Source organism: Leptidea sinapis, chromosome 31 (assembly GCF_905404315.1).
Source record: "Leptidea sinapis chromosome 31, ilLepSina1.1, whole genome shotgun sequence".
Lineage (NCBI taxonomy): Eukaryota > Metazoa > Arthropoda > Insecta > Lepidoptera > Pieridae > Leptidea > Leptidea sinapis.
The window spans coordinates 8,208,672-8,765,410 of record NC_066295.1 but is presented as its reverse complement, the minus strand read 5'-3'; the positions used below and the strand labels follow the sequence as shown (position 1 = coordinate 8,765,410).

General features: G+C 34.7%; 11 protein-coding genes and 1 long non-coding RNA gene across 26 annotated transcripts; 6 read left to right on the top strand and 6 right to left on the bottom strand.

Annotated features, from left to right (window-relative positions):
• Positions 1-36,574: 36,574 nt before the first annotated feature.
• On the bottom strand, positions 36,575-40,531 carry LOC126974104 (telomerase Cajal body protein 1 homolog). 2 transcript variants are annotated; one of them, XM_050821519.1, is made up of 5 exons: positions 39,948-40,531; positions 39,577-39,765; positions 38,933-39,096; positions 38,278-38,561; positions 36,575-36,859 (listed from the first exon to the last, which is right to left on the bottom strand). In XM_050821519.1, exons 1-5 carry the CDS (start codon positions 40,424-40,426, stop codon positions 36,611-36,613), a joined length of 1,365 nt encoding a protein of 454 aa, XP_050677476.1. In that variant the 5' UTR covers positions 40,427-40,531; the 3' UTR covers positions 36,575-36,610. The 2 variants fall into 2 exon arrangements, with proteins under 2 accessions (XP_050677476.1, XP_050677477.1); XM_050821520.1 differs by having other exon boundaries at positions 39,920-40,090.
• Positions 40,532-45,781: 5,250 nt separating this feature from the next.
• On the top strand, positions 45,782-86,789 carry LOC126974071 (hormone-sensitive lipase). 3 transcript variants are annotated; one of them, XM_050821467.1, is made up of 16 exons: positions 45,782-45,875; positions 46,053-46,334; positions 52,743-52,900; positions 56,130-56,316; positions 66,029-66,242; positions 67,426-67,616; positions 68,579-68,825; positions 69,922-70,131; positions 71,036-71,155; positions 72,629-72,778; positions 76,367-76,493; positions 81,240-81,338; positions 81,909-82,010; positions 82,891-83,035; positions 83,759-83,884; positions 86,209-86,789. In XM_050821467.1, the coding sequence occupies exons 2-16, from the start codon at positions 46,053-46,055 to the stop codon at positions 86,311-86,313; spliced, it is 2,463 nt and encodes an 820-aa protein (XP_050677424.1). In that variant the 5' UTR covers positions 45,782-45,875; the 3' UTR covers positions 86,314-86,789. The 3 variants fall into 3 exon arrangements, with proteins under 3 accessions (XP_050677424.1, XP_050677425.1, XP_050677423.1); XM_050821468.1 differs by having other exon boundaries at positions 45,791-45,977; positions 76,367-76,397; XM_050821466.1 differs by having other exon boundaries at positions 45,791-45,977.
• Positions 86,790-97,398: 10,609 nt separating this feature from the next.
• Positions 97,399-99,288, bottom strand: LOC126974148 (probable N-acetyltransferase san). Its single transcript, XM_050821585.1, has 3 exons — positions 99,122-99,288; positions 98,678-99,001; positions 97,399-98,435 (listed from the first exon to the last, which is right to left on the bottom strand). The coding sequence occupies exons 1-3, from the start codon at positions 99,127-99,129 to the stop codon at positions 98,246-98,248; spliced, it is 522 nt and encodes a 173-aa protein (XP_050677542.1). The 5' UTR covers positions 99,130-99,288; the 3' UTR covers positions 97,399-98,245.
• A 5,542-nt stretch (positions 99,289-104,830) lies between these two features.
• LOC126974083 (cytochrome P450 CYP12A2-like) lies at positions 104,831-114,477 on the top strand. Its single transcript, XM_050821488.1, has 10 exons — positions 104,831-105,299; positions 106,008-106,245; positions 106,998-107,191; positions 107,474-107,672; positions 108,541-108,614; positions 108,693-108,796; positions 109,728-109,897; positions 110,551-110,616; positions 112,785-112,998; positions 114,314-114,477. The coding sequence occupies exons 1-10, from the start codon at positions 104,936-104,938 to the stop codon at positions 114,422-114,424; spliced, it is 1,734 nt and encodes a 577-aa protein (XP_050677445.1). The 5' UTR covers positions 104,831-104,935; the 3' UTR covers positions 114,425-114,477.
• Positions 106,519-109,382, bottom strand: LOC126974160 (uncharacterized). Its single transcript, XR_007731486.1, has 3 exons — positions 109,284-109,382; positions 108,913-109,062; positions 106,519-106,856 (listed from the first exon to the last, which is right to left on the bottom strand). It is a non-coding gene; the product is annotated as an uncharacterized LOC126974160 (long non-coding RNA).
• A 1,321-nt stretch (positions 114,478-115,798) lies between the features above and the next one.
• LOC126974153 (protein lin-52 homolog) lies at positions 115,799-119,994 on the bottom strand. The gene is made up of 4 exons (XM_050821592.1): positions 119,852-119,994; positions 119,583-119,684; positions 119,254-119,352; positions 115,799-116,943 (listed from the first exon to the last, which is right to left on the bottom strand). The coding sequence occupies exons 1-4, from the start codon at positions 119,883-119,885 to the stop codon at positions 116,801-116,803; spliced, it is 378 nt and encodes a 125-aa protein (XP_050677549.1). The 5' UTR covers positions 119,886-119,994; the 3' UTR covers positions 115,799-116,800.
• Positions 119,995-120,764: 770 nt separating this feature from the next.
• On the top strand, positions 120,765-122,575 carry LOC126974149 (40S ribosomal protein S19a). 2 transcript variants are annotated; one of them, XM_050821586.1, is made up of 4 exons: positions 120,765-120,857; positions 121,342-121,412; positions 121,681-121,890; positions 122,373-122,575. In XM_050821586.1, exons 2-4 carry the CDS (start codon positions 121,342-121,344, stop codon positions 122,551-122,553), a joined length of 462 nt encoding a protein of 153 aa, XP_050677543.1. In that variant the 5' UTR covers positions 120,765-120,857; the 3' UTR covers positions 122,554-122,575. The 2 variants fall into 2 exon arrangements, with proteins under 2 accessions (XP_050677543.1, XP_050677544.1); XM_050821587.1 differs by having other exon boundaries at positions 120,851-120,940.
• A 2,427-nt stretch (positions 122,576-125,002) lies between these two features.
• Positions 125,003-126,962, bottom strand: LOC126973987 (uncharacterized). The gene is made up of 3 exons (XM_050821334.1): positions 126,752-126,962; positions 125,891-125,913; positions 125,003-125,545 (listed from the first exon to the last, which is right to left on the bottom strand). The coding sequence occupies exons 1-3, from the start codon at positions 126,960-126,962 to the stop codon at positions 125,003-125,005; spliced, it is 777 nt and encodes a 258-aa protein (XP_050677291.1).
• Positions 126,963-127,432: 470 nt separating this feature from the next.
• Positions 127,433-209,517, top strand: LOC126974055 (sortilin-related receptor-like). 2 transcript variants are annotated; one of them, XM_050821437.1, is made up of 28 exons: positions 127,434-127,857; positions 128,302-128,556; positions 130,247-130,408; positions 137,864-138,112; positions 156,581-156,843; positions 158,700-158,887; positions 160,127-160,208; positions 163,181-163,213; positions 164,283-164,546; positions 165,638-167,159; positions 167,485-167,683; positions 168,125-168,249; positions 168,906-169,124; positions 170,863-171,187; positions 172,725-172,945; positions 174,264-174,428; positions 176,308-176,474; positions 177,786-177,901; positions 178,843-179,069; positions 180,070-180,307; positions 181,204-181,479; positions 183,243-183,378; positions 190,804-190,909; positions 191,348-191,473; positions 192,314-192,456; positions 193,681-193,892; positions 202,251-202,451; positions 207,518-209,517. In XM_050821437.1, exons 1-28 carry the CDS (start codon positions 127,621-127,623, stop codon positions 207,577-207,579), a joined length of 6,519 nt encoding a protein of 2,172 aa, XP_050677394.1. In that variant the 5' UTR covers positions 127,434-127,620; the 3' UTR covers positions 207,580-209,517. The 2 variants fall into 2 exon arrangements, with proteins under 2 accessions (XP_050677395.1, XP_050677394.1); XM_050821438.1 differs by lacking the exon at positions 163,181-163,213 and having other exon boundaries at positions 127,433-127,857.
• Positions 202,460-452,828, top strand: LOC126974115 (uncharacterized). 4 transcript variants are annotated; one of them, XM_050821535.1, is made up of 2 exons: positions 202,460-205,645; positions 452,779-452,828. In XM_050821535.1, exon 1 carries the CDS (start codon positions 203,072-203,074, stop codon positions 204,173-204,175), a length of 1,104 nt encoding a protein of 367 aa, XP_050677492.1. In that variant the 5' UTR covers positions 202,460-203,071; the 3' UTR covers positions 204,176-205,645; positions 452,779-452,828. The 4 variants fall into 4 exon arrangements, with proteins under 4 accessions (XP_050677492.1, XP_050677494.1, XP_050677493.1 ...); XM_050821537.1 differs by lacking the exon at positions 452,779-452,828 and adding an exon at positions 402,206-402,230; XM_050821536.1 differs by lacking the exon at positions 452,779-452,828 and adding an exon at positions 384,721-384,760.
• Positions 210,068-220,429, bottom strand: LOC126974078 (uncharacterized). Its single transcript, XM_050821481.1, has 8 exons — positions 219,454-220,429; positions 218,827-219,374; positions 218,429-218,758; positions 217,081-217,222; positions 215,367-215,508; positions 213,234-213,342; positions 212,173-212,306; positions 210,068-210,565 (listed from the first exon to the last, which is right to left on the bottom strand). The coding sequence occupies exons 1-8, from the start codon at positions 220,086-220,088 to the stop codon at positions 210,422-210,424; spliced, it is 2,184 nt and encodes a 727-aa protein (XP_050677438.1). The 5' UTR covers positions 220,089-220,429; the 3' UTR covers positions 210,068-210,421.
• LOC126974069 (fasciclin-2-like) lies at positions 346,979-518,301 on the top strand. 7 transcript variants are annotated; one of them, XM_050821459.1, is made up of 17 exons: positions 346,979-347,410; positions 504,645-504,807; positions 505,095-505,255; positions 505,805-505,929; positions 506,448-506,588; positions 506,822-506,956; positions 507,047-507,354; positions 507,615-507,736; positions 507,871-508,021; positions 508,095-508,287; positions 508,555-508,829; positions 508,979-509,126; positions 509,566-509,758; positions 512,693-512,888; positions 513,137-513,205; positions 514,136-514,156; positions 514,400-518,301. In XM_050821459.1, exons 1-17 carry the CDS (start codon positions 347,344-347,346, stop codon positions 514,527-514,529), a joined length of 2,598 nt encoding a protein of 865 aa, XP_050677416.1. In that variant the 5' UTR covers positions 346,979-347,343; the 3' UTR covers positions 514,530-518,301. The 7 variants fall into 7 exon arrangements, with proteins under 7 accessions (XP_050677416.1, XP_050677414.1, XP_050677419.1 ...); XM_050821457.1 differs by having other exon boundaries at positions 513,101-513,205; XM_050821462.1 differs by lacking the exon at positions 513,137-513,205.
• The last annotated feature ends 38,438 nt before the right edge of the window (positions 518,302-556,739 follow it).

Here is a 556,739-nt window from a genome sequence, read left to right as displayed (position 1 = left end):
CAGAAGAGTATCATGAAATCAATTATTGAAAGGCAGATCCTAGAAAATCTCTTTTTACTTTTTATAGCCAAATAATTGTATGACAATTGATTATATTTCACAAAAGACTCGGGCTATTTTTTTTTTAATATTTGTTATCTGATACTCTGCCGTAAATGAAGTTTCATCAGCAAACGGTACAATCTTATGGCTTTCGTCTGCCAATGATATAATTAAGAAACAAGAAAGGTCCTAGAAAAGAACCTTGCGGAACACCCATTCCCAGTTAACGTTGACCATTTGTGTCCTTCCATTTAAATACGATTGATACGAACTTTATGGCTGTATTTTTGACTACGTGAAGTTTAAATTTTATCAATAGAGTCCCATAGTGGACACTGTTACATACTTTTGACAATCGTAAGATTATTCTACGGAGTTATACAGATGTATTCTATGAGTCAAATGATATATTCTATGAGTCAAATGAAAAAAAATTTTGGTACTTGTTCAGTATTTCTCCCATCTGATCGTGGCCTAGATGGACCTTTAAAATTGTAATGTGTAGTCAATTCACTTTCATTTACATTTCAATATCGAGAACGCTGTTAAATGGAAGTCCTTTATTTCAGGCTATCCCATTGTAATATTTTCAAATTGGTAAGGCACTGTCAAGCTGCAAAATTCCCAATTAATACCTTGAAAACTTATTTAAATTTCGTTCAACACTGTTTTATACTACAACTGGTTGAATAACTCAGTAGTTTTCAATTCCCTTTTCAATTACGAGTTCTATTTTCACAAACGTTTGGGATTCGTAAAGTTTAGATACTCGAAAACAGAATTTCAAATGAGAATCACTGTGAATTACGTATATGACATTTACAAGTTTTGTTCATAGGCTTTGTAGACGACTTTAAAGTTAAAGGGCATGGATTTAATATAGACTTCAGCTATAGGCGTGGCTAACCCGCATGGTTGACCCCTTTCTATCTATTTATATAAGCTTTTAAAATTTTCATGACGTAACTAAAAAGATTTATATGTAATTACAAAGTCTCAGCTGCAAAGAAAAAATAATTATATACAGACCTTTATCTGTCCAAGAATCTATGGAGTCACACTATTTCCATAGGAAATTTAAATGAAGTAGTTAGCTCGCTTAAGTTTTCCTAACTTAAGCTCGATGTGGGCGTTCTTCTAAAACTGGCCATTATTTGTAGTCCGAGGGCTTTTTAAGGCCTTCGTACTTAAGTCCGTAATATTGAATACCAGACAAGCTTGGGTGCCTTGTCACTAGGTGCAGTGCTGCTTGACTTCTTTTAAAAGCGTTAAGCTAAAAGGTATCACAACACGTTCTAAAATAGTCTCTTGATCAACTCTGACTGACGTCTTTACTCGTTTTGCACATACATAATACTTCTTGATAAGATATAGCCCTAATGATTGTGAAACTGAAGTGGCGGTGGGCAGGGACATAGCTCGACGGCCAAATGGCCGGTGGGGCAGTAAAGTCCTCGAATTGTGACCATGTACCATAAGAAACAGTGTTGGTAGTTCCTCCACAGGATGGTCAACAACCGACAATCTGGTCAAAATCGCCGGAATACGTTAGATAGGGGCAGCGCAGGACCGATCGTTGTGGAGATCTTTGGAGGTCGCCTTTGTCCAGCAGTGGACGTCTTCCGGCTGATATCATGATGATAAGACACCCCCACCAAACCATGACTGACGCAGGATATATTCAATTCAGGTTGCACTTTCCAGGTTCTTTGGAGCTATGACTTATCATTACTTATCATTTTGCTTATTGTAGTCCTCTTCAACTGTAAATTTTTTTCTTTAGTTAAATGGATATTTTTGTACTTTTCACCTGCGTATTGAGTCTCTCTCGTTATCTATTGGGATAGATTTAAGGCAAGTCCTATAAATCGACAGATAAGCACCAATCTTGGTCTTATTTTATGATACGCGAAATGTTTCTAGTGGGCTTCTCCTATTTTGACGTTTTTTTTTATTTCTTTATAGATTATTTATTTAACTCATTAAATACTTGAGAAGTTGTATATATCTCATTACTTAAAGACATTACCCATTTCTTCGTTTGTAGGCCTGCATCAGTTCCCGGTTACGGAGTACTCGAGGCATTTAAAACTTTCTGAGTCTAGCTGATGCTTAGCCTTCTCCGGTAGCACCAAAACTTAAGTACTTCTAGAAACTTCTGTAGATTACAGACTTGGCTACTGTATAATTAATACCATAGGCCAGACGTAACAATGAATTATTTGTACTCTGAGTTTAAAAGGTCAGTTACGGATGCATGCGCCCTTACTCACTATTTCATTCTTCATTCACGCAAACACGAAGATATATGTAGATCCGCATCCACTCTGGATCCAGTCCTGTAACTTTTAGTCGGAGGCTTAAGTGATTCTTGGATATAAACATAAATTTAGCTTTGGATACATTCATATTTAGTCCCGCCCTCAAACTAGTATACTATATATAAAGAGCTGTTGGAGCACTTAGTGTTTTTTTTACCGCTGATGGTAATTGATAGACGCAGTGCCCCTCAGGATTAATAGTGTAGAACTATTAGTTTATTTAGTGTAGATGTTATACTTTTACTTACAAAATATTTTTTGTTAACTGTTTCACAGATTACAGTCAAATAAATAGTTTTAATCGGGGCTTGGTCCCTTCAGATTCTCAGACATCGTTTTACTCGGCTTAAGAGACATTAGGCATGTATATTACCATCACATTAGCATGTAGATCTGAATAGACGAGTTACATTGCCCAATCTTACACATTAGAACTTTTGACTCTTCGGTTTCATACAATTTTAATTTTTCCGCTTGACACTAAAACTTCTTGGGTGGTGTCCAGTTTCTGTATCGTAAAATTTTCTTAATTCACGATTATGAATATTCTAAAAATTACCGTATTTTTCTGGAGTTTGAACTGTTTTCAATATTTTTTTTAGTAACAGACCCAATTTTCGACGCTATTTTTTTTCTTTTGATAAGCAACGGCGCGCGAGGTAAGAAATAGAACAAATTACTTCAAAAAACGCCGAATTCTCGTTTGAATTCTCCATAAAATATTGCGGCATTAATATGTGAATGAATGATTGAATGAAAACTTTATTAATAACAAACACAAACCACACAGAAGACTACAAGTAAAAAAGACTTACAGAGGTAAAAAAACAATTAAGAACTAATAACATAAAAGAAATACAAATTGTAATAAAAACAAATATATGTCATAATATAATTATAATGACAAGGCAATTTACATTTTGCCAAAGGCATATTTCATAACAGCAAGTATTTATCAAAATCAGAATAACTAAAAAAAAAACAGAATAACTCTGAGCACGTGTCCTAAATACAAACCGACGACCTAGATATTTTTTCAAAAGGCACGTAATTCAGTGACATTATTAGATGAATTTTATCCAAGTATCACCCCATTATTTTATTCGCCACGCAAGTTGTGGCCGTAGTCCACATTTTTGACGTAATTACGCCATCACCTTTTTTAGCATAAAATATTACCGATACATGGGCTGCCTGAAGTGTGTGAATATTGACCGAATATTGCTAAGTTTTGAGTGTCAGCATTCAACAACAAGTGTAATTAATTATTTCCTAACAACGTAATTTAAAAATTATTCACCTAAATAAATCTATATTTACATAAAAATTAATGATGATTAATTAACGATGGATAACATCGTGTTAGAGTAGACTCGTATATGGTTGGTAGTTTAGGAATTAATAGCTCTAGTGCTATGCTGTAACATGGTTCATCATACTCACGAAAATAGTATTGCTTGAGGTGGCGTCCTTTGCCGGGGCTTCTTCTTCCCTCAAGCGAAAGGAAAGATGGGAAATTATTGTATTTCTTGGATGCAATTGCTAATCATGACAGTAATAAGAGTTGATTCAATAAAAAAATGAATTCAAGCTAATTTTAAAGGTCAATGCATCAATTATACGATAATTTATAAGAGTGGCCGTTGAGTTTCTTGTATGTTCTTCTCACGAGCTCTACTTTATCCGGAGATATGATAAATTCAGTCTATGATAAGAAATATTTAATGTGACGGTTCAAAAGCGCTTAGTTTAAGATTAGGGTAAGGTTGGTTTTAATTGCATTCACATGAAACTCTGCAAATATCATTGTAGAACACCAACTACTCTAAAAATCACACACAGAACAGGTATGTCTTATACCTGGTCTGTGCTAACAATCTATATTAGAAATTACTATTATGACTTATCTACGAAAGAAACACAGATTGTTGGTTAAATAACAAAAAAACAACCGACTTCAAAAACACTATTCCAAGACAATAAACAATATAATGTGCACTAAAAAGTATAACAATAATTGCGTATTATTATACATACAATGATTTAAGTTTTGTTTAGTGTTAATTCCGCCGTAAATCTGGCACGAGATGCCAGATTTTGGCGAGACAACGCGTCCTGAGGTTGCCTCGTGTAGAGGCAAACCACGTGTCGAATTGTTTTAAAAAACAAATATTGGCGGAATTAACACTAAAGAAAACTTAAATCATTGTATAAGTATGGATTTCCGCAAAGAAACGCCTAATTCAATAAATTTTATTTTTATACAATCTATTTAAATAATCTAATTCTAGATACGATTATTGTTATTTTTGGAATCGGTGTCCTTCCGCCGCGACCCGCTCTCGCCTGTCTCCTCCTCATGATTCAATCACATCTCACCTATAAGTATGTAACAATAGGTTTCTTAGATGACACCGACTCCAAAAATTACAATAATCGTATCTAGAATTAGATAATTTAATTATATTGTATAAAAATACGCAATTATTTTTATACCACACGGGAAGCACCAGCTTTCAAATAAAAAAAGGAATTATCAAAATCGGTTCACCCAGTCGAAAGTTTTGAGGTAATATACATAAAAAAAATACCGACGAATTGAGAACCTCCTCCTTTTTGTAGTCGGTTAAAAATTTAATATCCGCTACATGAAACTGTTGAATGTTTGCGTAGCATGGCAACATTTATATTTGTATTGTAATATTATCATTATTTGAAATAAACAACGAATAAAAAATACATCCATCATAAAGAAAATATAGGGAACATAAAAGTTCTCGCGACCCTTACAAGGGAATGAGTTTTATTTTTGTTTACTTGTTTCTGTTATTCCTCAATCATTTATTCCAAATCATTTCCATGACCTTAATAGGTACCGAAACCAGTACTTATCTAAATATTTAGTTTAATAATTAATTTGTTTATTATGTGATTGTGGTGCTATTTTTTATTAAGACGTCAGGGATCATGTCATGCTCCTGGTGAGAACGCAACTCCAGATAAATGCAATGGAAAATATCCAAAAAGGCGAGTAAAGTATACTTACTTTAATCGAGCCCTTCAAAGAATACTGGTTCTCCGACAATTTGAGCAGCTCATGTGTCTTACCGAAGTTCAAGCTGATATTGAGATGCACTGGACCTGAGGTGGAAGCAACACTCCATACGTAAACGGGCACGCACCTTAGAGATGTATTGATCATTCCCAGTTGCTTTGAATTGGCTTTGCCTTCTAGATAACCCTGGAATGAAGAATTGTTAATGGGCATGCAAAATAGCTTGAAACTTTGTCACAATAAAGTCTACTTGTATATAAATACCCTGGTCTCTCTTTCATTTCAAAATATCTATTATTCCCACAAATATTTTCGCGGGTGCGCAGCCGCTGTGTGACGTCACAGGTAACACTAACTCCTTTAGCCCGCTCGGTTCTGTACCCGGCCGTAGTCATTGTATTTTGTTTTGTTTCATCTGTGTACGACACTACTGTTACTTCCATACCTAGTGTAAATTCAATAATATGGATAAAGGATTTGCAAAAGGGTAATCAGAAAATCTACCTAAAATAGATAGCCTTATCGTTGCCGACTATTTTGGAAAAGCAATGATTTGATTGCCGCCGTTTATATCGGCTGTCTAAAAGCATGAGACTCTAAAGAAGAATAATAATAATATAGCCTTTATTCAGATAGTAGAACTTACATATATACTTACATACTATCGTTAACGTTTGCCTATTGACAAAGGCCTCTTCCAACTTCTTCCACTCTTTTCTATCTTTAGCTATCCTATACCAGTCTTGCCTGCTATCGTCCTAAGTTCGTCTGATCATCTCCTGTATTGCCCCCCCCCCCGTTTCCTTTTTAGGTTTCTAGGCGTATAAATTATCTACGTGAATAATTGCGTTTCAGTTTGGATTTAGGAAAACGATAAAAATGAGAAAGAAATTTTAAATTTAACCTGCAATGATTGTGCCGCCAGCAAAGATGGCTGGAAGCATACCGTAGTATTTTTAATGATGTTACATCGTCAAAGGAGCCTTCAACAACTTCTATAAAGGGTTACTGGAAAACTCAAAACTTTCAGGTTTCGGCACTACATTGAAAATTATTAAGGCTAAAGATTTTGGTATTATCCTACTAATATTATAAATGTGAATGTGTTTGCTTGTTACGCTTTCACGCCTAAACCACCATACCCATTTTAATCAAATTTGGTACAGAGTTAGACTAGAGCATGAAAAATGACAAAGACTACCTTTTATTGCAGAAAAATAAATGGTGGGTTTGAAATAGATGGCAGTTTGTATTTAAATTCGTCACTATCGAAGATAAAACTATGAAACTTGATAAGAAATAATTTATAAACATTTGTTCGAGCATTTTTGAAACTTTGACATATATGATAATGAAATAGGAGATTAAAGTTCACAGGGAACAACTATTAAAGAGACTGACAAGGGAAATGCGCCGTGTCATAGAAGAGCGATGCCAGCAGCTCTCTTGAGCAGTTTATATGTGTATAATTTGAAAAGTATCGTAAAAGATAATGAGAATTGCCCAAAGTAGTTATTCAACGCGGACGAAGTTGCGGGTAAAAGTTAGTATATCATAAAGTAGAGCAGAATAAAAATATTTTTTTTGACAAAGTAGTTGTTGGAACATGAACACATACCTTAGTATGGTGTGTAATATGTTAGATATATTTTAGATTACACCGAAACATCGATTATCAAAACCTAGTTGGCTTCAAATACGAATAAATGTAGTGGCGACAAAACTCGAAGTTTAGAAAGGAATACACTTAATGTTTCGAAAAACCTATATAACTACGGGTAGACTCAGCACTATAACTTGTACGTACACAGTATTCCGGGCGATTGATCGTTCGATTGTTTTCTTTATTTTCACGAGCGACGATGCGGTTACACACGCGGCCATTAAGAGAGTTTTTTTGACAGTTCGCCAGATGGCGCACATCACAGTTGTGCATAAGGAGGAGGGAAAGTTTGAAGGAATGTTTATGGTTTTCAGGACAAGTATCAGGGATTGTTCTGAAGCCGCAACAGAAGTACCAAAACATCGAGAGCTACATAAACAGCGCTCGCTCTCGCAAAATATATGTGAAAAAAGCCGTGGATTATGTCTCTTCATTAACTTATTAATAATTTATAAGAATAAATGTGGATTTTCATGTCCAGAGTTTATATAACCATTTTGTAATAACGAAATGACGAAACAAAAGATGGCTCTCAAGTTGCAAAAATATTTGATGCGGTAACATTTAAAGCGAAGGGTAGACAGAAAACACGCAATCAAGGTGTTTTTAGACAAGTTCTGTGGTGAAAATATAGCATTTGGAGCTATGCACACTACTTTATCCTGTTACACATACCCTTAACTCTTACTTGTAGGTTGCTAATGCTTGCTGTTGGTTAAAGTTAACACTCCAGAAATATTATGAACTACCAGTTTTCTTTGCAGTTAACCAAGTTTTTTCTCGGCATGATGCATTTGTTTAGAATACTACTCTCATAAAAGATGGTTTTATAGCTTTTAATTTTTTATGTAGGTACATTTATTCAGATTCGTAATCAATAATGATGATTGTAAGCAAATAAACTGTTTGCGCCTGTTAAAATGTTAAATTTTCGACGCAAGAATTTTCAAAATTTTGGCTTTGTTACATAGGAGCCGTGAACTCATATCGCACAAGGTCGCCGGCATTTAGTGTCACCTTAACTTAACAGACAGACAGACAGCAAGCTACGTTTTCGGATCATATTGACTGGATCTCGGCTGAAGCAAATCGATCTCTAGGCTTTATTTTAAGAAGTACAAAGGGCTTCAAAAACAGCTACGGTAATTAAATTATATAACTTTTACGTGAGTAGCAAGCTTGAGTATTGTAGTACAGCTTGGAACCCGACTTATAAGGTGCATATAGATAGACTGGAAAGGGTACAGAAAAAGTTAATTGGTAGTTTGACGTACCGATTCAAGACTCCGAATACAGTCAGGACATATGCTGACAAAATGGAGCACTTTCAATTACAGCAGGTATCCTCACGACGATCTCATCTAGACTTGTTATTTCGGCATAGGTTAATAAACGGCATCATTGATTGTGCGGCTCTCTTACTTAAAATTAAATTTCCTGCCCGAATGCCACGACATCTATGCGATTTGTTTGAGCCAAGTTTCTGTAAAACCAATCTAGGCCGTGATTCACCTGTGACTATACAAAGATAAGTCCAAATATTGACATTAATTATGATTGTCTTAACAACTTTATACTAAAGCTAAATAAAAACTAATTTAACACTCATAAAGTGTGACGTGTAAAGTGCGCTCGCGCGCAATGCGCCTATGTTTGCAATACTATATCTTGGAAACTTATTGAAGTATCGATACTTACATTAATACATATTTTTACATTATACATAATTTTTACGCATATTTTTTATTTTCTATAGAATAGGAAAAGCTAAAATTCAAAATAATTGATCATTCTTCATTGGCAATCGTGACGAATGTAAATCTTGAGTTGTCGAAAAATATTATAAGACAAATGAGGTTTTTGTGCGAAACTTGTGCCTTCTGAATCAATCAAAGCAAATGTCTCAATAGTAAGAATAATTTATTTCCTGCACTCAACATGGAGGCGTCAAAAATATCATTGATATGAACAAAGAATGTAGCTGTATTGTTTATTTATTTATTTATTTACAAGTAGGTACAATAACAGATAACAAGATAAAACTATCATCTAATAACAAGTACAGCATATTGTTCAGCAGCTTGGGGTTCGAGCAATAGCTGTGGAGAACTACGTATATGCTGCAATCTCGACGACGCCTCGTAGACCCATCGATTATTATTATTAGAAAGTATTTTATTTAATTGCCAACATTTTAATGTTTTTATATTATTTTGCTATTCGGAACGGAGACAAATCCAACTGATTAAAAATCATGAAAATCAGTACAGCCGTTGTCTAGATATAAGTGTTAGAAGAACTGTGTAATGTATGGAAATTGGAACTCCACGCCTCTTCCGTAGACGATACGCATCACGTCAGGCTAAGCAGCAAATACAGTTTCCACTTCAGGACTTCAAGAGCCAGTGGTACACCACTTGATCTATTTAACATGAAAATATAAAAAAATCATTAAAACTTATTTCATAAAATAAACCGTAAGCACTATGTAGTTTAACATCGTCTCATATTACTGAGAACCTTCCTAGAACCTGACCAAATGTCTCATCATGGATCTAGTAAATGTTTTATCCCATTTTATCTTCAATGACGAAGAAAGACCCTCGCTTTTTTTTTAGGTGTGACGTCACAATTGTCAACTTGCTGGTGATCACTAATGATTGGATCATCGAAAGAAAACTGCAAGAGTAAATATCAAATGATCATCTTCGCATATTCTACAGGCACAGTCGCTGGTGCCATTATAACAAAGACCCAGAACACCATATTATCGTCATCGTCATAGCTATTAATATAGTGTATTATGTATATAGTGTATATTAGAAGGAAATAGGATAGGATATTAGTAATTACATTTTGACTCCAGTGACAAGTTTCTACTTAATGCATGTTTAACGTATTTTTATCAATAATTTTTTATTCCATTCTATTCTGTATTATTACGTTATAACAACCAAACCGTTACACAAATAAATAAACGTTGTTTTACTTATTTACTCTCTTCTTGCTGTTATTATTTTGCAGAAATGTTTAATTTGCAGATTCGGAAATAGATACTTCTACAGTTTTATTTTGTGTGAAAAAAAAATTGTTTACGAGACAGCCCATCCACTATCTGCTAATAATTTAAAAATGTCAGTTACTACGAGTAAACAACCCTGATAAATATTTGATTAAAGAAAGCAACGAATCATTCCTAACGCAATTCATTACAAGAGATTCTCGACGGTGACAAAGTAAACCGATCTACGATAAGATTGGTGACACATTTGCCAAAGAACGGATATCCGTTTCACTATCTGTTCCGATTCGTAAACAGACCCTATATTTTTACGTTCTTGTTTATTTCTCTTTGTGTTTATTTGTTTTTCAAACGAATTGTCCTAGATAAAAACAATGTTAGAGTAACACTCTTCTTACATTTTATTGTATTAGTTTAATTTACACCATTTATGTGTGTGTTTTTCTAACAGCTCTTCTTTTGTGTATACCATAGAGAGCTTCCACTATTCGAATTAAACACTATTATGTAAATTAAAATTGTTTTATTATCAATGATTTTGCTTTATTCTGCTCAACTTTTTGACATCGGTTTCATTATGAGACTTAACCTCTTTCCAAATTTCTAAGATTTGTAGGAAGTAACAGTAGAATTTTCTGTATGTGCAGTGTTCAAACGAGACAGTACTGCCGTATCAGACGTATTTCTGCTGCAAGCAAGCATCAGAAGTATATGAGACATTCCATCATTTAGTGTCATGTTCGGAAAAATGATATGTTCAGGGTCGGACTATGATAAGCCACTCCTTAGGTGGTCGCCACTTTGATCATAATAAATACTCAAAACAAAATTTGTAACAAAAAAACAACTGACTTCAAAAACACTATTCCAAAAGAAAAGATATAATATGCAAAAGTATAAAAATAATTTCGTATTATATACACGGGAAACACCCGCTTTCAAATAAAAATAGAATTATCAAAATCGGTTCACCCAGTCGAAAGTTTTGAGGTAACAAACATAGAAAAATAGCGACGAATTGAGGACCTCCTCCTTTTTTGAATTCGGTCAAAAAAAAGTAAATGAAATGTTTTCAATTTATACAGTTTTTAAAATTAATTCATTTCAAGAAAATCTAAAACCGAAGAGATATAGTAGGAGAGCAAGAAAATATATTTATCCTTGCGCACAGGGTAAAACTGAAAAAACTGAAAACAAATTCAGTAACTTAAAAATAAGAAATACCTACGCCTAAAACACATCGAGAATGTAATATTTTCGGCAAAGTGAAAAGAAAAACTCCCAAGAGTAATCGGAATCGAAAAATTATACAGAAATTTGTGGATATCGTCTAGGGAGTTGGTTATTTTGACGAGAAGAATTTTTATACTTATTAATAATTTTAAGAGCCCTTATGTTACAATAAATAGATACATTTTTGTATTTTTTTATTGAGTAATTATTTAAATACAATCCTATAAGTATGCAGCTACTTTTTTCTTTAGCTGTAGGGCCAGATATACTTATTAGGGGTTAAAGTATGACATTGCCATTTTGTACTGAAAGATTCAATCATGTTTTGGTAATGTTAAAAATATTTATTAAATTGAGATATTATATCGCTGTTATCTATACATCATTGGCATCTCATTGGTAAGTGATTTGTGCTTTTTCGCTATACATAAAGATAAATCATGCCGTATTAAAACACAATCAAAATATGGAACATGCCACAAATTACAACATAATAAGTTTAACTGCCGTAAATATACAATGGCGCATTTACTCCAATTCTTTTAAATATTCTTGGTCAATAAGCAGCAATGTAAGCACACAGTTGACACACGACTAAGGAGACAAGTGTGATATTTCATCATATTTAAGCACATTTTACCGTTCCGTTATCAGATTGCGAATGTCTATCCCCCTTAATCGTAATGGTCCGCTAACTTTAAACAGCCGCTCAGGAGTGTCTTTTCTCATTTTGACTTAGGTAAATAGAAGAGAGTGAGAATTAGCAATGCTTTAAGTTAGCAGACTATTATGAATAAGGGAGTTAGTGTATAGAACCTTTGCAGTAGAACTCTGAGAGCCTGGACTCACCTTTCTGAAGGTATTTCGTATAGCTTGTTGTGAAGACTATTACCATGTAAAACTGTATCCAAATTGTGACAAGCATATTATTGGTCGGTTGAGGGATTTGTTCCAAGGAATGATGTCGGAGCAGGATTTCTCATTGTAGACTCTGTAGAGTTTCTCGAGCCATGTGATTGAGTCTTGCGTTATCATGAAACAATGATGTTGATGCTGCGAGTGTCGCCATCATTGCTCGAACTTTAGTCCAATAAACATCTGCTGTTATTGCTTCATCAGATTAGAGGCCACGAAGGGACCGCCAAACAGTTACCATCACATTTCTACGCATAAGCTTTTTTAGGACATTCTAGAAGCGTATGACCTAAATTTAACCCTAAATCATGGATATTATTTATTCATTAGTTCATTCTTCAAGTCGAAGTTTCCTATGCGGAATACCAGCACCAGTCCAGAGATGACATTTATTTTCATTTTTTTTTTTGACAGCCATATTTGATCGCCCGCATACGAATTTATTATACCTATTGTAAATTGATTATTAAAATTAAAAAATTGGTATTATAACTTCTCGAATAGCAAGAAATTTAAATCCAAAATAAAAACTCTGCTCCCAAAAGTTAAGCCAGAAGAAGAAGCCTATTTAGGGTAATAATTATATTACCCCGATCCGCGACGATAATAAAATTATAACGCCAAAAGTTTACCCATGAAATTGCCATACATAAAGTTTTAAGCAAACATACCAATATGACAAGGGTGTGGGTAAAAGGTTGCGGTCAATTCGGTTATAGACATTTTATAAATAATAAGGGTTCCAGTACAACATTGCCGTTTTAGCGTAGGTACTGGCTACTTTAGATTAAACCCTACTTGGTGCCAGTATGCAGAGTTAACCTTTTCACATAACAGCTAGAATATTAGAGATTTAAAACATTGAACAAAATTTCATTTGTTTCGCTTCCATTGCTATTTCAGTCGGCTCTAGAAGTTGTAAATTGTTGTTGGCATTGAAAATTCAAGTAATTTTTGAATACGAGTTCCGGCATAGAACCAAAACCTAACGCTTCAGATACAGCTATACGTGGGCTATTTTAAAAGTTTCTGGACTAGCCCTTTTAAAGAGAATTATTTGAAAAACAATTACCGTACTTGAAAATGGGACACTCGGAGAGTAGATAACATTTTAGTTTTTTTTTTTATTTACGGACGTTCAGCTGATGGTAATTGATACGCTCTGCTCATTTGCAGTGCCGCTCAGGATTCTTGAAATATCCAAAAATTGGTTAATAATTGTGTGGTGGCATAGCAATGACATTAACTCGAGAATATATGCGTCATTATTTTCTATGAATTAAGCTGTGGATTGAGCCAGATTTTTATTGCTAGAGACTTTAGTTAGCGTTTGGTGATGAAGCTCCATCTCTGGTTCAGTGAATTCAGACGAATTCTTAATCTTCTCTGTGACGATTTTCATAAAGATCGCCCGGCGACTACTGTTACCGAAACCAATACTTATACCACACGACCAAAGATTGAAACTGATAAAAAAATCTTCGTCTCGGCCGATACGCTCTCGGCCAAGCGTGGTTGTGAAGAAATTTTGACAGCGGTAAACGTAATTCGTCTCACAATTATTCGCCATCTCTCCTGTTGAGGTGATTAATTGTAATGTTAGAAGTCATTTCTCTAATAGACATTGATATTTGAAGGGAGAACGTTCTGTGCATTTTATGTATGTATGTATGTGTTCGATGATCATACGAATGTAAGGTATTTATTTTATTTATTTTTATTTATTTGTTCAATGAACAAAATTATCTTAATACTAGCTGACCCGGCAAACGTTGTTTTGCCATATAAAGTATAATTCACGCGATAGTTTTATAAGTAATAAAATATTGCCTATATTATAGCCTGTACATCATTTTGTTCTATTGTCAATAGTTTTTGCAGCGCACGCAAAAATAGGTTTTCGATTTTACACCTTGTGTTACAAAATAGCAATTTTATTACGGATCCCTAATTTTGAAAAAACAGCCTAGCCTATAGGCTAGGCTGTTTTTTCAAGGCTATAGCCTTCCTCGATAAATGGACTACCCAACACTGAAAGAATCATTCAAATCGGACCAGTAGTACCAGAGATTAGCGCGTTCAAACAAACAAACAAACACTGCAGCTTTATAATATTAGTATAGATATATAATAATAGAGACATACTCGCAAAACCTCTAAGGTTTATGTGCGAGTGGTAAGTTCGCATTACAATAATTGTTTTAATTACTTACGACTTAATATAACATATAGAAGTATTATTAAAAATATACATCATAGGTATTCCTGGTTATTAGCTTCTAGATAGTATTTTGCTTTCTTTCATATTTCTTAACATTACAATAAAAAAGGCATAAAAGCCATTTATTCTTCTCAAAATTGATTCCTGTAGAATTCTTTTTGATGTCGCTTCGGAAATTAATGGTACTTTGAGAGAGAAGAAGCGGCGCAAGAAACTCTCTCAGACTTTTTTTTTTGTGCTCTTTTCAATAAAAATATACAAATTGTCCAGTCATTTCTATCGCTATGAAACATCATAATCTAGTCCCAGGCTGTCAAATCACTTAGATATTCAGCTGTGGAGTAGTAGGATTAACGACAGAACCATTTTTTAATAAAACATATAAATTTATTTATAGATAATGCCTGAACAGTGGCTGGGACTTTATTATAAAAGTGTATACATTTACCCTTAAAGCTATTATGTATCTTATGAATTGTGTTTTGTTTCAAAAAACGTATTTATAGAAAGTGCTTTAAAATTATAATGCTCAAAAGCAAGCTTCGATTCCAAAAACTTTACCTATATCTTCTTTCACATTAAGAATGTAAAATTTATCCGCTTAAATTAAGAACCGCCTTTAAATAATTCTTGTAACTAATTCTAGTAGGCTTCATAAGGTACATAATAGCTTTAAGGGTAAATATTATACACTTTTATAATAAAGCCCATTATCTATAAATAAATTTAAATGTTTTATAAAAAAATGGCTCTGTCGTAAATCCTATTACTCCACTGCTGAATATCTAAATGATCGGACAGCCTGGGACTAGATTGTGATTATTTTATAACGATAGAAATGACTGTACAATATTGTATATTTTTATTGAAAAGAGCGCAAAAAAAGAATGCTGGGAGAGTTTCTTGCGCCGCTTCTTTTCTCTCAGAGCGCCATTTGTTTCCGAAGCGGTAGTAGTATCTAGTAGTTATTAGAAATGACATCAAAAAGAATTCTAAAGGAATCAATTTTGAGAAAATAAATGCCTTTTATGCATTTTAATGTTGCCAGACTAGCAGTGATGAAAAGATGCAAAAATTTCCAATTGTAAAATCAAACAGAATCCACGTCTAAATCTTAATGTAATATTTGAAATACACGTGGTCACGTACAGACTGTAAAGTTTTTGAAGTCGGTTTATTCCAAACAATAAGTTATTGTTAACGGTTAGCTCTAAAGCAAATATAAAACTTAAGTCAATCCTTCATTTACATATTGTTTTTATATATTATTTTATATAATACGTAATAATCTGGACTGATATAATGTAATATGTACATGAGAATCACAATTCTTGAAACTAATCTTTTATTTTATTTTAGAAGAACTTTACACAAATCACGTAAAATTTATTGTCCTGTACGACTGACCAACTTTTTCATCAACGCACAGCCTAATCCACAGGGGCAGTTCAGCAGTTAAAACGACACTAACTGCCAGCGACTTTGAACGATAGGAGTTGATTAACGGCTACCCGCCCGCCATCTATGTAACAAAGAAGTCTGTAGTTAATTTTCTTCACAGAGTAATGTACTAATCTGAATAAATGTACCAACACAAAAACGTACAATTCTTGTAAGAACAATTCTTCTGAGTTTCGTATAAAACAAATGCGTCATGCCGAGAAAAACTTGTTAAACTGTAAAGAAATAGTGTATTTCATTACGAGTGCGGAAAGCCTGTCATTGCAAAGAGTTCCGACAAATGTCTACCCGAGCCGAGGCGCAGCCGAAGGTGAGAGTTGACAGTCAGAACAAGTTGCAATGACGGTTCCGCACGTGTACTGAACAACTATTTTCAATACAGTTGCAAAAAAATGAAGCAATTTAATAGAATAATAAAAACACAATGCACTCAACTAACTAATAAAATATAGTCAAAATTACTCATTGTGTGCAACAAACAAAATATAAACTCGCAAAGGAATTTTTTGGAAAAGAGATTTTTTTGTTTTCTTCACCCATTCTGGGTAGCCAAAGGGAACACTATGCACATACAGCCAAGTCTTCAGTAGATTTTTTTATTGATATGAAACGAAAATGAAATTTATTAAGATGATTATGGGCACCTAACCAGCCGATAGCGATCTTAATGATATTTCCTATTTGTAATTAATTAATTTTATTAGATTATTTAAGTTTTATTTTATTATTGTTTATATAAATAGCGTTATTAATTATTAAGTCATATGTAAATAATTTGAAATTAAGATTAAACCTAACCTAACTCATTGAATCAAATCATTAAATCTGATTTTGAAACAAATTAGTAGCTTCTGTTTAGAAATATTTGCATGAATCATAAAAACTTCTATGATTTTTTTTCTTCTTACCTTTTACCTTCGTGGTTGGTTTTTTCTTTTTAATAGACATTATTTTGACAGTGAAGAAAGAGAACGCACGAGTTCGGAAAAGGTAAAGAAAAAGCTCGAGTATGTAATAGCCCACATCCCGAACGCTATAATACGTCCCTGCAATACGCCACTTTTTGAGTTACTGTATCAAAACATAGTAGTTCAAAATAGCTTCGGAGCAAGGGTTGGCGACCTACAAATAAGACTTAAGGATATGTGTAATAGGATAAAATGTGTTCATAGCTCCAAATGTAATATTTTCACCGTAAAACTTGTTTCGTGTTTTCTGCTTAGCCTTCGCCTTTAGCAGTTCATCAATTATGAGGGAGTAGCGCGGAGTCAGAAACAGGTTAGGAGGCACGATGTGATGTTCGCATAACGTTTTATAAATAAAATAGTGAATTGTACCAGTTTCCCTGCGAGATCGAATCAGGTTTCGAGTGTTGGTAGGCCACAAGATGATCTGGTCAAGATCGCCGGAATAGGTTGGATGAAGGCAGCGCAGGACCGATCGTGGCGATCGTGAAGATCTTTGTCCAGTAGTGGACGTCTTTTGGCTAATATGATGACGAGTGCAGATACTTACGGAAATTAGCCGATTGTTTGCTATTTCCGTGAAATGTGTTCAGAAATGGTATCTGATAGACCAGTTTTTTTTAGTGATTGCAAAATATCGATGTGTTGTTTAGTTCGACGGCTCATATTAGTCTTATTACAGGCAATTTATGGCAATTCAATCTTTCAGTCTCAGAAAGCGCAATCCAATGTGAGCGTGATACTGTTCAGATCATATAGGCAGATTATTATACCGCTTGACAACAGCTCGTTCCGTTACTCGCTATATATGTTGATCGCTTTAAGTAAACAATAGTATAACAATGGACGACCGAGCCTTACTCGGATTTTTAAGAATGTACAAAACTTGAAAAAAAAAACTAATAGGACATCTGGTTTCGAACCGGGGTCTTCTGCTTTCCGGATCACCCAATGTCCCACCTGAGCTATTAAAGTCTTGCATATAGTGGCGAAATTTACTTTTGTATTCTAATGTTCTTGTAGCTGTTTCTCATTAAAACACGAATAAAACTACATTTTCTAAAATTTAAACCTAGCTAGATCGATTTCCCGCCCCTGGAGCTGTTTCCGAGACTCAGATTAGATTTATACAAAAATTGTTCGTTTAAAGGTATAAGATATTAACATAATGTTTTTAATATTTTCGATAGTGATTCTATTCCTGAAAAATCCACCCAGAATATTAAAGTAGTAGTTACGTTAGCCTGTTTCGCAATGGCTAAAGCATCTCAACTGAGAGGCGCCCGATTGAGAAACTAGGATTTATTTCAGGATTTGCAAATATTCACAGTTTCACTTTTAACGTTTTTACAATAAAACATTCTAACATGAAAGACAGAATATATCTATGTTGCTTATGACAAATTACCTACTTCACATCCTGTCACCTAGAGAAATAGTTTAAAGATAAAGAAAACCTACAGCTTAATATTATTATGCGTATGGATATTTTCTCTATATAAATATAAGTAAAAATAAAAAGGATCAAGCCCAGAGGTCAGTTGGCAAATATTGAAGACAGCACGTACTCCATTGACGTTATTAGATTAATTTTATCTGCGTTCCAGTCCATTCTCTTATGATCCACAAAATTGATGAGCCCTCATCTACATTTCTTGACGTATGATGAACCATATTTGTGAATGAAATCGCGATTATTATTAGTTCATGTACTTGATTTTCGAATTAGGAATTTAAATAACATAAAAATTAATTGAATGGTATCGTATGTTGATATAAAAAAATATAATTACTTAACACAACCCAAACTATTACCTATTTCTGCCGTGAAGCAGTACTTTTACATAGACTGAGGAATGTGGTATTCCATGGTTCCAGACTAAGAGGTTTTTTTTAAGGGACGAGAGGATCAAAACGTTAAGCTGATGGTAATTGATACGCCCTGTTCATTACAATGCAATGCCGGTTAGTATTCTTCAAAAACCCCAAAAATTCTGAGCGGCACTACAACTGTGCTCGTCACCTTGAGACATAAGATGTTAAGTCTCATTTGCCCACTAGGTAGCTTCAGACCGAAACACAGTAATTTTTACACATTACTGCTTCACGGCAGAAATATGCGCCGTTGTGGTACCCATATGGCTCCTCCTCCCCCGCTACCCTACGATCCCACTGGTATGTTATTATTTATCATGGGACTGAAACTGAATATATTGCAATGGTTATACAAATAAAAATTGTAAACAAAATTTATGAACGAGGAATCTGAGCGCTCCTACCAACTAAACCTGTTCTGGTGACGCATGGTTCATAAATCTTGGTATGTCTTGTTCAACTCCAAGGTTATGGCTCCATTTTCTTTCTTTTTCTTTAATCCCAGAAGTGAGGGATATCACTTGAAAAATAACAAATTATTTGCAATAGTTATGCAATAAGATCCAATCTGGTCAAAACCCTGACGTCTAAATTATGCGGTTTGCGTTCAAATTAAAGTGAAAGTTTTCTTTAATTACCAAGCAGCAATGTGTTTCAATTAGGCATCAATTAATTTCCTCAGAGAGTTGTTCTGAGGAGTTGCCGAACTACGAAGTATACAAGACTAATTTGTTTACTCTGTGCAATAATGCAGTATTTGCAGTTAGTATAAAGAACTCTTGAGAACAAGTGTTGTAAACATGGTACATTATAAACACACGTTGGCACATGTTTAATACACTATAATCTTCACTTCACTGTTATATTTGATTTTTACAAAATAAGTTGAATTTTAATTAAGTGTATCTTATTATTCTAACAAAGCGGTTGTGGCTTGCAAATTCTAAACCAGAAACAAAATGTGGGCTTATTATTAGTTAACTGGCTGATATACACAATGAGAAATATTATTTTAAAACATAATCTTATATCTTTAAACGAGCAATTCTTGTATATATATATATATATATATATATATATATATATAATCTGAATCTCGGAAACGGCTCCAACGATTTACATAAAATTTAGTAAACAAAGGATTTCGGGGGCGATAAATCGATCTAGCTAGGTTTCCATTACAAAAAAAAATTAGTTTTATCCGTGTTTTAATGAGAAACAGCTACATTAACATTAGAATACAAAGGTAAATTACAAGTAACAAGACTATAATAGCTCAGATGGGAAATTGGGTGATCCGGAAAGCAGAAGAACCCGGTTCGAATCCAGATGTCTTATTAGATTTCTTTTTGGTTCAAGTTTTGTACATTCTTAAAAATCCGAGCAAGGCTCGGTCATCCGGATATTGATGTATTATTCGCAGTTTGATAGCGGAACGGCTGAAAGACAATGCAAGGACAATTAATATTTTAAATACATATACAATGAATAGATATACCAGTCAAAGCTTAATATGTTGTTATTTTGTGGCATGTTCATTATTTCGGCTTTGTTTTTATGCGATGTGATTTGTCTATCAGCCGTTTTCAATAATTTATCTATCCTTAGTTTAACTTACTAGAGGTAAGAAAAATCTATCCTTTTACGCTTAGTTACATTTCAATAACCTATCGTCATAAAGCAAGATAAGATCTTGTATCTTGATGATGTACCCTGCTCACAACTGTACAATACAGTGCTGCTATGGCACAGCGATTGCGCTCGTCGTAAACGTAAGTTGTTTTCTTGATGCCCAGTAATTTCATTAGCTATGACGGTAAAAATGCCACTGTGGTATCTACCCAGTGTCCTGTGCAAAGAAGTGTTAGATATATGTTTGCATTTAATGATCACCAACAACTACATTAATTAATGTATTCCATCTTTTATATTTAATCAGATGTTGTCCATATCGGTATCTTAATACATTATTATTCTAAAGAAAACTGCGGAGTACATGACATCCCACGTGATGGCGCTACAGTCGCGTATAAACAAAATGTCGAAGCTCTAATAATTAAGATGGCCGGCGCTTATAGCGGCAACCGACTGCCTCTTATCTTCATCTATATTTTGTTATCTTTACTACTTATTATTATCTTTATTTTTCTATATAATCCTCAATAATATTTCCCTTGTATCGAAGATATCCCTCGCACGCAGCCTCCTAATTTAGTACCGATATATTGTCTGATCCTAAATAAGTTTCACTTGATTAGTCCGACCATTTAACCACATATATATCTTTTTTATCATCTCGGAATCGGCTCTTATGACTTGTATTTACTTTACTACAGTGCGATTTTTGAAAAACCGTCCAATTCCTAGCTATTTGTTATGTGAGGGAAAACAAGATTTTCCTAGTTTTCACACTGAACGGTTGCCTCGGTCGTCCAATTCCTTTTTGTAATTCAAATTTAAATTCAAATATTTTTATTCAAAATAGGATTTATAATCACTTATTGAACGTCAAAATCTACCACCCATTCAAAAGAGAATGGCACGCCTTAACCAGAAAATGCTTGTCTTATATTGATATAAATACTTATAAGAATAGATTTTTGTATCACACTACGTCCGATCAGAATCCGTTCCGTATCCGTGAAAACACGGTCCGAAGTTGTGGTAGAACTATGTCTCCATAGATAAACTACCATTAGTTTACGCACTAGATCTGGCTTCCGTCATCTGATTTCTTTCCGTTAACCGTTAGAAATAGTTCTACGACTGCACCGGACCGTATTTTCACGGGTACGGATCGGACGTAGTGCGAAAGCTCTCTGACTGTCGAGTATCTTGTTCTTCAATAACTAATAAACCCTTAGAATATTGAAGAATAGACCTCCCTACTTATTAGAGTTTGATTTGACAAGTTAGACAGGTACGCTGTCAACCCAACTGGGTATTCATTCATAACATAAATCACTGAGGGGTAATCAAGAGGATGACGACCTCGCTGTAAAACTTCAAACTATTTACCGCATCAAGAAAGTTTTGTTGAAATTACTTGTGAGTTTCTTGGGCTCAAGATGGTCGTTGTATATAGGACAATGATTATTTAATACGTTCTTGTGTGGTATACAGATTGACACCATTACAATATTAGTTTAAAGAACTCACTTTAAGCCAGGTTTTAAAGCAGCAGGGATGATTAATGAATTGTTACTTACAGCCATTAACGGTCGATAAGAGGACTAGCCTCGTAATAAGTTAAGTTAAGATGAATCGTGATTAATACATTCACTCCCACTCAGCACCTTAGTGAGGAGAGGATGGCTGAAAAACAGCGCTGCATGGTAACATAAATCCATGAGTCCATGCTAGGTGAAGCTGAGCCTTTTCCTTTTGCCTATTGTTTCATCGCGCAGCCTAATGGTTCATTTTATTTTTGTAATGTATGGCAATAAAGAATTTATTTATTTATTACTAAAACAATACCTTGCAACGTTGATTGAGTTTCATTTCAAAAGATAGGGGGACACGTGCAGTTCTTGTAAATAGTGGTTTTCCAATAATTACTTGACATGTTAACATGAACAAACAAAAACTTACTACTACTAGCACTACTACACAGAATCAAGTCAATGGCAAACGGTTACTTAAACGTAAATGACTTGTAACGCACTTTAATTATTTTCAAACATTCCCGCTCGCTCAGCTACATTCCCGCACGCTCTTGTCAACGTGTGGGAAAGTAGTACTTTGCGAACGTAAATGCATGCGCAAAATGGAACTTTGCGCACGATAATAGGAATAGTATATTTCATTACGAGTGCGGAAAGCCTGTCATTGCAAAGAGTTCCGACAAATGTCTACAAGTTGCAATGACGGTTCCGCACGTGTACTGAACAACTATTTTAATACAATTGCGAAAAAATGAAGCAATTTAATAGAATAGTAAAAACACAATAAACTCAACTAAGTCATCATTTAGTCCTTATATAAGTTATAACCTAAAACCTAACCTAACTCATTGAATAAAATCATTAAATCTGATATTGAAACAAATTAGTAGCTTCTTTTTAGAAATATTTGCATGAATCATAAACCTTCCATGAATTTTGTTTTTGTTAAATACTTCGTGGTTGGTTTTTTCTTTTTAATAGACACTATATTGACAGTTGGGAAAGAGAACGCACGAGTTCGGAAAAGGTAAAGAAAAAGCTCGAGTATGTAATAGCCTACATACCCAACGCTATACGTCCCTGCAATACGCCACTATTTGAGCAACTGTATTAAAAAATAGTATATGATACAAGTGCGCAAAGTAGGTCGTACCCGCACGAGCGAAGCGAGTGCAGGATGACCTACGTGCGCACGTACTAATGTGCTATTCTATCCTTTAGAATGCAAAGGATACTTCACCTCGGGAATGGAGTGATCTGGAATGGAGTGGCTGTTTAATGAATAAATTATATTGTAAAGATTTTTAAAAAAAAAGCTGCCCAGCGAATTTTGCGCCCGTTTTTCTCAGGTGTGAAACATATCTTTTTAACTGGGCGATAGATTTTGACGTTCAATAAGTAATTTAGTTCATATGAATTTGAATATCAAAGAAAGTGAAGGTTCTCAGGTCAATTGTATTTATTACGTTTGTTTACTCCGTAGATGATTTATGATATGTCTAGATGGAGCTTCTTGCTTGTAGGCAACGCATGACAACAGGCTAGGTTGTTTACTTTAGTGCGCATGACAGCTACGTTCTACACCCGCGATACGACAGTCACTTTGTTTTAGTGTGCATGCATTGCTGGAAAAAAAGCTAGCGTTCGCCGCTCATACTCATAATTTCATCGTTTTTGGAACAGTTTCATTTTTGTACTTAAAAAGGTAAACTTACCAAATCAATTTTATACAGAAACTGTGATTTGGTCAAGTGGAACTAATGAAAAACTTACAAATGGCGACCATAACTTTTTTATTACGAGTATTATATTCTACTTATACTTGAAAATTTTATGTGTCGAATTACTATTAGACGGGTCATAGACGATATAAACAAGGTTTAAATCAAAAGGACACCATCGTACCGATGAACTAATAAATTCATGTATATATTAATGATACTGTCTCTAAGTGATCGGACAGCCTGGGACTAGATTATGTTTTGTTTTATAGAAATAGCAATGATCGTACAATATTATATATTTTATTAAAAAGAGCGCAAAAAGAAAGCTGGGAGAGTTTCTTTCGCCCCTTATTCTCTCTCAGAGCGCCATGTGTTTCCGAAGCGGTAGTAGTATCTATTATATAAGAAATTATATCAAAAAGAATTCCAAAGGAATCAATTTTGAGAAAATAGATGTATTTATGCCTTTTAACGAACTCTTTCTATAAAAGCCAAATATATTTTGTATAGAGTCAAATACCGAGTAATTACTTGTTTTAATCATTTATTTTAAAAATAATTGTACAATTTCAAATCCAAGTTCAAACTTGGCCAACCCTAACCAAACATTACAAATTCACCAATATTTACTCTTAACGAAATGACTAAACGAACTTCAATCTAGTTAAGTGTTTCGTAAGCCAACTGGGGTTATTCAGTCATTTCATTAAATGCTATTTAGCTTATTTAACGTACGCTAGCTTCAGCTAAAATATTGGCGTTAAATTTTTTGTGAAATGCTTTTATTGTAACATTATGATTCCTAAGAACAAAACAGCTCGGCTTAGGGGATATTTCACATTCTCTGCAACAAAAATATGGAATCCCTCCTGTAAAGAAACAAATGAGTTTCGGGTGCTTTAAACAAACTACCGATTAGCTCTACTGAACAAGCAAGTGCTGTGGGAGAATCTAACCACGCCCACTGGAAATTCCTTACACACACACACACTTACATTCACACATGCACTTGCACAGGTAATAACAAACAACACTTTTTTATATTACATTCTATAAAAATGTTAGCTTAAGTAGGAAATCGGAGAGCCATTGTACATCCACTACTACTCAACACCTTAGGGAGGAGGGGATGGATGAAAAACAGCACTGCATGGAAAGACGAATTCATGATTTCATATCAGGTGAAACTGAGGTTTCCTTTTTTGCCAATGTTTCATCGCGTAATGATTATGCGTTTTATTTTTGTAATTTTCTGTATGTCAATAAATATTTATTTAATACTATGCACTCATGATTCTTGATTATACCCAAAGTTCGGCGCGGTATTACAATTCCGATCGTCATGTTCACACACACACACACACGCTCACGCTCTTTCCCGTCGAGGTTGGCAGAGACAACAGTGACCCATTTGCTTCTATGCTTACAACCTAAAGTACTTCATCTACATTCATTACTCTTCTCATACATGCCTGCCGGTTCTAGCGCTTCGGACCTTTTCGTTTTTCAAAACGTCCTCAATTTGGTCGACAAATGTTCTACGAGGTCTCCCGCGACCGACTTACCCACACACACTTGTCTTATATATTCGATTTTTTCAGTTTCAGACGATGCTAAATCAGCTCTCTTCAAACCGAAACAAAATAATGCTTGCACGCTACTGCTTCACACCGGATAAAAACAGCGCTGTGGTATCCATGTCGGTCTGTGCAAAGATACCTCCCTCTGGTAAAGTGGAAAAAATTTAATAATCACCTTAAAACTAATTTCTTATAAGCATTAAAATACCACAAAAACCACGAATTAATTTTTAACTTTAATAAAATATTGTTGCTTTACATCTAATCTTCACAAACGTTTCAGTCGCATAAATAGTTTTAATCGGGGCTTGTTCTAAGTTTCTAAGCATCGTTTAAGTTGCCTTCAGAGTAATTAAGCCCGACATCTAGGGAAAAGCTAGATTCTAAAGCTACCCCAGGATAATATATGAGTACATCAAACTACATTATGTAAATAAACAAGTGAAATTCTTTAATTACACTCTTAGACAATAAAATGCTACTTTAAATCACTTTTACGTTTACATATTGCGTGCCTATACAACTGTTTGACATAAGTAAGTATTCGATATATTTTGTGCTATTTTACTTTTCAAACACAGCATTTAGATAGGTATGTCATGATGGTCAGAACCAGAAATATATTGTCCTTAGCACTGCACTCAAACAGATTAACTCTCCGTGTCCTAAATACAAAGTCGACGGCCTGGATAATTTTTCAGAAGGCACGTAATCCAGTGACGTTATTAGATGAATTTTATCCAAGTCTCACCCCATTATCTTATCGCAACCAAATGAATGGCTGTCATCTACAAATTTTGGGGTAAGATGGCCGCTTTATTTGGAATCAAATATTGTAACTTTACAGAATTTAACATAGGTAAATTCGAACGTATGTAAAATGTTAGTTTTGCAATTATTACATGTTTATTATAAATATTATGAGTTATCAAAATCAAACATATTTTTATTCAAAATAAGATTTAAAATCACTTATTTAACGCAAAAAACTATCACCCATTCGAAATACGATGCCTCAGACCTGAGAAGAACGGATGCAACAAACTCAGCGGGGTTTTTTTTCTTAATTTAGTTACAATCTATCATTATTATTATGTAGTGTGGAGCGATAGGCTCCATTCCCAGTCAATGGTATCATTAAGAAAATCATTTATGTTATAGTACCTAGCCTTTACCACATAAGCGTTTTTTAACAATATATCTTTATTGAGTTTATCTCAACGCTAAAATTTGTCTTTAAGACATTGATTTGTCAGTTCGACAAGCGTTTCGCCTGCTCAAGATACATAATACTTGTTTTATGTTTATGTTACACTTGTTGTTGGCGGTTCATCATCAGCCGGAAGACGTCCACTGCTGGAAGACGCAGTGTTGGTGGGAAGGAGAAGAAGGACACAAGAAGGACTGACGATCTGGTCAAGATCGCCGGAATACGTTGGATGAGGGCAGCGCAGGACAGATCTCCTTGGAAATTTTTGGGGGAGGCCTTTGACTAGCAGTGGACGTCTTCTGGCGTTCATAAATAAATATATAAAAATTTATAAAGAAATAAGAAAAGATTTTTGTTCACATGGACAGGATAAAATATTCGATGAGATTTAAGATACTTGATAGAAGAATCGCGTCGAGTATATAGACATATAGAACCACGAAGTTGAATGTTATATGCCGCGGTATAACATATGCATTTACCATTTACTACATGCATACATTGCATGAAGTAAAAGGTAAGATCGTATTTGCTTTTACAAATATGCAAGGCTTGAAGAAAGTTTGAAGGGGCTTAAGCATAGCAAGTTGAAACGTAGTTATGAGGATAAGCAACGTCAGAACAATTTAGTAAAAGATGCAGATAAATTTCTTGGCGATGAATTGCTAACTTTAATAATAACACCTGCTACAAGCCCTATGAAAAACACACTCAAGCATGATTTATCAAAATTTTTGGAAAGAAATGAGAAAGAAAAGCAATGATTATGTGAATACGAGTTCTTGTTGCTAGCTCGAAATACATTCACTTATATCATTCAAAGTGTTTATAACTAACTCTCCTACCCTCTAATAAAACGTACCTAATTGCTTTTATCACTTCTTGAAATAGAAAGAAGTTCACTGTACCAATAGGATCTACTCACGCTGGGTTTGTATGTTTTTTTTTATTGCAGCTTTGGCATAACAATAACTAAGAAAATGGTCCCAAAAATCTTGATGGTTTGTCTGTGGGATCAGCGCAATCCTAATAATTTAAAATTTAGTAACTTAATCTATATATATAAAAGAGAATATATGTTTGTATGTTCCCTAATAACTACTACGCCAATCTCAATGAAATCTTTTGTAATAGATTATTTGAAGCAGAAGGAAGGTTTACATATATAGTTTGTCGTGTCACGATCCCACCCACGCACTCACCCACGCATTTACCATATCTCTCGAACCGTTTATTGACAGAACAACGTCAGTCGGGTCAGCTAGTATGTAAATAGATGTAAAGTAATGGAGCGTTTTTATAAACGTGGACGTGAAAATTGTTACATAATACTGTTTAACATTACTAAGGCCTATTATTATTTAAATGTAAATATATAATTTGTCTAGATTGACATTTAGAAAGGATGTTTTGAAATTTAATTAAAAATTGATAATTTATGTTAAATGATTAATTGGTTTTATAAGACCCAACAACATTAAGGAAGGATACGTTGAAACATCTTCCAGACATTATTTACTTACAAATTTGAAACAAAGACGATCCGCAAATAACCATTATTTCGTACTCTGTTTTCGAGTGTCCTTAGGGTACGAATCCCAAACGTTAGCAAAGTTTTAATTGAAATGGGAATTGAAAACTACTGAGTTCTTCCATTGACATCAGTAGTAAACAATTTTCATCGAAATCTTCATATACATACATACATTATATATAATTTAACATGTTTTAATTTTGACAGAAGTGACTCGTCTGTGCCAAACCAGTTTGCGAATCAAGATTCTATATAATTCAAAGTACATTTGATATATTTTTTTGTAAAACTATAATAGAACATAGTATATAGGGTCGAGTAGATTTTGCCCTGTACTTTCCCCGGGGCGTAAAAACAATAGGGGAGTCCCAGGTCCATGGGTGTCGTAAGAGGCGACTAAGGGCATTTTACTGGGAGAGTCCCGCTGCCGCTTATGACATCAGCACAGTCGGGCCAGACTCATCCGGGTTAATTACCACACTCGCACAGAATACCGACATGAAGTAGCGGCCTAGTGCCGCTATGATTCGCATAGGTTAGTGTCGAGGAACGGAGGCCAGGCCTCCACCTGAATATACAGCGGTGCTTAAAGAGATTTTACCCCAGGAACCCTCCAGAGCTCCGCCAGAGCCGTTCTCCTGTGCGCTCTTTTTGCCTCCAACTCGACTCTTGACGACAACGAAAAATCACCACCGACCATCCCTCGATGTCAGAGCTCTATGCCTGAAGTACAGTTCAGACAGAAAACTGTTAGGCGAGCTATGTTTTCGTTGGACGTCAGGAAGTCGAGCAGGCCGGATGGCATTTCTCCAATCGTGCTTAGAACGTATGCCCCTGAGTTGACGTCGGTGCTAACGAGTTTATTCCGGTACTCAAATACAAAAGGCGTAGTTCCCGACTCATGGAAGTCAGCCCTTGTCCATCCGATCCGAAAAAAAGGAGACAGTTACCTCCCTGCTCTCCAAAATCAAAATCATGGAGAGCATAATTAACTGCCAGCTCTTGGTCCTAGAGGGTCACCAGTTGATCAACGACCGACAGTACGGCTTTCGCCATGGTCGCTCGGCAGGTGATCTTCTGGTACACCTAACACATCGATCGAAAGCGGCTATCGAAAGCAAGGAGGCACAAGGCGCTTCTCGCAAAACTTCCATCATTTGGGCTTCCCGAGAGCTTATGCAAGTGGACCTCCAGCTTCCTCGTGAACGCTGGAGTGCCCCAAGGCTGTGTGCTATCTCCCACGCTGTTTCTTCTGCATATCAGTGATATTATGTTGGAGGTGTCCAACATACATTCCTATGCAGACGACAGCACGGGCGATGCCGTATACACGGGCCATGCAGGTCTCTCTAGGGAAATCGTCGACAAGTGCCGGGAGAAACTTGTGTCTTCTATCGAGTCCTCTCTTGAGAAGGTCACGGAATGGCGTAAATTGAACCTTGTCCAATTTAACCCCCAGAAAACTCAAGTTTGCGCGTTTACCACTTAAAAAACCCCATTTGTCGTATCACTGCTCTTAGACAACAATTCCCTTACAGGCTCGCCTAGTATCGGAATTCTGGGTCTCGATATCTCGAGCGATTGCCAATTCCATATGGAGAGCAAAGCCAAATTGGCTTCGAAGAAACTGGGCGTCATAAATAGAGCACAGCAATACTTCAAGCCGGCCCACATTCTAGCGCTCTACAAAGCGCAGGTCCTGCCACATATGGAGTATTGCTGTCATCTCTGGTCTGGCGCACCCCAGAATCAGCTCTATCCATTTGACCGCGTGCAACGCTCAGCAGCTTGAATTGTCGCACGACACGCCACAAGTTAGGATATCATCCCCACCTTCTGGGTGTGTGGCGTCCTCCACAGTGCGGTTTTCAAGGAGCTTTCTTCCACGTTCTACAAAGCTGTGGAATGAACTTCCTTGTTTCCGGACGATGTGACATGGGTATCTTCAAAAAAACGCGTACACTTTCCTAGCTGGCCGGCAACGCTCATGTGATTCCTTTGGTGTTGCAAGAGCATGTGGACGGCGGTGATCACTTAACACCAGGTGACCCGTACGCTCGCTTGTCCTCCCTCTTCCATAAAAATAAATAAAAAAGATTTTTTTACTTTGTATACATTCATACTTTCCAAATATATATCTGTACATAAGTCTAGGAAAGTCTCATATTTTGTCTATTCTTGTATTGTACCAACTTTTAACCAACATTTTGTTTTGTGTCCCAAGATACGCTTCTATCAAATGCAAATTATTCACAATGAGACAATAATAATAAGCCTAACAAACTCTGCATACTGAACGATAATAAATATCCTTAAGCTGTCTTCCACTTGTATAAATAAACTACGTAATGTTACTATTCCTAATGAAATATTCTGTTTTAAGTTAGCAACTTACTAGCCATAATTTATTACTAAAATGGTTGGAGTGTCAGGTTTATGTTTCCAAATGTGTTTGTGTTTTTGTTCCGAATGTTTAAGATAAGAGTAGAGTTAATGACTAGTAATATATTATAAGTATTTTAAGTTAAGCAAAATTTAACACGTATTAAAGGGTCGCATAAGAACCTTGGACAAAATAAATATAATTAAACATGTCCTTCTATCAGACATCACGTTTTACGTAAGTAGACTGCGTAGATATATTTATTTAAAACTATTTTAATTTATAACCGACTTCAAAAAAGGAGGAGGTTCTAAATTCAACTTCATTTTTTTATGTTTGTTAACCCAGAACTTTCGACTCGATTAACCGATTTTCATGATGCTTTTTTATTTGAAAGCTGGTGCTTCCCATGTGGTCCCATTTCAGGATTTTATTAATGCCATTAGTCCAGTTCTGCCAATGGCATCCATGAGAAAACCATAACAGTCATAAATTTACATGTGCGCGACAAATGGACGAATAACTCAATATCACACCAACCGATTTCATTTTTTTTTATTGTAAAGGATATATACTTCAAGGACAGTTTGATGAGAGTTTGGTTAGGTTCTGTTATTGAATCCATGACAAAGTAACGGAAATCATCAATTCTTGAGAGAAAATTAATGATACTCGGCCGAATCTTTTATATACTTTCCAGATATCTGATTCACCTAACGTAACGTCGTTATGGGCAAGTTATTGTCGTAGTCGAATATGATGATCAATCGGCTTAAAGTAAGGGTACCATCTGTGGCAGAATTTCAACTTGTCAAAATACAACCTACTTCAAAAAAACTTTTCCAAAACAATTAAAAAATGCAGTAAAAAAATTGATACTAATCTACAACTCAATAATCACCCTTAGAGTTTTCCTAAGTAAAATGGTATGAAATATACTAGGACTGCCTACCTAAAAGTCAATCAAATTATTAAAACAATATTATAATGTAGTTACAATTATTGTTATTTTTGGAGTCAGTGTCAGCCAAGGTAGGTTTGTAACTACATACATAGTAAAAGGTGGGATGTGCTTGTGTCACACGCGCGATGTGACGAGGCGAGAGGCGAGAGCGGGCGCGGAGGGAGGACACCGATTCCACTCCTTTGATAGAAAATATTATCATAAAGACACTTAATGCTATGTATCCTATTCCATAGTTTAGAAAGAAAAAAAACATTGATAATGTGCTTGATACTGAATGACTTAAGAACGCATAGCTATTTTATTACTTCTTAATTACACGTTTATTAATTCTTAATTGAAATTGTACTATTACATATTCTTTGATTGAAGAGGGAATTTAACTGCTGAACTGAGCTATTCAATTAGCTGAACTAGTAAACAGTTTTGTACTAATTTCGTATATGTTATATGTATACATATTATGTAACTTACCTTGTTTTAATTGAAACGGGAGTGGCGCGCCAGTGCCTAGCCAATTTACAAATTAAGTTTCTATTCTCAGTCCCGCTATTGTTGTGTAAGCCAATTGGGAATGCAATAACTCTTGAATAGAGAAACTTTGGATGTACAGTTATAGGTACTAACTATCCTAGAAAAACTGCTTTTGGCTCTTGGAAATAAACTCTCTAGTTACGTAATCTTCAACTAAAATTATAATAGGTCTAAATAACTAAAATCTTAATACAAATTTTTAATATTTTCAATAAAGCTTATTTAAGATTGATCATTATGAGGTAAAAAAATATTAGGGCGCCTTTTCACAATCGGCGATTAAATGCGAATACACGCGAGCACGATAGTGTGGAGGGCTTATTATATTAGTAGTATCTAGTATATTTATTAGAAATGACATCAAAAATAATTCTAAAGGAATAAATTTTGAGAAAATAAATGCATTTTATTCGCTTCTAGTCGCCGATTATCGTCTACCGTCAAAGTGATCGCGGCGATCTACGCGGTTTTTCGGGCGCGCATCAAAGGGAATTCGCGTGTAATAATGTGCGCGTGTCCACACGATCGCCGGTCATTCATTCACTGGAGGACACTGCACAGCAAGCGAAGCTAGTAACCAGGAAAACTTAATTAGATGAATGGTAGCAGCAGCTATTAATTCAATAAATGATCATGGACGATCGTGTAGATGCTTACACGATTATCAACGATTAACATGACAATGGCAGACGATCATACAAGAAGCGTTCATCGCCGATAGTGGAGAGGAGGCTTTATAGATGAAAAGTATATAACGGTGGATCCCATAACGGAAAAATATAATAGGTGCCTAAATTATATTTTAATTTGTAAGCCAGGTCATATCTATTTAATGATAAACATTGAAAACTGCTGTCAATTACTGTAACTCGAACAATAAGTAAATCACCACATAAGATATTGAATAGGCCAATTTATGGCCTTTCTTGGTTATTTCATTTCAAGTTTTTCAATAAAATCTTTACAACAATAACCGTAATTTCTTAAACAAAACAACAAAACTTTGCTCTCGGATGAATTAGCTAACTGGGTCCGTAAATCATACTGAAAGTTTTCCCTTTTCTTTTGTTTAACTTGACAAACAACTTAATTGCATCTTTGTGGGCTACGTAAGTAAGTAAGTGCTATAATGGAACTATAATTTTACCTGTTTCCTTCACATTCGTCTGTGCATTTCACTCGTTTCTCAATCTTTTTCAGCATTCATGAGCAAATTTTATTCTAATATGCATTCTTATTTAATTTTAATAAGCAAAATATTCCGGCTATCTTGACAAGATCATCGGTCAATCTTGTGAGGGGCCTACCAACACTGTGTCTTCCGGAATACGATGGATGAGGGCAGCGCAGGACCGATCGTTGCGCGTTGTGGAGATCTGCGGTGGAGACCTTTGTCCAGCAGTGGACGTCTTCCGGGTGATGATGATAATGCAAAATATAGATACGTATCACAGAACTTTCTAGATTCTTCGAGTTTGACGCAAAAAATAATTAAATTTTTAGATAACAATTCCTTTATTAAATTCACAGATTAAACAAAATTTAATTTGTGTAAGATTAAGAACTATAATAGTCCAGTCAAGCTAATTATAAAACTTTCATCTCTGTTAATTAAAAATAATAAGTATACCTACCTAGATGTCCTTGCTAGAATTAAAATAATAATTGTAATAAAATATATCTGAAAATTCATCATTATCATCATTCATCTGAAATTTCAAATCAGGTAGTTCGAGTAGTCTAAGGTGCCAGATTTAAGCTGTGGTTCCCGAGAGGTTGCGTGGGTTCGAACCCCTCTTACGTAACGTTAGGTTTTTTTATTACATTATATTTTTAATTTATGAATTAGTTAAGCATAATATTATGTATTTTTATTTAAATATGTTTTTTTTTCTTTAGGTTATTATGCTGTGTTATATGTTATTTTGTGAAAAGAGTTTCACTTGTATCGTAGTTTCATAAAAACACAATTGCTTTTTTCTATACTGTACGAAAAGATGCTTTTAATATTTAAGAGCCAGTAGTTTCAATAGAAAATAACCTGTTTGTGTTTTAGAAACAATAAGTAGGTAGGTACCTAATTGTCCTACATCAAACTCGAAGACATCTAAACTCTCGGGACCAAGAAACTTAGTAATAAGGTATAACAAAACTTACTTATTGCGGTAAATTGTTACGTCGGAGCTCCTGCCTAAAAGGGAACAAACTTCTTAGCACTTCAAGTATGCAGTCATTTGACACTTCGACGTAACCTAAATCGAAATCAAATTAGTTATCTTTTTATGTTTTACTACCTTCAGCCCGCAACTCCGTCTGCATTTAATTTGTATCGCGCTAACTTTGGAACTCAGTTTCAGATTAAAATGTGGTTACCTTATATCCTTACCACTGACAATAGTCCAGTCATTATAGCAAGTTCACCTCGAAATTCGAGATACCCAGCTGTAATTCTGTAAATACTTGTTTATTGACACCCTAAAAGTTGTCTCAAAACCTACATATGGTAGGGTGTACGCAACTCTTAAATTTGAAGGTCAAAAGTCACAAAAAACGTTTTTTTGCGCTTTTTTTGTAATCTCATTACCTATGGGTTTTTTGCTATTTGTATTTATTATCAATATTGTAGAAGACAAAATTTTTGTGACCTTTGACCTTGAAATTTAATAGTTGCGTACACCCTACCATATGTAGGTTTCGAGAAAACTTTTATGGTGTCAATGTACAAGTATTTACAGACTTACAGCTGGGTATCTCGAATTCCGAGGTTCTTACATAATTTAAGGTTATATGACTGGACTACAACGTTTGTACTAAGTTTTATGTTTTCAATTCGGAAGTGCTGGTGAAATCTTTGGGTATTTTTGGTATTTGGTATATGATTTTTCTTTCTTACATTCTTGATGCCCCAGAGTAGGGATGGATACTTACGTATTTAGTGCACTCGTTCCAATTCTTCTAGTAAATTAAGATTTTGAATGGAAAAGAATTTACTTTCGATTCCAGAGGATCCCACGGAAGAACTGTTTTCTAGATTTTTTATTTCACTAGTTCCCAAAGCATCGAACTTAGTACTACAAGGCCACATTATTTCTGGACCTCGCTGGAACGTGAAGCCCCCTCCCGTACTCCTTTCAGCCCCTCGCGCTAGTCCTGTTGCGTCAGTACGGTTTGCAAGTAGTTTAGTTTAGGTACAAGTCATGATATTTTCGTGCTATCACTACCTTTTTTTTTGAAGTTTTAATTTTTACGTTCTGACTTTAATTAACTAATTGGATGGCTATCGTTCTGTAGTTCTGTGTCGCTATAATAGTTCTAACAAAAAAATAAAACCTTTTTTTACTTAGCCCAGATACTTTCATTATATTAATAATAATCAGTATCACAACACACCAACTTTACATCAATCTATAATGCTAACAAAATAATTCGTTGTTTGTTTATTAATAAAACGCATTTATTTTCTCAAAATAGATTTCTTTAGAATTCTTTTTGATGTCACTTCTAACACTACCACCGCTTTGGAAACAAATGGCGGTCTGAGAGAGAAGAAGAGGCGTAAGACATTTTCCCAGCATTCTTTTTTTGCGCTCTTTAATATAAAATATATAATATCGAACTGTCATTGTTATTGCATTAAAATAATCATAATCTAGCCCCAGGCTATCCGATCACTTAAATTTATTTATAGCTGATAATCCCTGAACAGTGACGGGGACTTTACAAGTGTAAACATTTACGCTAAAGCTAGTTATGTATCCTATGAAGACATTAGTATGTACATATCCATCCCTACTCTGTGGTTAAAAGCAATACCTTAATTCATTGTTATCCCTTATGTCTAATTGACATAATCAAATTTTGGTGTAACTGCGTCCAAAGAGAATTTAAACACTACGTTCACTGCGTCTGCGATCAACAACACACGAGTTTTATAGTCTTTGGGGAAGTAAATAAAAAGCATTTTTGTGTTAGGTATGTTTTTGTCAAAAGAATATTTCAACGTACTCTAGATGTGTTATTGATTATAGAGTATACCTTTTTTTTATGGAATAGGAGGACAAACGAGCGTACGGGTCACCTGGTGTTAAGTGATCACCGCCGCCCACATTCTCTTGCAACACCAGAGGAAACATACCTTTAAAAGAGTACAACAATACTTTATTTTGGAGTACGATTAGCAACCCTAGGAGGTACCGTAAAAGAATACAACTTTCTAGTAGATACTAATAGTTTTAGAGCAAACACAGAACGGTCGAACAATGTGATTCAAATTGGATGGCATTGTGCTCATCTCGTCACATTTCACCAGCGAGGCTCCATTGCACAGGATGCCGGGTATATTATGGGTAAAACAACGGCGCCTTTTTCTGCCGTGAAGCAGTAATGTGGAAACATTACTGTGTTGCGATCTGAAGGGGGCCATAGCTAGTAAAATTACTGGGCAAATCTCAAGGTGATGAGAGCAATAATTGTAGTGCCGCTCAGAATTTTTGGGATTTTCAAGAATGCTCAGCGGCAATGCGTTGTAGCGGGCAGGGCGTAACAATTACCATCAGCTGATCGTCGTGCTCATCTCGTGCCTTAAATATATATATTTATATCTAATAATAGCTTTGTGGCTATGAATTGACGACCCTAAGAAAAGGACATTAAGACCCTTTACAAGAAATTTAATCTATTTAGGAGAGGTCAAAAATAAAAGTATACATAAATTTTTAAAAATATAATTAGTCCTTTAACTTCATCACACAGCTCCATTAGCCACATCACCAATCCACCAAAACACCAAACTGTTTTCTGCATTACCCGAGTACTTCATATCACTAAACAACTGTTCATCACTTCCAAGATTATCACCACTAACCTCCATCTTAATTTCATCTTCTAGATTTGTAAGAGGATGATTGAAATGAAACTGTCCAGAGCCAGTTGCTAATATCGGTCGGCACGGATGTATTGATATACTATTGCAGCAGTCACCATGAAGAGGAAACTGTAATAAAAGCATTTTTGTATCAATTGATAGAGATCAGTAGACACATATTTCACATGGAAGCATTTCTGAAGCTTTAAAATAGTGCAACTAAATCTATCCCTTATTGGGCGGCAGTTTGGTTAGATGAGTGAGTATGATTGGATTGAATTTATAAAGTGATGCAGAAACCAATCAGATATTACCACTCCACCGAGACGAAAAATAGCTGATATTCTATTCTAAACAAAAATAGCACAATGTCACATTGACGCTCCCCATCTTCTCTCGAACATAAATTTAAATATTCCCAGAATCTCTGCAAGACATCCTAAATATTTACATATACCCCATTGTGTGTCAAATTACAAACAAAACTCATTCTTCTCAAGAGCATCTCATTACATAAATAATCTTAAGGGTTTCCTGATTTTAACCTGTTTAATTCATCCACAAATTCTATCAGATCAAAAATGACTAAAAACTGGTTTAATGTGTTTCCCTAACTGTTACTATAAACATAATTGAACGTAGTGTTTAAATTATCTTTGAACATAATAAATGTAATACCCATGTAATTATTAACATTTTTATATAAGACTTGTAAAAAAAAAAGCTGTACCTGTATTATGCTATGTGTTATTAGAAACAATATACGAAAACTATTAAATGGTGTAAAATGTTCACACTATTGTACAGTAATTAAGTCATTGTAACACTGTAAGTTTTCCAAATAAAATAAAATCATCATTCCAATGGTAGTGGAATCACTTTTTATGTCTAAGTACACTAATTACTTATAAATGTAATAAAACATATTTTATAAGAGGGATGGCATTATGCATACTGTGGTAGCATATTTTACTAACTTTTTATTATGCATCTTAAATATTTTATTAAGTTACAAACAGTACTAATTACCGTAGTACTATTAAATACTACCAGTGGGAGGCTCCTTTGCACAGGATGCCGGCTAGATTATGGGTACCACAACGGCGCCTATTTCTGCCGTGAAGCAGTAATGTGTAAGCATTACTGTGTTTCAGTCTGAAGGGCGCCGTAGCTGGTGGTGGTGAAATTACTGGGCAAATGAGACTTAACATCTTATGTCTCAAGGTGACGAGCGCAATTGAGTGTCGCTCAGAATTTTTGAGTTTTTCAAGAATCCTGAGCCGCACAGTATTGTAGTGGGCAGGGCGTATCAATTACCATCAGCTGTACGTCCTGCTCGTCTCGTCCCTTATTATCACAAAAAAAAAAGTCTAATTTTAGCAACTTCCATCTTTTTCTCATTCTTCTAGGCAACTAGTAAATATTGCAGATACCATGAGTCACTTTACATCAGATGAACCACATGCCTGTTTGCAATAATAAGAAAAAATAATAATTGCTGTGTTATTTAAATTAATTATTATTGTAATATTATAGTTCCATTTTACCTTCAAAGAAACATTATCTTCAATAGATGTGTCCATCTCTTCCTTCCAATTAACTTGATTCACGTCCCACACCCTTACAACTCCATCTGAACCTCCACTCACAAGGTAAGTACCACACGGAGATATGTCGAAATATATCCTTTGATTTGTGTCAACTGGTCTTGATAGAATATTGAGAGGTCGTCGATAATATCTAATATCCCATACTAGGAGACGGTGATCCTTGCGAGCTCCTGATACGAGTTTTAAACCATCAGGACTGAACTTCATGTGTGTAACCCCTCCTGTAATAAAGATTTTCTGTAACTTATACACATCCTCTTGAGGCCTTTACCACTAAAGAGTGGGGTGCCTCAAAACCGTCACACTCCAGATGGAGAACCTACCTAAAGTAAGGTATACCAATGAGGATTTTTGGACAATAAAAGGCTAAGTTTTTGAGGGAATTTTAACCCCTATAGTTTTCCTCAACTCTCACACCACCAAGAGTGTGGGAATTATTAGGGTGTGCACTTGCAGGGGGCACAATAGAACTACGCATTTAAGTGTTACACTAACCCAAACAAAATAATATTAAAGTATAATTCATGAATGTTGAAAATGATAATAGAAGAACTTAATAAGCATATAGTTTTCAATAAAGTTTTGTTCAAACCTGAATGCCCATGCATTTTGCCAATACTTTTATATGTGCCCATCTCGCTGACATTAAATAAAGTTATTGATGAATTCCATGAGCCTACAGACAGCAAGTTGTCTTTTGTTGCAAAACATGATGCTGGAGAGTTGATATTATGTTCATCATAGTCTCTCCCAGGTCTGAAAAGAATGATTGATTTAATTATTTATGAGGAACAGTATACTATTATGATGACTATTAGATAACATTATCTTTACACATTTAACAAATTTTTTAGATGGGACCAGAATAATCAGTGCACCATATTGGCTAGGCAAATAACTAGAGCAGTGTTTCCCATTTCCCAGACCATCAAAATAAAATACCAGGTTGCAAGTCCGGCTATTTAACCAACTTCGAAAAGGAGGAGGTTCTCAATTCAATTGGTATTATTTTGTAAGGTATAAATAGGTTAATAAAAAGCTTTATAGCCATAATTAGAAAATAAAATTTACAGACAATAATATAAGGACAAAGTGTGAAAAGTATGCAATTTTAAATTGATAACTTATATATATTTTGTATGTATCGCTGTCCATTAATAAAACTAAATCTAGATTAAAATAAGTAAACCATTAAGCCAAATTACATGATCAAAGATGGTTATCAATGTTAATTACCTCTCAACATCAAAGGTTCTCAGCACCTTCTTGTATCCAGCTATTATTCGCGTACCATCAACTGTAAATGTACAAGTGACAGCAGGTTCCATTTCATCAACAGCATTAAATCCTCTATAGGAACACCGCAATGAGCCATCAAATGCATCCCACATCTGTACTGGAGCATTTTGTCTTGTAGTTATCCAACTGTAATAAGTTAATAACAATAATTAAAGAATATGTATCTTTAAGCTGAATTAAAAATAGAAATATTTATTGCAGGAGAAAGACGCTGCTATAAAGAATTATGCAAGCCAAATTAAAATACTTTCATTATTAACCAGTTAGTCTCACTACTAACCTAATTATTCGTTGTAACATGAACTAACCAACAACTTTCAGGCACATTGCTATTCATGGATGGATACCAACAGAAATCATACACTAGCCCTGCTTCCTTTACATGGATTACTGGTTCCAAAATATCAATAGTTCTATTTCTATCGACACAGCCTTCATAGAGGTCGCGAGATAATTCCATAACATGTACACCATCATTGTTAACAACAGCCAAACAACATGTACCATCTGGAGACCATTTACAGCCACGAAGATAGGGCTGAACATTTGTACTAATTTTCGGAGACCGGGACCAAGACGAGCTACTTAATTCTATAAGAGTTCTACTAGTGAATAACACTGGATAACTAAACACATGTGAATTATTAGCGTCTATTCGTTCATAATCCACTTCCGATGCTTCTATTTCTGTTGTGGGGTTTTCTACCGTAGAATTTTTAGCGGAAATTCGTTCATAATCCTCTTCCTTTGCTTCTATTTCTGTTGTAGGGTTTTCTAATGTAGTCATTTTACAAGTTATTGGAATAATATAAAGTAAAACTAATAACAGAGTTTAAGCTTGGCCTTGGAAGTAAAGAGCATAACATTAAAAATCATACACAAAAGCTTGAAGTACAAGGTATGTGCACGATATCCAGGGGTGGGACAGACGCCTTAATTAAAGTGACGTTTTCAGAAAACTGTATTGCCATCTGTTAGTTGGCCCGAAAATGAAAGCTTTGTCAGCTGTCACTCGCTTTGAAACCTTTCAACTTTTCTTTGTTTGTGTCACTGCCCACTGGTCATAAAATTGCGGCTACTTGTAGCGTTTGTGCATGTATGTAGCTCTCGTGGTCCATTTTGCATATTAACACTACTCAATCTATCCTTTATGTTCTATGTTGTGACAAAATTAAATAACTAACTCTACTCGCAATTTCAACATGGTAAAAAATTCCAATACCTACATTAAAAAGTAGAGTTAGTTATTTAGTTGCGTCACAACATTAAAAATGAATTTTATAATTTCGAGCTTATATATAGTTATTTTCGGGGCCAATCTCCAGGTGGCGCTAAATTTCAAATAGACAGCTCATAATGCGTAGAGAGGGCTCTCTTTTCCCTATATATTATTATACTCTTTGGCTCATCAAACTTAGCCCCCCAAAAAAATTTTTTTTCTATTTTTGAATTTTCAATATCGCATATCGTAGTTTGTTCGCTATAAATAATTGTTTGTTCTTTTGTAGTTTATTTAAAAACAATTAATTAAAAATGGGGGGAAACGCCTACTATTTGGTTCTGGCACTCGCCGGCCGCTGCCGCGGCGCGCTACGCTCGGCTCATGCGTTGTTTTAACTGTTCTAACATAACCTAACCTAACCAATTTTAATGAATTGCAAATTTTAAAAAAAAAACGAGAACAAACAAATGTTTATAGAGAACAATTAAGAACAAATGGCGAACTAACGATGTAATAAAAAAAAATAAAAAATCTGGGGGGCTAACTTTCTTGAGCTTTCCCTTTGACGATATCCAATGATAACTTTTCTTAAAATAAAGGTCTACCTACTGTCGAAGAATATAGGTAAAGATCTTAGACCATGGATCCTACCTTTATACTCTATTTACGGTAGATTACAGTAGTATACAGTAGAACAAGACGTAGTACTGTAAACAATAAGATTATTATTTTATTTGCCCAGGGGTAGGCTTCTCTTGAACATGCCGCCTAGACTTTCGTACAAAAATATTTTTAATTAACAAATTACAATAGTCTTAACTCTGAATTAACTAATATTATGTTTAAGTAAGTACCTAATGACTAGTCTAATTGTAATGTTAACAATTAAAATAAATACTTAAGTTTTAAATCTATTATCTGTTCAATTTCAGAAGTAATATATTTTTATTTATTTATTCACAGCTTTGGACACAAGTACTTTAAGCCAACATGTATTCATAGTAGAGGATAATATTGTCAATTTGGCAAAGATAATTTAATAATTACAATATCCACAGAGCAAATGAAAATAGGGATAACAAGAGGATAACTTACAAACATTATCGTCATAATGAACAATAAGGACTTAACCGTGTACTACCAAAACGTACGCGGACTTAGGACGAAGTGCTTAGAACTGCGGCAAAGTATTTTATGTAACGATTTCGACATTATCATAGTTACAGAGACATGGCTGCATGACGGAATATTTGACGCCAAGATTTGCGACGACCGGTACGACGTGTTCCGAGCGGACCGCGACCTAGCTTCTACTGGCAAGAGCACTGGGGGCGGCGTCATGATATTAACGCGAAGAACTTTAGGTGTCACACTGTTGGAACTCGACTCGAGCGCGTCTATTAAGCCTATCGCTGTCGAGTTAATATGGGTTTCGTTGTCTATGCGTGCTTGCAGTTCTCATTCGGATTTAATTATTTGCGCTATGATGACCTGTGCCTGATTGATACACGCAAGAGTGAACCTGAATGGTAGCAGACTATTTGATACATTTGTAAGTTCTCCTTGTTGCAAGGCATATCATCGTCACTTTTTCATGAGGCAATATAGCTTTTCTCATTATTGTTTCATGATTTTCAACTAATGAAGGCACCGCTGATTATAGTTAGAGATAAGTCTTTTCACCCATTCATAGGTAGTTGCGGCAAATTTTGAAAGAAGCGCTAAATATAAAATAATACTAATCACTAGGTACTAATAACTACTTTATTAAACAATTATATATATTTTTTAACTCGGCATACTTCAATTCGTTTTGCAATTTCTACGTTCAGTATACCCTGTGCCTACACCAGCGCCAATGTGGAAGCTTTTTGAACTGTTATTTACAGCATAAGCTGGACACTTTTTCAACTTTTCTCCCATATTAAATGATTCTCCTTGCCTCTTAGATTAGCGTACCCTTTATTTGTTTTTTATTATTATTAACGGCTTTAGAGGTATTCTTTAAGATAACCTATAATGATATAGATATTATTATCTTAGACCCGCAAGCTCATTTCGTTATAGCTAGTCACTATACAAAATAACAATGCCGTCTAAGTTACAGTTTATAGCAGAGTTGAGAGGAGCTCCAAATTTTGATATTTCGGTAGATAGTATAGGTTTCTCATAATCAATAACACATTGATGCTGAGTGGCGACTGCGGATAAGGACAACTTTACATAATATTAAAATTCAAATATTTTTATTCAAAATAGGATGTGACATCAGTTATTGAAAGTATAAAAACTACCACCCATTGCGCATCAAATTCAGCGGCCTTTTTTTTTCATCAACCTACATGTTTACAAAGTAACATTGTACAATTAAACTTATTATTTAATAGCCTGAGGGCGGTCGCTTCATTCCCAATTTGTGGTATCATTAAGAAAGTCATTTATTTTATAGTAACCTTTACCACACAAACGTTTTATAACAATTCTTTTGAAGCACGTAATACTTTTGTCCTGAACATTTTCCGGGATCTTGTTGTAAAGGCATATACATCGCCCCACAAAAGACTTACTAATTAGACTTAGCTGAGTAGTAGGCATTATAAGCTTATGTCTGTTCCTGGTGTTAACATTATGGTTATGACAGTTTCTAGCAAATTCACTTGTGTTTCTATGAACATACATTACATTATCAAGAATATATTGAGAAGATACAGTCAAGATGTTAATTTCTTTGAATTTAGCTCTCAATGATTCTTTAGGACCCATGTTATAAATAGGGCAAATAGCCCTCTTCTGCAGCACAAATATTGTATTAATATCGGCAGCGCTGCCCCATAGCATTATACCATAGAAAATAATAGTTACTATGGAAATAACTAAGCATACTAGTCGCGCCGTATCTATGTCAGTTAATTGTCTAATCATTTTAACCGCGTATGCTGCAGAACTAAGTTTGTTTGCCAATCCTTCAATATGGGGGCCCCATTGTGATTTGGAATCCAGAGTAATGCCAAGAAATATAGCAGATTCCGTCGGTTTTATAACCTCTCCGTTCAACAAAACACTTGCATCAACATTTTTTACATTTGGTATGGTAAATTTTATAGATTTCATTTTCTTGCTATTTAACAATTATTATAGGTTATTAGCGCTAAACCAGTACACGAAGTCAGACAGAATATCGTTCGCTTCGTCATACATAGCTTGGTTTCATTTCACTTTGAAAATCAGTGAAGTGTCGTCCGCAAACAATACTACCTTATTATTTAAACAATATGACCTTATGTTTTTTCTCTATAAGATTAGGAAGATCATTTAATAGATAAGGAAGAGGAACGGTCCAAGAATAGACCCTTGTGGTTGGTGTGTACTGAGAAGAGTCCCAGGAGATCTCCTGCCATTCACGTCGACCTTCTGAATTCTATTGTTTAGATATGAAATCAGACGATCGAGTGCAGTTCCTTTTATGCCATAGTGACATAGTTTCCTGACCAGCGTTGAATGTTGAACACAATCAAAAGCCTTAGATAAATCACAGAAGATGCCAAGTGCATTCTGCGATTCCTCCCAGGCATCTAAAATATTCTTGATAAGCTCAATTCCTGCATTCGTTGCTGAACGTCCCATAGTAAAGCCAAATTGTTTCAAATGAAGTAACTTATCAGAGTTAAAGTAAGTAAGCATTTGGCTTAAAATAATTTTTCAATAATTTTACTAAGGGTCTGCAAAACCGACACAGGACGATAGTTATTCGGGTCAGAAGAGCATCCCGACTTAAATATTGGTGTAATTTTACTATGTTTCAGAAGGTGATTTCATGATTAATACAATTATTAAAGACTATTGCAAGATATAGTGCTATGACATCAATTATTGAACTTATTATTTTAACAGAAGTGCCCCATATATCAGCAGTTTTTTTCATGTCTAGAGATTTAAAGGTTTTAATTATTTCTCCAGGGCTAACAAAACTAAAATTGAAAGTTTGTTGACATTCACTAACATTTTCCAGAAGAGTGACTCAGCAACACTGGTAGAGGAGACAAGAGTATTTGTGATAGAAACTGGAATCTCAGATTTTTTTCTCAAAAGCAGTAGCAACTGCATCCTGCTGAGATTGAATTATCGTATTGTTTATTGATAGATTGTATTCAATGTTGCGGTCTTTCACTCTTCCAGCTTGTCATCTTTATTTTATTCCGTGCATTTTTAATTATTTGTCTGATATGCATAGACTTTGCAATATAACAAACACTTTTAAATAATTTAGAGCATTTTTTAACATACTCGAGAAAAGATGCATCATGATTATACAATGATCTGTCACTATATTGTTCATATAGCCTTTGTCTGCTCGTATGAATGCTGCCCAGCAGGAGACCACCTGATTTGACTGTCTTAGAAGTAAATATAGAAGCATAAAACGAGAACATATGATTAAAATGAGTATATAACAGCACGGTAGAAAAGTAGGTATTTTTAACAAAACTCTTTTATATTTTTCCGAAACGACTCTATTCTCTCTTTTTTCGTTATGTAGGTACAGTTTCGGTTTTCGTATGCTACCGAGTAGACATTGATAGATCAAGGAATATTTTTACATAATGAATTCTTACCACAACATCACCCGTTCTGTATTTTTTATGTTTGCCATCAAACGATTACTTTATTTAATTTTAAATTATTTATATATTATAACATATTCCACGCAGGCAATATTCGAGCAAATATTGTGACAATTTTGGCCGAAGGATTTGCATCCCGTGCCACTAAATAAAGAAAAAAAAATTAATTATTGTGACAATTATTTGTCATCTACGTGTATGTTGACAGCTCAATTTTGAAATGTCAGTGAACTTGCCAGTTGCCTTCATTTTAGAGTTTTGACAATTGACTTTTAATATTCTAACTTCAAAGTCAAAACTTGTGGTAAAAACTCAAAAGTATACAGTTGAAGATGAAACAAAATTATAATAATAATTATTCATACAATAATATTTAGCGAAATATCTCTTAGGTACAGAATTAAATTCATCACTAGTATGAAGATAACATTACTAGTCTCTGAACGTATTTCGTATGTGATTTAAAGTATGATAAAATATTCACGCTCAATCATGTAAATATAATTAAACAGTATTATGTGTTTACTTTAGGATTTATTTAATCTTTCTAAATGGAAACAAAATTACAGATGAGTCTTAGAATAGTGAATCGAGGCTTACAGCTTATAGTTCGTGGTTATAAAAATATGGCTTTTCCCGATTCGCCAGCTAAAGCGTCATTATGTTGCGAAGAGGTAGAAGGAACACCACCAACGCAGGCCATGTACGAAGCTTTGAAGGAGTCTTGCCAGAATAATGCTTCCTATTTTCATTCGGATGACAGTGAGAATGGTCAGCGACTTTACCAAGGATTTGTGACCCTCATAGATCATGTGAATACTGTTTGGCCTCTAGTGGACCATGTCAGAAAGGTAAATCATTTATTGCATAAAACGGCTACTCCTGGATTTTCATATAGCTTGTGAGACGGTCAGAGAGACTAGATTATCTAAAACATAAATTTACTTCTATTATGTACTTACATACATACTTCTTCATACACAAAAATATATTTTTTTAAATATTGTGAATTGCTTAAAATAAAAAAAATCAATTGGACATCCTATTACATGCAAATCTAGATTTAATTCCTGTTTATAAGGTTTCGGTCAAACAACTTTCATTATTTTTTTTTTGTTAGTCTTTAACAGTTTACTTTGGGGGTTACTTAATAGTATAACTTATTTATATTTTATTTATTTAGTAAGTATAACCACATTATGTATATTATCCATCATTTTGGCCAAAATACTTAAATAGATATGTAACTCCATGCATTATATTTTATTTATTTTATCTAGACTAATCTGTTGTCTGAAATGATACACCACAGTTAGTATAAACCCCCCATAATTAAAGTGAGTCAATATGATTCTCTTTGTAAGACATAAATAACCCTGAATATGTGAAAATTATCATGTACCATGAATGTGTTAAAGTAATCTTGTAATAAATTATTATTAATCAAATGAAGTGAGAAAATTGCATGAAATTGCATGTTTCAATTGATAATTTGCCTAAGTGTAGACTACTACAGACATTGTTCTTTACATAATAGATCTAATATATAAAATTCTCATGTCATGGTGTTAAACTTTGAACTACTCTGAAACGACTTGACCGGTTCTCATGAAATTTTGAGTGCATATTGGGTAGGTCTGAGAATCAGACAACATCTATTTTTCATCCCCCTAAATGTTAAGGGTGGTCCACAAGAAATTTTATTGACATTTTTTTTTAAATTTGTTTGATTATGAGTCAGCATTAAAAAATACATACAACTTCAAATTTTCACCCATCTACAATCAATAGTTACTTTTGTATTGTGATTTTAATATCAGCAATATAACATTTGCTGGGTCTGCTAGTAATACTATATATTTATATGAATTTCTCAATTTGTTCCCAGTTGTTTTAATGGAATTTTTTCACAGTAGAACTGTCAAACTGTGTGTCAATAAATTCTCTCATAGAAGTCATAGAAAATATGTCCATACAAAACAAATATTGTAATTAAAAATAAATATGGGTCCCATATCGAAATAAAAACTATCCTATCTCTCAAGTTGGACTAAAGTGCAATCAATGAAGTAATCCTCATTAAAATCTGTTCATTAGTTTAGGAGTTCACTGGAAACAAACATCAGGACACAGGATTTGTATAAAAATGTTTACAGGTCACTTTTGGACTGTTAAGTTAATAATACATGACCGGGTTTAATACTTAAAGAAGTATTTTATTGTTTAAATGATTTAACACACATTATATAACTAAGTATCATATAGTAAACAACCTGCCAGATGTTCGTACTCGTAACATTTATGATTAACTGAGTTACTCATGGGTCATGTGAGTTATCTACAGAAATGTGTAGTTAATTATGTTTCATGAGCTTTTTCGTATTAATAACTGTATCAACTAATTGCATTATAAAGTTTAATAACACATAAAATTTTACTTAGTTATTAATATCTTAAATTTATTGTATCATTGGTGTAAACTTTTAATGTATTAAAATACTTCCAATGCCTTCTTAATCCTTTCACATCAAGCTTTAACCTTGTTGTATTGCTATAATTATTCCTAAAACCTTGGTTTTAATACAAGTATAAAATATCAGCATGAACATTTGGACTTAATTACCTTGTGAGCCATGATTGGTGGTCAGCAGGGCAGCAGCATTCCATAACATGATAAATACTTGATTTCAATGTTTCAAACAAGCTTCCTTATGATGCACTACAGTATTGGCTGTGGTAGGGTGGGAATCAGAGAATGACCTGCATTAATGATTTTAAGTTACTCTTACACATAGCCCTAATGATTGTGAAGCTGAAGTAACAGTGGGCAGGGCACATAGTTTGACGGACAGTTGCCCGGTGGGGCAGAAAAGTCCTGGAATGACAACCACATATTGAAACACATTGTTGATAGGCCCCCCTTTGCCTAGGCCTTTGTCCGCTCTTGTGTGTCTCTTCTAGCTGATGATGATGAACTCTTTTTACACCTATGGGTGTGCTAGATATCCAGGGCCGGATTTAAACTTAATGCCGCCCCTGGGCAACGGAAAAAATCCGCCCCAATACTGGAATTTTACTTAAACTTATAGTTTATATATTTTATTTTTCAAAACTGAAATAATTATTGCAGAAACTTTTAATGTTTTTATAATATAATTATTAAATTTTACTAAACATGCCAAAATTATAATTTACAAATAATGGATAGATTGAATTTCTTGAATTATCAATTAAACTAAAAATTTCATCAATTAATTATTTAGCATTTTAGTAAATAGTATTTGAAGGACTTCCCTTTTAAGTTCGCAGAACCTGTGTTAGGGAAGACCGCTCTTTCCAACGGATAAGAATGCTTACACATTCAACAAAAACATAATATATAAATAAACCAATCTTAGGCATAAAATAAACAAACTAAAAATTGTTTCAATATTGAAGGTAGATTAATATTTGCGTGGCTCACACTAAACTTGTAAATAATATACCTACATAAAAACACTTGTCATAGTTTTTATATAGGTTTTGCTTATAATGTTTGAGGAGTTTACTTAATTCCTCATGGGAAAATTTCGATTGGATGGTTCTAATGCAGACAATATTAATACTATCTTTGTGCTGCAGAAGAGGGCTAATTGTCTTTTCTCGTCTTAGGCATAAATTTTCGAATTGGTGCTACCAGCCACGTTTCAATGTTCGATAAGTGATTTTAAATTCTATTTTCAATAAAAATATATAAAACTGAATTTTAATGAATCACAGTTACTTATATTATGTGGAAGAAAGATCTTCGTGAAGAGTGTTCTGTTTTTTTTTTTTAAATCATTTATTTCTGATACAACATTACAAAGCGATATATACATATTATTCTGCCAAACTGCGCAGCAGTTTGTCGGCAGTAATTCTCGTGTTTCGCAAATTATCAAATCAATATTATGTTTTTGTGTGTGACAATTTAATAGTCCCTACCAGTATTCCTTAAGTCTATTTATTATGGACATTGTGCTAAGTAGAACTTTCGCAATAAGTTTTTCACCTGATTTTTTGTTTTACAATTCGACAATTGTGACGCTATATGGGTAGTTAATTCATTTATTAATGTAGGTATTACCCATTGCATGCTACGCATACCGTAATAATTACATATTTTAGGTACCACTAGTTTGTTTTTGTTAGATAGCCGAGTTGAGTAGGTATGCACTCTCTGTACTACGAATTTATTTATATCTCGATATTGTTTGATTAACGTTAATAATTATTTTACCTTTTTATCAATTGGAATAATATTACATATTTTAAACAAGCGTTCATAGTTCCCGTTAAGTTTGTTTTTTATATTTCTGTCCACTAAGAGATTTAATGTTCTTATTTGCAATTTTTGATTTTATTTTTATTCGTTAAACCTACAATATGAAATCTTCATGATTCATAAGTAGCTCCAGTTAAAGTTCTTTGGCCATTGATTTTCTTGTATGTTTTTGTCACGAGATCAGGCTCGGGCAATTTAGTGAATAAATCTAACTGTTATGAAATTTTATTTAAAGGAAAGAGTTATTGCCGCTCTTCTTTTCAAGTTTGAAAAACATTTAACATGGTAATAGATTATCGTTTGTAGATTAAAATTCAAATATTTCTATTCAAAGTAAAAAAACTACCTACTTCCCATTCAAAATACTATATGCCTCGTCGCGATAACGATACGTTACTAGAACGATTGGCTCAGTTGGTTAGAACACCGGCACGGAAGGCCGGAGGTCGTGGGTTCGACTCCCGCATCGTTCATAAAATTTTATTTTTCAAATTTTATCTGTGTATTAGAGGTGAGGGTTATCACTTTAAAAACATAACATATTGTGCGGAGCTCTATTAAGTTCCGTTAAGGAGAATAATTTTTAAATATCCGTAGCTTTCATTATTTTATATAACGATATATATTTTCCACTGGCATATTTTAATAACAAAAACAAATTTTAAACTTTATATCGCTGTAGAATGTAGAATTCACTCGCCTTATGTTATTGTATTTATCAAGGTAATTCGGTTATTAAAGCGGTTTTTTTAAGACCTTTTGTATCTCAATGTTTACGAACTATAAACAAGTTGACTCCCAATCGAGCGGCGTTGTATGTACGTAAACATTTAACTTATACGGATAACATTAAAACATTCAATCAAATTAATAGATACCTTATTTCGCAGACAGAGTTTAGCTTCAGAATTATAAGTCTAATTGTTTATTGTACGTCAATGTATTTTAAAGAAGAATGAAAAGTAGCTATGGTTAAAATACTCAATTTCGTTAAACCCTAATATTTTTATATTACACTGGTGATGTGACCAATTTTGATTTGTCAATGTGTGTGTTTGCTAGTTTAATATACAAAATACTAAGGTGGTATTTCCAAGCATGGCTGCCGGCTTACAGATTAAGCTCTATCTCTTAGAAAGTCTATCACTTATATAGAATCTATACGACTTGACAGGTGAAGCTCTATCTCTTAGAATGTCTATCACTTATATAGACAGGTGAAGCTCTATCTCTTCGAATGTCTATCACTTATATAGACAGGTTAAGCTCTATCTCTTAGAATGTCTATCACTTATATAGACAGGTTAATCTCTATCTCTTAGAATGTCTATCACTTATATAGACAGGGGAAGCTCTATCTCTAAGAATGTCTATCACTTATATAGACAGGTTAAGCTCTATCTCTTCGAATGTCTATCACTTATATAGACAGGTTAAGCTCTATCTGTTAGAATGTCTATTACTTATATAGACAGGTTAAGCTCTATCTCTTAGAATGTCTATCACTTATATAGACAGGTTAAGCTCTATCTCTTAGAATGTCTATCACTTATATAGACAGGTTAAGCTCTATCTCTTAGAATGTCTATCACTTATATAGAAAGGTTAAGCTCTATCTCTAAGAAAGTCTATCACTTAGATATACAGGTTAAGCACTATCTCTAAGAAAGTCTATCACTTAGATATACAGGTTAAGCTCTATCTCCTAGAAATTCTATCACTTACATATACAGGTTAAGCTCTATCTCTAAGAAAGTCTATCACTTGGCATACAGGTTAAGCTCTATCTCTTCGAATGTCTATCACTTATATAGACAGGTTAAGCTCTATCTCTTAGAAAGTCTATCATTTATATAGAATCTATAAGACTTGACAGGTTAAGGTATATCTCTTCGAATGTCTATCACTTATATAGACAGGTTAAGCTCTATCTCTTAGAATGTCTATTATTTATATAGACAGGTTAAGCTATTTCTCTTAGAAAGTATATCATTTATATAGAATCTATACGACTTGACAGGTTAAGGTCTATCTCTTCGAATGTCTTATCACTTATGTAGACAGGTTAAGCTCTATCTCTTAGAAAGTCTATCACTTATATAGAAAGGTTAAGCTCTATCTCTTAGAAAGTCTGTCACTTAAATATGCAGGTTAAGCTCTATCTCTTAGAATGTCTATCACTTATATAGAAAGGTTAAGCTCTATCTTCTAGAAAGTCTATCACTTATATAGAAAGGATAAGCTCTATCTCTTAGAAAGTCTATCACTTAGATATACAGGTTAAGCGCTATCCTTAAAAGGTCTATATCTTAGAATGTCTATCACATAGATAGACAGGTTAAGCTCAATCTCTTAGTGTGTCTATCACTTAGATAGACAGGTTAAGCTCTCTTAATCTTTTTTTTTATGACAATAAGTGAGAAGACGGGCAGGGCGTTCAGCAGATGGTAATTGATTCGCCCTGCCCATTACAATGCAGTGTAGCTCAGGATTATTAAAAACAAAAAAATTCTGAGTGGCACTACAACTGCGCTCGTCACCCTGAGACATAAGTTGTCAAGTCTCATTTGTCCAGTAATTTCACTTGCTACGGCGCCCTTCAGACCGCAACACAGTAATGCTTACACATTATTGCTTCACGGCGGTAATTAGCGCCGTTGTGTTACCCAAAATCTAGCCGGCATCCGGTGCAAAGGAGGCTTAAATTGACAAGTTAAACTCTATCTCTTAGAAAGTCTATCACTTAGATAGACAGGTTAAGCTCTATCTCTAAGAATGTTCATCACTTAGATAGACTGGTTAAGCTCTATGTCTTAGAAAGTCTATCACTTAGATATACAGGTTTAGCTAATAACTAGGCTACGGTGATAATGAAATGCCTCTGAAAGGAGACAATGCTTAAATACTTACCTCTTCAAATATGTGTCGGTGTAATAAAGATTTTTTGTTATAGGTAGCACCATTCTATGATTTTGACGCTAAGTCGCCGGGTAATGGATATAGAAGCTTCGTGTCTGTCGTGGACTCCTGTGTACTGCATGGTCTGAAACTTAGTCGACAGATCTGCACAGGAAGGGATACATTGCTCTTTAGGAAAGGATATTTTGTAAAGTAAGTGTGTTTTAATGATGAATTACCAAGACATCATCCACAGTCCTAGTCTAGTGTTTTTGTGTTTGTTTTATGTGTGTTACATTAAAGAATTTTCTAGAAACTGTGACATTCATAATGTCAACACGTGGAACAAACATAAACTTGTTATGCCTACTACTCGGTTGGGTCGAGTGAGTAGGTCTTTTGTTGGGCGATGTATATGCTTCTACAATATGATCCCAGAAAATGTACAAAACAAATGTGTTATATAATTTAAAAGAATTGTTAAAAAACGTTTGTGTGGGAAATGTTACTATAGCTTAAACGATTTTCTTAATGACACCACGGACTGGGAATAAAGCGAGCACCCTCAGGCTCTTTAGTTATAAATGTTTATAGTACGATATCACATTGTAATCCATATTTTATAATAAAAAAAAACCCGCTGAGTTTCTTGCGCCTATTCTTCTCAGGTCTGAGGCAGTCTCTTTTGAATGGGTGGTAATTTTCGACGTTCAATAAGTGATTTTGAATAAAAATAATTGAATTTGAATTGAACGGGTGCGGGGTACCTCATTTATATTATGTCAAAACAACGTTTGCTAAGTCAGTACTTGTAGTTAATAAATCATTATAGTTCTTTGACACGATTACTAATTATGACGGTTATCACGACAATCACGTTCACGAAAGAAGCATTCTTACACAAACAGTTATTATTATTAGTTTTATGAATGATTTCATATAATAAAATGATGTAAAAAAAACCTCTGATTTAAAAGAGCATCCATTGAGTTTCTTGTATGTATATTCTCTTTCAGTAATTTCATATAATGACGATTCAAAAGCGCTTAGTTTAAGCTAGGGCTTGAAATCCCGCGAGATGCGGGATTACGGGCGCGGGATCCGCGGGAATTGCGGGACTGAAAAAAGCGTGCATGTGATGCAAATAGGATAATGTGCGTGATATATTATTCTTAATAACTCAAGTTATTAACTGTTTCGTATTTTTGTCAAGTTTATTGATACATGAATATTTCATTCACGTACAAACCCTTAAAAGGAATACCCACAAGTGTGGAATCAGAAAGGGCATTTTCTGCTGCAGGCTAAAATACGCAGTAGTTTGGCAGACGACGTTTAGACATGTTGTGTTTCCTTCGCAAATATTTTCAGTTAAGATTAGAAGCTGACAAACTTAATAATTAAGTAATAATTTAATTAAATAATAATTTAATTTAAAATGTGTTTTTTTTTTGTTTTTTTTTTATTTTGCTTTGTGTATTTTTTGACTACGATTTGTTTTGTTTTGATTTGATTTTTGTTATTGTGAGAAAAACTGTATAATTTGATTGATCTCATTTTAATAGTAATATGTACGTAAATAAATGTGGAGTTGATAAATTCATTGTTTAAAAATGTGCATAGTTTCAATATGCGGGATCCCGCAAATACCGAGATCCCGCGGGATTGAAAATTCGTAGTCCCGCAAATGCCGAGATTGAATACAGGCCGCGGGATTGGAAGCCCTAGTTTAAACATATTTGACTAAAGTTTGTTTGACCTTGACTTTTAAATTTTAAATTGGGCTCATACTAATTAATATACAAGACACTTTTTTATTGAAAAGATAATCATTATATAGTTCGATTTACAAGAGTGCTTTTAAAGGGAAATGTATGGATACATACATATTTATTTATTTATAATCGCTTATAAAATCAATTATCACAGAATACCTATATTTATTTATGGTGTATGTGGATCATGCAGCTACTGTACTCAATAACTTTTGTATTAATTTACATTTACTTTTTTGACTTATTCGTGTAAGACATTGACTATTTGACGTTTGAGTGTGTCTGTTGCATCATTTTACATATTATATTGTAATTTGAAATAATCTGTAAATCGATGTACTTAAATGTAAATCTTGATATAAAAGAGTGGCAATGAGTTTCTTGCTACTTCTTCACATTAGCTCAACCCTTTACGAAGTAGCGGTAGATTCAATAATGAAAAATATTTTATTTTTGACATTCATCAGTGTCATTTCCGTGACCTGCGTGAATAAACTGATTTTGATTTGATTTGATTTGATTTGTAGGGTTCACAACGGGATACTAATTTATATACGACCCGACAGCCAGTAAATGCGTGACCGATACTAAGGAGCTTGTGTGAGTGACACTGTGGAGCTAATGCCAAACGTGGCTGACTGTTTACGACTTATCAATCAAAATCGTATGCAGTAACTACAGATTCACTTTCCTTTTCCATCTTGTTACTGTTTTGACTTAGGTACTCGTGTAAGGCATTGACTATTTGACGTTTGAGTATGTTTGTTCCCTTCACTTTACATATTATATTGTAGTATTATATATGATTCGTAAAACGATGCAAATGTAAATCTTGATTTAAAAGAGTGGTAATGAGATTCTTGCTACTTCTTCTCATTACAACCTCAACCCTCTACGAAGTAGCGGTTGATTTTTTGACATTCATAAGTGTCTTTTCCGTGACCTACATGAATAAAGTGATTTTGATTTGTTATATCTCCGTAGATGTTGCTCTTTCTCGCATGCTTTGTTTGTTTTTACGTATTGTAAATCTTATAAAATGATGATTTCCACATAGCCGCCCTGTAAATAATATACAATACAAAATAAAGTGAATACGGAAAAAAATACTGGGAGAGTTTCTTGCGCCGCTTCTTCTCTCTCAGAGCGCCATTTGTTTCCGAAGCGGTGTTGTGTTTGAAGTGACATCTAAAGGAATTATAAAGGCATCAATTTTGAGAAAATAAATGTATTTTATGCGTTTTTAAGTATATAAAAAGTAAGCAGTTTTATATATTTTACGATGCAAAGGAATTCTTGATGTGCATGTCTGACACGCTTAAGTTTTCAACATTTTTTTTTATATTTACTGTATAAAAATAAGGGACTAGACGAGCAGGCCGTAAAGCTGAAGGTAATTGATACGCCCTACCCATTACAATGCAGTGCCGCTCAGGATTCTTGAAAAACCCAAAAATTCTGAGCGGCACTACAATTGCGCTCGTCACCTTGAGACATAAGATGTTAAGTCTCATTTGCCCAGTATTTTCACTAGCTACGGCGCCGTTGTGGTACTCATAATCTAGCCGGCATCCTGTGCAAAGGAGCCTCCTGGTGACACATCTCGGATGACTTCCACTTAAGGGCTCATCACGGTATCTCTGTTATGTTTTGCATAATGTTTACAGAGAAGTGGAGTCATGCGGTCAGCTCCTAGCCTCACTGGGGACGTGCATCACTCATCTTCACACATTGCTGTCGTGGGCCCCAACAGGAGAGTTATTCCCCACAGAAAATCATACTCCTGAAGAACTATTCTCCAAAGCGGACACTATAAATCAGTACTGCTTTTATGGGAGATGTCTTGGTTTTCAGGTTGGTAAATCTGATGTAATATGCGTAGATCATTTAAACGTCTAGAATCTAGATAGATTATGACAACTGTGAAAACGTCCAAAAAAATTTGAGTCTAGAATTAACCCCTATTTGGAACAATGCACGCACACTAACACAAAGTGTCATACAAATCGCGAGTGTGAGACGTTGCTTGTCACACACACTAAACTAATATTCCTGGCCTGTTTTTATCGGTTGTCTAACAGCAAGAGACTATCTAGACGTATAAATTATCTATATGCAATAAGTTAAGACTTGCTTATTTTTTGTGATGGCAATCCGCGATCCACGGCAGAAATAATGCGGTGTTGTGGTACCCATAATCCTTTGAAAAGAAGGCCTTCTTGAAAAGAAAACATTCCCACGGATCTGTTTACAATATTAAAATAGGAAATATAGGTAATAGAAAGATAAGATATTTAAAACGCTTTTAGACTTTGATCCATATATTAGATGCGGTACCTTACAAACTAATTTATTTTGTACCTATTGTAAAATACTCATCAATTTCAAAGGGTGGCCGTTGAGTTTTTTGTATGTTTTTCTCATGAGCTCTACTTTTTAAGAACATATTAGGTTCAGTAGGTAATTTAAAAGAAATATTTTTAGTCTAAGCCAATTTTAATTAAATTTCTTTGAGTTCGACTTTGGTACTTGACCAGAAAGCAATCTCTTTGTTCCGGCTACTGTTAATCTTAGAAACGACTGGTTCTATTTTGATGGAAGTTTCACTGACTCAGAATACTTTTATTGAAGAAAATGAGTTAAGGTTCCGCGTAAAGAATGTTTTGAACCCATGATAATGTATTCACGTATAAGTTTAAAACATTCGTTCCTATCATCATAATATAATTTAAGAAAAATTTAAATATAATTAAAATTTTAACAAGTACACAAGGGATAGTACTATACTACATATCTTTACAGCTGGTGTAAACAACATTTACGATGGTGCGAAAAGAATAACAAAGTTGAACAATTAAACATAATAAAATTAAAGAAATAAACAAAAATTATGATGAAAATTGACTTAATTACATTTCAATTATAAAAAAAGAGTATTAAAAGAGTAGGTAGAGTAGTACCTACTTACTACTTATTGGCGGTAGTAGTCTCTTGTATATTAGAAATGACATCAAAAATAATTCTAAAGGAATCAATTTTAAGAAAATTAATGCCTTTTATGCCTTTACTTAACTGTTGCTGTCTCTATCTCGGAAACGATCTCCAACGATTTCCATAAAAAATCGTTTCAAGGTAAGGTGTTTTAAATTATGTCTGAGTGAAAAAAGTTTTATTTAAATACATTTATAGTTACTTATTGAGAATGATCTTTTGAACCCTCACCTCCATAAATAGGCCAAGTACGTTATTATAAGTAAGAAAAAGATTGCGTAAAACTAAACATTGAGATAAGATTCTGTGACACGTGTCTCTAACGCGGATACTTAGAGTAGATAAACAATTGAACAAGCGTGCTAATCACCATAACTACTGATAGACTTTCGGCCGTTCCCAATATTCAGTCTATCTCTTACTTGAGTTAAAAATCGTAACTATCGTTGACTTTTCTGTGCCAATAAACTTATCGACGGTAATTCACCTTATCCGTACACAACAATAAAAAGAATAATATTGTATCTTGCACAAATTATTTGCCCCAAACTAGGCATAGCCTGTACTATGGGTACAAGACAACGGTATATTTAATACTATATACTTACTTAAACATACATATAAACATCCATGACTCGGAAACAAACATTCATATTTTTTTTATTTTATCATACGCCCTACCCATTACAATGCAGTGCCGCTCAGGATTCTGGAATAATCCAAAAATTCTGAGCGGCTTTACAATTGCGCTTGTCACCATGAGACATAAGATGCTAAGTCTCATTTGCCCAGTAATTAAACTAGCTACGGCGCCCTTCAGACCGAAACACAGTAATGCTTTCACATTACTGTTTCACGGCAGAAATAGGCACCGTCATATTCATCATATTCTAAATTATTGCACCTACCGGGATTCGAACCCGGGACCACTAGCTCCATAATCAGGGTCACTAAACACTTGGCTATTATAGGGGTCGTCAATAGATTCGCTTTCCTTTTCTTTCTATCTTGCTGTATCTCCGTTCAAGATCTTCTTCTCTCTTGCACGTTTTATTCATCTATACTTACATCTTGTATATTGTAAGCTACGCGACTGTTACATTCAATCTTCAATCTTATAAATCAACTAGCTGACCCAGCAAACGTTGTATTGCCGATATTAAAATACAAAAGTAACTGTTGATCGTAGATGGGTGAAAATTTGAAGTTGTATGTATTTTTAATGCTGACTCATAAACAAACAAATTAAAAAAAAATGTTAAAAAATTATAAAAAAATCGTGTGGACCACCCTTAACATTTAGGGGGATGAAAAATAGATGTTGTCCGATTCTCAGACCTACCCAATATGCACTCAAAATGTCATGAGAATGGGTCAAGCCGTTTCGGAGGAGTTCAAAGTTTAACACCATGACACGAGAATTTTATATACTAGATGTAATCGTGACTTATCTGAACAGAAGATTATTATCTTATCTTGTAAAACTATAGCGCATATTCTCACTTTAAAACATCCATATAGTAATCCTAAATACAAGATTCCTATTCGAAAAAAGCTACGATAAAAATGTCCGCTTCAACATAATGTTATATATATTAATGCTAATTATATTGACAAACTTAATTTGTATTTATGACGATGCGGGATTCGAATCCGCGACTATCAGGTTACTTTGAAGCGCTCTACCAACTGAACTAAACAGTTGTTTAGATTTGATAGAGCGACATCTCAAGTCAATTTCCTAATGTGCAAATATTGGGGTTGAGCAGGCCAATTGAAAGGTCAAGCGCGCGTTTCATTATACATTGTCGATTATTATTAAAAAAAAACGTTTTCAATATAAAGTATTCTAACTGATAACAGTATCCAAAACTTATTTGATTAATCGTTTTATTGTTTTATAAGAAACTAGCTGACCCGGCCGACTTCGTACTGCCTCAATCGATAAATAAAAGACCTTAACTTTTGTATAATATAAACTTAAAACAAACAAAAGGAATCATTTTTTTAAGTGTTACCCGTGTTTTAAGGAAGTTTATTTTTTACCTCCTCAGAAAGTAAGAAAGATATAAAAATTCTAATTAGTTATTCATTTTAAACTATTATTTTTATTTGGTTTCTGAACGTTGGGGGACACGTCGGAGAAAAATCAAAATTGTTGTTTTTATATAAAAACGGGGATTTTCATGTTTATTCAAACCTTTTAAACCTTCCCTGGACTTCCACAAATAATTCAAGACCAAAATTAGCCAAATCGGTCAAGCCGTTCTCGAGTTTAGTTTTTTAGTGAGACTAACCAACAGCAATTCATTTTTATATATATAGATAAGTGGAAATCGATGAATGATTTATGCGAAATGCGGACTTGTTAACTTATTTCGTATGAGAAACGGAACGCATTTTTAGATGCGTGGCAGCTACGGGTGACAGCGGCCAGTGTATTATACGTGAATTTTAAAACGTCAAACAACAGCAGTTGTGATGATGTACGCAAGGAATTGTTGAACTCCTTTTTCTTCTTTTTTTTATGAAAAAGGAGGACAAACGAGCGTACGGGTCACCTGGTGTTAAGTGATCACCGCCGCTCACAATCTCTTGCAACACCAGAGGAAGCAAGGAGCGTTGCTTAAGGAAGGTGTACGCACTTTTTTTTTATGGTACCCATGTCGTATCGTCCTGGAAACACCGCACAAGGAAGCTCATTCCACAGCTTTGTAGTACGTGGAAGAAAGCACCTTGAAAACCGCACTGTGGAGGACCGCCACACATCCAGATGGTGGGGATATTATCCTAACTTGTGGCATGTGGTGCGATGGTGGAATACGGCCGCAGGAATTGTGTTCGTATTATAGTATGGGTTTTTCCTAAGTCGTCGTTGTAGTGGACTTAAGTGTGATCTAAGCTTAAGTTTAGCGCACCCTCAAAGCGATGTTTATAAATACATCGACTTATTCGCTAGATAAGTGTGAATACGCTCTATAGAGCTCCTTAGTCGAGATAAAATATTAGGTATAGACTAGTATTAATGCTCACACTCACTTTAATAATTAAAACAAATATGTGAACATACGTGCTATTAATCATAACAGCTGTTTCTTAGAAATAAAGCCTTGTAATAAAGTCTGTCTCTATTAGCCGGTGACGCATTGTTAAAGAAATAATATCAAATTGGCATGTACTGTCAAGAGTGATGTGTATTTCAACGAAGATTGGCTCTTTATTGCTTTAATTAAATACTAGATTTTGCCCACGACTTCGTCTACTTCAACTGTTTATCGCGCCCCTCTTTAATTCTTATAAAAGGATGTGACCTTGTATGTGAAAGTCATCAAACATATCTAATATATAAAATTCTCGTGTCATTGTGTTAAACTTTGAACTCGTCCGAAACGGCTTGACCGAGTCTCATGAAATTTTGAGTGCATATTGGGTAGGTCTGAGAATCGGACAACATCTATTTTTCATCCCCCTAAATGTTAAGGGTCCACACGAATTTTTTTTTTAATTTTTTTACATTTTTTTTTTTAATTTCTTTGATTATGAGTCAGCATTAAAAAATACATACAACTTCAAATTTTCATCTACGATCAACAGTTACTTTTGTATCGCGATTTTAATATCGGCAGTACAACGTTTGTAGTACAGCTAGGTATACTATATTAATAAATGCGTAGTAAGGTTATTCCAAATTTAAATCTTTTTGTTTTAATCTTACCTTTGTCACTACAGAATTACATGACAGATGAATCGCTTAAATGGAGGCAATTGGGTCCTTTGGTAATAATCGCCATCTCGATACGAAAACGGTACGCACGCGTTTGTTGTTGACAGAATTGCTTACAATTTGATAAAGGTACAACATTAAAATGCCGTCTTGTGTTATGGGAAGATGTACTAATTACGGAAGTAAAAAAAAATCATAGAATTACATACCACAGTTAAGAAATAATGAATTATAACATTTTATTTCATTTCATTGTTTCTCTAACAAAATACATATGACGCCATGACATCGCGTGCCGAACGTAAGCCGAGCGCATCGAGTGGCAGTAGGCACATAGATTAACATACAGATATGACGAAATATTGATACTGTCTGTTGCGGAAGGATCGCGGTATTACATTTTAGGAAATAATGTAAAAAAGTTGTTCGTTGTTCCAGGGTATGTAATACGAAATGCAATAATTGTTAATAAACAAGTGGATAATTTTCTTCTTCTCCCATTACCTTAATGTTATAAACCCTCAACAAAAAGAAATATAATATTAATATAAGATACAAAAAAAAATTGTGAACTTTAAACTTTTTGGGATCCGTCGTTAGTAAAATTGTAAAAATTACCCCCTTATTGAACCCTTATTGTAAATACATTGCAGTTTTTTTTTATGAAAATAAAGTATGAGACGAGCAGGACGTTCAGCTGATGGTAAATGATACGCCCCGCCCATAATTTCAGACGAATTTCTTCATACACTATCGAACTTGTTTTTTTTTATGATAATAAGGGACGAGACGAGCAGGACGTTCAGCTGATGGTAATTGATACGCCCTGCCCATTTCAATGCAGTGCCGCTCAGGATTATTGAAAACCCCCAAAAATTCTGAGCGACACTACAATTGCACCCGTCACCTTGAGACAAGATGTTAAGTCTCATTAATTTCATTAAGTCCCACTAATTTCACTAGCTACGGCGCCCTTCACACCGAAACACAATAATGCTTACATATTACTACTTCACGGGAGAAATAGGCACCGTTGTGGTACCCATAATCTAGCTGGCATCCTGTGCAAAGGAGCCTCCCACTGTTTGTTATGTCTGTATGTTTTTTTATTATTTTATGTACAAATCATTGTCATCATCTTCAATGTGGCTATATATTATAATCAATATTAATTGTTTTTTTTTTCAAACATTTTATTTAGGTACCTAATTTCAATGCAGGTTTACTACTTTATAACTTTTACATTATTTTATATATAATTTTTTTAGACATAAATCACGGTGTACGGTAAAAAGTCATATCTGATGAATTATTCTGTATTGTTTCTATTCTAACGACGAAGCAATTATCAAGGTAGATTTATGGCTTATTCTCTTGCAATAATTGCATTTACTATCCTTCTTTGACGTGTAATCATAATGTAGTGTGCAATTATTGCAATGTCGAATTCATGTGTGCGTTAGTGTATCATTTACAAACACCGAATGTTGTCTAGGTAACCTATCTATACTTTTAAATATTATTGGAGACGGATAAGTAATTTTAAACATGGAGCATTTCATTGCGTTTATTAGCGTAAGATATATGAGTTATAAATTAAAAAAAAATACCTCATATTGGCGTCGAATTAGATGTACATTACATTACCAGGTGGTAGGTACTTAGTGCCTGGCCCACCGACCGACCGACGTTATAGATAAGGCGATACTAAATGCCAGCGACCTTGAGCGATATGAGTTCACGGCTGCGGGCCCGCCATCTAGTTTCAAAATTCTTGAGTGGAAAACAGTTTATATGCTTACAATCCTCGTTATTCACTACTAATCTGAATAAATAAACCTACACAAAAAAGTACAAGCTATTGGTATAACTTTTCTGAGAGAAGTACCAAAAAAATGCGTCACGCCATGCCAAAAAACTTGTTTAACTTCAAAGAAAAGTGTTAGTTCAAAAAGGCTCGGCAGTGTTAACTATAACCAACAGCAAGCATAAGCAACCTACAAATAAGACTAAAGGATATGTGTAACAGGATTAAGTAGTGTTGATAGCTCAAAATGCTATACTTTCACCACAAGACTTGTCTAAAACACCATGTTGGCGTGTTTTCTGCTTACTCTTCGCCTTAATAAATCATTGTATTTGTTGGATGCAATTACTAATTATGACAGTAATCACGACCATCATGTTCACGAAGCATACTTACACAAACACTGAATTCTAGCTCTAAAGGTCGATTCATCAAATATACGATAATTTATATTTATTCTTTAGGTAATAAAATAATTATATTATTACCTATTACTTGTATTATTACCCATTCTTTATTACTTTTTATGAAATATATTGATATTTGAAACGCTTATAACTTTGAATACGATTCATATATTATATTTATGTTACAGCCATTGTAAAATACTCTATTGATTGAAAAGAGTGGCCGTTGAGTTTCTTGTATGTTCTTCTCACAAGCTCTACTGTACCCGAATGTGATATGGTTAGATTCAATTATTTTATAAAAAAAAAAACTTATAATGACGATTCAAAAGCGCTTAGCTTTAGCCTAATTGAATAAAATTTGACTTTCACAATATGAGATTAAAAATTTTCGTTGCGCAAAATTGGCAATAAAATAATTTTAAATTCGATCTCAATTCTCAGCCATTCCAAGAACCTTGCAAATGTTATTGATACACTGTGGTAATGATAATTTTATGCGGCCGCCATCTCAGATTTAAAAAATATAATTCGTCCTTTACTACACCAATAACCTTGAAATAGTATCCATATTTTTATATCATAGTTTTGCTGCTATCTAGGATTTAAAAACCAAAAACACCCCAAATTCGTTTTACTGAATTTGTACCATAATTTATTTACGATGCGGGATTCGAACCCGCGCCTCTCGGGCTACCACCCAACGCTCTTCCAACGGTTGGCTTAGTTGTATATAATATTTTTTTTATGAAAATAAGGGACGAGATGAGCAGCACGTTCAGCTGATGGTAATTGATACGCCCTGCCCATTACAATGCAGTGCCGATCAGAATTCTTGAAAAATCCAATAATTCGGAGCTGCACTATAATGGCGCTCGTCACCTTGAGACGTGATGTTAAGTCTCATTTGCCCAGTAATTTCATTAGCTACGGCGTCCTTCAGACCGAAACACAATAATGTTTACATTACTGCTTCACGGCAGAAGTAGGCGCCGTTGTGGTACCCATAATCTCCTCATAGTTTATGAGGGATCTAACGACAACAAAGTTTCCGAACTTTCAATTCTTCGTGTAAAAATTTCTGAATTTGGCTCATACCAATCCCCAATAGTTCTCGAATTGTCTCATTGGTAATCCGCGGGTTTTCTTCAATTAACCGCATAACAGTAGCCAGATTATTTTGGTTGACGGCACTTGAAGGCCGCCCTTCACGAAATTGATCATGTAAAGAAACCCGACCTCTCTCAAATTCAGCAAACCATCGCCACACGGTGCTCAAGCAAGGTGCTTCTCTCCCAAAAGCATTTTGAAGACGAGCGGCACAGTCTCGCGGAGAGAGAACTTTTAAAATCATAAAAAATCATCGCTCCAAAATCTTTACGACTTAATTTTCGTTGCGTACGTAGAACTTTGATGTGCGATAAAAAACAATTGATGATTTCCCGCCATTTGTTTTTTTTATTAGTAAGAAGGTTGCAACTTTTCAAAAAATATAACATTCGAAATTCAAATAGTTCCATTTAGGTAGAAGTGCAAAACTTTTAGTATGCCCAATGTATATTACAACCAATGGAAAAGTGAAACTAAATATTTGGCAATTTTAAAAGTAGCTGCTAGTTTCTTGACACTTGGTGGGTCAATTTTGGAACTCTATGAATAAAATGATTTGATAACACTGCCGATAAGAGTGGAAAGTGAACGAACTCATTTAGCACATTATCAGCACTGTTAATTAACTGCACAGAATTCCTAATCAAATTATAGTCACCGTGATTCATCATTTGTAGTTGTTGAAGGCATTAATTTTCTCAAAGTTGATTCCTTTAGAATTCGCTTTGATGTCACTTCAAATACCACCGCCGCTTCAAACACTACCAGCGCCTATTGCGCTCTGAGAGAGAAGAAAGGAAGAAGGAAATTGGATTGAAGAAAAGAAAATAAAAGGAAATTGGTTATGGATATACTTTCAGATGCTTATTTACACGCCGTTGTCCCTAAAACATTAAGAACTGCCCTACCTTGTGTAGTGAATGCTGCTTGCGGAAATGGAAAACCCGACAGTCCGTCTGTCTGTGTTTGGACGGGCGGCAACCACAATTGTTGACAGCTGTAATGTGACATTAGTACTATTACTGCTATAAAAAGATCGCATACTTCAAAATTTCGCCATGCAGTGGGAGGCTCCTTTGCACCGGATACCGTCTAGATTGTGGGTACCACAACGGCGCCTATTTCTGCTGTGAAGCAGTGATGTGTAAGCATTACTGTATTTCGTTTTTTCTTTGAAGGGCGCCGGCCGTAGCTAGTGAAATGAGACTTGACATTTTATGTCTCAAGGTGACGAGCGCAGTTGCAGTGCCGCTCAGAATTTTTGGATTTTTCAATAATCTTGAGCGGCACTGCATTGTAATGGGCAGAGTGTATCAATTACCATCAGCTGAACGTCCTTCTCGTGTCATCCCTTATTTTCGTAAAACAAAAAATAAATATGCAAATTAAAATGCAAAAATGAATAGGAAATGGAGATATTTATACGATACGTTTCAAACGTTCATAAATTTATAACGAAATTTGACAATTTTGATACAGAATTTTATTTTGCTACTATTAAAATTATATCTTATCATGTTCTTTCAGTTTCAACCATCAATCCGCGGCATCTTAAAGGGCATATCGATATGCATGGCCGGTTTCTCCGAAGCGTACTACAGCCACGGCAACCTCATCAGCTCCATGTGGACCGGGGGCCAGTACCTGATCGACCCCGAGCTCAGAGCCAGACGGATCGTCAACATCTCGCAGTCAGCCAGCGTAGAGTTCTGCAAGGCATTTTGGTTTTTGACTGAGAGCGGTAATTATATTATCTACATTTTTACTTCGATCATTTATTTAAAGGATTGTTGAAGTAAGATAAAATGCACAGATTTATGGTGTTATTATTTATCCAAAATACGCGCGGCAAACCATCGACCAGTGGAAGGCTCCTTTGGCACAGGACGCCGGCTAGCCATAACGGCGCCTATTTCTGCCGTGAAGCAGTAATGTGTAAGCATTACGTGTTTCGGTCTGAAGGGTGCCGTAACTAGTGAAATTACGGGGCATATGATACTTGACATCTTATGACTCAAGGTGACGGGCGCAATTGTAGTGCCGCTCAGAATTATAGGGGTCTTTCAAGAATCCTAAGCGGCACTGCATTGTAATGGGCAGGGCGTATCAATTACTAATGAACGCCCTTCTCACCTCATCCCTTATTTTCATTAGAAAAAAATTCTAGCGTCACAAACTTTTCAAGAATCGCGTTCTACTAAAATTATATCGACATATTGGCTCGCGCGGTAAATGAAGGTTAACTGGGGCAGGACATTGGCTCACGCAACTGCCGCGCGTAATTTTTACGCACCCTTATAGAGTGAGTATGGATGGAAATGTTGAGAAGGTGGACTTGGCATATACTCATTCAGTTATCAGGGAGTTGGATCAGGGCAACGGAGGACCGATCGTCGTGGAGATCTTTGGTGTAGCCCTTTTTCCAGCAGTGAACGTCTTCTGACTGATTATCATGAAGATGATGTACGATTATTCGAAAATGTTATTAGGAGACTGTGCCACTTACCCGTTTTGCAGACACGCCTGCTGAAAATTTGCATAAAATTTGCAAGATTACGTGTGAACTGTGTCTGTCACTGTGCTCAAAAGGGTTTGAATTCGGGCGCTTTCACTCCAAATAGGCGCACAGTACATCTCGAGTTGCCCTGAGACCTCAAGAGAAAAAAACCTTGGAATAGTTATAACAATAAAATAAAATTAGAATAGTATTAGTCACTCGAACGGTTAGCTCAGTTGGAAGAGCACTCGCACGGAACGCGAGGGGTCGTGGGTTCGAGCCCCGCATCATTCATAAAATTTTGTTTTCAAATTTTATTTGTGTATTAATCCTAGAAGTGAGGGTTATCACTTTAAAAACTTATCCAGGGATTTCTACCGTAACTTTTACCGTTTTGAATTGTTATAGCATCACGTGCTTTTCACAGAAATAATGCGCCGAGTGCCGAGTTTGATGTCAGCAACAGTGGCGGTGAATAAATTGATGATACTGCAACCGGAGCCTGTAGTAGTGACGACGTTGGATGGTAGGGAGACGACGGTACTACCACCCACAGTACACATTGGCTTACACGATTTGGGAGCCAGACTCATAAGTGTGAATAAACGAAGCGGGATGGTAAGTGATAGTTTTTTAAGTTATCTAATTCATGATATTTTAAATGTAGAACAAGTTTGATTTTATTCAAAATATTTTTTTTGAATTGAAAGAAAATTGATTATTTTGAAAAGTATATCTTAATATACACAAAATATAAAAGACTTACCGCCTTATTTATAATAAAACGCATATCGAAGGTATAAACCTTTATTAGTGTTTTAAGTCTATGGAACGTTCGATATTTTTTTTTATTCCTAATCGAATTGATGAACCTCTGATAACCAATACGTCTCTACAGTACGCAATATTGCCATTTCGTACGAAAAAACACGATTTAAAGTGGAACTGTCTATGGAAACAGAAGTCTTGTCAATGGCTTGTCAGTTGTCAAATGTCGATGTCAAAATTAGTTCAAAGTTCAAATTTTAGTAGCAGGCCTAGTGTGCTGTAGGTGAACGTAGTGTTTAAATTCTCTTTCGCTGTAGGTTGGTAATGATAACTAATAACAGCTACCAACTGACTCACATCAAAAAACGAGACAGCTGGTCGATATGGGCCATGTTTTTTGCTATCGAGGGCTTAAAATAGGCCAAAAGAAGGGTCCTAGCTACTATAAGTCACATCAGATTTATCGAAGAGATAATGAGCGTATTAGCCCTAATATACGATTATGAATACCATTTTTTAAACAAGCGTCTATTAGCGATGATTGAACCCTCCGATAAGTCATTATGAATAAGACCATAAAAATAAACTTATGAAAGAGATTGTTTATCTGTATAAGCAAAACCTGTAACATTTATACTATACGTTACAAAATTGGGCCCAACTCATAATTTTCGATGGTTTGAAAACCTATTATTTTATTATATTTCTATGCTCTGTAATGCACCGAGAATTACATGTATTTTAATCCTTTAAAAAGTGTTTTATTTAAAACTGTGACTGAGTTTTGATTGAAAATAATGTCATATCGACAGGTGGGTGAGACATCGACACTGCCGCCTGCCGAGGGCGTCATATTCCATTGTCACGGCGGAGGGTTCGTGGCCCAGAGCTCCAAATCTCACGAGGGCTATCTGCGCGACTGGGCCACTAAGCTTAACATGCCGATATTGTCCATCGACTACAGCTTAGCCCCAAAAGCCCCCTTTCCCAGAGCCTTAGAGGAGATATTCTATGCCTATTGCTGGCTTTTGAATCATTTTAGTGAGGTTGGTACTACAGGTGGGTTTCTTTCGTTATTTTTACAAATTTACACATTCTACCCAAATATTGCAACTGTGAAATAATTTTACTATTATACATCCATAATTGTATGAATACTTTAATTAGCACGGAAGTAAAACTGTAATATCCTCCGGATGTCAGAATATACAGGCTTAGCCCAAGCCAATTCAATTTGATCTAGACTAAACTGATTTTCTACTTACATTCTTTCTCATTTCACTCACCCCTAAATATCCGTGTCTAGCCCACACATAGCCGATGTCTTTTATTTCAATATTATAAAAACAGAATTCATATAAAAAAAAAATTGTCTTCCATTGTCGATTGATCGCCATTCATAACGTGTCCAAGGTCGGTAAATACATTTATTCTCATAAGATTTAACACAAAATCACTAACAAAATTTCACATAAATCTATTATTAACTACTATCTATTATATAAAAATGAATTGCTGTTCGTTAGTCTCGCTAAAACTCGAGAACGGCTGGACCGATTTGGCTAATTTTGGTCTTGAATTATTTGTGGAAGTCCAGGGAAGGTTTAAAAGATGAATAAATGGTGAAAAATGCTGCTCAATCAAATAAAAACAACAAATTTGTTTTTCCTTTGATGTGTCCATACATAATTTCTATGAGAGAATTTATTGACGCACGGTTTGACAGTTCTGCTGTGAAACAATTTCATTACGATAGCAGGGTGCATATTTTACGAAGTAACTTTTGATGTTAAGATATATTATTGACAAATTCATAAAAAAACATTATTTTATTTATTATATACACAGAAAAACGTCTGTCGGGTCAGCTAGTATATAATATTAGTTTAAGTTACTATGACTAATCATGCAAAACAAACAAAGTGAACAATTACATAAAAGTGAAGGTACATCAAAATTGCTCAACAAAACAACATTAATAGATTTTATATTTATACGGAATAAGAAGGACTGGATGTGGCTAACGACTTCAATAGATAACAGATAAAGTAACCTAAAATAATACCTACGGTTTTTAATTATTTTAAAGTTTCCATTAAAGTTAGTTAAACCTATATAAATTAATGATTTTGATTTTAATGGTATACTTCTTCAGGTAAACGTATAGTGTTCGCGGGTGATTCGGCAGGTGCCAACTTATTAGCCAGCTGCATGCTTAAGATATTGAAAGCCAATATTCGAAGACCTGACGGAATATTCCTGGCATATGCTCCTCTACTCGTCAGCTTCATCCCGAGCCCTTCACGGCTTCTGTGCTTGATGGATCCTTTGCTGCCGTTCGGGTTTATGATGAGATGTCTTAAAGGTATGACATTTCTTATTTTATTTAATAAAAGTAGGTTTTATTTTAAGTAAAGCTAGTGATGATGCGTTTCAGACGGAATTATGAAAGATTATTTCATACTTCATGATTTTGTGACACTAGATTTTTTTTTTTATGAAAATAAGGGATGAGACGAGAAGAGCGTTCAGCTGATGGTAATTGATACGCCCTACCCATTACAATGCCCCTCAGGATTCTTGAAAAACCCCAAAAATTTTGAGTGGTACTACAACTGCGCTCGTCACCTCGTTGTTAAGTTATGTTAACTCTTTACCCAGTAATTTGACTAGCTACGGCGCCCTTAAGACTAAAACACAGTAATGCTTAAAAGTAACACAAAAAGGCATGAAAGACATATATGTTCTCAAAATTGATTCGTTAAGAATTCTCTTTGATGTCAGTTCAAACACTACCACCGCTTCGGAATCAAATAGTGCTCTGAGAGATAGAAACGGCGCAAAAAACTCTCCCACTCTACTTTTTTGCGCTCTTTTTAATAGCTGTACTAACCTAGCTTATATAATATAGCGTATTTGTCGCCAATTTAATACGCTTACTCAAAATAATCAGCAACTCAATTAATTTAATTCCATTTCAACCTACTTTCTTCGTAATTTGTAGAAATCACTATAATTTGTCACACTAATCAAATCTAAAGTTACTTACATTACATAATCTGTTGGTCTCTAAATCTCTTGTAAATGCCAGTTATTGTTATTTTTCCTTTATGCATGAATATTGTTGGTTTGTCAAATAAAGTTAAATAAAAATAAAAGAGAGAACAGTACAGCCAAAGAGATTGTTCACAAGTTTATACCTACTATATGCAAAAAGACTTTCGTATTACGTATATTAATATTTAGTGTGGTTAACCCATTAATTTCAGCGTACGCTTGTCAAGACAACAAAGGTAAAGAGGCCAAGAAACCAAATAAAGAGTTGACGACTTCAAATGTTACAACCCCAATGGATGGCAACGGATTTCTCAAGGTCAGCGCATCGCAGGGTTAGTATGAATAATAATTCGGTTTTATTGCACCATATTTTTATGCAACCTAATGCATCATCTAGGAACAACGAAACGTACCTCGTCACCTCATGATAAGTAACCACGGCGTTCCATAATCTCTTCTAATACCGGGGGCACCACAGAAGCGTTGCCGGCCTTTTAGATAGGTGCATGTTTGAACCAGGGGCGTGCATACCATATAGGCAATTAGGCAGTGCCTACCTCGCTAAGAACTTAAGTAAATATAGCACTAGTATACAAATGATTTGAGTTTTCTTTAGTGTTAATTCCACCAATATTTGTCTTTAAACAATTCGAGACGTGTTTCGCCTCTACACGAGGCATCCTCAGGACGTGGTGTCAGACTGATCAGTCTCGTGCCAGATTTTGGCGAGACAACACGTCCTGAGGATGCCTCGTGTAGAGGCGAAACACGTGTCGAATTGTTTAAAGACAAATATTGGCGGAATTAACACTAAAGAAAACTCAAATCGTTTGTATAATTATGGATTTCCGCAAAGTAACGCCTACTTCAATAAATTTTCTATAGCACTAGTGTTAAAGTTGTTCAAACTTTGTATGTGCCCGCGTCGTATCGTCCTGGGAACACCGCGCAAGGAAATTCCATATATTTCGTCATTTTCATACCACAATTCCAGAGCAATAGAGAAATTAATATATGCACTATTTCCGTGTATTGCCTACCGAATAAAATACTGATGGCTAATTTAAATTTTTAAAACTTTCGCGAAACATTAGTAAGTATATTTATTCTAAACAGCTTTACTCACATTTTTTGGACCATTCGGAGGTTCTTCATCAGGGTGATTGGAGTGGGGCCGCGATAAAGTCCCGTCTCATACTGCGGATTTGTGCTTATAGTCCGAAATTTGTCGATACCCACACCGATAAATCGTGCGTAAAGCGCTTATATATGAATAATAACTATTTTATTATGGTGTAATAGAATCGACCTTGCGCATTATCTAGTGGTAGGTGGTAAATGATCATCAGCGCAATACGGAGGCACGTTAAACATGGTCTTTTTTATGAAAATAAGGGACGAGACGAGCAGGACGTTCAGCTGATGGTAATTGATACGCCCTACCAACTACAATGCAGGGCCGCTCAGGATTCTTGAAAAACACAAAAATTCTGAGCGGCATAATAATTGCGCTCGTCACCTGGAGACATAAGATGTTAAGTCTCATTTGCCCAGTAATTTCAGTAGCTACAGCGCCCTTCAGACCGAAACAGTAATGTTTACACATTACTGTTTCACGGCAGAAATAGGCGCCGTTGTGGTACCCATAATCTAGACGGCTTCCTGTGCAAAAGAGCCTCCCACTGGTACCACTTGTTTAGTGGGTGGTGGTATAAGTCATATGTTAAATGTTTACACACTTGAGGTAGGTATTTTGTGGCTAACATTATATTGCAATGTAAATATAATCTGGCACCAACTTTCAGAGGGTATAAGCGAGGGTGTGTCCTCGTATGAGGAGGTCTCCCCGTCAGATATGACAGAACTTCAGGCGCACAAGTCCGGCAGCGAACGAAGAAAATCCTCTGACACGACCATTAGCGGGACCTCTTTACAAAGCGAACACACTCTAGCAGGTAAAATATCATTTTATATTCCACTAGGTTGAAATCAAGCACATAACGATACCTCAGTTCCAAAGTGTAACAAGTCTGAAATTCAGTACGTTATTTTTTATAAAAAAAATAAGTCACCAGACGTGCAGGACGTTGAGTTGATGGTTATTGATACGCCCTACCCATTACAATGTAGTGCCGCTATTATTAATGATATTTTTACGTATTGGGAGGTACATCGTTTCGACTTTTGCGGAAATAATCGGTTAATAATGGATATAAAATAATTCCCATAAAGTTTACAAACTGAACGAAATAATAGATAATAACGGAAAGACGTCCACTGTTGGACAGAGGGCTCCCCCAAAGATATCAATAACGATCGGTCCTGCGTTACCCTCATCCAACTTGACCAGATCGTCCGTCCATCTTGTGGGCGGTCTACGAACACTGTGTCTTCCGGTACGTGGTCGCCATTCGAAGACTTTACTGCCCCAACGACCATTTGTCCGTCGAACTATGTGCTCTGCCCACTGCCACTCCAGTTTCGCAATCATTTGGACTATGTCGGTTTTATTCTCCTACGGATCTCCTCATTTCTGATTCGATCTCGCAGAGAAAATCCGAGCTAATCGAAAATAACTGTTAAATTTTAAACCGATTCCAAGCCAAGGCTTGGAACTTTGTGACTCCAGGGTCACAAGGGCAACTCTCGATTAAAAGTAGAAATCTATACTACTAGTATCGCCAGAATCTATCTTGCGAATACGAAATGTAGTCCTAATCACGCGGTTCCGACACGGCGTTGCACAAAACGGAACGCAAAGTAAGATTTCCGATCTTACATCATAAACATGACCAAATAATTCTTGTACTTAAACCCGTAATTCAGCAAAACTGAACAGCGATATCAACTATTTGTCGTTACCTTTTTAACTACGCTTGTACTCTGGTTTTTTTTAATAACTAAGAAATAGGGACAATTCCCTTTGTGAATGTGGCCTGGATGAGGGAAATGTGGATCATAACAGCATGTATATTTGTTTCTGGTATAAAATGAGAAAATAAAAGTTGTTTCAATCTTTAGCACCGATCATTACCATCTAGAGTTGAGACGTACTAGGCAAAATGCAATACTAGGTATGACGGTGACTGTGACTCAAAAGTAACAGCGACAAATACCTGTTACAAAATACTAGCTGTTATTTTAATACTAGATACTGTAGTGAGTAGAGGTGGGCTACACTGTTATAATATTTCAATGAATTATACTGTTGTGTTATATTTTTCTAACTGTTGTTGTAAACTGTTATAATATATATTAGATGTTATAAATTTTAATCGAAATTATTTACGCTGATAGTTGTAGTTGTTGCGGTTTGAAGTTACTTAGTGTTATAATATAAGATATTTGAAGAGGAATAATTACTTTAACACAAAGTACTAGGTAGATGGAATTTTTTGTGTTGTGCTTTTAAGAAACCTTTATTTTACCTGTGTACATACACAGAACAATTAACTAAACGTATATTTACAATATTCACAAAACTTTTAATTTTACACTAACACTGTCTATTTACATAAAAAATAAAAATAACTCAAGACGTATTATATATTACACATATCCATTTAATTTACTATTCATACTAAAGTTTTTACAAACATTTTACTTCAAAATGATAATAATAATTTTCAAAACTCAACTAGCAGCCAATTTAAAAACTCGCAAATAATGATTCTCATTGGAAATTTAATGAATGAAAGTGTTGTTTTATCCAAAATGTTATTTATCTTCGTCTCATCGCAAGTAGAAATAGCTCTAATGTTTAAAGCAAAAGTGTTAACAATACTTTTCAATCTAAAACAACAGTGTTATAATTTTATATTTGTTCGTCGCAAGTAAAAATAGCTTTTATTGTTATATGTGAAGTGTTCACATTACTTTGAATACTAAGGACTTACTAAAGCGAATTAGAAAAAGGGCCATCTGTTAGAAAACATTAAATTTACAAAATTTTAATATTATAAAAGAAACGCGAACCTTTCCGCTCGTGTACATAGATGACGTTGTAATTAAATTTAAACGAATTTTAATAGTACGGAAATAATTATTATAATTATATTATAACAGTCTAGTGGCAAATTTTATAATGTGTTATACTGTTGTAAAAATATATTGTAATATATAATGTGTTGTGTGTTATAACGCCCACCTCTAGTAGTGAGGCGTATATTTTTCGTTGTTTGGTGTTACTTGTTAGCGCCATCTATACGTATTACATAGTACTTTCTCTTGTGGTAACTTCGAATTTCAAAAGTTCTGTTTAGGTAAAGCTGTACAGACCTATTCATTATTTTTATAGTTTTGATGTAATAAAAATAATCATTATAATTTCGTATTCATTATGTTTCAATACTACCTATGCTTAAACAGTGATCCTTACCTAGTACACAATAAAAATGTGCCCTTATCATACGAATAATTCAACAATAAAGTAGAAATAAACATCATAAAAATATATTATTCAGTAGGTACTATCAAATTACCAATATAGGTTTTTTCTTGCGAAGACGTGAGCCGTATTTTCCTGCTTGTAGGTACAATATAACTGTGAATAAATACGATTACGAAAAATGATATCAGAGACAGGGTCTTCCATTTGAAATTTACTTCAATATTTTAATTAGGTACCTACTTGCCTATCTAATCTTAACAATAGTATGTTAAATAAATGTATGAAAGTGATGTTTCTATTATTTACAAATGTGTCTAAAAGAAAAATATTCAGTAAACAATAAAAGTAGTAAACAGGGTTTTTCTTATCCCATATATTTTAGAAGAATAGTTGAACCATAACTATTTCATTACCTATTGAATTAAAAATAATATAAGAGACCTACAAATCACACAATTATAGCTGTATCAAAATACTGTTAAAAAAATACCTACTAAATACTCCTAATTATTTGTTCAATAACAGGTATTACTCAAATATCAGTTGCTACTAAAATACTTGTTCAGTAACAGTTGTTACTAAAATACTAGTTGTTATCAAATACTTGTTCAGTAACAGGTGTTACTCAAATAACAGCCGTTACTAAAATACTAGTTGTTACAAAATACTAGTTGTTAAAAAATACTCCTAATACTTGTCACTGTTATTTTTGATATCCTGTCACAGTGACAACCGGTGATATTTTAATACCTGTTACAAATACCTGTGACGATAAATACGTCTCACCCCTACTACCATCTAAGGTTTTCTTTTTAATGAAAATAAGGGACGAGAAGAGCGGGACGTTCAGCTGATGGTAATTGATGCGCCCTGCCCATTACAATGCAGTGCCGCTCAGGATTATTGAAAAAAACCCAAAAATTCTGAGCGGCATTACAATTGCGCTCGTCACCTAGAGACATAAGACGTTAATTCACATTTGCCCAGTAATTTCCCTAGCTCTTCAGACCGACACACAGTAATGCTTGCACATTACTGCTTCACGGCATAAATAGGCGCCGTTGCGGCGGCTCTAGCCGGCTTCCTGTGCAAAGGTGCCTCCCGCTGATAATAGAATAAAATACAGTATTCAATCAGATACATTTGTTGACAGGTGCGAGCCCAATGGAGGACAAGTCGCAACAGTACGTATCAGACTTTCTAGACCGCTACGTGTTCGACAGCGACACGGACTCCGAGGGTCGCCGGTTCCCCGTCGTCAAACCGAACCGCCCTCTGAGGTACTGCACGCTCGTGTGTGTGTGTGTCTCGCTCACTGACCTGTATAAATACCACTGGACAGGCTGTTCCATATGTTTGACAGAAAATTTTTTGTGCCTATTTGAAGCGCCACTCGCGAGCGTCCAGAGAACTAATTTTGACGTATAATAGAAATGGCTGCGAACATAGACCAAGTATATAACTAGACTAATTAATAGCTTCCGTCTCACTCACACGTGAAATAGAAAAATTTATGCGAGTCTTATGTATAGAAATGAGATAGATTGATTGGACTTTTTGTTTCGCCATGCGTGCCGGTTTTTTCAAGGTTGGCACACCCTGTGTGCTAAACAAACTTGACAGCGCTGCACAGATATTTTGTTTACTATTATTTGCGTTATATAAAAATAGCTATTATTGTGAAACGTGAAATATCCACTATTTATTCAACAGTAGTGACAATTTTAAGTAGAATCGATGTAAAAGTGATAGTCTCATGTTGGCCACGCCAAACCGATGTCTGAGTTGTGCATTTTATGCATTTTGAATTAATTTCGTTCGTTTTCCGTGTTATTTATACTTCAAGAATCAACGTAATAAAGTACACATTTTTTTTTGTAAATAGTTTCTCACCATATATCGATGTTTGCTGAGGTTGTCATCACTAGTTTTAGTACCACAGACTCTCGCTACATGGCCAACAGCGCCCAAATGGCGAAAATCAAACAGGCACAAAAGCACTTTGACTGCCGGCAGTCCAGTGGTCTATAGTAAAAGTCAGTGGTCTCGCTAGACGCTTGCCTCTGCGTGTGTGTCTTGCCACTGCAGTCGGACTAAACAGAATGGAGAATATCGCAAAGTCCTTCAAATCACTTAAAATTTTAATTTTATAATTTGCCTAAATGCCGATATGCGGTCATCAAAGTTTTGTTTGGCGCAAAATGCTCGTGTTCATGATAAAAAGACAGTCGTTGAAACAATGGATGAAAGATTTATAGTTGAATCATTGTGATAGCGAAGCCGAAACACCGCGAGTTCGAGGGATCGAGTTTCAGCCGTGAAATATTTTTAAAGCTTAATAATTTGATTTTTAAGCAAATTTTTATTAGCGAAGACTCTCCCTAACCGCCGTTCCCAATATACTATCTACAGATAGAGATAAATTACTACCTTCGACTGTCAGTAATTAGCAGTCAATAATCTGAAGCTGTCCCAATATACCCGATAAGTCATTCTTATCGCCTTATATTGGGACGCGTGAATTGAAATTTCCATACAAACTTCTATCGCTGGTAAGCTATACGTCGTCCCATTGACAGACAGCGTGTACGGATAAGGTGAGCTACCGTCAATAAGTTTATTGGGACAGAAAAGTCAACGATAGTTACGATTTTTATCTCAAGTAAGGGATAGACAGAATATTGGGAACGGCCGTAAGCCGATAGCTTGTATTTCTTTGTTCAAGTTTTCAATTCTGCCGGCCCTTCCCGAGTTCAACCCGTATTTTTTTCGTGTTTAACTCTATAAATATAAATATATTTCCGGGACGATACGACATGGGTACCTTCAAGAAAAGCGCGTACACCTTCCTTAAAGGCCGGCAACGCTCTTGTGATTCCTCTGGCGTTACAAGTGAGTGTGGGCGGCGGTGATCACTTGACACCAGGTGACCCGTACGCTCGTTTGTCCTCCTATTCCATAAAAAAAAACGATTTTAAATAAATTCAAAAATTGATGATATTCTTCATTAACATATTGCACGCGGCTTCTAAATCTTTGTTCACAATTTCGGTTCCATTTGTGGTTTGTCTTGGGTACTTATGAGTCAAATGTGTGTGCTGTGTCAAGGTAACTCTGTCAATTATTCATATTCGCTAAAGGAATTTTCATGACTTAATCAACATACAGGTAAGTTTAATTGTTTTTATTGAAAGTATATATAATACTACTAATGTTTTATCCTTAATTTATATTATAATTATTTTTGTGTGTATAAAACGGTTTATAATTAGTAAAGTTCATGTGATCAAGGAGAATATATATTAATATTTACAACCTATGTTAATGTGGCTTTTGTTAACAATAAAACTAATATATGTAATACTTTTCCACTTTAATAACATTTTGACTATTTTTTAAATAAATAGTTATAATAATTGTGAAATACATGCCAAATGATCTCGTGAATTGTTGCAAGACAAACATGATGATATACGTCAAGCAACTCAGAGAGTCGTGCTGTAGTCCAGAGTATTTACCAGTGGGAGGCTCCTTTGCACAGGATGCTGGCTAGATTATGGGTACCACAACGGCGCCTATTTCTGCCGTGAAGCAGTAATGTGTTAGCATTACTGTGTTTCGGTCTGAAGGGCGCCGTGCTAGTGAAATTACTGGGCAAATGAGACTTAACATCTTATGCATGCAGGCACTGCATTGTAGCTATTGTAATGGGCAGGGTGCATCAAATACCATCAGCTGAACGTCCTGCTCGTCTCGTCCCTTATTGTCATAAAAAAAAATCAGATATAAACTCATTTGCAGTAAAAACGGGTGGTTTTAATTATTTCCGTCCCTTTATATATCCCATACCAAAAGAGGTTTTAATCATTTGAGTAGGTATATTACTGGCACATTTATGAAGTGTTGTGGTGCATAAAAAAGTATAAACCAAATTAAAATTTAAAATATAGTCGGACTTTAACAAAAATTTGATAATTATTGTCGCATTGTCCTACTTGCTTGATATTTAATTTAAGTCTTGATACCATTATTATGCGGTCTCTAAAATGGTTGATAGAACGATAACAGAGACCAAAATTACAGCGCTACTTGAGGAAGGGTGTAGTCAATGTTATGTGTCCCAGAGGCTAAATGTGAGTCGTTCGACTGTCCAGAGGAGTTGGTAACGATCTCAAGAGATGGTTCCGTTAGTAAGGCTCTGTAAGAAAACCATGCACAGAAGCTTGAGATGACTCGACCTGGTGAACCAGGCATCTAGAAATCGCAAATATTCTTATGTCGACCTGAAAAATACTCTAGAGGAAGTGAGAGGTGTGCAAGCCTATATGGACTGTCAGGAGAAGGCTTCTCACTGCCAGTATATTAGCCGCAGTCAGTGGCCCTAAATTACTCCGCAACGACAGACTTGTTAGATTAGTTAGCCATGTATGTCACTATATGGTTATCAGGTTTTTTAGCTTTTTTCAAAAAAAAAAGTCAAAATTGCTTAAAAACTTCAAAAATTTATTCAAAAAAAAGATATCAATTAAAATCTGTTTCCAAGTAACTTTCTTCCACGTACTACAAACCTGTAGAATGAGCTTCCTTATGCGGTGTTTCCTGGACGATACGACATGGGTACCTTCAAAAAAAGCGTGTACACCTTCCTTATAGGCCGGCAACGCTCCTGTGATTCTTCTGATGTTGCAAGACATGCATACGCGCTGATGTATACACGCGCTGTTTGTCTAAGCCGGCTGCACATGCCTCGGGCATCCAATGCGTTACGTGAAAGAACAACAGCTTACATAGTACCTAGACTGATTAATAAACTGCCACGTGACTTGATCGACTCGTTGACTGAGACAAATTTAAAACAGAATTTAAAAAATACTTTTTAAGACTTGACTGACCATCGATCAACTTATCGTGCTTAATTATTAATTGTATCAAGTACTTTTAATTTTATTTGTAAAATTATAATCTATAGCTAAGTTTCTAACGATTGTGAACTATTTTTCTTTTATTAATTTAACTCTGTTGGTTAGACCTAATTTAGCAATTGTACAAACCTCAGTGGTTTTTATTTTTTTTTAACCGCAATGTAATTTTTTTTTTATAAATATATAAAAAAAAGAGTGTGGGCGGCGGTGATCACTTAACACCAAGTGACTCGTACACTAGTTTGTCCTCCTTTTCCATAAAAAAATAAATATTTAAAGCATATCCTCTACATTGTAACTCCTGTTAAACTCAACTCAGGCGGAGTAGTATTTGTAAATGTCTCATCTATAAGCTGTCTTTCAATTCACGAGAGGTATTTATTTATTTATTAAGGCTTAGCAACTAGATACATAATTTTACATATACGAATAAGATAAACATTAATAAGTGTTACTATTTACATATCTAATTTAAAGGTATGCACATCGTTACTAAACTAACTAACTAATGCTAAAAACAAATTAGAAAAATAACAATAATGAATTTACTACTAATACTAATTACATAGTTACTAATCTATATTTAAGCCTTTTAATGACAAGGACACCTGTTTTTTATAAAAGTTAATATTTGAAAATATATCGATGTTATGATCTAATTTAAATATTTTATTATAGCTTACACATATGAGTTGAATGGGAGAGTTTAATCCGTAGTTATTTCTATAAAATTTAATAAATATTGGAGAATAAGTACCTATTCGACAGTTAAATGACGGTACACAAATGCCAATATTTTGAAGAATATCTGGACAGTCTATTAGGTTGTTTATGAGTTTGTAAAGAAAAATCAACTGGGCCGCCTTTCAACGCATTTCCATGGAATCAATTTCAAGATTAATTAGCATTTTTTGGTAATCATGAAGTGGTATCAATGGTATTTGGTATCCATGAAGAGAAATGTTACTTGAAAGGAATGTATTGAGTTCTTACAATATATGGGTAACGGACCCAATATTATTGGGAGTAATGAAGTATTACTGTATAATACTTAATTTAATAATTGCAGTTCAATGATCCTTAAATATATTATTTATTTATCAGGGAAGGGGATTCGGATGTCGAGACGGTTAGCACGCTGGTCGCGGAACCGGCCTTGTCGACAGACTCTGACCCGAAGGACGCAAAGAAATTGGGATGGCGGTAAGATTTTACACCAGTGGCAGGCTCCTTTGCACAGGATGCCGGCTAGGTTATGGGTACCACAACGGCGCCTACTTCTGCCGAGAAGCAGTAATGTGTAAACATTACTGTGTTACGGTCTGAAGCCTGCGCCATAGCTAGTGAAATTAAAATTACTGAGCAAATGAGACAAGATCTTATGTTTCAAGGTGACGAGCGCAATTGCAGTGCCGCTCAGAATTTTTGGGTTTTTCAAGATTCCTGTGCGGCACTACATTGTAATGTCCAGGGCGTATCTATTACCATCAGCTGAGCGTCATGCTCGACTCGTCCCTTTTTTCATAAAAAGAAGATAAAAACGTCTTATAAATCAAAACCACCCCACAGAAAGGGAAGGCACACAGACTTGCTCCGTAACGCGTTACGTTACGAAGCGGTGTACCCTCCCATAAGAAGTTATCACTTCAAAAACCCACTTAGTTTTTCACTAATAGATGATGATTTGTGAATTTTTGATATACAATTTATTGTGGATTCTTTCTGTACTAATAGATATCAGTATCACCAATGATTTCTAGTTGTAATCGACAGGATAAGTGAAGCTGCTACGGGGATCATGGACGCTATGACTTCGCGTTTCGCATCTATCACAGATTCCAACTCCATCCCTGGAGTAGAACTCGCGCAGGATGCGTAAGTTTGATTACATTTGTTTTCTCAACAATTCTTGTCCAATAATTTATAGGAGATTTGAAGGTAAAAAGCTTGGTGTCAAGAATAATTTTCTCTTTAAACTCTTGTCGTGAATTCACGTTTTATAGTTATTTGGATTCCCAGTTGACAAATAATGTAAAGCGTCACTTTTAGGCAGCGTTTGACTCAAAATCGATTCTTAATGAGTAATCTCCAGGGAGCGTACATTTCATGCCCGTTTCGTCATAATGACGTGTTAATATAAACACACACGATGTTTCAAAAAACGTAGTAACAGATAGTCTAACATAATAGTTTCTAAAATATAAAAAATAAGTATTTAATGGGATTGAAACAAAATGCCTTATTGTGTGATATGATATTAAGTACTATCTCTCAGTTTCGCCTTCTCCGTAGTCAACAAGTTGGAAATATAAAACGCAATATCGGTGCAATTCAAAGCACACTATGCCATAAAATTTAAATTAAAGTAACACCATATCTTCACCATCCATTTTCCATTATTAGGTACGGATAAATAGACGTTCGTTATTCTGTTGCTCTTTTCAAACTTGTTACTACGGAGAAGACGAAACTGAGAGTGATATTACTTAATGTCATATTACACAATGAATCATTTTGTTTCCAACCCATTAAATACTTATTTTTTATATTTCAGAAACTACTACGTTAGTTATAAGTTATATCTAATTAATTTATCTCTAAATAACACGCATAATTAAATGAAGAGATAGTCATGAAAACCAATAATTCGTTTTTTTCCATCCTGTATATAGCTTTGCGTCATACGCCTGTCATCGGCATGACATGTACGTTCCCTGGTAATCTCTAAATGGCTATTAAATGGTTATTTTTTCAGGTTGGCAGTTGGATCGAACTTGGATGCCCTTATAGCCCGCAGCCCTTCAGACGACTTCATATTCTCGGTGCCTCGCGAGCCCTTGCTGTCGCCATACTGGGCCGATGACGAACTGCTGAAGAACTTCCCTCCAGTTAGGCTTTTGGTTAGTTAGGATTTGGTTAGTTACATCTGAAGAAAGTGGCAACACAACAGATACAATAATTGTGTGTTCCAACTTTAAAAATAACATGAAATGTCAAACAATAAATCAAGCTCAAAATTTGTTACTATACCGCAGAAATAAAAAAACTAAATGATAACTGCAGTTATAAGTTCATATTATAAATTAAAGTTCCACGTGGCGCTTAAATTAAATTACTGAACTGATTTAAATGCGGTTTTCACCTCAAGATGGAGTGATGCATGAGCATTGAGGTTTTTTTTATGAAAAAGGAGGACAAACGAGCGTACGGGTCATCTGGTGTTAAGTGATCACCGCCGCCCACATTCTCTTGCAACAACAGAAGAATCACAGGAGCTTTGTCGGCCTTTAAGGAAGGGTCCGGAAACACCGCACAAGGAAGCCCATTCCACAGCTTTGTAGTACGAGGAAGAAAGTTCCTTGAAAACAGCACTGTGGAGGACCGCCACACATCCAGATGGTGGGGATGATATCTTAATTTGTAGCGTGTCGTGCGAAGTTAGAATTCGGCGGCGGGAATCAGTTGTATAACAACATGTTGGGTGTTGTGTATTATGATTAAAATATAACAATGATTATTAAAGATGTCGCAAAAAACCAAACTGGCTGGAAGCTTTCATCGAAAAAGAAAGTGAATACAACGTTATTCATGTTGAACAATGTAGTATTTTTTTTTATTTGCAGTCTGTTCACTTGGACCCGTGTTTGGACGACTGTGTGATGTTCGCCAAGAAGCTGAGGAAACTCGGCAACGATGTGGACATCGATGTCCTGGAGGGATTGAATCATGGATTCCTCAACTTATCGCTGGTATGTTTGAATTATTATTGAAATTTATTTGTTTCATTCCCATCATCAGCTGGAAGACGTCCACTGCTGGACAAAGGCCTCCCCCAAACATCTCCACGATGATCGGTCCTGCGCTGCCCTCATCCGACGTATCCGGCGATCTTGACGGACGCGTCGGTCCATCTTGTGGGTAGCCTACCAACACGTCGTCTTCCGGTACGTGGTCGCCATTCGAGGACTTTACTGCCCAACGGCAATCTGTCCGTCGAACTATGTGCCCTGCCCACTGCCACTTCAGTTTCGTAATCACTTGGACTATGTCGGTAACTTTGGTTCTCCTACGGATCTCCTCATTTCTGATTCGATCTCGCAGGGAAACCCTCTCCATTGCCCTCTGAGCATAGCCCACTCCATTGCCTTCTGAGCATAGCCCTCTCTATTGCCTTCTGAGCATAGCCCACTCCATTGCCTTCTGAGCATAGTCCTCTCTATTGCCTTCTGAGCATAGCCCACTCCATTGCCTTCTGAGCATAGTCCTTTCCATTGCCCTCTGAGCATAGCCCAGTCCATTGCCTTCTGAGCATAGTCCTCTCCATTGCCTTCTGAGCATAGCCCACTCCATTGCCTTCAGAGCATAGTCCTTTCCATTGCCCTCTGAGCATAGCCCACTCCATTGCCTTCTGAGCATAGCCCTCTCCATTGCCTTCTGAGCATAGCCCACTCCATTGCCTTCTGAGCATAGCCCACTCCATTACCTTTCCATTGCCCTCTTAGCGACCATGAGCTTTCTCATGTTTCCTGCATTTGTTTCATTATTAAATGATAATATGGGGCCTCAATAATTTGCTTTGATAAAGTAATTAATATATGTAAAGTAGCATGCATCAATATTTGATTTTGAATAAAATTAGATAAGCGTTTCTAATACTACGCAATGTTATCTAGCTTATTATTATAAGTTATTAAGAACGATATTTCAAAAACAATAATTGTCGTACATGAGTCCCAACTCCCATGTTTATGTGGTGGTCCGGCTGAGTACCTACGGCTAACATAATGGTAATATAACCTGATCTACAGTGCGATGGCTCGAGTTGCCAGGCCGGCTAGGTAACTGGTTTTGTTTATAATCCAAGTCACTGGTGACAATAACTTCATTATTCTTTACTTTTTAATTTTGTTTTGTATAACTTGCAATGAGCGATTCTCTCCTAACACAGATTATCTAAATCTACCTGAAGAGTTTCATATGTGATTGGAAATGACTGTGTACAAATAAATCAATTTTGATTTGATTGATTTTGATTGAAACGATGTTAAGTCATATAAGTCCAGTAATTCCACGTCCCTCTTCAATCCGAAACACAAACTGGTGCTAACACACCACTGCATGGCGGGAGAAAAAGTGCCGCATTGATAATCGGCTAAGCCGGCATCCTGTGCAAAATAGGCTCCCACTGAAGTATTAGGAGTTCAAACTTTACACTAGCTGTTCGGGAACCTTAAAGGAATAACGCACAGCAAAGAGTAGCTCAGTTCAATACCCTCCCGAAATCGGCAGTGCCCCAGGGCACTTGTTTTTCTTAGATACACCAAAACCGAAAGTGCCGTATGGCACCCTACTACTCCCCCACCAAGTTCTGACTCTTATTTTGTTTATAACATGGTTTATTTTGCATGTTCTTATATATAACTTCTTTCAATAGCTTTCTGATAGATTCACTAAAATCATCCTAATTATAACCTATCTATTACTACACGTAAAATAATAAGCATTAACAGCCAGCGCCAATCGCCGATCTGAGGCATTCCACGCAATCAGAGTTTCCCGGGACGAAAAGGATACTACTTATTCCCTATAAAAATAAAATTATAGAAGTTTCGATGTGTGTACACGGAAAAGGTACCGATAGATTTCAATTCAGTCTTCCAAGTTTTATGCGTTAAACACTTGCCCCCTTAATTTATTGAAGTTGGCGTTATTTGGCGGAAATCCGTAATTATTTAAATGTTGTGAGCCTTCTTGAGAGTAACTTCGTCTTCAATCAATTCGACATGTGTTTCGCCTCTAAACGAGGAATCCTCAGGAGATATTGACTCGCCAAATTCTGGCACGAGACTGTAAGACGGTCTTGAATCTTAGCGGAATTTACACTCATGAAGGCTCACAACATTTGAATACTTGGCCCTTATCTAAAAAAATATTGCGATATCTTCATTTAATATTAAGTTTTAAAAAACAACGATTTTTACTTTAACTTACTTAGTCATGTGTTTACGCGAACGAAGTTACGGGTATCAGCTAGTTTAAATATATTGTAATGTACATTTTGATAATTCCACAGATGGCGAAGGAAGCTAACGACGCATCACAACAATGTATTTCAAGAATTAAACAACTACTAAACCTCGAAAATGAACAGAATAAAACACCACAAACTGATTTATGAACGATCGGCCCTAGTTCGTAATTTGTTGGCTGTATACAGTGTGCCTGTGCCGAATATTTCGGCTGTATGGAGCAAGTCCTTAGCCTTAGGTAATCGACTTAAAAAAATGTATTTAAAAAGAGACTATAGGAAGTACACATTAATATTTATAGTATCAATATAGTACCTACACAATAATGATAATAATAGGTGCAATATTTAGTTAATGATTGTTATTTGAAGATTACTAAATCTACTTATTAACTGTTATACCTACTTATTTTTTCGACGCAAGTATATTTTGGCTTTATGTCCATTTCCAGAGAATAAGTGTATTTAAATTATGGCGTTATTGTTGTTTATTTTATATCTCTGAAAAAAAATCTTAAAAGTGTCGGAGATTAATGGATATATGTATTTCAGTAAGATTTGAAATTGGTTCAAGTAAAATGTTTGTTTTTATAAAATATATTAAAATAATTTGAATGTACAAAATGCTTAGGTGTGTTTATCGTAGTACGTATACACACTGACCATGTTCAAATATGCGAGTAGCTACTGTGAAAATAATCACTGTTTTGAAAGAAAAAAATTAATATATACCTAGGTACATGTTTTTGCACACATTTACAATAACATCACATGTATAAAAGCAACTAACTAATCGTTCGTCATGAATGCCGCGTGTACTGTGACGTCACCCATATTTTTTTTTAAGTTGTTGGGAGGACTGTTGGATTATGGATTGAGTTTGTACATGTTGAGCACCCTTTTACCCTTCCCTGTCTGCTTGAGACTGTACTCGAGGATCTGGGTGAGGTTTTTGTATGGATTGTCAACCTTGACTCGGTCGACGAGATCTATGGTGAGTCCGTAATTCCCATATGTGAGTACGCACTTAGGGGGGGGGGGGGTATTTTGGGCTGAGGATTCCCCCTTTTGTCCGCAGGGGTAGTCTCGAATGAATTCCCAGGAATGGAGGTCCCGAGGATCCCGGTGACCCTCCGTCTCTCTGAACTGGCCTTTAGGAATGATAGGACCACCTGAGTTGTCCTCTCCCCTATCTCCCGGACATCATCTGTAAAGCCTGCTGGTGTGTTTTTGACACTGATCGCTAAGGCGCCAACTTGCTTGTGGTGTATATGTCCTCCAGGCTCGCCATGTCTCCCGTCTTCCTCGAGAAGAGTGTCTCTTCTTCGACATGTTCTGACGGGATGAACTCGTCTTCGTGGTCACTCTCAACAGAGTCGTTTGTCCAAGGGTCGTCCCTTGTCAGCATGATGTCCGGATTGTCACTTGCGTGTGCATTTGATGAGGCGGGACCTGTATTATCCTCAGCCATTAGTATTATTATGTCGTATGTAGGTAATCTATAGTCCTAGGACTCACGATGTGCAGTTTCCTTAGCCTTCTCAAGGTTTTGGGGCTCCATATCAGTCTTTTTCAGGAACTGTTGATGTTGATAATGAAGTGTCAAACATGGTGCTTACAAAATAAAGCAGTACACTACAAAACAACTACTACACATTATCTCTATGGAGTTTAGAGGCATGGAGTATCATCTCTTAAGGGAGAACAGTTGAAAAAGTATCCAGCTTTTATGTACTAAATAACAGTTCAAAAAGCTTCCACAATGGCGCTGGTGTACGCACAGGGTATGGTATGAAGTATGGTGAATTTAGCAATTGTAAACGAATTGAAGTATGCCGAGTTAAAAAATTTAATATTATTGTCGACTAAAGTAGTTAAATAGTGACGTACATACGTGTAACTAGTGTGTATAGTATTGTTTTAAATTTGGCACTTCTTTTAAGATTTACCATGATGCGACTATGGCGCCACCCTAATTTAATGCATTTTGACGGAGACTGTTTCTTATACTTAGATGATTCGCCTTGCCTCTACCCTCCATACTCTGGACCTAGTTCCCCTGTCACCCTCTCGCCCTCGTTCTGTTGCGTCAGTACGGTCTGCAGCTTCATTACCGTTAGGTATATTTCGTGTTTTTTTTGCCCTATCATTATAATAATAATAATCATTATCATAACAACACAACACCTTTACATCAATCAATAATACAGACAAGTAACAAATACTTTATTTATTAATAGTAATATTAGGATGTTATTTGGTGATGCTTGTTTTGCACACCGTAACAACGCGACGATGTGACGTCATCGACGTTAGGTCCAGAGATTAGGTAACCGGGTATAAGTTATTTTTTTTTACTAATAATTGCCGATTCCTTTAAAATTATGCAAAATCGTTGTTATTTAATAAAAGCAATACCTGTTTATGTATTTCATTACGAAAATATTAAAATCAAGGATTATTCTGTCTGAATAAGCGTAAAACTAGCCGTCTAACACGATGGAGAGGGCGAAACAACAAAAGTGGGGAACGTATTACAGTCACCGGCAAATTATATTGTGATTATACTCAAAGCTCAGTAGGATTTAGAAAGCGATGCATTTATTGTTGTTAAATTGTCAGTGTTTGAGAATTATTAATAAAAATAATTACTACTGAAAATTATCTCAAGTAACCACTAAATCCGTCCTGCTTCTTTCCATCTTTCTTCTGTTAGTACAATTTGCTGCGATAAATAACGACGTAAGAATCCACAAAAATTAACTTGAGGACTTTAGACCATTTACACGTCTAGAAAGACTGTGACAGCTGTCAAAACGTCAAAAGATAAATTGACGTTGACAACTAACCTCTATTGTAACACAAAGTGACATACAAATCCCGAGTGTAAGACTTGGCTTGTCACGCATACTAAAGTAATAAACCTGGCCTGTTTTCATTGGTTTTCTAGCAGCAAGAGGCTGTATCTAGACGTATAAATTATGTAAGCTCTTGATACTTTGCTCGTATGGCGAGAGTAATAAGCAGTGCGGGGGTCGAAAACGCATTCCGTGCAAGTTTCAAGTTAATGTGCGGGGCTTAAAGCCATTAAATTTTTAGGTGCACGTAACAAATAAAAATAAAGCATAATTATTCTATAAATATAGATATTATTGTTTAAATAAGGCCAAATTAAAACTTAATCACAATGTTTACATATATAATTTTTGGTCTTTGACTTTTTTAAACCTATTATTACTAACGTTTAATTAATTTTATTAGCAAAATATACCTATTATAAAATTATAATTGTCGTCGTAGCATCATTTAGGTACTAGATAGTGATATTATGGTGTTTAGTTTATAGTAGTGAACAAAAACTATTTTAATATTTTTTGTTTAAAAAATTATCCATCAACGCTGTTACATAATAATCTGTGATAGAAATAAAGCTTTTTGAAAGCGGTCAGTATTCTACATGTGTGTGTTTATTTTTTGTTTTAAGGTGCGTACAGACTGGTGAAACGTAACATGAAATATAACATTCTACCTTTCAAAGTCAGAGTCATACATATTTTATTGACATAAAATCAAAAAATTGCTCGACAATCACTTAAAATACAATTCAGATACATATTAATTAAACAAAAGTTTAAACATATAAATATTTTTGAAATGATGCAATCCAGTAAGTAAAACAATTCAAGGCTGACCCATAAACTCCATAAAATACAACTATAATACTATTCAATTCCATATTGTAATATCGCTTATCTACACCCGTGCTTTTAAATCCTCTATTAAAGATTCTGAAACAGAAAAGAAATAACCATTACATCATCCAAAAGAGTGTTGTAATGTTGTACTGAATTTCATAACAACACTCCTTTTTTTTTTATTCCCTTCATGCTCAAAGAGTTTTATCAGACAGCCACATTCTTATTGTTCGATGCGTGGCATCTGTATGAATTTCAAAAGAAGAAAATTTTCGTTTACGCGCGTTCCACACTACCGCGCGCAACGTCGCGCGCCGTAAAAAAATTAGGTTTTATTGAGCGATGTATTTTAAACGCTGCAAAAGAACATAATATTCAAGTGAATTTTAATTTTTGCTCTATGCAAAATGTAAATTACTACTAAAATAAATTATTCTTTCAATTATACTTAGTTTATTTTCATATAATCAGTAATGGATGATATTAGGTTACTACTAGGACTTGCTGTTTTAATGTTAGTAGTAAGCTTACAGTTTCTGAATCTTTTAGAGGATTCAAATTCTGGGTGTAGACAAAGTCTTGTATGCAACTGTTGATAATAACGTATTAAAACACTCATGTGATACTATTAAATACACATTCGTGTTTTAATACCAATTCAATACTGTAATTTTCATTGCATGTTCGCTGCAATCGTGAACGCAAAGCGCGTTCAAACTGTTAATTCACTACGAAGCCATTTAGCCTCGGACGCGTCCATTTGTGTTCGATCGAAAAACCGACAAATGATCGTTAGGCGCGCCAAGACAAGACGTCCAAACTATGAGAAATTGTTATAAATAATAAAAAGTTTATTTTCAGATAACTACGATCCATTGTTAGTAAACTTATAATCTAATTGTGTTAGTAATTATAACTTCGAAGGGATATACTTATTTTTATTATATGGCAAACATACGGATAGTCCCCGCTATCGGCTATCGCCTTCAGATAACTATTACTGCAGCCTCGTATTCGGCGGAGTAGAGAAGCCGCTTTTTTACTTAAGCTATCGACCTCTGCGTGTGCAAACAGCTGACGCGCTACAAAAACGTGTCAGCTCCAACAGTGCACTAAATTCGTTGTTATTCTGGACTCGCAGGGCGCTGTACGATTTACTAGTGTAGCACACAGGCTACTCGAGTATATTATTAGAGTAAGTTATTTTTGTGTGTTGCCTTTCATGATACATTGCAGCAATATGTACGGTGAATTCTTTCATTGCATAATACATTTCACCAATCTGTATGCACCATTAGGATAGCTGGAACTGCTTAAAAATATTCATAGTACCTAGGCACTATTTCCTTTCTAATGATTTCATGTTGTCGAGACCAACAAGACGTGTTTTGTTTAATTTTTTTTTGTATTTTGAATTACGCGAGTATCACACAGTTAAAAGATATAAGTCATAAAATATTTAAACACATGTTATTATTACTATAGTTTAACAATATTTCGGAATGTTCCATTATTTATTTATTTCGAAACCTCGCTAAGTTTGTAGTTAGCGTGGTCACGGTTTCTGAATCTCCATCTAAACCCATTCCTTTTTACATACTTATATTTGTTGAATTATTGTTATACGTTTGCCGAAAATGTCTAGTCTGACGTTTATATACCAAAATGCCTATTTATTTTACTGAATAAATTTTGACTGCGAAAAAATATTTTATTTTGAAGTTCTTTTAGTGCATATTGCATATTTTAACATACCTAGCTGAAGAACTGGGAATTGACGGCTAAACAGTAGAAATTTATTTACTCATTTGAAAAAAGCAAACAAAATCCTCGATATTTGGGTGCCACACAAGCTCACTGAAAGAAGCTTAAGAAACCAAAACCGAATCGTTTTTGAAGAGATTGATAACTTGTAGTGGATCACGTACAAGAACGTCCGAAAAAGGTTGCGGTCAGAACAATTTGTTTTTTTTTTTAAGTGATAACCCTCACTTATGGAATTAATACACAAATAAAATATGAAATAATTTTTTTATGAACGGGAGACAACTCAGTAGGAGCACTCGCACGGAACGCGAGAGCTCGTGGGTTCGAGTCTCGCATCGTTCATAAAATTATGTTTTCAAATTTTATGTGTTGTGGTCAAATGCAAAACCCGGGCTAACTCGCAATAAGGTAATGCTGTGTGTATGGTGGGATTAGAAGCGCATTTTTCTTTGTGAGCTTTTACCATCGGATCTTAAGAAGTTGAGAAATCGGCCGGAATTGATCAATAGAAAGGATGTGACACATACTTAGCCACGCAGCAAAACTGAAGAGAGTTTGGCTAGGAGGTGATACCATCCGCTATATAGCCCTGACCTTGAACCTTCAGATTTCCACTCGTTTCGGTCTCTTCAGAATTATTTTAGTGGTGACAGATTAACTTTTTTTTTATGGAATAGAAGGACCAACGAGCGTACGGGTCACCTGCTGTTAAGTGGTCACCGCCGCCTACACTCTCTTGCAACACCAGAGGAATCACAAGAGCGTTGCTGGCCTTTAAGGAAGGTGGGAACATCAAGAGGCATCTCAAAAGTAGTAGATAGTCGAATTTTTCTGATAAAAGTTACAAAATATCTACACTACCTACGAGATGACAACCGGGCGTGTGGGGCCGTAGTAAATATTTTATGCAGTGCTAAATCAGCGCCGCCATCTTGGACTCGGTGACGATGGACTAACAGCCTAACGTACATCCGAGTGAATAAATGCGCCTTTTAGGATTAGTTAAGTGTCCGTTTGTAAAAGACAAGGTAAATCTAATATCAGGTCATTATAACAAGTGAGGTATTGCCATTCCATAAAATTTATTAGTTTTATGTTTTTATGAATTAGTTGAATCGACCTGTATACCTATAGTTAATAAATCATTGTTGTTTTAGTAGTGTAGTTTGTTGGATGCGATAACTAATTATGACAGTAATCACGACCATCATGTTCACAAACACAAACATAAATTTAAGCTCTAAAGGATGTTGCATCCAATATATGAAAGTTTATATTTATACAATTTGTTTTTTATTACTTTTTATAAAATATTTGCTATTTAAAATGCTTAAAACTTTGAACACGATTCATATATTGGATGGAGGACCTTTCAAAGGACTTACCTTACTTTTGTATATTACAGCAATTGTAAAATACTCTACTGATTGAAAAGAGTGGCCGTTGAGTTTTCTGTAACTTCTTCTCACGAGCTCTACTTTTTTCGCACATATGGCTTTCAGTAATTTAAAAGAATTACCTCGGTTACACTGAAACTGTTTAGAAAATGAAAAACGGCTTAATGTAGAAAGTTGCCAATATTGTTTTTCGAAGTAATCTCCGTTCGTTTCTACACATCGTGGCATTCGATGGAACCACTGAGAAAATCAACAAACGAGCGTACGGGTCACCTGGTCTTAAGTGATCACCGCCGCCCACATTCTCGTCTTCCTTCATCTTGCAACACCAGAGGAATCATAAGAGCGTTGCCGGCCTTTAAGGAAGGTGTACGCGCTTTTTTTGAAGGTACCCATGTCGTATCGTCCCGGCAACACCTATGGCATTTTAGTACGCTTTCACCGCATCTTCAAGACTCGTAAAGCGAATACCTCGAATTTTATCATTAGTTCTTGGGAATAAAATATAAACGTCGCAGGGCGCTAGGTCAGGACTGTATGGCGGATGACTCATTATCTCGACACCTGCCATAGTCAAATATTCATCAGTCCGTTTTACGGAGTGCGCTGAAGCATTGTCGTGGTGAAGGAGGATCATGCTTCGAGTGCGCTGCTGTCGCATTTTTTCCAAGACAACAGGCGAACAGCGATTGACATACCAGTCTGCAGTAACAGTCCTTCCATCTTGATGACTGATCATGACGGTCGGACCTTTTCGACCAAAGAATGAGGCAATCATCTTTTTCCTTGACTTCTTAGCAATATATCCAGCTTTCATCACCTGTGACGATGTCAAATACAGCATTTGAGTCACCGCCGCTGAACTTATCCAATATTTGGCGACGCCAGTAAATGCGAAGGAGTTTCTGCTCGTCGATTAATCTATGGAGAATCCATCTGGTACAAAGGTTCCTGACGCTGTTCGTGTAAAATTTTTTAAACTTGACTCTTATCTTCCTCAATCATGCGTCGCACAGCACTGATGTTATCTTCAGTAGTCGCTGTTAAAGGACGTCCCTCACGCGGATCATCATTGAGATTGCTACGTCCACGCTTAAACTCGTTAAACCGATTGTAAATAGTGGCGCGAGATGGGGCTTCATTAAGAAATGCTAATCGCAGCCTATCATATCTTTGTTGTTGAGTAAGCCCACAACGAACGTCATAATAAATCATTGACGGAAAACTTTCTCGCGTTAGGTTCATTTTCACGTGTAACAAGAGTTTTAGATTTGCCACCAATTCAAAAATAAAGGACAAATTAATGCAATACACTAGGTTACCAAAGAGTTCTAAACTTGAAATTCAAAAAAAGTTTTCAGTAGCAAATTTTCTAACTGGCCAGTTCTAAACATTTTCAGTGTTAACCACGTATTTATAGTGACCAAGTTTATTTTTGAATTTGACTTTTCACTTACAAATATATTATAATATATTTCACTTTTGCAAGACGCTCCATCACGGCCTTTTTTAGAAGTTCCCTACAGCATTCTAACAGTTGAATGGAATTTTGTAACAAATTAAGTAATGATTTTTATTGCACGGAACCCTACTTCATGTTCATAAGTTATTTCTTATAATCGGTCCTGCCTGTGCTAAGATTCGTCTACAAACTACAGTTAACAAAAAAGACAGCTATTGTCGAATCGCGATAGAATTTCGCATATTATTCCAATTCACTTTTTTATTTGGAATGGAACAATAAATATTAGATACGTGGAGCTTGCCACAATGACATCAGATGATCGCATGCAAAATGTTAATATACGGCCGTTTTCAATAACGTATTTCTAGTTACGGATACATTCCTATCACCGTTTAATGACAGGATCTTATCTATCCATAGTAACGTCCAATATAGTTATACGGCCGTTTTCAATAACGTATCTCTACTTACGGATATATTGCTATCACCGACAAGTAACAAGATCTTATCTATAGATAGTTATAGTCCAATGCTATCTGTCGATAGGCTATTGAAATGTAAGCGTAAAAGGATAGATTAGTCTACCTCTAGTAAGTTACACTAAAGACAGATAGGTTAATGTAAACGGCCGTTAAAGTATAAACTAGGACGTAAAGACAACCGGCATAAATTGTTTTGCAAAAATATTTAATGCACAGACACAGCCAAACGTACAATTTTTCTTATGTGTTACTGGCAATTTGTAAGACCCGTTTTGTATGCTTGGTGTATACCAAGCTTTAGTAAAATTTTAACAGCCACTTTTGAGTGAGAGAAGGTTGTTAGATACAAAACAATGGATGATTTATGACGGGGCCAATGCAATACTGAACTGAGAGAATATACTAAGTAAACAAAAACTATATTGTTATGAAATATTATAGGTAGTTCAGGATAGAACTTAAAGTTTCATTAGTCGATAGTACGATCCCAATAATTGTACCTAAGCAGGTTAACTAAATCCTTAATAATATTATAAATATGAATGTAAGTTTGTTTGTTACGCTTTCACACCTGAACCATTGAACGGATTTTGATGACATTTAGTACAGTCCTAGACTAGAGCATGGAAAATGACATAGGCCTTTTATTGCGAAAAAATAAATGGAGCGATTGTAATAGGGTATGGAAGTTTGTGTGGAAGTTCGTCATTATCGAAGATGACACCATGATACTTTGTATTTAGACACTTAACAAGAAAAAAAAAATATAGTAGTCGAGCGTTTTTAAAATTTCGACTTGTGTAGGGATGAAAATTCGTATGGAGGTCCAAGCAACGTTACGCTTTCACGCCTAACTATCTAAGTCAGACATAAGCTACCATTTTCTGTCTAAACGTTCATGAACTGAAATAATGGATGAAAGTTTGCATGGGAATTCGTCATTTTCGGCCATAAAGACATGCAACTATGTATTTAGGCACTTGATAAGAAGTAATTTATAAACATTTGTTCAAGTATTTTTGAAACATGGGGATGAAATATTAGATTAGAGTTCGCAGGGACATGCTATAGAAAAAACTGTCCACAATGACAAGGGATATCCGATGTATCATAGAAGAGCGCCGCCAGCAGCGGAAAGACAAAACGTATGAAAGTGTATTATTTGAAAAGTATTCTAAAAAATAAAAAATGCTGCCCAAATTAACTATTCCATGCGGACGAAGTCGCGGGTGAAAGCTAGTAGTAAAATCAAAGTTACTTATTTTGTTATGAAAGTGAACTAGTGACATCTGGCGGGGTTAATAATAACACTCCTCAAAATAAAAATTGTAACACTGTATTGAAATGTAAATGCTAGTAATGCCTAGTTAATGCTGAATAATAATTATGATTCATTGAATTACTGATAAGAAATAATACTTGGATATTCACTTTTAGTTGTGGGCCGGATACTAAGTAGTTATAAACATACAATTTATTTTTATCAAGTGACTCGGCAGACTATGATTATAATTGACACTATAAATATATACAAATGATCTAAGATTTCTTTAGTGTTAATTCCGCCAATATTTGTCTTTAAAACAATTCGACGTGTGTTTCGCCTCTACACGAGGCATCCTCAGGACATATTGTCTCAACAAAATCTGGCACGAGACTCAAGAGGATGCCTTGTGTAGAGGCGATACATGTGTTGAATTGTTTTAAAGACAAATATTGGCGGAATTAACACTAAAGAAATCTTAAATCATTTGTATAGTTATGGATTTCCGAAAAGTAACGCCTAATTCAATAAATTTACTATAAATATAGTAGCAATTTGATCCAAATAATCAAATCTTTCAATGTTCTGACCTAATTATAGAAGTTAAAACCACTTCTCAACAACATGTAGTCTAGGGCTGTGGCAATTAGATCAAGTATCATTACAACAACACAAGGAGACATTGATATGAAACTCTAAGTAACAATGAGCAGTGATTCTGCAAGACAATTAATCTTCATTACCAAATCTTTTGACAAAACATGATTGGAAGTTACAATATAAATATTGTTCATCATTTAATTAAGTCTTGTTTTTATTAAAAACAGCCAGCTAGATTATAATAATCTGATACAGTTAATATTGCTCCTATTTCCCCAATTATATAAATCCACCCATAACTTTGATAATAAATCATCTCATATCCATTGTAGATGAAGTGAAGACTATATTATGTCATCACACTGCAACCCTCAACCTGAGACAATTCCAAGATGGTATTGACCAATCTTTGAACCGGAACATTTAACACAACTATTTAGAATCCAAATTGGTATTGTAGCACACCTAATCCAATGTAGTAGCACATAAACACTGCATATACAGTTACTTCTACTTATACTAAATAATTAAAGCCAATAACTACTGAATCAAGAATAAAACTCAAAATTGTTTATAAGTTTATTGTATGAACTATAACTAGAGGTTCTTGTTTATTGTATGACCTATATTAGTGGTTGTTGACACATGATATTCGCAAATGATTGTTCTGAATAAAACACATGGGACTTTTTGGGAAACAGCCTGACATGCTTATATTCAAAAATTTGTATATTTTAATAATTTCAAGACTTCTACACTAATCCCTTACGAAAAGTTATACATATGCCAGTTAAAAACAGTTGATGGTTAGTTTAAAAAGTAAACATTGAAAAACATTCCACTTAATTTTATACTACTATATTTTACAAAAACAGTAAAAAATCTGACATAAAACTGGTTTAGGTTTGCTAAACACATTCTAAAAGAAATGTATTTAGATATTATTTATAAGAGTAAATTTAATATAAAGGTTATTATTACAATACCATTTTAAAATTAGTATTTGGATCATGTAACATGAGTAATGCAAGACTATGTCCAAATAGTTATTAATCTATTATTAAATGTCACAATGTTATCAGCTCTTAAATAGTCAATAAACCAATATTGTGCAGCAAAAAATTCACATCAGATCACTCTAGTTGCATTAATAATATCAATGATATAATAACCTCACAAACCAATTCACATTTCAGTGTATACTAATAATTTAACAGAATATGATGTAATTTGGGGGTGGTATTTTCAAAAAAGATAGAAACATATTGTTATTTAGATGTCTTAACATCTTTAAAGGTTGAAAGTCCAGATCGCAATCCTCAAAATATCCACACTTCATTAATTTGTAAACTTTAAACTGATTATCCTTAAGTATCACTCGCGTTGTATTGGGATGCACAGTTTGAAACATTTCAATCGTGACCATTCATTTTAGCATGTGACACATTACCATTGACTAAGTTTGGTTGTCTGATTGTTTTCTGTAGGACGTGTGCATCTGCTGGTTCTATCCGTTTGTAATAATGCTCTTTTGTTTCAACAATCTCAAAAGCAAACTTTTGGTAAAACTCTATTGCACTTTCATTATTGACTTGAACATGTCTAAAAAGATAAAAGTAAGTATAATACAATGACTTATGGTGGACATTGAACAGTTTACTTATCAATTACATACCACTTAAAAAAAATTTAAAGATCATTTATATTATATTCGCTAGTGGCAATAAAAATAATCTCTATAAGAAAAGAATAGGATTACAAGTTACAAGGTTATAATTCAAAAAAATGTATTACTTTACATAATTTAAGCTAGCAGAGAGCTGTCAATTAAATGATATACTTACAAGAAAATACTGTCAAAATTTCCATCTTGTTCCACATATTTCAGCACATGTTCAACCATCATTGTGCCAATACCTAATCTTCTATATGGATATAAACAACCCAGGGTCATTATGTATAATCTCCTTGAGTTTTCCGATGTATCTATTCTACAACACACTGCTCCAACCACAATATCATTGTAATAAGCCAATTTTGCTAGCTCGCCAGCTTCTAGTACGTCTTTGTAAAATTTGTCATTGTATGAAACAGGAAACACTACTGTGTTTAGCTTCTTTAGTTGCTTTATATTATGTGGTGTTACATCGCCGAGTTCTATTTTAGCCCTGCAATAAAGTACAATGTTAAATTTCGTCAATGCTTTTCAATGGATGAACACTAGACGGCATGGTCAAATTTTGCTGAAAGGTACAAAAAACGTCACAATAAATAAAAATATAATGCACCTAGTCATTTTTTCCCTATTTTTTTTAATATTTTTACATTAAATTTAAAAACTAATCTACACCACGGATTTACACGAGTTCACTCCCGCCATCTACTTCACAATCATAAAATATTTTAAACTACATCCAATCTGAATTCTCAATTCTGAATTCTGAATCATCATCATGACAACTGTCAAGTGTCAAGTTGGCAACTAAATCATATCATACAGCTTTCATACCTTTTTCATACAGATGCCCTAGTAAAACCATAGACTGAATATAGTATATACTAACATATAGACGAACTGACAGCCCGATAATACTTGAACAAGTTACCAATGACGTTCTATACATATATGTATAGAATATACTATACATATCTATTCATATTTCATAGACAATTCACGTCAAACAAAAACAAAGCCGAAATATGGCACTTAACACAAATTACACCAGCTTACTGACTGACTGAATTGACTGCCATATCTATACATTTCTGCGTTTACTCCAGTTCTTTAAAATATTATAGGTCAATTGAATTTAGAATTGGACAGTGACATCAGTGGAATAGTAGTTAAGGATTTTTTTGACCCTGACGAAAAAGGAGGGTTGCTGTTTTACGTTTGTCAATCTGTCCCTATTTTCTGATCAAGATCTGTTTGTGAGAGGTTTTATTACGCTTTTAATCAAAAATCACACCCATACTATTAAGGCTAAAGTTTGTATGTTTATTATTGGTTTGCGTGTATATTTGTTACTACTTATCACTCTAAAATCTTAATGGATTCGGATCCACTTAGTTAAGGTACCTAATGAGAGAAACAAAAAGTCAAATATAATATTTTTATCTGCATAAAATAATTCGGTAAATTGGTTAATAAAATGTTACATTCCCTGAAATAGATTTAATTTGTTAAAAATTGTCATTTAGACTTGGACATCTTTTCCAGGGTATCGTTTTGGCATAGTATGTAGTGTACGTGTAACAAACCGTATGACTTATTGCTTAGCATGGTAAGCACTGAATTGTGCACTGAATACTCCGCCTTCTTTTCACGTGATTGACCTAAGAATACGTCATCAGTTGCGATGTCCTTGCTCAAACTATTTTCGAGTGGAACAACGCTATAGATGTGAGCGACATGACAATACCAGGCGGAGTATATTATTATACCATCATGCTATGGAAGTACGCAAAAGAGAAAAAATGAGCTGTATGCACATCAGTCAACAGCTGTCTGATCTTTTTAACGTTAAAAGCTGCAGAGCTTAATTTATATGTGGGCCCCACTGTAGTAGTTAGTATCTTTGGTAATGCCATGAAAAACAGTCTAATCTACTAATCCCATAGTTTTGGTTTCTAGTATTACGTAAAACTGTGTTTGTTTCACCTAGTTTGGTATTTGAAATCGAATACTATTTAACAATAGTATTACTATTTAACAGTAGTATTATCTAGCATTTCGCTATCCACTGTATTGTCTTTCCGTTTTATTTTGAATAAAAGTGACGTATCATCAGCGAATAAAACTGTATCTGCAAGTTTCTCTATCATAAATGGAAGATTCTTAATATACTTAAAAGGGAAACGGGCTAAGGATCGAACCCTGTAGCAGGCCTATCTCTACATTGGAGTATTATACTTCAAATATCTACATACATATAAGTAATTTTAAATTACAATACTAATACCTATCAAATCCTTAGGAATTTAGCATTATCATATTCTAAATGTATACAAATAAATTAAAAAATACACCTCCCATTACATTTTTTCACACCAGCTTACAATAATTTGTTCATTATTTACCCGATTATGCGTGAACAATTTTGATTAGTCAATGTATAGCTAGTGGTCTATATTTAAAAAAGTGTGTGCGTGTAATCTTTACGCGCGATTGAAGTAAAACTTAGTAGTAGTAACTTTAGGAATAATTAACAGATACATGTATACATTAATTAAAGCCGTGCTACCAACTAAGCACTCACGTATTGCTGAAGATCTTGGAGCTCTTTTATTCTTATTTATTGATGAAAGAGTTAAATCTTCCTAGGATTGCACCATTTCATTTAACTGATTATTATTTTTATTTTATTTAATATTCATTAATAGCACTTGCACGTTTTAAAATTTTCATTCATTAAATAAAATAATTGAAAATAAGAAATTGAAGGTTACATTATTAATTACCATTTATCAATATGACGTTGTTATTCAATATTAACGAATATGGCTGTATGGGCTTGAACCCTTTGCCTGTCCTAATAATGTACGAAGAAACCAAATACCGGATAGTTCACTTGCCGTAGCGGACTTCCGGTTCCGTTACACTGTCATCCAATTACCTCGTAGTCGCGCCTAAAGAACTTTTACATCAAAAAACAAATGACAAGCGTGGCTAACTATTTACGACTTGTTAAGCGAAATCGGTTACAGTAACAATGGATTCATTTTTCTTCTGTATCTTGCTACGTGTCCGTTAGAGATGTTCTTCTCTTTGTTCTTCTAAAACGTATTGTTGTGTCCTTAGATTTTCTTCTGTGTTGTATATCGGTTAGAAGTCCCGCCACCTCATGTTTTGCAATATCATTTTTCAAGGTTTTACCGTTACTAGAGTTCGACCAGAAACTAGCTTACTCGGCTCTACTTTATGTACGTCGCAGAGCAACTGTTATGGTTTTATTAGAATACCAAGGTTATTCTTAAAAAAAAACACCCACCTTAACTCTATTCTTGGCAATGTATCTCTGCAGATACATCAAAATTTATTTATTTATTTATTTATTTATTGACACACCAACAGCATTACATACAAAACATTAAAAATAATTATGGTCTTATAGGTTTATAATCTGGTATGAATGCCAGTTACTGGTGCATACACCACTCTCATTGCAAGACATTAATTAAAATACAAAATACAGTTCGATTTGAAAAATTCTCAGTCTATCATTTTTTCGCTAAAACAAAAAATATAAATGAAAATATTTAGATGGTTTTTATGCTTTTCGAACGTAACTTTTTTTTTTAAAGTAGGCAACACGAGTGAACTGTAAAACCACTTTAATTTTCAACGGACGTCATGCTCCCGCGCACACAGATAAGAAAAATTTAAAAAATAATGTATTTTATGGTTATTAAAAGCATGTTTTTGTGAATTTATAAAATATAATTGTTTTTCTAATAAATTAAATAATTTGCAGTATAAATAATCATCTGGTTGGTGGTTTTATTCACATTTTAAATGTGTGTATCTCGTCGTGCACATTACCAAGTGTCCTACAGTTTTGTGTTCATTTGGGATGTACCTCGTAGTACACACTGTCAAATCCAAAACCGATTCATTATGCTTACAAAAGTTAGCTTATTTTCTGTTTTCTTAGGTAAATAAGTTGTATGTGCTTTCAATGGGCAGAAAAATACTTGCTTTAGTCCCAGAACCCAATCAATCATCAAATGATGAGGAAAATTCGGAGTCTGACTGTGAATTTGGCAATATTAGTTTTCAAAAGCACTTCAGTAATGGATCTTCACCGAATCCTTCGCTTCAAAATCTTCACTTACTTTCTGACGGTGAATGTGACCTTAGAAAAGTGCAAACGATATTTGATTCCGGCCCTTCAGTACTAGCACAACCACTTATTGGAACTATTTCCCTTAACTCTTCAGCTCAAGATTCTCTTCTTGCATCCATTCCTCCGTCACCAAAAGACCTAGGGTTAACCGAATAGTACCGGTTACACCTGAGCCATCGCCACCTACAGTAGTAGCATCACCATCATCATCCAACATAAAGAATACGCGTTCAAAACAGCCAAGATTTACTGTTAAAGACAAGCGCCCATAAAAAGGAAGCATTTAAATTTCTATTGGATAAACAAGACACTTGAACAAGAGCTCAAAACGCCAGTTGGTCTGCTGTCATCTGTCCTAAAATTATCAGGCACTGCAACGCACACATGGGAGGTGTAGATCTTAAAAAATTAAATTCAAGTATTTTTAAAATTCTTACATATTGCCCCGTCTAGACATGTTCGTTGGATGACTGTAGGGGAGAGTATCTTAAAAAAAAGTATTTAAAAAATATATTTCCAAAAAAACATTCGATAAAAGGTTGTATAAAAAATATTAAATAACAGTCATCACGTACACTATACATTAAACACTGTATGGGCAGTTTAGCCTTCATACATAAGCTATACATAAAAATCTTACGCTTTGTTTAACGTTATGGACGTTTTTTGCCGGCCCCTCCCCTCCGAAACGCCCTATAAGAAAGTTCGTTCCAAAAATATATCTTTTTTTTTTATGGAATAGGAGGAAAAACGAGCGTACGTGTCACCTGGTGTTAAGTCATCACCGCCGCCCACATTATCTTGCAACACCAGAGGAATCACAAGAGCGTTGCCGGCCTTTAAGGAAGGTGTACGCGCTTTTTTTGAAGGTACCCATGACGTATCGTCCCGGAAACACCGCACAAGGAAGCTCATTCCACAGCTTTGAAGTACGTGGAAGAAAGCTCCTTGAAAACCTCACTGATGATATCCTAACTTGTGGCGTGTCGAGCGAAGGTGGAATTCGGCGGCAAGAATCAGGCTAAACAGCACTTCGGAACACTCCCCGTGATAAATGCGGTAGAAGACACACAATGAAGCGACGTCTGCCATCTTACAATAACAAATCGTCCTATTCCACTAGTATTGATTTGGGGAGTTTTGAATTTGACTGAATCGCAACACTGAAAAAATGGCTGGAAAGAATCGTCGTTAGATAACTGTTCCATCATATTTTAATCGATCCCTATAGTCTGGGGCACACTGTAATCGCGCATTTTGTAATTTACTTGGTCTACGAGTAAAACTAACTAACTATATACTAATTGTAGAAATGACATGTAAGAAGAAGAAAGAAAGAAAAAAATGTTTATTGACGTCATTACATACATTCTGATAATAGTTCTTAAAGTTATACTATTTTAATTATGATCTAATGACGCCAATGGGCCCCCAACTCAGCATAGTTGTGGTTTGGAAAGAATCCACAACGCTGGTCTTCCGTGGAAACCCAGAGAGCGCTAGTAACGCGCAGTCCTATCACACGAAGGTGTACAAACTATTAATTCTGTATGAGCACAGAGCACAAAAAATAGTGAAACTAGGATCTAAAATTAATACTAAGGAATTTTTTTTTTCGGAACAATACAATTAAACTTGAATTGAACTGCCCATTGCCACTCAAAACAAACTAAATTTTTTAAATATTTTAAATTGATTTTTGGACATTAATGAGGTATTTCTTGTATTTTAATTCAAATAACCCTAAGCTAACGCAATTCCGTATGGGAGGCGGGATATTATTCCAACACTTCGTGGAAGCATACCGAAAGCTGCAAGGAAATGCAGTTGTACGGTGTTTTGGGCAAACCAAACATATAGCCATACGCACCTGGCGTCGTGAGAACTCCAATTTGTGGAACAAATAAGGTGGTGTACGAGTACGCACATAGTTAACAATAATCAATATCATAGTTAATAATAATTGGTCTGAGATTTATTCACATTTCCATTGTAAGCTTATTGTAAACATAGACTTAGAATAATATACTGGCATTTGACAGCTTGTCAAAAGATGATTGAAAATGATATTTCTCACTGGCAGCTTAGGTTAACAGAGCGCGAAATTTAAAAGATAAGTATAATTCTTTTGTTTCTGTCAAACATTTTTGTTATTATGTGATTTTTGCTGTAGTATTAATAAATTTATGAAAAAAACACACTAGAACGGCTTAAGATACGGCTCCGTGTTAATTTAATACTACATATAATACAAAAATGTTAGTAAACAGAATAAGGTTACTCTACCCTTCGAAAGGTGTATATAATAAATATTGTGGAAGAATGTTAAAATCATCAGTGGTAAAACTTCAAACACCTAAAACCTTGGAAATTAATGTTTCTGAACAACCAAAAGATTCTAGTTTACCTAGCAGAGCTAAAAGCGTCGAGAAACCAGTTATTACTTTACCAACCCAAAGAGTAGTTCCAATGATTTTAAATAAGAAGGAGCCGATAGTTTTGCCATTTGACGACGTACCTGGTCCAAAATCATTAAAATATCTGTCCATAGCTAGATATTATCTATCACAGATTGGAACTCAAATTACTACAAGACTTATTACCTTTGGCCTCAACGTGGGTATGTCTTTAAGATATTTTTAATTTAACATATAATACCGATATAACTGATAATTGAAAACCAAAAAACGTAGGGGATAAAATTTCCAATATAATAATAATAAATTAAGATAAATGTTTCATTGCCTAGAGCTCGGGATATTTCTTCTTCTTTCTGCCACTTCTTTTGATTAAATTGTAAAATGCAAATGTTAAATATGGTGGGGGAGCGTGTACTGCAGTGAATGATGTTGTAGATTATTAGATATTTCCAAGTCAAGACAGTGCATAATCTTCAACTTTTTAATTATGTATTTTTTTTTTGTTATTAAATCTTTTTAAAGTACCTTTATTGGCATGAACTTGAGCCGAAAAATAGTGTTATTGTACCATTACTTACCATATTATATACAACCTACTTCTATTAGTGAAAGCTTGTGTTTGGCTGTCTGTTACTATTTAAGCATCTATAAAAATTGTATCAACTATTGATTTTCCTGAAATAAATTAAAGCTCAACTCTTTCGAAGTGGTGGAAAATGGTAATTCACAGGTGTATGTTTTTGATTTTTATATTATTTTTGAGTTAAAAATATAACTGGTTATGTAGAAGTAAGTTGTTCTTTTGAATCGTGAGTGTACTTTTTAATGTGCAAATATGAATCACTTATAAAATGTAAAATGTCCAATTACCAAAAAATCATTTTTTTTCTATCTACAATTTTTTTCAGGTACATATATGAGAAACAGAAAATCCACGGGTAACCTGTCAGTATTATTTGACGAGTACGGGCCAGTAGTCCGTTTCGTAAGCCCTGTGGGCAGGGATATTGTCCTTATTAATCACCCGGAGCACATTCAGAAAGTGTTTACATTGGAGGGGGATCATCCAATTCGGTCGACTATAGAATCATTGGAGAAATATCGGGTTGAGCACAGAAACCATGTCTACAGTGGTATTTTCACAGTGTATGTATACTTTAATTATGTGTACGTTCTAGAAATGAACACCCTGTGCTACCCCAAGAGAAGTCCGAGGCCCAAGGGTGTGGTAAGAAGCGACTAAAGGCAATTTTACCAGTAGGGAGGTTCTGCACAGGATGTCCGCTATAGATTATGGGTACCACAGCGCCTTTTTCTGCCGTGAAGCAGTAATGCGTAGGCACTATTGTGTTTCGGTCTGAAGGGCGCCGTAGCTAGTAAAATTACTGGGCAAATATGATAGATCTTTATATCGAATTTATTAATTAAAACAGTGTTATAAATGATAAAGCCACGATATTGTTCGGTTGTTGTCAAGGGCTGAGGTGACATCGCCGTCCAAGCCGCAGTTCAGAGCTCTATGTCGGAAGTACGATTCAGACAGAAAACTGTTCTTTGAGCTCTGTATTCCTAGGAAGTTCAGAAGTTGAGCAGGCCGATTGCAATTATACCATTGAGCTTGTTCCGCATTTGCACTAAGGATGAGATCAATAGAGCGTACTTAGACTTTGTTCAGACTTTACTTAGGCTGTCTATCCGATTTTCACAGTGACAGCTCGGATCCGGCAAACAACAGGCCTTCTGCTATTATCTCCTTCCTGCCCAGTACAAAAAATCTCTGAATATTTGCCATACTTAATTATTCAACATTGTCAGACTTTGTTTAGTAAATAAAAACACCTGAATAGTGAATATTATGTTGCAAAAATCTGATGATATCATAGCCATTATTTCCTTAGTCAGGGTCAAGAATGGTTTCATCAGCGATGTCTAGTTAAGGATCCACTGCAAACTGCAAGTGCTATTCATGCCCAGTCCATTTACGACCTATGTGACCGATTCACACAGAAGGTGTACAGCACGCGCAATTATCAAGACGAGGTTTCCAAGGATTTCTATAAACAAATACACAAATGGGCCTTTGATTGCATGGGTATGTATTTATTGTTTGTCTTCGATATTTTTATGGTACGTAAAGGCTTTTTTGTAGGTAGGAATCCAAAAACAAATATAATGTTCAACCGGAATTACTTTGCAAGAAAGTACAATCCCCAACACATACAAAAGTAGGTACCAATTCGGTACTATGGCCTAGCCATAGTCAAAGTTGATTCTTTTGAAATGTTCGAGTTGAAAGTATCGACTTTATCGACGACGATTATCACAACCCAAAATACATAGATACCTTATTATTATAATCATCTATTCCATCTAGGTCTCGTGATATTCTCGAAGAAATTCACAATGATAGACACTGAGCTTGTGAACAGCCAGTGTGATATGTCGTGGATGTATCACAATCTGGAGAAGGCAACTGAGGCAATTATTAAGTGTGAGTCTGGACTGAGGTGGTGGAAGATAACCCCAACTCCCGTTTGGCTCAAGCTAACCAAACATTGCGAGAATCTGGATAAGTATGTGGAAATAATTACTTAAAAAATAATTATCCACTAGCTCACTAGTGTAGAATAAAAGTTATTAGGTTAATGGTACCGTGAGAAACAACAGCACAGTTTTATATCTATGCAATTAATTTACTGTTATTCTAATTAGCCTAGCATATATGTTCGCAACGGTAGACGACTGAAAAACGTTAAATATATACAGCGACTTAAGGGAACACGTGCAAGACCCCGACTTATGGACGGTTCAGAATAAAGATAGGTTTGGAAGACAGTTCAGAATATATTTTTAGGAGTCATTGGAACAGTGGACTCTCTACAGTTACGTGATGGACTATGGATATACGCAAACGGTAGCCACAGACGAAAACGTTGATTGTTTTATGGGTTCTGACACTGGAAATCCATATATATATGTACCTCTTCGAGCTCGTTCATGGATGTTGGGGATTAAGAAATATGCTTTGTAGGTACTTAATGATGCGAATAAAATCCAAGATCTATCGGTTTAAGATTCAAATTATTGAAGTCTTACACGATTCCAACTTTGTATTGACAAAAGCTTACGCAAGGATTTCGTTTACTCGGATACTCAGCATATTCTTTAGTGACGAGGGCTCCCTTTCACATCGGAGGATATGTAAATAAGTAAAAATGTCTGTTATAGGGATGTCCGCGACACAATTGCAACAACAGCCTTTACGTTAATCTAAAATTAGTCTGGTGTGCATCTTCCATCACGAAGCCTTATTTCTTTCAAAATCATCGTGGCCAAGCTGTAACTATGAATTCTTTTATTATAATATATAACAGGGTCAGGGATCCTTAGAGATAGGTATCATTGTGCTTTTATTTTATTAACCTAAAACTTATTTTTTAGTTTGATCGGGAAATATGTCTTAGCTGCGAACAAAGAAATACAGAATAATATTCAAGATATTGACAAATCTGCAAGTAAGATTTAACATCATAATATTTTCCATTCAGTATATCTTATTGTTCACAAATAAGTAGAGTTTTACGTTGTTACAGATCCGACATGCCTAATCGATGCCATTTTGTTATGCGATAATAAGTTGACTGTTGAGGACATTTCTACTATTGTTATGGATATGCTCCTCATTGGAGTAAATACGGTTAGAAAATGTACTACCATCTTATAGTCACGGAATGCATTTGGAAAAAATAAACCAAACATAGTGATGTATAAAAAGTTTTTTTAAAAGACAATGACAACTAAAAATGTGGATACCTAAAACCTGAAACGTCATGCATTTTCTCCAATTTCTTTTGATGTTAGCATAAGGTTGAGATATCGGGTTCCAGTTCTTCTGAATCCCTTAATCTCTTGGCGTTGTGTAGCTTAGATGTCGTTTCAATTTGTGTCTTCTACCGCATTTATCTGAAACATTGTTTCAAAGCTGTTTAAATTGATTATTGCCACTGACTTCCACCAATTAAATTTTTCAAGGAACTTTCTGCCAGGTACAACCAAACGGTGAAATAAGCTTCTTTGCGCGGGGTTCTAGGACGATACGATATGGGTACTTTCATTAAACATACTTACGTCATTATTTTTAGTCATTTCACCCGAACGAAGTCAACTGCAGGATAAAAGCTTACCCCAAAGATGTCCACGACGATCGGTCTTACGCTGCTCTCATCAAACTTATTCCGGCGATCTTGAACAGATAATTGGTCCAAACCATTACTGACACAGGATGTGGTCTTTGCTGTAAGAAAGATAATTTAGTCTTATCCGTGTATCGGGTCAACTAGCGTTTTGACCCATCCACATCTATAGGTAATTTAAGGCACGTAGGTACATACTGTGTATTGACAATCACACCGAATCTTGGTTATCCATGTTTGTAAATTTAATATCATGATATCGCTATCTAGCCATAGTTACAGGCAATGCATTAATTTTAGGCTGAATTACTTTAGTAGAACCGCCTCAGTTATAATGGTTTCACGTAACCATGCCCAAATCCATGAGTATATGAAGTCGAATCAATACAATAGTGTACATTTTGCGAAGCCTTTTTTATAATTACAATATTTCAGATCGCATCAGCCACTTCTTATTTATTATACTTCGTTGCAAAGCACCAAAAAGCACAGAGGCAGCTTTATGAAGAAATAGAGCACATGTACGGAGACCTCAATGTAGACAATATACTGGCTATAAGAGAACATACACCTTACCTGCAGGCCTGCATTAGAGAGACATTGAGGTTAGTTTTTGTTTCATTTGACCAGATGCCTGCTGCAGAATTCCATCTTCGCAGGACACGCCACTAATCAGGATATTATCCCCACCACAGTCCAGTTTGCAATGAATTTTCTTTAACATACAACCAAGCTGTGTAATGAGCTTCCTAGTGCGGTGTTTCCTTGTGATTGTTCAGGTGAAATAAAAGAAGAAATACGTCATCATAGAATTTAATTCTGGTCATAGGCCAAGACCGTGGGTAATAGTGGCCCGTCAAATAACTCGCTTCCCAATCGACGATTCGACATGTCGACGGGTACCTTTAAAAAAAAGAGCGTAAACTTTTCTAAAAGGCCTTTGATTCCTCTGGTGTTGCAAGAGAATGTGGCAGGCTATGATCATAAAATCTTCCATAAAAAATGAGTTAACAACTTCAGTCCTACAGCATTGACTTATGCATTTTAAAATTGAATTTTCATAAAAGAAATGAAGAATAAATAAATTCAGAGGCGGGCACCAAGTATTCTTAAGTGTGTGAGGTGCAGATTGGACGGTTCCAGTTTGTGACCCAAACTCCTTGAATATTATGGTTACTCGATCGATGCCGAAAAATCATTGTGATGGCGAACGTTGTAAAGAAAAAATGAAGATATCATTCAGCTGTTATGTTTACAGACTCGTGCCACCCATACCACTACTCACCAGAGTTCTTCCTAAAAATATAACACTGGACAGATATAAGTAAGTTGCATTACAATTTTTTAATACAGCTAACTGAATACTGAAGAATCGTAGTTGGGCAATAGGTTGAACCGTTGACTCTCATCACGGAGCCCCCGGTGCGATCCTCGCCCGCCACGTATTTGTGTTTTCGGTTTTCGAATTCATATGTGCATTCGAGTTATAAAGGCATTTATTTTATCAATATGGATTCCTTTAGAATTATTTTTGATGTCATTTCCAATATACTAGATACTACTACCGCTTCGGAAACAAATGGCGCTCTCTCTCAGAGCGAAGAAGAAACTCTCCCAGCATTATTTTTAATAAAAATATACAATATTGTACTCTCATTCCTATTGCTATAAAATAATCATAATTTAGTTCCAGGCTGTCCGATCATTTAGATATTTCAGCTGTGGAGTAGTAGGATTTACGACAGTCATTTTTAATAAAACATTCAAATTGATTTTTATAGATAATGCCTGAACAGTGGCTGGGACTTTATTATAAAAATGTGTACATTTACCCTTAAAGCTATTATCTATCTTATGAAGCCTACTTAAATTAGTTACAAGCAATCCCTTTCATCTACTGTTAAAATAATGAAAATTAATATTAAGAGCAAAAAGGTGACGATTTTTATGAACGTATATTAAACTTTCATAAATGTACTAACAATGAACATACATAATACTTATTTCTTTAAATTTTTATTTGAGAGACTGTCTATAACCAAGCTGATATATAGCACGAACTTATAGGGAAACGAATTATAGGGTTCCTAACGCGTCGTTTGTTGATGACCGCTGATGTTACAAGAGTGAACTGCGGTGATCACATATTATCACATGACCCGTATGTTCCTTTGTCTCCTCCATAAATATACAGCTAACTTATTCTGGAAATATTTTGCTGGCGTATGTTCTTTTACTTAAGCCCTGTTCACATGCGTCTGGTCTCTCTGAAACCTGCCTCCATAGCCTCGAGAGCGATTCCAAGGGTCGGTTATTTGCTGGTTCTCGTTCTCCAAGATGCGTGCTGCATCTCATTATTTCAAAAGTACTGATTGAATTCCGTCCATGTTGCAGCACCGTCGAAGTTTCAGTAATCACAAAGGCAAAGTCTACAATCATAGCCTTCTGTAATTTCCACTCCCAACTGTATCGTGCTATATTACTGAGCATGAATAAACAATAGATCGCTTGTTATAGCTATCGACCTACAGCGACATGTTCACTTCGCTCAGTTATTTAACGAATCAATCAATACTTACAATACAATTTTACCAGCTCCTTAGCATCGGATGCCGACTAGATAATGGGTACCACAAAGGCACCTATTTCTGCCGTAAAGCATTAATGTGTAAGCATTACTGTGTTTCGGTCTGAAGGGCGCCGTAGCTAGTGCAATTACTGGGCAAATGAGGCTTGTGACACCAAGGTGACGATCTATTTGTAGTGCCGCTCAGAATTTTTGGGTTTTTCAATAATATTGAGGGGCACTGCATTGTATTGGGCAGGGCGTATCAATTACCATCAGTTGAACGTCCTGCTTGTCTCGTCCTTCATTTTCATAAAAAAAATTCGCCTCTTTCTATGCAAGTAAGGGTTGTTGTTACCCTTGCAGCTCAAACAAGAAATAATATGTTTTTTTAAGTGACTGTTTATAAAAACAGCGAAGTATATCCAGGTTTCTTTACGCCGGTGGGTACCAATCGAAGTCTGTGTAACTCTCGCGAGCTTTGACTTGTAATTGTAATAGAAATTGTACTAATAAATTATATATTCTTTGGTAATAGTTTAAAAATAGTACACAGTAATAATTATTATGAAATATTAAGTAGATGTTTTAGTACCTACATAATAATATAAGGTTTGATAATATTTTAAAATTGGGAGTACCGATATTTAAACTAATTTCAGCACATTTTTAGTGGCGCTTTTTTAATAGTCAAAGCAATGGTCAAGGGACAGACGCCAAGTGAATCATTTATCGATAAGGCGGTTGATTCTGAGAACAATTTTGCGATTATCGATAAATGACACAGCACATAGCCTAGTAGTGCATCGATAATATAGTATGTATGCATGCACCGCGGGCAGCGAATTTTTTAAAATAGTATTGTCACTTATTCTAGGTTTGATTTAGATCGATTTTGGGCAATGTTAAATTTAATCTTTTTCCAGTATTCCACAAGGAACCCTCATAATAATGTCAACACAAGACTCGTCAATAAAGGATGGCAACTACGACAACGCAAGTCATTTCTCGCCTGAGAGATGGCTGAACATCGGTGCTAAGGACTACCATGCGTTTGCCTCTATACCGTTCGGGTTTGGGTCTAGAAGTTGTCTGGGACAGAATATCGCGGAGACAATGATGTCATTACTTACTATAAGGGTCAGTATCATTAATAGCACCTTTACTTTGCTGCTAGTGCAATCACAAACACTTAAAGTACCTTAGATATACTTAGATTTTTTATGATAATAATGGACGAGTCGAGCAGGGCGTTCAGCTGATGGTAATTGATACACCCTTCCCATTACATTGCTGTGCCATATGCTCGTGTCACCATGAGACATCAGATGTTAGATCTTCATTTTTTACGGAAGAGGACAAACGAGCACATGATATTTTGTGATCTCCGACGCCCACACTCTGATGTTACACCAGAGGAATTTACCGGCCTTTTAGCAAGATGTCCGTGCTTATTTGTAAAGTAGGTGCTATGTGGTTTTTCCCTGGAAACATCGCCTTAGGAAGTTCACGCCACGATTTGGTACTATGTAGCATAAATTCCTTGATGAATGATATCTTAGTTTGTGCCATGTGGTGCCAACATGAAATACGGTGGCACGTTTCAGGTAAAACAGGTCTTTCGAACACATCCGCAATAAATTCGGTAGAAGATGCACAATGAAGCGAGGTCTTTACGTAATGCCAAGTGATCTAGCTGTTTACAGTGCACTGGATCCCCGACAGTCTGCTTGAACTGTCTACGTCTGCGTTACACGCGGTCAAATAGCTAATAAATAGCTGTTATTGGAATATATCACACCAGAGATGAGATCTATAGTCAATGTGACCGAAACGGTGGCTTAGAGTATTAAAAAATGATTTACTCTGTTAATGGCAGAGTTTAAAAATGACGGCAAAATCAGCAATCAGGAATCGATTTTCCGATATAAGACGAGACAATAATGGTAATGTTATCAAAGAACGAACACATTCACTGCTAGCTCTGATTAGGCATCAATCCCACTATATAGGATAAGATGCTTTATAACACGCTATGAGCACAGTTGTATGTAAGTAAAACAATATGTTGTTTAAGCAGTAGGTATATGTCGTTAAGACTACTGGTATAGCTATCTAGAAGAGTCAAGTGCCATTGGTCATACACATATAGGTATACCTAGTGCTAAAAACAATACTGCTATAACACACCATATTTGTTTTACATACAACTGTGCCTTTGACGTGTTTATAAGCATATTATCCCATGTAGCGTGATTGACGCTAGCAGTGAATGTGTTCTTTGATAGAACAGGTAATTGTTACTCCATCTTTTCTATAGCAAATTTGGTAGGTAGTTCTAAAAACGTGATTAGGGATAATAAATAAAACTAGGTATTCGCACACATATTTTGGATTAATGATGTGATCATAAAGTGGAGTTTGAACGGAGCAGAAACGTGTCTTATCGTTACAGGTGCTACAGAAGTTCAAATTAGAATATCACTACGGAGATATACCGCCTACACGAACATTTATATCGAAGCCTAGCAAACCTATTAAAATAAGATTCATTGATAGAATATAACTTTGTTTAGTTGTTCATTTGTTTTTAGGTTTATTAAACGTGTTTTTAACATCTTGGTTTAATTTTTCCTATCCATATACCTTTATAGTGTAACAACTAGACTACTATTACATATAAAATAATAAAATAAACTTATTCAGTTTAATTACTGTAAACAATTTAAATCGTTACCTGCTATAAAAGTATGTTAGTATTTTTATGTTATAAAGAGCGGTTCGCTCTTGTCTGAGACTGGTTCTGCTAACTGAAATGCTACATCGATAAATCTTGAGTTAGCCTCAACTCACCAATTTTGCAAAGCGCCAATTTAACTTCAAGCAATGTTAGCACGCGGAATTCCATTTAACAATTGCATGTCAAATTATTAAGGTCTAAAGTTTCCAGCTCACAAAAAATTCATAGTATAAAATAATATTTTGAACCAGAATAATTAAAAAATACCGCCATGCCGCTATTAAACGACGGCATCTGTCCAGGCTTTGCTACTTCAAAGCCGTATGGTATGTCGTGTAACGATGCCAAGAGGCCTGATGGCATGACTTTCGCTGGAGTCGTGGAAAGTCGCTGGTTGGTTGTTGGATGCTACTTTTGTGGACACGTTAGCGCCCTCTCATATTGAAGACACGTCTGGGGCCGTAGGTGCAGCGGCGGAATCTGACGAAAAATCTAAAGCGGGGGAAATATGCTCGATACTTAAAATAAAATTTGAAAAACAAATCGTTCATAAAATTTTGTTTTTCAAATTTTATTTGTGTATTAATGCTAGAAGTGAGAGTTATCACTTTAAAAACCTAACATATCGATACATATTTGTTTAATTTGGGGTGGAGACAATGGGTCCTTGGGGTTCATCAGCACAAAAACGTATAACAGAGCTATCCAAATGTGTTACCGATTTGATGACAGATGAACCAGTCTGGTCCACCTTTGTCACAGATAAGTTTGGCCATACAAGGAAATAATGTTGCCAGTTCCAGCTCCCCTGCGTTTTATTCAACTTAACCTTTTCATGTTTGTGAACCGATTTGAATAAAACTAACAAGTAGGTATATTAAGAAGAGCTTGGCACAATACGTAACTTTAAACCGCATTTAAATTTTTGAGATTAGGGTACATAAACAAACAGAAAAATGGTTACATTACGATCGTAAAGTGATGTATAATATATTGAGTTATTGATGAATGTGGACACAGCAGTTTGCGATCGTTATAATACTTGCTTACTAAACCAGTCTTTCTCAAACATTGTTCTGCCGGGCCCTGGTAATTTTCACACTGCCCCTTCGTGACCCACTTAATTCTTTAACCCCAAGGTTAATCCATTTATTAATAGTAAAAAGCGGTGAGAAAATGATAGAAAAAGTACAATAACAATAAAGTTTTAAAAATAATTTATTAGACAATAGATAATTCTGAACATATTGCAAAATAAACCCTCTGACTTATTAAAAAAAATTACAATAATTATAAATTGCGCCAACCAAAATTCTTAATTAACCTTTAAACATTGTTAATTTTTTTTAAATAATTTTAACATGATGTCTGACAGGATATAAAGGAACAATTAAGATAATGGCAAATCAATTTGACAAGGCTTGATTTCTATGAAGGTAATTATTAGAATACAGAAAATAAAGTACACTAATTGATAGACTAATTGTAATCTCTTACATGATAAGACAGCACACAGTTCATTTTATAGAAAGACCATTGTTTTGTACCAACCAGCAGGTTGTGGTACTGTTCTTTGATGACAGCAGGTAGTTTCAATCTGCAACCCTACATTAGTAGTGTCATAGCTTATCATAGGGCTCAATGAGTCCCACCAGATGTCTGTCGGAAACTATTGCACCTTGTCACATCATAAGCAAATGGAGTGAGCTCTTAAACTAAAAGCAAGCAGGTTGGAGATGCACTCCATATATATATAGCTTCATAATTTAAATTCATATTTATTCTAAATAGAAATCAAATCACAATTGAATGTCCCAATCAAATATTAAAAAATATAAGGTACAGACTTGAGAAGAATGTGTGTAAGTAACATGCATAGTCTGGAGTATAATGGTATAAAATGGATAGGCAAATCAAATAAATCCAATAAGGATCTGAGCCTTCAACAAACACCAATAAATTGTCATAGCTGGGCTAACCGAAAAACAGTAGTCCATTAGCATGTTAAGCATAACACTCACAACTTTATTATACAACCTACATTATGGGGAAAGAAGTGATATAAATTGATACAGCAGAAGAAGAAAAATACCTATGACCTATAATCGAAAACTGTACTTAAACTACTTAAATTTTTAACAATTACATATTATATAGGCTAAGGTACAAAAACATTACATTGTACTTTTTATTTATCTTCTATCATCTATTTCTTCGAGATGAGAATATATTTAGATACTTCCCTCTGGTCATTTCCTTTGCCTCTTCTAATCCTAACCGGTAGGCAAGGTCATGCAGTTTCTTTACTTCCATAATTATTCCAATAGTTGTAAGACATTTCAGTTCTGAAAACAAGATTTATGCCTATGTTCATCTAGTTATTAAGATAAATAAATTATGAATATTTATTTGAGCTGAGGCAAATAAATATTCATAGTTATATATAGTAAACTGACTAAAAAATAAGTAACCTGACCTCTGAGATAAAAAGAAGATTAAAGGATCAAATCTCGGTACTAGCACTTATATAATGAATATGAACATTTGTATCAGAGTCATATTGATTTATATTATGTTTAAGTACATACATATATTGCATTATATGTCTATTAGGCACCAAAAGTATTATGTTGGGCAACAAAATCAATATCTCAGTATCATAACATTTGTTTTGTTGGCACTTTTAGATATTGGAGTCTGATAGATATCAGATGTACTATTTAACATCAAATTAATTTATTATTATTTAGTTTAACATTGACAGTTAATATTTTATTTCACTAATATTATATTGATATTACATTAATAAATTACTATTTATTAAATGTAACTTAAATAATTTTAGTAATACTATTAATTATTTCATGTGATTGAAAATTTGCCACATTTTATATACCTACATTGTATTTCTTAATTGAAAGAAAAAAAAAGACATGCAAAAACAATATGTGAAAACTCAGACATTTAATTAGTATAAACATTAAAATTGTTTTTAATGTTCATACCACACTGTTTTCTTACATAAAATATAATCGTGCCTCATATGCCATAACAGATATTTTATAATACAAAATAACAAAAGGCATTAAACAAAATTTGAGAATTGCTCCATCTCTTCATCAACTCAAGGTCAAGTTAAACAGACAGGGGAGAATGCAAAATGTACAGTTGTGGTGATACCTGTTGCCTGACAATTTCAAACTGTTTTCTTGTGATGTACGGTTAGCACCCAATGTAAATCATGTGAACACTAACTAGTACAGCCTATAGATGGATATTTGTGATATAGTGAACCAAAATTAATGTGAAATTACTCTCACGAGGCCAGTAGTCAACTAAAAACTGAAAGGGGCTTAAACACAGTGTTATTTTTGCTAAACAGGTGTGTAGTAGACATTTAGCCGAAACATGCCTGTTAATGTACTTACAATTAATTCATGGTGTGGACATCAAAATGTAAATGAATGGGGGTGAATGTAGATTACTTATTATAATATTAATAAATATGTCAACAGGATAACACAATATTCATATTATTTGTTATGACAAATAAAAACAGACTTTTACAATAGTAAAACGACCTGACGACCTGTATAGCCGAGTGGTTAGCGATCCTACCTACTAAGCTAGAGGTCCCGGGTTCGAATCCCGGTAGGTGCAAGCATTTATATGATGAATATGGATGTTTGTGTCCGAGTCATGGATGTTTAAATGTATTTATGTATGTTTATATGAATTTATGTATGTTTAAGTAAGTATATTGTATTAAATATATCATTGTCTTGTAACCCATAACACAGGCTATATATGCTTAACTTGGGGCAAGATAATTTGTGTAAAACATGTGTCAATATTATTATTATTATTATTATTACAATACAATGTCTTCAAGACATGATCAGCCTTTTATCATTCCGTTCTGCAATAATAACATGTCCTTCCATAACCCTATCTATAGAATTTGTCGTCAATACAATGCACTACTACTTGAACTCAGTGAAGTACCTGACATCCACAGTTCATCTGTTTGTAAATGGAAATCCTTAATTAGTTTAATTTTTTTTTTTAATCTTTATATTATTACCATAATTATTCACTTCTATTTGTCCAAATATATATTTTCTCTGTCTTTTTCTTTTATAATACTACATTACCTAAAGCTAGTTTTAAAATCGCTATTATTGTTGTATTTTCATAGTTATTAATTTATGCTAAACATGCTGAGTACACACCCTCGTGGAGTTGCAGCCTATCTTGTATTTAGCTAATAGTTTTTTTTGTTTATTATGTATTTGTTGTAATTCTGTAGTGTGTACCTATTACATAAATAAATAAATAAATGCAAACCAAACTGTTTTGAGCTAATGAGACATTATTTATAAATGTGTTAGTTTCCCAGCATATCAATCTAATCTAATATAGATTTAATTTTTATTTATACCACCACAATATGATATCTGTATAGTGTGTTATTGATTAAAAAACGATGCAAGTATTTATTTAAGATTAATTACTTAAGTAATTAAATTGCAATATATTTTATTGCAATTATTCAAAAATATATTTGAACAGTTGGAAGTTGACCAGTTAGCATTTTGATTTATTATCAATTCAATATATTTATAATTTGACAACAGGGTTTATAGCAAACTTACTTCTTATATGGTTCAAATCGTCTGCCGTCATGCTCTTGTTCCACATAGGCGGAGACTGATCAGGATTATGCAACGGCGCAAACTCAGACACACCAGGAACTGCAAAAGAATCACTTGTATCACTTAATTCTTTATTTTGATTATGCCTATTTTCTTCCATTTTAATTGGAATATTCAAATTACGATCGTTAATAACGTTACAACAAAAACAACAATGGATACGAAGTGTGATGACAACCTTAGAAAACTCAACTCGCGCCAGTTTTAAAATCTCTCACTTTCCATACAGACACAAAAACAATGATGATAGGTTTAATTCAAAATCTTACTTTGTTCAGGCCATAGTTCTGGCGAAGCCCTATCCAGCTTTTCCAAGCTAAGAAGACTTTCTTCGAGAGATATCAATGGAATATCGTCCGATGTTGTTTGTCCTGAAATTAATGTGGAAGTTCTTGTATTAAACAATAATCTACAATATTAATACAACCCAAAAAAATATTCAGTTCAATTTTAAGGTATCCGTAATTAATAAAGGTGTTGATTGAATTGAATAGCAAATGATAAAATGGAAAACAAAATAATATAATAGAAAAATTACCTTCTCGGGATTGAGAACTTGTTTTCGCCGCCATTTTTTAATTATTGACAATTGAAATTTTCTGATAGAGAAGCATAACCAATTCAATTTTTTTAACTTTTACGGCTCTGGGCTAGGCTTCTTTGAGCCTATACCAATTATTTTTCTTATTACCAGCATATGTAACTAAAAAAACATTATTTTAATTAGTTACTGTTTATACGAGTAATGAGAATGTTGCGTACCTAAAATTATTTAAGCCGTTCGAGCTTGTACCCCTTGATAATATATCTTCGGAGTTAAACATGCAATGAAAAGTCTTTCATTATTTGGAAGAAATACAGTGACATATTACAGAGCTACTTTTGTTTGAAAATAATAATAGGACAGATAAGTGCCAACGAGCTTTTTATAAACTCTTTAGCATATGCATACTTTTAATAAATTATTATTACAGAGCTAGGCCGGGGCATGGCTGGCATACTTAGTAAGTCGTACATACCACCACTCACTCAATCAGCCAGCATAAGTTCAACACATAAAATAAATTATTTCAGCTGTTAACAATGAAACGTTGGCCCACGATCGAAGTATTCTGTAAACAGCTTGTTGCACTGACATCGTTCATGGTTGAATGTTGATTTCATTAAATGAATGAATTATGTAAGATACACTCTTCTTAAAACGAAAGAATTATAATGTATATTATTAATTTCAAATAACATTAATCATTTATGATTGTAAAGGCGCATGTGGCTATCTAAAATATCTACCAATTATTTGGAGTAAGATGCATAAATAAAGCACTTCGTTGGCGCATATAAGACGATTCACGATTCTATATATAGAACACCTACAGCTTTTACATACAAATAATATATTATAACATTCTATTATTATTGAAATAGGAGATCATTGTCTGTCTATTTTATTATTGTTAAACTTTATTCTGTGAGCAAAAATAAAGTGTCTATGACTTTGACATCTTGATTAAAATTCTTTCTTCTGGTTGTTAGCTCTAAGCAAGGTAAGTTGTGCATTTTACCGCGTGCTTTTTGTTTGGTGGAAGTGTAAATTGATAATATTTTGTGATATAGTGTACAATTTAAGGTAATTACAAAAAAATATCTATATTTGCACCTATTCTCTAAAATGAATGTGTTTCACAATCCCCGCACCACGGACCATGTCGCATTGTGTGACGTGAGTGAATCTGCAGCTTTAAAAATTTATATAAATACGAAAAACACTGAAGAAAGTTATAAATGCGTATTAATTATATCAATGTTAAAAGACTTTCTCACTCATAGAACCGGGAAAAAGTGGCAAAATGATTTCGATAATTTTATAACCTCAAAGTTATATGTAATTATTTTTCGCCCAGGTTGACTTGTCAGTATCATAAAATATACAATAGAATATTATTATATTATATTAATTATAACGCTTGTCATTTTTTAAAATATTTGAAGGTTTGTTTCTTTAACTAATAATTCCATATTATGTTTTAGATGAGGTCTGTAACATTGAAAGATGTTGAACAGGATAAGGTCGTCAAGACTGTCGCAGCCCATTTAAAAAAGTACGTATAACTTATCAGAACACCTATGTTCAATTGTTTTTTATTTATGAAATATGCATCTTAGCCTCTTTATTAGAAATGTATGTATGTTAAAATTAAATTATAAATCAAAAAGGTTTTTATGATTGGTCAAATGGGCTAGACTAATGGAAATAACAATGAATATAAACAAATCATCAAAATTTCTTAATTTACCTCAATGTTATCTTAATGTCTTCCAGGTTAAGAATGAAGTGGAAGATCTGAAATTATTTGGTGTTTTTTTCAGGATCGGCAAAATAAAGGTTCCTGAACATATGGACTTAGTCAAAACTGGTCGTTTCAAGGAACTGGCTCCATATGATCCTGACTGGTTCTATGTCAGGTGTGCTGCTGTTCTTCGGCACATTTACATCAGATCACCAGTTGGTGTGAAGACTGTGACTAAGATATTTGGTGGCCGCAAACGTAATGGTGTTACACCCTCCCATTTCTGCAGGTAACATAATTCGAACACGATTCAATATTTCATAACTACAACTGGGTTTATCCAAGAGTAACTTAATTTTAGGGGTATAAATCAGTTTAAATATTGTCACTGCTTTAGGCAGCCAAACTTTGAACCTAATTCGATTTGTCTTGATTATCTGTCACCCATTTTTTGATTTTAAGACTGATGGAAGTTCTTTCTCTCTACATACCTTTCTGTCGCATAGATAATGCCATTTGTCCTTCTACATTATTGTTAGCTTTTTGTAATGTTGAAATGAGGTGTCAGAGTTAGATGGCAATACAAGTAATAATTACTCCAGAAACAGCACCTTTGCTCATTGAAATGACATCTAAAAGCCGTGTTTGCTATTAAACATATTTGTATTACAGTTAACAATATTAGAAAAGGGTAAAACAATATTTTTTACCCTTAAAATATTTTGTGTAGTAAAATTGAGTATAGATTTTTATTGCTTATATTTGTTTTAGATCTTCAGGCAGCATTGCCCGCAAAGCACTTCAAGCCTTGGAAGCTTTAAAGCTGGTTGAGAAGATTCAAGATGGTGGTCGCATTCTCACAGTTCAAGGCAGACGTGATTTAGACAGAATTGCTGCACAAGTTCGTCTAAAGGCAAAACAACAGGCTAAACAAATGGTCATTGTTTTGTAAATATAATAAAAATTTAACAAAATTTTGCCTGTGTTTTTTTCAAAACATGATTTGCTTTTCATGTAAACAAAGCTATCAAATTTTTAATTATTATTGTATAAGTTAATCAATTGATAATGATATATCAAAGTAAATCTTTAGTGAGCTATTAGATGAATAATTGCGACTTAATGGATTTGGAAGACAAAAAGTATTTTCTCTCTAAACAAACAAGTTTCTTAGTGTCATGACCAAGGAAGAGTTCTATGAAACCACAATTATCCATTAATAAACTACACAATCAAATAGTCTACAGGTGGAAGATTTAAAACCAGTTGAGGACTGTATTGGTGCTAGAGTGCTCGATCCTAAAGTCAAAACAAGGTATAGTAAGGCCACCATATTTCAAGCTGAGCTATAATAAGCCTGCAATTGAACCTCTACAGTAACAAAATAACTCTTATCAATATTCAATTTGCACTGAATGCCACTCAGAATTTGTGTGGGAATGCTTGTTGCAAATAGACCATTTATGCTGCAAGCCCATTTTATTATGAGTGCTGGGCACCCTGCCACTACCAATGTTTTTTTAAGTTACGCAAAACTTTTAGTGTGACCTACATATATTATATGTGGCAGGTATTTTGTCAAAGCCGTTATATTATAATTTAACGGTAGATTGTCAATTGACTTCATTTCGTACAATTGAACGGCCTGGTTTAAGTGACATTGTAATGCTACGGGTACACGGTAGTTATATTGTTAGAAGTTGCAAGGCAATGATAAAATTCTGAAAATTTTACTAGTCTATATGTCTATTTATGAGGCTGTCTCTGATTGGTCTGTTTCTTGTATTTATTGTACAGTCATTATTTTATATTTATACATTCCTGTAATCAATTAATAATCGTTACCTAACTGTTAACCACAACGCCAATCAAATATCAGAACCGAATAAGCCCTTGTTCACTAATACATTGTTTTTCAATTTTCATTATGAAAAAAAAATTACCAATCAGAACGCTGGAAGTCTCACACTGCTAACTTAATTTGTAATACAATATATGGGAAGAGAGAAGTCTTCAGGATATGATAAATCTTCTGAGAGTGACTGATCCAGACGACATGCCGTCTTTCGTGACAAGGAACTTGAACAAGTTACCACCCGTCACCTTCGACCATGTCGACGTCACCAGGTTGCTGAAGGACATCACAAACCTCAAGGCAGGCCTGGCAGAAGTAGTGTTGAAATTAGAGGCATCTCAAAACACCATCAGGGACCTGCAAGCTGAAATAGTGACGTTGCGCAACAATACTGTTGTAAGTAGGTCGATAGAGGCCAATAACATCAACAGACGACGTGGAGCATGCATTGCTTCGCCAGCGAGTTTTGAATCAGCGAAATTCGACTCGACACCGGCCGCTGTCCCCGCTTGTGTAAGCGGGAATGTACTTGCCACCCGTCCCTCACCTCCTCCCCTCTCAGAGGTGTCGCCTGCTGTCGTCACGTCAACACCTCAACGTGACTTTGCTGCTGCCATCCGCCAGCAACCCAGAAAGCGGACAGTGCTGAGGACAAAGTGGAAGCGGGCATGCCCGCAAGGAACCCGCTTGTAGAACTGTGTCGAAGGGTCTGACCGACAAGAATGGCTTCATTAAGGTGGAGCGAAAGAAGAGGAGGCCTCCTAGTCATAATCAATGTGGCACAGCACATAGGACAGAACCAGCTCCTGCGTCCCGTAGTCCCAGCGACGTATATCTACGTCTCTCGCTTTCACCGCACCACCAAGGCCTCCGACATTGTTCAGTACTTGGTGGAGAAGACAAGGTTTCGGTTGGGGGTCGAAAAGTTGGTGACGCGTCACGCAGTAGATTTTAACTCTTTTGTTGTTCGCGTCCCGACAGAACATATATTGACCTTCCAGGGCGAAGGTATGTAGTTGGAGCGCAGCGAAGATCAATCCTTAGAGACCTCGCAAACTGCAGACTTTCGATCGGTCGATAGTTTGGTTGTTAAGTGCGCACACTGGCCCGACTAAACGTTGATCGGCCGACAGTTTTAGGGACAATTTGCTATTAGTCTTAAATCGGGTATTGATGAGAGTGGTCACATAGTGAAAGTTAAACAATTTTTCAAAAGTATTATTATTGCTTTTATACAACGGAGGAGGAGGATCAAGAAGAGAAATCGAGAGTATTGAGTGCATCCTATCTACAGTGACAGATTATTGCAAGGACAATTTTATACTATGCATTCCAAATTACTAGATTATCCAAATAAATTTTTCGCCTTTTATCGAATGAGTATAACCAGTTTCAATGAGCTTGTCAATTTAATTGAACCAGTAATAGCGAAAGAAGATACAAATTTAAGACTTGCTATACCTGTGGAGGAGAGATTGAGCGTTACGATAAGGTAAGTAAATCAAAAATATTTATGAATTATTTTTTATTAAAATAAAATTGAATATTACAAATCGTATATTTGTGAATCATGAGTATGTAATGGTTGTGGTGATGAGAAGGTTTTAGTCACTCGATTATATACTGGACAAGAGGAAAAGGGTTGCTGTAATACATTGAAGATGGATGTTGTTTGGAATGTAGACGGAGTACCTCTGGCCAGTCTTATCTGCTTAAAAATATTGAGTATACCAATCTTAGCATCAAGTTTTTCTTGTGGGGTAAAATTTTGTAGCGAAGGGACCAGAGACAAGGCAAAGTTTGTGTCTTCATCAACAATGGTAGTTTCATTAGCCTGTAATGTTCTTAATAATGCTTCATCTAAATCCGCTTGTTTCGGCACATTCGTCCTTTTCTTCTTCCGACAAATAGATGTGGAAGTAAAAGGGCCAGATTCGTCACCGTCTTCATCATGTCCTTCCTCTTCAAAGTTACCTTCTGTGGGTCGGTTTTCCATGCATGGAAGTAAAAATAATAATTGATCTAAGTAGACATATTTACGCCTCTTTGTCGCAGCTTGTCCTGACTTTGTAATCTTTTGAGCATTGAGCTATCTACGAAAACAAGTTCGAAAATTAGCCCATTTCTTTTGTATATCACAACCTGAAAAAGAATAACAATTTAATTGGTTACAGATATCTGGCTACTGGAGCAAGTTTCAATGCATTGTCTTTTGATTATCTGATGGGTGCTTCCACGATACGTGACATTACCAAAACTACATGTGAGCAAATATGGAACATACTTCAACCCTTTCAATAAAGAAGAAAATGATTGGCTAAAAATCGCAGACGAAATCCAAAGTCGCACAAATTTTCCTAATATTATTGGAGAAATAGATGGTAAGCATATACACATGATACAACCAGAATATTCTGGATCATCATATTTTAACTTGCTTCAATTTTAATTTTTTTTCTTGCGTTTTAATGGCTTGGACAGACGCCGATTATAAATTTGTATTTATAGATGTTGGTTCATATTGATCAGCTTCTGATTCACACATAATTAAAATATCTGAAATGAAAAAAAGCCTTTTAGAGAACCGTTTGAATATTCCCTCCGGAAGGAACCTAATAATGATGACGGAAAGGTTATTCCATTTTCTGTAGTAGGCGATGAAGCGTTTGGGCTCGGAAATCACATATTACGCCCTTATGCAAAAAGAAATTTAAACTACACCAAGCGAATTTTTAACTAACGCATGGTTGAATGTACTTTCGGCATTCTCGTTAACAAATGGCATATATTTCACCGCCCAATTGACATGAATATCAGTTTTTGTGTTCGAATAATTATTAAAGCTTCTTGTGTCCTTCATAATTATGTAAGAATAAAAGACGGAATAAAATTTACAGATACCCTCTACAATTGTCCCATGAATAACTTAACGATAAAAGAGAACAACCGAGGAAGAAATAACATGAATGATGTTCGGGAGTACATGTTGTCATACTTTATTTCTCCCGGAGGTTCAATTTTGTGCCAATATAATAAAGTGTAATAATAATTTAGTCATAGTTGCCGGCAGGAGTAGAAGTAATCGCTGCCGCGACGTGCCTTGCGGCCGGGCGGCGGCGCCCGTCTTTTCATTCGAAATACCTAAAGTTTTTCATAAATAAATTCGGTCTGTTAAGTGGTTAAGTTATCTTACCAATAATCTAATAAATCACTACTACGTGAATTTATGCTCACTTCTCGTACTGACAACTACACATAAGGTAATTAAAATAAATAAAAACATACATGTACTTACCTTGTTTTGTTTTATCTTCGGAACTAAGAGTATTCCAATCAGGAATAACTATTTCACAAACCTCCTCCCATAGCTTTTTCTTTAGATTTGCATCTGAATATTCTTTTAAGGATTTTTTTTTATAAAGCGCGGGCCTTTTTTCGACTTCTTCTATCAAATTTCCGATCGACGTTTCAACAATCAGTGCGGGAGTAGAACAGCATAGCGCCATCATGAAAAACAAAAATGACCGCCCGGTGCCAAATCTCGAAGCAAACTGAACTAATGGCCGAGTCTGGCCCACTAAACAATCGGTGGTGTGCGCGCCTAGAAGAGCGCCGTAATGATTTAACAGTCGGCCGATAGTTTGCCGACGGTTCAGTTTGAAGGCAATCGTGTAGCCCATCAAACTTTTTTGTCGGCCGAAATCGAATCGTTATAATGTGCGCACTCTCATACTGATTAAGAAACCAACCAAACTATCGGCCGATCAAAAGTCTGCAGTTTGCGGGGTCCCTTAATCTAAGAGACAAACACAGATAATTCATAAATTAAGTCTTCAACCTGAGCTTTCAACTGTCGAGTTTCGACAAATGACAATCGACATTCGACGTTTACCAGACATTTGTACTGACACACATTTGTGACATTGCATAACGTCAAGTATTCACCGATTCGACATTTTCATTGGAGGAACGTAGACGATTTATTGAAGCACTCTGCACTTTTCATTTCATTGAGATGAAAGATCAAAATCGGACGGTGTTTTTGTTTGTCGCAGCTTTGAGTTTTCATTAACTATTATTCGCGGCTAATGTTAAGCTGAACGCCGACGCTTAAATTAGGCTTTAGTTATTACTTTTTAGTCTTTACTCTTTAGTGATGATAAAATGTCGGCGTTATTGGGACAATACATCTTTACAATAGGATTGTTTCTTACATTTTATAGTGTTTTGTGTCAAGAAAATAGCAAATCTCTATACGTGGCGGAAGACCCGCATAATTCTCGGAAAATAACTGTAATTAACCGAAATGTTGAACAAACTCAGAGTGATGTGGTAGAAAGACAAAAACGAGATGCGACGACCTTATCTTCGGCTCCTCCTGTAAAAAACATCAGTACATGGGTGACTTATCATTTCCTTATTATATTCAATTAGTCCCCTTTGTTGTCGTCATTTTATCAGTGTATTTCATCTCTATCTTGTAATTTATTTTAATCTCATTTCGCTTTGTTACTTTCCTTTTTCAATAACAACATGACTATGCACTTTGTTTATAAAGGTAACCTTGTAATTATAATTAGAAAAATCAATTACTTTGCCAAAACACTTCATACTATTTCTTTTTCTTATCTTTATGGTGGGTATTTATGTCCTCTAAATATAGGCTTCAAATATTGAGTAATGTTTCAATTAATTCATAATTGCTATAAAGTTGTGTATTTTTTATTTGGAAAAAAATATTATATGCAAATACTATAGTAACTTTATACTAGGTATTTTTTTAAATTAAAAAATGACATCAAAGTGCTTTAATATAAGGATATTCATGACTTTTTTCTGTTTTAGACAACCCATTTGAATGATAGTCATCAGCAGTTAATGGTACATTGGGTGGGTGAGGGTTCCAATGTTATCATATGCCTGGCTAGGGACTCCAGTCCTAGAAACAAAGCATCAATATCACCATCAGCTCTCTACATATCTTATGACTATGGGAAAAACTTCACAAACAAAACGGAGAGCTTTAGGCTGGGTGATGAGCCTACTAGTGGATATGCACAGCTTGATAAGTTCTTTAACCATCCCAAGTACCCCGAATTTGTAAGTATTCCATTTCTTTTAGATTAATAAACCAAGAATTGACTATAAAATACAGTTAACCATCACAAATACAGGTATTTTAATTATTTACTGCTGAATATTATAAGGTATTGTGAATATTATTAATGATATGAACACAATCTATCATTGTCTTTTTAACAGTAAAATCTTCAAAACTAGTTGATCTGGCTCTATTTGAGTTCAATTTATTTTTTTCTTTGCCTAAATGTGATTGGACTAGTCAATAGAATATATCTTGCACACTAGAAATATATAATGCCACAAGAGTACAGTAATTCTAGTTGCATTAATTATTATAAATTCATATGACTCAAGGATGTGTGGTGTGTTCTACTTTTAAAAATGACACATCAAGAATGAATAATTACTTTTTAATGATGTGTGAAACAGGAAAGGTTCATAAACACTTATGATTTTTCTTATCAACTTTTCTAATTAAAGCTTTCTTTATTATCAAAATTGATTTGTTTAATATGTTTTTTTTTTATGGAATAGGAGGACAAACAAGTGTATGTCTTTCCTTTATGATATCAAATAAATCACTAAATACCACAACATCTGAAACAAATGGTGCTCTCAGTGTCAAGAAACTCACAGTATTCTTATTTTGTATTCTTTTTATATTTAGTAACATATTATTAACACAAAATAGACAGCCTTTGTCCATTTTTAACCGACTTCAAAAAAAGGAGGAGGTTCTCAATTCGTCGGTATGTTTTTTTAAGGACACATAATATCATGTTACTATAAATATACTGAGAATTAACAATCATAATATTAATATTTTTTGAATATTTTAAATTATAGCTTTCTGTTTATTAAGTACAATAAGAATTATGAAGACTAGGTATTCACACTGTTCTGTGTAATGGGAAAATGTAGTAAACTATAGTGTTTGTATTGCAATTGCCTCTTTTAATTATAACCCATATTAAAAACCCATATTTCTCTTATATCAGTCTTTTTGACCCATACAAAGTGTGCTGGTGCTTAATTATAGTAATATATTTATTGACAAATAAATAATAGCGTCCAAAGTGGAATCTTAGAATCATTCATGGCATATATTTATTTTTTCTTACTACTAATATTGGTGTGTCCAACAAAGGCTTGCCATAGTGGGTAGAATTTTAAAAGTTTCTTAAATGGATGCAAGTTACATTTAAAGTAACTTGTATATAAATCAGTCATCCCTGATGTAGTTGACATAAACTAAAATTAAATCACAAAATCTTAGAATCTTTCGAAATTGATTCTACTTACTTTCTTTGTTAGTTTGGACAACATAATTTCTTGTGTTATAAGATTATCTAAAAATATTTTAATTAAAATAATTTATTTATTAATTCTTAATGGTTACTCATATAACCTAACACAAATTAAAATTGACAACAAAATTAATGAACAATGTGGGACTCGAAAACGCGATCTTTCGTGTTCCATGCGAGCCCTCATTCAGCCAACTGTTCGAGTGGCGTAAAATTCATTAATCTTGATATGTCTTGTTCAACTCTCAGGTTGTAGCTTCATCTACAGAATCGAATTTACAGTTGATAACCTTCTGAACCCCAATATTTGCATATTAGGAATTTTATGTTATTAATCCCAGAAGTGAGGGTTATCACTTAAAAAAAAAAACAAATTGTTCATATAACCTTGTTTATTTTAGTGTGTATTTATTGATTCTACCAATAAAAAGTTATATATGACAAGCGACAATGGACAAACTATACGCAGAACAGATTTAAACTTCCACCCAAATGAACTGGCTTTTGATGAGGAGTTTCCTGTCAGATTTGTGATATTGGACAAAACGGATCCTAATAGAAATGTAAGTACATTGATATATTTTTGCTTGTGGTGCTGTAAATGTGTATTTTTAGGTTTAAAAGATAATTATATATGTGCTTTTACTATTAAAGAGGTTAATAACTCCCTAGTAATTATCTCTGCTTAATTAGATATTATACACATTGTAATTTTCCCACCTTTTGCAGTTAAATAACCTGACATTTATTTATAGAGCTGACATTTATATAAATTGAGTAGAATTATACCTACTGTATTGTCTCTTAAATGTATAACAAAGCAATGTGAAATATAAGTCAACGAAATGTCTGACAATTTTGCTTCTCCAAACAGTAGAGACTCTATGTACGCTTATCAAACAATGATTCATATCATGATATTAGCACTTAAATTTATAACAATAAATTGAATGTCTAAATTATTTATTAATAAGGTTTTATTCATGATTTATTCGTTTGGGTACCGACTAGTTTTGGACCATTCGTAAGTTCTTTATGTAGTGGCTTCAGATAATGTCCAGTCTCTTACTGCAGACTTGTGAATGACAAAATATTTTATTTGTTAAGATTTTTTTCAATAATATGTCTGTTATTAATCAACACAAAAAAACGAGGTTCTCAATTCGCCAATTGTAAATAGATTATTTTTCATGAATTTACATAAAGTTACAACTTTTTTTTTCATGGCAGCTAAACAGACAAACATTATAAAATATTTTATTAATGATATTTAATATATAGATATGGATTTAAATACTTTAATGAGGGCTTGTAAAGTATTTTCATATATATTTAATTCTCGTGTTGCGGTGTTTGTTACCAAACTCCTCCGAAACGGCTAAATGTTTTTGTAAATTTGTGTATATCGGGTAGGTCTGAGAATCGGCCAACATCTATTTTTCATACCCCTAAATGATAAGGGTCACCCCACCCAACCCTAAATATTTTGTTTTTATTTTATTATATTCACCCTTCTACGATCAACACCTATTTTTGTATCGCGATTTTAATATTATTCGATTCCGTCCACAGATACGCAATAGAGTTGCAAGATGACAATCGAATATAATGATTATTGTAGTACGATAAATTTTATATACGATATATTTGGTAGGTCTGAGAATCGGTAGTCATCTATTTTTTATACGCAACTTTTTTTAATTGTAATTTTTTTTATTCATTTATTTTGCAGTACAACTTTTGCTGGGTAAAGTAAAGATGTAATGTTATTATATTGAGGTCTAGAAGTGTGAAATTGCCGTTTTGTACTAAAAAATAATAATTTTTTTTTGAAGGCAAAATATTTTTATTCAACTGAAGTATTTAAACCCGTTATCTATACATTTGCCATCGGGCCACGGGAAGTCATTTATGCCTCTGTGTTAACACTCTGGGCGACCTCGAATCAACATTCAGTGTGAGGGCATTTTGTATTGCTTCTTGAAAAGATTTTTTTTAACACATAATTTTTTACTTTTTAAGACTCACTTTCGTCATAAATTTTGGTTACAAAGTCGCCATCACTTTTGTATGGATAAGCTTCGCTTAAAGCCATTTTTGCAGAGAACATTGACCTGAGGGTAGAATCAATTTTTCATGACATTCTAATTCGCCCCAAAAATCACTTCATTTCTGTGCAGTTTAAAAATAGTAAGGTAACTTGTTAATGCGTGTTCTGTACGTCAACCCATTTCCACAACAACCCACGAATCAACTTCTACCATCGTATTTAATTCATCATTATTATATTAAGCGTACGTTTTTTTTCTACTACATTTTCATTTTGGGAGAGTTTCTTGCGCCGCTTCTTCTCCCTTAGAGCGCCATTTGGCTCCGAATCAGTGGTAGTATTAGAAGCGACATCAAAAAGAATTCTAAAGGAAAATAAATGCCTTTTTAAAGTTCAATATGTGAATTCTATAGGTTGTTACCTATAATTATTAGTTGCTTACTATTCCGAATAAGTTTCTAGAAGCTTATATTATTATTTACCTTATCGGCTGGTCTTCTTCAAGGTTCATTCTTCAAGTCGAAGTTTCCTCTACGGAAGCGATTAAACCAAATCACACGATCATTAGCCGTATCCTCTTCAAAGACAGCATTGATTTTGCGAGCTGTTTCTGCTGCTGTCGTTCCACGCTGGAACTCGTTAAAATTTACTATCTTTACTTTCAAGTTCCAACTTCGATTGAATGGCAAGTATTCCGGTTTTGTGTATATTTGAATTCTAGAATGTTCTTTTGCCAAGTGAAAAAGTTTTCTCTGAAATCGCGAATCGATATGGTTTTATTTCTATTAAAAGTAGCCATAGCCAGCGGCACTTTCATATTTCACTATTCTATACATAGACTTATATACTAGGGTATAGACGATCTGACAGCCCGATGATGAGTTAGAAATTTTGATTTGTCAATGTGTGTGTTAGTGGTTAAATATTTAAAATACCATAGAGCTAATGCCAAGCGCCATAACAATAGATTCGCTTTCCTTTTCTATGTTGTTGTATCTCCGTTAGAAATATTCTTCTCTCTCGCACACTTTGTTTGTCTATACGCTGGTATGTTTATGATAATACCACATTTTTAGGGTTCCGTAGCCAAATGGCAAAAAACCCTTATAGATTCGACATGTCTGTCTGTCTGTCCGTCTGTATGTTACAGCCACTTTTTTCCGAAACTATAAGAACTATACTGTTGAAACTTGGTAAGTAGATGTATTCTGTGAACCGCATTAATATTTTCACAAAAAATAGAGAAAAAAACATTTTGGGGGTTCCCCATACTTACAACTGAAACTCATTTTTTTTTCATCAAACCCATACGTGTGGGTATTTATAGGTCTTCAAAAATGATAGTGAGGTTTCTAATATCTTTTTTTTAGAAACTGAATAGTTAGTGCGAGAGACACTTCCAAAGTGGTAAAATTTGTCCCCCCCGCTTTTACTTCTAAAATAAGAGAATGATAAAACTAAAAAAATATATGATGTACATTACCATGCAAACCTCCCACCAAAAAATTGGTTTGAACGAGATCTAGTAAGTAGTTTTTTTTTAATACGTCATAAATCGTTACAACGAACTACAAGAACTTTTATATTATGTTACTTGCTGCTACGGAACCCTTCATGGGCGAGTCCGACTCACACTTGGCCGCTTTTTACTTTGTTCATCCCAAATAAGGTGTTGTTATTGAACCAAATCACACGAGATTAACAGGCCGATGTAGTGTTACTAAATTTTCTTTTCAACAAGGTGTAAATACATACTTTTAAATGTACGAAATGATAGTCTTTGATACATATTATCAGTTCCGCATATCTAACTTTAATGAACTTGAGAAATTATTTAGATTGTGTAGACAATCCGTGAACGCATCAAGGTCGTATATATTAGCAATGCATAATTTTATTATTTTACCTTTCATGGACTTAGTATATGAGACCAACCAAGTAAACTATGCTACATATACTCAAGTAAAATCTAGTAATATTTTCTCTATATTAATAATCCTTTACCTTTAAACGAGCAATTTTTTTATATACACTCAGCGGCACAATTAACCGCCCACCTTGTTTTTTTTACGATTTTGGTTAAAAAAAAAATTGTGGCCTTACTTGTGAATGATATTTTATAACGTAGGTATATTGAAGTAAAATGAAAGATAATATTGTTTTTAATTATTACGTTTATTTATAAAAAAGTCTGAAAAACACTTTGACCTTAAATCAACAAATGTGAAATGGCTTAAAAATAAAAAATCTGCTGAATAAATGAATTCTAATAGTGCGTATTTCCACCTCTAGCCCTCATGACTTCCATCAAACGGTTTGCCATGCTGTCGATGACATCTTTGATCTGTTGTTGTGGAATGTTCTGCCACTCCTCAATCACGGATTGTTTTAATTCATCTATGGTGGTTGGAGCTGCTATGCGGCTTCGAACACGTCTTTTTAAATTGTCCCATATGTGTTCAATAGGATTTAAATCTGGGCTACGGGATGGCCATGTTAATTTTCGAATGCCGACGGTATCCAGGTACGCGGTAACAACTCTAGCAACGTGGGGGCGAGCGTTGTCCTGCATTAATAAAAAATCTTCGACAATAAATGGAGCAAATGGCATTAAATGAGGTTCCAACACTTCTGTTACATACCTCTGAGCATTTATTCCACCTCTTTCGAAGATAACCAAGTCGGTGCGTGCTTCGTAAGTAATGCCGCCCCGTATCATGATAGACCCACCTTGGTAACCTACTGTTTCCACAACAGTACATGGTGCAAACCTTTCATTCTTGCGTCTGTATACACGCTGGCGACCGTCAGGACCGTGCAAGCATATTCTTGTCTCGTCAGTACACATAACATTCTTCCATTGTTCCATATTCCATTCGGCGTGCTCTCGGGAAAAACGAAGTCTTTCTCTCCGGTGGCCTACGAGAAATTGGGGCACTCGAGATGGTCGAAAAGCTCCAAGGGCATTCTCTCCTAGTCTTCTTCTCAGTGTTCTTTCACTCACTTGAACATTGCGAACCTCACAAAGTTGGTTTCGTGCCTCAACAGCTTTAGTGAACCGATTTCTTAGAACATTGGTCACAAGAAATCGGTCGTCACGAGCGGAGGTGCATCTTTTTCGGCCCTGTCCTGGTCTTCGCTCATATGAGCCAGTCTCCCGAAACCGTTTCACAGCATCCCTTAAGATGGTACGTGCGACACCAAGCTTCCGCGCCACGTAACGCTGACTAAACCCTTCGTCGATAAGAGCGACGGCTCTCGCCACTGAATTAGCATCAAATGGCATGTTTGTGATTTCCAAACACTAGCTTTAAGTTACGAAACCAAAACAAACTCAAATTGTTTACTTTTAATGCCACTGAAGCAATGTAAGCAGTATGGCAACGATAACGATAATGAGATGAAGTTCGATATTTATCCTATTCGCAACTTATGCGTAAAAAAAAACAAAGTTAAGTGGGTAGTTTGTAATTTTTTCGTCACTACATTTCTTTCACACTTGACTTATTTATGCCCAATAACTTACAACTGCGATAACATCAAAATTTGCCACTTTAAAAGGGTGGGCGGTTAATTGTGCCGCTGAGTGTATATAATCTGAGTCTCGGCTCCATTATTTAAATTAAATTTAGTAGTTTATACAGGTACTTTAGGGATTGAGAAATCGATCTAGCTAGGTTTCAATTAAAAAAATGTAGTTTTATCCGTGTTTTTAATGAGAAACAGCTACAATAACAGGTAAATTTCGCCAATATTTACAAGACAAATAGTTCAGATGGGACATTAGGTGATCCGGAAAGCAGAAGACCCCGGTTCGAATCCAGATGTCCTATTAGTTATTTTGTTCAAGTTTGAGAATGTAGAATTCTCATTAAAGTTTTCCGGATATTTTTTATAATACGGTGAATAAAAAATATCAACTCATCTTTGCAAGTCTGAAGGTGTATTTTTAAATATTATACGTATTCGAATACTAGTGTCGTTGCAACAAAACTTGAAATTAAGTGTTTTCCTTATACAAACAGGAATTGCGTTGTGTTGGCTTGCAACTTTAAATGTCTTCTTATTTGGCTCAATTACGTTTTTAACTTCTTTGTTTGCAACATCACCTCTAATTATGTCATACTAGCTGATGCTCTCGACTTCGTCAGCGTACATAAAGGTTTTTTTTTAAATAATAAGCAAGTTTTGAATTGAAGATTATGTCATGCCCTATTTCAGTAGGCGTTCCCGTTTTCGCTCCGGTTCTCAACATATTATGTGAATCTTTTCTCGAAGAATATGGCAAACTAGACCTACTTAGGTATAGTTATAGCTCATCGACGTGAATTTCAGTTTTTCACAAATCCCCCGGAAACTATTGATTTTTTCGGGATAATATGTAGCCTATGTCCTTTCCCACGCTCTTTTGTATCTCTGTACCAAATTTCATTTAAATCGATTTATTAGCTCTGGCGTAAAAGCGTAACAAACAAACTTACATTCACATTTGTAATATTACTAGATGACCCGACAGACGTTGTTCTGTTCATATTTAAAAAAATAAACTCTTGCGGGTGGAATTTCGTAAAATCCATTCTTAGCTGACCTCTAGTCGGCGAAAGGAATATTCCTACGAAATGTCAAGTCTCTACGCCTAATGGTTCCAGAGATATCGTGATGAGTGACTTATATACGTGGAAATCTCTAATATATATATATATAGATGTAGGGATATGAAAAGTAGAATTAAATCTTATTGAATTATAAAAAAGAGCATCTGCTCACAATTCATGTTTGATAAAAGGCACAAAATCACAATTTATTTTCTCAAAATTGATTCCTTTATAATCTCTGTAAGAGAAGTAGCGGGGCAAGAAACTCTCCCAGCATTATTTTTTGCGCTATTAATAAAATATACGATACCTTGAATGAAGATAACAATTAGTTGATTGGTTTTGTAATAAACTACTTTTTTAACTTACTTGAAAAAAATTTGTTTAACAGGTCGAACTGTTCAGATCCATGTATTTATATCATATTTTCGCAGCTATTTATATATTGAGATAAGATATAATATATACGCCTTTCGAACATAAACATATATTTTGTAAAAAAATCTGAGATAAATATATAATCTTTCGTATTGCTTACATTTCTTATAATTCTTGGAATCTCGTTGTATTAATGTTATTGTTCTTATATTACTAGCTGACCCAGCAAACATTGTATTGTCATATAAAGTAATTAAAAAAAAACAATAATTAAAATTTTTGGGGTATAAAAGATAGATGCAACCGCTTCTCAGACCTAACAAATATGTCGTACTACAATAATTGTATTCGATTGCCATCTTGCAACTCTATATAGCGGATTTGTCAATGGAACAGAATAATATAAAAATCGCGTTACAAGAATAGTTGTAGATCATAGAAGGACGAAAATTTGAAGTTGTATGTATTTTTCAATGCTGAATCATAATAAAAAAAAATAAAAAAAAAATCATAGTTAAGCCGTTGCGGAGGAGTTTGTTAACAAAACCGGGATACAAGAATTTTGTATATTAGATATTTCCTCATAAACAAAATATGTGATAACTTTATTGAGCTAATTGGGGGTTAGTTTATGTATGGAAGTTTCATGTAGGGGATGGTGGGGTAAGACTGGGACATTAAGATATTTCATGAATAAAACCTATGTTTTTAATTGCACAATGTAGGAACTTTTATTATGAAAATAATCAGTCAAAACAAAAAAAATATAATTCTTCTCATAGAAATATCAAGTTTAAAAAATATATTTGATTAGTATGTTCTGAAACTTTTTCGTACAGTAAGACGTAGCTCGGGTGTTTTGGTTGAAGAGTAGGACAAACGACAGGAATCTCAGGACCGTTGTCGGCCTTTTAGGAAGATGTATCTAGGCGCTTTATTTAAAGTGTAGAAATAGTTTAAATTTTATATAATTAATTATTGTACTTCAATTTTAGCTGTACCTCACGTTAGACGGTGGAAAGACCTTCAAATTGATTCAGACTTTCGTCAAAACATTCTTCTGGTCGTCCGGGCCGGAGTTTCCGAAGGTGTTCTATGTGGAGCAATGGAAGCCGAAAGGCATGTCGACTGTTCTGCAGGTCCAAGATCCGGCAAACATGAGAGATGCACAGGAACTGTTCGCAAAAGCTAAGGACTTTCAGATAAAGGGCGATTACATGTTTGCGACGCGGCAAGCGGAAAATGTAAGTTTATTTTCATTATAATTTATTCAAGTACCTATTTTCGAATGTTTATATCTGGATTTGGATCTAAAATTGATTATTACTGAAAATAAGAGTTACGCGTATTTTTTATACGCTTTTTATATTAGCTTCACCTGTATGTTTGTATGTTTGTAACCGACATCTTTGGGCGCGATTTTGACCCACTTCAAACAGCTAGATTTCGTTCAAACTTTGTAGATTTATCGAGGACCGATGACATTACACTAATTTGACTAAAAAATGAAAAATTCGAAATTTGACTAAAAAATTAAAAATAAATAAAAGTTAAAAAAACTAAAAAGCACGCTTTATATAAAATTCAACTAAAAAATATAAAATAAATTTAAATTGAAAATAGTGTAAAAAAAATATATTTTATTGTAAAAAAAAGCGTGGGGTGTAGAAGAATTATTATTTTTAATAAGGCGTGGGATGCTTTTTAAGATATTATTAAATAATATCTTAAAAAGCACCCCACGCTTTTTTTACAATAAAATATATTTTTTTTACACTATTTTCAATTTAAATTTATTTTCTATTTTTTAGTTGAATTTTATATAAAGCGTGCTTTTTAGTTTTTTTTAACTATTATTTATTTTATTAAGATCTATCGTGTGTTTTAAATTTAAAATATCTGCAGGGTCACTGGTTATTGTTGGTTTTTATAACGTTAAAAGTCGAATTCATTCTCGATCACGAAATAGCTGGATTTGTGTAATTGGTCATCAATAAAATTTGATGGCTGCCAAAGATTGAAGGTTGTACAATCAACCAATTTGTCTATGTTGGAATTATGAATAAAATCAAATGATATTATTAATATTAGCGATACTTTCTCACTATATTAACTGTATATTTTTCAAGTATAAACTTCTTTAGCCGCGATAATCACTTTTTGGTAGGGGAAAATTTTAGGGGTTCATGTCACCGACATGCTCATAACTGCCTCAAGGGATAAATAAATAATTAAATATAAATATTTATAGTTAGACACTTAGGAGAAATGTCGTGAGTTCGCGTCACCGAAATGCTTATAGCAGCATATCTGTAGCTATACAGCTGACGTATTGTGCAACATTAGTGCTGTGTATATCTTATAAGTGAGATTTAATGGATTAAGTGAATAGTTCAATGTGTATACACTGCATTGTTGAAATAGTGTGTTTGTTTGAGTAATAAACTATTGAAAATATGCTATAAAAATAAATAATTTAATTGTTTTACATTTACAAATTTTAATACTAAAACTTCTAAGTTTTCACTTCTTTGTCTCTACAACTGCTAATTTTTAAAATTATTTTACAAGCGGATACTTAAGTAAATTGTAACTTATTGCCTAAATAATCACATATTTATTTTATGATTGTTTGGTTTTATTATCTCAAATTACAATTGCGATAAATATAATTCATTGGCAGAGGTCTCGTCTATAGTTCACTTAGCTTATTAGCTTCACCTGTCTTGGAACTGACTCATTTGGGCCCGATTTTGGCCCACTTTAAACGGCCAGATTTCATTCAAACCTCTTAGATTTATCGAGGACCGGCGACAATACATTAATTTGATAAAATGATTCTATTTTTCACTTTGCAAAATAAGATTTTTGTTAAATTATATAATTTTTGCATCTATCTGTGATGGGGTTGGAATTGAAGTTCAATTTTAAATTTCAACCATTATCTTTTCAAACAAACTACTTTTTTCAAACTACTTTTTTTTACTCTTAACTTAAAAATTACTGCCATCACCAATTTTATCGATAACTCAGTGTATCAAGTCTAAAATTCAGTAGCTTGAGATAAGTATGAGAAATTGCTACATAAACGAAAATACACCATTACGAAAGAGAAACAAGTCGATAGGTGAACGCAGTTTAGTTAGTTTAGTTAGAACCAGTGGGAGGCTCCTTTGCACAGGAAGCCGGCTAGATTATGGGTACCACAACGGCGCCTATTTCTGCCGTGAAGCAGTAATGTGTAAGCATTACTGTGTTTCGGTCTGAAAGGCGCCGTAGCTAGTGAAATTACTGGGCAAATGAGGCTTAACATCTTATGTCTCAAGGTGACGAGCGCAATTGTAGTGCCGCTCAGAATTTTTGGGTTTTTTGTGAATCCTGAGCGGCACTGCATTGTAATGGGCATGGCGTATCAATTACTATCAGCTGAACGTCCTGCTCGTCTCGTCCCTCATTATCATAAAAAAAAAAGTTGTTACTTCCAATATTTCGTCTTCTCTTCTTTTAGACTTATCTAGAATATTTTCGTTACATACAGTCACGGACTAGTAAAAAAAGAAGGACTCCGCGCCATGATATGTTAGCAAGTGAAGCACCTTTATGCTAGTGTGTGTGCGGTTACGGAGTATACCAGTTACACAATTTTTTCTCCCTTAAATAATCATATATCCACAAATACTTTTATATTATTGTTTTTACACTTTTTCACAATGCACGACGGCATTTTTAAAATATTTTATTGCGACGCAAACTGAACTGTCACAGACGATGGCAAATCGCATAATGGCGGCCGATCAGCCGATCGAAATCGAATACAAGCCTGTATTACACGGTTTGTATTATAATTGTACACGTTTAGCGGCTTGTTTTGGTGCCTCACTGTTATGTAAGGTGACACGGAGTCCTTCTTTCTTTTCTCGTCCGTGCATACAGTAACAAATCGAGACTTTTCAAACCCGTTATGTTCGTTCGCTTGGAACGTTTTGTTTAAAAACAAATATAATGACCACGGTCATTGAGCGCTGATAGCCCTGAATGCGCAGAAATGAAACAATAGGGTCTTCTCATACAAGCTGTACCCACAGGCTGGCAACGCTCTAACAAGGACTCCATTACTATGGCTCCGATGTCCGTCTGTTAGTCAGCGGGCTGTATCTTATAAACGATAACGAATTCCAATCACAATTATATATACCTCTCCTATTTCATTAACGAAAATATTTAACAACTACATAGTGATGTTAGCTACGAAGAGCTGTTTAACCTCATTCCTGCCGCCGAATTCCACCTTCGCACGACACGCCACAAGTTAGGATATCATCGTCACCATCTGATGTGTGGCGGTCCTCCACAGCGCGTTTTTCAAGGAGCTTTCATCCACGTACTACAAAGCTATGGAATGAGCTTCCTTGTGCGATGTTACCGGGACGATACGACATGGGTACCTTCAAAAAAAGCGCGTACACCTTCCTTAAAGGCCGGCAACGCTCCTGTGATTCCTCTGGTGTTGCAAGAGAATGTGGGCGGCGGTGATCACTTAACAACAGGTGACCCGTACGCTCGTTTGTCCTCCTATTCCTTAAAAAAAAAGTGATGTATCCTTGTCGCATTGATCGCTATTTTAGTTTGATATTTTGTGTGCTATAGGTACGGTCTACATATAAAACGTACTTCCTTATTGTTTCACGGAACTGTACTGATAAACAAATTGTGTTGTGTCTGTCTCTGCCTCTGGTGAGCATTAAATATAATCTGAATGTAATTCCGCTGAATATGATTCACGTCCGTTTAATACCTACGCGAACGCTTTCCTATCGTTGTTGTTCAGGTCTCAGGGTAGGCTATTATTGTTAATTATTAGTCCTAAATAAAATTAATTACGCATAATTTCATGGGCAATTCAGCATAGATAATTTTCAGAAATCTCTCGTGAGATTTGGGGGATTTGTTTGAGAAAAATCCACGGGGAAGAAGTTCGCAAGATCGGTAAAATTGCCTCTATAGATGCCCCCTGGGGTGCAAAAATAAGATCATGCGGTCTTCAAACTTTGCAGTGAATTCGAAAAGTTATAATCTTTATTTTTGCTTACTAGCAGATAATTTTAAAGTTAAATATCTATTTCTGCAGGCGTTAGTACAAACAGACAAGCATTTATAAGACAATATGCAAAGTAAATGACTATGTATTGTGTCTAGTTATGAATTTTCTAATCATATAATGGAAAGGGTAGTGGTCAATTCCTACTTATTGTAAGTTATTTAAAAATCCAACACTTAATAAAATATTTGAATCCAATAATAAAGGAAATCATCTCTCCACTTTACAAACAAATTTATATTTATTTCTGCCGTGAATGTGTAAGCATTATTGTGTTTAGGTCTGAAGGGCGCCGCTAGTGAAATTACTGGGCAAATGAGACTTAACATCTTATGTCTCAAGGTGACGAGCGCAATTATTGTAGTGCCGGTCAGAATTTTTGGGTTTTCAATAATCCTAAGCGGCACTGCATTGAAATGGCCAGGGCGTATCAGTTACCATCAGCTGAACGTCTTTCTCATCTCGTCCCCTATTTTCATAAAAAAAGAATATTACTTCGCGTTTATTAATAACACAGTGAGTGTCCAGAGAAATATCCGCGATTTATGTTAAATTATAACCGGTTTCAACCGTGTATGCCTTAACATTATTAATACATAAAGGTTTCTTATCTACTATAAAGACTTTTAACTCAGTAAAAACAATTCACAACACCCTAATGAGTACTTGTTCTATAATTAACGTAATTAGTGCGTGAAATGTGTTAATTTAACATACAAATAATATTTATCGCAATATCTAAACATTGTCGTAATAACTCACTTCTATTTCCATGAAGACGTATTTGGTTCACTAATTCAGAGTTTTTAATTTTTCGGAAACATTATTAATTTGTTTTGATTAGTCTAAGTTTATGCTTAATATCCGGAGGAGGAGGATTTTTAAGAATGTTCAAACCTTGAAAAAAAAAACCAATAGGACATCTGGATTCGAACCGGGGTCTTCTGCTATCCGGATCATTCAATGTCCCATCTCAGCTGTTACAGTTTTATATATATGTGGCGAAATTTACGAGTTACGATACCTACGCTACTTTGAATCATAGAGATGGGACATTTAATATAAATAATTATGTAGAATAGAAACCGAACTTTTCAAAAAATAAAATTGTATGCATATATCCTATTATTTAGAGTTTCTGTTCATGTTATTACATCACTATGAAACCTAGTTTTCATAGGGATATATCTATATAATCCGTTGCTATTTACATTACGTAGTTAACGTTATATGTTTTAGTCTTGGTAGTTAAGTAAAAAACAATTATTTGATTACTTGGTTTTTTTGTGCAAGATTCATTTAATCATGCACGACAGACCTCGACCAAATGTTTAGTTTAAACCACGCTCCACAGTCCACAAGTGTGTGTCATTTAAGTCCACCCGGCAAAAGGAAATTGTTGCTCAAGTGAATAATGTGGGCTGCACTTGGGTATCATTGATCCTCTAACGTAGGTATTGAGTCTAGAACCTTCTACGCTGTTAGAATTTTAACGTGTTTACTAAGATATCTTATAAGTAGTTAAAAATTAACAGCAAAAATTCCTTTTATCAGGACTCAATGAGAATAATAATTAACTCTTAAATTGTTACACATTGCATTAATTGCATATTTGTTTATGTTGTTTATAGAACTAATAACTAGTCGACCGAGCCTTGCTCGGATTTTTAATAATATTCAAAACTTGAAAAAAAAAAACTAATAGGACATCGGCATTCGAACCGGGGTCTTCTGATTTCCGGATCACCCAATGTCCCATCTGAGCTGTTATAGTCTTGTACATTTTGTGGACTGACGAATCGACATTTCAAAGACATGGTTATTTAAACTTACATAACCTTCATAGTTGGCATACGAAAAACCCGCATTTGATGCGTGAGGATCGATCCCAATACCAATTTAAAGTCAACATGTGGACAGGAATATTAAATGGTCAAATAATTGGACCATTTGAATTCACTGAAAATTTAGATGGCGCCACCTACTTGCAATTTCTTCAAAATGATTTGCTGACATTGTTTGAAGATGTACCACTCAACATCTACAGAGAAATGTGGTATCAACAAGATGGTTGCCCAGCACATTATGCCCGGCCTGTAAGAGAATATTTAAACGAATTATATCCCGGTAAATGGATCGGACGCCTTGGACCAATTTCATGGCCCCCTCGGTCCCCAGACCTGAATCCAGTAGACTTTTTTTTACTGGGGATGCATAAAAGAAAAGGTCTACTCAAAACCAATTCAAAATGTAACAGAATTGCGCCAAAAAATTGATGCAGCATCAGAAGAAATCAATGGGAGGAGATTTGCAAGACTGGTCAACAGGTCATTTCTGAGGCGATGCAGAGCTTGTATTCGTGCTGGAGGGAAACAATTTGAGCATCTGCTTTAATTTTAGGAGGATAATAAAGTGTTACGATAATTTACCGTTTTATTTTGATTAAATTTTCCATGAGTTCCTTTCGCAAAAAATACGAAATAGCAGTTTTATTGGCAAGAAAAGTGGCAAGTGTTGTACTATTTTGAAATCTAGACTAAATGGGCCATCTTTAAAAAAACTTGCCATAGGTAGTGTAGTACATTTTTTTTCCAACGTAGAGTGTCAAAGTTGACTGACATAAATTTTATAAACCATAACTCGTCAAAATTTATTTTATTTTACTTAGTTAACAATGATTATTACTTTCATTTGTGGTTACCATTAATAGCACTGTTATTTGAGATAACATTATTAAAAAAATCACTGTAAAATTGTGAAAATTGCGATCACAGTACCTAAAAACGCGACAAAGGGTGTCAAATTTTTAACATTTTCGAAAAATGTCTATCATCGCTTGACTAAGTGACATAGATTTTTTTTCATAACTGGTATACCTTGGCCTCTCGCCCGGTACCAGGTTATCGTTGAGTTTTGGGACACCCTGTATAGTGGCGAAAGTTACCTTTGTATTCTTATGTTATTGTAGCTGTTTCTCATTCAAACACGGATAAAACTACTAAAATTTAAACCTAACTAGATTTTTCGCCCCCGAAAAAGTCAGTTGGAGCCGTTTCCGAGATTCAGATTTTATATAATATACAAGAATTGCTCGTTTAAAGATATAAGATATCACACTCCACGTCATTTATAAATTATTATATTGGTATGGGGCAACGCTGCCGATATTAATACAATATTTGTGCTGCAGAAGAGGGCTATTCGCGCTATTTATAACCTAGGTCCTGAAGAATCATTGAGAGCAAAATACAAATAAATTAACATCTCGACTGTTGCTTCTCAAAATATTCTTGATAATGTAATGTATGTTCATAGGCACATAAGTGAATTTACCAGAAACTTTCATAACCATAATGTTAACACCAGGAACAGACAAACTGATGATGCCTAGTACTCGGCTAAGTCGAGTTAGTAAGTCTTATGTATATGCTTTTACAACAAGATCCCAGAAAATGTTCAATACAAAAGTATTACGTTATTCAAAAGAATCGTTAAAAAACGTTTGTGTGGTAAAGGTATATCTATAACATAAATGACTTTCTTAATGATACCACAGATTGAGAACGGAGTGACCGCCCTCAGGCTATTAAATAATAAGTTTAATTATACAATATTACTTTGTAAACATATTTATTCGATGAAAAATAAAAGCCCGCTGAGTTTGTTGCGCCCATTCTTCTCAGGTCTGAGGCATTCATTTTGGAATGGGTGGTAGTTTTTTGACTTTCAATAAGTGATGTCACATACTATTTTGGATAAAAATATTTGAATTTGAATTTATGCATGTACTACATTATGCATATTTGTATTGGTTAAATATAATTTTGTCGCTTATGTAAAGAATACTTATGTTGGAGTCCTCGGTTCAATTATACCCGAACTAAAAAAAAAGGTACTCTGGTCATTAGTGCCATTGTATTAAGAGCAACAAAACTGTGCCCTGTACTTCGTCAGCATGGACCTCTATCACGATATGTTGATATTAGATAAGACGAGATTAGGCGGGCACAACAATATTTTTTGTTATTGAGCCTGGGCTGGTTGTAAGCGTACGATAACAGTGCAAAACAGATCTCAAAAATTTGTGATAATATTACATGAGTTTATTTGTTTTGCTTTCAAAGCTTAACTACACAGCTAATTATTAAATATTACACAGTGTTACCAGTGGGAGGCTCCTTTGCACAGGATGCCGACTAGATTATGTGTACCGCAACGGCGCCTGTTTCTGCCGTGAAGCAGTTATGTGTAAACATTATTGTGTTTCGGTCTGAAGGGCGCCGTAGCTAGTGAAATTAGTGGGAAAATGAGACTTAACATCTTATATCTCAAGGTGACGAGCGCAATCGTAGTGCCGCTCAGAATTTTTGGGTTTTTCAAGAATCCTGAGCAGACACTGAATTGTAATGGGCAGGGCGTATCAATTACCATCAGCTGAACGTCCGACGTTATTTTCATCAAAAAAAAAAAACACTTGGGGTAAGAAATGACATTAAGTAGATTCTATCCTGAAATTTGCAAATTTCCCGAAACGTGCTTACGAATTTGTTGCAGTCGAAGTCTATATGAGTAAATCAGAATACAGTCATCATATTATATAGCAATTTTCATGAATATCGTTCCATCCAATAGTGAGTTCTAACAGGAACAAAAATATCGTAAATCGTAAAAATTTAAATATCTTTAATATCTTATCACAAAAAAGAGATAAAAATGCTTTATGAGTAGTCAAATTAAAAACTGGTTCCAAACCTCGCTTTAAAATTTTAAAACTTGAAGTATGGATTTCTGCACAGCATAAAGCATTCCTAACATTTGATATCTAGGTACTATTATAGTAAATAACACATGTAAGCATATAACCAGAACTGTTACATGTCCCAACGGTATCAATATACTATCGACAAAATTCATTCCTTTTAAGGGAATGCAGTTATTATAATGACATTGTTAGAGACTGTAACATAGATAAAGATTTATTTAATACCACAGTAACAAATTTAAAACACCAGCTCAGCAAAAATTTTTTCATATAATATCGACAACAACGCCTAAATTTATAGAAAATAATAAGCTCAATTAGAATTTATATAGATATACTAGCTGAGCCAGCAAACGTTGTATTGCCGATATTAAAATCGCGACACAAAAGTAACTGTTGATCGTAGATGGGTGAAAATTTTAAGTTGTATGTATTTTTTAATGCTGACTCATAATCAAACAAATTTAAAAAAAAATGTCAAAAACTGTAAAAATAAATTCGTGTGGACCACCCTTAACATTTAGGGGGATGAAAAATAGATGTCCGATTCTCAGACCTACCCAATATTCACTCAAAATTTCATGAGAATCGGTCAAGCTGTTTCGTTCCGTTCAAGGTGTTCAAAGTTTAACACCATGACACGAGAATTTAATATATTAGATTTATTATTTAGTATAATATAGTTAGTGTAGACTGAAGAGTATATGAATAAGCAAATTAGTATTCAATAAATAACAGTCTTTATTGAACACGTGCGTGTAGATGCACGTCCATTTATGTACAAAATTTTTATGTATAATAGATTAAAATTCTTATATAAACTAACTAATCTTACTTACCATGTCGCTAGGTAAGATTTTATCTTAGATTTTTCTTATATAAATCTAGTAATCCTTATTTTGTAATTATCTGTGAAAACTTGTAAATAGCCTTTAATGTAAATATTTTCCTAACAATTATTGTATTTAGCTGTAAGTTTTCCAATTACAATAAAATAAAGACGTGGAAATATATACATATAGGAATCATATATCTTAATATATATAAATTACGTGACACGTTGTTTGTCCGCGATGGACTCCTAAACTAATGAACGGATTTAAATGGAGATTACTTCATGGAGTGCAGTTTGGTCCAACTTGAGAGATAGGATAGTTTTTATTTCGATTTGGGACCCATAATTATTTTTATTTTCAATATTTGTCTTGTATGGACATATTTTCTATGAGAGAATTTAGTGACGCACGGTTTGACAGTTCCGCTGTAAAACATTTTCATTGTTACAACCGAGAGCATTTTTTACGAAATAATTCTTGATGTTTTGAAATATTATTGGATTTATTATTCCTATCAAACAGTATTTTTTTATTATCTACATAACAACGTCTGTCGTGGCAGCTAGTGTAGGTATGTATATATCTACCAAACAACCGAATCTCGTTACAATGATAATTTTAATAATATATTTCACACTCATTATATGAAACATCTGTTTTTTTTATAAACACAGTATTCTAAGCTATATTAATAATAAGTTGAATGACTAAGGAAATTTACTGAACCTAAAACAAGATTTTTGACTTGTATTTGTGATAATTAATGCTTCGCTCAAATGTTACACACATATGAAGTGACCTCGAAAATCTTGCTTATTTACATTCATTTGTATACATTATATATTCAGTACAGCGATAAGATTAAATAACCTTAAGAAGGAAATTATAAGGTTACTAAATAATGAATAAAAAAAGTGTCTGTTCTTATGTAGGCCCGAGAGTTATACTTTGGCAAAGCTTAATAAAACACAAATCCTAAATTTTTTTATTCCTCGTGTTATTTTACAAAAAGTATTAAATACTACCAATGAGAATATTATTATACCGCATAATTTAGATGAAGTTTATTTTAATATTATTAAAATTATTATCTAAATTATTTTTGTACAATTAGAAAGAAATGATAGAAAGTATGAAAGTATGTTTGTTGAATCTCTTTACATATTATATTATATTGTAATTGAAATGATTTTGTAAATCGAAGTAAATGTAAATCATGATATAAAAGAGTGGCAATGAGTTTCTTGCTACTTCTTCTCATTACCTCAAGCCTTCACGAAGCAGCGGTAGATTCAATAAGAAAAAATATTTTTTTGACATTCATAAGTGTCATTTCCGTGACCTACCTACACGAATAAAGTGATTTTGATTTGATTTAATTTGATTTGATTATACTTTCATTTTATTTTACAATGTATACATATTGAAATTTATTTAATTCTTGTCCATTGGTTGTGGTTTACTAGTCATATGAGTAACATGAGGCTTATTTATTGGTTTCCAAGCAGCACACATATATATATACTTTACAATATAACGCTACTTCAGGAGATCATGATTAACATATACGTCAATTAAATGGAAACACTTATGATTGCGTGATATATAACTAGGTTATATGAAGTTACTATCACGACTTAGGTAAAAGGCAAATATCTACATGTTTTAACTAATAAGAAAATATATGCAATAATTTAAAACACACTTAAGAAGTAAATAACATTAAATGAGCCAAAACTTATAGACATTATAAAATACACATACAAATGATTTGAGTTTTCTTTAGTGCTAATCCCGCCAATATTTGTCTCTAAACAATTCGACACGTGTTTCTTCTCTACACGAGGCATCCTCAGGACGTGTTGTCTTGCCAAAATCTGTTATCAGTCTCGTGCCAGATTTTGGCGAGACAACACGTCCTGAGGATGTCAAATCATTTGTATAATTATGGATTTCCGCAAAGTAACGCTTCAATATTTTTTTTTATTATAAAATACATTAATTATAAGAACGCAAAGATAAGCTACTTCTCTGCAGCTAACTGGCGCATTGTTTGAAACTAGGCGTCGAAAACAACAGCCTATTAGATAACAGCGCGATAATACGTGGCAAATTATAGTTAAGCGGCCGCCCAGGGGCATTCGAAACACCACAGTTCAAGAGATGCGTTGCCGGCCTCATAAGTAGGTAGTAGGCTCTAATGTATAAATGTATATTGAAGGGAGCTTGAAGATCATTACTTCGTATAGATTCGAGAAAAATGCAGCCGGCAATTTAGTCCATTAAGTGGCAGTGTGAGGCAAAAAGTACCTCGCTAAACGTGCGGTTGCTAGGCAACAACATGATGTTGGTGCCCTTTCGTATTTTGACGTTATGTCCGGTGAGGGGATTCGGCCGCTGGTCTCAATCTGAACAACTCTTCTGAGCACTAACCTGATATATGCGGTAGAAGTTGTAGAGATCCCACATCGCTAAGAAACGCGAAAGAATCAAGGCGATCGGAGATGACATGATCGTCTTTGAGTCGAGCCACTCTTCTTTTTATGCCGTCAAATGGAAGAAACTGTTTCTATGGACAGCTTGCCCAGAGGTGAGAACAGTACTCTATGTAAGCAAGCAGTCGCTTGAAATGAAGCGCTGTGTCGTCTTACTGAGTACACCACGCTTTTTAGAGGCCAATTAGGCCATCTCTTTCAAGTAATAGCCGAACTAAACTTTGCTTAAAATATCAACGCCGAGTATGCTGAAATCGAGGGGATACCAAAAAGGGAGACAGACGTTTTAGCAGCGAACTCACGTACCTACTTGTATCTTCGTGGACTAAATTTCACCGCCTCCGAGACTCAAGTTTGTTTTGGGTCTTGTCTACACTTTCCCGAGAGACGACCGGTGTAGAAGGCATACCTTGTGCTGTAGTCTGCATAGCAACGGATGTCACTGAATTGAATAGTGTAGAGCAGGGGTCGGCAAGTAGTTTTATGTGGGGTCCGGACACTGTGGGAAAATTTTAACGAGGTCCAGAAAAAAACAACAACGATAATAATTAAGTTCTAATTACAACTATTTATTATATGGTTTTATATTCAGTATTAGTTTTTGTAGTTTAGTACTCGAGAAGAACTGCAAATTCAAAGTGTGTCTTCTAGGTCCGTTAACCTCGAACGATATTTGATATTGATGAACATGTTTCACATACGTATGTCGAGCCAGACATAGTGGCTAAATTGATAGCTAGTTTTGTTTTGCAATTTTCATATTTTTCTTTATCGTATTTCCAAATAGGCTTTCAATATTTAAAAATAGGCTTTAAAATATTATTCCAATAAATAAAGGTATTCTTATCTACGTATTAATTTGTGCCTGGTTTACAAAATGAATTACAATATTTGGCGGTCCGAGATTCGCCTATGACGGTCCGCCTGTTGGCGACCCTTGCTCTAGGGTTTATGACGCAGCATGCATCGTCGACAACAACCTTGATGATTCGATCAGTCAAAATAAGAAAATTTATTGAAATAGGCGTTACTTTGCGGAAATCCATAATTATTAAAATGATTTGAGTTTTCTATAGTGTTAATTCTGCCAATATTTGTCTTTAAACAATTCGACACGTGTTTCGCCTCTACGCGAGGCATCCTCAGGACGTGTTGTCTCGCCAAAATCTGGCACGAGAAAGACGAGATCGACACGTTTCGAATTGTTTAAAGACAAATATTGGCGGAATTAACACTATAGAAATCTCAAATCATTTTAACAGTCAAAATAAAGCTAATTCGCATAACTCCTTGGGTAGCCCATAGTAGGGCCAGTTTCGCTATAAGCTCTTTGTGCCATATTCGATGAAAGGCTATTGCTGTGTCCACTCACTCACCGTTAACTCCTCACTCTTAGACTCGACTGTATACGCCCATTTATGAGGGATGAGATATTCAAGAAATGTCAACTTACGGCCGTTCCTAATATACTATTTATAGATAGAGATAAATTACTACCTTCGACTGTCAGTAATTAGCTGTCAATAATCTGAAGCTGTCCCAATATACCCGATAAGTCATTCTAATCGCCTAATATTGTCTATACGTCGTCCCATTGACAGACAGTTTGTTCGGATAAGGTGAGTTACCGTCGATAAGTTTATTGAGACAGAAAAGTCAACGATAGTTACGATTTTAATCTCAAGTAGTAGGTAGACTGAATATTGGGAATGGCTGTATTAGATGTATAAAGATGGAAGTAAATTCACAAGGTTCATTAACACGGATTCGGGTCGGATGTTTGAAACATAAAGTAAATATTAAACTAACAATTTCGCTTAGTTCGCGCAATTGATACGATGTCTATTAATGTTAAGTTCCAGTAAGTTAATGTTATTGAACATAAGGATCGTATTGTATGTTTGTTTATGTTCAGGTTATGACTCATGGTAAACGATAAGAGGAAACAGTAATGAACAATGACTATATTACTTTTTAAGGTTTATTTAATACTTATTATTAATAAATAATTTGTTTTATTAGAATTAATGATAGAATAGGCAGAGTAGTCAGCTAATTTTAGGTGATTAGGCATCAGCCCATCTTAATATATATATATATATATATATCTTTTATGCGTCTGTTGTAACTGAACTCCTCCTAAACGGCTGGACTGATTTTATTGAAACTTTCCGTGTGTCTTCAGGTGGATTCGAGAATGGTTTAGATTGACAATTGAACTGCCTCTTAAACGGCTGGATTTTGATGATTTTTTTGTGTGATCCAGTGAATTTGAGATTGGTTTAGATTCTAAATTCCGTCCATATAATATAATTCTCCTGCTCATGTGTATGTTAGTAAACTCCTCCTAACGGCTGGACCGATTTTTCAAATTTAAGACGTGTGTACAGGACAACGTCTGTCGGGTCCACTAGTATAATATACAGGCTGTCCCAAAGCTATGGGACATGAAGGGAAAGTACCTTAAATATCGAAGATAGGCTATTTTACTGAAAGAAGACTTTATGTTATTTTTAAAAGTTAGTAATTCTGCATTCAAAGATTTTCTAAAAATTACTTGCCTCGTCTGGGAATCGAACCGACTTAAATGTAAAAAAAAACACCCCAACTCTTATGATGCCAATCGAAAGAATGGCTAAAAACTAATAAAGTCTTCTCTCAGTAAAATAGCCTATCTTCGATATTTAAGGTACTTTCCCTTCATGTCCCATAACTTTGGGACACCTGTATAAATCCAGTGTCCTGATGTTTGTTTCCAATGAACTGTTAAACTAATGATCGGATTCTAATGGGGATTTCATGGAGTTCAGTTTAGTCCAACTTGAGAGATAAAATTTGTATATCGATTTGGGATCCATAAATATTTTTATTTCCCATATTTGTTTTGTTTGGACATATTTTCTATGAGAGAATTTATTGAGGCACGGTTTGACAGTGATGCTTTGAAACAATTTAAATTAAAACAACAGGGAGCATATTTTACGAAAGGATTCTTGATGTTATGAAATATTATTCACCAATTCATAAGAAACAGTATTTTATTTATGACCCAATAGAACAATGTCTATCGGGTCAGCTAGTAGAATATACAAGATGATAAGAATTGTAATATCAATAATAATCTTCACTCTATCTCCGGTTGTGGCCTACTTGAGATAAAAATCGTTGACTTTTCTGTCCCAATTAACTTATCGATGGTAACTCACCTTATCCATACACGCTGTCTGTCAATGGGAGGACGTATAGCTTACCAGCGATAGAAGTTTGTATGGAATTTGCGTCCCAATATAAGGCGATAAGAATGACTTATCGGGTATATTGGGACAGCTTCAGATTATTGACAGCTAATAGCTGACTATACCAGGTATAAATTTATCTCTATCAACCAATAATTTTGTATACTTCGCTAAGTATTCCTTAGCACTAAGATAAGGAACGATTATGAGTGTGGCGGTAAGTGTCGCTTTCATTATAAGGTCTGTGACCTTGTAATGAGAGTTCACGTACACTACACCATTTATCTGTTGTCGTGTAGCGTGAACATTGAATAAGCATCAATATTATTAATTATCGACCATGTGATACGCTTTTATCATTGACTTATTGAGGCAGGAACTCTCACCCGCGGCCTTATGTATATTATATTACTAGCTGACGCAGCAAACGTTGTATTGCCGATATTAAAATAGCGATACAAAAGTAACTGTTGATCGTAGATGGGTGAAAATTTGATGTTGTATGTATTTTTTAATGCTGACTCATAATCAATCAAATTTAAAAAAAATGTCAAAAGAATTAAAAAAAAATCGTGTGGACCACCCTTAACATTTAGGGGGATGAAAAATAGATGTTGTCCGATTCTCAGACCTACCCAATGCACACTCAAAATTTCATGAGAATCGGTCAAGTCGTTTCGGAGGAGTTCAATGTTTAACACCATGTCACGAGAATTTTATATATTACATTATGTAAACTATACTTATCCATTTATTGTTGTTATGACTGATTATATATTATGTATAAATGCACGGGCAACCGCTGATTCTGGAAAGAAATTCTAGAAATTTGGAACGGTTTTGAGATGATGAGAAAAAATGATGAGAGCGAAATTTTAAGATGCGCGCGCATCACTGTAACAACAAAAGTAACAGGGTGAAGTTGGTTCCTAAAATTTTCTGACGTTTGCGGCCAGTATTACGCCAGGCAAAGGGTTCAAGCCCGTACAGCCGTATTCATTATTTAATAATAATTGTCAAAGCCATCTTTGCAAGATTTTTATAATATTGTTCTTTCTACCAATGTAGATTAATAAGTAATGATTTTTGCTTCGTTAGGCCAAAGAAGTGTAACTTGCGTGCATACATAAGTACACACACTTTTTTTTATATTTTGTTTATAGTGGAGGGAAATGAAAAGGCTACTTAAATTAGAATTAATTTGTTCTTTATAGCTGCCAACAAATGTGAAACTACGGCTACACAATATTGATGTTTTTCGCGTTTTTGATATATTTTATATTTAGTTATTTTATTATATGTATATAATATAATAACTAACGGCAACATATATAGGTATAATACTCATATAATGTATGCCACGGTGAGGGTTTTAGTACTAAATTATTTCTTAAAATCACTGTTGTGAAAGAACTCATAAACGATACAACACTATGGAAAACAGTAATATTACCATTTCTATTTCACGAGATAAATATGAAATGTCTCGAAAAGAAGAACTGTTTGTGTAAAAAAAGTTTTATCTAAAACTTAATAAAGGTATGATCTTGCCCCTCTTCTTCTTAGATCTGAGGTTGAGATCTTTAGAGCATACATAGACTTTGCTCAGACTTTACATACGTAAAACTTAGCCGAGTGTAATAAAACGCGAACTTGACTTTTGCATTGGGCTGTGTTAGCTTAAGTGCGGCATAATTTCAGCTTTCAAATGACTGTAATAACAAAATCAAATATTATGCAAAGCTTACTGCACTCAGCCAAGTTTTACATAAGTAAAGTCCTCAGACTTTAGAGCCTTCAGAGCTTACTAAGACAATGCTCACATTGTCTTAGTAAGCTCTATAGATCCCAGGCTGAGACATAGGTATCTTATCTTCGAACGGGTACATTCTTATTTCAATTGTGGTATTAAATCTGATGGAAAATATTTTGTGAGTGAGCCTATTAGATCTAAGTTTAAATAAAATTCAGTAATTTTTGGCAAGTTTATCTAGAAACATGATCGCAGGTGAATCCCCAGCCCAAAACATTAATATTGCCTTAGTACGATAAGGTTTACTTTTCGTCAAATTCGTTGTATTTATGTGGAATTTAATTATTAAATTTTCCTGTCACTGAGCCACTTATAAAGTCTTAATATTTTTTTTATAAAGACTAATCTGGAAGCAATATATTGGAAAGACAAAGTTGCCTTTGTTACACCATTTAGGATGGAGTTCTATAGCATGCAGTATAAATGTCGTGCGGCATTTCTTTATAATAAAATAAACAAACAGTTATATATAATAGAAACTACCATGAATGTAAAATTGCATTGATCGCCTGGATACTACATAATATAGTATTAAGATAATACTGAGTTGGTCTTACGCCACATACGCTAAAACAGACATTCATCCACACACACGCGTTTTATCATATTTCATAAAGTTCTCTAGTACGTTATTTTAAGGCTAAGAAAGAGCGGAGCCTTCTGGAACAAGCATTCTTTATATGCTTAAAAGGAGGTTCTTGCCACTATTTGTTGAGGAGAATTTGATAAAACCGATAAATAATTTTATATAATTTTACTTTTAATATATTTTTAGATAATACCTATCAGCCTAGTGAAACTCTTACGGCCGTTCCCAAGATTCAGTTTATCTCTTACTTGAGATAAAAATCGTAACTATCGTTGACTTTTCTGTCCCAATAAACTTATCTACGGTAACTCACCTTATCCGTACACGCTGTCTGTCAATGGGACGACGTATAGCTTACCAGCGATAGAAGTTTGCATGGAATATGCAACTCACGTGTCCTAATATAAGGCGACATCTTCAGATTATTGACAGCTAATTTACAGTAGAAGTTAGTATTTTATCTCTATCTGTAGACAGATACTCTCAGATCTCTATCTGTCTACAGATAGAGATAAAATACTATCTTAGATATAGAGATAAACGTATATCATATAGAGATAAAAGTATATTGGGATCGGCCGTAAGTAAAAAAGCGATTCACTCGATTGTATGAAACTTGCAGTCAGTGATAGATTGACAGATGACGGCTATAATCTTACGTTTACATTACGTTTTAAGCAACTGTTTGCTTTCTAATTTAGCCGGATTACACTTCGTCGCCAATCGCCATACTGTAATTACTACTATTTCAAACCTTTGTCAAATGACTTCACGTTTCATAGTAAACTAAAATTCAATTTTTACTCAGGCAGTCTCGGCTCTTATTACGCAGTATTCACATTCCCTTTGATACCTATTTACTCAATAAATATTGATATTACAGAAAAACAACGTAGATCTGTATATCTCGTACCAAAGAGGACCGTTCTACAAGGCGAAATTCCAAACCGAGCTAGACCTAGTGAAGTTCCACATCGCCGACGTGACCGACAAACGTATATTCGTCTCTGTCATGCACACGGAGACCGTAGCGCACCTGTACGTGTCTGAGATCAACACGAACTTCACGGAGTACAACTTCGTGTTGAGCTTGAAACAAGTGCTCTGCTATTTCCCAGACGGAAACTGGAAGGATAGTTGGCTCGAGTGAGTATAAAATTTTTCTTTTATCTTTCTTCTTTATTTTTTATTCTTGCTTTTATAAATATTGTATTTCTTACCTTACAGGAGATCAAATTAGCGATCATCAAATAAGCGTTTACAGTACTTACATAATTCATACTTTATTTGTTTATATTCATGCCGATATGTATAATATAATATTACCAGTGGGAGGCTCCAGGATGCCGCCTAGATTATGGCTACCACAACGGCGCCTATCTCTGCCGTGAAGCAGTAATGTGTAATCATTATTTTGTTTCGGTCTGAAGGGCGCCCGTAGCTAGTGAAATTACTGGGCAAATGATACATAATATCTTATGTCTCAAGGTGACGAGCGCAATTTTTTTTTATTTTACATCTTTTGTGTTTGTGTGTACATACTACTTATACGTTTCAATATAAACATTTTTCTTTCTTCTTTCTTTCTTTCAATTGCAGTACCTCTGAGAATTTTTCGGTTTTTCGAGAATCCTGAGAGGCATTGCATTGTAATGGGCAGGGCGTATCAATTACCATCAGCTGTACGTCCTGTTCTATTTTTGCTTATTTTATAAAAAAATACATTCTGTAATCACAAAGTACTGAAAAAACTGTGCCAAAAAGTACAAAAATCTTAATTTTTTAAATAAAATACAGCTCAACTATGATACTGTAGCATTTCATTGGCAAGGGTATGTCTCTCCGCCTTAAAGGTTTTAGATAAATAATACAAAGCTGTTGATTAAGTGATACTTCTGTAAATTCCTATTTATTTTGTGTTAAGGCGACACTAAATGCCAGCACCCTTGAGCGATATTAGTTCACGGCTGCCGGCCCGCCATCTATGTAACAAAGCCAATATTTTCAAAATTCTTGGGTGGAAATCAGTTTATATGCTTACAATCCTCGTTATTCACTACTAATCTGAATAAATTAACCTACACTAAAAAGTACAAGCTATAAGAATAACTTTTCTGAGAGAAGTACCAAAAAAATGCGTCACGCTATGCAAAAAAATTTGTTTAACTTCAAAGAAAAGTGGTAGTTCAAAAAGGCTCGACAGTGTTAACTATAACCAACAGCAAGCATAAGCAACCTACAAATAAGACTAAAGGATATGTGTAACAGGATGAAGTAGTGTTCATAGCTCTAAATGCTATACTTTCACCACAAAATATGTCTAAAAACACTTTTGCGTGGTTTCTGCTTACTCTTCGCCTTAAGGTGTTTTTCACCACGTTTTAATTTCATCTTTCTCTTAACAGTACTGGTTTAGGTATCATTGCCGATTACTAGACTTATGCAATATCGTAGAGGAATTTAAGCTTTATCTATTTTTTTATCTTCTTTATCTATTAATAAGCTTTGCTCTTAATAGTGATTTTCATTATTATAACACTAGCAATAAGGGATTGCTTGTAAATAATTCTAGTAGGCTTCATATGATACATAATAGCTTTAAGGGTAAATGTACACACTTTTATAATAAATTCCCAGCCACTGTTCAGGCATTATCTATAAATAAATTTAAATGTTTTATAAAAAATGGCTTTGTCGTATATCCTATTACTGCACAGCTGAATTTCTAAGTGATCGGAAAGACTAGGACTAGATTATGATTATTTTATATTAATAAAAATGTCACTACAATATCGTATATTTTATTAAAAAGACAGCAAAAAAAGAATACTGGGAGAGTTTCTTGCGCCGCTTCTGCCATTTGTTACCGAAGCGGTAGTAGTGTCTAGTATATTCGAAATGACATAAAAAATAATTGTAAAGGAATCAATTTTGAGAAAATAAATGCAAATTGTCTATGTCAATATCGTGTACAATTTAACAACATAGGTTCACTTTTTCAGAGACGTAACGGAAGACCCATTCACAGACTTATATCGCGTTGAAGGACTTAAAGGCATCTACATAGCATCTAAGGTGAACTCCAAATCGCTAATACCGGGCATCGAACCTGATCACCTAGTCTCGGTAATCACCTATGATCATGGAGCCACATGGTCATCGATCGCACCGCCAGCTGAGGATGAGAATGGTGAGATTCTTATTCTATTCAACCTTAGATCATTTATACATCTAGATAGACTGTGACAGCTGTGAAAACGTCGAAAACAATTGTGGTTGACAGTTAACCTCTATTATGAGTAATGCACGCACAGTCACACAAAGTGACATAAAAATCGCGAGTGTAAGACGTAGCTTGTCACGCACACTAAAGTAATAAACCTGGCCTGTTTTCATCGGTTGTCTAGCAGCAAGAGGTTCTACATCTAGACACGTATAAATTATCTAAGTATTCAATTATATATTTTTTTCTATTAATATAGTTTCCTACTACTTATTTATTTTTATTCAATACCATTATTTTGGTATTAAAAAGTAACAAAAGGTATAATTATCTGCATTAATTTAAAAGTTTTTGGCATAATATAGCTTTCAGTGAGGTACAAATTTAATTACATCGAAATAAGTATTATGAAACCGGGTGCGGTAATATATAATGACGTTGTGGGCGTTTAAAACGACTTCAAGTAAAACAGTCTTACAAACACACAGTATAATAATCAGAAAGAAACAAAGGCATAATAAATTAAGTAATAAGAACGTTGCCGGCATGCGCATGCGACACAACCGCCTCGCTCGATAGTTCTACCCTGACTGCCTGTTCAGAGCTCGGCGCTCGGCCGGCTTCCGTTCTCGCCCGCACTTGCACCGCACGCAAATTACGCCTGAGCTGAGACGAATACATAATCTTCTCTGTACTCGCTTCTTATGCTCGCCGTTCTTGACTACGACATATAGATAAAAACACACGGGTCGGCAACGCTCTTGTGATTCCTATGGTGCTACCATAGAGTATGTTTTGTGGTAATCACGTACCATTCGGTGAGCCGTATGTTCATTTAACATCCTCTTCCATAAAAAAATTTGTAATAAACGGCTATTATAATATGACTCTTAAAGAAATACAATAGAGAAGATACAAGTCACGTAAATATGATAATAATAATAATAATAAATCTTTATTTGTTGCAAAGAAAAAATACAATTTTGCTTAAAATTACCCTCGACCCCCAAACTAGGACAGCCCGTGACATGGGGGTCAGTCTCTTCCCAGTTGTGCATTGTAAAATGTCAAATAACAAACATCAACATATTTTAAGGTCTAACAATGGAAGTTATGCAACAAATTATGAACACAGAAACTATTTTATATATAATTTAGGGCGTGTATTGTGTGTTTGATGTAAACTATATTTTTTGTTTATTTTAGGCAAGCCATTTAATTGTCACTTGGAGAATTCGTGCAGTTTGCATTTATGCCAGAAATTCAGTCAGCTGTATCCAGTTACAAGGTAAGAAATCTGTTAAATCAAATCAAATCAAAATCAGTTTATTCACGTAGGTCACGGAAATGACACTTATGAATGTCAAAAAAAAATATTTTTCTTATTGAATGTACCGCTACTTCGTAAAGGGTTGAGCTAATGAGAAGAAGTAGCAAGAAACTCATTGCCACTCTTTTATATCAAGATTTACATTTAAGTATTCATATCATTTCAAATTACAATATAATATGTAAGATGTAAAATGATGCAATAGACACACTCAAACGTCAAAATATAGTTAATGTCTTACACAAGTAAGTCAAAAAAGTAAATGTGAATTAATATTATGTTAAAGTGTTGTCAGAATAATTACCAGTATTCCCACAGGAATTTCGTAATATGTGTTTTCGCCTTGCCCATTAATTGGGCACAATAGAAAGGAGTTTTTATGATCAATGTACAATGGTGAGATGGAGTACTTCTTTTAGTAGTGACTGTCTCTGAAAAGGAAATTCTAATTTTGTTAGGTTAGTGATTGTGAAGTGAAAGTATATTGAGTGCACAAATAATAATAGGTCAGTTTCATCATTTCATAAAGTATGTTAAATATAGGAGGTTTTACCATAAGAAATAGAAATCATACTTTGATTATCTGTATGTCACGTGACCGAAAACTCCGACCACCATTTTGTGACGTCACTATAGCAAAAACAATTTGTTTTTAGCAACACCAAATCGATACAAACTATGAAAGTTCGTTTTTATATTTAGAACTATCATTATGGATTACACTGTTCATTTCACATTTCTTTGTTAATGTTATTATGACGTCACAATCATAGCGGCTCCCTTTTTAACCGACTTCAAAAAGGAGGAGGTTATCAATTCGATACTCTGAGATTTATGATCCGATTTACGTAGTTCTTCTTGATCTGTTCTGTTTGATGCGAAATAGATGCCATTTGGTCCCATAAAAATTTTACATAGTTTGGCCCAGTAGTTTTCATTTTATGAACATTTTAAATGTGAAAATTTTCGTCTACCTGAATGACATAATTGTATTTTTGTGTACGGCTTTTTTGGAGTTTTCATCCAGGTTGACTATATATTATTATTAACTGACACTAAAACGTAAAAAATAAAAAAACTACCAATCGAAAACTGAAGAGTATCAAATAACTACAAATTTAATTTAATACACCTATGCAATCCTTTTCCTTTATCATTTAAATTTAAAACAATCTTAGTATAAAGTGGAATTCTTTTGAGGAATTAAACGTACCAGTTGGCTATCGAATCTTTACGATCTTTTTAGAATATATTTTCAAAATCGGAGATTAGCCTATTGTGGATGGAAGTTTTGAGAAAGGTTGCGTATTTCACTGTCAAATCGACGATATACTGAAAAAGGGGCCCGGCTCGAAGGACTAAGAATAAGATAACAGGCTGAGAGAATTTAAAGGCTTTCCATTGGCCCTTTAGCCAGGACTGTAATCTCTATTTAACCTTACGAGATATAGACGTGATAATAGTCTTTGTTTTCATTTACTAATCTTATCGCAATAATCTGTGTTTGTGCAAATAAACAAAAAAGGTTATCGCACTGTGTGACGATGTGCGATACGCCGTAGAGGTTATCGCTTATTAATTTGATAACAGTCAAATCACGGAAAATGTTTTCGTCTACCTATTTAGCGGTTTATCTGCCTTCAATACCCATGCTTCTGGTATTGTGCAAATAATTCGTCTTACGATCTAGAATTCGAAGAATTGGTAGTGAAGTAATATACTTTAAAAACAATAAATATATCATAAATATAATATGTACCATTGTTAATGAGAATTCAGAAACATACAGTTAAGAGCTAAGTAAATAATTTTAAATGTCAGCTTGAAGAAACTCTCTTAGAATAAAGCGATTCATGCGATTGTATGTAACGTGCATCATTGATAGATTGACACATATGGCTATAATCTTGTAAAAAACAGAGATAGCCGAAATCCACTACGTTCTAAGCAACTGTTCGCTTTCATTCTTAGCCGGATTATACTTCGTCGCCAGTCGCCATATTGTAATTACTACATTTTCAAACTTATGTCTGATCACTGCACGCTTCATACTAAACCAGATTTAAATTTTTACTTAGGCAGTCCCGTTTCTTATTACGTAGTATTTACATCCTCTTCGTTAAATATTACCAAAATTATTGTAGTAAAGTTATGTTACAATTATATAGTAATAGTATCTATTGGTAAAATATTTTATTTAGAATTGTTTATCTCAGATTATAAAGGACATAGTTCGTACACACGTTGGTATAACTGTGAATTGTGATGATGATGTGTAAGAGGGTGACACATTTTTGTTGGTGGCGGTATGTGTTGCTTTATATTTAAGCTGTTTCTTAACGAATTTTTCCCTGGTGAATTGTACATAAATATACTATTTTAATACCAGTGGGAGGCTCCTTCGCACAGGATGCCGGCTAGATTATGGGTACCACAACGGCGCTTATTGCTGCCGTGAAGCAGTAATGTGTAACCATTACTGTGTTTCGGTCTAAAGGGCGTCGTAGCTAGTGAAATTACTGGGCCAATAAGACTTAAAATCTTATGTCTCAAGGTGACGAACGCAGTTATAGTGCCGCTCAGAATTAATGGGGTTTTTCAAGAATCCTGAGCGGCACTGCATCAGCTGAACGTTCTGCTCGTCTCGTCCCTTATTTTCATAAAAAAAAAATACAACTAAAAATCACATACTTATGCCAAAATTTTGAAGTTGTAATATATTATATAAAAAAAGGTTTATATTTTATATAATATACATATTGTCTCAGCTAATTGTAAATAAATAACAAGGGTCATATGTGGGCTTTAGAAGTATATTACCGGCCTTTGGCGGGAGGACGGTCTTTATTTTAATATCCTAAAGTCGTATCTGTGGCTGTGTGAAGAAGACAATTGAATGCTTAAGAAACTTATTCTAAATATTTTTGCAGCCCACCGGGAAATGTCATTAACAATGATTTGAGGTAAACAGATCTGTCTAGAGAATGCTTTGATACATGTTTTGCATTATACTAGGGAACCGTTTCGATGTTCATTGTCGTGCAAACCGAGGGCATACGCTTCTTTATTTTACCGTTATCTCATGTTTAGACTGTCATTTCATTGCACGTGTTTTTAATTCTAAATTTGAATGAAAATTGGGTTGAAAGTATTCACAATTAAATGTGAGACGCACATTAATATGTTATTGTTTTCATTATGTCATAATCCCTGCCGATTGAGATGGGGACAGGTCGCCAACTTAGTGACGTCACGCAGGCGTGCTTCAAATATCAGTACCGTTCGCAAAACAGTTAGGCAAATGCGTGTAACAAAAGTGTAAATTCAAGCAATTGTTACTGACTTTAAAGGTAGTAACAGAAGATGTGATTGATGAGCGTATTTTTTAATAATTTTTAACGGACCCACATTTTCGTTTAAATGTGCAGAGTAACAGTAAACCGCCAAACTGAAATAGGATTTTTTTTTTTCAAAATATACTTAACATATAAATTATTAAAACATTTGATTTTCTTTATTGGTTACCTATCATCGGCTCATATTAAAGACATTTAAAAATACTTCATAAATGATGAGAGATACTTCACGTATGGAGTTAAAGTTAATAAAAGAAAGAAATATTCAAATATTCGTTTATATTCATAGATATTTCAAATAATAGATTATGATAAAATATAAGTTAAATATAATAATATAACTGATAATTTAAAAAAAACTAAAATTGATGCCGACTGTACCAATGCTTAGTGACGTCACGCTGACATAGTACTGTCCACACAATATGACAAAGTACTGTCCCTTTATCAATTTGCGGGTATTATGCATTTGATCACGCCTGAAACGATATTCATAATGATTTTTGTCATGCTTTTAAGTGTTAAAGTTGTGGTAATATAGGCTTGCATATTGTTCAGGTTATGGGGGTACAATTATTTTGATCCCAGTCGTGTAACCGATGTGGTGTTTTAATTATAACTGGTGGGTCGATGGTGATCGTGCTCAAGTTAGTAACGAAGTATGACTTATTTTTAGATCTGCAAGCATTATGAGCTCAAAGTCAGCACCAGGCGTTATTATGGCAACTGGTGTCATCGGAAAGTCACTCAAAGGTATTCCTGGTGTGTATCTCAGTCGAGATGCAGGTCTTACTTGGAAACGGATATTGAAGGATTATTACTTCTTCAATTATGGTGATCACGGCGGTGTATTGGTAGCTGTGAAGTACTTCAAGTCGAGGGGTGAGACAAGAAGGATTCTCTATTCAACCAATGAGGGAATGGACTGGAATTCTTATGAGTAAGATTTATTTTTTATTCTTAAATCTGTTAGTTACTGCAGGTCGTCTGAGACAGTCTAACCTTGCACCGTCCAGCGGCTAATACGCCATAATGGCGGCAGCGTGCCGGTAAGCGGCTTTATTTGGTTCCAGGTAAATAAAACCAGATTCGCTTACCGAGCAATTTATTGTCAAATTTTTCCGCGGCTGGCTTGTGGCACACAAATTTATATGGTCGTGAGTAGGCCTTTATAACTGCTTTTACTCTTGGCTTGTGAGTACTCCCCTGTGTGTTTGGCCGAAGATGTTGAAATAGACAATGTATAGCGCATCGTTACAACCTAAGTCTCAGGGTATCGGGGGCAGAACTATGTGATTGGGGTCGTATCACATTACGCTACGACTCAAATCATATTGTATGGTGTGGGTCATGTTGCTCGTTTCGTCACTTACCATAAAAAGGCGAAATCAAATTTGATTATCACACGACTAATAAAAAAATAATAAGAAGCCAATCGTTAGACAGTCAGTTGCTAGAAAGCAAGAAGTTATGAATCGTAATTAAGTCAAGAATGCCTATAATAATATTTAAATTAAACTATCTAATAATAAGTTGAATAGTTTGAAAACTACGTCTAAATTTGAATATTGAATTGATATTCCCTTTGTACGTAATATTATTTGATATCACCATCATCATCAGCCGGAAGACGTCCACTACTGGATAAAGGCCTCCCCCAAAGATTTCCACGACGATCGGTCCTGCGCTGCCCTTATCCAACGTATCCATCCGGCGATCTTGACCAGATCGTCGGTCCACCTTGTGGGGGGCCTACCTTATTTTATATAATCAGAAAAAAATGTCAACTTCCAGATTTATACTCTTTATGTAATTATGCACAAGTGGCACGCTATGATTTCCGTTTTAATATATAACAATAGTGACGTTAAAAAAAATCCATCAAAAATATATTATCCAAAAGAAGAGCAATTTGTTCTTTCAAAATTTGTAGTTAAACGTGATTTAATGAGTGTGGTTATATTATTATGTTAAAACAGACATCATAGCTTAACGCAAGTGTGGGTGTTGTACAACTTGATTTTTTTGTAGGTTCAATGCAGAGGATTTACGTATCTATGGGTTGATGACTGAACCCGGTGAGAATACAACAACATTTACAATGTTCGGATCAGCGAATGAGCAACACCAATGGATCATAATAACTATAGATCTTTTCAATACATTCGCGCGGAACTGTACGGCGGAAGATTACAAATTCTGGTCGCCCTCCCCTCCCAACTCAACCGTACACTGCGTCCTTGGAACTAAGGAGATATTCCAAACAAGGATGCCTCATACCAACTGTTATAATGGCGTTGGTTACGTCAGACCAATAAAAAAAGTAATTTGCCAATGCGGTCGGCGGGACTATGAATGCGACTTTGGATTTGTTCTCTCAAGCAACGTGTGCATAAAAAATCAAACCCTAAAGTTTGATCCATACGAAGTACCCTCAAATTGTCAACCCGGACATTCCTACAAACGTACAAAGGGCTACAGAAAAATTGACGGAGACGTCTGTGCGACGCCTTATTACACTCCATACGAACCAGACACAATACCCTGCCCTCTCGAAGAACCATCTGAATTCATCTTGGTCGCCCTAAAAGATAAAATAGCGCGAATTAATTTATCTGACAACACAACTGTTATAGCTATCACTGGACAGGAAAATATCCTGGCCATCGAATTCGATATGAAAAATAACTGCATCTATTGGTCTGATACAGCAGTTGATACAATTAACCGCCAGTGTTTTGGTAATGGAACAAAGCGAGAAATTATCGTCGATACCGATCTAGCAAGTATCGAAGGGATGGCCTTGGACTGGATATCCAATGTTTTGTTCTTTGTTGATGGGTTGAGGAAGAAAATTGAGGCTGTCAGAACTGACTTGAGCAGTCAAAATAGAATGAGAACAACGATTCTTGATGCTAAGGTGCTGTCGCAACCCAGAGGCATTGCTGTCCATCCCCGTGCTGGATTTTTGTTCTGGACAGATTGGGATAAAAAGCACCCATCAGTTTCAAGATCTCATCTTGACGGTAGTAATGTCAAGAAACTTTTCACTAATCCGGTAGTCCAGTGGCCCAACGGTATTACTATTGACCAAATGGCGGAAAGAATTTACTGGGTTGATGCTAAGGAAGACTACATAGCCAGTGCGGATTTGAACGGACAATATTTCAGGCGGATTTTGTGGCACGATCGGAAGGTGTTTCATCCTTTCGCTATTGCGGTGTTAAAAGATAAAATGTATTGGGACGATTGGCAGGCAAAATCAATATTTATGGCCGATAAAGACACAGGAGCCAACGCTATAACTATAGATGATTCTTTCACTGACCTCATGGATTTGAAAGTGTTCGCGCATTTCATGCAACACGGCAGTAATGCGTGTTCGTATAAGAACACAAGTTGCGACACGCTGTGCCTGGGCGGACCCGGAAAAACATTCTCGTGCTTGTGTCCTGACGGGTTTAAGAAGGTTAATGGGAAATGCATGTGTCTCAACGGCATGGAACCATCTGCGAATATGACGTGTATGAAGATATCTGGAACTTGTACTCCCGTAAGTTATTGTTAACATTTATTTTAGTAGAATTATTTCCGTTGCGCACACACTTTGTTTGCACGACTGAGGCTTTTTTTTCAAGATTCTTTGCCCATCTATGTTTTTTCGAATAAATAAGAATGATAGACAGGAGATTTCTTTCAGTATCAGTTCACGAATAAGAACGGAATAATGTATAAATTTACGGTTCACGTTTCGGCTTTAGTTCGTAAATCACACCAGTACTAGAAGTCTATATAAAATTCTATTTATGTGATGGGCTGAGTTGAAATTGTATAAGGTAAAATAAAAATCAATAGTGATAGACATATGTTGTTTTCAGAATGAGTTTACGTGCAAAAATGGAATGTGTATAAATAGTACGCTGCGGTGCAACGGTTACAACGACTGCGGAGACCAGTCGGACGAGAGCGGGTGTCTGTGTGAGCCGCCGATGGTCGCGTGCGGAGACACCAGCTGCTACATGCCGCAGTGGAGGTGCGACGGGGACATTGACTGTCCGGACATGACTGACGAGAACGGTAAATGTCATGTTATTCTATGAAGGGCGGCGTGGCTCTCACACATCACATTTTTCTGTCTGCAATAGTAATGTGTAAACATATTCCGCCATTCAAATAAAATTGGCATAAAGTTATAACTAAGCATAAACCAAGAATATATGTAAAATGTTTACAAACAGACATTTTGCTTACGAACGGTTTGTTCGGACGTATAACGTTTCCCGCGTTTATTTACAAGGCAGCTTGTCATTCGGAAAACTTCAGAATTATCATTGTATTGACAGTGTTGTCAATGATATTGTAAACATTTTGCATTTTCTTTGTTTATCATCAGTTATAACTTTATACCAAGTTTATTTGTAATATAATTATTTGAATATATAATTTTTTGAACTACATGGATAGATATTTTTTATTCGATTTTACTTGTCCTAACGTGGACCTTCCATTGTGTTATAGATTGCCCGAAGAAGAACTGCAGTGAGATCCAATTCCAATGTGGTAATGGTGAATGTATAGAGAAGAGATGGGTCTGTGATGGAGATAACGACTGTAGGGATGGATCTGATGAAAGGAATTGTACAGTGAGTAAATTTTTTCTTTACGAGCTGACCCGGCAAACGTTGTTTTGCCATATAAATTATTTTTAGAGTTAGACCTTCCTTAAAGACCGGCAACGCTCCTGTGATTCCTCTGGTGTTGCAAGAGATTGTTGGTGGCGGTGATCACTTAACAACAGGTGACCCGTACGCTCGTTTGTCCTATTACATATTCCATAAAAAAAATAGACCGTTTCGTGGGCATTGCAACATTACTTTTTTTTTTAAATAAACGTAGCCTAAGGTACTCCTTATTACATCCTTTACCTGCCAATAAAAGGCCCGTCAAAATCGGTCCAGCCATTTTAGAGATTAGCCGGAACGTAGTAAAAACGATTTTTTAAATATTACAAACAGACACTCCAAATTTATTTATATGTATAGATAGGCAAAGTGTTATTTCAAGAGTACTCTATTCTGGTACAATACAATGATTAAACAAAATAAATGAAAAGTCAAAGAAAAAGTTGTTTACAAGAAAAACACTTGGAGAACTTGTTGCATTTGCAATTAATTAAAGTGCTTTTATAACCAAAAATATTACCTTTTTTTTTGTTTTTTAGAGTTTTTTTCCGAGAGGCAAAGGCACAAATATTGAGAAGAACTGGCATTCAATTCTTGCAATTTTTTAAATTTTGCAGGAAACCATTTTGTTAAAACGACCTGACCCACTGACCTGCAGTGACAACGTGTTTTCATGCGGCAACGGTAGCAGTCTTTGTATACCCAACTCGTGGGTGTGCGACGGAGAATGGGACTGCCCCGGTGGCGAGGATGAGGAGAACGCCAAGTGTATGAACTCTACGTGTTCTCCATTTATGTTCCGCTGCCCTAGTGGCAAGTGTATATATAGATCTTGGGTGAGTTATCTTTTTTAAGTAAAACTTCTTTAGAAGTTCCACCTTCGCACGACACGCCGCAAGTTAGGATATCATCCCCACCATCTGGATGTGTGGCGGTCCTCCACAGTGCGGTTTTCAAGTAGCTTTCTTCCTCGTACTACGAAGCTGTGGAATGAGCTTCCTTGTGCGGTGTTTCCGGGACGATACGACATGGGTACCTTCAAAAAAAGCGCTTACACCTTCCTTAAAGGCCGGCAACGCTCTTGTGATTCCTCTGGTGTTGCAAGAGAATGTGGGCGGCGGTGATCACTTAAAACCAGGTGACCCGTACGCTCGTTTGTCCTGCTATTCCATAAAAAAAAAGTGTTTTTTTCTGGGGAAGGGTATAAAATGTTAAGCTCGCGTCAGGATACATGACCTGATCGAAAAATCGTAAGAAAGTCGTTGAAATCAATTTTATATAGTGTTTTGGTAACAGGCGATCATAGTTGAAAAATAGATTGTCTTATGTATGACGCGAGTATGCCTTAATATATTCTGACGTCATTTTTTTTATTTGACTAAGTCACTGAACAAGCAGTTGGTTTGTCTGATTAACGTCAGCGGCATCATCTGCCCTTTACAGTTGGTAATATTAGTAATATTGGTGGCATAGTGTACTAAATATTTTATTCAAAATAGGTTTTTTGCTTTGATAATTTATTCGTCTAAATAGAGTGTGTTGCTGTTCAACAAACGATAAAAACAGGAGGAATATTCGTTTAGTGTGCGTGACAAGCTTGGTCTTACACTTTTACGCGATTTGTATGCCACTTGCATGGATTGTTCAAAATAGAGGTTAATCTCAATATTTTCGTACGTTTTCGTTTTACAGAAAGTGTCACCATTCTGTTTGTGTGCGTGCATTGCTCCAAATAGAGGCTAACGCAATTTTTTCGACGTTTTCACAGCTGTCATGGTCTATTTAGACGTATTAATGATCTAAGGTTTTTTGTACTGTTATTTTTAGTTATTTATCCTTATAGCTATGCCTCAGATATGAGAAAAACCGGGGCCAGAAAATGGCCCTCTTTTTTAAATGAAAATGTCATGCGATTTAATTTCTAAAATAATATTTTTATCAAAAATAGCCTGAGGGCGATTGCTCCATTCCCAAGCTCTACTTTAATTTTGTAAGTCGTTTATGGTATAATAAACTTAACCAAAAGACCGATTTTTAAGTATTCTTTTGAATTTTCGAATACATTTTGTTAATTTTCTTGGAATCCTGTAATTAATATACATAGACTTTATAACTTAGCCGAGTAGGTGCCTCCTAACAAGTTTATAATATTTTTTGTACGGCAATCCTGTTAACTATGAAATGTGTATCTTGTGTAGCTGTAACGTTCGTACATTGAAACATATGATCTTTTTAAATTTTTATAAAAATGTAAATTTTTATTAAACAATTAGGTGTATAAATCCACTTTCAAATACGCATGTATACTTTTAAAAGTATATATTATTTACTTTGTTAGTGACATTATAAAATATTATCAAATGATAAGTGTAGGGTAATCTTTTAATTCGATCACATACCCGAAGACGTAGTGTTTGTAGGCCCCAACAAGATGGACCGACGATCTGGTCAAGGTCACTGGAGTAGGTTGGACGAGGGTAGCGCAGGACCGATCGTCATGGCGATTTTTGGGGGAGGCCTTCCGTCTGAAATGGAATCTTTTAATTTGATACAAACATATCGTAATTTGCGCAGGTATGCGACGGCGAAAACGACTGTACCGACGAACCTGCATCAGATGAAAAGGACTGCACAGGAACCGGTCATTCGAAATTAATCCCGCGACCGACGGACAAGCCAACATTCCCGACGAACGGTTCCTGCCTCGATTGGATGTTTAAATGTGACAACGGCAACTGTCTGCCATACTGGTGGCGCTGCGACGGTATCAACGACTGTGGAGACAACTCCGACGAGACCGCGTGCGGACTCATCGCGCCACACACGAGCTCAGTACGTCCGGAGCACGATGCCACGCGCCAGAAGTGGTGCACGAAGAATCAGTTCACATGTTCACCGGGTGAGTTTTGTGTATACAGGGCGTCCCAAAGTTATGTGACATCCCTTCGGAAAGTACCTGAAATATCGTAGATAGGGTATTTTACTGAAAGAAGCCTTTATGTTATTTTTAAAAGTTAGTTATTCTGCATTAAAAGTTTTTTTTTAGATATCGCTACTTTTCGAACGTCGTCGGCAATAAATAACATTCTCGAAAATTGACTCAAACATTTTACGTTGTTCCTTTCTTTTAAAATACTATGTTACTTAAGAAGAGTTATTAGTTATTGGTCATTCTTTTGATTGGCCTCATAAAAGAAGGGGTGTTTTTTTTTACATTTAAGTCGGTACCGATTCCCAGTCGAGGCAAGTAATTTTTAGAAAATCTTTGAATGCAGAATTACCAACTTTTAAAAATGACATAAAGTCTTCTTTTAGTAAAATACCCTATCTACGATATTAAAGGTACTTTCCCTTTCTGCCCCATAACTTTCGGACGCCCTGTATAGTCCAATGACGTTCTATAAATATAGACAAATAACGTCGTATGAAAACAAAGCCACAAATTACACCATAATAAGCTTCGACTGCTATATGTATACATTTCCAGATTAACTCCAGCTGTTTAAAATATTCTTGGTCAATAAGCAGCAATGTAAAACATTTATTTAGTTCAGATTTGATGCTTACATTGTCTTTATGCACACCATTGCCTTTCCGCTATCAGACTGTGATTGACATGTTCTTATATGTGTAAACAACGTCATTAGTTTAAAGTTATTAATTTTTGTTAAAGGTCGTGTTGAAAATGTTATAAAACTGCACTTGTTTAGTTTTTCAGTATAAATAAAATGCTATTGATTATTATACTAATGAAATATATTTTTAGGACATTTTGAAAGAGTTAAAATATTTGGAACTAGTTGATTGTATCATAATGATGCAGTCACAGTCAATTCATAATATTTCATATATTTCCCTAACGTTTCGCGCAGGGACTGTACACATCCTTACGAGTCCTCCATTTATTAAGATTTGCCGTAAACTGTTAATCATTCGGTTATTATAAATTGAATACTATAAAGAGGCAATAAATAGCTCTAAATTTCATAAAGAAAGCTAATTACAATTACTTGACTCTTACTATCTTCTATTATCTTGACTAATTTCAACCACAATTCCTCTGAAAACGTGATCTGGAAAGGTCTCGAGTCTAATGTTAAAACAATTACACGTGTTTTAGTTCTTTAAAATGTGTTTCATTTAAAGGTGTTGTACTATTTTACCTGCGTAGGGATTCACACTCACTCATTTAAAACACTGACTCTCACATTAAAGCACTATATTCACTTTGATAAAGACCAACAGCAAAAATTCAAAACAACTAATTGATACGGCAAAACGTTATATATCTTGTTAGCGCGAAGTAAACAACTACTAGCGCCATCTATCAATTTTTCTATAAACTTTATATGAGTAACATCGAAAATCAGTTAACGGAGTTAGACACGTGTCTCGCGTTAATCAAAGAATATACTATTGTTTGCGGTGCTATATAGGTGTGTGCATCCCTCTGTCGTGGGTGTGTGACGGAGCCCGCGACTGCGCGCACGGCGGCGACGAGCGCGACTGCGAGCGAGCGAGTACGGCGGCGCCGAGCGCGGCGTGCGGCCCCGACGCCACGCCGTGCGGCGACGGCCGCGGCTGTGTGCGGCTCGACCAGCTGTGCGACCGCGGCGTGGACTGTGCCGACCGCAGCGACGAGACCTACTGCGCATCGGTAACTTGCTTATTACATTCACTTATTTGATAAGTGGTAATACTCCGTGCCCGCTCATTGTATTTTTTATCTTAATAAAGGACGAGACGAGCAGGACAGGATTCGCTGATATGATGACCATTACAATGCAGTGCCGCTCAGGATTCTGGAAAAACCCAAAAATTCTGAGCGGCACTACAATTGCGCTTGTCACCTTGCGATATAAGATGTTAAGTCTCATTTGCCCAGTAATTTCATTAGATACGGCGCCCTTCAGACTGAAACACAGTAATGTATATACATTACTGCTTTACGGGAGAAGTAGGCGCCGTTGTTGTGCCCATAATTTAGCAGGCATCCTGTATGAATTGTTATATGTACTGAAATGTCATTGATTGAATTATTTGTATTGCGAATATATAGGTATTTCTATGTCAAAAAATATAGCTTTAGGATAAATTAACACCATAAATTATATACGAAGACCATCTCTGAAACACGCCGCACCTTATGATATAAATATTATTCGGCTCAGTAATTTCCGCAGTATAACCAAACGCAAAAGACCGGCCCTCCATTTATTAGTATAGGAAGACAAGTAAAACAAACAGTTCAATGTAAGGTTGTCATTCGACCATTGTACGAGTGGAACATCACGCCCAGACCACGTTTCCGCATTTTCCCCCAGTTCAGGTTCGAGCATCAATCGGTTCGCGTGTGCTCATAACCATTTACCATCTTAACCATCGAGACTAAGTTCAATAAACTAATTATTCTTAAATCTACTTTAATTTATGAATCAAACAAAAAATTAATATGTACATTAACCAGAACACTGTCCAACCATAATTCATTCTTTTTAAATCTTCTTAATATATAAAATTCTCATGTCGCGGTGTTTGTCGTTAAACTCCTTCGAATCGGCTTGACCGATTCTCATGAAATTTTGAGTGCATATTGGATAGGTCTGAAAATCGGACAACATCTATTTTTCATCCCCCTAAATGTTAAGGGTGGTCCAAGCCAAATTTTTTTTTTTAATTTTTGTGACATTTTTTTTACTAAACTACAAATTTTCACCCATCTACGATCAACAGTTACTTTTGTATCGCGATTTTAATATCGGCAATACAACGTTTGCTGGCTCAGCTAGTAAATATATAACTTTCATCATTTATGCTGTTGCACATGGTTTTTGTGATTGTATCTTATCAATTAATCACCTCGCAATTCCACAGTTTGGTTGTGCGTGGAAGAAAGTTCAAATGACAAACCCAGGTGCGAGGTGACAATTACAATGTCTACTTCTATAGTAAATTAGTGTGGTTGGTTATCGCAGGGTCTGCCGAGACACGGCAACTGTTCCGATCGCTACTTTGAATGCGACGATGGCGCCAAGTGTCTGTGGACTATGCTGGTGTGCAATGGACGACAGGACTGTTACGATGGCAGCGATGAAGCAGATTGCTCCGGCGAGGCTAGCGATATCGATCATATGTACAATGTAAGTTGTTCAGGGCAGGCAAATAAGATAGTGAGTTAATACTTGATTTATTAACTCTTATAAGGTTTTTTTTTTATTTATTATGAAAAATAGAATTACAATTTATTATTATATAACAGGCCAAAAACCACAGAGGTTTGTCCGGCATGTTAGAAGAAATATTATTATCGTCTACAATAAATATTAATATTAACTTATAAAATATAAATACACAATTTAATAATATAGGTACAATACAAACGAAAAAATTACTGTAGGTACAACAACAACAGTACCTACTTATTGTAGCACGGGTGAGTCGCATGGCCTGCCACCGCAATGTATTGAATTTTTGAGTGACCGTCTGTTTAGATATATTAATTAGTAAAAAATACTCAACTTTATAACGAATAGTTAAGTACTCAATTGCGGATAGCACATCACGCTACGCAATAATCATACGAAGTAACTTATAATGTAGAATAAGTTACGTACAGTATAGGTTCTGCCGCGAGCTGCTAGTAAGAGATCGAGATGTACTGAACAGTATGGGATTCGGTAACTTATTTATTTATTTATTGGAAAACAAACAGCTTAAGTTATATACATAACTTACTGGCGAATAACTAAAATAATTAACTTATATAATTTGTTATGTTTTTTTTTAAAGTGATAACCCTCATTTCTGGGATTAATACACAAATAAAATTTTATGAGTCATTTTATGAATGATGCGGGACTCAAACCTGCGACCTCTCGCGCTCCGTGCGAGTGCTCTCCCAACTGTGCTAACCGTTCGAGTGACGTATCGTCATAAAATCTTGTATGCTTTGTTCAACTCTCAAATTGTGGCTTCATCTACAGGATCTACTTTACAGTTGATAAACTGTTCAACCCCAATATTTGCATTTTAGGAAGTTGACTTGAGATGTCGCTTTTTCTAATCTAAACAATTTATTGTTTTTCTTTTTATCCCCGCATCGTTCATAAAATTTTGTTTTCAAATTTTATTTGTGTACTTATATAATATAAATCATGCAGCGTGGCCTCATTCGGTGTCACCACCACCAGAAATTGGAAGTTGTAGGGCTTTTGACCTTCTTGATAATGCTTTGTAGAAAGTTAGTACAGCCAACAAAAACATCCGTCTGGGTTTTTCGCAGGCGGCCATTATTATACGTCAGCCAAGAGGTCTATATGCACGCACCATCAACGCGTTGCTTTTCAACACACTTTATTAAATTACGCGCGTGAATTGCTAAAATAATAATTAAAACGTAACTTTAACGCAAAACATTAATTTAAATACACAGTTTAAATACCACGCGTCTACATAATTTAAACAGTGTTTTATTGAAACACTATTGAATCACACAACTAATACGCATTTTTTCTATATATGCCGACAGCCAATATGATAAAAACTATAATTAACTATTTTCGTTTTTATATCGCAACATATTGTATAAAAAATTTATGTACATGAATGATTCGATAAAATCAAATGTATTTTACGGTTATGTATAAGTGATGTTGTTCTGTACATAATAAACTGTTTTTAATGAATTGAATTGTTATTTCGTAACATCAAGAATTATTTCCTAAAATATGCTCGCTGTTGTTGAAACGAAATTGTTTCACAGCAGAACTCTCAAACCGTGCGTCAAAAAATTCTCTCATAGAAAATATGTCCATACAAAACAAATATTGGTAATAAAAATAATTATGGGTTCCAATAAAAATTATCCTATCTCTCGAGTTAGACTAAACTGTACTCCACGAAGTAATCCCAATTAAAATCCGTTCATTAGTTTAGGAGTCCATCGCGGACAAACAACGTGACACGCAAATTATATATATTAAGATGAATATGGTATAAAATTTTTCCATGTTTGAATAGTTCTTCAGTGTCGGCGTCGATCAGGCGTCGATAAACTCGAGCAGTTTCCTGATATCGTGCTGGCTGGCCCAGCGGAGGATGGTGATGTACGACTTCCTGCCCGCCATCGCGAAGGTGGAAGACAACGTGTGGACTAACATGACGTGGACCAACAGCAGCATTTATAGGTACATGTATGACGATACAACGAGAGAGCAGAGTAGATACAGCACAATCATATGAGATAAATATACAAAGGTCACTTCTTGTGGCGGCGACAAGGGACAGGTCGTTCCCTTCCCTAAAATATGGTCGAGCGAGGCGACGGCTGGCCCATGCGTCATGCTCGTGAACGGGCGCTAGTTGTGGTGGAAGGATGATTCTGTTACCAGAAACTCTGCCTCAGGTTCATAAAAGCTATTATTAGGCGTCTCTAAAAGTAACTCAACTCAACCCTTCGCTTCGTATTCCTATTTCTCAAGCGTCCATTTGAATTAATTTCTACGTTTTAACGATTAATAAAAAGAAGGATTAAAGATATTTGTATAAATTCATTATTACACGTAGTTAATCATCGGAAAATTACACATAATGATTTTAACCCAAAGTATATCGTAGATAGGGTATTTTACTGAAAGAAGACTTTATGTTATTTTTAAAAGTTTGTAATTCTGCATTCAAAGATTTTCTAAAAATTACTTGTCTCGTCTGGGACTCGAACCGACTTAAATGTAAATAAAAACACCCTGTACATTAAAAATCTACTATATTTAAGGTACTTTCCCTTCATATCCCATAACTTTGGGACATCTGTATAACTTCGCTTGGCGCAATTCCTAAACGAAACGTCTAAAATATCAATGCCATCATTAATCTTTGTTCCGTGGTGATGTGTGTGAAGTTGACATTGCCTTGCTTTTTTAAATGTTTTTGATTTTAATTACCGACGACTTGTGCTATGGGTACCATACGGATTCGATTTCGCCTACTTGCCAACTTTGAACTTAGATTTAATAAGAAACCACAATTTTTATAGGCGTATGTAAATGTTTGGTGATAATCAGTTATAAAACAGCAAAAATAAACCACATTTGGCATGCTTGTAACGAGTAAACGAATTTTAGTAGAAAACGGGGCAGAGCTTTCTTGATTTTCTGGCATTGTCATTTAATTGTCGTAGATTCACTTATTTGTAACTATCATTGTCATCATCACCATCAGCCGGAAGACGTCCACTGCTGGACAAAGGCCTCCCACAAAGATCTCCACGACGATCGGTCCTGCGCTGCCCTCATCCAACTTATTCAGGCGATCTTGACCAGATCGTCGGTCCGTCTTGTAAGGGGCCTACCAACATTGCGTCTTCCGGTACGGGGTCGCCATTCGGTGACTGTGGTCCTCCTGCGGATCTCCTCATTTCTGACTCGATCTCGCAAGCAAACGATAACTAATAGTAACATATGTAACTATAGAGAAGTAAATTATTACAATTGTTTTAGATTCACGGACTTGGAACCGTTCACAAACTACAACGTAACTGTGTACGTTAGAGACAGCATATCGCGTCGCGTGTTCGCTACGTACAAGTACGTGAACACAACGACTGGGGAAGGAGGTATGAGATAATACAACCACAGATACACCTACACATCTAGAGATACGTATATATGGACCCGTCATAGTAGATGTAGAGTTTTAAATAATTTGTTGATCGCCATAATGCATAAGTTACTTTAAAAATTTGTGTTAGTTTATAATTTTTTTTTATAGAAGAGTAGGTTAAACAAGCATGGTATATATGAGTGATTTGATGGTATATAATCACCACTGCTCATACTCTCGGGCCAGATGAATGACAAGATTTTCTCTCTAATATAAAGTAGCCATTTTCACTTTGACCACTGATGGATGATTGATGGAACTTTTTATATATTTATGTCCCAAAATGTCCAAAATGTTACAAAAGGTTGAAAGTCCCCCCTTAGTCTGGTCGTCCGATGGTGAAATAGGGAGAGATATCATTCAAATCCTTGTCACAAATACATATGTGACAAATATTAGATTTTAACCTTGGGGGTTAACGTTTAGTAATTTTAAAAGCCTGACAGAAAGCCTGACATTTCGATAGAAGTCCGGACTTTTTAGTTGATCATGTTTAGGTTTACGTAGTACGTAGTTGTATTACTATATTCCATCTAATTAAAAATAAAATTCGAACAAGTTAGAGAGCCGGATAAAATCCGGACTAGAGTCTAAAAGGCTGAGGTATAGGTAGGGTGGCCCGGACATGTCCGGGCTCGTTTTAGTTTGGTGAACTTAGTGCTAGAATATAAAAATGCAACTGACAACGTGAGCATATACAATTCGAAAATTACAATTTACATGATTAATAAAGTTAAACTTAACGTATACAATGGTTTTCGAATGCGAAAATTACAATTTACATGATCAATAAAGTTAACGTAACAAGTTCTGTAGGGTTATTAATGAAGAATTTATTAGCTAAAGGTCAAAACGTCTTACAGAAAACTTCATAAACATATTGTAATATTGCAGTTCCTTCGGCGCCCCGTCGTTTAACAGTGCGACAAATGGTCGGCAGTCGAGTGAATCTCTTATGGGACCCGCCATCGAGCCCGCGAGGAGTTATCAAGTCCTACACAATATACTACGTGCCGCCCCTACCGCCCATGGAGAAAATAGTCCCCGCCGGCACTTATAATACTACTGTCTCATTTATACTACATGGATACTTCAAGCCGAATACTAATTATTCATTCTGGGTAAATGGTTTATTCATCTTTCTGTAATATATTAATATTACTGATTAAATTATAATAAAATCGTATGGGCGTTACTTGTGGTGGCAGGATGATCCTGTTACCAGAAACTCACATGTTCTTAAAATTTAAGTTTATATTTTTTATAAACGCTGATAAAATGTTCGCAAAATAGCTTTATATATTTACGGTGTGTGTGTATGATGCATCTACTGTACTCAATAACTCTTGTTTTTACGTATTTACATATTATTTATTTTATTTTTTTGACTTCTTGTTTTTTTTTTCACTAACAGTAATTAAAACCTCAAATCCTTTAGGGTAATCAAATCAAAATCACCATATTCATACATGTCAAGGAAACGACACTTATGTATCTCAAACGTTTTCTTATCTTATTTTTTACATATACCACTACTTCGGAAAAGGTTGAGATTTAATGAGAAGAAGTGGCAAGAAACTCATTGCCACTCCGATAAATTAACATTTACAGCTTTATCGTTTTACAAATAATTTCAATTACAATATATTATGTAAAGTGACGCAACAATAATACACAATGCCTTATATAAGTAATTCAAAAAAAGTAAATGTAAATTAATTCTTACATATTAATTTACATTTCCTTTTTTTGAATTATTATTATAATTAACAAGAGTTATTGAATACAGTAGATGCATCAATCCACACACAATTAGTTGTCTAATGGTTGATAAATAATACATAGATTGTTATGAACAGTATGTATAATTATTTTTATATGCTGTTCGTATAAACTTAATCAAATAAATTTATTTACTGTTAGCTTGTTTTTAAACTATTGGAAATTATTTAAATGTTGTTAAATTACTCACAACCATTTTTAGAATGTTTTACATACTTTTTTGATGTACACGATACCCTAAAAAAGTCACAAAAATCATGGAAATCGCGAGTGTCGCCTTATAAAAAAATATTATCTCTAAAAATATTGTAATAATATTTTACACTATTAATATTTTAGGTGACAGCAACAAACGACGCGTACACTTCGAACTCCACTGATATCTGCTACTTACTGTTCGATGACGTCAGTGACGTCGATGATATAGTCGACGTGAGCATGAGGCGTATCAACGACACGGCCCTGTCGCTAGAGTGGCACAAAGTGAGGGGCGTGGAGGGGTACTTGGTGGAGCCAAGGTTCCCTCGGAACTATGTCTTGCGAGATTTTATCAATACCACTGTTAATAATGTTACATGTGAGTAAGACAATTTTACTATACCCTCATATTGCTGCTTTATTTAGTACCTACAAAAACACGGACAGAAAAGATGGAAAAAATGTACAGCAAATAAGATTTGAGAGAAAATTGAAATGAATAAATATCTCATAGATACCTACTGTGACGCCTGAGGGGAAGCCAGAGATTACATTACTTCTATCCCCAGTGCCTGACCATAGACAGAATACACCAGCGTATAAGAAACCTGACAACTTGACCCAATAATGCGTGTTTATATTTTTCTCCATTACTCTATGAGCTATTAGATTTCTTCATCAGGCCCATACTTAGCGGCCACGTTGTTTGTATATACGCATGTATGTTGAAGTCTATACGGAACTGCCTGGCTGCTTAAACAGACATAAAATCCATGCTTTTTTTGTTCATAAACTAGAATCCTGTCTTAGTTCAAACTTTCCCAACGCTTACCTTAGTTTTTGACATAATGCTGGCTCAAACGCCATGGTTTGTTAATCTTTTATATAATTTCACTCCACAAACACAAAGAAAACCTCTAATTTCTACTGCGATTCACCATTGTTCATTCTTATAGTACATCTGTCTGGATCTTCTTGAATAAAACAAATTGTATGTGCAACTATGATTTTAATTTTGATACTTTATATAATTATACTGTATTTTATTGATAATTGAGTTGACTGATGTAAGATGTTGCGTTACGCACACGTCCGCCCACCCCGTACGGTGACCTCTGTCTGTGTGCGTGTGTGTGAAGCGACACACGTTCAGATCTGTGGACCGCTAAAAACATTCAACAGTCACTACCATAAGAAAGCGTAGGAACCAGAACGCCTCTATAAAGTATACAGTACTATGTACTTTTAAATACGAGTGACTGTTCCTATTTGCAGTAACAAACCTCCCGCCCGGCGTCCAAATATACGTAGACATTCGGGCGTACAAGGACGACGTTATCGGATCTCCATTCACGTTGCCCATACCGAAGCGGGGCGTGGCCGATGAAACACTGAACATGACTGCGGCGCTGCTAAAGGAGAAGGGCACTTCCGTGGAGCTGAGCTGGTCCCGACCCTTGGCCGAGAGGTACAGAGGTGTGGACTTGGAGTATGAAGTGCACTACTGCAATATTCACGATTGGAAGATGAACCCGGTGACAATGGATAATGGTATGATTTAATTTACTACATTAATTAAGTAAATGAACACTCAATAAAGAGAGTAGAAATTCAACCATATCCACTGGAAATTCCTCTCTCTAACACACACACTTGCAAGGGTAATAAGAATATTTTTTAAATTTTACCTTTTATAGAAAAAGATAGCTTAAGTAGGTAATCGAGGAGCCACAATACATCCACTCCCACTCTTTACCTTAGGGTGGAGGGGGTGGCTGAAAAACAGCGTTGCATGGAAACATAAATCCATGATTCCATGTCAGGTGAAGCTGAGCCTTTTCCTTTTGCCTATTGTTTCATCGCGTAGCCTAATTATTCATTTTATATTTGTCATGTTTTGTATGGCAATATAGAATTTATTATTATTATCAAGGAGCTTTTAGGTATCACATTTCGAATTAAGATCTTATATGAATCGCTTAGCTGTTGTTGACTTACTTGAATAAATCTTATCACTTTGCACCAACCCAACGACTCCACTCCAACTCAATTCACAGTATAGCATTGAAGTATAAGCTTTATATTGTGTTGCTTAAGAGTGTATTTGTCAAAGATTAAGTTGATAGTATACGAGGTGTGTACGCCGCATGGTCCACACGTTGTTCACTTGTTGACTGTCACCGACCCGTTTGCACCTTGTCGACGAATCGGATATGAGTTGACAATGTGCTTACTCTCTTCTTCGTTCCATGTTGGTTAAAAAAACGCGCTTGCCACTCGTTGTCGATGCATTGCCAACTCATTGACGCTAAGTTGTCAACTGGTGTACAACTGCCTAGTTGACAACTAGTTGATACCGAATCGATATCTCTAGTTGGAAGGGTATTTGGATGCGAATACCTAGTGTGCTTTAGGCCTATCGCAGACGAAATACTATCCGTGACGCACTTTTTAGTCTGTGATAATAAAACCAATAGAATTATATACATATATAGATTTGACAGACTGCGCCGCACTGCGCCGTATAAAAAGTGCCAAAAAAATAAAACATTCGTACTGTCTGTAGTCTGCACTTGCTAGTGGTTGACGTGTACCATGGCGCTAGACATGGATGTATGGATGTTGATTCACGAATTAGAAAACAGACCAGCACTATATGATACATCTTTGGCAGAGTATCATGATGGAAATTCAAAAAGAAAATTGTTGGATGAAGTGTGCAAATTTATATGGATATAGTTTTAGAACTGAATGTTTAGAAATAGTCTTTCTACAAGCATATGATGAAATTAAAATTCTCTATTTCTTCTTCTTTTTTTATATCACAAATACTAAGTAATACACTGCAATCTCTGTGCTTCCGTTGCGTGTACATCCCTACAGTTCTGCCGACAAAATGACCGAAAGTGTACGTCGTGTGCGTTGAGTCTGTGAAATATCTGCCAAAGAAATTTTGCGCGCAATGCGGACTTTGTGTGCCGCAGACTCGATAGCACATAAAGTGTGTCATACGCGATAGGCATAAGGGCGGCCATACACATTCGTTTTTCTTATTCGGGTTTCCTGATATATGCATATCATACAAAAATTTTGACTTGGCTATTGTTCATGGACACAATGAATAGATTATTGCAACAAAAATGCTCGATATAATAAAATGCAATCTATGTATATGATTGTATTGTCTTGACAAAGTAATTCCTTACGATTACGATTATTTGGCTTTTTCATTTTCTTTATAATTTAATTTATGACTGGTTTTTGAATTGAGTTTAAATGCCTTTCTTAAACAATATCATATATTTCCTTAACAGGTACAGTCATAGTGACGAAGAACACAAGTGCAATAGTGGAGGGGCTGAATGCGTGCGAAAGTTATTTATTTACCGTTGGATTGAAAAATGGACCCCTGGCACTTATGAAGGAGATTATCACCAGGGAAAATCCAAAGTAAGTTATTTTTACACCATCCCACAAAATATAAGAAATAAAATTTATTATTTTATTGAGATTTACCTTTTGTTTATAATTCGTGGTTAAAAAAGAAATTAGTGAAAATACAAATAAAATATTTATTTTATGTTAAAACATCTTGTAAACTCCTGTTGATGTAAATGTAAGTATTAATATTAGTAAATTTATGTAAGGTAAGAAAATTATTAAATTTAACTAAAACTTAGTTTAATAACAATGCAAGCACAAAAATTATTAATAATAATAATAATAATCGTAAATCATTTCAAACTAATGAGCGTATACCTTATACATTTAGATATAAACTAGTTTTTGTTTCAATAAAATCAAGCCTTTCCGTATAATTTAAAATAACATTTCTTACGGCGCGAAATGCGCGTGACGTCATAACATCAAGCCGGCTATGAGAGAATGTAGTGTACCTACTGACGTCAAAGAGGCCAAGCTAAACAACTTAATATTCCTACTTATACGTTGTATCTAAAATATTTTACTTATTTATGGTATTTTTAATACAGCATACTATGAGATAAAAATACAAACTTTTTGATATGCCTTGCCAGAAAGTAATGGTTTTGACAACGCTAAAAAAAGTTTTAAAGTTATGATAATTGGGCCTTGCACATTGAATCACTGAATCATAGTTTATAGTTACTTCATATCTATATTATTCATTGAGTCTGATGTTATTTTTGAATGAATGAATACGTGCTCATTTTTGTTAAAACTCCTGAAAACATGAGCGATGGCTCATTCGAAGCGGAATGAAATGAATGAATGCAGAAAAATGTTTCAAACGTAAAGTACCACATAAAAAATTGCAATTGATCCTTAAAAAGGCGAAATTTTCAATTAAAAAGTTCCCACTCCCGGAACTCTATCTCCATTATTTGTATTTTAATTCAACGCCGAAAATAGGTCTTCGCGCGCCTGTTACGCTCTCGGCGCACTGCCACTAAAAGGCGATATGCCGCATTTAATCAGAATAAATTCCCGTTGGAATTAATTATATTACAATATTTTTAATAAATAATAATTACGAGGGTAACTTTGAAACCTTTTTTATTAGCTTTTTGCAAAGTTTTATAATTAAAAAGGAGCGAGGCGAGTTATGTTCGGACGATCATAAAAGGTCTTTTTAAAAATTATTATTTATTACACAAAACTAATTACAATGATATTAAAATATGACGTGTTACTTATAACAAGACTGGAGCGAAAGTGAATTATAAAAATATTAAATTATAGACAATCGAAGTTCAGCGTCAGCATCTATTCACTTGTTCAATCTGCCACTCAGCTCTTTCACACCGATGGGGCTCCGATAACGCCTCCCCCTTCAAGATGGAAGCGCAACTTGCAGCTTCCTCCAGCGTCCTCGCTGGCTTCTTCACTGGCTCTTGGGTTAGGCTTCATCCGCTTGCTCTTAAGCCATTGATAGATCTTTTTGGATATTATCACGAAGCCTATGAAGTATAATATTACTGTAGTCCAACTCGGAGTCGCCATGATGAGGGGCAGATTAACTTCATCTGGATCTTCCACCTCTCGTGCCTGGTTAATAAGACCACGGATGTTGTCTAATGATATATCCTCGATATGCAAAGTGAAATCAGCTGGTGACTTATATGAATAGTCTTGTTGATGTGGCAATGGTATAATTTCATTCATATTTAAAAAAATTCTATGAGCTTGAAGTGTTCTATTCATTATTTGAATCACGCATCCTTCTGAAATAGTAATGATTTGGGGTCCCTTTATTTTTTCGTAATGAGTCCTTCCATCACACATTTTCCTCACTAGCTCTTCCGTTGTTGGAATAACAATCCAGCTGTTGTCGTTGATCTTCTGAATTTTCCCACTACGCAAAACCATTTTAGCTAGTGTGCAACTGGCAGGTTTGTGTTGCACCAGTGCGATGATGCAGTCTTCATTTTTCTTTATAGACAATTCATTTAGTTGGCTGCATAGAAGAGTAGTCTCGGAGATATGCCGGCATCCGTCATCAAGGTAAGCGTACCCCTCACTTCCAAGTGCAAGGTATTTGGATTTTGGGATTATCGTAAGGTTTTGTTTATCGGGGATGGAGTACAGGTGAATAAGGTCATAAATCTGGAGGTCAACCGAGGGGATTTCTAATATAAAATTTAGTGTGTGCATTGTTTTATAAGCTTTAACCACCACAGATTTCTCTATATCATCTATTGTACGTATACCTATTTCCGAGATTGGGTTGAGAAAATAGTTTTCCTTGATACTTAGTAATTCATTAATTAAATTATGAGGATTAATTATACTAGGATGCATGACTTCCATTCGGGCAAACGTAATTGCATTTTCTAATATCATTAGCTTATTTAAAATTAATTGTAAACTAAAACTTAATTGGACGTATATATCTAGAAAATGTAATTGATTATAAACTAAATTAGAACTATTAGAAACATTATTAACTATCGAGGCTAGTTTATTCTGATTCTTATTAATCTTTTCTAATTCTGAGGTAAATTCTTTAATAGTATTTTCAGCCAAAAAAAAATGATTTTTGTTGCTTGTTTTTAATATTATTAACGGTATTCTGTATAGAACTAATTTCTTGTTCTATTTTTTCTGCGTCATTATTGTCCAAATTTCCAGTTATTGCTTTGACTATTGAGCCAAGCCCGTTTACTAATCCTCGCTTAACTCTATAATTATTAGAATAAGATCTAAATAAGCTAAGTTTCTTATCTACCAAAGTAAAAGTGTAATTTAACTGATCTTTGTATGTTTTATGCGAATCTCCGGATACTGTATTTACTTCTAAAGACTTTGTTATCATAAAAAGTGAAAGTAATTTCAGTGACGAAGAGTGAAGTGCTGTAATATTGTATACACATACTAGGCTGAAGGAATCGATCTGCTTAAATACTTGCCCTTCTTTAATAAGTACAATGCCATTTGTATTATCTATTGAGTCTATAACTACGTCAGCTGATGCGTAGAGCACGAGGGCTCCTGCGTAGAGCATGAAGGCTCTTGAGATGGAGATCCTGTAACAAGATGAGGCCGTCTGAGCAGCTTGTAATGAACTCTTATCGATTTGGCATTCGGATGACTACCAATAATTTCGGCTATATTATTAGGATGCAAGTGAATTATTTTATACCGACCTTTATAAGTAGGCTTCGTTTTGTCGTCTCGCGCCGTTTTTGCCACCTGTTTGTAAACAGTTTCACCTACCTTGAAAGCCGCTTCTTGTGCTGCCTGGTTCCTCTTGCTAATTATCTGCTCCTTATTTTTAGCCATGTATGCTGTAACGCACTCTTGTACAGCTTCTGCGTTATTTTTATGTTTTAGAACATAATTTTGATAGAATTCCTTCGGGTAATACAGTTCAAGTGGATTCCTAGATGCTGTATGTCCAAACATTAATTCATGTGGTGTATACCCAGTACTGGAGTGAATTGAATTATTATAGGCGATAAGTGCATATTTCATTAATAAAGGCATAGGATCGTCTTTATTTGTCATTCTCTGAATTCTTATTATTTCAGCAATAGTGGAATGGAATCGTTCTATGGGAGAATTTGAGTTAGGGTTGTAAGGGGATGTGAAATGTATGTTAATATCATGTAATGCAAAGATCTCTTTTATTAAATCATTTTCAAATTTCGAATCCGAATCTGTAGTGATTTTCATGGGTAAACCGAAAACAGAAAATATTTGTAATAGTGCATCTGCTACGTGAACGCTACTTGATGCAGTTAGGTTGATGGCTTGTGCAAATTTTGAGAAATTATCTATAACTGTTAAAAAAGTTGCCCCACCTGTGGAGTATAAGTCCATGAAGAGATGCTCCATAGGTTTTGTAGGCGTTTCCGTTAAAGCCAAAGGTGGTCTCAGTGGGTTTCTTTCATATTTAGCTCGCAAACAAACATCGCATTGATTGATGTATTTTTGAATGCTAAGTAGCATATTTTGCCAATGATATTTTCTACGGAGTTGTTTATATGTCTCTTGTATTCCCCTATGAATTGTTTTTCCTATATGATGTTGTTTTATTAAATCCTCCTGTTCAGTTTTATTTTCCACTAAGGTTACCCGTGATGTGCACTTAAATAATTTTGGACCTCTGTCGTTAAATACTGTTGTATACACACGTGAAAATGCAAGGTATAACTCTTCATTATGAAAAAAACAGTGAAATACTCGATCTGCTACAGTATGTTCCTTTAAGAATTTAATTATTTCCTCTTCTGTATTATTTACAGGGATAAACACATCTTTAATTACTTGCCTAGAGCTTGTTGACCTATTTTCTATGCGGTAAGTTGATCCTGGGGTCGACCTAATATGAAATTGTTTTTGTTGTCTATCTATAGCGTCAGATATTATAGGTATACCCCTGTTCTCATTATCTGGCTGTGTGTGATTAGTGGATACGAGTTGTTCAGGGTCATTTGCTACCATTATATTATCTCCTTCTGTGACTATAATTGATGGTGTGACGTTTTCGTTTACTTCAAGGTTGTCCGTTTGCAGTTCGCCTGCCTGTTCCCTACGTGCATGTTCAAATATTCTATTTATTATTTCATCATCATCATTATCATCGAAGTTGACTGCTAACGAATCTATACTATTATGAAAAATTTTTGCCCTTGACAATGCGTCTGCGTTAGTGTTTTGCCGACCCTTCTTGTAAACTACTTGATAATCATATTCTGCCAACTTTAAGCGCCAGCGTGTTAATTTTGAGTTTGGATCTTTAAGTGGCATTAACCAAGTTAACGGACGGTGGTCGGTGTATATGGTAAACTTCCTACCATACAAATACGGCCTAAAATATTTTACTGCCCATATGATCGCTAACAGCTCTTTCTCTATGGTAGAATATCTATTTTCCGTTTCAGATAGAGTTCTAGACGCGTACGCGACTGGTTTATCTGAACCCACACGTCCTTGGGACAGTACTGCACCAATTGCTACTTCTGATGCATCTGTCGTAAGGATAAATGGTTCATCAAAATTTGGATATTGTAATAGAGGTGCATTTGTTAATATTTGTTTACATTTGTTAAACGCATCGATGAACTCAGGTGAATGAATGACTGAATTATTTTTCTTGAGACATATGGTCATAGGTTTCGTGAGTTTTGCAAAGTCTTTTATAAATTTTCGATAGTATCCAACCAAACCTAGAAAACATTTGACTTCCTTCTGCGTTTTTGGAAGTGGAAAGTCTAGCACTGCTTTAATTTTGTCCCTATTTGGCTTTAAGCCTTGGTCTGTAAGTTCATGGCCTAAAAATGTCACTTGTTTTTGGAGAAACTCTGACTTATCTAGCTGTATCTTGAGATTATGCATTTTAAAACGTTCAAAAACCTGTGTTAGCTTATGTATGTGTTCTTGTAATGATGTAGAAATTATAATTAAGTCATCGAGGTAAGTAAATACATTTTCTACACCTCGTAAAATATGGTCCATAAGACGCTGAAAAGTACTAGGCGCATTCTTTAAACCGAATGGCATCCTAAGGAACTCATAATGACCTCTTTCTGTCGAAAATGCTGTTTTTTCTACGTCACTCGGGTCCATTTCCACCTGATGGTATCCGCTAGCTAAATCAAGCGTTGTGAAATATTGTGCTCTACCTACCCTATCTAAAATATCATAGATATTTGGAAGTGGATATTTATCTTCAATTATACGGTCATTGAGTCTTCTATAATCTATTACAAGCCTCCATTTTATTTTTCCTGATGCATCTGGTTTTTTTGGTACAATATGCACAGGATATGACCATGGAGAAATGCTTTCTCTAATTATTCCTTGTTTAAGGAGATTATCTATTTGATTACGAATCTCTTGGCGTTGTTGCGGAGACTGCCTATAACTTCTAACATATACAGGTGTTTCATCCGTAAGCCTAAGTTTATGCTTCACTGAATGGTTAAATGTTAATGGAATATTTTCAGAGTGAAATAATTCCCTGTACTGATAACATAAACGTGATATTTCTCGCTTTTCCTCTTCGTTCATGTGATGTGTTCTAATTTTCTCTAAGTTTTTGCAAAGTTCTCTATCTATCTCTGATCTAGTAGTAATTGAATGAAGCTCACAAGAAGTTTCCGTACTATTATTATAATAAGGCTCTAACACGAACGGAGCTGTTGATTTTATAAACCCTTTTTCAGTATTGAAATTTAGTACAGACGTCCGAAAATAACCATTCTCTACTTTAATAATTGCAGCAGGAGAAATTACACCATTATTCCAAAAGTAATCTTCGTGCAAATATTGGCCGTCTACATAATTTGTTTTAACCTTTATTAATTTTTGACATCTTGGTTCAATACTAATATTTCTTTTTGGGTAATCGAAATTAATAGGTATAGTTGCGCTTGACGTACATAATACTTTATTTTTTATATCTATATTACTGCATAAGACCTTAAGCAAATCTAGCCCTATTAGACCTTTATATTTAGGATCAAAGTCAAAGATTAGAAATTTGTGGAATAATTCATTTTTAAAAACCGGTGGTAATGGAAGGTGAGCTACTAAGTCATGTCTAGTAACACCATGCGCAGTTTTAACTTCAAAAGGTTCATGATCTATACAATGTTCAAAAATTGATAACATTATCGCAATCTTTAAGAGACATTATAGCTTTCACTGTACCCTAGCCTTACTTAACAATGCAATAATTCTACGAAGTATCCTATATCCGCGTGTGAAATCCGTGGCGATTTTAGCCTAACGACAACACACAATAAAATATATGTTCATATAAAATTCAAATTATTTTCCAATTTGAAGTAATGATTAAAATAATATCTAAAAAAAAATTTACGACAGGAAATAGAGCAAAGGAACTTGGAAGTAAAAGAGTACTTACCGAAATCTCTGCATCTCCCGCCGGACTTTGCACCAGAACAGGATTTTCAATTTTCCGAAATTCCCGTTAATCGTCCTTTTAGGTTCTTATATCCCGATCGCGGTTATTACGATAAGAACCGTTCACTTGATTTTGAAAGTGCCGCGATCCTACCGACTGCGCCAGTTATGTTCGGACGATCATAAAAGGTCTTTTTAAAAATTATTATTTATTACACAAAACTAATTACAATGATATTAAAATATGACGTGTTACTTATAACAAGACTGGAGCGAAAGTGAATTATAAAAATATTAAATTATAGACAATCGAAGTTCAGCGTCAGCATCTATTCACTTGTTCAATCTGCCACTCAGCTCTTTCACACCGATGGGGCCCCGATAACGGGCGTCATAATTTTTTTACTTGCATCAAATTCGGACGTAGAATAAATAGTTAGGGCAAGCAAATAGTGTTAAATATACTTCATCTCTTAATTATGTTTTATGAAACTTTAAGTCTAAAAACGAGAAAAATTTCAGAGCCCCTGTGAAAGATCTACGCTTCGCTTTCAACGATGAGAAATCTGAGCTTCGAATATACTGGAGGGCAAACTGTGACATTATAAAGGATCCTGTCTCCTACAGGGTATGTTCCACACGACAGTCAATAAATGTTAGATAACATTGCATAGCACCAGTGGGAGGCTGTTTTGCACAGGATGCCGGCTAGATTATGGGGGGGCTAGATTACGGCGCCTATTTCTGTGTGAAGCAGTAATGTGTAAACGTTACTGTGTTTAGGTCTGAAGGGCGCCGTTCCTAGTGAAATTACTGGGCAAATGAGACTTAACATCTCAAGTCTGTATTCTGTCATCTGTCTCAAGGTGACGAGCGCAATTGTATTTTCGATCAGAATTATTGGGCTTTTCAAGAATCCTGAGCACTGCACTGCATTGTAATGGGCAGGCCGTATCAATTACCATCATCTGAACGTCCTGCTCGTCGCGTCCCGTATTTTCATAAAATATATATATAATTAACATACAAATGTAGTATGTTATTGAATTGTATTTTATATGTTTAGTTGGATATAACTGAGCGCACTCGCGAGAAGACGAGCCGCTACGAACTGCCGGCCTCCAAGAACGTGTCACTCACACACACGTTGGTCAACGTGCCCGTCGGCGGCCGCTACGACGTCTGCTTGAGGGTACGACGTGTTCTATGTATTTAGTGAAATGTTTCGGCACTTGGATTATGATTACTTTATAGTACAATTAGTGTATCTTTTATTAAAAAGAGCGGAAAAAAGAATGCTGCGGGAGTTTCTTGCGCGGTTTCTTCTTTCAAAAAGAATTCTAAAGGAATACATTTTGAGAAAAATAAATCCCATAACAAAATGAGCGAAAAAAATAGGTATAGATCTATCAAGTATGAAATGTGGCCGGCTCTTCACATTTATAAGCTAATTAATTCCGTAGGCCCCGTATTGTAGACGACGTACAATGTTTTTATCGTATTAAACATTATGAAGGATAACTTGGGGTAAAACGCATTGTTTGAATTTATATTTATTTTTAACATAATTTAATAAATGTATATTCACTAAAAGCAATCTTCTTTTTATGCCCTATGCTCCTCTCCTCCAGGGCATTAAAAATAATAGGGAAGTTACATGCCCAAGCGATGCTATGCCCATGCGACTTAGGGCATTTACCAGTGGGAGGCTCCTTTGTACAGAATGCCGGCTAGATTATGGGTACAACAACGGCGCCTCTTTCTGCCATGAAGCAGTAATATGTAGATAATATTAGTTTCGGTCTGAAGGGCTAGTAAAATTGCAAGGGGCTAGTAGCTAGTAAAATTACTGGGCAAATAAGACTTAACATCTTATGTTTCAAGGTGACGAGCGCAATTGTGGTGTCGCTTTTGGGTTTTTCAAGAATCCTGAGCGGCGGTTATTGCCAAAAAAAAATAACATTATAATGTTTATGATTTTAAAATATTAACAATTATTGTTCATTTTGATATCGTGTATGTATGGCAACAGACGGCGACACCCGGAAGCAGCGAGATATGCGGTTTTTACAAAACTGGTGAGATAGAGGCGCCCCGCTCCCTTGTGGCTTGGCAGTCGCCCAACGGTCATATTCTGCTCACATGGGAACATCCACAGCTCGACCATACGCGAAGGTAATTTAAACACACAAAATTCTAATCATCACTCTATGTTTCCGCTTATAATTCACAATAAGTAATGACTACTCGAACTTAGCTTATATATGGCATTACACCTAACCGTGATAATGCTACCAACTGTTAGTTGGCTGTTGAGTCAACTAACTTAGATGAATCAAATTATAGTTAATTTAACTAAAGATCTGTATATTATATGCTGTTGTAGTTATTTATTCAAATCATACTTAAACTGAAGTGATATTTATGTAAAATAATATTACTAAGACAGTCATGAATAATAGTAGTTATTTAAATGTAATTAATCGTTGGAATATCTTATAGCTCCATTAGGTTGGTAGCAAATCTTACCACATTAACTAATCAATATAATAATTTTGTTGACATATATCAGAGAGGGCAAAGTAAAAAAAAATCAACATCCCAACCCTCAGTCTCTGTACCGTTTTATTTACTCATGTTTTGCTATTTGCTATGCTATGCTATTTTCAGTTTATTTGTAAACATTTTGCATATTCTTGGTTTATTCTTAGGTATAACTTTAAACCATGTTTGTTTGTAAGGCCTTTCATTATAAAACTTACCGTATCAGTTCGTAAGTAGGTATGGAGTCACATCTTGGAACTGCATTTAACTAAACTTATTATTATCAGGTGGACGTGTCTTCATAATTGTTTCGGTTTCAAGCCGAAATAACTCATACGATTTTAATGAAATATAACAGACATCAAGCGTTCAGAATACTATTTAGAGCACATTTTGTCCCGAATTAGTAAATATAATAGATTTATCCTAAGATAATTTATACAACTAGATAGACTGTGAAAGCTGTGAAAACGTCGAAATAAAAATATATTTTGAGTACCTACAAATGGAGTGAGTGTAAGACGTAGATTGTCACGCACACTAAAGTAATACCCCTGGCCTGGTTTTATCGGTTGTCTAGCAGCAAGAGGTTCTATCTAGAGTCTAGACCATAGTTTCTCAACCTTATTTGCTCACCGCCCACCGTGAGAATTTGTTGTTTTCTAGAGTATTTTCGTGTATTTTTTTGCCTTTTTAGACTATATTTTATATTTTATCTCAATGCCCCCTAATTTTCTCTGGGTTTTCTACTGCCCCCCCGAATGTCTCAAACGCCCACAAGGGGGCGTTATCGCCCACGTTGAGAACCTATGATCTAGACGTATAAATGATGTATGGATTTACCATTGGTTCCAGTGTGAAGTATCAAGTAATCGTGTCAGACAAGGAGATCCCTGAAGACCTGCTGCACCCCACGGAGGACATGCGCACGTACGAGGCGGAGTTCTCCCCGCTGCTCGTGAGCCACGGGCCGCAGGGCGACGGGCCCGTGTTCGTGAGCGTGCGAGCTGTCACCGAGGACGGCTACTACAGCGACCTGAGCGAAGTGCAGAGCTTACTGATGACGGGTTCGTTTTAGAACTTACACTTATTTTGACGGGTTAGGGAAAAGAACACCGTCACGCATATTCGACACCCTGACTATTTTATAGCAATAGCAATGACAGTACATTATTGTATATTTTTATTAAAAAGAGCGCAAAAAAAGAACGCTGGGAGAGTTTCTTGCGCCGCTTCGTCTCTCTCAGAGCGCCATTTGTTTCCGAAGCGGTAGTTAGTATCTAGTATATTAGAAATGACATCAAAAGGAATTCTAAAGAAATCAATTTTGAGAAAATAAATGCCTTTTATATTCCTCTTGCAACTCATATGTCTACTGAACCACAACCAATGGACGAGAATTAAATTATTTTCAATATATTATACGTTCAATTTATATACAAGTTTAAAATGAAATAAAAATATTTCTCTCTAATTATAATATAAAAATAATTTAATGATATTTAATTACTTACACGTTATTTAACTTAACTATTTTCATTGCTTGTATTTAATACCTGATTAATTACGATGTTGGATTTTCTACAAACGTAAAATAGCTTTAGGAATATTTTTTTAAGGATTTTTATTTATTTATTTATTTATTCTTTTCTTATTGATTTTTGTTGTATTACGCCAATGAAGAATAACTTCTTGCGTACATAAGTAAATAGACACATTTTTTTTATTCCGACCTATTAGTAACTTCAGAAGGGCCGCGCTCAGAGTATATTTATATGCCTTCTTTAAAAGTAGACTTTACCTTTAAATGTGTTTAGAATGCGGAAAATAATTATTTTATTACTCATGCGGGACAAGTAGTATCTTGAAGTTCGCTGTTGCGGTTAAAAAAGAGCCGTTTGCCCATTTTATAATTACGGGTGAGTTTTCGTAAATGAAACTGTTGTTTGAGTGCGAAAAGTTTACTTGTCGCTCGCAAATTATACTTGGCACACGCAAATTTAGATAAAATTGCTAAAATAAATAAAATAATAACAAAAAAAAAACAATCGAAATATCAAACCGAATTGGTGTTGACGCATCTGGCAGTTTAATTAAATATATAAAATTATCATTTAAGTTAAAAAAGTTTAAAAACGAGTGTGGTATCAGAAAAAATACATAAATCGTCGCATTTGTTATACAAAATAGTATGTGCAAATCGTGCGACGTTGTGGGCAATCACCCACGAAAGCGAAGTTGAGCGAAGCGAGTGCGGTCATTCGCTTGAGTTGCACAATACTATTTCCCCATTTTTGTTTAATAGAATTGGTATTTGTAACCTTTTCTTCAAAAATTGTTTAAACTGTAAAAGGCATTTATTTTCTCAAAATTGATTCCTTTAGAATTCTTTTTGATGTCATTTCTAATATACTAGATACTACTACCGCTTCGGAAACAAATGGCGCTCTGAGAGAGAAGAAGCGGCGCAAGAAACTCTCCCAGCATTCTTTCTTTGCGCTCTTTTTAAATTGTAAATTGTAAATAATACTTGCCCAAGTAATGAACTGTTTTTCATTGATATCTTTCTTTGTTTTATTTTTTCGTTAATGTATTGTGAAACGTCGGCCGCGCATGTGCGATTGTCATTTCTCCTAGTTCCTGTTGTTTACCCGCGCACGCTAGCCGATAGCGTCAACAGTGAAGATATGATATAGAATCGGAACTATTTTTCACCAGATTAGAATCAAAATCAAAAAAAAAAAAAATCAAAAATTTATTTATTTAGCATTTTAGTAAATAGTATTTGTAGGACTTCCCTTTTAAGTTCGCAGAACCTGTGTTAGGGAAGACCGCTCTTTCCAACGGATAAGAATGCTTACACATTTAACAAAAACATGAATTATAGTTAAATAAACCAATCTTAGGCATAAAATAAACAAACTAAAAATTGTTTCAATATTGAAGGTAGATTAATATTTGCGTGGCTCACACTAAACTTGTAAATAATATACCTACATAAAAACACTTGTCATCGTCTCAAGAATGTGCGACCACTGTAACTATGAACTAAGGTAATTTGTAGTTTTACGAATATTTATAAAATAGTAAAATGTTCAAAGTACGATATTTAGATAACAATCAAATTACAGCAAGCGAAATTTAATTATCTATTCATATGATATACTATACTATAATTACAACAAAAATTAATATAATATATATATATATTTTTTAGAACACATATTTACACTATTTTACTCATATTATAATTAATTTAGCAAGTTTTCAGTTTCTAAATAATTAAGAGTTTTCAGCCATTTTGTAACGCTAGTTTTACATTCCCTATATGTCTTTGTGTATATATTTAAGATTTTATTAGCGGTATTGTATAATTTAGTAGCCTGTGCATCAAATTGTTTAGACGCAAATTTAGTTTTAGTAAATTTACATTTAATTACTGTATTATTTTTACGTTTATTTAAAATCAAAAGATCTATAGATTTACTTTTGTGTATTTTTAGTATGCATTGCAATATATATAATTTTCTTACGGATAAAAGGTCCGCATCTTCATATAATTTTGTGGTATCATACAGACGATTTTTGCTTAGCATATATTTAATTATTGCTCTCTGTGCTCGTTCTTTGCTTAAGAATTGAGTTTTAAAAGTACCCCCCCAGATTCTTATACAATATAGAAGGATAGATTGTATCAGAGATGTATATATATACTTAATAAGTTTGATATCACAGACTTTACGTAGGCGTTTGAATATCCAGATCAATTTTCTAGCTCTGTTGGCAACTACATTTAACTGAGGATACCATGATAAATTTTTGTCTATAATTACTCCGAGGTATTTGGTGGTGTTTACTCTTTCAAGTTTAGTGCACAGACAGTTTTCTATATCAGCCATGTTACATGTATGAGCAGATAAGGTAAAATTTTTATTTGGTTGAGTAGAATCTTTCATTGAAAATGTAATATAATTTGTTTTCGTTAAATTTAAAGTAAGAATGTTAATTTTACGCCAGTTTTGTACTAAGAGTAGTCCTTTCTCTGACAAAGAAAAGACCTCCGCCCAACTGTCTCCATGAAATAGCAAGGCAGTGTCGTCGGCATAAGAGAAAACTTGTCCATTTTGTATTTTTAAATCTGTAAGGTCGTTAATATACATTAAAAATAGCGTAGGTCCGAGAACACTACCCTGAGGAATTCCGTATGATGTAGAATATTTAACAGAACTAAAAATTTCTTTATTAATTTTAACACGTTGTGCCCGATTACGAAGGTAATCAGTCAGTAAATTTAAAAAATTACCTCTTATACCAATTTTTTCAATTTTACGCAAAAGTATGGGAATAGAAACGGTGTCAAATGCCTTTTTTAGGTCAAGAAAAATACATAGAGTTTTTTTATTTCCATCCACATATTTTGTTACCTCTTGAGTCAGATCTTGAATAGCATCCTCAGTGCTGACTCCCTCACGAAAGCCATACTGAGATTTAGATAACAAACCATACGTATTTAGGTACTTGATTATTCTAGTATTTATAATCTTTTCTAATATTTTAGAGATAACTGTTAAGACGGAAATAGGCCGATAGTTATTAACATCCTCTTTAGACCCACCCTTATGTACAGGATGTATAATGGAGCATTTGAGTTCTTGTGGAAAAATACCTTGAGCGAGTGAGAATGAACAAAGTCGTGTGATTATAGGAGTAAGTTCTTTTTTCGCCACTTTAATAAACTTGGTTGGGATATTGTCATAGCCCGAGGCAGTCTCTGATTTTAAGTTTGATCTTATAATTGTTGCTACTTCTGATGGCTCGGGTTCTAGTATTCCAATTGTATTTGCTTGTGAAGGAAGTCGATTAAAATATTGCTGTACAATATGAGGAGGTGTTGAGATTCCAATAGCTAAAGATTTTCCAACGTTAATAAAATAATTGTTTAGAAAGCAAGCTGATTCAGTGGGTGTAGGTTTTAAATGTGTAAGTTCTATATTTTGTTGTTTTTGTTTATTTAAATTAGTTATAGTTTTGATACTATTCCAAAGTGACTTATTGTTAGATTTAGATTTATTAAGTATTTCGCTTTCGTATTTACGTCTTAGTAGCTTCACTAAATTATTGCAAAAGTTTCGATATCGTCGGTAAGTTATTCTGAGTATTTCATTAGATTCATCACTTCTTCTGTAATTTATTTCTGGTTCTGATGCATTTTAAAATGCCTGGTGTTATACAAGGTTTTATTATTTTTTTGTTACTTGAAATTCTTACCAATTTAGTATTTTTGTTAAGAGCATATTGTATGTATTTGTGTAATTCTTGTGTTAATGTATTTGGGTCTTTTATTTTTAATATATCTGGATTATATTTATCTTGCAGGGTCTTAAGTGCTTCTTCATAATTGATAAGAGATTTCGTTTTAGGTGTGGTAGAATCTATTATTTTTTTCCGATATAGATAAATAACAGTCATTTTATGGTCCGTAATTGTAGTGTTTAGAACTCCTATAAAAGTATTAAATTGGGAAGGATCAAGGTTAATTATTATATGTTCTAAACAACTATTTTTTCTGGTATCAAATTCATGACCAGGTATTTGTATTATCTGTATCATTATCCTTCACCTATGTGAAGCCAATGTATCTAAATATGAATTAGCGTATTTGTCACTGTGCCCTTCAATAATATTTATGTTTATATCTCCTGTAATTATGACATTAGATTTTAGATGCGATGAATCTAGATAGGCGTTTAATGAAGTTATAAAATTTTCAGGTTTCTTTTCTACTGGCGGCCGGTATATACAAATTAGTGTCATTTTAGACACAGGGCTTCTCAATACGATCTCAAGGCAGGAAGCGCCATCCAAAGCAACTTCTTTGACACTATGTTCTAATGTTTTTTTTACAAATACCACAACACCATCATTTTGATTTACTTTTCTATCAGTGTAATAAGTAAAATAGTAGGGTTTCTGTGGAACTGGTTTTTCGGGATCTATTCTGCATTCAATTAAAACTATAACGTCAGTATTTCTTTTTAGCATACTTATATCGATATCTAAGTCATCTAAGTTCGATGTGTTATAATCGCTTCTTATATTTTGGGTTACGATGGAGAGGAATAAATCTTCCCTAGGAGTGTTTTTATTAAAATACTCAATAGAACATTGTTGAGCTGTGATGTTATTTGTCAGGCTATCTAAATCTTCCAACAGAGTTATTGTATTATTATCCATTAAAGGTGTTTTTGTTACAATAGGTGTAAATCTTAAATTGTATATAATGCATGATACAATTATTTCTGTAGTGATAAATACTTTGGTTTATTTTATTTACTGGCTTAATTAAGTATAGTATTTTATTAAGTTTAGAATGTTTGGTACTCTTATATAAAGTATATCACTTTTGTATGCTGTAAAGTACAAGATGAATAAATATAATTAAAATATAATAAATATAACATTAGTGGTACAAATACATTAAAAGATTATAAGTATAGTTACGAAAATCCAGAAATAGTCATTCATTCCACAGTGGCTGTAACTGAGCTTCTGCCTTAATCCAAATAGTTTTTGAGTTGTCTTCTCTTTTCAAGTAGACACGACCAAACGATGTCCAACAATACTTATATCCTTTAGATTTTTTGAGGTCCCTTGCCAAGAAATACAAACGTGAAGCCTTTGCAGTTAAGTGTTCTGTTATAAATATAGGTTCGTCGGGTTGCTTTTTTGTGCCAAGGTGTTTGTTACTAAGTTTGTCATTTCTGTTTTTATTGTTAAACAACTTACAATTTTTAAGACTTCTTCCTTAGTTAGTTCAGATACAAATTCTACAATGATTGTTTTCTTGTCTGATTTTCCATTAACTTTATAAATGTCACTTATGTCTGATCTATTAATTGTCATGTTGATATTAGTAGCCAATTGAGACAACATTAACACCAATCCTTCTTTGGTTTCCCTGGGCCCAATATTGGATACATTTTTGATTTCTATACTTTTCTTTTTCACTACTCTTGTTGTTTCTTCAAGTTTCTCTTCTAGAATAGCAATTCGCTCGTCTTTTTTCTTTATTTCAAGTTCTAGGTGCTGAATTTTCTTCATGAATTCGTAATTTTTTTCACTTAGAGAGAATACGGATGCCTCTATTTTCGAATTTGCTGCCTGTATCTCATTTAGGATCGGGAACAGCTTACTCATTTGATGTTCACTTTGATTTACCATGGAGCGCACCAACTCCCTCATCTCTTCTTTAAATTCTGAAAATTCATCTGTACCAGCAGTTTCTGGTTTCTTTTTCTTTTGCCCTCCTGGCAGTTATGTGAGTCTCAAAATTTGGTTCATTTTTTGACATTGATGATAGGTTGGGCACAGAATTCGATTTCTCCGGCGACAGTGGTTTAGACATGTTAAAAAACTAAATTGGATTCAATCAATAGTTTATGTGGTCGTCCTCCACACACATTAGAAAACCATAGTAATATTATTATTGTAATATTATTATCTACAGAAAACGCGCGAGTTGAATGCAGAGTTCAGGAATACGATAGTGCTATGACCTAATTATAATTGATGACCATAAACATGAGTGTGTCGATAAATTTAAACAATTCTTCAAGTTTACCATTTTACATTAGGATAATATGACGAAATTAATATTTTCATCATTTTAACCCAATAATTTTTAATTTTTGGTATGCCTCTCTTCAACTTGACACATGTCTATAACATTTTTAGCTATTTCTCGTGGTTTGCGTTGAAAATCTCAAATATGTGCTAAGGGAACGATGGCTGGTCCATGCGTCAACTCGTGAACGGGTGCTGCTTGTGGTGCCAGGTCAACCTGTTATGGTTAATAAATCATTGTATTTGTTGGATGCAATTACTAATTGTGACAGTAATCACGACCATCATGTTTACGAAGCATGCTTACATATACAATCAGTTCAAGCTCTAAAGGTTGATGCATCCAATATACGATAATTTATATTTATACAGTTAATTATTTATTACTTTTCCTGAAATAATATTATATAGTACTAGCTGACCCAGCAAACGTTGTATTGCCATATAAAGTAATATAAAAATCATGATTCAAAAATAGGTGTTGATCAAAAAAGAGTGAAAATTTTTAGGTGCATGTATTTTTTAATGCTGAATCAGAATAAAAAAAAAATAAAAAAAATTGTCCAATAATTAAAAAAAAATGTTAAGGGTGAACAACCCGTATCACTTAGGGGTATGAAAAATAGATAGTAGTCGATTCTCAGACCTACTGAATATGCATATAAAATTTTGTTAAAAATCAGTAAAGCCGTTTTGGAGGAGTAAGGTAACAAACATTGTTACACGAGAATTTTATATATAAGATTAAAACACGACTCATAAAATATTGGATGCAGCACCTGATAAACTAATTTGTTATGTTTATTATAGCCATTGTTAAATACTCTATTTGAATTGAAAAGAGTGGCCGTTGAGTTCTATGTTCTTCTGACGAGCTCAACTTTTTACGAACATATGGTAAATTCAGTAATTTATAAGAAATATTTGTAGTGATCACTCAAAAGCGCTTAGTTTAAGCCAATTTGAATGATGTTTTTTTTTGAACGGAACCTGATGGACGTGGATCTGTATTTATAAATAAAAACACGAGATCGCAACTTTAATATTAACGCGATTACATGGTAAGCGACGACTACGGAACAGCGTGTGAGGCGAGGCGTGCGGATAGCAGGGGAAATGCTCTCGTTTTTTACCCTAGGCCCCGACTGCATAATACGGGTTGCAGACCAAGAGCTAAGCTAAGTTAGTTTAGCTTAGCTCGCATAGCTGACGCAGTTTTCCATACTTGTGTGCAGACCGCAAACTATGCCAACTAAGCTATGTGAGCTAACTAAAATATGCGAAGCTAAGTTAGTTGTGTATGCCGATGCGCAGCTACACGAGCTAAGCTAAGTCCCTCCCGCTACCCCGCACACCCTTTGCACATCCTTCGCCAGTGCTGTCCAGTGTTCTGGCAGTGCTTTGGCTTTGATGTTGGTATGCACGCCATTTATTTCTAGCTTAGCCTAGCCTAGCTTGCTTGGCATAGCTTAGTTTAGCCTTGGCATAGCTAAGCTAGAAATAAATAGCGTGCACATCAACAGCTAAGCCAAAGCTCAGTCAGTGTTGCGTAGTGCGTGCAAAGGGATTGCGGGGTAGCGGGAGGGGCTTAGTTTAGCTCGTGTAGCTGCGCATCGGCATACACAACTAACTTAGCTTCGCATATTTTAGTTAGCTCACATAGCTTAATTCGCATAGTTTGCGGTCTGCACTTAGCTTAGCTCTTGGTCTGCAACCCGTACTAAACTTACGCGATAGCTGTAGAAAAACGAAAAAAAAACTTAGGTTGATGACTGATGTATTGATATGTTATTGAATGTCAGGATTGGAGGAGCCCGAAGCGATCGTGTCGACGAGTGGCGCCGTGCTGTGGGGAGCTCTGTGCGCGGCGCTGGCTGCCGTCGTGCTCGGCGTGTGTCTGTTGAGCACCACGCTGCGGAACCGGCGCCTGCACAGGTCCTTCCTGCGCCTGGCCGCCACGCCCAGATACGACAGTCGCCGCGGGCAGGCCACCATTGAGCATGGTGAGTCGCACAAATTTTGAATTACCAAGTCTTTTGTGGGGCGATGTATATGCTTTTACAACAAGATCCCAGAAAATGTTCAAAACAAAAGTATTTCGATATGAATTTTTGAAAGTGGGAGAGTCACGCTGCCGTCTTATGACGTCAGCACAATCGGGCCAGACTCGTCCGGGCTACTTACCACACTCGCACAGAATACCGACATGAAGTAGCGGCCTAGTGCCGCTATGTTTCGCATAGGTTAGTGTCGAGGACCGGAGGCCATCCCCCCCCCCCCCCCCCCGCTCGGGCTGCCCCTCGTATTCTGGGGAGGGCACAGTACCGCGTATGTCACAGTACAAACAGAGCAGCAACACCACGGCACCCCGCTCCACGCTTAACGTGGACTTTTGTAACATCCGGGGAATTCACTCCAAATTAAACGCCGTCCACCACCACCTTGAGACGGCGCAGCCGGGGTATGTGTGTACGTTAGGGAGGATATCTGCTGTCGCCGTCTCGGCAATTTTGAGGGTAGGGACCTGTCTACTCTCTGGCTCCGCGTAGATTTAGAGGACCGCGTCCGCATCTATGCGTGTGTCTACAGGTCCCATAGTGGTAACGCAGAAACGGATCACCTCATGGGCTGCGTTCAAGCGGCATTTGATGACGTGTTTGCTCAGATCCCCTCTGCTGAAATCGTAGTCTTGGGTGATTTCAACGGGCACAATGCCGAATGGCTTGGATCACGTACTACAGACTACGCAGGGCGATCTTTGCATAATTTTGCATTGGCGTATGGTCTGTCCCAATTGCTTGAGTCGCCAACGCGACTCCCGGATGTGGATAGCCACATGCCGTCCTTATTGGATCTTCTGCTGACTACACATCCCGATAGTTACCAGGTCTTTGTCGACGCCCCTCTTGGAACGTCCGACCATTGCCTGGTCAGGAGTGTAGTGCCTATCCGACGCCAACTTCGCAGACCACCAGCGACCCGCCGCGTATGGCACTACAAGTCAGCAGATTGGGATAGGATGCGTTCCTTTTTTGCATCCTACCCTTGGGGCAGGGTTTGTTTCCCTTCGGATGATCCTAGTGCCTGCGCCGTTGCAGTAGCCGATATGATACTGCAGGGCATGGATATTACTATACCAAGCTCTGTAGTACCGATCGGTGGCAGATCACAGCCCTGGTTCGATGCGTCAGTTAAAGCAGCATCTGACTGCAAAAAACGGGCGTTACGAACTTGGGTTGCGGCGCTGGGCTCAAAGGATCCGAACTGCAAAGTTCTGAAGAGGAAATATAACCGTGCCTCCAGATTTTTTAAGCGGCAAATCGCCCGTGCGAAATCGAAGCACGTCGTCAAAATTGGCGAGCAGCTTTCCAGCTACCCGACCGGGACACGCAAGTTCTGGTCGTTGTCGAAAGCTGCTCTTGGTAACTTTAACCAGCCGTCTATGCCGCCGTTGCACATGAGGAATGACACCGTGGCCCATACGGCAAAGGAGAAAGCCGATCTCCTGTGCACTCTTTTTGCCTCCAACACGACTCTTGACGACAACGGAAAAACACCGCCGACCATCCCGCGATGTCAGAGCTCCATGCCTGAAGTACAGTTCCGACAGAAGACTGGTAGGCGAGCTCTGTTTTCGTTGGACGTCAGGAAGTCGAGCGGGCCGGATGGCATTTCTCCAATCGTGCTTAGAACGTGTGCCCCTGAGTTGACGCCGGTGCTATTTTAGTATTCCGGCACTCTTATTCAAAAGGCGTAGTCCCTGATTCATGGAAGTCAGCCCTTGTCCATCCGATCCCAAAAAAAGGAGACAGTTCGGATCCGGCAAACTACAGGCCTATTGCTATTACCTCCCTACTCTCCAAAATCATGGAGAGCATAATTAACCGCCAGCTCTTGGTATACCTTGAGGGTCACCAGTTGATCAACGACCGGCAATACGGCTTTCGCCATGGTCGGTCGACTGGCGATCTTCTGGTATACCTAACACATAGATGGGCGGCGGCTATTGAAAGCAAGGGGGAAGGCCTGGCAGTTGGTCTGGATATAGCGAAGGCCTTTGATCGTGTATGGGACAAGGCGCTCCTCGCAAAACTTCCATCATTTGGGCTTCCCGAGAGCTTGTGCAAGTGGACCTCCAGCTTCCTCACTGGGCGCAGCATACAGGTCGTTGTCGACGGTTATTGCTCAAATCCCAAGCCCGTGAACGCTGGAGTGCCCCAAGGCTGTGTGCTATCTCCCACGCTGTTTCTTCTGCATATCAATGATATGTTGGACACCTCCAACATACATTGCTATGCAGACGAAAGCACTGGTGATGCCGTATACACGGGCCATGCAGGTCTCTCTCGGGAAAACGTCGAGCAGTGCCGGGAGAAACTTGTGTCTTCTATCGAGTCCTCTCTCGAGAAGGTCGCGGAATGGGGTAAGTTGAACCTTGTCCAATTTAACCCCCAAAAGACTGAAGTTTGCGCGTTTACCACTAAAAAACCCCATTTATCGTATCACCGCTCTTCGACAACATCTCCCTAAAAGCCTCGCCTAGTATCGGAATACTGGATTTCGAAATCTCGAATGATTGCCAATTCCGTGGGCATCTGGAGGGCAAAGCCAAATTGGCTTCGAAGAAACTGGGCGTCATAAATAGAGCACGGCAATACTTCAAACCGGCCCACATTCTAGCGCTCTACAAAGCGCAGGTCCGGCCTCAGATGGAGTATTGCTGTCATCTCTGGTCTGGCGCACCCCAGTATCAGCTCGATCCATTTGACCGCGTGCAACGCAGAGCAGCTCGAATTGTCGGGGACCTAGCGCTCTGTGAACGGCTGGATCACTTGGCGTTGCGTAGAGACGTCGCTTCATTGTGTGTCTTCTACCGCATTTATCACGGGGAGTGTTCCGAAGAGCTGTTCAACCTGATTCCTGCCGCCGAATTTCACCTTCGCACGACACGCCACAAGTTACGATATCATCCCCACCATCTGGATGTGTGGCGGTCCTCCACAGTGCGGTTTTCAAGGAGCTTTCTTCCTCGTACTACGAAGCTGTGGAATGAGCTTCCTTGTGCGGTGTTTCCGGGACGATACGACATGGGTACCTTCAAGAAAAGCGCGTACACCTTCCTTAAAGGCCGGCAACGCTCCTGTGATTCCTCTGGTGTTGCAAGAGAGTGTGGGCGGCGGTGATCACTTAACACCAGGTGACCCGTACGCTCGTTTGTCCTCCTATTCCATAAAAAAAAATGTTAATAAAATAAAATACGGTCTCAGTAGATATGGTCGTTCTAACAGTAGGTACTGTCGTAGGTACTGTAGATCTTAATAATATGTATATATAAACTACAACTAAAAATTTTAAAAACAACTGTCTCAGGTTCTATCAAGCATGTAACCGCGCGTTTCGTACGAAATTTCTTGCCTCGCACAACCACTTTGTGGTATCAACTACCGGCAGCGGACTTCCCGAACAGATACGACTTAGGGACCTTCAAGAAAAAAACATACTTCCACCTTAAAGGCCGGCAATGCATTTCTTGACACACCTGTTGTCCGTTTGCCCCCTCTCATATAAAAAAAAGCAAAAATATGTCAAGAATGAACAAGGTATATCTAAACACTGTAAAACATTAACTATACAGGTTCAAGGTAACACATTGAATACACAATACTTAAACAAGAATTCTTCAATGAAAATCTACGCATAAAAATGGAACACTATACATACGCGGGCGAGACCCACAAACAATTGCGCACTGAGCGAGGTAAGATCTTGTACGGTGAGAGAACAACAAGCTATAATGTTACTCGCCAAATTAATCAACTACCCTCATTTCTGTCCAATGCAGTGACACACATAAAAATATTAAACAGATACTAAAGGAATATTTCCTAGGTAATCTTTGATCGCATTTGTAATTAACAACGAAGACAGAAACCTGGGAAATCCCAGGCATCCCATGATCTTGTTTGAAATATCTGTTTTTTGGTTTCTTCGGAGATAGTTTCATATATTGTAGGTTTTTTTTTATAGATATTAGTAATTGTATGTAGGTATAGAATTTAATGTAAAGTCTATATTATATTTGATTTGTACATTTTGTAGCATAAGATGTAGACTAAGATAATGCATTGAGGTCAAACTTCTGTGGTTTTTAGAATGTATTTTATTTGTACATATTTTGTAAATTATTTTATAAATAAATTAATAAAAAAAAAACGCTAGCAACCCTACGGTATAGATCAATATAATGCACTATTATAATATAATGTCCAAAGTATTGTACACCTTTTAAAGTCTACAAAAAAAATCTGAAATAGTATATTATGTCTCTTTTACCTCTTAATATAATAACAATTTTTATATGAAATAATGGCTAATTTACGAAGCGATTATAAAAACAATGCAACATTAATTAAATCCCTATCCCAAATATGTTCTTTAAATATATTATAATTGTTCATTTAATGTAAATTATTATGGCCCATTACTTAATAATTCATATAAATCTTTTCAAAGATATTACAGATTTAAAATGCACGGACATAGCGGTTGTGGCGGTACCGGCCGGAAAAGCATTTACGGCCGCTCCCAATATTCAGTCTATCTCCGGTTGTGGCCTACTTCAGATAAAAATCGTAACTATCGTTTACTTTTCTGTCCCAATAAACTTATCGACGGTAACTCACCTTATCCGTACACCCTGTCTGTCAATGGGACGACGTATAGCTTACCAGCGATAGAAGTTTGTATGGAAATTGCAATTCACGCGTCCCAATATAAGGCGATAAAAATGACTTATCGGGTATATTGAGACAGCTTCAGATTATTGACAGTAGAAGGTAGTAATTTATCTCTATCTGTAGATAGTATATTGGGAACGGTCGTAAGTCTGTTAACTTTTGACAGAACAAAGTCTGTCCGGGCACCTACTTCTTTTATCAATCATGATAGAACGTTAAATAATACAACAAGTGAAAATTGTAAAAAAAAACATTTATAATATGAGATTAATACTAATTAGTGATTGTGTGATGACTAATTTAATAAACACTACACCATTATATAATTCCAGAAGACGATGACGTGCCCCCAATCCAAGGATTCTCCGACGACGAGCCGCTAGTAATTGCCTGAGCAGCTGAAATGTGATTATATTGTGATCTTTAAATTTTTATTCAACTACCCACATATCATTCAAATTTGACAAGTGATTGAGTCTTTATTTCTAGCCTTCATTTAAGTGATATTATTTTATATTTAGTGGGTAAAGTTTAAAACATACATATGATTTATTTGTATTCATTCTTTAGCTAGTCGTTGTTTCAACGATAAGTATTATAGTATTTAGGTTTGGTGGTTATATTTTGTTTTCTTTCTTTTTATTACGATTCAGTACCGTTACCGAAATAGGACTGTTGTACTGTCGTTTCGTTTTTAGTCGTTCTATAAAAGTACATCGACAATTTTAGATTGTCTTTAGGGCATTATACATAACAACATTAATAGTGTAACGCATTTAACTTATCCTAGTTTTCTTGAAAAATATCTTGTTTCTATTGCGATCCATACATTACAATAAAAGAAATTTAAAAAAAATGACTGAAACAAAATTATTTAATGTTTTGGCAGAATTTATATTTGAGTTTAGTTGTTATAATTATATTATTATTGTTATCAGGGAAACGGATCGCAGGTGTAAAATGAAAGACTTTTTTGTAATTATAAATAATTTTTTAAACGGTATATCATGACTCAAGTTCGACACCAAAGATTGCACTAAATGTTAGAATTAACGTATTTTATGTGTATTTAATGTGTTGAATACATATATAAATATATAGTTTGTATCGAGCAGTCTATAAGTAGTTAATCTTTTTGTGTTGAACGAAATTGAGAGCGTTTAGAAACTATTTCATAAATCACTACACATCATATCACATTTGGCATTTGAAATTTTTGTAGAAAACTCGAATTTTAATGTTTTTATTTTTTTTTACAATCTGATAATACCTTACTCAGTTACAAATTAATATTTTGACACGGTTTGCATTGCGGAGACTGTGGCTTGAAATAAGTAATAAAAACTTGGCCCTATATATAAATATCTACTTTTATTTCCAATAATAAGATGGATGGATTTTGTAAAACATTTTATTTAACATACGGCCATTAGCCATATTGAGGTTAGTAACCATATTAAATAAATATCTATGCACCTACTGGTGTATTTTATTCTGTATTTTTCTAAATTTACCAATGAAATCAATTTCTTAGTTTTTGTTACACTTATGGTTTGTAAAGTGGCTTTAGAACAGTTCAGTGCAGCCCTGTTTCACTGCGACCAATGTGATATATTGTGATCAAAATTTAAAAGAGTGTTTATTACACACTTACAGGCAGCTGTTTTAGATATATATTTTAACACTGATACTCTAAACGCACTTAACTGACAACAATTTAAAAAGAATTTATATTACATCTGTTTCTAATCAATAACATCATCTATTATTATATCAAAGTAATCAATTTCTAAGTGTTTATTACATTGACAGGCAGCTGTATTAGACTACAATTAACTGTTTAAAATAATTTATATTACATTTATCTGTAATTAATAACATCAACTATTATTACAAAGAAACCAACTTCTAAGTGTTTATTACACTACAGGCAGCTGTAAGTGTAATAAACACATCATATAACTGTATTCGAAGATAAATCTTTAATCACAAAAAATGTCTGTTTACGTAACATTAAAAAAATAGAAGATATATTTGTTGTGATATGTATGTGTAGTTGAATGCCTAACAATTGAAGTACAGAAACGCTCTCATTGTTGTCGTCATAAAATAATTATAATAGTTACGATCTCGACATTCCCATGTTTGTGAGTAGTTTTTATTTAGTTCCTATTCAAATTGTAAACGCCTCATTATAGATTCTTATGATATTTATTTTCATGTTTATTATGTAGTGAAATTTGTAATTTTGTATGAACATAAATTTGTTAGAGTTGCTCATTTATTTCAAGGTTCTAACGATAGATATGAAAATTATAAAATGTATGAATAATATGTGTGTTTTATTTATTAATTTGTCTTCCATTGTTCATTGTTACAACCCGGTTAAATTATATTTTGACCTGACGGCGATGACGTCACATCGTCGCTTTATCAAATTATTCTATATTCAAAACTAACTATCGAATGTCTATACACAGTATAGAAAATCAAAGGACATTTATATATTTATTTAATATAACTTAAACACTACTGTAACACACTTGTTTAGATACGGCCCTGATATAAAATCCACAGATAGTAACATTGAGTTTAACATCCAAAAGCTACAGTGCAAATACTTCAATGATTTTCAAGACTATCTTACTTATTATATACTTATAAATATGATTTTAAGTGAAAAATGCATATTTCAACCAGAGGTTTATTTACCAACAAAAATAACTTATCAAAATTTTAACGAAATAGTTACAATCAAGCCACTTACAAAGTAATTTTGAATATAACCACTTATACAAGTATGTAAAATAATAGACAAGAATTGCTAGAGTAGTTACCTTATATTTTAACATGTACCTAACATACAAATGATTTAAGTTTTCTTTAGTGTTAATTCCGCCAATATTTGTTTTTAAAATAATTCGACACGTGTTTCGCCTCTACACGAGGCATCCACAGACACTATCAAAATCACAATCAAAATCTGGCACGAGACATGATGTAAGTTTTCTAAGAAGTGTTCATCCCGCCAATATTTGTTTTTGTCTCGTGCGATTTTGGCGAGACAACACGTCCTGAGGATGCCTCGTGTGTCTAATTGTATTAAAAACAAATATTGGCGGAATTAACACTAAATAAAACTTACATCATTTGTATACCTAAGTAAAGTCTGAGCAAAATCAAAGAACGTTTTAAAGATCTCAGCCTTGGTCTATATTTATAACTTACCTGACAATTCATTGATCTATAATATCATAAACGACCCTGGCAACCCACTCCAACACTGGCAATGTAAGTATGACGTCATCCCGCCACACAGCAACACCGACAAGCGACTGTCGTTCTCTTCCCGCGCATACGAGAGGACCTCCCACCCCCGTCTGAAAGCAAAATCGAAGTAAATTTCGGCTAACTTTGAAAGTGAACGGTTGAGTATAGGCAGCTAAATAGAGCGATCTCCAAGTCATTGACTCGCGATATACGCCGCCACAATACAAATTGAAGGCGGCCAGCGTAACAAAGGCTCAAAAGTATTCGCACAAGATTTGTCTATTGGGCAGAGCCAACTGTCGAAGCTGAAGACCGGTGAAGGTAGGGTCGTTTCGTCTAAACCCGAACTTTGAGGAAAGTCGAAAACTTCTACAGACAGTTATACACAACCGCACGGCCACTTGTAACCAACAAGGCTGAAGACCGAAGAGCCAAATTAACCCGACACTATAGCGAAGATATCCCAGACGTAAGCCTGTACGAGATTAATATGGCCCCAAAACAGGTATAAACAACAAGGTGCCGGGTGATGATGGAATTACAGCATAGCTGAGAGCTAGTGGTACTCCTGTACCTAAGACCCTCCAGAAACTATTAAATTCCGCCATCCTCGAGGGCAAAACGCCGCAAAAGGGCGATAAAATGGTTTTGAAGAACTATATAGGCCCATATCACTTCCGAGCCATGTACCATGCCCCCTGCACACTAAAAGTTTTGCACTTCTAGCTAGTCGGAACTATTTGAATTTCGAATGTTATATTTTTTGAAACGTTGCAACCTTCTTAGTAATAAAAAAAACAATTGGCGTGAAATCATTTGTCAGTTGTTTTTTATCACACATCAAAGTTCTACGTACGCAACGAAAATGGAATTAAGTCGAAAAGATTTTAGAGCGATGATTATTTATGATTTTAAATCAAATCAAATCTCGTCTTCAAAATTTTTGAAAGAGGTGGGGTTTCTTTACCTGACGAATTTCGTGAAGGGCGGCCTTCAACTGCCGTCAACAAAAATAATGTGGCTACTGTAAAGTGGCTAATTGAAGAAAACCCGCAGATTACTCTGAGACAATTCGAGGACTATTGGGGATTGGTATGAGCCAAATTCAGAAAATTTTACACGAAGAATTAAAAGTTCGGAAACTTTGTTGTCGTTGGATTCCTCATGAACCGACAGCGGAGCAGAAGTGGGCTTGCGTGGAATGGTGCAAACGAAGGTGACGAAACGTGGATTTATTGTTTGAACCCGAAAAAACAGCAATCTTGTGAATGGGTGTTTGAAAATGAGAACAGGCCAACAAAAGTGAGGCTGGTGAGAAACATTGGTAAAAAAATTATCGCATCATCAAAAAGCCGTGTTCTTCTACATCATCACCAACAAAACTAAGTCATTTTTAGCTTCCGCAAAAGTACAACCCCTCACCCAACAATGCACAGTATATACACATTGAACTTTTCACAAAATCCTTCAATTTCACAAAGATATACACAGGCCACTGCACTTACGTTGCACAATACGTCAGTTTTATGGCTACAGATATACTTCACCCATAAAATAGTGTCTAACTAATATATTTTTATAATTATCAATTTACTTATCGCATGCGCTAGTCACGAGCATGTCGGTGACACAAACCCATAAGATTTTCACCTACCAGAAAGTGCCCAATGCGGCTTGAGAATTCAAAAATGAAAAAAGTTGTTCGTTGATACTTTACCACAGTATTGTGCGAGTCAACCGAAGCGCAGAATGCTTCCGTTGGCATGTCCACGTCTAACTTCGTAAGTTTTTCATTGCAAGTTTTCGGTGTCAGTATGGACGCCCGTTGCCAGCTTGGTCGGTGATGTATTGCTACGAAAGAAAATTTCATTCGTTCGTTAGGAAGTGCAATGGTATTAGCCGTGATATTAGCAAGTGAAGCACCATTATGATAGTGTGTGTGCGGTTACGGGTTACACAATTTTTTCTCCCTTAAATAATCATATATGGCCACAAATACTTATATAGTATCGTTTTTACACTTTTTCACAACGCACGACGGCATTTTTAAAACATTTTATTGAGACGCAAACTGATCTGTCACAGACGATGACAATTCTCATAATTGCCGCCTATGGGCCTGTAATAGTGTAAATGTGTGTGGGTCTATGTATTTACACGTTAATCGGCTTATTTTGGTGCTACACTGTTATGTAAGGTGACACGGAGTACTTATTTTTTTACTAGTCCGTGGAAATATAGACATGTTTTAAAGCCACGATTTCTAGAAATTTAATTGAATAGAAGTCCACCCGCATGCTTCTATGTATATTTAGTTTACACAAATTAAATTTATGAACGATGCGGGACTCGAACCCGCAACAAACAAACAAGCTATGCTATTCTAATTCACCGGAACACCACGGTAGCGCAACCAGTCGCCGGCCGCTACAAACAAAATGTATACAGCTCTATAGAAAGTTACCCACTGTGTCCGTTTGGTTACGCAACCAAATTGGTGGGGCGACCAGGTCTGTCGCGTCAAGAATATGGTGTCTGTATGCTGTCTAGTTTGGTAGTAATCGTGGTATCCCCGTGAAATATAACTCTTAGAATTAGTTCTAACACTTGGCAGTATAAGATACTCTTTGTGTCACAATTGTAGACTAATGAATAAAGGATATTTTATTATTGGTGTGAGTTTATCTATAACCAATGGAATTTTGTAAAAAAGCATGAGACTCAATACAACTCAATGCACACCAACAAGTGATCGTTAATTCGTAAAGAAGTTGTTACCTTCGTCGTAGCCACCCCATCCAACAAAGAAGCAGTCGTCTCCCACGTGAGGGTCCGACATGCACGCTGGCTGTACCATTCTGCCTAACTTGAGAGGCCGCTTCCAATGCTGTAACGAGCAAACAAAATATTAGGCTCGGTTGCTTAACTAACTTTAGCAATAACAAACATGTTAAAGTAACGGTTAAGTTAAAATGTGTTGCACCAATTGACAATTTTTAAATGACATCATAGCTATAAATAAAATTAATACCAAACTTGAAATTCCCGCTCACAGAATCGTCATACCACAAGCATGACGGACTGCTTCCCTCGATAGAGACTTGAATGGTTCGTTTTTACTCTTGAATTTTTATGTTATTACAGACGTAGATAAACGGCCTTACAAATATATACTTTGTGTAAAGTTATACCTGAGAATAAACCGAGAATATGCAGATTGTTGACCATATAATTTTACTTAAAAAGTTAGCGTATAACGGTATTACAGGAAACTTGCTAAGATAGTTTGCATATTATTTATCTAACCGCACTCAGAAAGTTATTATTGCAGGATATGAATCAGTAACAAATAAAATAACATCGGGAGTTTCCCAAGGCTCCATAATTGGTCCTCTTTTGTATATTATTTTTATTAACGATATCTCTCAATGTTTTATAATTTGTAGATTCCTTATGTTCCCGGACGATTTTAAAATCTATAGGACAATCCAAACAATACTAGACATCAAACTAATGCAAGAGGACGTTGATAGATTTAATCAATACTGTTCTATTAATAAATTGTTTCTAGCACACGACAAATGTGTGTATATAACATAAGTAACTAAAATTAAGGACCTTGAATTATCATTGGATGAAAAACTTACATTACATATTCATATCGATTATATTACCACTAGAGCATATCAAATGTTAGGTTTTGTGCTTCGTACCGCCAAACCATTTAAAAAGCCTGTATCATACATGATTCTTTATAAAACTCTAAGAAGACCATATCTTGAATATGCGTCTGTGATTTGAAACCCTTATTACTTTATTTATTGTGAAAAAATAGAAATAATTCAGAAGTTTTTGCTTGCTATACATTTTCGATTAAATAAAGTAGATAAAGTTCTCATGAACTCTTAAATCATTATAATTTTACAACATTATCCGACAGGAGACTTGTATTAGACATGACTGCGTTATATAAAATTATTAGTAATTTGGTCAACACTCCAGAACTGTTGCAAGATATCAATTTTAGATTACCTTCACTTGGTACTAGATCGCAAGAATCATTCATAGTTAACAGATGTCCACAAATGCAGGTTTCCGCGCTCCAATTAATAGACTATGAATTCATACAATAAAACCTTTGTTTCTGTTGATTTTGATATAGATTTTAATATAATTAAATTAGCACAATTTAAAAATAATAAACAAGAGAATTACTGCAATAGGTACATGATTTAAAATGAAGCTTATAAATTCTGTAACATTAGTCTTTTTCTTAAAAGTTCTTTGTCAGTAATCATTAGTTAATTAAACTGTCCTTTAAGTCTTAGTGAGAAATTTCTAAGGAACAATTGTTTTAGAATTATATTTTATAAGCCACTTATTTGTACCTAGATTTTCGATAATTGTTCTGTATTTTTCTCAAAAAAAGAAACTCTGTCAATACAATGATAATTCCAATATTTTCTGAATGTCAAGCGTCCTTGCAAGTAAACGCGGGAATCGTTATACGTCCGAATACAACAATCATTCATTGTTTATTCTCAGGTATAACTTTATACCAAGCTTATTATTAATGCCGAACTTGTTTATTGTACATATATTTTGCATCAACTTGTATATATTGAAGGAATAATATTTTGTAAAATAGATTGTAAATAGTTTTAAAAGAATTGCAATGGGTTTCTTGCTACTTTTTCTCTTTAGAGCTTAGTTTTTCCGGTGGTTAATACTGAGATGTATAATTTTGATATTCATAAAAGTCATTTATTTGAACTAAATGAATAAGTGATCTATGACATTGACAATATAATCTGCTTGATGTGTGCTTTGGTTGAGCGTACGCCAAAGTACCAACATAATAATTGCTCTATCTCACTACCTTACCTAATCATGCTTACTAGTAAAACTTACTAAAACAGCAAGGTTATCGGAGAGCTGCCCGGCTTTGTAACGAGGATGAACTGTCACAGTTGTCAATCTGTGCTGTGAACGGTCATTCTCTTCTGACAAGTCAAATTTTCCCGCTATAATGCTTATTTCTCCCACCGATGTTCTGTAATTAAGAGATTTATAATAAATACTTCATCATCATCAGCCGGAAGAAGTCCACTGCTGGACGTCACAGGCAGACGGACAAAGGCCTCCCGCCAAGGTTTCTACGACGATCGGTGCTGCGGTGCCCTCATCCAATGTATTCCGGCGATCTTGACCAGATCGTCGGTCCATCTTGTGGGGGGCCTACCAACACTGCGTCTTCCGGTACGTGGTCGCCATTCGAAGACTTTACTGCCCCAACGGCTATCTGTCCGTCGATATATGTGCCCTGCCCACTGCCACTTCTGTTTCGCAATCATTTGGACTTTGTCGGTAACTTTGGTTCTCCTACGGATCTCCTCATTTTTGATTCAATATCATAGGGAAACTCCGAGCATAGCCCTCTCCATTGCCCAATAAATACTTATGACCTTAGTTATCTTACAAAGTAGCTATATCATATGAAAAACCGGACAAGTGGTAGTCGGATTTATCGAAAGTTCCGTACATACAAAATGTATGATTTAATTACTAATGTATAGTTTTCAGATTTATCCCTCGACTTGTAGTATAAAATGGTATTACTTGCCGACAACGGAAGTCAACGGAAATTACCCTGAGAATTTTGATCCCCTTGAGAGTGTCAAATATATGTTTTTATGCAGCTTACATACCCGTATTCTTTAGCGTTGATTTAGAAGTTTGGTTTTTTCACAGCTTCAAGAGACTAGTCTTGGGTATAACGTTAAAATTTCAATTTCGATACCTCTACGCGTTCCTGAGATAAAGGGTCTTGACAGACAGGCAAATGGACGGAACACACTGTGCATCCATAAGCCTATAAGGGTTCCGTGTTTTTCTTTTGAGTTACAGAACCCTAATAAAATCTTGTCACATCACTTAATGGAAAGAGAGATTAAATAAAGCGACTTCTCGACGGTTAGGTTAGGAAGTTACTTAAAAATAATAGAATTAATATAAACAATTTGTTATTGTTAAAGTGATATCCCTCACATATGGGATTAATTATACAAATTAAATTTTTAACCAAAATTTATTAACGATGAGAGACTCGAACCCGCGTTCTCTCGGGTTCTGTCCGAGCGCTCTTACCAACTGGGCCAACCGTTCGAGTGACGCACGGTTCATAAAACTTTGAATGTCTTGTTCAACTATAATTATAACCAAAATTTATGAACGATGCGGGACTCGATCCCGTGACCTTTCGCGTTCCGTGCGAGCGCTCTTCTACTGAACCAACCGTTCGAATGACGTATAGTTCATAATTCTTGATATGTCTTGTTCAATTCTCAGGTTGTGGCTGCATCTACAGGATCTACTTTACTCTTATATTTGCATATTAGGAAATTGACTTGAGAAGTCGCTCTTTCAACTCTACAATCTGTTATTATTTAGGTAAAGTGATAACCCTCACTTCTGGAATTAATGACACAAATTAAATTTCTCGCGTTGCGTGCGTGCGCTCTTCCACTGAGCCAATCGTTCGAGTGACGTATCGTTGATAAGTTTTGCTTACAAAAATTAGTATTATAGTAAAATTAATTCTTAAAATTAATTCCTAGTTACATACCCATGAACACAGTCTGCAGCAGTAGCTGCGGCCCGAGGATGTATTAACGTTGCGTAACATAGTATGCTCTGTCGACTGCGTGTTAGCACGATCAGAACTATCCAAGGCGCTGCGCCCCTGGTCAGTTCGTTATCATTTAAATCTATAAGCAAGATATAATCACTATCCACTAGTTTTCAGTTATTAAGTTCAATAAATAAGTTATATTTCTTTAGGCGCGTTATGAAAAAATGATGAGAGTGAAATTTTAAGATACGCGCGCATCACTGTAATACAAAATAACAGGTTGAAGTTGGTTCCTAAAATTTTCTGACGTTTGCGTCATTCGTTATTTTTTTTGGTTTCTTCGTCCATTATTAGGACAGGCGATTAAGGTTCAAGCCCATACAGCCGTATTCATTAATTCTTAAGGCCATCTTTGCAAGATTTTTACAAAATTATTCTTTCTAGAAATGAATCATTTTAATGATTTTTGCTTCGTTAGGCCAAAGAAGTATAACTTCTTGCGTGCATACATAAGAACACACACACTTTTTTTTTATAAAGTACGTTGCAGATTATGTATAACATATAGTTTTGTGATATTCCACACTTTTTTTATTTTCTAAGCATCATTATCTTTGTAGAACATTGTATAATATATACCATTAGGACAGACAATGGAAGCAGGTTTTTTTTCTGACTTACCTAGTTCCCAAAGTATTGAAGGCTGAGAGGTGTAGCCTAATACTAGATATCTTACTTTGGTAGGTGATAATATACTAAAAAGATTTTGAATTGTCTGACCTGACGTCACTAAATGGCAGCCTATCCAGCAACGTGTGTATGTATAGAACGTCATTGAGCGTATCCCATCGTTAAAGCTCACGCATTTCATTTATGTATGGAATTACACTGTCGGAATTTATTAATACTCAAACTTCTACGAAATTTCTATACATCAGTGAAAATATGAAATCGGACTCTTTTATACTATACAAAGTTTTATCCTACGCGAAGTGCCTAAAGAAATATACCATACTTTTCAAACCAGATGCTGTGCGCTACCCCAATTGTGAGCCCCGAGTGCAATAAAAAAAGGTTAATTTTTATATCGGCCCTATGCTATCAAAAATATCCTAATCAGAGTATACACATATTAAAAGAAAGTACTTATACCGTTTTTCCCCTTTAAATTAATACCTTCATAACTGTTCTCATAAATAAAACTTATTTACTTTTTAAACTTAGATGCCTGGGTTTCTAAAAACGGCTATTTTAAATATTTTCGTCAATAATTTCAACTTAGGAAAATCATCAAATCATTTAAAATTGTTATGTTTATGACCTATATATAATATGACTTTACCTTTATCGAAGCCTTCATTTTTACCACACTCTCTAAACACTTGTTGATCCAAATCTAGAAAATCCTCATAATCTGCATTGTAGACTGTGCCTTTGTAGGGCCGAATCAATCTTTGTCCGCTATCATTATTCTCACTTCCGGTGGTCGTTTTCCTAACAAATCTATTTTTACCACCATTTAAATTAAGTAACTTAAATCCTCGCAAGACTTCAAAATCAGGCTTAGATCGGAAGCTAATGGCGTGACTCTCAGACGTACGTATCTCTTCTGGTGAGCTATCAATTAGGTGTGAGGGCTTTCGTCTTAACGAAATACTTCCAGCTTTATTTCCTGCAAATGAATCGTAATTTAGTTTTGAAACTTTCAACTTTTGATATAGCATTTTATGATGGTTTTACCGAATCTGGGATCGATCGTAGAGTATCCAAACGAAATGTTTTCATCTTCTTCTTCATCGTCTGCATCAACAGGATCGTTGTAAGTAAAGCCTTTATTAGGTTTTACGAAAGACCAACCTCTATTATCATGATCTGAATATAATCCTACAAGACCACCTGGTTTTGGTATTTCATCTGCATAATCAATGTAATCTTTATAGTTATAATCGTCTTGAGATGCACTAGATTGTGCAAAACTAGATGGATTTCTAAACTTGGAATTTTTCACGTTCCAATATGGATCCAAGTCGTCTTCAGAAGTTACCACTTTTTGGGCTAATATTGTACGAGGGGTAGTTGTAGACATTTTTATATAAGAATTGTTTGGTTCATACTTTCGTCTCAGTAATGCATTTCTTTGTTTGACTGCAGGACTTAAGTTTTCACTTTCATTACCAGAACGCTTAAAACGTTTGTGTTGTTCAATGGCGTCTGGAAAAAGAAACCGTGACGCCTTGTTTGATTTTATTGGCAATATGCAACAAATAGCTTGGTTTGCTTCTGATGATCTAAAATATTTTCAAAAAATATATATTAAGGCATATTATGAAAGATATGGTAGTTAAAAATACTTTTTCTTATACATACCTTCCTGGAAATATATACGGAACCCCACGTCTTTCAAAACATCTAAATTTTGAAACAAATGTACATATACTTTCACTTTCATACAATTTGTTTGTATTTTTCAATATTATAGCTGGTGGTCTATTGGTTGTACTTATTACTTTTTTATTTATTATTAGAGAATCGATGGAATTTGTTCCATTTCTAATGTGTTTTGTTATTATTTCTTTTTCATCAGGAAATACAAAATCTAAGATATCCTCATTATTTGCCGTCTTTTCAGATTGAGTAATTGACATTTTATCATTTGAATTAATTTCTGTATTCGCAAGTTCTTCAAAAGCTAGATTTTCGTTGACTGGTCTTGTTAAAACTCTGTCATCTTTGAAAAATATTGCAGTAGGCATATTTTCAATTTTTAATTGATCTGCACCATTAACATCGCGACTCTCCGACTTACTATTATCCAGATAATTTTCTTGGAAAATCACTTTAGCACTTTCGTCTGTATCAAACTCACTAACATCGTCAAAAGCAGGTTGCACAGGTTCGATATTAAGTAATTTTGTAACTTTTTCATTTAACCACCAAAATTCACCACTGATTTGTGCGGATACTGTATAAAAGATCAAACACATAAGGAATTTTGTAATCATTTTGCGCTTGTATGTGAACACTGTGGCGTGAACTATGGAAATGGCGCGGTCGGGTCTGTTGAAGAGATGAAAAGTGCGGGATGTTGCGTGTGTGCAATTATCGGGTTGTTAGTCTAGTTGTGGACGCATTTCGTTTGTTATATCGCAGCAATTATGATTGATGCATGTTGCCCTCTCGCAATATGTTGAATAATTTGTGGTCAACTATCGAACGATTTAGTTGATGAATAACATCAATTATCTCTGTGTACAATCGCATACATACTACGATGAATTTTGCCACTGCTAAATATTGATGTTTAATTATTAGAGATACTGATTTCGATTAGACGGTGAAACTAAATAATGTTATTATTTAATATTCAACGCTTTTTCTTTTAAATATCTATCTTGTTAAGTACCCTGAAGTATTAGGTATTACAAATTGTTCGATTTTGTAGCAATTGACAACTTGAACTTGTTTTAAAACAATTGACAAATACAAAACTTATTTTTTTTAAATATATAAGCCATATACATTTTATAACGACTGTACACTAGATAAAGCTATTACATACTGATATACCTATAATGTAAACTCGTAAATTAGTAATAATTGTGTGTAAATACCGAGATAAATTCGCTGTGACCTGAATTTGTCATGTTAGAAGTATGGAGCTTAATCATATTGACCTACTTGTAGTAACTGTAATTATATTAGTATGAGGTAAATTCTGAAACTAAAATACCTTGTAAAAATGATATCACCGATACAGATAGTGCTCTTTATTTGAAATAACATATTGAAGAAATAACAGATATAAACATATCGAAAAATAATATCAATGAAAAATTTGTAATAAATGGATGATCTTTTGATGTTTTGATTTTTTACAATATATTTTACTAAATAAAGCTTGACGCGTTGCGGAGAATCGAATCTGAAACTCATAATGCGTTTTCTCCGAATTTGGAAATGTTGCACCGTCAGATCAATCTTTCGATTTTTTTTAAATACTAAAGTAACTTTCAGAAACAGATAGAGAATAAAATACAAAGTTTCAAACTCGGGTTCATAGGCCTAGTTATGCCATTCGATGAAAAATAAACAAACAAGCGTACGGGTCACCTCGTGGTTAGTGATTACCGCCGCCCATATTCTCTTGCAACACCAGAGGAATCACAGGAGCGTTGCCGGGCCTTAAGGAAGGTGTATGCACTTTTTTTGAAGGTTGTCCCACAACCCAAGTCGACAGTTGTGTCGATGTTATGTATGTTAGTTGTATTGTTTATGTATTGTGTGTGTATGTTAGTTGTAACATACACACTTAAGTTATTTAAGAAGCCATCTTGTCTCATTAACTCTAATTGAATACTCAAATGATTTTAAATAAAATGATGTCCCAAGAATAAATATAAAACGACAAGCCAAGATCAACGCAAATCTAAAAATCTAAAATATAAAGCTGCCTCAAAGACGATTTGTTTCTTGTTCATATAAAATATTCTCTTTCGCCAACTTTTCGAATTTCGAACCGTAAAGCGGGGGATGAGCTCAACAAATCTTGTGTAGAGTGGGGATTTAAACTACATTCTACAAAGAATAATGTGACTAGAAGAATAAAATCAATTTAATCTATACTGTTATTACAAAGATGTAAACTTTGTGAGTCTGTAGAGGGTAATCTAAGGATCTATTGAACTGTTTTCAAAAAGTCTTTTATCAATAGAAAGCCATATTATTTCTGATTGTCATAGACTATATTATTTTAACTCCAAAAATTAAAAAAAAATTTCGTGGTTGTGGGATTTGCCAAATAAGGCCGTGAAAAAATGATCAAACGAAAATATTTCTTACGAACGCTGCCTTATCGATAAGAGATATATGTTTTGTATATATATATATATACATGTGGCAGCATTGGAACACCAGCATTGGTTACAGATAAAATATAAATCTGTGGAATATATCTGTAAATATACTTTTGTTGAAAATTTTGTGATAAACAAATGTCTTATGAATAATGAATTGGTTTGTAGTAAGATCATGTGCAGGTTAATGGACAATCTAGACCAGTAGGAGGCTCCTTTGCACAGGATGCCGGCTAGATTATGGGTACCACAACGGCGCCTATTTCTGCCGTGAAGCAGTAATGTTTAAGCATTACTGTGTTTCGGTCTGAAGGGCGCCGTAGCTACTGAAATTCCTGGGCAAATGAGACTTAACATCTTATGTCTCAAGTTGACGAGCGTAATTGTAGTGCCGCTCAGAACTTTTGGGTTTTTCAAGAATCGTGAGCGGCACTGCATTGTAATCGGTAGGGCGTATCAATTACCATTAGCTGAACGTGCTGCTCGCCTCGTTCCTTATTTTCATAAAAAAATGTGCAGGTTAATTAATGGACAGGCTATATGTGATGACTATATTCTGCTCGCGATTTCGTCCTTATAAATGTCGTGCCCTTAAAAAAAGCTGATAACAAATAAACAAAACCCATGTAATATCTATATTGAAACTCTTTTTTGATTGCGTTAGTAACTAGTAATTAGTAATTTAAAGTAAATTATAATTTTTTGGTTTAGTTTGTGTGTCCTAATATAGTCATGATATTAACCGATCCTGTATACACCTATAAGTATATACAAACCCAGTATTAAAACTAGAGTTGGTAGAAAGAAGTGTTTTTGCTAAAAATCTTATACATATAATACATATTTGTACATATATAGCAGATAGTGTTTTCATAGCTCGTATTTATATATTTCTTTATAATTTCCCATTTAATTTAAAACGTGTAAAGTTCCCGTGATCTTATCTTGAGTAATTGTTACTTATCGTACTCTACTACATTTCCGATTTCGCAAATAACTTCTATGCTCACATTTCTGAAAATGTCGACTATTTTTACAAAAATAGAAAGAAACTTATAGGAAATAATAGAGATTGGTACATAAGCAACGGTTCGTGCTTCTCGTACGCAGGTCATTATTGTGAATGCAATCTGCAGTGTGCAATTATCAAACACCAAAAAATTGGTATAAATTTTAATACCAATAATAAATCAGACAGAAACCTTAGTATCAATCGAGAATCTATTGCACATATTTACTAATTCTTTCGTCAACAGCCACTTAGATTGCAAAATTTTTCATTTAAGCCAATTTTACGTATTGGACAAATGATAGCACGGGTTCAAAAATACTCCAGGATGGTACCAATCTATGGCTGTGATCTTGGAAAATCTTGATAGGGCTTGGAATAATCTTTCATTTCGTTTTTACAGTCATTTGAAAGCTGCAATTATGCTAAGCTTAAGCGTAGACAGCCCAATGCAAAAGTCAAGTACGTGTCTTATCATACTAAGTAAAGCTTGAGAAAAGTAGCTTAGTACGCTCTATAAATCCCAGCCTAGGCAGTCCTTGCAGGATCTGTCCCTGAACGTCTAGAATTAGGCACAGTAAGTAGTTAATGATGGATGCCCAGGCCTCACCACGTTTTAGGAGTGGAAAAACTGAACTAACTCAGGGACTAACTCCTTTACGTTCACCGTGGACTTCTTTAATATTATTCGGGTATTCGATTTCTTTCCTTTCTCTTTTTCACTGAGATGTAGATATCCTCTCTGGCTGATACATCTCTCCTACCTGGGGTATAAACTGAAGCACTCCTTCATACCATGGACTGGTGTGAACGTTCATGTCAGGGAAGATGTCTGTTCTCGACGGCTGATTATCATTGATTTGCAGGACCACACAGTAGAGATACTTAAAACTGTAAAAATGTGTTGAAAACATAACTCTTCTCAAATAATAAGAGACAGGTTTTTTTTTAAAAGTACTCCTTCATTTTAAAATAAAATAATAGCAACAACAAGTAGTAAACTTATTACTTACACAAATAAAATTTGAAAAATAAGATCTTATGAACGATGCGGGGCTCGAACTCACGACCTCTGGCGTTCCGTGTCAGTGCTCTCCCAACTGACCCAACTTTTGTTTTTCAAATTTTATTTGTGTATTAATCCTAGCAGTGAGGGTTATCACTTTAAAAACATAACAAATAACTTATTACTTGAATACTATTTTGAAATATATAACAATAATAATCAAAAGCCTGTATAAATTGAAATCTTCTGCGGAGTTACCAGCAGTAGTTAACTCGATAAAACTTTACAATCAAATTAAATAGCCTGGCTTGTGATAACTTCCAAGGGAAGTACAGTTTTATTGCCAGTTTTTGAACGGAATTCTTTTGAAAGGCTTCAGCTTAACTAGATTTCATGACTGGACTGTGCAAACTTGTTATATGTTCGTTTTGTTTTACACAAGTAAGATTTTTGATTTTATACTATCCTTACAGATTTGATAAATCTGAAAAATGGCAAATGGGCGTGCAGATCTGTTGGTATCGTCACTGACCTGCGACAATGGAATCACAGGAGCGTTGCCGGTCTGCCACAGATCCTAATTGTGAGGATGTTATTGCAGTTTTTTGCTTGTAATTTTTTGGCACTATTCGGCAGGAATATGGTCAAACAGCCCTTTGAAACACTGTGGTGATAAATGTTTTTAAAGCGACAATTAATCGTGCCATTCATAGAGTATTGGATCCTCGAAAATTCAAAAAAGTTATACTTTGGACATTCGTAAGTGCTGGCAATAATTTACCAATAGGAGGCTTCTTTGCACAGGATGCCGACTAAATTATGGATACCACAACGGCGCCTTTTTCTGCCGTGAAGCAATAATGTGTAAGCATTATTGTGTTTCAGTCTGAAGGGCGCCGTAGCAAGTGAAATTACTTGCCAAATTATACTTAACATCTTATGTGTCAAGGTGACGAGCGCAATCGCAGTACCGCTCAGATTTTTGGATTTTTAAGAATCCTGAGCGGCACTGCATTGTCGTCCTGCTCGTCTCGTCCCTTATTGTCATAAAAGTACAGTCTCAAAATAGGATGTGATATCACTTCTCGAAAGTCAAAAACTATCACCCGTTCCAAAAAGTATGCCTCAGACCTGAGAAGAAGGGGCGCAAAAATTCACTTGCCTTCAATGCCTTTAAGGTAGGGAGTATGCTTTTTTCTTGAAGGTCTCTAAGTCGTGTCTGTTCGGGAAAACCGCATCTGTTCGAGGCAAAAATTTTTGAGCAAAACGCGTGGTTGTGGAATGCCAGATGTCAAGGTGATGCGGATGGTACTTTGCACGTAATTTCCTGTGGTGGAATTCGGCCGCTGGAATCAACCCGAACAGCTCCTCTGAGCACTCCCTGAGATAAATTCTGTAACAGATACCGAGAGAGAACTCACATCTCTACGTAATGCCAAAGGATCTAGCTGATCGGAGATGACTTGATTGTCGTTGATTCGAGCCGCTCTTCGTTGCATGCGGTCAAATGGAAGAAGCTGGTGGAGAGCTCCTGCCCAGAAGCTAGAACAGTTCTCCATGTGAGGCCGAATTTGCGCCTAATAAATTTGCAGGCGGTGGCTTTTAGTGAAGTACTGTCTCGCCTTACTGAGTACACCAAGCTTTTTTGAGGCCAGTTTGGCCTTCTCTTCCAAGTGACCACGGAATTGAACGTCGCTCGATATATCGACGCCAAGTATGCCAATACAGGCTGTGGCAGTTAGAGGAGTGGTCTCGTATCGAGGGGATACAACAAAGGGTGTCTTTTTAGTGGGGAACACACAAACCTGTGTCTTCTTGGGGTTAAATTGGACTAAATTTTATCGGCCCCGTTCCGAGACTTTGCAAAGCATAGTCTCGATGACTCTTACTTATTTTTGGAATAAAGTTACTATTTTATTAATGAATACTTAGAGAAAAAAAATATTTGAATGTCAGCACCTCTGTTGTTGATTGTTATGCATTATTGAGTACTATGTTTAGTAACTAAGGCGCATAACGCATTTAGTAACGCAATTTAAATAAATAAAAATTAAACTGCATATAAAAAAGCATGAAAGTATGCAAAAATAATAGCATTACTTTATACTGACCGAGGAAACTTTTTGAGTTATTTAACAGAGAAGTTTGTTGGAGGCGGCATTAAAAATGAACATGCTTTAGAAGCTTTACTGAATGCTAAGTAGAATGTGTTTGCGGAAACCCACATGCTGTTGTGAACACAGCTCAGGGTTGACTCTCTCAGTGTCGAATAACTGAATCTTAGTTATTTATTGTGTAATCGATTCGTTTTTCTTTTCTATCTTGCTGTATTTACGTTAGAGATATTATTCTCTCTTGCACGCTTTGTTTGTCTTTACTGTAGTATATCGTAAGTCGAGTTTTCATGGATTAAAAAGATTGGATGACATTACCCCACACCATAACTCAGAACATTGTTGTATATCGACCGATTCTGATAGTAGCATTTCATTTTTTTTATTTTGTTGCTTAGATTGTTCCAACTATATTTTAATAATAATAAAAGATATTTGGTAATAAGACAAAGATTCGATAATATCGAAACAACATTAAAATGTTAACTTATACATTAAATCTGTTCAGGCTAAACATAGCAATGCATTGTTAACGACCAGGAGATGTACATAATCTCAATCATAATTTCCTATTATTGTGGTTTCTTTGAATGATTGAAATAATTTAACCCCTTACATTAATGAATGGTCTCCGCTGCGCTCCAACTAAATACTGCAGGCGTAGTTGCAAAGTGCGGAAACTAGTACTACGCCCAAGTGGCCGTACTCGAGCCAGTCCCAAACAATGTGTGCCGTTGACGTACCACATGTTCTGTTAAACTTTGCTGATAGTTAAAACTAAAATGCCAGGTGGCGTAGTAAAACTTTGTAAACAGAAACATTGCTAAAGAAAACTTTTTTTGAATTTCAATTTTGGAACTCTTTGGTAACCTAATGTAGTATATTGCATTCATTTGTCATTTGTTTTTGTGAGTTGGCGGGAAATCTGTAACTCTTGTTACATCCACATAATGAACCTAACGCGAGAAAATTTTCGGTGAATGATTTATTATGACTTTCGTTGTGGACTTACTCAACAACAAAGCTATGATAGGCCTCGATTAGAATTTCTTAATCAAGCCCCATCTCGTGCCACTATTTACAATTGGTTTAAGCGTGGACGTAGCAATCTCAATGATGAACCGCGTGAGGGACGTCCTTTAACAGCGACTACTGAAGATAACATCAGTGCTGTGCGACGCATTATAGAGGAAGATAAGAGAGTGACCTATGAGCAGATATGGGCAAGCCTAGGCATTGGTATGAGTTAAGTCCAAAAAATATTACACGAACATTTAGGTGTTAGGTAGCTTTGTACCAGATGGATTCCCCATACTTTAACCGACGACCAGAAACGCCTTCGCATGGACTGGTGTCGCCAAATGTTAGATAAGTTCAACGGCGGTGACTCAAATGCTGTATTTGACATCGTCACAGGTGATGAAAGCTGGATATATTGCTACGAACCCGAAACCAAAAGACAATCAGTTCAGTGGGTGTTTCCTTTCAAGGATCGGCCAACTAAGTTAAAAAAAGGAAGAAGTCAAGGAAAAAAGATGATTGCCTCATTCTTTGGTCGGAAAGGTCATTTCGCGACAGTTGTGCTGGAAGATGGAAGGACAGTTACTGCGGACTGGTATCTCAATCGCTGTTTGCCTGTTGTCTTGGAAAAAATTCGACAGCAGCGCCCTCGAAGCAAGATCCTCCTTCACCACGACAATGCTTCAGCGCACTCCGCAAAACGGACTGTTGGATATTTGCCTATGGCAGGTATCGAGATAATGAGTCATCCGCCATACAGTCCTGACCTGGCGCCCTGCGACTCTTATTTATCCCAAGAACTAAAGATAAAATTTGAGGTATTGGCTTTACGAGCCCTGAAGATGCGGTGAAAGCGTACGAAAATACCATAGAAGAGACCCCTAAGGAAGAATGGGCCCACTGCTTTTCTCAGTGGTTCCATCAAATGCGACGATTTGTAGAGAGGAACGGAGATTACTTTGAAAAACAATAAAAGTATTTGCAACTTTCTACATTAAGCTGTTTTTCATTTTCTAAACATTTTCAGTGTTACCTAGGTATATTTAAAAATAAGGTTAACCCCAAGATGTTATAAGAAAACAAAATATAAACACACTAATTGTTAAAAATTCTCGTTTGTTCTCTTCTAATTTATTAAAATTCTTATAAATCTTCTAATCTAATATATAAATTCCACCGAAACGGCTGAACCGATTTGTAAGAAAATTCACCTGACCTAAAACTAAACATTCTTATGTTATTTCTATTTATTTTTATTTTATTATGATTCAGCATTGAAAAATACATACAACTTCAAATTTTCACCCTTCTACGATCCACAACTATTTTTGTATCGCAATTATTATATTATTCAAATCCGCTATAGGGTTGCAAGATGGCAATTGAAAACAATAATTACTATTGTAGTACGATATATTTGGTAGGTCTGAGAATTTTTTATTACTTTCTATTGCCATAGCAATACGTTTATAAGAATAACAATTTTCATTATATGACGTTTGTAGCTTGTAAACAAAACATTAAAATATTGTGCTTCGAAATAAATGAGATTACCCTAACTCTATTTTGAACTAAAGAGATTTTCTAAAACACTAAAACGTTCCACTAAACTAAATAAATAGTAACCTAGAATTTCAAATGACAAGACTCAAATGTAAATAACTTTATTCTCCGGCGAGTTCGAGACTAAGCACAATTTTTACGTATTTCGGTTTGGCTGCAGAGAATTCTAACATTGAAATATGCAAGAGATATCGCATTCGTATGGTTTTATTTAATTCTAGCACGACATATTATGAATGTTTATGCACTTGCGTGGTACGATATATGAATACGTTATTATATGGTGTAGCTCAGGGTTGGAATATGATTGCTTTGAATTTACCACATTTTTATGAAAATTCTGAGCAGTTAGAGTTCTTTATTAGAGGGTGGGGTAATTTTATTAAAATGAAAAATTATTTCGCTCGAAACAATGGATTGATAAATATAAATGTAAATTATATGCATTCTTAGATAATTTATACGTCTAGAATCTAGACTCTAGATAGAACCAGCAAAGCATGACAACAGGCCAGGTTTATAACTTTAGTGTCTTTTGTGAATGTCACTTTGTTTTATTGTGTATGCGTTGTTGAAAGTAGAGGTTAACTGTTCGCCGCTTAATTATTCAAGTATTCACAGCTGTCACAGTCTATCTAGGTGTATAAATTATTTAAGTATTTTTAAACTATCTACTTTTTACTTGTTATAACTTTTAATAAGGATTGAAACTCCTGTAACAATGACTCAATTAACATAAGTTTATTTATCCCGAAATTTACCGCGTCCTTACAGGTAGTATATCCGAAATCAAATCGAATTCGAAATTGTAAAAAAAAATCGATATAAGATATATGAATCCTTCTGAGTGGTATAAACTTAATTTCGGCATTCGTGTTAAGTGTTAGAAATGCGTCAAAAAGAATTCTAAGGGAATTAATTTTGGAGAAAATAAATAACTTTAATGCCTTTATTAAAATGCCAAAAGCAGGAAATAGATGAAATATAAATTTTTCTCACATCGATTTAGATTAACGATTGAATATAAAATTAAGCTTTATATATTACTAGTTGAGAGAGCTGTTCGCGCGACATTAGTTATTTCAGCTTCTTAGAAAGAAAATTAAGTACTAAACATGATATATATTGATTCTCGGAAAATTGATGAAAACTTAATGCATATAAACAAAATCGACACCTCCTACCACAAAGTGGTAATTTTCACAGCTAATGCACGAGTAGGAGGGATAATTGGTTGTTAATTTTAGTAGTTTCCTTTAAATAAACAATAGTTTTAAGGTCAATTGTATACACTTTTATAATTAATTGCCAGCTTCTTGCTATGTTCGGAAGTTGTTACTGAATAAATTTAAAAGTTTTTAAAATGCTCTGCAATAAGTCTTATTATTAAAATGCATATTACCTAAACGATGAGGTAGCCTGAGACTAGATCAGGGGTTGGCAAGTAGTTTAAGGTGGGGTCCGGACACTGTGGTAAAATTTTAACGAGGTCCAAAAAAAACAACGGTTTCAAATAAAATTCAGAATTATAAAACACAAGGCCTAAAATTATTAATGTGAAAAACTGAACCTGTTCTGTGCTCGAGAAAAACAGCAAATTGGAAGTGTGTCTTCACAGATTAACAAAATATACTCTCGAAAGATATTTGTTTTTAGAAAACTTTTTTTTTTGAGAAAGATGTTTCTTTTTATTTCAATAAATAAAGGTTTAATAGACCCCATCTACGTATTCAATTGTCAACTATACGATAAAATATTTGGCGGTCCCAGGTTCGGTATATCGCAGCCCGCCTGTTGCCGTCTCTTGGACTAGATTATACCTGTTTTTAACAATTACTTATGTAATGTAATGTATAGTACAGAGCACGGATGCATACTTACGAATTAATATAGAGACAGCTCCCATACTAGTAAGTATCTATTCCTACTCGGTGCTACGAATGGAACTACCGTAAAGCACATTACAATAGCGACGGTAAGCAGCAGCAACAGCAACTAACACAAATTATTTCATTTCGTCGTGTGCTGGGTCGTCTCCTTCCCTCAAATATGTGCGATGAGAACGATGGCTGGTCCATACGTCAACTCTTTAAGAGGTGCTGCTTGTGGTGCCAGGTCTACCTGTTAAAGTTATTGTATCATTCTATTTGTTGAATGCAATTGTGACAGTAATCAGGACCATCATGTTCACGAAGTATCCTTACATAAACAATGTGTTCAAGTTCTAAAGGTTGATGCATCCAATATACGATATTTTATATTTATGCATTTAATTCTTTATAACTTTTCATGAAATAATTTATATTAATTAAACGCGACTCATATATTAGATGCAGCACCTTACCAACTAATTTGTCATGTATATTACAGCCATTGTAACATACTCTACTTGATTGAAAAGAGTGGCCGTTGAGTTTCTTATATATTCTTCTCACTAGCTCAACTTTTTACGAACATATGGTAAATTCAGTAATTTATAAGAAATATTTATAGTGACGGTTCAGAAGCGCTTAGTTTAAACCTATTTGAGTAAAGTTTATTTGACTTTGAATTTATACGTAGTTCCTACACGCGTTTCGAATGTGCTGTAGTTGGGTCATGTTATTAACACAAAACCTGTGACACCTAAAATCACAGAGTAGGGATGGATACTTACGTTTAAAGTAATAGTAATAGTGCAAATATAATGCTGGTAGAGTAACTTGAGGCATTTCTTGTCAGTGCGTAATTTCTTTGTGAAAATTAATAATTTTCTGAAAAAGTTCAAGTTAGGATATCATCCCTACCATCTGGATGTGTGGCGGTCCTCCACAGTGCGGTTTTCAAGGAGCTTTCTTCCACGTACTACAAAGCTGTGGAATGAACTTCCTTGTGCGGTGTTTCCGGGACGATACGAGATGGGTACCTTCAAAAAAAGCACGCACACCTTCCTTAAAGGCCGGCAACACTCCTGTGATTCCTCTGGTGTTGCAAGAGATTGTGGGCGACGGTGATCACTTAACAACAGGTGACCCGTACGCTATTCTATAAAAAAAGTTCTACAGCCAATCAATAATTATTAAATAAATAACTATTAAAAATATATAAATAATTATAAAATAATAATTATCAAATATTTCATGAAGTATTCAAATTCAAATATTTTTATTCAAAATAGGATTAAAAATCACTTATTCAATGTCAAAAACTAACCCATTCAAAATAAAGTGCCTCAGACCTGAGAAGAACGAGCGCAAGAAACTCAGCAGGATTTTTTTATATAAAAGTATGGTATTATATATATAGTATGGTATATGGCATTGTAATCAATGTAATATCGTACAATAAACATTTATAATTAAAGAACCTGAGGGTGTTTACTTCATTCCCAGGCTGTGGTATCATTAAGAAAAACGTTTATGCTATAGTAACCTTTCCCACACAAAAGTTTTTTAACAATTCTTTGAAATTTCGTAACAAATTTGTTTTGTACATTTTCTGGGTTTATATTATAGAAGCATATAAGTACATCGCACAATTAAAGACTTACTAACTCGACTTAACTCGAGTAGTAGGAATAACAAGTTTATGTTTGTTCCTCGTGTTAACAGTATGATAGCAAATTCACAGTTTCTAGCAAATTCCTCAATGTGCTTATGAACATATAGAACATTATCAAGAATATATTGAGAAGCAACAGTCAAAATATTTTTTTCTTTAAATTTTTCTCTTAATGATTCTTTAAGACCTAGGTTAAAATTAAGAGTGAGGCCTTGCCAGATTATCCTGTATACAACGCTATATATTCCAGCCGACAACCACATCTACGTTGAGAGCTCCATTCCGCAAGTCCATTCCAAGACCATTCCAGAGCGTAGCTATTATGAGAGTGCATCTGTAGCCACACTAACGATTACTACTCTCCTGGGAGTGTTCACGCTAAAATATAGCCTATACAGGGATACCCGGCGAAACTTCTGCTAATGAAACTTTAGGATAAATGATATTTATGTCATTAGATACAAGTTAGTAAGCCAGGTGGAGTTATAGTTGTTCAGAACTAATAGTGGAGTGATAAAATATATTGTCTATGGTTTGTATTACCTGTAAACGCAAAATTGTATTGAGTATAGACTAAATTTTAATTTAACTATCTTCATTATAAATATTCACAAGTTCCTACAAATATTTTTTTATTTAAAAAGGACACGTTAATTTTTTGGGTTTAATGGAATAAAATCATTTTTAATTTCAAGATTCAACTTGACAAAGCTATATATACCAGCCTTTGTGTGAATACTCCAAATTACTCAAAAAAAAAATTACTAAATTGCCAAACTATATAGATTAATGAGGCGTTTTAAGCGCAGTACTTCCCACGGGAAGATACATATTATAAATTAATAATTATTTTGTTTTTTTCCAATAAAATTCTAATATATAAAATTCTCGTGTCATGGTGTTAAACTTTGAATTCCTCCGAAACGGCTTGACCGATTCTCATGAAATTTTGAGTGCATATTGAGTAGGTCTGAGAATCGACAACATCTATTTTTCATCCCCCTAAATGTTAAGGGTGGTACACACGATTTATTTTTTATATTTTTGACATTTTTTTTAAATTATTTGTTTGATTATGAGTCAACATTAAAAAATATTACTTCAAATTCTCACCCATCTATGATCAACAGTTCCTTTTGTATCGCGATTTAAATATCGGTAATAGTACGTTTGCTGGGTCAGCTAGTAAAATATTGTTTCTTTTTTATAATTTTAATGATTCGCATCTAAAAATAAGTAAATATAATATAAAGCCAGTTCAGTAGATTTCAATTATATCTGTATTTTTTGAATCTTTAAAATTCTTAATAATTCTTCTGCAACAGTTATAAAGTATAATCATAAAATAATAAAATTACATACATAAAAATTGACAATTATCATTGACACATGAGAATTGATTGATTGTATATTTACGTCCATTATTTAGTTCTAGCTAAAACTGCTTCACGTGTTACTAAAATGATGTGTAAACGAAATTTCGTTAAGCCATCCCTACTCTGTGATTTTAGGTGTCACAAGTTTTGTGCTACGCGCCATCTTGTTTTCATAACATGACCCAACTACATTCTCTCGGTCATTCGAAACGCGTGTAGGAAATAAGTATAAAATCAAATAAACTTTATTCAAATAGGTTTAAACTAAGCGCTTCTGAATCGTCACTATACATATTTCTTATAAATTACTGAATTTAATTTATGTTCGTAAGAAGTTGGGCTCGTGAGAAGAACATTATAAGAAAGTCAACGGCCACTCTTTTCAATCAAATAGAGCATGTTACAATGACAAATTAGTTTGTAAGGTGCTGCATGTAATATATGAGTCGTGTTTAATTAATATAAATTATTTCATGAAAAGTAATAAAGAATTTTAGAGACTGAGCGTTTGGCGATTAAATAAAACAACTGCTTGACTGTGAGGAATATGTGGAAGATATATGGAAGATGTGATTTATTAAAAAGTTACACGATATATATACAAAATTCTTAAAACTAGTTACCCAATTACAATCATTACTTAAAAAATATTTACAAGTTCAGAAAATACACACAAATACTTACATTTTAACCAATAGTAAAACGTTTCATTCAATAAGAATTGAGAATAATATTATATGTTCTATCTCGCTCTAAAACTAATGCTATCGCAGTTTGTGTAAACTCGCGTCGAACCTCGATCATACGATGTCAATGAGCATTCCGCACCTACGCTATTGCTCATTGATTAAAATTGCATGAATAGCGATCGACGCCCGAGTCCCGACGCGTCATACGAGGACGCTCGGCCTTGCTATGCGGTTGTGTTACGCGGAGCATATGACTGATCACGTGAGTATATCTGCGGTCGTCGAGAGAAAGTACGATGCTTGAAACTTCACTGAGATGACTACTGGTGATCTGTATGATTCTATGAGTTGATGTACAGCATTATGAATTAATGGTTCTTATCAGAGCTAATATTACGTTATACAAAATAAAATTTTCTTATCAGAGCTAATATTACGTTATATAAAATAAAATGTTCTTGTCCGAACGAATCTTTCGGCATACGCTTATTACAGTTATTATGCACGATTACTATTTCTACGATCTATAATGCTACGTTACAAGTTGGATATTAGACATTTGTATTAATTGATATTATTGGTTGTAGGTACAGCTACAGAATTAAATGCATAAATATAAATTATCGTATATTGGATGCATCAGCCTTTCAATTTTAAGCTACGAAAATGTTCAAAATAAGTGCAACCGTGTCAGGATTATGTAAACGGGACGGGCGGCCTATCGAGGCAGTTAGTGACTCTTTAGTGCTACGTTTTGTTTATCAAACACTGCCAGTGGTTGCGAGTGTTCGCTTTGTTGTTTTTCTTCTTATTCTACCTGCGGTTCGTTGTTGTGATTATGCCAAGGTTCACAAAATGCGAAATTTTAAAGCATTACTCGTGAAAAGTTTTTCTATAAAGTCTTATTATAAAAACAAAGACAATTCTGCACTAATTAAAATATAAAGCTCTTTCGGCCATGACCGCGACTTTGTCAGTATTTTTATTCTAGATGTTTAAGTACATGATGAAGTTTAGCGTCTAAGTTCTTGCCAAAAGGTCACACATTATTGGGAAAAAATCATGAGTCTGGAAACTTTTTATCCTGAAAACCAGACTGAATAAACTTAACAAACCTTAATGAAACTACTTTCCGTAGACGTTTGCAAAGTTGCCTAAACATCTGTAATTCGCCATATGTTTTTGGTCCATGGCGACGGCTCTATTGCTATAAAACCGGACTCAGAGAGTCCAGAAACTTTTATTCAACCTTAATACTGTCCAACTTGAATTAAATTAATAGAATAATTATTTTATTTCCATTTCTGAACTGGCCTGTGATTCAGGTATGATGCCATCGTAATTATCAGAAGCACGGCAAATAAAAGAGCGCAAAAAAAGAATGCTGGGAGAGTTTCTTGCGCCTCTTCTTCTCTCTCAGAGCGACTTTTCTTTCCGATGCGGTAGCAGTATCTAGTACATTAGAAATGCCATCAAAAAGATTTCTAAAGGAATCAATTTTGAGAAAATAAATGCCTTTTATGCCTTTTTATGCTCGTGGGTCTAAACTACGTCAGAAAAAAGCATGTTTTTTTTATTTAAGTGGAGGGCACGGGTCTCGGGATGTACAGGTATCCGGTGTTTCCAGAACAACACAGCAAAGCTCATTCCACTTTACTGTGGAGGAAGGCCTATTCCAGATGGTGAGGATCGTATTTTTTTTAAATGAAAATACGAGACGAGACGAGCAGGGCGTTCAGCTGATGATAATTGATACTCCGTACCCATAAAAATACAGTACCGCTCCGGATTTTTGAAAAGCCCAAAACTTCTGAGCGGCACTACAATTGCGCTCGTCACCTTGAGACATAAGATGTTAAGTCTCATTTTCCCAGTAATTTCACTAGCTACGACGCTCTTCGGACCGAAACACAGTAATGTTTACTCGTTAATGCTTTACGGCAGAATAGGCGCCGTTGTGGTACCCATAGTCTAGCCGGCATCCTATGCAAAGGAGCCTCCCGCTGGTATATTTTGAATGTGCGTGGTATGATGATACAATTCAGTGACAGGGGTAAGGTCAAACAGTTAAGCACTGGATCCCAGAAGATTATGACATAGAGTTATATTCACAAATATGACTGCAGGCAAAAATTCAGCTAGCATTAAGTTTGATGAGGAGCATCTTAAGTCGCTTCTGATAATTAGCAGTTTGTTCAGTTGATTAGATAATGGTCTAAAAGATAGTTTGAGTTAATTCATATTTTTTGTGAAACGGATAAAATTACATTTTCGTAGACTAAAACTTTGTTGTCTTGTTGTTCAAGCTAACACTCTTCTATACCTTGGATGATAAAAAGCCTGATAAATGAGTAAAGCTTGATGATGAGTGGCTAAAGCATTTATTTGTGTAATTTATGTGCAAAACAAATAACTAAGTTGAAGACAAATAAGTAGTCACTTACCGCCATTAAGCCGGTGTTTGGTGTTATCGACGTTAAAAAGTTTTTTGGGGAAAAGTAAGTTTACGTTTACGAGATAAGACTAAGGCCGGCAACGCTCTTGTGATTCCTCTGGTGTTGCAAACGAATGTGGGCGGCGGTGATCACTTAACACTAGGTGACCCGTACGCTCGTCTGTCCTCTTATTCCATACAAAAAAAAAATTAGAAATCCCAAATTATTTGAAATCCACCGTTTCGTTGAAGTTGGAGTAATGTTGTACCTCGGTCACTGTCAATCAATTGTACCCTGGTTAGTGGCCAAGGTACATTTAGATGTTGCACTTTAACCAGGAGAACATTTTCTTAAATTATTTCACATTCACGTTATATAATATTCCATATTAAATATAATAGCTTTGTCTCATTAGAAAAAAGAAACTATGAATATAATTTTGATTTTGTTCAGAATTTGTTACTTATTTTTTGTTAATATATATCATATTTAAACGAATAAAATAGTTTAGAATACGAATAGAATAGAATAGTTGAATTTTCCATAATTTAACCACAATTCCTCAATGTGTCCTTGGTACGCCATAGTCCTAGCCTAGGTACATAGGGTATACAAATGATTTAAGTTTTCTTTAGTGTTAAATCCGCCAATATTTGTTTTTAAAACAATTCGACACGTGTTTCGCCTCTACACGAGGCATCCTCAGGACGTGTTGTCTCGCCAAAATCTGGCAAGAGACTAAAGTCTCTTTTAATCTCAATCTCTCAAAGTTCTATGAAGAAACAATACATATTAATCGAAAAGATAAAGCGACATCAAACAGATTTCGTCATGTACTATAAAGCTGTGCTTAAAATTATTCTCCATCGCATTTAAATATCCCTTACTTATAATGTTAATAGAGTTAAGAAATTAATAAATATTTAAGAAGCATTTTGTTCCCTCAAAATGTATTTTAACTTAAATTTTTCGCTCAGTTTCTGAAATACTTACTTTCATAATGTAAGCTCCGAAGACGGAACGTAATTAAGATGGAGCGACTGTACTTGTAATGTGGTGATTAAAACTTAGATTAGTTTACTATAAGCTTTAAGCTGTTTTCAAATAGTATTTACTCTTTGTAATGAACATCAAATATTGAAGTATACCAGTCTTATTGCTTTTCATAATTGGAATCCGTAACTCTTTTATACTATCGTTATAAGTTGGTTTTAGAAAATTATATGACCATTTTTGGACCTGAATACGTCATAAAGTCAAGTCATAAATAGATTTTTTGGCAAGGACTTAAAAGTAAGGGCGAAGCTTACATTTACGTTGTTAGATAAAAACGATGCATTATTTTTTTTTTATGAAAATAAGGGACGAGACGAGCAGGACGTTCAGCTGAAGGTTATTGATACACCCTGCCCATAACAATGCAGTGCCGCTCAAGATTATTGAAAACACCCAACAATTCTGAGCGGTACAACTGCACTCGTCAGCCTGACACATAAGATGTCAAGTCTCATTTGCCCAGTTATTTCACTAGCTACGGCGCCCTTCACACCGAAACACAGTAATGTTTACTGCTTCACAGCAGAAATAGGCACCATTGTGGTACCCATAATCTAGCCGGCATTCGGTGCAAAGGAGCCTCCCACTGGTATTACAGGATAGTAGGATGAAGATAAACATTGTAATGTGTTTTTTTTTATGGAATAGGAGGACAAACGAGTACGGGTCACCTGGAGTTAGGTGATCACCGCCGCCCACATTCTCTTGTAAGACCAGAGGAATTACAAGAGCGTTTCCGGCCTTTAGAATATTTTCATTTTTGCCATTAATAATCGAATCCTCTTGTGAAAATATAGTAAGATGCAAAAATATTGTATCGCTTAGCCTTTTTTATAATCATGTTAGTGGTCTTTTAATTATTTATTTTTTTATTTAACCTCTCCAACGATTTCCACTGTTGTATGTCCAACAAGATGGACCGACGATCTGGTCAAGATCGCCGGAATACGTTGGATGAGGGCAGCGCAGGTCCGATCGTCGTGTCTTTGGGGGAGGCCTTTGTCCAGCAGTGGACACCTTCCGTCTGATGATGAACTCATCCTTCCTCTTTTTGTGATGTTTATCAAGATTTGTTTACTCATTTCTTAGACGACTCGACCCATGCAGTAACTGTGTTACTATACAAATTCATCTTAGACTTTCCGTTTGACACTTATGCATTTTTTTTGTATACTAGCGACACGCCCTCGTTTTTCTTCGGTAATCCGATGCAACATATTTCATGTATCATTAAACTTATTGCAGCGCGTGTCCAAAAATGTATTATATGTATAGGCATATATCTATGCTTTAAAATAATAATAATAATAATTTTGAAAATAATTCATACGTTACTTGCTACGAAGGTTCGAAATCGGTTCAGTATCTTTATGCGAAACAAACATACAATCATATCTTTTCACTTTTATATTATATAGATCAATGACCGCACCAGACATATTTAAAAATACCGCGACCCATTACCCTCTTTCCCCGTAGTCGATTAAATATTCAGCTCGTATTTCAGATACATTGCTCCACGTTTAGTAGACCCCTACACAAAAGCAATGAATGACCAAATGCCAACTGCCAACGCTATGAACATTACCTACATTCTTTCTTCGTATTTATTTCTTCTCAATCCATTAGTCATTCCTTGCTCGCCGCAGAATCTGAATCGTATATTGCATCATATTATTCATAATATAAGTAAGCTTTGACTAATAGTTATTTATGCAACTGTTGTGTAATAAGGGGTATTAAAACACGAATGTGGATTTATCACACGAGGCGAAGCCGAGTACAAGACTTTATCTACACCCAGAATATGAATCCTTTAGATTCTAAAACAGTTAGCTTACTGCTAACACTAAAACACCAGTCCTAATAGTAACCTAATATCATTAATTACTGATTATATACATATAAACTAAGTATTGAAACAATTATTTTTTTTAGTAGTAATTTACATTTTGTATAGTGCAATAATTAAAATTCACTCGAATTTAATGTCCTTTTGCAGCGTTTAAAATGAATCGCTCATTTTTTGTAAACAAAACAATAAAAATATCGAAGCAAAATGGCGGGGATTCGAATAACCTACTTTTTTTAATGGCGCGCGACGTTCTGGTAGTGTGGAACGCGCGTAAACGAAAATGTTCTTTTTTTGAAATTCATACAGATACCACGCATCGAGCAATAAGAATGTGGCTGTCTGTTGAAACTCTTTGCGCATGAAGGGAACGAAAAAAAAACATAGGAGTGTTGTTATGAAATTCAGTACAACATTACAACACTCGTTTGGATGATGTAATGGTTATCAGAACATTGGGTGTTTTTATGTTGGCAATAAGCTAACTGTTTCAGAATCTTAAATAGAGGATTTAAAGCATGGGTGTAGATAAAATAATATTACACATACGAGTATATATATAGTATATATTATACAATATAGGGCGAGCTTGTTAGGCGTTTTGAGTGTCCGCCTACTTTAGTTACGTGTTTACTACGCTAAGATTTTTATTCTACATGTAGAATACAAGAAAAGATCAGATTTAATAAAACAAAAATTATTTTATGTTTTAACTCGATAAGTCAAGGCTCCCACGTTGAACTTTATAGTATATAAACCGGCTATACAGTTCAGGGCGGCTGTTTCATTGCGACCAATGCTGCTAGGATTGATTCTTTTCATCAATCTCTCTCTTGTGAACATGATCATCATGTATCACGGCATTTAACAAGACTCCTTGGAACACAGGTTCAGCGTAAAATTGAGATCTTCTAGCACCAATTCTAGCAAGTTCGTCAGCGAATGCATTGCATTCGATACCTGCATGACCTGGAACCCGTCTAGTGATACTCTGTTTATATCTCCTAGAATATTCAGTATAGTCCGGCAGTTGTCTATAAGTCTTAAGATGGTTTCTGTTTCCAAATTTGCTAAGTAATACACAAAAGCGTTACAGTCTTGTTAACAACTTTGTCAAACAATTATGTATCACAACAACATTATTCATAATTCACGACTAAATCCACAAACACTTGCCACTAATTCTCAAGCTTCAATATAACAAAACGCGAAACTTTATTCAATATTAAAAATACTACGAAACAAACACTGTACTGAATCGTAATCCCCGACGGTCTACCGGCTCTGAATCCGATCCTCTTTTTGCCTTTTCCAACCAATCTATCAACGGGAACCTTTACCAAATCCATTTACAAACACAACTTTATTTTCCTCGAACCACTGTTACAGTTTGAATTTAAAATATGTGGTTTTATGTACTCTGTATTACAATAGTATATTTAAAAATTTAAATTGTGTCGTGTCAACTGTTAGATTTATTTATGTTAGAGGTGAACAATGAGCGTTCACATCACCTGATGTTAAGTGATCACCGCTGCCAACAATCCTCTGAAACATCAGAGGAATCACAGCTACGTTGCTAACCTTCTTTGAAAGGTTCTTTTTGGAAGTGAAATGTTCTTTGGAAAAAAATAAATAATCACAAACCCATTGTATCTTGTGAAGTAAACGAAAATAAAGAATTTGATTTAAATGGAATTAAATAAATAATAACTATAATTTCTGACTTGTTTCTATTTCTTTCTTTTTCATCTGATGTCTCAAGGTGACGAGCGCAAATGTAGTGCCGCTCAGAATATTAATAATCAATAATCCTAAGCAGCACTGCATTGTAATGGGCAGGGCGTATCAATCATCATCAGCAGAACGTCGTGCTCGTCTCGTCCCTTATTTTCATAAAAATAATACGATCCCTAATAGTACTACATAATACATAATTTTATTTACTATATATATAAATAATAATATTTTTTTTATTTACTATATATTATGTAAATATAAATTAGTTACGATTGCCAATGAAGCTTTCACTTCAAAGAGTTTCATGAAACAAATATTAAATGGAAAAGTACAACAATAAACAAAATTGCTACGAAATTTCGTGTAGAGAATTTGGAGTATTTTTAACGGACATGTTAACATTAACTAGTTTATGTAGTTGCTCTGAGTTGGAAACTAATTCGACGCCTGAACATACAAGACTTTTTATAAATGTTTTTATATTCAATTGTTATTATGTTATACCTTAATGCATTTTATGTACCTAGGTGACCGACACAATATATACATATATATGAAAACCTATTATATGTCCACAAAAATATTGACACCTTCTTTAAAGGAAGCGACAAACAATAATTATAAACACCAGACAAGACGCAAAAATTCTGAGCGGCACTACAATTTTGCTCGTCACCTTGAGACATAAGATGAAAATTAAGAAATAGAAACAAGTCAGAAATTATAGTTATTATTTATTTAATTCCATTTAAATCAAATAATTTATTTTCGTTTTTTTACACAAGATACAATGTGAACGCTCATTGTTTACCTCCTTATATAAAAAAATCTAAAAGTTGCCACGACACAACTTCTTCTTATAAAAGACTTTAGTAGCGGAAAACGGTTTCACCTAGGTTTATGTGTAAGGATAGTTATCTCACTCTCACTAAGTTTATGATTTCAGCTGTCAAATGAGTATAAAAACGAAATCAAAGGTTATGCGAACATCAGTATCAATTATTCATCATCAACACGCGTAACAGGTTATAGGTCAATCAAAGTTGCCTGACGCTTTAGAATATTATCAAATATCTCGTGACGCTAACAAAGATAATATCAGATGTGTATGGACAGTAATTATTAATTTTGACGGCCTATTTTGCCCAATAATAGTTAGAGACCCTGCGTACTGAGATAAAATTCGGTATCCGGCTTCGAATCACCGTAGGTACAAGCGTCTATATGACGAATATGGATTTTTGTCTTTGACTCAATAATGTTCGTATGCATGTTTTACTATGTATTTCGAGTACACAGGCTACGCCTAGTATTAAGGATATATATCTTTTGGAAAAACATCAATATTCTATTGTATATACTTATTTCGATTTATAACATTTTTTTCTTCTTAACAAATAGTGGGTATTTATTCATAACTAACGTTATATGTAGGAGAGTAGGGATCGTAAAATATTTCGAGAAATCATATGAAAATTGTGTACGTGTTAAAGTCCACGACATGGTGCATATATCAGACAGGTTGTATAGTGGACTTATTGCTGTGTCCATAAATTACGAGCCCATGGGACAAGTGGGGCCTCCTGGCTGCGGCCCTTTATACAATTTTATGACGCCTCTTACGTATAATATTGTGGCCGGGAGTTTTATTACTGGCTGTGATTTCGTTTCCCAAAAGTTATTTCCTGCAATAACGAATGAATTTATTATTTAAACACATTAGGACAACATGAAAATATTACAAGAGTTATATCACTAAATTCTAGACTTATTATACAATCACAAGAATTAATTTCTTATGTATAATTATTCAAATATATATATTATTATCATACAGTTTTAAATCTCCCAGAAAACAGTTTAAGGCGAGGTTTTCCCAACACTTTAGGTAAAATTGCGCGAACGTTAGATTCGATAGGTACGCATGGACACGGGCGTCGGGCATGGCTGAGAACGAACCGAGCGATGCGGGTCAACGACCGCCGACCCAGAATGAACCGCGTAATATTTTTTAAAACTTACAGTTGTGCTAGAGTACGGAATTACTGTGATAATATTTTTTATGCATTTTTGAAGTAAATCTTTTTTATCGACGCATGAGAGAAATGTTATATAACGCACAAAATTATGATTTCAACATTATGGATATCGTATCCGAGATTCTCGAAGGTGCAGAGAACTAATTTGGGATCATTTTTGAAATCCAAGATGGCCGCCGCGCAAAATTATGATTTCAACAATATGGGTATCGTATCCGAGGTTCTCGAGGGTGCAGACAACGAATTTGGGATCATTTTTGAAATCCAAGATGGCCGCCGCGCAAAATTATGATTTCAACAATATGGGTATCGTATCCAAGGTTCTCGAGGGTGCAGAGAACGATTGTGTGATCATTTTTGAAATCCAAGATGGCCGGCGCACTTAATTATGATTTCAGCAATTTGGATATCGTGTCCGAGGTTCCCGAGGGTGCAGAGAACGATTTTGGGATCATTTTTGGAATCCAACATGGCCACCGCTCAAAATTCGTCCTCGACGCCCTCGAGAACCTCGGATACGGTATCCATATTGCTGAAATCATAATTTTGTGCGGCGGCCATCTTTGAATTCAAAAATGATCACAGAATCGTTCTCTGCACCCTCGAGAACCTCGGACACGATATCTATATTGCTGAAATCATAATTTTGTGCGGCGGCCATCTTGGATTTCAAAAATGATCACAAAATCGTTCTCTGCACCCTCGAGAACCTCGGACACGATATCCATATTGCTGAAATCATAATTATGAGCGGCGGCCATCTTTGAATTCAAAAATGAACATAGAATCGTTCTCTGCACCCTCGAGAACCTCGGACACGATATCCATATTGCTGAAATCATAATTATGAGCAGCGGCCATCTTTGAATTCAAAAATGAACATAGAATCGTTCTCTGCACCCTCGAGAACCTCGGACACGATATCCATATTGCTGAAATCATAATTTTGTGCGGCGGCCATCTTGGATTTCAAAAATGATCACAAAATCGTTATTTGCACCCTCGAGAACCTCGGACACGATATCCATATTGCTGAAATCATAATTTTGTGCGGCGGCCATCTTGGATTTGAAATATGATCACACAATCGTTCTCTGCACCCTCGAGAACCTCGGACACGATATCCATATTGCTGAAATCATAATTTTGTACGGCGGCCATCTTGGATTTCAAAAATGATCACAAAATCGTTATCTGCACCCTCGAGAACCTCGGACACGATATCCATATTGCTGAAATCATAATTTCGTGCGGCGGCCATCTTGGATTTCAAAAATGATCACAAAATCGTTCTCTGCACCCTCGAGAACCTCGGACACGATATCCATATTGCTGAAATCATAATTATGAGCGGCGGCCATCTTTGAATTCAAAAATGATCTCAGAATCGTTCTCTGCACCCTCGAGAACCTCGGACACGATATCCATATTGCTGATATCATCATTTTGTGCGGCGGCCATCTTGGATTTTAAATAATATCACAAAATCGTTATCTGCACCCTCGAGAACCTCGGACACGATATCCATATTGCTGAAATCATAATTTCGTGCGGCGGCCACTTGGATTTCAAAAATGATCACAAAATCGTTATCTGCACTCTCGAGAACCTCGGACACGATATCCATATTGCTGAAATCATAATTTTGTGCGGCGGCCATCTTGGATTTCAAATATGATCACACTATCGTTCTCTGCACCCTCGAGAACCTCGGATACGATATCCATATTGCTGAAATCATAATTTTGTGCGGCGGCCATCTTGGATTTCAAAAATGATCACAAAATCGTTATCTGCACCCTTGAGAACCTCGAACACGATATCCATATTGCTGAAATCATAATTTTGTGCGGCGGCCATCTTGGATTTGAAATATGATCACACAATCGTTCTCTGCACTCTCGAGAACCTCGGACACGATATCCATATTGCTGAAATCATAATTTTGTGCGGCGGCCATCTTGGATTTATCTTACTTCCCTAAAGTACATATATACAAAAATCCCGCGTGGCATAATATTCAAAATAATATTACGTAAATTTTATTTTCGTACTTTCCGACTTACATTTACCTATATATTTCAACAAATACGCTGTCGCATCATCATTATTTTTTTACTATGATTCCCGCTTTGTACGTGTTTGCTAAAATCTTACGTAACGTGAGCCCGAGAGACACGAACGTAGTACCTTCCTTGACAGTGGTCACGGGCGTACTGCTGGCTTGAGCGTGCATGCAACCAAGGCGTCGCGTTTGGTTTATTACGAAAAAAATGAATATAAAATAATTAATAAAGCGTTTTGATAAATCCCACAGTGAATACTTATAAATACTAATAAACTATCGAATAAAATAAGTTTTGTGTTTATAGCTATCATAGTTTTATGATAATATAAACAATTCAAATAAAAAAGACTATTTAAAAAAAAAAATCTGTCGAGATTTTTTTTCGTAATCGTGTTTTCGAAACAGCGATAATTTAGATAAAGAAATGAAGATAAACATTTCAAAAAATTGGAACCGTAGTATTTGTAGAACTATTTTAAGTAGATTTTTAAAAATGTTACTTTTTAGGACTGTAGCGCCTTAAATTCAAATTCTTTGCTCAGGAAGCCGGCTAGATTATAGGCACCACAACGGCGCCTATTTCTGCCGTGAAGCTGTAATGTGTAAACATTACTGTCTTTCGGTCTGAAGGGCGCCGTAGCTAGTGAAATTACTAGGCACATGAGACTTAACATCTTATGTCTCAAGGTGACAAGCGCAAATGTAGTGCCGCTCAGAATTTTTAGGTTGTTGAAGAATCCTGAGCGGCACTGCATTGTAATGGGTAGGGCGTATCAATTACCATCAGCTGAACGTCTTGTTCGTCTCGTCCCTTATTTTCATAAAAAAAGTAGCCTGTCACGTACACTAAAGTAATAAACCTGCCCTGTTTACTTCGGTCGTCTAGCAGCAAGATAAGATAAATAATATCTTAAATTAAAAATTGTTTTTCATATAATTTTTCTTATTTCAAGAATCAATAAAAATCATCAATAAGAAATTCCACCCGCAATAGTTTTTTTTATTATAAACAGAACAACGTCTGTCCGGTCAGCTAGTTGAATATAAAATCTGTGCGAACAAAACTGTGAAGTGCCTATATTCTTCACCAGTTTTTACTTCCATATATCCTATAATATTATGTTACAAAAGTATTTCAACTCCTCTGTCTTCTGCGGGGCTTTAACCTAGATATCGAATAAATCAAAAGAGGATTTATTTACACAGCTCTAATGCATCCTCGCGATCGTGGTTAAACTGGGAATAACTAGGGATTTCCTATTTCCAACTGGAAATTTATAGAGTGCGAAAAATGTACATTTCACCCGTGTGACATACGTGAGTCGTTTGAGAATCCAATTGCATATTGGAGATATGAAAAGTAAATATCTTTGATGCTTAGATTAGATTTTTCCAGATATTGGATTTTATTTAATAAAAGTTCAGTTTCAATAATATTTGATATTGTCACCTTTAAGAAGTTATAAATATTTGAGCTATGACAAAGACTTGTGAAGTATATTTAGTAATAAAACTATAATTAATTACTATTAATGGTCTGGACATCATAATTTTTTGTCATATTTTATTATATTTTTTTTATGATAATAAGGGAAGATAATTGATACGCCTTGCCCTTTAAAATGCAGTGCCGCTCAGGATTCTTGAAAATTCCCAAAAATTATGAGCGGCATTTCAACTGCGTTCGTCACCTTGAGACATAAATCTCATTTGCCCAGTAATTTCACTAGCTACGGCGCTCTTCAGAGCGAAACACAGTAATGCTTACACATTACTGCTTCATGGCAGAAATAGGCGCTGTTGTGATACCCATAATCTAGCCGGCATCCTGTGCAAATGAGCCTCCCACTGGTAAATAAATATTCATTCATCGACTATTTAATTATAAATGAACATACAGAGCGACTCTTTATACTATAAAGTAATATAGATCTTGGTACATCTTATGATAAATCAAATTCGAATGCTCTAATTTTAATTGTGTTTCCTGTAGTCATCATTTATAATATAAAAGCAATAATTTTAGCGTTAACAATTAAAGATGGCGTACTTTCAAAGCCACAGAGAACGGATGGATATTTACATAATAACCATAAATATTTTTCGAAAGTTATGTCTTTTGCATCCAAAAGGAAAAACGCATGCAAGAGGAAAAAACAACGTAACCCAACAGGTTGGGTTAGGTTAGGTTAATTTCAGGAAATTATGATATTTTAAAGGTTGAGAAGGTCCCCCCCCTCCCTAATTTGTAAATGGGGAGAAAGGAAAGGGAATCATTTCAGTTCTGGCACTCGCCGGCAGCTGCCGCGGCATGCCACGCTCGACTTGTGCTTTGTGGTGACTGTTCTAACATAACGTAACCTAACCAATTTTTTATAAATTATAGTTGATAGATTATATAGGCCCTCGATTATTACAAGGTAATGAATAGTTTTCAGGAAATTTTTTCCGAAGCTTGTCAACGAAACACTTCATGCCGAAAAATCTAGCGCTTGTGCAAATTAGTTAGTAGCGCTATACATTAAGAGGTTAGACTTTTGAAGAGCAAAGTATACGGAAATTAGCAGCTCCTGGACCCTGGAAGGTAATGCATTGGGCACTTACGCGTGTTGAACGTCTATTACCTATCGGTAATAGGCGTATACGATGAGAACGATCTCGCATGTCGCCGAACCTCTCGCCAATGACCTTCAATGAAATGAGACTAGCCAAGGCACGTACCAGGGCCTTTATAATTAAATATCTATGTCACTTTTAACTTTATTCTGCGCTATTTTTGTTTGCAGGGTATTTCGTTTCTGGTGTTCTTGTCATCCATCACATGTGTAGTGACGATAGCAAGATCTCATAACCCGTTCAACAGTCGTCCAGTAAATGCCGTCAATCTAATATTCTCACTCGTCACGGCCTGTCTTTCTACTTATCAGATTCTTATATCATCGCTTTTGTTGTGGCAAGTTATGGTAAGTATAAGATAGTATGATTAAGGAATAAGTAATTTTTTTTCTCGTGTAATAGGTTCGATTGTCGTTCCAATCAGGAAATTATTTAAAAATCTATGACCGCAGTTTAAAATGTATTTTAAATTAAAATAAGGTCTTATTTCAGTAAAATTTTACATCTACAATGCTTAATGTACTTCCACTCCATGTCTCATAACCGTAGGACGCCCAGTATAATAAAGGTCAATTGTTCAAATAAAAGATACTTTGCATTAAGCTTTCTTCTACCTAAAACACAGACCTGTATAAATACCACTGGACAGACTGTTCCATATGTTTGACAGCAATTGTTTTGTCCCTATTTATAGCGCCACTCGCGAGCGTCCAGAGAACTAATTTTGACGTATTATAATACAAATGGCTGCGAAGGAACGTACAATACTCTGAAGTATTTTTGCATGTTGAATTAATTTCGTTCGTTTTCCGTGTTATTGATATTTACTACAAGAATCAACGTAATAAAGTACATACACAATTTTTTTTTGTAAATAATTTCCCACCATCTATCGATGTTTGCTGAGGTTGTCATCACTAGTTTTAGTACCGCAGACTCTCGCTACATGGCCAACAGCGCCAAAATGGCGAATATCAAACAGGCACAAAAGTACTTTGACAGCCGCCAGTCCAGTAGTATCTATATACTACAAACAATAGTAGAAGAGGCCAGTGACCCAAAACCTTCATAGAGTATATTATATCACGTAATAAACTCAATTTAATTTTAATGTTAACGTCAACTTGGCATTGATTACAATGACAAATTTTCGAGCCATAATATTTGTATTTGTATTAAAATGAAATATTAATTGAAAATGTGAATGCTACCATAAAAATTTGAAAATGTTTCAAAAGACTACTGTTTATAAGCGTCGTGGTTGTTGTGTAAAGACAATGTGTGGCCGGAGTTTGCATGACGGTGTTGTGTTTGTTGGCATCGTGGCCATAGTAAGTCATACTACATATAGATGGATACAAGTTAAGATAATTTATACGTCTAGATAGAGACTGATAAAACTTAGTATCCCGTAGCACGAAATTTTAGGTAAAAAATATTAATACAAGGTAATGCACTGTTCCTGAGGAAAAAACAACGTAACCCAACAGGTTGGGTTAGGTTAGGTTAATTTCAGGAAATTATGATATTTTAAAGGTTGAGAAGGTTCCCCCCCTCCCTAATTTGTAAATGGGGAGAAAGGAAAGGGAATCATTTCAGTTCTGGCACTCGCCGGCAGCTGCCGCGGCATGCCACGCTCGACTTGTGCTTTGTGGTGACTGTTCTAACATAACGTAACCTAACCAATTTTTTATAAATTATAGTTGATAGATTATATAGGCCCTCGATTATTACAAGGTAATGAATAGTTTTCAGGAAATTTTTTCCGAAGCTTGTCAACGAAACACTTCATGCTGAAAAATCTAGCGCTTATGCAAATTAGTTAGTAGCGCTATACATTAAGAGGTTAGACTTTTGAAGAGCAAAGTATACGGAAAGTAGCAGCTCCTGGACCCTGGAAGGTAATGCATTGGGCGCTTACGCGTGTTGAACGTCTATTACCTATCGGTAAGAGGCGTATACGATGAGAACGATCTCGCATGTCGCCGAACCTCTCGCCAATGACCTTCAATGAAATGAGACTAGCCAAGGCACGTACCAGGGCCTTTATAATTAAATTTCTATGTCACTTTTAACTTTATTCTGAGCTATTTTTGTTTGCAGGGTATTTCATTTCTGGTGTTCTTGTCGTCCGTCACATGTGTAGTGACGATAGCAAGATCTCATAACCCGTTCAACAGTCGTCCAGTAAATGCCGTCAATCTAATATTCTCACTCGTCACGGCCTGTATTTCTACTTATCAGATTCTTATATCATCGCTTTTGTTGTGGCAAGTTCTGGTAAGTTCAGCTAAACAATTTGTTATTTTAAAAAGTGGCATCCCTCACTTCTTCTTAAAATTCTTACTTTGACCTCACTATATATCTATGAAATAGCATTATTTGTAAAAACTAACCCTGATACATTTGTCAGAACATCTGAAATCCACAATATAAATTTGAGAAGCAAGAATAAATTACGTTTACATGGCAGCAACACAGCTTGTATGTACAATAGTGTTCTTGAAATGGCGCCGAGATTATTTAACAAAATATCTACACATATTACAGAACTTAAGTTGACGTGCTTTAAAAAGAAACCATTTTATCTCCTACTGTTCAAAAACAAAATCGTACTATTCCATAAAAGACATCTTTTCAGATACAACACTCAATTAACATTTTTTTAAATATCATTTTACTTAATATTTAATTACTTTTACCAATTTCAGTTATTATATGTTAATTCAAAATATTAATTTATGTATATCAATTAACTGTCACTGTGTATATATATATATATATATATATATTTGTTTGACTTGTTAGTAATTACCATTTGTACGCCACAGCACGCGGGCAAGGAATGGAGAACTTTAATTGTGATTTGTAACAACTATGTATACCCACGACTACAAATAAATGATCTTACCTTATCTTATCTGCTTAGATTAAATTATAACCCACATTTATGAAAGATGTGGCGGTCGACTCGAACCCGCGATCTCTTGGGTTACGTCCGAGCGCGCCTACCAATTGAGCCAACCGTTCGAGTGACGCATGGATCGTATATCTTGATATGTTTAGTTCAACCCTCAGGTTGTGGTTCCATTTACAGGATCTACTTTACAGTAATTAATAACCTGTTTAACCCCGATAACTGCATTAGGAAATTGACTTGAGATGTCACTATGAAATCTAAACAATTTATCATTTTTAAATTGACATCCTTCACTTCTGGGATTAAGTACAGCTAAAATTAAAATGCACGCATCAGAAATCAATAACAGTATAAAAAAAAAATTACTGCTTTAGAGACATGTTCAAAATAACAAAATCTAACAATGACATATTCAAATAAGTTCTAGAGCTAGCAGGGATATCTAGTAAATATGTGTTATTTTGGTTCTACGGGCAATATTATCCAGTGGGCTCCTTCGCACAGGATGCTGGCTAGATTATCTGTACCACAAGGACGCCTATTTCTGCCGTGAAGCAGTTATGTGGAAGCATTACTATGTTTCGGTCTGAAAGGCCCGTAGCTAGTGAAATTACTGGGCAAATGAGACTTGACATCATATGTCTCAAGGTGACGAGCGCAATTGTAGTGCCGCTCAGAATTGTTGGGCTTTTCAAGAATCCTGAACGGCACTGCATTGTAATGGGCACGGCGTACCAATTATTATCAGCTGCACGTTCCGCTCGTCTCTCGACCAGATTTCGTTTAGTAGTGATGAGCCAAAGTCAAAATAGAGATTACTTTATCCTTCTACTCCATGAAATATACATATTCAGATGAAGCTCATTTTGTGATGCCTGGATCAATCTCACGATCTCCAAACGGTTTGTTCTACTTTGATCATCAGAATTTTTTTTTTCTGACGGAAGTAACGCTCAGTAAAAAAATCAATTGAAACAGTTTTTAAAATATTCTTATTCCACTATTCATAAGCAATTCAAGTTTTCTGAGTGCTATTGTTTTATGGTAATTACTAAGCATTTTCCAATAAGTGCTTTTAGTAGCACAATTAATAATTTAAATGAAAATGTAGCGGTATTATGGTAATGGACGTCGCTAGTGCAAACTGTAAATAAATAATAAATGCATTTTATATATTATTCATTATTTCTTAGATCTTCATCTAGATAGACTGTGACAGCTTTGGAAATGTCGAAAAAATTTGAGGTTGACGGTTAACCTCTATTTCGAGCAATGCACGGACACTTACATGAAGTAACATATAAATCGCGAGTGTAAGACGTAACTTGTCACGCAGAGGCTCTATCCAGACGTTTAAATTATCTGAGATTTATTTCATGATGGATGTCTGCGTGAGGTCATCATGCAGTCTTCGGTGTGCAAATAGTACTTTGATTAGTGAGGCTTAGAAGGGAAGACTTACAAATTAAGGTGAAATTTGGCAATCTGCACTTTATGACCCGTTTATTTGTGAAATGGGGTTGATGCTCCGTTGGAAGTAAAATTAATACCTCCACAACCCTAATTACCTTGAATGACAATATTGCATACATTCAGAAGTGGAAAAAGGTGAATGCCAACGGGGTTCGAGCCCCTTGCTCGATAATAAGTCCATAAACGGGCCCGTCACTGTTACCGAAAGCAAAGAAGCCGAAAGACGGAAACCACAGACAGCAGGGCAATTCTGTTAAATAACTGCAACTGCACTGCAACTGCGCTGCAACTGCGCTGCAACTGCGCTGCAACTGCGCTGCAACTGCGCTGCAACTGCGCTGCAACTGCGCTGCAACTGCGCTGCAACTGCGCTGCAACTGCGCTGCAACTGCGCTGCAACTGCGCTGCAACTGCGCTGCAACTGCGCTGCAACTAATGTTACCTGCAAAACCTCGCTGAAAAAACTTGAAGGAGGTTAATTCTAGTAAATGCAGATATTGAAACATATTGTTTTTACATATACTTGTCTGAAAATATGTTTTGCTTTGAGCTGATGGCCTTACCGCCAATGTAAAAATAAAAAAATAGGACTTGGTTAAAGCATAGTATAATTAAATAAAATGAAAATAAATTGAATAAACTTATAAATGCTGTTAAAATCTAGTATTGTCAATAATAAGAATTGGATTAAACTTAATACTATAATAATAAGGCGACTCTGTAATATATTATACTGCGATTTTAATCATAAAAATGCAAGAATATTGCAAACCGCAACGCGATCATATCAAGAAATATTACTAGCTTCGTGATTATACACTGGCCTGCAAAAGTAAGTATCACACTTTTCAAATTAATTTTTTTTCTTAACTATAGAAGGTAGAGATTTAAGATTAAAAACGTTTTGTTGCAAATTTTATAGGCTTTAATTCTTAGAAACTAAAATTATACATTAGTAATTCTTAGTAACTTAAAACAGATAAAACAATGAAAATATACATTTTTAGTTTAGTGTAAAAAAATCAACTAAAAAGTATTACATGTTATTTAATTTTTAATAACTGGTATTGCCTCCTCGAGCTCTGATTACAGCTTCGAGCCGGTTTGGCATACTGAACACTAGGTTTCGGAGCCGATGTTGGGGAATATTCTCCCATTCTTCTACCAGGGCCTGCTTTAGTGCCCTGAGGGTAGTAGGTGGTGGTCTGCGATTTCTGACTAGCCTCCCAAGCTCATCCCAGGCGTGTTCAATCGGGTTGAGATCAGGACTTCTTGATGGCCAAGCCATCACGCTGATACCGACCTCCTGAATATACTCTTGTACGATATGAGCCGTGTGTGGCCGGGCATTATCATGCATCAGCATCGATACATCACCCATATTTGCTAAATACGGCCCTGCATACCCATTGAGAATCTCTTGAGCATATCTTTGCCCAGTTAGGGTGCCATTTTCTATGGCTACTAGCTCTGTGCGACCTTCTGTAGATATACCAGCCCATACATGTACACTGCCTCCACCGTATTGGACTCTTTCTAAGATGCAGGCTTGAAGGTATCGCTCACCAGGTCACCTGTAAACACTTTGCCTTCCATCAGAAGTGTAAAGGGAGAATCGAGACTCATCTGCAAACAAAATTCTTGACCATTCTTCTTCATCCCACTGCATGTGTTCACGGGCGTATCGCAGTCTTGCTACTCGATGCTGTCTCTCGAGTTTTGGACCACTCGCTGGTTTCAAATTTGCTTCAGCAAGTCTTCTTCTCACTGTACTGTCACAAATGTAGTCCTTCCAGGTCTGAAGTAGCTGTTGCTGGACTTCAGCTGCATTTTGGTGGCGATTTCTTAACACAGTGGAAATAATTTCGAGCTTCGATCGATATACGATCTTCTCGGGCACTGGTACACCTGGGTCTGCCATTACAAGGTCTCCTCAGATGCTGACCAGTCTCTTCATACCTTCGCTTTACCTTCTGGACCGTTCGTACCGCCACACCCACCATTCTTGCAGTGCGACGCATACTGATGCCTAGTTCCAGAAAAGCCATGATCCTAGCACATTCTTCAACTGAAAGAGGCATGATAAATAAATGTTATGTGCTTTTTAGCATAAATTTTTAAAACAAGACCCATCGATCTTGAAAAAAATTTAAAACAGAAAGAAAAATGTGAATGGTAACATTGTAATTCGGAAACGTCCACTTTGAAAAAGGAATGGTTTTGTTTTTGAAGTTTTTTTTCAGCCAATTCTTAAAAGAAGGTTACCGACTATCAAGTTTTTATGTACAAAATTAAATTCTCATTGGAGTCCTTTTTATTTCGAAAGTATATCTTGTGAACTTAAAACGTTATTCGAATTTTAAAAGTGTGATACTTACTTTTGAAGGCCAGTGTATATTTATACTCTTTGGTCTCTACATATTTGAATTCAAATTCGTATATTTATATTCAAAATAGGATGTTACATCACTTATATTGAAAGTCAAAAACTACCCATTCCAAAAACAATGCCTCAGACCTGAGAAGAACGGGCGCAACAAACTCAGCGGCCTTTTATTTCATAAAAATCAAGTACGGTTACAATGTAGTATTGTACAATCAAGCTTATTATTTAATAGCCTGAGGGCGGTTGCTCTATTCCCAATCTGTGGTTTAATTTAGAAAGACATTTATTAGGGAACCTTTACCACACAAACTTTTAATATAATATCCTAATACTTTTGTTTTCATTCCAATATTATAAGTTTATGTCTGTTCCTGGTGTTAGCATTATGGTTACGACAGTTTCTAGCAAATTCACTTATGTGCCTATTACATTATCAAGAATATATTGAGCAGCAACAGTCAAGATGTTAATTCTTTAAATTTTGCTCTTAATGATTCTTTAGGACCTAGGTTATAAACAGCGAGTATAACCCTCTTCTGCAGCACAAATATTGTATTAATATCGGGAGCGTTACCCCATAGCAATATACAATAGGACAGAATACTATGGAAAAAACTAAAGTACACTAGTCGCGCCGTATCTATGTCAGTTAATTATCTAATCTTTATAACCGCGTATGCTGCAGAACTAAGTCTGTTCGCCAATCCTTCAATATGGGGGCCCCATTAAATTTGGAATCCAGAGTAACGCCTAGAAAAATAGCAGATTAAACCGGTTTGTCACCTTTCCGTTTAACAAAACATTTGCATCTAAATTTTATGTATTTCGTTCTCTGGCTATTTAACAATAGGTTATCAGCGCTAAATCAGTACACGATGTCAGATAGAATATCGTTTACTTCGTCATACTTAACTTGGTTTCTTTTTTTTTAAGATTAAGAAATTTCTATAAGGTGGCCTTTCTGTACAGCCACAACGCAGTACCTAGTGTTTTGAAATTTCAGCGCAAAAGCAAAAGATACAAGTATCTGGTATCACTGTGGTATATTTCGCATTTGTCGATATTACTAATATATTTCTCGTTGTTCGGAGCCCGGGTTGCCGTTTGTTTTACGGAGAAGTATTACGTGATGGGGGCGATTACTGCTGTCATTGCTGTCGTCTATCAGAGTGAGTATTATACATTTTATATGATGTTCTTAAAACAGTCTTTCTTATGAACTGTGTATAAATTTGTTGACGGACTTAGAAAAACATTGAAGTTATCTCGTCGTGTGTATTTTGATTATGTTCGTTATCTCTGAATTCCGAAGATTTTGGACCCATTTGAATAAAATCTACTACTAAAAGCGAGCTTTTCATATACGCACCACGCGAGATAAGAAGGACATTGCCACCCGCGAATATTCCGCGGGTGAGAATGACCATTTTTTTCTCCCTAGGTGCGTAATATACTATTAGAAAAAGTAGCTTTCAAGTTTGGGAACGTTTAAAGTTATTTGCACTGACATCAAGCACTCCAAGATTTTTTTACAATAACAAACATCTTTTGTTAATCATCATCCTAAGTTAAAGTTATTGAATTGAAATTTAATATTAAAGCGTATTTTTTTCATAATACATGTTTCCGTTAAGTATCGTGGATTATGCCACTTTCACAAAGTTTTTTTTTTGTAAACAGGATGTGTATGTGATATATCAATCAAAATTATTGTTGACGGTAAAAATATGTGGAATAATAAATGGGACTAAACGTAATTAAATAGAAATGACCTAATAAATATTATAATAAACTCTCTTTCAGGTATCTTCATATATTTTGTGACCATCGTTTATAGTTACTTACAAGAATTAAATTGAGAAGTTAACCTGACCTATTGCTATCATCAAGTGCCAAGCAATAGGCCTAATGAAGAATATCATCAATTTTGATTTTCACCTAACAGTATGCTCTATTTAAAATAAAATAAACATGAAATAAAGTAATTATTTGGATACAACGTATAGTTTCCCTTATATGAATTCTAGCTGATGCCCGTGACTTGAAAAATAATAATCAAGTTTTGAATTGAATATCTCATGTCCTAATTCAGTCCTGTTTTCGTTTTCGCTCCCGTTCCCAACATATTATAAGAATCTTATTTCAAGGAAGATTGCTATGGCAAACTCAACCTAACTCATCGACGTGAAGTTTAGTTTTTCACAAATCCCGTGGAAACCATGGACTTTTCCGGGATAAAATGTGGCCTATGTCCTTTCCCAAGCTCTAGTCTATCGCTGTACCAAAATTTACATTCACATTTATAATATTAGTAGAGATTATATTATAATATCGATTAGCTGTTGACCCTTGTGATGTCACTACGCTGCACTCATTATCATCCCGATCGAAATGGTCTTGACAGAGCGGTCGTGATTGTGAAGAAGTTTGAATAGGTGGAGATGTAATACGCCTCACAATTTTTCGCCATCTCTCTCTGTTAGAGAACTCATGCAAGGGGCCGCCTACAGAAATTTTGATCTGATCGGTCCACAGCATAGGTGACCTTCCGCGCGGTCTAATGCCTTCCATTTTACTATGTATGACGAGGCGTTCTATGGACTTGCTACCTTGTCTCGTGTCCAAAGAAGACGAATTTATGGGACTGCACTATGGCAGATACCACCAGATACCACCAGTGGGAGGCTCCTTTGCACAGGATGCCGGCTATACCACATGTGTAAGCATTATTGTGTGGTGGTCTGAAGGGCGTCGTAGCTAGCTTAAGTCTCATTTTATCCAGTAATGAAATTACTTAACATCTTATGTCTCAAGGTGACGTACGCAATTGTAGTGCCGCTCATTTTTTGGGTTTTTCAAGAATCCTAAGCGGCACTGCATTGTAATGGACAGGGTGTATCAACAACCCACAGCTGAACGTCCTGCTCGTTTCATCCCTTATTTTCATTAAAAAAAAGATAAATGCTGTCTGTTATTTATTACTTCAAATAAAAGAATAAAGAACAATGATCGTGAAATAACCGTAAATAAAAGCGAGTGACTTTCGCGTTATGACGTCACTCCTCTTGAGGCTCAAGACTAAATGGCAGTAAGAATTACTGTCGATTGTCTAGCCTTTGTTACTGTAAAAAGGAAATAAATATTGTTTCATTTTCTGCTATTGATATTGTACGCTGTTTAATAACTAATGAAAGAAAGAAAACAGTGATATGTTAGTACAAGTAGCCCTGTATGCTTGTAACTCCTTATTTGTAGATAATGATAAGAGCTCATCATTCACACTAGCTATATCATCACCTGTACCTGTCACGGTTTCAGTCGGATTAATTTCAAAAGATATAGGATTATTACTGATTAATTTTATCTGATGGCCGTAGTCCGTGCCTCAACCATTGTTCATAAAAAACTAAGGTTTCATAATTTATTATAAAAAGTAGAACGGGAACATAGAAATGGTGAGTAGGGCATAATTTAGGGCAGCTTTTAAATATTCTTTCTTTAATCTAGCATTACATTTAAGAATTATTGTTTTTATGTCATGTATCGATCAATCCTGAATATTTTAGGTGGTGAGTACTCATGCATACCCATGTAGCCTAAGTCTGCGTTAGCTACCGACTAAACACCACCTGAGGTGGGCTTTGGGTAAGTGCTTCTAAACCTTTATGGTGTCACATGTGCACAAACTTTCATAGTTTCAAAAAAGAAAGCAAAATTTAAAAAAAATGCCAACCGATTCGGACACTGTAACTACGCTTGGTTGTACAATTGGAAAGTGACTTATTTATGCTTTATGAAAACTAACTACATACTCAAATTTTTGAGTTAGAATAATTATAAATAAATTTGATATTCTGAAAGTTTATTAATTCAATATAATATCATATCCGTCTTCATATTTTATCAAAAACAGTAATTCAAAATTATTCTCATCATTTGTTTCCAGTTAAGCGAAAAAGAAGTTTTGCAGCACTCAGAAATAATTTTGTTGAATGTACTTACCAATTAAGACTCTGAAGTTTCAAACCCTCTTTCGTTTAATGATTACATAAAATAAAAATTGTCAATATAAACTGCCTCAACGTGACGAATATTTGAAATTAATTTTATGAGTACATTTAACGACATTCTCGACAATATTAAAGCTTTTATGGCACACAATTTAAACATAATAAAGTTTAATGAATAAAGTCTTCCTTTCAATATTATTTTAGATTGAGGATCTCCGATGACCTCCAAATAGATACCGCACTACCTAAGAACAATAGCTTTTGTTATTACGGCAACTATTAGATGCTTTTGTGCATGGCATCTTTTAATTTTGTAACATACGCTTCGTGTTATTTTACATTGAAATTAATAAAATACAAAATACTTACTGATCATATGTGATTCCAGTGTCGTTATTTCTTGTAGTATTTTTTTACGGAGTTTTGCTACGCAACCCGGCATTTTATTATCAGCAAACTTTAACAGAACATGTGGCACGTTCACGTCACACATTCTTCGAGACTGGCTCGAGTACGCCCACTTGGGCGTAGTATTCGTTGCCGCACTTTGCGACTACCTGCGGTATCTATTTGGAGCGCAGCATATTTGCATTTATGAAGACAGTTACAACACCTGATTAGGTATTGAATGCCTTCTTGAAAACGGACTTCATTTACGATTCTCCCCAATACGCGTAATTAAAGCATTTGACATAAAAAAAGTTGCCGTTCTATCGGATAGTTGTTTTATATATCTAAAAAAAGACTTGGGTATTTTTCTTATAGACTCCAAATAGTTCGACAATTAGTCATAGACAGTGTTAAGATTGAGCTCGCAAATTTTAGTAAAGATCAAGTCAACAGAACGAACACAAACATAATTAATTGTTGATATAAGATATTAAAACATTAATGTATGAATTTTATTTTAAACAGTAATTAATACATAGTTAGAACAAGAGAACCAACGTATGTAGTATATTCTATAAGATATTATTATAACACTTTGTGTTCACCAAACGAGCATCGCAGTGACGTAGATGAATTTGTTTCCGAGAAGGGATGCAATGATATAATTAAACCTGGTCGTCTATCACACCGTACTGTAACTTAGCATTTATTTATTTTGAGCCTAATGAATGCTAATCTACTATATTGAACCGTTTCTGATGCTTCTCTTAGTCTCTTAGAGATTTATTTAAGGGGTATTCTGTTAGATTTATTACTATAGAAGAGGAGGACAAACGTGCGTGCGGGTCACCTGATGTTAAGTGATCACTGCTTTCCATTTTGTCCAGCCAGCGTTGATGAAAGATGTAGGTACTGAATCACTTTTTTTGAAGCTTATTTTTCTCCATATCTTCTCAGTTAATTTCTTTAATGTCTAATTTTGGTGCTGGTTGAAGCCTAGATTTTTTACCCCCATCCTGTTAAACATATTATAATTCAAACAGATTCGTAATCGATTGAAATAATATATAAGAATAACTTCTAAATTTACTATCTATGGCACAATAGTGATTACTTACAATAACGACTCCCTTGTTACTACTATACTCTGTCATGACAGTCAGGGCCAACAGTGTGTCTTGTTACAATACGGTGTGATAGGCGCCATATTCCTAGTAAACAAGAAATTAAATAGGACACGTTGGGTGTTGGCGCCTCCTGGCTCATTGTGGCCGACATTCCGGCGTCATTAAGACAGCGGCGACACGCAGCACGACTTCTAATCATCTTCCTACTAGAACTTAAGGAAATGTTTGTTTTTAATATAACAGGCATATACAACGTGGAGCTACAGTGGCGATATAAAAATATGAACGGACGGGTAGAGCTATTAAACTTTAATATTTAAAAAAATCGAAAATAAAAAACAATTCACCTAAATAAACCAAGTTTCCATAACATCATTTGGGAACAGCCTGTAAGTAATCTAGTAGCCGCGAGCTAACGTAGGCACTGACACCCTACTTCTACAACGCAGCGCCGTAGCCATCAGTAACTCGTAGGTGAATAGCGCGTACGTATTAAAACTACGTTTCTTAATGTATAATTTCTTTGTATATTAAATTACTTATTTTCTTTCAATTATTTACTTTAATTTTTAAATTTATTTTTCTATGAATGCGGTTAAGTGGTTCTACGCGATGCTGTATACCGCCAATTGGTAGTCAAACCTTACAAGTAATATATGATGCCATTGAACCAACGCGTGAAAATGCTATTTATCTACACCCATGCTTTAAATCCTCTATTAAAGATTCTGAACCAGTTAGCTTATTGCCAACATTAAAACACCCAATGTTCTAATAACCTTTACATCACCCAAAAGAGTGTTGTAATGTTGTACTGAATTTCATAACAACACTCCTATGTTTTTTTTTTAATCCCTTCATGCGCAAAGAGTTCAACATACAGCCACATTCTTATTGCTCGATGCGTGGTATCTGTATGAATTTCAAAAAAAGAACATTTTCGTTTACGCGCGCTCCACACTCCCAGAACGTCGCGCGCCGTAAAAAAAAGTAGGTTATTGGAATCCCCGCCATTTTTCTTCGATATTTTTATTGTTTTGTTTACAAAAAATGAGTGATTTATTTTAAACGCTGCAAAAGAACATTATATTCGAGTGAATTTTAATTATTGCACTATACAAAATGTAAATTACTACTAAAATAAATAATCGTTTCATGAATACTTATTTTATTTGTATATAATCAGTAACGAATGATATAAGGTTACTATTAGGACTGGTGTTTTAATGTTAGCAGAAAGCTAACTGTTCCAGAATCTTTTAGAGGATTCATATTCTGGGTGTAGATAAAGTCTTGTATGCAACTGTTGATAATTAGGTATTAAAACACTCATGTGATACTATCATCAAATTCGGCTTCGCCTCGTGAGATAAATCCACATTCGTGTTTTAATACCCCTTATTACACAACAGTTGCATAAATAACTATTAATAAAATAAAATGTGCTTGTTTATTTCTTACATAATACCTTTACTAATATCATTTCAGTTTATTTAGTTTGTTAAACATAACCTAAATAGTGATTTTCATTATTATGACACAAGAAATAAGGAATTGCTTGTAACTAATTCTAGTAGGCTTCATAAGATACATAATAGCTTTAAGGGTAAATGTATACACTTTTATAAAGTCTCTTATAAAGTTAATCTTTAATAAAGTCCCAGCCACTGTTAAGGAATTATCTATAAATAAATTTAAATGTTTAATTAAACATTGGTTGTATCGTAAATCCTTCTACTCTACAGCGGACTAAGTGATCGATCAACCAAAGACTAGATTATGATTATTTTCTAGCTTTAAAATTGTAAAAATTGTATATTTTATTACAAAGATTTGCCCTGTACTTTCCCCGGGGCATAAAAAGAATAGGGGAGTCCCAGGCCCATGGGTGTCGTAAGAGGCGACTAAGGGCTTTTTAGAAGTGGGAGAGTCACGCTGCCGTCTTTTGACATCAGCACAATCGGGCCAGACTCGTCCGGGTTAATTACCACACTCGCACAGAATACCGGCGTGAAGTAGCGGCCTAGTGCCGCTATGTTTCGCATGGGTTAGTGTCAAGGACCGGTGGCCATTCCACCCCCCCCTTCCCCAACAAAGATTATGAAAGTGGTCCCTAAAGAGATAGTACCCCAGGAGGGTACCGGCTCTACCAGAGTCGGAGAATCCCTCCCCGAGCACTCTAACTCGGGCTGCCCTTCGTATTCTGGGGAGGGCACAGAACCGCGCATGACACCACGGCACCCCGCTCTACACTCAAAGTGGACTTTTGCAACATCAGGGGAATTCACTCCAACTAAAACGCCGTCCACCACCACCTTGAGACGGCACAGCCGGCCTTGTGTTTACATACACATTACAGCGATACGTCATATTTAATGTACCCCGGGTACAAAATTGAGCACAATTTTTTGCCTCATGCTGGGGTATGTGTGTACGTTAGGGAGGAAATCTGCTGTCGTCGTCTCGGCAATTTTGAGGGTGAGATGCGGACGCGGTCCTCTAAATCTACGCGGAGCCAGAGAGTGGACAGGTCCCATAGTGGTAACGCAGAAACCGATCATCTCATGGGCTGCGTTCAAGCGGCAATTGACGACGTGCTTGCACAGATCCCTTCCGCTGAAATCGTAGTCTTGGGTGATTTAAACGGGCACAATGCCGAATGGCTTGGATCACGCACCACAGACTACGCAGGGCGATCTGTCCATATATTTGTATTGGCGTATGGTCTGTCCCAATTGGTTGAGTCGGCAACGCGGCTCCCGGATGTCGATGCCACGTGCCGTCCTTATTGGATCTTCTGCTGACTACAAATCCCGATGGTTACCATGTCGTTGCCGACGCCCCTCTCGGAACGTCCGACCATTGCCTGGTCAGGAGTGTAGTGCCTATCGCAGACCACCAGCGACCCGCCGCGTTTGGCACTACAAGTCAGCAGATTGGGATAGGATGCGTTCCTTTTTTGCATGCTACCCTTGGGGCAGGGTTTATTTCCCTTCGGATCGGTTGCAGTAGCCGATGTGATACTACTGGGCATGGATATTTTTATACCAAGCTCTGTTGTACCGTTCGGTGGCAGATCACAGCCTTGGTTCGATGCGTCAGTTAAAGCAGCATCTGACTGCAAAAAACAGGCGTATCGAACTTGGATTGCGGCGCTGGGCACAAAGGATCCGAACTGCATAGTTCTTAAGAGGAAATACAATCGTGCCTCCAGATTTTTTAAGTGGCAAATCGCCCGTGCAAAAAGAAAGCCGATCTTCTGTGCGCTCTTTTCGCCTCCAACTCGACTCTTGACGACAACGGAAAAACACCGCCGACCATCCCGCGTTGTCAGAGCTCTATGCCTGAAGTACATTTCAGACAGAAAACTGTTAGGCGAGCTCTGTTTTTGTTGGACGTCAGGAAGTCGAGCGGGCCGGATGGCACTTCTCCAATCGTGGTTAGAACGTGTGCCGCTGAGTTGACGCCGGTGCTAACGCGTTTATTCCGGCACTCTTATTCCAAAGGCGTAGTCCCTGACTCATGGAAGTCAGCCCTTGTCCAACCGATCCAAAAAAAGGAGACAGTTCGGATCCGGCAAACTACAGACCTCCCTGCTCTCCAAAATCATGGAGAGCATAATTAGCCGTCAGCTCTTGGAATACCTAGAGGGTCACCAGTTGATCATCAACCGACAATACGGCTTTCGCCATGGTCGGTCGGCAGGTGATCTTCTGGTATACCTAACACATAGATGGGCTGCGGCTATTGAAAGCAAGGGGGAAGGCCTGGCAGTTAGCCTGGATATAGCGAAGGCCTTTGATCGTGTATGGCACAAGGCGCTCCTCTCAAAACTTCCATCATTTGGGCTTCCCGGGAGCTTTTGCAAGTGGACCTCCAGCTTCCTCACTGGGCGCAGCATACAGGTCGTTGTCGACGGACATTGCTCGAACCCGAAGCCCATGAATGCTGGAGTGCCCCAAGGCTGTGTGCTATCTCCTACGCTGTTTCTTCTGCATATCAATGATATGTTGGGCACCTCCAACATTCATTGCTATGCAGACGACAGCACTGGTGATACCGTATAAACGGACCATGCAGGTCTCTCACGAGAAATCGTCGACCAGTGCCGGGAGAAACTTGTGTCTTCTATCGAGTCCTCTCTTGAGAAGGTCGCGGAATGGGGTAAATTGAACCTTGTCCAATTTAACCCCCAGAAGACTCAAGAGTGCGCGTTTACCACTATAAAACCCCATTTATCGTATCATCGCTCTTCGACAACATCTCCCTAAAAGCCTCGCCTAGTATCGGAATACTGGGTTTCGAAATCTTGAGCAATTGCCAATTTCGTGGCCATCTGGAGGGCAAAGCCAAATTGGCTTCAAAGAAACTGGGCGTCATTAATAGAGCACGGCAATACTTCAATCCGGCCCACATTCTAGCGCTGTACAAAGCACAGGTCCGGCCACACATGGAGTATTGCTGTCATCTCTGGTCTGGCACACCCCAGTATCAGCTCGATCCGTTTGACCGCGTGCATCGCAGAGCAGCTCGAATTGTCGGGGACCCAGTGCTCTGTGAACGGTGGGATCACTTGGCGTTGCGTAGAGACGTCGCTTCATTGTGTGTCTTCTACCGCATTTATCACGGGGAGTGTTCCGAAGAGCTGTTTGACCTGATTCCTGCCGCCGAATTCCACCTTCGCACGACACGCCACAAGTTAGGATATCATCCCCACCATCTGGATGTGTGGCGGTCCTCCACAGTGCGGTTTACAAGGAGCTTTCTTCCACGTACTGCAAAGCTGTGGAATGAGCTTCCTTGTGCGGTGTTTCCGGGACGATACGACATGGGTACCTTCAAAAAAAGCGCGAACACCTTCCTTAAAGGCCGGCAACGCTCCTGTGATTCCTCTGGTGTTGCAAGATATTGTGGGCGGCGGTGATCACTTAACAACAGGTGACCCGTACGCTCGGTTGTCCTCCTATTCCATAAAAAAAAGTTGTATAAAAAAAAGCTGTTACATCTTCTTGTGCCGTTTCTTCTTTCTCAGAGCGCCATTTGTTTCCGAAACGGAGGTAGAGTTTGAACTGACATCAAAAATAATTCCAAAGTATTTATTCCTATTCCTTAAAGGATTCCAATTCTGTGAAAATAAATGCATTTTATGCCTTTTAGTTAACCTAGATCAGAAGACTCCTCCGGGGGTGAAGGCCTCCTTGAAGGAGCTCCAGCGATCTTTATCCTTGGAATATTGCCCCGTAGCTAGTGAAATTACTGGGCAAATGAGACTTACCACCTTGTGTCTCAAGGTGACAAGCGCAGTTGTAGTGCCGCTCAGAATTTTTGTTTTTTTTTTTTTTTATAATCCTGAACGGCACTGCTTTGTAATGGGCAGGTCGTATCAAATTACCACCGGCTGAACGTCCTGCTCGTCTCGTCTCTTATTTTGCGGTTACTAAAAAGAGCTCGGTTATATGAGACCGTTTACGTGTTAGTTAATACGTAAGTATCCATCCCTACACTGTAGTGTTGAAAAAAAAATATTCAAAAATTCATTAATTTAAAAAAAAAATTATATTAACGAATGAAACTACTTAAAATAATCAACGTTCCAAAAAGTAAAGTCCTCAATAGCTGATAAACATCACTCCGGATAAAGCGACATAATTTTAATATTCAACACCGCGAATTTTGGATCCTTTACAATTTTCTCTGAGGAAAATTCTTTTGACGGATCATTTTAATATTTTCTCGAAGCAAAGACACGTTTTGTCAATAAGGGCGGAATCCCTTGAAGATTACTTTTCTTACTCCAATACGTAATGCAAACTTGGGGAGCGTGACGTAAGAACTTAATGTTGATTTTCCGTCTATAAATAAAAATATGTTTGTTTTAAAAGTCGCGAGCATTAATCATGACACTGGCAAGAAAGAAAACTAAAGGTCGGAATTCACTTTGTATACCGAAAATTCATTCTAGTTAAAATCGTTTTTCTCTGAATTAATTACTTATCTTGCAGTTCTTAAAAAAATATAATAGTGTATGATATAATACGTCGCGTCATGGTTTCTGTACTTTAATTTTTTTTAATCACATGTTACTAAAAATCATAAATTCACCTCGGAATATTTAGTTTAAAAAAAATATTCGGTTAATATTACAGCAAATAACATAATTTTTGTTTCCAAAAATGCAGAAAAGAATGTTACATCGATTGGTTATCTTACAAAGTGCGGTATAAGCTTCAAGTAAGACAGATCGCGTTATCACATCTTAACAACCGATAATGCTTTTGGTAGAGCCATTTTTGATAGCGGCCTGAAGTGGTTGTAACCACTTATGATCAAGTTAACCGCTTAAGGCTTATTTGTCCTCGTATCACATAAAATATCGGGGAATATTAACTAATATTATATTATATGGTATGAGAGGTTTGTTGGTAATCACCGATGATCAGGTTACGCAAAGGATTATCTGTCGTCGTATCCCATATATGTCGGTCAAGTTAGCCGGCAACAAATAAATATATCGAAGGAAAAATGCAATTTATAAAATTTTTGTTTGTTTTTAATATGAATGTCTAGGCAAAACGCAAAACCACTGCACTCGAGAGTAGCATCTAGTGGGAGGCTCCTTTGCACAGGATGCCGGCTAGATTATGGGTACCACAACGGCGCCTATTTCTGCCGTGAAGCAGTAATGTGTAAACATCACTGTGTTTCGATCTGAAGGTCGCCGTAGCTATTGAAATTACTGGGCAAATGAGACTTAAAATCTTATATCTCAAGGTGACTAGCGCAATTGTAGTGCCGCTCAGAATTTTTGGGTTTTTCGGGAATCCTGAGCGGCCCTGTATTGTAATAGGCAGGGCGTATCAATTACCATCAGCTGAACATCTTGCTCGTCTCGTCCCATATTATCATAAAATGGTATAAAAATAAAATATAAGAAACCGTAAGTTCAAATTTTCTCACAAGCATTCTTATCGCAAGTTATTTTATCTCAAAAGATTGCCTTGTGATTTTAATAGCGCTTGTAGTAAAAAATACGAACAATCAGCCTAGCAATACATATTATTCATTATTATGTATAGAATAATCTAATAATATTGCGAGAATCCTACGACGATTGTAAAGGTTCTCAAAAGTTAAGATCAAATGCAGATTTGCGCAAATATTTGAGAATCATTGCAAAAAACGCATTTCATATTCTGACAGTTGGAAATGTGAATTCTGATTGGCTTGTATTAATTTCTTTTTAAATGATTGATTGTACTGTTTTGTCTCTTAGGTTTTGTTTCATTGGGTTTAACTCTAACGTTACCGGTAACGCTGATTTTAATATAGACTGAGGAATGTGGTGCACCATCGTATTCTTTGACATAGTTAAAGATAAACTGTGAAATATCAAGTCAATATCGAATATTTATTTGAAGCATTTGGCAGGTCAGCTTTTTAACATTAACCATAGCTTTAACTGGCTAGATTGGTTCGTTACAGTTAAAAGTTAAAGTTGTTAAAGTTAATGACGTCATCTAAAAATTGAAAAATTGTGCAACGAATTTTTTGCTTAACCGGTACATTGACATGTTTGTTATTGCTCAAGTTAGTTGGTGCAACCCAGCCTTAAAGTAATTATTTTAGAAATTTTATTGAAGTAGGCTTTACTTTGAGGAAATCCATAATTAAACAAATGTTTGGAGTTTTCTTTAGTGTTAATTCCGCCAATATTTGTCTTCAAACAATTCGACACGTGTTTCGTCTCCACACGAGGCATCCTCATGAGATGTTGACTCGCCAAACTTAACACTGCCACAGTTAACACTATAGAAAACTCAAAACATTCGGGTAATTATTTTAAATATAGTTTGTAAAAGTATCATAAGAAAAATGACAAAAGGATTTTCTATGCGCAAGTGCAACCTATACTAGCGAGTATACAAATTATTTAAGTTTTCTTTAGTGTTAATTCCGCCAATATTTGTCTTTAAAACAATTCGACACGTGTTTCGCCTCTACACGAGGCATCCTCAGGACGTGTTGTCTCGCCAAAATCTGGCACGAGACTGAATCAAATGAGCCGGAAGCCGCTCTTTTATACCCTCGCCCCATGAAATGACGCGCTGTGATTGGTCGGCTGTTGTGACGTATTACCCCCGGAAGAGACACGTAACAAAGGTGATGGGACTAAATTTGTTTGTTCATTCAACAATGTAAACATATTGTTATTTTTGTGTTTTATTATTTCTAATTGCTCTAACACATTTAAGCGAAATCCTTTTTCACATGTATGCAAAATATTAAAATTATTATTGTTTCCGAGTGAGTGACTTGTATCAATTAAATGTTTCGCGAAGTTTGATTTTTCGGGATGATTATTCGTAAATGCGGCAATATGTTCCTTTAATCTAATTTCGAAATTTCGACCTGTTTGACCTATATATACCCCGTTACAAGTGTCACAACTTAGTTTATAAACGCCGGATTTTTCGGAATTATTTAATCGATCTTTGCCATTACATATTCGACTGACATTGTGATTCGTTCGGAAGGACACATTAATATTGTTTTTCCTAAATATTTTAGCTATTTTATCCGATATTGGACCAATATATGTCAAACTACCCACATATTTAGTATTTGATTGTGGTGGGACGGGATAAAGTTCTGAATTAATTAAACGTTTTTGTTTATTTTTAATTAATTTGTTCACTAACTGTTTTGTATAGCCGTTGGAAACCGCGATTTGGTATATTGTATTAAGTTCTTTCGCGAAGCTGTCACGGGACAGTGGGACTGACATTAATCTGTGAACATAGCAGCGGAAGGCCGCTAGTTTATGTTGTACGGGGTGGCAAGATGACGCGGGAATAGCAATATCTGTATATGACGGCTTTCTATAGATTTTGAATTCTAATTTATTATTTACTCTTGTTAATGTTAAATCCAAAAAATTTAGAGATTGGTTTGATTCGAATTCCAATTTAAACTTTATTTTTGGGTGGATCTTATTAATTTTATTAATGAATAGATTGATTTGACGACCCACATATCCTGTTTTATTACCGATACGTTGACGACATAATAATTTGCTGGACAGGCACCGAACGTCAAATCAATCTATTCATTAATAAAATTAATAAGATCCACCCAAAAATAAAGTTTAAATTGGAATTCGAATCAAACCAATCTCTAAATTTTTTGGATTTAACATTAACAAGAGTAAATAATAAATTAGAATTCAAAATCTATAGAAAGCCGTCATATACAGATATTGCTATTCCCGCGTCATCTTGCCACCCCGTACAACATAAACTAGCGGCCTTCCGCTGCTATGTTCACAGATTAATGTCAGTCCCACTGTCCCGTGACAGCTTCGCGAAAGAACTTAATACAATATACCAAATCGCGGTTTCCAACGGCTATACAAAACAGTTAGTGAACAAATTAATTAAAAATAAACAAAAACGTTTAATTAATTCAGAACTTTATCCCGTCCCACCACAATCAAATACTAAATATGTGGGTAGTTTGACATATATTGGTCCAATATCGGATAAAATAGCTAAAATATTTAGGAAAAACAATATTAATGTGTCCTTCCGAACGAATCACAATGTCAGTCGAATATGTAATGGCAAAGATCGATTAAATAATTCCGAAAAATCCGGCGTTTATAAACTAAGTTGTGACACTTGTAACGGGGTATATATAGGTCAAACAGGTCGAAATTTCGAAATTAGATTAAAGGAACATATTGCCGCATTTACGAATAATCATCCCGAAAAATCAAACTTCGCGAAACATTTAATTGATACAAGTCACTCACTCGGAAACAATAATAATTTTAATATTTTGCATACATGTGAAAAAGGATTTCGCTTAAATGTGTTAGAGCAATTAGAAATAATAAAACACAAAAATAACAATATGTTTACATTGTTGAATGAACAAACAAATTTAGTCCCATCACCTTTGTTACGTGTCTCTTCCGGGGGTAATACGTCACAACAGCCGACCAATCACAGCGCGTCATTTCATGGGGCGAGGGTATAAAAGAGCGGCTTCCGGCTCATTTGATTCAGTCTCGTGCCAGATTTTGGCGAGACAACACGTCCTGAGGATGCCTCGTGTAGAGGCGAAACACGTGTCGAATTGTTTTAAAGACAAATATTGGCGGAATTAACACTAAAGAAAACTTAAATAATTTGTATAATTATGGATTTCCGCAAAGTAACGCCTTATTCAATAAATTTTCTTATACTAGCGAGGACAGATTTGTATTTTTGCATGTGTGCAAGAAAATTTGTATCACAATAATTTTATTTCATCTTCCCACCTTGTGGGCTGTCTTCCTCGTTTTCTTTTGCCATCTCTTGGGTACCATTCGGTAAGTCTTTTGCTCCATTTCCCCACTTTATCTTGGATCATGTGCCCTGCCCATCTCCACTTTTGTTGGTCGATTCGTTGGAGTACGTCGGTAAGTTTCGTAATTTTCCTTAGGTCAGTGTTTCTTATCTTATCCTGCATTTTATAACCGGCCATACTCATCTCCGAACTCCGAACAGAACTGCTGAAAACAATTTTACGGATAAAGGGTCGCCCTGTTTCACACCTCTTTGTATGCAGAATTGTTTTCCTAATGTTTCAACTGAATTTTGGCCGTCCTGTTTATATAAATAGATTTGATGATATTGGTATAGGTAGACCCTTGGTATTCCTTGTTGATCTAGGCTTTGCCATATATTTTCGTGATTCAGGGTGTCGAAAGCTTTGGCATAGTCTATAAAAGGTACTAAGATTTTCTTATTGTATTCGTTGTATTTTTCTAATACCTGTTTGATCGTGTGGATATGGTCAATAGTTGAATACCCTTGCCTAAAACCTGCTTGTTCGACTGGTTGCTGTTCGTCTAGTAATTTGCTAATTCTGTTTAGTATAACCTTCGCAAAAACTTTGTATATGTTTTACATTAGGCTGATTGGTCTGTAGTTTTCTATGTTTTCCTAATCTACTTTTTGAATAATAGGATAATGTGAGATTTTACCCATTGTTTTGGAATCATGCCGCTTATTAAGATTTCATTAAATATTTTTGTTAGGATTGGAGTTAGTTCTTCTGTTGTTCCTTTGATGAGTTCATTTGTGATTCTGTCGGGTCCTGGAGACTTCTCCATCTTTTGACTCTTAATTGCTTTTTCGACTTCACAAGATAATATAACCGCTATAGTTTCTGATTCTGTTTCGTTAATTTGTTGGTTAAGAACTCTATTATGGTAACTTGGGTCTTGATGGACATAAAGTTGACGGTAGAAGCTTGTTGCTATGTCGCTGATGTTCTCTCTTATCGTGGTACTTTGATCTTTTCTTGAGTTTAGGTATCCATTCCTTGCTTGTTTTTCGTAATTCTTTCAGAGCTTTCTTTACAACTTCTTTTCTTTGAATGTGGCGTTCGAAAGTTTCCAATTTCTTGAGTTTACGACCTTTGCGTATGCTTGCTGTTATATTTTTACTTAGTTCTGCAATTCGTTTGATATTTTCTTTTTTTGAGGGGTTAGTTATAAGCTCCTTTCTTTGTGCTATAAGTTGCAAGGTATGCTCGCTTAGTTGGTACTTGTTATGTTTTTCGCTGCGATGAAATAGCAACAAAGGTAATAAAGGAATGTGCAAAGGAACTAGCTCCAGTCCTAGCCTACTTAATAAATCTATCTTTTGAAGAAGGTACTTTCCCATCAAATTTAAAAAAGGCAAAAGTAACACCTTTACTCAAAGCGGGTGATAAAAAGGATATTAACAACTATCGACCAATCACACTCATTCCTGTTATCTCAAAAATTTTTGAAAAGATACTGCACAAGCGATTAACATCTTTTTTAACTAAACATAATATCATTTTGGAGGAACAAAATGGTTTCCAAAAAGGAAAATCAACAACTTTAGCGTGTTTTTCGCTAATAAAAGAAATATCGGAATGCATGGATACAAAAATTCCAGTAACATCAGTATTTTTTGATATGAGCAAAGCTTTTGACAATGTTTGTCATGAAAAACTATTAGATAAATGCGCTCAATATGGTATTCGAGGTCTAGCAAATGACTGGCTTAAAAGTTATCTTTCAAACCATACTCAATACGTTGAAATTGCTAAATTAAATAATAAACAAGAAGTAATACCTTATCGATCAGAACTTAGACTTAAAACAAAAGGTGTACCACAAGGAAGTATATTGGGTCCACTTCTATTCATAATCTACATAAACGACTTACCTAGCATTACTACTAATAACTGTACTCTTTTTGCTGATGACATCTCTATTGTAATTAAATGTAACAATGAATTGACATATGATATAGAAATTAATAAAACAATAAAGGACACAATTGAATGGCTTACTGAAAATAACCTGACTGTAAATATAAAAAAAACAATGTATATGCAGTATTATAATAAGAATGGGAAAGGAAAAGATATTAATGTTAATTATCATAATGAGAATATTAAAGAAGCACAACTTGTCAATTTTCTTGGTATTTCTTTAGACAGCAACTTGTCCTTCAAGTCACATGTTGACAAAATTAGCAAAAAAATTAACCAACATGTATTTGTCCTCAAACGCGTATCAAAAACAATAGGTGAAAAAACAGCGCTAATGGCATATCATGCATTCGTGGTTTCAGCTTTAAGATATGGATTGGTCATATGGGGCAACTCGGTGAGCATAGGGCATTTATTTATTGGACAGAAGAAGTGTATCAGGGCGGTTTGTGGAGCCGGCCCCCTAGATTCTTGTCGACCGCTATTTAAAAAATTGAAAATTCTATCGCTGCCATGCCTATACATTTATGAAATAAGCCTATTTGTTCAAAAACATATGTGTGATTTCTATACAAAAAAAAGCCAGAAGGTTTTAAATACAAGGTATCCAAATAAACTCATAATGCCCTTCTGTAGAACTGCATCTTTTAGTAGAAATTGTTTCAGCATGTCTGTGAAAATATATAATAAATTGCCCAATGAATTGAAAGATTTACCGTTCAAAGTTTTTAAAAGAAGACTGCATCAGTGGTTAACAAATAAGTGCTTCTATAGTTTAAATGAATTTTTCAATACAAAATGAATTAGTCTATTTGATAATAATATATGTAAATTAATATACTTTTATGACATTGAATTTGTTAATATTATACATAGGTACTAAATGAATTATTAAGTTATTTACGTCTCATATTATAATATTATATAAGTATTAAAATTTCATTTTATAAATATTATTGATATCATTGTGAAATCCGACATGTTTCAATATAACAGTACGATTAGTGTTTAGACAATTTCGTAACATATTTTGCATGTCAATTGACGAAACATATTGGATTATCCATTATATTGTTAACACCTTAAGTACAATGTTTCCTGCAAATAAATTTCATTTCATTTCATTTCATTTCATTCCATTTCATTTCATTTCATTTCATTTCATTTCATTTCATTTCAATATTTGTTGTATAGAAACTTTGTAATTCTTTTTCTAGTAGTCTATATTTCAGTGCTGTTTCAATTTTATCGTTTGAAATCTGTTTATTTATTTCTTTGAAATGGTTTCCCTTTTCGAGGTTTGGCTGTCTTAGCTGGTTATTTATGTTGATTTTGATATGGTTACGAGATGGCTGACACACAGACTTAAACATACTATAGCGATGTTGAATTTTTTTTACCAGTAGAATAGATTATCACAGTAAAAAAAAGGCTTCAATTAATAAAAAATATATCACAACGTACATAAAAATACAATGGAGCCTCCCACTGGTATTTATAGGTATAATTATCTTTTGTCCGTAACTTCGTAAGATAGAAGAGTTACTTTGAGTACAGTACATTTACAATCTGCTATGGTTTGCTGTTAAAATAATAAGATTTTAACAGCATAGTATATATACATATTTATAAAATATGCTTATTGCTTAGCCATCCTCTGTTAAAACATAAAGTGGAAACCTTTCAGGAGTCATTTTTGTATTGTGGTGGGGTTTCTAAGTTAAAAAATTACATTTATACACAAAAAAAATCTTGTACTTATCAATTTGTTAAAAACATTTTCAATTTTTTCGAAGACAAAAATATTGTACCTAGTCTTCCTGGAACTTACGAGAAAAATCCCTTTTATTCAAAGCAAATTTATTTCACTCAAGAGACTTACATTGTATTTACACATTATTTTGTAAGTGTAAGAAAAGTTATATAAAAATACTAAAATCTCTTTTCTCACATTACTTTCATCTCATGGCCACACTCAATATATCCGCTGTTTTTCAGCAAAGCCTGTTCGAATGTGATTTCCGAGACATTAGGCGGATGTCTGAAGGTGACAAAAACTCAGTGAACCAGTGAAGCGAGAAATTATACCGATCACTCTCTGAACCATCTACTCTCCGTTAATACTTTTACAATAACAAAAGAAAGTGATGTTTACTATAATAAATGTGAAAATATTTCTGTCTGTCAAGCTTCTTAACCTATTGGGCGATGTATATGCTTTTACAACGACATATCGAGGAGCTTTCTGCAAGTTTCTAAGGTAGTCTTATTAAAATATTTTGTCTTATCATTATAGGCAGGAAGTCGTTAATGTAGTTTGCATGCATATGCAAGGTACCTCAGAAGTCTGTTTTTCTGACGTATGTATTATAAATTTTTATTATTTTACCTGCTTTGAACACCTTGCTGTTTCCAATTTAAAAACCCAACATTTTTGACGCCTTAGTGACAACATTTTCAATTTGCGGAATAAAGGTGCTATCAAAAATTACGCCAAGATCTCTCAATTCAGATAATTCATTTAGAACTGTATCGTTAATTTGACAATGTGCTTGTATGATGTTTCGGTTACAGGTGAATACTATAAAGTTAATTTTTTTGGCATTCAAAGTCATGTTATTATTAAAATAAAAATTTGCAACAGTATTTGCAAAATGCACTTTATAATAAAGTCTCAGCCACTGTTCAGATATTATCAATAAATAAATTTAAATATTTTATTAAAAAATGGCTCTGTCCTAAATCCTGGGACTAGATTATCATTATTTTATAGCAATAGCAATGACAGTACAATATTGTATATTTCATTAAAAAGAGCGCAAAAAAAGAACGCTGGGAGAGTTTCTTGCGCCGCTTCGTCTCTCTCAGAGCGCCATTTGTTTCCGAAGCGGTAGTAGTATCTAGTATATTAGAAATGACATCAAAAAGAATTCTAAAGGAATCAATTTTGAGAAAATAAATACTCTTATGCCTTTTTAAATCATCTTGAAGTAATGTTCTGTCAGTAAGGCTTCTAATAATATTACGGCCGTTTTCAATAACCTATCTATCCTTAGTTTAACTTACTAGAGGTAGACAAATCTATCCTTTTACGCTTACTTTACATTTCAATAACCTATCGACAGCTATCATTGGACTATAACTATATTGGACATTACTATGGATAGATAAGATCTTGTCATTAAGCAGTGATAGTAATATATCCGTAACTAGAGATACGTCACTGAAAACGGCCGCTAACTAAGTTTAGATCATCTGCAATGAGATAGGCGCGATAGGTAGATATCTTATGAATAAATAAATCAAACAACCAGGGACCAAGATGTTAACCATTTTTGACGTTCAATAAGTTATTTTAAATCCTATTTTGAATAAAAATATTTGAATTTAAATTTATATGTAAAAAAAAGTTTTATTCCTATGAGGATAAGTTACAAATAGAGAAAGTAATAATTGTTATTTATAATAAAACTACAGATTAATTATGTAAGCATACAGCTTATGAAACTTCACTTGGAAAAAAGTGCTCGTCGCGTTGAATACTTAAAAAGTTTTTATTCATCTTCGCTTCATAAAAGTAATTTAACTTGAAATTTTCTTTAGCTCTGCGGCGTATTTTTAACCATTTTTATACCTTAATTCTTAGCACTAACAATGAACAGTTTAGTATTTAGTTCACGATTATATTCAATGAGATTTAGTATATTGGATGCAGCCCCTCACGAATAACTGTGTAAAAATTGCAATTACAGTACGATACAAAAGATTATAGACAAACAAAGTTGTGACAGAGAAGAAAGAAATTCTTTCTCTTAAGGAAGAAAGAAAAATTTGCTTCAGGTTAAAATGACAATTATGAATGACAAAAAATTTACCACCACTTTGGAAAAGTTGAGCTTTATTGAGAAGAAGTAGCAAGAAACTCATTGCCACCCTTTTCAATCTATGCTTACCGTTTCAGCATTAACCATTATATTTTAAACAATGTATATGAAGTGATGCAAAAAAAATACTCAAACATTTTAACATACACTGTAAATAAGCAAAGGTTACCTACCTTAAAGCTAAAGCCGTAGTAAAAAGGTTTGCGAGCAATTATAATATATTTAAACTAATAACTTATAATGGTAAAGACGGATCAGGCAGCTTCCGTTCACGAGTTGACGCATGTACCAGCCATCATTCCCTTCGCACATATTTAAGGGAAGTTGACTACCCGGCACATGACGCCGCCTCAAGCAGGCATCAGTTGAAAACTATTGAAAAAAATCAAGTCAAACTAGACCATATTTGCACTTGAATCTGTACACACCTTAAGCAACTTTTCCACCATTCTTGAACCGAAGCCATCACCAGTACCTACTGAGTGTCTTTGCCTTTTGACTTTTACGATCATCAACAGCTTAGTTCGATTGAAATATGCCATATTTACGAAGTGATTCAATATTTTCCCCGGGGCATAAAAAAATAGGGAAAACCCAGGCGCCTTAAGGCCGGCAACGCTCCTGTGATTCCTCTGGTGTTGCAAGAGATTGTGGGCGGCGGTGATCACTTAACAACAGGTGACCCGTACGCCCGTTTGCCCTCCTATTCCATAAAAAAAAATCTTTTTCTGCCGTGAAGCAGTAATGTGTAAGTATTATTGTGTTACGGTCTGAAGGGCGCCGTAGCTAGTGAAATTACTGGCAAATGACTCATCTTAAGTCTCAAATTGACGAGCGCAATTATAGTGCCGCTCAGAATTTGTGGATTCATCAACACGTTAATCAACTCATCATTACCATCAACTGAACGTCCTGCTCGTCTCATCCTCTACTGTCATGAAAAAAAAATAACTTTTTCATTGAATGGAAAAACTTTGAAAGATTTATTACTGATATCAAGACTTTGAGTTGTCAATGAAATTCATATATGGATTTTAGTTTGTCAAAACGGATTTCGGGACATTGCTTTTTCAACAAATGGAACTTGTACATTATCATCTATATTCCAACATAGTTTGCTTTTGATGCGAGTAGAGATCTGACGAGAAAAAGAAAGTGCCTATAAAACTTTTAACTCCTTTTAACATTTAGACTAGAGTTCAAATTATTTTCATACTTTTTGGTAACTGTTTCGTGTGCAATATATTGTAGAATCTCGCCAGAAAACAACTTTCCAAATGAACTTGTTTCGTGCACAAATCGAACACGACTTCGCGAGTATTCTGTTGTTACCATTGTCATGTTTTGCAGGTACATAACTTATTTCCAAAACATAATATTATTTTTAACTTCCGCTAAGAAAATTAAAAAGTTTCGAAATATTCGGGAAGTTGTTGGTGTTACCCCGTTTTTTTTAAATTGAGTTTTCATCAGATCTCGACGTTTTAAGGTCCTTGGAAGCTTCCCTGAAGAAGCCCGCGAGGGTGTCTGTATGTCTGTATGTATGTGTGTGTGTGAGACACACACCGTGTATGTATGGATGTATGTAAACCTCTTATAACTTTTGAACGGCTCAACCGATTTAATCGCGGTTAGTGCGATTCGAAAGGGCTTGACCAGATTTAGATTTTGAATACAATTGGGACCAATTCGGACCGGTAGTGGTTTTTTCGAACAACTTTTAAACTGCTTTACCGATCGATTTCAAAAACAAAATAAATCAGCTCTTAACAACAATAAACTACGTCGATCGTTGACGAAAGAAAACCGAAAAAAGTGTTTTTTTCGGAATAATTCCAAATTCCAAGTTCGATCAATTAAAAACCACAAAAAAAGCCGCCAATCCCGTGAAAATCGGTTCATCTATTCAAAAGTTATTGCCGTTTGAAAATTGAAAAAATTGCGTTTTTTTTTAACTTTCACCAGACTTTTGAGCTCGAAGAGCTCAAAAACTTAGAACAGGCTACTCTTTGAGTTCAAAACAACACGAATTATATTCAACACAAATTATATTAAAAATATATAAGTACCTGCCTAGTACAACAAAATCGTCATAAGTACAATTTGAAGCGTTTAGGTATGGTATTAAAAGGCATAAAAGGCATTATTTTCTCAAAATTGATTCCTTTAGAATTCTTTTTGATGTCATTTCTTATACTACTAGATACTACTACCGCTTCGGAAACAAATGGCGCTCTGAGAGAGAAGAAGCGGCGCAAGAAACTCTCCCAGCATTCTTTTTTTATGCGCTCTTTTCAATAAAAATATACAATATTGTACAGTCGCTATAAAATAATCACAATCTAGTCCCAGGCTGTCCGATCATTTAGATATTCAGCAGTGGAGTAATAGGATTTCCGACAGAGCCATTTTTTTATAAAACATTTAAATTTATTTATAGATAATGCCTGAACAGGGGCTGGGACTTTATTGTAGAAGTGTATACATTTACCCTTAAAGCTATTATGTATCTTATGAAGCCTACTAGAATAAGTTACAAGCAATCCCTTATTTCTAGTGTTATAATAATGAAAATCACTATTGAGAGCAAAAAGGTGACGATTTTTGTGAACATATATTAAATTTTCATAAATGTACTGACAATAAACAGTCATAATATTTATTTCTTTAAATTTTTCTTTGAGAGACTGACATGATGAGACATTAATATTCATTATCAGTGTCGTAAGTTGTCGTGCGATGTCAACAAGTACTTAGTTAACGTTAAGATAAATATTTAACTAATGATATTCATGTGAAAGTCTTACCTTAAATTTTAATCGATAGTACAGTCATCCTAGTGCATTAATTATTATTTTTAACTTATAGTTTTTTAGTTAAATGCAACATAATCCAATTAATACTGTGGCACTGTTTGTTATTAGAAAATCAAACATATTAAATTCAGTGATCGTGCTCAAGTTACACTTCAAAATATCATTATATTGTTTTCCACACTTATAATTATAATTCATAGCGTAATGATTAACATTAAAATACAATAAAAGTGAAGTGTCTAAAATATACAACATAAATAAAATCTGGTGCAAGAAAGTGAAAAGTAAAGTGGGTACTTACAAAATAGTAATCAGCTGACAGAATAATAAGTGGTGACCGTATAAATTATCGTTTGCCCATTATTCCAATGTAAAATTTCAAACAGAACTGTATGTTGTGAATAGCCTATTCACTAACATTGCGTGTCGTCTACTTCATGGGATACGAGTTCGAATACCAGAATTTTCAATTTTTTTCTGTGTTACTTTTTTATTATTATAATCTTTTTTAATTTAATTTATAAAAAATATTTTAAATTAATATAATTTTAATGTTATTACTATTCTCTACTCAATCTAAATATTGAACACTTAAAATCTCACTCATTGCCGTTTATGTACCTGGCTTCCCCAATATATTTTATTTCTGTTGATGCAATTTATTCATAAAGTATATACTTAGTAAGATGTCTAATGAATGTAATTTTTGCAAAATTAACGTGCTCGTTACACAAAAAAGGATTAAATGCGTCAAATGTCAATCGCTATATCACTTTGAATGCATTGTGCCATCTGGGTCTAAATCGCCTGTGACTCGAGGGCAGTGGATTTGCCCGACCTGTCAAAGTAAATTGCCCTCGACAACACTTGAAAGCATAAATATTAGCGAAGGCGCGGTGGATTCTAACGACTGGTTATTGGCGATAAGAAAAGAAGTGAAGGAAGTTATTTCTCTAACGGTCAGTGTTGAATTAAGGAAAATTCGCGAAGAATTAAGCGGTTTACAAAACATTAAGGCATCCCTAGATTATCTGTCAAGTCATTTTGATACAATAAAACAGGAGCTAGAGGAAGCAAAGAAGGAGATTGTATCATTAAAAAAAGACAATAGTGAACTCAGGGAACTTGTAAAAAGCCATACTAATACAATTAATATACTCGATAAAGAGGCTAGAGCAGGAAACATTGAGTTGCATTGTATTCCGGAGTTTAGAGGAGAAAACTTAGTCAAGGCTGTGCAACAGATTGGGAAGGTTATAAACACTCCATTAACGGGAGAAAGTCTCATAAAGTGCACGCGTGTCGCTAAGCTGAACAAAGATTCCTCCCGCCCAAGGTCTGTTATTGTCAAATTTAGTTCTCAACTACTGCGTGATAAGTTTTTGGCTGGTGTAATTAATTTTAACAAAGCAAATAAAGAAAATAAATTAAATACAACTCATTTTGGAATATCTGGTGATAAGAAGCCTGTATACATATCAGAGCATTTGTCATCCACAGCAAAGGATATCTATGCAGCAGCACGTTTATTTGCAAACGAAAAGCAATATCGTTTTGTTTGGTCCCGTAACGGTAGTATTTTTTTACAGAAAAACATTTCTAGTGACGTTATATTGGTGAAATCGAAGAAATTCCTAGCCACATTAACCTAAAGACATTATTATACACAAGATTATTTATAATCTATATCCCTGTGTCCATAGTAAGTAAACTCTATTATTTTTCATGGTAAAACATTTAAAACTATTCTATCAAAATGTAAGAGGAGTACGTACAAAAACGAATGATATTTATCTTGCAATTCTTAACTCTGACTTTGACATCATTATATTTACTGAAACCTGGCTCAACAATGGCGTTTCAAATCATGAGTTCATTGACGATAGGTATAATGTATTTCGTCGCGATCGTGACACCACCACTACAAGTAAATTGGATGGTGGAGGGGTTTTAATTGCGGTATTGAAAAAATATAAATGTTACAGAGTTCATTCTTGGGAAACTAAATTTAAAGATCTCTGGGTAAACTTAATAGTAAACTCAAACACAATTTCTATATGTGCTGTATATATTCCCTCGCCACTTAAGTATGACACTCTTCTAAGCTTTGTACAGAATGTCGAAACGATATTAGTAAATAAGCAACTACAAACTGTAGTAATTGGTGACTTTAATATACCATCAATTAAGTGGGATTATGTAGAAGGTTGTCAAAAAAGAAATATTCAGATTAATAATGGCCCAGCAGCTGTTCTTATAAATGATTTCATGGCACTGACTAATTTATCTCAATTTAATGGGATAAGTAATGCGTATGGCAAAATCCTAGATCTTGTTTTTAGTACATCAAACAACATTACTGTAGAAAATAGTGATTTTAGTGCTTGCTCTATAGATAAATATCACCCACCACTTGAAATTAACTTTGAAATTGATTATAATGATTCATTGTTTATATCTAATGTAATAATGAAACACAATTTTAGAAATGCTGACTATGAGGTTATTAATAGAGAGCTTGCTGAAATCAAATGGGAGATTCTTTTTAGTAGTTTTGATGACGTAAATGAATTGACGGAAATATTTTATACTGAGTTATATAAAGTTATTGAAAAGTGTATTCCAAAAAAAAGGGTGCTAAACAAAACTCGTTATCCAGTGTGGTATTCTAAAAACTTGATTAAACGGTTGGCAGAAAAAAACAAATATAGAATATTATTTAAAAAATACCGTATCCGCTAGATGAAATAGAATTTAAATTATTAAGAGATAGATGTGAAATTATTATAAATATGGACTATAAAAGTTACCTAGAAAAGGTGGAGAATAGCATAAAAATTAATCCTAAATATTTTTTCACGTATTTGAAATAAAAGCGTAGTAATAAATGCGATTATCCAGCTTTAATGACGCTGAATGATTGTTCGTTTTCAAATGGTTCAGATATTTGTAACCAGTTTGGTATTCATTTTTCTAGTGTGTATACATCACCCCAAAGATCTGTATTGCAAACAACTACAAACATTAATTATTTTCCCATTTGTTATTTGGATAGTATAGCTATAAAGGAAGAAGATGTAAAAAAACAACTGAGCAGCCTCGACATTAATAAAGGGCCGGGCCCTGATGATATACCAGCTTTATTTATTAAGCAATGCGCGGCTCTGTTAGCAAGGCCATTAACGTTGATATTTAATAAATCATTAGCAGAAGGCGAATTTCCTAAAATATGGAAAAAGGCTAGAGTAGTCCCTGTGTTTAAGAGTGGTGACAGAAAAGATATAACTAAGTATAGGCCCATTTGTATATAATCAGTATTTTCAAAGGTATTTGAATCATTAATCTGTCCGATATTATCATGGCACTTAAGATCAATAATGATACAGAACCAGCATGGCTTTCTTAAAAAGAGGTCTACTATATCTAATTTAGCATTGTTTGTCGATGATTTATCAGTTGCCATAGATAGTTCAAATCAAATTGACTGTGTTTACACAGATTTAGCAAAAGCATTTGATGTTGTTGATCACCGCATTTTGTTGGCAAAACTTGGGGCATACGGTATTTGTGGGAATCTTATTCAATGGATGGGCTCATTTTTAAAAAACCGTGAGATGAGTGTTGTTATTGGAGGGTACCAGTCAAATACTTTTATTGCGACATCTGGTGTTCCGCAGGGTTCCAATCTGGGCCCCACGTTGTTTGGTATTTTCATTAATGACATAGTTAAATGTTTTAAGTTTTGTCAATTCCATCTTTATGCAGATGACCTCAAGATGTATAGTGAAATAAATAATATTGAAGACTCGATTAATATGCAACAGGATTTAGATAGACTTTCGGTTTGGTGCAATGAAAATAATCTAAAATTAAATCATTTGAAATGTTACAGTATCACCTTCAGCAGAAAAATAAGAAATATTAATTTTGATTACAGTATAAATGGCAACATATTAGAAACGGTCAATCAAATAAATGATCTCGGGATTATTCTAGATTGTAAGTTGAGTTTCATACCACATATTGATAATCTGGTGAGTAATGCTCTTAAACTTTTAGGTTTCATAACAAGAAGTACAAAAGAATTTAAAAGATCATCCACAAAATTAACGCTGTTTAATTCAATGATTAGAAGTAAACTTGAATATTGCTCTGTTGTATGGAATCCTAACTATCAAGTGCATAAAGACAGAATAGAAAGAGTACAAAAAAAATTCTTACGACACTTAGCCTACAAGGACAATATATTAAAAGAAATTAATAATACCAACGATCTCTTAAAACATTATAAAACTATATCACTATGCAATCGTAGAAACTCAATAGATCTCTGTTTTTTGCATAAAATTGTAAATGGAGCTATTGATAGCCCGAACTTATTAAACAGAATAAGCTTAGCAGTTCCAAGACAAAATGCACGGTCACATATTAAAAATAAAATTACTTTTATGCCAATAATTACAAAGAGTAACCTAGGTAGGGCCGCTCCTATTAACAGAATTGTAATGTCCTATAACAATATATTTAAAATAGCAGAGTTGGACATATTTTGGAACTCTGCATCGATTTTCAAGCGCAAAATTAAAAATCATTTAATTAAATAATATCATTCGTGTTTTTTTCTTATTTAATAATAGTTGCTGTATTTTAAATTTAGTTTATATAAAATTAAGTTTTTTTTTTTTTGTTTAGAGTGATAAGTTTTTTATATTTTTGTTTAGGTAACCAATTTATTGAGTAAATTAGATAAGTAGTAAGTAAACGAAGAAATTGTCATATTATGTTAATAATGTTTTTAAGTACTTGTAATTTAATTTAAGTAATTAATTGCATGTCGAGTTAGCCCGTAAATGGGGTATACGATGTTAAATAATATAAGTAATTAATGTGTAAATATACTATAAGGTAATACATTGTATGCAACGTGGGCTTCCTATTAAATAAAAAAAAAATAAAAAAAATAAATGATGCTGTGAAAATAACTGAAGTACACTAATCTAGCGGTCGCAACATTCGTGTACTCTCAAATCTTTCTAACTGCATATGCCGCAGAGCTGAGTCTCTCTGCTAGATGGGTAATATGTGGACCCCACTGAAGCTTTTTATCTAACGTGATACCCGAGATGACCGTAGTGTCCACAAGTTCCAATCTCTGGTCATTTATAAGTACGTTGGTTTGTACCTCCGCTATGTTTGGTGTAATGAACCGTAAACACTTTGTTTTTTCACTGTTTAAGTGCAGATTATTCGTCTCAAACCAACGCACTATCTTTGAGAGTGCATTGCTTACCTCGTCGTCAATATCCGCACGTCGCTTCACTTTAAAAATAAGTGAAGTATCATCAGCAAACAATACAATCTCATGGCTATCATCTACCACAAACGGTAGATCGTTAATATATATAAGAAACAAGAAAGGCCCGAGAATAGAACCCTGTGGAACACCTATTCCCACAGGTTTACCCGAAGACCGTTTGCCATTTACAATGACTATCTGAACTCTTTCGCTTAAATATGATTTTAACAGATTTAGGGCTCTATTTTTCACTCCATAATGCTTTAGTTTTAGGAGTAAAGTTTCATGGTGGACGCAGTCAAATGCTTTTGACAAATCACAAAAAATGCCCAATGCATCCTGTGACTCTTCCCAGGCGTCAAAGATGTGCTCAATGAGTCTAGTACCCGCATTAATTGTTGATAAGCCCCTAGTGAAACCAAACTGATTTTTGGTCATTAATTTACAAAAATGCATTTGTAGCTGTTGAAGCAAAAGTTTTTCAAAAATTTTACCAAAAACAGGCAGCACTGAAATAGGTCTGAAATTATCAGGGTAAAAGAACTGCCCGATTTAAACAAAGGTATAACTTTGCTGTATTTCATGAGGTCAGGGAACACACCCTCATCTATGCATTCATTAAATATTATTGCTAATTCAGGTGCTATAATGTCAAGTATGTATTTAACAATATTAGTCGAATGGCCCCATAGGTCTTTTGTATTTTTTAGGTTAATTAATTTAAAGATTTTTATTATATCGCTACCTGTAACATACTTAAATTTCAAATCAGTAGAAGATACTGGTACGTGTAATTTAAGCATATCATATGCTGCTTTTGGCGAAGAGTTAAGGTATTTGGTCGTGACAATCGGGATTTCGGAGAAGTATTTATCAAATTCATATGCAATTTCTATTTCCGAATTTATGACGCGATTATTAATATTTAAACAGATAGAGGTGTTACGGCAATTCGATCTACCAGTTTCATTGTTAATTACACTCCAAGTCGCTTTTACTTTATTATTACTGTTTTTAATTTTAAAGTGTTTTCGCTTCATGACAAACTATTTTAAAGAGCTTGGAGTATTTTTTTACATATATTTTAAATTCGCCACAGTGTAAAAATGGTATCGTATTTACCAAATTATTTCTAAACCTCTCAAGCCAGCCAAGACGACAGTCTTAGTAGTCTTAGTCTGGGTAGCCACCCATAACTGGTATAATCATCACCTTTTTTGGTCTGACATTGTCCAATCTTGTTTTTTTTTTATAAGTTGCCCACTATGGTCGGACTGAAGATTATTAATTATGAGTTTACTAGTAATAGTAACATCTGTAAAAATATTATCTAAACAGGTTGCTGTTGTAGAAGTGATTCTAGTAGGTTCCCAAAATACATTGAACAAATTAAAACTTTGAAATAAATTTTTAAGGCTAGTACAATTGGCCGAAGGTTCCAGCAAGTTTATATTAAAATCTCCACATCCTATAATTGACTTGCTAGTTTTGCTTTAGATTTATTTTGATAGTACCTCCTCCATTCTATGTTGGAATTGTTCATATGATGCAGTGTGAGGGGGGGGGGCGGTATACACTTACAATAATAAATTGCTCTAGTTCTATACAAGCTATCTCAATTAGTTGTTCTATAGAGAGATTAACAATATCTCTTCTATTTTTACATTTTAATATTTTATTAATAATAATTAGGGAACCTCCATGTATTGCCCTACTTCTACAAAACGAACTGACTACTTTATGTTCTCTAAAACTAAACTGGAGCTGATGACTCTTACGCCAATGTTCTGTAATACATAATATATCTATATTACAGCAGCTCAAAAACAGTTCAATTTCTAATTCCTTACTTGAGATACCTTGTATATTCTGGTGAACAATATTTATGACCTTTATATTATGATTATCTATAGCAGTAACATTTATATTTGGTGAATGTTGCCTATTTTGTATGATATTGCAATTGTATGATATTAGCGGTAAGTTGCAGGGATGGCCTTTAGGGTCAACCCTAACGTTATTTCTTATGTATGTGAAGGTTTTGTTTCACTTTTGAGTAAGTACTTTCTTATACCATATATAAAATAAAGATACAATTTATTAAAATAGAGAGTGCGAAAATTAGAAAACACAGTGAATCTTTACTTCCTATTACTTTATAAAATATGCGAAAGTGAGTTTTTTTTGTATTTAACAACTTATCCGAAATTTAATGTATAATTATAATTAATTTATCACTTCAATTTTGATCACTCGATATAATTTTGATGATGATTAAGATTGGGATCTCACAATTCAACAAAAACTCTGTGATTCTAACAAAATTCACAGCGACCACTCAAGCAATATTTTTCGTTCAAATATAAACCTGTTTTTATAATTTTATAAGAATTATATGAATGAAGAAAGAATCACTTTTGTCGTTGGTTAATGCACTGTCGGTTTGTATTTAATTGTAAAGTGAACAAATTTAACTGTTCTGTCAAAAGAATATTTAAATATTTTAATGTTCCAACACTAGAGTGATATTCCAAATTGTCACATCACAATAAAACTTGAGTTTTATTTCGAGTTATTCATGTGACCACGGTTCCATGCATTTCGAATTTTATCGTTATGGCAACATAAATATTCTAGAGTAATCTAGTGCGGGACGTAAACTGAGTATAAAACGCGATACATCTCCCTAGTTTTAAAGAAAAAGGTGATTTCACGGGTAGTGTCAGACTTGAGACGCTGGGGTAGTGGGTTCGTCTCAAATTATAACAAATGACGCTATACATCAACGGGGCGTCCGTAAGCTTGAGCAGGTGCAACGTTACTGGAGAATTGGGGCTTTGAAACGAGCGGAAATTTCGCGAATCAGATTTTGTTTCGAAGCTAATTATAAGCTCCGCGAAGCGCTAGATTTGAATTTTCAACCGCTTAACATACACGAGGTTCATTGCTAACTAATAATACAGAAGAGATTTGTGGACGCAATCTGCTGCCAAGAAAATATTTAGAAGTAGCAAATTTTTATACTCACAGCCTATTTGGAAAATATTATAATGCAATTGAGATATCACATTCAATAAGTCAAAAAATTAAAAATCATTTAAATAATCATTATATCTATACTAATATTATAAAGCTGCAGTGTTTGTTTGTTTGAACGCGCTAATCTCTGGTACTACTGGTCCGATTTGAATGATTCTTTCAGTGTTGGGTAGTCCATTTATCGAGGAAGGCTATAGGCTATGTTTTTTTTAAATTAGGGATCCGTAATAAAATTGCTATTTTGTAACACAAGGTGTAAAATCGAAAACCTATTTTTGCGTGCGCTGCAAAAACTATTGACAATAGAACAAAATGATGTACAGGCTATAATATAGGCAATATTTTATTACTTATGAAACTATCGCGTGAATTATACTTTATATGGCAAAACAACGTTTGCCGGGTCAGCTAGTAATATATAAATGGCGAATGGTGACCACGTGCCGGAAGACGTAGTTTTGGCAGGCCCCCCACAAAATGGACTGACGATCTGGTCAAGATCATCGGAACACGTTGGATGAGGTGATCTTTTGAGGAGGCCTTTGTCCAGCAGTAAACATCTTCCGGTTGAAATGATGATGATGATATAAAAATGTCATTTATAAAATTCAAATTATACATTTTACCATCAAACAACACTGTAAAAGTTGAGCCTCAATGAGAGGTCAACACACTCGTTGCTACTATTTTAAGCTATGAAAACTTTATCACATGAGTAGTTTACTAAATAATTTTTATTTAATATATATGGATATAGATGTAGGTACGGAAGGTTGTTGTAGAGATGTGATTATATAAAAATCCGTGTTATGAATAACATTCTTATAATTATAATGAAGGATATGGATATGAACGAAAATGTGACAAACTATACTTCTTTCTATATTTATGGTGTATGTGGATGATGCAGCTACTGTACTCAATAACTTTTGTATTAATTTACATTTACTTTTTTGACTTAGTCGTGTAAGGCATTGACTATTTGACGTTTGATTGTGTCTGTTGCATCATTTTACATATTATATTGTAATTTGAAATGATCTGTAAATCCATGTACTTAAATGTAAATCTTGATATAAAAGAGTGGCAATGAGTTTCTTGCTGCTTCTTCTCATTAGCTCAACCCTTTACGATGTAGCGGTAGATTCAATTAGAACTTTTTTTTTTGACATTCGTAAGTGTCATTTCCGTGACCTACGTGAATAAACTGATTTTGATTTGATTGATTTGATTATTCATTATGTAGTTGGTCTATTAATACGGCCTGTAGAATAAATAGCTGAAAGGCCAAAGTTATCTTTATCTTAAGTTACTCAACCCTTAATGTGTTAGTAAACACTTTTGTGGGACTAGTATAACAACAATAATTACTAATTATTATTACTTGCCCATGTTTTTTTATAACAATGCGGGACGAGACAAGCAGGACGTAATTGATGGTAATTGATACACCCTGCCCATTATAATGCAGTGCCGCTCAGGATTCTTGAAAACCCTAAAACACTCAGCGGCACTACAACTGCGCTCGTTACCCTGAGACATAAGATGTTAAGTCTTATTTGCCATAGCAATGTAATAATAATCTCTTTATAGGTTAACGCATGTTTAGTGGCCCCAAGTCTACGCGTAAACTGCTTCCGTAATTTCATTTTACCCCTTTTATCACGTGAAAGTGATGCTAGCTCGCGGCTCTCATAATATTTATTGCCTTCAAGATAAAGCCTTAATGCTCGGTGTTATTAAGATGACCGAAAACTGCCAGGAGTGCGAATAATTGACAGAAGAAATAAATAATGAGATTAAAAATAATGAGGTAATTTTTTCTTGATTCCCTCAAAGACGAAATGGTATTATATATTTAAGCTGATAAACTTTAATAATAATAATAATATTGGCACACTTTTTACACAAATTATCTTGCCCCAAATAAGCCATACAAAGCCTGTGTATGCATTATGCATCTCATAAGCATTTTTTATGACAGTAAGGGACGGTACGAGCAGGTCGGTCAGCTGATGGTAATTGGTTCCCCCCTTCCCATTACAATGCAGTGCCGCTCCGGATTCTTGAAAAACCCAATAATTCTGAGGGGCACTGTAATTGCGGTCGTCACCTTAAGATATAAGATATTAAGTCTCATTTGCCCAGTAATTTCACTAGCTACGGTGCCCTTCAGACTGAAACACAGTAATGCTTACACATTACTGCTTCACGGCAGAAATAGGAGCCGTTGTTTATGGGACTATTGACGGAACGGATTCAACGAACCAAAATGTTTCTACCTGTAATCGTTATGTACAATCGTTTAATTATATTTCATAAAAATATGTTCTCAAGCTACATACATTTTTCTTTAATTTCTCTAAGTTTGTTGGAGCGTTAACATTGCGTCAAGATCAAAATTCTACCACCAAAACTGCTGAAACCAATTCTACTCATGTTTTTACTTTAAAACCCTGTTATAAAGGTCTGTTCAGGTTTCAGGATAAAAATAAAGGTACTCCTAATACTTTTTTTAATTAACGTGAGTGTTACTGACACTGTCAGTATTTTTATAATTTATATAATCTTATTTATATGTCAGTAAATTTTTCCAAATACCACAAGTCTACAAATACCACCTCCGAGGCAACCAATGGCGCTAAACTTCATAATGACTACAATGACAAACAGTATTTCGACTCCTGTTAACCGCAGTCCCCCGCAAAATGTGCTCTGAGAAGGACACAAATCGTGGGATTAACTAAAATAACGTCACTTATTTATGCAAAACTAATGTAAAACACAGATATAATTACACGCATTTTAATCCTTTAAAAAATGATTTGTTTTTAATTTTATTTGTGTATTAATCCTAGAAGCGAATGTTATCACTTTAAAAACATAACAAATTGTTTAGATTTAAAAGAGTGACATCTCAAGTCAATTTCCTAATAAGCTGATATTTGGGTTGAGCAGGTAATCAACTGTAAAGTAGATCCTGTAGATGAAGCCACAACCTGAGAGTTGAACAAAGCGTACAAGATTTTATGACGATACGTCACTCGAGCGGTTGGCTCAGTTGGAAGAGCATTCGCATGAAACGCGAGAGGTCGTGGGCTTAAGTCCCGCATCTATCATAAAATTTTGTTTTAATATTTTATTTGTACTTTAAAAAGTGTTTTATTTAACGTATTCTTGCTTGTTTACTTGAGCATCTAACATCTCGAAGAAAATCGGCGAGAGCATCGTCTATAAGCTGTTGTGTTGCCATGACAACAGATGCGGAAGAAATAAGTAATCGGGAAAGCGCCCCGTAGCGCGACGTCATATCGCATTTTCCGAGTCATAAAACTAAGTGGATTTGACGACGTTTCAATAAGTTTTCTAATGTCCCGACCGTGGTTATAACATATATTATTCAGGTTATTTATATTACCCACAAGACGTTTTAACAGCAATTTTATTCGTGGCATTTTTTAATCGTGCCTATTTCGCTATTTATTTTTCCATACGAATTGCTTGTTGAATTATTTATAAACAGCGTGACGATATAAAAGCGACATTAAATAAACACATTTCTAGTGTATGAGAATGTGAAAATAACTTGGGTACAGTACCTTATTCAGAAAAACACCAACACTTTTTCGAAAGAAAAATAGTTCCAATAAATAACATGAAGAAATTGAGATTTAGGGATATTAAAATTAATAACCAATTTTGTGCCAGCTGTTGCGGTTATCTAATAAAATTTACTAATTATAATGCGTGAGCTTATACTTTCAATGGTAAAAATCGAATGACATTCAAGTATTTGCTTAAGATCATATCTCTAAACGTTGTCGAAGCTAGGAATTAATGTGAATGGGAAATATCTAAGCCACCTATGCTTTGCAGATGATATCGTCGTATTCTCTGAAAGTCCATATAAGCTCAACACAATGATTAATGAACTTCAGACTGCTAGTGTTCATGTAGGCCTGGAAATGAACATAGAAAAAACAAAAATCATGACAAACAGCGACATCATGGCGCCAGTACTGGGTAACGAAGTGCCACTCGAGTACGTAGAGAATTACACTAACCTTGGAAAACAAATTTGATTTAGAAAAGACCGAAACATAGAGGAAATAGATAGGAGAGTAGCTATTACATGGAGAAAGTACTGGGCACAAAAGGAGATTCTCAAATCGCAATTACCAATAAAATTGAAAAGGATTATCTATATATTATATATATGAGAGATTTGCACGTATATAGTCACTCATCACGATATCTCTAGTGCTACTTGAAATTTGGTAGGTATATTCTTTTCACCAAGTAGAGGTCACCTAAGAACGGATCGGACGAGGGCGAATATCAAACTGGCGAGTCAGTGATGAAATTTCGCTATCGGATCACCGACACATAGCATTTGACATCTTGACTTGCCTCGAAAAACAAACATATACGTTTAGGGATCCAAAGAAAACAAACTGGACTGTCTATAAAGAGTAACTCAGGAGTAATTTGGAGAATATCCCTAAGTGCATCAGAACCCTGGATGAGCTAGAGTTGGCAGTGAAAGTAAGCACGGATGGCATCACTGACGCCTACGAGGCTAGCTGCCCTCTCTCCTTACAATACTCAAACAGGAAAAAGCCTTGGTGGAATTCAAACTTGAACAAACTAAGGAAGAAATCCAGAAGGCTGTTTAACAGGGCTAAAAAGACCCAAGAATGGGAACCCTACAAAGAAGCCCTAACAGATTACAACAGAGAAGTTAGGAAGGCCAAACGAGCATCTTGGAAGAGGTTCTGCGAGGATTTATCTAAAACTCCCCAAGGATCCTGAGTACACAAACTGTTCGCCAAGGACAAACCTAGCCAAATCGGCCTGCTTAAGAGACCAGATGGATCTTTTGCAGCCGACGAGGTAGAAAACGTAAGAGTACTGATGGCCCACCACTTTCCGGGGGCTACCCATCAACCATCTGTAGCAACGCCTACACAACGGCCTCTTGACGAGGACTGGCGTAGAGTGGCAAAGATAATCAGACCCGGTTGAATCAGCTGAGGTTAAGTATCTGGGAGTCACATTCGACCAGAAACTCACATGGAATTCTCACATCGACAAAGCCGTGAAAAAGGCTAAAACAACCTTGGGTGTGTGTCGACGTCTGGTAGGGAGACATTGGGGAATGCGCCCCAAGATCCTCCTATGGCTATTCAAAGCAATTGTGAGACCAACAATCACATACGCCTCCATTGTGTGGTGGAACAAAGCCAACCAGAAAACAACTGCAGACAGACTAAATAGCCTGCAGAGACTTGCCTGTATGTTGGTAACCAGAGCCATGACGTCTACTCCTGGTGCGGCCATTGAAGCAATGCTAAACCTACCGCCTCTTCCACTGTTCATACAGCAAGAGGCGAAGGCAAGCATGCTGAGGGCAATCGCCCAGGGGGGTTCATGTAACTGGATGTCGCAAACGCTTAGGACCTTAGAGGACTCAGTTCTGCGAGGCATATTAGGCATGTTACCTGATCAGATGATTCCACAATTAATCTCTGTTAAACACTATATCGTGGAACTACCTTCCAGGGACGACTGGATGAACAACAAAGTCACGTGGAAGGACGGGAGCCTCATGTGGTTCACCGATGGGTCCAAAATGGAAAATGAAGTCGGCTGTGGGGTCTATGGAGAACGCCCCAGGTTTAAATCTAGCACAAACCTGGGAAGCTTTACCTCCATATTTCAAGCAGAGGTGTACGCCATCCTGGAATGCGCGGAAACCAATATCCAAAAAGGCTACTTCAATCATAACATATACATTCACTCTGATAGTCAGGCAGCATGGTTGGCTTTAGACGCTGACTTGACGTCGTCTAAGTTAGTCAATAATTGCGTTGAATGCCTGAATTCATTAGGCATGAAAAACAGAGTGATTCTCAGATGGGTCCCAGGGCATGCCGGAATCATAGGCAATGAAATGGCCGATGAGCTCGCAAGAGCTGGGGCTAAAGCAGTCCGATATGGTCCGGAACCCATTTGTGGACTGTCCAAGAGCGCCATCCGACACACCCTGAGTAACCAATGTAAACAAGAAGCACTTAAACGCTGGAACAACTCTTCAGGTTTAAACCACTCTAAAGCACTGATAAGGGCATTCAACAGTAGCTATGCGAATGAAGCCCTATCATTGAACAGGAAAAATCTATGCATACTCACTAGGATGCTAACCGGGCACTGTCGCCTAAACAAGCACCTCAGTGTGGTCGGCATCAGAAGCGACAAAGCTTGCAGGTTCTGCCTTGAGGATGATGAAACACCTATTCATCTACTCTGCGACTGCGGCCCACTAATGCATAAGCGTAACACAATCTTTGGTAACTACTTCGTACCACCAGATAGTGTTTGCAACACTCGCGTCAAGGAACTACTGCGGTTCGTAAAGGCGGCAGGGCTTGACGATGAGCTTTAGTATGAGTGGCGAACACAATAGTCCAATTCTGGACGCGGTGTTACTAGGAACCTTTTAGGACCAGGAAATAGCCACCCTCTTCAAATAATAATAATAATAATAATAATAATAATAATAAGAACGGATTTTATGAAATTCCATCCGCAATAGTTTTTTTTTATTATGAACAGAACAACGTCTGTCGGGTCAGCTAGTTCTAGATAAAACAATTCTACCTTGTCGAACCTATGGCTGTCAAACGTGGATTTTTGATCACAAGTCAAGACACAAAATACAGAGGCAAACTCAGAGGGCAATGGAAAGGAACTGTTTAAATATAAAACTGAGAGATAGAATATATAGATAATAGATAAGAAACATAATAATTCGGAAAATAACCAAGGTAATGGATGCTCTACCCTTCGCTCAAAGTCTCAAATGGAGTAGGGCTGGCTATGTTGGGAGATACGATGACAATCGATGGACAATTTACACCACAAAATGGAAAGGACCGCAAGCCGTGAGAAGTATAGGTCGCCCGGGCGCCCAGTGGCAAGACGAGATTGTATCCAACGCAGGGACTGGATGACCATTGCTCAAAATAGAGAAAAATGGAATTCCTTGGAGGAGGCTTTTACCCTAAGGGGGAGAATAAATTAGAAGGAGAATAAAGTGCTTTAGTAGTAGATTTATTAAAGTTAATTAGTAATATAATTATAAAATATCAAACTAAGAAATTTTGTGTAACTTTTTATGTAACTAGTGTGGAATTAAATAAAGCTATTTTATTATTATTTTTATTATATATCACTAAAAATATTTTTACCTACCCGCAGAATTTCAGAATATTTGGTCGCAGTCATGGACTAGTAAAAAAAGAAGGACTCCGCGCCGTGATATTAGCAAGTGAAGCACCTTTATGCAAGTGTGTGTGCGGTTACGGGTGATACCAGTTACACAATTTTTTCTCCCTTAAGTTATCATATATCAACAAATACTTTTATAGTATTGTTTTTAAACATTTTCACAATGCACGCATCTTTAAAATATTTATTGCGACGCAAACTGTTCTGTCACAGACGATGGCAAATCTCATAATGGCGGCCGATCGGCTTGTATTAGTGTAAAGAATAGGGGAGTCCCAGGGTATCGTAAGACGCGACTAAGGGCTTTTTAGAAGTGGGTGAGTAACGCTGCCGTCTTTTGACGTCAGCACAATCGGGCCAGACTCGTCCGGGTTAATTACCACACTCGCACAGAATACCGTCGTGAAGTAGCGGCCTAGTGCCGCTATTGCCCCCCCTCCTTCCCCAACAAAGATTATGAAAGCGGTCCCTAAAGAGATAGTACCCCAGGAGGGTAGCGGCTCTACCAGAGTCGGAGAATCCCTCCCCGAGCACTCTAGCTCGGGCTGCCCTTCGTATTCTGGGGAGGGCACAGGACCGCGCATGACCAAGGACAAACGAGGCAGTAACACCACGGCACCCCGCTCCACACTCAACGTGGACTTTTGCAATATCAGGGGAATTCACTCCAACTTAGACGCCGTCCATCACCACCTTGAGACGGCGAAGCCGGCCTTGTGTTTCCTTACGGAGACGCAGATATCTCGACCTAGCGTCTATACGTCATATTTAACGTACCCCGGGTACAAAATTGAGCACAGTTTTTTGCCTCATGCCGGGGTATATGTGTTCGTTAGGGAGGATATCTGCTGTCGCCGTCTCGGCAATTTTGAGGGTAGGGACCTGTCCACTCTGTGGCTCCGCGTAGATTTAGAGGACCGCGTCCGCATCTATGCGTATGTCTACAGGTCCCATAGTGGTAGCGCAGAAACCGATCATCTCATGGGCTGCGTTCAAGCGGCAATTGACGACGTGCTTGCACAGATCCCCTCCGCTGAAATCGTTGTTTTGGGTGATATCAACGGGCACAATACCGAATGGCTTGGATCACGTACCACAGACTACGCAGGGCGATCTGTGCATAATTTTGCATTGGCGAATGGTCTGTCCCAATTGGTTGAGTCGCCAACGCGGCTCCCTGATGTTGTTAGCCACATGCCGTCCATATTAGATCTTCTGCTGACTACACATCCCGATGGTTACCAGGTCTTTGTCGACGCCTCTCTCGGAACGTCCGACCATTGCCTGGTCAGGAGTGTAGTGCCTATCCGACGCCCACGTCGCAGACCACCAGCGACCCGCCGCGTTTGGCACTACAAGTCAGCAGATTGGGATAGGATGCGTTCCTTTTTTGCATCCTACCCTTGGAGCAGGGTTTGTTTCCCTTCGGATGATTCTAGTGCCTGCACCGTTGCAGTAGCGGATGTGATACTACAGGGCATGGATATTTTTATACCAAGCTCTGTAGTACCGATCGGTGGTAGATCATAGCCCTGGTTCGATGCGTCAGTTAAAGCAGCATCTGACTTCAAAAAACAGGCGTATCGAACTTGGGTTGCGGCGCTGCGCACAAAGGATCCGAACTGCATAGTTCTTAAGAGGAAATACAACCGTGCTTCCAGATTTTTTAGGCGGCAAATCGCCCGTGCAAAGTCAAAACACGTCGTCAAAATCGGCGAGCAGCTTTCCAGTTACCCGACTGGAACACGCAAGTTCTGGTCGTTGTCGAAAGCTGCTCTTGGTAACTTCAGCCAGCCGTCCATGCCGCCGTTGCACATGAGGAATGACACCCTGGCCCATACGGCAAAAGAGAAAGCCGATCTCCTGTGCGCTCTTTTCACCTCCAACTCGGCTCTTGACGACAACGGAAAAACACCGCCGACCATCCCGCGGTGTCAGAGCTCTATGCCTGAAGTACAGTTCAGACAGAAAACTGTTAGGCGATCTCTGTTTTCGTTGGACGTCAGGAAGTCGAGTGGGCCGGATGGCATTTCTCCAATCGTGCTTAGAACGTGTGCCCCTGAGTTGACGCCGGTGCTAACGCGTTTATTCCGGTACTCTTATTCCAAAGGGACTACCCTTACTCATGGAAGTCAGCCCTTGTCCATCCGATCCAAAAAAAAGGAGACAGTTCGGATCCGGCAAACTACAGGCCTATTGCTATTACCTCCCTGCTCTCCAAAATCATGGAGAGCATAATTAGCCGTCAGCTCTTATACCTAGAGGGTCACCAGTTGATCAACGACCGACAACACGGCTTTCGCCATGGTCGGTTGGCAGGTGATCTTCTGGTATACCTAACACATAGATGGGCTGCGGCTATTTAAAGCAAGGGGGAAGGCCTGGCAGTTAGCCTGGATATAGCGAAGGCCTTTGATCGTGTATGGCACAAGGCGCTCCTCTCTTAACTTCCATCATTTGGGCTTCCCGAGAGCTTGTGCAAGTGGACCTCCAGCTTCCTCACTGGGCGCAGCATACAGGTCGTTGTCGACGGACATTGCTCAAACCCGAAGCCCATGAATGCTGGAGTGCCCCAAGGCTGTGTGTTATCTCCTACGCTGTTTCTTCTGCATATCAATGATATGTTGGATACCTCCAACATTCATTGCTATACAGACGACAGCACTGGTGATGCCGTATACATGGGCCATGCAGGTCTCTCTCGGGAAATCGTCGACCAGTGCCGGGAGAAACTTGTGTCTTCTATCGAGTCCTCTCTTTAGAAGGCCAATTTAACCCCCAGAAGACTCAATTTTTTAATATTTTCTTATGATTATGGTTAATTAGTTCTACCCGTATGTTTATTTAATGTCACCTATGTAGCGCCACTGTATATAATTAAAGTGCTTAACAATACATAGAAAAATATCTGATAGTTACGAAAATTTATGGATAATATATTTTTAACGGCCATACTTTTCACTGGTTAATGATGTTCAACCAAGTATGAGATTGTTATTTTATTATTCGCTTTCTTTATTATATAAAACGTAATTTTCGCTTTTGAAAAGTAATTTTATTTGTAAGATAGGAATGACTTTGTTTGTTTGCTGTTGAGCGTCAAGACAATAAAGACATCTTAAAAGTTTGATTTGTAACAAAAATCAATGAACCATGACGGATTCGAACCCGCGACCTCTCGGGTTCGGTCCAAGCGCTCTTACAAACTGAGCCAACCGTACGAGTGACGCAGGGTTTGTAAATCTTGTTATGTCTGGTTCAACTCTTAGGTAGTGGCTCCATCTACAGGATCTACTTTACAGTTGATAACCTGCTCAACCCCAATATTTGCATATTAGGAAATTGACTTGAGATGTCGCTCTTTCAAATATAAACAATTTGTTTTTTTTTTTTTTTTAAGTTATATCCCTCACTCCTGGGATTAATTATTCAAATTAAATTAGTTACCAAAATCTATGATTGATTCGGGATTAGAAATCGCGACCTCTCAGGTTCCGTCCGAGCGCTCTTACCAACTGAGCCAACCGTTCGAGTGACGCATGGTTTGTAAATCTTGTTATGTCTTGTTCATTTTCAGGTTGTAGTTCCATCTACAGGGTCTACTTTACAGTAGATAGCCTGTTCAACCCCAATATTTGCATATTAGGAAATTGACTTGAAATGTCGCTCTTTCAAATATAAACAATTTGTTTTTTTTACCTCACTTGTGGGATTTATTATAAAAATTAAATTTATTAGCAAAATTTATGAATGATTCGGGATTAGAAACCGCGACTTTGACTTACTCGTGTAAGACATTGACTATTTGACGTTTGTTGCATCATTTTACATATTATATTGTAATTGAAATGGTCTGTAAATCTTGATATAAAAGAGTGGCAATGAGTTTCTTGCTACTTCTTCTCATTAGCTCAACCCTTTACGAAGTAGCGGTAGATTCAATAAGATTTTTTTTTTTGACATGCATAAGTGTCATTTCCATGACCTACGTGAATAAACTGATTTTGATTTGATTTGACCTTTCGGGTTCCGTCTGAGCGCTCTTACCAACTGAGCCAACTGTTCGAGTGACGCATGGTTCGGTATCTTGATATGTCTTTTTGCAATTTTGAACATCTTGTTGCAAATTATTGTAATTGTTGTGGTTTTCGACTATGGCTACTGAGCCAGGGATCCCAGTTTTAAATCCCAGTTTGTATATTTTGCAATCAATTGGTATGGAAGTAATGAATGGTCGGGCTATTTATACAGGGTACATCCTGTATAAATAGGCGATTATACCGTAACTATTATAGATATCAAAAAACTTTGAACTAATATCGAAAGTACGTTACTACAGTAGATAGAGTTACTATAGTACATCAGTAAAATGACTTCAATTATTTTTTAAAAATCTAACGAGAAGTAACCAAAATTTTGATTTTCATACATTTAGTACGAGATTAGTAAAATGTTTTAGTTTCCTTATTTTAAAAGGTCATATTCTTAGCTTGTATGATACTCAAGAAAACAGTTTATAAACTTGTGTTGTGAGTATTTAAAATCAAAACTTTGACTACAACTCGATAGATTTTTAAAAAGTTATTGATGTGATTTTACTGATTAGGTAACGTACTTGGTTGCGTCGCCATTGTTTATTCTCTTTGTTGTATTTTTTTTTTGTTATGGTAAACTATAGTGCAGATAGTTCTGTAGAAGTAGAGAGATACCTATAGGCAACAGACGCATTGGTCTGCATCTGTTTGTTCTGTTCTAATCTAATTCCAATTGACCAAAACGTACACCGATATGGATTTTACCATTTCTTGAAGTAAAAATAATATAATAGAATACGTATTGCTATGGGGCAACGCCTCCGATATTAATACAATATTTGTGCTGCAGACGAGGGCTATTTGCGCTATTTATAACCTAGGTCCTAAAGAATCATTGAGAGCAAAATTCAAAGAAATTAACATCTTGACTGTTGCTTCTCAATATATTCTTGATAATGTAATGTATGTTCATAGGCACATAAGTGAATTTACTAGAAACTGTCATAACCATAATGTTAACACCAGGAACAGACATAAACTTATAACGCCTACTACTCGGCTAAGTCGATTGTGGGCCGATGTATATGCTTTTACAAAAAGATCCCAGAAAATGTTCAAAACAAAAGTATCACGTTATTCAAAAGAATTGTTAAAAAACGTTTTGTGGTAAAGGTTACTATAACATAAATGACTTTCTTTATGATACCACAGATTGGGAATGGAGCGACCGCCCTCAGGCTATTAAATAATAAGTTTATTTGTACAATATTACTTTGTAAATATATTTTTTATAAAAAAAAAGTGAGTTTGTTGCGCCCGTTCTTCTCAGGTCGGAGGCATTCAATTTGGAATAGGTGGTAGTTTTTGACTTTCAATAAGTGATGTCACATCCTATTTTGAGTAAAAATATTTGAATTTGAATTTGAATTTTTCGCCCATTGAAATGAAATGAAATGAAATTTTATTTGCAGGAAACATTGTACTTAAGATGTTAACATAATATTTTTTATAATCCAATATGTTTCGTCAATTGACATGCAAAATATGTTACAAAATTGTCTAAACACTACTGTTATACTGAAACATAACGGATTTCACAATGCTATCATTAATTTTTATAAAATTAAAATTTAAAGATATTATGTCTATAATGTTAACAAATTCAATATCATAAAAGCATATTAATTTACATATATTATTATCAAATAGACTAATTCATTTTGTATTGAAAAATTCATTTAAAATATAGAAGCACTTATTTAATAACCACTGATGCAGTCTTCTTTTAAAAACTAAAACCTTCTAATAAAATATAAATATAGGACAAAGATTAAAATCCACCGGGTAAGGTCCAACACATTAGGAACTCCCGCACAATATAAATCTTTCTCAAATTAGATTCTGAATCTGACCCAGCTATTTAGTGAGCCTGTCTAGATGCTGGTCGAGATCATTTACGGAAACGACTGTGGGTACATTAAGAGGTTTAATCAACATTCAACATGTCTCTTCGTGTCTTAGGTTCAGGTAATTTGACAATTTTGCTGACTCGCTTTAAAAGTGAACCATGACGGATTTGAACCCGCGACCTCTCGGGTTCCGTCCAAGCGCTCTTACCAACTGAGCCAACCGTACGAGTGACGCATGGTTTGTAAATCTTGTTATGTCTGGTTCAACTCTTAGGTAGTGGCTCCATCTACAGGATCTACTTTACAGTAGATAGCCTGCTCAACCCCAATATTTGCATATTAGGAAATTGACTTGAAATGTCGCTCTTTCAAATATAAACAATTTGTTTTTTGTTAACAACAAGTTTAACAAGTTGTTTTTACCTCACTTGTGGGATTTACTATAAAAAATAAATTTATTAGCAAAATTTATGAATGATTCGGGATTAGAAACCGCGACTTTGACTTACTCGTGTAAGACATTGACTATTTGACGTTTGAGTGTGTTTGTTGCATCATTTTACATATTATATTGTAATTGAAATGGTCTGTAAATCTTGATATAAAAGAGTGGCAATGAGCTTCTTGCTACTTCCTCTCATTAGCTCAACCCTTTACGAAGTAGCTGTAGATTCAATAAGTTTTTTTTTTTGACATTCATAAGTGTCATTTCCATGACCTACGTGAATAAACTGATTTTGATTTGATTTGACCTTTCGGGTTCCGTCTGAGCGCTCTTACCAACTGAGCCAACTGTTCGAGTGACGCATGGTTCGGAAATCTTGATATGTCTTTTTGCAATTTTGAACATCTTGTTGCAAATTATTGTAATTGTTGTGGTTTTCGACTATGGCTACTGAGCCAGGGATCCCAGTTTTAAATCCCAGTTTGTATATTTTTCAATTAATTGGTATGGAAGTAATGAATGGTTGGGCTATTTATACAGGGTACATCCTGTATGAATAGCCAGTAATTGTTAAATGTGACCAGGCGATTATACCGTAACTATTATAGATATCAAAAAACTTTGAACTAATATCGAAAGTACGTTACTACAGTAGATAGAGTTACTATAGTACATCAGTAAAATGACTTCAATTATTTTTTAAAAATCTAACGAGAAGCAACCAAAATTTTGATTTTAAACACTCCCATACATTTAGTACGAGATTAGTAAAATGTTTTAGTTTCCTTATTTTAAAAGGTCATATTCTTAGCTTGTATGATACTAAAGAAAACAGTTTATAAACTTGTGTTGTGAGTATTTAAAAATCAAAACTTTGACTACAACTCGTTAGATTTTTAAAAAGTTATTGATGTGATTTTACTGATTAGGTAACGTACTTGGTTGCGTCGCCATTGTTTATTCTCTTTGTTGTATTTTTTTTTGTTATGGAAAACTATAGTGCAGATAGTTCTGTAGAAGTAGAGAGACACCTATAGACAACAGACGCATTGGTCTGCATCTGTTTGTTCTGTTCTAATCTAATTCCAATTGACCAAAACGTACACCGATATGGATTTTACCATTCCTTGAAGTAAAAATATATATAATACACTACATATTGCTATGGGGCAACGCTGCCGATATTAATACAATATTTGTGCTGCAGAAGAGGGCTCTTCGCGCTATTTATAACCTAGGTCCTAAAGAATCATTGAGAGCAAAATTCAAAGAAATTAACATCTTGACTGTTGCTTCCCAATATATTCTTGATAATGTAATGTATGTTCATATGCACATAAGTGAATTTACTAGAAACTGTCATAACCATAATGTTAACACCAGGAACAGACATAAACTTATAATGCCTACTACTCGGCTTAGTCTAGTTAGCAAGTCTTTTGTGGGGCGATGTATATGCTTTTACAACAAGATCCCAGATATGTTCAAAACAAAAGTATCACGTTATTCAAAAGAATTGTTAAAAAACGTTTGTGTGGTAAAGGTTACTATAACATAAATGACTTTCTTAATGATACCACAGATTGGGAATGGAGCGACCGCCCTCAGGCTATTAAATAATAAGTTTATTTGTACAATATTACTTTGTAAATATATTTTTAATGAAAAAAAAAGTAAGTTTGTTGCGCCCGTTCTTCTCAGGTCGTTTTGACTTTCAATAAGTGATGTCACATCCTATTTTGAGTAAAAATATTTGAATTTGAATTTTTCGCCCATTGAAATGAAATGAAATTTGCAGGAAACATTGTACTTAAGATGTTAACATAATATTTTTGATAATTTTCATGTTTCGTCAATTATTGACATGCAAAATATGTTACAAAATTGTCTAAACACTACTGTTATACCGAAACATGTCGGATTTCACAATGCTATCATTAATATTTATAAAATTAAAATTTAAAGATGTTATATCTATAATGTTAACAAATTCAATATCATAAAAGTATATTAATTTACATATATTATTATCAAATAGACTAATTCATTTTGTATTGAAAAATTCATTTAAAATATAGAAGCACTTATTTACTAACCACTGATGCAGTCTCCTTTTAAAAACTAAAACCTTCTAAAAACAAAACCTTCCAATAAAATATAAATATAGGACAAAGATTAAAATCCACCGGGTAAGGTCCAACACATTAGGAACTTCCGCACAATATAAATCTTTCTCAAATTAGATTCTGAATCTGACCCAGCTATTTAGTGAGCTTGTCTAGATGCTGGTCGAGATCATTTACGGAAACGACTGTGGGTACATTTGAGGTTTAATCAACATTCAACATGTCTCTTCGTGTCTTAGGTTCAGGTAATTTGACAATTTTGCTGACTCGCTTTCACGAGGTTATCATCTCACGGGATGGTGTTATCAATAACAAATGCCCAATTCAATTGATCTGCCAATCTGGTTTTTTTTGATATAGGCCTAAGCCTATATTTCACCGGGACACAACAGTGGTGCAACCAACCAATTGCGTCATCGTGGTGTCCGTAAGCTACCAAATTATGCACTGTACAGACACCAGAGTCATGACGCGTCCGAGCTGGTCGCGCCACCAAACGGACACCCTATAGAGCCGTATACATTTTGTTGGCAGTGGCGACTGGTTGCGCCACTGTGGTGTCCCGGTGTAATATAGCCCTTAAGGTCATAAGGACAGAGAGAATAGAATCAAAGAGATTCAGGACCTACAAAGAGAATCTCAATTTAAGTGCTTGGTGAACGTTTCATAATCTAGGCCCCATTGGGACTTTTAAAATATTTTAAGTTAGTGCTATACTTATACCATGGTATGGAACTCTTTGTGTATGAGTCTGAACTCACATAGCTCATTTTTTAATTATGATGGTGGACCAGTCATCGTTTTGCTGAAATGTATTCATTCTTTTCGCCATTGTAGGAAATCGAATCATACGTTCCGTGATGCTGCTAGAAGCTAAATCAAACACTAATTCTTTAATATCGTTGGAATTTTGATTTAATATCAGATCTACGTTTTCCTTTTTCAAGAGCAATGTTCTCTTCGCTGACAACTTTATTGCGTGGCTCTCGAACATTTATGAAATACGTGACTATGGTGTACGGATATATTCCTAAAGCTATGATAGCATCACTCACAATCTTTACGATAAACGTTGGTTATTGAAATTTTTTGCTTAGTGTTCTTATTTTTATGCAATTGGTAACGTACTTGTGGGAATGAATGAATTTTCTTATTTTAATTTGTTTTATTTACCACACATAGCAACTATCATTACAGGAGACCTGATGCGACAGTTACAAACAAACAAGAATAATATATGCAAACAACAAACAAATCAATCTAAAACTAATCAAACAATAGCATTAAATAATAAATCAAACATTATGTTCACTCCATGTACACCCAAACATGTCTACTTTGTTGTGGAGTTCATTTATATGGCGAAGGGCTTTTTTTTTTATGGAATAGGAGGACAAACGAGCGTACGGTTAAGTGATCACCGCTGCCCACATTCTCTTGCAACACCAGAGGAATCACAAGAGCGTTGCCGGCCTTTAAGGAAGGTGGACGCGCTTTTTTTGAAGGTACCCATATCGTACTGTCCCGGAAACACCGCACAAGGAAGCTCATTCCACAGCTTCGTAGTATGAGGAAGAAAGCTCCTTGAAAACCGCACTATGGAGGACCGCCACACATCCAGATGGTGGGGATGATATCCTAACTTGTGGCGTGTCGTGCGAAGGTGGCTCTAGTTAAAGGCGACTTTGCCGACACATTTGTTCTCGCCATCAGAATGGAAAGTAGTGGCGGATGGAATCGCCTCTACATGTACCGGTCCAGCACACAAAGACTCAAGCAGCATAGAATTCCTGGGTTATCCTCCTTCCCGCGCAACAACTTAGCCACATACGCTGCTGGAAAAAAGTCCCTACGTACGCTCAACTCGGTATGTCCTACCATACCCAGCACGAACAGTGTCGGGTACATAAGTGGGTAAAATGGGTATACTCCATATACCTCGAAGTATAGGTACCTAACGAATTTGTTTTGGACACTTTCTAACATCAACCTGTACTTATCCTCATAAGGGAGCCATATCGCCGAATTGTACTCCAAACGACTCCTTAACAGTGCATTATAAAGTACCTTGACGGTTGTGATATTAGAAAACTCTTTAGAGTGACTCAAAACAAACCTTAAATTTCTGTAGGCCTTTTTGCAGGTTTTAATAATATGCTCTCTAAACATCAAGTCCGATGTAAACAAAACACCCAGATGCTGTATCTGCTGCACAGTATGTATTTTTGGACATGACAAAAGTGAAGCGACCTCATCTATGCACCAGACAACGTCAGCGTACTAAATGAAGGTTTCTACAATTGAACGTAGCAAATATTTCGTCAGAATTATTTTTAATAACAACAACATCTAGAACAAGCTGATGCCCGCGACTTCGTCCGCATGGAATAGTTATTTTGGGCAGATTTTTTTTGTTGAGGATACTTTGCGAATAATACACATACATACAAACTCCGCTGCTGGCGGCGCTCTTCTACGATACAGCGAATATCTCTTGTCATTGTAGACAGTCTTTCCTATAGCATTTCTGTGCGAACTTTAATCTCCTATTTCATCCCACTTCTTATCAAGTGCATAAATACATAGTTTCCTAGCTTTCTGAAAATGACGAATTCCCATCAAAACTTTCATCCCCTAATTCAGTTCATGAACCTATTTAAAAAAAATGGTAGCTTATGTCCATTCCCAAGGTCTAATCTATTTTTGTATCATATTTATCAAATTTAATGAAATCGTATTCCGTGTTAGGCACGAAAGCGTAACCATGTCTGTACTTCCATTCAAACTTCCATCCCCTATTTCAACTCCTACATTTATTTTTTCTGAATAAAGGGTCACATATGTCTATCTCTGTACTAAATTTCATTAAAATCGGTTGAGTAGTTTAGCGTGAATGCGTAACAAACAAACTAATATTCACGTTTATAATATGAGTTTATAATATCTAGGTAACTAATATAAAGTTTGTATTATCTTTGCAGATTGTGTAGCAAGAGCACGTAAGCAGTAAGCTAGAGATTAACTTAAATATTTAAGCACCAACAGCTGGGTGGAGGCTGTAAGTTACGCGTTAGTGTCGAGCTCTACACTTTATTTCGATTCCTAATGGAATTAAACTATTTTAATACCGTATATCGTGTTTTACTCTGTTTTATGGCGTATAAAGATTTAAACTAAAGCTCGGGAATTCTTTCAAGTTGTTGAGTCGTAGCTTAAGTATGTGGCTTTTCCAAAGGTATTCTTAAACATTGTCCTTTGCAGGACTTTTTTCTTTGAATGATTTTACATGCAAATAATGGAATGAAAGATGAACTAACTTTAGTTAACGTAAGATATACGAAAATTTATATTTTATTGGAATATCCTATTTTTATGGCAACGGAATGAAAATGAGGTAATCTGATTAGGATTAGAGGTCAGAGGGATCATAAGAGCATTTCATGCTTTTACAACAAGATCCCAGAAAATGTTCCAAACAATGTATTACGAAATTCAAAAGAATTGTTAAAAAACTCGGGTCTGCGGCAGTCTGTTTATGAATGGGTGGTAGCTTTTGACGTACAATAAGTGATTTTGAATCCTATTTTGAATAAAAATATTTGAATTTGGCGCTTAAATCTAGATATCTATTTCATACTACCATAATATCATTGATTTCATTACCATTATAATAAATATATAGACGCATCATTTACGCCGCTGATATCCCTTCCCGTAATATCCCACTGCGTTTGATACCTTGAGACTAACGATGATAAGGAAAGAATTGACTATTTTAGCTATTTCATAGCGTTATGGCATTATACTATGGGGTAGTGCAGCGGAAGTAAATAATATCTTCATACTTGAAAAAACAGCTGTACGTGCTATATACCAAATGAGCCCACGAGAATCTCCATGTACGACCAATAAATTTATAGCAATCTCCTGCACGTAAAATAAACGACAAACATAATTTAAACACTAGAAATAACTACAAGCTTATACTGCCCCCTACTATGCTCTGTATAATAAACAATTCTCTTGCATGTAATGGTATTAAATTTTACAATAAATTACCAAAAAGTGTATCTCAATTATCAATAAATAAATTTAAATCTTTTATTAAACGCAGACTTATGTCGAAGGCTTATTACAGTATTGAAGATTACGTAAACTATTTACAATATGGAATTGAATAGTATAAGAGTTGTTTTTGTTATGGTTTTTATGGTTCAGTCTTGAACTGGATTGCATTATTTTAAAAATATGTATATATTTAAACTTTTGTGTAGTTAATCTTTTCTTAATTGTATTTTTTGTGATTGACGTTGACGAGCAATCTTTTGATTTTATGTCAATAAAATATTTTTGAATTTGACTTTGATATCATCTTTAGTCAGGTGCCGATTTCTTATGTTTGTAGTGATAACATTTTAATATAATCAGGTGTTCAATGAACTTATTAAATGTAAAACAGTTTATGTAAATATCTGAATTGTGAGTAATATATGAAGTAAGTATTGGAATTGCAAATTTTGTCGAGGAAGGGCCTCCGCGCTAGAAGCTTATACTGTTATTACAATTTATGCCTCTCATAACTGTTGCATAATTTATGACTGCGTTGTTTTAAAATTGGGACATTGTTTATACAGTTAATATTAAGTCAACGTTCGGGGAAACAGCTTCTTAATGTATATTACTTCTCTATTTAGTAGTGGAAGACCATGCTAATATAAAGCTGGCTGATCATCATCTGTCCTTTAAGAGGTAGCATTAGCTGAGGTATTTCTACAATTTAAGATTTACCATGCTGACATAAAGCTAGCTGCTAATCATCTGTCCTTTTGGAGGTAGCATTAGATGAGGTATTTCTACGATTTAAGGTTTACCATGCTGAGATAAAGCTAGCTGCTAATTATCTGTCCTTTAAGAGTTTGCAATAGCTGAGGTATGTCTACGATTTAAGATTGACCATGCTGACATAAAGCTAGCTGCTAATCATCTGTCATTTTGGAGGTTGCATTAGATGAGGTATTTCTACGATTTAAGGTTTACCATGCTGACATAAAGCTAGCTGCTAATTATCTGTCCTTTAAGAGTTTGCAATAGCTGAGGCATGTCTACGATTTAAGATTGACCATGCTGACATAAAGCTAGCTGCTAATCATCTGTCCTTTAAGAGGTAGCATTAGCTGAGGTATTTCTACAATTTAAGATTTACCATGCTGACATAAAGCTAGCTGCTAATCATCTGTCCTTTTGGAGGTAGCATTAGATGAGGTATTTCAAAGAATTAAGATTTACCATGCTGACATAAAGCTAGCTGCTAATCATCTGTCCTTTAAGAGGTAGCAATAGCTGAGGTATGTCTACGATTTAAGATTGACCATGCTGACATAAAGCTAGCTGCTAATCATCTGTTCTTTAAGAGGTAGCATTAGCTGAGGTATTTCAAAGAATTTAGATGTACCATGCTGCCATAAAGCTAGCTGTTAATCATCTGTCCTTTAAGAGGTAGCATTAGCTGAGGTATTTCAAAGAATTAAGATTTACCATGCTGACATAAAGCCAGCTGCTAATCATCTGTCCTTTAAGAGGTAGCATTAGCTGAGGTATTTCAAAGAATTAAGATTTACCATGCTGACATAAAGCCAGCTGCTAATCATCTGTCCTTTAAGAGGTAGCATTAGCTGAAGTATATCCACGACTTAAGATTTACCATGCTGACATAAAGCCAGCTGTTAATCATCTGTCCTTTAAGAGGTAGCATTTGCTGAGCTATTTCAAAGAATTAAGATTTACCATGCTGACATAAAGCTAGCTGCTAATCATCTGTCCTTTAAGAGGTAGCATTAGCTGAGGTATTTCAAAGAATTAAGATTTACCATGCTGACATAAAGCCAGCTGCTAATCATCTGTCCTTTAAGAGGTAGCATTAGCTGAAGTATATCCACGACTTAAGATTTACCATGCTGACATATAGCTAGCTGTTAATCATCTGTCCTTTAAGAGGTAGCATTTGCTGAGCTATTTCAAAGAATTAAGATTTACCATGCTGACATAAAGCTAGCTGCTAATCATCTGTCCTTTAAGAGGTAGCATTAGCTGAGGTATTTCAAAGAATTAAGATTTACCATGCTGACATAAAGCCAGCTGCTAATCATCTGTCCTTTAAGAGGTAGCATTAGCTGAAGTATATCCACGACTTAAGATTTACCATGCTGACATATAGCTAGCTGTTAATCATCTGTCCTTTAAGAGGTAGCATTTGCTGAGCTATTTCAAAGAATTAAGATTTACCATGCTGACATAAAGCTAGCTGCTAATCATCTGTCCATTAAGAGGTAGCGTTATTATTATTATTCTATTATTAGCAATAATAGTATTTTTTTCTAACCTGCCGGACAATCCTCTGTGGTTTTTGGTCCTGTTATATATTAAATTGTAATTCTATTTTTCATATTAAACAAATTAATAAAAATAAAAATTAGCTGAGACGTTTCTACGATTGAAGATTTCTTAAAATGCCGTCGCGCTGACGCGGGCAAAACAAACATAGGTGCTTTAAAGACAACTACAGCTCCGACTAATAGTGAGTAAAATACTCAAAACTGAGGGTTTGGTTCTCGACAATTTCCTCAAAATTAGCCAATCGTAAAGAAATTTTGGCTAATGAAGTAAGGAAATATTCAGTGTTTTCTGTTTTGATTTTTTCGTTTATTGTTGTAGAATTTGGATTCTTGGCTTCTCTTTGTGGTCTAAATGATAAAGCCGCTTAACGCCCATTTTTAAGTACCTACTCTATACATCTTCTAGTACTTTAAAAATAAACAATAACGTCTGACATTCACAACCGCGCGTTTTGCAAGAAATTTCTTGCCTCGCACAGCCACTTTGTAGAATCAATTACCGGCTGCTGTTTTCCCAAACCGATACGATTTCGAGACCTTCAAGAATAGGGCATACACCCAAATTAAAGGCTGGCAACGGATCTCTTGATACATTTTGGTGTGGATGTCTGTGGTACCGCCCACACTTCACCTCTTCCCATCCCTTGAGCCTCTTGCCCGTTTCCCCCTCATGAAAAAATATATAAAAAAAACAATACAGATTTTGATCTAGGGTTAATGAGCTTATGAGCCTTCAGTGATTAAATGCAATTGACTCAAAGATTCATTAGCAATTTTACACTTTGGATTCTTATTATCCCCTCTAGGACATATCTACAGTTGACTTTTTAATTGCCGATTTTTTGAATTTGTAAAAGAAGTGACCCGCTCCAGGCAATTTAATTATATTAATACCGGTTTAACAAATATTAATTTAATAAATAGAGGCTTACTGTTTCTCGTGACATAAATTTTCATCTTTATTAATCTTTTAATTCTATTGTATTTTCGAATTTCGAACTGGTGTTTCAATTTGACTTTCAACGAGTGACGTAATATTCAATTTTTTAAAAATAATAATAAATTTGAATTTAGTCTAGGGTTCCTCATCTAGTATCCTTTGTAAATACGATAATATGCTTAGTGATACGAAGCAGAAAGAAATAACTGATTCAAGGCATATAAAAATACATTTTACTCAAAAAAAAATTGAGAATGGTTATAACGAACATTGCATTTTGGCGGTAATGTTGCCCAAGGTATCAAAAAATTGTATATACGTTATATATTGTCTATTGATGATACATAAATAGGATATATTTTGCTTTGATAACCAACTAAAGGACCATCGTAAAATTTCTATAAATTTATTTTTTTTCGTTTAAAGTAAAGATGAAAGACTTTTGCCTTAACTTTCAACAAAACAAGCCGCTTTTTTTATGGAAAAGGAGGACAAACGAGCGTATAGGTCACCTGGTGTTAAATGATCACCGCCGATCACATTCTCTTGCAACACCAGAGAATTCACAGGAGAGGTGCCGGCCTTTAAGGAAGGTGTACGCTTTTTTGAAGGTACCTCTATCGTATCGTCCCGGAAATACCGCACAAGGAAGCTCATTCAACAGCTTTGTGGTATGTGGAAAAAAGTTCCTTGAAAAACGCACTGTGGGAGAACGCCACACATCCAGATAGTGAGGATGATATCCTAACTTGCGGCGTGTCGTACAAAGGTGGACTTCGGCAGCAGGAATCAGATGACACAGCTCTTTGGAACACTCCCCGTGATAAATGCGTTGTGTAGTCAAATTAAGAACAGTCTGCATCCACAAACACAGTACTAAGCCTACGATAAATTCATGAAAAGGATTATTCAATAGACATAGAAATTTCCATGATAATATTATAAATATTTGATGGCTCAGTACACTCGTTCCGGTTCTTGTTAAGCCGATGCATTATTCATGAGGGAACACTTATGAGAGTTAACGCCTCGACTTATCGTATAAGCGACGAATTACGGCCCTACAACAAATTCACTCATATTTGAATTGAAAATATCAGGAGACACTGAAGGGTTTTTGGTGTATTTGCTTTTGCGAAGTACCTTGGATGTGGATATATTTTATGTTTATATGTCAGCAGAAGATTCACTTGAGTTGCCATTTCAAGTATAATATGTTATTATTTCTTATTTATGAAAACGTATCATATGATAAATTTAATTCAAAAACTTCTTTATGCTCTTGTGTACCTTAAAAGGTATTTGCTATGTTTATTTTTTTAGGGTAACCACTTATCGCCACGTCTCAAGTTTAATTAAAGTAAACCAGAAGTAAACCCAATTTTTAACAAGGCCTCGGTGAATTCGTAAGATTCACTTGAGATGCCATTTCAAGTACATATATGTTATCATTTGATATTTATGTCATAACTCATGCCCGCGACTTTGTCCGCGTACATAAAGCGTTTTTAAAAAATAATTAGCAAGTTTGTAATTGAAGATTATCTCATTTCCTATTCCAGTTCGGGTTCCAGTGCCCAACCTAAGTGAACCTTATTTCAGTCGAGCCTCAGTGAATATCAAATATAGAATGGAATACAATATCTGCCAAAAGAGTTTGCTAAAGTCATAAAAATGATGAAGAGAAGAATGCTTGTTTATATATTCTTAAATGCTATAATAAGTATAGATGCTAAGGGCTGATTTCACCATTGAAGTAGAACACGTTTAAACATTTGAACTTAGTTTACGCTTGTAATCGACTTTACAGATTCAATACGCAGTTATAGCCTAAACGCTAGGCTGGCCGCCGAATTTTAGGCATTTAACATATTTGATCTTTGTCAATAGCTGTCACTGTCTTTGTCGTAACAGACACGTTGACTTATAAGAATGTTTATTTAGTTTATATTAATCCATGTCATTTTTTTAACAGCTATTTTGGATACATTCTATTGTTAATGCCATGTAAAGTCATGGTCATCAAGTATCACTCATAATGTTGTCTTTAATCGAGTTCAAGACTGGCATTAGAACTAGTCTCCGTAAACCTGAGTTTTATTAAACTCAGTTTGAAACTTCATTGGTGAAAGCGGCGCTAAAGGATATGAACTAAAATAGTAGGAACGCAAAAGTGAACATACAAGTATGTCTCATTTAAATCTAATCCACATACTTGTAAAACGCTGATTTGACACTGATGTTCTACTGTCTGTGTGAAGCCGGGGCGGATCACTAGTATATAAAAATTAATGAACGATTCACTCAATAAATTCGCTCTAAATAACAGCAAAAAGCTTCAAATAAAACCAAACAGCCAATGTGGGGGACGTTTGTATCAATTTGCTGCTAAATTAAATCTGCCTTCGTTTGCTAATGGATTGCACTAAATCAGATTGGCACTCAAATATTTCAATGTTAGTTCGTCTGTGTCTCATATCTTCCATAGAAGAAAGCAATTTCAAGGGTGTAGATTAAGAAGTATTCCCTCCTATAACATTTAAACATATTTTATGGGAAAGTGGGGACAATGCAAACACTTATCACATCAAATCAAAATAACTTCATTCATGCAGGTCAAGGAAATGATACTTATGAACCGCCTTTGATGGTTGAGCTTTAATAAGAACAAGAGGTGGCAAGAAATTGATTGCCATTGTTTTAAATCAACACTTACAGCTTCATCTTTTTACAAATCATTTCAGTTACAATATATGCAACAAAAATACTCAAGCAAACAGAATTTTATTTCAAATTTTATTTGTGTAAAAATACTCAAATCTCAAATACTCAACGCCTTACACGAGTAAGTCAAGAAAATAAATAAATGTACCTAAATTAATACGTTAAAATAAGAGTTATTGAGTACAATAGATGCATCAATCCACATACACCGTAAATAAATAAAAGTATTTTGCGACCATTTTTTTTTTTAAATTACATTTTTTTAAAAAAATCTTAAATTGGGTGTTTCTTGATGATTATTTTTGTATGTGTTAATTTGTATATTTGCTACTATAAGCCAATTTGGATTTATTTATTCATTTAGAGAATTTATTGAAAACATTACTTCGTTTGGTTACCTAATTAAAAATAATTTGGTAGAATTCATTGCTACGTTGTAACAAAATAATTCTATTTTATTGCAACAAAATACTATTACGACTTACTTGTTAGCAGAGTACAATCTTAATTAAACACATAAAACCCATCCTAAGCCCCATGAAATAATAATAAAAAAGTAAAAACAACTGAACTACAAAAACTTTCTTGTACGAAGCACTCGACTCTGGCAAAGTGAGATCGTAAAAGTTAAGAAGGAAGTTAGTTTTTATTTTTGCATTTCCGGCTCTAATGAAGTTTGTCAAATTACATTTTTTTTATTTTGCTGCGTTGTTAGGAATTAAGTTGTCTTGAATAAAATGGAGGTTGAACTGGGGATTCCAGTTCAGATAAAAACACTATTCTCACTATTGCAACCGGCCTTCCTTCAAACAGGAACACAAAAATACAAGCACCTTTATTTTCTGGCTTTTACATTCCCAATGAACAAAATTTTGCATGTTCTGGGTTTTTTATCAGTTATAACTTTATACCAAGTTTATTTGTAATGCCGTTAGAGTTTAGATAATCAATCAGTCAGTCTGTGAGTGAGTGACAGAATTTAAAAACGTTAACTAGTTATAATTCTTAAAGTACTTGTTCAAATTAAATCAAATTTGAAATATACCTGATATTTTAACCAATGCCTCCTTGGTTCCATTTTTCTATTCAGGCTTCTAGTTTAATCCACATCAAAGCTATAGGTTGAAAATAGCCTGAACTGCTTCGAGAAAAGTGTGGTACGGCCATGCCGCTTGTTTTTGGTCGACTTGGTTGGGGAACTGCCGTGCCACCATATAGTTTAGCAATGGACATGCAGTGAAGGATTGCTCGGATCTGCTCGAAAACTGAACTTTTAATTTTTTAGTATTTTGTTTAATCTAATATAAAATGCATTATTTGATATGAGCATTTAAATAAATGAGTATTTTTACCTTAAATATTGAATTAGCCTGTGATTTTATTAAATTTACAGTATATCACAGTGAAAAATTATTGAAACAGAAGATACATTTAAAATATACACAGTAGAGAGATTTATATTTAGTTTTGTGGGATTGCTAATCATAAAATTTACAAATGAGGATATAGTAAGATCACTGGAGCTCTACTTCGTGTTAAAATATAGTAATTATGAATAAATTTTAAGCGTATGATGAAAATTTCGAACGAGTATGTATTAACAAGGTTCTATTATCACACTGGTGCTGGAAAGTCCAAGATCGTTGAATATTCATGAGCCAACTTGTCGTTGAGGACATCTTACAACTTTGCTAATTAGTTTTTGACTGTCTATACAATTTGTATTCGCGCCGCTAAACTGCAAAATTAATTAGCGTTAATTAAATTATTAAACCTTAGAGTACCACAGTTACTTGTGGTTCGAATATTTGTGTAGAGTTATGTTTTAATGTATAGTAAAGTGTGTAGCTTAATGGAAAATGTGTTTTCCAAGTTCGTTCAAGGGAGGATATCTGCTGTCGCTGTCTCGGCAATTTTGAGGGTAGGGACCTGTCTACTCTCTGGCTCCGCGTAGATTTAGAGGACCGAGTCCGCATTTATGCGTGTGTGTACAGGTCCCATAGTGGTAACGCAGAAACCTATCATCTCATTGGCTGCGTTCTAGCGGCAATTGAGGACGGGCTTGCAGAGATCCCCTCCACTGTAATCGTAGTCTTGAGTGATTTCAACGGGCACAATGCCGAATGTCTTGGATCACGTACCACAGACTACACAGGGCGATCAATGCATAATTTTGCATTAGCGTTTGGTCTGTCCCAATTGGTTGAGTCGCCAACGCGGCTCCCGGATGTGGATAGCCACATGCCGTCCTTATAAGTTCTTCTGCTGACATCCCGATAATTACTAGTTCTCTGTCGATGCCCTTCTCGGAACGTCCGACCATTGTCTGGTCGGGAGTGTAGTAGTATCCGACGCCAACGTCGCAGACCACCAGCGACTCGCCGCGTTTGGCACTACAAGTCAGCAGATTGGGATAGAATGCGTTCCTTTTTTGCATCCTACCCTTGTGGCAAGGTTTGTTTCCCTTCGGATGATCCTAGTGCCTGTGCCGTTGCAGTAGCCGATGTGATAATGCAGGGCATGGAAATTTTTATACCAAGCTCTGTAGTAGAGATCGGTGGCAGATCACAGCCCGAGATGAAAATTATTATTTAGATTTAGTCAACATTTTGCACATTCTTGGTTTATTCTCATATTGTATAACTTTATACCAAGTTTATTTGTAAGGCCGCAAGGCATAAATAACTTATAACAATTTTAATTAAATGGCAATTTTTTTTAGATCAAGAACTTTTTCTTTTTTTTAAGAAAGTCAATTGATATAGTTTCATGAGAGGTCAATCTACAGCTGATGCTGTAGTACATCTTTTAGAGCATATATATTCCACTTGAGATGAATATATGAAAGTTAGGAGTATTTTATGACTTATCAAGGGCGATTGATTGTGTCGATCAAGCTGCCCATTTAATAAGACTCAATAACTATGGTCGTATAAATCTAATAATAATATACTAAGAAAATAGAAGGCTAGCGGCATTGACTTCTATTCTCATTAAGGGGAATGAAACCACTGGAGCAGCAATGCTAGTGGGTGTACGACAGGGTTTAATTTTAGGTACTTTTCTATTCATCGTATATGTAAGCAATCAGAAAAATCTGTTCATTTCCTCTTTATAACGTTATCAGAGAGTTTCTTGTATATAAAAGAGGGCAAATAGGCATAAAAAACTCACGTGATGGGCAGTGAGACAACCGCAGGATGTCTAAGGAGACATCCTCAAAACCAGTGGTTAATAGATAGTGATATTGAACAGACCATGCAGAACAGACAGGAAAACGATACATTCAATACATGGCATGAAGGGCAGGGAATCATTACGACAACACTTTAAAGAAATAGACATTTTCACTGTTCAGCACAAATAACAATACGTGTTTATTATTCTATAAAATAAAAATATTTTTAAGCATCTGATATCCGTTATTTTAATGAGATGCAAGAAAAAGTACTCAGTACAGTCAAAAAGTCACACCCTACGTGTTTGAGGTTTTACACTAACCTTCCAGAACAAATTACAGAGTTGGGTTTAAATAAACTTAAAACTCATGTTAAAGCGAATTTTACTCAATAAAGCATATTATTATTCAGTCCATGCGACAGAACTGTTTGTTCAGCTGGATAATAATTATATTAAAAACTTTTATCCACGTTATTTTATTTAGTTAGTATTTAATAGAACTTTGCTTAAGTTTATTGTAAAAGTTATTTAGTTTTTTATTGTTGTGTCCTTTACTTTATGTAAATGTTATTATTATTGTAATAATAAAATTTACATTATACTAATTATAATATTGAAATTGTTGAGATTCTAGCCGATTATTCTTAACAAATGCAGCTTAATAAATGTGTGGTGGTGTATAAATTTAATTGACGATTCAAAAATGTTTTATACACCTTTTTTATGGAAATAAGGGACGAGACGAGCAGGTTGTTCAGCTGATGGTAATTGATACACCCTGCCCATTACAAAGCAGTGACACGCAGGATTTTTGAAAAACCCAAAAAGTCTGAGCGGCACTACAATTACGCTAGTCACCTTGAGACGTAAGTCTCATTTGCTCAGTAATTTAAGTAGCTACGGCGCCCTTCAGACCGAAGCTGCTTCACGGCAGAAAAAAGCGCCGTTGTGGTACCTACCCATAATCTAGCCGGCATCCAGTGCGAAGGAGTCTCTCACTGGTAAAAACTCCCACACCTAATTAAATAAAAATATTTTGCTTGGGCGACGATCTTTACCAGTCAACAGCTCTCACCTGCAAGCCACGTTACTGAACCTCGTTCCAATAATTAACATCAAATACTGTCCAAAATTATTGCCTATGTAACCACCGGTAGTACTTATATATTATCTCTGTCATAATTTTATTAACGATCACAACAATTGAATACAATATTCCCCTAATCGATTCGTCACAATAGCAGTCTGAATTGTACGCTCAACACGTGTCAAATGTCGTGACACTGCGTGTAGGGAATGCGACGGATTCATAATAACCGTTTGATATAAGTTAGAAATAGTACACAATACGGCGCAAATGTGCGTGAACAATCCCCAACCGTGCATAATATGGCATTTCAAAGGCAGTGTTCATTCATGTATAAAAATAGTGATACGTCCTATTGTAGCCATTGTGAGTTATAGAAATGTTGAACTGTTTATGTCAATGTCGAGTTATCCTGATTCGATCTAACTCGGCCTAGCATTTCATTTACAAAATTAGAGCGCGTGTTGCAAATTTGAAAGCTGATGCAATGTTCGATAGTAAAAAAACATAATATATATTTTAAATGAGCTTCATGTAAATGTTCATAGAACGTGATTTTCCTCTGCTTCAAGTCATCCGATTAACTTGAATACTTACACACGTATCAAGAACTGATTGCATATTTTTTAATTTTTTGATGCCCTTACCAGGATATATATAAGAAATGAGAAGGAACCGAGCATTTTATAAAAGCAATATTATTACTATAAATGGTTTAATATAATTAAAAAATATGGCCTAATAATGCTCCATTCCATTTTTGATAAATTTTAAGCGGAATGTTTGTTTTGAAACTATATTTCAAGTAAATAAAATATTTTCTAAAACTGTGTTAATTTTTCTAGCAAATACCTGAGAGTTTTCGACAATATTTGTACAAAATCACAAGTTAACTGTATTGTTGATTCATATTTTTAATACACTCAAAATATCTTATATATTATTATTATATATTTTCCGCCTATCAATAGAAAAATAGCGCGATAGGAAGATGTTTTCTGAAATACACACAAGTCTTTCATGGATATAAAATATTGTATGAATAATAAAATGCAACGGATTGACAAAGCCGATTTGTCGCCACGTGTGCGCTGTCAGCAACTGACAACTGAGATGACATGACAATGATGCGACACTTTTGCTGCTGACTGACAATATGTTGCGCCGCGGGAATCCTCCACTATATCACTAAAACACAATGCGTGTACAATGCATAGAAATTAAGCGGATTTTTGTTGGAACGTTACTTTTAGACATGATACCTGCGCGATGTAGGTACTACAACGCAAAAAAATTTACCAATAAGTTTGTAACGTTAGTTTTAGGTATTATAGTGCTTAAGATATTATATAATACTCTTTTAATAGTTTTTTTTTACCAAAAATGATTAGTAGGTACTTACTTAAAGATAACCCTTAACAACAATTAAAAGTTGAGTTAGGTAAGCTTGACTTAGGTTAAGAACTGCTATGTTGTTTGGCTTATTAGACATAATTGTAATTCTAATAAGAAATAACTAAAAAACGTGCTAAATTGTCGTATGTGATAGTTATTCTTGACTGGACATGTGTTCTAACTCGAGTGCTGAAAGCTCTAACAATGCCTCTTTGATCAGGGAGATACAGAAAATTGCTCGGTCAAAAAAGATGACTGGTATGAAAGGGTTGAATACCTTAATATGTAAGGACCGCGTCAAAAGCATTATAGAAAAAGAGGCTGGAGGGACTGAAGAGGACATCACTAATCAATGGACCTACAAAGCACGAGCAACCTTTGCTTGGCTTCGGCATTTATGCCAATTACGAAAACAGACACGATAAGCCCATAATATTCTAATCCAACGTGAATACCGTATTGCTGTTAGGGTGTAAGACGAGATAAGTCACCACGTACAGCTCTCATCAACTCCAGGTTTTCGTTGGCATGGGTTATTAATGTGTAAGCTGCGGCGGAAGTTTATTAACTAAGCATTCCTATTGTGGAAGTCCTTTGAAGAAAGACACATGAATATGAACACATGAAGTCATATTCTTCGCAAACATAGTATAAGGAGGGAAACCGTAGCAGTGAAGAAAAATCTAATGGAGAAAAAAATTTACATTCCAAGACGATACGACGTAGGTACCTACAAAAAAGGGCACGTAAGTTTTTCTAGAAGGCCGGCAGCTCCCTTGTGATTCCTCTAATGTTTAAAGAGAATTTGGGCGGCGGTGATCACTTAGTACCAGGGAATCCCTATGCTTGTTTATCCTCCTTTTCTATAAAGAAAAGTGTGTGTACTTGTATAAGTACTTACGAATCAAACTATAACTTCTTGCGTGCGTATACACGCATATCCTCGGCATTTACTAGCCCGACAATATTACCAACGATCATCTTTTGGAACTTTATATAAAATCCAGATCTAGAAAAATATCAAACGACGCAAATAAAGCTAAATACTGGTATGGAACTCTGAGCCATGATCTAGACTGACCCCAAGGAAATGAAAAACGTGGCCATATAAAGCAAACTTGCCGACTAGTCATTGACCAAACATAAGTCATCGGAAGACCTAGTTGAAGTTAAGAGAGATTTATTTATTTATTTAAGGAGGGTAGCTATTTGCCTAGTCCTGGTGAGTACACCTTCCTTAAAGGCCGGCAACGCTCTTGTGATTCCTCTGGTGTTGCAAGAGAATGTGGGCGGCGGTGATCACTTAACACCACGTGACCCGTACGCTCGTATGTCCTCCTGTCAAGAATTGAACTATTGTGTTCGCCACTCATACTTATAGCTTCGTCGTCACGCCCTGCCGCCTTAACGAACCGCAGTATCTTTTTAATGCGACTATTAAAAACAGTACCTGGAAGCATTCTGTAGTCACTAAGGATAGTGTTGAAGAGGAGATGAAGAGGCGTTTTATCAGCCTCAAGGGAAAATCAACAAGTTTTATCGTTTTGGATTCCAACCACACTGAGTGCTTGTTTAGGCGACAGTATCCAGTTAGAATCCTGGTAAGTATGCATAGATTATTCCTGTTCAATGATAGGGCTTCATTTGCGTGTCTATTGTTGAATGCCTTTATCAGTGCTCCGGGATGGTTTAAGCCTATTAAGTTACTCCAGCGTTTAAGTGCTTCTTGTTGACATTAGTTTCCCAGGTTGTGTCGGATGGCGCTCTTAGGCAGTTCACAAATACGTCCCGGATTAGACTGCAGATGCTCAGTACCGATCAGTATTACCATGGGATTATGTATCACCAGTTCTTGGGCGGTCAGTCCATGGGAGGCTTCTTTGCACAGGATACCAGCTAGATTATGGGTACCACAACGGCGCCTAATTCTGCCGTGAAGTAGTACTGTGTAAACATTACTGTATTTCGGTCTGAAGGGTACCATAGCGAGTGACATTACTGGGCAAATAAGACTGAACATCTTATGTCTCAAGGTGACGAGTGCAGTTGTAGTGCCGCTTAGAATTTTTGGGTTTTTCAAGAATCCTGAGCGGCGCTGTATTGTAATGGGCAGGGCGTATTAATTAACATCAGCTGAACGTCCTGCTCGTCTCATCCCTTATTTTCATTAAAAAAAAAGTATATAAACCTACTGTGAAAGCTTTCTGCCCCAGGTAGGGGATACAGCTTAAGTCAGGTCAGAATAACCAGCATTGTTGTGTTAATATTGTTCGTATTTATTGAGCAAGTTACCAACTGTATCGCGATTCCAATGCTATTGTTACGACTTCCACTTTCTCCTAGTAAAGCCCTATTTAGATCATAATTAATAACGTTTATATGATAACAACAACTCACCAGTCGTGAACCATATCTTCGTTCTGAGCCTCCATTTATAACAGCTGCCACAATCACTTCGCCGCCATCAACATTACCTTTCCTAAACTCTATTGTTTCAATATTCGATAACGACTCTAGTTTCTAATGGATTACTTTTACTTTACATCGATTAAGATAAAATTGAGTTTCACGGAGATATAAGTGAAAGTTGATTGATATTGTTTTATCGCCTTGATAGTTATTCTCTGCTTAAAGACTGAGATTCGATGAATTAATTAAGTTTTCTTCGTGATTTCTTTACATTTCTACCGTAATATTATCTAATTCCAGTTACGATTATTGTAATTTTTGGAGTCGGTGTCATCCAAGATAGGTTCGTAACTATAGATACATAATTATAGGTGAGATGTGCTTGAGTCGTAACTCACGACTCGTGAGGAGGCGAGAGGCGAGAGCGGGTCGCGGCGAAAGGACACCGATTCAAAAAATAACAATAATCGTAACTAGAATTAGATAGTATAAAAATACGGAGTTATTTTTAGTGCAAATTATATCTATTGTTTTGGAATAGTGTTTTTGAAGTCTGTTGTTTTTTTTTGTTAAATTTTTTTAATAATAAAGTTCTTGACTATTATAAAATCCATAGTATTATTTAAAAGCTTGTGCTTTGCAATCGTTAATTATAAATGTTACTGATGAATTAATCATGGATCCTTTTACATGATCTCTCCACTTTGATCTGTTTTATATTTAGCATAAGCTTACGGAGTAGGCCTTTTTAAAACCTGTTTAAAAAATCTTTAATAGTCTAATTGATTTAAAAGAGTGGCCCTTGAGATTCTTGTATATTCTTCTCAAGAGCTCTACTTTTTCGAAACATGTGGTAAATTCAGTAATATAAAAGAAATTATTTATAGTGACTATTCAAAAGCTAAGTATAATTTGACTTTGACTTTACTTAGCTATTGCAGTAGTTCTAAATTAGAGACCGTAGAACAGTTACTTGTTAATAGTATTTATTACGAAGTTTGTCCAGCTCAAGCTTTCAAACTGTTTAAACTATTTTTGGAGTAGTCCACGTATAGTGTGGTATATTTTTATTATTTTTTTATTTTTATGAAATAAAGGGATGAGCTGAGAGAGCCGAGAGAAATAGATGAGCAGGACGTTCAGTTGATGGTATTTGTTACGCCCTGCCCATTAAAATGCAGTGCCGCTCAGAATTCTTGAAAAACACAAAAATTCTTAGCGTCACCTCGACACATAAGATGTTAAGTCTCATTTGCCTAGAAATTTTACTAGCTACGGCGCCATTCACAAATAAAAGACCTGAAGCGAACTTTTGTTATCATACGCGCTGTTAAACGAGGCGGGAACGCCAAAACGACTTGTAGAGATTGGAAAAAGATGTTTAGTGTTGTGTAGAGCCCTGCTTAAAGTTTTTAAAGTTTAAACACAAGTACCCTGATGGTAACAAATGTGTTTTAGTACCTCCACAAATACCTCACATGCATTCAACAGTAACTTCGAAAAAAATGTCGCCAACAGATTCCACTGTTAATTTTTCCCACAAAACAACTTTGAGTAATAATTTAGAGATGAAATGCTATGCCAGAACACAAATATATAGAAGTACATAATAGATAAAAAATATTTTATGAACGATGCGGGACTCAAACCCGCGACCTCTCGCGTTTCGTGCGACTGCTCTTACCAACTAAGCCAGAGAGCATGCTTTGCGACATCTCAAGTCAATTTCCTAATATGCAATTGGGATATTGGGGTTGAGCAGGTTATCAACTGTAAAGTAGATCCTGTAGATGAAGCTACAACCTGAGAGTTGAACAAAGCATACAAGATTTAACAATGAGTCGTCACTCGAACGGTTGGATTAGTGGAAGAGCGCTCGCACGGTACGTGAGAGGACACGGGTTCGAGTCCCACATCGTTAATAAAATTTTGTTTCCAAATTTTATTCGTGTAATTAATCCCAGATATCACTTTAAAACATAACAAATTGCTTAAATAATACATAATATTAGCTTGATAATATGACGTCTGTTGTAATGTTAAAATAACAGATTTTTACCAAACACCTGTAGGGGTGCACTGCGTGCTGACGTCACACAGACGCTATTTTCCCTATTTTAACTCGTGGGGTTAAATACTCAGAAGAAGCTTATAGTATTTTTCCATACGACTTTTGTGAAAAACCATAATCAGACGTTATAAGTATTTCTTATCCTTATACGAAATATATCGAATTACATCTTTTTACGAAAAAGTAATTAGAAAAGTTACAAAAGACTATTGAAGTCATTGACTACATATAAGATTCTGAATGACTCAATTAATGATCATTAGGTTCAGTATAGAAAGATGGAGATAGAAGAGAGAAGTGGTGTTGACTATTAAGGTGAGAGTTCATAATAATCGTCGACACCGATCTGCGAAGCTGGAGGTCCACTTGCATAAGCTCTCGGGAAGCCCAAATGATGGAAGTTTGAGAGGAGCGCCTTGTGCGATACAAAGGCCTTCGCTATATCCAGGCTAACTGCCAGGCCTTCCCCCTTGTTTTCAAGAGCCGCCGCCCATCTATGTGTTAGGTATACCAGAAGAACGCCAGTCGACCACATGGAGAAAGCCGTACTGCCGGTCGTTGATCAACTGGTGACCCTCAAGGTATACCAAGAGCTGGCAGATAAGTATGCTCTCCATGATTTTGGAGAGCAGGGAGATAATAGCAATAGGCCTGTAGTTTGCCGGATCCGAACTGTCTCTTTTTTTTGGATCGGACGGACAAGGGCTGCCTTCCATGAGTCAGGTACTACGCGTTTTGAATAAGAGTACCGGAATAAACGCGTTAGCACCGGCGTCAACTCAGGGGCACTCGATCTAAGCACGATTGGAGAAATGCCATCCAGCCCGCTCGACTTCCTGATGTCCAACGAAAACAGAGCTCGCCGAACAGTTTTCTGTCTGAACTGTACATCAGGCATGGAGCTTTGACACCGCGGGATGGTCGGCGGTGTTTTTCCGTTGTCGTCAAGAGTCGAGTTGGAGGCAAAAAGAGTGCATAAGAGATCGGCTTGCTCTTTTGCCGTATGGGCCAGGGTGTCAAGCTTCATGTGCAACGGCGGCATGCACGGCTGGTTGAAGTTACGAAGAGCAGCCTTCGACAACGACCAGAACTTGCGTGTTCCGGTCGGGTAACTGGAAAGCTGCTCGCCGATTTTGACGACGTGCTTCGATTTCGCACGGGCGATTTGCCGCTTAAAAAATCTGGAGGCACGGTTATATTTCCCCTTCAGAACTTTGCAGTTCGGATCCTTTGAGCCCAGCGCCGCAACCCAAGTTCGATATGCCTGTTTTTTGTAGTCAGATATTGCTTTAACTGACACATCGAACCAGGGCTGTGATCTGCCACCGATCGGTACTACAGAGCTTGGTATAAAAATATCCATGCCCTACAGTATCACATCGGCTACTGCAACGGCGCAGGCACTAGGATCATCCGAAGGGAAACAAACCCTGCCCCAAGGGTAGGATGCAAAAAAGGAACGCATCCTATCCCAATCTGCTGACTTGTAGTGCCAAACGCGGCGGGTCGCTGGTGGTCTGCGACGTTGGCGTCGGATAGGCACTACACTCCTCACCAGGCAATGGTCGGACGTTCCGAGAGGGGCGTCGACAGATACTTGGTAACTATCGGGATGTCTAGTCAGCAGAAGATCTTATAAGGAAAGCATGCGGCTATCCACATCCGGGAGCCGCGTTGGCGACTTAACCAATTGGGACAGACCATACCCCAATGCAAAATTATGCACAGATGCGTAGTCTGTGGTACGTGATCCAAGCCATTCGGCATTATGCCCGTTGAAATCATCCAAGACTGCGATTTCTTAACCTGAACTTATTTATTAACCTGAACAACTCCTCCGAAAACTTCCCGTGATGTGTGTGAGAGAAGATACCAAACTGCCATTTAAACATATATATATACATGAATACAAAAACACGAAAGAAGAATACAAATTGCACACATCACAACAAAGCATGGGTTTCAAAAGCATGGGTAAAAAATCAGTGTCACAATACTGGAACTTATATAAATAAATGGCTGTTGGGCATGGAAAGATAGTTAGTATCAGTTGTGATGCTGCCGGCTTTGTTCATTCAAATATTTTTATTCAAAATCGGAGTATGCCTCAGACCTGCGAAGAATGAGCGCACGAAACGCGGTGCCTTTTCCTGTCAGGAAGCAATAATGTGCAAGTGTTATTGTTGTTTATATGCTTTGGTTTGAAGAGCGCCGTAGCTTCTTAAATAACTGGGATAGTAAGACATCTCATGTCTCAAAGTGACGAGAGAGATTGTGATGCCGCTCTGAATTTTAAGCTAAATCAAGAATCCCGAATGGCACTGCATTGTAACGCAGGGCGTGTCACCAACCATAAGGTGAACAGCGTACACCGTAAACCATTCAAGCGCGAGTCAGACTCGCGCACAAAGCGTTCCGTACCATTATCAATAAAAACATCATTTATAAAAATCACATTTGTTGCATGGAAGCCGTCATAAATATTAATTTTGTTCTGTTTTTTTTATGTTATAGCGTCAACAGAAATTATATCATCTGTGAAATTTTCAACTGTCTAACTGTCAGGGTTTATGTGATACAGCCTGATGACAGACAGACAGACGGACAGCGTGGTCTTAGTAATAGGGTTCCGTTTTAACTGTTTGATTATGGCACCCTAAATAAGAAAGTCCTGCTCCGCTCGTCACTTTATTGCACTCAAAAGAAAATTCCTCACAACCAAGAAGATTGAGAGATTTTAAGAGGGATTTCCAAGAAAGTAAAAACAAACTGGTTTTGTTTTTTTATTGATTTGTGTTTCATATTCAAAATTATATAACATGACGTGTGCTCGTAATCCACGCTAGTTATCATGACACAGTAAAATAGTAAGTTCCGACCGACCCTGACCTGGTTGCATGAATATTTCTACCTCTTGCGGTAAGTCCGTATCGTGCTTGCGTGATATTGTGATATTTTGCAAAGACGTTGCTGTACTTCATTTCAATGTTGGGTATGCTATGGCATCGGATAATTTATGTAGATTGTTATGATTAATGCAGGTTTTTTGAATTTCTTACGTAATATGCGTTTCATACCATAATAATTAAGGTGGATCAATTTAAAAGAAGACTGCATCAGTGGTTAATAAATAAGTGATTCTATAGTTTAAATGAATTTTTCAATACAAAGTGAATTAGTCTATTTGATAATAATATATGTAAATTGATATACTTTTATGACAGTTGTTAATATTCTCTCACGTCACGTCTCATATTATAATATCTTAAAATTTTAATTTTATAAATGATTATGATAGCATTGTGAAATCCGACATGTTTCGGTATAACAATAGTGTTTAAACAATTTTGTAACATATTTTGCATATCATTTGACGAAACATATTGGATTATCGATAATTTTAATTCTATCATTAGTTGTATATACGCATTAAAATTAAATGAAAACATTGTGTGGAAGTCACAAATGTCATCCCTATTTACATTTGAATGAGATAAATTAATTTGAGTTAGAATATGTGATATTTGCATGAATTTTCTTTATACATTAAATAATTTGACGTAAAGCGATACTGTTAAAAATTTATATTTGTCGCAGGTATATTGATAAAGCCTTTACAATTTCACTAGTGATACTATAAATTAACGGTAGATTGTCAATCGGCTCCATTTCTTACAAATTAACTTTTAAAACTTAACGTTGAACCTTAATTTTAATTCAAAATTTTATTAACTATCAGTCATTTTTAGTATAGCATACTAACTTACGTTCATAACTTAAATTGCACACTGTGTTTGCCTATTAATGGGCGTACCATATAGGTGAGCTTTGTGAGAAATGTAATGTGCTTTATATAATACCTTTTTGCGAAACATAATAAATGTATATACTAATGAGACTTCCAATATCTTATATCTCAAAATGACGAGCGTATTTGCGATGCCGCTCAGAATTTTGGTCACCATACAGAATCCAGAGCAGCACTGCACTGTAATGGGACTTACTATCAAGTGAATGCTCGTCACGTCACCTTTTCTTAAAAAAAATCTTACTCTTCATACTCGAGTGTTTAGAAGCCCTCGAATTCGCCTCGTACCTTCAAACGGCGCCCTCGTAGGAGTAGCTAAAACTCTCTGGTGAACAATGTTCTATTGTATCATAATGATGACCTATTTTCAGGAATAATAATTGAAGTCGTATTCAGTGCCTAATTAGTGCCTATTGTCCTTTGCTTTGTTGTCCTCAATGGCTTAATGAACGTAAATTGATTTGATTTGGCATGAAATTGTGAGAGTGTAATACTTCTCCGAACGATACTAATAAGTTGTGGATATAAATATTGACCCCCTTATTCATAATGGTCCGCTAACTTAAAACAGCCGCTAAGGAGTGTTTTTTCTCATTCTGACTTAGGTCAATGTAGGAGACAGAGTGAGAATTAGCAATGCTTTAAGTAAGTGGACTATTACGAATAAGGGGGTGAATGTTTACCTTAACTATTGTAACTTCACCTCTGAATTTAAATAACGCCTGAATATATCTGCTTAGCAATATCACAGGAGGGCGTTTATGTTTAGTAAAATAAACAATTAATTATGACAATCCAGTGAAAATTGTTCTTAATATATACAAATCAATGTTGAATAAGTAGATGATCATATTTTTTTATAACTATCAAACGGACGCATTAATTTTCGACGATGATGCAGCCGAATGGTTAGTGATTACTAAGCTGGAGGTCCCGGGTTCGAATCCCGGGAGCTGCAATCATTTATATGATGAATATGGATGTTTGTTTCCGAGTCATGGAAGTTTATATGTATTTATGTATGTGTAAGTAAGTATATTGTATTAAATATATCGTTGTCTTGTTCCCATAGTACAGGCTATGCCTAGTTTGGGGCAAGATAATTTGTGTAAAAAGTGTGTCAATATCAACAGAACGTCATTGGTCAATATTATTATTATTAAAATTAAGAAAAATACTTATAACAGCACTGACAGGTAAGAAAAGAATTTTTTGAGCTATATTTACCTTAGACTACAATACAATTATATTAAGTTTGAATAGAATGTTAATCCATTAAATGAATGCCAAAATAATCATTGTTTTAATTGTGTGTGATGTTGTTCAAGTGTTTAGCAGAAATAAAGAAACAAACTATCAAACTCTTATAGAGTAACATAGCACCACCAACCACTACCACTGATCGGCTTCATTCTTTGGCGCTGCGTGGAGATGTGGGTTCTCTGCATCTTCTACCACATTTATCACGGGTAGTGCTCAGAGGAGCTGTTCGGGTTGATTTCAGCGGCCGAATATACCGGACATTACGTCAAAATGCATAATTCCACCCACATCACGTTGACGTCTGGCATTCCACAACCGCACGTATTGCAAAAAAATCTTGCCTCGCTCAGCCACTTTGTGGAATCGATTACCGGCTCCTGTTTTCCCGAACCGATACGATTCAAGGACCTTCAAGATAAGAGCATACTCTCTTGAAAGGCCGGCAACGCTTCTCCTAACACCTGTTATTGCGGGTGTTCATGGGCGGTTGCCTCACCACAATATTCCGAAGAAGAAGAATTTATGATTTTAAAGTCACTACATGTGTCTAAAAAGAATAAAAGTAGAAAAACCATCACACACTACATTATTTATTTGTTTTTAGAACTATTATAGTTATATGATATATATACCAGTGAGAGGCTCCTTTGCACAGGATGCCGGCTAGATTACGGGTACCACAACGGCGCCTTTTTCTGCCGTGAAGCAGTAATATGTAAAAATTACTGTGTTTCGGTCTGAAGGGCGCCGTAGCTAGTGAAATTACTGGGTAAATGAGACTTAACATCTTATGTCTCAAGGTGACGAGCGCAATTATAGTGCCGCTCAGAATTTTTGGGCTTTTTAAGAATACTGAGCGGCAGTGCATTGTAATGGGCAGGGCGTATCAATTACCATCAGCTGAACGTACTGCTCGTCTCGTCCCGTATTTTCATTAAAAAAATATAAATTTAGAGAAAAACGGTTATAACTAGAGTAAATTTTCGGTATTCAAAGTCAATGCAGCCCATAAGCAAATAGTTGGCAGTGTCTCAAGATCGATAAGCAGTACAATTTGTATAACCGCAGCCCGAATCAAAAAAGAGAGCGCAATAAAACGTAATGGCAAGCAATACTTGTCGGCGTGGTAATTTAAATGATTAACGCAGCGCTGTGTACCGAACCTTTCAATGTAGATGTAGTCACGACAAAATGAAATGTGAATAATGGCACTGAGAACGCAACGGGAATTGTAAATCGCAATGATAGTTAAACGTCGGGCGAATTCAAATCAACTCCCTGGGCGCTGTACTTGTAAAGCTGCCGATCGCGATGTTTTGGTCGTTCCTGCAATAACGGGAGAAAGATTTGCAGATCCAGTTTAAGAATATAAAGAAAAAATTGATGATTCAGAATATTTAAGTTGTACTTCTTTAGGCGCGTTATGAAAAATTTTTGAGAGTGAAGTAACAGGGTGAAGTTAGTTCCTAAAATTTTCTGGCGTTTGCGACATTCGTTATTTTTTTTTGGTTTCTTCGTCCATTATTAGGATAGGCAAAGGGTTCAAGCCTGTACAGCCGTATTCGTTATTTAATAATTAATTGTCACAGCCATCGTTGCAAGATTTTTACAATATTGTTATTTATATAAACGTACGCTTCTTGCATGCATACATAAATGCACATACACATTTTTTATATTTATTTGTCGGCGTATAATGATGATTGCGTGATTATGCTTAGGGATAATGTGTCTTTCTCACATTCTCCACTCAGAACATAATTTGCCAATTCTGCAATTAATAGTACGCATTCTACTATTAGCTGTTATTATGTCATATCTACGTTATAAACTTGCTTTAGGTCAAAGAGAGTTCAGAAAAATAGCTGATACGGGTTGCAGGCTGCATAGTTTTTGCGAAAACTTAGCTTTTCAAAAATTGTATTAAAGTATAATGCATATTCATTTCTGAGTCATTAGTGATGACCTAAAGAATGTCTGGTTCAAAGTATAGTAAAGAATATACCTTGAATGAAATTTAAACATTATCTTGTGTGTGTTACTACAAGAAACTTAAACATGTGTTGAACACTTGTTTTAAAAAAGTTCTATTACAAATCTGTGGCTTTCTGTTGTTCAGCGTTCAATAATCTTTAGACATTGCTTATATTTAAACACGAGTCCAAGCTTGTCTAAGGTGTGTCTAATGGATATATTATATTCATAAGGAAGATTTACGGCCGTTTTCAATAACGTATCTCTAGTTACGGATATATTAGTATCACCGATTAATGAAAAGTTCTTATCTATCCATAGTTATATCTAATAAAATTATATTATTAGTTGTAGTCCAATGCTATCAGTCGATAGGTTTTTGAAATGTAGGTAAGCGTAAAATGATAGATTTGTTTACCACTAGTAAGTTAAACTAAGGATGGATAGGTTATTGAAAACGGCCGTTAGATTATTATAATTATGATGACAGATAGATAACAGTTGACAAAATTTGCGTTCCGTTCCTTGATTGTTCCTGTACACAAGCTAAGGACTGTTTTGTTCTGTGTCGTTATTGTTAAGTTACTGACGTTTTTTTGTTTTGTTTTTAAAGTGATAACCCTAACTTCTAGGATTAATACACAAATAAAAATTGAAAAACAAAATTTTATGAACGATGCGGGATTCGAACCCACGACCTCCGGCGTTCCGTGCCGGTGCTCTTAACCACTCGTTCATAAAATTTTGTTTTTCAAATTTTATTTGTGTATTAATCCTAGAAGTGAGGGTTATCACTTTAAAAACATAACAAATTGTTTAGATTTACAAGAGCGACATCTCAAGTCAATTTCAAAACCTCTATTTTGAGTAATTCACGCACACTAACACAAAGTGTCATACAAATCGCGAGTGTAAGACGTAGCTTGTCACGCACACTAAACTAATATTCCTGGGCTGTTTTTAACGGTTGTCTAAAGCATCATGCAAATCGCGAGTGTAAGACGTAACTTATGTTCCTGGCCTGTTTTTATCGGTTGTTGTTGTTTTTTTTTTATGGAATAGGAGGACAGATGAGCGTACGGGTCACCTGGTGTTAAGTGATCACCTCCGCCCACATTCTCTTGCAACACCAGAGGAATCACAAGAGCGTTGCCAGCCTTTAAGGAAGGTGTAAGCGCTTTTTTTGAAGGTACCCAAGTCGTATTGGCCCGGAAACACCGCACAAGGAAGCTCATTCCACAGCTTTGTAGCACGTGGAAGAAAGCTCCTTGAAAACCGCACTGTGGAGGACCGCCACACATCCAGATGGTGGGGATGATATCCTAACTTGTGGCGTGTCGTGCGAAGGTGGAATTCAGCGGCAGGAATCAGGTTAAACAGCTCTTCGGAACACTCCCCGTGATAAATGCGGTAGAAAACACACAATGAAGTGACGTCTCTACGCAACGCCAAGTGATCCAGCCGTGTGTATGTCTAGCAGCAAAAGACTGTCTAGACGTATACATTATTTAAGCATATTATTATATTGACTAGACTGTACTATGCCCTTGAATTTGTCTTTTCATCGAACAACTTGTGATATTAAAGCCATACGTTAATTCCACTGAAAGCCAACTGCCGCAAAAACAACTTCAAAGCACAGTCAAACAATTGTTTTTCACTTTTTCGCTTGTTTCCGCTAGAACAATTCCAAGTTCATTGCCCTTATCACAACATAAAGAAGTAACAAAACGTCTGAACGCTGGGGTGTTCCGCAATAAATCAACAACATGTCATAAATACGGCCAACCCTCTGAGGGTAAGAAGTGTCGCATTTTCCAAGTCATAAAGCTAGTCTCTAATGCACTTGCTCTTAGTAAGATCCGCTTGTGGTGTACTGCTCCGAATTCCTTGTTAAATTTAATTTGACAGTCGTATTATATTCACGACAAGGAATTTCGTTTATTGTAAATTGTGTGCATTAATATACACTTCTACGGCCTTACAAATAAACTTGGTATAAAGCTATATCTGAGAATAAGCCAAGAAGCAAAATATTCACTATCGGCCGTTTTCAATAACCTATCTATCCTTAGTTTAACTTACTAGACGTAGACAAATCTATCCTTTTACGCTTACTTACATGTCAATTACCTATCGACATAAAGCATTGGACTGTAACTATATTGGACATAACTATGGATAAATAAGATCTTGTCATTAAACGGTGATAGCAATGTATCCGTAAGATAAACTAAAGATGAATAGGTTATTGAAAACGGGCGTAAGTCGCTGACAACACTGTCAATACAATGATAATCCTCAAATTTTCCGAATGTCGAACAGCCTTGCAAATAAACGCGGGAAACGTTATACGGCCGAATAAACCAATCATAAGCAAAATGTCTATTTGTGAACATTTTGCATATTCTAGGTTTATTCTCAGTTATAACTGTATATCAAGTTTATATGTATGGCCGCTTGGATCTTAGCACAGTTATTGTATTATTATGAGGTAATTAATATTAGCTGATTTCTCAGACTTAAGAATCCTTTATTGATATTTCCGTCGCACTCACGGGGTCAGACAAAAATTTGTGCGATGAAAACAACTGCAGCTCCAGCTTAAAATCAACATTCAAACATTCAAAAATCAGCATTTTACTCTCGGCCTCCTCCATAATTTAATCAGTCGTAACGAAATTTCAGAAACTGAAATTTAAGGAATATTGTGCGTTGGATTATTTTAATTCAAATTCCAATATTATAATTCTAAATTGGATGTTAAAACACTTATTGAAAGTCTAAAACTACCACCCATTACAATGTATGAACATTATGCCTCAGACCTGAGAAGAATGGGCGCAACAAACTCAAATAATAACACTAACTTTAACATTAATATTATAATCCTGGCTTGTTTTTGCCTAGCAGCAAGGTTCTATCTAGACGTATAAATTATCTAATGCCAGACCGTATCGTTCACCATTATCACTATTATTAGAGACCTATCTCACTATTATTAGAGACCTATCTCACTATTATTAGAGACCTATCTCACTATTATTAGAGACCTGTCGCACTATTATAAGATTCCATAGTGATTCCATTTTCTTTTTGATGTCCAAAGCTCTAATTAACAGTACTATTAGAGGTAACCAATTAAGCTGACGGGGAATACTAGAGGGAGCTGTAATTTATGGTTGGGACAAATAGAATTGAATAAAAAAATCAGAACCCATACATATCATTATCACAGATTAAGTCCACCATACCTCGCAATCCCCATTACATGCCCGAGCGATGAAACATATTGCTTTATTTAGGATTATATGATACCGTCTACCTTTACGATATTGGTGATTTGAGAAGTCGCTGGCCCGTAAATAATCCGTCGGGACAGATGGGGTGCAAAAATGTATCCCTTCGCAGAGCGGCCATGGAAACCGAATGAGGTATCGCTTTGTGATCAAACGATACACCTAATTTAGTTAGCTATGAACAAACAGTTGGGTTTATAAATTGTTTTTGTTTGCAAATTCAGCCGTTTATTCATGTGTTGCTAAATATCATTTGAATTCATTTCCAAATTGTTCGAACCAGTTAACTAAAACAATGTTATGTTACTTTTGTTTATGTGTGTATCAGTCAAAATAATTGGTCTGAATTTTATGTATTTATTTATCTTTAAAATTCATAATTTAGTGCACGTTCAGTATTTTGTATCTATATGACAATTATGACGACACGTAGTGATTGTATTCTGTTTGATGACGACTTTGGATATTTCAGAGGGCCAACTGTTCTTTATTTTTTAATTTTATTCTTGTAAAAAGTTTTATCTCAAGGTTTAAGTTATAAAAGGTTAAGCAAAAGAAAGGTACTTAAAACAGGGAAAGATGTTTGTTTTATTATTTTATTTTGTGTGTTGAAATTTTGTAAGAATTTAGGACGTAACCTTGGTGATAAAGTAACTTTATAACGAATGACACTACCTTTAACAAAGATAAATATGAAAACTGGTATTCCTTCTTTTATACAACTTTCGTCCAATCCAACACGTAAACAAACAATGTAAAAATAATAATAATTAAACAAATAATTAAACAAAGTGGTTTCTTTAAAGACTTCAGATAAATAAGGTAGGTCTCACAATTTTGGCAACTTTCACATTTTATATGACCATTGTCTATAAAACAACCCAACAATAGTTAATTTGATAAGTATGTGTGAGTTTACCAACAAATTATTCATTTACATAGATGTATTATATAATAAAATTATAATTTTAATTAAGTTATAATTATAATTAAACAACAAAAAATTATAAATTTTAACATTTGAATTTAGCGATGTGGTTATGGTTAATCTTACAGTCTGGTTCTTTTGTAGTTAATATATGAGTTTTTTTGATATAGACGCCTTAGTGAAAGCCCTTTCCTTCCATCTTTTCCTATCTTTACGGATAAGGATTGGTACGTAGCAAACTGAGTAAGATCATAAGTCGCCGTCACCGTCTATTTGGTCTGCATACATACATTCCTTTTGCCTTCTAGTATCATCCATGTTGATGATTAGAGCGTCTACTAAATTTCCTTATTTATTTTTTAAGTAGTTTTTTTTGGTTTCTTTGTCCATTATTAGGACAGGCAAAAGATTCACGCCCATACAGCCATATTCGATAATATTAAATGATTGTCAAAGCCGTTTTTGCAAGATTTTTAGATGACAAACAATGTAAAAATTACGTTGTTTATTATAGCTACCATAAGCCAATTGTTAATTTTATAGGCTTAAATAATGATAATTATAATGTACATAACCAACATTCTAATGTACATATTCAAGAATTGTAACTTAGAATAAAATATATTTTATAATCAATAAAAGAGTTTATTAATAAATAGCCTTTCCTTACATTATCATATTAATATCATACATAAAATTTAAGTCATAACCTAAGCTATTCTCAAATTAAACAATTTCAATATTAAATAGTTAAATATAGATTAGTTTAGGTTATCACTTCTGATGTGCGTCTCGAGACGCAAACATTTTTTTTTAAATATAATATAAGAGGGGGGAAACCTTCTAGCGGCTCATGTGATAGGAAGGGGTGAGGCACCCGCTCATGGACATCTGAAACACCAGGAGTCAAGAGATGCGTTGCCGGCAGTTACAATGGGATATACTGTAAGTTTTGGACGATGGAAACCTTGAGAGGCTCATTGTGGTCGGCAAAATAGATGGGAAGAGGCCTCGTGGACGCAGTCCAACACGATGGTCCGATCAGATCGGCTCCGCCCTCGACTCTACGGTTCACAATGCCTTTCACACCGCCAGAGACAGGAATAGATGGAGAGCGATTATACGTGAGAAAGTGATACAGAGGGGTGGTCACGACCCTCAGTACTGAGGATTACGACGCAGGGAGGAGGATACTGGTAGTTTTAAGGTCTCATAGTCGTTAATATCTAATATAAAACACATAGCCCAAATTATTGCGAAACTGAAGTGGTAGTGGGCAGGGCACATAGCTTGACGGACAGATGGCCGGTGGGGCAGAAAGGTCCTCTAATGGCAATCACGTACTGGAAGACGTCGTGTTGGTTGGCCCCCTACTAGATGGACCGACGATCTGGTCAAGATCGCCGGAATACGTTCGAAGTTGACGAGGGCAGCGCAGGACCTATTGTAGTGTAAATCTTTGGAAAAGGCCTTTGTCCAGCAGTGGATGTCTTGCGGCTGATGGTGATGAATATGTTAAGAATGTTGTTAATTTGTTGTACTTTAGTAATAAGGTATTTACTTAAATAAATTTAATTAATTAACTACTAACTTTCAAATATAATTGTCAAATGTATACAATGTTTGGAATAGATAAAGAATCAATTTAATAACGTATTAATTAATCACAACAGTTTGTCCTTTACCTGTTTTGTGGTATTAATCAAGGATTAATTTGATGTCATTGAATAATTGCAGATAATATGAACTATGACTTCACTGAATAGCCGTTACATAATTAATTATAAAGCGATAATGTAGTAATTAGTTTTCATTAATGGCTGTATAATACGGTCACTGAATATAATACATATTACTGGGCTCAAGTGATAGGAATAAAACTACGTACTTATACTAAAAATCAGCAATTGAACTTTTGGATTGTGAAAGTCTTATAAAAACAAACTTATTGGTTTTTGCATCATGATCGGTTTTTTGCCTATGTCTGAACATAGACATAATAAAATTACATAAGGTTTAACAAAAGAAAAGATAGTGATGCATAAAATTATTAAGAATATAGTTCTTTGTAACATTTATTTCTTCAAAATTGAAGTTGGATTTAAAATTATTAAAAATCATAATCTGCCCCTTAAAAAAAGGGCTTGTTGGGTCTGAATGAAGATACACACATACTCTCTAGGGTTTTATGTTTCTCATACCTATTCATCACAATTTTCCAATTAGATAAAGTTATACTACTTTATAGGTTTGAATAGGGCTTCATCATCAGCCGGAAGACGTTTACTGCTGTACAAAGGCCTCCCCCAAAGATCTCCACGACCATTGGTCCTGCGCTGCCCTCATCCAACGTATTCTGGCGATCTTGACCAGATCGTCGGTCCATCTTGTTGGGACTGGGGACCTATCAACACTACGTCTTCCGGTACGTGGTCGCCATTTGAAGATTTTACTCACTTTATTTTACTTTTGTAAATAAGGCTTGTTTTAATAATAATTTTAGTAATATTATGTGTACCCAAATCAAAAAAAGATCTCAATCATTTGATTGACGTTATGTATAGATCTACAGATGCACTATTAAGTCAAGTAGCAATCATTTTAATTGTTAAATAGAGTGATTATAAACGAGGGGTACTTTTTTAATACTATTTGTGCATTGAAAACAAGGGCTGGGGACCCCCGGGTTAATATATTTCGACAATCGGAAGAGCGTTGGCTCTTTTACTCAATTTCAATTTGGCTTAATCGAAATTTCGTAAATATTGGCGTCGAGTGTCGGGAACAATATCCTATGCCAACGGACGTTAATGAACGATTGCATTGTATTGAAATATAATTCGGTCAAACAGTTTGATATTAATTTTTGTTTGTATTGAGTATTTGGATTGAAATATTGATTTATTTGCTGGTATAACGATAAAGACTTAATATTTATGACATTGACTTATAGTATTTTCTGTTATTAACGAGATTCTTAAACAATTATTTAAGTAAAAAAAATTCTGGAATAAAACTCGTGTAGTTGTAACATTATTAACATTTAGTTTTGGCGTAAAAGTTACATTGTTATTATTATTTATTTAACCCTTCTCTGTGTCCTCTTGAAAAACTACAAATCAAAAGTACATATAAATCTAATATATAAAGTTCTCATTTTGCGGTGTTTGTAGTTAAACTCCTTCGAAACGGCTTGACTGATTCTCATGAAATGTTGAGTGCGTATTGGGTAGGTCTGAGAATCGGGCAACATCTATTTTTCATCCCCCTAAATGTTAAGGGTGGTCCACGCCAAATTTTTTTGACATTTTTTTTTTAAATTTGTTTGACTATGAGTCAGCATTAATAAAATACATACAACTTCAAAATTTCCCCCATCTACGATCAACAGTTACTTTTGTATCGCGATTTTAATATCGGCAATACAACGTTTGCTGGGTCAGCTAGTGATATATGTAAGTTGAGATGAATTATTTATGGTCAAACAAATCAAATACGGTTCAGTTTATGTTGGTCTAGATCAATCTAACCTGTATAGTTTTAATAACCGTAGAGCCATGTAATTGTATTGTAAGAACAAATAAAATTACGCATATGTGTACAATTAAGTCCATCTAATTTTATGTTTTGACAATACTTTCAAGTTACTGAAGAAAGATATAAAGTTGCCCCAGAGCGAAAATAAAAAAAAACCAGAGACAGAAAGAGGAATTGTAGAGTCCGCTTGTGCTACACGTGTTTGCCTCTCATACATTGCGCGATATCTTATTCGCATAAAAGAAAAAATAAACCGCATAAAAGAAGGTATATATATATATAAGAAGATATAAAATTTTAAACTTAGATGTCGCGAATAAAAAAACAAACAAAATGAAAGACGTATCTTAAAGTGAACTGAGAACGGTCGGTATTAAATTTAAAGTAAAATTTTGTTTAATAATAGTATGCAAGTTTAAATTTACAGATTTTTGTCTTGAGGCTGATGGAACGCTTCTTCTCTCCTCTGTGATTGCGGCCCACTAATGCATAACCGTAACACCATCCTTGGCGACTGCACAATGCTGTTGCTGTTTGTAAGACTCGCGGTAAGAAGATGCTGCGGTTCGTAAAGGCGGCAGGGTTTGACGACGAGCTATAAGTATGAGTGACGAACACAGTATTTCAATTCTGGAAGCAATGTTACTAGGACTCACCAGGACTAGACAAATAGCCACTCTCTCCAAATGAATAAGTAAATTAAAAAGCAAGTTTAAAAGCAAGGAAATAAACACTACAATTGAATGCCACGTTTGAGTGTTTGTGTACTTTCGGTGTAATATTACATTGGGTGCGAGGAGGACATTCAGCTGATGGTAATTGATACGCCCTACCCATTACAATGCAGTGCCGCTCAGGATTCTGGAAAAACCCCAAAAATTCTGAGCGGCACTGCAACTGCGCTCGTCACCTTGAGACATAAGATGTGAAGTCTTATTTTCCCAGTCATTTCACTAACTACGGCGCCCTTCAGACCGAAACATAGTAATTCTTACACATTACTGCTTCACGGCAGAAATAGGCGCCGTTGGTGGTACCCATAATCTAGCCGGCATCCTGTGCAAAGGAGCCTCCCACTGGTAAAACTGTTTGCAAGAGAGCGGTGATACGCATATAAAGTAAAAACTTATCAACAAAATAATATGGCGTTTAAGCTTCAGTCATATATAAAATGCATACCACAAGTTGAATCCAGTTTATTAACCGTGCATCCAGACGCTAACAATATTTTAGCTTAAATACACGCAGTAACCCTCGTTTTGTGCTGACGGTACGTGACCAAACTTATCAAATCTTTTGTACATTCATGCTTGCCTAGTTGATATTGTAATATTGAATACAGCAGTATTGCGCCGTGGCAGACTATAAATTATTACTAGTGCATAACTGAGCTTGGAAATGTAGGGCGATGTACATCATGGGCATAACAATTTGACTTACATGATTTATTATCAGTCCATTTGCAATAACGCACGTTAATCCATCAGAATACGGTGTGGATTTGCATATCAGTTGCTATTAAGTGCAGGAGACAAAATAATTGAAACGACTAAATTCAAACTTCGAAGCTCTGTCGATTTTATGTTTGCCTAGTCTATCTTCAGGTCTGATAAGAAGTCTTACTGCCGTTTTCAATAACCTATCTATTCTTAGTTTACATTGCTGTCACCGTTTAATGACAAGATCTTATCCATCAATAGTTATGTCCAATATAGTTATAGTCTAATGCTATCTGTCAATAGGTTATTGAAATGTAAGTAAGCGTAAAATGATAGATTTTTCTACCTCTAGTAAGTTAAACTAAGGATAGTTAGGCTATTGAAAACGGCCGTTAGTCAAAGTCCAAGCTTTGACTTACGAATTTATTAGAGTAGGAGAAACTGATTTGTCAAGTCAGGTCGGTTGAGTCAACCGCCGAAACTCAACTATTGACTTTCACCGAGACACGCTATTGGCTTGTACTTTGACTACCTTGTCAGACATGAAGTTTGACAAGCCAAACCTAGAAGCTTCGAAATTTGAAAATAACATACGCACCGATTTAGATGTGAGCTTAACCATTTAAATTAAAATTTAATAATATTTGACGTAAATTTAATAATTAAACTACTACGGAGCACCGTATATATTATTCTACTATGTATATTTATCTAACAACTATAAACTTGCTATGCTCACTACTCGGATTGTTCATGATTGTAACACGTCTGGTGGGCGAAAAGTTATGGAACAACAGTAAGTAACAGAAAACGTTTTAGGAAAAAATATTTTGTGTAATTACAGTTTTATCATGAATAAGCCCGCTGAGTATTTTGTACATGTTCTTCTCAGGTCTAAGGCACTTTTAAAAGGGATTTTGTCTTTCGTTTCTTACAACTTTTTGAACCGTTATACCGATACCTCAGAAACGGAGGCTCGTAGGAAAAAAGTGTCAATACTTCTTTACCTACTTAAAAAAAAAGAAATTTTCATAGATAATTTAATTTTTACCTGAAGTACTTTTATGATAAAACTTACCGTTTTGCTGAAAATCGCGAAATACTCATTGTTTTAACCTTGAGTTGTTAGGAATTTATTCACCCTCATTTTTTGGTCTAGATTGACCGGACTTTAAGTAGATTTCGCGAAACTTACTGCCATTCTATGTACATACTTCTAAGATAAAGACCCAGTCGTTGTTAACTCATAGACTTAAAATATACTCAAATAAAATTTGAAAAACAAAATTTTATGAACGATGCGGCTCTCGAATCCCCGACCTCCGGCGTTCCGTCCCGGTGCTCTAACCAACTGAGCTAACCGTTCGAGTGACGTATCGTTATACAATCTTGTTTGCTTTGTTAAACTCTCAGGTTGTGGCTTCAGTAGATCCTGTAAATAATTTTATTTGTGTATTAATCGTAGAAGTGAGGGTTATCACTTTAAAAACATAACTAATTGTTTAAAATATACACACGTATAGACGCATATAGAGTGCGAAGTCTCTTCAAACCTAGATAGAGTCCATTGGACTAACAGATATATTAGATCGTTAGTGAAATTCTCTCCATCCATTCTACTGAGCAGTCGGTCCGAGGTTCGAGCCTCCTTCCGAGACGCCCCGCGCTTGTAAGCTTCATATTCGGCCTCTAAGGCTCCCGCCCGGTTTCGCTGTAAAAGCCTGTAGGGCTATCAGCACAGAGGAGGTTTTACTCGGTGTTATACCCGAAAAATCCTCTCCTTCCTCCTCGCGAAAAAAAGTATTGTTATCATCTTGCAGTTTAAATAGTATTTGAAAAAAAAAAACGCAGAACTCTACCAATATAATAACAATGGTAGAGTATTAAAATACTGCTAGAGTTTCATATTTCTCAGAGCGTTATTTGTTTCAAAAGCGATGGAATTTCTTTAATTGTCAACAATGAGAACTTCAATGGATTTGAGAGAACAAATAACTTTAATTCTTTGTGCTAATTGAAAAAAAAATCAATTGTCTGGAAATATATACGATACAGTTTCATTAGCATAATAATATATTAACATACATTAAGAAAAATATTGTCCCCCTTTTTAAGCACATTGAGCGCACGCTGTGAAAGCGCCGGCATAGTGAATTACACAGAGTAGAATACGTCTAGATAGAGCCTCTTGCCGTTAGGCAACGCATGACACCAGACCAGGCTTATTACTTCAGTGTGCATGAAAGCTACATCTTACACTCGCAATTTACTAGGCACTTTGTATTAGTGTGCGTGGGTTACTGAAAATAGAGGTTGACAGTTCACCGCTATTTTTCGATGTGTTCGCAGCTCTCACAGTATCTAAACGTATAAATTAGATAAGTATCAGAAAAATGGCGGTTGACAATATTTTTTTTTTTAAAAGATGTCCAAGTGAGAGTCGGACTCGCCCATGAGGGGTTCCGTAGCTGCAAGTAACATAAACGATTTATGACGTTTTAAAAATAAAACAATTTTCGGTGGAAATTTGCATGGTATCTAATGTACATTATATATTTTTTTAGTTTTATAATTCTCTTATTTTAGAAGTTACATGGGGGGGGGGGGACACATTTTACACCTTAAGTGTTACTCGTGCAAACTATTCAGTTTAGAAAAAAATATATTAGAAACCTTGATATCATTTTTGAAGACCTATACATAGATATCACACGTTTGGGTTGGATGAAAAATAATATTGAGTTTCAGTCTATGTATGGGGAATACCCAACATTTACTGTTTTTTTTCTATTTTTATGTGAAAATCTTATTACGGTTCACATAATACATCTACTTACCACGTTTCAACTGTATAGTTCTCATACATTAGAGAAAAAGTGGCTGTCACATACGGACGGACATGAAGAATCCGTTTTTTGCCATTTGGCTACGGAACCCTAAAAACAGTCAAGAACGAGATGTCTTTAAAAAACTTACGGACGTTCCCAATAAACTATCTACAGAAACAGATAAATTACTATCTTCTACTGTCAGTAATTAGTTGTCAATAATCTGAATTGCAATTTCCATACAAACTTCCATCGCTGGTAAGCTTTACGTCGTCCCATTGACAGACAGGTGAGTTACTGTCGATAAGTTTATTAGGACAGAAAAGTGAACGATACTTACGATTTTTATCTCAAGTAAGAGATAGACTGAATATTGAGAACGACTGTTAATAAATTATGAAATCGCAACCTGTGGATGAATTAAATTAACAATGAATTTGTACTGTTTATTCATTACTACTTTTTATTAAATACTAGCTGACCCAGCAAACGTGGTATTGCCATTTAAAGTAATAGTAAAAAAATCAATAATAACAATTTTTGTGGTATAAAAATAGATGACAACCGAGTCTCAGACCTATCAAATATTAAATCGTATCTACATAAAATCTACCAAATATAGGTAGTTAAAATTAAGTTTGTTTTTTACCTTCAGAGAAAGTTAGTAAGATATTCTTAGTTATTCGTTAAAGATTCTTATTAATGCGTTTAAAATTATTTTTTAATTTGATTTCTGAACGACGGGGGACAGATCAAAGGAAAAACAAATTTGTTGTTTTTATTTAATTCCGAGCATTTTCATAGTTATTCACCTTTTAAACCTTCTCTGGACTTCCACAAATAATTCAAGACCAAAATTAGCCAAATCGGTGCAGTCGTTCTCGTGTTTTAGCGAGACTAACGAGCAGCAATTCATTTTTATATATATAGATTTAATATTTAAAACGCTATTATTCTAATCACGATTCATACTTATATTAGATGCAGTATCATAAAAACTAATTAGTTTTGAATATTCTATTGATTGAAAAAAGTGGATGTTGAATTTCTTGTGTCTCACAAGTTCTACTTTTTCCGAACATACAGCAGATTCAATGATTTAAAAGAAATATTTGTAGTGACGACTCAAAAACGCTTAGTGTAAGCCTAATTGATTTTTTTTTAACTTTGACTTTGCAATAACGCTTCGAACTTTGAGTTCTATAAAGAAAACTGACCGGTGCTGTATTATTTTGGTTAGACCGTATACCTTACCATCGGGTGATAGTCTTTCTAATCTCGTCTCGTCACTTACTATCTTAAAAAACAAACACTACAAATCTAATAAGAAATATTTCTATCTTAGATTAAGGTTTGGTTTCCGCTCCAACTAGATACCGCAGGTGTAGTTTCAAAGTGCGGCAACTAATACTACGCCAAAGTGGGCGTACTCGAGCCAGTCTCAAACAATGTGTGACGTTGACGTGCCACATGTTCTGTTAAACTTTGCTTATAATTGAAACTAAAATGCCGGTTTGCGTAGTAAAACTTTGTAAAACAAATACTACAAGAAATAAGAAAGCCACTGGGCTCACATGTCATCAGGAAGTATTTTGAATTTTATTAATTTTAATGTAAAATAACACGAAGCGTATGTTAAAAAAATTGAAGGATACCATCAAGATACAAGCATACAAGCATCTATAAAAGCTATTGTTCTTAGGTAGTGCGGTGTATAGTTGGTGCACAGCGGAGACAAATCCTTAATCTAATATTTCTCCATTTTCAACCAACTTTTTAAAGGAGGTTCTCAGTTAGCGAGCTATATTTTTTATGCTTGTGACCTCAGAACCAGGTCAATTAATAAGAATTTCCCACATCAGTTCATTCATCCAACTATTGGCATAAGCTACTTAGTAGGTAACTTCAAAAAACGTGCGGTTTTACTTTTCCACAAAGCTTTAAGAAGCTTTGGCGGTGATCACTAATTTTAACTTCAGGTGACACCCGTATAAACGCTTAGCCTTCTAAAAAAATTATTTGATTTTTATTGCATTATTACACTTAAAGTAAGGTAGGTTATATTTAAAGTTCATACACGTGTTAATCTAATTTGAGAGAACAAATAAACGATGATGGAAGCTTGAGAGTAGATTTAAAAATGTTATATAATATTTGGCCTTGAAGCTTGTCAACAAATTCTGCACAATTAGTAAAATGCCAATTTAATTTAATTAATTTAAAAATATCCATGGATATTTAATTAATCGACTTAAAAATATAGATAGTCAATTAGTTATAGGATAAAAACGCCCTAGCCTAATTTTAATGCGATAAAAGATGCCACATTTAAGCGTTTGTTTCAATCCAATGGGCTCACAAGCACCAACTCGTTTACCAATAAATTATCTTACTAGCTGACCCGACAGACGCTGTTCTTTTAATGAAAAAATTATGTACCTATGTATTTGGGAATAATGTAGTCTAAAGCTATCGGAAATTAATTATTTTGTTATAACTAACAAGGATTAATATCGTATTTGTGTAAACAGCTTTTACATGACCGCTTTATAATTGCAAATTTTATAGTATTAAAATGGATGTAGTATATTCTTTTTTTTATGAAAATGAGGGACGAGACGAGCAGGACGTTCAGCTGACGGTAATTGCTAATGCTCTACCCATTACAATGCACTGCCGCTCAGGATTCTTGAAAGAGCGGCACTACAATTACATTCGTCACCTTGAGACATAAGATGTTAATGTTAAATGTCATTTGCCCAGTCATTTCACTAGCTACGTCGCCCTTCAGACCGAAACAGAGTAATGTTTACACATTACTGCTTCACGGCAGAAATAGGCACCGTTGTGGTAGCCATAAAAGTACCCATTCTCCTTAAGAGATAGACATATACCTACCATCGCGGACTTTTCTGTAGAACTATATAAGATACACAATTCCATCATACATTATTTTGTTATATCTCAAAAGCTAAACCTTTTGAGATATAACAGCGATTTCGTGGAAAGCTCCCAAACGGCTTATTTTTGCCGACACCTCCAAAAATACTGCGAATTTGTATAAAATATATACAAAAACTAAATAAATTATATATTAAAACCTTCCTCGAGAATCACGCTATCCAATGGTGAAAACAGCATGGCAATCTATGCAGTAGTTTTTGAGTTTATCGCAAACAGACAGACATACAGACGCGGAGAAGGACTTATTTTTATAATAATATGTAGTGATTATAATATGACAGTTTAATTTGTTTTACGTATAAATAAAACTCAATTGAGATGATTTGAAAATTGTGAATTGTGGAAATCCTTATGACTCATACACAAAGACTACGCTTGTTTAGTAATCTGTGGCTGTGAGGCTGTGAGCCACTTTCATTTGTATTACTCATCATTTTTCCCAGGCATATTGATTTTTAACGATAAAAGTTGACTACAACTTATTTGAGTTGATAGAAGAACTATATAAGTAAAACGAATAGTTAAAATATAATCCTATGGCTAATTTATACCTATTTAAAAAAAACAGTCAAAGTCAATGTAAGACGAATTGAAACTGAAAGAATGAATAAAATCTTTATAAAAATATTTCAGTTAAAGTAGCATGTAAATATTCATATGAATATAAATAAATAACTGCTGTATCGATAGTGAAAGAGACAAAAGTTTTTTTTTCACTTACATAATTAAAAAATATCTAAAATACATAAAATAATTGCGTTATTGTGATTTTTTTAGTTTTAGAATCAAAAGAAGTGGACATAAAGACTAACTATTAATAATTATTATTTAAAAATAGTAATTATGCACTTAAATCCGTCTTTAATATCTATGGTTGTAGTAATAGCAACGGTAATATAAAAGTAAGACACCTGTAAATATATATAGAATAAACTCCCATAAAATATTAATTAATATACGTAGCAAATTAAATTTTATTTCAAAGCGTTTGTACAGAACTTATTAAGGTATTTTAATGTTACAAAACTTTATAAGAAAAACCTTAGTACGCACTATGCATAGCTAAAGCGTCGCGGAATGAAAAATAGTAAACAACTACGAAAAACTAGTTTTAATCCTTGCGGCACGCCTCTATACCACAGTCCACACTACACAGACTATTTCTCTGCCTACATGTTGAGCGATGACGCTCCATAGTTCCTCACTCGCCCGATCGCCGGGTAGCGTCGCCCAAGTCGCGTCAGTTTGACTTCGCGCGCGCCGAGAACGGACGTACCAAACTCTAGTTTCTTTACCAGTATCACTCCGCGTCAGAAGTTTATTTAATTCAAACTTGTTGTAATTAAACTTCACAGTAAAATATCATTATGAACTTACTTAAATCGGTGAAGTTTAACTTGAATGAACGATTTCCGAGGTGTTAATAACTTATTAAGTGCCATTTGTGTATTATCTTGTATGAATGTATGCGTAATACAGGTGTTATAAACGCACGTGAATTGTTTGCTAAAAGACAATTACACTTTGAGGCTGAATTTGAATCTCCATTGTTTTTTCTCATTTGTGTGGACGAGAGAGTTTCGTGTTAAAAAGAGACAAAATGAGGTCCTTTCGTGTAGGAGCGACAGGTGCGGTGGCGCTGGCATTCTTGTTGGTGGTTTTAACAGGTACATAAACAAAATTTAAACTGTAACGGTTGCCGTACATGTATCTAAATTTCTTATAAGAAATAATAAATCTCTGTTACCTGCTTTTTATCTTCATACAAACGTGCAATTATGTTTATCTTTTATCTTATCTGTATTAAATTTGCTCAATACACGTGTTAAATTATTGTGGTACTTTACTTTAAACCGTTTTCAATATTTGCATGATGATTCATTGTTTTGTCGCTAATAAACATTTTATAATTTTCAAACCAATGTGTGAATGAATTATATACGTTACGGGCAATATGCATTATCCGTCATTCTATACAATGCCTAAAACATTCAGCTAATATAATATTATGAAATATTATTCACTTTTATACATTGCTCTCACCTAAGCAAGGCCTTTTATGTTACAATAATCAATAGATACGTAGGCGGTAAGGTGTGTAAAAGTCGAGAAGCAAAATATAACTATATCGTTTTAATATTGCAAAAACAATAATCTGTTTTAATGATTGATTCTCTATCTCCGAGTCGTAAAATTGATTCGGTACTAAGTCAATATTAAGTCTGGAGCTAAGAAAAATGTTAGAGAATTAATGATTGATATTTAAATGACATAATGGAACAGTTGGGCGTAAATATTTCAGGTTGTTATAAAATAAACCTCGAATTAAGAGGCGGGAAGAGAAGCAAAGCCAAGCAAATATAATTAAGCGGAATTACATTAAATTTTAGATTAGTTACAAATATGAAATTACTTTCTTTACACGTTGTTTTTGGCCCAGCAGAATTCCATATAGGTAAGACTTAGGGATTGTAAATTTTCATTAGGTATAATGGAAATAACTATGGAAAGCATCATAAATTTAATATTATTTCATACATCGCCTGGACAGACTAAATATTTTGTATATACAAACGTAGTGGATTTTATAGGTAATATATGTAGCATAATAAGAATTGTTTCTTATATTCATAGAAATCAAAATAAGCAACATACCAAACGTCAAAATTTATAAATTAAATTGCTGATAGTAAGTGGAAAAACCAAATGTTACAATATTAACGCACACCATCTTAAGTTATTTTAATGTTTAATCATTTAATTGGAATAAACACAATTAACATTTTATGTCACACTTACCTCATGTCTGAAGGCAAGAAAGCTATTTTACATTACAATAATTATTATAGTCGGCATTGTCCTAATTACAGAATCATTTAAAGTTTTTTATTTTTATTCGTATTTAAATTAAGGAGTTTAAGTTTCTCAAACATTTACAGCTCATTTTTAGTCGTTCCATTATTTTTTATCCACTTTCGCTCCGGCTGTTTTCTTTGATACATAATGCAGGCGATGTTAAACGTCATTTTTAATTCCTAACTAAAATACCACTACTAAAATAACAGTTTGTATGAATTGTCTCTCATACAAATAATACATTACCTATATTTTATAGCCAATCAAAAGTAAGAATAGATAAAAGTTTGTGGCAACTACTTCTTCAATGTCACTCACTCATATAATATTATATTATGTTACTATATCAGTATAGCCAGCAAAAAGTTGGGATAAATAAATAATATAAATTTTACCGTTTACCTTATAAAATGCTAAAATTGTTATATTATTTCAGTAAGCTAATTGAAGAATTCACAATGTTTAATATCACTGTAATACGTAACTTAATAAAAATTATATACATGCCTGTAGATAGAGTAAGTAATCTAGGAACATTAGTAAAAAAAAATCCTTTGTTTAGATTAAGATTAATACGACGTTCTATACAATAGAAAGATAATATTGAATATAATATATTATGTGCTCTCTAATATTGACACTAGTTTCAATAGTCAGTACAAAATATCGCTATCCATTTATTTCACAACGAAAAATCTTTGCCAACTAGGTTGTGGATTAGCCATGGATTTAATAAAACCGTAATATCATTTCATGAAAATAGAAACCACAGTTAATCGAATATTTCATCTGATTGTAATGATTGCCTAAGATATCGGAAAATATTTAATTCGATGCAGATACAGTTAGGAAGACGCTGAGTCAATCTGGCGTGAATTGCTATGAAGCGTGCAGCGAGTTCATTGGTAGAGCAAAGATAATCTTAGTTCTGCGAACTCTTATTACGTTACATTGATATCATCGCGTTTAATTAATAACGTAACTAGAGTAAAAGGCCGTTAAACTATACTTAGATAGAAATTTTGAGCACCTAGTACTTACATTACATTTTTATATAGATGTTTTACCTAATTCTCTAGCATTAATTTAATTATCAAGTACCCGGTAACTATTTATACTTACTTATTAAATTTCTTAGCACCTTGTTAACCCTGACTTTTGATTATTTTAATATTTGTAGCCAATTATTTGTTTCCGCACCGTTTTTTTCTAAATGAATTAAGACTAACAATTAGTCGTTATATTAATAATCACCATGTAGTTAATTCATTAAATGTAAGTGCAATGGAAATGTCAATTATATGTTAGGTACGTAAAGGTAAAACACAATCAGTCCCCTTATAGTCCAGAATGGCTGATTCCTGTAGGATAGGAGAGTATTTTTCGATTTATTTTACCATTATGTGATTGCGCTACTCTTTTTCATTTTACTCCACAGTAAAAATGTACCTATATACCGTTTTGTCTCTTCTAAATTTAATAGTTAAAAGTAAAATCTTGTAAAATATTTGTACCAATTAAGACGGCAGTTTCATTATTCAAGTAAGTAGGTACATAATATTAAGACAATTCAAAGCTTTAACACAGCTGTCGTGTCATTAGCCTTACTTGAGCGTATTAACTATTAACATGGCGAGATTGGCCCTAATGGCTACTGGACGACTCTTCACAAAACTCATGAACATTTGAGTTTATTACTTCCACGTTAAATGACACTTAAAGCCCACATTTATTTAATATACCGTAATTTTTTTCTTTCTCACATTTTTTTTATCTGAGGTCAAAGTATCAAAACTCTTCAGACCTGTATAAATTCTTGTTAAAACCAAAATGGCGACCATTAGAAACTGTTTCAATTAATAATATTATTATAATTCTGTTTGTATTTAATTTATTTAATAGATATTTGTGTAATGTTTTTTAAAAGTTCTGTCTCGGTTATCCTTATTCGGAATAGAATTGGAAATAAAGCGTTGAACGTAACTTCCACAAGAGTAATGCGATAAAAACAGAAATCGTTAAAATTAAGTTAAGCTGAAAATTAAATAGCCCGTCTGCGTTGGTATAATTACTCTTTGTGAAACAAAGCGGTATTATAAATTTATAAGTTGGTATATTGCTGGTGGTATGTACCAACATACAAAGATTTTTTTTATGGAATAGGAGGACAAACGAGCGTACGGGGTCACCTGGTGTTAAGTGATCACCGCCGCCCACATTCTCTTGCAACACCAGAGGAATCACAAGAGCGTTGCCGGCCTTTAAGGAAGGTGTATGCGCTTTTTTTGAAGATACCCATCTCGTATCGTCCCGGAAACACCGCACAAGGAAGCTTATTCCACAGCTTTGTAGTACGAGGAAGAAAGCTTCTTGAAAACCGCACTTTTGAGGACGTCGATTGTGGCGTGTCGTGCGAAGGTGGAATTCAAGGATTTCAAATGATCACGCTTGTAGTATCTACACTGATGATATAAATGTGAGAGTTTGTTTGTTTGCATGTTTGTTACTCAATCACGCCAAATAGGCTGAATGGATCTAATATTGTATATGTCTTATTACTGTAACGTAAAATGCCAACAAAATCGATGGTAACAGCTAGTCTTAATATAATTTAATGTTTCTTTCATCGTTTCATCTATACAATTAATTTCATAGAACCATTGGGAGGCTCCATTGCACATGATGTCTCAAGGTGACGAGTGCAGTTGTAGTGCCGCTCAGAATTTTTGGGGTTTTTCAAGAATCCTGAGCGGCACTGCATTGAAATAGACAGGGCGCATCAATTACCATCAGCTGAACGTCCTGCTCGTCTCGTCCCTTAATTTCATAAAAAAAACTGGTAAACTAGCTTTCATACGAATTGCTTTGATTTTGAGGTTATGTTACATTTTATCAGTAGGTAATTACACTGGCACCAAAACTACATAATATGATACTTACTAACAGTTAATTACTTACATTTACTTGTTTCGTATTTTTCCACTTCATAATAAATTTAAGACTTAATTAGTTTATTTTCCTCAAAACATCTAGAACACTGTCAAGTCTTTATAAATATGTCTTCATCACAATGCTCCTTTTCAAATAATTTCTATTTACGTGAAAATATACGTTAATTAAGACGTCACGCGGTTCCAGAGGTCAACGTGATATAAAGGCGTGATGTGGGTCGGTTGACGTGACTCATGTGGGCTCTCCGCTCATACGAGCACGTCCAACCAGTTTTATATTACGTGACATATTACGGCTATGCACATGACGCTTAGTGAACAGATGGAGTGCGGCTTTACGGAGATTGCTCGGACATGTCAATGTAACTAATTTCTAACTTGTTAGCGATGTATAATAATGTGTCGTTCCACAACCCTAATACTACAGAATATACACCTGAGATCAAAGAGGATGTAAGTACTACGTAATAAGAGGTGGGCTGCCTGAGTAGAAATTGAAATTTAGTTTATGACACGTGCAGCGATTTGACATAAGTTTGAAATACCAGTCATCACAGTATGGTGATTGGCGATGAAGTATTATCCAGCTAAGTTTGATAGCGAACAGTTGCTTATAACGTAGTCGATTTTGGCTATCTCCGTTTTATTCATTATAGCCGTCATCTGTCAATGTATGCACGTTTCATACAATCGAATGAATCGCTATTTTCTTAGAGAGTTTCGCTAGGCTGCCTCGGTCACTCACGTAATCCTGTAATATGCAGGGGTGACAAACCAACGTAAAAAAAACTCAATAAGAATACGAGGTCGCTCCGTGAAGTCTTCGAACACCCAGGAGTGTTCTGAACTTCTGGAAGGAGCTGGGCTGGTTGGAATGACTGGCCAACACTGCATGCAAAATGGACCCAACTGAGCGCTCTAATTGCGGAAACAACAGCCCCTTTAACATACCATATCCCTAAGATTATGCACATTGGGAATCCCTTACCACTTACCCATCTTTATACGATTCTTGAGCAGGTGGTTTAATCTTTAAACAATACCTTTTTGTCGAATTAGCGACCTTCTAAACAAGAACGTCGGAGCTAAAGACTGGCCGCATCCGTTCCGATCGTAATACGGTGGTAAAGTAATTTATGGTATTAAAATTAGTATTATTTACTGTCAGTTTTAGAGAGTATGGTATGCTCTTAAGACTGTGATAATTCGGAATGCCTGAAACAATCCATTAGATTGGCAGTGAATAATTTTCCCATTGAGAAAGTACGTCTTTCAATTGATAACTTCAACGTCTTGAGGATTAAATCATGGCCAATGACGATCATGCAGAATGAGCTTCACACTTCTGCTTCTATGATTATAATAAACAAGTTTGTGCAATAGAAAACAATATCTTCTACGTAGAAAAAGATAGTGGCAAGAGCAGGTGGAATGAAATATATTTTGATTATCGCTTTACTAATCAATAAAATACCAAACAAATTAATGATATTTTCCATGAAACAATTAGTAATATGAAGTAGCCTTACAATATCCACTATCTCGTATCTAAATGATTTGAGTTTTCTTTAGTGTCAATTCCGCCAATATTTGTCTTTAAACAATTCGACACCTGTTTCGCCTCTACACAAGGCATCATTAAGACGTGTCGACTCGCCAAAATTTGGCGATTTGGCGGAATTAACACCAAAGAAAACACAAATCATTTGGATTATTATGGATTTCCGCAAAGTAAAGCCTACTTCAATAAATTTTCTTCTATCTCGTATTCTTTTATAAACCAACCATGTATAAGAATCTCTTATACTATAGACGAGGGCCCCGGGAAAAGAAACGAAAGTTCAACCACTTATACGAAACCATTAAACTGTTTCACCAGACTCCAAGTGATATTCGATATTAAGTCGGGAACTACCTGATACCATATCTTATCAACGATAGCGTGAATCCAAACAAAAATAAACTGTGTTTGACCTACAAATGCTACGTAATAAATTGTAAGTTGTACCTTTTAAAATCAAATGATTTAAACAGACTTTCGCATTTATGACGAAGTATAAAATATACTATTTTTATTTTATTGTGAAGTTGGACGCAAATTTTAAACAATTTTTTATTGAAAATAATGAGAAACGAGTTTTTGCGAATCATCTAATAGTATAATGTATTAAGTGAAAGAAAAAATGAAAGTTCCTGAACGAAATTATTATGTGAAAACTTAGATTAAGAATTGGTCTCCGCTACGTTTCAATTAAATACTGCACCAAATAAGAACAACACCTTTTTTCAAATTTTGTAACACACGCTTAGTGTTATTTCACATTGAAATTAATAAAATACAAAATACTTACTGATGATATGTGATCCGAGTGCCTTTCTTTTTCTTGTAGTATTTATTATTTTTACAAAGTTTTGCTACGCAGCCTTATTTTAGTTTCAATTATTAGCAAAGTTGAACAGAAAATGTGGTACGGAAACCTCACACATTGTTCGAGACTGGTTCGAGTACGCCCACTTAGGCGTGATGATAAATTTAACACACGAGACATGATATTACGTCTGCTACGACAGTAGACATTATTTATGTATTATTAACAATATATTAATTAATTTTCAAAGTTATTACTTCCAAGTTATCACGATTTAGTTTTACAAATGGTTAAGCAATCGTGCAATAGTGCAAACGAATGAGCAAAGCCCACATTTAAATTCAAATCCAATTCAATTCAAAAAATTCAACTATTCACAAGTGAACACGGTTTCGGCCCCCTTTTTTTGCAGAGATATAAAATCAGAAAGTGAAATACGAAGTTTTAAATCACATAAAAGTTCAAGAGCACGACCTCCCAACAGAAAGTGATAACTTTATTCAACGTTCATTTCCTGAGACACTTGAGAAACCTATTAATTAAATATGACCTAATTTATTTATCTTACGTCAAACACATCAAAGAAATCTTCAAAGAACTTTGATAGCTTGTGATCAGATAAAAATCTTCTATAGTCTTAACTATCCTATATATAGTTATATTATTAGATATTTGTTATATCTAGTTGCAATTTTAATTAAAACACGGATGAATTATTTGTTTCATTAAATATCTTTTCAAGTTGAATCGAATTGTTGAATTGTCTATAGTCTAAGCTAGATTTAGATTAAGATTTTTGTTATGTCTAGTTGAAATTTTAATAAAAACATGAATGAATTATTTGGTTTCACTATAAATACTACGCAATAAGAAGTGCGACTGCCTAAATAAAAAGTGAAATTTAGTTTAGTATGAAACGTTCAGTCATTTGACATAAGTTTGAAATAGTAGTAATAACAGTATGGAGATCGGCGACGAAGTATAACCCGACTAAGTTTGAAAGCGAACAGTTGCTTAAAACGTAGTGGATTTCGGTTATCTCCGTTTTTTACAAGATTATAACCGTCATCTGTCAATCTATCAATGACTGCACGTTTTATACATTTTTTTTAGAGAGTTTCGCTGGGCTGGTCATAAAATGGAGGTCTAACCTACCTACATCAAGGATACATTTTGCCCATAAATCCAACGGGGGATTTTCTTGTAATCGAGTACCTATATTGAAAAAATATTGGTGTATTGTGGTTTGAGCTGATGATATTGTTACCAATGCTCTAAACCAGGGGTGCTCAAGAACGAAGTTTGAACTGCTGGCGATCTACCTCAAAATTGTTAGACTACGATCGATCGACTCTGAGAGGCTTCAAGTATGTGTGATGAAGGATTGTCGCCTGTCACGATGACATTGATAATTAGTTTTGCGCACAATAAATTACATTTTTTAGTCAAGATAAGTGAACTTAATTTCAGAAAAACGTTCAACACCACAATCATCTCGAAATTGAGTTAAGAACACAAAACTGGTCACGTGATTCATATTAATGGATTGACAAAAAATTACAGCCCTACTGTCACTCGTTAAATGACATCATGACTTAGTAGCCCAACCCACATGTATGGATTACACATTTATTAAACTTTTAACACCAATTCCTCAAAATGTGATGTTTGTGGCTTACCTAAAACAAAATCTGTGAATTGATCTATATTGGATTTTTTCTCGAGATCGATCCGTCGATCGCGATCCACCGTTTGAGCACCCCTGCTCTAAATAGATAAAACTAACGAAAAATACTGTAATTGTTTGACCTGATTGAATAAATTTAATTTTAATAATTTGACAAGTCTTGCATTAAGGCGACATTAAATGCCGGCGACCTTGAGCGATATGAGTTCACGGCTGCTATGTAACAAAGCCCATATTTTCAAAATTCTTGCGTCGAAAATGTAACATTTTAACAGGCGCAAACTGCTTAATTGCTTACAATCCCCATTATTGATTACTAATCTGAATAAATATACCTACATAAAAAAGTAAAATCTATAAGGACAACTTTTATGATAGTAGTATACTAAACAAATGCATGATGCCGAGAAAAAACTTGTTTAACTGCAAAGAAAACTGGTAGTTCATAATAGCTCTGGAGTGCTAACTTTAACCAACAATAAGCATTAGCAACCTACAAGTAAGACTTAAGGGTATGTGTAACAGGATAAAGTAGTGTTCATAGCTCCAAATCCTATATATTCACCACAAAACTTGTCTAAAAACACATTGTTTGCATGTTTTCTGTTTACCCTTCGCCTTAACGCGTAGAACAATTAAGAGAATTTATCAAACATTTCATCAACACATTTTTAACTAGAATACAAATAAGATAAACATTGAAACAAAGCAACAAACGGCGCAAATTCAAATTTAACTGTCCGTCACACTTGGCCCGCTTCACGTCAAAGGGAAGCTATTGTACCGTAATATACCGTTGCTCGTTACAAAAAAGTTATACACTACGGTAATTAGACAACAGATACACTTAAAAATTATTTGCACCGTTGAAATCAACATTTTTAATTCTGTTTTCATAGAATACACATCTCTCCTTTTAAAAACATATAAATGACGTAAAATAATGTAATTGCTAACTTTATATTCTTCCAAATTGTCTGTACATATAATTAAAATTGGAGTGTCTGTTTGTAATATTGAAATAACCGTTTTTTACTACATGTATATGAATATACGGTACGGTCTGTCTGTCTTTTCGTTGCGGATAATCTCTGAAATGGCTGGACTGGTTTTGACCGGGACTTTTATTGGCAGGTAGCTGATGTTATTGGGAGTAACTTGGTCTACATTTATTATAGAAAAATTCTATATATTTAAAAAAATAAAGTAATGTTGCAATGTCTAAGAAACGGTTTAACTCTAAAAATAATTTATATGGCAAACAACGTTTGCCGAGTCAGCTAGTAATATAATAAACACCTTAGATAATTTAAACGTCTAGATAGAGTCTCTTGCTGTTAGACAACCGATAAAAACAGGCCAGGAATATTAGTTTAGTGTGCGTGACAAGCTACGTCTTACACTCGCGATTTATATGACACTTTGTGTTATTGTGCGTGCATTGCTCAAAATAGAGGTTAGTTCTAAACTTTATTTTTTTCGACATTTTCACAGCTATCATAGTCTATCTAGACGTATTAATAATCTAAGATAAAAACACATTCCAAAATACATGCCTGATACCTCAGAGAATGGGTGCAAAGGCCTCAGGCCCTCTCTTTTTAAAGAAAAATAAAGATTCATGCTTTTCTACCATCAACAACAAAATATTTCTGATCGTAGTTTTCGCATTGTTTTTTCTTATTCTTTATTTTACGAGGCATTATAATCTTCATAAAACGTCGTAAATAATAAAAAAAGCATGATATCATCAATATTTACTTTATTAAGTAGACGATCAGCCCTATCTTTCTGTAATTCACATGAGAAAATGGATTACAACTCTTATAACACTCTAGAAGTTACATAATCGGCCTTTACTTTCAGCCTGAATTAGATAAAGTAATTACGTCGAAAGCATTAATAGAACCACACACAAAACATTTAATTCCGATATTATTAAAGCGTATATCAAACTATTATCATTTACGGCCTTACAAATAAACTTGGTATAAAGTTATAACTGATGATAAACAAAGAAAATGCAATATGTTTACAATATCATTGACAACACTGTCAATACAATGATAATTCTGAAGTTTTCCTAATGACAAGCTGCCTTGCAAATAAACGCGGGAAACGTTACACGTCCGAACAAACCATTCGTAAGCAAAATGTCTATTTGTAAACATTTTACATATTCTTGGTTTATGCCGCCAAAGTTTAACTTTAAGAATGTATACATTATGTATGTAAAAGAAATAAATACTCGCAATCATAAGAAACCAAAAAAAAAGTCAATCGCTTACAATTATAAAGAACGAAATTCTCGTTTCGCCAAGTATTGTAATTTGTTACTGGAACGACGCCGGCAAAAACCTTGCATCCCGAGTCTCGACAGTGAAATGCCGGTGAAAATTTGCGACACAGAAACTCACCATCACACAAGCCGGTTTGACAACAGCTTATTGGAAATGCAAAAAATCCCGCTTCAAATCCAACGGAAATAGAAACTCCTTTCGAATGTTGTTTAGTTCTTCATTGAGTAAGAACATCCGATTATTTAGCAACATAGTCACTGCACTGTTTGTTATGTGTTTGTGTGTTACTTACATCATCTGTCCATCGTACTTTGCAGAGTGCCGGCAATTTGCGAACGTGCAATCGCTGTAGCTAGTGAAATTACTGGGCAAATGAGACTTAACATCGTATGTCTCAAGGTGACGAGCGCAATTGTAGTGCCGCTCAGAATTTTTGGGGTTTTTCAAAAACTATGAGCGGCACTGCACTATAATGGGCAGAGCGTATCAATTACCATCAGCTGAACGTCCTGCTCGTCTCATCCCGTATTTTCATAACAAAACGTGGCTTTTAGACTGCTTCTGACGCTTAGTAACGTAACGCGTTATGGCACCAGTCTGTCTGGCTTCTCTTTCTCTCACGCATACGGCAGCGGTAGGCAGGCTCCTCCTCTCTCACTCTAACCAATTGTTACTTTAATAAAGTTTATTAATGATACTAATAATGTGCATACATACACATCATAAGTGTCGTTCACGATTAATTAATATTCAAATTTATAATACCACATTTACCACAATAATTATCATCATCATCAGCCGGAAGACGTCCACTGCTGGACAAAGGCGGAATTTTATATTTTTTTTTTTTGAAGTTTTGACGGAAAGATGGCCGTTGAAGCAGTAAAGTCCTCAAATGGCGACCACGTACCGGAAGACGCAGTGTTGGTAGGCCTCCCACAAGATCTACCGACGATCTGATCAAGATCACCGGAATACGATGAGGGCAGCGCAGGACTGATCGTCGTGGAAATCTGTGGGGGCCTTTGTCCAAGATTTACCATACAATAAAAAAAATCCAAGCCTGAAGTAATAAACAGAAAGATAAATATTGGAACGAAGTTCCTTACGGCAGGCTTGGAGGGGATAGGGATTTTGCTGCGCGACCGAACTGAAAAAAATGTGATAGTAAAACCGTAAGAAAAAATCCGTGGAAAAAAGTGCGTGGAAAAGTGCGTGGAATAAAACCGTTAAATGAGACGTGCGCAGGCGCGACAGTCGCATACACAAGCGAGTAGTGTATAATACCTTTCTCTTTCTCCATCTTTTTGTCGATTCTACATTAGCCGAAGGAACTTCGTTCCTACCTGGTGTCCCACGACACCACATCATTTTTTTATCGACTAAGGTCCTGCAATCTACTTCTGTCTACGCTGTACGACAACTTACTTTTTAATTCGCCTTCTCCATATAAAATTCACTTCTCAGTTATGTATCATAAAAATGATTCAACTATTACTAAGCGAATGCACTTACGCCACTCTTCGTTTATTTTTGTACCCAAGTGGCATTGGAAGCGGAAAACTTGACTGCAGGGGCTTCGTTTAACATTCATAAAGTGTCTTTTATTGTCTTAAGTACTAGACGCGTGCAGACTCAAGCGTCTAGATATGTTATTGCTTTCTGATATGATGCTATTGGACTGAGCTTATGAATGATTATTACTTATTGGTCAATGAATATTGCTTTTTAGTTTATTTTGTTACTGTGGGCGTCTTGGTAGCTCTGTTAAAACAACTGTTTTTTTGAGTCTGGTGTATGTGACGACTGAAAATTTAGCAATACGAGTAGTCTATAAAGGTAGTTTTCGTTTTTTCGAAGTTATACTTCTTTAGGTGCGTTATGAAAAAATTATGAGAGTTAAATTTTAAGATGGGCGTGCATCACTGTAACACAAAAGTAACAGGTTGAAGTTGGTTTTCTGACGTTTGCGTCATTAGTTATTATTTATTTTTGGTTTCTTCGTCCATTATTAGGACAGGCAAAAGGTTCAAGACCATACACCCGTATTCATTATTTGATAATTAATTGTCATAGCCATCTTTCAAGATATTTCTTTCTAAAAACGAGAAATAAAACATTATATTTTTTTTGCTTCGTTAGGCCCAAGAAGTATAACTTCTCGCGTGCATACATAAGTAGGTACACACACACTTTTTATGTTAATTAATTTAATAAGTACACTTGTAGCTTATGATATATCTTGCCAAACTCTAACAGTTTCTTGGCAAGTTATTGCGCTTAAAAAGATTTAATTATGTGAACATACTTAACTACTACTTACTTTAAACTCAACTATTAGAACTTAAAACTAAACTATTACTATTAGAAAAAAGAATCGATTTACATAAGCTATCCTAAATTAGCATGTAGCATTGTTTAGTACCATTGATAATCAATACCATGAGTACTATTGATCGTAATTAATTGATTCCTATAGAATTTCATTTTAAAATCAGTTAATTACCAAACGTTACGGCTTTCTGAGAGGAAAATACTGTTGAAGAACCTCTCCCAGTTTTCTCTTTCGCTTTTCGCTCCTTTTGCTTAATTAGACAGAATTTTAAGTCCTAACCTGGCTGGTTAAAGTTAAGACTTAAAATCGTACCTTTAACCAGGTTTGCCAGTCCCAAACTTTTCATGTTTCATTCAAATACGTAATGAGATTAAAGAAAATGTATATATTTAATTTAAATATTCATTTATTTAAAAAAAAAAAATGTTTTCTTTATGTTTTTTACTACAGATTCTTCTAAAGCTGCCGTCATAATTATATTTTTTTATGTTCCTATTTGGAAACACACGTTTTAGCTCAATATGATAAAGAACGCCATCTTTTGAATAATACGTATATAAAAGTAAGAATAAATAAGCCATATTTCTTCTTAAACAAAACAAAAATTAATCGAATCTTTTATTAAAAGGTGTTTTTTCTTAGACTATTCAAAGTATGAATGAGCGAATTTTACGATAAGAGTTATTTCATTAGCGAACCACACAGATATTGTCCTTACGAAAGCTGCGATTAGCAAATATTGAAAAAACGTTATAGAGATAAAGAATAAAATGCTATCGTATCGTATTCTTATAATATCCAATTTGAAATCAAAAATAGAATAAAGATTAATATTTCATGAAGGAGAGTGGAATGAATTTTGTCAAATCATAGATTGATGCAAACGTTTAGCCGTTTAAACGTTTAGTGAAAACGTCGAAAAAAATTGAGTTTAGAACTAACCTCTATTTTTGAGCAATTCACACACACTAACACAAAGTGTCATTCAAATCGCGAGTCTAAGACATAGCTTATCACGCACACTAAACTAATATTCTGGCCTGTTTTCATCGGTTGTCTAACAGCAACAGACTATCTAGATGTATAATTATCAAAGTGTTTAGTAATATGAAATTGGTAGACGCTTACGAATAAATTTGTCGTTCCGTCACTTGTATACTACAAATTTTACGCACAGGTTGGTATAGAGGCGGCCATCGCAGTAGCCGTGCGAGTGCAGCCGCGGGTTAAACAGAGTGTATCGTCTGCAAACTGGATTGACAAGCGAGTTCCGTGGACCTTGACGACTCACAATCCCAAGCCTGTTTATAAAACATTATATAGTTTTGTTAACGGACGTAAATTAAATACAATTGCAGTGTTTTCTCTTCTGAATATATTGGACTTTGTTCATCTTCAATTGAAGAGTCAACTTCGATCAGAATATATATATCAATGTACCTACATACACTTATTTCAGTTTAAGCGACACGATTGTACCAATTCGTTTTTTTACTACATGATTGTACCTGTCCAAATACAAATAAAAATATTAATGAAATAGGATGAAATGATGAAATCTAACTACCACCCATTCGAGAAGTATACCTCTGACCAGAGAAGAACATAAAGAAAATAACATTACAATGTTATAGCATTCAACCAAATTTTTATTTAATAGCCCGATGTCGCCCCATTCCCAATCGTTTATTGTAATATATATAAGAGATTTCCACTATGAATTGTTTCGTGACGATATCTCTGGAGTTGTTGAGACTTGAAATTTGGTAGGAATATTCATCAATATTGAAGGGCAGCGCAGGACCGATCCTCGTGGAGATCTTTGGGGGAGGCCTTTGTCCAAAAGTGAGCGTCTTCCTGCTGATATGATGATTATAATGAAGTTTGTTAAGATATAAACTTAAAATACTTAAGTTTAACATGTGTTTTTCTCCAATCTTAATTAGGTAAATCCAGTGTTCATTCTTTCGGGCGAATCCCTAAACTAATGAACGGATTTAATTGGGGATTTCTCTATGGAGTGCAGTTAAGTACAACTTGAGTGATAGGATAGTTTTTATTTCGATTTGGCACCCATAATTATTTTCATTTCCAATTTTATTTTTGTATTGACATAATATTTTCTGTGAGAGAATTTATTGACGCACGGTTTGGCAGTTCTGCTGTGAAACAATTTCATTATAACAATAGCGAGCATATTTTACGAAATAATTCTTGATGTTATGAAATATTATTGATAAATTCATAAAAAACAGGATTTTATTTATTATGTACAGAACAACGTCTGTCGGGTCAGCTAGTTGATAAATATACAAATTAAAATAACTTGGTACTAGATATACTTATACCCCCTTATTCATAATGGTCCGCTAACTTTAAACAGCCGCTCAGGAGTGTTTTTTCTCATTCTGACTTAGGTCAATAGAAGAAGACAGAGTGAGAATTAGCAATGCTTCAAGTTAGCAGACTATTATGAATAAGGGGGATAGTATGTAGCCAGTACACTATTAGCTTGTTACACGATATAAGCTTACCAATTACTTAAAATTGACAATGAAATCGATCATGTACCGTCACCAACATTGCCATGAAGTGAATAAATGTGTTTCCGTCACAGGATTTTCCGTGTGATAAATGATGCTGGAAAAATCAGCCAAGCGATCCCACCAGGAGACCGATTGCTGTATTATAGTCCTGATTAATATTCCCTGGATGGTACTATTTAAATGGTATTTTGTAATTTAATGATCCCCTTTGTCGAATATAGTAACCGGTTGATTCACGGTTTGTTTATTTTTATTTTTTACGTAACCTTTATTTATAACCAGGACATTAACGGGGCACTGCAGATTAAACAAACACCTCTCAATCTTAGGTCTCAGAGATTGCAGATTCTGTAATAGTGCAGATTAAACCCCGCTACACATTCTCTCTGAATGTGGTCATTTAATGCGTAAACGTAGCATCCCTTTGGGATGTCCAATTCTTCAACCATTTGAGATACGTCAGCTCACTGTAAAAGACATAATAAGATTCATGAAAAGAATCAATGTTTGCAGTGAGCTATAGTTAACAGCTGCTATCACATTAGATCACATTGGTCGCAGTGTAACAGGGCTGAACTGAACTGGATCAAAGCCACTTTACAAACCATAAGCATGAACTTTATTTATATGAGAAAAACATAATCTCTATGGAGCGTAATTAAACAGGAATTGCGGAAATAACCGAAAATGTGAAAGTGGCTTAGTATTTAGGAAAATTTGTACTTCGACTTAACATGGACTTTAAAGTCGAATGAAAATGCCGAGACTCACTTTCGTGACAAATTTATGTTTAAACAATTTGTTTTGTTTTAAAGTGACAACCCTCACGTCTGGGATTAATTACACAAATAAAACTGAAAACAAAATTTTATGAACGACGCGGGACTCGAGATTTATGTTTACTTTTCCTAATTTTCGATTTTTTTCTTTTTTCCTTTCGAGGATCAATTATTCATGAACAAAATATCTCTACCGGAAAAAAACCGATACGAATTAGGGACCATCAAGTTGATAACTTCAAAGTGTGCTTTTGAATTGAAAAATTTTTTGGGCTTTTAAGCTTGTAAGGTTTAAAGTTTACATCAGGTAATTCACGTGTCTATTTGCCCCTCTAAATAAAAAGAAATACTTTAAAAGTCGTTATTTACCAGTTTAATTATTTTGGTGGTACTTATAACATTCACACCAAGAAGAGATAACAAAACATTCTTTCGTTCGTTATAAGAGTAAGAGTGTTCCTCAACCAATTGTATTTTAAACTGTCACAGCTTTACAAATAAATTTGGATTAAAGTTATACCTGAGAATAAACCAAGAATATGCAAAATGTTGACTATATCGCTGACAACACTTTCAATTCAATGATAATTCTGAAATTTTCCAAATGTCTTGCAAATAAACGCGGAAAACCTTATACGTCCGAATAAACCAATCATAATTGTAAACATTAAGCATATACTTGGTTTATTCTTAGGTATAACTTCATACCAAGTTTATATGAAAGGTCGTTAAACTTCAATAGTTTTGTGAATACTTGACAGAAAAATAACTTAATAATTCACAGATGTGTCATTGATTCCCTATAATTATATAAAGTTCTTTAATAAGGTATTTGATAAATACTATATTTCAATTTTAACTTGAAGTTAGAATGATACTGAAATAAGATAATACGCGACGCCAAAAATGTGCCTGTTTTTTTTTTATTTAATAGTTAAGTATAATTTGCGTTACAATTTACCAGTAGATAGCACTAATAAAACAGTAACATAATTACTTAAATTATTATAAGCCTATAAACTCACAAAAGTAAATAAACAAAGGCCAAAAAGTAATGTTCTATAAATATTATTATAAGAAAAGTAAATTGAAAATAACTAAGTATTAAAATTACAGAGTACAGCTATTTGAATAATTACAATGATTATGATTTTTAAAGAGAATTGTTGAGTTTATTGCCTATTCTTCTAAATAAAAGCAGCTTCTCGAAACGGTGGTAGTGTTAAAATATATATAACTGGCTGACCCGACAGACGTTGTTCTGTATATAATAAATAAAATAACGATTTTTATGACATAATGAACTGTCAAATTGTGCGTCAATAAATTATCTCACAGATAATATATCCATACAAAACAAATATTGTAAATAAAAATAATTTTTTGAACGAAAACAGGCCGTGGAACAGTGGGTCAAAATTGCGCATACAGGTGAAGCTAATAAAAACCATGTAAAAAATTGCACACAACTTGAATAATATATAATTGGGTGTCAAATGTTATAATTGCGAAATTTTATTTGTGACTAAACTTAAGCTTTATCAATCCACATAAAAATATACTGATAGATAGTTAATCTACCAACTATAGTTAGCTAAAATTAAGTTTAAGTTTAGAGACAGTTGAAAGAAATGTAAAAATTCTTTCAATTTAGGAAGGAAAAAACAAATTTGTTGTTTTTATTTAATTCTGAGCATTTTCCTATTTATTCACCTTTTAAACCTTCTCTTGACTTCCACAAATAATTCAAAACCAAAATTAGCCAAATCGGTCCAGCCGTTCTCGAGTTTTATCGAGACTAACGAACAGCAATTCATTTTTATGTATATAGATATGCTTGATGAAAAGATTAGACTATGTATATCTCTAAATAGTAAGGAGTAAAGATACATTCCTTCAAAGTTACTCGAGCAATTCGTCGTGTCATTTTACGATAGAGATTATGTCTAAAGTAATCGTGTAACGTCTCAATACTTACTTTTTATCGCTATTAAGATCTAACTCGCAGGCTTTCATTTATCAATGCTAAGGAAAATTTCGATTATTTACAACGTAGTGAAAGTTTATAAAGGTCATTGTTGTTTGTACTTGTGAAGCAATTGTTCTGCTAAGCGTTTGTATTTGATTTTTTTTAATGGATCGTTGTTTGTTAGCAGTAGTATTTGGTTTTTATTCAAACAGCCTCATAAAATTTAAACACCTTGGCACTATTCATGTATGTATTAGTTGATATAAAGTCTGTAAGTATTATTTAATGTAATATATATATGACTTCTACAAACAACAAACGCAAAAAATATGTAAAAAAGCAACGCATAAAATCTGTAAAACATTTCAAATCTGTAACATGTCCTTGCAATATTTTCTGTTAATTGGAAATAAAAAATAAGATTTAGTAAGACTTTTGTTTTATAAATATAATTATTATTGAATTTGTCTGAGGTTTTCGAGTATGTACTATTGATACTCTCTGGACTGTTAAAATTTAAAAAGTTACAAGTTATAATATGATATATTGAAAATATAAATTCATAGAAAAAATATTACAGTTTCATTTATTAGGTAACTGTAATAGCGGCAAAATTTTTATACGCAAAGCGGCAGCTGCTAATATGAAAGAATCATTTAAATTTAGTTTCATTAAAAAAACTGATGCCTACCGAATTCAGCCGTTGGATCTTGTACTATCGACACAGACAGTCTAGTGTCGTTGTGACACATTTGAATGAATAAATAACACTTGATTATCTTGTACTCGTACACCAAATTACTCATCGTTTTAGATTAGGTAATTACTGATAGAGGAATCAGTTAAGGACGTCACGTTTTAGACAAATTGCGACAGAGCTTAAGTGAATAAATACATCTCTAGGCGCGTTGAGCGCTGTCGGGTAATATTCTTGATTATTTTATGTATTTACATAGGCATATATTGGTCTTTTGTGGGGAGATTTATATGCTTTTACAACAGAATCAAACTATATCGTCATAATATGTATAATAAATCAAAATAGTGACTCAACTCGGTCACCAGACAACCTTGGGGTACGGTAATGATGAGAGCGGCGTCCCCCCCCTCCCTTATCTTCTATAGACCTACCGTTTCATTGCAATTACAATCGGTACTCTATCTAGGCGTGTCATGTCAAATATGTCTTTGCTACTTAGTGCAATTTATTATTTAATTAGTACGTTTTACATTAAATATGCTTACTTACCTGTGCTGTTAAGAGGGTTCATATGGCAATTCAAAAATGCAATTTTGTTTTAAAATATAGACGAGCATGCGGCACTGACCAATCAAGCTCAGTTAATGGTAAATTTTGTAGTATTTTTTTTTTAATTATTATAAGTTGTTTTTTTTTCAAATAATGCTACTTTAGTGTCTACAAATTTAAATTGACTGTACGGTGACGTAAATTTTATTCAAAAATAATTATCCGCTATCTCGACGTGAGAAATTAAAATAGTCGCATTCGGATTTTCTTTCACTAAATTTCATTAAATTATTTTTCATACGTAATTCCGTAACGATTCCTCCATACATTATTTTGTTATATCTCAAAGGGTTTTGACAGCGTTTTCGTTGAGAGCTCCCAGACGGCTTATTTTCTTCCGATAGCTCCAACAAGATTGTGTACAAAAACTTAAAAAAATATATACTAACACGTTCGAGAACCATTGTTGAAAACAGCATGAAAATTGGTGCAGTAGATTTTGAATCTATCGTGAACAGACAGGCGCGGTGGAGGGCTTTCTTTAATAACACGTAGGGATATTGTAACTGTTAACTGACAGATACTACTGCTTATTTATATTTTGGAATTTCATCCCATTCCTTTTCAACCTCAAATATTAATCAAATTCAGAAACCGAAGTAGAAAGGAGGAATTTCTAATACCGGTCTCTACTTTTTTGTCAACTTTAGCTCGTCGGAATTTGTGACACGTTGCGTCGCGAATTTCGCGGCCCGTATAAATACCGTTTATCGAAATTATTGATAGTTTTTTCAAAATTTCACGAAGACTACATTTCATTGTAAGTTTTATTACTCTTAATATCTTTGATTTTAAGATCTCTACAGTCTACATCTAGATCTTTTAATGTTCAAATTCAAAACCTTTTAAAATGGTGTTACTTTTTAAATCCTTTTTCGATATTTCACTTGATAATTTACTAGAGTCTGCTTATAAGTAAACCATCGACATTTTAGCACTTTTTATCCGTGGTTTTATTTTGTTTTCGAATCAAGTATATTAATATATCACGCGCCAACGGCTTATATGGTAATCTTATTATTTTTTTCTTCCAAATCTGCTTTCATACACAAAAATGTGCCTATATAAAAATTATATTTATTAAAATATCCGATTTGTAATAATTTAATACAGCCTCCAACCGGCCTTGTCAGCATAATGTAATTCTTGCGATAAAATAAGGTAATTTAGACGAAAACCTCCCTTGTATTTTATAATAAAGGCCCAAGATTGTGTACACTTGCGCACAAATTTCATAAAAAATTCAACTGAAGCAATGCTATTATTAAATTCCTTTTTACGCGACAGACAGACGGCAAGAACGACGAGAAATGTGATTTGCATTTGTTTTTCCCACAGTGCGGTGAATTCATTGGCGGAGCGCTTTCTCACTATTGTTTGTGTAATTGTGGCTGCTAATGATTTTATTCGTGCTATCGAGATTCTAGATTGTTCTATCCTTTAGCTGTGAAGTACTTGCGTTTGATTTATTAAGGTAAGCTTAGTAAAAGGTCGAATGTTACCTATTATAGTGAAGTAACCTATAGGATATCATCCCCACCATCTGGATGTGTGGCGGTCCTCCACAGTGCTGTTTTCAAGGAGCTTTCTTCCTCGTACTACGAAGCTGTGGAATGGGCTTCCTTGTGTGGTGTTTCCGGGACGATACGACATGGGTACTTCCAAAAAAAGCGCGTACACCTTCCTTAAAGGCCGGCAACGCTCTTGTGATTCCTCTGGTGTTGCAAGAGAATGTGGGCGGCGGTGATCACTTAACACCAGGTGACCCGTACGCTCGTTTGTCCTCCTATTCCATAAAAAAAAGTAACAGTAGAGTCAACGCGCTAGTCTGGTACACTTTGCGGAGATGTTGAGTTCAGAAAACAATTGAATATATTTTAAAAATATGTACTGCTTATGTGCCATTAGGCTATATGTTGATAAATCAGTCAGTGTGTATATATGTATCTATAGATTATTCTTTACTTCATCAAATGGTTCATTTTTTTATTAAAAAAAAGAAAAAAAGTTTAAAAAAATCCAAAAGACTTAAGAGAGGTGGGTCTTTAAATAGGATCTCTTGTAAAATACATTTTTAGGTGAAACTTGACTTAATTTTTATTCCGTACATCTCTAGCATGTCGCATTACAGCCGGCCGTGGAGTAGGGGTGAAGTTGAAACAATTTTTTTTTAAATTATAAAAAAAACTATTGCTTTCAAGTAAGGTAGGCCGAGTAGTCTAGGGTGCCAGGTTTAAGCACTGGTTCCCGAGAGATACCCCACACCTTACAAAGGTTTTTTTTACTATGCCTTATTTATATCAATGACGGCCATATTGGATTATGGCGGATATCTTGCAACATCATTACGGCATACGAACAACGGAGTCTTAGTTAACGGCTTTCCGTTAGTTCCCTTTGGGACTCGAACCCTAGAAAAGGTTTTGCGAAATGAATAAAATATCCTTGAATAAAACATCTTTGATATCAAACAAAGAAATCGCGTAAACCGAGAAATTCAACGGACTTTATAATACATTTGAGACAAGTAAATTAACTATTATGAAGCTGAATAGCGCAGCTTTCCACGAATGCACAGCATGCCCTGAGAAATGTCGTACCTTTATGAGATATATAAATCTGAATGGAGAATAATATCTTCCATTATCGTGCTCACGTAAATCCGCAGTAGACAATAGTTACTTTCTGTGATAAAGTTAAGATTTGAGAGTGCTCTGTGCTCTTTACCGTTAAGTCGTCGTTTACACTGTAGAATGGAAAGATGTTACGTTTAACTGTTAACTCTAGATCATTATGTTGTTGTGTATAATTTTTAAGTGAAAATTTATTGAATTAGGCGTTACTTTGCGGAAATCCATAATTATACAAAATATTTAAGTTTTCTTTAGTGTTAATTCCGCCAATATTTGTTTTTAAAACAATTCGACACGTGTTTCGCCTCTTATTCGGACGTGTTGTCTCGCCAAAATCTGGCACGAGACCCTCGTGACAGAGTCGTCTTTGAGGATTTGCCTGAGGATGCCTCGTGTAGAGGCGAAACACGTGTCGAATTGTTTTAAAAACAAATATTGTCGGAATTAACACTAAAGAAAACTTAAATCATTTGCGTAATTTTTAAGTGATGATTTGTAGGAAATGAGACAGAGCTGTCACGCTCGACTTTAGCAGTAGGACTTTGTCAAGGTATCCAGGTAACGGAGTACTGGTTATTGAGACTGGTCGTTTTAAGGTAGTAAACTAAACTAGTCGCCTATTATTCCATTAAAATACATACAACTGCCACGAATCAACTTAACACCAACAAAAAGTATCACTACATATTATAAAACAAAGTCCTCCGCATCGTCTGTCTGTTCGCGATTAACCTCAAAACTACTGCACGGAGATTCATGCTGTTTTCACCAATCGATAGCGTGGTTCTCGGGAAAGGTTTTAGTATATAACTTATCAAGGTTTTGGCTTTATTTAATGTATAACAATTGTTGGATGTCGGAAAAAATAAGCCATCTGGGAGCTTTCAAAGAAAAGGGTTTATACATCATAAACCCTTTGAGATATAACGAAATAATGTATGGTGGAACTATGTATCTTATATAGATGGACAGAAAAGTCCTCGAGGGCATATGTCTATCTTTTAAGGATAACATACTATATCCATTTTAATACTTTAAAAAATTGGCAATTATCAAGCGGTAATGAAAGACCTGTTTACACTAATACGATATTATTTCGTAACATTTTATTAAGTAACATCTTAATATATATAAATTACATGTCATGTTGTTTGTCCGCGGTGGATTCCTAAACTAATGAACGGATTTTAATAGGGATTACTTCATGCAGTACAGTTTAGTCCAACTTGAGAGATAGGATAGTTTTTATTTCGATTTGGGACCCATAATTGTTTTTATTTTCAATATTTGTTTTGTATAGACTTATTTTCTATGAGAGAATGTAGTGACGCACGGTTTGACAGTTCCGCTGTGAAAAAATTTCATTATACCAACAGGCAGCATTTTTTACGAAATAATTCTTGATGTTTTGAATTATTATTGGTAAATTCCTATAAAACAGTATTTTTTTTTATTATCTACAGAACAAAGTCTGTTGGGTCAGCTAGTATATTATAAAATCATTCAGAAATATGTTGTATCATTTTTAACCCATTAACTTTGATTGCAAATTTTCGATGGCTATAGACTACGTCATTCCCGAATACGTACATCATATTCTTTTTCTATTGTCATAACAGTGTCTGTCGGGTCAGCTAGTTAAATAAATTTATTGAAGTAGGCGTTACTTTGCGGAAATCCATAATTATACAACTGATTTGAGTTTTGTTTAGTGTTAATTCCGCCAATATTTGTCTTTAAACAATTCGACACGTGTCTCTCAAGACTCTCAAGACTTTTAGTTTCGTGCCAGATTTTGGCGAGACAACACGTCCTGAGGATGACTCGTATTGAGGCGAAACACGTGTCGAATTGTTTAAAGACAAACATTGGCGGAGTTAACACTAAACAAATCTCAAATCATTTGCAAAATTATAAAAGTTAACAGTATTAAGGTGACATGAAAATTTATCCCCAAATTATATAACTCTATCTGTATCTGTGTGGAGTTCACAAACGACTTATATTTTAATTTGCATATTTTGCTGCTAACATCTGTATTTATAAAGAGTTAAAGCCAATATAGAAATTAACTCCTTATTTATCTACAATTAAGAGTAATTTCGTTTATGATTCATTAACTCTGATCATAAGTTATTTCTGGCTGTAAGTGTACTGATAAATACAGCCACATTGAGTGTAGGAAAGTACATTCGAGTTCTAACATTAAACGTGCGCGGGCCACGCGTTTAATTCAAGTATAAATAACTTAATACACTTGAACAGAGCCGGAACACAATTGAATAAAACTTAGTTAAGTGAACTGTAGCTTAAACTGTAACGTAACTACTCTGTGGAATTTAATGTAGCGGTTGGATTTACATACTGTTTACTTTAGTGAGTCCAATTGAGGTTGAAAAAAATTTTTAACAAAACAACAGCCGACTTCAAAAACACTATTCCAAAACAATAGATATAATGTGCACTGAAAAGTATAAGAATAATTGCTTATTTTTATACAATCTGATTAATTAATCTAATTCTAGTTTTTTTTCCTTTCCGATAAAAAAAAATCATCGAAGTCGGCGCGATATTGAAAAAAAAAGAACATACCGACAAATTGAGAACCTCCTCCTTTTTTGAAGTCGGTTAAAAATGGACATCGATCTATAAAGCAAATTTTTCTATAAAATTATTTTTCTTCTAATCTTATTCCAATCAATTTCAGGAACTATAAATATAATTATTTATTTCTTTTGTATTGTTAAAAAAATAACAATACAAACCTAATTTCCATCCTCATCTTGTTTTTGTATACAACCAAAAACAAGAACTGCAAAAAGCTCGTAATGTATTCAAAAACAGGGTAACTTCAAAACGACAAGTCCTATTATAGATATTCTTAAATGGTACTCGCTCGTAAGATTCGACGTCTCGTGCTGGAAGAAAGGAGGAACTGACTTTCGTTTGTCCTCCAATCCCATAGGAAAATACTACAGCATCGGTATGCATAAAATTTATGATAATAATAATATTGACACACTTTTGCACAAATTATCTTGCCCCAAACTAGGCATAGCCTGTACTATGGGTATAAGACAACGATATATTTAATACAATATACTTACTTAAATATACATAAATACATATGAATATCCATGACTCGGAAATAAACATACATATTCATCAAATAAATGTTCGCACCCACCGGGATTCGAACCCGGCACCTCTCGCTCAGTAGGCTGGGACACTAACCACTGGGCTATATGGGTCGTCATTTCATTTCATAAATTCTGATTTCACACTACAAAGTCACATTTATTTGTAGCTTCGTAATTCTATATTAGGAATAACCTAATATATGTATATAACCTCTATAAAGTTATATGAGGTCATAGATTAAATAGTTATAATATATATATATACAATTTCTTTTGATTATTTTATATAAATATTGGTTTAAAACAATTAGTTATTGTTAAAATGATATCCCACGCTTCTGGGATTAATTATACATTTGACCGCGTGCAACGCAGAGCAGCTCGAATTGTCGGGGACCCAGTGCTCTGCGAACGGCTGGATCACTTGGCGTTGCGTAGAGACGTCGCTTCATTGTGTTTCTTCTACCGCATTTATCACGGTGAGTGTTCCGAAGAGCTGTTTAACCTGATTCCTGCCGCCGAATTCCGCCTTCGCACGACACGCCACAAGCTAAGATATCATCCCCACCATCTGGATGTGTGGCGGTCCTCCACAGTGCGGTTTTCAAGGAGCTTTCTTCTACATACTACAACGCTGTGGAATGAGCTTCCTTGTGCGGTGTTTCCGGGACGATACGACATTGGTACCTTCAAAAAAAGCGCGTACACCTTCCTTAAAGGCCGGCAACGCTCTTGTGATTCCTCTAGTGTTGCAAGAGAAGGTGAAGAGAAGGCGGTGATCACTTAACACCAGGTGACCCGTACGCTCGTTTCTCCTCCTATTCCATAAAAAAACAAAATTTGTAATCAAAATTAACGAAGGATGCGGGACTCGAACCCGCGACCTATCGGGTTCCGTTCGAGCGCTCTTATCAACTTTAATTTGTATAGTGATTTAAAAGATTATTATTAATTCAAATTATTCAAGTTTATAATCTTAATTGTGCCTTCCTTTTGCGGATTGAATTATTTCAACGATATCTTCAAGTATAACTTTATCCATAATTGCTTGACGTCATCAAATAAATGCCGCTCTGGACTGTTGCCAAATCTAAGCACTCAGATCTTACCCCGGTTTAGAGGTTAACAACCATTTAAGATATCTGCAATTTCCAATAGCTATTATTGGAGCAGATATTGCACGTTACTTCAGTGGTTTTGTAAGTTTCCTTTTTGTTATATCGTTGCAATTATTGTGCTGATGTTGCAAAAAACGTTTGCGCGAGGTTACATCGATGATATTATTTCGTTTTAGCCGAATTGAATGGGTCCCATGTAACATGTTTTTGATAAGCTATAAAAATGTATAATCTAATGGTGTTTGTGTGAATAAAAATAATATAGATCAAGTTCGTACCTTGGACAGTGTCGTATATTGAATATGTCTAATAAGCACTCAGCGCTTCTTTTTACCAGTGGAAGGCTCCTATGCATAGGATGCCGGCTAGATTATTATTAGCAGTAATGTGAAAGCATTACTGTGTTTTGGTCTGAAGGGCGCGGTAACTAGTGAAATTACTGGGCAAATGAGACTTGATATCTTATGTCTCAAGGTGACGAGCACAGTTGTAGTGCCGATCAGAATTTTTAGGTTTTTCAATAACATGGCACTGCATTGTAATGGGCAGGGCGTATGAATTACCATCAGCTGAACGTCCTGCTCGTCGCGTCCCCTATTTTCATAAAAAAAGGTTAATATATATATATAATCGAACGGCAAGACGTGTTTTGTCTCGTAACGATAACATAAATATTAATAAAGGTTATTACGTTTCATATAATTGTTATAAATGATACCAATTGGAATACATTTTGAATGATTCATTGATGTGGAAATGAGAGTAACATTGATTATGGTTGGAAGTTATGTTTACATTTTGAAACACAAAGTCAGATACGAAGATGACTTCATTAAAATTGTTTTCAACATTAACGGCCTTACGAATAAACTTGGTTTATAGTTATACCTGAGAATAAATCAAGAATATGCAAAATGTTGACTATATAACTGACAATACATTGATAATTCTGAACTTGTCCGAAAGTTAGGCAGCCTAGCAAATAAACGCGGCAAACGTTATACGTCCGAAATATGCAATGTGTATATTAAAAAAAAAAAAACAACAAAAAAAAGAATAAAATGATATGGTGTGTTTAGGTGAAACTCAGAATATTTAATTTTTAACCGGAATTGACTTGACAAATGTTTATAATTTTTAACGTTTACAAACAAAAAATTACGAAAAGTTGTCAGTGCAATCCGTTAAAAGCAAAAACAACAAATTTATTGTATCTATTCTTTGTTTTGCGATTTCAGGATGCGCCATCTTATTACTTCATGATGTCGGAAAATTAGGACAATGTGCGCATTGTTTAAAATTAACGCACATAATATTTTTCAAACATGCCATAAGAAATATATTAGCTTTAAGAATTATTTCATTTTATCTACATTTCTGATCACGGTACTGAACTGTAGTATTTAAAGCAGATTTTAACTCATATTAACAGATAAGGATATCATCCCCACCATCTGGATATGTGGCGATCCTCCACAGTGCGGTTTTCAAGGAGCTTTCTTCCACGAACTACAAAGCTGTGGAATGAGTTTCCTTGTGTTACCGGGACGTTACGACATGGGTACCTCTAATAAAACGCGTACACTTAACTTAAAGGCCGGCAACGTTCCTGTGATTTCTATTGCCCTCCTTTTCCACAAAATAAATAATTAAAATTGTAGCACGAGAATTGGAAGACCTACTTGCGCCGAGTCGTAATGACATTTTTATGAAACAATAACTGCGTACAAAACCGAGTGACTCATCAGTTAATAAGTGGTAACTTTCACATTATTGACATTAACAAGAATAGCATCCGGCGGGAAGCGTGGATGACATATCATGACGTATCGTGTTACTTTACAAATAAAGGGGACAATAATTAGGGACCCGAACTTTGGACTAAGGAAGTCCACATTGATTAACCTTAAAGTTATAGTGAAAAGGGTCCGGAATGGATTGTCTGGTAAATATGTACAATAAGATAAATGGCTCTAGTGCTAAAAGTTATACATATACGTAATATATATATGTATAAAACCAGTGTCCTGATGTTTGTTTCAAGTGAACTCCTACACTAATGAACGGATTTTTATGGCGATATTACTTCAGTGCAGTTTAGTCCAACTTGAGAGATAGAATTGTTTTTAATTCGATTTGGGACCTGTAAATTAGTTCCAATATTTGTTTTTCATGGGCATATTTTCTATGAGAGATTATACTGACGTTTTACAGTTCTGCTGTGAAACAATTTCATTCTAACAACAGGGAGCATATTTTACGAAATAATTCGTGATGTTATGATAAATTATTGATAAATTTATGAAAATAAATATTATGTACAGAACAACGTCTGTCGGGTCAGCTATAAATAGTATAATATATAAGATATTTCCACCTATGTATTGACTCATCACGATATCTCTGGAATCATAAGGCGTAGTACAGACGCGAAATTTGTTAGGAATATTCCTTTCGCCAAGTAGAGTGCAGCTAAGGATTTTACGAAATCTTATTGCTGGGGCGTTATACTCTTTCACAGGTTTGGTAGATTTCAAATTAGTAGAGTTTTTTTCATTATGAACAGAACGTGTATCGGGTCACCTAGTATATAATAAAATCGTAATTTTGTAATTTATTATACACAAAATGTCTCTAACAAAAATTAGAAGCTTAAGACAAGAAATAATGAAACAGTTCTGCAACATCTAGCTAATAGGTAAAATTCATCTGGTTTAAAATAAACTTCAGAAGATTTTGCTGTATGCATCGTTGATCATCCAAAATCTTATTAATAAGCCAAAAAGTTGAACTTACTTAAGTGAGCCATAAAAATAATAGTTAAAAAAAACTTAAAAGCACGCTTTATATAAAATTCAAATAAAAAATAGAAAATAAATTTAAATTGAAAAAAGTGTAAAAAAAAAAATATTTTAGTGTCAAAAAAGCGTGGGGTGCGTTTTAAGATATTTTTAAAATAATAATTCATCTACAACCCACGCATTATTTATTTTTCATTTTTTAGTTAAATTTTCTATAAAAGCGTATTTTTAAAAGTATTAAGTAGTTTAACATCAATTCCTGCCTTGGTTACAAACATACAAACATGCATAAAAATATACAGGTGAAGCTACTATAAAGCGTATAAAAAGCTATTGGATTTTTTTTTCAGCTGTGTGCAAAAATATACCGAAATCTTAACAAACAAGTCGCGAGAGCCCATTGGTTTTTACCTTCGATAATTTATACGTCTAGATAAAGCCTCTTGCTGCTAGACAACCCATGAACACAGGCCAGGTTTGTTTCTTACGTGTGCGCGACAATGTACGTCTTACACTCACGATACGTATGTCACTTTGTGTTTGTGTGCGTGCATTTCTCAAGATAGAACTTAACTGCCAACTTAAATTTTTTCGACATTTTTTCAGCTCACAGTCTAGACGTATAAATGATCTTCGATGGAGGTTTTCGTTCCAACCGACAAAAATCTAAAAGATGTTTTTTTATTATAAGTACCGTATCAAAATCTAAAACTAAAAACTATTTGTTACTCCAGTCTTGCGCTCGATTCCAACGTGATTGATTACTATTCATAGAATCTCCACAAAATATTGTGACTATATTTAAATATATTTCACGTTGGATGCTGATATCCATATGTATGAATACCGGGTCCTGTGATGGATGATCTCGCGGTGCATACAGAGTATCTTTGTATTCAGAAAGCTACAGCAGTGTGTTAATATAAACTTAGATTAGATTAAAATGAAACAACAACAATACCTTTATTCATGAATTCTATATTTTAATATAATAAATAATATGTCGTAGGTATATTGTCAAAGCCGTGATTTTACATTTTCACTAGTGATATTATAATATAACGGTAGATTGTCAATCGACTTCATTTCTTACAATATAACGGCCTGGTAACATACTCCCAGCCATGACGTATAGTTGTCAAACATGGGCACTAACCAAAACCAACGATAATCTCAACAAACTAAAAACATGTCAACATAACATAGAAAGAAGTATACTAAGGATTAAGAAAAGCGATAAAATAAACTCAAAAGAAATAAGAAAAAGGACAAACATTGCAAACGTATCACAAACTATTAGTAAACTCAAATGGCAATGGGCAGGACACCTAATACGAGGCAAACAAGAAAAATGGGCCAAAATAGTAACAGAATGGTATCCTAGAGAAGGAAAAAGACAGAGAGGGAGACCGAGTCGTAGATGGAGCGACGATTTAAAAGATGCCGCTGGTGTGACGTGGACCAGATCATGTCATGACCGAGAAAACTGGAAGAGCCTGGGGGAGGCCTATGCGAAAGGAAAACAATCTGTACCGATGTCTACTGCAAACTAAATGTAAATCTAAAACTATGTGATGATTGTTATTAAAGGCTATTATTATTATTATTATAACGGCCTGGTTTTAGTTAAATTGTAATGTCACGGGTACACTATAGTGATCTAATAATAAATCTATAATATGTTTTGGTATATTACAAATGAAGTTGGCTGTGTGAGACGTAGAGCGTTCTGATTGGTAAATTTTGTTTCATACGCAATTGGCAAAACATTTATAGTAAACATTGGAGTGTGTGTTCTATTTTCCATCTGAAATTATTGTTCAAATAGTAGTGAACAAGGGCCGATTCGGTCAAGCACTCACCGGCCGCTGCCGCGGCACGCTACGCTTATCTCGTGCGTTGTGGTCAACAGTCAAAACTTGTTTTTGGGACCTACTAGTGAAAAAAGGCCGATCCGTTTAGATAACAATTAGTTGATTACACTAATGCATAACTCAAAAATAATTACTATATAATAAAAACAAGAAGCAGACCAATCAGAGACGGTCTCATAAACTGATCACCAGTAAAATAATTGTCAGAATATCATGTCCTTGAATTATCACTATAGTGTACCCGTGACATGGTAATGTCACTAAAACAAGGCCGTTAAATAATTGTAAGTAATAAAGTCGATTGACAATCTACCGTTTTTTTGTAATATCCTTCAAAAATACATGCAATTAAGACATAAATTACATCTTGAAGTATTACAGCAATTGGCGCAGTTACGTGATTAGGGTCGTATTGTGATACACTACACCATAGTTTGCTTTGACGCGTTTTTAATTAGATGGTATTATTATTTATAGGCTGCCTAACCATTGAAGCGAGTGAGGCAGCGGATGCCAGAGAAGGAGTAATAGAGAGTGAAGAGACAAAAACGTCCCACATTTTCGTGTCACAATTATTGCTTTTCATTTGTAAAAAAAAATTCCTCATGCGGGCAAAGAAGTTTCACTTCAAAAACTGTTAAATTCTTGATTGCGGTACTTAGCGTTCTCAAAATATATTTGAAGTTAAATATTTAGGACATACAGACAATATGAGGTTTATTAAAATACGAGTATGAATAATAAAGAACAGACATTTTCTTAATTGCCACAATTACATATGCAACTCGGTCGCATTCCTCGTTAGCTCGCCGAAATAAGCCATTTTATTCATTGAAAGAGTCATTTAGATGCCGTTCCAGTTATAGTTTTAAAATATGGTGTGAGTACAAAGTACACATGTCAGACATGAAACCTGCATTGTGCATGAACCTCTAAACTGCATATGAAATCCTGGTACATGTTGCTAGGATGACACATGATTTCAACCGCTGTGAAAGACATTACTATCACCGCTACCATTTTTATGTTCTCCTAGTGTCTATGTAGGACAATCTTTTCTTCAACTATGATCGCCTGGTACCAAAACATACGTTAAATCTTATGAATATATTGGGTCTGTCTCTTTTTTTCTGTCGCTTTTTCATTTCATCGACTTTCAAATCACAGCGATGCTAAAGAAGTATTATTCACTCCAAAAACTAAAAAGTCGTTAGAATAGCAAGGCAAACTAAAAAGTTGTATAACTATTTTTAAATATGGAATTTGTTCAGCGGCGATAAAGTCCTCTGGGAAAATTTCAATTATAACAAACCGTTTGCTATTCGTAGAAGCGTTTTTTTTTTTAAATTTTCAAACTATTTAGTTTCATAACAGCAAACGGCACAGTTTATAATTAAAAGGCTAACTTTCTTCGTATATCGTATGAGTGTTATTTTTACTGCTTAGAATTTAACTACATATTAATAAAAATATTGGTTAGATTACTAATGAACCCATTCTTCTCAGGCCTGAGGCAATCATTTTGTAATGGGTGGTAGTTTTTTTGACTTTCAATAAGTGATTTCATAAATGTATTTATGTATGTTAATATGTATGTTTATATGAATTTATGTATGTTTAAGTAAGTATATTGTATTAAATATATCGTTGTCTTGTAACCCATAACACAGGCTATATATACTTAACTTGGGGCAAGATAATTTATGTAAAAAGTGTGTCAATATTATTATTATTATTATCCTATTTTGAATAAAAATATTTGAATTTGATTTTGAATAGATTTTTGATGTAACAAATATTTTGTCTAAAATATCTTCTTATATATAAACTGATAACAGGACCGATTGCTGTGGAGATCTTTGGGGGAGGCCTTTGTCCAGCAGTGGACGTCTTCCGGCTGATGATGATGATGATATAAACTGAATTATAATAATACACATAGGTCGCAAGTGTTGTTTACTTTTCTAAATACATACATATTTAATCATACACTAAAATGTATAATTTGTTTTAGTATTTTTAAATTTTTAACAAAGGCAAGGTTTCCAGATTCTTAATTTGAACATTTTGCTGTCATTTATGAATGAATAAATAATTTTGGAAAACTGATAATTAAAAATTGTTCTAGGTGACACCATAATTAATTCAAAATTTGGTGCTATAATTTTTTTAATTGGTACACTGTCTTTGGTGTTTGGTGTGTTTGTAAACGGCGAGATCTATTTTCGGTGTTGATATTAAATATTATATATTTTTATTACCTTATATTTTTTTTTATGGAATAGGAGGACAAATGAGCGCACGAGTCACCTGTTGTTAAGTGATCACCGCCGCCCACAATCTCTAGCAACATCAGAGGAATCACAGGAGCGTTGCCGGCCCTTAAGGAAGGTGTACGCGCTTTTTTTGAAGGTACCCATGTCGTATCGTCCCGGAAACACCGCACAAGGAAGTTCATTCCACAGCTTTGTAGTACGTGGAAGAAAGCTCCTTGAAAACCGCACTTTGGAGGACCGCCACACATCCAGATGGTGAGGATGATATACTTACTTGTGGCGTGTCGTGCGAAGGTGGAATTCGACGGCAGGAATCAGGTTAAACAGCTCTTCGGAACACTCCCTGTGATAAATGCGGTAGAAGACACAATGAAGCGACGTCTCTACGCAAAGCCCAGTGATCCAGCCGTTCACAGAGCACTGGGTCCCCGACAATTCGAGCTGCTCTGCGTTGCACGCGGTCAAATGGATCGAGCTGATACCAGTATCAGCTTCGTAATATCTGGCGCACCCCAGGGTGCGCCAGATATTATGAACTTATTTCCCGAAGTCAGGAGTCAGCTCTTTTTTAGAGTAACTCTCCTATCTTAGAGCTATCGCTCATATTTTGAGGAACTTTATCAAGAATTAACACGTTTTTATTTCATTTTCAAAACTTGTCATATGATTTTTTTTTATGAACGCAGTACTTAGCGCTAGTTATACCATAAAATAATATTATTTTTTATTATGTTTGACTATTGAGAAATACTTTAAAGACCAACTCTTCTTTTGAAGAAAATAAAATGTGCTCTGCGAAATAACTTAAAAAGTAAGAGTTTTTTGAAAAATAATGTTGAAATTCAGTTTGAGACGAAAACAATTCTACGCGAGCCAATTGATCATACTCTAACAATATATTAACATATTAATTTGACATTATTTGGTACTTTTATCTAATAAATAACCGCAAAAATATAACGCACCCTAATTGTGTATGATAACGTCACGTCGTGGCCTCACACGTCACGCGCAAAGAAAAACAAAGAGCCGTTAACAAAGGCCACAGGAGGGTGTCTTAAGGAATACCGTCATATTGTTCCCCAAACTTAGTTACGGAGGGTATCCAGATCGCCCCTCCTCGTTTCTATCCTCATCGTGTGACCATTGTCTTATAAAGCCCAGCATGAATTATGTGCATTTATTTTAGCTTTTTATCAGAATTTAATCCATATTCAGTAGGTGTGTGATCACCTTTATAGTGGTCGTTGAGAAATGTATTTTTCATTTTTGGGAGCATCCTTATTTGTAAAGTCCCTTCTGTTTATGGCTTGCAACCGGTTTTAAATTTAACGGTTGTTGTCACCGTTTAAAATCAGTTTGTATGTATTTTTTTTATGACTATAAGGGACGAGACGAGCCGGACGTTCATCTGATGGGAATTGATTCGCCCTCCCATGACAATGCAGGGCTCTTGAAAAATCCGAAAATTCTGAGCGGCACTACAATTGCGCTCGTCACCATGAGATGATGTTAAGTCTCATTTAAATACGGCGCCCTTTAGACCGATACATAATATTGCTTACACATTACTGAATCACGGTAAAAAAAGGTACCGTTGTGGTACCCATAATCTAGCGTCATCCTCTACAAAAGAGCCTGCCACTGGTAAATTCTCTTAGTCAGCTCTTACGACACCCTTCCCTATTCTTTTTATGCCCCGGGGAAGCACAGAGCATAAAAATAATAGGACATTTGTTTCTAGTGTATGCATTATGGGTTTGTTTAATCATTATTGATCAGTTGGATTCGCAAAGGTTTGAAACAAGACTAACGTATCTACCAAAAGATAGTTTCAGTGCGATGTTGTTACCCAGACATTATATAAATCTGAATGTTAATCAAAATCAGATACCTACAGTAACAATAGATTAGATTACCTTTTCTATCTTGCTGTATCTTCGCTTGATATGTTCTTTTCTCTTGCACGCTTTGTTTACATACGCTCACAAAACACAGATAGATTGTATACACTATCGAATGTGTGTGGTTCTGACAAATGACTTGGCTATGGAAAATATGAAAGTTCTTAACTGAATGACGAGTTCTCGGTATTCGAGGACTAACCAAGAACCGGTTAGAATTATTTTTCAGTTTCCAAGCCTAGCTTTTAAAAACAACATCCGTTTTTACCACCGGTTTTTCTCCCTTTTTTATAATTTTTTTATTGACATAACCATTAAACATTACAAAAGAGTGATAATGATATTGAAGGAAAATTTTCATGTGAGATTACTGAGTCTGTGTATCGTCTTTGTCCTTCTTTTTTGTTCAGAAAGTATTAGATAAGATCCTATATTTAATAGGTGGAAAATAGGAGAGTGTTTGTCCCAAATAATAATATATTTAACTTTATAAACAAAACATCACTGCCCATGTATTTTGTAACACCAGAAGAAACATAATACTTCTCATTAGGGTTCTAAAAACCACATCGAGACAAAAAATATTTTGTTCCATCTGAGCTACAAATACTTTAAGAAAAATACTACCAACTCATTACTGTATAGCATTATTTCCCATTTGCCAGGTCGCGACTCGGTCCCGGGCCATCAAAATAAAATACCGTTTCGCAACATTCCCGCCTTGTTTTATAAAAAGTCCATCGCATAAATTTTTCATACATGAACTGGAATTGGTAGAATTTTTCAAACATGAGTTTGTAGAAAAATAAGCTACAGCTACATACTACTACATTAGTGCGAAACTAAAATTTTGTGACCCAATAGGCGATTATAAATTATCTAGAAAATTTATTGAAGTACACTCTACACGAGACTGCAAGTTGTTGTAGTCTCGTGCCAGATTTTGGCGACTCAACATGTCCTGAGGATGCCTCGTGTAGAGTCGAAACATGTGTCGAATTGTTTAAAAGACAAATATTGGCGGAATTGACACTAAAGAAAACTCAAATAATTTGGAAAATTATGTAGTACTAAAAATCATTTTACTATTAATAATTTATATTATTTTGGCTTGGCTTTTGGCTTTTTTGTATGTGCATAAAAATCTATAATCGCATCCCAAAAATAATAAGAGAGGTATCGTCAAATAGGAATTTCTCATCTAAATTGAAAATATACCTGAGTAAAAACTGCTTATATTCATTAGACGAATATTTTCAACTAAAAACTTGACTATATATTATATAATACTGCTAATAATCTTTTTTTTAAATTGATATTATTGTTACTAATGATTTAGAAATGTATTTTATAAAATTTGCACGTCATAAATGTAGCAAATATGTATCTTATAATATTTATGTAAAATCAATCTAACATGTCTGTGCAAATAAAACTTTGACTTTGTAACTGTTTTAAGTAAGGTGGGTTACGAAAGGACAGTGAGAAAATTACCGGGCCATGGCAGAGTAATGTTTGAGAAACACCGCTCTATAGTAAGAGTAATTTGAGGTATTTATAAAGGCATTCTGTTGATCAACTGCAAAGTAAACTTGCAATAAGTTCATTCACTTGAACGATTAAAACAATCTCGTGAGCTGCTTGTTCAATCTTAAAATAGTAAATTGTGTACTGTATCACTTTTCATACTTGAGAACTTGACTGTTTGTAATTCAAAACCTTATGAACTGCATCTCATTTACAAACAACATCTTGATTATACCAATCTAGTACACAATTTACGAGTACTTCATAATAAATCATTAAAAGCTTATTGGTGTTTGAATTAACATTCGAAGCTAAATATTTAATAACAAGCAAACATCATATACAATTTTACAATCAGACGTATCCTAGATCATGGAGGGTGTATGGTACGGAAAACCATTTCTGTCCGTTCAACAGTATCAGTTATAAACAGTAGCACTACGAATAACAGGTGGGTTAATTTAAAAAAATTTGCTCCAAATTTAATGTTATAATAATAAGTGAATGAGCTTCTATGTCCGGTGTTTCCGGGACGATACGACATGGGTAACTTCAAAAAAGCGCAGTGATTCCTCGGTGTTACAATAGAATGTGGGTTGACAGGTGACCCGTACGCTCGTTTCTCCTCCTTTTCCATAAAAAAATTATAATATTATATGTGTATATCACTTACAGCCGTTCCCAATATACTATCTACAGATATCATTTTTTCGTCCTTATACCTGGATAGCAATATAGCCAATCAACGCCTAATCAAAAGCGTCATAAGCGGCAATTATAATAAAAAAAAAGAACCTAGCTCAAAACAAACACCAGTTGCGATTCACGGGAAATACTACTTTACCAGATTTAGGAACATCTACAAACGCCACAGTCAGAATGGCGTTAGGAATAGAAGGAAAAGGCATCAGAATTATCAACTTTATTTTGTTAATTATTCTTTTCTTGGTATTACGGGAATACTTAGATAAAGAGAGTATGTTGGGTCTTGGGATAGTACGACGCAATCGCATTTCAGATTGCAAACTATCCGCTGACAAGGAAGTAATGAAAAAATAACGTGGATTTTCCTTTGAATACGTGGCGAATATGGACGGAATTATTGATGTGTCAAACGCGTCCCGCTCATTCTTAATTAAATATTTTTAAAATAGTCCTTAACAATGAAAATCGCTTAACGTTTCCAAAGTTAGTCTTGTTAATTTTAAACGAGTTAAAAGATTTGTAGCTTTCCGAAGAATTCTCGATTGTCGGTCGGTTCGAGTTTGTCTCCATTGACCTCAAAACTATCCAATAATACGATTGCAATGCGGAACGCCATAAATGAAGGACGTAAAAGAATGCCTTATTGCTTTCCTCTCGTACCGTTCTATTTAAGCGGACCACGTTTTTTATTTTGTATCTATTTCCAATCGTCAATCTTTTATTTTTTACTCCTGGAATATTCAGTTTTAAATTGTGGTAGAGCGTTTATTTGATTTAGCTTTTGTGAAATTATTAAAATGACTTTGTTGTAACCGAAACTTATATTCTAGTTATTTTTGAAGATATATAACTTTGTTTAAATGACAATAAGGGAGGAGACGAGCAGGGCGTTCATATAATAGTAATTGATATGCCCTGCCCATTACAATTTAGTGTCTCTCAGGATTCTTGAAAAACCCAAAAACTCTGAGCGGCACTACAATTGCGCTCGTCACCTTGAGACATAAGATGTTAAGTCGCATTTGCCCAGTAATTTCACTAGCTACAGCGCGAAACATAATAATACTTACACTTTACTGCTTCACGGCAGAAATAGGCGCCGTTGTGGTACCCATAATCTAGCCGGCATCCTTTGTAAAGGATCCTCTCACTGGTGTTTTTTATATTTAATTTATAAGTATCTTAGAATATAGTGTAATGTAGTTTCATTTTTATTAGAGATAAAAGATAAGTTTTTCTTTTAAGTAATTTGTAATTCTTGTACAAAACAAGTGCTTCTTCTCGTCTCAAGTGTATATATTTTGAGTTGAAATGTTTCCTCTCAATGTGGAATAAGTGGCCGTTGTCTGGCTTTACTCCAAAGTGTTTGTTTTTATGGCTCCTGTATACCCTGTGGCTGCATTTAACGTACATTCGAGTGGTCTATGAATTTATGACTTTTTATGGTCGTATTCTTTTTAAGTATTCGACTCTGGCTCGAAACTTGAAACACACCTTGAGATTATCTAAAGCTTAACATTATTTCTTTATTAAGTAGCGATTTAAAGTTAATAATTGGATATTTTTATGAATTATGCGGTAGTATGTGACATCTTGACTGCGGTTAACTTTTTTGAACATTTCATGATGAACGACTTAACATAATAACTATGTAGTCTATAGTTTATTTTTTTTTGAATATGTGCTGTTGTCTTAGACAGACCCACACTACTAAATTGTAAACTATCGTTGTTTATATTATTATGTGATAATTAATGTAGGTAACTAATCTATTTTTAAATGTCAATGTAGCCTTAAGTTATTATAACATGATTTATCTGTCAGAGACCTGAAAGATAAAAGATATGGTTTTCGGGTATTGTTTCTGTAGCCCCACTAAATGATAAATATTTGAAACACTACTGTACAAATTGTAGCCTCGATTTGTGTGTCCTTTTACAAATCAAGAAAGGCTTGACCAATCCTTATGAATAGTTTATTTCTTATGGTAGTTTTAAGTATCGGGCATAACGGCTAATCGAATGTAATCTATTGTGATAGCCACTGTTATCTATGGCTCACTGTTAAGATTGATTCTTTTCACGAATCATCTTTTACTAGCTTAGTGAGCTGACGTATCACAAGTGGTTGAATAATTAGACTTCCCAAAGAGATGTTACGTTCACGCATTAAAGGACCACATTCAGAGAGAATGTGTAATGGGCTTTCATCTGCACTATTACAGAATCTTCAAGCTCTGCAATCTTTGAGGCCTAAGATTGAGAGTTTTTCCCTACTTAACCCTAGTGCCTAATGCGCAGATTTCTTGTTGAAGGCTTGGATTAGATTTTTGGAATAGGTGTTGGGTGAATGGGACACCTGGAGTGTTGATCCAAAGTTTATTACACTCTTGTGAACATGATGTAGAAAGGGTTAATTGACAAGACTCCTCGGTACACCAAGGAAGGGGACAGGGGCAAATTGAGTGCTATTAGCACCAATTCTTGCAAGTTCGTCAACGTGTTCACTGCCTTCGATCCTTGCATATCCTGGAATCCAATCAAATAAATCTGTTTATTATTCCCAGAGAATTCAGTTATTGAAACGAACCACCACGATGAACATAATAACATAACTGACGAATGTAAATGCAGGATAGGTGGCGCTGGTGGCAGTGATTTTTATCTTTTGAACCATGGGTCAAATTGATTTGACCCATGGCATATGGCAGCATACGAACATAATAATATTTATATCATGCCTTGCCGAAACACAACCAAATATGAAATTTTTAACGCACGTTTTCATGGTACAAACGATTTAGAGCGCGATTCGCAGGAGATTCGATTTTATTGCGTATGCAGTGCGTACATGCAGAAAAGAATAACACTAATTATTATTTTATTTTTATTTATTTTATTTTGGCAACAAATAGTCACATACAAAAATATTCTTATTCCAATACTTAATAGTAAGGACCTTGAGTCGAGAGTCGAGTGAGAAGATACGTAAGAAAAACTTCACAAAAGCCACGCCGCCAAAAACTCACCTATTCTATTGATTGATTGATTGAATTTCTTTCATCATAATGGCAGTTTACCAGTGGGAGGCTCTTTTGCACAGGATGCCGGGATTATGGGTACCACAACGGCGCCTATTTCTGCCGTGAAACAGAAATGTGTAATCATGACTGTGTTTCGGTCTGAAGGGTGCCGTAGCTAGTGAAATTACTGAGCAAATGAGACTTAACATCTTATGTCTCAAGGTGATGAGGCACTACATTTTAATAGGCAGGGCGTATCAATTACCATCAACTGAACGTGCTGCTTGTCTCGTCCCATATTTTCATTAAAAAAAAAGTTGCCACCATTACGGTGCATTCTTTTACAGTGAAAGCAATTTAAGAACAAACTTAACAGGCGTTTTAATATAAGGAAGTTTTACTATGACATGAAATAACATAATAATTATTATGGTTTTATTTTCCTGTCGTAAAATGCGACGTTTGAAATTTATGAGCCATTAATAATTCTGGACTAGTGGTGCGCCTCCTACCAGAATTGATCTATACATCTTAGATTAATAATAATAGGTATGTGGTTACTTAAATTGTAATGTACTATATTTTTATGTTGGTTACATACCTATAACATAATACCTAAACCAAATAAAATGCCGAAAGATGCAGTGTTGATAGGCACAACACGATGGACCGATGATCAAGATTGCCGGAGTAGGTTCGATGAGGGCAGCGCAGGACCGATCGTCGTGGTGATTTTTTGGGGAGGCCTTTGTCCAGCAGTGGACGTCTTCCGGCTGATGATGATGATATAATTGAAGTTTATTTGTATTTTAAAAACTCAAAACTGGTACGTGAAATAAAAAGATATCTCTCATATATATAGCTTCATTATCAGCGAATAACCCATGGCTTATTAAAAAGAAATTTTAGATCCTTAGAAGAATTTAATATTACCAAATTTTTGAAAAATCAGCCTATAGCCAATACATTATGGGGTACCTACGCTACGAAAACTATTGATATTAAATAAACTAATTAATATTTTATTTGAATAACTGAAGTGAAGACAGAGCGGGACTCTACTATTATTCATCATTAGACATAATTACCTCAAGATTTTGCAAGCTTGCATTTTCCACGAGAAGCCTCAACTCGACCTGTTAAGGACATAAGTGCTTTAAGGTGGCTTTAACGCAGTCAAGAGCTTGACTGACCCATATAAAATTTAACGGGTTTTATCCTTTATAATAACGCCGTGTATAAAAGGCTTTTAATGTTTGAGCTATTTTATTATTATGGTCAGAATGCTTATACCCTATTCAAAGTTATACTAGAGAATCAATTCTTGTATGTTTTAAAGAATTAGGTGATGTTTTGTTTATTATGGTCTTTGTTTGAGGCTCTTTCACATCAAAACCACTGATAGTATCGACATGAAACTATCACCATTCGATGCGAAATTTATCCTAGATGGTTTACGGCTACTTATTTTTTTTATTGTTTAATTTATTTCCTTTCAAAATTCGCCCAGCGAAGCGGGTGGGAACGACTAGTATATTATATTTTATATAAATTACGTGACACGTTGTTTGTCCGCGATGGACTCCTAAACTAATGAACGGATTTTAATGGGGATTACTTCATCGAGTGAAACTTGAGAGATAGGATAGTTTTTATTTCGATTTGATCGACCCATAATTTTTTTTATTTCCAATTTTTGTTTTGTATGGATATATTTTCTATGAGAGAATTTATTGACGCACGGTTTGACAGTTCTGCTGTGAAACAATTTCATTATAGTTAACAAAAGGGAGTAATGAGGTTCTATGCATAATATAGAACGGGAGCATATTTTACAAAATAATTCTTGGTGTTATGAAATATTGTTGACAAATTCATAAAAAAACAGTATTTTATTTATTATGTACAGAACAACGTCTGTCGGGTTTGCTGACCCGGCAAACGTTGTTTTGCCATATAAAGTATAATTCACGCGATAGTTTTATAAGTAATAAAATATTGCCTGTACATCATTTTGTTCTATTGTCAATAGTTTTTGAAGCGCACGCAAAAATAGGTTTTCGATTTTACACCTTGTGTTACAAAATAGCAATTTTATTACGGATCCCTAATTTTGAAAAAAAAAACATAGCATATAGCCTTCCTCGATAAATGGACTACCCAACACTGAAAGAATCATTCAAATCAGACCAGTAGTACCAGAGATTAGCGCGTTCAAACAAACAAAAACAAACAAACACTGCAGCTTTATAATATTAGTATAGATTTGATATTGGGCCCAAGGGCGACCTTTCTTACTTTACTTCATTCTCTAATCAGTCTTATTCGATTATGTTCTCATTCGCGTCTATATTCAAATTTAAAATAAAATATTATTCTTTATCTTTTCGGCGAACCTTATAACAATGAATTCTTATATACGGATAAGAACTCCTTGTTACAATACTTATGCTTAATAAACGTGCCACCCATAGCGCTCATAAATTAATAACAATAATTAACAAGTCTATTTTTATTCTGTGGAACATTGACGACGCGACGCTTCATAAATTGACATTAATTTTACAACCGCTGTTACCCGCAGATGCAGTACTGTTAATTTATCCTCTGTTACATTGTTCCAAGCTGTGACTTAAGTTTTAACTACTTGTATCTAATACGCGTCATCATTTTTAACTGGGGATTAATAAATTAAAACTATTTTATAAGCTTTAGCTACCAATTTTTTGGAAACCAATCCAATTAAAGTTAATTAAATTTGTTTGAAATAGGTCGAGGAAAAGGTTTTTTGGTATTTTATACGAAAACTCAAGTTATTTGTGCCATTTTGTTCTGTTTGTGTGCAAATTTCGAGGTTTTTTTCTGTACTATAGTCAATTCCATATCTAAACTATGTCGTAGCTAATGATATGCGAGTCTTCCGGTGGATTTAAAAGTTTTACACAAATAAAATTTGAAAACAAAATTTAATGGACGATGCGGGACTCGAACCTTCTCGTATCTTCTATGCTTTGTTCAACTCTCAGGTTGTGGCTTCAACAACAGAGAGTTGAACAAGAGATATAAGTCACTCAAACTATTGGCTCAGTGGAAAGAGCTTTCGCTCGGAACGCGAGTGGTCGCGGGTTCGAGTCCCGCATCGTTCATAAAATTTTGTTTTCAAATATTAATTGTGTATTAATCCTAGAAGTGAGGGTTATCACTTTAAAACATAACAAATTGTTTATAAATAGCATTTTTCATACAATCTAGCTCCAAGCTGTTGCTGAAATTGCTTTGCTGTTGCTGACGTTTTAATTATAACTTAAAGCCATTATCTTGAAGTGAACGACATCTCTCTAGCTCTAATATTATATCGCCTGATAAAAAGTTAAAAATATCCAAACGTTATGAGTGATCTTAAGTATCAATAATGAGTCAACTCGAGTCTCGTTCCCGAATTCGGTATGTCAACATCTCCTGAAGATGCCTCGTATAGAGGCCATACAATGGTTGAATTGATTGAAGATAAAACTTAGATAATTTCACATTCAAGATAACTCATAAAATGTGGATAATTATGGATTTCTGCAAAATAACGCCTAATTCAAAAGAAGTGAAAATTTAGTGTTAATATTTGAAATTTAACAATGTCTTAAGACAGTTAATTTATTAATTTCAATTTATTTTTAATATCTATATAATTATAACATTATTTATAAAAACAACATTATCAATATATTACATACAAGATTAAGTTATAATAAAGTGAATTTATTGAAGTAGGCGTCACTTTTCGGAAATCCATAATTATACAAATGATTTGAGTTTTCTTTAGTGTTCATTCCGCCAATATTTGTCTTTAAACAATTCGACACGTGTTTCGCCTCTATACGAGGCATCCTCAGGACGTGTTGTGTCGCCAAAATCTGGCACGAGACTAAGTCTAGAGACTATATTATTATTTTGCTCTTAATAGTGATTTTCATTATTATAACACTAGAAATAAGGGATTGCTTGTATTTAATTCTAGTAGGCTTCATAAGATACATAATAGCTTTAAGGGTAAATGTATACACTTCTACAATAAAGTCCCAGCCACTGTTCAGGCATTATCTATAAATAAATTTAAATGTTTTATAAAAAAATGGCTCTGTCGTAAATCCTATTACTCCACTGCTGAATATCTAAATGATCGGACAGCCTGGGACTAGATTGTGATTATTTTATAGCGACTGTACAATATTGTATATTTTTATTGAAAAGAGCGCAAAAAAAAAGAATGCTGGGAGAGTTTCTTGCGCCGCTTCTTCTCTCTCAGAGCGCCATTTGTTTCCGAAGCGGTAGTAGTATAAGAAATGACATCAAAAAGAATTCTAAAGGAATCAATTTTGAGAAAATAAATGCCTTTTATGCCTTTATAAAGTGTATAATCTATAAAATCACCAAAGAAAATTTCCTCGTACCCATTCTTAATTAGAACATTTATGTATTAACTATGTGATTTAATTTGATTATTATGTTATACTATAATATTTTTCTTTCAATTTTCAGGTAATTGCTTGGCCGATATTCACATTCATTTATGTAAGTATTTTTAACGAAAGTCAACCCCAAGCAATGTTGGTCACACCTGATATATGTATATGGAAGAATTGGTGTTTTGACAGCTTTGTCAAAACAATGTATTTACTAACGGCCGTTCCCAATATACTATCTGCAAATAGAGATAAATTACTACCTTCTGCTGTCAGTAATTAGCTGTCCCAATATACCCGATAAGTCAAACTTATCGCCTTTTATTGGGACCGTTTACCGTTGATAAGTTTATTGGGACAGAAAAGTCAACGATAGTTACAATTTTTATCTCAACTAAAAGAAGTCTTCTTATCAATATGGAAATGCGTCTGTCGGGAAGTAAGAAATAAAATGATGATAATAAGGCATAATATTTAACAATACTCTGAATTATTTTACATATTATCGTATGTTTTGACTTGTCGTTTGCTAAGGCGTGCAACAACTAACCATCTAACAACTAAGCTATCCTTACGACCGGTTGAATTGCATTGATTTTTTATAATATTAATAATATTCAAATGTTATAAGAAAATCATTACTATATAATTAAATCCAGAGATCTCCAAACAACTAAATATTAATGAGACACAGTTACTTAATCCTGGTTAGAAATGCGAGAATAATTTGTATGTTTGCTATTCATTCACACGAGAACGAAAACGGTTGAACGAATTAAAATTAAGTTGGGCAACCGTTAACTAAATAATACTTTTGATTGTGTTCGTGAAATAACGTCTGAAGTCCACGCAGGCGAAGCCGCTACTGGAAGCTAGCTTGATATGTTCAGCGGAATGTAGTGTTGGTAATGAATTAGAAGTTAAACGAGCCGTGTCTGAAGCAAGCTGTAAGTTAAGGCTCGCGGGTTACAAGGGTCGTTAGCGGGGTTATTTCTAAAATTACTGCCTGTAATGGACTTACTAACCCGTAATTTGTCTTAAGGAATGTCTTACTATTATGTTGAGAATTATTTAATATAAGTTGCAATATTGGTCTTAATTGTCTATAATTATTGATAATCACTATACTATCCATATATCATCATCATCATCAGCCGGAAGACGTCCACTGCTGGACAAACGCCTCCCCCAAAGATTTCCACGACGATTAGTCCTGCGCTGCCGTCATCCAACGTATTCCGGCGATCTTGACCAGATCGTCAGTCCATCTTGTGGTCTACCAACACTGCGTCTTCCGGTACGTGGTCCCCATTCGAGGACTTTACTGCCCCAACGGCTATCTGTCTGTCGAACTATATGCCCATAAATATAAGATAGCTTAAAAACAACCTGAAGTAGTTTTTCCTATGACAGGGCTATCCAGCCACCACAATCTGAAAGGGTATTACTTCCAGATTAGTATTATTATAAAAAAAAAATAGATCTGATTAGGAAATCTGTGAGTTTTTGAGTGAGATCCTCAAATTTTATAATTATACATAGAGTGTTTTTGGTTTTTTCACCAACAGGTCATTGATCAGAAAAAAAATTAAGGTTGCCAGTTAACCTCTACTTTCAGAAAAACTAACACAAACTGACGAGATCTCGCAAGTCGTAGCTTTTCACGCACACTAAAGTAATAAACCTGGCCATTTTCATCGGTTGTCTAGCAGCAAGAGGCTCTCTCAATGTAAATGTATAAATTATCCATCCATTTCGTTAAGGAACAACCGATGAGGCTACACAGGACCACAAATAGCCATCGGATATTAACTGATTTGGCCCTAATCATGAACATGAACACAGAAATAAATCGATGTAATAAAGAATGAAAGAAATATATTTATTTGTAACAAACACAATGTTTACCTTGTATAAAAGAAAAAAATAAATATACAAAACAAATTACAAATTGGATAGAGACTCGTAGATATAAATGGACATGATGTATGTCTGTGCTGTTCCCTAACATCGGTTGCAATTGGCACCAGGTGTCTCATACCAATACCTTAGGTAACCTAAAAATTTAAAAATATAAAACACCGACTTTAATCATGAACTAACAAGATTACATTTTACCAGTGAGAGGCTCCTTTGTACCAGATGCCGGCTAGATTATGGTAATGTATAAGCATTACTGTGTTTCGGTCTGAAGGGCACCGTAGCTAGTGAAATTACTGGGCAAATGAGACATCTTACGTCTCAAGATGAGAAGCGCAGTTGTAGGGCCGCTCATAATTTTTGGGTTTTTTCAATAGCCCTGAGCGGCATCCGTCTCTTTAAAAAAACGCATTTTTTGTATGCATGTTTGAAGTCGTAATTTTTTTGTAAACACTTTTTTACTTCTGATAAGATGCTTTAATTATATTTCGACTCATGTAATATTTTGAATAATTTACTCGAAATTGATATACAAAATGAGAAATAGAAGACATTTTATTGAAGCTTGATGTAGTCGGCCATTTTGATTTAAAGTCCACTTCAGCGGTACACTGCTAACCGAGGAACATAAATATTTTACAACCAACAGTAACTTTTCTTGCTTATAAAGCGGTGCTTAAATAAATCAGAGCTATAGAAATACTATTGGAAAAAGTTTTGGTATGTTGTTGTACTTTATGGTAACCTTTTTTGATTTCAGTGAACTAATTACTTACCTCAATAAATTTGAACATTTAGATCTAAGATCGTTTATATATCTAGGTAGAATATGACTGCTGTGAAAACGTCGAAAAAAATTGAGTTTAGAGTTATCCTCTATTTACGCATTAGTATGCGTTAGTGCACAAAGTGTTATACAAATCGCAAGTGTGAGACGTAGCTTGTCACGCACACTAAAGTATTAAACCTGGCCTGATTTAATCGGTTGTCTAACAGCAAAAGACTATCTAGATTTAGAAGAATCACAGAATTAAATCGATTCTAATAATTTTATAAATAGGTAAAGTTAGTGAGGTTGTTGGAGGTAATCTCTGGATGTACTGAATTTAAAATCCTAGGTGAGTGTATAAGGCTTTATTAACCCGAAAAATGGAAAGACTTTTTCTTGGAAAAAGGGTCGAATGAAAACGCTTCTTACGAAGTTGTCTTAGCGATGATAGATATACACGATTCTTTTATATATATTATCCATGTGGCAGCGTTGGAACATTAACTAATGCCATTAATTACATAAGTGCGGACGAAGTCGCGGTTAGTAAAGTTAGTAATTATTATTGTTTTGATATTTTACTTTATGGAGCTGCCTCCTTCTATTTCATCATGAGTTGATATGCGTCCTCACTCTGTCTCCTCCTTTAGTCTTTGATGGTATACTTGCATTACATGCATTGTTGCATCGAACAGTCATTTTGTAGAATAATACGCCGCAGATGTATTACTGAATCAATACGACTTAGGGTTAGAGCATGCTCCCTTAAGGCCGGCAACGCATGTCTTGACTTCTATTGCGGATTTGGTTTGGGCTAATTAGTTTTCAAGTGAGCCATTTGCTGATCCAAATCAAAACCTTAGAATCGTATTATTAAGATCTTATTCGACCTAATTGCACTTCCCATAATATTTTGTTGGGTAATATTAACGCCTATCAAACGGTAATCAAACTTTATAGCTATCTATTAAATTTGTTTATTTATATCTTTTCGATCTTGCTTATTCATGGTATAATGTGACAATAAAATCATAATTAGCTCAGCATATGGCATCTATAATGTCTTGGAGATTTAAAAATAAATGAAATGTCTGTTTGAATATATAGGTAATTCATTGGGAATGTTCAACAGAAATAATTCCAATGCTTTACTGTAAAAAATAAATGATGAATCGTTTGTCTAGTAGCAACTCGCAAATGTTCACCTTATCGCTACAATATGGCCGCAGCATAAGAAGTTGAAACTGTTTCAAATACAAACTTCAGTGGTAGATAATGTGACGTCAAAATACCTGTACTTATGTTTTGGCAGTGTCTCTTGCTAAATAAATATCTTGAATAAGTATATCTCTATACATTATACCAGAGAGAGATATATTGTTACCCCGTTATTCATAATGGTCCGCTAACTTTAAACAGCCGCTAAGGAGTATTTTTCTCATTCTGACTTAGGTCAATAGACTATTATGAATAAGGTGGTTAGTCTATACACACAATAGTCATAAATCACGGTGTTGGAAAAACATGTCCCGCGCATCATGGTTAGGTTAGGTTTACATAGCTTTATAATTTCAATTGATGCTAATAATATGTATACTTCCTGGGTAAAAATGATAGTCATATCAGTTAGGTTTGTTATGAAGCTGGAAAAAATTATCAAATCCCAATTAGACTAATTGAAGATAGCCCAATTAAGGTCTTATTAATATTGTATCTACCGTACCGAACTTCTAAAAAAAAATCCTCTTGTGCTGCTTGAGATTATGGGCAGAGGTGGACCTCTACATCTCTTCAGTGATGTTACCATGCCAGTAAGGTGTCGCCTTAGGATACGTTCGCTATGTCTGAAGTGTTGCCATGAATCAATGTATTGCTATCTGATTACAGGAAATCTCCTTAAGGCTGCTTACCCAAGAATCAAGAAATTAGCGCATAGTTTAAACCATTTCTCGACGGTTTATATAAAGCTTATATTTTTATAAAAAATAATTTTATATCAACAGATCAAGAGAAGGAAATTCATTTTTTTATCATATTTCTATTTTTTATAGATAGTGCGAAAAAGAATCACCAATAAACCCTTAACTTTAACAGTTGGAGCCATGTTAATCGTTCAATCTAGATAAAAATTGTACGATTTTTTTTTATTTGTACACCAATACTACTTAACAAGACATAGTTTTGTAAAGAAAATTGTATTATATTTGTAATAAATTCAAAATGCTTCTAATTTTGAATTAAAACTATGGCGATCTTGTGCGAGAGAGGTAACCAAGATCCGTTCGATTCCTCAAGGCCGTTGGCTCGGTTCTCAGCCTTAATCTTACTTTTATTCAGAAATTCATTATGCCTAGTGTTAATTACTTGAGTTTGAATTAAAACTCAATTCAATAATTGGTATCATCACTATCAGACAGATTAAAATAAAAAAATATGAGAAAAATATTTGAACAACCAAAAACGAGAAACTACTTAATGCAACCTAACTTACAACGTACGTGCATAACTTAAATTGAACTTCAAGTAGTTATCAGAACTGTATTACCATATTGAAAGCTGCGTTTGAATTCAACATGCAAATAGAAAATCCGCCAATGCATAAGCACTTGATCGAAGTGCTCTCTTGAATTAACCCCAATTATATTAGTGTTGTACAAGGCACGCCTTTTAACATCTCGCGAATCTATTCAGGAACCCCACAAAATTCGAATACTGACCACATCATTAATTTTCTTCTATATCTCACCCTTAAAAGCATTCAATACTTCGAGCGAACTATTTATATTTCTCATACGCTAACAAAGGCGTATCATAAATAAAGGTTTGGTCCCTGGGGGTACCTTACTGCCTTTCATACCAGCCCCCTTGATATCACTTTGTGCTTCATAGATCATTAGCTGTCTCGGTGTGTAAATTGAATGGCTTTGGATGTGGTTTGTTAGAGATGTGAAAATTGGTAAGAATAAGTAAGTATATAATATTACTAGCTGACCCGGCAAACGTTGTTTTGCCATATAAATTGTATTGATCTTGTGCTTGCTAGTTGATAAGAGATGGCGCTAGTTGCATTCATTAGTAACAATCAAACTTCTTTTATATTTTGTATAATTCACACTATAGTTTTAAAAATTATAGCCTATTTGTTATTCTGGTGTGTAAGCTATATTATTGTAAAGTTTCATCAAAATCTATTCAGTAGATTTTGCGTTAAAGAAGTTCAAACATACATCCAGACATACAAACTTTCACATTTATAATATTAGTAGGATACATTATATTATGCTAGCTGACCCAGCAAACGTTGTATTGCCGATATTAAAATCGCGATACAAAAGTAACTGTTGATCGTAGATGGGTGAAAATTTGAAGTTGTGTGTATTTTTTAATGCTGACTCATAATTATCAAACAAGTTTAAAAAAAATGGCAACAAAATTAAAAAAAAAATTGGCGTGGACCACCCCGAACATTTAGGAGGATGAAAAATAGATGCTGTCCGATTCTCAGACCTACCCAATATGCACTCAAAATTTTATGAGAATGGGTCAAGCCGTTTCGAAGGAGTTTAACTACAAACACCGCGACATGAGAATTTTATATATTAGATGACGCCAGTCCATTACAATGCAATGCCGCTCTGGATTCTTGAAAACTCAATAATTCTGAGGGGCACTACAGTAATTGCGCTCGTCACCTTGAGACATATGATGTTAAAACTCATTTGCCCAGCAATTTCAATAGCTACGGCGCCCTTCAGACAGAAACACAATAATACTAACACATTACTGCTTCATGGCAGAAAAAGGCGCCGTTGTGGTACCCATAATCTAGCCGGCATCCTGTGCAATCCTTTGCTCAATCAGGCTCCTGCCTGCTACTGGTAAATTACTCATATAATAATAGTACTTAGATTTTATTTTTCAAGGGAACTAGATTAGCAACTTGATTGTTTATGAGATTATACTTTTTGAATCTCGTTTGCTCTTGAAATATTTTGAAGCATGTACTCCTGTTAAGCCCCAAGGCTTTATTGAATTAGGCGTTACTTTGCGGAAATCCATAATTATACAAATGATTTAAGTCTTCTCTAGTGTTAATTCCGTCAATATTTGTTTTTAAAACAATTCGACACGTGTTTCGCCTCTACACGAGGAATCCTCATGACGTGTTGTCTCGCTAAAATCTAGCACGAGACTAACTCGGAATCTCTCCAGCCATTTTTTTTATTGATCCATTTATCCAATATGTGCATTTATTTTTTATATTAGCTTTTTTTGTTTAGTAGGTTTGATAGGTATAATACCAACAAATTGATCACAAGTAAATTGGCAAATGAAAATTAATTTAAATTCACATAAGGTCCGCTTGGACACTACACGACACAAAAGATAACTGGCAATCGTTTCAATATTGTTTTTATTATAAGAGGTAGGGATTTATATTTTGGATTATGTAAGCCTCATGAAGTATCATATTGCTGATTACAAAAAGATTGGCAGATGTTAATTAATTTGAGAGACCATTTAAATAAAACACTTTTTATTATAGGTCTTGTGTGCCAATTTTATAAGTACTAAACGGTGGTCTCATTGGCGGTCGTTGTCATATGGCAACGGCAGCAAACAGGAGGTTAAAACACATGTAATTGTAACTGTGTTCTTAATTTCGTTTTTGTAGAAGAATTGTTTTTTTATTATTATTTTAGCTTATCCGAAGTTTCGTCACCTTTTATCAGAGCACGTTTTCAGGGGTACTGCGGTTGTAGGAGTAATCTATATATATATAAGAGATTTCCACGTATATAGTCACTCATCACGATATCTCTGGAACCATTAAAGACTTGAAATTTGGTTGGAATATTCTTTTCACCGAGTGGAGGTCAGCTAAGAACGGATTTTCCAAAATTCCATCTGCAAGTGTTTTTTTTTATTATGAACAGAACAACGTCTGTCGGGTCAGCTAGTAAATAATAATTAAGATGTCAATTTTACGCAAAAACGGATTTAAAAACACAGTTACAATTACACGCGTTTTAATCTTTTAAACAGTGTTTTATTTAAACGTGTAAACTCGCGTTAATTAAAGGAAACACTATGAGACCATTTCATTTATAAGAAATCACATAGCTTGAACATAGAAAAGAATCGAATAAATGTACAAGATTGCTTCTGTAAATTTATTCTCAGCATAACAAGGAACTAAATAAAACAATGGGATAATTTAAAATCATGGTTTGAGTGGAAATGTTTTGCTTAACATCTTATTGTAATATTTCAATTTCTCAATAGTTCCCGCCTCGCTTAACACTTTTGTAACAATTTTTGAGAAAAGATTGCCTATCACAAAATATGAAGTAATATTGTGTAATGGATTGCACTACTCAATGAAATTTTATATCTGATTGTAAACTGTTGAAATATTTTTTACATTTTTATGTATCGGAACTTAGAAATTCAAATAAGAGGATTATAGAAATTTTACAAGTTCTAATTTCAAACGGGACCAACGTCACTTTTATAAACACCACATACGCTTGCAATGCTGTGGATATTGAGGGACTTGCGAAGCAGTGGTGTGCAAAATAAGGATTTAAAAATCAATTATCTCTTCGGGAAAAACTACCACCATATATTTTAGTTAAAAAGAGCAGTTTACTTAAGAAAGTCTTACATCGGTAAGTCTTAAAATAAGAAATATAATATTTTATTGATGTAATTGCAAGTTGTGGAAAACGTTGTGGACTTCAAAAAGTTGCAAAAGGACGTTTAATAGCTTTACTATCAATTTTATACTTATAAGTAAATATAAAATATCTTATTTTATATCTATTTAACTACATGTGTAATGTAAGTATAACTATAATATAATAAATTATTTAGATATGTATTTTTCAAGCTTTTTATTCTATCCTTAACAAGCTTACCGTCATTTAAGCTTCCGTAAATCTCTTATAACTTAAATACTTACAAATATGTTTATCTTGTCAACTATATTAGTTTATAGTATATGTAAATAGTTAGTTACATGAGAGTCTGTCGAATACTAGGCTAGTAATCTTCTAGATAAATAGGTTTTCCAGTTTTAAAGCCAGGTATTGAAACTTACCAAACTTATATTATGCAAGAGACAATTAATTTCTTCAAAATCGGCTATCGAGCTACCCGATACAAGTGAAACTTTTTCCACAAAATGAAATAAATATCAGCATAACAATTTAAATAAAAAAAAATATATTATTATGATATACTATTTTCATTTTTATTAATAAAAAAAACCTTTGTCCAATATTCGAACCAGCTCTCCGGAATAAAAGCTAAAATCTAGCGCCTCGCACCACTCAGCTGACCTATCTCGAAGACAGTAATTGAAATTAGTGAATTGAACCCTACTCAGCGGCGGGTCCTAATGCAACATGCGATAGATGGTCGCAAAAATCTGTAGGCGATGTAATAATAGTTTCACTTTAATAACTTCCAACTACATAATATTAGCATAATAAATTGTATTACTGATATTAGTTGGGATTGTTTCGTAGGCAACCGCAATGCATCATACTTAAATAATATCTCTCTAAATGCATATCTTCAAGCCCCTTGCGACTAATTCAACTTCAATTTGTTTGAAGCGAATCTGCACTAGAGCTATGCGTCATTCTCAACTTTATGTGGGTTTCATATTCAAATTAAACGAATGTCTTATTAGAGTGAAATGTAGTTAAGTTGTCGAGGTACTAAGCAAGAAGTTATTTATATCTAATAATAATATTAATATCTGGGCGACCGAGCTTTGCTCAGATTTTAAAAAATATACAAAACATGAACAAAAAAAATACTAAAAGGAACGGGTGGATCACTTGGCGTTGCGTAGAGACGTCGCTTCATTGTGTGTCTTCTACCGCATTTATCACGGGGAGTGTTCCGAAGAGCTGCTTAACTTGATTCCTGCCGCCGAATTCCACCTTCGCACGACACGCCACAAGTTAGGATATCATCCTCACCATCTGGATGTGTGGCGGTCCTCCACAGTGCGGTTTTCAAGGAGCTTCTTCCTCGTACTACAACGCTGTGGAATGAGCTTCCGTGTGCGGTGTTTCCGGGACGATACGACATGGGTACCTTCAAAAAAAGCGGGTACACCTTCTTTAAAGGCTGGCAACGCTCTTGTGATTCCTCTGGTGTTGCAAGAAAATGTGGGCGGCGGTGATCACTTAACACCAGGTGACCCGTACGCTCGTTTGTCCTCCTATTCCAAAAAAAAAACATCTGGATTCAAACCGGGGTCTTCTGCTTTCCGGATCACCCAATGTCCCATCTGAACTATTATAGTCTCGTATATGGTGGCGAAATTTACTTTTGTATTCTAATATTATTGTAGCTGTTTCTCGATATAACACGGATAAACCTAGCTAGCTTGATTTCTCGCCCCGAAAGTACCTGTAGGTATACTTAATTTCATTAAAATCGTTGGAGCCGTTTGCAAGATTTACAATATATATATCCATATACAAGAATTGCTGGTTTAAAGATATTATATATTTTAATTACATTTATTAATATTATTTCTCTCAGTTGCGCCGAAGTAGTGAAATTTCTCTATAATTGGTCTTTATCAGCTGTTCCGTTGCGTTCGAAAGGCAATGATTGTATAAATTATTTACAATCGACTTGAAGCAAAATAATGAAAATAAAAGTTTAATGCTCGGTGTTGCGTACTTAATACCCGTTTACATTATCTGTAGACCTGATGTCGATGACGTCACATCGTCACTTTGGTACGGTGTGCAAAACAAGCATCACTAGGATGTTATTATTAATAAATAAACAACGAATTATTTTTACATTATTATAGATTGATTTAAAGGTGTTGCGTTATTATTATTATTTATTATTACTAATATACATAAAAATCAATGAAATAATCTGAGTTAATTAATTTTTTTTTCTGGTAGTAATATTATAGCCACGCAGAACAACAGAAACTACAGAACTATTAAAAACAATAGTCAAAACTTAACAATGAAAACTTCAAAAACAAGGAAGTGGTAGCACGAAAATATCACAACATGTACCTAACGGTAATTAATCTGCAGACTGTACTGACCCGCCAGGACTAGCGCAAGGGGAAGGGGAACGGGAGGGGGCTTCACGTTCTAGCGAGATCCAGATATAATTTTTTTTTTCTTATTGAATCTACCACTACATATATGCACATAGCAGAAATATATTCACGGTGCTTAACAATGGTATCCTTGGGAAATACCATTATCGTCAAATATTGTGAGTTTAAAGTTAAACACCACTTAAAATACTCTAGTACTTATGAAATAAAACACTTAATTTTAAATACTTAATGAAATTCATTTGTGAGCGAAAATTGAAACTGGTCCAATTGTAGTGTCGTTAATTAAATTTCCAGACGACAAAAGCCTATGTCCTACCTACAGGCATTTTTATGAGCAAGTATTTGTAAAGCGGTGAAGCTTTTATATGAAAGTCAGCTTTATCTAAAGCGTTTTGTGTCTGCTGCAACACTTAGAGATAGTGGCTCGAAAATAAAACACTGTTTTAAAATGAATATACTTCTTACATACTCGAATTGCTCCGGCTTTTCCCAGGTGTTATTTGAACACAAATACTGTGTAAGAATTCCTCTAATTCATTCATAATGGAAATAAAAATTACCAGTGGTGGTTTTGAAAAGACATTTGCCTAAAATATTGTAATAAAACTGGTAAACTATATAACAACTGGTGAGACGCTAAAAATACTCGAGGTCGTAATATTTGGCAATCATGTATGAATTAAAAAATACATTGAAAATAAATATTAATTGACTAGGTAAGTAATTAGTACACTTAACCGAAACTTAAATAATTAATTACGCAACCCATGGTCATCGCGTGGACGCACGGATTACACGCTAATCGCGGGGCGCGCAGGAGGCGTCGGCGCTTGCGTTCAACTAGCGTAAGAGCCATGCACTCAGCCGTAATATATATTCACACTTTAAGAATAGAGAAATTTGTCCAAAAATTAAGTATGTAATTATATTATATAATTTTAACAACGATTGAGTAACGAATAGTCTTCTTAGATATCGTTAGTGTCCCACTATAGTCCGACAACTACGTACGAGACCATCCCACGGGTGACAGACGTGGTAACGACGGTGGCAACGCGTGAGACTACCGTAACCTGCTACCGGCTTACTTCTTAGTACCCAGTCCCGCCATCTTCTCTCTTAAGTACCCCGCCCCGTATAATTTGCCAAGAATTTTGAGGAATACAAAATACACAACAATAAATTAATAGGCAGCACATTCGATTTCAGAGCAGAAGCTAGTGAAAGTATTTAAGTGTTGTTTATATAGAGTCGATAAAGTTAGATCATTAAGGAGCTTATGTTGTATTCTTTATAAGTGTTATTGAGTGAGCTTGCATAGCTATAAAGTTTAATTATGGCTGCTGTTACTTTCTTATTATGATGAAGATAGCCTGTTACAAAACAAATGTGTTTAAATATCTTTATTCGTAGCCTTATACTGCTCCTGAAAATGCTTTTAAAATTAAATGATCTATGTTTCTGTATTTTACGGGTAGACTCTAAAAAAAGATGTCGGCATAATTTCAAGTTTCTGCCATGCTTTTTTGTGGAGGGAGAGGACACACTAGCATACGTATACGGGTCATCTGATGGTATGAGATTATTGCGGCACGTTCTCTCTTGTAACACCTTATGAAGCGTGGAATAATATAAACATATACTAGGATCGAAGCTGGACAAAAGCCTCCCCTGCCAGAGAAAGATCACGACGATCGGTCCTGAGCTGCCCTCATCCAACGTGTTCCAGCGATCTTGATCAGATTGTCGGTCCATCTTGTGGGGGGCCTACCAACACTATCTTCCGCTACGTGACATTTGAGGACTTTACTGCCCCAATGGCCATCTATCCGTCGAGCTATGTGCGATACTACCCACTGCCACATCAGTTTCGCAACCATATGAGCTATGTTGGTGTCTTTGGTTCTCCTACAGATCTCCTAATTAGTGATTCGGTCTCGCAGGAAAACTCCGAGTGTAGCCCTCTCCATTGCCCTCTGAGCGACCATGAGCTTTCCCATCAGGCCTATAGTTAGCGATCACGTCTTTGTAGCGTAAGTCATCACTGGCAACACACGCTGGTTGAATACTTTCGCCTTCAGACACTGTAGTATTTGGGACAAGAAGATAAGTAATATAAATATCAAATATAAATTGTTAAATAATTGTTGGAAAAATTCACTTTGAAGTCATTAAACCTTATCCGTGTTGCTATAATTAAATGGAATTATCATAACAGTTACGTGCTCTTGGTTATGAGACCTATTGTACTTCTGTCCCACAACAATTATATTGTAACACGATGTATTTTATCTATAATTATAATTAGAATGGGAGCATTTCGCGCTTCTAAGGGGCGTATAGTGCAGCTTCTACGTTACTGCCTCACTTTGTAATTTTTTTTTTAAATTAATAAAAAAAAATGGCAGTTGTAGAGACTGCCGATAGAAGTTAAAACTTAAAATATGAAATTTCATAATGTTTAAAAATAATTAAATTATTAATTTCATTTATTTTTAATATTTGTTTTCAATAATATATTAATCAAATAAAAACACATTTCAACAATGCATATTATTCACACATTGAACTTTTCACTAAATCCATTTAGTTATCCACAGCACTAATGTTGCACAAAACGTCAGCTGTGTAGCTACAGGTATACTGCTGTAAGTGTCCAACGCAGCTAAAGAAATTGTCACTTCAAAAATACAATATTATTCGTTTGACTTTTAGACAATATAGATACCTTCCATAGTAATATCTATAAGTATGTACGTGATAAGTTCCGACATTATTAACAAGCAAAGCGAAACACAATTTTAATTAAAAACTTAAATACCATCATTACCCTTCGCTTTACAGACAGGATTAATTAGAGTGCAACTATTATTAATGTCGAAGAATTTTATGTAAAAATACTTTGATGAACAAAAAGGCAAACCTTATGCTGCGTTTTATAGTGAAATATTGTTTAGTAGAGGATATACTGTTACATTGAAACTACTTAACACTACTTAGAATTTTGAATATTACTTTAAGCATATTTGTGCATGAATGTAGACGCATTCGCAGTCTGCTATATGTACATACATACATGCACACACTATAGCTGCGTTAATAAAAACAGCTTTAAAACAATACCAAGTACCAGAAAATTCAAATTTGTCCTGAATTTGATTAAGTTGTATACAGGAGGCAAATAAATATAAATGTCAATTTACCATTTGGCAAAGGAAACCGGATAAAATACGGAAGTTTGAAATAATGCATAAGTTTGAGTTACTCGATGCGAGAATTTCAAAGAAATAAATCGGGAAAGTTCTAGAGGTTTCAGTTTGCTTATATGCATTATGAAGGAATTTATTTTTATACTCTTTCCTACTTTTATAAATCTGAAAGCAATGAGAAACACACCTCTATTTTAAGATCCTTTGATTTTATTTCAGTTCAGGTATTATAATATAAAACTGTATATTTATACCGAGTGCTTTGACTTCAGTTTTATGACTAAGTTTCAATGCAGCATTCATTATGATATTTCTATATAATATTATTTTTCAAATGTTATTTTTCATCAAATTAAATAATTCAAACACTGTTTTAAATCTTATGTTAACCGGTATTTTAGGTAATTCCGGTTTTATTAGATTACTAGCCGCTTCCACCCGCTTCGCTGGGCGAATTTTAAAAGGAAATATATTAATGAAGGAATCTTGAAATTCGAAAAATCAGTAGCCATATCAGTAACCATCTAGGATAAATTTCGCATCGAATGGTGGTAGTTTCATATCGATACGATCAGTGATTTAGGCGTGATTGAGCCTTAAATAAAATATATATTATTAATTCTGTGAGTATTTTTTGACACAACACGTAAACACTCAAAAACTACTGAAGGTTTTCGGATGATATATATTAATTACCATTCTATGCGAAATTAAATCACAAATAACCTTTTAATTTTGGTATCATTTCAATTCTATGTAAGGTATTTACTATTTTCAATACAGGTGTTAGTAGTAAAAGTAAGTTAAGTAGTTTTATTATTCAATATACTCAGTTGAATTACTTAACATGTAATACACTGTATTCCTTTGAATATTGTTTTAATAAGTGGTTACAGAATTAACAGGTTAAACGTTATTGTCAAAGTAAATACTGGCACGTAATACGGTTAATAACAGAACTTTGAAACAATTACAGTAATTTAACAGTGAACTGTACTCGATTCGTAAATCGCATTAATCCGAGTCGTCGGTATCAAAAATAAACGTTAATAATATGTTAAACGTTGGAGAATAAATATTTTTTTTTAATGAAAATAAGCTACGAGACGAGCAGGACGTTCAGATGATGGTAATTGATATGGGCATTAGCATCGTGTTAGAGAGAATGGGAAATGCTACAGAGATACTTACGTCTATTAAGGATTATTAGTTAGAATATTTTGGACGTGTGATGCGTAATGCCAAGAAATATGAACTCCTTCAACTAATCATGCAAGGGAAAGTGGCAGGCAGGAGGAGGCCTGGCCGCAGAAGGATATCGTGGCTTAAAAACTTGAGCCAATGGTTTGGGAAGAGCACAAGATCTTTATTTAGAGCAGCTGTGTCGAAAGTTGAAATTGCCCTAATGATTGCCAACCTTCGCAAGGAGACGGCACGGTAAGAAGAAGCCCATTACAATGCAGTGCCGCTCAGGATTCATGAAAAGCCCATAAATTTTGAGAGGCACTACAATTACGCTCGTCACCTTGAGACAGAAGATGTTAAGTCTCGTTTGCCCAGTAATTTCACTAGGTACGGCGCCCTTCAGACCGAAAAACAGTAATGTTTACACATTACTGCTTCACGGCAGAAATAGGCGCCGTTGTGGTACACATAATCTAGCCGGCATCCTGTGCAAAAGAGCCTCCCACTGGTAAAAATATGATATTATGAATATTACAACTTGGCAACCATCACTTTCTGCTCATTAAACCATATACATTTAATTGTTGATTTAAAAGTAATCCTTCAATCGTAAAAGTGAATAAATCATTAAAAAAGTATGATGAATAACTTTTAATAACCAACAAAGCAGAGTTTTGGATGACAGAATCACGATATATATCTCGCGCTAAACTTTTAGATTGCTCCGACGTTGGTATGCGCACTAACAAAAATAGGAAAAAAACGAATACGGAATATATCTGCGCAAATAGGTGCGAGAGCCAATTTCAGAGCGAATTACAGGTTTGGCTCGCCAATATATATGGGTATACCATCAAATCATTTGTTCATCTATAAACATAAAATGTAAACGATGCATGCATTAACTTCTGAACGTATGGAGATGTTACTATAACAGTTGTATGTATTTTCCATAGATTATTTGCAACTTATTTTTGTTTGGGGCTAATTTGCCATCTTATTCCTCATATCCTCATACTATAAGATTGAGTAGTGGCTCAGTGGTAAAGTGTGTCAGGATTTCGCTATAGATTATAGTAACATTAATAAAATTGTAAAATAATCTTTTTGTTAGAAAGATGCGGGACTCAAACCCACGACCTTTCGCGTTCCGTGCGAGTGCTCTGCCAACTGAGCTAACCGTTCGAATGACGTATCGTCATAAAATCTTGTATGCTTTGTTCAACTCTCAGGTGTTGGCTTCATCTACAGGATCTACTTTACAGTTGATAACCTGCTCAACCCCAATATTTGCATATTAGGAAATTGACTTGAGATGTCGCTCTTGTAAATCTAAACAAATTGTTATGTTTTTAAAGTGATTGTTGTGGTGAAATTATGTATATGGTATGGTGAAAATATGGTATACTTTGTCAGCCTTATTAATAGGCGCAATGTAAAGTTACTCCAAGTTTAAAATTACTTCTACTAAAGGTAACATAAAGAGAACAAGTTTTAAATTTGGAATAACTTTACTTCGCGTTTATTATTACACAGTGTGAGCTTAGCATATATTCACTCTAACGTTATGTTCCATCACATTACTTGACGTTGCTATACTTGACTCATAGCTTGACACCACGAGTCTGCATAATTGGAGACTTTGCACTTAAAGGCTCGACGAAATGCGAGACTGTTTTGCCCTAGACAACCACTTAGTTCATTAGCTTAGTTTGCACCGTAATTAAGTTTTGCCGCTTTACCTATGAGCTCAGTGAATGCACAATATTTTTAGAGCGTGTAAACATCTTTCAGGATTGACTAAAATAGTAACTTTTGATTACTAAATACAATTGAAATGTGTTATTCGGGCTTCGGTACCATAACTTCTTTTTTTAATACGAGTCGACCAGCACTCAGAGTTTAGCTAATGGTAATTGATACGCCCTGCACATTACAATGCATTGCCGCTCAAAAGAATCTTAAAAACCCTCAACAATTCTGAGCGGCTCGTCACCTTGACACATAAGATGTAAAGTCTTATTTCCCATTCCAGTCAATATTTATTCTTAATTTTGTAATTTTGTATTACGTAATAAAAACTCGTACAAAAAACTTCATTGTTATCTAAACCAGCTTTGATTTTAGCCAGAGCATATAGTCAGACAGCAAACACATATTTTACTTTGTTTTTTTACCCGTATCTTGCAGGAATTTCAATTTTACCCATATTATTTTTGACTCGGGGATAATTTGTTTAATATCAAGCCGATTAGTCTTATCGTTTCACTGTTCCTATAAACTTCTCATTTGAGTTATATTCTGAAGAAATATACCATTTTAAACGTTCATTATACCAAATGTTGTAGAAAGTATATTTCCGATAATGAAGGAACATGAATATGAAATAATATAATTTGCTACAGCCTAACGAGACAGTTGTACGACGTCTACTTTGAATATTTAAATGATTTTATTACGGCACTTAGTCTTACTAAGGACTATTACATGGCAACATATATCATAGCTGTTCAATAATGAATTCAACCTATTTTCATACCGTAATTGCTTGTATTGCAATTGAAAATGTTTCGTATACGTTTTAATGCGGATTTTATTTGCTCCGGTATATTTCTCTTCGTATTTCGTTTGGCTTATTTTGCAAATTTTAATGTAATGTTATTAGTTTTTTAATGTATATCTAAAATCTAGAAAATAGGAGGGACGTACTCCTGGTTATATATTTATGGAAAATTTTGCGTGGTATGGTGAGTCATCCAGCCTTACTGGAGCTATTAGGTCTGTGGGTACCGGATGGACGTGCTACAAGGCGAAGGCGATAGCAGCTGCTCGTAATTCCGCGAGCGATAACCAATCTTATGCGAGACACGCCTTTTACAGACGCTTTACGAAATTTAAATGAACTTTCGCATAGGATTGACTTTTTTGCTTGCTCACTGAACGAGTTTAAAATTAGAGTAGTTGTTGTATGTTCTAGGTATAGTAATTACTAATTAGTATAGTAATAATCTAGTATAGTAGGTAAAGATTGTTAGTAGTAGCTCTAAGATTAGATAGTAGATGTTTGTATTAATTTCAATACTTAAATTTAAGTCAAGCCTCAATCGCAATAGGTCACTCTGTAAGGATAGGGGCTTTATTGGTTAAATAAATAAATAAATATCTAAATACTAATAAATGGAGAGCCATTTTTCTTTTGGTTATCCTGCGAAAACTACTGGAGCAATCGGAATTATACTTATACTATATCTGAAACTGAACTTTTCCGGAACCTATATTTTTTGACTAAGAAATACCTATATATTCGCAATACTAATAATTCAGTCAGTGAAATTTCTCTACAAAATATGACAATTCAAACAATGAGCGGGCACGGGAAACTTAATTAATATGGCAAAACAACGCTTACCAGCACTTTTAATACAAAAAAAGTTCTTTTTATATAAGAATTTTTGTAAAAAAGAAAAGTAATATATGTACACACACAATGGTCCTAATATTCTTCCTTGACTTGTTCCAGTCTTTTTTCTGGGTCATCCAGAAAAAAAACGAGAGTTTTATTTGACATGCGTGATTTGACTTCGGTATTTGCTCACAGGGCAAATATTTTTAATTATATCTCTTCACATATGCCTTTACATTACAATACAGAGTGCTTTCAAAAGTAAGTGTAATATCAATGAAAAATCTCTTCATTTAAATAAAAATACCTCATTCCTAACATATAATTTGACGATTTATATAACATATGGTTAGGAAACCTACGTTAGGACTACTGAGCTATGGACCCCGAGTTCGAGTCCGGTTGGTTCAAAATTTTGTATGAGCAAGATTAATGTTTGTTTCTGAGTCATCGATGTTTATATTTTTATTTATGTATGTTAATATAAAATGTTATATTAAGTCAGGTTAATATATATAACATATTTTTTCAATAATTAATTGGTATCTATTCTGACGAAATAACGGCGTTCAATACTGGCTCGATCAGTACAAAAATTTTGTAATGAAAACAAAGTCATTCTGCTTAGAATGCAAAACGTATACAATCTGTGTTAAGATAACAGAACTGCAAGATAATCAATTGTTTACAAAAAATATTGTAAAATGTTGCCTGACTCAACTCTGAACTTTGCAAAAACTACTGTTGATTGATATACACCGACACCGGCGAGACGAGAACCAGACCACACAACAACATGGCATACTTCAATCCATTTTTTTTTTATAGAAGAGGACATTCTGATTTTACAACGATTGATAGATTATATTAGCAGCGTACATACAACATATTTATAAAGGTAATGCCTGCCTAGCAGGCATAACATAATATGCACCACTAAATTTAAGTACGAAATAAGTGTATCAATGTAGGAATATTATTGGTTTGGGAGTTAGTATGGCGGGGAGAGGAACTGGTGATTTATGAATAAGATTGTGAATTGAATTTGTCAATAATTTGGTATTTTTGTTATTAATCGTTTGTTTTTTTTTCTCATAAATGTGTTCAGTTATGGTAACTTATTACGTTTATTGGTAATTTCAAATACCAGTGTAGTTGTATATACATGTATTTACACCATTATTTAATATTTCCTCATTCAAAAATTAGGAAAGACACTGTGAGGAAACTTAAATGGAAATGGGCTGGAACACGTTGGAGAAGAGAGTGGGAGAAGTAAAAATTGTGGAACACTTAAGAGTTGACAATTGTACAATTTTAGAACATAATTAGTGTGCTGCATCCAATATACGACATATTTTCTTAATTACTTTTAGTACCAGGGTAACTGGCATGATTGCTTGAAAGTTTCATTAAAATCGACCAAGGCGTTTTGGAGTCCAAAATTAACTCCGTTAATTATGGACGTCTTTGTATAGTACCTATGTATATTATTATATAAGTCTACCACATGTTTCTCAATTACGTCATTGTAAGTTGAAAAGTCATAACAATTTGTTTAGCAAAGAACTTGCAACTGTGAATTCTTGTATTCAGTTTTAATATATGGGCCGCAGTAATTTATCGGCAATGGATATTAATGACTATCGTAGTTGTTGTTTATTCCTTTGTGGCACTTAAATATATTATAATAAGTATCAATTTAGACCTGATATTAATGTAGGTACAATCTATTGACCTGGCGCCTACTAGATTTAGACTACTGCAGTAGTATAAATGGACTACATATTATTGAAACTATTCTATAAAGAGCTAAACACATTCCCTCTTATTCATAATAGTCCGCTAACTTTAAACAGCCGCCTAGGAGTGTTTTTTCTTATTCTGACTTAGGTCAATAGAAGAAGACAGAGTGAGAATTAGCAATGCTTTAAGTTAGCAGATTTTTATGATTAAGGGGGATTATCTTTATAGCTGAAAATCTCATTAATATTTATGTAAAAATAATTGAACAATAAAACGCATAACTTATTTAAAAGACTTGAGAACATAAAAGGATTGTGTGGGTTTATGAAACCACGGTTAAAGTGAAATTTTTTTTCACATTATAGACATTTAACTAATCTTAATTTTATACTTGGAAAATTGTAATGATGAAGGGAAATAAAAGTAGACTAAGTCTCCAACTAATATTTCTATTGAACTCTGTGTCTTAGCGATGGTTACTATAAATGAGTCCTAGTCTATACACTACACGGTCAGCTGCTGCGAATTATAGGCGCCGCCCGACCGTCACGCGACGTGCGACACACAGACGAAAAAGTTTGAGACGATGTAATAAAAGTTTCACTTTAAAAAGAAACAAAATTAATTATTTACCTAATTACAGTATTGTGTTACTTGAGCATGAATAATTAAAAAAAATAGGAACAAAGTTCTGTGTAATGACGAGTGCAATCACGATGCCGCACAGAACTTCATTCAATAAAGAATTTTGAGCAACACTTAAAAGAATCTACATTTCTTTTTTTTATGGAATAGGACGACAAACGAGCGTACGGGTCACCTGGTGTTAAGTGATCACCGCCGCCCACAATCTCTTGCAACACCATAGGAATCACAGGAGCTTTGCCGGTCTTTAAGGAATGAGTATGCGCTTTTTTTAAAGGTACCCATGTCGTATCGTCGCGGAAAAACCGCATAAGGAAGCTCATTCCACAGCTTTGTAGTACGTGGTAATTTTTCATTAGTTAGACATATTGCGACGTACGTAACTAAATTTGTGTTGTGGAACTTTTTACTGTAACGCATAAGTGCGTCATATGGTAGCTAGTTTTGGTACTCTTGATGGGCACTTGAATACACGTGCGTTTTATCGTTCACACTGCAGAATGTAGATACAATTTGATTTATTTAACGGTTTGACTAAATTGTATTATTTCTGCATTCTTTGAATTTTAGAAATGCTAAATTACAATTTAGATTTATTAGCTTTTTTATATTTTGGTTATGTTACGATGATCCTATGCTTAGGTTATTATTGAAGTTATACTTCTTAAGGCGCGTTATGAAAAAATTATGAGAGTGAAATTTTAAGATGCGCGCGCAACACTGTTACACAAAAGTACCAGGGTGAAGTTGGTTCCTAAAAATTTCTGACGTTTGCCATTTTTTGACATTCTTTTTTTTTTTTGGTTTCCTCGTCCATTATTAGGACAAGCAAAGGGTTCCAGCCTATTCCAGTTATTTAATAATTAATTGTCAAAGCCATCTTTGCAAGATTTTTACAATATTATTCTTTATGAGAAGTATAACTTGTTGCTTGCATACATAAGCACACACACATACTTTTTTTAAATATTTGGTTATGTTACGACGATACTATGCTTCGATTATTATTAAAACTTACTGACTATTCGGGATTCTATCCTGCTCCAGAATTGGTGACTCTGGCGCTCTAACAAGTTTTAAATTTCATGGTCTGTATCTATCACTTCGTTTGGAGTATAATTTTGTTTATTTTATTTGCTAATTCCTCAATAGTCGAATCTAGATAAGAGTACTTACAAAAGTTTGATCGTCTTTCATGCTGTGTTGTACAAATTTTAGAACTATGCCCTGACAAGTGACTAAGCAATTGATGAACGTATAAAGGTTAAAAGTAGAACAATTCAAAATAAAAAGTTCATACACTAATTAGAACGTGTGAAGACCCCTATAGCCCTGCCTACTGATCTAGAGGTCCTGGGTTCGATTCCCGGTAGGTGCAATCATTTATATGATGAATATGAATGTTTGTTCCCGAGTCATGGATGTTTATTTATGTTTATGTATGTTTACGTAAGTATATTGTATCAAATATATCGTTGTCTTGTAGCCATAGTACAGCCTATGCGTAGTTTGGGGCAAGATAATTTATGTAAGAGTGTGTCAAAATTATTATTATAAAAACTATAATTCTGAGAGAAGAAACTTTTTAATAATTCATATACAACATATTCAAAACTATATTGATTCTTATGTGACGATCATTATAATAATTGCTACAAAATTAATAAACTCTGCTACAATTCAACAAAATAACGAATGTATCAACTGCGAATTTCAAAAGCGCTCCGAAGTTCAGTGCTCTGATTTCAATGATACATCGTAATTTAAACGTGTTATTTGTTGTATAAACTGGTAACAAGATACATAAATTCTGTTTGATTTATGATTGTTTGTACAACAGCTGTTGAATTATTGTGACCACTTTCATTAGTGAAAAAGCTATGGTATCTCTACTTTGAAACATGGCAAATTTTGCATGAATTTTGTGATCGATTCTAAGGCTTGTATAGTTCTGTGTGAACTCAGCTTACCGCTTTGTCTACCAGGTCTACCTATGAATGCAAAAGATCAGAATATGTTTGTCTCTGGGGCACGAAAATTACTTTGCCGATTTGCTTCCATAAACTGAAAATATGTTGCGCATTTTAATAAATAGAAACTTCTAGCGAAGTAGGGTGGACCGTTGACTGACACCGCAGTGGTTCGTTTCTCGTCCGGCCACATAATGTTGTTTTGGTTTTCGAATTCATATAACATGTACGTTTATTCGACCCTTGATTGGGGGGGCAGAAAAGTACCCGAATGGCGACCACGTACCGGAAGACGCAGTGTTGGCGGGCCCCCCACAAGATGGACCGACGATCTGGTCATCAAGATCGCTGGAATACGTTGAATGAGGCAGCGCAGGATCGATCGTCGTGGAGATCTTTGGGGGAGGCTATTGCCCAGCAGTGATCGTCTTGTATTTGGTCCTTTTGTCATTCTTTTGACAACAGAGTATATTGTAACATATATCATCAATACTGCTCTTACATAAAAAAAAAACTCGTTGATAACTGCGGCATAGTTGTTACTCTAATACAGACTTTAGATAGAAATAAACTGAAACTAAATGCGATATTTATCTAATTACAACTAACTCTAACTAAATTTTAATTAGTAAAACAGTTATCGGACATTATAGCCGTTCCCTTTTCGTTTTTTAACACATCGTGGGCACCATAAAATGAGTTGGGCCATTGGCAATGTATCATTAATGATATCACATGAACGGTGGCATGTTTCACTATTGGATCACCGATAAAATATATTTGTAGATTCAATTCTCGGAAGGCATCACGTACAATGTTTAGTCTATGAACATTTATGATTGTAATAATTGGACGTAAGTAATTCTTGAAAAACTTTCCAAGCAGCAAACATCACATTTTAAGGAATTCGTGTTTAAAGTTTAATAAATATTAGTGTATTGTATATGACAAGGAAAGAACCTCTGTATTGTTTTTAAAAGGTGTGACGTCATTACTGTTGACATCACATTTGCTATCTTGCTGAAGATCACTCATTGGTTCTTCTAAAGAAAACTACACGAGCAGGTATTTTATTACTTTCGTTTATTCAACGGGTGGCGTTACGACGTCCCAGAGAGGTTCGTACCGTACGACAGCCCGAGCACGACTGACTCGAGTGTCTTTTTTTTTTCGTTAAATGACCGTGCGGCTGTATTTATAGGACCCGGCGCACGTGCTACTTCACGTGTTTTTGCGCCGATATATATATTGTATTAATTATAGTGGTTGGGCTACTAAGCCATGATGTCATTTAAAGAGTGATAGTAGGGTTGCCATTTTTGTCAGTCCGTTAATATGAATCACGTGACCAGTTTTGTCTTCTTAACTCAATTTCGACATGATTGTGGATTGGAACGTTTTTCTGGAATAACGTCCAATTATAAGCGGCAGAAATCTATCAGGAATTGAAATGTTTACAAACCTAGAACGCCTTATATATTTCAAATAACACAAGACAAACACTGTTCCAAATATAACATTTTGTTTTTGGTAAAATTATTCGAAGCATAGTTAAATAATAATTCATCTAAAACTACTCGAATATAAAATAGATTTTATGTAAAACACATTAATTTTCATAACAAAATTGCAGTAAAAGGAAACCATTGCACTTGTTGGTATTGAAAATGTTACTCATAACTAAAAGATACAATCCTTAATAAACAATAACAAGCTTCCAATAATTTATTAGTGTTCGTTTAAATCCAGATGTTATCATTCTGTTGGCGAAACGTAAATAAATTGGATCATTCAACTCTCAGATACATTATCCCATAACTAATAATATGTATTCTTATTGCATTCCATTATTTATTATCACACTATATAATATATTTCATACCAATAGCTTTTTAGCAAAACATCTCGTTCCATGAGTTACTTACAACTTCGTGGAACTTTCCTGTAAAAAAAAATAATATCATTAGCATCAATAGATAAAATGTGACTGCTGCGAACATGTCGAAAAAAATAGCGGTCAACTGTTAACCTCTATTTTCAGCAATGTACGCATGCACACTCCTTAGTGTACTAATATACCTCTTATGTATTTATACGTTTCTAAGCTAGCAAATAAACGCGAAAGTAATACAGTCGTCAATCAAGTAAGGTATTTCAGAAAACCTAATGTAATCTGTTAGACAACGATATGTTTTGCCTGCTTCTTCTAGTAGTTTCAATTCTTATATTCGTTGTTTTCAGTTTTTGTTGAAAATAGAATAAAAAAATTGCCCAGTATTATGCTCAACGTTTGCCAACTTCTATTGTATCAAATTTCCCATAAAGTTACTCAAACTTTTAAAATTGTAAGTCGACTTTTACGATTTTAAATTGCTTTTAAGCCAACTGTATAGTGACTCAACCGTGGTCTCTGGTCCATTAAGCGAAATTCTAACAATTCTCATGCAGGTAACATATAACTTTTCACGCAGCAACAGTTTTCACAACGTACAAGTACTTGGTAACAATTGAGTTAAATAAATCAACAGGTATCGTTCGCTAAATTTATATCCCTTTGTTAATCCTTATCGACGTCAAAAAAGCACGTATTTCTTCAGACTATGTCTAATGCCAACTGCCCACTACAGTATGCTATAATATTACAAGCTATCTCTAAATTACTTGAATTTTTCATCAACTTAAATAATTCTAGATGATTCCATATTTAGTGATTACACTTTCAAAAGACTTCTTACCTAGTACAGTTATTTCGTGTAAATATTTATCAACTTACAGTATTCCCCAACCATAACATCTCAGGGACCTTCAAATTTAGGGATTACTTCTAAGGCCGCTTATTTAAGGCGAGTGTAAAACATTTTTTTTATGAAAAAGAGAGACGAGACGAGCATGACGTTCAGCTTATGGTAATTGATACGCCCTGTGCATTACAATGTAGTGTTGCTCAGGATTCTTGAAAAACCCAAAAATTCTGAGCTGTTAAGAGATATTAAGTCTCTCTCTAGCCGGCATCGTGTGCAAAGGAGCCTCCCACTGGTGAAGTCTTTTATTTAGCACTTTTTAACGGATTAAAATGCGTATATTTGTAACTGTGTTTTTACATTAAATTCTTGCGTAAAACTTACCTTGACCTTTCCAGAGCACGTTTTCAGGGGGGAAAATCTATTGTAAAAGACACAGTAATAATTACCCGCGTTTTAATCCTTAAAAAAGTGTTTTATTTAAAAGCACTAGCATTGCAGATGTTCACAGATGGTCAACGGTTTCACTTCCCTTCAGGTGATCTGCTTCCCCGTTTGACTCCTATGCCGAATACTAAAAATATCATGTATGTATAACATGGTATAGCATTATTGCTTGCAATCTTTGGAATACTTTTATGATTTTAGATCGGTCTATTTGTATATTTTCTGTTATCTGACAGTTGAAACGGGTTCAAGTAAAAATATAGTGTCTTAATTTGAATCACAATCCAATAATTTGCAAATAAAAATAAAATAAATTTAATAAAAAAAAAATTATACGAATATCGCATGCTAATAATGTGGTTTTTTTCTATTATATATGTTTCTACTCTCTGTTTTTGAGTTTATCTGTGACAAACAAACATAATATAAATTATACTTAATCTTAATTTTTATTATAGATATTAGTGAAGATAAATTCTATTATCAAGGTCATAGTTTCCTATGTAGTGGGCGCAATCCTTAACACATAAAACCACAATATCTTCGATAAAAGAAGCTATGTCTAAAGGTACGTGCAGTACCGAGGTCTGCTTTAAGTTGGTATAAATGTTTGTTATTGTAACAAGTGTTAAACAATCTCATTTTGGCTCGAAAGAACAAAGAGTTTTGTTGCGCAGACTTATTTTTGCTTCGATGCGTGTTTACGATCGACAAATCGGTTTTTATGACTGAGATTTAACTGAACTTTTGATGTTATTACAATCCTGTGTTGAAGTTTATGAAAAATGTACATTCAAGAAAGTTATACGTAATACCTATCAATAATTAAGGCTGTCAATTGAAAAACAAGTATATGAATTCATTACAGATTATATGATTTTTCTACATCGACAGCTTAGGAAAGCAAACGTTACAAATAAGTCTCAGTGAGTCATCCCACTTTGTGCAGTTTGCAGAGCTACTGGAAACCCTAGCAATAACAGGTGGCAGCAAAGCTGAAAAGCTGCCACTATTAAACCTACACTTCCTCGTACTAGACGGCCTTATTATCTCCAGACCTCGCTAGAACGTGAAGCCCCTTCCCGTTCCCCTTTCACCCCCTCGCGCTCGTCCTGTTGCGTCAGTACGGTTTGCACTTTCATTACCGTTAGGAACATTTGTGATACTGCTTTGTTTTTGAAGATTTTGTTGTTATGTTTGATTTTTGTTGTTAATAGTTCTGTAGTTTTTGTTGTTCTGTGTTGCTACAATAGTACTGACAGAAAAGCAATATTTTTTTTACTTAACCCTGTTTCTTTCATTCCTTTTTCATAATTATAATAATAATAATATCAGCATCACAACACAACACCTTTACATCAATCTATAATACTGAAAAATAAATTATTGTTTATTTAATAATAATATCCTAGTGATGCTTGTTTTGCACACCGTAACAAAGCGATGATGTGACGTCATCGACGTCAGGTCTTGAGATAATGTTACTTTAGTAGTAATAGTTTGAACTACATGAAAACATAAATAAAATTTGAAAAACGATGCGGGACTCGAACCCACGACCTCCGGCGTTCCGTGCCGGTGCTCTAACCAACTGAGCTACCGTTTGTTTTTCAAATTTTATTTGTGTATTAATCCTAGAAGGGAGGGTTATCACTTTAAAAACATAACAAATTGTTTACATCATTATTAATATATATATACTCCAATTTCCTGACCTTCTGAAGTATAGTAAAATTACACCAATATTTAAATCGGGACTCCCTTCTGACCCGAATAACTATCGCCCTGTTTCGGTGTTGCCGACGCTTAGTAAAATTTATGAAAAAATTATTTTAAGCCAAATGCTTACTCACTTTAACACTTATAAGTTACTTCATATAAAACAATTTGGCTTTACTAGAGGACGCTCGACTACGGATGCAGGTGTTGAACTCATCAGGAATATTTTTGAGGCCTGGGAGGAATCACAGAATGCACTTGGTATCTTCTGTGATTTATCTAAGGCTTTTGATTGTGTTCAACATTCAACGCTGGTCAGGAAGCTATGCCACTATGGTATAAGAGGATCTGCACTCGATGTTCTGATCTCATATTTAAATAATAGGATTCAGAGGGTCGAGGTGAATGGCAGGAGATCTCCTGGGACTCCTCTCGGTATGGGGGTACCACAAGGGTCTATTCTTGGACCCTTCCTCTTCCTAATTTATATTAATGATCTACCTAACCTTGTAGAAAAAAAACACAAGCTGGTATTGTTTGCGGATGACACTTCACTTATATTCAAAGTGAAACGAAGCCAAGTTTTATATAACGAAGTAAACAATGCTCTATCTGACATCGTGTACTGGTTTAGCGCCAATAACTTATTGTTAAATAATCATAAAACCAAATATATTAAATTCACCGCGCCAAATGTTAAAAATGTAGATGCGAATATTTTATTAAATGGAGAGGTGGTAAAACCAGTGGAATCTGCTATATTTCTTGGCATTACTCTTGATTCCAAATTGCAGTGGGGCCCCCATATTGAAGGATTGGCGAATGGGCTTAGTTCTGCAGCATATGCGGTTAAGAAAATCAGACGGTTAACTGACATAGATACGGCGAGATTAGTATACTTTAGTTATTTTCATAGTATTATGTCCTATGGTATATTGTTATGGGGCAGTGCGGCCGATATTAATACTATCTTTGTGCTGCAGAAGAGGGCTATTCGCGCGATTTATAACCTAGGTCCTAAAGAATCATTAAAAGAAAAATTTAAAGAAATAAACATTTTGACTGTTGCTACTCAATACATTTTTGATAATGTTTTGTATGTTCATAAGCACATTGAGGAATTTTCTAGAAACTGTGACATTCATAATGTTAACACGAGGAACAAACATAAACTTATAATGCCTACTACTAGGTTGGGTCGAGTTAGTAAGTCTTTTGTTGGGCGATGTATATGCTTCTACAATATGATCCCAGAAAATGTACAAAACAAATGTGTTACGAAATTTAAAAGAATTGTTAAAAAACGTTGGTGTGGGAAAGGTTGTTATAGCATAAACGATTTTCTTAATGACACCACATTAAAGCGAACACCCTCAGGCTCTTTAATTATAAATGTTTATTGTACGATATTACATTGTAATCCATATTTTATATAAAAAAAAAAGCACGCTGAGTTTCTTGCGCCCATTCTTCTCAGGTCTGAGGCAGTCTCTTTTGAATGGGTGGTAGATTTTGACGTTCAATAAGTAATTATAAATCCTATTTTGAATAAAAATATTTGAATTTGAATTAAATAATGCAAGAATTAGAATAATAAATTATAATAACATTTCCTTTCGTCGGAGGTTTTTATATTTATGTAGAAATCGGGATAACTTCAAAGAAATATGGACGATAAAAATGCGCATAAATCAATATTGTGCCGAAGCAGATTGTCGCTACCAATTTATGATATTCGTCGACAAGAGACTACAGCTATACTTTTCAGATTAAAATAATTGAAATGGAAAATAAATACTTTGATATTTGTTTTTTTTTTATGAAAATAGGGGACTACACTAGCAGGACGTTCAGCTGATGGTAATCGATACGCCTTACCCATTACAATGCAGTGCCGCTCAGCCCTCAGGATTTTTGAAAAACCCAAAAATTCTGAGCGGCACTACAATTGCGCTCGTCACCTTGAGACATAAGACATTAAGTCTCATTTGCCCACTAATTTTACTAGCTACGGTGCCCTTCAGATCGAAACACAGTAATGCTTACACATTACTGCTTCATGGCAGAAATAAGTGCCGTTGTGGTACCCATAATCGAGCCGGTTTCCTATGCAAAGGAGCCTCTCACTGTTAATTATTTATGATATTTGATTTGATTGATTGTTAATGTTTTAAGATTATTGCTATAAAACAATTGTCAAAAAGAAAACAAGTAATGCGTTTATATTGAAAAAAGCCTCTATTTATGTCTCATTTATATTATGTGGTTGGTCTATCGACAGCTCGATTTTAATTTATATACCACACAAGTGCTGACCCAACAAACGTTGTTTTGCCATATAAATTTCGTATCTGTATTATTTGAACAATACCAATGAGCGCAGATTTCATTCTCAACAGAAAAAAACTAAGTTAGGTTATAATTTATGCGTGAATTATTTTTTATCATTTCACTCCACGTCACATCATCTTGAAAATGAGGCAGGGATCTGAACAAATCTCCTATGAAATTTTTCACTTAAAAAACAATTATAATATTCCACAGGATACTTGAGCTGACCTTATCCTTACGAGCGTTACACAGACGACCGTGACGGCTCAATCTCATTATATTCTTACCAGTGGGGGGCTCCTTTGCACAGGAAGCCGGCTAGATTACGATTACCACAACGGCGCCTATTTCTACTGTGAGGGTCTGAAGGGCGCCGTAGCTAGTGAAATTACTGGGCAAATGAGACTTAACATCTTATGACTCAAGGTGACGAGCGCAATTGTAGTGCCGCTCAGAATTTTTGGGTTTTTCAAGAATCCTGAGTGGCACTGCATTGTAATGGGTAGGGCGGTAATTGATATTACCATCAGCTGAAGGTCCTGCTCGTCTCGTGCCTTATTTTCATTAAATAAATATTTACAAATATAAAGTGCTCACTCAAAGAAATAACCGCTAGTAACAACAATAGATAATATGTTAATTGTTGCTTTATTACATAAAAGAAATATTCAACACAAGATGTCATGACTCGTAATTGGTATTAAGTCATAAGCTGAAACGTTGGCGTTTATAAAGCTGTTTTTAATCGTATTACGTGCCAGGTGTCACGTCATGTAAATTGATATAATTTTAATCTTGTTAAATAACATTACGTTTGAAGAGATATGGACAGAGTTGAATTATAAAATAAAAAACCGATTAAGATTAACGGCCAAAATTAATAATCTTTGATCTTCGGATTTTCGATCAAAAATATAAGTCAAGTCTTTAGTTAAGTGTGGCAATAAACAAGCCATGGATCAAAATTATAATCTTTAAAAAATATATCTTTGGGAGAATGTATCATAGATTACAGATTACCTCTGTTCGAAAATGATAGTTTGAGCGTGTCAATAACATATCTCTCGTTTTGGCGTTTGATCAAAAAGCAACCTTAGACTTTCCTCAGATTTAAGATTGTCCTGTAGATTACGAGTAAATATAGTGTTTGCTGTAGATTTATTTCGTACCTAATGGATTTGGCAATGGCAATATTCTCCAGTTCTAGTGATAGTGACAGTGATATGAAAAAGTCGGACTGGAACATGAAGGACTCCGTTCCATCTAAACGACGGTTACATTTTTCTACGGACCTGACGTTGATGACGTCACATCTTCGCTTTGTAACGGTGTGGTACAAAACAAGCATCGCTAGGATGTTATCTATCTATCTATATATATAAAAATGAATTGCTGTTCGCTCGCTAAAACTCGAGAACAGCTGGACCGATTTGAAAAATTATTTGTGGAAGTCCAGAGAAGGTTTAAAAGGTGAATAAATAGGAAAATGCTCGGAATGAAATAAAAACAACAAATTTGTTTTTCCTTTGATGTGTCCATACATAATTTCTATGAGAGAATTTATTGACGCACGGTTTGACAGTTCTGCTGTGAAACAATTTCATTACAACAGCAGGGTGCATATTTTACGAAGTAATTCTTGATGTTATGATATATTATTGACAAATTCATATAAAAACATTATTTTATTTATTATATGCAGAACAACGTCTGTCGGGTCAGCTAGTTATTAATAAATAAAATACGATTTATTTATTTTGTAATGGTGGATATAAAGTTGTGGACATAAAAAAACAATGAAAGCATGTTAAGTGAAAAGAGTATTTAATTTTCTGACAGACCTATTATTTATTAGTATAATAGAAAAGAAGGATTGTGTGCTTTTATGAAACCACGGTAAAAGTGAAACTTTTTTTAACATTATAGACATTTAACTAATAACAACACTTACATTAAACACTGACAAAAACAAACAAAATAGCATGGAGCACTAAAGGCGAACTATTGGCGCCGGCCGACCGTCACGCGACATGCAACACACAGACGAAAAACTTTGAGACGATGTAATAAAAGTTTCACTTTAATAGTTATATTAACAACAAAAGTCAAAACCTAACAATGAAAACTTCAAACACAAAGCAGTGATAGCACAAAAATATCACGACATAACGGTTATGAAACTGCAAACCGTACTGACGCAACAGGAAAGTGGAGGGGGCATAACGTTCCAGTGAGGCCCAGAGGTAATGTGGCTGTATAGTAAAACTATGGAACTTTGATAATACTTTTGAATAGAAAATAGTAATTTAAATACCGTAGTAGCGTTCAATGATATGAACTCTTCCCCCCGTGTTCATAATAGTCTGCTAACTTAAAGCATTGCTAATTCTCACTCTGTCTTCTTCTATTGAACTAAGTCAGAATGAGAAAAACACTCCTAAGCGGCTGTTTAAAGTTAGCGGACCATTATGAATAAGGGGGTTCATCTCATCACTTCGACCAGGGTCCGTCCCTGAAACATCATAATATGGAATGACTCATAGTCGCATGTGAATCTAATTAATATAATCTTCCTTTATATATATATATTAATATAGTATATCTAGTTTATAATAAAACATAACAAAAATTAGTAAACGTACTAATACTCCATATTTTAAATTATCTGCTGCCCGCAAATCGTCGCGTTGAAAGTTGACTCTCGTTGGATATATACTCGTATGCGTCTTTTTAAATGTTTTTTTTTGTAAATTTCGTAATTTCTTTTCGTTATAGCACAAGTTTATAAATTAATATTTTTGTTTTACTTCAGTTCTATGGTCTAAAGTAGTTACTCATCTATACTAATATTATAAAGCTGCAGTGTTTGTTTGTTTGTTTGTTTGTTTGTTTGTTTGTTTGTTTGAACGCGCTAATCTCTGGTACTACTGGTCCGATTTGAATGATTCTTTCAGTGTTGGGTAGTCCATTTATCGAGTTATGTTTATGTTTTTTTTTCAAAATAAGGGATCCGTAATAAAATTGCTATTTTGTAACACAAGGTGTAAAATCGAAAACCTATTTTTGCGTGCGCTGCAAAAACTATTGACAATAGAACAAAATGATGTACAGGCTATAATACAGGCAATATTTTATTACTTATAAAACTATCGCGTGAATTATACTTTATATGGCAAAACAACGTTTGCCAGGTCAGCTAGTCTCTAATATACTAGATACTACTACCGCTTCGGAAACAAATGGCGCTCTGAGAGAGAAGACGCGGCGCAAGAAACTCCCAGCATTTTTTTTGTGCTCTTTTTAATCAAATGTACAATATTGTATTATCATTGCTATTGCTATAAAATATTATAATCTAGACCCAGGCTATTGGATCACTTAGATATTCAGCTCTGGAGTAGGATTTACAACAGTCTAACCACGTAACATATTTATAATATTGTGACGGATAAATGTTATTGTTAGTAACATGAACGTATCCTGTTACGTCACCTTGTAAAGTCGTATCCATTTGGGAATTGTGGTGAAGGAAGCCACAGAAGAGCCTTTGAGAGCCTCACTTGTAGGTCTTCCTATAGAAATTATTAGTTAGAACATGTTAGAGCTCACGATTAAATGATGAACTAATTTTTCAATATAAAAATATTGTTATGTTATGTATTAGAAGGTTTTGCTTGTACATATGTTCTCAAATATGATATAAATACATAGCGTCAATTTCTGCCGTGAAGCAGTGCGTGCAATGTGTAAACATTATTGTGTTTCGGTCTGAAGGGCGCTGTAGCTAGTGAAATTACTGGGCAAATGAGACTTAACATCTTATATCTCAAGGTAACGAGTGTAATTATTGTAGTGCCGCTCAGAATTATTGGGTTTTTCAAAAATCCTGAGCGGCACTGCATTGTAATGGGCATGGCGTATCAATTACCATCAACTGAACGTCCTGCTCGTCTCGTCTCTTATTTTCATAAAAAAAATAGCATTTACATAGGCCGACAGAAGTGAAAACGTGAAGAATTACGTGTTTATTTCTTGAATCGTCAGGAAATATTTTACTGTTGCAGGAAATACTTGAAATTAATTGTTTTTTAAATTCATAATTTTAACTTTTTACTACAAAAAATATAAAACTATCTTACTTATCTTACTGCATCATCCACATACACCATAAATAATATGTACTACAAGTACAAGTAAGTACATATTATATGGAACACAAGATAATATGTACTTACTTTACATAGGTTTCGGAATCGGTAAGGGTAATAGTGTCGCGAATGCAATAATTGTTATGCCCCATCTCAAAAAAGCCCAAAACGCCTTAAGAAATGATTACTTAAGAAATGTCTGTGTATTTGAGCGAAGCATCTTAATTTTATTTTAAAAAGAGTAATTTATTAAAGTTGATATTGATAACGTCAAGATAAATCAAGCAGATTAAATAACAATGTGGTAATGAAGAACATATCAACTCAATCATAATTTAATCGATAAATTGCTGATAAAAGCTAAGATCAGTGATACCTCCGTTGAAAATCCTTTACAAGAGGTAGCTTGATGCATTAATCTTTCATCTTTTTCATCATAGTTTTAAAATGCGTCAGTTTTATCGGTACAATCTAAGGTCTTAAAGCATTCATTGTTTTCAACTTACTCAAAGTACCTAAGCAGTAGGTTTTCTTCGAAAAGATACTTGAAGGCGATGCTGATCAATGTTAAAACTATTCCGATTGAATATAAGAAAATCGATCTTACAGAACAGGTAATAAAGAACAAGTTCAGCTGATTCGATTAAAACAAACTATTTGTGAGAAATTATATAAATTTTTTACTAATTTGAAAGCGTAGCATAGCATAGTTGAAATGCCTTTTTAGCTTTTCAGGGTGTCACGGATTTGACTGATTTTTTGACTTGATTTGTTGACTTGTTGGCATAGACCTGTGTTTTTTTTTATTTAAATAACTGGGCTAGAGATTCAAGGAATGGGGAGAGGTGAGGCAACCGCCCATGGACATCCGCAACAACAGGTGTCAAGAGATGAGTTGCCGGCCTTTAAAGTGGGAGTATGCTCTTTACTTGAAGGTCCCTAGGTTGTAGGTAATTGATTCCACAAAGTGGCTGTGCGAGGCGAAAAATTCTTGAAAAACGCGCGGTTGTAAGAAGATTTAAGATATCATCTCTGAAGACCTTCACGGAATGCGATGACGTTATAGGCTAATCTGGTGTTTCGTTACCATTAAGGTGCTATCTGATTATTTACTAAACTAATTATTTTTAACTTGCCTACAAAATATTGCAGATTTGACTTTGAAAGTCGAAAGTTTATAAACTGGCAATGCAAGCAATGATTCAACAAATGATATTATTCCTTGGGCGAGCTGCTTAATTGTATAACTTGCAACAGTGACTAAGTTACGAAAACTTAGACAAAGATTGTTGTTTCAAAGTGATCACCCTCACTTCTGGGATTAAATTTATAACACAAATAAAATTTTATAACAAAATTTTATAAACGGGTCTCGAACACGCGTCGTATCGCGTTCCGTGCGAGCGCTCTTCCACTGAGCCAAATGGTCGAGTGACGTTGATGAGGTAGTAAGTCTTGTATGTCTTGTTTAGTTCTCAGGTTGTGGCTTTATCTACAGGATCTACTTTACACTTGATAACCTGCTCAATCTGTCCCGCATCGTTCATAAAATTTTGTTTTCAAATTTTATTTGTTTAATAAATTAGACACAGGTTGCCGACAGTAAAAGCTCTCCTAGAAAAAACGTAACATTTAGTGTGACATTAAAAGAAAATGTTCATTACCCATGTTAACACAATTTACAAACATTGACCTAACATATAACATAAAGTGGCCCTTGTCCCCAAGGGAATTAGAGACAGATGTGACAGATTTTGTACTATCATTTGCCACGGTCATATCATATCATATCCATCCCTTTCATGAAAGCTATCACACTCATCGCCCTACTCTTTCTATTTTCAATTCCTTACCCCCAATATGATCTTGGTATTACTAAAATTTACTAACTGTTGGCACATTCGTATAGACATTTTTTTTATGGAATAGGAGGAAAAACGAGCGTACGGGTCACCTGGTGTTAAGTGATCACCACCGCCCACATTCTCTTGCAACACCAGAGGAATCACAAGAGCGTTGCCGGCCTTTAAGGAAGGTGTACGCGCTTTTTTTGAAGGTACCCATGTCGTATCGTCCCGGAAACACCGCACAAGGAAGCTCATTCAAATTTTGCTCACAAATTTGAGACATCAATCGAACTTCTAATATCACTCAAGTGAACACATGCATCTCCAAAGTAAAGTGTCGAGTCTACAATATCGCATTCTCTAGTTAAATGTTTGATTGAATGAGAGAGCAATTCATATCATTTCCACCATCATTTAAGTGTGGCGCCACTAGTCGCTTAATACCACTGCTTGTGGCGGCGACGTGGGAAGGGTCGTTCCCTTCCCTAATATATGGTCGAGGGAGGCGGTGGATGGTCCATGCGTCATGCTCGTGAATGGGCGCTAGTGGCTGGATGATTTTGTCACCAAGAAGTCTGCTTCATGCTTCACTTTATGTATGTATTTTATCGTACATTTTTTTGACTTACTGGTATAAACTTTAACACTTTGAATGTATTGAAATTTGTAATTGAACTGAAAATAAGAACTTGTAATACTAATCAATTTTGAAAAGAGCAACCTTACAGTTTCTTAGAGAAAATCTGCCTTCCGAATGAGCTGCATGAAAAAATGACATATTTCAAGTGTTATAAAATTTACCTATAAAATAGAATATTTTTGTTTTGATTTGATATAAAAGAAAACGAATTTCATAATTTTAGCTTTAATCCGCTTTCGGATACCGAATGTGCCAACTGAGGTCATAACATAATAGAATTCACAATTCAAGTTATTTGTGAGATGTGGTTCATAGTATCGTAGAATTAGTTTAATTAATTATATTATCGTTCATACCACCCGCGAAATAGTCCAATTAAATTAGAGGTAGAAAAATATACAAACCCCGAACAGTCGATAGATATTTAGTCCTCTAATATACTTGTATTACTCAACAAACAGGCTCGATAAATGGAATGGATACAACTAAATATTGAAGCAGAATCGGTCAAAGGGCAGACGCCATTACCAATTACTACACTAGAACATTTAGTATTACAACACAACTATAGGTGCAAATACATTAATGCTAGAGTAATGCACTACGGTTGAATCCGACAGGAATTTCAGCCATTTGTGACACATTCCATTTTAATCATACGCCATTTCAAATATTAATGGCTATATGGAAAGCTACTGTGTTCTACTGTCATAGAGATAAAAATAACATTAAATTCACTAGAAATAGAAAAAGAAATCTCTATATATATGCACAAAGACGGCGTTGGAAATTCTATTTCTCAGCAACAACAATAGGTACATACCCCCAGACGGTTCAGAGCGTTTTCTTCACATTTCATAGGTATTCAGTTTATTGGGTGAAAAATTTATTTACTTTAAAAAAGGCCATATTCTCTATAATAAGTATAATCTGTTAGTGAAAATTCTGTTGAAATTTATCCGGTTGATTCGGAGATCAGTGTGGACAAACTACGAAACAAACAGATTGAATGTTTTCATTATTCAAAACGCAATGACGAAAATTGTGTAAATTTGATATTATATACCTACTGCCCAAAAATCGAGTAACATACATCGACAAAGGCCGGCCTTTGTTAGGATTCGGGAAATTGCATCTCTCAAATCCTATTTCATCTGAACACTGGTGTGCACGGCCGAACGCCTTCCGTACTTCATTGGTTGCCATATTGCGAAACTCCCTTACCTTACGTGATTTGTACAACGATCAGGTAACGTTTATTGAAATGATTTTTTTTTTATATTCGAAGAGGGTTAATGAGTTAGTGGCTGCCTACCAGGCATCTGCATTTGAGACAATTTGCAAGACATTTTACCAGTGGGAGGCCCCAGCACAGGATGCCGGCTATATTATGGGTACCAATGGTGCCTATTTCTGCCGTGAAGCAGTAATGTGTAAGCATTACTGTGTTTTGGTCTGAAGGGCGCCGTAGCTAGTGAATTTACTGGACAAATGAGACTTAAACATATCTTATATATGTCTCATGGTTACGAGCGCAGTTATAGTGCCGCTCTGAAATCTTGTATTTTTCTAGAATCCTGAGCGGCACTGCATTGTAATGGACAGGGCGTATCAATTACCTTCAGCTGAACGTCCTGCTCGTCTCGTCCCTTATTATATATAAATAAATAATATATAAAATCTGCATAGGTACTAGAGTACCTATGCAGATTTTTTTTATGACCTCTAGGTCAGATGCGTAAGCGATGGGTTTTGAAATAAGAGTACCTACGCTTGAAATATTGATGTAATTTTTAACGCAAATGATCCTAAGATAAGCATGTCATGTAACTAACCCTAGGGCCAGACAACGAAATATTGAATGCAGTATACATACTAAGACAAGCGTAAACACTTAAACACTCCATCATACAAATGCAATTTGAACCGGGATTTGAACCCTTACCTCCAGCTGATAGGTCACTAACCACTGGCCTATGAGGTCGTCAAATTAGGCTGACATTGACACATGGTCCGGCTGAAGTCTCCCATTTTGACGTGATGTTAATGAACATTCTAATTCACCGTTATTTCTGTGTTAGTATTCAATGGTAGATAAGTGGCCGTATTTGGTCTAAAACATTTAAGGTGCTTTTTTATCAGAAAATTTATCGTCTTTGCATATTTAATTTAGTCATCTAGTCTTGACAACATCTAGTTTCACACTGTCAGGAAGATAAATAATGAATTAATTAATTAAATTAGTTTAATCAATAATTTTATATAAATTGGTAAGTTATACTCACAAAGTAACCGAAAAAGCAGCACTTAATGTAACTTTGCTAATACGACGGCGTGGGTAAAACTATGAGAACTAAGAAGACAGCTACTTTTCACTACTGTCAAAGTATACTTATTTATTCAAACAAAACAAATCTTATATCTATATTTATAATACTATGACTACATAAAATTAAAACTATCATTACGTGAAAGCGTACCAAAAATACTGGCAGCGTTGGATAGCAAGGCTGATGCGTTGACCGAGATAGCTGCTAGCGCTTGGGTTTCCAGTAGCCTTATTGAGGCGCGAAGATAGTATTTTGAACATTCTCCGCGCCTCTGGGCCCCACGGGCCAAGTGTCTCGACACCAAAGGGCACAAAGATGTATGACTCACTGAGACCAATATATTTGCGACGCTTGCCGTCTTTGGCAGTCGAAGCAGCAGCCAAACTCAAAGTTGTTCATAATATATTATGTATTTATAGCAATTACATCAACTTGTAATATGAATTTTACCTGGATTTTCTCTGCAATTAATACTATTTTTAGTATCCGTAGTAGTACCTATATTTTTTGTTTTTATTGACATCAAAATAATTCTTAAATGTTTATCCAAGCTAAAAGATGTAGTGATAATATAAGATTATAATAGTGTGAATTTGTGAATGTACAACACTCCATGGGTGGTATTCGTTACGTCAAGGGCTGGCAATGAATGCAAAGTTGTCAGAGATCCCAGCCCCTCTTTACAGAGGTGACACTTGCAGAATTTTGATAAAGATACGCACGTGGTCGAAATACGTGCACAATTTATGAAACGTAGTGTTGTGTTTTACATTAATGGGGGGAAGATAGCATCGGTGTTTTTACAAAAATATTAAACGCCCTTTGAACACCTGTTTTATATATATAATAATAATAAAATACTTACCAGAAAAAGAACCCAAACGAATTCTCATTTAATAGAACGATGTATTCTAGAAATAGTATAATTATCAAGTTGTTAAGTGCACAAAGACATTTCAAGTTTCCTTACCGCCTCAGTGATAATTAGTTTCAAATACCAAGGGATTTACGTAGAGCTTACCTTATACATAATTCCCTACAGCGCCGTCCACGATTGTCATTGGAACACTCAACCAACATGGAATAGCACTTGCATTATGTTATTCTTGTTACTTAAATATTTTAAAATATATGAATCGGTTTAAGAAAATCAGTTTATTTATCTTTAAACTAGCTAACCCACAGAACGGAAAAAGCTAGTAGAAGTAGCATCATGTCATTTTACTATGGAAACCGATGTCGCCAAACTCACACATTTATCTATTAAAAATGTAATACACACACTTAATTCCGGCTTTATGATACACCTAAGAACACGTCAATGTTAAATGTAAATAAAAACGCACTCATCACCAAGATGATGTATTTGCTAATGGGCGCCGACCACAAAGAGAATTTAAACACTACGTTCAGCCGACCGGCCCATACTTACGCGATGCATAAATACAAACACGACCTTGTCACTCCCGAGAAAGCACGGTGAAAATCTAGTTTTTTCTGTTCCGTGAACTGACCCAACAGACGCTGCAGTTGTCTGTAGAAAAAAAATGATGTGGTGTCGTGGGACACCAGGTAGGAACGAAGTTCCTTCGGCTAATGTAGAATCGACAAAAAGAGGGAGAAAGAGAAAGGTATTTTACACTTGTGTATGCGACTGTCGCGCCTGCGCACGTCTCATTTAACGGTTTTATTCCACGCACTTTCCCACGCACTTTTTTCCACGGATTTTTTCTTACGGTTTTACTATCACATTTTTTTCAGTTCGGTCGCGCAGCAAAATCCCTATCCCCTCCAAGCCTGCCGTAAGGAACTTCGTTCCAAAAATTATGTAATTCAGGAATAACGTATTTTAAAGCCGTCGGAAATGTGTCATTAAAGTACATAAGAAGTGATGTACATAATGTCGATACTCGAAACAAACATAAACTCGCACTTCCATCTACAAGGCTCCGTGAAATTACTAAATCTTTTAAAGTGGATTGTGTTATATTTTATAATAAACTCCCAAATGATATTAAAAAATTTAAATGTATCGTAAAAAATAAATTAACATCTAAGGCCTATTATAATGTGAAAGATTATTTGAATGATAAAGATAGTTGGAATTAATGTTCTAAATTTTGTTAATGAATATTGTTATACTCATTTGAATGCTATTGTAACTTTTGTACTTACTTCGTCCTGACTTGCACTTAATAACTTTTAAAGTTTTAGGGTTAGTAAAGATTTTTTTAAGTTTGAATTTGATACCTACACACACGGGGAGTGAGACAGACCTGATAGAGCCATAACAGCAACTGATTTTATATTAGTAGAAAGAGAGACAGTGCTGTTTTCGTATTCTACCCGAGGATAATATTATGATAATCTTCATGTAAGCAGTATATTTTCAAGAACATCTGGGTGTTGGATTTAAAATTCAAAATCCTTAGCTGTTTAAGCAAGACTGCATTATAAATTGCATTAATAAATAATGGAAGATCTTTTACGCTTTCGTAACTCGACTTTCGTAGAAAAAATTGTCAAATAAATTATGTACCTACTTTTTGAAACGAACAATATCTTCTAATATATAAAATTCTCGTGTCATGTTGTTAAACTTTGAACTCCTCCGCAACGGCTTGAACGATTCTCTTGAAATTTTGAGTGCATATTGGGTAGGTCTGAGAATCGGACAACATCTATTTTTCATCCCCCTAAATGTTTTTTGACATTTTTTTTAATTTGTTTGATTATGAGTTAGCATTAAAAATACATACAACTTCAAATTTTCACCCATCTACAAACAACAGTTACTTTTGTATCGCGATTTTAATATCGGCAATACAACATTTGCTGGCTCAGCTAGTATTAATATATATTTACTAGCAGACCCGACAGACGGTGTCCTGTACACACGTGTTAAAGTTGAAAAAGTGATCCAGACTTTATGGGATCACTAACATACGCAGGAGAATTATATATGGAGTGTTTTGAGAATCAAAAAATATCATCAAAATCGATCCAGCCATTTAGGAGGTAGTTCTTTTGTGAATCTAAAGCATCCTCGAATCTACTTGAACACAGAAAAAATCATTCAAATCGGTCTAGCTGTTTAGGAGGAGATCACTGCCAACACACCTACAGTAGAATTATATATATGAAGATAATATTTACTTATTATCCACTTCCTCAAATCTATAAATTAATAGTGATGGAAAATCTCTGGCATACTATTTTGAATGGGTGACAGTTTTTGACGCTCAATAAGTGATTTTAAATCATATTTTGAATAAAAATATTTGAATTTGATTAAAATATTTTTTTTTAATTCTTGATGTGTTAATCTTAGTTGGGTTCGGTATAGAGTGACTGAACTGATAGTTTTCCTATAAGGAGAAGAAGTTATTTATTATTTCAATGCAATATCTGTGACACCATCATTTTACTATGCTTACAAGTACGCAATAATCGTAAAACAGCTACCTACATCTAGGATGAAGGGCACAGCACATAAAATGTTGATATAGTATCACTCGGTACATATTCCCGGGATTATTGCTTCCTCGTTTCTGGAATATACAATAAGCGGGTTATAAAATTTGCATTTAGATCACCAGAGTCTGTCCCCTCCCATTTTAAGTTGACGAGTTGTAAATAACTCTAGCATAGTGCGAAGTGGTTTTTCATAACATGTATATTACGTTGGCACGAGAAAATTGGTTATATTATTTTATGAGCGTTCTTCTCAGGTCTGAGGCACACGTAGTTTTAGACATTCAATAATTAATGAGTTTAGGTTCTAATTTGTGTAAAAATATTTGAATTTAAATTTAAGCTTTTTAAAACTTCAAAAATAAACTATTCCATAACAATTATGATATAATATGCACTGAGAAATAAAATAATAATATGTATTTTATACAATCTAATTAATCTAATTCTATTTACAATTATTGTTATTTTTGGAATCGCTACGCAAATGAGACCACACGAAAAGCATCAGTTTTCAAATAAAAAAAATATATAATCGGTTCACACAGTCGAAAGTTCAGAGGTAACAAACATAAAAGAAATGCTGGTGAATTGAGAATCCCCATCTTTTTTTAAATCGGTTAATAACAAAGGATTTTCACTGTTTCTTTTAACGTGTCTACACGTTCTAGTTATGTGTACGAAAGGTCTAACCCATGGTTCCCAAAGCCTGGAGATTCTATCAAAGTTTGGGCATGCCACAGTTCAACTAACCAACAGAATGTCCTATATTCTTACATTCGAACATCGTCCTGCCCAAAGCATCCTCTCACTCCGTTTGTTCTTCAGAACATCGAGTGCACCGTACGAAAATTGACTTTAATAATAGTAATAATAAGCCTTTAAGTAATTCCAACAACCTTCAAATACATAATAATATAATCTTAAGACTACGCGTATAATATAAAGTATACAAGTTATGTGATTGGAAACTCACTGTGGGTATAGGCCTCCAGCTTACTCCATGTAGCCTTCTTCTGTGCTTTTCCTATCCAAAATTGACTTTAGTCGACTGCAAATTAATTAAGCAGTTTAACAGTTTGAAATATTTTCACGGGCTGTGAGCTATGTAGGTTTCTCTGTATCAATCTGAGTGTCACTAAATTGAATTAACATAATTATATTTATTCCGTCATGAATATAGTTATTCATGCTTTAATCAGCGATAAACTTATTATTAATAATACATGTAGTATCACATTAATTAACTGTTAAGCTGATGTTGCATTAAAATATATTATATTCATAGCAAATTATGAAGCTTTTAATAAATAATTTACTACTTTTCCATTGAACACAATAAACCATGATATTATATAATGTATTTTTGAACATGTTATTTTTGTTTAATACATTTACATTGTAGGAGTTGTATTTGTCTTGTATTACCAGTGGGAGGCTCCTTTGCACAAGATGCCGGCTAAGTTATGGGTACCACAACGGCGCCTATTTCTGCCGTGAAGCAGTAATCTGTAAACATTACTGTGTTTCGGTCTGAAGGGCGCCGTAGCTAGTGAAATTAATGGGCAAATGAGTTTTAACATCTTACGTCTCAAGGTGACGTGCGCAATTGTTGTGCCGCTCAGAATTTTTGGGGTTTTCAAGAACCCTGAGCGGCACTTCATTGTAATGGGCAGGGCGTATCAATTTCCATCAGCTGAACGACATGCTCGTCTCGTCCGTTTTTTTATAAAAAAGAATGAATACGCTGTAGAGTTAATAAAATCCATGTTCAATAACAGTTTCGGTGAATTGAATGATTTTTCAACATTTTGCTGTTTCAAATGTTTTTCAGTTATGAAAAAAAAACTCATACTAGTGGTTGTTGTAACCACTAACATGTAACATGCCTAGTGCATTGTTCTTCAAAAATATTTTCACATGCCAGCTTTTCCCGTGTCGAAATAGTATTGAAACAACTGCACCGATATTAATCATTTTGAAACATTTTTGTTAGTTTAAAAAATATTATTCCCTGTAAAAATTGGAAATCACTCAAGCCAATATTTAATTGACCAGAGGGAGGCTCCTTTGCACAGAATGCTGGCTAGATTATGGGTATCACAATGGCGCCTATTTCTCAGTAATGTGTAAGTATTATTTTGTTATCATTTAAAAAAAAGAGTTCCTCATTTGACTTGTATGAGTAACAAACGACGGAATGAAATGAGAATTTAGGAATCGGCATATTCCGTTTCATTCATTCACACTTTATATCACAACGACCCATATAGCCCAATGGTTAGTGACCTTGACTACTAAGCTAGAAGTCCCGTGTTCGAATCCCGGTAGGTGCAATCATTTATATGATGAATATAGATGTTTGTTTCCGAGTAATGGATTTTTATATGTATTTATGTATGTTAAAGTAAGTATATTGTATTAAATATATCGTTTTCTTGTACCCATAGTACAGGCTATTCGTAGTTTGGGGCAAGATAATTTGTATAAAAGTGTGTCAATATTATTAATTATTATTATATCTCTGTAGTACAAACAAAACAAATTCGAAGAGAAATTATAATACAATAATAATTAAGTTATTTTAACCCAACTGAATTAGAACCGTCTATTTTAATATTACAAAGATGTCGTCTGTCTTACAAAATAAACACACTTAAAATCCATTATGTCATTATCTTCCAATAACAACTCCCTAATTCGTTTAGACGGAAAGAAGGCCACATTGTAACTTGTATTTCCTCTGAACGCTACATTTCACAAGACATCTAATGCAATGTCACAAATGAACACGGAATTCCGGAGGGAATCCCTAAAGGAATAGGAATAATGCCAGGAAACACGTCGTACTGAATCAACTTTTGTAACGGATGGATTCATTTGCTAAGATGCCTCTGTACAAAGCGAATAGAAATGTATGTTTTTGATTTTATATTTATTTTTAGCAACACTATCGCCGGGGTTGCAAGGTTGAGATGTTTTGAGATGACATTGATATGAATATTTCAGAACTATAATATTTTTTGTGAGTCGAAAGCGCATAAGATTTTCTTCATTATAGTTTCATCTATGCATATAAATAAAATTGGAGTGTCTGTTTGTAATATTGAAATGACCATTTTGTACTACATGTATATGAATATATATAAGGTACATACACTCAAATAGCATTCTGTCTTTGTTCCTGCTAATCTATGAAATGGCTTGACCGATTTTGACGAGACTTTTATTGGCAGGTATTTGATGTAATAAGGAGTAACTAAGGCTAAGTTTATTTAAAAAAATCTTTTATTTTAGAAATATAAAGTAATGTTGCAATATCCAAGAAACGGTCTAACTCTAAAAATAATTTATATTGCAAAACAACGTTTGCCGGGTCAGCTAGTTGTACATATATGCCGTTGAATTATTTGAATTTGGTTGTTTATTGCATAGTCAGCTATTATAAATTATCTGTAACATTGTCAAAAATATATGCCTACGTGCAAACGTGGTAAAATATTGAATGTTCCCAGCGAGAATTGAACCGGTATCAGCAGCTTGATAGAAAAACACTTATACTACTTAACCAATATAGGTTCGTGTATGAAAGACACTGTTAAAATACCTCATTGAATACGATTTATATTATTTTAATATCTACATATATATATACCTATTTATATTACCGACTACTCTACTTGCAAATCGGTCTATTTAACAACTTGAAAATTTCCACACGAGATAGGAATTGTAAAAATATATCGACTTACTAAATACAATCTCTTTATTATAAGTACTTTTGTTTCTGTTTTCAATACTAAAATAATTTTTTTAAATAATAAAAAAGTAGTATGCTTCAAGCCATACCTGTGCTGATTATACTCCATGAAGATGATGGTATTGCTAAATATAGGATTTCATTTGTTACATATTATAAAAATTTATATAAATATATATCATTATAAAAAGCGCTGATTACTTTCTATCTCAAAGATCAGCTCCTGTGATTCCTCCGGTTTTGTAAGAAAGTTGGCTGCGGTGATCACTTCCGATCAGGTGACCGTACGACCGATCGTCCTCTTCGTAAGGAAGAGTCCTTAAACAAATATAATTATAATTCTGTATAAATTACTCAGTTAAAGTTTTCTCTGACTGATCACGCTCCCTATGCTCTCACAAGACGACTCGAGCCGATTTTACCTGAACCAGCGTTACATTGGCGAGCTTGACGGCTCAGTCTCACACAATACCATCATCAAATAATACTGAAAAATTTTCAATTATAAGGTTAAGCAACAAAAAAAGTGTTTCAATAATAGTTTGATATAAGCACTTAATAAAGAACATTTTCATTGTTAACAAATCCAAAAATTTACTGAAGCAGGACTCCGCCTACGCGTCTCTTAGGCTGAGTTTTCGTTCAGTTGTGTTTTGACCGCGCTTTGAATACAACGCCACACAATAACAAAGTTTTCATTGAGCAGCATATCCAAACTTAGAAAGGTTGGAGTATTGTATTTCAGGTAAGTGCCCCTTCAAATAACAAAACTGTTTAACTAACTTGACGTTTTTAATCATTTTGCTAAATAATTACATTTGAATTGCTAAAACAAAATGTTCTTGCGGCATGTTCGCGTTCGAGCTTCTAATGAGCGTAGACTTTGAACATTACTGCCACGACATAAGGTGTTAATTCGAATGAACGTTTTAATGTCATCGGTATTAGTTAATGCATATATAACGCCGCTCGGACATTTTTGACGACCTTTTAATAGGCGATTTGGAGTCTAGTTGCTTATTGTACGTCAAAGGTTGTTGACTAACCCCTTTATTCATTATGGTCCTCTAACTTTAAACAGCCGCTTAGGAGTGTTTTTTCTCATTCTGACTCAGGTCAATAGAAGAAGACAGAGCGAGAATTAGCAATGCTTTAAGTTAGCAAACTATTATGAATAAGGGGGAAAGAAAATACTTACTGCATCTCTGAAAGTATTACTGTTAGAAAATTAATTTGATCACAAAAAAAATTGTAAAATTGCCACGTAAACGAACTTAACACGGAACTTGGCGGGTTTACTTCAATGGTTTTCTTTATAAATACGAATGAAACCTGATCCTCACTTAATGAAATCCGGATCAATGATCAGCCTTACCACGGCTTCTTTCATTAAATATTATAAAAACGCCTCATTGAAACGAGAGCATTATTCTGAACCTATATGATTTTGGTATTTTATTTCAACCAGGAAGTTTCAATTATTCATGGTTACATAAGTCGGATTACAAAGAGCCAGTAATGAAATATTTCTGTACAAAATAATGTTCAGTTGTTTTATATTATTATGTGAGTAAATGTGTTTATCTATTAGAGCTTTTTTGATTTTATTACATTATTTACATGATAGAACAGACCACAAGTATTTTTTCTTTCGTTTAACCACTTCATCAAAATCAATATGTAAGTTAACTGAGTAGTGCCGACTGTGTTTGATAGTGATCAAACACAGTGGCCAGATAGCCATTACCACACAGGCCACACGAAATAATAACTATGGTAGACCTAGAAGTGGCACGTTCAAAAAAACAAACAAAAACTCTTCAGATCACTACATATTCTTATTAAATCATTAAATCAAATTCCTCCGCCGCGTCTGTCTGTTCGCGATAATCTCATAAAGTACTGCACCGATTTTCATGCTATTATCACCAATCTATAGCGTTCTCGAGGAAGGTTTTAGAAGCAATATATAATTTGTTAAGTTAGATTTTTGTATATTCAATATTTAACGATATTTGCTGGAGGTATCGGAAAAAATTAACAACCTGGCAGCCTTCAACGAAAACGCTCTATAAACCTTTAGACATATAACAAAATAATTAATGGTAGAATTGTGTATCTTATATAGATTTAAGAGGAGAATTATAAGTATAGGTTAAGAATTTAATGAATTTATGTTCCAACAATTATCGGTCAAGTGACTTCCTAACAAGTTAAAGCGAACTCGTTCTCGTTTTACAGCATTTTGAAGTCTAGCTCGCAAAATTTCTATATGGTCTAAAATATTTACGTTCACCTTATTTCACTCAAATAGGAAACTCCTGTGTCTGTAAAATTGCAACCAAAATAAAGCTCATTTCAATTCTTATTGATAATAAATTTGTTCGTCCTTACTAAAACAAATATTCTAAACATTTTATGTATGTTAATACACACACACACACACACACACACACACACACATATGCTTATTAGTAATCTTTTGTTATTTTTAATGCTTCTCTAGCTATAGTACAAATGTGTAATGTTTCACAAATTCTGATCCTTATATCTAGGGATGAGGTCCTGGTGATCTGTAATACAGGGTCAACCTACCTCAGACACACCAGCTCCTCACAAACACCAGTATTAGTTTTGAGATCTTTTGTGAGGAGAAAATAAATAGATGTTATAATTATATTATTAATTATTTATATAACATTAAAACATAACATGTTATCTTTTTTTAATGTTAAACTAAAACTTTGAAACTGTAAGTAAATAAGCAACATATATTTACTTAGAAGAATCTTCTAAGGTTTACCTACTCCTAGCTCTCGCGTCTTATTTGATTCATTAATCACGGTCAACATACAATATTTCGTGCCTTACGCCAGCCTTATCTAAATTATCCCCAAATAAATCAGGCGGAAAATTGAAATCCGCGCTTTACTCATCACGCTGTCAGGGATACGGGAATAGGGAGCCAAATGCAGTTTACATTTTGATATTTTGCGAATATTTTTAAATCATTTTGGGCGAAGCTAAATATATAGATAGATATATAATACGTATACCTACCTAAGTTTTGACAATTATAAAAACTGTTTGTCAAACTATTGAAATGAGAAAAACACAAAATATTAAAATACACAATGCATTGGTGAACAACAAAGTTTAGGCGAAGAGTAAACAGAAAACACGCAAACATGATGTTTTTAGACAAGTTTTGTGGTGAAAGTATAGCATTTCGAGCTATGAACACTACTTAATCCTGTTACACATACCTATCCTTAAGTCTTATTTGTAGGTTGCTAATGCTTGCTGTTGGTTATAGTTAACACTGCCGAGCCTTTTTGAACTACCACTTTTCTTTGAAGTTAAACAAGTTTTTTGCCATGGCGTGACACATTTTTTTGGTATTTCTCTCAGAAAAGTTATTCTTATAGCTTGTACTTTTTGTGTAGGTTCATTTATTCAGATTAGTAGTGAATAACGAGGATTGTAAGCATATAAACTGTTTTCCACGCAAGATTTTTGAAAATATTGGCTTTGTTACGTAGATGGCGGGCCGGCAACCGTGAACTCATATCGCTCAAGGTCACTGGCATTTAGTGTCGCCTTAAATAAGCATTTACAAACGAACCGACAATCAGACAAAAACTCTACAATTTTCGGCTTCGATTACCTAAACACTTGCGGCATTACAAATAAAATTGGCATAAAGTTGTAACTAAGCATAAACCAAGAATATGTAAAATGTTTACAAATAGACATTTTGCTTACGAATGGTTTATTCAAACGTATAACGTTTCCCGCGTTTTTCTGCAAGCAGCTTGTCATTAGGAAAACTTCAGAATTATCATTGTATTGACAGTGTTGTTAACGATAATGTAAACATTATGCATTTTCTTTGTTTATCATCAGTTATAAGTTTATATTGTCAAATTTATTTGTAAGGCCGATTTGGTGATATAAATAAACTTGGTATATAAATATACCAGAGAATAAAGCAAGAATATGCAAAATGTTTACAAACATACATTTTGCTTACGATTGGTTTATTCGGACGAACTTAATCACAGGAGCTAAAATTTGATCTAAAAACTTTAATAGGCTTTCCTTCTTTTTCCTAGCCTCAAAGTTGTTTAGCCATTCTCATGTTTAATGTTCAAACGTAAATCGCTGTACATTTCTGTTGTATTATCTTTTATTAATAAAGAATTTTGAAATGAAAATGAATAATCACAGGAGCGTAGCCGACCTCTAAGCTATTGTCTATGTTATTATAAATATTACTATAAAGTATGTTGCTAGACTATAGAAATAGCACAAAACAACAAAGAAACATAAATTTAAGTGTATTTCTTTCAAATTATACACTTTGCTACAAGATACACAGTATTGCTTGTTTATACAAACTGAATATTGCAACAGTATCCGATGTTATCGGTAATAGTATTTCTGGGAGCTGTTTTGATCATATAAAGATAGGAAACGAATGCAGTTACTGTAATTGGTAGGGAGTTGTCTATCTATATCTACTATCAAACTTGATCAATCCATTCAATGTAGACTTCTCTTATCATTATTATGGTGATTCATATATATTTATTTTTGTTCCAGGTATGAAAATCACTAATTTAGAAGTTCATGATGACAAAACATTAAAATGAATCCAGTATGATTCCGGTTCAAGTAAGTCTAATATTGTTTTCCGTTTGGTTATACTGTCACTATTAGGAGCTGATAGCGCCTTCATCTCTAAAAACACACAATATTTAGAACTTATATCCCAGATCTTATAAGCCCTACTACTCTTCTGAGTCGAGTGAGTAAGTCTTTGTAGGGCGATGTATACCCTTTTACAACAAAATCCCAGAAATTGTTCAAAACAAAAGTATTACGACATTGAAAAGAATTGTTAAAAAACGTTTGTGTGGCAAAGGTAATACATAAATGGCTCTCTTAATGATACCATAGATTGGGAACGGAGTGACCACCAGTAAATAATAAGTTTAAATGAACGATATTAAAGAGATATATATATATTTAAGATCTTAAAAAAATATTTTAATGTTTACAGAGAAACATTAAAATATTTTTTTAAGAAAAAATAAAAGCCCGCTGAGTTTGTTGCACCCGTTATTCTCAAGTCTGAGGCATTCTTTTTGGAATGGGTGGTAGTTTTTGACTTACAATAAGTGATGTCACATCCTAATTTGAATAAAAATGTTTGAATTTGAATTTGAATTTGAACTGCTGCTTCTAGAGCATACATATTAAATGGTAGCAGCTAGTATAACAAACTTTAAGTCTTTTGGTGAAGGTTTTGTCAACAAAACGTTGGTATAATCATAATATAGGTAATATTTACACACTTTTACATAAATCATCTTGCCTCAAACTAGGCGTATTCTGTACTATGGATTGGATTACAAAAACAAATAACAACAAAAAATATATTTAATACGATACTTACTTAAACATATATAAATACAAATAAACATCAATATTTATCATATAAATGTTTTCACTAACCGGGATTCGAACCTGGGACCTCTCGCTCAATAGACAGGGTTACTAATCATTTCAAGGTCAAAATCTGATACTCCAGTAAATTAAAAAGATAAAGACGCAGGGAAGTAACTGAATTTGTTTGGTTATTAATATTTACTTATAGTATAAAGAGGTAAATCTGTGAGGTTGTAGGTGGTAATCTCAAGATCTACTGAACCGATTTTGAAATTTTGGTTACCATTATTTGCGAGTCTTATAGGCTATAAGAATTTATGGACTCCTTCGTGGTACTCAGATTTGAAAGGAAATCGGAGATAAAATGCTCGAAGGAAAAGATGAGAAATGTATTATGAATTATGATTTTTTTGTATATATGCATGTCGCAGCAATGGAAAACCAGGTAAGACCAGTAACACTCTTAAGGCGATACTAAATGCCAGCGACCTTGAGCGATATGAGCTGCCGACCCGCCATCTATGTAACAAAGCCAATATTTTCAAAATTCTTGGGTGGAAAACAGTTTATATGCTTACAATCCTCGTTATTCACAGTAGTGAAGAAAGTAAAGAAGATTAGTAAATCTGAATAAATGATCCTACACAAAAAAGTACAAGCTATAAGAATAACTTTTCTGAGAGAAGTACCAAAAAAATGCGTCACGCCATGCCAAAAAACTTGTTTAACTTCAAAGAAAAGTAATAGTTCAAAAAGGTTCGGCAGTGTTAACTATAACCAACAGCAAGCATTAGCAACCTACAAATAATTCTTAAGGATATGTGTAACAGAATTAAGTAGTGTTCATAACTCGAAATGCTATACTTTCACCACAAAACTTGTCTAAAAACACCATGTTTGCGTGTTTTCTGCTTACTCTTCGCCTTAAATGCGGACAAAGTCACTGGTAACAGCTAGTATTATTTATTATAGTACCACAAATATCTCTGTAACAGGATATGATATGATGTTTTCATATAATTAACATCTGTTAACACTCATTAACTCAATTAAGCACACATCAAGAAGCGGCTTAACTTTACGTCAATTCGTATTTCTTGTTTATCTTTATATATATAACTAGTGGACCCGACAGACGTTGTCCTGTACACACGTCTTAAATTTCAAAAATCGGTGCAGCCGTTCGGAGGAGTTCACTAACACACACATGAGCAGGAGAATTAATAATATTATATGGACGGAATTGAGAATCTAAACCAATCTCAAATTCACTGGAATACACCAAAAAATCATCAAAATCGGCCCAGCCGCTTAGGAGGTAGTTCAATTGTGAATCTAAACCATTCTCGAATCCACCTGAAGACATACAGAAAGTTTAATTAAAATCGGTCCGGCCGTTTAGGAGGAGTTCAGTTACAACAGACGCTCAAAAGAAATATATATATTAAGATTCTTCTGTACGTGTGTTGACAGTGAACTCCTCCTGATTTGAATGATTTTTTTGTGTGTGTTCAAGTGGATTCGAAGATTTTTTTTTATGGATTAGGAGGACAAACGAGCGTACGGGTCACTTGGTGTTAAGTGATCACCGCCGCCCACATTCGCAACACCAGAGGAATCACAAGAGCGTTGCCGGCCTTTAAGGAAGGTGTACGCGCTTTTTTTGAAGGTACCCATGTCGTATCGTCCCGGAAACACCGTACAAGGAAGCTCATTCCACAGCTTTCTAGTACGTGGAAGAAAGCTCCTTGAAAACCGCACTGTGGAGGACCGCAACACATCCAGATGGTGGGGATGATATCCTTACTTGTAGCGTGTCGTGCGAAGGTGGAATTTGGCGGCAGGAAGATGTTTTATATTCACAAAAAATGGTTGGACCTTGATTTTTTTAGAGGGTTCAAGTGAATTTGAGATTGGTTGAGATTCTCAATACAGTCGACATATAATTCTCCTAAGTATGTCAGCGATCTCCTCCTAACGGCTGGACCGATTTTTCAAATTTTCAGATCTTCGTCTGTCGGTTCCTCTGATATATTATAATTCTCTGATGATTAACGTTCTACATTTATACCTTCAAATGGATTTAAAATAATACAATAGGGATAGTACATGCGGACATCTTTTAAGATTTTATTAAAACATTATTTGATTTAAAAAATATATATGATACTAGCTGCCCCGACAGACGTTATTCTGTAGATAATAAAAAAAATACTGTTTCATAGGAATTTGCAATAATATTTCAAAACATCAAGAATTATTTCGTAAAAAATAATCCCTGTTGTTATAATGAAATTGTTTCACAGCGGAACTGTCAAACCTTGCGTCACTAAATTCTCTCATAGAAAATATGTCCATACAAAACACATATTGAAAATAAAAATAATTATGGGTCTTATATCGAAATAAAACTATCCCATCTCTCAAGTTGGACTAAACTGCACCCCATGAAGTGATCCCCATTAAAATCCGTTCATTAGCTTAGGAGTCCATCGCGGACAAACAACGTGTCACGTAATTTATATATACATATTAAGATATAGAAATATTTCCGAAGTATTTCCGAAGGATTTTTTTGGATGTTGATGGAAGTAGATTGATAGTAAGTATTATTTATAATACGATAAATTAAAATACTGTCACCTGCTCGTTTGTGCTTCTAATGATATAAAAATATGGTTATTCTGAAGTTATAAAATAAAAATATCTAATCTAAGTTTTTAATAAAATCTTTTTAAAATGTTTAGAACTAATAGAACACGCGATTCAAAAATGTGTCACTCTGTGTATGTGACACAGAGTCCATCAAATCATGGGCGAGGAATAAAGCACTAAGGCCGTGCCAAAGAAAAAAAAAGCAGTAGGGCAGAAAGTACTTCTATTAAATTGACAGCAAATTTTATTTAAAATACGTGACGTTTTAATGAAGTTTCAAAAGTTATAATAAAACTTCTAGAACAAAGCGTGTATAAACCCACACCCTAACTTTAAGCATCAATAAAACTTAGTGCCGTTCATGTCCCCAAAAATTATTGACCATTAAACGTTTTTGTGTCAGTGTTTTATTGTTAGATCTCGTATAAAGGAACGTCGTTATTTTTTCCCAATATCGGTCGAACAATGGCGTTTGACGTTTTTGAAACAAAGCATTCTATTTTTGAAATTTGAGCCGTTTGGTTACGTCATTGAGTGCGAGTTGTGGTTTAAAAATTCTCTGAATGGGTTTAGTTTATAATTGAGTTAGTTGTTTCATTTTGGAAGTAATCGGTATTATTATATCAAATTCTTCAATTTATTAATATTTGTTTCAGGTGATAGTTGTATTCCATCCTAATGTTACTAATATGATCTTTACGCATCTTCTTGCCGTAAAGCAGTAATGTGTAAGCATTATTATGTTTAGGTTTGTAGGGCGCCGTAGCAAGTGAAATTACTATCTCAAGGTGACGAGCGCAATTGTAGTGCCGCTCAGAATTTTTGGGTTTTCCAAGAATCCTGAGCGGCACTGCATTGTAATGGATAGAGCATGACCATCAGCTGAACGTCCTGCTCGTCTTGCCCCTTATTTTCATAAAGAGAGTAATTTAAAATATAGAGTTTTATTGTGAACCATTGACGGGCGAGATATAGGCAATCTATAATGAAAATTCAAAAACATAATATTTTAAAGTAAAATGTTAATTTTCTTAAAGGATCGTTTCATAACAACTTAATTTGCTCATACCTAATTCTCCTAGTAATATGAATATTAATAATATGTTTCATTATGCCATATTAATAATATGTTTCATTATACTTAATAATATGTGAATATATCATCATTTAAATCAATCTATAATGAAAATTCAAAAACATAATATTTTAAAGTAAAATGTTAATTTTCTTAAAGGATTGTTTCACAACAACTTAATTTGCTCATACCTAATTCTCCTAGTAATATGAATATTAATAATATGTTTCATTATGCCATATTAATAATATGTTTCATTATACTTAATAATATGTGCATATATCATCATTTAAATCAATCTATAATGAAAATTCAAAAACATAATATTTTAAAGTAAAATGTTAATTTTCTTAAAGGATTGTTTCATAACAACTTAATTTGCTCATACTAATTCTCCTAGTAATATGAATATTAATAATATGTTTCATTATGCCATATTATTAATATGTTTCATTATACTTAATAATATGTGAATATATCATCATTTAAATCGCAAATAAAAAAGTACTAAAAATCAGGTGAATATTATTTAATAATCAGTTTTCAGTTTTCCGCCGATGACTTTGTGAGGGTAGTTTAAAATAATTAACATAATCGGATCGGATCTGTGACAGCTTCTGTCGCAGGCTGTTTGTGTTGATATATCATTATCATATTTAGCCTCGTACCCTCCAAATATTGTATTTAACACTCTATTATTAGTATTATCGGTGGTTTTGTTATATTGGGTTGATATGGAAGAGTTATATAGACGATTCACGATTCCATAATCTAATCGATGAGATGCAATGTAAAACCATCAGGTATTTTTTTTATGGAAATAAGGGATGAGACGAGCAGGATGGTCAGCCGATGGGAATTCCCTGCCCATTAAAATGCAGTGCCGCTAAGGCTCCCTTGAAAAACCTCAAAAATTTCTGAGCGGCACTACAATTGCGCTCGTCAACTTGAGACATTAGATGCTAAGCCTCATTTAAAAACATGAATAGTCATAGTTATAATTTAAAACAGACTCAAAAGTCAGAAACTGACTTACATTAAAAAAAAATTGTCTTCAAGGTTTTACCTTATTAGAGTACATAGTGTGGTAAGCCGAAGTATTTCCTTTGTAACATAAATTACCAGCCACGGGCCGCCAATACTGCGGCTTTGTAAGGAGAGCGGTCTTCTTAACAATGGGAAATATGTCAAACAATTTGGGTCGGACTTCAAACTCATAAACACATGTCGTGTTTTGTTACTTTTTTTCTACACATGCCTCATCAGTTCTTGCGTAACGCTTAACAAATGTGGTATTTATTCATTGACCGAGATAAGCAAGGTTTGTGTCTCGAGATGTTTTAAAGTCCATTGTTCGTTGTAAGTTAAAGTAATATTTTCATTAATAATAAAATAAATATAGACTTTTAGAAATACAATTCCTGCGCCTGGGAATACCGTACTTCCTTTCTTACAACATTTTTTTCTTATAATTGATTAAAATTTTATAATAATTGTTGGTGTAAGTATGCGTGTATAGAATGCGGTGTCATTTGGTATGATGGATTGTACTTAAAAGTACAGAAGAAATACATATCTCTATTTCTTCAAACTAAAATAATTTAAACCATTCAAATACTCTTAATTTAGCCTCTAAATAGCTTATTACAGATGTTTATTTTTTATATAAAATCAGAATGCCTCTTGAAATGCATACCTACTTGCTAAGTATTTCAAATCTTTGACACAGGAACTACAAATTTGATATATCTATTTAAATCGTTGTATGTATCAGTCAACTTTATGGATTTACGAGTTTTAAGAATTCTATAACTCTATAGTTTTATATTTCGGAGTCTGCATGCTATTCTTAAGTATAGAAGATAAACAGGTCAGAGGCAACACACATATTAAAACGAATAATATAAATATACAAATGAGTCTGTATGTGTATTCTAGAAAGATAAAAGCTTTTGAAACACATGATATGTCGTTAGATAGGTTCATATTAATATGGATTCCGGTTATGTAGGAAATAGGAGAGATAAATGTAAAACAATCTAATGATATAAATGAATCAAAAAGGATACTCCTGATTAAATATGTGACGTCATTGTATGAAATAAAAAGCTCTTTCAAATACAACAAAGACATTTAAATGAGTGCGCTCCATATGAGAACAATTTAACTGTCGTCAAAGAAGTATTTCTCTCTAGTTTCCGCTACAAGATTTATATGAGATTATATTTTAGAGTGAACTTTATATTTGTTGCCTATCAAGAGACGTTTTGCTATGAATAACATTAACTGTGTATTATTCTCTGTGAAACGTATGAACATATAAATAATAATAGGTTTACGTGATTTGAATTTGTAAAATAGTGTGCGACTTTTTATACAGGTTGTACCAAAGTTATGGGACATGAAGGGAAAGTACCTTAAATATCGAAAATAGGCTATTTTACTGAAAGAAGACTTTATGTTATTTTTAAAAGTTAGTAATTCTGCATTCAAAGATTTTCTAAAAATGACTTGCCTCGTCTGGGAATCGAACCGACTTAAATGTAAATAAAACACCTCTACTTGTATGATGCCAATCGAAAGAATGGCCAAAAAAGAAGAGTTATTAGTTTTAAAATAACATAAAGTCTTCTTTCAGTAAAATAGCCTTTTTTCGATATTTAAGGTACTTTCCCTTCATGTCCCATAAGTTTGGGACACCTGCATAACACATCAACTGACAATTATAGGGTTAACTCCTTCTTTTTTTTTTTGAGTGCATATTGGGTAGGTCTGAGAATCGGACAACATCTATTTTTCATCCCCCTAAATGTTAAGGGTGGTCCACACGATTTTTTTTTTAAATTTGTTTGATTATGAGTCAGCATTAAAAAATTCATACGACTTCAATGTTCATATTCACCCGTCTACGATCAACAGTTACTTTTGTATCGCGATTTTTATATCGGCAATACAACGTTTGCTGGGACTGCTAGTCTAATATATGATGACACTGAACCATCTGTGTGATTGGACTGTGTTTTATTATTACTATTTCTTTTTACATTTTTCACAGTTACCTGAAGTAAAAACACAGTAAAAATGTACATTTGTTGTGTCAGTGTTACATAATAACGTTAACGAAAGAAAATACTAAGCTTATGAATAAATTTTTCGTAATATCTAAAGCCGGTAGTTTTTAGCTATCTGAGGCTAAACAAACGATTATTAATAAAGAATTTAATTTTAACTAATATAGACCTATTATTAAAGACTACTTTCAGTAAGCGTTTTATTATGAATAAGACGAAAACTTTTTTTCTTTAACCAACGTATAATAATTCATTCCGCGTGAATTAACATTAGACGCCCAATTGAGTTAAACTTCATGTAAAAGTAGAGGTCAAAATCTAATAGCAATTGATGTAAAATTGCTAAGAAGCATTTTTATTATTTTAGGGAACAAAAATAATGTTTGCGAAGTACAATAAATAACAATTTAGCTGTCGCAAAGTTTAGGGCAACCATCGCCACAGGGCGCCCGTTACATATATTGCTGGGGGGTCTAAGAGTGTTAATGCATTTTCCGAGTATGATATGTTTGGGTACATATATTGGATATAGACTCTGTTTTTACATTAAATGAAAAAAAACTGTGTGTGCTTAATTAGGACTTTACCACAACTTAATTAAGGTGAGGTTAATAATACGACACTCACAGATTGTGCCTCTTTTAGTCGACCAGAGCATATTATCGGACAGCCTGGGTCCTGTTGTGATTATTTTATAGCGATAGAAATGACGGTACAATATTGTATATTTTTATTAAAAAGAGCGCAAAAAAAGAATGCTGGGAGAGTTTCTTACGCCGCTTCTTCTGTTTCAGAGCGCCATTTGTTTCCGAAGCGGTAGTAGTATCTAGTAGTTATTAGAAATGACATCAAAATGAATTCTAAAGGAATCAATTTTGAGAAAATAAATGCCTTTTATGCCTTTTTTTACCCAAAAGAGCCGAGAGTGATGGCTCAGTGTCATTCAATACGCACAAAATATTTCATACAATTTGACAAACAACAAATTTATATACAATCATCTTATTACTATAACTACAGAATAAAGCAGGACTTAATAAACTTAAATTTTCATCACATTTTTATGAATTTCATCAGAATATAAAAAATATATTCAATATACTCTATTTCTTTAACTAGATGACTTTTTAATTGAGTTATTTTTTATCCATACAATTCTGTAACATTTAATAATTAACAGTTATATTATTTTCTACGTTACGTTATGTGGATTAATTAGTGTTATGGATTTTACAATTATGGTATTAAGATTTAATTAGTTAACGACGATTAATTTAACTCTGTTGATATAAGGCTGTTATTAATACCAATTATAATGCTAACATATTTGACGGTCTGACAGGCTTATTAATTTGACTTATCTTCTTGATTTAAATAATATAATTAATAAGTTACGAGAATCTTAAGTTTATACAGCCTCGCAAAATTGTTTGAACAGTTAGTCTGCAGAATCAAATCTCTTGTAATATGTATAAATATTACAAGAGATTTGAAAAAAAAATATTAACTTTGTAATTGATTCCCCTAACCTTGTAGAAAAGATCAAACTCAGAGTCCCGACTAAATGTGTTCGTAGAACTAACAATTTATTCGCTGTCAAAAGATTTAAATCTAACTTTGCTTCAAATGCTTTGTAGCGGTCCTCCACAGTGCGGTTTTCAAGGAGCTTTCTTCCACGTTCTACAAAGCTGTGGAATGAGCTTCCTTGTGCGGTGTTTCCGGGACGATACGACATGGGTACCTTCAAAAAAAGCGCGTACACCTTCCTTAAAGGCCTTGTTGCGGGAGATTGTGGGCGGCGGTGATCACTTAACAACAGGTGACCCGTACGCTCATTTGTCCTCCTATTCCATAAAAAAAAAATGCTCACCGCTGTTTGAAACTATACAATAATCAAATGTCTCATTTCGATCCCTTTACAACTAATATAAGAACCTTCAAACAAACCATTAATTAAGGATTTGTTTACAAAAAGCAATTAATGTTTGTTTTTTTTTCTCTTTATTGTTTTCTTTTTGTATTTGCGTTGTGTTATTATTAATTTCCTAATACTTCCTGAATATTTACATGAATTATTATTAACTTCATTATAATTTGTGGGCACTCCTTATGTATTAAGAATAAGCATAAATTTTTTTTTGTACATGACTGTTTGCTGCCAAAATAAAATAAAATAAAATATGTAGTTATTTAAATTAATATTGCCTTAGTAGGGACAATAGGTGAAAAATAATTTTGAAAGTGTTAATATATGAACACTGCCTTAAAGTTTTTTTTTATGTCAGTGTTAAATTTTCTCTTACTGTTTTCTAGTTGATTTGTTTTTTTTTTTAAATCGATACTTAAAGTTAAGGGACGAGACGAATAGGATCTTCAGATGATGGTTATTGATACGCCCTGCCCATTACAATGCAGTACCGCTCTGAGCATTCTTGAAAAACCCAAAAATTTTGAGCGGCACTACAATTGCGCTTGTCGCATTGACACAAGATGTTAAGTCTCATTTGCCCAGTAACTTCACTAGCTACGGCGCCCTTCAGACCGAAACACAGTAATGTTTAAACATTACTGTTTCTCGACAGAAGTAGTTGCCGTTGTGGTACCCATAATCTAGCCGGTATCCTGTGCAAAGGAGTCAAGATTTTGATAAAATACCTGTCGCCGAAATACTTCACTAAAAAGTCTCCGATGCATTTAACGTTGAAAATTCAATAACATGTATATTAATGAAAGTATTATAACCAAGTTATTATAATATTTTGTATTTTAAACTTAAATAGCTTCATAGCATAATGAACTAACAACTTCCCTGTACCTGACTAAGTTGACTTATTAATTATGGCAAAAGTTCTGTAAGTAAGCAATTAATGCGAAGTAATGAAGCTGTGATTAAAATTAACGTTAGTTGAGCGTTTTCAAATTTGAATTTAATCATTAATAAAGATGTGATTTGTGAAGTAATTTATATATTAGTATTGCTAGATTATGGGTACCACAACGGCCTCTATTTCTTCCGTGAAGCAGTAATGTGTAAGCATTACTGTGTTTCGGTCTGAAGGGCGCCATAGCTAGTGAAATTACTGGGCAAATGAGACTTGACAACTTATGTCTCAAGGTGAGCGCAGTTGTCTTGCTGCTCAGAATTTTTGGGTTTCTCAATAATCCTGAGCGGCACTGCGTTGTAATGAGCAGAGCGTATCAATTACCATCAGCTGAACGCTTCTATCGCTCTACAAAGCGCAGGTACGGCCAAATATGGAGTATTGTTGTTATCTCTGGTCTGGCGCACCCCAGCATCAGTTCGATCCATTTGACCACTTGCAACGCAGAGCAGCTCGAATTATCGTGGACCCAGAGCTCTGTGAACGGCTGGATCACTTGGCGTTGCGTAGAGACGTCGCTTCTTTGTGTGTCTTCTATCGCATTTATGACGGGGAGTGTTCCGAAGAGTTGTTTCACTTGATTCCCACAAATTTGGATATCATCCCCACCATCTGGATGCGTGGCGCTCCTCCACAGTGCGGTTTTCAAGGAGCTTTCTTTCTTCCACGTACTACAAAGCTGTGGAATGAGCTTCCTTGTGCGGTGTTTCCGGGACGATACAACATAGGTACCTTCAAAAAAAGCGCGGGGTCCTTACAGGCCAGCAACGCTCCTGTGATTCCCAAAGGAATCACGTGTTCACGAATTCAAAGTGTTGAAAGAGAATGTGGGCGGCGGTGATCACTTAACACCAGATGACGCGTGACAAAGCGAGGATGTGACGTCATTGACGTCAGGCCCAGAGATAGTCTAGCCGGGTAGTACCATAAAATCATTCACAAATCTCAATATTGTAAAGTAAGATTCAATGATCTATTAATAGTACACAAATAAAATTTGAAAAACAAAATATTATAATCGATGCGGGACTCGAACTCGTAAAATCTTGTATGCTTTGTTCAACTCTCAGGTTGTAGCTTCATCTACAGGATCTACAGTTAATAACCTGCTCAATCCCAATATTTGCATATTAGGAAATTGACTTAAGATATCGCTCTTGCAAATCTAAATAATTTGTTATGTTTTTTTTTAAAGTGATAACAACAAAATTTTCGATGTGGTACTCGATCCCACGACCTCTGGCGTTACGTGCCAGTGCTCTTACCAGAGGTCGTTGGTTCGAGTCCCGCATCGTTCATAAAATTTTATTTGTGTATCACTTAAAAAAAACATAAATTATTAATAGTAGTTTTAGTCTGTGGAAACATATCTTTAGTATACCTCAATATCATATTCACAGTATATTGTATCAAGCATATTGAAATCCACGACATCGAGGCGTATTCAGAAATGAGATTCCCTTTCGAAACGCACTTATTTTCATGTGTCATATTGAGTGCTTTGAATTGCAAATGCCAGTCCTTTGTATGGCACACCATACAAATGTCAATTTGTTTTCCATTCCACTTGGCTATTTAGAAACAATATTTTTATTTTGAAGTTCTGGATGCGTGTGTATTGTAGATAAGTTACTTTCAATCGTGGTATTCTGTATGATGCCGAATAGTTTTTTGGTTTATTCGCCAATTTTTATACGTTATATTTTATGTTACTAACAACACTGTTGTATTTACCTCGGTTGTATGATATATATGCTGCTACGAGTATTATGTGTATTCATTAAAGTCTCTGCTATAAAAAAAATGTGTGTTTACTTAACCTTAAGCCTAACAAAGCAATAATCCTTAAATGTAGGTTCTCTCTGCATCTTCTACCGCATTTATCACGGGGAGTGCTCAGAGGAGCTGTTCGATTTGATTCCAGCGGCCGAATTCCACCACCGGACATTACGTGCAAAGTACCATCCGCATCACGTAGACGTCTGGCATTCCACAACCGCGCGTTTTGTTAGAAATTTCTTGCCTCGCATAGCCACTTTGTGGAATCAACTACCGGCAGCGGTCTTCCCGAACAGATACGACTTAGGGACTTTCAAGAAAAAAGCATACTCCCACCTAAAAGGCCCGCAACGCATTTATTGACACACCTGTTGTTGCGGATATCCGTGGGCGGTTGCCTCACCTCTCCCCATCACGTGAGCCTCTTGACCGTTTGCCCCCTCTCATATAAAAAAAAATTATTTATTCCACGTGTTATTCTACGTTTGTAGAAAGACCAATAGTGTAAAAATCTTGCAACGATGGCGCTTTGATAATTAGTTATTAAATAATGAATACGGCTGTACGGGCTTGAACCCTTTGTCTATTATCGTTAGTTACATTACCTCCATATCATTATATAATAATAAAATTCTAAGATCGCTATAAAACAATCATAATCTAGTCTCAGGCTGTCCGATCAATTAGATATTCAGCTGTGGAGTAATAGATTTACGACAGAGCCATTTTTTAATAAAACATTTAAATTTAATATTAACAGAAAATTTTAGGAACCAACTTCACCCTGTTACTTTTGTGTTACAGTGATGTTACAGTTAGCTTTAAAGCAGGCCTTTTATCTGTCTGGCCATGAATCTAGGGACTTAAGCAATATTTCAATGAAAACTTTTGTCATTCTAACTTATTATAGAAAACTTGTTCTAGAAATTCCTTAAGCAACTCTATGTCGGCGTATCGCTTAGAGCAGGCCACTAGTGAATCTTCTTTGGATCTATGAGCTTACACTTTTTCATTTTGCTTGCATTTCATATATTGCTCTGACTCGGATATGAAAATTTTTTCAACAGTGATAGCAAGCATTTTGATTGGGTCACTCGCTTTAACGGTAGGGATTGATTTACAATTTTTGTCCTGTATGTTATCAATAAGCACCGAGCTTATGGTTTTCTTTGATGATACTGGAATATTCACTGCTTGCGAGATTTTGTTTGTTTCCTTAGAATCCGCTGAATTCTGGCTTTAAATCCCTATTTAGATATAAGAGCACCTCGACCTTAAAAGGCATTTATTTTCTCAAAATTTATTCCTTTACAATTCTTTTTGATGTCATTTCTAATATACTAGATACAACTACGCTTCGGAAACAAATGGCGCTCTGAGAGAGAAGAAGCGGCTCAAGAAAGTCACCCAGGTATTCTCTTATTATTTGTCCTCTTTTGAATAAAAATATACAATATTGTACAGTCATTTCTATCGCTATAAAACAATCAAAATCTAGTCTCAGGCTGTCCGATCACTTAGATATTCAGCTGTGGAGTTGTAGGATTTACAACAGATCATTATTTTAAATAAAACATTCCAATTTATTAATAGATAGTGCCAGAACAGTGGCTGGGACTTTATTATAAAAGTGTATACGTTTACCCTTAAATCTATTATGTATCTTATTGGTCCTTTATGGTCATGTTGATTTGAAAACTACGAAACGAAAAAGATAGGAATAAAGAAGCTTGTACTATAGTTTTACCACAGAGTAAGGATGGATACTTAAGTTCTTAAAAAAGCGTATACTTTTTTTTAAATAATTCTATTCGAATTAACATCGAGGCCAAATACAACCAAAATTGATTGAATAAATAGCTAGTCATATTGCTTCAGCAAAATCATAAACCCTCTAAGTTGTTTTTGTAAATTTGATCTTTACTCTAAAAGAACCCGCAAAAAGTGCTGGAGCCATAAATTTTACGCCCTCCATTGTAGTGGCTTTGTGTAAGAGCTTGTGATCATCATATCCGGTACATTATATCCGGGTTCTATTAACACCGGGTATCGAGTGGTTACGCCTTTGTAAATCTGGAGTTTGCCATTGTGTGGTTTGTCGTCTATTGAATTTTTTGAGTGCCTATTTATTTAAGGTGGGGTCTATCGTGTTTCAAATTATATTTTTTTTTCAATTTAATAAATGCTTGTTTGTTTTCTTTATTTCATCAAATTTGTACTGAGTTCGTCTGAGTAGAATTACAGAATACCTAATAACTTAAGACTGAAAAAATTAACAATGTTTTTTATCAGATATGAAATTGAAGGTTATAATATTATCAATATTAGCAAATATGGCTGTATGGCCTCGAACCCTTTGCCTATCCTACTAATGGAAACGAAAAACGAAAACTAAGAACAAATTAACGAATGTCAGAAAATTTCTGAAATCTTATATATTATTTATTGCAATAGTAGTAATAAATAAACAATGGACACACTTGGAGATTTTAAAAAATATTACTGAGCATTACAGAATAATAACTTAAGACTAAAAAATTAGCAATGTTGCTTATAAAAGACTAAATCTGCAAGTGAACATAATATGAAAGTTATGTTTATTAATTTTTTATTGAAATATTTTCAATATTGATTTGCTGAAATGACAATTAAGAAAGAACGAAACAGTTTTATATTTTCTGAAACAAAGAGGCGAATTTGATGTTAAATTAAAAAGATTAATTAGAGAATGAGAATATGAATATGATGAGAAATAAAAAAAACTGAATATGATCGTCTGCAAAATAACAAATCTGAATTCTCGGAAAACTCTTTATATTTTAAATTACCAATTTTCCGCGCACAGCCGTTAAAATATCGGTGTACGAAAATGCTTGTCAAAACTTTCAACTCGTACATATTTTGGTGAGATTGTTGGAATATACATTTTTCAGTAACTGGCGTTGATAAAATATTTTTATGATATTTGTTTTGTTTAACAACCTAACAATATTTTCACGGAAACAATTATTAATATCGTTTGGAATGGCTTTTGTTTTATAAATATTATAATGTTTGCCCTTCCTGGTTATAGTATTTGCTTTTTATGCGATATTTCCGATATTTCTGCTGTGAAGCAGTAATGTGTAAGCATTATTGTGTTTTGGTCTGAAGGACTCCGTAGCTAGTGTAATTACTGGGCAGATGAGACTTAACATCTTATCTCTCAAGGTGATGAGTTCAATTGTAGTGCTGCTCAAAATTTGATGTCAAAACTTATTTAAATTTAAGTATATATTGTATTAAATATAACCTTGTCTGACACCCATAGCTTGGGACTAGATGATTTGTGTTAAGTAAAGTGCAGTAAAAAAGATATAAAGCTCAAAGTTATGGTGAATTGATATTTTTATTGATATTGATATATTTTGATAAAAATCTAAAAATTGATCTATTTGTTGATATAAATGAATGAATGAATAAATATAGTGAAAAAAAAAACGAGTGTGAAATGAAATTACGAAAAAATCAAGAAATCACCAATCGCGTAACGCTAGCGTTTGTTTGTAACGATCTCGTCACGCATTCACCAGCTTACTACCCACGGCAAGCGTGCGTAAAAGAAGTTTTACAAAAAAAAAAAATCTCATGAAAATCCCATAAGAAAAGCTTGTGTGGTCTGCATATTGAGTAGTTGTTCAAAGATTATCAAGTCGTGGTCTCACATTAGCTGGACCTCCGCGCAGCATAGTTAGTTACGCGTTAACCTCACGTGACTTAACATTAAACTAATGTCTCTTCACACGGGACTGCAATCCGTTTCATAATTTTTCGTGTGAGTTAAATTATTTATTGTAATATTTGCCCATACTGTTATAAAGTGAACGCCATAGTTGGCGCGTTGTATGATTTTTGAGAAAGAAATCGTATAAAGTCGCTTCACCGACATGCTGTCCGCTCAAATAACAATAATGGAAGCGCCGCAATTATCTATTCTCTTTTCTATTTTTTTTTGTTATGGCAAACTATAGTGCAGAGGGATCCTGTGGAAATAGAGAGAGATAACCCATAGACAACAGACGCATTGGTATCTGAGACCAGTTGTCTCTTGCGCCGGTTATTACCAAATTGTCACCGGGCACCTGCCTAGTTCGTATGCAATAAGCATAAAATACGCAATATTTTAAAACTTCATCAGTGGTCAACGACCTAATCGCATCGCATTAAGTTCTCTGTGTAACGCAACTCATAAATCACTTCTTCAAACGCCGAGAGGACAGTAACATCCACTTTACCATCTCTCCTCGGCATCTTAGGTGTGTCTATCTATATTTCGCCATATCAGATTTGCATTTTAATATCATATCTATTCACAAAAAATTTGAAAAACAAAATTTTATGAACGATGCGGAACTCGAACCCACAACCTCCGGCGTTCCTTGCCGGTGCTCTAACCAACTGAGCTAACCGTTCGAGTAACGCCTCGTTACAAAATCATCTTGTTTGCTTTGTTCAACTCTCAGGTTGTGGCTTTATCTACAGGATCTTTACAGTTGATAACCTGCTCAACTCCAATATTTGCATATTAGAAAATTGACTTGAGATGTCGCTCTTGTAAATCTAAACAATATGTTATGTTTTTAAAGTGATAACCCTCACTTCTAGGATTTATACACAAATAACCTAACCAACTGAGCTAACCGTTCGAGTACCCCCTCGTTATAAAATTCTGTTTGCTTTGTTCAACAACAGAAACTCAACGGCTACTCTTTGCAATCAAATAGAGTATTTTAAAGTGGCTGTAATATACGTAACAAATTATTTTGTAAAGTGCTGCATCTAATATATGAGTCGTGTTCAAACAATAAAAATTATTTCATGAAAAGTAATAAATAATTAAATGCATAAATATAAATTATCGTATATTGGATGCATCAACATTTAGAGCTTGAACTCATTGTTTGTGTATGGATGCTTCGTGAACATGATGGTCGTGATTACTGTCACAATTAGTAATTGCATCCAACAAATACAATGAATTATTATCTATAACAGGTCGACCTGGCACCACAAGCAGCACCCGTTCACGAGTTGACGCATGGACCACTATATACATTACAAGTCTATGATCTTAACAGACTTTGTTCAGTCGAATTAATTCGTCGTGTTTAATTTCGAATATAAAGACAGCTATTAGGCGTCACAGCATCGGTCAATATTCCGCTCGTCCGTCTTGTTTCACACAGAAGGGGTGTGAAAGGGACAGAATAATTTATTGTATAGTCGTGTCAGGTTTAGCAAACACTATTCGATTAATCTCGCTAATCCCCGGTTACCGCTAATAGAGTTATACGGACGTCGGAAATGGCAATCAGGGTGACCGCCAATCAGCTAACCTTTCACTTTGATTTAACGTCGTGTTCACTAATGAGTCAATAATGCCTATTAGAATGTAAACATTATTGATAGACACTAACTAATATTGCGTAGGCACAAAGCTATAAATAGAATACAAAGGCCTTGGTCACTAGTTTCGTGTTTGATTTTGATTTTCGTTTCCCCGTCAAATTTTGCAATTTGCTGCAATGTTTACATTTTAACCGACTTCAAAAAGAAGGAGGTTCTAATTTCGATTGGTAATTCTTTTTTTTTAAATGTACACCGATTACGCTGAGATTTATCATCCGATTTACTTGATTCTTCTTGAGTTTGATGCGGAATAGTTGCGATTTGGTCATAATTTAACATAGTTTTGCCCAGTAGTTTTCATTTTATGAACATTTTTACTTTGTTTGGATTTTTTTGTCATTTAGGCAGCTTGAGAAGAAAGGGCATTGACACGTTGTCTATTTAAATCTAATATTTTTCTACGTAATTGATCATATAAATGTTTGCACCTGCCGGCTGCAACTCATTAAAATATACATGAAATCGAAAGGCAAATGTGTGAAATATTTTTAGGCACGGAAACTTGATAGCATCATTGACACAATACAAGCAATAGAACAGTAGCGTAACTCAGAGGTGTCCTTGAAATTTATACCTACGTGTGGGCAGAGCGTTAGGGTTGGTACGTACAAAAAGATTGACGACGCGGACGGTGCGGCGCAGCTAATTTAACTCGGACAGCAACCAGGAGCCCTATTACCAAAATCGAAATACGTAGTTTCGGTTGACGGATCGTACATTTACTATTACGAAAGTGTTTCGGATCCGAAGATCGATACGAAGTTCGCGATTAGACATTTTTGTCTTTCGTTTACCTTATTCCCAAATTGTGTAATTAATGATAAATATATTATAATTTAGAAATTGTACATGTAAGGCGACATTTTTAACGCGGCTATGCAATGACGTTATATACATTAGATCGTCATTGCGGCTATGTCAATTCTAGCTCCTTCTTATTGAAGCTATCACTGACCTGTATAAATACTACTGGACAGGCTGTTTCATATGTTTGACACCAAATTTTTTGTGCCTATTGGAAACGCCACCCGCGAGCATCCAGAGAACTAATTTTGACGTATAATACAAATGGCTGCAAGAACGTACAATACTCTGAGGTATTTTAACCGACTTCAAAAAGGAGGAGGTTATCAAGTCGATCGGTATTTTTTTTTATGTATTTACACCGATTTCTCTGAGATTTATGATCCGATTTACGTAATTCTACTTTTGTTTGATGCGAAATAGATGCCATTTGGTCCCATTAAAATACTATTATTTGTATGTGCTACATATAGATAGATTTTTAGTTATTTAATACTGTTCAGTTTTTGAAGTTGGTTTTTCTAAACGTAGTTTATTTTTTATTACAGTTTGAATTAATTTCTTTCGTTTTCCGTGTTATTTATACTTCAAGTATCAACGTAATAAAGTACACAATTTTTTTTTGGAAATAGTTTCCCACTATCAATGTTGTCCACTAGTTTTAGTACCGCAGACTCTCGCTACATGGCTAAAGCCGCCTTTAACAGCCGCCCGTCCAGTGGTATATAGTAGTGGTCAGTGGAAGCTACACATAAAGAAGTATGGAAGACATTTAAAATATGCTTATAATTAATGCAAACTTGTTGTTGTATGGATGCATTTCTTATTAACGAATTGGGACGATGTGCAATTTATAACATCGTTTCGGGTCATTAATGTTGACTTGTCAGGAGTGACAATCAGCAGTCCCTCCCCCACATTTAGTGACTTACATAAATTGCTATCGACTACCCAACTTGCAAAAGGGCTCTCAGTCAAATGACTCAGACGCAATCCCCTATAAATATTATCAGCGAAATAGCCTTTGGATTCGTCACAGAACAAATGCAATTTCCCCTAAGTGATTGTTGCGTTGCATAATATATATTTATTTTACCTTTTTTGGGCGATAAAGTACGAAGTTTTCGCAATGTTAAAAATTTGTAGGTTGCCAGTATCATCAAGGATTTTCGTTTGTTTAAAAAAAAAAATTATACAGCTTATTCTGAAAATAAATGCTACTAAATTCAACTCGAGTTGTAACAAATACAATTTTAAAAAGTAAGTTATCACGCTCTCCTTAAGTGATGTCTGTGTCTAGATTATGGTATTTCTTATAGTTCTTACACATAAGTGACTCGAGAAGTATATGACTAAGTTCTTTTTTTATACTGAATGTGAAAGCGGTAATGCTTTATAGGCACAAGATAATTTATGTCATTATTTAAAAAATCTTCAATTCTGCTCGACTAAAATAGTTTTTCGAAGCGATGCTAGTGATATTATGTTTTTAACGATTCAAGACCAAGTATAATAAAACTTTTTTAAACATTCACTTTATAGTAGGCTAATTCATGTGAGCCACTAAGGTAGGGTTGCCAATTTTTATTCGAAAAAATAGAGTATATCTGATTTCAAAGGACGTAAATAAAGAGTACGGACTTCCAAAAAGAATATCTTTATTTTATATTTTTAAGAAGGTGTTTTTTCTTATACTTTTTGTAGCACGTAACAATTTTTCATGTTTTTTTTTTAAAGAATTGTGTAAAAAAGAATATTTTAGCATCGTCTATTAGTGTTATAGATTTTACAGTACGCCTACATGACATAGAGTACAATACTATATTCTAGAGTACGGATTTTATACTACGCTTGGCAACCCTACATATAGGTGCTATCACAGCTCTTGCGTATGTGAATAATTCAATTTTGTTTGTTCACTCGTCGGAGTTCAACAGTACAATTTGAACGTATGATATGTATTTTCTAACATAACCACAAACTTCGGAAACGATTTTGTAATTATTCTGTTTCGTTATTAAATTCCTTATGCTTACTATATCTCTTAAACTCAATAATAAGAAAATGTAGGAAGAATTCTCGGGAGGAATATTCCCTGGCATTTATTATCTTGTGATGTATCTGCGGGGAAATGGATTACATTTTTTGTGCGTTTCTATTTCATAACGTTTACGATTTCAAGTAAATTATATGTGTTTAAAACTTCTCTCTCACTCCCATTTACTCAGAAAATTTACTTTTATAGAAGATTTTAGCGTTTAGAAGAATGGTGTTATTCTATATAATTTTTTAGTTTGTTTATTATTTGTCATACGCGATGATTTGATTGCTCCTGTGGTTTTCTTGTTATATATATATTAATTTGAAGCTTTGTCATTCTTACAGTAAGTTAATTATAGAATGTCTTACGAAAATTATCAATTCAGTCGAGTTTAAAGATTATGGTAAAAAAATTATTAATTTGTATAAAACCTAATTCTATACGAGCTGATCTGACAGACGCTGTTCTATCAATAGAAAAAAAAATATGTGAGTATTCGGAATAATGTAGTCTAAAGCCATCGGAAATGGAAGCCATTGAAGTTAAAGAGCTAAAATGTAAACAGAAACGTAATTCAGCTTGATTTTATAATATGTAGTATTAAAATGATAAGGATTAATATAATATTTGTATTAACAGCTTTGACGATACCGATTTTTATTTGCCAATTTTTTAATGTATTAAAATGGATAAAGTATGTTATCCTTGAAACATAGACATATGCCATCGCGGACTTTTTTGTAGACTCATTTAAGATACACAATTCCACCAAACATTATTTAATTTTATCTAAAAGACAGACAGCGTTTTCGTCGAAATCTCCCAGGCGGTTTATTTTTTTGCGACACCTCCAACAAATACCGTTAATTATAAATTAAAGTGTATACAAAAACTTGAAAAATTATATGGTAAACCTTCTCTCCTAGTACGAGCGTTGAGCATTCTTGTCATTAGATAGATTTTATAATAACGTATTAGTGGTAATTAGAAATATAACTTTATGTTCATAATTTTTATGAAGATTTTGAAGTTAGAACCTTCAAATTTATCTACCTTCCTGGTCATACTTTACAGGTAAAATTCCAAAACGATTTTATTCAGATTTAGGGTTTATTTTAATCCAGAAATTTTAAGGAATTCCCTAGGGAACGCACGAACTTCATTTTACATAAAGCATCGTATTATGTAAATCCGGATGTCTTGGTGATCCCCATGGAAATAAGCAATTACTTTTTGGTGTTCACAAGGATCCCATGCAGCGGAACAGATATGACATAATAATTGATCTTTTGATTTCAAATTGATGTTAGACGAACTCCCTTATTTAGGGATTATTGTACGACCCCAGTCGAAGAGGAATTGCCACGATAATTGTCGTGAAAGTTCGCGATGTCATTAAAAGATTGAAAGATTACTCGTTGTCTGCGACTAAGGAAAAATCCACCTCTGGAGAATAATCTCATTAGTTTAATGGTGCGTCTACTATGGATTTTAACTCCATGTTGGAATGCGCGACTTAAGATTGTAAAACACTTGAAAAGCAGTTGTTCTTTGAATTTACAAGCCTGCCTTATAAGTAAGTTTTATTTATGACAATAAGGGACGAGACGAGTAGGACGTTCAGCTGATGGTTATTGATACGCCTTTCCCATTACAATGCAGTGCCACGCAGGATTCTTGAAAAACCCAAAAATTGAGACAAAAGATGCTATGTCTCATTTGCACAGTAATTTTACTAGGTTCCTTCAGACCGAAACACAGTAATGCTAACGCATTACTGCTTAATGTCAGAAATAGGCGCCGCTGTGGTACCCATAATCTAGCCTAGGCATCCTGTGCAAAGGAGCCTCCCACTGGTAAGTAAGATTTTTAATCTGTAATATTATATACACCCTTAAGGTAGATGATAATGCATCATATGGCATAACCGAAATAGCTTTATAGTTTGTTATCTTTAAGTGAGTTCCCTCACTTCTGGGAAAAGGAATACAAATTCAATTTGTACCAAAATCTATGGACGTATCGATCGAATCGAAACTTGAATGCCGCATACTTATGAAAAACTTAATACTAATAAATAAATACGTTTTATATGGAACATCCATGAATGATTACCCTAGGTTTTTATATCAGGGCTGATAAATACATATAAAATAAATAAACATAGACATATAAAGATTAATAAAATAATAAAGATTAATAAAATTATAACACAAATCACAATTAAAAACATAATCTATGAACGATGCGGGACTCGAACCCGGATCGCGAGACGTCGCGGGTAATTTTTCCCAGAAGTGACGGTTCGGAAAAAAAAACTAATTGTTAAGGTAATATTAACTATAAATTCTGATAATTTGCATAATAATTTTAATTCCACTTCCGCACATACATATATATATATATTATAATTCATAATGAGATTATTTTATTTAACAATAAACACAGTGTTACTTAATAGGTATGTGGAGTTGCCTAAGTTATCAAGTTAAGCTAATTAAGTGTATCTTTTATGGTATCGTGGTCCGGGTTTACGATTGCGTTTTTCGTTGAGGAATGCATGGGGGAGGCTTATTGGAAAAGTTTTAACTGGATTACGTTTGATTAGACGGTACGAAGTACATTACGAGACAACTTCGTAGCTCCACCGGGCGTAAATTATTTGTAATTTCAAATTTCTTTACCGAAAGCACTGTGATTGCGATATTTATTTATTCTACACCTCTACTTTTATGAGTCTTTTATACAGTAATATAAGTACATACTATATTGAGTCTTTCAAAAAGTCTACACTTTATGGCCAAAAAAACCATTGTTTATCGTACTTTAAAGTCGCCAAAAAATAACAGTTGTTCTGGTGCCATAGACAACTAAATCTAGGTCAGGTATGGTAGGTTTATAAAAATATTAGGTTTTCATTTTCATGCTTAAATCATAATCAGTAATGTGTAAACATTCCTGTGTTTCGGTCTGAAGGGCGCTGTAGCTAATGAAATTAATGGGCAAATGAGACTTGACAACTTATGTCTCAAGGTGACGAGCGCAGTTATCTTGCTGCTCAGAATTTTTGGGTTTCTCAATAATCCTGAGCGGCACTGAATTGTAATGGACAGGGTGTTTCAATTACCATCAGCTGAACGTCCTGTCCTCTCGTCCCTGATTTTCATAAACAAAAAAGAACTAAATATTTTAATGTCAACATAAGAAAACAACTTCTTAATATAATTTGCCAAGATGCTGAAGAGAAACAAAGGTGGTTAAAGACCTTAATACACATAACATTTGCGTTATTCTGATGAAGCGCTGTTCTACAGTATGGCATCAAAAGGCGAGTTTATTCCCTTAATTCTTATATGGACTAGAATTTGCAGATTTATAAAGTTCACCATTATTTTTAATGAACATACTAATTTCTAATATATTAAGATAGATAGTATATAAATTTAGAATATATTAATAATTTAGGCAAAATAAAGATAATCTTAAAAGCAAACAGCAATGACACTTTGTCGCACAAAACAAAACGAATAATTACGTTAAGAGGAACCTAGTCCGCTCTTAAAAAAAAAATTCATTTCCGCCAACGTAAAGCGGTGTTACTTTTTAATTTAAAAGCGAAATTAAGAGGAGATAATGTCCCCGGACGGCTTAATTAACTTTATTAGAATTTATCTCGGCAAAACTCCGCGTTTAGGGTATTTTAATCCGCATGATATGTGAAATTCTAGCCCCGGTTATTTGACGACGATGTTTATAATTATTTTTTGAGGTAGGATTGCTTTTTATAATTTTTAATGTTTTTACTTTTAGGGTTATATTATAAATACCTACATAGCGCAAAAAAATAATGCTGGGAGAGTTTTTTGCTCCGCTTCTTCCTTCTCAGAGCGCCATTTGTTTATGAAGCGCTAGTAGTATCTAGTATATTAGTAATGACAACAAAAATAATTCTAAAGGAATCAATCTTGAGAAAATATATGCCTTTTCATATAAACTAATATATATAGGTCTGTACCTAAAGGAGTAACGGGAACCCTATTACTTCATAGTCCACGGACGGACAGAAGAGAAGACTACTCTGTTTGTCCATCCGTCTGTCAGGAATCTGTATCTCATGAACCGCAATAGTTTTTTTATGGGAAAAGAGGAAAAACCAGCGTACCTGAACCGAAAAACCTGTTGTTAAATGATCACCGCCACCCACATTCTCTTGCAACACCAGAGGAATCACAAAAGCGTTGCCGGCCCTTAAGGAAGGTGTACGCGCTTTTTTTAAGGTACCTATATCGTATTGTCCTGGAAACACCGCACAAGGAAGCTCAATCCACAGCTTGGTTGTACGTGAAAGAAAGTTCCTTAAAATTGCACTGCAAGAAGAATGCCACACATCCAGATGGTGAGGATGATATCCTAATTTGTGGCGTGTCGAAGATGGAATTTTAAAATTGGAATGTATATTGGTATAATAAAGTAGTGTTAGAAGAACCATTATGGATTTATCTTTTTTATGAAATTGAGTGACGAGACTTGACAAAATGTTCCTCTGTTGCTAAGGAGATACTTAATACGTTCCAAACATTACATTGCTACACAAGACTCTTGATTGAACCTAAAAATCTGAGCAGCGTCGCAATCGCGCTCGTCACTTTAGCCCAGTTGAATAATAAATAAATTCTTCTCATCAAACCCTTACTTATTAAGGTGTTGAGTAGGAGTGGATGTATTATAGCTCCCCGTTTACCTACTAAAACTTTTTTTTTCATGGAATAGGACTAACGAGCGTACGGGTCACCTGTTGTTAAGTGGTCACCACCGCCCACAATCTCTTGCAACACCAGAGGAATCACAGGAGCGTTGCCGGCCTTTAACCTAAAACTAGATATCTTCTACGTGTTATAATTCACCTTGCAACTCTATGTGTGTATGTAAAAGTGTGTGTGTGTATGTGTTTGGGCGTGTGTTTATATACGCTAAAAATCTTTTAGCGAAAGGAATTTCCAGTTGCCGTGGTTCAGATTATCCGCAGCAAGTTTTATGTTGAATCCCATTAGCCCTGTATTTTCAATAGTTACGATGCCATACCGAAACACAGTAATACTTGCATAGTATCTACTGCTTCACGTCTAAAAACAACCGCCGCTGCAGTTACAAAGTCACAAAGCCGGTGATTCCTCTTCTATTAAAAAAATGCCAGTTGTGGAGGTTGCCAAAAAATTAGAAATTTTAGTATTAAGATTTGAAATTCCATTATACTTAGAAACAATTACTTACATTATTAATTTCAATTTATTTTTAAATCTTATTTTCATATTAACCAAACAAAAACACTATTTCAACAATGCACAATATATACACTTTGAACTTTTCACTAATTCCATTCAATTAAACTTATAAGAAACTAATTATTTATATTACTTATAAGATACTAAATATTAAACTTATAGCACTAATGTTGCACAATACGTCAGCTGTATAGCTACAGATGTACTGCTATAAGCATTTCGATGATGCGAACTCACGAGATATCACCCATTCAAAGAGTATCTTTGTTTATTTATCGCGTGCGACAGTCATGAGGATGTCGATGACGCGAATCCATAACATTGTCCCCTACCAATTGCCCAATAACCTCTATTTATCCATCTTAGATATAGATAGAGATATCCCGAAAAGCTTTTTGGTACTATGTACTATATGACGGTTTAGCTGACACTCAACCCAATATTTTTTATTAAATGAATTTATAAAATAACGAAGTATAATCATCTTAAAAAGTAAACAAACCCACATTATAATTGTTTCACTGAGCACAAAACATTCTCGATAAATCAATTTTCAATAAAAAGTAGTAAAATACGTAACTCTCACGCTTCTCTGGCGATGTCTGTTAAATAGACCATTAATTATATTTGTATGATGTGGTTCACCGCTCAGATTCATTGGGTCGCAAAACACAAATGAATAGAGAGAGGTATTTAAAAGGTCATGGTTAATTTTCTCCATTTAGCGATCCGTAAAAATTTCTAGGGTAGAGCTATAAAATATTTTTGTATAAAATATTGTTCATGTGTCACCAATGGGAGGCTCCTTTGCACAGGAAGCCGGCTAGATTATTGGTACCACAACGGCGCCTATTTCTGCCGTGAAGCGAATGTGTAAGCATTACTGTGTTTCGGTCTGAAGGGCGCCGTAGCTAGTGAAATTACTGGGCAAATGACGCTTAACATCTTATGTCTCAAGGTGAGGAGCGCAATTGTAGTGCCGCTCAGAATTTTCGGGTTTTTTGAAAATCCTGAGCGGCACTGCATTGTAATGGGCAAGGCGTATCAATTACCATCAGCTGAACGTCCTGCTCGTCTCGTCCCTTATTATCATTAAAAAAAAACTGTGATCAAATTCTTTACTATAAAGATTGTTTACCTATCGAATCTTAATGTAAAATAATGAATAATCATTTGTTGCTTGATTTGGAGTGACAATTTATATATAGATAGGGTTCAGGGGGTCGAATTTTAGTTAAAAATATGAATAAGAAGAAAGTAAATAAGCAAAAAAGGTATTTTTTGTTGGAAGACAACAAGTACAATACACATTAGAGAAAGAAAAAGACAAAGACACAAGAAAACTTTCACTTAGCTTGCAATTAAAAGGACGTGAAATGAAGGTTACATATTTCGGCCTTAAATTATTAATCGCAGAGTTAAAATTAACACGGTTCAAAGCGATGAAGTTTATAATATGTATATAGCATTGTTTCAATCCGCCATATTGAAAAAGGGTGAGAAATGAGCATGAAGTATGTACTTGAAATAAATTAACAGGGGGTTGAAGAAATGTTCATGTTGCGGTGTGATTGCTTTTAAGGCTTTAAGCTCTTTATGCGTGGGTATTACATTCTCGTATCGCTTTTATAGTACCATACTGCATTTTAACGTATATAGTACTCTTATAAAACACGTTTTCTTAAATCTATAAGTAAAATAAAATAAAATTATATTAATGTTCAGCAACTACTTTGTTGGTCAGGTTTTATTTTATGAAAAAACCCAAAAATTCTGAGCAGCACTACAACTGTGCTCATCACCTTGAAACATAAGATGTTAAGTCTCATTTGCCCAGTAATTTCACTAGCTACGGCGCCCTTCAGACTGAAACACAATAATGCTTACACATTACTGCTTCACGGCAGAAATAGGTCGCCGTTGTGGTACCCATAATCTGGCCGGCATCCGGTGCAAAGACGCCTCCCATTGGTGTCTTTGAACTTAGGCCTCCCCCAGTTTCTTCCACTTATCTCTATCTTAAACTAACCATCTCCATCCCGTTGGTAAATCGTCCTCCCATCTTTTAATTTCACGTCCTCTTTGTCTTTTCCCATTTCTAGAGTACCACTCTAAGAGCGCGTTCGCACTACGTCCGATCCGTACGTAATTTCTATGGTAGTTTACGCACTAGATCCGGCTTCCGTCATCCCATTTCTTTCCGTCAACCGTTAGAAATACTTCTATGACTACACCGGACCGTATTTTCACGGGTACGGATCTTATTCGGATCGAACGTAGTGCGAAAGCGTTCTATTACGTCCTTTGTCCGTTTTCCTTTGTCTGACCTCATATTTTAGCTTTTACAGTAACTTTGTATATAAGATATCCAGTCGGGTCGAATTTTCAGAAATTTCAAAAATCTACGAAACTTAAAATACATTAATTGTTATTTTGTATGTGTGAGGGTAGTAGGTATATTTCTCAAAAGAATAAAACAAATTTGCGAATTCGTCCACTGGAGTTGAGAATGTTGAGTAAATTTACTATTTTCTGAATTGCGCAATACAAAATAGCTTTTGTGGCGGTTTTTACTGTGTGAAATTCTATATAGGAGAGAATAGTCAATGAAGTTGCGGAAATCTGAACGTAATTTATAGAAATAGAAAATAAATTATTTTTCACACAGAAAAGTTAATTTAGTCTTCACTAATTTCATTTGCATACTAAACGAATTGATAGAAACACAATTCGAATAGATTTTTTATTGTTTAGTTACACATTTTGTTGCGTTTAATTAATTTATACGTTTAATAATTAAATAAATGACCAGTAGGAGGCTCCTTTGCACAGGAATCCAGCTAAATTATTGGTACCACAACGGTGTCTATTTCTGCCGTGAAGCAGTAATGTATGAACATTATTGTTTTTCGGTCTGAAGGGCGCTGTAGCTAGTGAAATTACTGGGCAAATGAGACCTAACATCTTATCTCAATGTGACGAGCACAGTTGTAGTGCCGCTCAGAATTTTTGGCTTTTTCAAGAATTCTGAGTAGCACTGCATTGTAATGGGCAAGACGTATCAGTTACCATCAACTGAACGTCCTGCTCGTCTCGGCCCTTATTTTAATAAAAATAAAATAAGAATACGTAAATAAATTTGTCGTAATACCAGGTTTATAGTTGGAGTAAAACAAATTTTGTCTACATACGCAAGTAGATTCGGTATAATATCTGTGGCGTTGACAAATGAATAGGACAGAAAAGGTTTTGATTTAACGTCGTGTTTGCTTTAGGAACATCTCTCACGGGCTGAGCTGACGTCGTATATCACCTGGGTTTGCGCCTGTTTTCTGGACTGTAATGTCATTGTTACGCATTATATTTGCGATATGCTCACGAATATTATACTCATGAATTTCGTTGTGAAAAGTCTCTCGATCCAACCACTAGATCGAGTTGTATAACCCACGGATGTTTTCTGCTGAACGCCAATACACCCCACGGCTTGTTAGAGAAGCTATCGAAATTAAAAAACATCCTTAGAATTTTAATAGGGAGGATGGTTTTAGAATAGCACAAGCATGTAATCTGGTGGTCTCACTCTGCAGTAGAAATACAACAAAAGGACCCGAAAGTAGGGACGTCGTTAGTAGTGTGTGTCATGATTAGGGAATCAAAGACCAAACGAATTTGACGCCATGTGGACAGATTGCTGTACTATTAGTGTCAAGTGTCAATGTGTCAAGTTCCTCGCCACCTCAGCAGTTCCGCCGTGACCACGATTCATGCAATTGGATCGAAATATCGGCATCAAATTAAAAAAAATATATATCGTGAGTACCTATCCGTCAAAATATTTACTAGGCTTTCAAGATATTAAGCATTATTTAAGCGGTTGCTTTCATTTCTTTGAATGACGCATTGCAAGAGGATGAAAGATGGTAATTCTGAATGTTAAACTGCTTGAATACTGTCAAGTAATCTATAATCAACATAATTATTTAGTATTGCGTAGAGATGTGGATTCTCTTTGTAAGTTCTACCGCATTTACCACGGTGAGTGTTTATTGGAGTTATTCCGTTTGATACAGCCGAATTCCACCGGATGACGAAAGTAACTTTGGTTTTTCTTAGTGCCGAATTAAGCTAGCGCGGGGTCCGTAGCAAAATCCTTCAAAGAGCCTGTTGTGCTATATTGGAAAAAGTCGGTTACCGAGTGTCTGACGGGGATTGTCTTAGTTGGAAAATTTGTCACGTTTTTTGTGATATCAAGTACATTCAATATACAACATCTTAATAAGTTTCACTCAAAAATTACGCTCAGACAGAGATGAGTGGGTTTCAATTTGCGGGACCCCAATTTCGTACGGGGCCCGTAGTAATGGCAACTTTTGCTATATGGTTCATCCGGCTCTGGTTTTTATAATTAACTAGCTGACGCGACAGACGTTGCTCTGTATATAATAAATAAAATAATGTTTTTATATGAATTTGTCTATAATATATCATAACATCAAAAATTACTTCGTAAAATATGCACCCTGCTATCGTAATGAAATTGTTTCACAGCAGAACTGTCAAACCGTGCGTCAATAAATTCTCGCATAAAAATTATGTATTCCTATTAACCTTCTCTGGACTTCCACAAATAATTCAAGACCAAAATTAGCCAAATCGGTCCAGCCGTTCTCGAGTTTTAGCGAGACTAACGAACAGCAATTCATTTATATATATATACTTAGGAGAAATAATTAAACTTCAAAATAAGTATTAGCTAGCTTTCACACTTCTCCTTATAGTCTTATTACCACAAACAATTCAAGAATAAGAGTGAGTATCGCGTGGCATCGCATAAACGTCTTTCGATATATTTGCTCCGGTAACGGATTACTAAGCGTATTTTCTATGTCCTAGTATTTTTTTTTCCTTTTATGGAAGATGTAGTTCTCAAGCGAATAACCATATACTATAAAGTAAGCATCGTTTTCGATTGAAAAAGTAATCGAACAGAAAGAAAAAGGTTTAAGGGAGCCTAGCCTTAATGTTTGTATATTGTAACTTGAATATATATTACTCATCTTAAAATTAGTTGTTTATTCATCAGTTATATATTAAACACTATCTTACAAATAATTTGTCTTTTCAGGTAATTGCCATCGACATTTCTATCACCTACGGAGGTAAGCCGAGAGATAATCCTACCAGAAAGTGCTAATTAAAAGTAAATAATAAATTCATTTTGATATAACAAATCCCACATTAACAAACCTTAATAAAACCTACGTAAGTAATTTAATACCTGATACCCACTAAATCTCACAATCTCCTCTCAGGTTGTTCCTAAATCCTTTACAAAGGGACACTTTACGTCACTCTTTGAAAAAAGTTGAAGGACGTGAACTCAAAAGGGGTTAAGCCGAGGCAGTCCCTTTATTTTATCTCGGGTTTATTTTTTATCTATAAACCTATTTACTGAGGCTTAAGTTTAATAGAATGGTGAAAGACAACAGTTCTTTTTTTTTATGGAAAATAAGGGAGAAGTCGAGCAGGACGTTCAGCTGATGGTAATTGATACGCCCTGCCCATTACAATGCAGTGCCACTCAGGAATCTTGAAAAACCCCAAAAATTCTGAGTGGCACTACAATTGTGCTCGTCACCTTGAGACATAAAATGTTAGCTCTCATTTATTCAGTAATTTCACTAGCTACGGCTCTCTTCAGACCGAAACACAATAATGCTTATACATTATACATTACTGCTTCTCGGCAGAAATAGGCGCCGTTGTGGTACCCATAATCTAGCCAACATCCTTTGCAAAGGAGCCTCCCACTAGTTCAAACTAGATTTATAAATAATGTCCATTATATTATAAGACTGGATATTTCTTATGATTTATTTAAAGCAGCTTGAAATGCAAGAGCAATTAATTTTGAAGAGAATGTATGTTTTAACGATAATAGCTATAACCCGGTCAATCTAACTCGAGACCTGACTCGAATGACAGTTCTAGGAAGTACGGTCAGCACGAAAAATGCAACAAAAGCGGTTTAAATCAAGTAGACTAATAAAATTTGAATTTAACCTCGAACTAAATTTTCGGTCCAGATTTTTGTAAGGTTTCATTCAAGCATAAAATCACAAAATACTGCCAAATACAGGTGGGGCTCGTAAAAAAAGTTTTTGGCCGATATCTCGGAAACTATGTACTGTAGGGCAACGGTCAGATTTGATACGGCCGCGCCTCGCACCAAATGGACCGCGGCGTCGAATATTAATTTTGTGCGATTGTCAATGTGACATACTATCGAATCTAGTCCGATACCGGATCGCATCCGATGGTTTGGCCGTACCAAATCCGATCATTGTATTTAGGCTATTTATAGAACCATTAGTATAGAAAATAAAATTTCGCATCTTTTATTTTCAGTAAACTGCTTTGTAAAACTTACTGCTTACGATTTATGGCCCATTTAATGAACCGGTTTATTTTTAAGAAACTTTTTGTAAAACTTACTGTTTATGATTCAATGTTCATTACATTTAATGAACCGGTTCTATCTTAGCCGATAACTCTTAAAATATTGGATTAATTAAAAAAAACATAAATCCATTTTTACAGCTTATTCTCTACAACTTTTGCTTAAAACTTTTTTTCTAATGTCCATACTTTTAGAGTTATAGGACGGTTCCGAATCCGGTTCAGAATCCAGATACATACAATATAATGTTACAAACTTAAAAATTTAACAAACTAATTAAAAATATATATCCCATTGTTTGTAAGGAACTTTTTGTATTGTAATTTATGTATTCCTTAAAACTGAAAATATTCAGTAATTATTATTAATTATGTTAATTTAATTATAATTAATTTATGAATAAAAAACGGACGTTCAGAATGCTAAGTTGCTAACGCTACTAACAGGACGACGGCGGGGTGGGGATCGCGGAGAGAGAGAATGGCCGCTTCTCGACTCAGGTTCCAAGTTAGGTTGACCGGGTTGCACCAAGGTTATTATCATGTGGAAAGTGATCCAATGAATTTGTAAGACATAAAACCAATAAAAAAACGGAAATTTAAAAAAGCTGTTTGTATTTAAAAAAAATATATGAAAATAAGGGACTAGACGAGCAGGACGTTCAGCTGATGGTAATTGATACGCCTCACCCATTACAATACAGTGCCGCTCAGGATTCTTGAAAAACCCAAAAATTCTGAGCGGCACTACAATAATTGCGCTCGTCACCTTGAGACATAAGATTTTAAGTCTCATTTGCCCAGTAATTGCACTAACTACGGCGCCCTTCACACCGAAACAGTAATGTTTACATATTACAGCATCACGGCAGAAATAGGTGCCGTTGTGGTACCCATAATGTAGCCGGCTTCCTGTGCAAAGGAGCCTCCTACTGGTAGTCCCACTTGTATTTAAATGAAAAAAAGAATAAAATAAAATCTCGGTAAATACATAACATCCCGTGACTATACACAGTAATACCATTCAAAAGACGTACAAATTCATCGTTAGAACCTCACAGTTAATTAAAATACACGACAAGAATAAATCTTCGACTCTGTCGCCACGAGAGAATAATTTATATGAAAGTTTGTACCCGACAGTATAATATGGAATTTCGAATCTTGAATTTTCAAGCGGCCTACATTGTAATTATTACTAGTTAGACTTTCATAAGTTTGACATTAAGTGTAGAATTGTAGACATCGACAACTAGGAGTTTGAAAGCTGATACTAGGTGTCAGTTTATTCATCTGTCAGTATATAATAATTTTAACTTTTATTGCAAAAATAGAAAGAGAAAAGTTAACAAGTCATATATACTTTGTAATACAATTTACGATTTGTTATTTTACAGTGATATCCCTCACTTTTGGGATTAATTACACAAATTAAATTTGTAACTAAAATTTATGAACGATATGGGACTCGAACCCGCGCCTCTCTACAAATTGTTTAGATTTGAAAGAGCGACATCTCAAGTCAATTTCCTAATATGCAATTATTGGGGTTGAGCAGGTTATCAACTGTAAAGTAGATGCTGTAGATGAAGACACAAGAGTTGAACAATACTGTATACCAAAATGTACGATCCATGCGTACTGGAACGGTTGGCTCAGTTGGCAAGAGCGCTCGGATGGAACCCGCGGGTTTGAGTCCCGTATCATATTAGTTTAGCGTGCATACATTTATTTCCTCTTAGGGTTGTCGCTTTATGTATATATTTCTATCGTTAGTTATTCTTTAAAATGTTATTTACAGATTTTAAATCAATTTTGTATTAAATGAATTACCAGTTCGCCACTGTAATATTTAAATATATTATATTATTATTATAATAAAAAAATATAGTTTGGAGCACATTTATCACTTGATCTGTAATATAGCGCTGGTTTTAAAATAGTCCCTTTACCCCAAGTAATCAGTTCATTTGCCCCCTTTGCTGCTCAATGGGATAGTGGATTTGATCCCACTGGGATAATTGCATATCGTTCCAGCTCTCAGTAAATAATTTCTCGTAATACAATAACTTCTGACACAGCAACGAGCAATCGTTCACTATAAAATAGATAGTAATATAATATCAAGTGAATCCTATGATCATTTGATGATGATTTCCATAAAAAACATATCAGATACATTTAAACTAATTAAAATCAAAATGTTTCCACCCATCACCTCATCAGTCAATTTAACAGTATCAAAACAAAACCAACGCTCTATAATCTGTTTGTTAATAGCGACGCATAATTAAAATCATTCAATTTTCGTCAATAGACTCGATATAACCGCATTCAACGCTCATTCTAAAATATTCATTATTTCGTTCAAACTCGATTGAAAATATCGCAACACTAACGAATACGTCGGTTATAAACTATCGAATATCGATTATTCTAACGAACAGCGATAACCAGCTAGTTGTTAATCAGGATTATGGAAGCACTAATCATTGCAATACTGATGTACCTCTACAGATTAATTATTACATACTCGATGTTGTAGTGTTTCCATTGTGCCTGCTGATTTCACAAAATCATGCTTGTCATGTATACGAATAGGAATAATACGAATTTGTTTACACTTACCTCTACAAATACTGCATTTGCGCTTCCTTATTGACATCCATTCTAATACTACTGATACGAAAGTTACTAAGTTGGAATTTCACAAGTGATTGGTACAAATATGTAGTATGGAATCGTTTAACAACCAATATATAGTGCTAGTGTTGAAGTTAATTTAGTTCCGTTAAGAATAATGGAACTAAATTTTGTTATAGAAATAACAAAACTTCTATTGAACACCCATCCAGTAAGTTATACCTCGCGTTATGTGCAATACCTAAATTAACTATATTATAAGGTACCTACTTGTACCGAGAATGACACACCAAAGTATTCAGTTTATCAAATGATAAACTGAATACTTTGGTGTGTCATTCCGGACCATTTGGTCCGGAATTTATATGCGAAACACTAAGATCTTCAATATTTGTGTCAGACGAAAGCGCAAATACGCCTAGTGAGATCTACAGTGCCTATTATGTATGTGGTTTAATATAGTAATCTCTAATAGATTTTATGACACATAATATGCATAATCATTATTAGTGTAGAACGTAAAATATATTTCGTTGAAAATGAATTGAAATGAAATGTAACATAAAATATGGATTTCGTTTACTTCGACATCAAAAAATGTGGGTAGAGAGATAAAATTTCTTGCAAATATATTTCCATAAAACTATCACTGGTAAATTGGAATCGATACGCAATGGAGAGTTCGAGAGTAGTACAGAATTTAGAAAGTACTTCAATTACTTGTTGTGTAACAATATCGAATTTATCATCTCTCTATTTGACGGATGTCGATCGGTGCCGTTTTTAACGACGTGCAATATGAAATTACATAAATATGGAAGGAAGTGGAGCAAAAAATTGTGTGTAACGTTAGTAATGTCGTTCCGTCCCTCAAGCGTTACCCGTGAGAGTTTGTGTTTCCGGCACCGACGAAATCAGTTTTGGATGTGATGACATTTTTATTAACACAATACGAGAACGAGCTATGATTGTTTCTCCGGCTTGTTTGGTTCTGAACTAGCTATAAATATGTGTTTTTGTGTGAGTAGGACCACGTTTTATGGAAATTAGTAAGGTTCGACTAATGGCCATGTTGTCGCAATTTTTTATGCAAAAGTGGGCCCAAAATGGAAATAGGATCACGTTATGGAAGGGTATAATATTTTTATTCAAAATAGGATGTGACATCACTTATTAAATGTTAAAAAAACTACCACCCATTCCAAAACGAATGCCTCAGACCTGAGAAGAATGGGCGCAACAAACTCAGCGAGCTTTTTTTTAACATACATTACATTATCAAGAATATATTGAGAACCAAGAGTCAAGATGTTAATTACTTTGTATTTTGCTCTCAATGATTCCTTAGGACCTAAAAACCTGCCATGGATGGACATTTAGAATACTAGAAGGAAATAATTATGTAAGTGATCTATATGAGAAAATTAATGGACGAAGCGGGATTCTAATCCGCTCTTAAGTGGTTAGCTCTGGGACGTATCCCGAGAGGCGCGAGTTTGAATTCCACATTGTTTATTGATATATATCTTAAATTCATTTATGAAGAAGTAATTTTGAGCCACAAACTACTTCTCTATTTTTCCTATTTATCGTTAATGTTAGTTAAAGGATATAGGTGGAACTATAATCTTAAAACCCATATTTTTTATATTGTTATAATAGCTTACCTAATTTTATTTGAATAATACGGCACATAACCGTAATGTAATGTACAAAAATTTAACAAAACAAAAAAAAAACTAATAGGACATCTGGATTCGAACCGGGGTCTTCTGCTTTCCGGATCACCCAATGTCCCATCTGGGCTATTACAGTCTTGTATATATATGTATATATAATGGCGAAATTTACCTTTGTATTCTAATGTTATTGTAGCTGTTTTTGATTAAAACACAGATATAAGGACAATTTTTTTAAATTGAATCTAGCTAGATCGATTGACCGCCCCCGAAATCCCCTGTATACTAAATTTTATAAAAATCGTTGGAGCCGTTTCCGAGATATAAGGTAACATCAATATCATTACTAATTTCACAATTACCGTTGAATATTCGTGCTACCGTAATATTTACTTAATCTTTCACTCTTGGACACTCTTTCACTCTAATGAATTCAAAAACCAATCACTAAGTCCGATTCCATGCTTTGTGTTAAACGAAATTATTGTACTTCCGTAACACGGACAACCAGGCGACCCCATATAGACATTAGCTCGAGAATAAATCTTGCAAAAGTTGTCAGGTCGTACCTTCCTGTATGGCCGTCCCTAGAGGTTTCAAATGACAAATTAAACAAGATGGCTGCTACCTGTGCATCTGTCACGGCATTCTAGTTAAGAACATGAGTTACTTTGCTTATCTATTATCTATTATATATATATAAAAATGAATTGCTGTTCGTTAGTCTCGCTAAAACTCGGGAACGGCTGGACCGATTTTGCTAATTTTAGCCTTGAATTATTTGTGGAAGTCCAGAGAAGGTTTAAAAGGTGAATAAATATATAAAACCTCAGAATTAAATAAAAACAACGATTATGATATTTCTTTGAATCTTTCCCCGTCATTCAGAAATCATATTAAAATAATAGTTTATAATGAATAACTAATTAGATCATAACTGTGTGTGTAACAATATCTGTTTTAAACTTATCTTATACAAAAGGTTATTGAGGCAGTACGAAGTCTACCGTGTCAGCTAGTTTTGAAATATAAATCTTTCGGAGTAAAAGATATCAAATAACACTAAAATACTCATTCACGTTAGTTACCTACACATATCCTTTTTTTATTTTTTTATGCGAAAAACGAAAGTAGGTAATTAAACTTTTACATAATTAGTTCTTATAAATATTTAATTAAACTTGTTTTATATTATAAGACGGGCCTGTATTTTAAATGCTAGTTACATCCAGAGAACAGAAATCACTTAAAGAATGTCAAAGCTACCAGCTATTTTAAAACTTATGCCCCAACCTGATAACGGGCGCAAGAAACTAAGATGAACTTATGAAAATAAGTGATAGCCAAAGATGTCATGTTGAGTCCATCCCTAGTGGTTTACGATTGCAATTATGGTTATCATGTCTATGAAAAAATAGTGGTAGATATATAAGAATACAGTTCGGATTTTTAGGAAGGCACAAAACTTGAACAAAAAAAAAACTAATTGGACATCTGGATTCGAACCAGGGTCTTCTGCTTTTCGGATCACGCAATGTCCTATCTGAGCTATTACAGTCTTGTACATAGTGGCAATTTACCTTTATATTGTAATGTTATTGTAGCAGTTTCTCATTAAAAGACGGATAAAACTATTTTTTTTTAACTTTAAACCTAGCTAGATTAATTTCTCGCCCCCGAAACTACCTGTATACTAAATTTCATTAAAATCTTTGGAGCCGTTTCCGAGATTCAGATTATATATACATATACATATATTTATATACAAGAATTGCTCGTCTAAAGATATAAGATAAGTTTTAATAAGGATGATATTATATGCATATTAATTTCTCTCCCATAACTAAATATTTTTACAATAAGTACGAATTCAATCGTTAAACTTAATCGTCAAAAAAATATATTTACGTAAGTAAATCGAAAAACAGAGCAAGTGGTATAAACAGAACTCAGAAACCACTAGTTTAGATCAAAAGATTTTGTCCTTTTATAAACAGATAGTTCTCTAATTGTACTATTAAACAATTAAAACCAGTGACCTACTCTAAGACGAAATAAAAGCAATTCCTGCTTGAGGGCTCTTGTAAATAAATTAAAAGGGGCCCGTACCATTGCGATTAACTTTATTAGAATTCATTTGAACGAATGCTCCGGGCTTACTAATGAGCTTTATAAGCTTTTGTCGATCGTGAATCCGATACGATTCGCGAACGCTTTATTTAAATTCTCTAAAAGCTTTTGTATCAGCAGGTACGTTTTAAAAAGCAATATTAGAGCTTCTTTGGCTTTTATTAACATCAAGACAGACCGTTCTGCCAATATATACGAGTATATATATATACGAACGCTTTTGATTGAGAGTTCTGCCGTACGAACGCTTTAGATAAATCAGATAGAGGGATTTAGTTTATTATTACCAGTACGTACCAATTTATTACCAGTGGGAGGCTCCTTTGCAGAGGAAACTTATGTCTCAAGGTGACGAGTGCAATAAAAGACATAAAAAGGCATTTATTTTCTCAAAATTGATTCCTTTAGAATTCTTTTTGATGTCATTTTTTATATTACTAGATAGTACTACCGCTTCGGAAACATATGGCGCTCTGAGAGAGAAGAAACGGCGCAAGAAACTCTCCCAGCATTCTTATTTTGCGCTCTTTTCTATAAAAATATACAATATTGTACAGTCATTTCTATCGCTATAAAATAATCACAATCTAGTCCCAGGCTGTCCGATCATTTAGAAATTCAGCAGTTGAGTAATAGGATTTACGACAGAGCCATTTTTTTATAAAACATTTAAATTTATTTATAGATAATGCCTGAACAGTGGCTGGGACTTAATTATAGAAGTGTATACATTTACTCTTAAAGCTATTATGTATCAAATTCAAATTCAAAAACACTTTATTCATGTAGGTCACAGAAATGACACTTATGAATATCAAACAAAAAATATAAAAATATTGTTTCTTATTGAATTTACCGCTACTTCGTAAAGGGTTGAGCTAATGAGAAGAAGTAGCAAGAAACTCATCTATCTTATGAAGCCTACTTGAATTAGTTACAAGCAATCCCTTATTTCTAGTGTTATAATAATGAAAATCACTATTAAGAGCAAAAAGATGACGATTTTTGTGAACATAGGTATATTCTCGAGCATCATCTAAAAAGAATTGATTTATGCATTATTTTGATGAAATCCTTAATAACGAATAATAACTCTTGTTGGAGAGATGGGCAAATCAACATCTCCTGACGATGCCTCGCATACAGACGAAACTTGTGTCGAAGTTGTTAAAGACAAGTCTTAGCGGAATTAACACTTCAAACTACACATAACATTTGGATAAGTCTTATTTTGTCGAATGTGTTTCTTCTCAAATTGTTTTTATATTCCTAGTCGGTTGGTTTTCTTTTGGGAAATCACTTTTACCACCAGATAGAGAGGACGATATTTTACTATTGCCGTTTACTTTATTCTTCAACTAACAATTATTTCCCCGTCTCATCAGATTGACATCAAAGTCAAAAAATCTTCTTTCACTGTAAAACTTTATAAGTTATTTAGTGCAAGTCAGGATGAAGTACAAAAGTTACAATAGCATTCAAATGAGTATAACAATATGCATTAACAAAATTTAGATACATTAATTCCAACTATCTTTATCATTCAAATAATCTTTCACGCTATAATAGGCCTTAGATGTTAATTTATTTTTTACGATACATTTAAATTTTTTAATAGGTAACATTTTAATTTCATTTGGGAGTTTATTATAAAATACAACACAATCCACTTTAAAAGATTTAGCAATTTTACGGAGCCTAGTAGATGGAATTGCGAGTTTATGTTTGTTTCGAGTATTGACACTGTGTACATCACTATTCTTTTTAAATTGGCTAATATTTTTATGGGCGTATAGGAGGTTCTCGTAAATGTACTGGCAGTGTACTGTCATAATATTTATTTCACTAAACTTTTCTCTCAATGAATCCCTTGAACGCATTTTATAGACTGCTCGAACTGCTCTTTTCTGCAGCACAAATATGTTTTCAATATCTTTAGCCCATCTATCCATATATTCCTAAGAACGTCTCTTCCTTCCACCATCAACCTTATGTTTTAAAGTGTAAAGAAGCTTGGATTTTGTTGGACTTTAGCCGGTGCTATAAACGGTCATAGAAACACTTATCCGCGCTCATCTGTTGTAGGATCTATTTTTGTATACTCAGTACTTGTATACTTAAGTAATAGATTAGGTAACGTTCTGGTAGTACCTAATCTCTGATGTGTTTAATACAATTTTACATACGTGACTGTCACATAATCCAGCATACTATGTAAAAGACTAATGAAATCAAGAATTTGATGCAAAAAGATCAATTTAGGCATTCATTTTAATCCATACCTAACTATTAACATCATCATTAAATGAAATAGTAGATCTGTAATATCATTGACGTGTAAAAATACAAAAGAACCCCTAAGATAGTATTTCTATTAACGACATTCGACCTTATTGCAAAGGCTTAAAAGCTATGTATATACTATTATAGATAATTCTCAGGTTATTATGAGGCAGTACTGCATTTGACGAGAGCCGCGAGCGACACCTCGGAAAATTGGACGGCAAATATAATTGGAAAATTATTCGGCTTCGCCACTTTTCCGTTACCCCTCGCATTAGGGTATTAGATAGAGTGCCCGAAGCAAACGTCTTATGCATTTTGAAATTGAAATCTTAAGACTTGCATATAAAGTTAGTGCTTACTCATTTAATAGAATTACTTCCAGAATTACAAATGATTGTGTATTTAGATTGCTTTACAAAGAAATTATTACGTTTTACAGGACAGTTTTGAGAATCCCAGCTTATTGTATACTGCTAGCCCTAAAAATCAGGCCAATTGTACGTAGCCTGTGTTTAGAACATTAAATATTATCGACGTTACATATAAACATGGTATAAAGTTAAAACTGAGAATAATCCATGAATTTGCAAAATGTTCACAAATAGACATTTTGCTTATGATTGGTTTATTCGGTCGTATAACGTTTTATTTGCAAGGCTGTTTGACATTCGGAAAACTTCGGAATTATCATTGTATTGACAGTGTTGTCAGTGATAAAGTCAACATTTTGCATATGCTAGGTTTATTTTCAGGTATAACAATATTCTAAGTTTATTTTAAAGGCCGTATGAGTTTGATTAAATAGATTTTTGAATTATGAAGGTTTTTACGTCGAAGTCACAGTCTACAGTATTCGATATTATCGTTTATTGTTTGTTTTGAATTTTTTATTTTTTCCATAAAGTACCGCTTCATGAAAGCGCAAGTTTAATTTAACTTCCAGCGCTTTATGTTCTAATTGCACTAAGATTTTAATATGCATATTTTGATTGGTTTGGCGAAGAAGCTTAAAGTGTACATAAGTATTAAACGTCGTTTTCAACTTGTTTCATATACAACTAGGGTAAACCGTAACAGGTGGACACAAGTGATTTTAGAATCTTTATTAATATTTTAATGTGTGCTGTGTGTATGTTATATGGCAAGTGATTTAGACACTTGATCCAGCTACAACAATGTTTAGCTTATCTCTGTTGACGGATTAAAAGGATAAAGTTCACAAAGTAACGCAGTTTGATAATAATATTTTAGCTGCGTCACATATCACGTTCGACAGTCGACACCCCAATTGTTGAAAATGTTTGACAAACAAGGCGTGATCAAAGTCGTGACTGTAGGCTTTGACGATATCTTTGTGTTGTTGGTTTGCTTAGCTGGGATAAAGTTATAACCCTCTGTGTGTTTTATCTGTTAAATTGAGACGGAGCTTTAAACATCCCTATGTTAGTACTTTCTTCCCGTTTTCGTTGCGAAGCGGAAACTGCAAAAGGCACTGTTAAACATTTGCTTAAGCTGTGATTAGGTATGCTGAATTTGAACTTTATTAAAAGTGCGAATTCCATTAATTGTATTATATTTTGACTCATTATTAATGTCTTTGATACTAAATACTCTACAGCTAATTATACTAGATACATAGATATAGGTTCAATCGTCGCTCGCCACGTATGTATGTATTCGGTTTTCGAATTCAAATTTATGTTTATTTGATGCTTTCTAAGGTCAGCAACGCTCTTGTGATTCCTCTGTGTGCGGAGATCACTTTGTATCAGGTGACCGGTATAGTATAAAAAAATCTGAACATTATATATGCAGTCAACCTAGTGAGTTATAACTCACAAAGTTATGACTCAGTTTTTCAGTAAGTCTAAGTTATTCTTTATTAAAGTTGCTTAAGTTACATATTAAAATACAATTTATTGCATAATGAAAATCGGTTGAGCCATTTCGGGTAGCCGGGATAAAGAAGAAGAATGCTTCGGGAGGTTCAAACCATTCGAAACGTTTTTAGGTTTTTCGAAACTGCGAAAATGCAATAAAAAATTACTCTGCAAAATATTGGTAAAAAATACGCTAGTGTTTCAAATACATCGTTCGCCGAAGCATAGTCTTTGGTTCTAAATGTTTGTACATAGCTAACTAAATATATTATTCAGTAGGTAATCAACAACATCAAAGATCATTATTATTAGACAGACACTTGTATGGTAATGTGGAAAGGTCAACAGAGACGCGAACTCGGTAGCTTATTGGTAAACATGAGGGGCGATGACAGATAATTAATCTGGGCAGACAGATGAATCTCTGGAATACAAATTAGAAGCCATTTCGGGCTGTTTGCAGTACCTGTTATTGCAGTGTCTCATTTTCTGTGTTAATTTCAGGTGCTTTCATCATTTGAAACGCTATTAACTATCCTCATTACATACTAGCTGTTATCCGCGACTGCGTCCGTTTATTTATCAGTGGACCATATTAGTTTGTGTTTATACAAAATAATCCACCAGTAGAAGGCTTCTTTGCACAGGACGCCGGCTAGATTATGGGTACCACAACGGTGCCTATTTCAGCCGTGGAGCAGTAATGTGTAAGCATTATTGTGTTTCGGCCTGAAGGCCATCGTAGCTGAAGTTACTGGGCAAATGAGACAACATCTAATGTCTCAAAGTGACGAGCACCATTTAAATTCCGCTCAGAATTATTGGGTTTTTCTAGAATCCTGAGAGACACTGCAAAGTAATGGGTAGGCGTAGCAATTACTGCTGAACGTCCTGCTCGTCTCGTCCCTTTCTGTTATAAAAAATCATAACATATTATCTCTCCTCGCTAAAGCAGCGTTCGTAAGAAAGGATTTTTCCTTGACTTACTTTGCAAATGCGATAACTACGAAAATGTGTTTATTTTTCGAGTTAATACATAACATATTACACTCATAACTAATGTGGTTTCCATTGGTAACAGAATTTTCGAAATCAATTTTTTAGATCCCGAGATTACCTCCAACAACCTCACAAACTTTACCTCTTGATAATATTAGTATACGTATAATAATAGTATAGGATACAAAAGTTCGTATTGAAGTCGACAAATAAAATGGCTAATTCTCATGAGATTTTTATGAAGCAGAGAGCGCCGGATAGGACTGCTTAAAATCGTTGTATTCTGATATCGTCATCCTTCATCTTACATATTGAAATTCTTTGGCGGTAGTCTGTATCATCTCCTCATCGCGACGAAGCACTGGACGAATCTGCATCTAAATCTGTTTTTGTTACTCTTTTGTTAACCCGTTACTAATTCTCTCTGATTGCGGTCCTTAAATGCGAAGATGTAGCATCACATCATCAAAATAAGATACGAGACGAGCAGGACGTTCAGCTGATGGTAATTGATACGCCCTACCCTACCTACAATGCAGTACCGCTCAGGATTCTTGAAAAACCCAATAAATCGGAGTGGCACTACAATTGCGCTCGTCACTTCGAGACAAGATGTTAAGTCTCTTTTTCCCAGTTATTTCACTAGCATCGGCGCTCTTTAGACCGACACACAGTAATGTTTACACATTACTGCTTCATGGTAGAAATAGGCGTCGTTGTGGTACCCATAATCTAGCCGGCTTCCTGTGTAAAGGAGCCTCCCACTGGTAAAATTCTTCAACAACTTAAGATTCGTCAGTTAATTGCAAAAGATATTATAAGAAAGAATCATCTTTTCATGAATATTATTGTATCTTTATCTTTAAAGATATCTAGATATCAATCTTAGATATAAATAATATCAGTTATAGTTAACAGTGGCTATTAAAACAGATCACATTGTACGCAATAAAAAGGGCTGCATTGTTGAATTTAGTTTTCTTATTTAGGTATATAAAAGCATTTTGTAGTTCGAGAAAGTTCCGTTCCAAACTTTTCCTCATCTAAATATTATGATTGATAAGGAACATTTTTCTTCGGCTTAGTCTCGTAATTTTTAGGAAGGGGACTAATTAGGACTATTATGAAGTATTTCTCAATACTTTTGTAAAAAATAACTTTTTAGAGCATTTTTAAGCAATACCTTTTTCATGAAAGAGGAGGAGAAACGAGCATCGACCAGAGTTAATTTCCCGAATGTCACCAGGAATAAGTCTCATTATGCTGAGCATGTGCGAACTTTAATTTTGATGTTTACAGCTGTTGTACTGACCTTATTAAAACATCGTATAAGCGTACCTACATTTGATTTTGAAAACCGAAAACTCAGTGATATCTACACGTAACGGGCGAGGATCGAAACAGAGGCTCCGTGGTAGGGGTCAACAGTTCGACATATTGCGTCACTGACGCTTATAACGTGAAAATGCTTATTAGAAAATTTAATGAAAACATTATGTTAGGTTTTTTTAAAGTGATAATCCTCACTAGGATTACTACACAAATAAAATTTGAAAATCAAAATTTTATGAACGATGCGGGACTCGAACCGACGACCTCCGGCGTTCCGTGCCGGTGCTTTGACCAACTGAGCCAACCGTTCGAGTAACGTATCGTTATAAAATCTTGTTTGCTTTGTTCAACTATCTAACTCAACGGAACGCCGGAGGTCGTGGGTTCGAGTCCCGCATCGTTCATAAAATTTTGTTTTTCAAATTTTATTTGTCAATGAAATCATGTTTTCTAATTCAGTTGCTCAAACTCCTACTTTTGTTTGTTTTATTTTAATTATTGCTTAACACATCACTCAGTCAAAGCTAGCAAAATCCATTTTACAGGCAACACTTTAATTACGTCAACGTGGAGTGGAATCAGCACTTTTTATTTTACAGTTTGCGGCAGATATGGCAATATTTACTTAAACTTGTGATTAAAGGACATTCTTATAATTTTGCTTGAAATGAATATGCCCTTAGAACCCATAAGAACCCATAGAAAATTTTATTTGATACTCATTTTCATCTTTCAATTTCTACAACGGCTAAGTCGAGTAGTATCATTAGTTTATCTAAAATAAATGATAAAATAATATAAAACGAAAAGAATGGATAAAAAGAGTTATTAAAAACAATAATTTATGTTTGTAGCAATATAATAAAATAGTCCCTGCTTATTTATACATACACATTATAAGCATTGTTTTACACATTGCATGTCCACCAATAAATCTTATTACCAATATTTAGATAATTACGATTTGCCTCAAAATAGCACTTAAATCAATAAATATTCTATTTGAGAGAGTACAATATTCTATATAAAAAGAGTAATTCAATGTGAACAGTTCTAGAAAAAAGTTAATGGCAGGCACTTTGCCAACCACTTGAGTAGGTAAGTGCGTTGGCGTAGTTTAAATTTAAACATTTTACCAAGTAAAATATTGAACAACTAGTCTTTGGTTTTCTAACAATAACATAATTTGACCAGCTCTTCAACGTATCTTTTTTAACATTAGTGAAGATAGAAAGGAGGCGTTTATCTGGTGGTGGATGAAACGCCCTACACTTAACAATGCAGTGCTATTCGGGATTCTTGAAAAACCCAGATTTCTGACCGTACAGCGATTGAACTTGTCAACTTGAGGCGAAAGATATTATATATATTTTTTATTTATTTATAATCGCTTATAAAATGCTCACAGAATACCTTCGTTTATTTACGGTGTGTGTGGATGATGCAGCTACTGTACTCAATAACTTTTGTATTAATTTACATTTACTTTTTTGACTTACTCGTGTAAGACATTCACTATTTGACGTTTGATTATGTTTGTTGCATCACTTTACATAATATATCGTAATTGAAATGATTTGTAAATCGATGAAAATGTAAATCTTGATGTAAAAGAGTGGCAATGAGTTTCTTCCTACTTCTTCTCATTAGCTCAGCCCTTTACGAAGTAGCGGTAGATTCAATAAGAATAATATTTTTTTGACATTCATAAGTGTCATTTCGTGACCTACATGAATACAGTGACGTATTGACATTAAATCTTGGGATTTTATTCATCTCTCAGGTGTGATGTCACTTAAAAACTGACGAACTGTTGAGATGTAAAGTGTCATAAGCATAATAAATAAAAAACTTTCATCTAGTGCGGTCATCAAATCAAAATACAAATAATGCTTGCACACAGTATTGTGAAGCAAGCAGTAGCTTAAGCCCAGACTTAAGCTACTTTTAGCTTCACTATACCAGTATAACAGTGGTACTTATTTAGCTGGTATCCTGTGCTAAGTATTCTAGCAGAAAATTGTTGATTCCTAAGATTTGTCATGTGTGTTGGAAATTGATGTTAAACCACGAATTGTTACCCTTCCGAAATCGGCACTCGCCGATTTTGCAGCCGCAGCGGCTTGTCAATGCGTATTAATTGACGTGTATTAATAGATTGCTTATAATTAGGATGATTTGAGTGAATGCATAAGAAAGCTATTATAACAATCTATAAGACCATGCAAAATAAACCATCTTATACCCCATAAGGGGGCCAGAACTTGATCAGGGCGTAGTGTGCCGTACGGCACTTCCGATTTTGGTGTATCTGAAAAATCTAATGATATAATATTGCACTTCCCGATTTCGGAAGGTATGTGTGTTGATAAAAATTATATTCTCTTGATTTCAAGTGGAAACTTCTTTACGCAATTTGGGCGGTGGTCGTGTTTAGATAAATAAATATCAGTAGCTTAAATTCACCCTTCCAAACGGATCTGCGTTGTTAAGAGCATAATAAAATGTTTATCCAGTTGTTGGTCTCGAATTCCGATTTTTTGTAACCAGTAAGCAAAATCAAGTAAAGTCTTACCCCCTTATTCATAATGGTCCGCTAACTTAAAACAGCCGCTTAGGAGTGTTTTTTCTCATTCTGACTTAGGTCAATAGAAGAAGACAGAGTGAGAATTAGCAATGCTTTAAGTTTGCAGACTGTTATGAATAAGGGGGTTATGAAATATGCCACTACAATCTCCAGTTTACATCAAAGTGAGAAGAATAATTGTTAAAATAATGGTATTTAAAGTTGTTACCTCAAAGTTAGTTAGAAGATAAAACCGAATTAATTCAAAGTTTTAATTTCAATCAAACTGACTACCTGATTTTTTGTTTTATTTGGTAATTTTAAAAATATATGTCTGAATTAAACTAACATTGCGTTATAAAGAAATGTTAAAAAAACACAGAGTATTTTGACAATTTAGTTGCTCTGATATTGTTAGGACATTATTTTTCTTAAGAAAGGCCGGGTAAATAAAATAATAAAGACAAACGAAATAGAGAAAACAATTTATAAAGATCTAACGAAAATACAGTACAGAAATAAAACAACCAACCGCCCAACGAGAAAACTAATAATAAATGACATTGTAAGATGAAAAATAAATAACGTTAGATATATTTTCTTCTTGAATCAATAAACAAAATGTAAATGTAACATACACATGAAGGTAGTATAACTAACAAACAAGTTCTATCAATTGTAATTCTTGCGTAGGTGAAGAAATATAGCGGTGATTCTCCTGTTAAATCAACTCGAGGACTTGTTTCCTGTTGTATCAACTCGTAGATGATATGAAGTCATATAGGTACTTGAATTAGACCATTTGTTTCGTAGATAAGCATTGGACAATAACGATAGTATGGAGATAGTAGTCTCGAAAAGTCATCTTTTGACAAGTTTCTCAGCATAATGAAGCCCACAATTTTCTGGTAATGGAAGTAAGTAAATTAAAAACTTAAAGGACGTCTTCACACACATTTAAAGGAAAATATCGAAACTTTCGATCGGATATTTTTTTTTGTATTTACAAAAAGTAAATTAAAAATGTTTTCTAGAATATTTTGTAGTCACGTGTTACCTCCGCGACTGTGATTTATTGTTTAAATTGTCGTAGAAATTAATATTTCCGAAAAATATCATTTGTTTGAAGAAAAATTTTTAGTCTATTTATCCAAATGTTATGAGTTATCTTAACTGTTCATCCCGCTAAGATTTGTCTTCATCTAATGCGACACGTGTCTCACCTCTACACGAGGCATCCTCAGGAGCTGTTGACTTGTCGAACTTTGGAACGAGAGAACTCTTGAATTGACACTTCAGATAACTTTAAACATTTAGATAATTCTGGAATTCCGCAGAATAATGCCTAATTCAATAATTAATGTTCTATATTTGTAAAATAAATAATCATTCATAAATTTTTACTTACTATTTGAAAATACTTAAAGTAAGCGCTACAAATATAAAATATAGATGAGGAGAGTATTATTAGCCTGTACAATTATTTTTATCATCAAAACAATCCTCGTTTTACAGCATCCTTTTTTCATAAGGCATTTTTTTACCACCAGTGGGAAGCACCTCTGCACAGTATGCGGGCTAGATTATGGGTACCACGACGACGCCTAATTTTGCTATGAAGCAATAATGTTACTGTGTTTCCGTCTGAAGGGCGCCGTAGCTAGTGAAATTACTGGGCAAATGAGACTTAACATCTTATGTCTCCATGGTAACGAGCGCAGTTGTAGTGCCGCTCAGAGTTTTTGGGTTTTTCAATAATCCTGAGCGGGACTGAATTGTAATAGACAGGGCTTATCAATTACCATCAGCTGAACGTCCTGCTCGTCTCGTCCCTTATTGTCATAAAAATAAACATATGCATAAGCAAAAAATATACATAACCTCGAGTACCTATATGAATAGCATCAAATTTTCAATGCCTTAGTAATACATACAGGAGTAGCCAAGAATGTCAATTGGGACCAGAGAAGTAATAAATAAGAGAGGCCACAATGATATCGGTTTGTTTGCGGGCTATAAAGCAAGTCGGAGGCTTACTGGGGCCTTGTACGCATCACCCTGTAATTAATGGTCGACAGGGGTAGACAGGGGTGTAATTGGATCAATTTGGCTATTCTCGAATTTTAAAGGGGCCTATTGGTAAACAAAACTAATCAACATAGATCGCTGATTAGGCGCGACTCTTTTTTAATTCACTTTTCCTTAGATGTATCGGGGTCTTTGTAAATGAGATAGAGAAAAAAGCGACTTCTGTTTAAAGGTGGCAATTAAATTAATTTTTTTTCCTGGTGTTGTAAAAGAACATGGCTGGTGATTATCAGTCTTAGGATTAGGTCTTTTTTGTACTGATAGTAGATAATTGTCTTATATAATAAAAACGCAGTGAATTCATTTGCAATAGATAGATGGGATTGTGAAATCCGTACTTTTTATACGCTTTATATTAGCTTCACCTGTATGTTTGTACGTTTGTAACCGACTTCTTTGGGCGCGATTTTGACCCACTTTAAACGGCTAGATTTCGTTCAAACTTTGAATATTTATCGAGGACCGATGACATTACACTAATTTGACTAAAAAATGAAAAATAAATAATAGTTTAAAAAAAACAATTCTTCTACACCCCACGCTTTTTTTTACAATAATTTTTTTTTACACTATTTTCAATTTAAATTTATTTTCTATTTTTTAGTTGAATTTTATATAAAGCGTGCTTTTTAGTTTTTCTTAACTATTATTTATTTATACTAACATATGACGACACAAGTATATCGTTTTTGTGATCATGATACGTTGCCTTGTACCATCGACAAAATGGATTCAAGACCAATTTACTTTGGTCTTACTTTGATGATTAAGACTATATATATATTTGCACGAAAAATATTGTGTGACAATTGGGGCGACTGTCTGTGTCTAATAAAATGTTAGTTAGATAAAGTTACTTAGGAAAAGTATGTTCAAGTTAATTTCGATGTATTTGTTTATTAATGACCTTAATATGGATCACGATTATATGTTGTGGATATTACATTAGTATTGCTTGAAAACCAGAAAAGCTGAGCAGCACCGTGATAGCGCTCGTCACTTTGAGACCTAAGAGGCTAAGATGCTAAGACTCAGTATCCCAATAGTTTTCAGAGATGCAGTGACCATCAGAGCGAAATTCAAATAATTCTTGAACACTATTACTTGGTCATTAACAATAGGCAAAATGCTGAAAAGGGGAACCATGTTGGATATCTCGAAACTATTTTATAAAACAGTACTTTAATGACTATGTAAAATATTTGAATCTGCAATCCATTAATCGATTGGTTTCAATACCATTCTCTTAGATTAAGGATTGGTGTCCGCTGCGCTCCAAATAGAAACCGCACTACATAAGTACAATAGCTTTTTTAGTACGGCTACTATTAGATGCTTGTGTGCGTGGCATCTTGACCTTCAATGGCATCTTTCAAATAAAATACGCTTCGTGATTTTTCATATTGAAATTAATAAAATACAAAATAAGTACTGATGTTATGTGATCCCAGTGTCTTTCTTAATTCTTGTAGTATTATTTTACAAAAAATACTACGTAACGCAAAAAAGTTTCAACTATTGTTAAAGTTTAACAGAACATGTGATACGTCAACGTCTCACATTGTTCGAGACTGGCTCGAGTACTCCCACTTGGGCGTAGCATTAGTTTCCACACTTTGCGACTACGCCTGCGGTATCTAGTTGGAGCGCAGCGGAGACCAATCCTTAAATCTAATAGACGTTCTATACATATATAAATCACATCGTATAAAAATAAAGCCCAAATCTGGGACATGCCACAAATTACACCAAAAGAAACTTCGACTGCTATATCTATACATTGCCGCATTTACTCCAGTTATTTAAAATACTCTTGTTCAATAAGCAGAAATGTAAAACATTTACTCAGTTCGGGTTTGATTTCGACAGTGACAGTTGACACACGACTAAGGAGTAAAAATTTCTTAAATACATCTTTAAAATTCAAACTTAGCAGTCATTCTTCGATATTACATTTATTATTCCTATCACACGAACAGCGAATTAAGATTGTTTCATACAATTGCACACCTATTCAATACCACTTCATCGTGCTGACGATTTTTTTTTAAATAAATTCCGTACACGTTTTTCCGACAAAATTCCCAATTCAGCTCATATTGAGTGTACTTCAACGAAGGATGTTAAGTCCTGCCCCACGTATTTAGCTATTGTTTTAAGTGGGCAACACTTCGTTACGCCCCAGCACTCAATTTTAAGACCGGTCTTTTTGTTTTCTTTATGGAGGGTCCTTTTGCTAACTGATAATAAAGGAATAGGGAGAATTGGATGCGCCCGGCCGCGTGGTTAGCGAGAAAATAAAATTTATTGCAGCGCCCATAATGGTTTTCATTACAAGTAATGGTGCTGTGAGTGGTGATTCCGTGGCACCTGCTATCTTTTTGGATATAAATTTTGCTAGCATTTATGAAGCGGCTGAAATAAAATTTATTTTATGTACATCTCTTATAGATATCTGTGTCTATTTACCGGTGGTAGGATTGCTTTTTTTTATGACAATAAGTAACATGACGGGTAGGACGTTCAGCTGATGGTAATTGATACGCCCTGCGCATTACAGTGTAGTGTGGCTCAGGATTCTTGAAAAACCCAAAATCTCTGAACGGCACTACAATTGCACACGTCACCTTGAGACATAAGATGTTGAGTCTCATTTGCCCAGTAATTTCATTAGCTACGACGCCCTTCAGACCTTAACACAATAATGCTTACACATTACTGCTTCACGGCAGAAATACGTGCCGTTTTGGTACCCATATCTGGCCGGCATCTTATGCTAAGGACTATGGACTAAGCCTCCCACTGGTAAGATTCTGACGAGGTAGCAAATTATGGCTTACATTGGATCGTATGTTCGATATATAATATTGTTCATTCTTCTATTTGCTGATGCAAATTGTTTAACCGACCATCTAAGAATATTTCGTTATAAAGAGTTATTCAATCTCCAATATCCATAAATCATCATATCCTACAAACGCCTATGATTCCTCTGGTGTTAAGAGATTGAGAGCGGCGGTGATCACTTCCCATTAGCTGATCCGTTCCTTTGTCCTTCTCTTTAATAAAAACAAAACAAAAATTAAAAGCAAACAGCATTATTCTTTTGCTCAAATTTATAATAGTCAGTTGCGATAAACATTTAATTAAAATAATCATTTTAATATTTAACTGTGCTATTTAGCTTATCTTCTCCTCTACAATAAAAAAACAAAAGACATGCTGAACGTAAGCATTAGCCTTATGCTCTAAAATAGTGATCAACGATTAACACATACAGATAGGTATATATAACGATAAGTATATCTAGACAAATACTATAAAGAGAAAACATTTGTGTTTTTGTATGTATGTTTGTAATGTTTTCGCACAAAAAACTACTGGACCGATACCATATGTCCAACTACTGTAGTTATGCCACTATAACACTTTTCTAAAATTTTTAAGTTTTATATATAAGTAAATGCCGATAATAATTAAACCATATTATTCATACCTCTGTTTTAATCCTTACCCTATTAAATATTTTATCAAAGAACGTTTCAATACCTGTAAAATAGTATTCAAATTATTAAAATCTGACATTCTATCTAAAATATATAACGAATTTGAAAATGTCAATCTAGGGAAAATATTAATTAAGTGAAATAAAACTTTTATTATAACAAAAATAAATCTATTGTCCGACTTAGTAGACTTTTCACTTGCAAGAGATCGGTATCTAAGCGTGTGACATCGCGGGGCTTTGCTAGTGTAAAGTCATTATTAATATTTGAAAATAACAAAATTCCTTTTAAACTTATTTTCCAAATACTAGAAATAAGTAACAATAATGAGATATCCGCGACAAGGCAGGCATATAAAGCAGTTTATTGGAATATAAGGTTTAGATAAACAATATAAAGAGTAATTTACTTTCAGACCGCATAAAACATACACAATCAGACAGAGGGTTCACCCTGCTTGACACGAGATTCCATCCTCACTGAAAAGCTCGTAATTGAGGAAAATGAGATAAATTGCATTTGTGTCGTCCGAAGGGATCGTATGTGGACACAATGTGTATCGGTAAAAGCGTATGGGTCTTTATATTAATAATAAATAGTGAAATAACTTGTTTATTTTGGGTGTATTAGCTACTAATTAATAAATTGTCATAAAAATAATCTATTTAAAGAGCTAGGCTGTGTAAGTAGGAGGCTCCTTTGCACAGGATAGCGGTTAGATTATGGGTACCACAACGGCACCTATTTCTGCCGTGAAGCAGTAATGTGTAAGCATTATTGTGTTACGGTCTGAAGGGCGCCGTAGCTAGTGATATTACTCGGCAAATGAGACTTAACATCTTATGTCTGAAGTTGACGAGCGCAACTGTAGTCCCACTTTGAATTTTTGTGTTTTTCAAGAATCCTAAGCGGTACTACATTGTAATGGGCATGGCGAATCAATTACCATCAACTGAACGTCCTGCTCGTCTCGTCCCTTATTGTCATAAAAAAAAATAAGACTGTTGTAGTTGTGTCTGTCACAGGGTTGTACTAATGTCAGAAATCATTATCTTATCTAATTTGATTATTTTATTTGTTAATTAAATTTATCTTAACACAACCACATAACTTTTTGCATCAGAATTCTAATTAATTTCCATCGTCGTTTTACAAATCTGAATAAACATTACAAACTATATCCTTAGATTGTCTGTGTAAAGACAACAGGATTTAATTCGTTGTGTAATTCCCCTGTCTTTTACAGTATTCCCATTGCATTGTTAGTGATAAGAGAGTGTTGTATTCAAATGCACAAAGCTCACACTGACGTGGGTATATTCATTTTCGTCAGTTCCCGGATTATGTTACCTGTGCTAAGCCACGCTTAAACGTTAATGCAGCAGATTTCGCTATTTTCATCTCTGGGGAAAATTGTTTCTAGTTAACTACCTCGAGGCATCTTCGAAGGGGAGGTGCGCTTAATTGGGAAATAATGCCGTGCTATTAATCACAACCCACCCTGTGCGAACGTGTTCTTTAAATTAAACAAAACTTTGGTTTGTTCTACATTAAATTTACCAAGTATGCTGAGTTGATGATAAATTACGCGAAATTGATGTGAGATAACAATTAATACTCAAAACATGTTGCTTGTAAGTTTTAAGTGGATTAGGATTATATTATACAAACTTGGAAACGATGGTATAAAATATCTTTAACCGCACTCCCTTAAAGTTCATAAAATATATGTAGGTACGTTCATCGGTTTCATAATAATCTATATATATATATATAAATGAATTGCTGTTCGTTAGTCTCGCTAAAACTTAATAACGGCTGGACCGATTTGGCTAATATTGGTCTTTAATTAAATGTGGAAGTCCAGAAAAGGATTAAAAGGTGAATAAATATGAAAATTTTTGGAATGAAAATAAAAACAACAATTTTGATTTTCCTTTGATGAGTCCCCCGTCGTTCAGATATCAAATTGAAAGAATAGTTTAGAATGACTAACTAATTAGAATCTTTGTATCTTTCTAACATTCTCAGGAGGTAAAAAACAAACTTGATTTTAGCTAACTATAGTTGGTAGATTAACTACAATTGTTACCTATGATGGCAATACAACGTTTGCTGGGTCAGCTTGTTGAAAATAAAAACATCATAACACGAAATTCTCTCTGCACAAATAGAGTGCAATAGTTATGCGTGATAGCTTGAAAAGATTCGCGAATAAATTGAGCGCTTGGTTATTCTTTTGGTATTTTTTGTTAGATTGACTTCTTATACATATTATATTATAATATCTGGACGACCGAGCTTTGCTCGAACTTTTAAGAATTTACAAAATTTGAACCAAAAAAACATCTGGATTTGACGCGGGGTCTTCTCCTTTCCGGATCAACCAATGTCCACCTGAGCTATTATGGTCTTGTATATAATGGCGAAATTTACCTTTGTATTGTAATGTTATAATAGTTATATAAACTACATTTTTAATTGAAACCTAGCTAGATTGTTTTATCGGCTCCGAAATCCCCTGTATACTAAATTTTATGAAAATCGTTGGAGACGTTTCCGAGATTCACATTATATCAAATCAAATCAAAATCAGTTTATTCACGTAGGTCACGGAAATGACACTTATGAATGTCAAAAAAAAATCTTATTGAATCTACCGCTTCGTAAAGGGAGAAGAGTAGCAAGACTAATGAGAAGAAGTAGCAAGAAACTCATTGCCACTCTTTTATATCAAGATTTACATTTAAATCGATTTACAAATCATTTCAATTACAATATGATATTTAAAATGTAAAATGATGCAACAGACACACTCAAACGTCAAATAGTCAATGTCTTACAAGTGTAAGTGAAAAAAGTAAATGTAAATTAATACAAAAGTTATTGAGTACAGTAGCTGCATCATCCACATACACCATAAATAAATAAATAAAGGTATTCTGTGAGAATTTTATAAGCAATTATAAATAAATAAATATGTATATATCCATACATATATATATAAATTTAATATACACAAGAATTGCTCGTTTAAAGATATAAAATACAGGGTGACTGAAAATATGATGTAATTTAAATTTGTTAAATAATTCGAATTACTATTGGTATAATTAAATTTGATTAAATCTTTGTAATACAATCTTACCCCACTGGCCTCAGCAAATAGGTAAATTACGAAGCCACATAACTTTAAAACAAAATACATTCACATTACTCAGAAAGGTAAAACATTTCCGTTTTCGATTAACTTTTCAAAAGACTTCGAACCCTATATTTCCCGTAGAGCAATCCGAGTTTGCCGACAATAGGCCAATCTTAATACGTGGAGTGAAACGAACCGGTACAGTTTCTGGTCTATTGAAGACGGCCTGTAAGTCCCATGCGAGATGAGACTGTGGTAGGGAACACAATCAATATTCACCTAGTGAAGTTATTTAAACGAAATAAAGGGATATGTATTTGTCTTTCTTATATGCTTTATGTTAGCTATACATATCTATGTAGGCAGGGACAAGTAAAAAAGAAGGACTCCGCGCCGTGATATAAGCAACTGAAGCACCTTTATGCTAGTGTGTGTGCGGTTACGGGGGTTACCAGTTCACAAATTTTCTCCCTTAAATAATCATATATGACAAATACTTTTATAGTATCGTTCTTATACTTTTTACACTTTTCCACAACGGACGACGGTATTTTTAAAATATTTTATTGCGACGCATACTGATCTGTCACAGACGATGGCACATTTCATAATGGCGGCCGATCGGCTGTGTGAGTGTAAGTGTGTGCGTGGAGCTGTGTATTTACTGGTTTACCGGCTTGTTTTGGTGCTTCACTGTTATGTAAGGTGACACGGACTCCTTTTTTATTCACTCGTCCGTGTATGTAGCTAAAATCAAAGTCAAAATAAAAGAACGGTATAATATATACTTGATAGTATACGATAGATGTGAATATCTAAAAAACTATTCTATTCAAGGTTAATAAGACCTAATACAGTCTATCTTAAGTCAACTTAATTCTGACGAGCGTTACATAGCTGAGCGTGACGGCTCAGTCACTGTCAGTACAAACAATTCGCTTAAAGAAATTTTCACTTCAAAAAAATTCGGCACACAAGCGATGGAGTATCTTAATTTTAAATAGAATTATGCTGTTTTGAGAATAAAAACAAGTTAAAATATACCTAAACAACAGTTTAAATATGAAGTTTAATGGTTTCTCATTGTAAAGTAATTTTTCACTAGAGTGTAGACCTTATAATGCTTTATCACGAACTTTTTATATTTAAAAATTACTGTTACTCTTAATTACTTTTTTTGTAAGCGTTTTAAGTTTTGTAAGCGTGCTTTTAATGTATTATTTCACAAATTCAGCGTACCTAATTTGAATTTTGAAAATGTTTGTTTGTTTTATTAACCACACATTCACTTTATGAAAAAAAAAAGGATTGTAATTATAAAGATCATTGCATAGTACATTAAAAAAGATTCCAGAAAATTATTTCTGTTTGTGTTCGTCATTAAACTTATAAAGCACATAACATTTGATTTTCAATCCACTATGATGTATCTGCGGTTAATGGTAACAGAATGGATAAAGCTAGACTTAAACATTGGTCTAATGATTGATGAGGCTTGTAAGGAATCAATCTCCACGTAATAAGAAAATGTCACCTTATAATCAGTTAAATTATACGTTGTCAACGTAATAACTAAGAATAACGTGTAATTGGTAATACAAGACCTTATGGAGCAAAACCTCAAACCCTTTAATCCACCGCACACTTATTTCACTTGTCCCCTCACTGCAGAATTTGTCAACATTCCCCATTCTCCCCTTGATGTAATTTAAGCATCCCTTGATAGAATTCGAAAATATTTTCGGAGAGAAACAATGTGCTACAATAAAATTGCGAATGATTTAGATAAAACAAACAGTTTTAACTGTATTCTAGAATTGTTTTGTTCTAATTAGTATGATTGGTTCTTTCATTAAGTGCGTTATTATTATACTATTATTAGTAACATGCTAATCTTCTATCATCTCGACCCTGTCTATGTAACGAAATCTTTGAACGTAATTTTTCATCATCTTCAAGACTCTAGACGTCATTGAAAAGCGCACGTATCATGGACCAAAGACAATGTAATATTGACGTTCTGGAGTTACATTCTAGAGGCTTACCATGACATAAATAAATATTGACTCATAATTATGGTACTTCTAATTCTATTTTCAGAATGAATTACTAAATTAATAATTTAAGCCTCAGAAAAGAAAAGCCAAACTAAAAGGTAATTTTTTTTTTAATACCTATGGAGACTTCAATAAATACAAATATAGTCTAGTTATCTTTTTTGTTGTAGTAAAAATGCTATCCCAATTCCTTAAGTAATAATAAAACCTCTGATGTCACCCAGGACTTCGGGGAGAGTCCTCGGTGACCCCGGATGTGCGGCCGTCTCTTCTGTCTCCATATAAGGCCTGCACAGGGGACACTTAGTGGCACCTATATTTTATGTTATCGCATGAGTTATTTTACGTTAGTTTGTCTGTGTTAGTTTCATCAGGTTTCGAGTAAGCTTATATAGTTGAGCTTCTTTTGCCCGCCTGCACTCACCTCCATTCAGTATTAATAATGTTTTAGTTTTGCTTTATAATTTTGCAATATAGCAATAGTTAATTTAACTTTGTAATCTCAACCCTTTGCCAACATTCGGTAAGGATATTAAAACAACATTATTATTGTGAGCAAGAGAAAATTTTCTCTTTTTCTGTCTGAATTTGTTTCATTGATGTAGACAGTTGTTACAAATTGCTTCAAAAGTCAAGTAATCTCGGACGTTCCTCAAAAAACGGCTAAAAAATGTAAGTCGGGAAGCCTGCAGAAGGAAAGGGACTGAGCGTGGTCTGAATACATAAACAGCTTTATAAAATTCCACGCGTCTTCCCTATGAATTGTGTATACGTTGGTTCAACATCGATCGCAATTTCGCAGACTCGTAAAAGTAAACATGATAAACAACAATGTATCGAATATTTATTTTATTTCTCGAAGATTACTTGTTCCAACCTTATTTTCAAAGCTGATTGGTAAAGCATCTGAAGTTTATACATTTAATTAAAATATTTTTTTAAGGATTACATCGCGTGTATTTGATACTATGTTTTATTATTATTAACTGACTTCAAAAAAAAATTAACAAAAAAAACAAACGACTTCAAAAACACTATCCCAAATTAATAGAAATAATATGCACTTAAAAGTATAAAAATAATTGCGTATTTTTATACAATCTAAATAATTAATCTAAGTCTAGTAACGATTATTGTTATTTTTGGAATCGGTGTCTTCCCGCCGCGGCCCTGCTCTCGCCTCTCGCCTCCTCACGTCGTGCGTGCGACTCAAGCACATCTCACCTATAACTATGTATTTAGCTACAAACCTACATTGGCTGACACTGACTCATAAAATTACAATAATTGTAACTAGAATTAGATTAATTATTAGTTTCGTGCAGTTTTCAGAGCACGTTTTCAAGGGGACGAGGGAACGTGCTCTGAAATGGACACAAAACGTCAGGTTAGCTAAAATAAAAATGTAACTTTTACTCTAAAACTAATATAAAAACACAGTTACAATTATACGCGTTTTAATGCTTTAAAAGTGTTTTATTTAACATGAATAAATTTTGAACACTATTGCGCTTCACAGCCTCGTTAAAGTAAACATAATATCGCTTCGAATATTTCATTACATGAGTTTCAAGTTGATTTCACAGCTCATAATTTTGTAAAATAATGTATGTAATTGTGAATGTAAATCGTTTAATGCAGTTACTGTTAAAGTCATTTAACATATTAAAGACATGATGTATAGCTGTGATACAAAGTAGAGATTTTAAAAATATGGTTGAAGTGATTTAAAACGTAATTAGATTGATCGTACATTCCACAAAGACAGAAGAATGAATAATATTGCCTTCTTGAAATAAGTACTATTTTGCAATACATGCAACTTATTAAATATGCATCTTATTTTATTAAGTCATTATGACTTTTGATGTTAAGTCTCATTTGCCCAGTAATTTCACAAGCAACAGCGCCCTTCAGACCGAAACACAATAATGCTTACCATTACACATTACTGCTTCACGGCAAAAATAGGCGCCGTTGTGGTACCCATAATCTAGCCGGCATCCTGTGCAACGACTCTCTCGATTGTTAATTTCTAAAAAAAAATATTAAAATGGCACTATTATCAAAATATCTCACCTCTTATAAATTCCTAATATGAGACGCGTTCAAATTTAGTTGATCAATTGTTAAATCGCATTCGATTTAAAATATCTCAACTTCCAATGAAATCGATTCAACAAGTTTGACACCTTTAAAATTTTGTCGCTTCAATATGAATTAAATTCGACAAATATAAACTCGTTGCCTTGAAACTATTTATTCGCATTACCGTATAATTATTTTGTGTTTTGTTTTTCTCACAAGTTAACCCAAGCTATTGTTTTCGCAATCTTTCAATTGAAATATTTCTTCTCATAAAATATCATAAACATTTTCGATTAGACATTCCATAAATTCTCAACTTCTCAACATCATAGCTGAAAGTGAACGATGTTATTTGAACGAATTCTTAAGTAATCATTTCCAATTTTTTGTTAAACAAATGCTGGTCCGAAATAAAAGGCGAACTCTTGTGTCGAAGGCCCAGTCCCACTTTGAGTGGCTACGCCACAGGAGTACCTAAAGTAAAAGTAAAGAAAATGCTGCAACTAAAACCAAACCGTGTGAAGACACTGATAGGGTCACCAGACTAGCGCACATTGCAAATCAATAATATATGCAAATTGTCCACAGAATGTTCTGCGGCGAACCTGAGGATATTCCCCATGCAGAAGCAACAGACGGTTGCAGTGGGCAAGTCAGTCGTGCTCACGTGTCAAGCAGACGCCTCGGACCCGGCCCTAGTCACGCAGCCCCAATGGAGGGATCCTAAGGGGCAAATTATAAATGAAGCATCGTTAGTATTCCAAGTGTTAATATGTCTCTTTTACACTTCCATTTAATGCTAAGGAAGTTTGAAACTTGTAAACAGACTAAAACTGCTGCTACAAAAAATAAAATCAGACCTAAATGTTATAAATAAGCTACCAATATTGGCACCCGTAAAAAAATACGTAAATAATCGCTTAAGATGTTATCTAGATCTAGAATCAACAATTGAAATGAACTTAATAGTTGCGATCCGTGAGGTGGAAAATTCGGTTAATACTTACTATAATCATTTAAGCCTTTGTATTGTTTCAGGCCCGGTACAAGACCCGAAATTTACACGGAACCGATGCCCGCTAAACAACTGCAGCTGCTATACATATCGTCAATCACTCCAGCCATGGCAGGCAATTATACTTGCGAAGCGACCTTTACCAACATGCCTCTCAGTGCAAGCGTTGTTCTCGACACTTTCGGTACGGTTTCCACAAATTGTGTTCATTGTTCACAAAATCTACTGGCGCGTTAAACTAAATTGCATGACAGAAGCCACATTCAGTTATAGCACGATAGAGGCTGTAGAATGTGGAAATTGCGTCTGTTTTAATAATGTTAACCTATCGTAACAGCACATTAGCAAACACAATAGTGTTTTGGCTTTTAAAATCATTAACGGCCGTTCCCAATATTCTCTATCTATATAGTCTATCTATCGTTGACTTTTCTGTCCCAATAAACTTATCGACGGTAACTCACCTTTTCCGTACACGCTGTCTGTCAATGGGACGACGTATATCTTACCAGGGATAGAAGTTTATACGGAAATTGCAATTCACGCGTCCCAATATAAGGCGATAAGAATGACTTATCGGGTATATTGGGACAGCTTCAGATTATTGACAGCTAATTACTGACAGTAGAAGGTAATAATTTACCTCTATCTGTAGATAGAATATTGGGACCGGCCGTTAGTTATATGGTACTATTTGAGATTATAAAATTATTATTAATTTTTGATTTTGTAGTTGCAATCACTTGGACAAATGCTAATGAAAATCAATATGCAACAAAAGGAAAAGATTTCAAAGTGATGTGCGAAGTAACAGCTGAACCAGCGCCGTCAGTTGATTGGTTCAAGGAAGGCACTCCGGTAAGGCTCTAGTAAATGTAAAAAAAGTTATTTACGAAGCTTCTGTATACAGATAATATAAAATCACTCGTTGCAACAGTCGAGGGATTATAGGATTTAAAAACGATTTTATATCGAAATTGATGCAATCTGTTTCAGAATTAAATTGCTAGCATTAACTATAATGGAGCTTAGCTTAAGATTATACTTTTGTATCTTAAATTTGCGTTTTATTGTAGTACTTCAAAAATAGATCTTAGATAATTTATACATCTGGATAGAGCCTCTTGCTGTATGGCAACGCATGAAAACAGGTCAGCTTTATTACTTCAGTGTGCGTGATAAGCTACGTCTTACACTCGCATTAAATTTGTATGTCATTTTGTCTAAGTATGAGTGCATTGCTCAAAATAAAGATTTACTGTCAACCTCAATTATTTTCAAGGTATTCACAGCTGTCACAGTCTATCTAGACGAATAAATAATCAAAGAGAATTATATTAACAGGTATAATATTCCAATCGTATATTTTGTCGTAGATTCTTACTGGCGACAGATACGTCATTCACGCGAATGGTCTCATGATAAAAGGTGTTGAGGAGAGCGATGATGGAACATATACTTGCAGAGCAGTTGTCATTCAAACTGGAGAGCTTGCAGAGAGGAATATTAAACTTGAGGTAAATATAACACAAATAAACATAATTAATTTACTTAATAATAACGTTCCGGATCTATTCTACAATTAATTTCCTAATTTCATAAGAACACTCACAGCACTGCCATATTTTCTTCTCCTCCTTTATTTTTAATTCTTAATATAAGACTGAATGATCTGATATCTTTCTTTTCAATTATTAAATAAATTGGCTGATACGTATTTTAATTCCGAAGTATAAATTTGAATTTCTAGGTTTACACTGCTCCTGAAATGGAAGAGAGGGAAACAAAAGTAGTTATCAAAGAAGGTGAATCAGCAGCTATAACTTGTAAAGCAAGAGGAAAACCACCACCAACCTATTCCTGGATAAAAGCTTCTACTCGCGAAGTAAATTTATTTGTTTTAAAATAAGCATCTAAAATTCTAATTCTGTAATTTTTGTGTTCATAATTTTTAATACTAAAATAATGTTTACAGAATTTAGGTACAGCTTCTCGCTTCAGTGTCAATGAATTATCAGGCCTTCTAACATTTGATAGAGTTGAGGCAGGTGATTATGGGAAATACATATGCAGCGCGGTAAACCAAGCTGGGCATAACGAAACAGAACTTGAAGTTGAAGTACTTGTTCCACCGAAAATATTTGAACTATTCAATACTACTGCTGCTGAGAAGACTGAAGGAAGACTGGAATGTAAAGCAACTGGTCGCCCAGCACCAAGCATTAGTTTTAGAAAGCTAAGCAATATGGATCGGTTTTTAAATGGTGCGAATCAGGACGGAAGGTATGAATTTTATTTTTTATTTTTAAAATAAAATAAATATTTTTGTAAACTACGACATGGGTACCTTCAAAAAAAGCGCGTACACCTTCCTTAAAGGCCGGCAACGCTCCTGTGATTCCTCTGGTGTTGCTAGAGATTGTGGGCGGCGGTGTTCACTTAACAACAGGTGACCCGTACGCTCGTTTGTCCTCCTATTCCATAAAAAATAAAAAATAAAAATATATTTTTGCCACAACTGCTTTATGTACATTTTATTTTAGAATTTCAATTGAGTCGAGCAGTCGTCAAACCGGAGACCAAATGCAATCAAGTGCTGTTATAACAATTTCATCGCTAAACAGAACTGACGATGGCCTTTACGAATGCATTGCTGAAAATGAAGGTAAATATATAAGAGTCTAGCGAAATAATTAAAATATGTTACTAAAGATAATCCCTCTATGTAATGTTATTTGTCTGTGGAATGCAATATGAGAAGATCGAATCACTGTACATCTAAATATATATCTCATGCAGGTGGAGAAGCAAGGAAAAATGGCCATTTAACGGTTCAATTTAGACCGACATTTGAACATATGACAGACATGCCTATATGGAGTTGGAATGCTCAGCCCATTAATATTAGTTGTATAGCTGAAAGTATTCCAAATGCTACCATAAAGTGGAAGTGAGTATGATACTAAATATTTTGGAGAAGTTGGTAAGAGAGTAAAAATAATTACATTTTTTGTTTTCCATAGATTCCACGATCTTGATCTGATTGAATCTCCTCAAGTAAGAATATACGGTTCAGGTCCTATAAGCTACGTCACGATAACCCCAACGGATAGAAGTCTCTACGGCATATACAAATGTATCGCTACAAATACTCTAGGTGAAGCAGAGCATATAATACAAGTTCGAGAAGCATTTCCTCCAGGACCAGTTTTACAAGTAATTCAATTATTCTTTCTTAAAAATTTCTACTGCACTAAAATGTAGTTAATAAGATACTATGTAACCGCTTTGATTTCTCTGAAGCTAATTTAATTACAGGTATTTGAGCTTAAGTTCTATTGCAATAATCTCATCCTCACTTACCCAGATTTTTTTTCTGTTCTACCAAATCTGTCAATCAAAGTTCTGTTAGCAAATCATGCAACATTATACCTTTCTTAAAAAACTAAAACATTGTAGATAATTAAATTTTTTAACATACAGGCAAAGCAAGAAACAATCACAGCTACTTCAGTATCATTCAACATTGTGGGACCAGCCGAAGAAATGGGTCCACCAATATTAGCGTTCACCACTCAATACAAAGAAAATGGCAACTACGACTGGAATTTGGCCATGAATAGAACTTGGTCTATTAATTCACCGTATATCGTTGAAAACTTGATGCCAATGTATACCTACGACTTTAGATTTGCAGCCGTGAATCAAGTTGGTGTTGGAAGCTGGGGAGCGCCGATAACGGTTATAATGCCAAGACGGTAAGGAATTAGACAAATTTTGCTCAATTAATATATTATCTTTAACACATGCATGTAAACGTTAAACGAAACGAAAGTAACAAAATATATTATACAAGTTAATGTGCACATTTAAGTTTATCTAACATTATATATTTTTTGCAATGAAGGTCTCCACCAGAACAACCGAAATGGAGAGAAGCTGTAAGCTCCGAGTCTCTTATCCATGGAAAGTATGCTGATAAATATGAATTACAATGGAAAGTACCTGCTCATAATGGCGAACCTATAGATATGTACGAAATAAGCTATTGCCCAGTAAGTAAAGTTGTAGTCTAAGGTTGATTGATCTACAAAATAAATTAAGTGACACTGATTTCCAAATATTTTTTTTTTATTCTTATATCCGCAGACTGATATCGAAAATTTGGAATGAATCTTATTAATAATAAGAGTGGCAATGGAAGTGTCAAGAGTGTCTTAAGATGACGAGTGCAATTGAAGTGCCGCTCAGAATTTTTGGGTTTTTCAAGAATCCTGAGCGTCACTGCATTGTAATGGATAGAGCGTATCAATTACCATCAGCTGAACGTCCGGCTCGTCTCGTCCCTTATTTTCATAAAAAATTAAAATGGGTTTCTTGCTACGAGGTTCAATGATTCCAAAGTAGTTGAAAATTGTTATTAATAATTTTGACATAAGTGACATTTTTTGGCCTAAGGGTATAAATATAATTTGTTTTAATTTGAAATTTTAGGTCCTTAAAGTGAGTGGCGAATGGCGTGTATCTGCTGAATCTGATTGCGTTATTGACGAATTAAAATCGTATGAAGCAATCAGTTATGAAATAAGAGGCCTTCGACCAGACACTAGATACCGTATGCACGTCAGGGCTCACAATATTTTGGGCTATTCTCTTCCCGCTCAGCTGTTCGTCCAAACTGCTCTCGGTGAGTACCAAGATAATGAGATCCCTCATCGAGCTGGTTTCTACGATGTTTATACTGCACCTGATCCAAACACATCGGCATCAACCATCATAACACCATGTATTTTAGTTTTATTTGTATCTTTACTCATCACTTGTAAAACGCGAATCTTTTGATTTTGCTTCCTTCTATTAGTTGTAGATCTTTCCTGGCTATGTTATCATAAAGAGTACAATTTGTTAACAGCGTTATGAACGGTTTAATTTTGTGTATGTTATGTTCTTTTTGATTTTTTGCTTTTAATTATTTGTGTTCTTTCAAACATTATTCTAATCTAGAACTAACTAGTTGTGAATAAAAATGAGCGCTTGCCATAACATCATTAAAGTTTTGTAATGGACTGTAACAGAAATTACTTCGTAATGAATTTTATGTTAGACAGTTTTCTTTGTTTTATCTTCAAAATTATCGTTCTGTTTTATTTTCAAATTGTGTGTTCTGTTACAGTTACAGTTATTTTAAAACAGGTTATGTTATTTATGATTATTTTATATGCATGGTTTTCATTGAACGACTGTGACAACATCTCTTAACGTTATATCATCAAGTTATCGACTTTTCAATTTCAATAAATCCATATTTTTATGTTAATTTTCGATAACGGTAAGTTTCATTGGTTTTGATTTATTCCCAGTTATTTTCATTTATATTTGTGATGATTAATGAAATTGCTTCACGCTGTATTTATCGAAATTAATATTTTTTAGGTAACCCCAATGGAAGTACAGCAAATTTCCAATGGGCTCACAATATAGTGGAGACACTTTTTGCAATAATAGTCATAAATCTCAATTTTGGGATAAAATCCGATTAAATATAAATATAGTCCAAAGACGACTTTAATAATTTGTATTAAATAATTAAAATAGTATGTGTTAAACAGTATCTGTATTAGACTTCTTAAATGTTTTGAACAATATATATTATAATCTTAAAGAATTAATTGCAAAGTGACATTGCTTTAACTATGAAAATCTTAGTGTTTCCGTTAAATTTATGTGGTAATTATGAATTTACAAAGATGAATTCTAAATTTGTGTAGTTATACTTGTAAGTAGTTAGCGAATTAACAATATCGATTATATGACACTGCCAAATTGTAAAAGCGTCTTCATTTTAAGGTACATTTTAATACTAGAATTTATTAATAATTTATTTAAGTGACTGTGTACGAATTTTCGATGATTATTGTGTAAATGAGATTGTGGGTTGTACTTTGAATAAATAGGCTTTACTATGACGTTGTGCGAATATGTGAAATGTAACGACTAATACATCGTGTAGATAGGTTAAAATATATGAGACTTGATTGAATCATGATGCTGTATCTGGAAGAGAAGACCAATGTGAAAGAGAATAAATATTTCCCAAAATATTTTCGTTTTAGATAACCCATATGTTAATCCCCGGTAGTATAGTGATAGTTTGTAATAATTATAATCATGCTTCACTAAAATATTCAATTGGGAGAATTACTTAACAAATAAAATTGCCCCCATAAATTTAGGTTCTCCTTTAATACCGGAGTCCTTAAAATATCCAACATAGCAAAATATGCTTTGAATGTGAGTTATTTAGTTAATTAAGGAAAATACAGCCAAAAAGCTGTCAAGATGCTCAAGATAATCAAATAACCCCTTTGAATGTTCGTTGAACGGTGTTTGTGTCGCCCTGACTGTTAATGGGTAAATATATTTTTGTATTCACATTTTAATGGTTGTATCTGCTATAAAAACTTCCTTTGGAATGAACTAATTTATAAAAATTATGTATTGCATGAACTTTTACATGCTAATTTATTACACTTTCCTTTTTTTTAAACAGCCGTCACTCGCATGGTCTGTTTACCTTCCTAACCAGCATTAAAGGTATCCTGAATATTTTCTAACAAAATCTTCTAGTTATGATTAGATTTTAGTGTTAGACAATAGTAATCTAGTTTATTATTTAGCGATCATTATTTTACATAGGTAATCAATGTTTTAGAATCATTAGCATGTTTAATTCTAATGTTTTGCTCTCCGTTCGTTTCAACAGGTATACGAATATTTGTTATTTTCTATTCATTACTTATATTACGAAGTTAGAGGAATGAACAATTAAAATTTCATCCGTATTTTGATGATTAGCAGTATGAGAAACTAATATTATCTAAAATGATCAAACTACGAATGCAATTCAGTATTCTTATGGTTGTTAGTAATTTGTGTAATTTTAGGACCCATATATTTCCATGGTGGTGGATAAACGTAGACGTGTAATTTTATATTTATTATATATTTAAATATATAGACGTCACAACGCTTATTTTAGATTCAAAATATTTTGTCATGGGGTTTGAACATTTCTGTTGCCACAATTCTAAGTGTTTTGGAATGTTTGCATCTTGACAACTTTTATTTCTCAACGTTTATCTTAGAAATTCTCTTTATGCATCATTATTTCTCGCTGTCGTTTATTACTTTAATATCGTCTCATTCAAACCCCATCTCATCGTAACAGAGAGCTTTCTCTTTCAAAATTTATAACAGATATTTTATCTTCGGCTTATCAATATCAGGATCAAGTTACTTCGGTGATTGGGTGCACGTTTTATACTTCTGAAAGCACTCTCTGTTGAACGAATTTGATTGTAATAAATGCTTGCAGAACAATAATATAACTGAACACTATTTTCAATGAATTATTTGTTACAATCACACTCACCTAACATCATCAGCTTTTTCGATGTGATGCATAAAACTAACAATTTATTGAGCAGTAAAGTCTTGTATTCCCAAATACTATTTCATTTCATTATCTTTGTATTTAAAAATTAAAAATATTGACCCTCAGACTTTACTGGCTCACGTTAATTGAATGTATCTTCTTCTTTTAACATTAATCTAATTTCAGGTGTGGAACGTTCTGGATTTGCGCCACCTCAACTACTTTCGAGTGGATCGATTATAGGCATAGCACTGGCTGGTGTTCTTTTGTGTCTTCTTATTGTGGATCTCCTTCTATTCTGCTTTAGAAGGCAGGGAGTAATTGCAACTATTTGTGGCAAACGCGTAAAGACGCACAAAGATGACGAAGCGAAATTGGGAAGGTAATTATTAATTTATTATTCATCTATAATCATTTTCAATTTCATTAATAATTAGTGTAATTTGAATTCATAATGACATCGACAATATCCTATGTCTTATTAATCCTATTATTAGTAACCTTTCTTTTTGACTTCCTATTCCTCTTTCTTTGTGTTCCTGATCCGATCCATTGTAAGTGTTAGTGTCGATGAGAGATGTTTCTGCCCGCTAGTCTGTACGGTTGGCGCTTCCCGCTCCCTTATTGCAGCACGAAGCCGCGTTCGCCGCCTTCCCCAGCGCCGCTACCACCACCAGTCAAGCTCGTGCAGACTCCAACGTAAGGCGCCATACAAACCACGTTGCATGCTTTGTTTGTGCGGTTGCTGTAGTAGAACCCTCGCTAAGACATCTCAGCTCACTCGAAGATGATGCTCACTAGGATACTCCTAGCATTGAAGGAAATAACATTTAATCCACAGTCACACGAAACAAATAACGTATTAAAATAAAGGCAAGTTTTGATAGCAAAACTTAATGGCTCTCTTAAAATTTGTTGATTGATAGTAAATATTTATAACTATAGAAAAAAAAAACTTAACAGTAAGGTTTCAATCAATCAAAATCTAGAGCTGAATAAATATAAATGCCCTTTTTGATGATGTCTTTTCTATGGGTTCTACTGAATTGTAAATATTGGTTTCAAGGCGAAAGCTTTGCATTGCAAATATTATAATCGTATTTAATGTAAATACACGTAGAAAAGTTCAAAGTAGTCTAGTATTAGTTTTTATAGTCTTAATTTGAATCTGAAATATTACCAAATTTAGTAATAAAAGCATTAGTTTTTAATGAACAAGAAAATGCTTGGAACATCTCTTACGGCAACCTTTGTCATAAAATATTTTACAATTTAATGTGAGCCCTAAATCTCTAATTTCCTTGTGTAATAAATATCAGCGCTTGGGTATGATTCTGTTTGATCTAACTTGTGAAACATATAGTTACAATAGTTCGAAACGTTATAACGATTAATACCATTCTGTAGCTGCACACAGTACAGTACAGCTAAAGCTCAATGAAATTTCTTTTCACTATTATCTGTCTGAGTATTTGCTGGTATTCTACTTTTGGTGCTTAAACTTATCTACAACACAAAACATCAAACAGAGTAATATCTAAGCTACCCATGACCGGTGTGTACTCTATTGTCATGATTATTAACACATGTCTTATTTTCCCCACGCTGCTAAAATCTGGCCATTTATAGTTATATTCCAACGACGCCAGTGTAAGATATTCCTAGTTATATTCATAATTCGTGTCTCGTTTATTCTTCGTCTGTTTGATTTGCATTATCTTGTTTGTACTAAGCTTGCACTTACTTTGCACAATTTGTGCTTTTAATAGTATTATTATTTGATTTTAGCTTTTCTATTTTGAGTGGTAAATGTGTTGGTGATTGTGCGTTTGTAAATAAGCATTTTAATTCTCTGGAAAGTATAGAATTTTAAAAGGTTATTGTTTATAACAGGGATGAAAAAGAACCACTCAAGGATACTGCAGATGATGCAATCAAGAGGAATTCATCTGTCGAGTTTGATGGCCGACGTGTATATGCTACTAGCGGCGGTCCTATCATCGGAAAGAATTCCGCTGTTTAAGTGACAACTTAAAAATAAATATTTGTATCAACTCAAATCTAAAATTAATGGGATTTCTTACCTATGATTGCTGATTTGTATGAGTTAGGAGATACGCTTATGTGATTGTGACCAGTCCTATTTACTGCCAAAAGACGAATTATCGAATAAGTGTCTGCTTTAAGCCAATGTCGTTTAGTAATATATAATCCTTATTATTGTACTTATTAGTAGTATCGCATTCTGCGGTTTGCACACATGAGTTTGGAATGAACGTGCATTTTATTAATAATTTTAACGTCTGTCATATTTTTTATTTTCTGCTTCAAGAGGTACTGATGTGCCTTTTACTTTAAGTACTTCTAATACGATGTACGGATTAGGTTAAGTTGTAAATATTGAAATAAAAATCCCTGAAAACAACACAGGCGTATTAAAAATATTGACTTTTAGTTATGTTAGTTTTGTCAGTGGATAAGTTTTATTATAAGCATAAATAAAAATAACTTCATGTTATATTCAACTTTTATACTCAATATCACGTTTTTATTTAGTATGGAGTTAAGAATTTTACTATAATTTCACATTGCATTTATTAATTGAATCAATATGTACATATTAAGATTAAGGTTTTTGTAAATATCTATAATTCGTTTTAGTTATAATTTATTAATATCGTTCAGTTTGTTTGTTTTACAAATACATAATAATTTAACACTTTTTAATTGTCTCTCACGCTAAATATAAAATATTGATACATTATATACCTAAGTAATTAGTGGTTAGAATAATCATATTTTTAAACACTATTCGGCATAATATACATTTGTATCACAATTTTTGTGATAGATAAATACTCCGTGATCATAGTAACAGATTATGTCCAATACTTTTACACAACCTATTTTGTATTACGTTTAGGTCTTAGGCTGAGATCTATAGAGCATACGTAGATTTTACTCAGATTTTACTTAAGTAAAACTGTAAGCTAGAGTTCTCTGATTTCGTTTTTTAATAAAAAAAAATTATTGAAGTAGGCGTTAATTTGTGGAAATCCAATGTTTTGAGTTTTCTTTAGGGTTAATTCCGCCAATTAACCGCCGGTCTTTTAAACAATTCGACACATGTATCGCCTCTACAAGAGGCATCCTCAGGACATGTTGACCCGCCAAAATCTGGCACGAGATTAGAGGCGAAACACGTGTCGAATTGTTTAAAAGACAGATATTGGCGGAATTAACACTAAAGAAAACTCAAAACATTTGGATAATTCGTTTTTATAGTCGTTTGACAGCTGAAATATTGCTAAGACCAGTGCAAAAGTCAAGTTCGCGTTTTATCACACTTAGCTAAGGTTTACACAAGTAAAGACTGAGCAAAGTCTAAGTACGCTCTATTATAGATCTCACTTCAGCGTCTGAGGATCTGAAGTCTAAAATATACGCAACTTCTATGCTGTCATTCCTCCGTTGTCGTCGCTCTCTGCTTCCGTTATAGTTATGGTTCCAATTATATTGAAGATAACTATTTTACCATTTATATTTCATGCCTTTAAATCGTATTGCTCTTGAAAAAACTATACCTATTATAAAATATTTCTATAGTTTTTTCTTCCCCAGTGTATTTTTCTTTATTCAATGTTTAAACATAATATTATTTCGCCATTAGCATACTATGTTAGGCATTAAGTGTTCCTCTATGTTTTAGTATTTATATTACTAGATGTTGTTATGTTTATAATTTTATAATGATTCCGCCGACAATTAATAATATTAAGTGCTTGCAAAGCTGCAAAAAAGATTTAGTTTTTATAAAACAATACTACTGCACTCTTACATTGTAGTGCCACAAACAAAAAAAAAAGTATGTGTATACTTATGTATGCACGCAAGAAGTTATACTTCTTTGGCCTAACAAAGCAAAAATCATTAAATTGATTTATTCCTCGTGCTATTCTACGTTTTTACAAAGAACAATATTGTTAAAATCTTGCAAAGATGGCATTGACAATTAATTATTCAATAATGAATACGGCTGTATGGGCTTGAAACCTTTGCCTGTCCTAATAATGGACGAAGATACCAAAAAAAAATAACGAATGACGCAAACGTCAGCTTTTAGAAACCAACTTCAACCTGTTACTTTTGTGTTACAGTGGTGCACGCACATCTTAAAATTTCACTCTCATCATTTTTCATAACGCGCCTAAAAAAGTATAACTTCAAAAATATTTTATTTATATAGTTTTTTATCTTAAATCTTCACTGGCGACCCCTGAAGACTATAAGTTTCATCACAATCTGGTCGATGGTATCGCAACGTAAGAGAAATAAACATACCAACAATGATTTTTTTATAGATTTAAATCACAAATAAGTAACAGTAAGAATTCAAAAGTGTTGACCATTATCGAACATCAGTCCATATTGCAGAGATTATTAATATTAGCATCTAGAGATATTACTAATAATAAGTTATTATTCGAACATTGTATAAGGAAACTGGATTTTTAAGTATTATATGTATGTATCGGAAAGATATTATTGAAATTATTGTTTTGATGGTGAAGAACTTTTACTTACTACTCCTTAGTTTTGAAGTTGATTAACAGAAGACCCAGTTTTCTTATGCAAATTAACCAGTCGTAGAGTTGAACAGGTGATACGTTCTGTTCATATTGTTAAATACCGGACTAAACACAAGCACATGAGAAATTCCATTTATATGCCTTAAAAGCATGACTTCTGGTAATGTAATTTCATGTAATTCCTTTAATTTCCATCAGGTGAGGTGATGTACCTGGACTCATATATTTATCACATCTATGGGTAGATACAGTCGGCTTACTTCAGGTGGCTTCACTACAATGAACTACTTATATCACAATAGAATTCCCGTTGACTCACTTTCAGGTTCAGCTATTAAAAAAGCTAGCAGATTAAAATACTTTTGAGGGACCCTTTTTAGTTAAATAAACTACTTAAGTATACTCTTGAATCCATATATCGAATATAATTCTATAGAATCAGTAGGTGATAGTTCAAAATCGAAAAAAAGGACCGCAAATCTTGAAGATCTTTGGAATAATAATGGGATAGACTATATGAGTTATTGCATTGTCATAGATCCTTGATAAATATGCGATGTTTTTCTTCAGACTGACGTATTAAAGTCGATATAGATACGAAACTAGTAAAAACATGTTAATAATCTCAATTGAATGCATATAATTAATAATGCAATAGGTGGAAGTAAATCCGATATAAATAATATATTATGTTTGCAATTTTATCATGTGTATAGCTGGCGGGTTTCTCTGGTATACGTCTTGGGGACTCTGAACCAAGTCTCCAAGGGTTAATCTAAGGATGTTAGGATCAATAAAACTTGCTCCTTATATTGCCAGCACAAGATTATCACACATTTCGAATACGGATTTGTGACTTAATGCATAACTTGTCCAATTCTTTGACTGGTATAGAATAAAGCAGGCACCGTTGCAATTAATGATTCTCTCATATCTGTAGTATTTTGTACACAATCTTATTTATTTACTCATATACTATTGCTTTCTAGTGTTAATTATCGTTTAAGTGTCTTGGATCATATTATAGAACTATACTCAAAGTAAGATAGACATTTGTATGATGTACCAAAACTTTTTCTTTACACTATACGACGATGAATATTCTGCGTTGAGTATAGTTCTAGAATACAGGCCATGATAGCTTTGAAACATTTATATCTGCATCAAAATGTGCGTTTTTATACAATAAATGTATTCAATGTAAAATTTGTTTCATTTTCCAATTTCTCTATATTCTAAGCTTCGATGAAAATTCACTTTATATACTGTAGCGCCTGAGTCCTCCCTCACACGCGGGGTCGATGCTACATATACTTCTATATTCACTTTCACTTTCTATTAAACATATTAATTAGTATAAATATTAAATATTAGGCTAAAGGCCGACCGTTTTCACTTCTCGTCATTTCTATTCTGTCTTATTCGATTATTTTCTCATCCACGTCAATATTTTAAATTTGAATCATGTTCCATTCTATATCTTTACGGCCAAGCTTATATAATAAGGAGTTCTTATATGTGGATAAGAATACTCCTACAATTACAATAATTTGCAACTACCTGTACAAAGGTTTAATTTACCCTTTACACTAAATAACTGCTGTAAAAATTGTTGCCATTAGAATTTAGTATCATTAAGATAATATGTGCTGTTATTAAGCATATGAGTTCATTTCATATTCCTATAATAATAAAAACCGATGGAGAGATATATAGAGATATACGGCGCGACTAATTTAATTTAGCTATTTTCACCGTTACCGACATCGCCCAAATGATTGTGAAACTGAAGTGGCAGTGGGAAGGGCACATAGTTTGACGGACAGATAAAGGCACGGCAGTAAAGTCCTCGAATGGTGACCACGTATCGGAAGACGCAGTGTTGGTTGGCCATATGATTGAGCGACGAACTGGTCAAGATCGCCAGAATACGTTGGATGAGGGCAGCGCAGGTCTGATCGTCATGGAGACATTTGAGCCTTTGTCTAGCTGTGGACGTCTTCCGGTTGATAGTGGTGATGAATCCATATAATTTCGGAAGTTTATTTTTTTTGTCCGAACGCCATTAGGTACACCCACAATTCTTCATCAAATGTAATCATTCAATTTCAAGGGTGTTTGCCGCTTTTGATAAAAAATTGCTAACGTTAAATTTTTAAATTTAAAAATGGCGGGTCATTTAGTATATTAAAAAAAACGTGTTAAGGTATCAATCTATATTGCGATTTAGGTATTTAAAGTCTTTGTTGAAAAACAAATCATTATACATCACTACGGGACCTTCGATTCGTCAAACTCCCTTAATATCAATTCAAATTCAAATATTTTTATTCAAAATAGGATGTGACATCACTTATTGACGGTCAAAAACTACCACCCATTCCAAAATGAATGCCTCAAACCTGAGAAGAATGAGCGCAACTAACTCAGCGGGCTAAGTTTTTTTCACATTTTCGGGATCTTGTTGTAAAAGCATGTACATCGACAAAAGACTTACTAACTTGACTTAGCCGAGTAGTAGGCATTATAAGTTTATGTCTGATCCTAGTGTTAACATTATGGTTATAACAGTTTCTAGCAAATTCACTTATGTGCCTATGAACATACATTAACAGTCAAGATGTTAATTTCTTTGAATTTTGCACTCAATGATTCTTTAGGACCTAGGTTATAAATAGCGTGAATAGCCCTCTTCTGCATTCTGCAATTCTGCAGCAGAAATATTGTATTAAAATCGGCAGCGTTAACCCATAGCAATATACTAATATATAATAATATTATTTACCATGCATTCTTCTTTCGTTAATGTAAACACTAAAATATTCATTTATTGCTGTGTAACGATCAAAACCTACCACGTTGCAGCCAATTTAAAACCCTAATTGCCCATAATTGCTTTTCTTTTTTATTTTCGGGCATTCAGGGGTTAAAAAGGCTCAATTTATCCTCGTTAAAGGCACAAAAGTATTGCACAGTACAAAAGACGGTTTTTAATCGTGGCTCGAATTACAATGTAATCTTGAAGTAAGGGGTGCGCTTTAGCAGATGGGCCCGTATTTGTTACGATACTAAATGTTGGGCAACAGTGTTATAATAATAGTGATGTGACACTTGTATTTATATAATCGATAATTTAATAAAGTTTATTTTAAACTTCTGAGTCTGGCAATAAATTACCCTACAATTAAGAAAAAATAATATAACATTTGATTTTGAATCAGTTATTCTTATATGAATATCCATGGTGTTTCCTTATTTTCGCGCTAACCTTTAAACCTTTCAATTTTATTGTGATATTAAAAGGTAAGAAGAAGCTAATTTCTATGGTAAGCAGGCAGCAGCATTATATAAAGTAGGTATGAAGTTGAATTTTTAAAATTCGTCGTATGTTTTTCTACCAAGCTGTAGATACGAATGAAAGAAGCTTTGTCTGTTTGTGACAACTATGTCGGAAATATATTCCAACAAAATAGCATATAATTAACAAATTTAAATTACTGTTATTGTTTGCGTTCGAACAATTCACAATTCTATTTATATATTGCTAGGCATTTTAGTACCTATGTCTCCATAAATTCAGGCTGTATTTTTGATCGTGTCATTTTTAGTACAAAAGCAACTGACTATATTCTTAAGATTTCTTAACTGATCTTCAAAGCCTGTCCTGTTTCTCAATTAATTAAATTTTTTTCTTTATATAAGTAGTAAGTTAATTATACTGAAGAAAAAAAAAACGTGATCACGAAACGAGAAATGTTAACATGTGTGTGATATTATTTAAGACACACCAGTAGGACGCTCCTTTTAGACTATGGTTACCACAACGGCGCCTTTTTATGCCGTGAAGCAGTCATGTGGAAAAATTACTGTGTTTTGGTCTGAAGGGCGCTGTAGCTAGTGATTTTACTGGTCAAATGAGACATAAGATCTTACGTAGACATATAAAAGGTAACGAGTGCAATTATAGCGTCACTTAGAATTTTTGGGTTTTTCGAGAATCCTGAGCGGCGCACTTCCTTGTAAAATGCGTGGCGTATCAATTACCATCAGCTGAACGTCCTGATCATCGCATCCCTTATTTTATTAAAAAAATATATAGGTATTTGAGGGCTACGACCATAGAACTATAACACAGGACTGTTATAGCTTATATTAAGGCTAAACAAACTTATTGCAATGATTTGATTATTTTAAAATATTAAATAAACTGAAGCTTTATAATATATCCAAAAGTATTTATACCGAAATATCAAAATTTAATTTCATAGCTTAACTTTTGTCAGAGTAATACGAAATAAATTAAATCTGCCATTTGCACGTCAGACTCAAACATTTCACGAGCAAACAAAGTTAAATGAAGCCATGTTTGTTTGATTCGAGACCGATTGCAATTTGCGTCTAATTGTATCCTAGAGACATCATTACAGGTAGGTAAATGTGCTGTTAGACGAAACTATTTGACTATGATTTAATTACATTTAAAACTATAATTACCTATACACTTTTAATTAACAACTATCTATCAGAAATGTCAAAAACTGGTAACACTCGCAAATCACTTAACAAAATCTACACAAACCGTATCACGATGATAATATAAAACGGAAGTGTCTTTATGATTTTTTCTATCTCTTAAGGCCAATGTAGAAAATGGCTGAATCGGTTTTTAAACAGTATAAGTATAGATAGTTCATGTTGTCAGTGCTCGTGGAAATTTTACTCATAACAATGTACTTATCATTGTTTTGTGATACAAATGAAATTGTAAATTAAATGCAATTACTCTAGTGTCAAATTATAACAATAATGGAATCATTCATTTTGATCGTCAAAAGTATAATAAAAATTATCACCCCATAACTGACCGTGTTCTGGGCTTATTTTGTGAATATCTCTTATCACTAGTTTCAGCTTACAACATTTTTTTTATCATTTACATCTGAATATAAAAATTCTTAAAAAGCTGACTTTATTTATAAGTGGGTCTACGATGCTGTTATAATTCATCATTACATAATACCAGGTTTAAAAAGAAAAAAAAACGTGCGCACCTAAATACAAACAAAAAATCTCAATAATACTTAAATAAACATCTTCTTTTACTTCAAAAAATATGCTAAGTCAAAACTCTAACGGCCGTTCCCAGATAGAGATATCTACAGATAGAGATAAATTACTACCTTCAACTGTCAGTAATTAGCTGTCAATAATCTGAAGCTGTCCCAATATGCCCGATAAGTCATTCTTATCGCCTTATATTGGGACGCGTGAATTGCAATTTCCATACAAACTTTTTATCGCTGGTAAGCTATACGTTGTACCATTGACAGACAGTGTGCACGGATAAGGTGAGTTACCGTCGATAAGTTTATTGGTACAGAAAAGTCAACGATAGTTACGATTTTTATCTCAAGTAAGAGATAGACTGAATATTGGGAACGGCCTTACAAATTCAGAAATCACTGGAACAACTTCAAGAATGAAAATTGGTTTTCAACCAATGTAAGTTTTAAGTTCGAAAACAATCGATACAACACCACAACCCTAGTGCCATGTCACGCATCAAGCAGGGTGCATTGAATCTGTGGTTTGATACATTTTAAGTTACTATAGCCACATTGACACTCCCTGCGAAACGTAATTTATATATTGTCCTTAACTATAGGGGAAGTATGCGTGCGCTATCTAACTTAACACAAGATAAATGATAGATCCGGTATATCGATTGTGTCAAAATATAATCAACTTTGACAACATGACTCATGGGACTTGCACGAGGTTTTGACAAGCATTCGATGCATGGAAAAAATATGAAGATGGAATAAAGTGGGTTTAAAAATTTATATACCTAATCATTATAAAAATATGGATACCAATGGTATTAAAAAAATATCTTTGATCAATCAGAACGTCGTAATAAGTGTTTTATAAAATGCCAAAAAATGAATAATAATATTGACACACTTTTGCACAAATTATATTACCCAAAACTAGGCATAGCGTGTATTATACCCATTATTGTAGTAAATAAACATAAATACTTATAAACATCCATAATTCGGAAACAAACATCCGTATTCATCATATGAATGTGCACACCTACCGGGATTCGAACCCGCGACCTCTAGCTTAGTAGTCAGGGTCACTAACCATTCGGCTATATCGGGCCTTCCATCAATGTGTTTTTCCTGAATACATCGTGAAACCTGATGTATTTTACTTAGAGATTCGCTATTGATCTAATTTGATAAATGTAGATATAATTATATCTAAATTTAATTATAGCGCTGCAAATTTTAACAAGAAATAATTCTTATATTATTCAAATAAAATTTGAAAATCAAAATTTTATGAACTATGCGGGACTCGAACCTACAACCTCCGGCGTTCCGTGCCAACTCTAACCAACTGAGCTAACCGTTTGAGAGACGTATTGTTATAAAAAATTGTATGCTTTGTTCAACTCTCAGGTTGTGGCTCTCTTATATTTTTATTTTCTAGCACAGGCCATTATGTACAACCATTTCGTATTTTTGCCAAATTGTACGGTATGCAATAGCAGAACAACTTTCAGCACATGGAATAATAACATTATTATTAATATAAAAGAAGCTTATCTAGTTACTAATTTAATATTAATTAAATCTATTGATATCTAAAACAACTCTGTTACAAATATTATTTGTACTATAAATTAATATTCTTGTCATAACAATTATTGCTTAAATGTACGTTATTTATAATAATGTATGTATTTAAATAACATTCAACAAAGTTGTGCGATAAATCTTACTACTTAATAGTGGAATTCACAATTTTAAGCCTGGGATTTAAGATTATTTTATTGTAATAAGAATTTGTCTTTCTTTTATTACAATTGTAAAAAAAAACTTTACTAGTTTTTAGGAATAATCTTCTCTATCGCGCCATTCGTTTTCGAAGCTGCTTACCCTATAATGACATCAGAAAATATTCGAAATAAATTAATTTTCAGAATATAAATGCCTTTGCCTTTAATTATACTTTGACAAAATTATTTATTATATACCTAACGCACATGAAGATATTGTTACGTACATGCCTTGTATTTCATATTCCAAAGGAAATATTTACTACAAATATATATCATACTAGCTGACCCAGCAAACGTTGTATTGCCGATATTAAAATCGCGATACAAAAGTAACTGTTGATCGTAGATGGGTGAAAATTTGAAGTTGTATGTATTTTTTAACTTAGCTTTTAACTTTAGCTGACTCATAATCAAATATAAAAAAAAAATAAAAAAAAAAACGTGTGACCACCCTTAACATTTAGGGGGATGAAAAATAGATGTTATCCGATTCTCAGACCTACCCAATATGCACTCAAAATTTCATGATAATAGGTCAAGCCGTTTCGGAGGAGTTCAAAGTTTAACACCATGACACAAGAATTTTATATATTACATTATGTATTATACACACAATTGTAATTTCGATACCAAATTTCTAAATCACGTCAAATTTCGATATTCGAGTTTCGATTTTAGCTTATTCGCTATCGAAAGTAACAATTAGGGCTTGGCACGCGTCATGGCTTAATACGTGCTCCCTTTTAAATTATTACCACAGTAGCAGATGATACGGATTACGTCAGTATTGGACCCTTTGTACCAAAACTAAAATGTGGGTCGTTTCTAATATTGAAAGTGAACAAGCCTCGTTAAGCCGAAATTAGTTTTTCTCGCTATACTGACCCACCTATTTGTATTAAATTTTGGCACTGTTTATTTGTGAAGTTTATTAAATATAATCTTTAAACTTTATAACAGTTATTGAATGGCTGTGAAATCTACGGAGAGTTCCACTACTACTATTATTTTATATATTATTACTACTACCATAATATAATGTGTGAAAACATAAAGAATAAAGGCTAATGCATAAAATCTTAAAGTTAGCAGTAGTTGATGCAGGAGAAACTTCATGATTGTGGAATAGAAATTATACATTCATATAAGTTGCGTTTGCCAAAATTGTTTGTTTTATAATCATTTTTCACTAACCTTGAAGAGGTGACACGTACAACAGTCATAATTTCACTCAAAAGAGAATTTACTGCTGTTTTGGTTAACCTAAATCTAAAGGTAAACTCTGCATGTAGTTCACTCTTTTAATTCTTCTCACACAAGCACTGCGCCGCCTGGGTGATTGTTCGGCAGTGTCACTCTCGGTACCTGTATCCCAGTCCAATAATTGAGCTAGGATTTGCATATCACTGTCACTATCACTAGAACTGGAGAATATTCTATATTTCTATTTAATCTTTATATTGCCATTGCCAAATGGATTTGGCAAATGCAATATAAAGATTAAGATTGTTGCGTCTTGATCGATACGCCAACACGAGAGATATGTTATTGACATGCTCAAACTGTCGTGTTCGAACAGAGGTAATCTGTAATCTATGATCCTTCCTCCCAAAGATATACCGATTTTAAAGATTACAATTTTGATCGACGGATTGTTTATTTGCACATTTAACTAAAGACTTGGATTATATTTTTGATCGAAAATCCGAAGATCAAATATTAGATTGATTATGAATTTCGGTCGTAGGTCGGCAATTGTATTTACATTTACACAGATAGTCAAGCGGCTCTGTCCGCTATAGGCTCAAACAGAACAGTCTCAAGACTTGTAGACTACTGATGGACTATACTAAATACTCTAGGAGATACAGAGTTACATTGTGATGGGTTCCAGGACATGAAGGCATCGATCATCATCGATCAATCGCTGACGAACTTGTAAGAATTGGTTCTAAAAGTACTCAATATGACCCAAAACCGTTCTGTGGTGTCCCAGGGAGTTTTGTTAAATCAACCCGAATTTCATCATGTTCACAAGAGTGTAATCAATTTTGGAGCAAAATTCTCGGCTTCTATTCCAAAACCCTAATCCAAATCTTTAACAAAAAGGATGCACTTGAAGCACTAGGGTTAGATAGGGAAAACTTACTCATTCTAACCAGGACTCTAACGGTGCACTGCAGGTTAAAAAAACACCTCTCAATCTTAGGCCTCAGAGATTGCAGAGCATCTAGATTCTGCAATAGTGCACATTAAAAACTCCCTTACACATCCTCTCTGAATGTTATTTTGTGTAAACACAGCATCTCTTTAATAATAATAATAATTTCTTTATTTGTATAAAATGCAGGTACAAGTATGGTCTTAGTATAAAATATATTCTATCCCAGTACATTCTGCCTGTTGGCATACAAAATTGAAGAGAAAAATTATAATTAAATTAAGAGAAAAATTTAAAGAAATAAACATTTTGACTGTTGCTTCTCAATACATTTTTGATAATGTTCTGTATATAAGCACATTGAGGAATTTTCTAGAATCTGTGACATTCATAATGTTAACACGAGGAACAACCATAAACTTGTTATGCCCTCGGTTGGGTCGAGTTAGTAAGTCTTTTTTTTGTTGGGCGATGTATATGCTTCTACAATTTGATCCCATAAAATGTACAAAACAAATGTGTTACGAAATTTAAAAGAATTGTTAAAAAACGTTTGTGTGGGAAAGGTTATTATAGCATTAACGATTTTCTTAATGACACCATAACTGGGAATAAAGCGAACAGCCTCAGGCTTTTTAATTATAAATGTTTATTGTACGATATCACATTGTAATCTATATTTTATATTTAAAAAAAAGCCCGCTGAGTTTCCTGCGCCCATTCTTCTCAGGTCTGAGGCAGTCTCTTTTGAATGCGTGGTAGTTTTTGACGTTCAATAGTGATTTTAAATCCTATTTTGAATAAAAATATTTGATTTTGAATTTGAAAGAGATACGAATAAAGAGAATGAGATCACAAAAAGTTTATTATAAAAATTGAAATCTTAAATAAGGAGAGTGTTACAATTCATCATTTAGGAAATCGGTAACCGAGTAATAACACTTAGTTAATAACAGCGAGGACAGGAGTTGTTTAAATTTCCTTAAGGCGACACTTAATGCCAGCGACCTTGAGCGATATAAGTTCACAGCTGCCGGCCCGCCATCTATGTAACAAAGCCAATATTTTCAAAATTCTTGCGTGGAAAACAGTTTATAAGCTTACAATCCTCGTTATTCACTACTAATCTGAATAAATTAACCTACACAAAAAAGTACAAGCTATAAGAATTACTTTTCTGAGAGAAGTACCAAAAAAATGCGTCACGCCATGCCAAAAAACTTGTTTAACTTCAAAGAAAAGTGGTAGTCCAAAAAGGCTCGGCAGTGTTAACTATAACCAACAGCAAGCATTAGCAACCTACAAATAAGACTTAAGGATATGTGTAACAGGATTAAGTAGTGTTCGTAGCTTGAAATGCCATACTTTCACCACAAAACTTGTCTAAAAACACCATGTTTGCGTGTTTTCTGCTTACTCTTCGCCTTAAGGGCTGATCCTTTATACTATTCGGCAATTTGTTGAATCTAATAGGTGCCATACCAATAATGTTTTTTTTAGCAATGCAGTCTTAACAAATTAAGAGGTCAAAGACCTGTACACAATAAATTGTTATATTTTGATCTCATTACAGTGGTTCGTGTCCACGTATCATTCAATGTAAGAAATAAATGAATATCAGCCGTAAAAAAAATTGCTATTTCTAAAATAAAAATGCTAGGAAAGTATTATGTATGTCTTGAAGATAGGGATGCAACTGCCTGAGACCTTAAGACTAAAGATGGCCCTTAAGCACCGTTGGGCTTTAAATATAGACTGAGACTGGAGTCTCGTGCTAGATTTTGGCGACTCAACATGTCCCGAGGATGCCTAATGTAGAGGCGAAACAAGTGTTGAATTGTTTAAAGGCAAATATTGGCGGAATTAACACTAAAGAAAACTCAAATCATTTGAATAATTATGGATTTCTGCAAAGTACTTCAATATTTTTTTTTAAAAAGGCTATATTTTTTGGAAAGAAAAATTGTTCAACTACTTAAGAAACGTTAGCTCACTGCAAAAGATATAATCATGAAAAGAATCAATGTTAGCAGTGAGCTATAGTTAATAGTGGCTATCTATCACTATAGATCACATTGGTTGTAGTGAAACAGGGTTTCACCGAACTGTACTAAAGCCGCTTAACAAACCATAACCATAACTTTTTGTGAAAAGTTACAATCGTAACGCAAATTAAATTAGAAAAAAAAAACTTATGAACGATGCGGGACTCGAACCCGCGACCTGTCGCGTTCTGTGCGAGCGCTCTTTCCACTGAGCCAACCATTCAAGAGTTGAACAAGATATACAAAATTTATCAAGTATACGTCACTCGAACGGTTGGCTCAGTGGAAAGAGCGCTCGCACATAACGCGTGATTTCGCGGGTTCGAGTCCAGCATCGTTCATAAATTTTGTTTTCAAATTTAAACTGTGTGGTTAATCCCAGAAGTGAGGGTTATCACTTATTTAAAAAAATAACAAATTGTTTACAATCGTTATAGTTAATAATGAGTTAAAAATAAATAGATAAAAGTATTATATAAATATTTTAAGTTAGGTATGTAGTAAACAACCTATTATAAATATAAAATACTATTTATAAGTCAAATAATAACAAAAACATTGAAATAAATAATAAAATAAGAAGTTCAATTCTAATATGATCGTCTTGCACTGATTGTAAATTACGTTAATTACGGGAACTTCTCATATAGTATTCGCATTGAGTTCTGATATTTTTCATTAAGGTTTGTAATCGATTACAGTTTGATATTGTTCATAGATGTCGCCCTAAGCCATCAATTACGCATTATCTAAGTTTATTATAGAACTGTGACCTTACTTATTATGTAACTGGTGAATATACGATTGGTACGCCCCTATTAAGTGATTCAATACCTTAGTTAGTGGGATATTAAATCACAGAATTTTATTTTTTTTTATTTATAAGTAAATACGGGAACAAGACGAGCAAAACGTTCAGCTGATGCTAATCAATACGCCATGCCCATTGCATTGCAGTGCCGCTCAGGATTCTTGAAAAGCCCAAAAATTCTGAGTGGCACTACGATTCAGCGTTAGCAACTTGAAGTGGACTGACTATCGTACCAGGGGAGTAAAAATTATCGTACATGGATCGAAATTATCGTATTTTTTAGGATAATGTCTATTATAGATAAATAAATCATATAAATTGTAATATTGATATGCATGCAAGTACTTCTTTCTTCACTTAATTTGAATAATTCCGTTTGTCAGAGCGAATACAGACATATAATCATAATAATATAACGAAATAACTGCCAACTTTTCTACACGAAAATATACGATACATATGAAGTGTGAACATAATCGAAATATCGAACTTATATTCTCTTGTTCGCATTGGTAGATGCTATACTAACCAATAAGAAAGCGTGTACAGCAGGCGCTGGATAAAGTTACAGTATCGGCAGTGGTGAAACTTAGTAGAGCGGATCGTAAGGACCAATAGGAATAGAGAACTTGTATTTCCCGGTATTTTCCCAAGATTTTATTGGACAAAATAAAATCATGCTACTGCGATTTAGACTATCAACGCATGAGTGAAATAATATAAATTCTCAAATTTTGCATCATGATAGAAATTATCGTACAATCTGCGTACGATAATAATATGCTATCGTACATCGTACGTAGGCACAAAATTATCGTATGTGTACGATAATTATCGTACGGTTCCGAACGCTGCTACGATTGTGTTTGTCACCTTGAGACATAAGATATTAAGTCTCATTTGCCCTCGTAATCCCTTGTAATTTCTCTAGCTACCGCACCCTTCTGACCGAAACACAGTAATTTTCACACATTACTGCTTCACGGAAGAAATAGGCGCCGTTGTGGTGCCCCCCCGGTATCCTGTGCAAAGAAGCCGTCCACTGGTAAAACAATCCAGTCTTACAATGCAAAAGTGGTTCCTAATTCAAAGCAGGTAACACCTTTCAATCAATTCAAAGCAAACAAGAAGTTACGCCTCTATGCAAATTGATTCAAATGAAGGTAACCTAACACCTTAAACGTTTCCCAATTAATGCGCTAAGTGTCCTAGCTTCATGTGATGTTTGCATGTCTTATACTAGTATTCGTATACTAGGTACATATACTAGGATTCAATGAGCAGAAATTCAGAAAATTACTAACGCAGCTTCTCCGATAAAGAGGACTTATTTATATATGGCCGTTTTCAATAACGTATCTCTAGTTTATCGGATATATTGCTATCACATATATATTGTTTAATGACATGATCATATCTATCCATAGTTATGTCTATTATATAGTTATAGTACAATGCTATCTGTCGATAGGTTATGGAAATGTAAGTAAGCGTTAATGGATAGATTTGTCTACCTGTACTAAGTTAAACTAAGGATAGATACGTAATTGAAAACGGCCGATAGAGGCTAATGATGCATGGTTATTGTCTGGTTGTGCGAAAGCCACCTAAAATTGTATATTATTGTTGCGTAGCAACTCATCGAAGTATATGACGAGAGTTGTCAAACATCAAGACATTGTTAATTTCAACAGCTCCATCAGCAATACTCGTAGCTCAGCGGAAAAGTGTTTACTTTAGACGCTGTAGACTCGGGTTCGATACACCTACCAGTGTATTGATTTTTTTGGGTTTTGTAAAGTTAAAGGAAATTTCTAGGAGTATTATTTCCAATCCCTGACCCACTCCCGTGTCATTATTATATTAAATAGGTTAAATTGTTGTGTGATTTAAAAGATATGTTTTTATGAAAATAAGAGATGAGACGAGCAGGACGTACAGCTGATGGTAATTGATACGCCTTGCCCATTAAAATGCAGTGCTGCTCAGGATTCTTGAAAACCCAAAAATTCTGAGCGGCACTACAATTGCACTCGTCACCTTGTGACATAAGATGTGAAATCTTATTTGCCCAGTAATTTCACTACCTACGGAGCCCTTCAGAACGAAACACAGTAATTTTTATATATTATTGCTTCACCGCAGAAATAGGCGCCGTTGTGGTACCCATAATATAGCTGGCATCCTGTGCAAAGGAGCCTCCCAATGGTATGGGCTGGAAGTTTCTTTTCAGTTCTTCTCCCCATGTCATAGTCACTTTACGAACTGATGTAGCTTCATGACCTTTGCCAAGTGTTGTTGCAATATCTTATGATATTACCACTACCTGTGGTAAATAAATATATTTATCTATCGATAACCTTGTTTCGACTCTGGTTTGTAAAGTTTATATCGTTTGTACCATTTGGGCTAGTTGGAGTAAAAATATTAACTGACACGCACAATGCCCCATTCCAGATGCGGGGCGTAAACAGCCCAGTCAAACTTACCACTAAACTTAGCGGTACCATAGAATTTTTCGTATGTAACTAACATTATTTCTTTTAAAGCCACAAGATGGAGTGGTCCCTCAGGCAACATATACCGAGGTATACGGAAATATTAAAATCAATATTAAAAGCAAATTCGAAATATTGAAGACTTAGTTCTGCAGCATAAGCGGTTAAAAAGATTGACAATTAACTGACATAGATACGGCGCGACTAGTATACTTTAGTTATTTCCATAGTAATATGTCCTATGTTATATTGCTATGGGGCAACGCTGCCGATATTAATACAATATTTGTGCTGCAGAAGAGGGCTATTCGCGCTATTTATAATCTAGGTCCTAAAGAATCATTGACAGCAAAATTCAAAGAAATTAACATCTTGACGGTTGCTTCTCAATATATTCTTGATAATGTTATGTATGTTCATAGGCACATAAGTGAATTTGCTAGAAACTGTCATAGCCATAATGTTAACACCAGGAACAGACATAAACATATAATGCCTAATACTCGGCTAAGTCGAGTTAATAAGTCTTTTGTGGGGCGATGTATATGTTTTTACAACAATCCCAGAAAATGTTCAAAACAAAAGTGTCAAGTTATTCAAAAGAATTGTTAAGGGACGTTTGTGTGGTAAATGTTACTATAACATAAATGACTTTCTTAATGATATCAAAGATTGGGAATGGAGTGACCGCCCTAAGGCTATTAAATAATAAGTTTAATTGTACAATATTACTTTGTAAACATATTTTTTCGATGAAAAAAAAAAGCCCGCTGAGTGTGTTGCGCCCGTTCTTCTCAGGTCTGAGGCATTAATTTTGGAATGGGTGGTAGTTTTTGACTTGCAATAAGTGATGTCACATCCTGTTTTGAATAAAAATATTTAAATTTGAATATACGAGGTAGGTTGGATGAAGATGGGGGAGGCATATACCCGGATGGAATCAAGATTATAATATAAGGAATGACATTAGTTTAAAGTATAAATTTTTATGTTACTAACATAGTAAAATCAGCAATAGTCTTGAATAATCATGCTTATTATAATTATAATAATAATCATTTATTTCAGGCAAAATCATAGAAACTCATAGAAAATACCATTGAAATAATTATAACCTTATGGCTGGTAAGATTTCTCACATTTAGTTACATGGTCAATATGTCTACATCTTAGATACCTTATACGTTATGATAGAGCCTCTTGCTGTTAGGCAACACATGAAAACATGCCAGCTTAATTACTTTAGATTGCGTTACAAGCTACTTCTTTCACTCGCTATATGTTTGTCACTTTGTTTTAGTATGCGTGTGTTGCTGAAAATATAGTTTGAGAGAAAATATAGTTTTTTCGATGTGTTCAAAGCTGTCACAGTCTATCTACATGTATAAATTATCTAAGTTCTAGTTCATATTCATACCTCTAGAATCTTATGAGAATTTTGCATCTAGTTATGGACAACTTAAACCTTAACGAATAACTTCAGTTTCTTCACCTTCTAAAATAGGCGAGAAAGTATTTTAAATGTATGGTAGGATGGAACGGAAATTGTTCAAGCTAACCCAACTCAAACTTGACCGATTTTGTTATTTATAAAAAACTAGCTGACCCGACAGACGTTGTTCTGTATATAATAAATAAAATAATGTTTTTTTATGAATATGTCAATAATATATCATAAGATCAAGAATTGCTTCGTAAAAATGAACTCTGTTGTTGTAATGAAATTGTTTCACAGCATAACTGTCAAACCGTTGCGTCAATTCGACGGGGGACGCATCAAAGGAAACACAATTTATTTGTTTTTATTTAATTCCGAGCATTTTCCTATTTATACACCTTTTAAACCTTCCCTGTACTTCCACAAATAATTCAAGACCAAATTAGCCAAATCGGTCCAGCCGTTCTCGAGTTTCAGCGAGACTAACGAACAGCAATTCATTTTAATATATATATAAGATTGATAGTCAGCCCATGTCATATTATGAATTCGATCCGAATCGGAAGAAATTACGAAACAACAAATGGCGTCGCGTACCGTGGTAAAAACTTCGATCGAGTCACCTGATCTGACACAAACTAAACCACAACTGTCTCAAGTGCCTGTTATTTATTTCATAATTACAACTTTTAGGTTCAAGATTAATCTCCTGAGTGCTCAAGTGAATATAAGACAATTGGAGTTTTTTTTTTAATATTCCTAAAATTTTTTGAAGAGGCTGAATCAATAAAACTCACTCTAATCCATCATTGGCTTGCGTGAAATATACATGAATTTAGCAGATATATTGTATCGCTATATACACTAGCTTATTGTCTATCAATCAATCAATATGTCAACGAACAAAGGGATGGATAGAAAATATAAATAATATTGAGGAAAATTGTGTTGAACACGAGATAAGCTTCGCGAGACTGGCAACAACTCACAATCTAATATAACTAAATTAAGGTTTCAAAATGATTCTAATATTATATAATTGATTTTCATAAAAAATATAATAGTTTCAGATGGTCGTTTTAAAATACATTGCTCATTGTAGGTATCTTCAGAAAATTTAATAATCTAAATACATTATAAAACTTTCCTGAGAAATTATTATTTTTATTTATTTTAAAACGGCGAAACTCACGGTTTATTAGTATAGGTACCAACTACTTTCGGACCATTCGTCCTTCGGAACGTTATCGCGAACCCACCACACTCACCCTGATGAAGGGCCTGCGAATGGTCCGAAACTAGTCGGTACTATCTCCGACAAACCATGGTTAAAGCTGATATATTTAAAGGTTTAAAATCAAAATCAAAATCAGTTTATTCAAGTAGGTCACGGAAATGACACTTATGAATATCAAAAAAATAAATAAAAAAAAAATCTTATTGAATCTACCGCTACTTCGTAAAGGGTTGAGCTAATGAGAAGAAGTAGCAAGAAACTCATTGCCACTCTTATATATCAAGATTTACAGATCATTTCAAATACAATGTAAAATGTAAAATGATGCAACAAACACACTCAAACGTCAAATAGTCAAAAAAAGTCAAAGTTTAAATATATACCAATATAATACAACGGTATAATATTTTTTAAGTTTGGTTGTTGAAATTAACAATAGAATAAGATGGAAATAAATATATTTATTTACCATAGGGGTCCCAAGGCGTCGTAAGAGGTGACTCAGGGAATTCACCAGTAAGAAGCTCTTTTGCACAGGATGCCGGCTAGGTTATGGGTACCACAACGGCGTCTTTTCCTGCCGTGAAGCAGTAATGTGTAAACATTAGTGTGTTTCGTTCTGAAGGGCGCCGTAGCTAGTGAAATTACTGGGCAAAATATCTCAAGGTGCCAAGCGCAATTGTATTGCCGCTCAGAATTATTGGGTTTTAAGAGAATCCTGAGCGGCACTGCATTGTAGTGGGCAGGGCGTATCAATTCCTATCAGCTGAACGTTGAGATTAAAAATAGAAATAAACATATTTATTTACCATAGAGAGTGACGATAACATAACAAATTGCAGTAACGCTTAAACGTTGAAGCTTCATGGATTCGTAAAGGGGCTTTGACATGGGGAGAAGAACTGATAAGAAACTACCAGCCCATCTTTTATATCATTCTTAATAATTGGTTAACCTATTTAATACATTACATAAAATTTTAGTTTGCCTGCGCAGACGCAGTCAACAACCATGCATCTTTATCCTCTATATAATGTCCTATACTTATAGTAAGCCTTCTATTTGAAAGAATCTTTAATAAATCTCTTGAATTTGTGCTCAGTGAGTCCTAGTAATAATGTCTTGTATTGTAGACTTGAATACTAATAAATATTAAGTAGGCTTAACGCTAGCTAATTACTTAATGAAATAATATGATTTCAAACTTTTTTCCAATAATATTTAAAATAGTGTACTCTCAATATATGCATAATCATACCTTGTTTAATTGAACATAAGAAAAACGTGAATTACAGACACACATGCAATATATTGCCAATACGATCTGCCATGCGTTAAAATTGTTTAGAAGCCGATTTGATTCTTGTTTGTATTAAAAGACTTCAAAAAAGGAGAATATTCTCAATTTGTCGATATGTATTTATTTCATTTTATTGATAGATCGTTTCTTCTTACACCACCAGTAGGAGCTCCCACACTGCTGTCATAAAATGTTTATAAACAAATGAAAAGAAATGTTTCATTTGTTACAATTTTGTTTCGAAAACATGAAAACATTTAAACAAATTATTGTTATGCTTTTAAGGTGATAACCCTCAATTTTGAGATTATTTACACAAATAAAACTGAAAAAACTATTTTATGAACTATGGGGAAATCGAACCCTCGGCGTCTCGCGTTCCGTGCGAGGATCTACAGGACCTACTTTACAGTTGATAACATGCTCAACCCCAATATTTGCATATTAGGAAATTGACTTGAGATGTCGCTCTTGTAAATCTAAACAATATGTTATGTTTTTAAAGTGATAACCCTCACTTCTGGGATCTGATAACGGATCGTTCATAAAATATTGTTTTCAGTTTTATTTGTGTAATGAAAACATTTTTTAACAGTGTGATCAAATGTTTTCTATAAGATTTTTCTAAATATTTTGTAAGTAATATGCAAGCACTAATTGCGAGTCTTAATACATTTTGCTTTAAAAAATATTCATCATTTATTTAATTACAATTTAATAACAATACAAGTGTATTCGTGATGACTTATAGTTAAATATAGTAGTGTAGATAAGATAATATAATTTTCGAATTACTATATTATATTATAGTGTCTATTTAGTTATGTAATTTTATTGAGGCAAAGTTGAACGACAATAATGACCGCAGCCTGCACATTTTTAATTCTTTTTTAAATTCAAATTAGATATTTTTTACTCAAAATAGGACTTAAAATCACTTATTGGATGTGAAAAAACTACCAACGGGCGCAAGAAACTCAGCGGGCTCATTTTTTAAAATTTATAATTAAAAAGCTTCAGGGCGTTCGCTCCATTTCTAGTCTATGGTATCATTAAAATCATTTATGTTATAGTAACCTTTACCAAACATTACAAATAATTTAATTTACTACTAACGTTTTTCATCAATTCAAGTTAAGCACCGAAGTTCAATCGATTCACACATTACAAGGAGATTTGTAACCACATCATCAATAAAGACAGATTATTGGATAATTTATTGAATTAGGCTTCACTTTGCGGAAATCCATAATTATACAAATGATTTAAGTTTTCTTTAGTGTTAATTCCGCCTTAATAATAAAAGAGCGGCTTCCGGTTCAATTGATTCAGTTAAATAGCCAGGTTTTCCCAGTTTCCTGGATTCCCCCCCCCCCCCACAAACCTCATGTATTAGTTTTTTAAGCATAATAAAGTTTTATCCCTCAATACGTAGATAGGGTTGTAGAAATAAGTTTTCTGATACCTACATATATAAGGCTTAATTGTAAATTGCTTTAATAAGTAGATTTAAGTAATTTTGTTACAATTTAATACCAAATATAGAAATTTTGAATTTGAATTTTTTTTTTAATTGATTCAGTCTCGTGCCAGATTTTGGCGAGACAACACGTCCTGAGTATGCCTCGTGTAGAGGTGAAACACGTGTCGAATTGTTTTTAAAAACAAATATTGGCGGAATTAACACTAAAGAAAACTTAAATCATTTGTATAGATTTTTAGATACTAAACAATGTTTTAGATTTCATAATTTTAGTTTAAATCTAATTCTTTGAGCTGTTAAGATTATTAATTAGCTGTTATGAGTATAAAACATGATATAAGATGCTTATTTCGATGGCCTCTCGAATTTAAGCTGTTAATAATTCATTACATAACGTTAAACCAATGACGAAAATGGTCAAGTAATAAAACGAAGTCCAGTCCCGAGAGAAATCTTTGCAATGTAATAAACTGAGTGAATTTAATAATTCTCAGTATTTGCTTTAGGAAGACCCGTATATTTAATTAATAATTCAGTAAAGAGATTGAGTTGAAACTCAATTTTATAGTAATTTATTATACAAATAATTCGTAATTGTGTTTTTATGATTACAACTTCAAATAACACAAAGCACTTTGTGTCTAGAGTGTGTTTGTTTTTTTACATTACTGTAAATATCTACCTGATGATGATATATGACCGTTTAAGCACCGATCACTTCAGAAATCATTCGTAACTAATGAAATAGCTGACAAAAAAGAGTACACTGTAGAAGTCACACAACGCTTTTTGCTCTTAATAGTGATTTTCATTATTATAACACTAGAAATAAGGGATTGCTTGTAACTAATTCTAGTAGGCTTCATAAGATAATAGCTTTAAAGGTAAATGTATACACTTCTACAATAAAGTCCTAGCCACTTTTCAGGCATTATCTATAAATAAATTTAAATGTTTTGTAAAAAAAAATGGCTCTGTCGTAAATCCTATTACTCCACTGCTGAATATCTAAGTAATCGGACAGCCTGGGACTAGATTTTGATTATTTTATAGCGATAGAAATGACTATACAATATTGTATATTTTTATTGAAAAGAGCGCAAAAAAAAGAATGCTGGGAGAGTTTCTTGCGCCGCTTCTTCTCTCTCAGAGCGCCATTTGTTTCCGAAGCGGTAGTAGTATCTAGTAGTTATCAGAAATCAAAAGTAATTCGAAAGGAATAAATTTTGAGAAAATAAATGTCTTTTATGCCTTTTAATGTGGTACAATAAAAAAACCAACAATAATAAAAATTACATATGAAACTGAATTCAAAATAACTCTTATTAAAATAGAGAACATTAAGCTATATGAAAAGCAATAAATCACTAGAAAAGTAAATAGATTGAAAATTCTCTCACTTTTTTCATTTCATTTCACTTGTATTAACAATCTGTTATGTTTTAGAAGTGATAAACCTCCTCACTTCTAGGATAAATACACAAATAAAATTTTAATCTTATATGCTTTGTTCAACTCTCAGGTTGTGGCTTCACTTGTATTAATCAAAAAAAAAATACTCAAATACAGGAAATGTGTGTGAATTTTTTGTTCGCATTAACAGAAATAATTGAAATGAAAATATATGAATTAACTTTTTACTAAATTGAGACTGACACTTAAATAGAGATTATATTGAGCCAACTAAAATGGCCACAAGCAATATTTGCAGACAAAACACAGAACTTAAACAAACATAGGGTTGGGGATTATAACGTTAGTCTAATTGACATAGATATTAGCAAAGCAGTACCCTTGTAGCGTGCTGGTGCATTTTGATTCAGGGGTTTCCGTTAATCCGATCTAAGCCCGGCTGAACAGGTCGATTTAAAAGGAATGCAAATGTAGTATGAATCAGGAATATCAATGACGTGTTACTTTATGGACGCTCAGTGTGGAGAGAAGGAACGGAATTTTCGGGAGTAAGGTGTTGAATTTTTCTAAGCGTAAACTAAATCTATATATATATATATATAAGAGATTTCCACGTATAAAGTCACTCATCACGATATCTCTGGAACCATTAGAGCTAAAGACTTGACATTTGATAGGAATATACTTTTCGCCGAGTAGAGGTCAGCTAAGAACGAATTTTCCAAAATTCTACCCGCAAGTGTTTTTTTTTATTATGATCAGAACAACGTCTGTCGGGTCAGCTAGTAAGGTATTTATTTATAGAAGTTCTAATTTGGTAGAAATATTTTGACTGTTTGTTCTCTAATCTCTATCTTCTAATTTCTCACTTTTGGGATTAATTAACTATACTAATTTACTTTGTACCAAAATTTATGGACGATGATGTACTCGAACCCACGTCTCTCGATTTCCATCCGAGCGCTCTTACCAACTGAGCCAACCGTCCGAGTTATCCATCAATTGTAAATCTTGGTATGTCTTGTTCACCTCTCCGGTACTTTACAATTGATAATCTGCTCATTAGCAGTGAAAGCTGTTTTATATGCGTTCACTGCTCATTAGGGAATTGACTTGAGATGTCGCTTTTTCAATTCTCAACTGTCTCCAAGTACCGCATAGATGATATAAATCAAATTCGTATACAAATACATATTTCGATTTGTATAGTAGTTCCAATCATTTTCAATTTTATTAAATAGTGTATTAGATTCTAGAATTATCGCATTGAATGTTTTATCCGTCATTTTTTCGTGTAAAAATGCATCGGAAACACGATTGTTATTGGTAATGTCAAAATTTGATTTTACTGCTTACATTTTTTATGGAAGTGGAGGAGAAACAGTATACGGGTCATTTGATGTTAAGAAACGACCACTGCGCACATTCTTCTGTGTTCTGTTCTGTCACCAGAGGAATTTAACCAGCGGGAGGCTCCTTTGCACAGTAAGCCGGCTAGATTATGGGTACCACAACGGTGCCTATTTCTGCCGTGAAGCAGTAATGTGTAAACATTACTGTGTTTCGGTCTGAAGTGTGCCGTAGCTAGTAAAATTACTGGGAAAATGAGACTTAACATCTTATTTCTCAAGGTGACGAGCGCAATTGTGGTGTTGCTAAGAATTTTTGGGTTTTTCTAGAATCGCTCAGAATGAGCGGCATTGCATTGTAATGGGTAGGGCTTATCAATTACCATCAGCCGAACGTCCTACTCGTCTCATCCCTTATCTTCATTAAAAAAAAATTAAAGGAGCGTAATCGGCCTTTTAGGAAGGTGTATGTGCTTTGAAGGTCATGTTATGACTTTCTGGAAATACTACAAAAACAAATTTTATTTTAAGCTTAAACAAGTTAGTTACATTGCATTAACGAATGCACGGACCAGCCATTGGCACTGCTAGGAAGCAATATTTAATACGGGAAAGGGGTGACCCATGACATGCGTGGTAGCAAAAATATTTGAGTCAAAATGACGAGCCATGTTTTAAGAAAACAAAATTATAATAATTTTTTGTATGCTTTGTTCAACTCTCAGGTTGTGGCTTCATCTACAGGATTAAGGATTAAAAACACAACACATTGTTTAGATTTACTCTTGTAAACATCTCGAGATGGTTAGCGACATCTCAAATAAATTTTCTAATATGCAAATATTGGGGTTGGGCAGGTTTTCAACTGTAAAGTAGATCCTGTAGATGAAGTCACAACCTGAAAGTTGAACAAAGCATACAAGATTTTATGACGATACGCCACTCGGTCGTGGTCGTGGGTTCGAGCACCGCATCGTTCATAAAATTTTATTTGTGTATTAATCCTTGAAGTGAGGGTTATCACTTAAAAACATAACACATAATAATGATTTTGTGATATAAAAACAACAATAAAGATCTATCCAGGACTATTTACTATACAAACTATTCAAGCAATGATATACATATAAGAAGAAAGGAATGTAGATAGAACATTAATCGGCTCTGTTCCCGCAAAGAGGATCAAACGTTAGGAACATTAGGATTGGAATCGATGAGGTCGGCAACCTAATGCTATTACAAGGTATTGAGCCTTTCTGAATAAATAAAGGAATAAGTAATGGAAAAAGATACAGTAAAGTTAAACCTATGAGTTGTGTATCTACGAGAGTTCAGATTCTGGTTCCACGAACTATTTTCATTTTATATACATGATAGATTTTTTATGGAATAGGAGGACAAACGAGCGTACGGGTCACCTGTTGTTAAGTGATCACCGCCGTCCACAATCTCTTGCAACACCAGAGGAATCATAGGTGCGTTGCCGGCCTTTAAAGAAGGTATACGCGCTTCTTTTGAAGGAACCCATGTCGTATCGTCCCGGAAACACCGCATAAGGAAGTTCATTCCACAGCTTTGTGGTACGTGGAAGAAAGTGGGACACATCCAGATGGTGAGGATGATATCCTAATTTGTGGCGTGTCGTGCGAAGGTGGAATTCGGCGGCAGGAATCAGGTTAAACAGCTCTTCGGAACACTCCCCGTGATAAATGACATGACATGATCCTACTTCGTCTATTTTCAATGTCGGCGCCAATATCTTCTTGAATTTGCGTCTTTGGGAAACAATTTAAAAAATTTACAAGAAATAAATCAGTACATACAGTTGCAAGGTGCAACACCAGCTTTATATAAGATTAATAATTAAGAGGTTTACTTAGTTCAAAAAGTTTACAGAAACCTTATAACTAATAACAATATGGACGTTAAAAAACCAAAATGGTGTCTAGTCAGCATTATGTTGAGAATTTTACTTCTCAACGCTGCATGGTAGACACCGAGACACAGACTTCGAGAATTAAATATTTATTAACTAAAATATGTATAGAACTTGGGTTGTGCATGATAGCATTGACATGCAGCATGCCAGACAATATTTAGAAAAACAAAGATATTGTAACTGTAAGTTTTTTCAACTAGTGGAGGTGGAAAAACCTCAAACTTAAGGTATTTTTCTGCGCCAAAAGCTGTATTAAGGTGAAGAGTAAACAGAAATCACGCAAACATAGTGTTTTTAGACCAGTTTTGAGGTGAAAGTATAGCATTTCGAGCTATGAACACTACTTAATCCTGTTACACACATCCTTGAGTCTTATTTGTAGGTTGCTAATGCTTGCTGTTGGTTATAGTTAACACTGCCGCGCCTTTTTGAACTATCACTTTTCTTTGAAGTTAAACAAGTTTTTTGGTATGGCGTGACGCATTTTTTTGGTACTTCTCTCAGAAAAGTTATTCTTATAGCTTGTTCTTTTTTGTGTAGGTTCATTTATTCAGATTAGTAGTGAATAACGAGGATTGTAAGCATATAAACTGTTTTTGATTGCCGGAATGATGGCGGGCCGGCAGCCGTGAACTCATATCGCTCAAGGTCGCTGGCATTTAAGGCTGTGTCGCCTAAGCCACGACGATCGTTTATGTTTCAGTCGTCAGATCTTGTTGTGATCCATCGATTGTGTGGATGGACAATATACAATATTATGATATAACTATAGACAAAATTAAAGGCAACAGTACAGTAGTATAGTACAAAAATGATATAAATAATACTAGGAGAATCGAATAGCTGAAGATATTAACAGTGCTTAAGACAGATAGACATATAGGCACATAGTAAATAATAATAATAATATTGACACACTTTTTACACAAATTATCTTGCCCCAAGTTAAGCATATATAGCCTGTGTTATGGGTAACAAGACAATGATATATTTAATACAATATACTTACTTAAACATACATAAATTCATATAAACATACATAAATACATTTAAACATCCATGACTCGGAAACAAACATCCATATTCATCATATAAATGCTTGCACCTATCGTGATTCGAACCCGGGACCTCTAGCTTAGGAGGTAGGTTCGCTAACCACTCGGCTATACGGGTCGTTGTAAATAGTTATTAATAATAAGTATTTAATTGTAAGAGCACTATGAATGTTGTGTACATCTGTTATTGGTACTCACATTAGTAATTTAATTTCATATAATACTCTATTATGTAATTGTTATATGTTTGTACTGTTGATGTATCGTTTAGAATAAATAAATAAATAGACACCTGGCTGGCTGCTTATTAAATGCTAATTGAATTATTTGAAGCATTAAATTGGGTTAAGGAATATTTAACAGTGTAACTTTTCAGTTGGTTTTCCTAATGTGCCACATGCTTGAATGACAATAAGGGACGAGACGATAGGACATTTAGTGATGGTAATTGATATGCCCTGCCCATTACAACGCAGTGCCGCTCAGGATTCTAGAAAAACCCAAAAAATTTGACTGGCGTTGCAATTGCTCATAAGATGTTAAGTCTCGTATTTCCAGTAATTTCACTAGCTACGGCACCCTTCAGATCGAAACACAATAATGCTTACACATAAATGCTTCACGGCAGAAAGTGGCGCCGTTGTGTACCCATAATCTAGCCGGCATCCTGTCCATAGCGAGCCTCCTACTCGTAAATATATCCCATATATACAATGCAAACACATCTCTCATCGCTAAGGCAGCGTTCGAAAAAGTGTTACAAATCCGAGTACTACGTAAAAGCCTAAAAAAGAAGTAATTTTTAAACCTTAAATTCAACATGGGTTCATAAGACTACCCCCTTCAATATCTATAACGTACAAACTTTACCTCTTTATAATATTAGTTTAGATTACACCGAAATCAGACAAAGACAACAGTACGAATTAAATATCTTAATACTACTCAAGTAAGTAAATGAAAGCGACACAACAGATGTGTAAACAATTCTAAATACGGTGAAAATTTGCTAAAATGATTATTGCACACTATTTAACAGATGTTACTTAGTTTGTGAGTAAATACGGAAGCTATGTTAAGTTTTAGATATTATTGCTGAAAATTTATTGAATTAGGCGTTACTTTGCGGAAATCCAAAATATTCCGAGACTATCAATCAGTCTCGTGCCAGATTTTGGCCAGACAACACGTCCTGAGGATGCCTCGTGTAGCGAAACACGTGTCGAATTGTTTTAAGAACAAATATTGGCGGAATTATCACTAAAGAAAACTTAAATCATTTGTATAGATATAATTGCTGTTATCATGAATTCAATTCTGCTTTTTGTATCACGCATTAATATTTTATATATATTAATCCCAGGGTGTCGTAAGAGGCGATTTAGGGCATTCACTAGTGGGAGGCTTCTTTGCACAATATTCCGATTAGATTATGGGTACCACAACTGCGCCTATTTCTGCCGTGAAGCAGTAATGTGAAAGCGTTATTGTGTTTCTGTCTGAAGGGCGCAATGGCTAGTGAAATTACTGAGCAAATGAAACTTAACATCTTATGTCTCAAAGCGACAAGCGTAGTTATAGTACCACTCTGAATTTTTGGGTTTTTCAAGAATCCTGATTAGCACTGCATTGAAACAGGCAGGGTTTTTCAATTACCATCAGTTAAACGTCCTGTTCGTCTCGTCCATTATTTTCATAATATATATATAGCTGATATATACATAATTCTCCCTGGAACTTTGAAGTAAATGACTCACAACACAGATAAAACAATGCATATCTTTAACAAACTCACGACATTACGAGTGTAAAAGTTTATCACCCCTTTATTTGGTGTTGTAAAGTTTTATGATACGGCATTTACTTTTACGAATTGACCCTCGGCGTGATGCTGGCGTTATAATTTAATTACAACACCCTCAGGTATCGTTATCTTTGTCCAGAACGTGATGATAAATTAAATAATTTTATAAGAGAGGGAAATACGCTGATACCTATAGAGCGCACTTAGATTTTGATCAGACTTTACTTAAGTAAAACTCAGCTGAGTGTAAGCTGTGTATTTTTGGTCTGATTATAAAAATAAGGAAAGCTAAGATTTTTCCAACTAAAGGTTTTTAAAACTAATTCATATCATATTACCAAGGATATTTTTATTTCTCAATTGAAACTAATATATTTGTTATGTTTTTAAAGTGATAACCCTCACTTCTAGAAATTAATACACAAATAAAATTTGAAAACAAAATTTTATGAATAGTTGAACAAAGCATACAAGATTTTATGACGATACGTCACTCGAACGGTTAGCTCAGTTGGAAGAGCACTCGCACAGAACACGAGAGGTCGTGGGTTCGAGTCGCGCATCGTTCATAAAATTTTGTAATAGAATTTTATTTGTGTGTTGAAACTAATACCTATATAAACTGAGATGCGAAATGCATTTAAAAAAAAACGTAATGTTAATTAAAATGCAATGAAAGCAAAATTTTAATTTAAATGCATTATTTTAAAATATTAATTAATTGGAACATTATAATATGTAGTAGTTATAAGAAATTTATATAAGCTATACTTACCTACTTAACCTATTTTAATTACTATGTATTTACTGTTATTTCCATGCAAGTGGAAATTTCTTTATGGAACAATAGATGTCAACCCCAATTATTTATTATCTCACCTAATTATTATATTTTGACGGCGACCCATTTTGCCGAGTAGTTAGTGACAGACTCTGAGCTAGAGTTCCCGGTAGGTGAAAACATCTATATGATGAATGTGTATGTTTATTTCTGAGTCATGGATGTTTATTTGTATTTTTGTATGTTTGAGTAAGTATATTGCACAGGCTGTGCCTAGTACCAGTTTACCAGTGGGAGGCTACTTTGGAAGGAAAGGAAGGAAAGCAGGAAGCCGGCTAGATTATGGATACCACAACGGCGCCTATTTCTGCCGTGAAGCAGTAATGTGTAAACATTACTGTGTTTCAGTCTGAAGGGCGCCGTAGCTAGTGAAATTACTGGCCAAATGAGACTTAACATCTTATATCTTAAGGTGACGAGCGCAATTGTAGTGCTGCTCAGAATTTTTGGGTTTTTCAAGAATCCTGAGCGGCACTGCACTGTAATGGGTAGGGCGTATCAATTACCATCAGCTGAACGTCCTGCTCGTCTCGTCCCTTATTTTCATACAAAATAAAGTTGGGACCAAGATAATTTGTGTAAAATATCGTTACGATTATTATAAAAAAACATGATTTCATTATTTTATATATTATGTAAAAAAACACCCGAGGAAAGACAGGGCAAGTATCCAGTCTTGTAAAGTTAAATTGAAAAGGATTTTCAAGATGTACTTAATAGAACTCTATAATTCTAAGTAAACTAGTTAGCGAGCTTCGCGGTTCGTTTGTTTGCTACTTTCCACCGCTTAAAGCGCTTTTTCAAATTGAATTTTATCTCAGAGTTATAAGGACAATTCCGTCTGCTCTTCGGAAATTTAAGTACAAACAAAAGAATTTTAAATTTAAAGAGTAATGTTGGCGACTTTATGATATATTTATTGTATATATAGGTACGTATGTATATATATGTCCTTTTACATCTTTTTCTTGGATTTTTTTTGCGCCCTGACAAAGGTGAAAAGCCTCCGGGAAAACGATGGGAGGAAAGTGCGCAGTCGGCTGCGTTGGTTATTATGGTTTGAGTATTTTTGTTGCATCACTTTACATATATTGTAATTGAAATGATTTGTAAAACGATGAACTTGTAAATGTTGATTTAAAAGAGTGGCAATGAGTTTCTTGCCACTTCTTCTCATTAGCTCAACCCTTTATGAAGTGCCGGCAAATAAATTTATTTATTTAACAAGAAACGTAATTTTTTGAAATTCCTAAATGTAATTTCCGTGACCTTCGTGAATAAAGTGATTTTGATTTGATTTTATGTGCGACTCACCAAAGCCCACGTGCCCATCCACTAAACACCACCTCAGGTTGGCTTTGGGCAAGTGCCTGCTAAGCCTTCATCGAAGGCGGCCTTCGCTTGGGGAGAGAGAGGCGCAAACGGCACTCCCTTGGGAGTACCCGCACAGAAGATGCTGTCTAATTGGGATTATTGGCATCGGAAAGATGATCACAAACGTGGATGACAGCCATTTATTATTGGTGAAATAACTACGATGAATGAGATTTGCATTGATGTACTGAACTGATTTTACAATACTGATGTGAACTATACTATCCATGGACTAAACTCCCGATCTTGCACTCAATCTTCTCGATATCGATAGACTCTCATGTCCCTCACGTGAGATTGGATCGCTTTCTTCGGCTTCAGAACTGTAATTATTATTCAAGACGACAGTAAAATTATTTTAGTAACGGGTGTTTTGGATATTTAAGACTTAAGGATAAGATGTTCAAGGCTTATTTATCACAATAAATTTGAAACCTCTAAAATTATCAGTGTTTCTCTGCTACATAATGCATGTATTATATATATACTAGCAGACCCGACAGACGTTGTTCTGTTCATATTAAAATGTCTTGCGGGTGGAATTTCGTAAAATCCTTATTCTTAGCTGACATCTGCTCGGCGAAAGGAATATTCCTACCAAATTTCAAGTCTCTACGCCTAATGGTTCCAGAGATATCGTGATGAGTGACGATATACGTGGAAATCTCTTATATTATACTAGCTGACCCGACAGACGTTGTTCTGTTCATAATAAAACAAAACTCTTGCGGATGAAATTTTGGAAAATCCGTTCTTAGCTGACCTCTACTCTATGAAAACAATTTTTCTACCAAATTTCAAGTCTTTAACTCTAATGGTTCCAGAGATATCGTGATGAGTGACTATATACGTGGAATTCTCTTAAATATATATATATATTAACCTTCCTCTTGAATCACTCTTTCTATTAAAAAACCCCAAATCCGTTTCATTTATAAGATCTAAGCATATATAGAGACAGACAGTGGGAAGCGACTTTGTTTTATACTTATATACAGTCTGTCTTTTTTCCCATATTATTCTTTACTCTGTCGGTACATTAAAAACAACAACAATGTTGGTCTAATATTATCGGAAGTTGTCCTCGTTGGTTATTGTTTGTTCGTAAAAGTTCCGTAGTTCTGATAGGATGTCGTTAGATAGCCGGGAACAGCTTTTATCAGTATCCCCTACTAATTACTAAAGTTTGTTGATGATAGCTACGAGGGGCGGTCAAAAAGTTCGCGGAATGGCGGGGTTGGCGGGGGTGAGGTCGCTCCTCCAGGTAGCCGCTACTTGAGTAACTCATAATTACTATATATGCCAATTTCTAGCCTAATTGGGTCATTAGCTTTCGAGTTACAAACGAGTGAACAAGTAAATCGGGAACAAACTAGCCACTATGGAGAAAATTGAACATCGCGCCGTCGTAAAGTTCCTCACCAAACAAGGAAAAACGCCTCAAACTATTTTGCAAGAGATGTTAGCTGTTTACGGAGACTCTGCTCCTGGTAAAACCATGATTTACAAATGGCACGGCCTTTTCAAGCAAGGAAGGGAGTCAATTGAAGATGATCCTCGACCTGGACGGCCCATTGAGGCCACTACGCCGGAAATCATTGAAAAAGTTGAAAAACTTGTATTGGAAGACGGAAGGTTGAAGAAGAAACAACTTGCAGCATCAGTTGGAGTATCAGAAACCACAATTTTAAATATTCTTCATCAACATCTTGGCATGAGTAAAGTGTGTTCAAGGTGGGTCCCGAGAATGCTCACGCCGCTGCAAAAACGTGAGCGCGTCAACTGTTCCCGCGAGTATTTGGACCGCTGTGGAGAAGTTAGGGAAGAAATTATGGCCCGAATTGTAACCGGTGATGAAACTTGGGTTCACCACTATGAGCCTGAGTCAAAGCAGGAGTCGATGCAGTGGCACAAAAAAGGCACACCACCCCCAAAAAAATTTAAAGTGTCGCAATCGGCCGGAAAGATCATGGCGACTATTTTTTGGGATACTGAAGGTATTCTTTTGATCGATTATAAAGAACGTGGTGTTTCTATAACGGGAGAGTACTACGCTTCCCTATTGGACCGATTAAAAGAAGCTATTAAAGAAAAAAGAAGAGGAAAACTGACAAAAGGTGTACTCCTTTTGCACGACAACGCGCCCGTTCACACGAGTCATGTTGCGACGGCTGCCATTCATCGATGCGGTTTTGAACAACTACGCCATCCACCCTACAGTCCAGACCTGGCCCCTAGCGATTTTTATTTATTCCCAAAGATGAAGAAAGAGCTGCGTGGAAAAAAATTTAGAGACGATGATGAAGTCAAGTCGGCGATTTCGGCGTATTTTGACGCCCAAGACAAAACCTATTTTTTCGACGGTATTAATAAGTTATATGCCAGATCCCAAAAATGTATTCGTGTTAAGGGGGAATATATTGAAAAGGAAAAATAACATAATGTATCATTTCATCTTTTTTCCCAGTCATTCCGCGAACTTTTTGACCTCCCCTCGTACATGTATGTAGTATTCTACAGGGTTTTTTAAGCATCCATTCGAGATATAAAACCATCAAAGACGCAATACAAAGTCAATGCAAGATTGTTCCGGTTTTTAAAATATATCACAATAATTTATTTCTAAAATAGTAATTAAATAACTTAATTATTACAAACAGCATAATATAATAGGCATTTTTGTGTCTTCTAATATCCCCAACAACTCTTTTGATATTTGAGAATGTTGTTTTTCGAACTAAACTTCAATATAGTATTGATTAGCACTTATTGACAATAATTACAAAAAAAAAGTATTTTGGTTTCGATAATAATTCTGCGATAGTACATATAAAACATTAAAAAAACACATATTAATTGACGTTGGCAAATATTCGCCCACTCAGCGCCATTATGCGAAGAGGCTTCTAATGGGGAGATGCACTCAGTAATCGACCTCACAGATGTGGCCAAGGCCACATGTGCTCTGAAAACGTATAAACTATAATAATTTTACGACGGAAGCATCAAAATACCAATTAATTCTTAATTAGACTTACTAGACTTTATGACCTAGGTGATAAAGGACAGTTTTACTTCATGAGCGTTGTATTGAAACCTGAGCGTAGCGAAAGATTCTAAAACCTGATGATTCTAAAAAAAACCTGACAGTTGAACAAAGCATAAAAGATTTTGTCAACGATACGTCACTCGAACGGTTGCCTCAGTTGGTAAGAGCGCCCGCACGAAATCCGAAAGGTCATAAAATTTTGGTTTCAGTTTTATTTGTGTAATTAATCCCAGAAATGAGGGTTATCACTTTAAAACATAACAAATTGTTTAGATTTCCAAGAGCGACATCTCAAGTCAATTTCCTAAAATGCAAATATTCGGGTTGAGCAAGTTATAAACTGTAGAGTAGATCCTGTAGATGAAGCCACAACCTGAGAGTTGATCAAAGCATACAAGATTTTATCAACGATACGTCACTCGAACGGTTGGCTTAGTTGGAAAGAGCGCTCGCATCGTTCATAAAATTTTGTTTTCAGTTTTATTTGTGTAATTAATCCCAGAAACATAACAAATTGTAATGATTCTAAAGATAACCCCCAAGCGTAGCGAATAAGTGACTGTTACACTTGAGCGAAGCGACGAAGTTTTGTAGGATCCTGATTGAAGCGAGGGGATAAATCCGTTGAAAAATAAAATAGGCTTTTATCCAAAGGTAACCTTTCACAACATTTGCGAGGCAATAAAAAGAGCGAGCTACAAAAATAAGCATTTATAAAGTTAATAATTTGTACTTTAATATTTATGACGACCCCTATAGCCCAGTAGTTAGTGACCCTGCCTACGGAGCTAGAAGTTCGAATCCCGGTAAGTTTTTTTTTATGAAAATAAGGGACGAGACGAGCAGGACGTTCAGCTGATGATAATTGATACGCTCTACCAATGCAGTGCCGCTCGGGATTCTTGAAAATCCGAAAAATTCTGAGCGGCACTACAATTGCGCTCGTCACCTTGAGACATAAGATGTTAAGTCTCATTTGCCCAGTAATTTCACTAGCTACGGCGCCCTTCAGACCTAACCACAGTACTGCTTACACATTACTGCTTCAAGGCAGAAATAGGCGCCGTTACGGTACCCATAATCTAGCCGGCTTCCTGTGCAAACGAGCCTCCCACTGGTAAATGCAATCATTTATATAAAAAAAAATGTTTGTTTCCGAGTTATAGATGTTTATATGTATTTATGTATGTTTAAGTAAGTATATTAGATTTAATATTCAAACAAAACAAATCTTATAACTATATTTACAATACTACGACTACATAAAATTAAAACTATCATTACGTGGAAGCGTACCAAGAATACTGGCAGCATTACTTATAAGTAAGTATATTGTATTAAATATATCGTTGTCTGGTACCCATAGTACAGGCTATGCCTAGTTTGGGGCAAGATGATTTGTGTAAGAGTGTGTCAATAGTATTATTATTATATATAATATTCCAGCGTAGAGATGGATACTGACATGTAACATAATATACATTGATCCTCTTAATAACTTGATTTTAATTTTTTCTGTAGTTGGTAATTAATAATAATCCCTAAACTGTCTGATTTAATTGAGACCTGAGTCAATTCAATACTAATTGACGTTTTTTCATGTCAGCGCAGCGTTGATTTAAGGAAATTATTAACTTTATTAATTTTGTTTCAGCACTTTAAATCGAAATCATTTTAAGGGGAATATCTACAATACTATCCGCGTCTTGAAAGGATTTTTAAAGACATGCAAATCATTACCATTTTGTGACAAATAATTAAAATTGTTCAGCATTCCGTGTGAAATAGTAGATTGTTTGGCTAGTCAGCAAACTACTATTTTTAAGGCAAGAGTATTTTTTGACTCCAGCGTGTAGAGAGATTCAATGTACGTCACTCAAGTTTCAAATATACACTACTTTTTATGACTTCTTTGAGAACATAAGTAAGTGCAACTTATGCTACTATATTTTTCAATTCTACTGAATTACGTTTATTTGTTTACATACATTTAAGAACAATAAAGAAGAGAAGTAATTAAAGGTAAATATTTTTATTTGGACAATTTTGGAAGTGCATCGTAACAGTTTTATTCATATACAGAATACACGAGTAGGTTTTGGAATTATTTTTAAATTTATATATTTAGTTGGATTTTCTCCAGATCATTATCATATTATGCAGCTATCTTGTATAAAATAATTTTTATCACATCTATTCAAAGAGAGCTAGTTGGTTACTTGTAAACAGGATTAAAAGTTTTTTTTTGGTATTTGATACGCCCTGACCATTACAGTGCATTACCGCTTGGGATTCTTGAAAAGCCCAAATATTCTGAGTGGCACTACAATTGCGCTCGTCACCTTGAGACATAAGACGTTATTTTCCCAGTTATTTCACTAGCTACGGTGCCCTTCAGACCAAAACACAGTAGTGTTTACACATTACTGCTTCACGGAAGAAATAGGCGCGGTTGTGGCATCATAATCTAGCCGGCATCCTATGCAAAGTAGCCTCCCACTGGTAAAATAATTTGAATTTAGATGTTGTTGGTTACCATTTCAGTTGTTTTCCCTTATTCGCATTGTTTGCGCATATGATTCTATTTTAGAATCCCTCGCTCTTTGAATTTTCCTTAATATAGGTGATTGCTCCATTGGTAAACGATGTATTGGTTGATCATGTGCATGGATGATCAAAATTGCTTACACATTACTGCTTCATGGCAGAAATAGGCGCCGTTGTGGTATCCATAATCTAGCCAGCGTCGGGTGCAAAAGAGCCTCCCACTGGTAAAAGGAACCTCCTACTGGTACGTATCGATATGTTATCGCTCCATCTACATGAAAGAATTTTTTTTTTCGATATTTTAAATGTATCTTCATATTATACCTAGTAATATACTAGTAAATATTATACACATAATTAATGTTAACATAAACACAGCTATCACAATTTGCTACAATCTTTAAAAAGGCGTTAAATTTATCAAAGAATATGACGAGTAATAATTACAATAAATGATTTATTGTTATTCTATCACTAAAGTTTCAACTACAAAAACGCAACCTTTTCATCATTTCAACCCAAAAATTCTGAGCGCCACTACAACTGCGCTCGTCACCTTGAGACATAAGTTTTCAAGTCTCATTTGCCCAGCAATTTCATTAGCTACGGCGCCCGGCTTCAGAACGAAACACAGTAATGCTAACACGTTACTACTTCACGGCAGAAATAGGCGCCGTTGTGGTACCCGTAATCTAGCCGGTATCCTGTGCAAAGGAGCCTCCCACTGGTAAATTCGCGGGAACAAGTTAGTAAACAATAAGTTCAGGGGTGTCTAACCTGAGTTAATTTTAATGGAAGAAACGAGCATACATATGGGTGTTCCGATGGTTTGTGATCATTACGGCCTAAACTGCCTGTAAAGTTGTTCATGGTAAGATCGATGCTCCCGAGTTAAGGCGAAGTGAACTAGAAAACACGCAAACAAGATGTTTTTTGACAAGTATTGTCGTGAAAATATAGCATTTGGAGCTATGAACACTATTTTATCCTGTTACACATACCCTTAAGTCTTATTTGTAGGTTGCTAAAGCTTGTTGCTGGTTATAGTTAACACTCCAGAGCTATCTTGAACTACTTTTCTTTGCAGTTAAACAAGATTTTTTCGACAATAGGCGTTTGTTTAGTACTAATCTCAGAAAAGTTATTCTTATAGCTTGTACTTTTTTTGTGTAGGTACATTTATTCAGATTAATTATCAATAATAATGATTGTAAGGATATAAACTGGTTGCGTCTGTTAAAATGGTACGTTTTCCAAGCAAGAATTTTGAAAATTTTGGTTTAGTTACATAGATTTGATGTGAAATCAAATCGCTCAAGTTCGCTGGCATTTAGTGTCGCCTTAAGTGATAAGCTTTGTCGGTGTTGTGTTCCGACGACATACCTCCGTTACCGTAGGCATGAACTGTTTGCAGTTCTGCAGATGCGCACAGCAGCGCATGCATATGCACAGTCATGTATAACCCGCACACTCACCGCTCTCAACGATCTTCAAATTCAAATATTTTTATTCAAAATCACTTATTGAACGTCAAAAACTACCATCCATGAGTATCATAATAGACTGCAGACAGCGATTTTTTTTTTATTTTTTTTTATTAGGAAAAGCAAACAACTACAACTTACAAAGTAGATACATAAAGAAATAACATACAAGTCTAATAAAATTGTAGTCAGATACGCTATCCACATATTTCTATGAATAACTTTGAGGTATTCAATGTTAGGTACAAAAAGAAATGTTTATACAATACTAATTGAAACTAAAGAGAAATAAACAATGTTCTTAATATTATGGCTAGTTGGAGTAAATTAAATTTATAAAAATCAAACAATTAATAATCACAAAAAGGAAAACAAAAGAAATAATTATCTACACAAATGTACACTAAATTATGACTATATTTACAATGATATTAACCTAAAGTACTTATGATGTTCAGTAGGTATTTAAAAGAATGTATGTAAATAAATCAAATATTATCCAGTAATTAAAAAAATTCTGTATCAGTTATAAATATGGATAGCAATGCAATACCGTACAATAAACATTTATAATTAAAGAGCCTGAGGGTGTTCGCTCCATTCCTAGTCTGAGGTATCATTAAGAAAATCGTTTATGTTCTATTAACCATTCCCATACAAACGTTTTTTATCAATTCTTTTAAATTAACACATTTGTTTTGTACATTCTCTGGGATCATATTGTGGAAGCATATACATCGCCCAATAAAAGACTTATAAGCTCGGTTTAACCGAGTAGTAGGCATAACAAGTTCATGTTTGTTCCTCTGAACACAAACCCTGAATGTGACTTGTTTGCGGTTGAATGAACGGGAATAATGTCAGAATGCCTGAAGTACTGTGAGCGAGATGAATATCTGAATTAATAATGAATTGTCTTTAATTAATGTAATTGGTGTTAACCGTTTTAGCAGGTAAGTAAAAAGTAATTTAATAAATACTTTCTTGTTACACCAGAGGAACCACAAGACCGCTGTTGATCTTATAAAGCGTTGATTAAACGCACTTATGAATTCAAAAACCGAACACACATTGGTACGGGACTGAATCATACCGGAGGCACCTTGGTGACAGTTACCGGCGTCTTAACTTTTAAACCAATACTATTAACATGAATCAACAACTTCAAATAGTCAATCCAGCTAACATTGTTTGAACGTGAACATCTAATTCAATTAGATAGCAATCTTTATCCAACTATAGTTGACCAAATCATAGACTGTTTCATGGAAATTGGTTCCACAGTACAGCTTCATAACTTTGTCACGCACGCAAAGTGGAACTAAACCTAGACACTAAGTGAATTTACCAAGTAATATCTCTGTAACATGTAAGTTATTTTCAAGTTTCAACGCTTGGCTTGCATTATAATAATAATATTACGTCTCCGGGAATACTAAACCGATATATCGTATGTTGATGATATGATATTTTATTGATGAGATGACAGATGAATTGAGAATGACATTATATAGAAAGTGAGTGACTGGTATACTTGAATAACATATAATAAATTGACTTTTATAAGTAAAAGATAAAAGATGGACAAAGACAGCAACTGAAAGGCGAAGCGTTAGGAAACGAAAGAGAGGTAGAGCTTTAGAAAGTTGGGAGAATGATCACTAAGAAACTGGAGAAATAAACTGGTGAAAAACGGCTCTAGACAGGAAGAATTGGAGAAATCTGGAGGAGGCCTTTACTCGTTGAGAGATCCTATAAAAATAAAAACAATAATGATAAACATTATTAAATTTAAGAATAGCTTATAAATAGTAACTGGTATATATTATACAATTCAATTAAATTATATAATTAGTGATTTATTTTTTTTAATTTTATTATGTTTCTTTAATGTCAATTTTTTTTAAATGCATATATAAAAGTTATAAATTTGTAAACCAATTATTTTTTTAAGAAAAGGATTTAACTAGGCCACTTTAACATTCATTAATGTGAGCAAAAAGTTAAAACGTTGAAGGAACGTTTAGATATAGCAAATACAAATAAAATCCTAGTATCCTAGGAATAGACAGTTCTAGTCTTATTGAGCGTACTTAGACTTTGCATAGACTTTACTTACGTAAAACTTAGTTGAGTGTGAGCATACCTAATCGTTGAGTTTGTTTTTACAGTCATTTATAAGCTGAAATTTTGCTGAGCAATTTTGTGTTTAGTGTGCAAAGACTTCATGACGTCAATCCACATGTTTTCGGAATTCGCTTTATTAAGTAGAGACAGACTGCAGCGAAATACAACCATTCCAGCAGGCCTGGCCTTCATCTAGCATAGATCTAAGTCTCTTTAAGAGGGTTATCATCTACTCTAAACTTCTAGAAATTTCTAGAAAAAGCGGTTACTTACTTTCCCATATACATAGCACGTAATTGCGTAGATTCTTGATTAAAAAAGGCTGCCTGAAAAGCCTGAGGAGAGTAGTTACTACATTTTGAATATACTGGAAATATATAAGAGAGAGAAGAAGAATGAGAAACGTTGTAATCTGCAGTACTTATACTATTGGTATTGTTTGTATGTTTATTGAGCTTATAAAAGTGTATAAATTATATTCTTTTAAAACAGTTTTTTTAAAACACTACAGGTGTTGAATGTTAATAATTCCAATTCAATTCAAATTCAAAAAATTGTTTATTCACTGTAAAACTTTATAAGTTACTAGTAGACCCGACAGAAGTTGTCTTGTCCACACGTCTTAAATTTTAAAAATCGGTCCAGCCTGTGGGTGGAGAATTGTATATGGACTGAATTGAGAATCTAAACCAATCTGAAATTCACTGGAACACACAGAAAATTTCATTAAATTCGGCCCAGCCGTTTAGGAAGAGTTCACTTGACAGTGACACACGTAGCGAAAAATTAAATATAATATGATGATTTAATGCAAGTCAGGATGAAGTACAAAAGTT

What these genes read in the sequence shown, in the direction of transcription:
- LOC126974149 (XM_050821586.1), top strand. Translation starts at nt 121,342, where the DNA reads ATGAGGTCTGTAACATTGAAAGATGTTGAACAGGATAAGGTCGTCAAG. An exon ending in GTCGCAGCCCATTTAAAAAA is followed by an intron (nt 121,413 to 121,680) that starts GTACGTATAACT and finishes TGTTTTTTTCAG; the next exon opens with GATCGGCAAAATAAAGGTTC. An exon ending in ACACCCTCCCATTTCTGCAG is followed by an intron (nt 121,891 to 122,372) that starts GTAACATAATTC and finishes TATTTGTTTTAG; the next exon opens with ATCTTCAGGCAGCATTGCCC.
- LOC126974071 (XM_050821467.1), top strand. Translation starts at nt 46,053, where the DNA reads ATGAGTCTTAGAATAGTGAATCGAGGCTTACAGCTTATAGTTCGTGGT. An exon ending in TGAATAAACGAAGCGGGATG is followed by an intron (nt 67,617 to 68,578) that starts GTAAGTGATAGT and finishes TCATATCGACAG; the next exon opens with GTGGGTGAGACATCGACACT. An exon ending in GCAAAGAAATTGGGATGGCG is followed by an intron (nt 81,339 to 81,908) that starts GTAAGATTTTAC and finishes TGTAATCGACAG; the next exon opens with GATAAGTGAAGCTGCTACGG.
- LOC126974055 (XM_050821437.1), top strand. Translation starts at nt 127,621, where the DNA reads ATGTCGGCGTTATTGGGACAATACATCTTTACAATAGGATTGTTTCTT. An exon ending in TGGAAGGATAGTTGGCTCGA is followed by an intron (nt 156,844 to 158,699) that starts GTGAGTATAAAA and finishes TCACTTTTTCAG; the next exon opens with AGACGTAACGGAAGACCCAT. An exon ending in CACTGTTAATAATGTTACAT is followed by an intron (nt 180,308 to 181,203) that starts GTGAGTAAGACA and finishes TCCTATTTGCAG; the next exon opens with TAACAAACCTCCCGCCCGGC.
- LOC126974078 (XM_050821481.1), bottom strand. Translation starts at nt 220,088, where the DNA reads ATGATTACAAAATTCCTTATGTGTTTGATCTTTTATACAGTATCCGCA. An exon ending in TACGATCGATCCCAGATTCG is followed by an intron (nt 218,759 to 218,826) that starts GTAAAACCATCA and finishes ATTCATTTGCAG; the next exon opens with GAAATAAAGCTGGAAGTATT. An exon ending in GCTGCAGACTGTGTTCATGG is followed by an intron (nt 215,509 to 217,080) that starts GTATGTAACTAG and finishes TCTTAATTACAG; the next exon opens with AACATCGGTGGGAGAAATAA.
- LOC126974083 (XM_050821488.1), top strand. Translation starts at nt 104,936, where the DNA reads ATGTTAGTAAACAGAATAAGGTTACTCTACCCTTCGAAAGGTGTATAT. An exon ending in TACAGTGGTATTTTCACAGT is followed by an intron (nt 106,246 to 106,997) that starts GTATGTATACTT and finishes TTATTTCCTTAG; the next exon opens with TCAGGGTCAAGAATGGTTTC. An exon ending in TCCTCATTGGAGTAAATACG is followed by an intron (nt 108,797 to 109,727) that starts GTTAGAAAATGT and finishes ACAATATTTCAG; the next exon opens with ATCGCATCAGCCACTTCTTA.
- LOC126974104 (XM_050821519.1), bottom strand. Translation starts at nt 40,426, where the DNA reads ATGACTACATTAGAAAACCCTACAACAGAAATAGAAGCAAAGGAAGAG. An exon ending in CAAAATGCATGGGCATTCAG is followed by an intron (nt 38,562 to 38,932) that starts GTTTGAACAAAA and finishes TCTTTATTACAG; the next exon opens with GAGGGGTTACACACATGAAG. An exon ending in AAGATAATGTTTCTTTGAAG is followed by an intron (nt 36,860 to 38,277) that starts GTAAAATGGAAC and finishes CTTTTATTACAG; the next exon opens with TTTCCTCTTCATGGTGACTG.
- LOC126973987 (XM_050821334.1), bottom strand. Translation starts at nt 126,962, where the DNA reads ATGGCGCTATGCTGTTCTACTCCCGCACTGATTGTTGAAACGTCGATC. An exon ending in CGAAGATAAAACAAAACAAG is followed by an intron (nt 125,914 to 126,751) that starts GTAAGTACATGT and finishes TTAAAACGCAAG; the next exon opens with AAAAAAAATTAAAATTGAAG. An exon ending in AAAAATTAAAATTGAAGCAA is followed by an intron (nt 125,546 to 125,890) that starts GTTAAAATATGA and finishes TTTCGTAGATAG; the next exon opens with CTCAATGCTCAAAAGATTAC.
- LOC126974115 (XM_050821535.1), top strand. Translation starts at nt 203,072, where the DNA reads ATGGGCTGCGTTCAAGCGGCATTTGATGACGTGTTTGCTCAGATCCCC.
- LOC126974069 (XM_050821457.1), top strand. Translation starts at nt 347,344, where the DNA reads ATGAGGTCCTTTCGTGTAGGAGCGACAGGTGCGGTGGCGCTGGCATTC. An exon ending in CTTGTTGGTGGTTTTAACAG is followed by an intron (nt 347,411 to 504,644) that starts GTACATAAACAA and finishes AATTGTCCACAG; the next exon opens with AATGTTCTGCGGCGAACCTG. An exon ending in GGTGCGAATCAGGACGGAAG is followed by an intron (nt 507,355 to 507,614) that starts GTATGAATTTTA and finishes ATTTTATTTTAG; the next exon opens with AATTTCAATTGAGTCGAGCA.
- LOC126974153 (XM_050821592.1), bottom strand. Translation starts at nt 119,885, where the DNA reads ATGGCGGCGAAAACAAGTTCTCAATCCCGAGAAG. An exon ending in AAGTTCTCAATCCCGAGAAG is followed by an intron (nt 119,685 to 119,851) that starts GTAATTTTTCTA and finishes CATTAATTTCAG; the next exon opens with GACAAACAACATCGGACGAT. An exon ending in CGATTTGAACCATATAAGAA is followed by an intron (nt 116,944 to 119,253) that starts GTAAGTTTGCTA and finishes TCTTGTTTTCAG; the next exon opens with AACTGAAATGTCTTACAACT.
- LOC126974148 (XM_050821585.1), bottom strand. An exon ending in AATTTTGACAGTATTTTCTT is followed by an intron (nt 98,436 to 98,677) that starts GTAAGTATATCA and finishes TTATCTTTTTAG; the next exon opens with ACATGTTCAAGTCAATAATG.